This window comes from Cricetulus griseus, assembly GCF_003668045.3.
Source record: "Cricetulus griseus strain 17A/GY chromosome 1 unlocalized genomic scaffold, alternate assembly CriGri-PICRH-1.0 chr1_1, whole genome shotgun sequence".
NCBI classification, from domain to species: Eukaryota; Metazoa; Chordata; class Mammalia; order Rodentia; family Cricetidae; genus Cricetulus; species Cricetulus griseus.
Window position 1 is genome coordinate 222480521 of NW_023276807.1, and position 576716 is coordinate 223057236.

Consider the following 576716-nt stretch of genomic DNA (forward strand, 5'->3'; position numbering starts at 1 on the left):
CACTCCCAGCATTCTGTGACCCGCATGTTTTCATTTCAATGCCATGAATATTCTGATAATATAGTTATAATGCCATCAAAATAAAATTGTAAAGGTAGAACTCCATAAAGAACTCATAGACCCCAATCTGGTGTTTGGGGGTCCCAGGAGATGGCTAGATGTACTTTGAAGAGGATGGCATATGGCAAGGATCCTCTCCACCTCGGAAGCTCTCTTGAATGCAAATCAATGATGGGAGTGGGGAAGTGGTTACTCAGCACAGCATTTGCCTCACAAGTATGAGGATCAGAGTTCCATTCTCAGAACTCGTGTGCTTGTAATCCCAGCTATGCTGAAATGGGAAGGAGGTGGAGATAGCCAGACCCCTAGAAGTGTGCTGGCTGGCTCACCTAGCCAACAAGGCAAAGCTCGAGGATAATGAGAGACCATGTGTTAAACCAAAGGGGGAAGGTGCCTGAGGAATAACATCCCAAATTGTGCACTGGTACATATATAGTGCATGTGGACACACACACACACAAACACACACACACACAAACACACACACACACACACACACACACACACACACACACACACACACAATGAAAATCAGCTGGAAACATGGTGGTGGCACATGCCTTTAATCCCAGCACTTGGGAGGCAGAGGCCAGCCTGGTCTACAGGGAAGTTCCAGGACAGGCTCCAAAGCTACACAGAGAAACCCTGTCTCAAAAAACCAAAACCAAAACCAAAAACAAGAAGAAAGAAAATGAAAACAAAAATCAAAGACAACTAGAGTGAACACCTCACAAGGTTGAGACAACTTACTGTACACCTCTCCTGTCTCTCATCCTTACACCTTCCTTATTCCCTGGAAGCCCAGAACCTGGTCTTCACAAAATCTGCTCTTGGAACAGAGCAGGGTCTTGGCCCTTCATTCAGACCATGGGTTTAATCCACACTGCTTCTTCCCGGGGCAGTTTTCAGTATGGCTATGCTACGTGCTTCCTTGTCTTCCATTTCCAATCCCTCACACAGGTATTCCAGATATTAATAAATAAGTCCAGGGGAAAAATGTTTAGTGGGAAAAGAAAGAGAAGCTCAGGGGCACAGCAGGGAGGTGGTGAGCCCTCGGGACATTTCAACCCGAACATCTGGAGCCCGAATCACATGAGTGATGACAGCGAGAGTCGCACAATTATAAACTGCGCAGATTTGAAAATTGATCCTGAATCAAACAACCGCTAATTTTCCTGGTCCCCTCTGGCAATCATCCTTTCAAACTATTCAGGGCTTTAAAATATGAAAATAATGAACCCCTGGCAAACCCCCTCCTTGTCCTGTTCTTCCCCTTACACCAGCTTCCCTCCCTCCTCCTAGAGTCCCTTCTGGTTGGCTATCTATATTCAAATTACACACTCTAAGCTGCTCCCCCAAGAAGTTCAAGAAGAGTTTCCTCCCACAGTCGCTGCTAGCTGTAATTGCCTGCTGTATCTTTTGCTCTGTTTGGAATAAGTGTTGTTAGCTTTGCCACTTGGACTAACCCTCAGGAATGTGACCTGTCATTATAGAAACTTCTAAAAATATCTTGCACCTCACAGTTTCCGATTTGGTTTTGTGTAATTCCTCTTCAATATGTTTTATTTGAACCTGCTAACCTGCTCTGAAGGGGGTGGGCTGGGGAGATTGCTGGCATTGCCTGTCATTTGTTGTGTTTGCCTCCTATGAGAATGCAGGTCCCTGGGTAGTTGAATAAAAATGAGGAGGAAGAAATAAAGGGATGGCTTATTGACACCCACATCTCCCTCCTGGTCTCCTGTGATTGTAGCTGAGAATTTGTTTCTCTGTCTTTTTTTTTCCAACTAGGGCACTTGTGGAAAGGCCACAGTTACTGAATAATATCCAGCATGCAATACTGTCTTTATCTGCTTCAAGATACTATAACAGAATTAACCAAGAGTGGGTATTGTGTGAACAGCAGAGGTTCATGTCTCAGTTCTGGAGACAGGGAGGGACTTGGACTGAGGGGTCCACATGTGGCAGGGCCTTCCTGCTGTGTCACCACATGGTAGAAAGCAGGAGACAGAAAAAAAGCAGGGGGGTACTCAGTCCTTTATGAGAAAACTGTTCTCACCAGAAGTTCCCTTAATAATAGCGTTAACTCATTCACAAAGGATGGTTTCTCATGACCTAGTGACCTCCTAGAGGTCCCACTCTCCAATAGTGTTGCACTGGGGACTAAGTGCTGTGGGGAGTGAGTTTAAGTCATAGCAAGCGACTACCTATCAAACACCCCACAGGACCAGACCCCGCACGCACTGTCTGGTTAATACTATTGGTTTAGAAAAGCCTTTGTATCCCTAGTAGGTGCACCAGCTGTGCCTCCCTGACTTGCACCAAGCTGAGGACTCAGCCATGTCTCACAAAGATCACCAGCAAGCTTCTGGAATCTGCCATGGAGCCCTGCCCTGGAGTTCTGGGCACTGATCTGCAGGCCTTTTTTTTTTTTTTTTACTGCTGTCTTCTCATTCAGATCCCTTCAAGGGGCGTTCACAGGGCAGAAGGGTACCAGTGCTTTCCTCTTTTATAGACATGCCCTAAGTATCTCAACATAGGCATGGGCTGAATGGACCAGTGTTGCTGGAATTTCTTGTTCCGACAGGTCCTGCCACTTCAGCCCCAAATAAACACACAGAGACGCTATATTAATTATTAAACAGTTAGCCCATGACTAGGGCTTCAAATTGGCTAGCTCTGTCTTAATTATTAACCCATTTCTATTAATCTAAGCATTTCCACGTGATCTTATCTTACCAGACAAGGGTCCAGACCTGTTACTCCTTCCTCCGCTACATGGCATCTCTCTCTGCCTACCTTTTCCAGAATTCTCCTCATCTCCTAGTCCCGCCTATCTCCCTGCCTCTATTGGCCAGTGTTTTATCCATCAACCAATAAGAAAAACATATATACGGAAGGACATCCCCCATCAGACTACATCATGGAGGAAGAGCGAGTGGAGAATTGTTGACTGATGGTCACAAGGCTCCAGTGAAGGAAGATGAATTCTGAAGATGGGTAGTGGTACTGGCCATAAAGCAGTGAAAGATTTATTTAGTTACACTGAGTGGTACACTTAAAAATGGTTACAATAGCAAATTTTACATCATGTGCACTTCACCACAGGTTTTAAAAATGTATGCACCCACAGTATGATGGGTAAGATGCTGTCTGTGTCCTACAGGAGTTTACGATAGAGGCTGTAAATGGATGATCAGCTGGTTCCAATATGGTGTAAAAACAGAGTAGATGTTCCTAATGTCCTAAGATTGGGGATTTATATAGCAGTCAAATATCACAAGCAGGACTCACAGACTCGAGAGAATCCCACAAGGAGATTACATCAGGTGACATCGGTCACTACTCCATGCAACAACATTACAGGTGACATTTTCAAGAGATGTCAGACAGTTATCTGTGGTGCAGAGAGAAAGCATGCTGCCAACTCTGCAGCAAGTGTGGGCTGTGGGGAGAAAGCTTCTCTCTTCCCACAGGGCAAGGAGGGTGCTGCTCTCCTGAGTGCTATCAAAATGCCTTAAAGAGCACCAGGTGTGTGCACTGGGAAAGCTGGCCAGCAGGACTGACCTAATCTCTAAAGTCCCATTGGATGTTTGCTGCCATCTTGTGAGTGAGGCAAGGAGGAAAGGCACCCTTGAGAGCTGTGACCAGACCCCTGAAACTTAGGGAATATGACAATACAGTGTTCATTGTTTCTTGTCCTAAGAGATTGCTGGCAGGAAGTCTTCTCTAACCATCGGAACCATCAGAGCTTGAAGGTAATGTGGTATCATGTGCCCAAGGAGAATGTGGAACAAATCCCACCTCCTCCCAGTCCTCAGAGAGTCAGTGGTGCCCGTGTCTGCAAGGGAAGAGACACAATGCTATATCCAGCCCAGGTGACTGACCATATGGAGGGACGTGTGTGAGTCCCACTGGGAGACTTCTTGCCTTTGCACACAACGTCACTACACCTTGCACAGAGGGCATAAGACTTCCATCCCCACCACACTACTCAAGGCTGCTTAGTCATAACCATTCTACAAGCAGTTATTTGCTCTCTCAGTTTCTCTGTTATTCTTTGTCATATCCTCCAAACCTGGGTCACGTAGCTGTTAGAACTCTTTTCTATTCTAATTCAGCCAAAGCAAGCTTTCATGGTTATATTCTGAGGCGGCTTGCACATCCTTTTTTTTTTAAGATTTATTTATTTATTATTTATACACTGTTCCATCTGCATGTATGCCTGCATGCCAGAAGAGGATACCAGATCTCATTACAGATGGTTGTGAGCTACCATGTGGTTGCTGGGAATTGAACTCAGGACCCCTGGAAGAGCTGTCAGTGCTCTTAACCTCTGAGCCATCTCTCCAGTCCTTGCACATCCCTTTAAGCTCTGGGGTTATAAGAGTCACCATTAAGTATAGCATGTGGGGTTAAGGTTCAAGACATCTATTTCGGCTCGGAGGAGCAGTGAGCGCTTGTCTGGATGAAATCATTAAGAACTGTGGTCCTCACCATCACAGTTGTCAACATGAATAGCTCATCTTTACTGAAAGTTTAAACCTGATGGCACTGATGCTGAATATTCTTAAGATAACATCTCTTATTTCTCAGAATGGTTGGCTCAGCATCAGAGACCCCAATGGAAGGGACTCTGGAGTCTTTCCTTGTGACACTCACATATCCTCTTTCCCAGTTTAATGGTGACTATTTTATTAACTTCTTTTCATGAATGGGGACATTTAGAGCCAGAGTGGTTGAATAACTTGGCAGAGGATTGTCCACATAAATTGGGTAACTTTGCCCTTGAGCAGAAGGCATTGGCGTAATGTGATACTTAATGTCCATTTTCACCTTTGTGGAATTTGGAGCCACCTAGGAGACACAGCCCTAAATGTGTCTTTGAGGACATTTCCAGAGAGGTTTAACCTTGCAGGGATACCCAAACTCAGTTCAGGTAGCACCAACACATAGGCTGGGTACCCATACTGAATAAAAAAAAAAAGGAAAAAGGAAGGAATCAGTTGAGTGCCTGGCATGGAGAGGTGAGGGGTCCCAGCCGCAGGCTGCTGCCTCTGTGAGCTCTGCCATACCCTTCCCACCAACATGCGCCAAGCCCTCTTAAACCGTGCACCCAAACAAGTCCGTCTTCCCATAGTTGCTCTTGTTAAGTTTTGGGTGACAGTAATGAGTATCCAGTATCCACAGCATCCTTGAAACTGAAAAGAGGGGGCAGTTTAGGAACAAATACAAAATGCTACATCTAAATCCAGAGTTAACAGCATTAATTGAGGAAGGCCGTTCTACTTACTTCCCCAACTGAATTTCAGACACTTCTAGAAGATTCTCTGGGAAAGGAATTTGCTCCTCCGGTTGGAAACACACAAACATTAGAATAGACATGCAACATTAGGCATTAGGGAAGCCAAAGGTTTAAGAGACTGTATTCAAAATATATGTGTGATGCCAACCTGCTTTACTTACAGGATAACATTTGAAGAACTGACGGTGCCCAGTATGAGGCAGAAGGGCCAAAAGTTACACATGGGCAACTTATCCAGATCCTGTCAAAAAGGGCTGGAGATATGGTTCGTGGTAGACCACTTGCTCAGCATCACTATGGCCCCATTCACACACTCAGAACTGAAACAAAAGACCAAGCATAATGATGGGAAGCAAAATGCTCTTATTTCTCAGTGGGGTCTGATAAGGGATAACATGACAGAAGGATTTGCAAATTTCAGTTTAGTCGTTGTGTCCTAAAATAGTATTTTGTTCACTAGAATAGCCAACAAGAAAAAGAGGCAGTGTCATAATCTAACTGGGTACAGGAAGTTTTAGAAAAGCTTAAATGTTGACACTTAGATTTTTCATAGTTCACATTGAGGTCATCATGCCAATTAAATAATAGTGAGATTCTGAATACTTGACCTGCCTACTTTAGAGAAACCATGGGAATAATTGTACTAATAACTGGATAACCATTGAGTGGTTTCTATGATTGACATATATTTATATATATAGACATGTGTGATATAATATATGTCTTAAATTGATCTAGTGCCCCAAAAGAAAGCCCCAAAAGGGAGCTAGCATTATTCTTTTTACTCCCATCTCACAAATAGGATAACTGAATGTAATAGTCAGATTTCTGTTATTGTAACACATATCTAAAATTAACCACATTCAAGGAGAAAAGGGTTACCTGGCTCAGAGCTTCAGGTTACGCTGCTTGGCCTTGGAACTGGAAACAGAGCAGCACTCAGGATGAGAAGCACATAGTGGAGGAAGATGCTCACATCATGGCAGTCAAGATTCAAAAAGAAAGAAGTGAAGGCACTGACCTCTCTCTATTCCCTTTGAGGGCATGCCCACATTGACTTAACTTCCTCTCCTTAGGCTCCATATCCTAGAATCCACCAATCTTCCAATAGCATTGTGGCTGTTCTGGAGACCATCTAAGATTCCAAACGTATCACTGAGGTTCCTAACCTGAGATAAGCCAACTAGGAGACAAGACTCACATTCAGCAAGTTGGATCCCAAGCCCCAGTTCTTAACTACTTCTCCATAAGGTAAACTCGTGTGTGTGTGTGTATGTGTGTGTGTGTGTGTGTGTGTGTGACAAATTTTTCACATAGGACATCAAGAAAGCATTCCCACCACGAGTTTAACTCCCTCTCTTTAATTGTACCTGAAGTGTTAAATTGTACCTCTGTGATCAAACATGGCCTCTATGAAACTTGGCAACCTCTAAATACAGGCGCCTAAGGCTCTCCAAAAAGTTAAAATCACTGCACAAATGTTGGTATTACTAATTTTACTGGCTTGAAATACCATTCTTTTAAAATAGTCCCTGAATAGATGATATTGATACCCCCAATTCAGGGCTGAGTTTTGCTCGTCCAAATAACATTCGGCATGAAGTGATGTTGGAACGCCTTACGTAATTTCTCCTAACCCTTCCAAAACCCAAAAATCTTACTCTATGATGTCAGCCAGAAAGATGATATTAGAGAGAAAAAAGGTTTTATAACTATTTTTACTAAAAACAATAACTCTATCAAATCACCTATCATGTGAGGGTGAAGTGGCTTTCTCAAATTAAATACATCATTCAAGAACAGAGTCTCACAATGATGGTGTGCAGAGGAAAACATGATGTCTCCCAAGAATGCTCTCCAGCAGGGTTTCCAACATGGTGCTTCATGCAAGAATCAAGATGGTAACGGGATGCAGCTTCTATCAGAGAACTACAGTCCCACCCAACAGTGTTATTTCTCAACATTTTTCTCTTTTAAAAGTTCACAATGCTTTAATATACTGATCCCAGACATTTACCACAAGTGGATCCATTTTATGTTAAACTCTAGAGTGGTACCATCCTTCCTTTTAGGTACCTCTTGGCAAACAGTTGGCAGAATGCTATACTCAGAGTCAGAGCTGTAAGCTGACCTGGTGAACTTTCACCCCACCCCCATGCCCCAACATTAATATCCTGAGCTACAGGACAACGAATGATGCTTGTGTTAGAAACTGCCAGGACAAAGGTCAGCTGGTGAGGAATGTCCCCAGGACCCTGCTCAGCCAGCTCAGTGGGGCTGATGCAGAAGGGCGTGATGAGAACCAAGACTGAAGGCTGCAACTGTTGGAGCCCTGTTATCCGAGCCAATGTAAACACTGAACCACAAATACTTCCCCTTCCTCCTCCAGGATCCAAATGTCAATTGCTTCCAGCTTCAAAGTTCGGAATCTCCACCACACCTCCCTTTGATTCAAGCTTGCTTGGAAAGAGAACAACAGGCCTGACTCCATCTGTGTGGTAGAAGTCTGCTAGCTGAGTAATTAGAAGATGCAAGGCCTGCCCCAAACCTGGATCTCTAATTCACCCTGGAGAAAAAACCTGGCCATCTACCAAGCGACCACACAAACAATAGGTCAACCTCTCAAAAGGCCATCCTCTAGGTGGGTGGGACCCAAGGCAAGCTTTCCGGGATGGCTTATGGGGTGCAAAGGATGCCAGAGTGCCGAGCCTCATGGCCACTGGTAGAAGGCCTCCACCTGGGAACTGGGCTAAAGAGTAGAGGAGTGTGTCAGCTTTTCCTTGATCTTCCTATAGGCACATTCTTTGGGCCGACAACCCTGAACCATATTTTACCACCCCTTTTATTAGCAAACATATCCCAGCCCTTCAGTGTAAAAGCAGCTGACCTAACGATCTGCTGCGAGCAGTCTGCCAAGTGTTCAGGCCGCTCTAAGTGCTTTTTGGCATTGGTATAAATGCTCCGAACAAATATTTTTGGTCATCTATATGAGCCTGCATCATGTGACTCTTCCTGGGAAGACGTAAAGAGACATCTACTCATGCCAGATACAGCACTGATGGACTAAAGAAAGGATCCCATCCAGGCCCAGCTTAGAGAACCAGTGAGTTTATTGGGGTGTCTTATAGAAACATGGGTGACTGTTGGGTAGCTCCATCACCAAAACACCCTACTCCCAGTATAGATGACTCATGAGAGCTGCACGGAGGAGTCCCAACCCCCAGCCACCTTACACCCTATATATACTTCAGCAACCCCCCTCTCACCCCGAGAGACCCTGGGGAACTGAGGTAGGATTGTGTTCAGGGGAGATTATGGAGAGGGAGAAAGGTGAGGTGACTGGACTCTAAGGCGAGGGTCTAATAAGGCTCCCCTCTCATCCTCAGCGAGGGAATGCTGACAGCCTCAGAACCATTACTACAGACCTAGCCATGATTGCCAGGCCCCGTTTATTACATTGCCATGCCTTCACAGTCCTTGGTGGGTCACTGTAATTACTCTTTCATGATGACTCTGGTCCTCTTCTGTCCTGAGGACACGGCCCCAGCCTGTTTTCTGTTACTATAACAATATATACAAAGCAGGGTAATTTTCAAAGAGGAATAGTTTAATTTTCAGTTTAGGAGGTCAAATATCCAAAAAGCGTGGTCCTGGCCTTGAGAAGGGCTCCCTTGGTTGTTGTTTGCAATGGTGAATGTTCTTGCAGCCGAGTACAGGAAGAGAGAGATGTCAGAGGACAAGACATGAAGTCAGGGTCAGTCAGGGTTCAGGCTTGCTCTTCTATAATCACATTCCTGTGAGAACCAACCAGGGTCCCATGAGAACTACACCGATTTCTCCTGAGGACAGTGCCTTCTCCCCACCTCAGCAACTCTAACCAGCCTACCTATTAAAGGTCCCCAACATTACTCTATTTATGTGTATGGATGTTTTATCTGCATGTGTGTCTGTATACCACATTTGCACAATGCCCATGGAGGCCAGGAGGAGATGTCAGGTCCCCTGGGCCTCCTGGAGTCACAGATAGTTGTGAGTCACCACGAGGGTGCTGAGAATGGAAGTCGACTAATTACTTGGAAGTCAGCTGCTCTAACCACTGAGCAATCTCATCTTTTATGCATTTGAAGAGTTGTAATACTTAAGTCCAGCAATTGCCTTTGGCTGGCTAAGATACCCTTCTCCAACCTTACTCCAGCAACCGTGACTCCAGCTCTACACCCTAAAAGACAGCCAGGATGACTTTTTAGGTGCATTCTAGCTAGGTCTGAACAACTCCCCCATGCTTTCTGTGGCACTGGTTTTGTGCTGGTGGAGGAGGGGAACATGGAAGCAGAATCCTTTAAATACCAAGTTGGGTATCCCCAGCCTCATTCCGGTGGCGATGTCCATCTCCCCAACATGCCCAGTCCACCCTTGTCCCCAAGCCTGCCTTGCTTCGCCTTGCTCTGATTCCGGCCTCATATCCATAACGGGATTTTTGTTGTTTTTCCCTCTCCCAGGCCATATTTTCGTGATACATAATTTCCCTCGGGTTCATAGGTTGGAATCTGACCTCTGTTTTCACAGGGCTCTGTTCCTGGCAAGGAAGAGTGGGTTTTTTGTGAGAGCAACTTGGGACTCATCGACACTGCGCTGATCCTTCCGGGCACCGGTGCTGACCCACACACTAGCGCCCCACAATTCCCTTCATTTTCACAAGTGAGAAAGTGCCTGGTCACAGCCTCTTTAGGATTCACAGGCGAATGAGACATGTCTGGAGGGGAGGGGACGGAGGCTGTGGGGTCTGAGGTGGTGTTGGTTCCAAGTCTGTTTAATCACGAACTTGCAGAGTGTGGAGGGAAGGAATGCTGCGCCCTCGATTTCCTCATCTGTGGAGGGGGAAGATAGGGTCTTCAGGAGCTGTTGGGATAGCTGTTCTTGTCACGCATATTTGTCTGTGCCTGGGTCCTCTCTCAGGACCAAAACCTTTTCAGACTTGTTCCCAATTCAGAGCCTACTCTAACTCTCACTGTTGAGGCTTCGATTTACATACCATTTCCATATCCCCCAAGAAGCCCTCTCCACCCACCCCTCACCGCAACGCATCCAACTCCCATTTTTGCATGTCCAGGGGAGTCTACGTGTTTCCACATTTTATTCCCATTTCTTTGCCTTTTCCTTTTTGTCCTGCCCTGCCTGGAATGTCCTATCACAGTGTTCTTCCTGGTTCCTTAGGCTTTTCGTGTGGTGATGGTTTCTCAGACTTTCCTTGTTTTTTTCATGACCTTGACAGCTTTGAAGGTGTTGGTTCAAATAGTTTATAGACCATTCTTTAATTTACATTATGTCTGATGCATTTATCCAGAGGAAGTTATGGGTGTGGGAAAAGGATCTCATCACACCTCCTCACGGGTTCACCTGTCAATCTGACCTGTCCATATTGAAGTTGACCTTGGCCATCTGTCCAGGGCAGCTTTCCCCAGGTTTCTCAGCTTTTCCCTTCCTTATGCTGTTCTCTTCAGCAAATTAGTCACCATGCACAGCCGATGCTTAGAGGATCAGGAGGTAAGCTCCTTGAGTAGGATGCTTCTGCAGAAAGAGCTGGAAAATGTCTACATGGGATAATTTTCTTCTGTTTATTAATTTATATAATTTGGGGCTATGAAGTATTTATATTTTAGAGATTTGGCTCTTGTATTCCTTTAGGATACAATCAGCTGTGGTGTGTGTGTGTGTGTGTGTGTGTGTGTGTGTGTGTGTGTGTGTGTGTTCTCATATATTCCTGCCTAAACCCTAAAACCAGCCATTTCTCCTCAGAGCTCCAATGCCTTGTATTAGAGGAAGTATTAAAAATACTGCATGCCAGTGTGCTCACTGCCACTGGGATATCTCTTAGCATCAATGAACCCAGAGACATATACATATTGATACAAACTCTAGATGTATTCTTTCGTATTTAAAGATTTTTAAATTATTTTATTTATGCATAGATGTCTATGTGTGGGTATGTGCACATGAACACAGGTGCTCACCACGGAGGCCAGAGGAAATGGAGTCACAGGCAGTTATGAACTATCTGACATGCATGCTAGCAACTAAACTTGGGTTCAGTGAGGAGCAGCATGTAGACAAACCAATAAAGCTAATAAATTGTATGGGATAATCTTTTTGTACACTGTGAATACATGTCATTCGGATTGGTTTAATAAAAAGCTGAATGGCCAATAGCTCCACAGGATTTTCAGGTACAGAGGATGCTGGGAAGAAGAAGGGGAGAGATGCCAGGGACACAGAGCAAGCAGGATGGACATTACAAAGAAAAGGTAACCGAGCCATGTAAAAGGACGTAGATTAAGGATAAATTTAAGTTATAAGAGCTAGTTAGAAACAAGCCTAAGCTATCAGCCAAATGTTCATAATTAATGATAAATCTCCATCCATTTTTTTTTGTGAGCTGCCTGCCCAAAGAAAAATCTGTTTCAAATAAAGATTTGGCGAGAGTATTGAGTAAAAGAGAAATTTACAAAATTCATGATAGACAAGATAGTGACACAAGAAAATGTTGCTTATGAATGGTTGAGCCATAGAAATGGGGGTGGGGCAGGCAAATCAGGGCAGTAAACAAATATATCTGCTGACTCTGAGGCAATAGTTTGTGACTGGGGTTTGGTGAGTATGTGCAATAGGAAAAGAGGGCTGATGAGATGGCTCACTGGTTAGGAGTATATAGTGCAAACTGGGCAATGGTACAAGCCAGACAATGGTGGCGCATAGCTTTAATCCCATCACTTGGGAGGCAGAGGCAGGTGTATCTTTATGAGTTCAAGGCCAGCCTGGTCTGTAGAGCAAGTTGCAGGACAGGCTCCAAAACTACACGGAGAAACCCTGTCTTGAAAAACAACAGCAAAAACACAAGAAGGAGGAGGAGGAGGAGGAAGAGAAGAAGAAGAGGAAGAAGAAGAAGAAGAAGAAGAAGAAGAAGAAGAAGAAGAAGAAGAAGAAGAGAGAAAGGTAAGAAGGAAGGAAGGAAGGAAGGAAGGAAGGAAGGAAGGAAGGAAGGGAGAAAGAAAGACTATATAGTGTTGTTGCAAAGGATCCAAGTTCAGTTCCAAGTACCCACATCGGGCTGTTCATAATTCCTTGTACCTCTAGCTTCAGGGCATCAGATCTCCTCTTCTGGTTCTTGCATATATTGCACACATGTGCAGCATTCAGTAACACAGACTCAATCACATAAATAAAAAAAAATAGATCTTTAAAAATAAATGAATTAAATAGAATTGAAAAAAGGAGAGTTCAGTTAATAACTTGAGTAGACACATACAATTATTTTTTAAATGATCATAATGGAGAATTCTCCCAGAAGACATTTTTAATGTGTCAATAAAACTGAAAATTTATAGCTATGCGGTGGTGGAACACACCTTTAATCCCAGCACTCAGGAGGCAGAGGCAGCTATCTCTGAGTTCAAGGCCAGCCTGGTCTATAGAGTGAGTTCCAGGACACACAATGCTACACAGTAAGAAATGCTAAAAGAAGGAAAGGAAGAACAAAGCATATTAAAAAATTGTGATAGAAACCCACATCTTAAATTGTAGTATTGTAAAGCATAAGGACCGAAAGTGGCATTTACAAGTTTTTCCAGAACTACAATGAAGCTGGGAGCCAGTGAGGTGGCTCCGAGGCCAACGGCTCCTGCTGGCAGCTGAGCCTGGTGAACTGTGTGCAATCCCAAGAACACACATGTTAAAAGGAGAGAACCAGCTTCTGCACTCTGTCCTCTGACCTCCACACATGCTCTAAGATGCTGCTTTGCCTCTAAAGAAATGAGAATTCAGTTGACATCAGACTTAATCACAGCACCAAAGGCAGATGGTAATGGAGAAATATTTTCAAAATGTTGAAAGAAATCATCTTGAAGCCTAGAATTTTATATCAACAGCAACATCCTTTTTTATATAAGCATGTAATAAAGCTATTTTATGCACACACAGCCTTTCTGCAAATATCTCTTTGGAAACACTTCTGAGAAAGCATTCCAGCCAGGAACACAGTCAATTCAGCAGTGCTATGTAACATAAATGAAGAACCATAGTTGTATCCAATTCCAAATGCCACCTGGAATTAAAATTCTAGATTATGAATGTATTTGACATGCACAAATTCTAATAGTAAAGTTATCTGATTAGAGTTAATGTATACATTCTGATTGATAGAGCTTATACTAAGAGTTAAGAGTGATATTAACAATATGTGTTGTTTACTATATTACAGATAAATGTAGAGATAAGCTCATTAAGTTAAATAAAAAAATTAGTTATGGTTTATAGCCTCTCAAATAATTAAAATAAAAGGTAATTCTTATTTTTAAAATTTATTTATTCTTATTTTATGTATATGTTTGTCTACATGTGTATATGTGTACCGCTTGCACACAGTATCTGAAAAGGCCAGAAGAAGGTGCTAGATTCCATTGGGACAAGAGTTGTTGGTCCTGGGAACCAAGTCAGGTCCTCTGCACAAGCAACTTAATCACTGATCCATCTCTCCAGCTCTCCTATACATCTCTATCTTTATAAAACCCTAAAACAAGCATTACATGAAATGTTTTGATGTAATTTTTAGAATTTTATGAACACATCTCTTTTAAGGTCTAGAGTAAAGTATTACTTTCTCCACTATTATTGCTTGAAACAGAATTTACTGGAAAATGTTGATGATTAGAAAGGAAATTAAATTATCATTATTTGTTGGCCATCTCTATTGAAAAACTGACAGAAGCTGTTAGAATAGGCATGAGACCCTAGTCAGACTGCTTCAGTACTAAGTCAATAGCACCAATTGAAAATAAATTAGAGCAGGGTATGGTGGTACATACCTTTAATCTCAGAATTTAGAAAGCAAAAACAGGCAGATCTCCGTGAGTTCAAGTTCAGTTTGATATCAGTCTACATAGTGAGTTCCAGGACAGCCAGCTCTATGTAAAGAGACACTATCAAAGGAAAGAAAGAAGGAGGGAAGGAGAGAGAGAGAGAGAGAGAGAGAGAGAGAGAGAGAGAGAGAAAAGAAAAAAGAAAGAAAAGAAGGAAGAAAGAAGAAAATAAATTAGAAAACTAGGCATCATTCTCAACAAATTTGGTAAAGTATCTAGTAGGACTAAGATAACTCAGGAAAAAAAGCAAGAATTGATAATGGAACTATATAAAATTTAAAAGCTCTACACAACAAAGTAAACAGTCAACAGTAAAGTGGCAACCTAAGAATAGGAGAAAATCTTGGATAGATTCATGTAATAGAGGACTGATATCTAGAATTTATAAAGAATGAAAAAAGTTAACTCCAAACAATGAATTACCCAGTCAATTACTGAGATAAACTAGGCACGATGGCACGCACCTGCAATACCATCTGTGAGGAAGCTGAGGCAGGAGGACCCTAAGTTTGAGGTTAGTCTGGATTATATAATGAACTTGAGGCCAGCCCGGGCAATGTAACAAGACCATGTCACAATCAAGCAAGTGTTTAAAAGTTTCAAAAGACATTTATCAAAAGAAATACAAGTGGCCAATAAATATATTTTAAAATGCTTAGCTACTTTAGTCATCAGGAAAATACAAATCACATGCACACTGAGATTCCAGTTCAACCCAGTCAGCTATTAGCAGAAAAACAAAGAGCCTGGGAAGATGTGGAGAAGGAAGAAGCTTTATATATGGTGGGTGTCTTAGTCACTGTTCTATTGCTGTGAAGAGACACCATGACCAAGGCAACTCTTGCAAAAGAAAGCATTTAACTGGAGCCTTGCTTGCAATTTTAGAGAGTTAGTCCATTATCATCATGATGGGAAGCAGGCAGGTGTGGTGCTGAAGCCGTAGCTGCGGGCTTTACATCCTGATCCCCAGGCAGGAGGCACAGAGAGAGAGAGAGAGCTCACACTCTGCCTGGTGTGGGCTTTTGAAACCTCAAAGCCCACTCCCAGGGACACACCTCCTCCAACAAGCTCACACCTCCAAATCCTCTCAAACAGTTATACTCCCTGGTAATTAAGCATTAAAATATATGAGCCTAGAGGGGCTATTCTTATTCAAATCACTGTAGTGGATAAGATGGTAAATTATTATAGCCGTTATGGAAATCAGTATGAAAGGGTCTTAAAAAGTACAGACCTGATATATGACCTAGCTATACCTTCCTGAACATATACTTGAAAGAAATGGGTTTTCTTTTTCTTTTCTTTTCTTTCTTTCTTTCTTTCTTTCTTTCTTTCTTTCTTTCTTTCTTTCTTTCTTTCTTTTTCTTTCTTTTTTTTTGTGGTTCTTTTTGAGACAGGGTTTCTCTGTATTGCTTTGGAGCCTGGCCTGGAACTCACTCTGTATACCAGGCTGGCCTCGAACTCACAGAGATCCGCCTGCCTCTGCCTCCTGAGTGCTGGGATTAAAGGCGTGCCCCACCACCACCCAGGTCAAGAAATGGGTTTTCATACGGTTGAGAAACCTGCATGCACATGCTTATTGTGTTGCTATTCACAATTGCTAAGATCAAGAATCTGCTTAGGGACTTAGTAACAAATAAATGGGTAAAGACATGAGAGACATAAATATAATGGAGTAGTTGGGGGCCATAATGAAGAATGGAATCGTGTTGTTGGTAGGACAGTGAGTGCAACTGAAAGTCGTTGTGTTAAGTAAACTAAGCTGAATGTAGAAGAGAGACAAACAGGGAAGGCATAGGGGAACAAGGATGTGAGAAAAGGAGGGGAGAACTAGGAAAAAACAGTAGGGAAGGGGAAATTTGAACAACACCTGATATATGCATTGTGGAAATGCCACAGAGAAATGCATTAACATGTACAGGAAATATGAGTTAATAATCTAATGAGAATGCAAACATACAACTATCAATACTACAGGAGAAAATAATACAAGTTGCCACGTAGTAAAAGAAGAAACATAAATGACTTGTAAAATAAGACAGCCTTTAGCAACAAGCATTCACATAACACTAAGTTAAACAATCATGAAGTTTATTTCACCTATTAAACTATTAAACTAGAAAAGAGGCTATGGGGAAGCCCATCCTGGCAATTTTAGCACTATGGAGGTTAAGGAAGGAAGATGACCATGGCTCAAAGCCAGTGTAGGCTAAGTGATGAGTTCCAGAACATCCTGGGCTATATCACAAGACCTTGTTTCAAAATAACAACAATAAAAGATGCAGAGAAGTTGAATATTGCAGATGATGATGATGAAATTATGAATTGTTTAAAAACCAAACAATGACCTAGCAAAATAAAAGCCTCTCTGTGAAACCATGGCAGTGTCTCAAGGAAACCCATGAGACTATGGTATTCTAGGTTGCAGCAATTCCATAACAAGAATTTATTCCAACACCATGAGACAGAAGCTCTGGGCACAGGGACACTGGTTGCAAAGTTCTGAATAATTATGAAATGTTTAAAATAAGCCAGTAACCATCTAACAGCAATTGACAACATGGGCTATGGAAATGATGGAGGGTACCACAGACACTTCTTTTCATTACTTTTATCATGCCAGCTTGAGGAAGGAGGGTTTCCTTAAGCTCATGCTTGAGGTTACAGTCCATCATGGCAGGGAAGTCATGGAGCAGGAGCATGAGATGGATGGTCACATTGCATCCGCAGTCAGGAAGCAGAGAGAGATACTAACAGTGAACTGATACACCCTTTGCTTTCACCTTTTTCGGTTCAACCTGGGACCCCAACCCAAATGATGGTTCTACCCATATTCAGGATGCATCAACCTTCATTAAACCACTTTAAGAGATACTCTTATACGCATACCCAGAGGTGTGTCTCCTGGGTGATTCCACATTGACACTTGGGGTGAACCATCATACCACTGAAAGATAAATTCTATTATAAGTGCTTAAAACATAAAAATATTCTACAGATATTCAGAGAAAGAAAGCACATTAGAAGATTCTATATTATGTAACTGCAAAAAAAAAAAAAAAAACCCTAAAAGGCTATCTGCCAAAACATTAAAATATTTCTGTTACAGACGGGACCTTATAAATGATTTTCATTTCAACTTCATACTTTCCATCACACTGAAAATTTGCTACATGAACATATATATCCTTGTTTTATGATAAAAATATGTAATATGTTAATTTTATAAATTATATTGGAGAAAGAGAAATATAAATTTATTGTCTCCTTCCTCCAATATATTCATATTTAAATATATTCAAGAAAATGTAGTATGAGGAAGCATTAATAATTCATATATATAGTGAGCTTGGTGAAGTATAAGGGTTTCACTGGGTTTCTATTTTCGTTCTTGTCTACTAATTGGCACAGGTGTTCTAGCTGGAACCAACTGTCCTGAATTCCAGCAATGAATCCAGTGGCCCAAACTCTGAGAGTTGTTCAAGAAAACTGAGTTGCTCATGGCTGTAATTATACTGGGAAGACGGTGCTGGGAACACTGGATTTCCATGTGTCAAGGACATAAATACATACCAAATTCAGTCTGGAAAGTTTAGTGCAGTTATCAAGAACTTATTGGTAGGGAGGGGTAAGTCTGTAAAAACAAGCAGAGAATCTGGTTCATCTACTCGTTCCTTCGTCTCCAGTGTTCTTTGTTTTTTAAATTATTTATTAAACATGTATAAGATGTCACTTGGAGAGGCTAGTTACTTCGAGGGGGTAAAAACATAAAGAAAACACAATCTCCATCCAACAGAAGCTTTACATATTGAATGTGTGATGATTATATAAATATATATCTGTATATATACATATACAAATATATACATACATGTGTGCACATATAAAATATATATATATATATATATAAATATATATAATATATATATTATATATATATATATATATATATATATATATATATATATATAAAATTTGGTCCTCTGCCCTCTATCAAGAGTGTCCCAACAGTAGATTCAACCAATGTTGAAGTGACTAAAAACTAAGAAATAATTTTTAAAAATACTGGCTGTGGTTGTCTCTCAGTTGGCAGAGTGCTTGACAAACAGGCATGAAGTCCTGGGATAATTCCTAATGCTGAATAAACTGGGCATGGTGGTACATACCTATAATCCCAGCACATGGGAGGCAGAGGCAGGGGTATCAGAAATTCCAGGTCATCTTTACATACCTAGTGGTCTGAGGCCAGAGCGGGCAGCATGAGATTATCTAAATCTAAACATATCAAGAATGCAGGGGAGCAACTATTTACATGGTATTAAATGCTATGAACAATCTAGAGGAGATATCAGTACATGGGAGCCTACAGGGGAGGCCAGATGCAAGTGTTAAGCACCTTCTCATATAAGGGTCTTGAATATCTGTGCGTTTTAGGATCCACGTGAAGAGCTTTGCAAGCAACCCCCTGAGGACACAGGACAACTGCAGTAAGGGATGAGCTGTACACACATGAGAAAGAATGCTGTGTGACCTGTGCATACAAACATGACGGAGCTGTGGTGAGAGGCAGAGGGTCTTTGCGGGACACCTGAAGAAAATGACACTCATTTCTTATCTGCCTTTCTTCATGCTAGCCATTCCATCTGACCCTTCTTTTCCTGCCCTGTTTCTGAATTTCTCCACCAACGATCCCCATCTCTTCACCCATTTAGTCCATTTTTTCTGTAAATTGTTTAACATATGTCTTCAATAAGAAGGAAAATTTCTTTTATAATTCTTTAAAAGATAATTTACTACTTACAGAAAAAGCCATGGACTATATATTCTGGGATTTGTAAAGTCATTTGTAATGACATATCAAAACAGAGTATTGGTGTATTTAATACACTTGACAACATCTATTTTAAGAATTTTGGGAATTTCAACATCTTGCCACCATTGACTCATTTTCTATATCTTTGAGTTGAGTGCTCCAGCATATTGCCAGTCTCCATAATGTTTTGCTGTTTGTTGAACACATCAGGTCTAAAAGTGCAACAGAGAACAAAGAGAATGAGCAGGTATAAGTTGGGGAGAGATTGGGTCAGCTTGACTCAAATAGGAATAAAATTTTAGGGGGCAGAGGCTGTGGCATTGGGATTTGAATGTGGGGGACCCAGAGAGATGGAACTCGGACAGATCTGAGGCCTCCACTTTCTGGTCCCAGCCTCCCTTTGTACATTCTAGTCTCAGTGAGCTTCCCTATACTCTTCTCACTATAATGGACTGAACCCTTTCAAACATGAGCCAAAAGAAATCCTTACGTGTTTAGTTGTTTCTGCTGGGCATTTTGTCACTGAGGAGAGAAGTAGCTCAGAGGGATGCTTATGGCAATACAGTCAATTTTTTTCCAACTTTTTTTTATTTGAATTAGAAACAAGATTGTTTTACATGACAATCCCAATTCCCTTCTCCACTCGTCCTCCCCTACCCCCTCCCCAACCAAAACCTTATCTGTCACATATCTTTTCTGCTCCCCCTGGATGGTGAGGCCTTCCATAGGGTATCATCAGAGTCTTTCGTATCCTTTGGGAAGATACAGTCAAATTTTAAGGAAAGACAGACAACTGTGGAAGTCATAAGACTTGATGATCAGGGCTGGGGCAATGGTTCAGTTGATAACACACTTCCCATGCAAGCATAATTTACTTAAATCTGGGTCCTCTGCATACACACAAAAGCTGGGTGTGGCAGCAGAGTGTTGTTGGGGCGGCAGAGGAGGGGGAATGGACTGGAGAGATGGGGGTGGATTGGAGAAGGTGGATACCTGGATCTCCTCGGCTAACCAGCCTACCTAGCCCAATAGATAAAAGACCCTGTCTCCAAAAGTAAGTTGGAGAGTAGTGGTCAGGAAAGACATTGGAACATCGATCTCTGGCCCTCCAAAAGCATGACATATGGATCACACACACTTGTACAAACATGTGCACATACCCACATGAAGATATACATCACACACACACACACACACACACACACACACACACACACACACTGGAGGGAATGAATTGAGAGGTGCTATGGTTTGACTGTCATGTCCCACACATACTCACTTGTGGATACCTTGGTTCCAGATAATGACGTTATTTTGCCAGGCACTGGCAATGCAGGAGAAAGGGTTAGCTGCAGCAGCCAGTGACTGGAAGCATGTCCTTCAGACCATATCGTGCCCTATCCCTTCTCAACTTTGTTTGCTCATTGCTCTGAGATGAATGGGCTCTTCCATGCCTCAGTCCACAGCAATGGAACCAACCTACCATGAATAAAAACTTTTGGAACAACAAACTCAAATAAATCCCTCCTCCTGTAAGCTGTTTTGGTTTCTGTCTGTTTTAGTTTATTTATAGTTTATATATGTGGGCTTTTTCTGCATGTATGTCTATGTACCACATGCATTCAGTGCCTGAGAAGACAAGAAAAGGGCTTTGGATACCCTGGGACTGGAATTACTGGAGACAGTTGTTAATAGCCAGGTGGGTGCCAGGAATTGAACCCAGCTCCTCTGGAAGAGCAGCCAATGCTCTTAACCACTGAGCCATCTTTCCAGCTACTTTTAAGCTGTTTAGGGAGGTATATGTCACAGAGAAAGAAAAAAAAAATGACTGGCAAGAGAGTTGGAAATATTTCCCTTATTCTAATGTGGAAGTATATTGTGTCCTGTCTCAAGCACAAATATGAGCCGTTCTTTGTGATGCCACACTTCAGTGACCATTGAAGGACAGAAGCAAGGCAGTTAAGGGGTTAAAGGTAGGTGGAGCGCAGAGACAGGTAGATAGAGACCTTGCAAGCTAAGGCAAGAGATGACTCATTGTATGAGATGTTATGTTCAAACTAGAGCAGTAAGCAGAGCCCAGGTCTAAGACCTGGCCCAAGAGCTGAACAACTAGCAAGGCAGACAAGCACACCTTCCACGCTTTCCCACTGTCAGGCTCTCCCTGTTTCCATGCAACACTGAAGACCCATGAGCTCAACTGCTAACTAATGCATCCTCGGTTTTAATGCACAATGTACTCCTGGGTTAGAACTGGAATAGGCAGTCAGAGACGTGCAATAATACTTATCCTGCAATGGCCAAATCCCTCACATGCTGAAATGGCCTCCCAAGAACTGCTGGGTTTATTTTTCCCCTTGCATTCCTATGGCTCAGTGACAATCAAGCTATGCAGGTATGTTTTTTAATATTGAAACAAAACAAGACCAAAGCAGTTGGGATGGGGAGGGAAAGGGGAAAGAAGGAGGTTTTAGGACACTGATAATTTATAAAGATTTGGAAATCTAATTTTTTTTTCAGGTTCAACAGTCAATCCATCAGGAAGTAAAATAATCTGAGCTTCCACATTCCCAATGAGGGTCCTTCTGGAAGCCCTGGGTGGGCATTCTCCCGGTATCACTTATTGCTTGTCTCGTGCTATCTGAACTGGGAACATAAAACCTAGGGAAGGAGGCCAGTTTTTAATATCCAAACCACCAAGTCTAAATCTGGGTTTGTGAGCCTCCAAGGCTTCATTAGAGGGAAGGATAATATCGGCTTAGACCTCACCTCAACCCACGAGACATCTGAATTCTGATTTATGATCTAGGCTGCACCGACATAAGCGATCAAGAAGTCTCGTGTTGCATTGCTTTTCAAAAGTGTAAAGTAATAGGAAAGGACCAAACTTCGCTCTGTCGCTGATGGGATCACCCATGGGGTCATGGAGGTAGCTGGAGGTCAAAGGAATAGCTCAGGACAAGCTGTATTTTCTTCTCAGATTCATCATTGAATGACTAAGTGGTCACATTTAGATTCCTCCAACTTTCTGAGAGTCTCAGGCTCTCAGAAAGAACAATGTTCCCTGCATTTTGAGGACATGCTTTGTGCTCCTCAACAGAGGGGTGCCCAAAGCCAAGGGGATATGCCTGTCTCAAAGCAGGGAACGGGACACAGGGATGATGGAAAGTGGGCATGAAATATGTCATGCAAACTTTTTGGAGGTGACTGCCCCTTTCAACTATGAGCACCTGATTTAAAAAAAAAAAAAAAACTACATTTTTAAAGGCTCATTTAAAATGTTCTGTATTGGGGAAACTTAATAAGACTCCTAGATAAAAGGTAACATGTTTGAGTGAGTGTAAGCAAGATCTTACAGTAAAATAGTAAAACTATTTTCACATACACAATCTAATTTTAACAGCCTTCCTGCAAGGAGGCTTTCTCTCTACAGAAGCACATTCAGGGTTAGGGATGACAAGAACATGGATAAAGGGTGCCTTGAGACCACATTTCCTGCCTCAACACCCTCTCTCTGTGGCCTGGTTGACACTGAATACAGCAAACTGAGCCTGAGGATGCCATGTAGATCCAAGGCCACCTTTCTAGGATATCAACACAGTATAGTTATATGGGATTAGGGTTGGGCAAGTCATTAAGGAAACACAACTCAACCCTATCATTGCACCTGTAAGAAATGCAAAGAGAGATGTTGCAGAGTTGGAAAAATCGCTCAGTTGGTAAGTACCTGGATTGGACACCCAGCACCCACATGAAGGCTTTGCCCTCCACAGCACTGGGGTGAGGATGGGGGCTGGAGACAGGTTGGTCCCTGGCCAACCAGACTAACCTGGTGGACAAGTAAGCCCCTGGTCTCCAGGATAGACTCCATCTCAAAGAGTAAGCTAGGAGCTGGAAAAAGAGCTCGGCCATTAATAACACTTTTGAGGACATAAGTTCAGACCCCAGCCCACACAGGACAATCCAGACATCCCATAAATGTTCATAACTACAGCTCCCAGTGACTTGATGGCCCATTTTGGCCTCCACATGAACAATGTACAGGTACAGGAACACACATTGGCACATACACGTGAACACACACACACACACACACACACACACACACACACACACACATATTAATTAAGTTAATTAATTCTTTAAAAATCCCAAGGTGAGCCACTCCTGAGGAATGACACCTCAGGTTTTCCTTTGACTTCCTCACACACATATGCATGTTACACTGATATACACACGCATTCACATATAAAAACACACATAGACACGAGATTTTACTGGCACCAAGACACTACACAGTACATGAGAGAAGAGTTGCCAACTATATTTCCTTGAGACACTTAAGTTCAGAATGTTTTGTTTGTTTTGTTTTGTTTTGTTGTTTTGTTTCTAAGGCAGGGATTTCTCTGTGTAGCCCTGGCTACCCTGGACCAGGATGACCTTGAACTCAGAGATTCACCTGCCTTTGCTTCTCAAGTGTTGGGATTAAAGGCATGCACCACCACTGAGCCACTAGTCCAGAATTTTCATACCATCCTACTTTTATCGTTTATTTCACAAACTTGGAACTGAGACCCAAGGAGACAATGTATCCAGCTTGGATCCCTTGGAGTAAAGGTCCCATGGATTTTTGTAATGTCAAAGAAAGTGAGTTGTCCTACATAAGCCTGGTCCCTTAGGCATCAGTTGCCCTTCTTGAGGACAAATTCTGTGGATCCCTCTTTAGTATTCAATCCAATTCAATTTCTGAATGAGCATGTGCAGCAAACGGAAATCTTTACCACATTTGGTACCTCTCATTACTGGGATGGCCTTCCAGCCTGTGGCTCCCAAAGTATTTAAGATGCAATGGCCCCACAGTTTTCTACTGTTAAGAACCATCTTGGGACCTGGTCTGGCTGAAACCCCATCTGTGGAAAGAAACAAGAAAAGTTGATTTTGACAGCAGTGCACACGACTTTGCAAACAAGTGGGCTTCTTTTTCAGGTCAATTAAATTTGTGTTCAATAAAATCGCACCAGACATGAGAGGCCTGGGAAAGGGAGTTATTGATGACATGTTGGTGACACCTGGGGCGAGGCTTTCCTGGTTGAACTTGATTAAAAATCATTTCCAAATCTGAAGGTCCAAAGAGCCGCATGATTTGCCACCGTCCCCATCTGCCTGCTACCCTCCCTATCCACCACTTCTCCAATCTTACTGGAGATGCTTTGCAAGTGACAGTGTATTTAATTGAAAGAAATCCTGTGCCTGGCATGGGCTGGGGCACCACCACTAAAAATAATAAGTGTGTTTTTTTTTCTCGTGATGTTAAGGGAGAAAATCAAGACAAAGAATTTGATTTAACTAACATTGTAGTGGGATGAAGTCTTCAAGCTAAATGTTATTTTTCAGCATGTTAAACTGCATTGGGTTTCTTGTCTAATAGATATTACTTAACCTCCTAGAGCCTCCATTTCTCAGTTCTAAAATGGAGATAATGGTGTTTGTCTCATCCAGCACTGTTCATAAGACAATAATCTCACAACTACAGATAGAATGTTCCAGCTACCCAGATCAGCTTCAGATAACCTAACTATTGGACAAACATGAGCTTAATATACTCCCAGATTATTCACACTTTCCAAAAAACATGCAGAAATAAGAATTTCAAAAATGTTGTAGATTTGGTTGTATTTGGGGGGGGGACTAATATGCATGCCTGTGACAGTGGCCTCACTCTGCCAGTCTCTGATTTAAACCCTCATAGTGAATGTGGTGGCACACGCACAGCAGCCCAGAACTTAGGCTGAGACAGAAAGGTGGGGAGTTTTAGGATAGCCTGGGCAACATAAGGGTCTCAAAGCTAGCCTGGCCTCTATCTACAGTGAGACCCTGTCTCAAAACAACAAAGGAAACTGAAACACCACTGAAACCAAAACCAAAAGCAAGCAAAATATTCAAAGGCAAAGTAGAAGAGCTGTGTTGAAATCCTGACTCTGCCCATCTGTGTAATCCCAAGGAAGTGTCTACTCAAGCCTGCACCCAGTTTCCTTACCTGGAAAACATATGTGACGGTGATGATGCCTTCCTTAAAGGGCAAGCCGAAGTTTCACACCAGATCAACAAAGGGATGCAGTCATTTTCATTCACGATTGTCAACACTGGGGGAAGGCTCGGTTTACTCATCAAAAATCACAGTGAAAAGACAGCAGACATTAAAGTGATCCAGGCTCCTTTAAAAAACAAACAAACAAACAAACAAGAAATAAAACAGGCATTTCCTCAGACTGATGAAGATTCATAAAAACTGGATTGTTCATGGGTACATTCTCCTAAAAAGTCCCATCACGCACTTGCATTGATCATCTATGGTCCTATAGGAAAGAGAGAGGCACTGGCATTTATCTTCTGTTCTGTGTGAGGCACTGTGTTAATTACTTTAGCATATGTCAGTTATGTCCTTTGCTTCTTCTGAACACTCTGTGAGGGAGGGATGAACTAGGCCGCCGTGTTTAATACCCAAGGAAACTGAGGCATGCAGGTAGTAAATGAACTGCAGATAGAGCAAAGCTTGGATTTGGAGGAGGGCAGGCAGCCTTCCAAGTCCAGGCTCCCCACTGAACTGGTTATGGAGGCTTCCTCTAGAATCACAGAGGACAGAAGCCCATCTGTAGGACAGTGTGTTAGAGAAGCAAAGACGTGAAAGTTCTAGTAAGAATAATGCTGTTTCCTGACTTACTAGTCCCTTTTTAGCAGTAGCTTCCAACTCCTTGAGGAAACAAATAAAGATCAGGATATCTTTCAGTTGACTGTGGGAAATATCCTTGGCTGCATGGGGCAGCTGCTAATTTTTCTTGAACATGCTATCTAGAAAATGCCGCCTACTTTTTTCCTTCCTTCCTTCCTTCCTTCCTTCCTTCCTTCCTTCTTCTCTCCCACCCTCCCCCTCTCTTCCTTCTCTCCCCTCCCTCCATTCCTTCCTTCCCCTCTCTCCCTGGCTTCTCCTCCTTTCCTTCCTCCATCCCCCCTCTCTCCTTCTCTCCCTCACTTTTCTTTCCTTTTCCCCCCTCACTCTCTCTTTTATATCTTTCCCTATTTAAGCGGCACCCTAGACCTAATTCAGATACATACCTTATATAAAGAGAAAACCAGAAACACATTTGTGAGAACACATTCCTATTGACCAGGGGGAAGACACCATGCTTTCCTAAACTATCAAAGCTCCTACTGAGGGACTGTGTAACCTTCAGCCCAGCATGGCACCAGTTTCGTCCTGTAAACATATGCACACATGCACACATATCAGATAAGGTCAGATGCACCCGCCAGGGTATGAGTCTTCCAGAAGGTGTAAGAGAAAGAGCATTTATGAGAAGCGTGTATAAGTTCTCTCATTTAAATGCTTGTGCCTTCCAAGGAATCTTACAAGATAGGGACTTTTATTGTCATTTTACAGTTTATTCAAAATTTAATAAACCTCCTTTTGAAAAAGTCTCAATAAGTAGGACTAACTTGAATTTTGTCTTAGGATGGTTTAAAATGAACACACCTAGAATGTTAGTTGCCTTTCCTATCACCCTGACAAAGCTCCTGACTGAAGCAATTCCAGGGAGGAACACACTCACTTGAGACACACAGCTTCAGAAGGTTCAGATGGAGAAGGTAAAGTGAAGAGGCTCAGGCCCTGGAGAGAGAAGGTGAGGCAGCTTCTCCTCACACAGGAGGAGACAGCACCAACCAGAGCCAGAGGCTAGGGTAGCCATCAAAGGCCCAACAATTCCTCCTCCAGGTTTGACTGCCTCCCAGGAAGGACAGCCTCACTAATAGAGGACCATATGTTGAAACACATGGTCTGTGAGGACATCTCACATTAAGCCACGGCGCCTGTCACATGCCTGCAATGAACACATGGCCTCTGCTTTCACAACTGAACCACATGTAGGGCTATTCCCTCTATCTTTAACCCTCCAAAGATTAGGTTTGGGCAGGCTGAGCAATATTTTTAAAGCTACTCACCTAGTAAGAACTGGAGACACAGTTTTAACCTAGGCCTATAGGACTCTAAAGCCATGACTTCAAGGACCCAATGAGGTCTCCTGCCAGAGAGCAGCCACACCAGGGTTAGCACATAGGGACCAGCAGTGGGTGTGAAACCAGGTCAACCCTTAGGGTTTGTCTTTTTGGAATTCATGCCAACCAAGAAGAGAATGGAGACTGTGGTTAGTATGAGGGCCATGTGTTTGGAAAAATAAGTTTTTAGAAATGAAGAGAGGGAGGAAGGGGAAGGAGGAGGAAGAGGAGGAGAAGGAGGAGGAAGAGGAGGAGGAGGAAGAGGAGGAGGAGGAGGAGAGAAGAAGAAGAAGAAGAAGAAGAAGAAGAAGAAGAAGAAGAAGAAGAAGAAGAAGAAGAAGAAGAAGAAGAAAGAAGAAGAAGAAGAAGAAGAAACCACCCACACTAATGGACAAAGGAGAGGAATTGAAAGTTTCCATGGTACAGTTGTGATGGTTTAAAAACAGTCAAGCTGAACAGGAAAACAGTCAGTGACAGCTACAGGAATCCCTGGAAGCTCTCTGAAGGGCTTAGGTTCTACTCTTTGACAGTCACTGAAGTGTCTCAGATGAGAAATGTATTTCTGGAGGTAACTTTAGAATGATATCTTTAAAGCAAATGAAGAAAAAGAATTAAAAATATTGAATTACAGTATAATAAAGCCAGTAGACCATGGCCACATCTGCCTCAGTTGTGCCCATACCTGTGTGTTGTTATTCCAGAGACAAGCTTTCTGGGTTTTGGATTGACTTGGATGACAGGGCCCTGGCAACCCCACACAGCACTATGGGAGCCTAGGTAGAATTCCCAAAGCTGCTGCCAACCTTGAGGTATCTGGCTGATGCTAAACTATTTTTGTGAGAGAGAAAACAGATGAATAGAAGCAAAAGCGTATAGGAGCATGGGGCAGGTGGCAGGAAAGATGTCCGAATGACGGGAAAGAGAGGAACTGTGTAAAGTGCATCTGTACGTACATATGGCTGAAACTGGAGTTGGATTAGAAATTACTCCGAAGCTAATTAGTGCTCAGAGAGAATCCCTTTGTCACAGGCTTGATCTAAGCACTTTATCTCCGTGAACAATGGGGGCCTGGCTGTGCTGCCTTAGGCTAGTGAGTAATGGCCTGAACCATCTGGGGCTGTTCTCCAGCACCTGAACCCAGGGGGAGCCTCTCTGCATGGGACCCGCACCCCCATGGAAACTCCTCTGCTGCCCCCAGGCCCCTGCCTGTCAGGAGCCTTGATCTTAGCACCAGGAACCACGTGTCCCTGGAAACAACCTGAAGTCACTATCTTAGATGCTTTCCCCTCTTTGCCTTTTCCTTTCTTCATATTTTTCTTCTTTTATTTTTTAAAGCTGTGAAACAATAACCATTATTCCAGTGTTGGTCTTTGAAGGAGGAAAAGAAGAAAGCATTGCAGGGTGGGACGGCTTACAACTGAGATGAACAAAGACAGGGCAAGCAGCCACAGATGAGAAATACAGAGAAGAAAGAGCAGGGAGGAAAATATTGTTTCGGCTCACGGTGCTGGAGGTTTCAGTTCACATTGGGTTTGGCCCCATTGTTTGGGGGAAAATAGTGAGGGAGAGCATGGCGGCCAAAGTTTGTGGTGGGGAAACTTCATTTCATGGCCACCAGGAAATAAAGAGAGAAAGAAAGGAACATAGTTCCACAGTCCCCTTCCAGGGTATGTCCACAACTTCCTCCCACTGGGCCCACCCCTTAGTGGTTCAACCCTCTACTTAGCTCAATAGTACTGTGGACTGGTGACTAAACCTCAACACCTGGGCCTTTAGGGGACACACAGTCAAAGCCTGGCGAGCAGTCAGCGTTTGCTTGCGACTCGTTCCATTCTGTGAACTAGGTACTTTGCACATGCCAACTATCTTTCTCTCCTCAGTGCCGGGAGTCAGGTCCTTTTTTACTTTTACCTCGAAGGCCAATTATGTAGCATAACCACCTGCAGCCATCTAACTTGTAAGACTGAAGTTGAAATCACATCAAGAATTCTGGGACTGATTTTACTAATCAATATAGTTTCTAACTGTCCTCTAAACGTCTATTCTTATACCCACAGAAAAGTGTAGCTCTCACCCCTTTTCAAAGACACTTCCTTTTGCCATAGACAAAGTCCCACAGAAATCTGTAACTGGTCAAGGCAGAGCATAAGCTACCATGGGGTTCCCACTCCCAGTTGGTATATCTACAATGCAACCCCTAAGTAAGGCTCAGAGAACATCAGCAAAGAAGGCGTGGGAAGATAAGACCCAAAGGACCAGAATACTTTGAGACTGTATCTTTTTCTTCACTCATGAAAAGTCAACATTATGGGTGCCTAAACAAGACCTGCATAATTGACCATACCAATAAGCACTCCAGTGGGGATGGGAAAAATTTATAAGGACCCACCCCTAGGTGAAGAGCTGCAGATATTGACATCTGAAAGTTGGAGAATAAATTTTTCCAGGGACAGGACCACTACTGGTTGGTTATCTAGTCCCAAGTGGTCAGCCCTAAACATAGGTACATAGAAGCAACACTAAATGGTCTCAGTTGGATATGTATATCCGTATCTATACATATATATATATATATATATATATATATATATATATATATATAGTTATGCAATACTAATAATTATAGAAGAAGAGGTAATAGGTCTGAGAGGGAGTAGGGGAATGAGGAGAGGGAAGGGAGGAAACGATAACTACAGTTTACTTACCTATGAAATCTAAAAAAAAAATACATATTTAAAAATTATGTGGCTAGAAAGGTGGCTTAGCGGGTAACACAGCAAGCTTCCTAGGCAAGCATGAGGACCTGAGTTCAAATCCCCAGCACCCACACAAGAAAAGAAACAGGCATGGCCACACATGCCTGCAACCCCAGCACTATGTGGTGCAGAGACATCCATCACTGGGACTTACTAGCCACTAGCTCAGCCCCAGGCTCTGTGAGAGATCCTGGGATGAGGATGTCTCCCTCTGGCTGCTGCATCCGAGGCACAGGTACACACACACCTGCACACTTGTGTGTGCATGCACCACACATACACACACTCACACATACACACACAAAGGATTCTTCCTTGCATCTTTTAAGAGATATTTTAGAAGAAATTAGTATGTGAAAAGGACTTTATACTTTGCTTTAATTTTAATTATGCATACAACATAGAATCTCAAATAGTACCTCCAGGCTTCAGATGAAACCCAATGCCTCTCCCCTAAGACACCTCCAATTCCCACACCCCACAAGCAGCTAATTATTTAGTTGTTGTTATTACTCACTCACCTTGTATTTCAAGACGAAAAGTCTGCATAGCTTTTCTCAACTCTTCAGTTTCATGGGTTTCCAATTCTGGAATGTAAAAAGTTATCTCTTTATTTCTCTCTTTATGCACAATAGTTTCCTAACCTCAACATATAATGATTAAGCGATGTCCAGTCAAGGTAGTATCCCCTGCTTTTCAATGCGATCCAGAAAATATTATTCATAAAGTCATGTAGACTGGTCACATTCTACTTCCTGTAACACTGCTCCTCCCCACCTTCATGGAGTTTGTTTCTCCCCCATTTTATTTGTCTAGTTTTCCATGGATCATCCACAAATTAAGTCTCTATTCTCTACTAGACTTATGAACGTCCAGTTAATATAATCAAATATATTCATTATGCTCATATTTAATTTTTCAAGAAAATATCCTATTTAATGTAATATATTTTATTAACTCTTTGAGGATTTCGTGTGTGCATATATTTTGCTCTTTTCCTAGCCCCTCCCAGATCCACTTTCCACCCACTTCTCCCAACTTCATGCTCTCCATTTTCTTATAACCTTTTGGAAATATCTTGATACTCGTCTGTAGGGAGCCGTCCCTGCATTCTCCATTACAAGATGGCGCCTGTATCCGGCAGGCACCGAATGTAAACAAGTTATTGCGCAGGCGCTGGGTAATTTTCCATTCCTTGGTCTCTGCCTCTTCCGTGGCGTCATATGGTCCAATGAGCTACAGCCAATCATGGGGTAACACGTCCGAGGCAGCGGTTGCCAGCCTTTATTAGGGGACGGGATTCTTGGCTCGGGGTCTCCGCTCTGGTAAGCTTATGCTCTCCTCTCAAGACGCATTAAAGCTTTACTGCAGAAGGATCCGAATGTCCTGTGTGGTTCTTGCCGGCAAGACTATTGCGCGGGACACTCGTCTAACTTCATGCTTCTCTCTAGGAAGATCTTTCTAGATATTCTTCCCAGACACAGTTTGAATAAATCTCTTCACCTGATGCCAAGACCTCTTCAATTCTACACTTTCTGGACCTTGAATTCTTTGTATTTATCCTGGTAGTGGGACCCAAGTGGCTTCCTAAGAGGGCAGTTGACAAATATGACTCCTCTGAAAATATACATTCTATCCTCACAAATAAATGAGCATGAAATTCCAGATTGCAAATAACTTTACCTTAAAAAAGTCTTAGAACTATTTTCTGCCTTTCTAATTTTTTTCAGAGAGAGTGTCCTAATGTATTTCTAGTGTTTCACCAACATTAATTATTTCTATTACCTTATTTTAATTTCTAATAGTTGTATTTTAATCTGTAAACACACACATATTTAATATATCCCACACTTTATGGTGAACTATTTCTTTTGAAGAACAATGCTTTTAGTATGTTTTGATATTTTCTTCTGTTTTCTACCTTGCCTCAGCTTTCTCTGGACAGCATTTTTCTGTTTACTGATTCTTTTCTACATTGTTTTTAATGTCTTTATCATTACTTGAATTAGACTTAAGATATGGCTGGGTGAGACAAACTCAGTAAGTTCATTTCTTCTTATTCAATCAAGAGTTCAGTAGGATATTTCAAATCAGTGAGGAAACCTATATAATTCAGTAAAGTGGCATGGAGGTAGTTATGAAACAAATTTGGATTACTATGTACCATTTACCAAAAATAAATATTTTAGTATGAAAAACTAAAACGTTCAAACATGTATTAATTCAGTCTCATGATTGGGAAGATGGTTTAAGGATGCTATATAGTATAAAACACATAAAGGGGAGTTAGTAGATTGGAACTTTAAAACTATAAAATTTCTAAATGACAAATTAAAACAACATACAAGCAATTAGACATTCGTTTCTAATATGTACGATCAACATAGGATTAGTAAACTCAAAACACAAGAAATTCCAATGAATGACACAGATAAAGGACCCTATTTTAAAATAGGCAAAAGACATGACAGAGTGGCTCACGAAAAGGAACTACCAATGATAAATAAAATGATTACGAATGTTATAACCAATACTTTCTAATTGACACATAGAGGTTTGTCCTAAGGGCTGGTAATTTTTGCCTGAAGGGCAATGTCAATAGCTGACACAACTCAGGGTAATGAGTATTTTCAGGCAAATGCATTTGCCTCAGCTTCCTGCAGAGCAAAATGCCAATCTATCTAGTAATGGAAACTTAGCATAACAATCTATTGAACTTTAAAGGTTTAATGTACCCAATAACCAAAAATTTCAATTTCCAGAAATTTTTGTAAGGAAATTATGTGTGTATTAAGATTTTCATTACAAAATTATTAATGGAAATATTGTTTATAATAGTAAAATGTGAGTAATCACGAGGTGATAAGACATAGTCTTTTTCTTTCCTTATTTACTTTTTGGTGGCCTTGGTGACTAAACTCAGGGCATTATGCAATCTCGGCAAGCATCTCTAGCCCGAAGGTAGACTCCAAGCCCACTAGTCTTTATTCCTCTTTATTATTATTTTTTATGTGCATTGGTGTTTTACCTTCATGAATGTCTGTATGAGCGTGTCCAATCTTGGAGTTACAGACAGTTGTGAGTTGCCATGTGGGTGCTTGGAATTGAACCCGGGTCCTCTGCAAGAACAGTCAGTGCTCTTAACTGCTGAGCCATCTCTCCAGCATAGTCCTTAGTCTTTTAAGAATAATATTGTAATTGAACATTTTTTGCCATAGGAAAATATTGGCTATACAGAGCAAATGAAATTAATAGAACTACTTTTTTTTTCTATAAAGCATAAAATCACTCTGTTGGGAATAAAAGTGTCCACGTGCACCAGGAAAATGTGTTGTCTGTTGTTACCACTGTGACAAAACACCTCACAGAAACATCTTACGGAGGGAGGGTTTGTTTCTGCTCACAGTTCTGGAAGCCAGCAGTCCATCGCAACAGGGAAAACACAGTGGAAAGAGCAGATAGAGCTGCTCTTCTCACACCAAAGGATCAAAACCAGCAAAGTCAGACCTGAAGAGGGACTGGGCTACAGTCCTCAAAGACCCTGCCCTGGAAGCCTACATCCATCAGGAAGGACATATGTCTCAACCATTACCCTCACCCAAAAGAGAGCCAGGGCTGTGGATCAAGCACTTAAACACACGAGCTCCACCACTGCCAACAGATGACTTTCTAGAATGTTCTAGAAAGAAGTTCATGGAACTCCACAGATGGGCTGTCACTGGATTAAGGGATGTTTATCTTTCTTTAATTTATCATTGCTTTTGGAATTTCTCTAAAATGTGCATATTTTTCTCTTAGCAGAGAAACAACATATTTTTATTAAAATATAATTTAAAATAGCACAACAGTATAACATACTTAGGAATAAGCTGAAGAAGAAATATGAAGAGTGTATGTGAAGGAACTTTAAAGGAGGGATACATGAAAGATTTAGGTCAGGATTCCATTGAGAAATACGTGACTGTATGGGAAGTCACAGTTTTTAAAATGATCCTTTATAGCACATTCTTTTGTCTATTCATACTGAAACAGTTTTTATTTCTTGTTTTTCAATGAAGTCCCTGGGAACATTGAGATGTGGAAAGAATTCACAAACTCAGAGTGGGAAGTGTGTATGTATATTGTCTTTTTAGAGAACTACTTCAAAAACTGAACAAAAGCTCCAACCTTAGCCTGGCATGGTGCACAGGCTTCTAATCCTAACTGTTGGCAGCCCGAGGGAGAAGAGATAGGAGTTCAAGGTCATTCTTGGCTACATAGCAAGTTTCTAGGCCAGCCTGGGATACTCGAGAACCTGTATATTAGTTGTTTTCTGCTGCTGAGATAAACCACTATGATCAAGACAACTTATAGAAGGATTTATTTTTTTATTTGAATTAGAAACAAGCTTGTTTTACATGGCAATCCCAGTTCCCTCTCCCTCCCCTCCTCCCCTGTCCCTTACTAATCCCCTTATCCCAACGTCTTCCCTCCCTAGGGAGGGTGAGACCTTCCATGGGGGATCTTCAATGTCTGTCATATCATTTGGAGCAGGGCCTAGGCCCTCCCCTGTGTGTCTAGGCTGAGAGAGTATCCCTCTATGTGGAATGGGCTCCCAAAGTCCATTTGTATGCTAGGGATAAGTACTGATCTACTACCAGAGGCCCCATAGATTGCCGAGGCCTTCTCGCTGACACCTACATTCAGGGAGTCTGGGTAGTCCTATACTGGTTTCCCAGCTATCAGTTTGGGGTCCATGAGCTCAGGAAGGGTTTATTTGAGCTTAAATTTCCAGAGGATAAGAGTCCATCACCACCATGGTGGCTGAGCATGGCAGCAGGCAGATCTGGTGGCAGAAAAGGCACACTGAGTGTTCCCATCTTGAACCACAAGCAGGAAACCAAGAAAGTGAACTGGGAATGGTTTGTGGCATTTAAAGCCTCAAAGCTTGTCCCCAAAAAGCCACACTTCCTCCATAAGCCTTCCTAAGCAGCATCACCAACTGGGGACCAATATTCAGATACCAAAAAATACCAGGGATGTCTTATTCAAGCCGCCACATCCCACTTGCCCATAGTTAGTCTAACTTCAAAAGTCCCCATAGCCTTTCTGTCTCAACACTGTCCGAAGTAATCTCTCAATTGTAATCCTCTGAAAAACCAAAATGCAAATTACAAATTTCCAACATTCAATGGCACAAAATATACATTATTATTCCAAAAAGGATTAATGGGACATACTAACGAAATACTAGATAAAAGAACATCCAACTCTCTGAGCCAGGACACACAGGGGTGGGCCTAGGCCCTATCCCAAAGGATATGACAGACTCTGATGACCTCCTATGGAAGGCCTCACCCTCCCTGGGGAGCAGAAAGGATATGTGATAGGTAGGGTTTTAGTGGGAAGGGGTAGGGGAGGAGGGGAAGGAGAGGGAACTGGGATTAACATGTAAGACAGTCTCGTTTCTAATTCAAATTAAAAAAATAATCTGCAAGAAAAAAAAGTACGTCCAAAACCCAGTAGGGCATACTCCTTACCTTGTAGTTCCATGACTGATGTCAATCAGTTTAGGTGGCTCCACCCTTGAAGTTTTGATTCCTGCCTCTTTCTTGGGCTGTTTCCACTACCTGTGTTCAGCTCTCCCTGGAAGATATCTCATGGCCCTGATATCACCAACATCCTGGGTTCTCCAACAAAGCCCAGGCTGCACTTCCACAGCTTCGCACATTGGTTTCTCAGGGCCTCTTGCCCTCTCTCTCAGGGCTTTTCTCCTCTTAGGGACTCCTCTACACATTGCATGGTCCCCAGTGACCCTCTGAAACCATGGAAGAAGATTCCTTGACCCCTTTACTCTTCCATTTTCATGACTCAAAGGCCAGCACCAGAGGATGACACTGCCAAGTCTGATCGCCACCTGGGGAGGGAGCCTGGCTCTCTTGAACCACATTACTGGTAGATTTGCTTGTTGTTTTTGAGGACCAGAAAGGTCTTTTTCTTTCACAATTTGGAAGCCTAGTGGAGTGGGATATAGCCCTGAGTGTCCTTTCCCTTCATTCCAATTTCGAAAAGGCCTCACTCAGCCTTCTTATCTCTTTCAGCACACACTTTGGCTGCCACAGTAAGTTTCCTGGAGCTCCTCTTCTCTTCAAACTATACATTTTGTATTTCTTTTTCCCTCATTTGCTCTTCTCCTTTATAGTCATACATAACAGTCTTTAACAGCAACCACACCACAGATTCAATATTATGCTTCCTTGAAATCTCCTTCAACAAAGTAGAGTTCACTACTTTTCAATTTGGCCGCAGGCAAGTTCTCAGGTCAAGGACAGAAGGTGGCTGGATACTTTGCCAAAATATCACAAGAATGGCCTCTAGCCTAGCTGCTGCTGAAACAGCAGCTTTGCTTCCCTCTGAAACCTCTTGAGCTGATTTTTATTCCAAAGTTCCAAAGCCTTCAACATTCTTCCAAAAACAAACAAACAAAAAATGAGTAATAGGTTCTTCACAGCCATAACTCACTTTCTTTACCAACTTCTGTATCAGTCACTTTTCTGTTGCTGTGGTAAAGACCATGGGCAAGACAACTCATAAAGGGGGGGGTGTTATTGAGGCTTTCAGATCCAAGGTGGGGAGGGGACAAAGTCCACTATGATAATGGTGGGGGAGTGTGGCAGCAAGCAGGCATTGTGTTCCATAGGAATAGCAAGCTACAGGAAGCAGGAAGATGAGAACAGGGTTTGGAATGGTCTGGGCTTTTAAAATCTCAGAGCCTACTCCCAGTGACACATTTCCCCAGACAAGGAAGGATACATCCTGTAATCCTCCCAAACATCATTCTCAAGTAGAGACAAAGTATTCAAATGCCTGCCACTATAGGTGGCATCTTCTTCTAAACACCCCACCCAAATGTCTGCCACTATGGGTGGCATCTTCTTCTAACTACCCACCCTGTTTCAAAACAAACAACTAAACAATGACTAAGGCTCTAATCTTTGAATCAGTTCATCCCATACCAAGGACTTGTTTTAAGGAAAATAACTGAAAATTTGTGTATTTCATTTTTAACAAACAATTTTATGATAACTAAAACAAATAATCCTTTCTAGCTGCATTAAATCTATAGAATACCTAAATTGTGTCACGTCCACAGATAGTAATATAATCAGGAACGTGAAGATCTTTTAAGATTTTTATTATGTTGGGAGAGTCAATTCTTTTAAGGGTTTGGCCCCTGGCAGGTCATCTATATCATACACAAGAACATACAGGCAAGCACCAATTATACTAAATGTTTTTTGTTTTGTTTTGTTTTTAATGAAGGCACAAAGTTGAATGGGTATAGAAGTGTGTGTGAGGGATCAGGGGACAACTTGAAGGACTAAAGTCTCTGTTTCAACCATGTGGATCCTTCATTTTGTCATGCCTGGCACTGAGGCTCTTTTCCCACTGCGTCTTCTCACTGTCCTCTCTGAGAGTCAAAATTCAATCAGGCAAGTATCTTCTTCTTCTTCTTCTTCTTCTTCTTCTTCTTCTTCTTCTTCTTCTTCTTCTTCTTCTTCTTCTTCTTCTTCTTCTTCTCCTCCTCCTCCTCCTCCTCCTCCTCCTCCTCCTCCTCCTCCTCCTTTTTCTTCTTCTGTTTTTCAAGACCTGGTTTCTTTGTGTCCTTGTTTTTCCTGGCTGTCCTAGAACTCACTCTGTACACCAGGCTGGCCTCAAACACACAGAGATCCACCTGCCTCTGCCTCCTGAGTGCTGGGATTAAAGATGTGCACCACCGCTGTTCCACCAGACAAGATGTTCTTATATTTTGGTTGTGAGCCCAGACGTTAACAGCTGAACCACCTCCCTAGCCCAAAGAATTTTCTTTAGTTTTTCTTTGGCAGCCTTGGCTGTCCTGGAATTCCCTCTCTAGACCAGGCTGTCCTCGAACTCAAAGAGATCCCCCTGCCTCTACTTCCTTAGTGCTGGAACTAAAGGTGTGGTCCACCACCGCCCAGAAGGGCAAGGTATTCTTAAGAGACATTAATAATTCTTACTGAATCTGTTACACGGACTTTAGGGGAATGGAAAACTGAAAGGTAATCCTGAGATTATCAAGACCTCAGTCTCTCCCTACCAGGAAGCAGCCAGCTGCCCCAGAACAAGAGGGACAAGCAGGGCTGGATGGCAACAGTAACCCTGTGGAGACTTAATTGCCTGGCACTCACTTCATGACAAAGATTCTTGTTATAAGGGGCATCTGAGCAAACCCTACAATTTAGGGACTCAGACTGACTTTATCTGCAACTCATGAACAGAAAAGAAAACGGTTTTTAGATGTCCTAGAATTAGGCTTGCGGGGGGGGGGGCGGGGGGAGCAATTCAGCTACTACTGGAAGGGCACTCTATGCTCATCTACTTGGAATGCATCCTGGGGTTGTGGATCCCATCCACTGGTGCAGACAAGAGGCTCCGAACTCTACAGTACTATGCCTGTCCGGATGATGCCCTCGCACCCCCACTCCCCGATTACCTGCTAGAGCCAGGCAAATACCACTGTGTTTGTGGGGCTGTGAAACCAAGTCCTGCTGCAGGACACACTGATCCCTTTCATAGTGCTAGAAAGCCAACCATCATCACCTACCTTTGGTCACTGGCGATGCAATCCCATATCCAAAAAGGTTAGGGCCTGGTGGGAAGCTGGTGGATCCTGGGGAGTCAGGTTATACCTGAATGGTCCAGACCCAGACAGCACATTTACTACCCAAAAGAAATTTGCACCTGGAGTTATCCAGCTCATCCACCCAAATCAACTCATCTTGGTATTCTCAGAATACAAGCTCCCTGAGGTAACAAACCCCCAAACTCTAATTACCCTTTCCCCAAGAATTCCATTCCCCCCAAACATCAGGAATTGGTGACCTCAAAGATAAAGGCCCAAGAGAGAGCAGAAGCAACCCTCTCAGTGTTTGGGATGTGACAAAGAGTGTATCAGTTCCTTAGCCATTTGCAACCAGACATAGGTCAAGACCACTGACTGTGCCTAGTTCCCAAGCGCCTATATTATGTCGGGATTAGAACTAATCAAATAACAAACTCCACTTCCAACCTTAACATCTGTAAATGGGACCAACCTAAGCTCACCCTGGGGAACCTCCAAGGGAAGGGTATCTTGTCACCAAGATACCTCTTAAATAGTTCCCCTTATGCAGATTCCTGCAGCCATACATAACAGATTAACCCCAGAAATGGCTGCCAAATGTATTTCCAGCACCTCGAGACTACCTGGCTTGCTTGTACTAATGGTTTAACCAAGTGTGCTTCTTCTGAATTGTTTGCACTGGAGGAAACCCCACTTTTCATCCTCTTTGGTACCATACCCCAGGGGTTCATCTTTAACAGAGAAGGGGGCAGGGCACACTTAAATCTAGATATTGGGCTTCTCTCTGAGTAGTGAGTGACACATCCCTATTTTTATGGAGGTAGGTGTCTCAGGCTCCATTTTAGTCAGGACCGAAACACTAGTTGTGAGTCTTAAATGCCATCCTATAGCCTTCATCCAGCAGCTGGTGGAAGTTGAAGCAGACACCCACAACTAATCACTAAACTGAACTGGAATCCAGTTTAAGAAAAGGATGAGTGATGAGCAAAGGGGTCCAGACCAGGCTGGTGAAACCCACAGAAACAGCTGACCCGAACAAGGGGGAACTCTTGGTCCCCAGACTGATAGCTGGGAAACCAGCATGGAACTGATCCAGACCCCATGGATGTGGGTGTCAGTGAGGAGACCTTGGAAATCTATGGGGCCTCTTGTAGTAGATCCATACTTATCCCTAGCATAGGAATAGATTTTGGGAGCCCATTCCACATAGAGGGATACTCCCTGAGCCTAGACACACGGGGGAGAGCCTAGGCCCTATCCCAAAGGATATGACAGACTCTGAAGACCCCCAAGGAAGGCTTCATCCTCCCTGGGGAGCAAAAAGGGTATGTGACAGGTAGGGTGTTAGTTGTGGGGGGGTAGGGAAGGAGGAGAGGGAGAGGAAACTGTGATTGACATGTAAAACAATCTTGTTTCTAATTCAAATTTTTAAAAATGGAGAAAAATAGGAAAAAAAAAAAAAGAAGCTCAGTGCTAAAGGAGACACAGACCTGGGGCATCTAGAAGAGTCTGCTTCTGGTCTGGAAGCCCAATTAGATTCCTTAGCCAACGTTGTTCTTCAGAATCACGGAGGACTAGACCTCCTCTTTATGAGACAAAGAGGTCTTTCTATGGCACTGGGGGAAACTTGTTGCTTTTATGCCTACCAGTCAGGGGTAGTTTGAGAAAGTTTAGCCATGGTCAAAAATAACCTTCAGGAAAGAAAAAAAAGATGTCAAGAATATGACAACTGGGTCTAATCCTGGTTTTTCTGGTTAACTATTCTACTCATGGCAATGGCTGGGCCATTAATGCTTTTGCTCCTAACTTTCACCATAGGACTCTGCTTGTTCACCTGCCTATTTAGCTATGTAAAACAGAGGCTAAATTCTGCTAAACTACTGGTGCCAAGGAGACAATCTAATCCCCTGCTCTGAGATGAGCCCTTGATTTGATTCATGTCCATAGAACCAGTGAGGAATTTGACAGGCCCCCAGATCCTCGTAGACCCCAAGATCTTACCATCACTGACACCATACTGGAGGCACCATTCTGACCTTAGAATCCAAAATGGGAACAAAGACCTAATCCATCAGAGACCAACTCCACAGCTCCAGGATCTGGGAAAGTGCCTAAATGTACTAACCTTGCTTTGTGGCTTCTGTAGCTTTGCTTCTCACTGACTGTTCTTGCTAACTTAAGTGTGTCAACCAGGATGTGGTTTCTGTGCATAAAAAAACAAAGAACGGTTAGGCTCAGAGCTACATGGTTTAGGCTAGTTCCCTGCACAGCCAGCTGGACAGCAAATACAAACATCCTATTGGCTTTAAGAGTCTGAATGTTGCTTTAATCCTAGCACTTGGGAGGCAGAGACAAGTGGATCTCTGTGAATTCAAGGCCAGCTTGGTCTACAAAGCAGTTCTAGGACAGCCACAGAGAAACTCTGCCTCGAAAAACCAGAGAGAGAGAGGAGAGAGAAAGATGGGGGGGGGGAGTGTGTGTGTTCTCTGAGAGAGTTACCTCACAACATAACATCAGGTTCACTTTCAAAAATGCACATCGAGCAAAAACAAATTGTTCTCCTTCAGAGGTAGAGCATTAAAATTTTAAGGATTAAGTGGAAGACTCAACTATTAATATTCTTCATGAAAAACCATCTACGTGGGGCCAGAGAGATGGCTCAGCAGTTAAGAGCATGTGTTGCTCTTGCAGAGGAACCAGGTTTTGATCCCAGCTCTAAGATGGGGGTTTACAACCATCTATAACTCCAGTTTCAGGGGCTCTGACATCCTCTTCTGACCTCCATGGGTACCAGGCATGCATATAGTACACAGGCATATATGCAGGCAAATGCATGCACAAGATAAAACAAAGTAAATAAAACTTTTTTAAAAAGTATGCTCCGACCTAAAGGAAAATCCCAGCGGCATCTATGGATATCAGCAACAGAGTATCAATCACTAAGGCCTTAGAAGAACAGATGTCTTCTTAATGTTCAATGTGTTAAAGACTCTTGACTGACTATCCAAGTTGCTATAAACTCCTTCCAGTGGAAAAATGGAACGCAGGAGTGAGTGTGGGTGTTAACAGGCATATCTTGCCAACTCTTTGCCAAATTAATAATGTGGTTATTATCTACTAGTGAATGATCCATATTTAGTACAACTAGTCCAGGCTTACACATTTTGTACCAAGACTAGAGTCAGGTATTGGAAACTATGGAGTGGTATATGGTACAAAACAGACCAAATAGAATAACTTTCTCTATTTGGAACTAGGAAGCAGTCATATTTGCGGACACCCTGCAAGTCATGAGACAATTGTTTGCACTGCTGAGAGAAATTCAGAACGGCCCCTACCAGTGGCAGCTCCTTGGAAAGACCTGGGGATGTAGAAGTTAATGCCGAAAGGCCAAGATATCTCTATTGACTTGAAAAAGACAGTGTAGAGTTAATTCAAGAACAAGAAAATCAACAGCTTTAAGCTTAAAATAAAAGTAAATAAGTGAATGAAATCCTTCAAAAGGACACAATTTCTTAGGCACATGAACTAACCTGATAGAAACTGAGGTCTGTCAAGTTGCAGACTTGAAACAGATTAACACACGTGAATAATGTCCCCTTGGTCAGGATGAAGACATGATACTTACAATGGAGGGTGGGGGTATAGTCACTATGCTCTCACTTTCTCCATCAGGAAGAAAATGCAATGGAGAAAATGCCCAAGAGGAAAAGTAAGAGCAAGGGAAAAGAAAACCAATCAAGTCTTCTAACTGTAGATTATTCAGTTTTTATGCAAAAATGATGCTCCACAGGTATGAAAAGAAAATTCTAACCCTGGAATCTTACCAGTTTTACAAAGAAGAAAGAAAGGAAGCAAGCAGGAAGGAGAGGAGTAAAGAAGAAAACAGGCCGGGAGGAAGGGAACTGGGGAGGGAGGAAAGAAAGGAAAGAGGCATACAAATGTAATGCGAGAATGCACCTCTGCTTGGGCTATAATGCGTATGGCAGTCTTGTCTTTTGCACAGATAGCAATTGGGGCCCCGCTGAGACATGGTCTGTGAGTTCCTAGCAAACAGTCATCCTGGGGCCAGGATGGCTCACCTGGGTAAGTGGGTTTATAGCAAAAGGGGTATTGGTGGCCACACAGACTACTCCCCACTCACTCCCCTGCCTCATTCCTGGGAATCAGAAAGCCAAACTGCAGACTTGTGCTGTGAATCCATCCCTATTCCTCAGAAAGGGCCATGTTGGGGCCCTGGCTTCCTTTCTTCAGAATCCCTGCCACACTCAAGCTGTCTCTGGTACTAGGACATGAAAACACTCCTTAGAGCCCCTAACACACTGTGGTCTATCCATCTGTCTGTCCATGGCATCAATACCTTTTCTAATCAACTCCCCACTCCTCAAAAATCTGTCTGTGTCCCTCTTGAACCTTCCCCACCAGACAAAACCCTTTAGGAAACAAGCGATTTACCACATGCTAGGAGTGATACCAGACTGTTTCAGATAGATTAACTCATACTGAAATTTTACCAAAACAAACAAACAAAAACACTGAAACTTCTGTCATTTTGTCTTTTCTATTGCTTAGGTGAGAAAGGACATCCATTGCTATGCCTAAGTTCACACTGCGTCTCAAGTGTAAGACATGGGATTTAAGCTGGCCCTATGTGACTTTGGAAGCAGTGTTTATTCTATTTCATGATGGTGCAGAGTTATGAAGCCAGAGATGAGGCTGTGGACTGGGGTTGCGTAGGAATATAGGACTTCACACAGGAGGCCAGATCAGACCTGAGCCTTGGAAAGGGGTCTGATATGATCAGGTAACAACCAATGAGGAATTCATTAGACAGGGTAGCTCAAGAGAACTTTATAGCTTTGGCCAATTTGATTGGATATGAAAAGGGATGCAAAATGAGTGTCCATCTTCAGAAGTTATATTGATGAACAGCAGAACAAGCTCAAAGCAGAAAGCCATGATTAGTGGAAGATCAGAAATTAATGGAGATGCTCATTCCCTCAAGCAAACAAACAAACAATAAAGATAATCAATAAAGCCAAAAGTCTATCCTTTGAAATAAAAACTTGAGATGGGGGGGGGGGTGAAACTTTTTCAAGTCTTAAATAAATGATGTTATAAGCTGCAAAAGAGACCACCACCATAATGTGTTAATATTTAAACTTACATAAATAAGTAAATCCAAAGAAAAGTTTACCCAACAATTACCTTAAGAGGAAATAAAATGTTTGAAAAATTACACATATTAAAGACATTTAGACAATTATTTAAAAAGAAATTACCCACACTAAAAGTACTAGGCCTGCCAGGGTTATTTTATAGGAAATTTCTACAAAACATTCAGAGAACACATATGGAGAGACCATTTTATCACTAAAAGGATAATGCAGAGAAATAGTTCTCATTTTCATTCTTTAAGAACAACATAATTCTCATTCCATACTCTTTTTGTTTGTTTATTTGTTTGTGGCGGGTGTTCTTGTTTTTTTCTGAGACAAGGTTTCTATGGGCAGCCCTGACTGTCCTGGAGCTTTCTGGCCTCGAACTCACAGAGATCTGCCTGCCTCTCTGTCTCCCGAGTACTGGGATTAAAGGCGTACACCACTACTGCCAGGTTCTATACTTGGTTTAACTTGTTTGGAGAAAGAACTGTTACATTTATGAATAAAAACACAGACCTCTCAAGTGGAGGATTTGAGAAATAAATTCAACAATACAGGTAGACAATTAGTGTGAAACCAATTAGGGCTTAACATAAAAAAGCAAGCAGTTGCAGTAATTTAAGAAATTGGAGTTAGCAAGAAGGTTGAGCAGGTAAAGGCACTTGCTGCCAAGTCTGACAACTGAGTTCTGTCCTGGATCCCATATGATGGAAGAATAGAAATGACTCACAGCCATCCTCTGTTCCCTACACATGTGCACACACACATACACACACAAATGCACGTATACAGGCAAAAATAGATAAATAACCTTAAATAAATCACTACATAAGGAAGTTTTAAAATTATATCGTCTAATGATAGATACTAAAAATGTACCCAATGAGATCCAATACCAACATATCACAGATTCTCAGGGAACTAAAATAGAACTTCTTGTAAGCAGATAAATGGTTTAACATTTTTTAAAGCTCCAGAACAAACATCACCCTAAATTAGAAAGTACTAGAATTATTTTCTTTAAGATCAATATCTTACTTATGTGTAATATTGAATAAGATAGCTTAGCCGATGTACTGAGACATAGAAAACGAATTACAGAGATTGAAGAGGGAACAAAAACCTACCGTTACAGATTGTATTAAATAGTACTAAATAATCTTAGCACTTTTTAAATGACAGAACTGTGGGGGACCAAATAGTTCCATTATGAAATATTTTGAGGCCCAGCCTCCAGCTTCAGTAAACAGGAGCACCGGAAAGCTCCGGCCCACTATTGCATTGTTAATACTAGCAAATCTACTATTGTTTACCATAGCCTCAGTATAGGATGCCTCCTAGTTTTGCATCTCTATGGGCCTAAGCATCTGGATAGGCCTGCACCTGGGCAGAGGGGCTAGGTGTGTGAGTATCAAGAGAGGAGAGGAGCGACCAGAGCAGAGAGGAGAACAAGGACAGAAATGGTTCCCTCGTGGTCATGGCAGCACGGTTAAGCAACAGCCCAAAAGATGACTAAAGACCCTAGTTTTACAACATGGAACTGAGAGCTCTCTGAAGATAACAACATGCCTGTGTTTGGTATTTATCGACACTGGGTTGCTAGGAGTTTCCAGGTCCACACACCCCAACTCAGGCGGAACCTCATGGCTGTCGTGGCTTGGAGCTGAGACATGGTGGGTCAGAACTGGTTAAAACTAGCTAGTATTTAGACCAGTGGTTCTCAACCTTCCTAATGCTGTGACCCTGTAATACAGTTCCTCATGTCATGATGACCCCCATCTATAAAATTATTTTCATTAATACTTATAACTGCAATTTTGCTACTGTTATGAATCATAACAAATATCTGTGCTTTCTAATGGTCTTAGGTGATCCCTATGAAAGGATCATTTGACACCCCCCCACACAAGGGGTTGTGATTCACAGGTTGACAACCACTGATATCGATGGTTAAGCACATTTTTGTATGTGTTTGCATATATTAATCTACATTCAAAGGTTACTTGCATTCCTTGACAGTAAGAGAAAGTAGCTTTTACAATAGCTTCAGAGAGTGTAAATAATCAAGGACTAAAGCTAAATAACTGTGCAAAATGAGAGATGCTACAAAATAAACAGATGTAGAATGTTTTCCTACACCAAGAGGTTCACCACATAAATTACAGTTCCAAGCTTAAGTGTAGATTCTAAGCAACCCCAAATAGCATGACAAGATTGGATTGTAACAGGGTGGGGGATTTGATAAGATGATGAAATGTATGTTAAAAAAAAGAAAGCAGAGGGAGACAAACAATATGGATACTTCTGAGTGAGGATTTTCAGGAGTGAGCACATGCCGTATTTAGACACCAGGACTCATTCCAAACCTCTGATCATGAATGCAGTGTCATGTTATCACAGGAGTCGATAAATTGATTGCAGAATAGACTAGAAGAACTAGAAATGGATTAGGAAAGAAAACTGTGGGATTTTTTTTTCAAAAAAGAGAACTAAGGCTTGTTAAAGAACACGGAGGTCATATGAAGAATCCTGTAAGTCGGTGAGAAAAGCACTGTGACACAAAAGTGAGTGAAAGAGATGAACGGGAATTCCAGAACAGAATGTCACTGATGCTCACTAAAGTTCATCATTAGTGATATAGGGGATGCCAACCAAGGCCACCAGGAAAGACCACTTAATTAGCTAAAAATGCCAAAACCAGTGCCAGAGGGAATGTAAAGTCACACAGTCTCCATACGCTGCTGTAAGAGTAGCTGACAAGTGCATTGTGGGAAACTTGTTTCTATGTGTCTTATGACCAATAACTTTAGTCCCTAGCACACCCATGAGAAAGTCTTGCATATTTACAACATAAACCATATATACTGTTCACAATAACAAAAATTTGAGCTAATTACAAATTCTTTCAACAGGAGGGTAGGTGAATAAACAGTGGTTTGTTCCCACAATGAAGAACATACTATTTGCCTAGAAGTATAAATTACTATAAACAATAGCACAAGTTTCAAAAAAGGCTTCTAAAATTACATTTAGTGTGGTACCATTTTATAAATCACAACCAACAAAAGCTTTACATCTGTGAAGAAATGAACACTGCACATGGATAACACATAATCAACAAGGGAGATATGATGTCAAGTGGTACACAACCACTTGGGAAGAGACACAGGACTCACTGAGTGTATGCGGGTCATATTTAACATCCTGACTTTAATTCATAGCTGTAGTTTCAGAGATGTTTATTGCAGGATGGAAACAAATAAATACTGGGCCCCACAGGAATCAATGTTGTATCATAAACTAAAGATGATTATTAGTCCATATAATCACAAATAGGGAAGAACTAGGAAGCTTTATAGGTCTGTGAAACAGTTATAGCCATGAACTCTGACGGAATGGTTCTGTATCTGAACAAGTAATCACTTGCCCATACTCACCACTCACAATGTGACTAGTATGACAGAGAATGTACATTTTCAACTGTGTTTAATGTGAATTCCTTAACTTAAATGTCTAAACAGATGCATAGGATGGACTTCCAATAGGGTAAGAGCATAGCAACATTCAAGGACCAGTAAGAAAATTGGCCTGACTTAAGTAATGGGAAGTCTCCCAAAAATAAAGTTGACCAAAATCATAAGGTACTAATCTTGTGGAAAATCCAGATCACCATTCCAAACAGTATAGCATCTTCTTTTCTTTCTTCCTTCTGTCTTTCTATCAAGAGGATGTGAAAGCTTTACAGTACATACACCCAAACTGCCTGCTTACAGTATCTATCCTTCCTTCCATCCATCTTCCCACCATTCATTCCCATTCATCCATCCATCCATCCATCCATCCATCTATCCATCTATCCATTTATCCATCCACAAACTCATCCATCCACCCATCTATCCATCTACTCACCTATCCATCTACCCGTCCATTTATCTACCCACCCACACACTCATCCATCCATCCACCCACCCATCTACCCACCCACACACTCATCCATACACCCATCCATACACCCACCCACCCACCCATCTACCCACCCATCTATTCACCCATCCATTTATCTACCCACACACTCATCCATCCATTTATTCACCCATCCATTCATCCACCCATTTATTCATCATGTATCCATTCATTCATCCATCACCCATCCACCTTCCCATCGCTTAGTTTATCCCATTTCAGTAAACAGGCCAGGGTCTTGACAAACAAGCAGGTTATTACTATTACTATTATTATTATTATTATTATTATTATTATTACTTGAGCAGCGACTGCACATTTGAATGTATTTACCTCCTTTTGTTAATGGCATCATTCAATCACCGTTTAGTAGCTTCCAAGTGAGCTTAGAAGTGCCAAGGGAATTGCTCACTCCAACCAGGAAATGTGAGGTTTTTAGTTCAAACAGGATTTGAGGGAAGCTGGTAAGCAACAGCTGAGAAGATGAAAGATCAGATCAACGCCTCCCTTTGAAGTAAAGACTCCTCAGACTGTGAGAATAACAGTCTTCATTACTGCCAGAACTCCAAGTGGCTGCTCCTGCCACATGCTTTAGGACGTATCATAAAATCCATAAACATATCAACAAGATGCTTTCAAGTGACACAAAACAGCTAGAGTGCCCTATTTGCAGGGACACTGCTGTTTAAAGGCAATTTGCTGGATTGCTTCCCATCTGGGACCAAGGCAAGCGCCTTCCTATCTCTTTCTCTCTTTCCCTCCCTTTCTTGCTTGCTCCCTCCCACCCAGCCTCAAGTAGAAACTCAGATTTTTAATGTTTCGTTTCTGCCTTCCTTTGAGGGCCAGAAAGAGAAAATGAAGCTTTTCTTGGCTTCTCAACTCTCCTCAGAGATTCAGAGACAAAAAGATTGCTTTGGGAAAATAATAATGCCAAATGAGCATTAAAATAATAAATGGGTTTTCTGGAAATTAGGTTCTCAGAGGTCATGCAATTAAAAGTTAGGAGGAAAACACACCTCAGGCCTGATTGGAGGAGACAACGGAAAGCCAGGGCAAATATTTCCACCACACTTAAAGTTCCATTCAGGCTTTTAAGTGTGGGAACAAGTTGGTTAATCTAGTTGCATACTTCTAGGATTTGATAACAAGCCAGAATGCAGCTCTGATTATTAACAATTACATGGATTGTGATTAGAATGCTGAATATCCAGAGGTCACAGCAGGCCAGCAGGCAGACATGAGTCAGCAAGACAATGTTATTTCAATATTGACCAACACTGGCTCTTCCCACCTGAGATGTGTAGATGCCTGTCATTCCCCTGACTGTGGATCTGTCGGACTCTGTCATCCCAGTCAAAATCAGGGCACTTTTTTCTGACAGATCATCTTCACGTGGGCTGCAAGCTAAGTTCAGGACCCCTGGCATCAGAGTGAGTTTACTCATGGCTCTGTCAGTGAGATTCTTTACAATATTAGTGACTTTTCCTATTGCTGCAGCAAAATGCCTGAGAAAAGCAACTTGTGGAAGGAAGGGTTTGTCTTGGTTCACAGTCTGAGGGGGCCCATTCCATAACAGCAGGGGAGGCACAGCTTCAGGAGCATGGAGCAGATGGTCACAGTATTTGCAGTGGAAACAGAGATGATTTTTTTTTCCCACCTTGATGAGCTCAATCTAGACACTCTTACAGAGGCTCCCCTGCCTAGAGAATGATGCTGCCCATAGTGAACTGAGTCTTCCTACACCAATCTACAATCAAGACAACCACCCATAAGACCACAGGCCAAGCTGATCTAGAAAATTCTTTGTTAATATTCTCTTCCCAGGTCATTCCAGGTTGTTTCAGGTTGACCAGCACAAGTGTCTGTCCTTCTGGGGCCAAGTTGTGCCACTTCCTCAATATGCACCTCACCTCTGACTTGTCATTATGTTCCCTAGTCCTAGCTCCTCTTACATTATATATAGACATTTGCCTCTGTCATTTGTGTATAACTGGCTGTCTGATTCCTTCTTCCCATCCATTAGATATTTCTTCACAAATGCAAGATGAACCTCTCACTGCCATCTGAATAAATGTTTCCTTCCAAATTCATATATTGTTATCATAATGCCCTAAAGACATAGTATTAGAAGGTGGAAACTTTTAGAGGTAATTGGGGCATGAGGGTGGAGCCTACCCTATGGGATAAGACTAGTGTCCTTATAAAAGGGACCCATCCCTTCTATCATGTGGGAACCAAGTAGAAGTCACCATCTGTACAGCAAGAAACAAACCCCTATAAGACACAGAATACCTTGGTCCTTGGTCTTAGACACCCCAGATCCATAATTGTAAGGAATAAACTTCTGTTTATGAACAGCTGGAAGGAAACACAAGGTCATATGGGACACTTTGTGTTTAGACAGCATGGTATGAACAAGTGGTATGAGCCAGTTAAAACATGGCTAACATTGGCTATCTGAGGAAAGAAACACTACAAATCAGCACAAGATGGCTGACACTGGGTGTTCAAATGACCCAAAAGCAAATGGTGATATAATCTGCTATGTATGCAGAATGCCATTTTTGAGGTCAGAGGCATGATCCTTTGCCAGCCTACCTATGTATTTGCCTGTAGGCCCATGTCCTAGTCTCCATGTGGCCTGTGCACCAAGCTGTATGTGTGCTTATGCCCACCTGTGTAAAGCCTGGTTGTGTAGGTGCATACCTAGGTCCCTGTCAGTATCTGCCTGTTTAGTGTCCTGTGTGATGGTGAATAAAGTGTGTCTTATGTGTACACAGTTCTCTAATTGTTAGCCTTCCAGCCTCCTGGGACCCTCCGACATTCCTGGCTTTGGAGTTTCACAACTATTCATAAACACCTAGCTTGTAGTATTTTGTCATAGTAGCCCTGGTAGATGAAAATATCCTATGGATACATTAACTTTATCCTATCTATATCTTCCCAAAACTGTCAGTGGCTCACAAGAGGATAATGTTTTGATAATTTTGTGAATCAAGTGGGATGTTTTCAACTATGAGAAATAAAAATTCAGCTGTTCCTGAGCAAGGAAATCCCCGGTTCACATAAAAGGAAATGCAGACCCAGGATGAGGTGGGTATCTCAGAGATACTAGGGTTCTAGTTTTTTTTTTTTTAATCCTATTTTATCTTATACACATTGGTGTTTTGCCTGCATGTGTGTCTGTGTACAGATGTTAGATTTTAGATGGAACTGGAGTTGTGAACTGACAGTTGTGAGCTAACATGCGGGTGCTTGGAATTGAACCAGGTTCCTCTGGAAGAGCAGTCAGTGCTCTTAACCTCTGAGCCATTGCTCCAGCCTCCTGGCTGTAATTCTTTCTATCTCTCCATTCCTGGTTAAAACTCATGGTTATTAATGATGTTCATTAGCAAACTAAAGTTTCTGAGAGACTTTTTTAAGAATATGTGGTTAAAATATTAATCATTTTTATGACAAATGTGTGTATTATAACATAAATATATGAAATAAATCAATGTATGACCAATAAAATTATAAGTAGGAAATAATTTATTAATAATTAATCAACTATTAAACTATCAGACTTCATATTTCTGAGACAAGTTTATCTCTCGTTAATGTTCTTTCTACACAACTGTTATTCCCCTCTCTTAAGGAAATGTTGATGCAATCTAAACCCTTCATATTGTATATCATACTACTGAATTCCAGATGAGTCTAGACACTAGGCACTAGCGGTTTGTCCGAGATCACACAGTAACTGTCACGGAGCGGAAAGAGATCCAGAATTCAGTTTGAGAACTATTTCTTCATTGTAACCAGGTATTTGAATGTAGATAGCCAAAAATCATTTGGACTATCAACGTCCTCATTGTGAGGTGAGGACTATGCTCCCTCCATCTCAGTGTTCTTATGACTGAGGTCATAATTAATCTATAATGTATACAGATGCATTGTTATTGCATGGGGGGGGGGCATCAGGGCTATCCTCTGGACTTCTACCCTAATGAACAGTGTCTTCCCTCATGCTGGCTTCCAAGCTCTCCCTTCTATTGTTCCAGTCAGTCTTGTGCCACCTTTCCAGCTGTATGCCATTTCACATCTGTGTGGCTGTGTTGTTTTCAAGATAAATGATGTACCTTACACTTTCTCCACAGCTCCAAGCACAATGAGATGTATGTAGAAAGTGCCTGGAAAGCAATAAATTGATATTTTTTTAAAGCCACTTGGAAAATGGTGTCCAGAATATACAAAGTAAAAACTTTAGAAAAGCACTAATTCCTAAGACAGAACTCAAGATAATCCAGCACACCAAAACAAGTTTATTCAAGCAAAGGAGTTTCTAAGAAAATGAGATAATTTATAAATTTAACCTTTGGAGGGAAGGCATAAGAATGGAGGGGAATTTTTTTTGTTCTCTATGAAAATTTCTAATTGTATTTTATGAGAAGTTTTTGCAACATGAACTCTCTATATATAGCTCCAAAATACTTTAAGCAAATATGCATGAGCATGTATATGTTCTATAAAAGACTCGTGTTGAAAGCTAGAAATCCCAGGAGGACTGGAAAATACTGAGCTTTCTTGTTTCCTTGGGAAAACAGGAGAAAATGTCTATTTACCTCAATTAGGGAACTGAGAACAGACCAAAGAAACAATTCCACCCAAGTCTCTCATTAAGAATTGGTGAGGTATGTGGGGGATTACTTACAGGAACATGGGTGACTCAAAGGCAGCTCCATCACCAAAATCTGATCCTACTATGGATGACAACTCATGAAAACTGCATCCCCAGAAGTCCCTGCACAATTTACAGGCAGCTCAGCAATTCTCCCTCCTTATGGAATCTTCGGAGGGGTCTTGTAAACCTTGCAAGCTTAGCAGCTTTCTGAGACCTCTAAGTTTTGTTTACTTCCTGAGCCTTCTAAGTTTCTTTCCAGTTTGGGGAAAATAGCTCAAAACAATGACAAAGGGGGCAGAGGAATAAAATGATTTGGGGAGAATATAAAATCGAAGTTTAGGGACCTGGGGACATGGTTCTGTGGTACAGTATTCCCCAGTATGTGCCAGGCTGGGTTTAAAAAAACTATTTAGTCCATTTAAGTGTTGCTCTTACACATGTATGAGTCACATTGTTATGGGGAGAGGTGTTTGGTTAGTATCCATGGTCCCAAACACCCAAAGCCTGTCTTGTCCATCTTGGCACCTGGAAATAATCTAAAGATATATGAATAAAGAACATAGCCAGACAGATAAACACGTTGATGGGAGGCTTGGCTCTAAATCCCACATAGAACCCAGGCCCAAAGAAGCAGAGTTGGGCCACCTGCTGCCTTTTGACTCCAGGAAACAATACTCAATAGTATTCTCTTACACACAGATGGGTATCTCTGTGGCCCATGTGTCTCAGGCAGAGAAAAGTTGAGTTTACTGAGATGGCCACATTTCTGCTGTCTACTCGGCAAGAATTCTATTAATAGAAAGTTAATTCTAAGATAAAGAGGTGGGGGTGAGTGACAGTAGCATTCACTATTTCTCCTACTAGAATGCCTCTAACCAATAATCTTGCCCAACAGTCCTACTCTAGTTACTCCTTTAACTGAACAGCAATATACTGCCTTTGTGTGGGTAGAGTGGAGATCACCTACCTCCTTCAAGGTCAAGGGGCCTACCAGTTGTTTGTTTACTTCTAGATAACATGCAATTCAGCTTGGTCTCCAGGACCACCAGATTCCTGGAATTCCCACCAGTGGATAGAACTTGGAATCAGGCAGCAAACCTATTTGTAACATGTCCTAGAAGAACACAAGAGCCTATAGCAATGATTCTCAACTGGTGGGTCACAACCCCCTGGGGGTTTCAATGATGGTGTCACAGAGGTTCCCTAGGACCACTGAAAAACATGGATATTTGCATTGCGATTCATAAACGTAGTAAAATTACAGTAAGAAGCAGCAGTGAAAATAATTCTATGGTTGGGGTTCACAATAACACAAGGAACTGTATTAAAGGGTTGTAGCACTAGGGAGGTTGAGAACCACTGTCCTATATGTTCATGCTTCAAACTGACCAGCCAATGTATCCAAGTAGGCTTCAACCCATTCCCTGCCTCTTGGCAGTGAATTGTTCTAGTGCCAGAAGAGAGTCTGAAAGATCCTACCTCCTACATAAGGTGAAATGAGATGAACCCAGCATCCAGGATTCTACTGCCATCTGGACACTGGCATTGAGGATCCTGGGATATTCTTAAAGAAGTCACCAAAAAAAAAATGTGTCAAGCTAAGACAGTATTAACAAAAGGCAATGAGATGGATCAATTTCAGGTTTATCGGCTACATTCAATGTACATTTGGTATGAAAGCTTTAGCAGGAGACAGGTCTCAGGAGGGGAGATTGTACAGGTGAAGACACTTAGTCCTGCCGGGTGTTGGTGGCTCACGCCTTTAATCCCAGCACTCGGGAGGCACAGGAAGCACAGGCAGGCACGGACAGGCCTCGGCCAGCCTGGTCTCAAGAGCGAGTGCCAGGATAGGCTCCAAAGCTACACAGAGAAACCCTGTCTCGAAAAACCAAAAAAAAAAAAAAAAAAAGACACTTAGTCTTAGACTACCCTAGCACAGAAACTGATGAAGGTCACATAGCCATTCAGTGAGCATGCTCAGCCTCCAACCAGGTGTCCTGCTCCTCGGAGTGAGGTTAATAAAGCCAAAAACAGGCTCTCCTGTTGGATCTGGGGATATTTATGTTGCTAGGCTTTTGAGAAATCTCAGCTTATAGTGTTCTGTCAGCCTCCAGACATAGGACATGAAAATGGATTTGTTCAAGTGGTAACCCTGAGATTCCAAGCCTTAGCACCTTTTAAAATGAGCCAGTGACACAGTGCCAGGTAAGATGCAACCTCTGCGAATGAATTAATTAGACTTTTCAAAAAGAGCAAGTAGACACGCTGTGGTGTTTTATTACAGTTTTCTAAGTGGTAATGGAAAAAAAAATCACTTGATTTCAAATTCTTTTCCCCAAGGTGTAGAAAAAATGAGAAAGACAGACAGACAGACAGACACACACACACACACACACACACACACACACACACACTGTGCAAAATGAATTGTTACCCTTGTTTGAGAATTTGTGTACTCGGAGTTCCCCAAACTTGCTTTGGGAAGTTGAAAGGGATAATAGCATTGTGTGGGGAGAGCTCTAGCCATGCCGTAGTTGGGAAATGCGAAATATCATTGGACTGTGCTGTGCTTCCAAAGGCCTGTGGATCAGAGGATTAAATCACACTTGCAGAGGGCAATGAACTTGACCCTAGGTCTGCCTTCCGGGTACCCTACCACCTCTCTTTCCATAAGAAGTTCAACCTTGGAAATGTGTGATGGCTGATCTTGATTGTCAATTTGATTGGACTGGGAGTCACTTAGATTTGTTAGGCACACTTCTGGGTGTGTCTGCCAGAACACTTTCAGAGATGACTGGCATATGGGACAGCACCCAAAGGAGAGAGCCTGAAGGTAGGCAACAGCATCTGGAAGTCTGGGGGAACCAATAGAACAAAAATAAGAGTAGGAGAAAACCCATTAGCTCAGGCTTGCTCTTTGTCCTTCTGCTTCCTGGCTGCCATGAGGTGAGTTGCTTTGCTCCACTACAGGTTCCCAAGAATGGATCCTAATGATCAAGAACTGAAACCCCTGAAACCATGAACCAAGAGGAACCTTCTTTTATTTCCTTGTCACAGTAGCCAAAATGGAGCTAAGAAAGTCAGACCCAAATGTAAGCACAGAATTCACAGCGTTTATCACATGTACCTTATGTGTATGACCTGAAGGCACTTTCATTTTGTATTGTTAGCACATAGAGCCCTGTTGCATGAGGTCAGGTGAGGAAGTCTCCATTTGTGGTATCAGATTTTGGAGTATTTCAGGTTTTTAGATCTCAGATGAAGGATTATGGGTCTTATGTCAAGCCTCACAGATCTACAAAGGGGGATCTACAGATCTACCTTTCAGGGGATTAAAGAGTCAGAAATTCGGGGATGGTAGACTGTGTCATGGTGATCAGGGCAGTAGCCTCAAGTGTGTAAGGAATGAGGAAGACAGGATCATAGATGCATGAAGGTGTATCCCCATACAGTACCAGCCCACAAGGTGCTAGGAAAACTCTGGGTATCACCTCGTCCACTCTCTCTCTTGGACCCTGGATGGAAGTTAATGTAGGTTGAGAAGTCAGAGTCACAATTTGAGTCTTGACTTCATTGTGTGACCTTGGACAAATTATTTACTACACTCTCTGTACTTCCCTGGCCTCATAGAGGTGATGATGATAGCCACCTCTTAGTTTTCTCACAAGGACTCAAAATGTCTAGCCACAAAGGACCCTTATAATGAATGGAGCTAGAGTGAGAAGTGTTCCTCTATAGGCACAGGAACACAGGGCTGCATCACCAATAGAAGATGTCATAATTAGGAAAATCATTAATACACATAGCCTACAGGGCAACAAAGCTAACATGGTGCACTTTCAACTATCTGCTATGTCTGTGAGTCAGGTGTCACCAGAAAATGTTACATACCAATACCTCAGAAAAAGATAAAAATGCAAAATTCAGTTTCTATGGAATGTGAACACTTTTTCATTATTGTGAAGTTGAGAATGTCTAGAAAGTCAAGGACTATGTGCATCTGCTTTGGACTGACTAAAGGATTTGTAGAACCTGACAGACAAGAAGGTTAATATAGATATTTATAAGAACTATCCTGGATAGAGAGATTTCAAGGGCACCTCATAGGACCAAGTCATATGAGTGCGCTGTGGTCACATAAATACACACACACACACACACACACACACACACACACACACACACACACACACACACACACACACACGCACACAAAGCACACATATCAGCCCACACCTCTTTTGCACCAGGGGTGGGAGAGAAGGAAGAAGAACCTCAGATCAGTTCAGCACACCAAAGACACTGTGAAGAAAAAAACAAACAAAACCTTCTGGAAGTGATTGCATTTATCTGAAAGTAATTAGGTAAATTTTTACTGTGGGCACAAGAGAGAGCTTAAGAGCTAAATCCAGCTCAATTGCTGAGGAAAAAAAATGTTCTGTTCTGCACAACTGAGTTTGTGACTGCACATTTCATACCTATGAGCAGAAGCTAGGAAAACGTTCTGTCTTTCTGATTTTAAATCCTGCAGTCCTCTTCCCCTGACACTGACCTTATGCTCTCACTGTACCTCACCTCAGCTGCACCCCTAACTGTGTCATGGTAGTGAGCAATGCCCCTCATTTTGAATCATAAAACAGACCCAACATCTCTCCCTGCAGTCTAGATCAGCAATGGGCCCTATCTGGCATTCAAGAATAGTGGCCTTGAGGTCATCATTAAACCTCATGAATAAAGAGCACATGATGGTACCAAACTTTATGAAAATGAGAAATGGAAATCAGCTTGCCTTTCCTAGATATTAGAGCTGCATCCACCTTGTAGGGGTTTGTAATGCATAAATGAAGCAACATTTGTAAAGTACCAGAGACTGCTGGCCAGAAGTCCATGGCAAGAATCTTTCCTGATCACTTTCTTCTGCTTTATTTTTTGAGACAGGGTCTCTCAATCAAACCCAGAGCTCACAGACCCAGCTAGTCTAGCTAGCCACTTGGTTCCAAGGATAGGCTTACACCTCTCAAGGCTAGATTACAGGTTGGTTGCCATGTCTGCCTAGCATTTATGTGGTTCTAGAAATCCGAACTCTAGCTCCCTCACTTGGGTGGCAAATGCTTTAACCACCAAGTCATCTCCCATCCCCATATTTCCATTTTAAGTAATAAAATAAAAGGCTGGCATGGTGGTGAATAATTATAAGCCCAGCATTCAGGAGACTGAGACAGGAAGATCCAAGTTCAAGGCTATCCTGGGTTATATATTGAGAGCTTGTTTCAAAATAATGGCAATGATAATAATTAATAATAATAAAGTGGGTGCTCAGGGAAACATCATTCCTTTGTAATAGTTATTCCATTGATTCTAAGATTTCTGATTCTGTAAGATATCTACATATGGAGGTGTATGCAGACACCTCTTAGCAAATGAATGTATACTCACCCAACTTGGCAAGGCTCAGGTGCGGTATACTAGAAGGTTTTTCCCCAGTAAAACTGATGAGCTTTGGAAGAAGGTCCTGGAAAGATATCAGAAATCCCATTGTCAAGGGCATTCACAATTACCTCAAATTTTTGAGACTGTCCCTAACCATCAATTCTTTTTTTTTTTAATCTCAAGTGATTCCATTGTTCTGGCAAAGTCAGGGCCCTGCACAGCATTGAACTCCCTGCTTCTCAAAGTGTGATCTTGGACTCTCAGAGTCACCATCTCCCTGGAAGTGCCTATTGGAAACGCGGGGTCTCTGGCCTGGCTGACATCTGCGAAATCAGAATCAGTAGTGGAACTTGGCCTCTGACACAGTGTCTGCCTCTCAGGTTGATACTGTGAGGCTCCACAGAGCCCATACACGTCAAGAAGAAGACGTGTCCTGGCTGGCAATCAAGAGCTCCCCTATCTCCGGCTGCAAAACCTATGGCAATCTCTAGACCTCAGTTTCCCCTCTGGCAAAACAGGATGCTGGGTTAGACAATCCCAGCTTCATTCTGAGTGGACACATGTGGCTTCCATCCAACCCAGCTTCAGCTTCATATGTGCCTCAGTCCCTCCCCCCATCCCCAGCTGGGATCCCCAGGGTGTCCTGCTGAGGAGTCCAACCCAGGAGCGACTGAATCTGGCAAGGGCTAAAAATTAATTCCCCTCAAATCAATAATTTGCAATTAAGCATGGAAGACACTAAAGCCAAGGGGGGCAGGCTTCTGGAAAGAGGACAGCTGAGCACTCCCAGCCTTTGGAAAGGGGGTGGGGCAACCCCTAGCTCCAAGCAAACAAATGAACATTCAGTTCCATTGTTCAGGAGAAAGCAAGCACACGGGGACTAAGTGGTACTTGAGGAGTGAGAAAAAAAAGATCAAGAGCTCATATCAGCAGGAGTCAATGCCAGGAGCTGATTTGGTTTCCACTGGGCTCTTCGCTTATGCACTTCCTGTGGCTCAGCGTCCCATCCTACTACTCCAGGGTGCTCTGATCAGGGCTTCGCAGTGTGCTGGCTGCAGACAGCAACCAGCGCGTGAAAGAATTGGAAACCTGCCTGGGTTCCCTCCCCAGCCTCAGCAGCAAGTGTCAGACCAGCCTGGGTGAACGCCAGGCGGGCAGTGCCAAAGTGGAGTGCAGAAGATAGACGGCAGGCAGCCCCACAGAGCCCCGATTGCGCGATGGTTGATGCTATACAGTGATAGCGTCAATCCAGGGCTCAGAGCCATCCTGTCGGTCTCTAGAGATGAGCAGAGAAATGCTGAAATTCTTGAAACAAAATTGAAGTGTGCTTAATTTTAGAAGTAAATGAATGCTGTGCAGGGCTGTGGGTGGGGGGTGAGGGTGAAAATGGGGTGGGGTGGGGTATAGATAGATACAAAAACATTGAAGAAAGCAAGAGGTGCAGCAGGAAATCCAATGCATGGGGACTGGGGAAACAAAACACAGATCTTTTGCATTTCCCCCAAACCACAGTAAAATGAAGATGGGATGCTATTATTTTTTCTCTCCCATAAAAGTTAACAAATGGTTCATCTGTGAGTTGTAAGTTAGTAAGACTCCAGGACAGGAATGATAAGACACAGGAATAATATTTATTAAGATCTAATGTAGGGGGCTGGGAGATGGCTTGCCTTGCAAGCATCGGAGCCTAAGTTTGATCCCCAGAATCCAAGTAAAAAGCTGGGTATCGTGGAATACACTGGTAATCCCACTGGAAAGACAGATACAGGCAAGTCCCTGGGACATGCAGGCAAGCCAGTCTAGACTACGGCACAAGCTGCAGGCCAATTGAAGACCCTCTGTCAAAAAACAAGAGTGAACAGTGCCTGAGGAACAACACCTGAGGCTGGCCAGAGGCTGAACCCTGGCTTCTACACTCACAAATGCACACATGCACCTACACACACACACACACACACACACACACACACACACACACACACAGTTACCAGGGTCTAGGGTTCTACAGGAGCATTTCTTCTCGTCTTCCTTGTACTTGAAGACTAATTTGAGCATTGCCTTTCTTCTCAAGACAAGATTTTTTTTAGGTGATTGTGCAACTCCAAAATACAAATCAGGGCCTGCTCTTTAAAAAGCATTCATTTAAACATGGACATAAACAAACAAACAAAAAAAGCAAACAAACAAACAACCCTGTGAGACAGAGCCTCTATTTAAAATCTAGTTAGAAAAGCAAAAGTCACAAAGAAAAAGAAAAAGGCTTAATACAGCAAGTGTTAAGCATCTTATGTGTGGAACAGCCAGGACACTAAAGGAAGCTAGAGTTAGACGAAGTCATAGGAGCCATGGACATGGAAGGAACACTGGGAGAAAGTGTCGGTTGAAAGGTGTCAAGAGTGGGCAGGTTACTCCAACAGCAGAGGGCAGCGAAGCAAAAGTACAAAAAGAAATGTGATGCAAACAAGGGGGTAGAGTGGACCTATCGGCTGTGTAAAGACCACATATACCCATTTTTAATGACGTTATGATAATCATAAATGGAAAAAGAATGATTGGCTCTGCAGACCTGTGATTCAAGTCTTTGCAATTGTGAAAGGAATTCTAACCCTAGAAAATTCTTTAACAGGAAATAGAAATACCCAGTCACTCAAGAATTACCTACTCACTCGTTTGCCCTGGACGGAACATGGGAAGGTATCTACACTAGCTGGGTACGTTGCTAAGATATCTGCTTTCTCCAGAAGACGTGAACCAGGCTCCAGCCTCTTAGTGTGTGACACAGAGCCCTAGGCTGAGTTTTTGCCCAATGATATTCTCCTAGATCATGGCTATTGCTCTACTGTTTCCCCCAAAGGATTTGCTGAGAAAGCTCCTAGGCATTTTCTTCTAATTAACTGAGTTGTTTCTTTTCCTGCTCATGGAACCCTGAGGTACCATGACTCACCTTCACATTTGCCCAAATCCATAGCCAGTGTTGTAAGAGGGAAGAAGAAAGAGACAGGGGCAAAAGCCACAAAACTCTATGCTAAAGTCTCACATTTCTTTTCTGAGTTGGGTGGAAAAGAAGGTAGTTAAGACCTCTCTAGTCTACTGCCTCTTCCCTCTAGAAAAGGAGAGACATTCCATCTTCAAGGAGAATGCCTGCTAAGAATTGCTTATAATCCAGAACATTCTATTCTAGATGAAGGGTTGTCACAGGACATGTGAGTGTTGTCTTAGCATCCCTACAGCCATGCTATGAGATGTTCCAGGTTCAAAGAACGTCTTCTTTCCTTCTCCTCTCACCTTTCTCCTCTGGGAAACTCTGGTTTTCTACTTCCTCTCCCCACTGGACACACACACTCTTTCTCTGGGGTCAGTGGTGCCAAATGGACAGCATTGGTTAGCCCTATGCTCACTCCAAAGCACTTTCTTTCCTGACTTGTTCCTGACTTCTTTCCTGACTTGACTCCTGTTGTCCCATCGCAGGTGTGAAATCTAAGACTCATAGTTGAATGTTGTCATGAAAACAGAGGCATTCACACAATCAGTTTATTATTGAGACTGTGTGGCCCTGACTAAACCAGGCAAAAGAATTGAGAAAAGAGACTTAAACTGGTTAATGGAGTCCTACATCGGGCTTTCTGGAATACTGACTAGGCTACACTAACCAAACATAATGGTGACTGCTTTCTAACACAGTTCCTTAATGAAATCCAGCCTCCATGGTGTCCAATACTCACTTCAAATAGTCAACTCCTAGGACATCAAGGAAAATGAGGATTCTATACAAATCCTGTTCCCACTACTACAGGGCCCCCTTCTGTGATGGAAATGGAAATCACAGAAACACAGACACACAGACACACACACAGGCACACACACACAGGCACACACACACAGGCACACACACAGGCACACACACACACACACACACACACACACACACACACACACACACACACACCAGCTTCACACAAATTAGATTGAGATGTTTCTGGAAAAACAATCCCTGGTTCTGTTTCCATGGAAGCAATCTCATGTCCCCAGTGGCAACAAATGGCAGTCAGCCTGCGTTAAGGGAGCTCCTGGGGCCTCTGTGGGCCTTCTCCTCTTTGCCAAGCCAGCAGAGTGGGCTATGGGAGAGTGGGAGGCAGGGCTGAGCCTCACCAACAACCCAAACCTCCAGGGAGACAGTGAACCCCAGCTGTGCCCCTTCTTTTGGGGCAAATGTACATCTGGGCATTCTGGGCACAGCTCCAGCCAATCAACCAGGCTGATCCCCCTTCAGCTTACCACAAAAGGCAGCTCACTCAGAGCAGATGGCTGTGCTGAGCCCGAGCCTAAACCAAGATGGAGGCCACCCATGGGGCTTGAGCTGCAAAAACATTCACTGCTCCGAGCAGATACCTCCTGGCTTGCAGGATGCCCCTATCACCCCTCTGCTTCCAGAGTGCCCTAAATGTGGTCCATGCTCTGCTGATGGTACACAGGATGAGTAGCTCACAGAGGAGCATCCCTTAAGAAGTTTTGGTTACATAGTAACTATGCCTATATTAGAAAAACCATGAAGTATGAGTATAGCTCAATTTAAAACTTAAGGAGGTGTTAACGAAATATTTTCATTTCTTAAAATTAAATAAATGATAGAGTAGATGTTTATAGATATGGACAAAAAAATGGAAATATGCCCAAATAAGGCCAATGAAATGGCTTAGCCTGTAAAGGTACTTGCCACTAAGTCTGACTACCTGAGTTCAGTCCCCAAGACCCACATAGTTAAAGGAAAGAACCTATTCCTGGAAGTTGTCCTATGACCACCCCATGTGCTCTATTGTAAATACACACACACACACACACACACACACACACACACACACACAGAGAGAGAGAGAGAGAGAGAGAGAGAGAGAGAGAGAGAGAGAGGGAGGGGAGAGAGAGAGAAGGAGAAGGAGAGTAATAAAGAGAAATCATTTTTAAAAGAATGAAAACTGTGAAGAAATAAAATTTGAGAAATCTGTTAAAGTGCTCAGTGTCCTCCTTTAGGTCCGGACAACTGTCTAAGCAAGAGGAAAAGTTCTGTAGATGGCATGGTGCAAGATAGAAGCTCATGACAGGGAGGAAACCCCACCAAACAAATTCTTCCTTGGGAATAATCAGGGCTGTAAGTTCCCCTTGTCTGTCTTATATAGTCCCCAGTATGATTCTCAGGACTTTACAGAGGCCCTTGGAAGCTACACCAGCTTAGATGCCCACCCAACTGACTTCCAGTTTTAACCAGGATCACCTACCTAAGCCAGTGTCTTAGTTACTTTTCTGTTGCTGTGATAAAAACAACACGACAAAGGCAACTTATAGAAGATGAGACTTATTTGATTCACGACTCTAAAGGGCTGAGAGTCCATACATCAGAGAGCTCACATCTTAAACCACAAGCAGGAAGCAGAGATTACACACTGGAAACAGCAAATGGCTTTTGATATCTCAAAATCTGCTCCCAGTGACATATTTTCTCCATCAAGGCCACACTTCTTAAACCAACACAAAAAGTATCACCAACTGGAGACCAAGTATTCAGATGCCCACAAATGTGGGACACATCTCATTCAAACCACTATATTCCACTCCCTAGCCCCCATAGTCTCATAGCTATATCATAATGCAAAATGCATTTAGTCCAACCTCAAAAGTCCCCATAGTCTATCACAGTATCAACATTATTTTAAAGTCAGAAATTTCCTCTGAGACTCAAGGCAATCTCTTAACTGTAACCCCTTGTAAAATCAAAATGCAAATTACACACTTCCAATGTACAGTGGCGCAGGACATACATTAATATTCCAAAAGGGAGAAATGGGACATAGTGAGGAAATACTGAACTAAGGAAAGACCAAAACTCAGCAGGGAAAACTCCAAGTCCTGTAAGCTGCAAGTCAAGGGGCTTATATGCCTCCACCCCTCTAACTTGCTTCCTGCCTCTCTTGGGCTGGTTCCACACTCTGTGTGCAGCTTTCCTTGGAAGATATTTCATGGCTCTGTTACCTCCAACATCTTGGGGTTGGAGTCTGGGACAATTCAGGTTTCACTGCTACAGCGTCATACAATGGCCTCTCGGAGCCTCTTGCCTTCTCAGGGCCTTCATGTGGGGACTGCCCTGCCACACACTTGATCTCAGTGGCCCTCTGAAACCACGGAAGAAGATTCTACAACCCCTTCACTCCTGTATCGTTCATAGCTCTAAAGCCAGCACTTGTGGATGACACCACCAAGGTCAGCTCCCAGGTTGACAGAGAGCTTTCCCCACTTGGATCACATTTACCACAGCTTTTGTGTGTCCTTTCTAGGAGCAGAAAATGCTGTAGGCCTTTTCCTTTCACAGGTTGGATGCTTAGGGGCTTGGGGTCTTAACTTTATTCCAGTGCAGACCCGGCCTCTCCTTAATGGTGCTATTCTCCTTAACAATCGCAGCCTTCCATCAAGCACATGCCTTGACAGTGCCGTTAACCTTGCCAGGTTCCTTTTTCCTCTCCAAACTGTAAGTTTTGTATTTCTTTCTACACTAGTTGTTCTTTTTCATTGTTCCCTTTCACTGTGGATCATGAAAGTGATAACTGACGACCACAGGGCAGAGTCAACATTAGGCTGTCTTGAAATTTCCTCTACCAAAGAAATTAGTCCATTACTCTTAAATTTAGTCTCAGGCAAGTTCTTAGGAAAAGGGCAGAAAGCAACCACATCCTTTGCCAAAGTATCACAAGGACAGTGTCTGGCCCAGTTCCCGATAGTGTTCCCTCTGACACCTCTTAAACTGGGCCTCCATGGCCCACACTGCTCTCAGTAATGCTGTCTTCCAAGCTCCCACTAGCATGGTGCATTAAGCCCTTCTAACAGCAATAAAACTGCTTTTCTGGTCTGAAGTCCTGAAGTCTCCCATATTTCTCCAAAAATATCGTCTGGCCAGGTTCTTTACAGCAATATCCCACTTCTGATACCAAGTTCTATCTCAGTTTCTTGTCTATTGCTGTGACAAAGCAACATAGCCAAAGCAACTTAGAGAAGAAACAATTTGTTTGACTTAAGGTTCCAGAGAGATAATAGTTCACAACAGTGGAGTAGAAGTAGCAAGAAGCAGAAGAATGGAGCAGCAGCTGAGAGTTCTTGTCTCAAATCACAATCAGGAAGCAGAGATAGTGGGCTGAAAAATAGTAGCTCAGCTTTTGAGATCTCAACACCCACCAGCACCAGTGACCTACATCCTTCAGCAAGGCCACACCTCTAAATCTACCCAATCACTGTCACCAACTGGTAACCAAATATTCAGATACTCCAGAACATGAGGAACACCCTATTCAAACCACCACAGCCAGTGAGCCTGACAAGCCAGAGTGCACAAAACACAAGTCCCTGTTGGGTGCTCCCTCGGAGTCAGCTCTAGGCAGCCAGTGACCAGCTCCTCTCACCAGACACATCACTTCCAAACAGAAGTCTTCTCCTAGCCATGACCACACTCCCCAAGGCCTCAACACACTCCAGACACTTTGACAACAAAAGTAGAAAGGAAACAGATGTGTGCATCTCTCTTTCTACCTCTACCCTGTGTCGTGTAGTAGTTCCGGACAGTAGAACAGGGGGCTTAATCACCCACTTTATTTTTTCTCAAAGCTGAATTTCTGAACCCAGAGTGACAGCATGCCAGGGTTCCAATGATGCCTTCCTTATGATTCTTATACTATCAACCTCTCTGTGTGTTCTTACACAACACAAGAGACAGCGAGCTCTCTGGTGCTTTTTCTCCTCCTCTTTCTTGTTTTGCTTTTTTGTTTTGTTTTCTGAGACAGGGTTCCTCTGTGTAGCCACAGCTTTCCTGGAACTCACTCTGTAGACCAGGCTGGCCTTGAACTCACAAAGATCTTCCTGCCTCTGCCTCCAAATGCTGGGATTAAAAACGTACACAACAAACCACCCAGCCAGTGCCTAGTCTTATAAGGACACAGGTATCTTCGTGAGGGCCCCACCTCATAGCCTCAGATAGCCAAACCATTTCCCAAAGGCTTCAGATCCAGACACCATCACAATTTGGTGGGGGGCTGGGTGTGGGAGAGGCTATAGTATAGCTTCAGTATATGGGCTTTGGGAAAACACAAATCAATCATAGCCAGTGCCTTCTCTGAACATATACAGCCATAGGAGAGAAAAACAAAGAACGGGACCACCAAGGCCTCCTATATATATTAACAATAAAATCAAAACCACTGGTAATGTGAGACTCCCTGACTATGGAGATTTACTACAGATCCACAGAATCGCTGTCACTCTTCCCACCATATGCAGCACCCAGGATGAAACTCCAAGGCTAAATGACCAGGAACTTGAGTGACGGAAACAGCTCTCAAAAGGCAAGTCTCTGAGACTCCAACTCTTGTTCGATTAAATAGCCTCAGCTGCCTGCCTTCTGTGTTCTCCCTCAAGCTCCACTGTGTCCTCTGCTGCCTGCTCAGACCCCTCCCTACTTCCTCTGTGAGTGTATTCGGAGGGATCCCCAGAGACCCCATCAACCTGAATCCCTGGAAAAGGCCACTTCCTCCTAACACACCCTGAACATCTGTGAAAACAGTTTCTCCTCAAGCCCACAAATGAACCTCGTAATAAAAACTCACCATCCAATATAGCCTTAACAAATGTCTTGATGGCATTTTAACTACTGGAGGGACCTGGTGATGTTTCTTTCCTAATTGTTCTGGGAAGGTGCCTGCCTCTGTTGGAGAGAACTTTATTTTTCCAGGTCGGACAATTTCTTTGGTCTTCAGCTCTCTAGATTAGACTATGTTGCTGCAATAGACTCTCTGATATCAAGTAGTGAAGTTTATTTCTCACCTATCCGCAATCTATCCCAGGTTCAGGGGATTTGAAAGGCAGCTAGCCTTGTGGTATTGACAAAACATTCCAACAGCTTCCATTTGATGGCTTCTATGATTGCCCAAGTTTAGAATAGATCATGGAGAATGTATAGCAGCTCACACCACACTGTCCAAAGCAAGTCATGGGTCCCCTGTGTTCTGGTGATGGGGGAAATGGAGTCCTAAAAGAAGCACAGACCCTCCAGGTTTTCTTTCTGCTCACTTAGTTAGGGGGACAGAGCACTGCCAGCTAAGGGGCTTAGAAAAAAAGAGCCCTGGCTTAGGAGATGGCGTGAGAGAGTATGAGGGTTTCGGACATTATAGAAGCCACCTCACCTTTCTAAGTGACAGAGTAAAAAGAGCACCACCCATGCAGACCTCACAGTGCTTTCCAGTGGACAGTTTACATGTTGGTGAGTGCACTGCTCCGTTTTCAAAAGCTACTCTTTCAACATCTTATCGCTCCTGTGCAAGGCAAGGAATAAAACAGAAAGAGAACTTAAAAACCAAGCTAGATTAGGCACCCTGTTCTCCCAAGCTCCATAAAATTGTTTGATAAATCTGAGACCCAAGCAAACCAACTTCAGGGTCATAGTATTGTTCTGTTTAGGGCACTGGACATATAAGAGTACAATTAACTGTAGTGTTGGGGTGTTTTTTTTTTTAACAAGTGCAAGTGATTTTTATTTCACAGTATGTGATAGCATCTTGCTATGCAGACCAAGCTGGCCTCTAACTTGCAGTGGTCCTCCTGCCTCTGCCTCCCAAGTGTTGGGGTTGCAGGTATAAGCTACCATGCATGGCTGGGAAGGACTTCTACTCTCCTCTCTTTAGTGCTTGGAGTCTCTCCTTCTCTTTGCTCCTACTTTCGAGTTCTTAGCACACTCAAGTCTCATAGCCTTCAAAGGGCCTTTCTCCAACCTTAAGGTCCTCCATTCCCTCTTCCACCACCCACTGTTCACTGTAAAACTTCCTACAAACAAGACCACACTCAGGCCCAGCCCCCATTCTTATCTTCCTTTCACTATCTATGATGCTGTTAATTTAGCTCCTACCATTAATGAAAAAGTATATTGGAAAAGTCACATGTCTTATTCATTACAGTTTTACCAGTCTCACTTTTCTGAGACACTTGGGAAGTATCTCCCTCCTGACAGTACTGATTCCACGAGCATTATTTCTGCTCAGGTCCCATTGGCTGTTTGTAGACAACATCTCTGCTTAATTGGCTCTACTATGGATGCTTTCCTCACACACACCCTGGACTCACTCCCCCCCCCCCATCGATTGCACCTGTTACTGCCTCCAGTCTCAACCTTACCCATCTCCCTCATCATTTCACCTCTATCTTCTGCTCCTGCTCTGGCCTGAGGCCCCAGTTCTCTCCAGTGTGTGTTATTCCCATAGCAGCTTGACAGGTCTTTCTTCAGTCAGCTATAATATCTACTTCTAAGGCTTGTAAAAAGAAAATTAAAATTTATCAATTTAAGGAAAGTTAGGCACCTGGTTATATACTAAATATCATTCATTTCCCTGCTTAATGCACTGTCTAGCTCTCTTCCCTAGACTCTACTGGCCATCATTCATCTCTGCAGTACCTCAGTTTCTGCATGGTTTCAAACTCTAGGCCTTACACCCTGTCAGACTCTCAGACCACTTCTTCATCCCCTGTTGGGATGGGTGCTTAGCTGTCCCCCAAATGTGCCATCCACCTGGATTCAGGTGCATTATCTCCTCTGCCAGGAATCTGTTTCTTCTTTTCATTGCCTGGAAAATGGACCAACAAAAAAATTATCTTTTCTATACTTCCACATATCAAGTAAGCATTAAATCCCTTTGAGAAGGATTTTCCCAACCCGACACTTCTAGCTCAGATTCTCTAGTCAAATTCTCCACACTGGATCCACCTTTGTCTCTTCTGATCAGTTAGTGGCATGACATAGGTAGTTAATTGGGTCACCATCAGAAAGACAGATCACCTAGAACCATATCCCAGGACTAACAAGGGGTGGCTACCAGAAGGTGAGCATGCTGTAGCCTAATTCTTTCAGATTCTCCTTCCCACTGACTCATTTCTGGTTTGCATGCTACTCTATGCCAGCATTCCAGAAGAAATGATGTCATTTATGGAAGAATGGCAGGTGCCAATGCTGATGAATGAAATGCTGTTCAGCCATAATGTATAGCATGCTGATTAAACACTGTCACAAAAGGTGCTCTTGTTTGTTTGTTTTTTCAAGATAGGGTCTCACTATTTAGTCTGGAACTCACTATGCAGACTAGGCTAGTCTTGAACTCACAGAGCTCTGCTTGCCTCTACCTCTACTTCTAAAAAAGTTGAAGTCATATTGCCTGATTAAAAACATCCAAAGTAAAGTGATTTAAGATTAAAAACAAAACAACACCAAGGCAGAATTATCTTATTGCTCATAGGGCAATAAGACTGCATTTGATGCAGAAACCATGGGCATGAGCCCTGCATGTTTAAAAATGCCACAATGAAATGCATTAATTTGAATGCAAACAAAAACAGTTAACTCGAGGCACTGGAGAGGTGGCTCAGTAGTTACTAGTATTGGCTGTTCTTCTAAAGGACCTGGATATGAGTCCCAGCACCTATATGGCTGCTCACAAAGATCTCCAGTTCCAGAGCACCCTCTTCTGGAACTTTCAGGCACTGGACACACTTGTGGTACACAAATATGCATAAAGGCAAAACACCCATAATCTTAAAATAATAAAAAACTCACTAAAAATAACTTTCAAAAGATATTAATTGAAAAAAACATTTTAAAAAGAAGAAAATGGCATGCTGAAATCAACTGACCCCTTTACCTAAATGTAGCATCATCTCTATAGTCTATGCTTCCAGGATTTGTCTTGTAGACACTTACAGATCACTTTCTGACAAAAATAGGGCCATGATAAGCAAACCACTTGCAAAGCAGTGTTCACTCTGGCATTAGGGGTGCTCTCACTGCTGGTAGAGAAAATCAGCTTGAAACAGGCAATGTGGAGAGAGAGACTGGGCATCTTATCAAACAAGCCAGAGCTGGGCTTCTCCCCTCCTTCCCGCTCATAGTTGCTCCCTCATGCACCATCTTGTCTTAATAATTCAGAGATTTCTTTGCACCGCTGTCTCTGAGCTCAGGTCTAAAACCATTTTTTTTTCTCACTACAGTCTTTCCAAGGTACACCTTTATCCCCATTTTCAAAGGAGTGTTACTTGGGTAATTTTTATTTGATCGTTGATTCCACTACTATGTGGCTTAGAGTTTATCAGCCTACTAAAATATATTGCCCTATGTGGGGTGGCGCGCATTTTGTGGGTTTTCTATTCTCTGTTAGTTTGACTCTTTTCAAAACTGATAAAGGACATACGGGTGTCCTTTTATGAAGCCCCTGCTCTGTATGCCACACCAGTCTTGCTTTCTCACTGGTAGAACCACCCTGCTGTGAGGGCTTCTCATTGGATGAAAGTCCTAATGTGTCATGTAAAAGATTCTCATTGGCTAGTGCTCAATGTCTGCTTTCTCCAAACACAGTCCAGAGCCTAAAGATTCTGCCCACTATTTTTGGTACAAGAAGATTCTGAATTTGAAAAAGAAATGGTTGAAGCCCTCTAAAGTGTCCAGCACTGCACTGATATTTCTCCAGAAGGGGGCGTGGCCTGGGCAGAGAGCTGGCGTGGGGAGTGATGATGTTAGGTCGTAGATCTATCTCTAACTCTTTGCCACGCCCTTTCTTCTACCACCCACGCTTCCCAAACAATTCTAAAAACGAACCAATAAAACCTCCCTAAAGTGGCACTGGCTGGGGCCAATAAACTTTTTTTTTTTTTTCTTAAAACTCCCTGTATTCCAAAGGTTAATATCTTATCTCTGTCTATAAAATATCTATCTCCACCTACAAAGGTATAGGTATTATGTCTATCTACCGTCTCAGTGTACAATCACCACGTGTTTTTTTCTCCCATTATGGAATCTCTACGGATTTTTTTTTTTCTTGATATTCTAGAGAGATGAGCTACGAGGATGCAGTCGTAGCAGCTGTTGGGGAAATATTGCCTCCTCTTTGTTCTGAATGCTGTTTAAACATTGGCAGGGGGCCTCATTAAAGATGAATCGTTGAATTAGCAAGTAGCGTTGTAGCTTGAGGAGGCAGCATGTGCTCCTGTGGTGAAAACAGATTTGCACAAAGGAGGGAGGGCTAGGGGATGTGGGGGTGGAAGGTGGACAGAGGATGAAAACACAGACGCAGAGCAATGTCAAGTACTTTTCAGGGCTCCCCAGCCTGCCCACCGCAGTAGGCAAGCATAAGCCATACAAAAAGATGTCCCCAGCAGAGCCCCTGATTTCTGGGGGTGTGAATGTACAAGGAGAGCCCCTTCATTAGAGGGCAAGTTGGGTTATTAATAACCCTTTTTCTTTCTTCAGACTGTGCTCAATGAGAGTCCCGTGGCCTTGGGTGATGGAAGCCTTGGGTACCAATAGCCCTTGGGCTTTGGAATGCCATCAGCATTATTTAGCCACTAACTCTGCTCCCACTTCATGCCTTCTAGCAAAGAGGCATGAGCAGTTTGCTTGCTTTAAATGTCTTTTTCTGTAAGCAAGTCCTTTCTCACATTTATTCATGTGATTTGGGGTTTAGGCAGGGGATAAAGCAGGCACAGGACCGGGGACCCCGTGGTATTGAATGGCCCCATTCAGGAGGTATCAGCATGTCTCCTGGGGCTGTGTTGAGGGTGTGTGCTTGCTCATGACCCTATTCTTTCTCCTGAGTTCTGATGCTTTCAGAGTGCGGAAAGAAAGAGAAGAGCAAGAGAGAGGAAAGAATCTGCTGTTATGGAGTCTACTACATGCCAGACACTGTGGAAGGTGCAATGACCCAAATCATATTCATTATCCCCAGCAGCGACCCCGGTGGAGTTTTATTCCCATTTTACATGTAAAGAAACCAAGTCTCAGAGACAACAGCATGGCCCAAATGGTATTACTGATAAACATCCCAGAACAAATTCAACCCGCAACTATCTGACTGCAGACCTGAGTCCTGGATCTGCTAACGTCATGCACATCGGCATACATGGTAGGAAAAAGGACTTGTGTGTGAGAGTCAACAGTCTAAAGTCAGATCCTAAAAGGTTTTTTTCTCCAATTAACTCTTCCCCCAGGGATCTGAAGACATTCCTGGCATGATTCCCCGTCAGGAAGTCATCTCCTTTCTTTAATTCTTGCTGTCCCAGCTCCTGAGGTCACCACCTTTTGGGACACAAAGGACAAAAAGTCAACATCCTAACAACCAGGGCTTCGGAGTCACTGCCTCCTGAGCTGTTGGGCCTTCGAAGGTCATGCTTGCTGCCTGAGGGCTCAAAGCAGATCTGCCAGCCTGCTCCCTTCCAAGCAGCCTCTCCGGTCTGTCTTCCCTGGAGAAACCTGTGCACTTTGTTTATATACAATTGGTATACAACTGGTAAATCGCTCCATGGGCAATTTACACCAATCACTGGAGTTGAGAATTGTGGACATAGTCCTGCCCTCAGATGCTGGCCACATTATCACACACCCTTCTCACAGCGTGGTTCTTGGGAACAGACTCAGTGGGTACAACAAGGATCTCATTATGACAATACGAACACAGCTATGAGATAGCTCACATGATTGGTTTGCATCCAGCCTCTTGAGTCATCAGACTAGAGCTAGGGTTGCCGGACTGACAGCAAAGACACATGGACCAAAAGACATTCTGATTCATTCCCAAGCACACACAGGTTGGCTTGTGCTTCTGTACATGTGTATTTATGTATGTGTGAGAGATACAAGTCATATTAATTATCCCCAGTAGCAACCCTGGAGGAGTTTACAAGTAAAGAAACCAAGTCTCAGAGAGAATAGCTGCTCCAAATGGCATTGCTGATAAAAAGCCCAGATGGAATTCAAACCACATCTGTCTGACTGCAGACCTGAGTCCTGGATCTGCTAACCTTCACGCACATTGGCATACATGGTAGGAAAAAGGATTTGTGTGTGAGAGTCAACAGTCTAAAGTAGGATCCTCAAAAGCTTTTTCTCTGATTAACTCTCCCCTAGGGATTTGAAGAATTTCTGGATCCTCTCAACACTGTTTCTTATTTGTTGTGATGTCAGATGTCTCATCAGATGTCATTACACAATATAACAATGTACTTCAGCTGTCTTTGTCATTCTCAGCTGTGTGACCTTGACCAGACTCACAGGCCTCAGTCTCATTTTTGACATCTTCAGAATGGGAATGTCAATGGTTAATTCTTGATCAGATCAAGAAATCACTAGGATGTTAGTAAAGCATGGCTATGGGGGTGTTTCAAGAGAAGGATTAACTGATGGGGATGAGGGAAGGACCTGCTATGGATGCAGGCAACACCAGGCTGAGGTACTGGGTGATATAAGGGGGAAAGCCAGCCTTCCCTTCTCTTTATCTTCTCAGATGTGAACAAACACCCTCCTGCCATCATGCCTTCCCTTCCATGACAGGCTGTCTCCCCTGAAATGCAAGCACAAACAGCCTTCCTACTTTATGTTGCTTCAAGCCAGGAAACAGGCTACAGCAACAAAGAAAGCAACTGATCCACAAGGAGACACTACAACTCAAGAGTGGGAATGGGTCTGAGATGACTGGTGTGCAAACATGGACTCTTTTACTGTCCTCACTGCCATGATAAAATACCTGACAGAAACCACTAAAGGGAGGACTGGTTCTGGCTCACAGGATGAGAGCTACAGTCCACAGTGGTGAGAAGAAGCTGGCTCCATAGTGATGGAAGTATGGAATGTCTGTCCGCTTATTACATGATGCCAGTTGGGGAGCAGAGATGTTGGGCTAGCACCGGAGCAGGCTCTATTACCACCCCACATATCTTGTTTTAATACTTGGTTCCTCTGGTAGTGCTGTTTTGGGAGGCTGTAGAAACTTTAGTAGGTGGGGCATGGCTGGAAGATTGACAAGTCAGAATGTCAACACAGAGTGCAACAACCAGGAAGCACTCTGTATGTGCCCATGCACACATGTTCATGTATGTGCAGGTTCACACGTGAAGCATGCATGTGGAGGCCCAAGGACAACCCTGGGTGCCATTTTTGTTTTTCTTTTTTTCTCTCCCTTTCTCTTTTCATTGGCCTGTAACTCTCTGAGTAGGCTAGGCTGACCAGCCATCAAGGCCCAGGGAACTGCCCATCCCCAACCCTGAAATGAAGAGCATGCTCAGAAAACTCTTGACTCACCAAGCCATCTCCCCAAATCCCAAGACACATTTTTTAAGAGTAAAATACATAGAAATTTGGCTGTGGTTACAGAGTAGAAACAGGTGATCATTTGCTGCAGTCTAGCTGGTTAGGAGAAGTCGGCAAACATGAAAATGGTCCTCAGTTGAGAACTACTAAATGTCGATGTTGTCTTCTGGTCTCTTCACCTGAAAGCCCTTCATCTCAACACTGCGTCCAGTTTACTGACCATTACTTTGAACTGGCTGTGTTTCAACTCTTGCTTGCTCATCTCTTAATTTGTATCAAATACAAGCAATTCACACCTTGTCCACAGGGAGAAAGGAGAAGAAAAGAGCCAATTGCCTAGAAATGAGGACCTATAGAGCCATCTCTTTTCTTTAAAGATTGAATACCGCATAACTTCATAACCCAAATGCATGGGGCTACTTCCCCTAATCAGAGGACACAGAAGGGCCAGCTGGAGCATCCTGGGACCAGGACCTATTTCAGCTGCATGTTTGTTGTTTTGATGAAGGCTGTGTTTCTCATAAACTGACACTGCGTGACATCTCTAAACAGACAGACCCTCGGTTAAGGAGGTTTTGTTTCCGACTGTACCACATCCCTGCCATCCCTGTACTTTCTCAGGTTAGGTTATAAAAAAAAAATGTACCAAAAAAAAAGTACTAGAAACTATTGATTTCTGTTGTGCTAAAGCCCCTGACATCGCAGTGCGATGAAGATATTGCTGTGGACCCTGCGAGCCTCTTCGTGCTTCTCTTCTACTTATGAGGGTCTCTGCGGAAGGTATTAAGGATATTGTAGCTCCCACTCTCTGACTGTGGGATATCAGCAGGGTCTCTCCTGTGTAAAGAGTAATTATCAGCACTGCTGTTACCTCTAGTAAGTGTGTAATTACATGCTCAGTTCTGTGGGCTCTAGGCTGTGCAATTTTAAATTATACAATAATGTCAAATTCTTCCCTGCTCTCTCGCGCTTTCTCTCTCTCTCTCTCTCTCTCTCTCTCTCTCTCTCTCTCTCTCTCTCTCTCTCCTTTTTCTTTCCTTCTCTCTCTCTCAAATTGAAACTGGAGGTGGGTTTTTTGTTTTTGTTTTTAAACAGAAGGAAGGAAGAGTGTGGAGCCTCTCTAGACCAGCAGACTTGATGGGGTGGTGAGAAGGGAAGGTCGCACTGCCTCTTCATGCCTGGATTCCAACCTAAAGGAGGCTTTCAAACCAAGATGTATTTGGTAGATACGAAAGGGGGAGAAACCAAGGGAGAAGGGGAGAGCAAGATAAAAATCTGTGGGTGGAGGAGGGGGCTCTGAGAGTTAAGAGGAAGGTAGGAGTCTGAGAGTTGGGATGGGGGTGTGGCCTGAGAGTGATAACAATTCTCAGTAAGGATGAAAGAGCATGGGCTGGCTTCAGAAGTTAGAGGCTGGAGCCTGCCTCAGTGAGAGCTATGGGAGTGGCAGGGGGAGCATTTGGTAACAGCTCTTAACTGAGGAAATTAGCCTGAATGTTGTGAACAACTAGTATGCAAAGAGCACATCACAAGGGTGGGGCCAGGCAGCCGTCAACCCACCTGCCAACCCTGCTACCTGCAGTACCAGGGATGCCCCTCCCAGGGCTGGGTGTGTTCCCTTGTTCTGCCTAGTGTCTCCCCCACCCCATCCCCACCCACCCACACCCACCGCTTAGGGTGTGTATTCCTAGGGTTCAAAGACTTCTTCAAGCTCTAGAAGCAGCCATAGAGTGCCCTTGACTCAGCCCTTAACTTACAGATGTTTGTTTCGCATTCTACTGAGCCCTCCAGGTACTGATTCTTCAAGAAGCCTTTAAACTACTGCCCTGAATCTCCCTTTCCCTACCCTACCCTGGATCCTCCATCCCCTTCTGTGCCCTAAATCCCTCATCCCCTATAGTATCATGGATCCTCCATTCCCTGCTGTACCCCAAGTACCTCATTTCCTACCATATCCTGGATCTTCTGTTCTCCTGCACCCTAGAGGAAGCTGTCCACACTCGACTCTCATTTCACAGCGGCACCGCCCCATCGCTGAAGCTTTATACGAGGGGGACCCGGATATTCCCATCTTTCCCTGTCCACGTGGGTGCAGCTTCTGTCACCTCAAGTCCTAACCAAGTTTCAAGGATAGCAACGGCTCTTGAGTGCATCCGTGTGCCACTCATTTCTCAAACCAGAGAAACAAGGCCAAAGGTCACAAAGCTATTTAGTGATATACTCACCAGATCACAAGTCTTTATGTCTGCAGTCCATCCACCATGCTGTTTGGAGACATCGGAATTTGAAAATGACAATAATTCAAGCAACTAAAAGAGGTTGACCTGCTAGCAAAGTTCCAAAGTTTATCATAAAAATCACAGCTTCTAACATCTGCTGGATTCCATCTATGATTCATTTGATCTTCCCAGTAACCTCTGGAGGTAGGGACTAGATTATCTCACCCCCCCCCACTACACACACACACACACACACACACACACACACACACACAGAGTTGAGGAAACTGGAGTACTGAGAAAAAAAGTAACTAACCCTGGCTCCTCGGTAGAGGCAAGATTTGAACTCAGAGCTGCCTGACTACTGTGCCTCCATGTTGAACTTCTCTGCTCATCATTTCCCACAGGATACATCCATAGGAGTGTTGCTGATGCCTCAGGACAAGTTCATGGCCTTGGGTGATCATCCTTCTCCTGTCTGTCCTGCTCTCTTCCACCACCAAATGGAGTTGAACATTTCTCTCCTGGACAGTGTCAGATTGCATTTCAGTTTAAGCCAGTGGCCGCTAAATCCTCCTAAATGACAAGGACTCATTCATCAGCACAGCTAAGGTAAGGCACAGCCTGTCACAAGCCCTCACAGACGTCCCCCTCACAGCTCATCTATAAACCTTCATCCGAGACAAGAAGACTGCCTCAGGAGACCACCAGCAAAAACAGCTCTGGTTATACGCTGAGTTTCTGAATTCACTCATCACGTTTTGTGGTTCTTTGGGTCCCCATGGTTTCTGTGGAATGTGCTCGAGGTGGGCAACCAGAGCAGGGCAAGTATCAGTTGAAGGCTGTAAATAACCTCCTGTGTTTGAATAGAGGGTTTCATTTCATGGTATTTTTACTTGTATTATTCCAGCCCATTCCCCTTCAACCCCGAGGAGAGAAGTCTGCTGTTTCTATTCCTCTCTCTACTCATGCCCCCACCACAATCTTTTACAGAGAAGAGAAACCAAAATATTTAGTGACTTGATCCAAATCCAAAATGGAATGAAAGCCCGGGCCCCAAAACCTCGGCAAGTATGGAATATGAGAAATAGTTGCCATGGACCTGTGGGGGAGTTCTGTGGCTTCTTGGGTCCTGCCATTTCCATTGTGTACACTGAAGGAAAATGATTGATGTGTGGGACACTGATTGTGCCCCCCATGGCGAAGATGGTGTAATAGACCCCAAGCCCCAAGACAAAAACCTTTTCTACCATCTCCATTGCTCCAACACAGCCTTTAGTCAAGGTCTGGCTTTGAGGACCTCCTGTCATTTTCAGTCCAGGTGAACTTGCCTCCTCTTTCTGTCCCCTGCCACTTCTCTTAATTCCAACTCTGTGATATCGTGCTTGCTATGCCTTCACAGCCAGAGTCACTCAATGATCACATCTGAAATAGGCATAGTGAGCCATCTATGCTTATTTAGAATTGTACTGATGTAACAATGACTCTTTCCGCCTGCCGCCTGCGATCCACCATCATGTTAGGGCCCCCAAATTAACACACAGAGATTAATATTAGTTACAATGCTGCTGGCCAAAGACTAAGATTTCTTATTTGCTAGCTCTGTCTTATGTATCAACCATAACCATTAATATATATGGTTTTTCAAGACAGGTTTTCTCTGTGGCTTTGGAGACGTTGGTGGCACATGCCTTTAATCCCAGCACCCAGGAGGTAGAGGCAAGTGAGTTCGAGACCAGCTTGGTCTACAAGAGCTAGTTCCTGGATAATATATATATATTTTATAAAGACTTATCTTATCAAGGACGCCCGTGGCATGTGTCCTGTCTTCCCCAGGATCACATGGCGATCCTCTTTTTCCTACATTTCCCAGAATCCTCCTTCTCTCCTAGTCCCACCTAACTTGCTTCCCTATTGGTCAACAGTGCTTTATTTATTAACCAATAAGACAAACCTATACACAGAAGGACCTCCCCCATCATCCTGGAGATTCTGTAGTAACACCAGAGGGACGGGACAACATGTCTATCCTCGAGAAAGTAGGAGATCCCATGTCCACCAGAGAAGAGCATGCATAGTCTTTGGAGATCCAGATATATGATAATCTCATCTCCAGCCACGCCCTTCAGGAAGGTTATTGTAGGGGAAGCTGTGTTTTGTCTTTCAGTTTCGCTTTGGTACTTGCTGGACAGACTGCTGCCACACCGGCTGGCTAGGTCGCTCTGTAAGTAAGGTTTTTCTCTATTAAATACCCTTATATTTCTACCTGACTCCGTATTGGTAATTTCCCATTATAGGTTATGGTCCCTTGCTGCAGACCTGAGCCTCTAGTCAGGAATCCAGATCCCAAGAGAATAACAGGAACCAATAAAGAGACTAGGGAGGCCTGAAGGCAGCAACTCTTCCTTCTGGAGGCATATGTGCTAACAAGAACAGTGACACGCAAATAGACCCTCCATAGGTGCTTGTGATAAACATAAATGCCTGGACCCTACAGGGGCTCTCTCAAAGAGCTCCCTGGTTCTCAGCCCCACACTGAGATTGCCTTTAGAGATTTCTGGCTGCTCTACTTTTTTTTTTTTTTCTTCAATGAAGACACCGGAAGTCCAGAGATGTTCAGTCATTTGGCAAGGTCACACAGCTAATTAGCCACTTAGAGCTGGGATGAAAACCCAAGTCTCTTGACTCTTAATCCACTTCTCTTCCCACAGTATACTTCTAATTTTTCTTTTGAAATGTTTAAATTAGAAAAGAAGTGATCTACTACCAGTCCCAGGATGACCAGTGGATTTTCTCCTCAACACTGACGGGAGTTTCTGTTCTGAGACTTGTTCACTCTTTAATCTATGATCCTTGTGTTTCATTTTATAAAATTGTGGGGAAGACTTGTCCCAATTAGTAATAGGATTGCTTTTCAATGCCATTTCAGGCTGCTTTTAGATCCATGGCATTGATGAAAGTTTTGTTTTCTCATACTCTAGAAAGATGGAGCAGAGATACTGTGTAGCCATGCACATTCACCTAGCACATTAACCATGTAGCTGTTGTGTGACTTTTCTGGAGGGACTCAAACAAACAATTCACCCACACAAAGGTTACTGACAGCAGAACAAAGAAACAGTTTAATCTTAGACCAGCTTAGTGCATCACAATAAGTGATGTGAATCTCTGCCCTGCTAGTTCATGTTTTCAGACCTGAAGATTATTTTTCTCAGAAATAAGTATTTGGCTGCAGCATCTTCCCCTTTGGAGCCTCTCATCTCAGTCTCTGTAGAAGAGCTCAGAGAAGCTGCCTTAGCAGGAGTGGCGTTCTTGGTGCCTGTAAACCAATAGAGAGGGCCATCTATGCCAAAGCACACAAAGACATTCAAAGATGGGTCTCAGTCTTGACTCTATATCCTATCCTGTAGGGATAGTAGAACATGGGTGATATGAAGGGAAAACAGGGAATAATGGGATAGAGGTTTAAGTTGGGAAAGGCATAAGAGGTCAGGGCAGAGGGTCGTTAGGGAAAGGGATAATTAATACTAAGATTGTTTGAAAGAAAGGCCACATGCAAACCCATTTTGTAAAGCCAGAGGTCCACCCTCCAAAAAAGAAACCAACAGTGCTGGGGGAGATACCTACTCTCAAATTATTGTCAGGGGTGTTCTGAAGGGCTCCCAAACAACATAGCTATTGGCATTGCTCTTGGTTGTCCACCAGACCTTAACAGTAAGACTATGTGGCTCAAGACACCACATACTTGGGCCACAGAGCACAGAGAAATAAAGTTGGTATTGACCAGGAAGATTCCTCAGCTCTATCTAGCTTTCATAATGCCAGAAGACGGTGTCTTCAACAGTTTTGTCCAGCTGTGAACTCTATGATCTGCAATAGTGACCAGTGTGGCAAAATATGTCCAGGAGTGTAATCGTAACATGAATGGGATGTAACCAACCACTTTCTGATTGGGTTTACAGCCTGCTACAAAGGAGGAAACACATGCCTAACACTATTAATCAGTCTAAGAACTCATGAAAGGGAGCTCACAGGCCCCAGAGGTAAACCTATACTATTATTATGCTAAATGGTCATAGTATCAAACTGCCGTCTAAGTTCTTAGCTCTTAGCTCTCATCAAAGAAGTTTCTTTGTGCTGTGGATGGCAGTTAACACAAAAACTCACAACTTGTCCAAGTCAGAGAGTGTCAGTGGAGTGTTCACACACAAATGGGACATCTACTTCAAACCTCTTCTTCCCAAGACTCGGGGATCATCAAAGAAGAAGGGAGCAGAAGGGCTGTAAGGGCGATAGGTTGGGGAGAAGTGGACTTAGTGTTTTCTGGACATGACAGGATACCTACAATCACATATTTCCCAGGAGCCATGGTTGCCTAAGCAAAAGCTGCAGAAGATCAAGCCAGTAAATATTCCAGTATGGAATGGAGAAGAACTCTCAAGTCCCCACCTCTAACAGAGAAGATAATTGACCCCTTGATGGCTTCTAAAGGCGAGTCAGTTTCTTTAAGGGTGTGGCCCCTGGTAGATCAATCACACTCCAATGGATAGCTAGACAACCATTAGTATTTAGACTTCATAAATTGAAATGTGACTTATATAAAAAAATTGGATCATCAAGTGGGTTGAATATAATCAAAATAATATCATATGCATGTGTAAACTATTCAAAGTTAATAAAATATTATACTAGAAAAGGAATAGCATTTTTTAGATGTGAACTTCAGCAGACACATATCAATAAGTTAGGTCACTGATGTGCTCATTTCTATGAGGTTGTCTTACCAAAACCCACAAGAAACAGAAGAGCAGCATGCTAAAACACAATTCATGTTCTTCTTTTTTAAGATTTAATGTGTGTGTGTGTGTGTGTGTGTGTGTGTGTGTGTGTCTGTCTGTCTGTCTGTCTGTCTTCTGTGAGAGGATATGCACAAAGTATATACACACAAGTGCAGATGCCCATGGAGACCAGAAGAAACTATATCCCCTAACTACATACAGTAAAAGGTAGTTATGAGCCACACAACACATGTGCTGGAAACTGAGCTCAGGTCTTCCAGAAGAGCACTGTGTGCTCTTAACCTCTGAGCTATCTCTCCAGTCCCAAGTCAGATTCTTGGCTACATGCTCCATGGGAACAATATGTCCCCATCTGTTGTGCAACATGGTCTAAGCAGACAAGAACAAATGTCTATTTACTCCAGATAAGAAACTAACAACAGACCAAAACGTGGATACCACCAAAGTCCACCTTGGTAAGCCAATGAGTTTTACTTGGGTTACCTACAGGAACATGGGTGAGGAATTACTTACAGGAGCACACATGACTCAAAGCAGCTGCATAACAAAAGCCCACCCCACAGTGAGTGACAGTTGATGAAAGCTGGAGACCTGGAGCCCACTTCACAATGTTCAGGCAGCTCCAAAGATGGGAGTGTCCTTTCCCAGGAACTCAGATGGTCTCAGACTTTCAGCTTGCCTGAGGGTGACTCTCAAAGATCTTTATTACTTATATACTCCTGAGGAAGGAGGAGCCTAATGAATCTGTTCTATTTCAGGATCTTCCTGGAGTTATCTTGATTTGTTTACTTCCTGTATTAAAGGAGCTTCCCTGCAAAGTGGAGTGTTTCACCTCCCCCTAGAACATCTTGTTTCACCTCCTTGTAAACATCTCACCCTAAAATAGCCTGTTGTTTCATTTCCCTTTAAATCAGTGGTTCTCAAACTTCCTGATGCTGCGATCTTTTAACACAGTTCTTCATATTGTGCTGACCCCAACCATAAAATTATTTCCATTGCTGCTTCATAACTGTAAATTTGCTAGTGTTATGAATCATAATGCCTATATCTGGTATGCAAGATACGTGACCCCTATGAAAGGTTTGTTTGACCACAAGGGGTTAAACAGTTGAGAACTGCTGTTTTACATCCTATTTCTTAAGAAGTTTCCTTGGAGATGGAAGATTTTAACCTTGGAGGAAACGCTACAAAGCACCAGCAGATCTTTGTCTTCCAACAGGTGCCCATTGTGGCACTACTTAAAACTACTACATGTAGTTTTAAGTAAACTACAAAGTTTACTTAAAGATATGAAGTCACTGGTATACCTAGTAGCTTGGCCCCATAGTCCTCATATCTTGGGACAGGTTTCTGGATTAAGTTTGAGCTTAAAGGCTCTTGAGATATGATTAGAGTTAGACATTAAGGATGTGCTCCATGTCTCCATTCCATCAGGCCAGCACGTCCTACTGGAGTGTGTTCAGGGGAAGGAACACAGTTCAGTGGGATTTTACTGGGAAACTTCCTTGAGGTCCAAACTGATTTTACATACTTTTAAGCTTATTTGGTAAATACTTACTCACCTACTACTATGTTCCAGGGATTGTTCTAAGTGATGGACAGACTTTGCTGCAGCATCTGCAAAAGTCTGAGCAAGCCATGCAAGTGCATACAACTTGAGGTATACTTTACATACCTGGCCTTCTCAGGACATTGGTGGAGAAGAGCTAGCCTAGATGCCATTTTTGTAGTCAGTTGCCTTTCCAGGGCTAAATACATTTTTGCCAGAAGTGGTCTCCAGAACTATAGCATAGGGGAAGAAAAGAGCCACGGGGACACAGGGGAAGAAAATCATTTAAGAGAAGTATCCTGACCAAATTTCCTTCTCCATGGAGCACCACTAGGGAGATGTGGGTGCTTAGGAGTGGACCTTGAGGCTCAGAGCTGTCACACTGTTTATGCTGGACCTCTGAGTGTGAATGAAATGTGACCAGCTAGCCTTCTCTTTCTGCCAGCATCCCTCCTCTGCCTACTGTCATGTCCTTCCTACCATGATAGACTTAGGTGTGCCACCATGCCCATTCCAAGCTACTGGGGACCTCTGCCCTGCTTCTTGAGACTGGGTCTCTTACTGAGACTGTAGCTAACCAATTGATTTGACTGACCAACAGACTCAAGAGACTGCCTGTCTCTACCTCTCCAGCACCAATGTTATAGATGTCTGCCAGCATGCTCAGTTTTTACATGGGTGCTGAGGATCTGAACTCAGGTTTTTGTGCTTGCACAGCAGGCACTCTCCCCACTGAGCCCTTGTAAAGTAAACCTTGATGTAAGTATTTATATAGAGACAAAATCATGTCAGTGGTTTTGACAGTCACTGCATCTTGGAGCATATCCCCAGCTGACTGTTGGTAATCTCACTGTATGCATAGGGAACCTGAACACAGGAGGCTGGGGGCAGAACTGCACTCCCATCCAGATGCCAGTTCTAAATGTCACCCCTACGCCCATGACACTACACCATAGGCAGTGAGTCACCTGCCTGGGTGGTGCTTTGCTGCAAGGTTCCATCATGCTGAGCCCATTGGGAATGCAGACTCCATCCCCATGTTCCCTATTTCTAAGCTAATTCTCAACAGAGTGAACTACTGTTTGTTGCTCATGAGACACTGTCAAGCTGGCACAATGACTTCCCAGGAGAAATCCAAGGGAGTCCCATTGACTTGTGCATCGAAAGCCGGAGGAGAGAACGTTTCCAGAAACATTCCCAGGGAACAAATCTGTAATTGGGAAAGAAAGAAACAACCAAACTGTTCTCTCTAAATCCACACGCCTGTCATTAAATATCTCCTGGGGGACGAGGGCAGAGAAACCAGGACAGATTTGGGGAAAGGTTGGTCTCATTCTTTTTTATTTCCTCATTATAGAAGTCGGTTCTTTCTAAGTCAGTGGAGAGATACCACTGTTAATTGCCAGTACAGAAACTTGCTCATCCTGGTGCCCCTTCCACATGGCAGTTTCCAAGAACAAAGTCAAGGTGAAGAAGGCATTGCACACCAAGAGAAGGAAATGGTTCCCTAGCCTGGACTGTACTCTTAGGAGGGTTCACTGTGGGACAAGGAAGTGATCATTTGAGGATACCCAGTAAGACTTGCAAATAATTGTTCCTATGTGTTAAAGAGGACGTTAATGCCTCCATCTCTCTCACTTTACTATATTTTAAAAGGCAGAACAGAGGGAGCAAAGATCAATGTAAGGAGCATGGCCACAGCTTTGCCCATGGCCAGAGTTGGGGATGGAACTGCATCAGATCGATAAGGCAAAGGACACATTGAGAACTCTATTGTCTTAGAACCATTTCTTGGGATCGGAGGGGTTCCTCAGTAGATGACGTTCTTGCTACAAAAGCATGAGGATTCGGGCTTGATCCCCAGCACCCACAAAAAAATGTTGAGCATTTTAGTAAATGTTTGTGGTCCCAAGAACTGGGGAAGTAGAGACAGGGTCTCACTGGCCAGTCAGCCTAGCCAAATTGGTGAGCTCCAAGGCAGGAAGCTCCTGGGAATGACATCTGAAATTGACCTCTGGTTACCACACACACACACACACACACACACACACACACACACACACACACACACACTCACAGATGCTTATTCATACACAGTCTCCCTCCCCTCCTTCAATGTCCTTATCTAAGCATAAGGACTCATATTTGTAATCTCTGCTCAAGAGGTAGAGGGAGGAAGAATGTCACAGGTTCAAAGCCAGGGCACGTGAGACTCTGTCTCAAACTCTTCTCTCCTGACAAATAGACAAACAAAACAATCCCACTTCTTTTCTTTATACCAACAATTGTTCTCAAACTGGAACAGACTTTATATTTGGAATATTAACTTCTTTATTTCTTTTTTTCTTTTTCCTTTCTTTTTTGGTTTTTGGGACGGGGTTTCTCTGTGTAGCTTTGGAGTCTGTCCTGGAACTCACTCTGTAGACCAGGCTGGCCTCAAACTCACAGAGATCCACCTGCTTCTGCCTCCTGAGTGCTAGGATTAAAGGCGTGTGTCGCCACCACCAGGAAACTTCTTTATTTCTTAATAAATAAAAGTCACAAGTAGGAATTTCCATCAATTGAATAAGAAATATGAAGTCGTGTAGACAAGAGTTTCAATGCATCACCTCCATGGATTCAGTGCATCACTTTGAACAAGTCATTCATGTCATTGGCCATCGTTATTCCCCATACAAGATGTGGATTGTTTATTGACCTGCCCTGTAGCTCTGGGAGGACTGTTCTTTGCAGAATGCAAAACAACAACTGCTGTTGTTAGACTCCTACTATGCGCTAGCTGCAAAGCAGATTTCATTTCAGTTAACCCACACAAAGGGAATTATTACCAGATGGGCTTGTCATTTAGTTTTATAAAGGGAAATGAGGCTTGAACATGTAATCCAGGCAAAAGTGTTTTGGACAGGCATAGGGAGTTATAATAAAATCCAAAACATTTAAAAATCACCAGCATCGGACTGGAGAGATGGGTTAGTGGTTAAGAACACTAGCTGGTCTTCAAGAGGCCCTGAGTTCAATTCCCAGCAACCACATAGTGGCTCACAATCATCTACAATGAGATCTGGTGCCCTCTTCTGGCGTGCAGGCACACATGCATGCAGAACATTGTATACATAATAAATAAATAATTTTTTAAAAGATGTTTGCTAAAAAAAATCATCAGCATCATTATTAACACTGCCGATGATAAGGTGTCCAAACAAACTAGAAGTAAATACTGAACAAAACAGCTTGTAAAATATAAATTAACAAATCTGTGGACTGAAGAAATGCTTGCTGGGAAAAGGGAGCTTCCTGTGTTCATTCTTGGCACTATCACAAGGGATGTACTTGTGAACAAAGTTCCCACACCCTCTGCTCCTATGGAACCCACAGTTTAGTTAGTGTTGGACACAAACAATACATGGATACATTAGTTAAAGACAAAATGGAGGCTACCAGTTGGTTGCGGGAGCTCCAAAGAAAAATAAGATGGAAGGATGAGAGGGCATCTGCGAGTGGATTGGGTAGTCAGGGAAGGCTCCAGGAGGAAGATATCCTTTGAGCAGAGATCTAGAAGGATGAGATTAAAATGAGGAAGAAGCTCCTGAGAATTCAGCATACACAAGGAGGAGCACCCCTTGCCCCACTTCACTTCAGCTCATCTCAACTCACCCCAACTCATCCCAACTCACCCCAACTCATCTCAACTCACCCCAACTCACCCAACTCACCCCAACTCACCCAACTCACCCCAAATCACCCCAACTCACCCCTACTCACCCCAACTCATCCCAACTCATCCCTACTCATCTCAACTCACCCCAACTCATCCCAACTCACCCCAACTCATCCCAACTCACCCCAACTCACCCAACTCACCCCAAATCACCCCAACTCATCCCAAATCATCTCAACTCACCCCTACTCACCCCAACTCATCCCAACTCATCCCAACTCATCCCAACTCACCCCAACTCATCTCAACTCACCCCAACTCACCCAACTCACCCCAACTCATCCCAACTCACCCCAACTCACCCCAAATCATCTCAACTCACCCCTACTCACCCCAACTCATCCCAACTCACCCCAACTCATCCCAACTCATCCCAACTCATCTCAACTCACCCCAACTCACCCAACTCACACCAAATCACCCCAACTCACCCCTACTCACCCAACTCACCCCAAATCACCCCAACTCACCCCTACTCACCCCAACTCATCCCAACTCATCCCTACTCACCCCAACTCACCCAACTCATTTCAACTCATCCCAACTCATCTTAACTCACCCAAACTCACCCAAATTCTTGTCAACTCACCCCAACTCATCCAAACTCTCATCCCAGCTCACCCCAATTTATTCCACCTCACCTCAACTTATCCCAACTCATTCATTCTACCCCAATGCATCCCACCTTAGTTCAGTTCATGTGCTGTTCCTGCAGATGTCCTAACATTAAGAACACATCACAAGTATTCTAAGGATCCCGAGAGTGAGAGTAGGAGGAGACATGCCTTATCCACTGATATCCTGAACATCCCTGCAGAGCCTATCTCTGGCTCTTGCCCTGGTTCTCTTCTTCCTTGTCTTCCTTTTTATTAGCATATATTAGGAGACTGGCTATGTGAACTCAAGGAAATCCTCCTGCTTCAACTTTTCTCGTGCTGGAATTTATAAGCATGAGCTACCATGTCTAGCTTTTAAAATCTTTCCAAGCCAGGCAGTGAGAGTGTAGACCTTTAATCTCAGGACTCCAGAGGCAGAGTCAGGCAGATCTCTATGAGTTCGAGGCCATCCTGGTCTACAAAACAAATTTCAGGATAGCCAGAGCCACACAGAGAAACCCCATCTCAAAAATCAATTTTTTCTAATAAAGCATTCAAGTGCATAAGGTAATTTTGTATGTTGAGGTATTTTAAATACAAATATCAACCCACTGTGGTGCACAGAGATGCTAAGAATCCACGATTGGTTCCTCCAGGTACCAGGGGCTCACACTGGAATCCCATATGAGAGGCCCGTGCAAGCACTATGTCTTGCTTCAACACCCAAGGGCAGCTAAGCTTTCCAGTAGCCCTCTGACTTGTCCAAGCTTGACTGCAGATTGTACCCTTTGGGACTAACAGTGACTCTCTTAAGAATCTTTGGCAAAGCAGGGAACCTCCTTTCTAACCCAAAGCATATTAGGGTTCAGTAGAAAACCCCATTGTTTGCTTATCCAGCCAGTCCACAGCTTGAGGGTCCCATTGGTGGCAGGGCCACTGTCCCAGGCTGCCTTCCTCCACACTCGGTTGCTCCTACCCCCACTTTGTTGGTTAGGTATGCATTTCAGATTTTGAATGGATCTCCTTGTCTGGTGTTAATTGACAGTGAAAACCCGGTTTTCAAAGCCAAGGTCCAAGCGCTGAAGGTAAGTGATCAGAGGAGTGCCCTTGTAATAAATCACAGCGGCACAGGTCACAGTTTGGAGTGTGAATGCAGTGTTCAATAAAGAAACACACTCCACCTTTCAGCTTCGAGCCGACCTGGCTAATTGACCCCATTGTCGTCCCTCCATTAATCATCCTGGCACATGGGGCAAGAGGCAGTTTCACTGCTTAGGCTTGCAGGGAGGAGGGGGACCTCCTCCAGGAGGGGGTGGGGAAGGGCAGAGGGGGCAGTTATAATGGAAAAGGAAATCATAGACAATTCTGCCTTAATTAACTCATTGGATTTCCAGGTTGGCCAGCCACACTCTACTCTGCTAAAGGAATGTGGGGAATAATGCAGGGGCCTTCATTAACTTCACACCAGGATGCAGGAGTTTGGGTCTCTAACAAAAGCAGATGTGAGCATCTGTACCCCATCCAGTGAGCCACTCTGCCAGAGGACCAGGGGGTTAGCCTAATGCTCCATCATCATTCAGTGTCATCGATCTCCCCAGACCCTGATTAATAAATTGCAGCACAAGTCTTTTACAGCGGTGACTACAATTTTATTTCGCCTATTAGAGGCACGTCACAAAGTGTCCTAGCCATGTGGGACTGGCCCACCTTCCCCTTCAGCCACCGCACCCCCTTTAGGGCCTGGCCACGACTCTGAGTTTACTTCTCTGGGGTCTTCTCCACGGATCGTCAAGGCTGTATGATGGAGGTGGGATGGGGTGTGTGTGTGGGGGGGTAGGGTAATACTTGTGTCAGGCCTCCCCTTTCTGCTAAGTTTATCTTATCTTACACTGAGCACGGGGGACAGTAAGGGTGCTTTGGCAGAGACCCGTCACAGAGGCATGTCAGGATTTGTTTCTTGACTGCAATCGTCCTACAAACGTAACTTAGGCAACTGTGGTATGGCAACATTGCACTACACTAGAAATATACACATGAACACACACACACACACACACACACACACACACACACACACACACATACACACACGTACATACACATGCACACATAAATGAACACAAATACATAAACATATACAAGCACACACACTCACACAGTGTCATTTGCTACTGGCAATCTGCATTGATCCATTTATATTTTCAAAATATAAGACCTGCCCTTTTAGACCAAGCTGCTTCAAATTAGAGTGTTTTAAAAGGTCTGTTTTTCCCAATGATGAGTCACTATTATTTAGGAACACAGTAGTTTCATGGTTCATGGGGGTACACAAAGCCCAGAGGGTCAGCAACTTTCATTTTGAGAGGGGGTGGGGAAGAGAGAGGAAGAGAGAGAGAGAGAGAGAGAGAGAGAGAGAGAGAGAGAGAGGAGCCATTGTTCATTTTAGACTTGTGCTTCTCCCCGCTGCTTATCTTCTCTGTGTTTCATTACTGTTAATGAACTTAATTGTTTGGTTTCAAAACGCCAGCCCGAGGCGTCCCTCTCCAGCCCCCTCAGTGGTGAGATCCGGGTCTTGCTGCTTTCCAAATTAACTTGTAAGCAAATATTTCAAGTGCATGCCCCTCTCTGACAGGCACCTGGAGGGGGATATTTCGGGCCAAAGATGCAGGACAAATTCAGATGGAGTGTTGAGAAAGGCACCTTTAGATCCTCACCTAGTGTGAGTGTAATTCAACCCCAGTTAACTGTATTTACGGCATGTCTACTCTGTGGCCGTCCTTGTGCCAGTTCCTGGGTTCAGGGAGTTGATAAAACACAGTCACTGACCTCAGGCTTCTGGTTTCTGACCAGCACATGAAACAGATCAAATTTCCTTGGTTTCTCTGTCAACTATACAACCACAGAGACAGCATCTAAATGCTAAGGCAGCTGGTCTCAGAGAAAATCTCAGTTTTTGGAATCACAGATGGCAACAGACTCTGGATTGACTGTCTGTTTACAGTATGGGCAGTATTTTTTGCACTAAATAATCTCAAAATAGTGCAAGGATAGTGGTGCCAGACCCCTGCATCTCTATGTATGTGAATCTCTACTTCCACCCCACATGAAGACTATATATGAGACACGAATTTATTGTTATTATCATTATCGTCATCATTAGTAATAGGTGTGCATGTGTGTGTGTGTGTGTGTTTGGGGGTGTGTTTGTGGTGTATGTACTTGTTACTGTGTGCACTGTGCACGTGTGTATGTGTGCATGTGTACCTGTAGAAGCCAGATGTCAACATTGTCTTCTATCATTCTCTACCTTATTTTTTGAGACACCGTCTCTTACTAAACCTGGACTTCCCAGATCCAGCTAGATGACTGACTAATGAGTCTCAGGGACCTGCCTGTCCCCTGTTCCCAGCACTGGGTTACAAGTGTGCCCCGCCATATCTGAATTTCTATGTCAGGTAGGGGGAACTGAACTTCATCATTGTGCAGCAAGCACTTCACCAACAAAGCCAACTCTCCAGCCCGTCATATGAGAAGTTTTGAGCCAGGTGGCAGTGGTGGTGCACTCCTTTAATACTAGCACACAGGAGACAGAAGCAGGTGGATCTCTGTGTTCAAGGCCAGTCTGGTATACGGTCAGGGCTACACAGAGAAAAACCCTGTCTCAAAAAACCAAAACAACAACCACCAAAAAAAAAAAAAAGAAAGAAAGAAAGAAAGAAAGAAAGAAAGAAAGAAAGAAAGAAATTTTGAATAAATCATTGTAAATACTGTTCACCTAAATAAGACGAAATGTTTTGTAAAGACTCAGATATGTCTTCTCTGCAACTTCTGGATAAGCAATAAACCAGTGTCAGCCTTAGCCTCTGACGAAAATGTAGCATCCTTTGGCACCCAGAAACCCTCTGGAGACAGCGCTGCCTTCTCCACTCACACCTGACCTCCCCGCCTGTCATATGCTATGCTCGTCTTGCCCAGGCTCTGCCTTTACTCGGTGCCTCTATCATTCACTTTTGCACACAAGATTACCTAAAGTGAAAAAGGCGCACAGCAACAAGAATTAGAGAGGGCTCGCCTTTCTTATATAAGGCAGAGCAAAGTTCTCCCCAGAAACAGGAACAATAGGACATATAGATACCACCCCAAGTTACACTAAGGTAGCTTCCCACTAAACTTTTTGAAAATTGAAGATAGCCTAAGTTAAAAATGCACTTGGTAGTACTAAATTTTTTGCTTTCTCCTTTAATTTTTTATTAATTTATTTTTACATTCCAATCCCAGTTCCCCCCTCCTCTGCTCTGTTCCCCTCAACTCCCATCTGCCCCTTGGAGAGGGTAAGACTCCCCTAGGAAGTCTACTAACTCTGTCCCATCATCTTGTTGAGGCAGGACCAGTAGTACTGATTTATGGAACAGTGTATCTATCTAATTGACAGGACGCATGGTGGAAAGAGTCTGTTGTCTGCTCTTGGAATGGGCTGCAAATAGAGCTGGCATAAGGCAGTTTTGCCCAGCATTGCAAGAATGTTGCAGAGCACATGAGCAGTCTAGGGAAAGATCAACATCCAAACTGGAAGTTCCATTTCTACAGAACATGTATTGTAGAATCCTAAACCATGAGTCAGGCCAGCAGTAAGTGGGGACCTCCACACATAGATATATACAGGGAGATTTACTGTGGGAACTGGCTTGTATTGGGAAGCAAAGTCCCACCATCTGCTATACCCAAGTGGAAGGTCTGAGAAAGCTATGGTGGGATCCAGTCCATGCCCCAAGGCTTCAGAACCAGAGGAGTCTGGCTTAACATTCAGTTTAAGGCCAGAGGGCCAAGAGAAGGAGCCACAGTGTCCAAGGCTGAAGAGGACAGCAGCCCAGCTTGAGGAGGATGAACACACTCATTGGCTTATGCCTCTTGTTCTATCTGTCCCTTGGGGGATTGGGTGATGCCACCTTCCTTGGGCAAGGGCAAAGGGTAGGCAGATTTTTTTTCATGTTTATAGGTGTTTTGCCTACATATATATCTGTGCACCACATTCATGAAGTATCCACAGAGGCCAGAAGAGGGTGTCAGATCCCTAGACCTGAAATAATAGAAGGTTGTGAGCCATCATGTGGGCACTGGGAATTGAACCTGGGTCCTCTGGAAAGAGCGGCCAATGCACTTAATCACTGAGCCATCTCCCCAGCTCCAGATGGGCAGATTGTTACTGAGTTACTTACTAACTCAAATGCTGATATCTGAAACACCATAACAGACACACACACACACACACACACACACACACACACACACACACACACTCCAAAATAATAACTTACTAGCTACGTGGGCATTTTTAGCCCAGTCAGGTTGGCATGCACAATGAGCTGTCGCAAGTGAACCAAGACTTTGAGAAGTTAAAAGAGTTGCTCGAGTTTGCACAGCTGGTTAGGATTAGTCAGCACCAAGGTTAAAGCTCAGATCTCCTGATACCAAATCTCTCTGCTCCACAAGGTTGCTTATATCCAATTACATTCAGCTTAGTACCTTATTCTATGTTGCATTAAAGCGCCCTCCAATACTTAAATGTGTTATCATAGCTTTCTCACTAATCTCCAAGCTTCCGCTGTAATCTCCCCTAATCCAAATCTGCACATCACCATCCACCCCCGCCACCCCGATTAAGATTCACAAAGATGCTAAAATAAGACCAGCCTTCTGAACCAGACTCCGAGTTCAACATGGCATCTGAACCTCCAACCCTAATGTGTTTCTGCTGACTTCTCTCTAAAGCGCCTGTATAGACACTAGAGGGGGAAAACGAAAGTTGATAGCCAAATAAACAGAAAATCTTCCAGACAAAATTGTGCCAAAATCCAGGAGGAGGCCTAGGATCTACAGACAAATGAAATTGTGTTAGGTGCCTTGGGGTAATAAAAAGATTGTTTGGCCAAGGATTGTGGGTCAGGCCTATAGTCACAGCTTTTAGGGAGGTTGAGGCAACAGGATTGCAATTTAAGTTCAAGGCTAGCTTGGACAACTTAGTGAGATCCTGTTTCAAAAAACTTTTTTGAAGGGCTGCAAATGTAGCTCTGTAGTAGAAGGCTAGTCTAGCATATACCAGGTCCTGGGTTCAATCCCCAGTATAGTGTGTGTGTGTGTGTGTGTGTGTGTGTGTGTGTGTGTGTGTGTAGCAGTAGTAGTAGTAGTAGTAGTAGGAGGAGGAGGAGGAGGAGGAGGAGAAGGAGGAGGAGGAGGAAAAGGACAGAAAAAAGGAAGACTCCATGGACAGCAGGAGACATACAGAGGAGGGGGAAGGGAGAGAGAGAGGGAGAGAAGAGAGAGAGAGAGAATCCCCCATCCCCCCACTAGTGTCATCTGACTCACACTTGGGGTGCTGGCTGTCAATCAGTTGGCGTTACCTTTTAGTCTTGGCAGCATTTCATTCCCCTCTGTCAATGCTCTGAACCTACATCAGCATTCCATTCCCTTCTGTCAATGCTCTGAACCTACATCTATCCTACAACCAGGTAGACACAGCCACTTTCAGAAAATGTCTAGGAAGAAAATGTGGAGAACAATAACACTGAATACCAACCAAATTGAGTCTCCACCAAAGACTGTGGGTGAGAGCAGAGGAAGAATATATAGGGCAGTTGTGTCTTTACGAGCAGGGCAGCTGTGGACTCCATGAGTTCAGAGAAACGTGGGTCATAGTTAAGGGACACAAATACAACCATCACAAAGTGGCCCTGACCCTTGCTTTCAGTTCTAGCAAACCCAGTGATAATGCCTCAAAGTACCAACTGACATCAAAGATTATAAGCAATTTGATTAATGTTACAGAGAAGAAAGGAAGAAAAAGTCAAAATGTATTAATCCAGCATATATTCTGATTAAAATGTATGTGGTGGAAATAAGCACAAAATAACCAGAATTGTAACCAGAAATCTTAAAAAATAATAATAACAAATAAATAAATAAACTGTCCTTGCTTCCTTTAGGAAAAAAGATTTACCCACCCTCTCAGATATAAATATGTATAATATGTGAGCTCTTGCTTTTGAATCTTGTGTGAGAAATGTACATTAAGAAGGGGAAATCTTTCTGAAAACAATGTATACATGATCAGGGTGGTAAATGTGTTCTTTTAAATCAGGAACAGACATGCCCCCACCCTCACGGGTTTCAAGAGTGTTTGGAAAAAGGAAGGAGACCAACAAGAAAGGGAAAAAGGAAATGGGAGAAGAAGTGAAGGGGCTAATTAGAAGAGAGCATAGCTGTGGGCAGGTGTGAAAACGTCACAGTGAAACCCCTTTCTTTGTAAGCGAACCAAAACATTAATAAAAATAAAAGAAGTCTTTGCCTTGTCCAAAAATAATAATAAACTAAAACCGGGATCAGAGAAAACATACATGCAGGAAGCTTTGGTCAGTTGGGTCAAATACACACTAAGGACCACACCCATGCACATATGGTCAGTGCTAATTGAACTCAAGGGGTTATTAATTGGACTTGGAGGGTCCCAAGAGAGACTTGAAGGGAGGTAGTGGGTATGAGTAAATTAAGATACATTGTGTACATGCATGAAATTTTCAAAGAATAAGTAAAAGCACTAAAAATCACATTAAAGGGAGGTATAAATCTATAGAGAAAAAAAAAGAAAATTGTTCTCTACAGGGAATGTCACCACCCCAGATATCTCCTTGATCCGGCTTTACCATGACTGTGTATAGAAGACTCAGGAAGTGGTTTAGAACTGTCTTAGACTTTGGCTTCACTTAAGAATCACTGGGAAAACTTTTTTGAATCACGGATATCTTGGGCAGACTCAAGAAACTCTGAGTAATTGTTTTTGAATAAAGGCTGGCCCTGAGTGTTTTATAAAATCTCCATGGTGTCTCTAATATGGGCCCAAGCCTGAGAACTCCTGGAGTGCAAAAGAAAGAAAATCTAGTAAATTGTCTTTTGTGCCATCAGGAAACAGTCACAAAATCTGATGCAAAGGAAACCCAACTAAGAACTACAAGACACAGTGTTCATCCTAACAAAATCAGCACATGCCATTCTGCTTCTAGATGCATCTCCAGGAGAATTCAAAGCAGAGTTCCAGAAATATTTGCAGGCATTCTCACAGGAGTGGCAGTCACAACACCAAGAGGCCTCTTCTCACAGTGGCTCATTTTCCTAAAGATATCTGTTACTTTTAAGTTAATTTGTTGATATAATTCACTCTAATCAAATCTCAAATGTATTTCTGTGACTGAATAAAATATTTCCCTAGTTCATTGGAAGAATAAACAACTATCATGAAACAAGAAAACAATAGAATTATAAGGGGATTAAATTGTCAATATTGGGACAGATTGGAAAGATACTATGTTATAGAATATGCTAATAGTACAGTGTGGAAAGACATATCATTAGCACAAAATAGAAAACTGAGAAACTCACCCTGAAGAGATAAGGCTCCCACCTTAAATCCCAGCACTCAGAAGCAGAGGCAATACATGTGAGTTCAAGACTAGCCTGGTCTGCATAGTGAGTTCCAGGACAGCCAGAGCTACATAGTGAGACCCTGTCTCAAAAAAACATATATATATATATATATATATATATATATATATATATATATATATGGATTGATGCTCCTGGAAGAACTGAAATATGAATGAATTACTGAATAATCTCTGATAATCTCTGTTTAGACCATTAAATTCAATAAAAGTGAGGTACTTGCCTCATATTGTCTATAAAAATAATTATAGTTGTTAGAAAAAAATTGTGAAAAACTGAAGGTGGGGTTGGGGAGATTCTTGGTAGTTAAAGTCCTTGCCCTACAAATAAGAGCCTGAGTCTGAATCCCAGAACCCACATAAAAGTTGGATTCACATCCAACATGTGTCTGTAACCCCAGTGTTCCTGTGGTGAAATGGGGTGTGGAGGCAAGATAATACCCAGAAGGCTTTGGGCCAGCCAACCTGGTGTACTCAGTGCTTGCTGAGCATGGTACGGACACCTTTAATCCTAGGCTAGGGAGGCAAAGACATGGATCTCTGTGAGTTCTAGGCCAGTATGATCTAGATAGGGAAATCCTGTCTCAAATCACACACACACACACACACACACACACACACACACACACAGAGGCTTGCCTTAAACAAGGTAAAAGGATGCATTTATACATGGGCACACACACACACACACACACACACACACACACACACACACACACACACACACATCACATGCATCATACATATGCACACAAATATTTTCAGATGCATAACAGGAGGCTAGAGAGGTGTCGAAGCAGTTAAAAGCTCTTGCAGAAGAACATGGTTTGGTTCCTAGCACCTACCTACCTTAGGTGACTTCAAACTATTTGTAACTCTAGCTCCAGGAAATCCAAATGCCTCTCTTCTGGCCTCCACAGGCACCCATACACATATCACATACTCTCTGTCTCTGTCTCTGTCTCTGTCTCTCTCTCTCTCTCTCTCTCTCTCTCTCTCTCTCTCTCTCTCTCTCTCTCACACACACACACACACACACACACACACACCACCACCACCACCACCACCACCACCACCACCACAAACAACAACAACAAAATTAATTCATTCATTAATGTTAAAATAAAATACAAATTACCCATTTGAGTCCCCAGCTCACTGGTAAACCACTTTTAAAGTGAAGAAACAATAAACAGAGGAAGTACACATGGATTCCTTAAGGGATCTCACTCAGATCAAGACAGACAGAACAATAGTCAGGGCATCTGTCCTTAGGAAAAGGATGGCACAGCCTTGAGCAGAAGGGCTCCCAGAAAGGACAACATCTTAAGGGCTGAGGCTGTGCCCACACACATCCTCCATGTACCCTGTACAGCTGAGCAACTCTTCAGTGGTTGCACCTTCAGTTTGCAGAGGACTCAGAAACTGCATTGACCATGTGGAGGATAATCAGCTTTAGCCCAGTGGGTTTCTGGGAACAGCACAAAACAAAGACTCTTGAAAGCAAGTGCAAAGTCAATCTAGTGCGTTGTGTGGGTGGGATGATGTATGAGCACTGTCTTCTTGGTTAAAAAAAAGTTATAAGCTAATCTCAAACATTCTTTAAAACAGTGCTCACTCGAAATGGGATTCCAATATCATTACAACACCACAAGAGAAAATAATCTGTGGTAAGCGATGGTCACAAGCTTATGAAAAGTGGACATTTGCCATTCTCCAAAGTCTCAGAAAAAAAGTTTTTGCAACTGAAGAATAACGATCAAATACATTTTAAATTGTCAAAACAATTAAAGATGATTTTAATGAAAACCACACTGAAAAGGGGGATATTTTTAAAGTGGGTATATGTGAATAAAGAATAAAACAGAACCAAAAATAATGGCTAAGGGTTTCCCAACATTCATTAATTCATACTACAACCATTCACAGAGCCACACCATGCCCCCTGACACTTTAGGGACGAGGAGGAAAGGAGCAAAGGAAGGATAAACAATCTTATTTTCATGGTCTATATTTTTGAAGAAAAAGACTTTCTGAATGTGTATATAACCATGTGCATGCAGAAACCTGTGGAAGCCAGAGGAGGCATTGGAATCCATGGAACTGGAGTTACAGACAGTTGTAAGCTACCATGTGGCTACTGAGACTTGAACCCGGGTCTTCTGCTGAGACATCTCTCCAGACCCAGGAAAAGTTTGAAGCACAATGTCTGTTGTGTAACAAGCAGTCCCCATATCTCAGTGATTTACAATGCTGTGTTTGTTTTTTATGTCATATGAGAGTTTCAGGTTCTCTGCAGCTCTGCTCCAGACTGTGGGTTAACTGCTGATACCTCATTTCTCCAGAGACAGACTGAAGGAAGAGTCCCACCCAGGACATACTCTTGTAATGACAAAGGGGAAACTGGAAAGAAAAGCTGGGAGTGGTGGCATGCACTTCTAATTGCAATGTTGGGGAGCCAGAGACAGGAGGATCCCTGGGGCTAGCTGGTTAACTAGTTTAACCTAGCCAGCAAGTTCCAGGTCAGTGAGAGACCCTGTCTCCAAAAAACAAGGTGGACAGCCCCAGAAGAACCACAACAAGGTTGTCTTCCGTGTACATGCACACATGCACACATACAGAAGAAAAACCCAGAAACATCCAAATGTTCATCAGCTGATGAATGGGCAAATAAATAAAGCCTGCCTGTGTAAAAGATTAGTATGCAGCCATAAAATAGTAACAAAGAATGAACCCATAGCAACCCATAGTACAGCATGATGGATCTTGAAAACCTCTGATTAAGTGAAAGAAGCCAGCCACCAAAGGACACTTACAATATGATGCCACTTATGTGAAATGTTCAGAATAAACGAGTCTACAGAGCCACTAACGGGCATTTGCAGTATGATGTCACTTATGTAAAATATTCAGAACAAACAAGTCCTCAGAGACAGGAAATAGATTAGTGGTTTGCAAGAGCCAAGGAGAACAAAGGAAGATTGATAAAGACTATGGAGTTTTTCCTGGATGATTTAAAACAAAAACAAAAACAACCTGTTATTAACATGGATGGTGGTAATAGCTGTATCACCCTGGATACACTAAAAACCACTGAGTGATCCATACTAAATGGGATAACAGCATTGAGAGTGAATTATATCTCAATAAAGTCATTAAAACATTCTGAGGGCAGCCATTAAAAGAGTAGAAATGAATTATCTGTTTAACTTCTGAGCCAACAGAGGTGAAGAGGCCACTAACTCACTGTTCCTTCCAGGGATGTAGGAGAAGAATAGAAACAGCCAAGAAAGAGCGAAGAAGCAAAGACAACATGAAGTAAGAAGGCACTGGGAAATGCTGAAGTGACAGTATGTCTGCTCAGTGTGACACTGGCAGTCATCACTGTTCAGAAAACCATCTTCCCTCATCCACTTGCAGAATGCTGGGGAGAGAGAAGATAGCTGTGGTGGGGCACTGGGGCGTGGACTTATTTTAGTCCATCACCTCATCAAAAATCAGAAACAGGCAGGTATGATGGTATATGTTTATAGACCCAACACTCAGGAAGCCAAAGCAGAGGTATCATGCATTCAAGACCAGCAGAGGCAATAATAATAATAATAATAATAATAATAATAATAACAACAACAACAACAACAACAACAACAAAACCCTGAAACAGTAAGGTCATTGTTACTAGCTTTGAATCTAGGCAAGTTCACCTGTCTCTATCTTTTCTGTTCCACTTGGTACTTAAGGTATCTCTTGATCAATAGTAACAATGGCATCAGATAGATGGAGATAAACCCCCACATGGAGGAGATTCTGATAATGCACAGCTGAAGGTCTTTAAATGCTCACCCTTTAGGACTTTAGGAAAGTGACTCAATTATGTACATATCTGCTGTCACTCCAGGCATACATGTATGAGATTGCAGTGTTTGAGTATATAGCCATGCACCGTGTCATGCCATGAGATTTGTTTAAGGGGCCAAGCACAAGATGGTTCCAAAATATTTTATTGGCTAGCAACATCGCAGCCGTTTTAGTTTTCTAAGTGCAGGACTTGATGTTTGCAAAGCAACAGAGCCAATCCTCGGGCGGCTCAATTCTCAGAATGTCACTGTCCTGAAGTGTCGTGTGACTCTATGTACAGACAGGATAAAAGGCCCGTTAGTTAGACATGAGTTGGGTAGTAAAAATCTGATGCAGATAATGTATATAATTAACTAGAAATAGAGAAGACAGTCTTTGGCTTCTTAGCAATGTGTGAAAGTTATATGCCCTCTTCCCAGAAAGGCACATTTATCTAATACACAGATTGTAGATGTCTGAAGGGGCCCCAGAGTACTTAGAATTCATAGCTTTGGGTTGGGGAGATGGGTGAGTGTAGGGGACAGTAAGCCACGCCTGTTAGAGGCTGGCTACAGGTGTGCCTGATCACACCTGTCAAGGCGTGGTCAAGGTGAGGTCAGGATGATGCAGCATGGGTTCTTAAGGGACCACAGAGCGCATGGAAGCTTTCTCCTTTCCCTTATCCCTGGCCTCGCTGCCTGGCTAACTCAGTCGGTAGAGCATGAGACTCTTAATCTCAGGGTGGTGGGTTCATGCCCCACGTTGGGCGCCAGGTGATGGGAGAGCTTGTAGGTTCACGATACCTTTATTCAGATAAATACCAGCCAAACGCAAGCCAGAGCGTGCTAGGGGCAGCAGAGCAGCGAGGCCAGGGAGAAGGGAAAGGAGAAGGCTTCCATGTGCTCTGCGGTCCCTTAAGAGCCCATGCTGCGTCATCCTGACCTCACCTTGACCACACCTTGACAGGCGTGGTCAGGCACACCTGTAGCCAGCCTCTAGCAGTCGTGGCTTACTGTCCCCTACAGGTGAGTTTGTAAAAATGCTTGCTACTGCAAAGTTCAGATCCCCAGATTCCCAATAAAAGAAGGAACACATGTGTCTGCAGTCCCAGCTCACCCTGGGGAGAGATAGGAGACAGAGACAGGACAATCCCCTGAAGGTAGGAGGCCAGCTAGTGACGAACAGGCCCGGCCCCAAACAAGATGGAAAGGGAGGACCGACAGTGGAAGGTTGACCTCTGATGCGAACACATGTACCTTGGCACACATGTGCACACACCCATACATGTTAGTGCACATGCACACAATTTTTTAAACTAAAATTTCACACCTTTTATGTACACATATGCACATGTGTGCCAGCCTGTACAAACATGGATGCATACTCATGCACTCAAAATATGGGCACATACTTAAATGCATGCATGCCCCACCCCGTACATGCACGCACACACACACACACACACACACACACACACACACACACAAAAAAAAAAAAAAAAAAAAAAAGAAAAAAAAAAAAAAAAAAAGACTGGTGGCTGCAACGCCTTCTGGGACTCAGGCTAGTTGGATCCAAAGCCCATAGTACCTTAGATATTCAAATTAGCAGTTCTCATTCCAGAGGACAGGCTTCCCAATCTTTTCTGAGGTTTCTTTCCTTCTCCTTTCCTACTAGTCCCTGTTTTCATCCAGCAGAAGGCCTTGAATGCCTTTCCCTGCCAGCTATTCAAGAGGCCATTCCCCCTGGAGCTGGCAACATACAACCTATTAATAAGCAAACAGAATGAACTGGCTCTCTCTCCTCATAGTTAAATTCCTCTGCCACCGATTTTTCAAACACTTCCCTTTAGGGTTTTCCTGCGGAGTCCCATTCATTTAGAGGGAATGTGGAAAATTGTTTAATGTTTCTTGTTGTAAGCAAATGCTGATTCCACGTGGAGAAACAAACACCTCCCTTCTCAGTGGCTTTCCAAACCCATCTGGTGGCCCTGGCAAAGCTGGAACATTGCTATGCACACATGTGCCTCCCTTGCTGGAGTGAGGTGACAGGGCTGCTGCATGCAAATCTCTAATTTCATTAATGTGCTTCATTTTTGCTTTGCATTTCAGATTTCATCTAACTGTGCTTTACCTCAGTTTCCCCAACTGTGAAATAGTGACAAGGGTCTGTCATGTGATAAAACTTTTCCTGGGGAGACACAACACACACATCTACTCACTGTGGACAGGGAACCCACAACAGACCGAAGGATGGATATTGCAAAAGTCCAACTTGGTGAACTAATGAGTTTTATTGGGGTTACTTAAAGGAATGTGAGTGAGGGGTCCTTCACAACTCAAACACGGCTGTATCACCAAAGCCAGCCCCAGCATGAATGACAACTCACTAAGCTGGGAACCTGAAGCACACTGTACAGTCTGCAGGCAGTTCAGCAGGTTGGAGAGTGTCCTTTCTAGGTGCCTCAGTTGGTCTAAACCTCTTCCGGGAAGCTCAGCTGCTTCTAGGCAACTCATCTGGTCTCAGTCTTCTTTGTAGCTTGACTTGTCTAAGAGTGACCCTCAGCCATCTTTGCTGCTTACTCTGGCAGGGAGGGACCTAGTAAATCTGGTCAGTTTCAGGGACTTCCATAAGCTATTTTAAATTGTATGACCCTGTTTTAGTTAGGGTTCCTACTGTTGCAACAAAACAACATATCCAAAAAGCAAGTTGGGAGGAAAGGATTTAGTTGGCTTACACTTCCTCATTGTTGTTCATCACTGAAGGAAGTCATACAAGAACTCAAACAGTGCAGGAACAGTGCAGGACCCTGGAGACAGAAGCTGATACAGAGGCCATGGAGGGGAGCTGATTACTGGCTTGTTTTTCATGGCTTGTTTAGCCTGCTTTTTTATAGAACCCAAGACCACCAGTCCAGGGTGGCACCACCCACAATGGGCTGGGCCCACTCCCATTGATGACTAACTGAGAAAATGCCCTACAGCTGGATCTCATGGAGACATTTCCTTAACTGAGGTTCCTTCCTCTCTGATAACTCTAGCTTGTGTCAAGTTGACATACAAAACCAGCCAGTACATCCACCCAGTACTCACAGAATCAACCATAATTAAATGCAGTGGCTAAAAAGGAAAGAGGAAAGTAGGAGGGAGGACTTGCTGGGGAGAAGAAAGGGTTCAGTGGGAATATGAGAGGGCAATTGAGGAGATGTGATCAAAGCCTATTTGTGTGTGTGTGTGTGTGTGTGTGTGTGTGTGTGTGTGTGTGTGTGTGTGTGTGTGATGAGAGGAAACAGAGAAAGATTGTGAAAGAATAAACACATCTTTTAAATGAACTTTTAAAATAAAAAATTAAAGCCTGGCAGTGGTGGTGCACACCTTTAATCCCAGCACTCAGGAGGCAGAGGCAGGTGGATCTCTGAGTACAAGGCCAGCCTGGTTTACAAAGTGAGTTCCAAGACAGTGACGGCTGTTACACAGAGAAACCCTGTCTCGAAAACACACCACCACCACCACCCCCAAAGAAAGAAAATCCAAAAACAAAACGAAGGAAGTTCAGAGAGAGATGGGGGGAGAGAGAGAGAGAGAGAAAGATAGAGAATGCCTTCCTTCAATTTCTCAATTTTGAACTGTGCCCATTGTCCTGTCTTTTCTCAGTTTGGTTAAAGAGAGACCAGAAGACAGTGCTGAAAATTTCTTCCACCAGAGTGAAGGGAAGTGAATTTGTTTTTTAATGTGTTTATTTTTATTTTATGTTCATTAGTGTTTTGCCTTCATGTATGTCTGTGTGGGGGTGTCAGAAGCCCTGGAACTGGAGTTACAGGCAGGTGTGAACTACCATGTGGGGTGCTGATAATTGATCCTGGGTTCTCTGGAAGAGCAGCCACTGCTCTTAACTACTAAACCATCTCTCCAGCTCCCTGGGGAAATGATTCTAATCAGAAATAAGAATTGCATGCCAATAGTGTTGGGTGCATTCTGTCTTCTTATCTTGATTTTTACTTTAATGATTTGTTTCAAGAATAAAGTCAATAATCATACAAATGCACAATTTGGCTTGTTTAAAGGTGGCAACTCCCACAGAGAGTATTCAACAGGTCTGCCCTACTTCATGTCATGGCAGCCTGTTTACAGAAAGCCACTGCGGACCGTACAAGCCCTGAAAAGGGCAAGACCTTTGTGAATGCTGTGTGCAATGGTGTCTGTAGGGTAAGGTACAAATGCAACGCTGGTATCGCTTCCAGGTTGGGAAGGAAAAGGCTCCATTCCTTGTGTTTGGAGTGGCCTCCTATCAGCAAATGCAAAATCCTTCGGCATCTACTCTCTCATTTTCCACGTCTTTGTTTTCGTTTCAGCTGGGCCAGAAGGTGCCTTTCTTTCTGGTATCCTCATCAATAACAACACATCTGAGCTTGTCTACCTTGGGGTAATTTAGTCAGCAGCACAGTAGGTGACTGGAAGAATGATGACCAGATATGCATGGGTCATTTCCAACATGTCCGGGGCTTGAGGATCCAGCGACTTCCGGTAGACAGCATCTTACGCCAAAGCTCCCAGAGTCCTCCTCGACAAGCTTCATTTTGGGAAAACATAGCTATCATATTTACTACTTGAAAAAAGCGCCAGTTTAGTTGATTCCTTGATATGAGAGGTGACTCTAACTTTATGATCTAATATAAACTATAAAGTGGATTAAGCTCCGTCACGTTTCATCACAAGGTGGTTTTTCCTGAAGCGATCACGCTGTTCCCTTAAACTCTGTGGACCTTCTGCTTTCTCCTCCTCCCCAACTCCACTAGGAAGAGAGGAAGCTGGTACTTTTCACGCTCCACTCGTCTGAACAAGGAAGCGTACACAGTCAGACCTTCCTTTGCACAGAAGCCTCTGATCAGGAAAAAAATGGCTTGCTTTCTGAAGTCATACCATGTGTTTGTTGATTTATTTCATGTGTATGGGTGCTTGGTCTGCACTTATGTCTGTATACAGTGTGCATGTCTGCTGCCCACAGAGGCCACGTGGGTCCTGGGAAATCAAACCCTGATCATCATTCTTAATGGCAAGTCTCTTTACCCAGTGAGCCATCTCACCAGCCTGGTGTTTCTAAATTATTGGTTTCATCTCCTTATTAGTTGTCAGTCTGTTCAAATTTCCTGTTTGTGGTGCTGGAGAGATGGCTCAGAGGTGAAGAGCACTGGCTGGCTCCAGAGGTCCTGAGTTCAATTCCCAGCAACCACATAGTGGCTCACAATGGTCTGTAGTGGGATCTGATGCCCTCTTCTGGCACTAAGGTATACAAACAGATGGAGCACTTGTATGCATTAAATAAATAAATAAATAAATAAATAAATAAATAAATCTTTTTATAAATTAATTTCTTGTTTGTGATTCAATCCTTGTAGGGTATGTGTTGCTATGAATGTATCCCATTTTTTCTAGGTCATCCCATTTAACTAGTCTTTTAATCATTTCTTTTGCTGTGGCATTGGTTGTAATGTCTCTTTTGTTTCAGGTTTTAGTTATTCAGCTCATCTCTCTTTTTTTCTAGTTAATTTTTGGCAAGAGTATACCAACTTTGTTGATCTTTTCAAAACACACTGTTTTGGTGATTTTTCTGTTTTCTATTTTATTAATTTCCATTCTGATTTTTATCCCTTCTTCCTTCCAAGAGCTGTAAGTTTAGCTTGTTCTTTTAATGGTTCCCTGAGATGTGATGTTTTCAGCTAGTTTTCTAGTTCCCTATGAATTATTCTCTGATGCATTGGTTGTTCATTAGTGCATTGTCCAGTTTCCATAAACTTATGAATTTTCCAGTTTCTCTTCTAAGTTCTCATTTTTGTTCCATTGTGACTAGAAGGTATAGTTTGTTTCACTGCAGCTTTGGGTTTTTTGTTGTTGTTGTTGTTGTTCTGTTTTTGTTTTTATTTACAGAGACTTTGTATATTGGAGACGGGAAGCATCACACATTCTGCTAATGTTGGGTGGGGTAGTCTGTGCATGTTAGTTAGATGGGATAGATCTGTGATGTTGTTTTCCTTTGTTTTGATTTTGAGACAGTAGGTATACCAGGCTGGCCTCAAACTCACTAGGTGGCCAAAGATGATCTTTAACTTCTGATCTTCCTGCCTCCCCTTTCCAAGTCCTGTTATGGCAGGCATGTGCCATATTCAATTTTATGCCTTGCTGGAGACTGAACTCAGGGCTTCATGCATGCTAAGGAAGCTCTCTAAAAAGTGAGACAGGTCCACAGCTCCAGAGTCCTCTTTTTAGATTTATCTTCTCTATGGTTTATTTTTATTTTATTCATATTTTTATTTTGGTCTTCCAAGACAGAGTTTCTCTGTGTAGTCCTGGCTGTCCTGAAACTTGCTCTGTAGACCAGGCTGGCCTTGAACTCAGAGAGATCTTGCCTGCCTCTGCATCCTGAATGCTGGGATTAAAGGCATGCGCCACCACGTCTGGCTCCCACTGGTTCTTTTCTCTACCATTGAAAGCAGGTTATTGAAGTATCTTATTCTTCCTGTCTGGCTCTGTCAAAGTGCTTCATGTACTGAGACTCTACAGTGTTCTTACACAGATATTTGACATTGATGTTGTATCCTGTATTCTAATCATTTGACCCATTGTCTTAGATAATATCTCCCTTTGTCTATAATAACAACATTGTTACTGAAAATCTACAGAATAGTCCTTCCAGCTCTATTTTGGTAATGATTTGCTTCTGCCACCTCTAAAGCCTCCTAGGTGGTTAGTAACGCCCACTTCTGGTGTGGCTACACAGTACTTTCTAAGGCAAGTGGCCTATGTGTGCTTTGCTTCAATCAGTGGCGCAATCCACTGCTGGGTTAAAAATTAGAGTTGACTGTTGGAAGGTCGTAGAACTATGCGAGATGGAGGTCACTGGAGGGTATGCCATTGGAGGGCTATCATGTCCCTGGCCCCTTCCTCCCTCACTCTCCCCCTGAGACCTCCACAGGCAAGGCCTCTGCTGCACACTCCTGACATCATGCTCTTCAGCTTTGTCTCATCCACTGGGATGAAGCTGGTAGATCACAGACCCAAACCTCAGAAACTGTGAGCCCAAATAAATAGTTCTTCCTTCTAAATGATTTTTCTCTGTCATTTGTCATAGCAATGAGACACTCAACAAACTATCCTTCCACTGTGTACACAGTGAACATTGAGGGGGGTGGAATAGATATCATATTTTATTCATTTATTTATTTTTGTTGAAAATGGATTTTTTTTTCATACAATGTATTCTGATTACAGTTTTCCCTCTCCTTATGCTTCCCAGTTTCTCCCCACCTCCCCTCCAGGCCAGATGTACACTCTTTCTGTCTCTCTTTAGAAAACAAACAGGTTTCTAAGGAATAATAAATTCTTACATATATACATATATAATAAGTTTATTTATTTATTCATTCATTTATTATTTATTCATTTATTTATTTTACAACCCAGCTGCAGTCTCCTTTCCCTTCTCTCCTCCCAGTCCCTTCCACCACCACCCCTCTATTCCCACTCCTGAAGTAGAATAATAAACTCTTATAGAAAGTGCAGAGTGGTATGATAGGTAGTTTGAGGCTTTGTTTACCTGTTTACCCAGTCTGTGAATGGGGAGGTCAAACAGCTACTGATCTGCAAAGGTTTGCTTTCATCATTTTGTTGTTTTCTCTACTTCTGGAGCGTCTCCTCCGCCCTCTTCCTTCTCAGCTACTTTCCTTTGTGTTCCACTAACATTCGTCATCAGGAGCTTTTATTTCACTCTCAATTTCCTTTTATGAATAGGCATACCTCAGAGATATTGATGGTTGAGTTCCAGACCACTGCAATAAAGTGCACATTGCCATAAAGCAAGTCACATGGATTTTTATTTCCTGATGCAAATAAAAACTATGTTTATACTATGCTGGTAGTTTATTAAGTGTAAAATGGAATTGTGTCTTTAAAATCCATACATGTGCCTTAATTAAAAAACACTTCACTGTGTTTTTTAATGTCACTGATCATCTAAGTCTTTAGCGAATTGTACTCCATTTTGCTGTTGGAAGATGCTGCCATGGAATTACTGGCCGAAGGTTCGAGTAGCTGTAGCAATTCCTTAAAATAAGGCAATACACAAGACACACCTTGGTTTCCAGATGGAGAGAAGTCAGTCTTGAACTTGCCAGAAGAACCCTCCCTGCCAGCCAGTTTTCATGGTGCTAGAAGGTGCTATTCAGGCTGCTGGGGGAGAAAAAGGCATCAACAGTCTTCCCCAGTTCTGGTCCCTTAGTGCTGCAACACCCACCTGCTGGGCAAGATGTGCCTGCTGCTGCAATAATGGCAAGACTGTTTATGGGGTAACCAACCACTCTCTCCATTGCATCTGAGGCTTGCTCCACATGAAAGAACCATGCCTAATGATATAAACATGGTCAAAATCCATGGCTAGGAAAGCCATAGGCCTCAGGGGAGAGCCTATTGATATGGTTCATATCCATAGATTTGTGCTACTCTCAACCTTGGTCAGAGACTTGTCTTATTGCAGTGGCTGTGATTAGTACAGAGACCAATAGCTGTTCAAAGTACTAAGAATAAGCCACTATAAATGTTCATCCCTAGATGGGACATCTATACCACCACCACCACCACCCCTCCAAAAGGCTCAGGGGACATTGCAGAAGAGGGGGAAGAAAGTGTGTAAGAACAGGAGCATGCCAGGGAGCCTCTGGTGGTGGATTAGTATTCTTCCCTGGTGCAAGAAGGGACTTTGAGAGCCCATCCCACGTGAAGGGTTACACTCTGGCCCTGGACACATGGGGAAGGGCCCAGGACCAGCATAGGAAGATTTGGTGGACTTTGCAGAGCCCCCGTTGAGGGCCCTACCCTGCCTGGGGAGTGGTGGGTGGATGGGGTGGGGGTAGGCTGGGGGTGGGGGAGGAGGGTTGGGGGTGAGGGGAGGGAGAGGGAGAAGGGACTTGAAATAAGCTTGTTCCCTAACTAGAACTAATAAAATAAAATAAATTAAAAAAAAAAAAGAGCAGGCCTGGCCCAGGATGATGTGGTAGACTTTGGGGAGCCCCTTTTGAGGGCCTTACCCTGCCTGGGGAGTGGAGGGGGGATGGCTAGGGGCAGGTGGGATGTTGGGGGGAGGGGAGGGAGAGGGAGAAGGGATTGACATGTGAAACAAACTTGTTCCTAATTTGAACTAATAAAAGAATAAATAATAATAATAATAATAATAATAATAATAATAATAATAATAAAGAACAGGAGCATGGGGAGGAATGTTGTGAAATACTGTCCTTTGGGGAGGGTGTGGCTACTGCAGACATGAACTCACAGTACCTGGGATTACATTGACAAGACCTGCATAAAATCAAGCCAATTAAAGTTCCAACATGGAGACCAAAGGGGTCCTTCATGCCCTACCCCTAGTTGAGAAGCTACTGTCCACTGTGGGCTGCTGGGGGAGAGTCTTATTTCATCAAGAATGTGTCCACCAGTAGGATCAGCACGCCCCAGTGGATGAGCTCATGTGCATACAAACAGTGTATGAACTGGACCCAGTAGGATGGAATGAATGAAGGAAAGAGAGAAAGAAGGAGGGAGAGAGGGAAGGAAAGTAGGAAGGAAGGAAGATGTGATAGAAGGACCTAGAGGAAGGATTGATTGAAGGTGGGATGTGAGGGGTGGATACAATTAAGATTCATTGTATATATGTATGAAAATGTCAAAGGATAAGCATTGTTTAAAATAATAACGAAGCTTGCCATATCAATGGACTTCTCCAATCATGAAGGATTTTTCTATGATGTGCTACACACTAATTTGCTCACAGAATTCTTTCAGAATTAGGGCCAATTCTCTCAAATCCTGTCTCTGCCTTACCATCTAAGTATGTAATATTTTAAATCTTTTGTTGTCATTTCACCAAAGTCCATAGCACTTTCTCTAGGAACAGACTCCTTCTCTACCTTTCCATAAGTTGCAACCCATCAGCCATTAACGCTCTAAAATGAGATTATAGCAACAATCTAATCATATCTCCAAGATTCATTTCCAACCCTGGGTATTTTCAGTTACCTTCTTGAATGAAGCCTTGAACCCCTCAAAGTCATGTAAGAGGGTTGAAATGAACTCTGCCAAACTCTTGTTCAAATTGGTCTTAATAATAAAAACTCAGAGTCAGACATAGGGGTAAATGCTGAAAGGTCAGAGAGACAAAGGAGCAAGCCACAGCCACACCTTACATTGACAACTTCCCAGCCAAAATGAGAGCAGGTTCCTGTCTCCTCCTGCCTTATATCCCTGTCTCCCAAAAGCCATATCACTTCCTGTCTGTCTCTACAGACCTACAGACCTCTATGGTTAACTAGTGGCTAGTTCTGCCCTCTGATCTTCAGGCAAGCTTTATTTGTTAGAGTACAAACAAGATATTGCCACACTTGTTAATGTTGATGATTTTACCTCCTCCCCTGCTGGTTGATTTCCTTTATGCAGAGTGGATTGTGTATTGTATATGTAAATGTATTTAAACTTGTGAGTGAAATTAAAAGGCATAATTTGATGGTTAGCATTAATTGTCAACTTGACACCTGGTAATTGCCTGGCAAGAGAGTCCCAATGAAGGATTGTCTACATTGCATTGTCCTATGGGCATGTCTGTGGGGAATTGTGTTAAATAAATTAATTGATGTGGGAAGATTCAGTCCACTGTGGGTGACACCATTCCCTAAGGAGGGGCTCCTGAGCTGTGTAAGAGTAGGGAAAACAAGCTGAGCACAAGCAAGCAAGGAAGCATGCATTCATGTATCTCTCTGCCCTTGACTATGGGTGTGATGTGACCAGCTGTCCTAAGATCCTGCTTTGACTTACTCATAATAACATACTGTAACCTGGATTTGTAAGCCAAATTTAACCCTTTGTCCCCTATGCTTCTTTTTGTCAGAAATGAAACTGGAACAGCTTGTATATTCTATTGATATTTCTTTGTCAGTATGGTTGCAAGCCATAACACATGCTAAAATTATAACTGACAACTTAACTTCAATGGCATACAAAAATTTTATACTTACATGCTAGGCCTATTGCTGTATCTTATTACATCTTTATATATTATATACTCACTATCATAGATTTATAATTTCCGTTTTTGTCATTTGATTTCATACAAGAATTAAAAGTGAGTTTATGCACCAAAATTACCATACCACAGTTTGCTGTATGTATGTATAAATTTACTCTCCCTGGAGAATTATTTTACTTTTAATTACATTTGTGGGACTGCCTATCACCCATTTCTTTATGCCAAAGGACTTCCTTATATGTTTATTACTGGGACAGTCTTGCAGCAATTTATTTTTTTTCTTTTTCTTTCTTTCTTTCTTTCTTTCTTTCTTTCTTTCTTTCTTTCTTTCTTTTTGTTTTGTTTTTTGAGACAGGGTTTCTCTGTATAGCTTTGGAGCCTATCCTGGCACTTGCTTTGGAGACCAGGCTGACCTCACACTCACAGAGATCCGCCTGCCTCTGCCTCCCGAGTGCTGGGATTAAAGGTGTGCGCCACCAATGCCCAACAAGTTCTTTATTTTTGAAGAACACCTCTGGGTTGGTTTCCAACACTTGCATATAACACCCTACCTTCTCTGGCCCCCTAGGTTTGTGCTGAGAAATCTAAAGCTTTATCAAAGTTCTCTTGTACACAATGAGCTGTTGTTTTCCTGCCTTTTTTAAAACCCATCTTTGCACTTAAACTTTAACTCTCTGGTTGTAATTCATCTAGATGTGGGTTTCCTACTTTGTTTGCAGTGAAGTCCGTAGACTTCTTGAATTTGTATGTCCATTTACCCCTTATCACTTTGAGGAATTTCTGTCCATTATTTTATCAAATACATCTCTGTACCATTCTCATCCTTCTGGAATTTTGCTAACGAATTCACTGAACTTCTCAGTAGTGTTCTACAAGCCCCTTGGCTCTGTTCATTCTTTCTTCCTCTTTCCTTTTTTGTTCCTGAAACACAACGAATTCAGTCCATCTGTGTGAAGTGACTTATCTTTTCTCCTTCTGACCCACTCAGATACTGGGACCCTTCCCAGAGACGCACTCATTTCAGTTATGTTTCTCAAGCACAAATGGAGTTTGGTTCTTTCTTTCTGTCTCCCCTATCCCTTTGTTGCTTATCTCACTTCACTCATATTTTTCCTTCACTCAATTAGATTCGGTCATCTGTGCTCTCTTTTAATACTGAACATTTTTTTGATTGTTATTTCAAAACATCTGTTAGGTGGCTGGTACATCAGCGTCTCCTCTGGGGCAGGCACTGCAGTTTTATTTCTATCTTTTCATTATGCCATGATCCCCTGTTTCTTTGTGTGCCTGATGATGCTGGGGATGGTGTTGATGAGTTTAGACTTAGGTGTTTAGAAAACAAAAACAAACAACCACCTCTCCTGGACTTTACCTTGGCTTTATACAAAGGGGGGGGGGAGTCATTCATCTCTCAACCAAGATACAGATTCTAATGCTGCTCAAACTTTTTCTAAGCAAAGTGTCTGTTCTGTGGATGACACACGCCTTGGGTCCTCTCAAATTCCCTTAGTAGCATACATCTTGAAAGCCTTTAATCCCTTGCTACTGATGGCATCTGCCAATGGAAATGACATTTCAGCATGCCACGGGGACCAAATTGTTTACAGTGGTTACCAGTCCTGTTGGTCCTAAGTCACGTAATAAAGATACAGTACCCAGAATAGATGGAATATAGAAGACACAGTTCTGTTTTTGTTTCTGCTCAAAGAAAGGATCCCTGGTAGGGGATGTTTCCACTCAGTGGCATGGTCCTGGGTTAGACAATGTGAAAGTAGAGGGCACAGATGAGTGTGCAAAAAGCTGCCATCTTTCCTGCCCCTGTATCTGGAATCCTTCCTGATTTTATGTTAGAGTGCTGAGACCTCAAGTGATTTCCAAAATTCTCAAAGAGTTCTTCTCTCAGCTTGGTGTCTCTGTGGAAGAAAGTGCTTTATTGTTTAATAGTGAGAACAAAAATGGTATTTTCTACTCGAAGTGATTCTCCATTTCATGGGTATCTCCTTACCTTTCACACCCCAAAACCCTTAACTTTGATTTCAATCACATTTATTATATCTACCATCATAGTTCATGCTTCATCTTTCTCTTCTATTGTTTTTTAATTTCTATTTTATGAGCATTGGTGTTTTGCCTGCATCTATGTCCCTGTGGGGGTGTTGGGTCCCCAGAAACTGAGGTTACACAACAGCTGTGAGCTGTCATGTGGGTGCTGGGAATTGAACCCAGGTCCTCTAGAAGAGCCAACAATGCTCTTAACTGCTGAGCCATCTCTCCAGCCCCATCTCTCTCTTCTAGGTTAAGGGCACCAGAGAGAGGGAAAGAAAGCGAGAGAGTCGTGAGTATGCTTTAATGAATGAATTAACGAAGGGTGAATGAATGGCTAAATGAATGAAATGAAAGATCTTCAAATAATGAGACAAGAAATGCATGAATTGAAGAAAAGGAGTCAAGAATAGGCAAGTCAGGAAACTAAGGGAAGACCCAGAGAAATCTGACAGAGACTCACAAAGGAGAGGGGGTTCCACAATTCTATTTGCATCTGACAAGGCCTGTGAGTGTTGTAATTCACACATTTTTATTTTAATTGACATGGAAATATGAGCGCTGCCGCTCTAGAGTGCTTTAAAAATCAAATCTATAGCAAGCAAGTGGTTTGCTGGAAGATTACTCGCCTGGGAAATGCTAAAACCCATTGACATAAAACAATAAACTTATTGAACTTTCACAGATTTACATGAACAACTGCATGCTGACCACCCATCCTCGGAACTGGAGTCCTGTTTTATTTCCCACTTCCTGGTGCTGAGAACTAAGACTCATTTAAGAAATACTGCAAGTGGAAATGGGAGGAAGGAGAAAATAGCCACGGTGTCCTTTGCACGGTTGCCAAGCATTAGTAACTGCCCAGGGTTTAGGGCCACCAAAAAGCACATGGGAGCCACCTGACAATGAACAGTTACCCAGCTCTGACCATTTGCTGTGACTACCCTAATGTAGCTCGCTAAGCCTTAGGTGGCAGATTTCCTCATAGCTGGAAAGGAATCGATTTGGAGGTGTGGAGGGGGTGGTGATTAAGCTTAACAATGGCATGTTTTACCATCAGTGGCCGCACTATCGTACTGCTCTCAAGAAGACCTGTGTTATTAGCCTGATGTATGGAAAAGGTGACATAAAACACAGGGAGCAAAAGCAATCACTCCACATCTGACAAACACCAGGGACAAAAGAGCAGAGCTGTAAATAAGCACCTTAAGGCTCAGGAACTAATAAAACCTCTAAGGGTCTTCGTTACTGTTATTGTTTCAAATCTGGCTAACATTTGGCCTCTCTTATTAGAACGGAAATGTTATCTGCAGTTGCTATCCCCTTCTATATTTCAAAATATTGTTTTAAAAGCAAGATATGAATGCATTAGAGACTCTTTTGGTTCTTGCAGAGGGAAAGTTCAAATGCAAGAGTCTCTATAATAAAGCCTACCCAGATATAACAAATGGGGCTGTCAGATTGATTCTCACTTGAGACACCAACTGTAGCTAATATTACTGGATATGCAGATGTTTTCTGTCTTTTTCTCTCAGACCAAAAAAAAAGGAGCATTTAACTGGAATAATGATGAATTGATACTAATATGAAAAGACTCTGCTGCACTGTGACAAAGAACTCAACAGGTCAAGGTTGGAAGCACATGTGAGCAGCAGAGTCCCCACCTCTGTGCAGACCGGTCTTGAGAATTTATGAGCTGAACTATTCACTCCATCTGAAGACCACACAGCATTCTTTTCGCAAAGAGAAAATAAGACCCTGGACTGGACTAAAACTTCTGTTGGGAGAGACAAGATTCCCTGTGGTGTCTGAAACACACTCCATGGTGCTGACACAATAGAAATTAAGGACTTTGTGAAGAATCAAAGCGCTCACACGATTCTGTCAAGTACTAGAAAATATGAAAGCAGATCCCATCCATTCTTTATCCCCATGCCCGAGCCCACGCTTGCGCTCAGCAGGTTTCACCGTCCCTGGACACACCTCTGGTCCCTCCTGGGACTCCATTTCCAGTCACCTCCGCATTTGTTTTCACTTAGGCTTTCCCAGCTTCTCACCTCCTTGTGCACTTGTGTGTATGCACTCCGTCTGTGGAGGAATATAAAGACAACGTTCATGTAGTTTCTTCTCCATAAAGAAGAAAAGGGAAAATGGTGATAGAAGGTAAAGGCAAATTGTCTGATGAGGCTTCTGCCTTATGAGACGCTACTTCGTGGAGAATGCTGGGGAAACCCTTACTAGAGTCACTTGGTAGCCATTAAGTGCTCTCTGCAGTTCTTAGGACCTGGAGTCTGTAAACGTGGAGACAGCCTTTTATTGCTTCCGAGACTGTACTTTGGACAAACAAGTTAGTTCTGTGGCGGGGTGGGGACAGGGAAAGTTAATTCATCTGAAATTGCATGCTATGATGTCTACACGGAGCCAAGGTTAGGCCTCATTGACTCTGTACCTAGTAAAAATGGAAGTCAGAAACTCCCAGAAAGTGATCAGAATGCTTACCCATCAGGCTCTGAGTAGCTACACACTTTTCCATAGCAGTCTGTTGTGGCAGCCAGCCTTCAAATTATGCTGATTGTATCACAGAGCTCAACAAGAAACAACCTCTCCTCTTTGAGTGGAATTTTCTTTTTTAATTCAGGATGATATAGCATAGCTGTTTGCTATGCTCAAAGATTACCACATCTCTTCAATAGCAAGTAGGATTTCCTGTAACATCAAAACCAGCCAAAATGGTGGTTTATTAGAGAGGGTTTGTTAGATAAGGAGCTCTGACTCAGGTACAAAGGTGACGAGATGAGGAAAACATAACTTGTAGCTAGTCATATGGACTTTAACCCTCAAAAACCACCCCTCTTCACTATCTCTGGATGAACAGTAGCTAGGGTGTGCTTCCAGGTTACAAGATTGCAGAATCAAGTTTGTTACTAAGAGTTCTTCATGGAGGTCTTTGCCTCACACTCAAGGCTCCCATTCCCGGCATATCTCTGCTGTCCAGTCCTGGGAAGCCGTGTTTTGTCCTCACTGACTTAGGTCTGCGATAGCCCAAGTGCTAATGCAGAACTAGTTCTCTCCAGAACTTCCCTGCCTTTCTTTCTCATCCAGTGAACCTTGAGTTGATTCCCTTTACAAGGGGCAGCTTTACACCATCCTATAAACTGGCCGATAGGTAGCTAAGGCTCCTCCGAGTTTCCTAAAGTCCACACCATTAGCTTTCACCTGGTGCTTCCTGCTAAGACCCAGGCATGCCAAGTCCCTCTACTAGCAAGTGGAGACAGTCATATCATCCTTCTCCTCAGCTATAGCTGGCTCCAGCAATGCTGTGACTGCCATCCACATCTGGCTGCAGCATTTAATAGCCATGACCTTGAGCATGCTACTGTGAGGACTAAATGGCACGATTCAAGTAAAACTCTGAGAATGGTGCTTTCTGTGTAATAAGTTCTAAGTAAATGTTGGCCGCCTTTACATTTCCTTGAATTTTTGTAGAGGATAAGAAGAAAATCTGTGAAACTGCTGTATGAGTCTTGTAAGAAAGTAGGTCTTAATATTCAGCTCCTTGAAGGTTTATATGCCAGTTAAGCTCATGGGTTCTTGACAGTGCAGGAGACTTGTGGTAGTTTGGAAGTGACTGCCCCCTATAAGCTCATAGGGAGTGGCACTATTGGGAGGTAAGGCCTTGTTGAAGTAGGTGTGGCCTTATTGAAGGAAGTATATCGCTGTGGCGGCAGACTTTGAAGTCTCTTTCGCTTAAGCTTTGCTAGGTGTCACAGTCCACTTCCTGTTGCCTTGCGATCAAGATGTAGCCAGCACCATGTCTGCCTGCATGTTGCCATGCTCCCCACCATGAAGATAATGGACAAAACCTCTGAAACTGTAAGAGAGACACCACATCAATTAAATGTTTTCCTTTAGGAACTGGGATTGTCATGTAATTCAATCTTGTTTCTAATTCAAATAAAAAAATGATAAAAAAATAAAATATAATAAATGCTTGCCTTTATAAGAGTTGCCATAGAGGGCTTCAGAGATGGCCCAGTGGTAAAGAGTACTGACTGCTCTTCCGGAGGACCTGGGTTCAAATCCCAGAACCCACATGGCATTTTAAATCTGTCTATAATTGGTTCTAGGGAATCTGCAGCACATTCATACCAATGTGCATAAAATAAAAATAGTAAGTTATTTAAAAAACAAAAAACAAAAAAGAGTTGCCATGGTCATGGTGTCACCTCACAGCAATAGAAATCCTAATTAAGACAAGACTATTTGTCACTGACTCACCTCTGACATCCATCTCACAAATGGTTCCCAAGATGACTTTGAAGAGAGGATTTCCCAGGACTGAAGAACAGAAAATGCACTTCTGAAGAACAGAAAATGCACTTCTTGCTTCCATAAGGTTTTGACCAAAAGTACCGTGATCCTCACCTTTGTTGGCCTGATCAAGTGTCATTCCTATTTACTTCTGTCTATACCTATTCATACTGGGGACAGGAGTCAAGACCTCATGAATACAGACCTAAAGCAACCTAATGGCAGGTAGAACAATGGTGCCAGATGAGCATGTCTTAACCACTTCCTTGTCTGTGTTCTCTGGTGCTAAAAACATCTTTCCATGCTCCCATTCTCCTCCATATCTCAGTACAACTCACTGGCTAGATACTAACTGACTAAAAAAAAATTAGATTCCACATAAAAAGTGGGTGACTAATGACACTGCCTTCTTCCCAGAGCATTTACACCATAATTGAGAAAGGGCTTGATTTTGTGTGTGACTCTTATCTCCAAATGCAGGCTTCCAACAGCAATCCTCTCAATTATTTACACCATGCAGTAATAACCATGTATGGAAGCCCTCAATATCCGTGCCTAGAAAAACAACGAGCACAAAATGTTCACAGATGGCTGTGGTGGTTGACCTGTACAAATGTTTCTCTCTTTCTGGTCTTTCTAGGCTTTCTATAATGTGCATGGTATAGTCTATCAAAGAAAAAAGAATGATGACAGAACTATAGAATCCATGTTGTTGATTGGTGTGACACAAAGGCTGAAGGTGAGGCCTGGAGAGCAGGTACAGGGGATACTGGTTAAAGTCTCACAACCACATCACAAGCTTCTTGACACACCTGCATGGTTTATCAATGGGACAATGACCCACAGCAAAGTAAAATACATCCTGAAAAAAAAAAAACAACAATAACAACACAAACCTGCTACTTCACAGTTATGTAGGGATGGGTCTTATCTGTATCTAAGTTTTCACCAAGAAAAACGTGTGTGTGTGTGTGTGTGTGTGTGTGTGTGTGTGTGTGTGTGTGAGAGAGAGAGAGAGAGAGAGAGAGAGAGAGAGAGAGAGAGAGAGAGAGAGAGAGAGAGAACAGTTATGGGACAGAAGCATTCTTCAAGGCAAGGTCAACACTCCTGCAACTCATTTGTCAAAAGACATATGTTCACTGACTTCAGGAAACACCAGTTCTGGGTGAAAAAAGAAAAGACTATTCATTTCCCCATCTCACCAGGAAAGGTCACTTTAAAACCCATGAGCCAGAAGGAACAGACATGTGTAAACAAAAGACCCAATTGTCCTCCTCTTCCATTAATTTCTGCTGTTTATGCTATGAGTAACCCTCAGATTCCACAAAGCCCTCAGTATTTATTTCTGAATATCTCAGGGAGTGAAATGAACTCTTTGTTAATTGTCAGATTAAGAAACTGAAGGTTGGGGACTGGAGAGATGGTTCAGAGGTTAAGAGCACTGACTGCTTTTCCAGAGGACCTGAGTTTAATTCCCAGCATCCACATGATGGCTCACAACCATCTATAATGAGATTTGATGCCCTCTTCTGGCCTATAGGCATACATGCATGCAGAATACTGTATACATAATAAACAAATCTAAAAAACAACTGAAGTTTGGAATTGGAGTGATTCAGTGGTCAAAGGTGCTAACACCTCTTCCAAAGGACCCTCACTTGATTCCCAGAACCCACACGGAGAGATACATAATTACTCCAGCCCCAGGGATTTGGTTCTGTCTTCTGGCTTCTGAGAGGATGCCCTCCTCTGACTTCTGTGTGCCAAGCTGTGTGCCCCTGCACATAGATGGTATGTACACATGTACACACCACACTGACATACATGCATACACATGAATAAAAAATTAAACCAAATCTTAAAAAGAAATAGATTGTTTCCTTTTTCTTTTTTAAAATAAAGAAAAAGGCATGGGGTCCCCAAAGCTTTAAAATTTAGAAGCTGTTTGGACATCAGGATTTAGCACATCTATTTAGCTAGCATGTATTGGACACCTGTCGTGTGAAGAGTACTGTAAAAGCAGAGTAAGATAGCTAAGACACAATCCTCACACTCCTTTCCTTCCAACATTTCCTCCCAACATGGTGACAGTCTGGTGGGACAACTGGAGAGACCCTGGAGAGGACATGCCCAGGTGAGCTTGGAGACATGGGGCTGGTTCCCACTCAGTACCTGCCTTGTGTCTGCTATGAACAGAGTTAAGACTCTGCTCTTCTTCGTGGGACTACCATGAGGAGTCAATGAGATGCTAAGTGAAGAAAAATTAGGAAAGCAGTTTCTCAAGGGCTGGGGAGAAGACGGCTTTGCTATAAAGTGATTGACTTGCAAGCATGAAAACCTGAGTTTGATCCCCATCAAAAAGAAAAAAAAAAAAACATAAAAAGGTGAGGTATTCACACACCTCTAATCCCAGAACTTGGAGGGAAAAGGCAGGCAGATCTTTACATAACAAGCTCCAGGCTATCCAAGGCTACGTTATGAGCATCTGTCTCAAAAAATCAAATGGAACAGCAGCAAGAGGAAGGCTGGATGTGGTGATCTCAGAGCTGAGGAAGAGAAAGGCAAATTCCTGGGGCTCACTGGCCAGACAGCCTATTCAAATCAGTGCAGTCCAGACCAGTGAGAGCAACTGTCTCAAAAACACAAAGTAGGCAGGACCTGAAGAACAACAGTTGCCCTCCAGCCTCCACATGCACACAGATACACCCACCGGACACACACACACACACACACACACACACACACACACACACACACACACACACACGAAACAGACAGGCAAAGACACAGACATTACCAAACAATACAAATAAATGCTACCACTGTCCAGTCAAAGTCTTTATTTTAAGACTCTTTAAGCCAGCTGGTGGTGTTGCACTCCTGCCTTTAATCCCTTGGGAGGCAGAGGCAGGTGGATCTCTGTGAGTTTGAGGCCAGCCTGGTCTATAAAACTAGTTCCAGGACAGCCAAGGCTACATAGAGAAACCCTGTTTCAAAATAAAAAAAAATCAAAAACATTGCCAAAGGGTTTTAATTTTTCCTATGGCTGCTGTCTTCTTCTGGGGGCACATCTGAATGGAAGACAGCTGAGTGTCATGAAGAAGGGGATAAATGACATTTTACCTGAGAACATTTTTCCCTTCTGATAGTGTGAGTGTGTGAAGCAGTTTGTCTTTGGCCCTCAGCTTCTCTTTTGTGAACATGCCTTTCATTTCAGGAGTTAAGGAATTTACAAATCACCTGCTTGGGTCCCTGGAGAAACTTCAACAAGGTGGTTTGAGGAAGAAAATTTTTGTGTCATTTTCTTCTCAATGTCTCTTTCTGAAAACTAAAAGGATTTGGTTCAAGGACATCACACTGAAGTATTGACTCTTTACACAACTCAATTTAGGAAGGTGGGTAGACTTATTAACCCAGTGGTTTATTGAAATTCCACAAATATTCTACGTCATTTTACTCAAATCTACAAATTTGATTGTTTTCTGTGGAAACATTGGGTTTGCTTTTTCTTAAATAAAACTAAGGATTAGGCTACATTAATGCAATTCCATTTCATCTTTCAATTTGTTTTCTTTCTTTTTTTGAGACAGAGTCTCTCTACATAGCTCTGGCTCTCCTGGAACTCACTCTGTAGACTAGGTTGACCTCAAACTCAGAGATCCATCTGCCTCTGCCTCCAAAGTGCTAGGATTACAGGCATGTGCCTTTATGCCCAACTTCAACTTTTGTTTTCAACTATTATAAGTCTTCATTCCTTAAATGGTTCATTCTTTATTTGAGCCAATAGCGTGATATGGTATCATGAAAGCAATAGATGTATCTCCCTAGTTTTCAATTGCATAGAGGTCCCCTCTTTTCCATGGTTTCAGCTACCATGGTCAACTACAATCTGGAAATACTAAATAGAAGATCCCAGAAATAAGTAATACATATGTTTTAAATTGCAGACATTATGAGAGCTTAAGAAACCTCACACCATTCTTTTTTCCTCCTGCCTGGGATGTGAGTGATCTCTATTAAACATTCTCATGCTGTACATACTACTTGACTGTCAATCATCTTTCATTTGTCTGGGCTACCATATTGACTGCTCATGATGTGGTGTCTGTATTCAAGTAACCCTTATTTTATTGGCCCCAAAACACAAGACCGGTGGTACAAAGGGGACACCAGAGAATGAAATGTATAAGGACGATGAACCAGAGTGGACATACAGAAAAGGCCAAAGACAGATACAGAGATTGGTACTATATGCTATCTCAGGCATTCACTAGAGAGCTCAGAACAGACACCCCCCCCCCCGCCGCCCGCCGCCCGCCGCCGCCGCCGCCGCCACCGCAAGGATATAGAAGACGACCACATTCTTCAGCAGGAGATTCCAGAACCATATTTTGACCCTCCTCCTCTCTCCTCTTCATGATCCTTACATTATAGGACAGTACCCTACCCGCTACCCACTATCACTGCTATATTCCCCATTATGGCAGACACTTTGCTTCATCTAGGAACCAACTTTATGTTCTCTGCCTGTAGTACCCTACTCCACCACATTCAACCATCAAAATCCTTTAGTGGGCCAAGGATATGGCACAAATGCCTTCCCCACTGAGTCCCTCTCCTTCATCAGTGCCCTCGTCACTCTCCCTTTGTAATCCTCCTTGCCTTCTGCCTTATTTAATTTATTTTTTGTGGTCACAGTGGCATGTCCTCCTGAAGATGTAGCCCATGTCTTCACCTCACTAAGCAGGGAGAATCCTAAGGGTTATTCCTGTCCCACTTTTCTTTGACTCAGAGGTGACTCCATCCTTAAAAAGAGGAACTTTTCTATCAATGGTGAAGGAAACCCATTACTTTGAATGAGTGAGGTCAAAGGCATCATGCATTCAAGAAATGTGTTAAAGAGGAGCAGAGAGTGAATGGAGAGAATGTTAAGAAATCCTGTTGTTTCTGGGTTCAAGGAAAGTCTCTATGACCCCATCACAGCATATAAGACCCTGAATCTGCCTGGTGCAAGTCAGAGTGGAGAGTCATGGGTACACAACCAACTGACTAGTCCATTGAGGTTGCCAGACAAGCCAGTGAGAAAGAACTAGAAGAGCTAACTTTGGGGAAGTGAGCAAGCTGGATCTACCCTCCCAAAGGATATACTCCAACCCGTGCCCATATTCAACAGTGGCACCGTGTGGCAGCAAGGAGTAACCGCAGGGCAAGGACAGTGGCAGCCAATGGACAACCTGTAGACCATAGACAACAGGGGGATCTTTATTGGAGCAATTTTGGATGGCTCTGCAGAGAGAAAAAGGATTCTTAAGAGGGTGATGCTGGCCTTCTGATGAAGTCGGCGGGAGGTGGGGAGGAAAAAAGAGGGACAGAATAAAATTAGAGAAACTAACTGGTTGTGGTAGAGTATTGAATCTATGATGCTGGTGGCTCCCAAAGGACAGAGCCCATTTTTATCTTGGTGCTTGGAGTGCATCAAGACACTGAGTCAAGTGCATTAAGTGAAAAAAACATTTGTTTTGCACTTATTTGAAGACAATAGACCCTGGAGAGGAAAGATTGAACCACTATCAGCAAGGACTGACCTTAAATGTCATTCATTTGACCTGGAACATGGGAAGATTTTTTTTTCATTCTTTGGATGCACATGAGAACATCACAATGTTAGCTAGTTGCCTTACAGGGTTATTCTTCATAAAGGGTTAGGATCTAACCTTGCCGCATTCTTTGGTGTTTACTCAGGATGTAATTGCCATGTCTGAAGACCTCCTTCTAGGTCATTCCTGACCTGCTAAAGTTCCGAAGCACTTGCCTGGTCAGACCACCTTTAGTCTGATCCTCAACACCTTATGACCTTGAATCCAACACCCAACTCAGCAGTAGAAGTCCACTCTTCATAAACTACAGTGATACAGTGTGCAAATCCACATCCTTCTCAAGAGTTAACCTCCACTCAGGATAGCATAGTTTTAGATCATAATCCCTCCTTTTCCCTGCATTTTGTACACTTGAGCATCAACTGATAGTCTCGGTCTCAGGCAAAACCATTTTCTAGAAGATTTGAGGAGTGGGGCTTGAATGGAGAATGTATCACCATCCCCTCTTGCATGATAAATAGCTGTTATGGTCATTTATCGTTCCCACATTCCAAAGTCTAAAACTGCTTCACAGATGTTCTGTAGCCCAGCTTCCCAACATCTGCTCAAGGAAGCCTGGGTGCACCGTTACCAGCTCCATTTTGCAGATGAGAATAGTTACAGGAGGCCCAAGGGGCACTGACTTGACATTTTTAGGGTGTTGTGATTATACTTTATTAGCCTTTACTCATGGCACGAAGGAGCAGAGGTAAGCAGCGTGTCAGTGTCCAGCACAAGTCATTCCATAAAGTCAGAAAGCACTGGAAACAGTACCCAAGAGTTAAGGACTTCCTAGATCAAGTTGCATTCATTATTTTCCTACATGAAGGGTGAAGGGGTGTGCACATAATCACAGATACGTAGATATGCCCAGAAAATCCAGACTGTAAAAGCACCCATGATTGTACAAGCCTAGACAATACAGCTGCATGATTTTTTTTTCTTTTTCTTTTTGGTACAGGAGCAAAGCAGCCCACTCTACCTCTCTGGGTTCTTGGGATGCTGATCTCAATCCAGGGTGCTGCCTGAAAGACATAGTCCCTTCGGAGGGCCCATTTGTCATCTGGGCCTCTAGCATCTCTGAGGACTATGAAGTAGGACTGTACTCTTGCTACATATTATTGGAGTCTATCCAACTAGAAATGGGGGGGTGATATAACATTATGCTGGGATTCCATATCAACACTTCAAAGATAGTTAGACTTTCTTTTTTTTTTTCTCTCTCTCTAAATGAAGTCTATTACCTTGAGGTATCTCCTGAGATGTGGTTGCCTGCTGTCTGCATGAGCACTGAGGACTTCAAATGCCGGGTTTGGGTTGCACTGTGCAGATGGTTGGAAAACCACATTAACCTGTGTCCCAGGGTGAAACCGCAAAGTGTCCTGAAAGCATTGGGGGAACGCCCTGTTTCTAATTATTTCCCTCTGCCTTCCTCTTGAGGTGCTTAGTACTCACACTGCACACCAGCGGAAGAAGCATTTCCAAGGAGGCTGCGGCCTCTCCTCTCCTGCATCACGAACCTGGCCAGTCCAGGCCACCTCTGCAAGGCAGACCCTCTCATATCCACAGGGGAAGGCAGAAGGTCCCACCTCTATAGACTGAAGAAAATCCTCCGGCACTTGGTCACTCTTCTATTAATCTGATTCTAGATGTCACATCAGACTTCAGCAGGGCAATAAGCCTGGGCACTGAGTCTTGTGCTACTACTTTCCACGTGTCAGTAACGGTCTGGGATTGAAGAAGCCATTTACTTTCTGACAGATCTACCATCTGCTGTTAGAGAATGCCACCCGCACCACACCACACCCCAGGCCTATGGATTAAAAGCTGGTGCCACTGACAAGTGGTAGACCCATTAAGAGAAAGACTGTAGGAAGAGGTTCTTTGCTCACTGGGAGTGTGCTCTTGAAGGAGATTATGAAGCCATAGCCGCTCCTCTTCGTGTTTCTTAGAAATGAGATGTATGGTTTGCATCACCACACAGTCACCACTACTGCTGTCTCAAGAGGCCCACTCAGCCATGGACCCGAACCTCTAACACCTTTTCTCAATAAGCTTGTTATCTGGCATTTTCTAATAGTGACAGAACGCTGTCTAAGACACCCGCCTTCAGGCTGTGTATCACTATGTGAGCGAGAGCTCTTATTGCTAACCCTCAATCTGAACAAGAGTCTTACCTAAATTTAAACACCTTTTACATGATATGAAACCACTGTCTTCCTTCACTCAGGGGTCCAGCTGGGCATCATTACAGAGCTGTTCTTTGCCACAATGTACTGTTTTTATAAAGTTGTAAATGCAATTTCTTAAAGACTAGCCTCAGTTCCATTGTTTTCTTAACCATCTATGGTGCTTTAATTGACCCTCTGTCTCCTTTAGTTTTCATTCAGATGTTTCTCCCTAACTCATCTTAAAATCTTCTCTTCCATTTAAGATCACTGGCTGCTCTTCCAGAGGACCTGGGGTTCAATTCCCAACAACCATGTGGCAGTTTACAACTCCAGTTCCAGGAGACCTGATACCTTCACACCAATGTGCATAAAATAAAGTTAAATAAACCATTAAAAATATATAAAAAGATAAAAGGATTTTTAAAAAATCTTCTCATTTTTTGTGATTTTCTTGAGATTGCCATCCATGAATGCTATATGTACATTTTCACCTCCCTCTCCACTACTCCCTCTCCCCTCCAGCAACCATCGTGACCCTGCCCCCTACAGAGTGCTATCTGCTGATCAGTTGGGGAGGGGCGCTTGGAAGGCTTCAGGCTTCTTTGAAGTAACAGTGAGGGGCTATTTATTTTCAGCCTTAGGTTCTACCTCCCCTCCATCTTCCGAATGCCAGTTCTGCACCCCACTCTTTGCTGGTGTAAGTCTGGTTTAACCCTAGCAACAGGCTGAGTATTCCTCCATGGGGAGTGCTGGATCTTGCTAGCAAGGACACAGAAACTTGCTACCTGGCCCATGTTTGGCATTACCAAAGTCTCCCATCATTTCTTAGTAATCAAGAGGAAATAGTTTTCTGTTCTCAAATGGAACAGGATTTTTAAGGGAAGCCAACAATGGTTTCATCACTGCACCCTGAAGCACACATTTCAGAAAAATTGCCTCTTGTTCTTTGTGAGTTGCAAAACAAACACCAGAGGTCAAGTGCTTCATTTTCTGGCAATCTTAGCACCCAGATCCTGTTGTCTGGCACTTACTCACAAGGCTTTGGGTGAGGGGGAGACTATCTAACTTGGAACCTATGAGTAGCCAGCTTTGGCTTCTTATGACAGGCTGTTAAGGAAGTTTCTATGCTACTTTAAAAAAAAAAAAAACAAAAGCAGTTTAATGAATATGCTTATATGCCTGATGAGAAAAACTTTTCTATTCCACAGTTCCCAACAGGAATCCCCTTACATTATATTCATACTGAACCCATTCATGTCATATGGGATCACTAAATGATGCCTACTGTTCCTGACAGCCCTTCTCATCATACCATGGTCTCTTAATATTACCTCTAATTGTACAGTGGGGCACAAAAGAAAGTTTTAGGTCTTCAGTCATGTGAAGACTGTAGTTTTCCTAAGATGCATATAATGAGTGCTTGGAAATATTTTTCTGAAACTTCCTTATGGCAATAATTGGCATTTTGGTAACATTAATCAAGCAAAGGTCTCCTCCATGTAGCCTAGATATGTTGTCTGGCATTTTATTGTAAAGCAAAGAGGTATATTGTGGTGATATACTGTTTATGATTTAATAAAGCTCGCCTGGAGATCAGCTAGCCATAGAGGCCAGACAGTGACAGTACAAACCTTTAATCCTAGGACTCAGGAAACAAAGGCAGATGGATCTCTGTGAGTTCAAGGCTACCCAGGACTGTGTGAGAGTGAATCAGTCTAAAAGAGAAACAGAGTTGATGTCTTTTCTCTCTCTCTCTCTCTCTCTCTCTCTCTCTCTCTCTCTCTCTCTCTCTTGGTTTTTTTGAGACAGGGTTTCTCTGTGTAGCTTTGGAGCCTATCCTGGCACTCACTCTGGAGACCAGGCTGGCCTCGAACTCACAGAGATCCTCCTGCCTCTGCTCCTGAGTGCTGGGATTAAAGGCGTGTGCCACTAACGCCAAGCCAAAGTTGATGTCTTTAATCCCGGCACTAGAGAGGTATACAAGGAAGAAGCAAAGGGTCTCATGAAGATTTGGTTTCCAGCTACAGGGAAGACATTTAAGCCTTGGCAGAAGTAAAAACTACTGGCTGGCTTCTTTGCTTCTCTGATCTTCAGCTTGAACCCCATTATCTGTCTCTGGGATTTTATTAATCATATTATAGTATATGGAATCCTTCTGTGTGAGAGAGTATCCTGGGGAAACATTGTTTTCCTAGGGGCTTGTGATAGAGATGTAGTTGATTCTTTCTACAAAGCTGAGAATATTTCCCGTTGTTTAGCAGGTTAGTGTGTTGGTTGTCTTTTCTACCCCAGCCTCCAGGAGCAAGGCTGGGCAGGAAGCTGGAGACAAAAGTAGCTGCTATGGAGGGCTGAGCCTTGGCTCCAGGAGTCCCTGATAAGAGATGGGAGAAGTTGTCCCATGGGAAAAGTTCCAATCCTCCCAAAAGAACCTCAGCATTTGCCCAGTGGGCCCAGGAGATCCCACTGTTCAAATGTGATCCTATTTCTGGTTGTAGACAAAAATGTCATAAGAGATGAGAAAAAGCAGTGAGAAGGGGAGGGAAAGAAACAGAAAGGGCACACCTAAAGGGACCCAAGACTCAAAGATGTCCCAAAGTCAGCACCCTGTGTACCCATCACCTCCCACAAGAGCAGAAGCATATAAAACAAGACTGTCTGCTTTAGATACCTCCTATCATCTGACAGGCTGCAAGGCACTGGAGGCAGCATCCTCTGGCCTCCTCTCCACCCAACCCTTTGTCTTTTAGCTCTTAGTTTTCTTCACTACCCTTGCCTCTAATATTTAATTTTCCAAAAGCAAGAGAGAACCCTGCAATGACAAGGTAGGTCTGTACCACAGAGCCTGAAGAGGCAATAAGTCATTAACCCTCACTACCACCAAGTGTTAAGGGATACATGCTACTGGCATCTCCCATTTTATAGCCAGCATGACAGAGGCGAACCTGAGTTTAGAGACCCTTCCAACAGAAGTCAATAAACAAGTGAGAAACACATACCCCCCTCTGGCTCTCCCTGTTCACTTCCAATAGACACATTTACTGTCAAATGCTTGCTTTGTTTCCCTCTAATCCCCTCACCATTAACATGGGAGCCTGGAGTATGTTGGCTTCTTAACAGCTCACAGGACCACAACCATTAGGAACCATAGAAAGCAGCACGGTCTCTCACAAGGGACAAGGGAGGTCAGGGAGCATGAGAGGCCAATGACAACAGCCCAGCAGGCTGCTGAATGCACTGGCTCTCCTCTATCCTACTAGCACACTGGATCTCCGGTCTGAGGTAGTCTGGGTGATCTTTATTTAGGGTCTATTGTTTAGGATCAGTTTCTAGTCCAAGTGAGGGAGGAATTAGCTCTCAAGGTTGCAAGTATCCCTCTGTTTTGCACTGGGAAAAGTCTCCCGCACTTCTTTTATCCCTGTCTCCTACAATCCAAGTTCCTAGGCAAAACTAAGGCCTAATCCAGAACAAAAAACCAAAAAGACAGGATTTGATATAGACAAGCCTGTCTTCAGATTCTGACTCATTCATTCCCTGTGGCTTTAGAACTTGAAGGTGTGCCATGGTGCTTTTATAAAAGTCCCCTTTCCAACCTTATGTGGGAAGGACAATGCCTAGTACAAAAGATTGCTCCAGGGGAAGAACCTGAAACATTCTGAACAGCCCTGACACAGACTAGGCACACAAGGCTCCTTCCTGTTTTCCACAATTAGTTCAAGTGTCAGTAGTGCAAATTTGATCCAAAGTCCACCTTGTTTTTTCTCCAGCTGTAACCAATTGCCAACTAATGGTATTCTGCAAGATAAAATAATGTTTCCTTGAAAAGGGAAGGAAGGGCAGAGGGAGAGTAGGAAAGGATGAGGGAAAAAAGGGAGGGAGTTGGCGAGGGACAATGTATGGAGAGATTAAAGGAAAGAGGGTGTTCACAACAGCCAAGTTATAGAATAACCTAGATGCCCATTAAGAAATAAATTCAGAAAGAAAATGTATATATGGGCCTGGAGAGATGGCACAAGTTAAGACCATTGGATGCTCTTCCAAAGGACCCGGGTTCAACTCCCAGCACCCACACAGTAGCTCATACCCATCTATCTGTAACTCCGAGGTATCAAATGCCCTCCTCTGGCCTCTGAGGGTACCGGGTGCATACAGATATATATGTAGGCAAGTCATCCATACACACAAAATAATAAAAATAAACTTTAAAAAAAGAAAACATGTATATATAAAATGGAGTTTCATTCTGCCACAAACTAGTTGGATAGAACTGGAGATCATTGTGTTAAGCAGAACAAGCCAGAAAAATACTGCGTATTTGATGCTACATGAAGCATCTATATTTAAACAACAAGAGGAAACAGAGATAGAGGGGGAGCTGCTTCGGGAGAGGAAGAAGCCGATAGGAAGGGAGAATGGGCGATGATAATGGAGGGGTGGATATGACGAGTTCATGATATGCATATATGAAATTTTACAATGAGACTCATTGTTTCATACGGCCGATACAGCATAATAACAAGAATGGAGAGGGAAGAGTGGAGGTGGGAAGGGAGGAGGGAAGATGGCTGCTAACAGCTCACTCTGTCACAGCACGGCATGCCAAGAGAGGGTACGGAGTTAAAAAGCTATCCATTTTGAAATCTCCTTCTCTACTATATGCTACCTCCTAGCCGCTCTTCAGCTCCTGTATCTTTTAAGTAAGTTTATAATCAGAACACCTGACTCTTGGGATTATTCTGAAGATGCAATGTAATAATGGTCACGAAGGTACCTAACACACAGGGTCTGGCCTTTGACAAATGCAAATAAATAAATAAATAAATAAAAATCACCACAAAACCCGGGGTGGGGGGAAGCTGATTGAATTTAAACGTCAATTCTAAGATTATTCACCCAAGCCCTCCTAGGGAGGCTAACTCAGTTTCCTCCTCTGAACTAATCAGGAAGGCTGTACCAGCCCAAGGTGTGACACGGAGCATGTCCTGGAGGGATGAGAAAGTTTCGCTGTACAGTTGCAATATTAAGTTGTTCTTATTAGAATAAGCTCCTGAACTGCATGGGGACAGAATCAAATCCAATCCGTCTTCAGCAGGGCAAGAAGCAATTGGACTGTTCCCCAGCAAGAGCAATACATAATTCAGCAATGTGGAAATGCCAGTGTCCTTCTGATCTTTCTCTCCCAGCAACAACTCCTGATCATAGTTTCCAAAGCCATTCGTGGAATACACTCTCTGAAAGTGGGGCAGAAACACTGTATACCGGAAAGGCAGAGAGGGGCATTGTAACAATGTTTTGCTGTACCACAAGTCCCTTAGCAATCTCTTCCTTGACTTGAGTCCCTTCTGTAAACCTCGTTACTAGAAGGACTCTTAAAGCTTTCAGAATCCTCTTCACCTTGGAAACAGTTCTCTCACTCTGTGTCAGGCATCGTCTTGTTTTGTTTTTTTCATTAAATTGTCACAACTGCCTTCTAAGTTGGTGCTATTATCCTCACTTCATGGGTAATGACTGGGAATGGCCAAATAGCTTATCCCACATCGTGCTGCTAATAGGTGGCATTCCTAACATTGAACCCTGGCAGGCCACTCCTCATTCTGCAGTGCATGCTGCTAGAATACAGACCTCTAGTCAACCAGGAGCCCTTTTCACTCCAAATATTTCCCCATACTTTCTACAATAAAACTAGAATTAGATATGTTGAATAGATGATTGATAAAACAAAGTGTGTGTGTGTGTGTGTGTGTGTGTGTGTGTGTGTGTGTGTGTGTGTGTGTTTGAGAGTAGGTCAGAGGTCAACCTTAGGACACTGTCCGATCTTGTTTTTTGACCTCTCATTGGCCTAGAGCTCACCAGGTTGGTTCCACTAATAGGCCAGTGAAGCCAGGGACCCTCCTGTCTCTACCTCCCAGTGCTGGGATTACAGGCTCCTGCTGCCATTACTGACTCTGTATGTGCTGGAGGTACAAGCTCAGGTCCTCACCTTATGAAGCAAGCACTTTACCCACTGGTCCATCTCCCCAGGCCACCGCTCCCCTGCATCTGTTAACAAAAGAGATGCATGGAGGCCAGGATTTAGAGACCATAGTGTGGCAGTGGTTCCAGTCAGAGCCTAAACATCCGTTGTCATCATTATCTAACTAGTTACCTTCTCTGTAGAACAGAATGATACGGGTTTCCCACTTATGGCAATGCTGTAAAAACTTCAAATACATATAGTTAAGTTTTAAAAAGACAGGAAGTTGATCTATGTATGAGATGTATGAAGTATAGTTGTACTTTACTATGCCGAAGACTGTGACAGCTGGGCCAGCGAAATGGCTCAGCTGGCCTCGCATGCCTACTATTTGAATCTGAGCTCTAGAGCACACAGTGGAAGAAAAAAAAAAACACTCTCAGAAGTTGTCCTCTGACCTCCACACTTGTGCCTTGTCATACATGCATGCAAGTTCACACACCTGTGCGTCTGCACGCGTGCGCGCACGCACACACACACACACACACACACACACACACACACACACTTTTTTTTAATTGCATACAAGTAATCTAAACAAGTAAATAGTCAGGCTGTGGTTCTCAAGGTTGGCTGAAAGTTCTCTCTTAAAAAAACAAACAACTGATAAAGTTGTAAATGAAGCTTGAGAATCACGGCTAATGGTCTGTGAGGACAGACAGAAGCTCACAGAAGTGGCCCAAGGAACTAGAAAGAGAAGCCCCAGAGGAAGCTGTGAGGATATACAACTGCTAGCCAGGCTCCTAAGAACTGAGCTTCTGGTCATGTGACTACAGGAGAGGAAAAACCAAAGAGAGCTCCAGTTACCTGCAAACCTCCTGGGACAGGAGCAGCCTCAGGTGCCTGAGGAGAGTGAAGGGAAGCAGGGTAGATGAAAGGCCTGGATAAATATAAAGGCCCGGAGGCTGGGTTTCAGACAAGCCCTACGTGAAAGCAATAAACACGCAGAGAGAATGCCTGAGGCACCATGGGGAGAGCACTGAATCAGGAGTCAAGAGACTTTCCTTTGGTTCTGATTCTGCTGTCTGTGTGGCCCAGGACAAGACTCTTCCTGGGATTCAACCTTCTCACCTTAAAATGTCCCTTGCAGGTACCCATACTATGTTCTTTAATACAGACATTAGCAAAATTTCCTGTTTGGTTAAACAGAAATACAGTTTCCAAGGGACAATATGTTTTCCTTCAACATACTCTCTCCTTTCATAAACCTCCCCCTGGTGAGATCTCTCTCTCTCTCTCTCTCTCTCTCTCTCTCTCTCTCACACACACACACACACACACACACACACACACACACACGCACAAACTCACGCACACTCGTGTGCACACATACAATAACATCTAGAATAGTAATCATTTGACTGTTAATATAATCACAGGCAAATGTTGGCTATAAATACCAAGCGCTAACGGGGTCAGGGTCTCTGGTGGACATTGAGGAATGTGCCTTGTGGGTGGTACAGGGAGCCACTTTTCCCAGGAAGTGCAGGGAAATTAACCACCGGTCTACCTCTGAGGCTCACAAACACCACAAACTCCTTCCACCCAGGTCTACAAGCTCTCCTTCCCTGCTGTGGAATTCACCCAGCATTTTGGCTGAGCTCTCTGGCTTTCAATGTTAGGGACCGTGCATATCACATAAAATCTCAGTGCTTCTCTCTGGAGAAGGTCCAAAAGCAGAAAGGCCAGGCCTGAATTATTATTGTCTTGGTAAATCGAAGCAAGATTTTATGAGATTCACCCAGAAAAGTCTGGCTGTGTGTAAGGTGAGGCTGGGTGTTGAAGCAACTTTCTGGAAAGGAGGAGCATAAACAGACTGTTACCTGTGCATAGAAGAGTGTCAAGGTCTATGGTCTCAGGTACTTGTGGCCCAGCTAACAAGGACTGGCTACGGTGATGGGAACACAGAAACAGAAAACACAAGACAGAAAGAAGGACTCTGTGTGCGCCGACTCCAAACTGAACTGAACGTGTATGCACTTGCCTTTCTTCACCTTACTTCCTAACTGAGTCACTGCAATCTTCTAACATGGCAATTACACTGGATTATAAGTCATCTCGCAATGAATTACAGTGTGCGGCAGGGGCTGTGGACATGTCTCATGGTAAGAGTGCACACTCTGAAAGCCTGAGGACCTGAGTTCAAATCCCCAGCATCTACATAAAAAAGTTGAGATGGCTCATGTGCTTGAGGGAGGCAGAAACTAGTGGATCCCAAAAGCTCAAGGGTTAGCCAGCCTAGCCTAGTGAGAGACAATGCCCCGCTCTGACCTCCACAAGCATGCTAACAGGCTCAGGCACCCATACATTCACACACATACAACACGCGTCCATACAATAAAAAAATCAATGAGAACTAAAGGATACTGGAGGTTCTGAGCAAGGTACATGTGACTACTATAGACTTTTAAAGAAGGCAGCCCAGATTTTAATATTTAAAGTGTCCTAGAATTGATCTACCTTGTACACTGAGGGACAGATGGGTAACTGGGCTCAACAAAAAGAAAAATACCATTGTCGTTTATGACAGCCTATCCCAATCCATCCTCCAGGCCTCAGGCAATGTTCTCTTTCCAGAGCACAAATTTACGAATGCTTCTTCCATCACACCAGCTCTACCCACAGAAGAGGTCTGCGTTCTTTCTTCACTGTGGTATCACAGGTTGTTCAGAATCTGGCCTCTGCCTTTCTGTGTTTTGTGTCATTCCTCTTCCTCTCTGGTCTTTTGTGTGTGCCCTGAAGTGTGCACTGTCATCAAAGTGTTGGGGGCTATAGGATCATTCCTTTCCCAGCATGCCTCTCTCTCTTGGGCATCTATCTGTCTCTGGGAGTCTCTCAGCCTGGACCATTTACTCAGGCAGTCGAGAAGTTGAGGACTGCTCATCCTTCACGTTTTAGCTTTAGACCTCTCTGCTGGACCCTCTCTCCTGTTCCCATAACCTCCTGACTATCACATCACAGCCTTCGGTAGCTATGTGGTGTCTATTCAGCTGGCTGTGGCCATCATTGTCATCCAGTACCCATGAGGTCAGGAGCCACAATTGTCTTAATTAACACCACAATCCCTTTTCCAGCACAATGCATATTGTAAGTGCCCCTTTAGTCTGGCTGAATGAATGAAGCTGTACTGTGGGTAGTTGGAGAAAATGAAGATTAATAAGGACCACAATGAAAAAAAAAAAAAACGAAAGGAGGTTGTGAGGAGGAGGTCCTACTTGATCTCGGGTGAGTGGGACTTTGAAAAGGGGTAGAACAGATTAAATTATGGTCAGTGGTAAAGGTATAAAGGAACAGTAATAAACCCATGGATGTTTAACAAATGGTGTGTATACTAATGAGTAAATTAATTAAGAAGCTAGAAATGAGTAAATGAATGGCTTTCTTGATGAAATGTATAACGAATGACAGGAACTAAAAGCATTTTTCTAAAACTATAAATAGTTTATATCAACACCCCCAAGCATATGGTAATTGAGTATGTTCGTGAGTGTGGGATGATGATTGACAAGTCACAAATAACCCTTCTTTTTCTATGTCCCATGTCATTTCATACTTCCTCCTACCCTACCTTCACCTGGATGCTTTGCTATTATTTTTCAGAAGTCCAGGGAAGGCCTGAGAGATGATCAACAGAAAAGACAATTGCTACACAATCCTAAGGACCTCAATTTGGGTCCCTGGAATCCACCTGAACACCAAGCAGGCATAGTGGCTGTCTGTAAACCCAGATCTCAGGAGGATCCTTGAGGCAAGCTAGCTGTCTAAACTAGCTGATGAGGGAGTTCTGGGTTCAGAGTCTCTATCTAAATAATGAGAGTGATCAAGGAAGACACACCAACTTTGAGCCTCCATACACACAGACTCACATACCTGCACAAACGCATGCATCCACATACATATGGACGTGCATACACACATCCTGTCATACCACACACATGTGTCAATAAAAACATCCAGGGATCTAAATCAGGTGAGGTGACACATGCCCATAATCCCAGCATGTGAGAGGTAAAGGAAAGAGTATCAGGGATTCAGGGCCAGCTTGACCAAAATAAAAAGGTGCAGGGATCTAGAACACTATCCCCTAATGGTTTCCAGATTTTATATTTGTTCTTTTCTCCCTATGCTTTTCACCTCAACACAGGAAGGGTCTTGCAACAATGAACATATCCAGTACCAAATAGACTGACAGTTACAAAGCCAGGCTCAGGACCAGCCTTCAGATGGGATAGCTGCTAAGGGTTGCCCTCTTCTCAAATGTTGTGGATTAGCCTGGATTTTTTTTTTTTCATTTGTAATTCTCCTGACTTGAAATCCTGATTAATAGGGGACATGGAGCCCTGTTAAGAAAAATTCAATACATTATGCTCCAGTCTAATCTATCCTAGGCAGCTCTGTTGCAAAGCCACATTGCAGCATTCACACAGCCTCTCTCCTCTGGGGGTTGAGGGGCCAGAGAAGGGAGAAGCAGGGGGAAAGAAATTCTGCTTCAGGGCAGCTCCTCAGTAGTAACTCTAGTTCCTTCCCTCTACATGCCTGTGTGAACACACATGCATGCACACGTGCACACACACACACACACACACACACATATATATATATATATGCACATATATATACATGCACACACACAAGAAAGCATACATAGCTTCCTGAAACTATTGGATAATAAGCAGATTTGAGAAAAATGAAATTTCCTTCATTTTAACTTCACCCCAAGTGCCTTGGGTTTTAGTATAACTTCCCCCCAACAAGAAACAGTAGTTCATTTTGCTTCCTTCTCTTATTTAATTTCATTTTATTTTGACAAGCTCTCACTATATATCTATGGCTGCCCTGGAACTCCCCATGTTGGTTAAGTTGGCCTTCAACTCACAGTCATCCTCCTGCCTCAGGCTCCCAAAGTGCTGGGATGAACCACCAATCATTTCAGACTGAGAGTGGGAAAGCTCTGTGCACAGCTGGGTGTAGGTAACTTTTTTAAAGCAAAGGCAGGGCAAGAGATGACATCAAGATGATCCCAAACCTGCTTGGAGATGGCCAAATGGCTAGCACTGGATTTGAGCCCCACATTGGTTAGCCATGGCACCAGCTACCCCAGCTTCCATGAGATCAGCTGCTAACGGACAATTCCAGAAACCTTCTAACATGTAAGTTGGAAAATCAGAAGGAACCTGAATTCCAGCTCACAGTTGCCAAGAAACTCTATATGATGCAGGTGCAGGGCATTTTTTTCTTCCTCTTTTAAATTCAGACTCATTAAAATATGTATTTTGCAAGGGGATTAAATTCAAACATCTGGGAAAGAGAAGAAAAAGTCTACAACTCCGAAACATTTCTTTACTTGGCTTCAGACTTTGATTGTCTCATTTCTTTTAAGTTGGGGACAAGAGGCTGCTGGCTGGCGAGATGACAGAAGGGGCATGGAGAGGGCTAGAAAATGACTTGGAAGGGTCCCTGACTTCATCAGCAGCTATAATTGTGGGAAAAGAACCTGAAGATGCCAAACAACAGGAAATTACCAGAAGAATCTGTCAGCACAATCAGCTGCTATTTTCATTGTTCTTTGGCAAATTTATACGCAGTCAGGAGCACCTGGGCTGGCCTGGAGCCCAGGTTTGACTAATTGCCAGGGGAGAGGAGTCGTCATTTGTCTTCGGAGGGGTTTCCTCCATTCGCTCCTCAAAACATGTGGTTTCGCTTTTCCCCTCTCTCTGCAGGAAATGGCAGGACAGTGAGACGCAAAATAAATGAGTTCACTTCCAAGAGGTTGCCTCCTAAGAGGCCACTCCAAAAATAACTGTCTTGTGAGAGGTTGTTAATAACCAAGGTTCTATATGCTGTCCTCAGAAAACAGCGTTCCAAAGGCACGGTGATTTCCACCCCACGAGCTTCCCTGGCAAACACAGTGCACATTGAAAATAAAAGCATGAAAGATGAGAGAAGAAATCAAGCCTGGTGTCTTCTGGAGGTGGGGGATGTCACCCCTCATAGGCTCACAAAACTCCTGTCGGTAGAGCAAAACTGTCTCCAAAGCCAGCTCTCTAGTAAGTGAAGGGTCCAGCTGCGATAGCGAATCCCAGCCTCCTCAGCTCTTGCTCGATGCCCATCACTGACTTCCCTGTCTTAATCTCAATTTACTAACTTTCCAGTGGGAAACCGGGAGGTTCCTTGAAGCCCTAGATGAGACCCACGCCCACTTGTTGCGCTGTTGCCTGTTGCACGGTATAGAGTTGGTGTTCGATCAGAAAGGGTTGAATGAACAGTGCAGAGGCAGCTGCACTAATCTTAGTCTGGCGAGTTAGCTTGGCTGCTCAGAGCTGGGTGTAGATAATTTGAAATGTCTTAAACTTCCAGAGATCACCTTTTTACAAGAACCACCTGCCAGAGGTCAGCCTTCTCTAACTTTGCTCCATTTTTTTATAGGTTAACATATCAGTGACCATACATTCACATGCAAGCATGTGCACGCGCGCGCGCGCACACACACACACACACACACACACACACACACACACACACACACACACACACACACACCTCGACCTCACACCCCCTTCCATCATTTAAGCAATAGCTCTAGCCAAGATACTCTACTTGAGCAGCAAAGTAGCAAAGTCATGTTTTATATCCTTTCCTGAAACCAATAGAACTTTCTAACTTAATTGCCTAGTATTTGCAATGTGCTGATTGGGACATGTCACAGTGACAGTATGTTTCATATTGAAATGTACATCCGCCTTTGGTATATTTTCACCTGCGCCGCGTTTCGCCTCTCTGGTGATTTAGGGGTTCTGGCAACATGTCAACAAAGCGTCGACTGCTTTTTCTTTCTTCCCTTCTCTCTTTTTAAAGCATCTAGAGCGCCAGGCACATCATAACTACCTTCCACAAAGCCAGCAACATTTGGGTTTGATTTGGTTTCTGTCGCAGACCCCTTTCTCAAAGTTGAGCTGAGCTGTAATTCTAAACTGACCCACCTTCCCCCTTGCAAAGGTGAAAAAATGTTATGGAGCGTTTTACAACCCACAGCCCATCATTTATGCCGAAACTCTGGGAGAATTCAGTCTTGGCTTATTTTCCCTAAATCAGAGATGTTTTGACATGTTTATTTGTTTAATTTGTTTATTTTGACTAGCTCTGATTATAATTGGCAGCAGTGGGTAGAATTAACATTAGGCAGTGTCTTAGACTTGTCTGTTACAATAACACGGAAGGAATGTGAAGAGAAATCTACCCAGTGCCTAACAATAGCAAGCAGGCAGGGAAGTAAGTACATGGGGTTTCTTTCATGGCAAGAATTGCAAGCCAGCTTCCAATTTTTACTTTTAAAAATGCATACTGAGAACTGCACAAATTACATTCAATTTTTTTTCTTTTATTCAACAAAAATTCCCCTCTAGTAACATTCTTGCATGAAAGTTACTAAAAATAATTTTTTTTAAAAAAAAAATCTGTTTAACCCTGGGATTTGTTTTCTGGAATTTTTGTTGTTCTGTGGCTCTTTTAGAAATAAAATCGCAGCAACTGTTCAAAAATATTGTGGTGATGTCAGAATGATCACACCATATCCAATGTCATTGTATGGTTGAAAAATACACTTTCTGAATTCTCTGTCTAAAAATACCCAAACAGTGAGAACCACAGAAAGAACACAGGAGCTTGTTTTACTCTGGCAAGTTCTCCTGCCCTGATTTGCCATGACAATGGCTGCATCTTGCTAACTTTCATCTTTCTGCTTCCAAAGGTCCACATAAAGTCTGTTTCATAGGAATGATCTATACCCCACTACAAGAAGTATATAATCCACTCTTGGGAGTGGGGGATCTGTATACATTGCCCAGACAAATCACATGGCAGTAGATGGCTGTGTTCCTTCCAGCACACTCATATACTAATTCCAAATCAGTGGAGAGACTCACTCACCCCATCCCCATCCTCAGGTCGAAGATTGTGTATGCTCTGAGGTGCGCTAGAGAGGGCTCTGACTACAGCTCCTATAAGGAATCCATTCATAAACATATTCTACTGCCAATTATGCTGAGAGCACAAATATTCCTTGCTCACATTTATTATCCCATAAATATTTGCCCTCCACTCGCAGCATGGTTAATTGCTGTGTGCAATCCTGACTTTGAATACCATATGCACTGCACTCTGATGAGGGCCAAGTTCAAGTTGCCAAGCAGCCCAGAGGTCCCCTGCTATGGAATATTTGCTTGGAGAAGCTTGGAGTCTCTTAGACAATGTGTCCTTCAGCTTCTGTTTTGCTTTAGTTTAGAAAAATGATACAGGACCAGGAGAGTTGATGACCATTTCTTTGCATTGGTCAGTTCTGTGCTTAGTGGTATTAAGGGAACTGGAAAGACCATATTTAATATGTTAAGGGCTCTCTTTATAGAACTCTGAAAATGTATTGGGTTCCCCCAACTTAAGAAGCATAAAAACTACCGGACTCTTCGACATTGGACATTAAATCAGTCATCGATGGCATCTTTAAAAAAAATACAATATGGAAAGAAAACAGGCCAAAGTTCTGCTTTTCCCAAACTGCACCTTGATTTCCTAGGAGGAAGAGGAAGATGAGACACCTGAAAGTGCAGACTGGCATAGTATGGTGGCTGTGGCACTTCTAGGCACAGTCCCCTACTTTATGTGTTTCTCCCTATATTAGAACTCTTCTGAATGAGAAATTGCCAGGCTAAGACTCTGTGAGATGAAAGAGACGTTGTGCTGAGGGACACACACACATACACAAACACACACACACACACACACACACACACACACATGAACGCACGCACACGCACGCGCATGCACACACATTGCTAGATATACAAATAGATTGAGACTTAGAAAACAGAACACAGAATCTCCCATCTCTTGTCTTTGACATCTTGGTAAGCCTGGGAATGAAAAGCCAGTCCCATCAAGGAGAGTCAGCCAAGTCTCCAGACCTGTAATAAGCTATGAGGAAGGTTTACTACGCAACATTCATTTACTGCTTAATTCAAAGCACGGCCATGTCTGTCCCCTGAGCACTGGGCTAATTGGGACTTTACCATAGACAAGGCCCTGTGTTGTTTCTGTCAACATCTTGGGAGAACTAGCAGGACATAAAGATAAAGAATACAGCCTTACATCCAACATCCGGGGCAGGGGTGGGAGAGTCTTCTTTTTTTTTTTTTTTCAATCTGAGAAGGGGGGTGGGGAGACCTGTGACAAGAATGACAAAAGGAAGTCACTTTCTCCTTTCTTCCTTTAATTTACTGCCCTCAGACTTGTAACCTGCATTCACGGAATGGAATGCTGAGGTCGGCCTCTGACTCCCACTCTGTCCCCCCTTTACTATGTCACTTTCAATTAAACACTTGCTTGATGTATTCTTCATATTCTCCAGTAATCGAAGTACCCAAATGATGCTGGGCTCCTCAGAAGACAAATGTGTCTTACTGTCAACTCGATATTATTTTTATTCCTTCTTACTAAAAGGAGACCTTAAATTGTTCATTTTATTAAATTGCTAGCTTTCTTTTTCTTTTGGTTAGACTCAGTAATGAAGCATGGGCCATAAGTGTTTCCAAGCTCCTTGAACGTAGAGGTTATATAAATACAAAACAAAACTATTGAAATGAAACTTCTTCAGGGCATTTGCCAAGGGACCTGGTGTTAGGAATATTTTACATGAGAAGATTAAATGAGGAAGTGTCTAATGAAGTCTTGCTGCTGGCAGCTCCATCAGGATCTGTTCCTGGTCCCACTGGAGGGCGTGGTGATTTAGAAGAACAACCACACAGTGGCTAACTTGAAGAAGAGTCTGAGAACCATTTTACTGCCTGCCAACACTGTTTTGTGCCTTCAGACATTTCCCAAACCTGCTGCACTAAAAATTATCCAAAAAAGGAGTCCAAGAATCCTTCAGGATGAGGGTACCTTAAATGTATTCAAGTTAGGAAAATGACTCCTTCAGATCGACCACCAGGTAAAACCCTCTGGCTTTTAGAAACCAGATCCCATTGTTTAAGAAGAAATTCTTGAGCTGCAGCTACACTTTGGTCAGTAGAGTACTTGCCTAGCATGCACATTGGCCTGGGTTTGACCTCCAGTCCTACATTAAAAACCAGGCATGGTGGTGCATGTCTGAAATCCCAGCACTCTGGAGGCAGAAGCAAAAAATCAGAAGTTCAAGGTCATCCCCAACTACATAGTGAGTAGCAACCACCCTGGATACATGAGACCCTGTCTCAAAAAAGAGGGGGAGACAAAGGGGAGTAGGAGAAGGGAGAGAGGGGGAAATGGAAAGAAGGGAAAGAGAAAGAGAAATTCTGGTAGTGTGTTGCCTGGTTTCTTATATGCACGAAATAACTCCAGGAAAAGGATAGGAGTGAGTGGTGACCAGGATCAAAGTCAAGAGTTTGCTGCAATCCTGGGAAGGTGGAATTGGGTTGCAGTTTTCCAACTCCATCTTGCTGTCCTTGAGTCTCCACACACACTGCCAAAGATGAGGACATCCTGACATGTCTCCGATATTGCATAGAGGTGTTGCTTTATAAAGGGAGGTGAAGAAAAATGATGATGCTAAAAAGGAAAAATAAGTATTTACTGAGGCAACATCTAGATATGGTAGCCCATAAAATATGTACAAAATAATAGTTGAGCTGATGTGTAAAACAAACACTAGATTCAGAGACGTGAAGGCTTTCTTTCAATAACTTACAGGTGACTCTGGTAATGTCATCTTGTGCTTTCTGAAATAGCCTTACTTGGAGAGTAAAAAATGTGGAGTAGAGCCCTCCTGACAGGGTGCTTGCTTCATGGGTCAAGCAAATATGGTGATGCTTGGGCATGTACCATGTCCTATACCATTGTACAGTATTATCTTTGCTGGTTACTGAAGCAAAAGCTCAAATTGCTCACTGGACAAGTGAGAAGCTGAGAATGGGCTCCAAAGCAGCTCATCTCCCTGATACTGCCATCCGGGAACTGTTTTCAGCTGCAATAAATGAGTTCAGAATGACTTTTAATATACAAGCAGTTTCTTATTTAATCCGAAGATAGCCCTGAATTCTGTCATCTCTCCTGAGAAGTTCCCTCCCTTGTCTTTGCAATATGCTCTTGGCCAGAAGTCTCTTCTTTTGTTTGGCTTATTATATAAGGTTATATAAATAGGAACTGATACTAGTTGATTCGTTGTGAACTCACATTCAAGTCAAAAGGCATCCCCAGAGAAGTCCTGATCAGTTCTGACTTCTTCGGACCTCCCAGCTCTGCCTTCTGCAGGGTCCCACTGCAGCATCCAGGAGCCCCGTCTTTTTTTCTTCCTGGTTCTGCATATACTCCTCCACAGGCCATGCATGCTCTGCACTGGCCTGGACCCCCTGGGGAGCCTCAGGCCTCAGACACTGAGGGTCAGTGGCTGGCACTGGGTGAGGTGTTTTGGGGATCCCCAGGGAGCTTGTGCAGTCCTACTCTGGGTCTCAGCTAAGCAGAGACAATAGGAGGGATTTGGAGACTTTCTGAGTCCCAAAAGAGAGGCTTTTCAGGCAACATATCCATCAGCCATGAGGATCCCCTCTTCCAAGCCAGCCTAAGGCCCTCTAAACTTATCAGTGTTCAGAGTCTGGCTCTGCCTGTGCCCTGCACTCAATCAGGGAGTTGAGTGAACTCAACAGGGAGCCACAAAGATGGCCCCAGACATGGGCTTCCAACCAGGGTGGGAGACCTTCATCGTGACTTCCTGCAATTCTTTCATCCCATCTCTTTCCTCTCCTTTCAGGTCTTCTCATTCCCCCTAAGCTCTCTTTCCCCTTCTCTCCCACATCAAAGGCAAAGGGAACTCAAAGTGAGGCATTGCTGGGTCTTGGGATTTGCAGTATGGCTACCAGAGAAGTCCTGTTTTCTGGTCTCTCTGCTTTGTCCCACAGTTCCTCACCAATTATTTGTTGGCCTTTGAACAGTGTCAACAGCTGGGTCCTGGGAAAGCATTAACTTCTATAGGAGGTGGTGTTCAGTATGTTTGGCAGGTTTCTCCTTCCATGTGCAGAAAGCTGTGTGGGAACCTTTGTTTCTTGCTTTCAGTGCCCAGCCCCATCAATGTTCTACTATCTCCTTGATGGTCAGTCAATGACTTGCTCAGAGCAGGAGGTAGCTCACAGTAAAATCTGACCGAAGCCAAGTCTTGCTGTTGAGTTCAATTTCATACCTAGCTAGTGTGGCTACTTGGTTCTCGAAAACAAAAGTGAAAACAAAACAAAACACATGTTATTTTCAGAGAGCAACACATCTGATATTTTAAAAACAAGAAATCTGGCATTGAAGTTTCCTTGGGAAACACATGACAGTACAGTCATTCTTTGGTATTCATGGGAACTGATCCCAAGAACCCCAGACACCCAAACCTGATGATGCTTAAATCCCTTCCACAAAATGGTGTAGTGTAGTTTAAACCTCCATGTAGTTTAAATCATCACCTAACACAATGTAAATGTTACGCAAGTAAGCAATTGTGATTCTATGTTCTTTAGGCAAAAATGACAAGGGTAAAAACTGTATTCGTTGAGTATATACACAGATTTTTAAAAAGTATTTTCTATCTTCTGCTGGTTGGACACGAGAATGTGGAACCCATGAGCACAGTGCATCAGCCATAAATACCAAGCTTTCTTTCCTAATAAATGAAAATACAAACATGGCTGAAATTGAATGTGAAAACATTCCAGGGTGGGAAAAGAGAACGGAGGCAAGAATCAAGTTCTTCTTGGGTAAAAATTCTTAGTATTGTTCCACTCGAAGGAGAGCATTTGCTTTCACCAAGCAGTGACTACAGGGACCAAGGCATTGATGGCTCTCTGTTGCCATCCAGTGGGCCAACGCTGTATGACCTGGAGATTCTTGGCGGAGATGATCCAGTGCATCAAATCCAATTTGCATAAAATCTTGCCATTTCTTCTAAAGAATCACTAAAGCCTCCAGAACGAATCCCCCTCCAGCCCTCCCACCTCCCTCATTAGCTGTCTTTGTTTGTCTTTGAGATAAAGGGATCTTGGCTGCCCTCTTCTTGTTGACTGAAAAATTCAGTGCTCAAAAAGAACAGCTTTTTTGGTACTTGGGCCAAACCTACAGTTCCCTAATTGGTTTAAAAGATGGGGAAGCAGGGTGTGGAGAGAGAATAAATGTGAACCAAAGAGAGGGAAAGAGTACACAGTGCTGGCGTCGGGTAAGTGCCAAATGGTAAATAAGCCCCCTTTATAGACTCATTTGGCCTCGGTGCTGCAGAGGCTTTCCTAATTGAGGGAGGAAGCAGACTAAAGGGCAGTTTTAAGTGACACTTGGTTCTTCCTGAGGAATTCTAGGGTTTGTGGTTGATCTGTAAGGAGATAACAGGGATTCTCCTGTGCCCTTGAAGTCTGGGGGTTAGTTAACCAGGAGGAAGCATTTAGATCTAATTATCCTGGAATTCTCCTTAAACACATACTAGGTTTTCCTTCAGTGGGCCTGTGTCTGGGATTCTTGCCCTGATCAACTGAAACAAGACCAGTGGTCAGGTCAGTCACAAGTGGTCAGATGTCAATGACACAGACCAAATGGGGAGTCCAGGGCAGACCGTAAACCTCTGGGCCAGATTGTATGGGAGTCCACAAGTATCTGGTTCAAGTATCTTTAAAGCTGGGGTTTGCCATCCAAGAAAAGTCAAATGTGTTATCAAATGTCTCATACATCAAAACTGAACATATCAGCGCACCAATGAGCTAACCAATAAGAGGGCATATTTTGCAAACTCTGCCCTCTGCACAGCTCTTCTTGTAACACCATACACGGGCGTTCTTTCTGTATGAGCTGACTGCTCACTGTGACTCGCTGAAGGGAAGCCACATAAAAGCCAGGGAAGAAAAGAAAGCAAAGAGATGCCCTCTCTCTCAGCACAAGTCCAGGTCAGTTTGCAACAATCAGGACAGCTATGACAAGACTGGAGATAACATTACTTCTCAAATCATGTTCACATATATTAAACATTGTGGATGCTTTCTCATTTCACTTATCACTTAGTGATAAGGAATGTTAACAGATATTAAATATTAGTTAGTAATTAATCTTTTTTTTTTAAACTCATCTCTTCCAATTTTGGGCTCTGCACCAACGTATTTGAGGAGTATCCAGGGATTGCAAGATGAGCTATTTATTTTAAATCACTGCCATTGACAAATGCTTATCTGTAGGAATGAGAATGTGCTCATTTCTGTTCTACTAGAGCAAAACATAAAACTGGGGGAAGTGCTGCATGTCTCTAAATCCCAGTGCTTGGGAAGGGCAGGCAGGATGAGGAGTTGGAGATCATTCTCAGCTACTAAGCAAGTTCAAGGCCAGCCTAGGTTGTATAAGTTCCTGTCTTTTAAAGGGGAAAGAAAGAAGACCCTATACTAATAAGGCCAGCATAAATACCATATGTGTGCATATATGTGTATATGTAGATCATGATAACCATATATATGTTTAACATCAGATTTTTTTTTTACATAGTAGTGGTTTCTATTTTCTTCTAGTGGCTAAAAACACATATAAATCCTTGGAGTTTATCATGGACTGAATTATCTCTCTCCAAAGTTCTAGCCCTCAGTAACTCAGACCATAACTACATGGAGAAAGAAAGAGGGGGTCTAAAGTTTAAGAGAGGTTGGTCAGGGGTCCTGGTCCCATGTGAGTGGTATCCCTTTAATAAGAAGCAATTAGGACATAGAGACATAAAGAGATGGGCACATGAAGACCGGGAAGGGAAGGTGGCCACCTTCAAGCCAAATTCTAAGTCTTTCAGAGAAAACAACCTTGCCTGGTATCAGACTCCCAGTCTCCAGAACACAGGAACACAAACTTCATCATTGGAAGCTGTCTGGTGTGTGGTGTTTTGTTGTTACATCCCAAGCAACTGAATACAAAGTCAAGACCAGTTAGAGCTGAAATTTCCCACCACACTGCATTGTGCCTGCCTAGCCTTAATTTTGTTGTTGTTGATGGTGGTTTTGTTTTTAGCAGTTTATTAAGATATTCACATAGCCTAGAACTTGCCTGCTGTGGGTGTATAATTTAATGATTTCAGTACATTTACAGAGCATTGGGTAATCAACCACAATACCGTAAAATCTTGAGAAAGACGTTTAACCTCTCCAGGACTCAGCTTCTGCGTCAATGAAAAGGAGCTAATACTTTCTACATGCATTTGTTTAGATGGCTGTAAGACGTAGCAGAAGTTATATGACGTGTGTTTGTGTTCTTCTTTCTGTGTCATTCTTAGGCCACAGAGTTCCTTGAGACTAACACCAAGTCTCAAATTTTTAATGACCAGATACCTGACTTTCCAGACAAGGCTCTAATCTTTGCAAAACCTGACACAAGCCCTACTGCCCCTCCACCTTCCTATTCTCTGCTGCATCCCTAAGGTTTCAGAGTTAGCTTTAGCCCTCGCCCCCTTTTTTTCTCCATGACAGATGGCTCCCATGATCCTGCTTCCTACCATGTTTGTCCTGTGTAATCCCCACCCCTTAAATGTGTTGGCTATACCTTGTGGCTCCCTTCTAATAAACAGAACACTGAAGAAGTGACAGGATGCCATTGCTGATATTAGGTGACAAAAGGCCAGTTTCCTGTTAGGCATTCTTCCTGGCTCACTCACTTATTCACTCTGAGGGAAGTCAGCTGCCACATTAGATACTGTCCTCAAGAGAACCATGTGGTGAGCCTTCTCACCAGCCGCCACTGTGTGAGCTTGGCCATGGATGTCTCCCCAGTCGACTACAAACATACACCTCAATTGCAGCCAGCTTAAGACTCAAGCTGGAAGCCACAGTCAAGCTATCTGAGGACTGCTGAGTTCCAGAACTGTGAGTCCCAGCTTCCTGAGCTTGGGGTGATTCATTACACAGCAGTAGGTAACCAATATACCCACCTCAAACTCCAGAAAGGGGAAAAAAAAGGATTGAAACCAGACTGTCCACTATTTGCACAACTCAGAACCCAGCACATGGTCAATGGTCAAGAAACTCACCAAACTCGGCCTGTGAGGACTTCCCACCATTTTAGTCTCCTTGGAAGGACTTACTACTTGCCTGACCCTGGAATTCAGTTCAAGCTGCATCGTGACCTCAGCTCTTTAACAGGCCAAATGAGTTATGATTCTGTGGATGACCCCAATTTTGCACATCATTAGGATAAAAGCAATCTTCTCTTGTGTGTCTCTGAATCTTAAGGGGAAATGGAAGCTTAGACTAGGTTTGCACTGTGTGTGTGTGTGTGTGTGTGTGTGTGTGTGTGTGTGTGTGTGCAAGTGTGCGCACACGCACGCATGGGTTATGCATCCCTGCACTTGGGTGTATGTGGAGGTCAAATTTTGACATTGGGTGTCTTCTTCCATCATTCTCTACCTTTAACATAGGGTCTCTGAATCTAGAGCTCACCGATTTTCCTAGACTTACTGGCCAGTGAGCCCAGAGATCCTCCTGTCTTCACATCCGAAGCACTGGGATTATAAGATTCGTATTTCTACATCAGCATTCTTTTTCCCCTAGTGCTGGGGCTGAATATGGAACTCGGGTCCTCATGCATGCCAGGCTGACACTTCCCCACCCAAGCCATTCTCCAGACCTTGAAATTGCATCTTGGTCCTTCTGATTCATTCCACTCATCGGTGACTCAGTTTCCTCATTGTCACAAGAAGTTTCCAGATGATGCTTGTTATAACAGTAATTGAATTTGTCAAGAAGACCACTTTTCTCCTCTAACTGTGTGTGTGTACTATCCTGGGCTCCTCTGGGAGACTCCATGATCATGCTAGGCTCTAAGTAGATAAGGAACTGGCCAGTTTAGTCTTAGAGAGGCTAAGGGGAACTCCAGCAACTGTTACAGTTTGTGGTTGCCATGACTCTTCCAGGTCCAACACACACAAGGAATCTACCAGCATAGACACACAGGCCTGTTGATCTTAACCTTCACTATCTAGGCCAATGACATGCATTCAAGACATAGACTTACTAGTGGGTCTCTCACCAGTAAATCTGGGGGTTCTAGAGAAGGTGCCATTCCTGATAAGCCTGCCAAGTCTGGGGAATGTGCACTTGGAGAAGCTGCAATCATGTGAAGATAGACTCTCCGAAGAAGAAAATTACACAGGGATAAGACAGGAGAGGGACACCTTGGTGAGGTTGTGTTGAAGTTCTGAGTCCTGAGACCCTGATTCCTAACTCAGGAGCCTTGGGCCCTTAGCTGTGTATGTGAGTCTATGTGCCAGACTGGTTAGCAGTGGGATCCAGATCTCACAGCTGACAAAAGCAGAGAGAATGGAACAGTGAGGAATCGAATAGTTCATACAAGTTCAGGAGGAGGTAGTCAGTCAGGATGCTTCCAGATGCAGGTTTCAGGGGACTGAGGCAAAGCACCTTGAGTGACTCCTGTCACTAGGCACTTAGCTATAGGTCACAAACTTCTTAGGAGCTGGAGAGAGAACTGTTCTGTGGATAATGCTAGTCATATTGTCAGCAAACAGGGTAACACAGGCCTGGCTTTGTTTTTGTTAATTTGTTTGTTTGTTTTTTTAGTTTTACTTTTTGTATATGACTGTGTATGTCTGTACACTATCTTCTTGCAGTGCCCATGGAAGAAAAAGGTTTCAGATCCCCTGAAACTGGAATTACAGACAGTTATGAGTGACCACGTGAGTACCGGGAATTGAACCAGGGTTCTCTGTAAGAACTAGCAGTGTTCCTAACCACTGGGCCATCTCTCCAGCCCCTAGCTTTTTCTCAAGCAATCCTCTAAAAACCTATTGATAGAATATCTTATACGCAGTGAAGCCACTTGGATTCTGTGCGGGTGGCAGCTGCCTCCTAAGGACCATACAGATCCTGAGACAAAGTCATAGATTGGATTGCCATATTGCAGAAGTCAGCTCCAAGAACACTTGGTGCAGTGGCACTGTGCGAGAGGGGAAAGCAGGGGCATTGGAAAGGCGCAAAAACTGGAGCGTGCCACCATACTCTCTCACCCAATCTCTACTAGGTGCAAGGGTAAAGTGTCACCTCACATTTGGAGCCATGAGACACTAACAGCTCCCGTGGGGATGAAGTCAGTAGCCTTGGCCATGGCCTCATTAGTGCCAAGTTGTAGCCAGCTGAATCAATCATAGAAAGTAACACTTGTCTGTATCACACACGTTTTCCCAGGACACTTGACCCCAGTTTGAAAAGAAAGTTACATTAGTAGCAATCATCTAGATTTTGGCTGAATTTGTCTTTTTCTGCTTGCTACACTCAAATTCACAACCCCTTACTCCCCAGAACAGAGAGGATTTTGCGATGAACAGAATAAAGCCAATAGTCACTGTATGGCACTAATTCCCTGCCCCCCAACCTTTCTTTTGCTACCCCTTTAATGTTATGAAAGGGGGTGTTGTTCTGTCCTTAGCTGCCAGCATTGCACAGGAGCGAGGAAAACCCTTAACTCCAAACCCACACTTACAGAAACTCCCTGATGCTGACTGAGTACACACATCAGCACGCAGACGTCTGTATTCACACTATGCATACACCCTGCAGACACATTCTGCCAACAAAGCAGTGTGTTGGGCCTGGGAAATGGATCTGTGACTAAAGGTGGGTGTTTGTAACCAAACCAGACAACCTGAGTTTGGTCCCCAGAATCCCTGTGAAGATAGAAAAAAAAAAGAACCAACTCCACAGGGTTGTCCTCTGACCTCCACATGTGCCCAACACACTGATAACAAAATTTTAAGAGAGAGGTGTTATACCCCAGCTGTTTAGAAGATATTTCATCCCAAGTGCCTTTTCCTTTCTTTTGACTGCCCAAGAAGGTGAACCCACGGTGCTGATGGAAAACGAGCCTTTATGACAACTCCAGCACTATCCTCTAGGCCCGCCCTTGTCTTCCTCCACCCCTCTACTGCCTCAGTATTCTCCTGTCACCTGCCAAACGAACATTCTTCCCCTTCCAGGCAGCAGAACCCTCCCTGGGGTTCCACAGTCAATCGTAGGAAAAGCTTACGTTTCACTTAGGTACTACAGTTTTGCACACACGGTTCCTAAATTTGCATAGCCTAATGGCTACACGGCTCATGCCACTGAATCTAGTGATGTGTGAAAAAATGGAATCTTGCTGCAGGTTACCCTATAGGGGGGTTGGGGAAGACTCACTCTAGCTCAGGGTACAATGCATTGGGAGTGAAGATGATAGGGATGTTCCTAGAGAGGCTGGAGAAATGGCTCAGTCACGTGTCTGCCATGCCAAACATGAAGACCTGAGCTTAATGTCCAATACACATTTGAAAAGCAAGCATCTGTAACTCCAGTGCTGGACTGAGCAGGGACAGGAGGATATCCGGGGTTCGCTGGCCAGCAGTCCAGTTGAATATTCAAGCTCCGGGTTCAATGAGAAACACGGTCTCAAAATCTAAGGTGAAGGGCCAGCAAGACGACTCAGGGGGTAAAGGCACTTGTGCAAGCCTGGCAACCTGGGTTTGATCCCCAGAGCCCACTTAATGGTGGAAGAAGTGACATCACAAAGTTGTCCTCTGGTGTCCACGTGTGCCCCCACAACACACACATCATGTGCACATTCACAATAATAATAATTAATAAAGTAAAAAAAAATAAGAAGGGGAATAATGGAGGAAGACACCCAACATCAACCTATGGCCACACACACACACACACACACACACACACACAAGAGTTAGAAGGAAAAACCAAATTTCCCTCTCTGTTCTATTGTAGAGATCTGCATGCACCATTAAAATATAAATAAAATGGAGTAACAGTAAAAGAGACAGTGGGTGTGGATCATATGGTCCACTGATTGGGAAGCAGTGTTTACTAGGGACTCCAGAGGATCTTGACAACTTGACAACTTTTTAGAGTCAAGTTTGAATCTCAGGTCCCGAGGCTACCTTGTCCTCTAGCCCTGCCTGTGTCTAGGGGCTTTCTTATACTTTATTCCATATGATCCCCATGATAAATCTGGGCTAGCTATGATCCAGGAGACAAAACATATTGCTTTCTTTTTCGTTCTTCCAGTGTTCAGTGTAAAAAAAAAAATACAATAGAGATTCATTTAAAATATAATTAATATCTGAGGCATAGCATATGTTTTTTCTACCATCTTTTTCTGTGCATAAATAAGTTATAACACCATAAGTTTGAAGGTGTTTTTTTCTTAGCAAGAAGAATAAGTTTTTCATAATATGAAATATATTCTTTTCCATAGTAAGCCATGTTGTACGAAGTTTAATGACAGACCATGCACTGTGTTTGACTAACTCTCTATCTATTGTAGGAGACATAAAATGTTTCCAACTTTTAGTTATCAGAAGAATACTTTGATCAGCACTGTGACAGCAAAGTCTTTGTGCGTCTTCATGAGTGGTCTTCTTGGATTGATAATTCCAAGTCAAATTTCTGGTCACAGCACATGTAAAATTTTAATGCTTTTCTTCTCATTGCCAAACAGCACTCTAGAAAAGTTATAGCAACTTGCAAAACCACAAATGATATTAAAAAATTACTCATTTTCCTGTGACACTGCCAGCATTTTTATCTTTGACAGTTTTTTGAATGAAAAATTAGCTTTTTTTATTGTGCAATTATTTTTACATTTATCAAGAAAGTAAAATATAGTTTTCATGGATTGACTGGCTGTTTTTATTTCTGCTTTTGTTAAATGTGTATTTCCTTTGTTTTCTCTTAAGCTGTCCATCTTTTCTTGATTTCTTTTTTTTAAATGTATGCATGTGTTTGTATGTGCATATACATGTGTACATGTGTGCATGTGTGGAAGCCATATGTTGACATCGGGTGTCTTGTTCCCTCTCCATCTTACTTTTTGAGATGGGGTCTCTCACTGATTCAGGAGCACACTGACTTGACTACAGGGGTTGGCCATTGAGCCCAGGAATTCTCTTGACTCCAATTCCCCCAGAGATACCATTGCAAACATATTCTGTAGCACCTGGCTTTCAGGTGAGTACAGGAGATGGAACTCAAGCACTTTGCCTACTGAGCCATCTATCTCCCCAGCCCCCATTTTCTTCATCTCCAAATGATTCCCCATTTACCTTTTGTGGTGGTTTAAATAAGAATGGCCCTCATAGGTTTATATGTGGTCACCAGAAAGTGGATCTGTTTTGAAAGGATTACGAGGATTAGGAGGTGTGGCCTTTTGGAGGAGGTGTGTCACTAGGGCTGGGCTTTGAGATATCAAAAACCCCTGCCACCAACCCAGTCTCTCTCTCTCTCTCTCTCTCTCTCTCTCTCTCTCTCTCTCTCTCTCTCTCTCCCTCTCTCTCTCTCTCTTTCTGATCAGGATGTAGCTCTCAGCTACTTCTTCAATACCACACCTGTCTGCTGCCATTCTCCCCACAATGATAATAATGGACTAAGCATCTATATGGACTCTATAATGAACTATATACAGGCCCCGATTAAATGCTTTCTTTAATAAGAGTTGCCTTGGTCATGGTAAAACATCACAGTAATAGAACAGTGACAAATACCTTTTAATATTATTTACTATTTAACATAGATATTATAGACATTTGTTTTCATGATAAGTTTTATGAAGTCAAATTATTCCATCCTTCATGATTTTTGTACCTTTTCATGCACCTATAAAGTCCTTCAAGGATTATCTGAAAATGACTTAATGATCCCCTAGAATTATAATAGTTTCTCCTCATATTTCAGACTTTACGTTGGGTGTGTCTAAAGTAGGAATCTACCTCTATTCAGTGGTGGGTGGCTCTGTAATCCATGATTCTCCCATACTTGAAATGCTAACTTCCTTACACATGGAACCTCTAATCCAGTTCCCAGGCATGAGCGGCCTCTCACCATCCAAGGTCCTCCAATGCGTCCAGGAAACTCATTGCTTGCCTACTAAAAGGAATTCATCACTGATGCTAAGATTTCCTTAAAAGGCAAGGGGTCAAAATAATAATTAAGTATGGATATCACTGCAGACTTGGATTTTTTTCAAATCAAAGACAATTATTTCAGGGGAATCTCTTGTAAAGCAATGGACTTTGACCTAGTATTTTTGTTGCTGTAAGCCATTAGCAATTAGCAGGGAGGGGGCTGTTCCTGTTAAAACCCTTGTTTCTGCTTTTATTAACTCTGTGCTGCAGGGAGAACCACGTCTGGAGCGTGGCAGCTGGATGGAACAGCAGTGCTGAGCAACCGTGTGCAGAAGCGGAGGACAGGACACTGTCCATCGAGACATTCCATCTGCTGCTGCTGCTGCTTTTACCATGGGAGAATAAGAATCCACTTACACCACTGGGTAGTGTAAATAGGCCTTTGACCCGGCACCAAAGGCTTCTCTATCACTCACTGATCTGAATCTGTTTCTGGTCAGCTCCATTGGCTTGAATGTAGCTCTAATGAGGCTGAGGTCACAGGTTCAATACCAGTGTGGTCTAATTACCAATAAGTCAACTGTTTCAGGATCTTTGCTTGTACTTCCTAACCAAGCCAACCATTCTGCATATGCTTAGCTTTGGTCACACAGGGGACAAAGGGGACACCCAGAGACAAATCAGTACAAATCTCTCACCATAGTGGGATGAGCACTCCAGGCCCAGCTGCTGACAGATCAGTGGCAGGCTTGAACCTGAGCTACAAGAGCCCACCCACTCCTACACTGGCATGAGGGCCATCGGCAGTTGGCACATGCTCTCCCATCCTGTGGTGAAGCTGCCAAGCTCCCCTCTCAAAGGCCTTATTATTCTAATTTAGAGGAGAGAGGAAGAGGAGGAGGGGCCCAAATCTTTTACAGGGATGTTTGCAGTTACCAGGGATCTTTAAAGGAACTAGATGAAAAACAAAACAAAACAAAACAAAAAACTAAAAGGAAAGGTGATACTTCTTTGAATTTTATCATGTGGTAAATGAAAAGGTGTTAAAAAAATTGGAGAACCAGTCATAAAGAAAATAGCCAGTGTCAACACAATTTGTGGGCCTGTTTTTAAGAGAAGTGACATTTTTGTGATTCTTTTAATTCATTGCACAAATAATGTTTTAAATGAGAAATAAATGCCTGTAGATGCTATGAGAAACATCCAGCATCTCTCACAAACTGATTCTTTTAAATCTTCCTGCAGAAACTTCTGGTCCTGACCCACAGAAGCGTCATACTTTGAGTGAGTCCTCCTAAGCTAAGAGGCCCCCAACCTGACAGGAGACCCATGATGAAACTCGACCAAGAAGTAAGGAAGCCCCTCACCCCCAAAACCACTCTCACTTCCCACATTCAAGAATTTCCAAATAGCATGCATTGACCACGCTATCATTTGGAAAACATCAAGAGAGCAACCCTTCTGCCTGTCTAACGAGAATGCCGAAGAATGGGGTGCTTCCCTCAGGAACGTACTGTAATTTCTCATGGAAACACTTTGTGAAAAGCCAGTCATATATCGTAGCCCCTGAGTATGAATCCACGGGTCCCTCTAACCACACAAAACAGCTGTGCCCTCCGAGAAAGGTCACCTGCTGCAGTCATGTTTCTTTTTACTTTTAAAGAAATGTCAGACCATGTTTTATGCACTCCTTCTGACAGGGTACTGTTTATTGTATCACCAACCTGCCATAACTTCAGAACGAGGAAACTGCCATTACTCGGAGAGTATATATCTTTCTGACTTGCAGGAAAGATGAAAATTAAGAACGGCCCTTTCTTGGAGTGGCCTAAGTATTCCTTGACAGTCTCCTACAATATTTCAAACATCTCAGATTCATAAAAACCAATGCTTGACTCTCTGAGCCCACTGGAGTTTGGGTTGGAGTGACACTGATCGAAGGGATAGGGCCATTTCTGCCCTCGGCAGGTGATTTGATCAAGGACTTTAAACCCTCTTGCTTGGTGCCCCCAAGGACACTAAGGCACATATAAAGAAATCACAGGATATTAGGTAATAAAGGCTAATGTTTAGCAGGTGTCCATCCTATGCTAGGCATGGGACATGCATTATCTCAATTTGTCCTCACATCTATGGAGAAGTCACTCAACAGATCCGGGATATAGATAAGGAAAATAAGAAAATCAAGGGACTTGTTTTGAGGGGAGGCCACATTGCTGGAAAGTGAGGGCATTTTAAGATTCAAAATCTAGGGAACTACTTCAGTCCTTGTAAGCACAAGGACCCAAATTCCATCCCCAGAAGCCATACAAAACAAACCAAAGGAAAACTGAAATGCTGGATGTAGTGATGGGGGTGGGGGGCAGATTGCTTTAAGTCAGCACCAGGGTTGGGATTCGGGTGGATTCCTGAGGCTCACTAGTGGCCTAGCCTACTTGACAAGTTCCAAGCCAGTGAGAGACCGTTATCTCTAAAAAGCAATTTGGAGGGCATCTGAGAAATGACAGCTATACATACGAGCACACACACACACACACACACACACACACACACACACACACACACACAGTGGGGGGAGGGGCTTCAAAGCCAAAGGTTTCGCTCAAAGCCACATATGTAGTTCACACTCATTGATCACATATTGTTCCTCAGCCACTGTGGTTATAGGCAATGACATGTCTTTACCATTCTTGCACTCAGATAGTATTGTCTACATTGTCGGGGAGACAGTTAAGTAGCCTCATTACAGGAACAAAACTACATGACAACCTGTTTGAAATCAGATCTGTGTGACCTCAAACTCCACATCCCTATGTCATAGTTCTTGACCTGGAGAATTTTCTAGAAGCCAGGAGTAAATGTGAACCATTTTCAAACCCCTGCTTTAATTCCTGATGGTCTAGGATACAATTGGGAGGGGGTGGGGATGAAATCACTTGAGAGTTCTGTTTAAAATCCTTGTCAAAGTCTGTTTCAGTGTGTTTTCATACTCTAGGCCAGGTGAAATTTTAGGAATGTCAGGATGTTTCAGCAAAAAGTCTAGATCTGGACCAGTCTGACGAGGAACATGTGGCCACTACGGGACGTGAAACTCATTTCTGTGAGTTAGTGCAGAGGCTCCTAGATGTTGGGCAGTCTGGCCCCGGCCTCCTGACAATTAGAATTTGATACACAAGTAAAAGAGGAAATGCATGGGGTCGAACTGTGTGATAGAGAAGGGGTCCAGGGAGATAGGGGAGAGGAAGCTTTAAAAAAATTAAGTATGGGGGGAAATGCCATAAAAAGTTTCAGAGTGGGCAGGCAAAGTGGCTGCCAATTTTCCTCTGCTTATAGGGCATTAGTATTCAGAACCTGGGGAAATACTTCAGTCCTAGTGAGTATAGGGGCCCAAATTCCATCCCCAGAAGCCATGCAAAACAAAACACAAAAGCTGGAGGTGGTGGTGGTCGTGGGCTTTAATCTAGCCCAGAGACAGACAGATGGACTTTTCTTTTCTCAAGCCTTCACCTCCTGTCTTTCTCTGCTCTTCTCTGTCCTCCTTGGTACACTCAGGGCACTGGGTGCAGGGCAGATCCTGGGTGGAGAACACTGAATGATAGATTGTCTTCTCATCTTCCTTCCGACACTCCTGAATTCTGTGACCTTATTCAAGTCACTTAACTGTGGTGGGGCAATCTTTTTGAACACTGTGAAGATGTGTCTTTGCCAAAGCATCTTCTGATGGGTTTAATAAAGAGCTGATGGGCCAATAGCTAGGCAGGAGAGGATAGGCAGGACTTCCAGGAAGAGACAGGAGCTCTAGGAAGAAGAGAGGTGGGAATCACCAGCAAGTCAAACAGTACAGTATGGAGAGAGGTAATGAGCCATGTGGCAGAACGCAAATTAATATAAATGGGTTAATTTCAGTTTTAAGAGCTAGTTGTGAACAAGCTTAAGCTAAGGCCAAGCTTTCATAATTAATAAGAAGTCTCTGTGTCATTATTTGGGAGCTGACAGTTCAAAACAATCCTATTATATTTAACCTATGCCTTTCCATTTCAGTTTTCACACGCGCGCACACACACACACACACACACACACACACACAGTGATATATTATTTATGATTTAATAAAGATTGCCTGAAGTATCAGAAAGCAAAGCCAGCCACACCAGTTAGCTGTAGAAGCTAGGCAGTGGTGGTACACACCTTTAATCCCAGGACTCAGGAGAAAGGCATATGGCTCTCTCTGAGTGCAAGGCCACCATGGCCTGCACAAGAGTGAAGAGTAACAGCACTAGGGAGGTGAAGACAGGACTGATGTGGCTGGGTGGAGAAAGGAATATAAGGAGGAGGAGGAGACAGGAATTCAGAGCCTTTTGCCTCTGAGGATTTGTGGAGACAGCATTGCCATTCCATCTGGGTAGAGGTAAGATCGACTGGCTTGGCTGATCTTCAGCTTGAAGCTTGCATCCCAATATCTGTCTCTGGGTTTTATTTTTCTTTCTTTTGGTATATGATGCATGCATGTGTCTGTGTGTGAATATGTGTGTGAGTGTGTATGTCTGTGTGTGTACGTTTATGTGTATCTGTGTATGGTGTGTGTATATATATGTGTGTGTGTATGGCATGTGTGTGTGAGAATGTGTCTGTATATGGTGTGTGTGAGTGTGTGTGTGTGTGTGTGTGTGTGTCTATGTATGGTATATGTATGCGTTTGTATGTGTATGGTATGTGTGTGAGTGTGTGCACTGTGTGTGTGAGTGTGTACACTATGTGCATACACGTATACATGCCTGCATATTCCAGTATGTGGATGTCAGAAGACAACTTCAGTGTCTATCTTCAATGTCCACCTTTCTTGTTCACTGATGCATACACCAGGCTAGCTGGCCCGTGGACTTCCAGGGATTCTATGTAAGTTCTTCTCTAGCCTTCAGCTCAGAAGAGGAAGAGTCCTTATTTAAAAAGAAAAAGAGGCTGGGCAGTGGTGGCACACACCTTTAATCCCAGCACTCGGGAGGCAGAGGCAGGTGGATCTCTGTGAGTTTGAGACCAGCCTGGTCTACAAGAGCTAGTTCAAGGACACCCTCCAAAGCCACAGAGAAACCCTGCCTGGAAAAAAACAGAGAGAGAGAGAGAGAGAGAGAGAGAGAGAGAGAGAGAGAGAGAGAGAGAGAGGAAGAGAAGAGAAGAGAAGAGAAGAGAAGAGAAGAGAAGAGAAGAGAAGAGAAGAGAAGAGAAGAGAAGAGAATTATGGGGCTGGAGAGATGGCTCAGGGGTTAAGAGCACTGACTGCTCTTCAGAGGTCCTGAGTTCAATTTCCAGCAACCACACAGTGGCTCACAACCATCTGTAATGAGATCTGGTGCCCTCTTCTGGTGTGCAAGCATGCATGCAGATAATTGTATATATAATAAATAAAGTCTTTTTTAAAAAAAAAGAAAAAGAAAGAAAGGAAAACATTTGTTTTCTTAGTTTAGGCATTTTGTCTGTATGTATCTAAGTGCACCATGTGCATGTCTGATGCCTGCAGAGGTCAGAAGAGGGCATCAGATTCCCTGGAACTGGGGTTACAGGCAGCTGTGAACTGCCATGTGGGAATTGAACTCGGTCCTCTGGAAGATCAGCCAATTGTTCTTAGCCACTGAGCCATCTCTCCAACCCTATCTTTTTAAAGATAGATCACAAGTTTAAAAAAAATAGGAAGCCTTGTGCTTGGTGTTGAATCCTAATCAATCATGGTTAAAAATGGCTCTCGTTTGAATTTTTCTTTTTGTCTTACCTCAAAGTGACTGATCTTCCTGTGGGAAAAGAGAATGGGAACATTCTAAGAGAAGAAGCAAAGTTAGCTGTCTGCTCTCTCAGTGAGTTCAAGTTTTCACTTGGGTCACGTAGAAATGAATTGAAATTTTATATATACTTTCTGCTCAACTATGAGAGCAAGACGAGTCTCAGCGGAGTGGAGAGGGTTATATATGTCTCAGTTTTCAAGAAAGGGTAGAAAGAAAAGATTCTAGGAAGATGAGTGGGGTTAATGATAATCTCTAGAACACTGACCAAGAGGGTTTTTGAAGAGGGCCAGGAAGATAGCTCAGCCAAGTAAAATGTTTGGTGCTCAAGCAAGAGGAACTGACTTAGATTCCCAGAACCCTAGTCTAGAGCCTGTAATCCCCTTCTGGGGGCAGAGAGAAGAATCCCTGGGGCTTCCAGGTCAACCAGCCTAACTTCAACAGAGAGCTTGGGGCCAGTGAGAAATCTTACCTCAAAATGAACCCAGGGATAACACAGTTGAGAAACAATAATAAAGCCTAGATACCTCCACACACATGAGTGCACACGAGCTTTCCACAAACCATTGTATAGATAGAGCCTCTCACTACCGCATCCTGGACAACATTTAGAAACCGAGCTAAATGCTGATGTTGTTAGATGGACTCGACTCGTAAGCCCTTGGATGGCTGGCCTCAGAGCAGTGATTAATCAATGACTGTCAGCCTGAGGGGAGGTTTTCACACCATGCCATAGAACTGTCTGTCCTTGGCCTTCTCTACTACACGTTTGCCTGATTTAGCTGGGGACAGTGATGATGCATTCACTAAATCAGAACATGACAGGCAACTAGGAGGGACAGATAACAGTTGCTAGGCCCTGAATCTGCTCATATGGTCTGAGACAATGGGCCAGCTCTCCTATATTTGCAACTCGGAGACCTTCTCTACTCCACATGGAGAAATAATTTCAGCTCCTTGAAAGAATGAAGCAATGGTGCAGGAAGCGTGTCATGGAACTCTGCTCTCAGGATGTGGCTGGGCTACCACTACCTTAATCGGAGCAGCGGTGACTGCCCACACTCACAAGACTGGGCCTCTGATGTTCCCTCATACAAGAAAGGAGTAGAGAGGTCAGGAGACCTAGGATTCCAATGCTCACTGCCTCCTGAGCTGCATATAATAACCCTGTCACACTTCGTGTAGTCTTGGGAGATACAAAAGTACACAGAAAAGATGGAAGGTTAGCACAAGGGGGGACTTAGTATCCCACTCCCCCTCCCCTGTCCCTAGGAGGCTGTCACCCCTTGTGGCATGAGAGATTTCAATGACACAGCTATTTGGTGCCATCATGCTTCTGAGGAAAGCCCTGTGAACTCACAGGCTTACCAAGCTGCATCTGAATGGCATTGTTTCTTTGCTCTCTCACTGGTGCTTTTCTGGGGGGAAGAGATGTTTATTCAAACTCCACAGGAAAAGGTAACACAGCAAAAGTGATTAAAAATCCACAGCCCAGCATGGTCACACCAGCCTGTAATACCAACACCTCAAGACAGAGGCATTTAGGCACACAGGAAGTCTAAGACCTGCCTATTTACGCTGGGAGTTCCAGGCCAGCTAGAGCTACACAATGAGATCCCATCCTCAAAACCACCACACCAAAAAGCAACTACCACCATTTCCCATGATCAGCGTGCCAGAAACAATTTGGCTTCTGGTCTTGGCCTGTCTTGCTCTGTGGTCAGTATAACATGCACATTCTTATCTTATCTCACTTTGTTTTGTCCCTCAGCTCTTGTTTGGATAGACTAGAATGACTCCCCAGTCCCTCTTCTTGGTCTTCCATTTTCCCAAAAGAAGTCTCTAAATCTTACCCGTAGTTAGACCCATGGTACTTAGCCTCCTCCTTCCTGGTAAAGGTGATTCTTCTGTTTGCCTTAGAGGAGCCTGGAGAACCTTCTGGAAGGTCTTGGATTTTTTTTTTGTGGCAATGTCCAACACATTCTGCATGTTCTCTGATGGCATCTGTCACTCTAAGATCCCTGTGAGATAAGACAGCATTTGAAGAGTTCAAAAACCTGTAATACAGACACTCAAAGAGAAGTACCTGTGTTCAGCTTAGGATGAACAGGAAATTCATGAGATCTTGGGCTTGGGCATTTGGGACAGTGAATCTCTCATTGTATTAGTTACTTTTCTGTTGTTGGGATAAAACACCATGACCAAGGCAACTTATAGAAGAGGGTTACAGCTCCCAAAGGAGAAGAGTCCATCATGGCGGAGAAACATGGCATCAAGCAGCAGCTATGTGGCTAGAGCAGGATGCTGAGAGCTCTCATCTTCAACTACAAGCACAAAGCAGAGAGAGTGAAGTGGAAGTGGATGAGGTTATTTTACTCTCAAAGCCCTCACTCCCAGTGATGCATTTCCTCCAGCAAGGCTGCAACTCCTAAACCTCCACAAACACCATCATTATCTGGGAACCAAGTGTTCAAATCTTTCAGGGATTCCCCATGAGCCTCAAGGCCAGTGGGAAGATGATCTATAAGAGGTGAAGAATTAACCTCAGACCGTACCATCTTTGCAGGTACTGGGTCATGTCTTCCAGGGACTGACCTCATGGTTTACACATTTAAACACAGTAGAACTTGTGACCTGTGACCTTTACAGCAAGAATGAATTCTATTGGGTAATAAACAGAGCTCAGGGCTAGGGCCTAGAGGAAGGATCTGTGGTAAGTATAAGGACAGATTCTGTTGGTGGAGGATACAAAGCACACGAGGCCTACTTCACAAGGATGAGTTCTATTCACTAAGAGACAATGCTCAGGATTTGGGAGGGATTCGGGTAGAGGCTGGCAAAGGATCACCAGGTCATTTGACCATGTCACACCAGAATTCCAGGTGACCAGGCATCTTTCATTTCCTTCTGTTGAAGAAAAATAGGTCAGTGTGATTGACAGCCCTGTGTTCTTCTAAGCTGTGCTTCCTACAGAAATTCTTGAGCTTATGGGGGATAGTCTCAGTCACACCCCACAATCACTGAGGGAGCGATTGTCTTGTTTCCTCTGTGTTTATTAGCTTCTGCTGGATGCCATATAGGGAAGCAGAAATAAACATAAACTCTCTTGAGAGGATGGGCTAGATGAATTGAGAGGGTTAAAAACAAGCTAATAGGGCTGGGGATGTAGAATCCTTAGTATAGGGCTTGCCAGCCAAGCACAAAGCTTCGGGCTCCATCCTGAGCATCGCACAAAAACTGGGTGTGGTACTTGGGAGGTGAAGGCAGGAGGATCAGAAGTTTGAGGCCAGACTTGGCTCCATAGCAAATTTGAGGCCAACCTGGAACACATGAGACCCTGTCTCAAAAACAAAAACCAATTAAACCAACTAAAGCCTGACAAGTTTGGATCTTTCACTTTGAAATGCCCCAGTCATGATCTACAGGTTTCCAGTCTTGCATGTGACGAAGTTGGAGTTATTGATTCTATTGGACAAGGGTAGAAGCTACAGAAATCGCAGTTCACACAATTGCTAATGATTACAACCATCTGAGACTGGCTACGACAACCTTAGGACATTCTAGAGTCTCTGTTATTAAGGAAGCTATAAAAATAACTTCCCTGTAATGTTATAGTAAGTGCATAAGCCAACACATACCAACCAGGAAATCTTTAATGTCCTTTAAGCTGCAGACTTACAATGTCATAGCTACACATCTGATTTAACTATAGCCATTTCCCCTCCTTCTCATATACCCTTAAAAAATACATTACAGAGAAGACCCAGTCTCTCTTTTGAAGCTCTCAAGGCCAGAGAGATGAAATTGAGGAAGACCAGGAGTAATTCTTCTCTGAAGATGCAGCTGGTAAGTATCTTCTGGGGTGTCCAAAATTCCCTTCTTCATTTCTAGCAACTCTAGCCCCCACCCTAGTTCCCTTGGGTTTGAGGAAGCATGATTTCAACCCTGTACTTTTATCAGACTCAGGATGACAGATCATTTTCTTTTCCAAGCCTTCCCCTTCACAGATGGGAAGCAGTCCAGGACACTGTGGCCCATCTGGTGGAAGGGACCTTGCTTACTCATCACTGAAACCCACATAATGACATTGTGGACTCTGGTTAGCCCCCGAATGAGAAAAGGAACCAAGAAAGAAGGGAGTGGTAGTGTGAAGTCTGTGAGGAGACGGGCACACGCCTTGTTCTGTGTCAACCTATGGCTGTCCTACTGCTGGTCTAACACCCATCCCTGGATCTAGAACTACCAGACTGGGATGGACATATGCCACTCTCCTTTCCTATCTTCATTCTGCAGCTACCTCCAAAGGGCCCCCAGTCCCGCCCTTGCTATCTACTCAGAATTCTCAGTTCACATCTTTTCAAAGAGGAGGATCCAGCAGAGTCACAGACAGCTGAGCAAAATGAAGCATGTTAGTGCATTCCAGAGAGATGGGAGTGTGTCACAAGGAGTGGCCCATTGAGTTCCAAGTTGAGAATTTTAAAGATGTTTCTTTAAAAAGAAAACGAGGGAGGAAGGGAAGGAGAGAGAGTGGGAGGGAGGGAGGAGGGAGGGAGGGAGGGGGGGAGAGAGGGGAGGGAGGAGGGAGGGAGGGAGGAAAAGTTTCTTATGGTCCTCTCGCTCTTGTGATGTCATTGTAAAGGTGACCTCCCCTTGGGTATTGCTTTTCTTTTTTTTCCCACTCTACTGTGCAAGCTCCAGGGTGAAGACATCTCTATGATTGTTCATTCCCTACACACCAGGACATTTGCTGGTGTCCATGATGGCCAGAGAGAAAGTGACCGGGCACCTTACTTTTTGATACAGTGAAAACCAGCTTGTGCCATCCTGGATGTCTAGCCACATTCAAGGGGGAATTTGAACCTTCAAGAGACCTGGCTACCAAAATAAATTTAACATCTAACTCCCCACTTAAGTGTTGACAGTGTGTCTATTCACAAAAGAGCTGGCTCTACATAACATCTCCTCCTTCAGCTCACATCTTCCCCAATACCTACGCTAACACCATGATGCAATGAAGTCCATGCTCTACTCAACAGCAAGTATGATTTTTTCTAAATCCAATTACATCACTTTCCTCCATATAGCTTTGGTATGGCTGCCTTATGTGATGTGGAAAACTCACTCCTATTTCTTCCTCTGCTCTGCAAGTCTGCATGGCTCTGCTGGTCTCTGGCATCATCTCACACATCTCAGCTTCATTTCAACCCTAGTCATCAGTGCACTCCTTACACCCCAAGGACCTCTACAGCTTGCCCCCTCTTTCTAGAAAGCTCTTTCCAATCACAACCACCGAACTGACTTTTGAACTTCGTGACTCAGCTCCAGCACTGTGTAGGAGTCTAAAGCAAAAGAAAAACTATGCTCTCTGTAAGCATTTTTATGTATCTTTTACATGGTTAATATTTTTCCAGAACTTTAAAGTAGTTGACAAATTGAAAACTAATTTAGAGCTCATACCATCACTTTAAAGTTTTTTTTAAAAAAACTTCTAATCAGAACTGAATCCGTTTTACTCTCTAGGCCTTAACAGAAGCAAACACAATAGTCTCTCCAGTCTCTTTATTTAACTCATTCTTATTTACATGAATTGTCACACTTGACACTTCTTGACCAAGTGTTGATCTTAAGTCATCTTTAATTAACTTAAACTCACTGATCCTTTTCATTTAAAATGTTAATTTTATGGGCATTGATTTTTCTTTATAAAATCACTGCAATAAACTAGCAACTGACACTCTTGCTGGAAGTGGTGGTGTACACCTTTAATCCCAGCACTCAGACTGGCAGATCTGTGAGTTCGAGGCCAGCCTTGGTCTACAGAGTGAGTTTCAGGACAGCCAGGCTACACAGAGAAACTCTGTTTGAAAAACCAAAACCAATCAATCAAACAAAAAAGTAGCAACTAACTCCTGGGATTTTGGTGTCCCTTAAGGACACTCAACTTGATCTAGATCTGCCTCTGCTCAACTTAAAGCCCATCTCCTCACAGAGACCTCCTGTGACCTTTCTGTCTGAAGTAGGCTTTGTATTGGGGTGTAGCTCAGCTGTAGAGCATTAGCTTAGCATGTGTGAAACCCTGGGTTCCATCTCCATCACCCAGTGACTGTCCAGCCATGTAGCCATTCAACCTCTTCATACCCCACTCTTCTGAGTTAGTTTTAATAGCACACCTATTCTTCTCAGTATTCTTACTTTGCTTTTAAATTAGTTCTTAAGTTATACATTAGATGCCAAGTGGAAGCACTGTGAGGACATGTCCATAGCACCCAGAATAAGGGCTGGCCCACAATTGAGGTTCCCACTGGAGCAGGAGTAATGGCTCATATATGGGAGTTGTCAATGTTAGCACAAATGAAATGAAAGTTAAAGCAATGGAAGTAAAGGAGGAGAGGCTATCAAGTAGAACACTCATCGTTATAGACATTCTGAGCTCTCCTTCATGTTCTACTACTTGACAAGTATTAACTTGATTCCAGGCATATAGAACTCGTGGCCCACGAAGAGGGTAGCTGTGACTCTAGTCTATGAATTGTTTTGTTGCCATGACAAAAATCCCTGACATGAGTCACGTGAGGAGAGAATGGCTTGTTTTGGCTTACAGTTTGAGAGTACATCGTGGCAGGAGTGGGAGGTAGCTGCTCATGGTCCACAGTCAGGAACAAGAGAGAGGTGAATGCTGGTACCCACTTTCTCCTTTTTATTCACTCTGAGACTCTAGGCCCTTTGAAAGGTGCTGCCCACATTTAGGGTGAGTCTTCCCACCTCAATTAACTGACTCTAGAAACTTCCTTCACCAGCATGCCCAGAGATTGATTCTAAGTCTGACCAAATTGACAAAAGTAAACTCCTCTCTCTCTCTCTCTCTCTCTCTCTCTCTCTCTCTCTCTCTCTCTCTCTCAATTACATGGTATTTGAGCATGAACTTTGTAGATGACACCATCAAATTGTAAAAGGTTGGACAGCCCCTGCATGCTCTTACAAATAGGTGTTACTATTTTTCAGGTTTTGCCAACCAATGATGGTGCTGGATTCAAGCCCTAAACTCTCTCTCTCTCTCTCTCTCTCTCTCTCTCTCTCTCTCTCTCTCTCTCTGTCGACTTATTTATTATATACACAGTATTCTTTCTGTCTGCCAGAAGGAGGCACCAGATCTCATTACAGATGGTTATGAGCCACCGTGTGGTTGCTGGGAATTGAACTCAGGACCTCTAGAAGAGTAACCAGTGCTCTCAACTGCTGAGCCATCTCTCCAGCCCTAAACCCACATTTTTCATCCCAATCTTATACTACCAGGGAAAAAAGAACACAAAGACACAACATTATGTCTAGTGGGGAGCATGAGCTGAGAGCAGCCTGCAGATGGAAGGAGGAAGAGTACATGATTGGCATATGCAAGTAATGGACCCTAGACACAGATGTCCTAATTTATTACAGGGTAACTTCCTAATTATCTTGTCTTATTGCATTTCCCCCTTTCAAAGTAGAATTTGGGGATTCAAATTTATTTGGTTTAAATTAGTGAAAGTTATGTAGTATTTCCTTAATGGGAACACAAACAAACAACAAAAGAAAAACAAAACTAGCTTTAGCACTGAGAAATTTTCCTCTGGTCATTCAGCAGTCCCACAAGAAATTTTTTCTTTAAAAGATAATAATTGCCAGAATAGTAATCATTTTTCTTATTTTTCTAAAGTGGACTCCTTGGACCGCACTGAGTAGAACAGTTGTGGGGAGAAAGATCAGGGGTTAACTTTAGTTCTCTTGGGTTCTGAACACTGATGTGGGACTTCGGAGAAACCGTCATCCAATTTTTACCCCAAATTAAATCAAGAGCATTGATAATTAGTTTCCATCAAAGTCATCTAGGGGGAAATGAAAGAAACTGAAAAAGCCATAAGCTGTCTTTACTTCTTCATTAATATTTGCTCCCAGGTGCAGGTCAAATAAACCACACTCACACTTTTAAATGAGTTGCTTTAAAGTTGATGAATTGTTTTTCTCTTTGGGTTTCCGACGCCTGTGGAGCTGCTTGTTCCCACTCCAGCTCCCTCTTCTACTTGAGGTTTTAGTCAAACAAAGAAAGCCAAGCTCTGCTCCCTAGAAGGTGAACCCGGTTTGCTTTCACATTTGCCCCCACCACATATCCAGTCCCACACGGGCTCCTCAGAGAAGTCTTTTCACAGTCAAAACTCCTGGCTCTAACAGATACCACACCAAGCTGCTGGAGACGGAGGCCTTTAGAACCCCAGAACAGAAGCAGGGAGTCACAGGCTGGAACCTGGAGGAGTTGATGGGCGCATCTGGTCTCGACCAGAACCAAATTAATTTTCCCGGTTTTGAGGCTTCCTTCAACTTGCTTATACCCCAGGAGAATTCATAAGGGAGAGAGTCAGAGAGGGATAGTAGTGCCGTGTAGGTGCTCCGAAATCTAAGATCTGGAGGTCCATAGAGAATCCCATTGCTTCTTCAATCAAATGCTATGTGGGGAAACAAAGCATCAGGGGGACGATACCCAGAACACACACAGGGTGAGAGTAGACCCGTTCCAAACAACAGTCAGAACAGAAAATGCCCAGTATGTGAGCTTGCGAAGCACTAAAAGGTACTTGCCTCGTTAAAGGAGAAGGAATCTCTTAGGAAACACTGCTACAGTCCCATCAAACAGGCTTAAGAACAAGAACCTAACTTCTTTTAAGAAACAGCAGTTTCCTAGAACCCAGAGCTCAAGGCTGTCTGCTGGAGCATAGCAACACACAGCACTGAGTACATTGGACAATGCCTTTGCTCAGTTAAAAATTACCAGACAGCAAAAGATGAAGAAATATACAGCAAAATGATAAGACCAAAAACACAAAAAAAAACAATGGAAATTAACTCATAAGTGATAAAGATAATGGCATCGGTCGAAAAATAAATGAAAAGATTAAAGACTTATACCACTTTACCTGATATATATGTGCATATAGTGAAATGTAATGGTATATGCACATATTTGTGTGTATATAAGGCATAGTGGTATATGCCTTTAATATCAGAACTTGAGAGGCAAGATTTCTCTGAATTCTAGGCCAGCCTGATCTACATAGCTAGTGTCATCCAGCCAGGGATGCATAATGAGACCCAGTTTCAAAACTAAAAATCCAAACCAAAACCAAAACAATAGTGATGTGAGGGGCAAGACTGTGTAAAGGTTCCTGCATTTTTTTTTCTTTTTTTTTTTTTTCTTGCTGAGCCATTTCAGGGTTAGCTACAATTTGATCTCAATGATGAAGAATCCCATAGAGAACCACCCAACTCTGTTCTGGAAACCTGGTCCGGTTGTCCTAGATAATTTGTTAAAACTGTTTTGTTTTTGGTTTTGGTTTTTGGTGTGGAATCCCTTCCAGCTAACCACTTACCTAAGTTTCTGTTAAAACTGCTTCTTTCAAACTGCTCACTCTGCAGCTGCTGAGAGAGATGTCTGAATAAGATCTCTACCCTTAACCCCCTGCCTTGTTCTGGAAACTGGGGCCACACCTAGGGCCCTGAACACTTGGGTGTGGTCCCAGCCTGCTGGAATAAAGACTTTCAATTGGCTACACTGTGTCTGAGAGGTCATCTCTGGTGAACTCCCAGTCACGGTAACAATGGCTCTAGAATTCAAAACCTAAAACCTCCACTCTCTCTTTTTTAAAACTTTTTTTAAAGATTTATTTAATTCAACATGTATGAATGTTTTGCTCACATGTATGCACTACGTATGAAGTACCTAAAGCAATCAGAATAGAACATCAAATTCCCTGGGTCTGGAGTTCCAGATGGCTGTGAGCCACCATGTGGGTACTGGGAAATCTGCAAAAAAAAAAAAGTGCTTTTAATTGCTGAGCCATCTCCGAAGCCCCAGCAACCACACACTTGGTCCTAATCTTATAGGGCCGGGTAATGGTCCCCTCTCATTGACCCTCTGCTCAATTCTCTGGATTCTTCCCCACCCCCGTGACAGGGTTTCTCTGTGTAGCCATGGCTGTCTTGGAACTTGCTCTGTAGACCAGGTTGACCTCCACCTACCTCTCTCTCTTGGGTGCTTCGATTAAAGATGTGTACCAATACAGCCCCAGCTAACTCTGTATTCTTAAAGCTTTATTCATTCGCCCCGTCCCTCCAGGTCACTTCAGCACTCACTGTTGGCACCCCACATTTTACAGAATCTCCACAAGCTCCCACTTGGTCATCACATTGTAAGGACAGACTGCTGCCCTCTTGAACTCTGACATATCCTCAGTGTCTCCTAATGCCTAGCAGACAGAGTTCTAGAATGATTACCTAACTTTGAACTGGAAAGTCTCTTGGTGGGTAATAGTGTGTTGGGAACAGCTTGGGTTCCAACAGTTTAGCTGTGTGCTCTTACTATGGAATGAACACTCCTTTGTGATGATGCAAAACCACTGTGCTTTTGTGTAACAAATTGGGGGCTTGTGTTAATGAAGAAAATGGCAAATAGCTGGGGAGACGAGGAGAAGCCATGAAAAGGAGAACCATGTCTGGCAGATACAGGGCAGGTGCTTTTAAGAAAACAGCCAAGCACTGGAGATGTGATGGATTCCAATGGAGTGATCTGGAAGACAGATACCAAGACTGACTCCAAAGTACCAGTGAGGTGTTCTGATGGCACTCCTTCCCAGACAACATAAGTCCTCAGCTCCCCAATATTGCCTGTGTCTTTTTTTCCATACCCCTGGCTGTGTCCCATTGCTGGGTGAATGACACTCCCAAGACTGGCCAAGGAGTATGGGGGGGCTTAACTTTATCTCTCGGTCTGCCTTTAGGAAGCAGGTAATCCATCTCCTTTGACCTTGGGGAGCTATGTTCTTCAGCATGGGATAATATCTAGAGGAGCTGCATATGCTGAGTTTGAAGAGCCCAAGATGAGGGTGATCCTGGGTCCCCTCCATTGGCATTAGCTAAGGCTGGCTCCTCACCACCTCCTAAGAAATGGTTTTAACAAGAACCCTCTATTTGTTGAGGTGACAATCTAACTACGTATAGGAAGAGAAATTTCCTAAGAGAAAAGTGTCTGTTGCTAACTTTGCCTACAGAAAAAGACATTTTATATGACCACAGAACCCATCTCTAGCGAGCCTCTAACCTATTTGAAATAGGTTGAAAGAAAATCTGTCTTTTCCAAGAGGGAAAAGGTGTTTACATTTGTAAAACTGAGAGTCTATGGAGCTGGTCTTCCCACAACCTATGAATTTTTATTCTAAAATTCCTTCAGACCCTACCTTTTAAATGAAACTTCTCCCAATGTTTCCAGCATCCCAAGATGAATTCTTTGGCAGGGTTCATGTTCACCATATCTGTGTTTCTTCTTTCCCCACTGATGTGGCAGCCATTCATGCAAGAACGAACTATTTCTCACCAGCAGGCTCAGAGGGGGCTGCCCACCCACATCAAGGCCAGGAATCTCAACCATATTACAATGTGAGTGTATACGTTATGGGTAATATGTAATAGCATGCTGTATTCCTGGACTTAAAATACACACGCGCGCGCACACACACACACACACACACACACACACACACACCACCCCTTTGCTGTGATGGGTTTTTTGTTGTTTTTTTATTTCCCAAGACAAGATTTCTCTGTGCAGCCCTGACTGTCCTGAAACTTGAACTGTAGACCAGGCTGGTCTCGAACTCTGAGATCTGTCTACCTCTGCCTCCCAAGTGCCGGGGTTAAAGGTGTGTACCACCATGCCCAATTCAAGCAACTTTAGCATTAACTGCCCTCGGAAGGTATTAATGTGGTTGTCATAGGCTGTAGTAAGGTAATGTGTCTGGTCCCTGTCTCCTACTTCCTCTAAGAAACGGTTCATACCTATGAATAGTTTCCTTGCCTGTCTCCTTCATTCCCTAAACTGTCCCCCAATCTCCTAACAAGGAGGCAAGGGTCCCTCTGGCCAATATCTATTATAACAGATAAAACAGGACTTTGGCAGATAGAGGAACGAATGAGCCCATACCAGTTGAATTAAAGCACCTATTAGCATATTAATTAGTAGTAATACCTCTAGTGAGGTATGTAATTATCTGCACACTACATTATAAAATAGTGCCCAGAAAAGATTCATTCTATTCACTGAATAAGTAACTTTGAACATAACGCTGTTTCCTTTATATAACCTCCAACAATTACTCAGAAGAATGGTCTCTGTCTGTATTTTCTTAACATAGAGAGCAAGCCAAGTACTAGCTCCATTCACAGGTGAACAATGTTGGGAAGAGGAAGCAAATGAGCAACCAAACTGTCCAGAGGCCAGAGCAACCTTTCCTTCCACTGAGCAATACAGCCTTGCCAGTGCAAACTCGACTCCCACATAAATAAGCAAAGAAGGATTGACAGACAGGAGGCACAGGAGGAGGAGGAGGAAGAGAAGAAGGGGGAAGAAGAGGAGGAAGAGGGGGAGGAAGAGAAAGAGGAGGAAGAAGAGGAAGAGAGAGGGAGGGAGGAAGAGGAGGAAGAGGAGAAGGAAAAGGGGGTGAGGAGCGGGGCGAGGGCGGGGGCGGGGCGGAACAGGAAGAGGTGGGGAGCTAGCCTTTCCAAAAGCCCACGTTCTATCTTACCATGAGACCTAGGAGCCCGCACTACACAACACCTCTACTCTGGCCTGTTGATAACATCCAAAGCTTTAGCTACAACAAAAAAGAATGAAGGGCAGCCAAAGACTACGGGACGTTCCAGCCGTGCTGGTCTTCCAACCAGTGACTTGTCATTGGAAACAAGTGTCCAAAGATCTCTCTGTCTTTCCCCCTGGCTCCTCATCCTGCTGGCGCTGGGGAGAGACTTCATGTTCTGTTTTCTGATGCACCCCTCTGTCCCCCTCAGCGCTCTATGTCAGGGGAACTCATGAAGGAAGGAAGGGATCCTCCCACCAGTTTTCACCCCCTTCTTGCTTAATAATGCATCCCAGGCGTTGTGTTTCGGGCTGGTATTTACATGGCTATGTGGGTTATTTCCAGGTCCAGCTATTACCAGTGAATATGGTGACATTAATATGAGTAAATGCAGGAAAAGGGATGAAATAAAACATATCCTATTGAAGGAAATGAGGGCTCCTTAAGAAAGGAAAACACACATAGGAAGGACACGGGCATATCAGGATACAAATAGGCCCCGGGGGAGCCGTGGATTCCACAGGCATGATGTTATTGAAGTACTTGATACTGGAGTAAGCACCTGCAGAGATGAATTACATCCATGTTCAGACCACTAACGTTGGGCACTGACATTGCAGGAAGCGCTTATGGTATATTTCAAATCCCTTGCCCACTACATAAATATCCAATAAATCAATCAGTGATAAAGGACACTAGCTAAAAGGCTTAAAATGCTGAACAAACCACCTCCCCTCCTCAGAGAAGCTGCCACCTTTAATTTATGAGGGGTTTCCTAGTCACTCACACCTCCTGCCCTGGAAAGGCAAGATGAGCGATTAACACCTTCAGTGCTGGGTTGTGGAGTCACAGGAGGGTTGGCATGGGAATGGTTGTGCTAGCAGCTGTTCTTTCTTTCTTTCTTTCTTTCTTTCTTTCTTCCTTTCTTTCTTTCTTTCTTTCTTTTTGTTTAAGGCATTATTTTTACATGTTTTTAGGGTACATTATGATAATTTAATAAGTGTGCACACTGCATAGTAATCAGAATAACAAGCACTTCTGGAATTCTCTGGAAATTACTGTTACCTACCCTGCTAGCCCCTCCCCCTTAACCTAGTTGTAGAGTTGCAAAGGAGAAAATCACTTCTCTCCCACCTCCCTCTGGGGAAACAGTTATAGTGATACTGTCTCATGGACTTTCTAATGGTTGTTCTGTGAGTGGAAAAGTGAGAGGCATCATGGGAGTCCTTGTGTCTCTGATAACAGAGCTAACACGAAATCTCTGGCCAAAGACAAGAACAATTAAAAAAATTGATTGGTGTTTATTTAGAAGGAAAACAACTGTTAGGAAATGTGCCCCCGCTGTCATAATGATCATTTTTGGGTGGCAAAACTTGACTTTTTGACTTTCTTTCTTGCATTTCCCAAGCCACTGGAATGCCTAACCTTCCAAATAAACCTGTTAACTTCACTGAGTGATGGATGCCCAGATATTCTGTTGAACAGTATCCTGGGCATGTCTGAGAGGGTGTTTGGGGGTAAGATTAACACTTGGACAGGAAGATGGGAAAACCGGATGGTCCTTTCCCAGTATGGGTGGGCTTCATCTAATCTGTGGAAGGCCTGATAGCAAAACAAACTCTGGCTGAGCAGGATGTCCACACTTGCCCATCTCCAGCTGGGATACCAGGCTTCCGCCTCTGGACACAGACTGGAGCAGGCATCATTGGCCCTTCTGTAGATGGCCTTCCCATCTACAAACATGGGAACATATTAGCCTATGCAGCTCCAAGAACCACTTTCTTCTAAGGAATTTGTTTCACAGCCCTGCTTCCTGGTATTTGTTTCTCTGGAGAGCCCTGACTAATACAAAAAGTCAGGTGTTTACACATTTTTCTCTCCCATTGTTCCTATACGTAAAAAGCAATTTTTAAAAATCATGCAAATTTTAAGAACTATGGAAAGAAAACCTGACAGAATCAATCCCGCAGAGAGTATTAATATTTCATTTCCAGTTTAATTTTGGTATTTCTACTTCCACGTAAATCTCGAGGCACTCCAAAGAGTACAGACATCAATATCATTGATATAAAACCACACAAAGCTTTGACTAACACTAAAAGCCTATATTTCATGTGTTTAATGTTATTGCTTCGAAAATGAAATTTGTTTCAATTCCACTGTTTAGTAATTTTTTTTTAAATCAAGAAAAGTCAAACTCTTAGTTTGTGCATCAGAAAAAAAAGATGTGCTAGAACAAACACTTGCTGAGCACTGCATGGTGGGAGGCTTCCAGACAGTGAAAACAGCAAACAGTTAGCAAGTGCGGGTCACTTTCATCGTAGACAGTCCTCGTAACCACCCTTCATGCTGGAGAACACCAAGGGAGGCAGGGGAGCTTCATTTGCGGAAGGTTGCAGAGGCAGGCCCCAACTATGGCTTAAGCTCATCTCTAGGAAGTGTGACGCTGTCTCCACGCTTGAGGGGTCACTGTCAAGCCAAGATGGATATCAGGAAACCAACACAAGAGTATACATGATTAAGCATTAAATCGGAGTGGTATTTTCATTGACTTTCATCAATTATAGCAAGTCTCGTCTGACTCGTTCCATTTTCAGAACTGAAGTTCAAAGTTGGGAAATAATTCACCCACACAGTTAGTGGCAGTCCCAGAAAGAAAGTCCTGGAATGATGGTTTGTGTTCCTAATGAGGCATAAACACAGACACTGCTCCAGCCCAAGAAGCCGTTATTGAAGAGGCCCAGGCGAAAGCTGTACCACCCCACTCCTGCCTGCCCAGATGTTCATGGACACAGAATAACTTGATTCTAGGGGGGAAAGCTTTGTTTGATTGCTGACTTTTATGAAGCCTTTAAGAAATAAGAGATTCTCGCATGGGACTCAGCGTCAGGATGTTGTCTCCTAGAACACTAGGAACTAAATGTTCTTTAATAACTCTGAGCCATCGTAGGATTGAGGTAGTACGGGGAGGCTAAACAGGGGCTTGGGGGAGACAGGGAAGAAGAACAGAGAGGCAGGAAAGAAAAAAAATGGAGCCAACAAGAGAAAGGGAATTAGGAAAAATTAGTTTGCCCATTCAACTTTATTCAAATTATATCACAGTGTCTTAGTTAGCTTGCTATAGGTGTGAGAAAACAGCATGATCAGAAGCAACTCCGGGAAGGAAGGGTTTAACTCAGCTTATAGCTGTGGGGTCCTAATCCATCATGAGGGAGGTCAGGGCAGGAACTCAAGGCAGAGACTTGGAGGCAGGAACCGAAGTAGAAGCCATTGAAGACCACTGCTTAATGGCTTGCTCCTCATCCCCTGCTCAACCTGCTTTCTTATACAGCTTAAGACCACCTGCCCAGGGTGATGCCGCCCATAATGGGCTGAGCCTTCCTACATCAATTATTAATCAAGAGGCAATCTGATGGAGGCGTTTTCTCAACTGAGGGTCCTCTTCCCGGATAACTCTAGTTTGTGTCAAATTGACAAGAAGAAAGAATCAGGACACGCAGTACGAGAATATTCTTTTCTTTTATATTTATTTTTAATTATGTGTATTGTGTGAGTATGTGTGTTTGAGTGTGGTACCCTGGAGGCCAGAGGTGATGGATCTCTGAAGCTGGAGCTGTAAGTGGCTGTTGAGCCCCGGATGTGGATGCTGGAAGCACAAAGTATGAGAATTTTCTAAGGATCAGAGTTTATCCTAGGCTCTTTAACTATAGTCCTTAAACAGATAACATTGCTATCATTTCAAATGGTGAAGTTGCTTAAGGCCACTGGGATCTGAATACAGTTCAGAGGCTTCTGGTGTAGTTTAGTTGGTAGAGTGCCTGCTTAGTGCAAGCAAAGACTTGGTTTTGGTCCTCAGCACAGCAAAAGCCAGGCATGGTGGTAATCCTATTATCACTTGGGAGGTGGAGGCAGGGGGATCAGGAATTCAGAGTCATCCCCAGCTACAGAGTAAGTTCAAAGCCAACCGGGAATACATGAGACTCCATCTCAAAACAAGTAAAACACATACAAATTCAATTCAGTCTGAGCCTACATCTGGAGGTTTGGACCTCCATATAGAAGCATTTCCATATTTAAGCTTCATAAACACGGACCTCCCAATATTCCCAGGTGCCTTTTCAGCATGGCCAATCAATGATTCCCAAGCTACTCGAAGATCATCAAGTTCATGAGCTGTGAGTTAAAATTCTTTTCCTATTGAATTTTCATGCAACTGATAGCTAAGGCTGCTGATCCAAGCACAGGATTGTACTGAAGTAGAATTAATGCTGGTTCCAGAAGAGTCCTGCCAGAATTCTGCAGGACTTCCCAAAGGATGTATCATCCCAATAAACTGTGTTCCTTCTGCTGTTCTCTGTCTTTAGGCACTGGAGGATCGGGCCAGACCTATCAGCCCTGTTCAGACGGAAATGGAGACAATCAATTGGAAGTTCTTATTGTCCCACTGTCTGAGCAGAGCCTAAGGCAGGCCAGCATCTCCAGGTCCTAATGGGAAGGAAGCCCCACTGTCCCCAATGTTAACAATATCATCAGCACTCCCGGGGGAAATAAACCTTTATTTCAAATATGGATTCAACTCAAGGTATCTGAAGATAAGAAATTGTTCTGCAGCCCGTAGTGGGACTCTGTGAAAGGACTGTGTGAGACTGAAACAGTTCCAGCCACATCTTCAGATTAAACAGAACCAAGAAAACCAACAGAGCAGAGCAAGGGTGTGGCAGCCTGGCGGGGGTGGGGGCTGGGGGGTGGTGTTAGTGCACACTGATTTCAATCCAATGTCCTTCTTGTTTTCCTTCCAGTTTTTCTTTTGGAACATTCTCATTTATTTTGCAGTTCTGGAGATCTGAATGCAGGCCCTTATGCACGTTGCACAAGCACTTCGCCCTGAGTTGTGCACCAGCCTATTTTTAGAGTAGAGTGTGATCACCAATTAACAGGCAGCAAAAAAGCATCATCGCTTGTACCAGTGTTGTTTTGGAATGAATACCAGGATTGGAGACCAAGGACCTAGGTTCAAATCCCATTTCTACCACTTCACCAAGGATCTTTGTGTAGCATACAAAGGTCTTTTGTAACACGAAAAATAAAAGACCGAGAGACTGATATTGGGGTTCAAGCTTCAAGCTGAATATCAGAAAAGCAAAGCAGCTGGCCACTAGCTCTCAGCTCTAGCTCAGGCTGAAAGGGCTGATCCATGAGCTCTTCACCAGTCTCAAACTGCTGCCTCTCCTCAGTGTGGCTGCAAAATGAATGCCTCTCTGAGACCTTGCTTCTGTCTTATATATTTCCCTAATGTTGGCATTAAAGGTGTGAGCTATAATCTTCTATTAGACTGATTCACTCTTGTGTAGATCTGGGTGGTCTTGGACTCACAGAGATCCCTCTACCTCTTAATCCTGAGTCCTATGATTAAAGTTGTGTACCACCACCTCCTAGCTTCTGGCTGCTGGGATTAAAGGTGTGTATCACTTTATGTGATACACTATATACATAATACTATATATTATGTGTTACAAACTATGTGATCTCCATAATTTGAGGCTGACTTTGCTTTTCTGAATCCTTAGGCAAGCTTTAATAAATCATAAACAACATCTCCCCACAGTCTTTGAGTCTTACTTGCTCTGATCTTTGAAATGGAGGGATTAATAAACCTGCCTCAGGATGCAGCAGAGAGAGAGAGATCAGTAAGATTGTTTTCCCCAAAGCACCTAGTACTGTGTGTGACATGTACTATGTGCTCAGTTAAAGTTGGCTTGGTTGTGTCTGAGTCCAAGTCACGCTATGGAAATGCTGCAAATTCTTTCGAAGATCTAATCAAATAATCACTCCTGATATTTGTGGCCTGCTGCTTTCAGGAGACGAGTGTTTTTACAGGGATGAATGAATCGTGCCTACTGTTTTACTTTCAAAGGTTCACAACACAAGAGAAAGGCTATCAACCGAAGGTCTATCTTCCTGTGTCTACCATTATATACACCTATCATTCCTCTGTCTGCAAAGCCATCAGTACAATGCTACTGTTTGAGGAATCTTAGTGAATGTTATTTGTGCTCTTTCTTTTAACTTTTCTGACACTCTGAAGTTCCATCAAACTGAAAAGGAATCAAGTATCTGCCACACACCAAGCGCTAAAATAGGGACTTCATGTGTGTTATCACATCATTTAACCTCACACTATTAGAGAAAACTCCCATGCCTGTGCCAAGTGAGGAACGCTGTAGAAATACTGCAGTGGTGGAGCCTACTTATCCAGTGCACTCGCTCCCACAACTGCCTCGGGTTGCACACCTGTAGATTCTGCACTATGCCAACAGGAGTAACTGACGCAGCTCCTAGCACAAAAGCATCCATCAGCTGCTTCCTTCCAATGTATCCAGCAGTAAAGTGGTTGCTGGGCAGGTTTTTTTCTGTCAATCAAACACTGAGCAGAGATAAATTCCAGTAGAGAAATCACCCATATGCAGCACAGAGGGGAAACCAGAGGTCTCCAACCAGGATTGGTTGCATTGGGTCCTTAGAAGCTGTGCAACCTAGGGTAAGTGACCACAGTTCACTAGCTGTCTGCTGGTCCTTAAGTGAGACAATGGAAAAATAGTACCCTGCCCTTTTTCCATCTCAACCATTCCAATTATATGCAACTGCTGGGCTGTTTTCAGTCTTCCAAATTACAAGAACAAATAATACACCCTGGAACTTTATTAACGGGCATTTTCCTGTGGTGCAGAGGAGCACATGGTACCCATTTCTTTGTGGAGGGGTATGGTGTGTGTGTTCCCCTGGAGGTCAGAAGTCAGCAGCAGGCCCCTCTATCACTCTCTCCCTTGACTACTTATGTTAGATGGAATCTCTTACCGAACCTAGAGCTCACCAATGTGGCTAGATTGGCTGGCTAAGGGGATTGGGATAGGACATGCCCATTTACCTGATCTAAGCTCAGGTTCTCATGCTTCTGTACTGGGCACTTTGCCTTGCCCACTTAGCCATCTCCCCAGCCCCTAAAGGAAACATTTTAAAAATATGGATCCTTAAGTGTTCTTTCAAGAAGCTGTCAGAGAAAGGAGGGTGGCTTTCCACCAAAATTTGGGAGGCTAATTTTTTTAGAAGTCACTTTCTTTCCCAGAACTTCCTGGTAGCATCCAAAGGCCCAGGGCAAGGAGCTGGAGAGACCCCTTTGTGTTAATATGCCTCTTAAATCAAGGCAGACATGCCAACAAATCTTGTTCCACTCACTGGATGGCAATTATTACTTAGCAAACATTTCTTTTGGCACTTGCTGTCTGTCCTAAGCCCTCAGGACAGAACCGTGCCAGTGCCAGTTACACCTGGACCTCCCAACAGAAAAAGCAACAGTGTCCCATAGCTTACAAATTTCTTCCTGGACTTGGGGATCCTCTCAGCAGGATGCAGGGGTTACTTCTCTGCTTAATTACTCTGAGTACAGGAAGGACCCCTGATTCTGTTCTTTTGCCAGTCTTTGGCAAGCACTTCCTAGCTCCTCCATCCTTAGCTAATATATATACCTGACTCTGCCCACTAAACTGCAGGTGGACAGACACACTTAGGACAGCCAAGAGCTGCAGGTACTATGATTTCCATGCCTGAGGGAGAATAGCAAGGGTAAGCAATCCCAATAGATGGAATAAACGGAACTGAACACAATGGCACATTCCTAGATCTCAGCACTCTGGAGGCTGAAGATGGATTATGAGTTCAAGACCAGCCTAGGCTACATAGTAAGACCTTCTTTCAAAGGGAAGAGAAGGAGGAGAGCATAAAAGTCTAGCCAAAGCTGGTACTCAATACTAGAATACACATACAGCCTCCCCACAATTTGATGAAGAAACTCTTAAGCACGCAGTAGCTGTGCAGTGGTTGGCAGCATGTACTGATGAGACCAGCAAACTGCCTTGGAAAATGGTAGGATGGGGCTGAGATACAGACATGACAGTCCTGCTTCCCCTAGATGAAGCAGAAGCAGTCAGACTTTCGGAGTCCAGGAGATGCCAGCTCTTCACTGTGTGGTCCTGCTGACACCAGTGAGTCGGGCACAACACAAACTCCCATCTCCCTGTGGTGGTTTTCTCTCCCACCATCCTCACACCTTAACTTCTCCCAGTGACAGTTTTTGCATCAAAGGAAAACAGGCTGGGGAGGCAGATGGAGCCCTAATCCAGCCCTGCTACAGATGAACTCTGTGATCTTGGAACAGGTCCCACGGCCCCTAAAAGTCTCAGCTGCCTGACCTGTAACATGAGCACAACAATGCAATCACGTGCGATGAAGGCACATGGGGAAACACCTGGTACAGTGACAGCGCTGTAGACCAACAGCAGCAGAACACTCTTCTGGCGACCCTCTTTCCAAAGGACATGGACACCTGCAACAGTGTTGGCTGACAAAATCAAGATGGGCATCTGTATTGCTTTTATTTTTATATACTATTCTGCAGTGCTAGGGTTCAAACCCGGGACCTCCTGGTTGCTAGGAGAGCACTCTGTCACAGAGCTGCGTCCCCAACACAGCAACCAGGAAGTATCACTAGCATTCTCAGGTTGCTGATGAAGTCACTGAGACTGACAAACTTGGGAGGGTTGTTTCAAGTACTTTACGCTTTTGAAACCATTTTTTATTTTGCAATGATTATATAGCCACAGGAAGTTGAAAAAAATATTAAGAGTTCCCCTCTGAGGGTCTTCACCCATCTTTCAGGTGCGGAGCTGGACCCTCTAGGCTGAGTCAGGGACTGGCTGGAGCTGCGGAGGGATTGTTTGGGGATAAAGGGATATAGAGCTGTGCCCTGGGGAGACTGTGCTAATCTGACTGGAGATTTATGAGACAGACAACTGAGATTTGCTGACATGTTCAGGAAAGCAACGCCCCACCCAGTCTTCACCAACCTTTCCAACAGAGCTCTGGCCAAGTCCTTCACAACCCAACAATCTGTTAACTGGGCTCTGGACACTGTTAAGCTTCCAGTCGCCAGCTGGGTACTTGGTGATGAAAGGCTTCCTGGTATTACAGTCTCTCAGGTTCCTCAGCCCTTCCATGCACTCTTCATTCCAAGCCACCATCTTTTTAGCCAAGTCTTCCCGCCCCTTCACTGCTTCAACTTGAGAACTTGGAAGAGAAGCCAGCTCCCACATTTCTGACTGCACTATTTACTGGATGGGAGTTATTTCATCAATAATTAACATCCTTCACTGAGATCCTGTTCCCAAGAATGAGGAAACACAATGCTCTTCTCAATCAAAGAGATCGCTTAGAAGCACTAGCCGGAAAGGGACTCAGTCCCTTCAAATGCCGCACGGTGTTCCTTCTTTCCTACTGCATGATATTCCAGGGCTCCCCACTAAGAGAAAAACTAAATATATGGAGCACCCACTCCAACCTTGGTTAGTGTTCCCTCTTTAGTGCTCACCCAGAGACCAAGTTTATATGTGGGAAGGACTTCCCAAGTAGTGCTGCGGGTTAACCTATTCTAGGATCTGCTGACATACTCTGGTGCCTGAGCAAGAGTAACAGCAAATACAAAACCAAAAAAACTCCTTTTCTTTAAGAAAGAAATGTCCCCCACTAAAGCAAAACCTTTATGGAAGGAAAAAATAATAAATAAAAAGCGCCAGGCTCAGCTGCACGAAGGGGAAAGGTTAAACGGACAGCACAGTAATATATGAGCAGTTTCTTAGTTTTCTCATGGGAATACTTAACCACCTCAGAATGTTTCCCCAAGAGGTAATCTATTATATTTTGTTCAACTTCTTCCTCCAAGAACTGAATCAATTCATGATGTAATGCCTAGGGGAGAATAATCTTTTGGAAACAGAGTATCTTTCTGGGGACAAGGTTGAAGAAAAACATCTTAATATTGTTACAGCTTTTGGCCCCCATGGCCCCTGATCTTTACTGGTGGATGGCAGAGTAGGAAAGGGGCAGGCAGGGGCATATGACAGGGACACCACCTCCTGTCCAAGTGCCTGTAGATGCCTAGGATATTTTCCATCTCTGGGAGGAATACAGGGGATAAATCCACTTGGACATTTTCAGCAGGGTTGTGGCACTGAGTACACATGCGAGTGACAAGCTAAGATTGCTACTTACTCCAACTTGGCTTCCATGTAAACAGGTCTCCTGCTGGATCCTTTTCTTAGCTCCCACCCCAAAACATTCTATTAAAGAACGGTAAACCATTCACCAATCACCATTCATTATTGGCAATAGGGAGGGTTTTGGATAGTTTCTGAGATTCAGGGGACTTGGCTGTGGCTGTGGACTCAAAGCCTCCTCCAGCTGAACTTCTAGGGAACAGCATGCAAGGGTCCGGACTGCCCCACTTCCCTAAGCTCCTACATGCTAGGTAGAGGCTGTAGCTGAAGAAAGTGAAATCAGAGGTTCCAGGGTTCCCAAGACTTCTGGCCTATTACTGCCTCAGCTGTCTCATCTCTCTGTGTTCTTCAGATTTCACAGTACAGTTTCTTAGAGGGTGTCTAGTATGTTTTACTATAGTGTGGACTGCAATACAACAGACAAGATTTTAAAAGGCTCCATTAAGAACACAAGGTTAGGTTGTTTATTTAAAGAGACGCCGGGTCAAGGCAACAGTGGGTTTGTTTAAATGGATCTAATTTGACTAGAGGTCAATTGTTTCAAAATCCCCAAATAAAGTTTAGATTAAAAAGGGACCCTACAGCTCTTCAAGGGTTAAAAAGCAAGAGTTTGGATAAACAAACCAATTAGTCCCAATGTCACTCAAGGATACTAAGAACTTAAGGGGACATTTTATATTATTCCAGGCTCTTTGTTGTTCTTGTACCTTCACCCCGTTTTGAATCTCACAATCACATTTGTCTGGCAGCTAAGGCACAGAAAACCTAACCACCAATGTTACAGGATTTGTCTGTCTAGAAGACACCAGTTGGGGTGGTCTGCAGAAATGTAACTGAAATGTCATTATTCAGTAAGCTGCAGCTTCGCAGAGATATACACTGTTCAAATCAAAGATGCAGGTAGAGATAGTTAGCCGTTGACGAGCAATGCTTGACTTATTTTCCACTCACACAGATGTTTGGTAGCACTATGCAAAATCCTTGCCGAAAGATTTTACAACTTCAAGGGAGCATCGGGAAGGTGGGTTGAAGTCTTTCTTGCCTGGCTTACAAATTTGTTTCCACTATGTCTTAGTTAAGACACAAACTGAAAACCTTCAGATGCTAAGTAACCATAAATCGCAAGTTATTACTGTGATTAATAATAAACGTACTTTGTCAGGGTCATGAAGCTCAATGGCATATTACAAAATGAATTATCGACTGTGCACAATACCTTTTCCCCGTGGAGGCAAAGGGGTACTTAAAGGCAAGTGGGGGTGACTGGAGTCAGGGCATGGTATTGGAAGTTGCCTCATAAAGAAACCATTGATGCTTCTTACAGGGGACTCTTTGGAGGGCACAGAAGGCTGGTATCAAGGGGCCTCCAGTGCATATTTGCTGGGTTTGATGGCCTTAGAATTCTCAGATTCTTAGTGGTCTCTAAATGTTTAAATACTTAAATTCAAGCATTTATCACTCTTTAGGGACCTCTGTGGAATTATTTACATTGGGAGTTAGCATTATCAGACAGTTCATTCTTAAAATATTAGCAAAAGTTGTCTAGTTAAAAGTATTATCACAAATGCAATTCTTTAAGACAAATCTCTAACTTTTTAAGAAAAAAAAGTCACCTGCAAGCTGTAAATATGTGCATTAAGTTTTTCCCGTGGTATTTGCTTTGGCTGTGACCTCTCCTAATATTCAGTTGAACAAGAGCTAAAAATTGTCAAACCAAATTCTTGTCCCGAGAGTTGAACTCTGCTGCCAGTTTGAGAGAAACACACATGCAGGTTTAGGGAATCTGTCGTGTTTGTTTTGGCTATGACATAGGGCAGAACGGTTTCCATCCCATTCGAATGCATTCAAGAGAGTTTGAAATATTGCACAATAAAAGCCATTCATTATATCTGTCTCCTTTCTCTTCCAAAAACAAAAATGGCTGCCCAGTTCCAAATCGACACAGGGGGCAGGAAGAAGGAGGCAGAGGGTCACTGGAAACCACCCAAGACTAACACCAGGTTTTTCAGGTTTGAGTTGGGGAATATTCTTAAAATCGTTATTCTCGATTTTTAACTTTAAAACAAGAAAAGACAATACTGGCGTGAACAACAGAAAATAGACATTCTGTATGCAAATGTCAGGTAGAAAATCATACCATCTACTTTTTCAGTTTCTGCTAGGAAATTTCAACTGCATGGTATCCATTTTATACTGAAAAATTATTCTACTATTTGAAGCAACATTTAGAAGAACAGGTTAGTAAACACCAAGGTGCCTTCAAAGAAGGAAATGATATTTAGTTGTTTACAACCAAACACCCAAGATATAGAACACTAGAGGTGCAGTGTGGTTTTCATAGAGATAGTGCCTCTATACCAAACACTGTTAAGATTATAAAATATCACAAAGCAGTAGAATTTTTTTTAAAGTTTTAAGTGGGGAGACTAAGGTCACAAAAAACAACTATTAGACTTAATAAACAAATCTAATAGCTTTCTTAAAATATCAGAGATCAAAACCTTAGGTTTACATGTAAGGTTTTGGAAATCTGAATTTTCCTTTCTCACAATGAAAACTAGGCAATTTAAACATCTGGACAGATAAGAAGCAAAACTTAAAAGTGTCAGCTGAACATTGGCACTCTTTATGGGGACTTCCCAGTCAGCCCTTATAGAACACAAATGTTTTCTTCTGTGTTTATGTCCATTTATTTTCTTTTTGTATATAGCATAATGTTTAACATACCCATACAAAAACACCTCAATTCTCAATCTTTTACTTTTTAAATAAATTTTTAGAGTCATAACCTTTAGGGTGTGACCTTGGTTGAAGATATAGAAAAATAAATGTCCATTCAATAACAGTAATTACTCATCTCCTCACTTCAGCAATTAGGTTATTGCTGAATCATTAAAACAAAGGGGAGGGGGGATGATATTAAAGAAAGTCCAAAAGTGAACACAGCAGCACACTGGGCACACTGAGAGTTGTTAGGTCACAGCATGCTATATGATCAGTCTATGTGCAGCCAACTCAAGGACATGCAAATTTTCCAGTGAATTCAAGACAAAACTCTGCTGTGTGCGGCACACAAATTATTTGATCTTAATACCAACTTCACTTGATCTAAGCTTTCAAACCCAGAGTAAAATTTGCTGGGGCAGAGACATGGTAGCAGGAGACTTTAAAAGGTGTAAGAAGTTGAGATGTTTCTTTGTATTTTTGTTATTTTCAATTCATGACTAGTCTTTCAAATTTATGCCTCACCAAGACATACTCACTGGTTAAAACATATGAGAAGAGAAATGCACAACAAAAGCCTACAGGAGATGAAGCCAGCCTGCATTCATGGCTTCTACCTGAAGGGACCAGCTCCCCATTTCGGCAGCCATGACATTAACATGTACTTGCCATGACCTTGTCCTAGTCACTAGAAGTCAGATGCCTGCCTCGTGGCAAGGAACCAATTAGAAGTTAGCTGGCAGTCCTATGCTTTACGGCTCTGGGTATGCTTTACGGACAAGCGCACAGCAATGACATGCAGAGCATAGCAACCACCCTGGGAGGGCCTATGGGCCATAACAACCAGTTGGCCAATCAACACAGGGAAAGCCCTCCAAGCCTGGAGGCACACCAATCCTGAGCCTGTGCGTACCCCTAGACACTCCCCTTACGCTGCCCTATAAGATCTCTATGCAGCCCGTTCGAGCTGTCTTTGCTAGCCATCCGCCATGGCTGATGGGTGAAAGACCCGAGCTAACATGGGATTAGCTCGTTAAACAACAATAAAGCCTCATGCAGTTTGCAGCAAGCTTTCGAATCCGCCTGGTGATTGGGGTGACTGCGGTCCTGGGCTAAGACCCGGGAGGCCTGAGTTTTCCAGGGGTCTAACATACCCTACGATAACAAAAAGGTATTTGTAAAGAATGTGCCTTTTAAAGACCTCCAGAAACACAACTGTGTCATCCTACCACAAGTGGCCCCGCCTGGAGGGCTGACAGAGCTGGGCATGCCTTGACCAGTCTCCCTGACATGATTACTCTGCTTCTTGGAGAAAACAGTGTCCAAAGACTTAGAAATAAATGTATGCATACAGTAGTTGCTGAATAAATGCTGTTGAATGCTTAATTAACAGTCTTCCTACCTGGGATGATTTGTTGCAGGGAAATTTGCCTATGTTAAGAAACAATTCTTTAATCTCTCCTTTTTTATTTTTTATTTTATTTTATTTTATTTTTGAGACAGGGTTTCTCTGTGTAGCCCTAGCTGTCCTGGAACCCCTGTAGACCAGGCCTGCCTCTACCTCCCTAAAGGTGTGCACCACCACTGCCGGGTAATTCTCAAATCTTGATGATGTTATGACAGCTTTTATATTAAACCAAACTATCATACTTCATGAAAATAAATGAATCAAATTGACCTTTTTTTTTTTTTAAGTAAACCTATAGCTTAGAAGATAATGCCCAAATAAAGTGAATTACTTCTAAACTGCCCAGGGACTCAAGGTCATGATGCAAATGAACTTCAGTAAAATGTCACTGGGCTCAGGAACAGGCTTGCCAGCTGTGAAGCTGGCCTCCCACCCTTTCTCTGGATGCTTTTTACTGCTGAGTCATTGTCTCCAAAAGGGAGTGTGCTCTGGGAAGGATGAAGCCCCATGGAGGGAGTTGGTTAACCCTTTGCTTCTTCTGGCCGCTAGTCCATCCCACTCCTCACAAGTAAACTGAGATAGAATCCACAGCAAAAGGCTTCAAAATGCTGTGACACCGGGACAGTAAACATGCATACCAACAGAATAGGGCCCAGACACAGACTCATGATTTAGAGAAAAGTGTCAACACAATTCAACAATGAGCTTTTCAACAAATGACACTGGCTGATTTTCACTCAAAACAAACAAAAAAGCCACCTGCACCTCCAATGGCACACAGAAATGAACTGCAAATAGATGGAAAACTCAATGGAGAAAATAACCATGTAACTTCTAGAAAACTTTGTGCTCTTCTTGCCCTTAAGAAATGTATTCTTTTTCTTTTGATTGCGACAGCTCAGAAAAGCTTGGTATTATTCTTTTGTTTAAATTAGAAATGAGAAGAAGGGGTGCAGGATGAGACATGAGACTAAGAGACATATTAACCAGTTTATTATAGGCCCAGCAGAGCAGAGAGACTGAGAGAGAAGAGGAACAGGATTAATGGCTGACGGCCATGGCTGGTCACCATAGAGAGGCAGAGAGAGCTAAGAGAAGAGGCAGAGAGAAGAGGAAGAGAAGAGAAACATTTAAGTGGGCAGGGGTCTGTCTTTTAAAGGGGTCCTTTGCACGTACGTGCAGACTTAGTTCCCATGGAACCCTGGGCTGACCAGGGTACTGCCTGAGTGGATTCTGCCAGGTAACAGAGGCAGGCCAGCATAATGCCTGAACCTTTCACTTGGGAACTTACTAAATGTCATAGGCTACCTTTGAATTCACAATAATCCTTCTGCCTCAGCCTCCCCAGTGCTGGGATTATAGATATGAAACACTATGCCTGGCTATTCTTAGGATGCAAAATACATGAACTGTTAAAGAAAAGAAAAAATAATAAATTCAACTCCAAAGAAATGAAAATTTGTTCTTCAAATGATTATACCAAGAAATCAAACCAACAAAAAAATAAGCCATGGGCTGGGGAAAAAAAATGTAAGAAAAATACCCAGTAAAGGACTTGTAGCAAATTACAAACTCAATTCAGTAATACCATGGTAGTACTAACAACAAAAATCCTGGGTAAGACACTCCAATAGATAAGGATGCAAGGAAGGCAATAAACAGAGAAAATGTTCATCACCACCAGCCTGGGAAATTCAAATCGAGATCCTATCTCTGAGCATGCATCCCATGAATGGAAGTATGTATCTGTGAAAAAACAGGATGCATTTTTATCCACAACAAAATGATTCTAGAACTCAAATATCCAGAGTGAAATTAGTAACCAGCAATAATCATTTACAGCATGGAGCATGGATGAATTTCAAAAGCATCATGCTATTAAAAAATAGGCATGAAGGATCTATCTACCTATTATCTATCTATCTATCTATCTATCTATCTATCTATCGTCAATCAAGATTCCTTGTCTGTGACATTCTAGACAAGGCAAGGAGTACAAGATAATTCAAATTATCAGCTGTGAAGAGCTGGAGAGGGGAGTGGGATTGGTGGACATATTATTACTCTGCTGTCGAAGTGGTACATGACCATATATATTTTCCAAAATTCAAACAGTATGCTCTTTTTAAAGTCAACTTTTGCAAGTTGTCCCCAAAACTGGACAATTTAAAGTGTGAGTCAGGCATTATCAATTATACTCTCTGCTTGCTTTGCCAGTACAGAGCTGCACCCTCAACCTGAAGCTCTAGTCAGAGCAGATGAGAAGATCAGAATACCATTGTGGGACGGGAGAAAATAAAAGAAGGCCAAGAAACTAGCTGTATGTCAGAGGAACTTTCCACAATCTGCAGAAGAGAACCCGGCCACCACTTCAACACTGGCATGATCTCACAAAATCTGTGACACAATTTTTCAGTCATAAAAGCAGGCGACAACACATACCTACGACCAAAGAGATGGTTGCCCACACTACAGATACCCAGATATGTAATTCCACACAGGGATGAAAGACTAAAGGGGCACTAGGGCTGTCTGCAGTAAGACTGACAGTCATGGGACTCTGTGGAACAGAGGCTGCAGAATGGCATGTATATGCCATTGGCAAACAACCACACTTGCATGGGCATAGGAGGTCTGGAAGATGCATGCCATTTGAGTTTCTGTATACAGAAAGCTGCTTATACTTCTTGTACATTATGTGTTCTCTGCTTTCTTCACAAGCACTCTTGATTTCCTATTAAAAAAACGAGTGAACTATCAAGAAGTTCAGGCAATAGTAGTTACAAGCAGCCATTGGCCTTTCTGTTTGCACACACAACGAAAACTGCAGGAATCACACTGCCATCTTCTGGAAGAAATGAGAATCTGCAAGGACAGAAGCAATGAAGACAGGAGACATTCTAAGGGAAGCACCCAGGGTTAGCTACCTCCAGAAAAAAAGATCAAGGCAGGCAGGGAAAAAACAACTTTCAGCTTACCATTAATGAAAAGACAAGGGGGAGAGAGTGGGGGCAGAAAGGATGCTCAAATACAGAAATTAACTTTTCACTAACCATCTGATACAGGTGAGATGTGGCAGATAAAATTTTATGGTTGGGAGTCACCACAACATGAGGAACTGTATTAAAGGGTCACAGGATTAGGAAGGTTGAGAACCACTGGTCTAAGTGATGTCTATAAACATCAACCAAACATTTATAATGAAACATTTCAGAATGAATGCAATTTGCAGAGTGGATTTACAGATTTAATCTCAGTACTGAAACATGAGAATACATTAGACAAACTGAGTCATAATCAGTCTTTACTCTGAGAGCTCAGACAGTGTGTAAACTATTACCAGTGAGCAGACACTGCCTAAAATAGGGAGGCAAATAACAGTCAATAGCTTCTGAGCCTCATCCCAAACAAGGGCAAATACTAAAATTGTTTTTAAAACTCAACAACTTCTAGCATGTTATTAACATTTGTGTGTTTGGGGATCCTCCCCCTTTTTAAAAATCACCCAAGAAGTTTCCAAATGTGTTAATTCTTTATCATTTTGGTATGTGTGTGTGTTTAGTGGTACTGACTTGGTGACTACATACACAGGAGAGAAAAGTCCATAAATGATTTACATGTAGAGATAAAAGAAAGTTTTGGGCAATTCACTCTTGAGCAAAAGAAAATTGGGGATCACTTTGCCTGTTAATGTAAAATCCATCAGTCCTTCTCAGCAGGGGCTCCAGACCTGGCGGTGCCAAGGCGGTAACAAATAGCTCCACCTCCGAGGGGGAAATGGGCTGCCCAGCAGGAGCTTTCTTCCCTGGTGTGTTATTTATAGGGAGCTCTATTTGTTAACATGTTTCTGCTATCAGGCTGAAGGAGAACTAGTGATTTAAAGGATTTCTGGGACCATTGTTTAATGATAAGATGATTTATTACATTCACAGATTCCAGATATACAGCAGGCAGTTTAGATTTTTAAATTTTTGCCACCAAGGCTAGGGAGTTGCAAAAGCTAAGCTCAGAGAGGACAAGCAAGTGACAGTATGGATATCAGAAAACAAAAAGTTTCAAAGGCTGAAAAATGTGGTTAAAAGAAATCAGTAACCTACACCATGATTTATTTGCGTTGGTAAACAAATTTTCTAGAACACATTCAAGTTTCTACTTTTCCAAAATAAATTTAATAGTAAACAATTATTAAATTCTGAATTACCTATGACTGATTTGAACCACCTAGAAGAATGATTGCATAGTCATTTCTAATTACATATTCATTTATAACAATGGATCTAGAGTTCAGTCATTGAAGAAAATTTTCAATGCAGGACCCCACTTTCACTTAATTACCAAAGGAAAACTGGTTTGAGACAGACAACCAAGTCATCCAAGCAAACTAAAGAGTAAGCCATCCTAAAGGCTGTTTTCCATAACAGTCTAAGCCTTCAGTGGTAAATGTGACTTACCAGGAATAAAAATGCAGAAACACATTGTTGGGTCTAGAAACAAACATTTTAGCAAAAGACTAATAAACACTTAGCATTTGGCGGGGAGAAGATACATAATCATGTTTTTCTTTTGGATGATGAAGAAATCCACTCATTTCTACTTAAAGTCATCACAACTCAAATGCTTTTTATTAGAAACTTGCAATGCACTGAAGCTGAATAGAGATGGAAGTAGGAGGGAGGGGCTGGGATCCCTCCTAACAGTCAATGCCAGGTGGAACAGTCAGTTCCTGCCTCGGTTTGTTCTCCTGTGCCCAGCCCCTCACTGCAGTTGAGAGCTTTCTCCCTTCTTGAGAGAGGGTATTCTCTTGAAGTGTGGTGGCTCAGTGGTACTCTCAGCATTTGGGAGTGTATACACACAGCTCTTCCTCCTTTTCCCAGGTAGCTTAGAAGAACCAATACCCTGGCACCCACTGCCTGGGATGGATGGCAGGGGATTTGGGGTCTGTCCTGAGGATACAGTGTCTTCTCTGGAGGACATACTTTGAAGTCTTCTGCTGTCAAAGGCACAAATTGTCATTCTCCTTTTGGTTTTCTGGGATGTAGGAGGAGTGGGAGGCAATATCCATATAAGCCCTGTGCTATCCAAGTTTCCCTGGAGCCTTGTACTTCGCCTTACTTTGAGTTTAGTGTTTGTTCTCTGAAAGCTTTGCTCTATGGCATCAGATAAATCTTCACACAGCTGGGGATTTCTTAAGCTAATTTCTACAGAGCTTCCCCCACTGTTGGAAGATGTGGAGTCCCCCTTTTGTTCCAGGTATGAACTTTGACCCTCACAGCAAAGCATAGAAAGTCTCCTCCGTTTCCTTTCTCTACCACTCATGAGGCTGCCGTTTTCTGAACATTTTCTTCCCACGGTCTCACTGTGGCTTGTGGTTTCTTTCAGATTTTCAACTAGGACATCTTCTGAACAATTACCCCCCCTGTCTGAGTCAGATGTGACAGGGTCGCACTGCAGATTCCCCTTTGGAGCTGGGCATGCACTCTCTTCCTCACACTTCATATTCATATTCTCTGAAACCGTAAGGACCTCACAAGGATTTTCTTTATCAGTCTCAGAAAATTCCTGGCACCAGGGGATACACAGAGGCTTTGGATTATCTGACACAACGTGCTCTCGTGTCACAGAAGCACAAGGCATAGGACTGTTTTCAGTCTTGGTCTCAGTTTTTGGTTCGTTTGCACTTTGATGCTTAATTTTTGTACTGGAATTTCCGGCTCTGCCTGTGTCCCCGGCGTTGGCATTTGGCCCTCCTACAGAAGCAGCAGTGACCGGCAACACGCAGCAGCACAATTCAGACACAAGAGACTGATCAAAAGCTGGATCGAATTCAGGCAAATCTTCCTCCTGGGTCAAGAGTCTCTTTCTTTTTGCAGGAATTTCAAGAGAGATCACTTCTTCCTGTTTGTCACTTACGTTGAAATCATCTACGGCACATAAACACACTTAAATTCAATTATAAAGGAACAGTGCTTTGCTAATTAAATAAGCAGTCTTTGACTCATATAAATGTTCTCTATGTAATGCTATCTTTTAAGCTTTCAGAACTTACACAACCCACAATCATCACACTGTTCTTGTTCTCATCTGTCATTCTCAGTCCCTCTTAGTGCCCCAGTCCATAGGTTAAGAAAACAAGTGTTCAACACATGAATTAATAAAGCACACAATTTCAGACTATGAAAATGAGACTGCTGTCTTAGTTTCCTTTTCTTTAATGTGCTTCCCATACTACTAGGTCCAATAGTGTGAAACATTTCCTGAAAAACCAGACAGCACCACACTTCTCAAATTCTTCAGTCAATGTCTTCTTGAAGCAAGGTGATAAAAATGAGAATTCTGGGGTACATGAAGACATAGCAACTGAAGTGTAAAACTGTCATGGTTTCTTAGAATGCCATATATACATATATATATATATATATATATATATATATATATATATATATATATAATAAAATGTGTAAAAAGTAGACAGAGCCATGGGACCCAATCTCAAGGTCCAGCCCTGTCCTTTCTGACTAAGCTTCATGCTCTGGGCAAGAACATGGCATGTAGCTCTGTGTATGTTTGCAGTACTTCATAGGTGAGTACTAGTCAGGTTTGAGACTGAGAAAGGACATGTCCTAGAGCAGTAGTTCTCAGCCTTCCTAATGCTGTAGCCCTTTAATACAGTTCCTCATACTGTGGTATGCCAACCATAAAATTACTTTTATTGCTACTTCATAACTGTAATTTTGCTACTGTTATGAATTGTAATATAAGTATCTGTACTTCCCGATGGCCTTAGCTGACCCCTGTGAAAGGGTTGTCCAGCCCCCAAAGGAGTTTTGCCTCAGAGGTTGAGAACCACTGTCCTATAAGAATTCAGTTCTTATGATTCTAAATCAATGCTATTAGATTCTATCTCTATTATCTAAGATGATGCTTTTAGTTGGTCATTCAAGTGAATATAAAAGATGTTTTAAATTAAATCAAAGCTTAAAGATACATATAAAATATAGCTGAGCCTAAAGTTTAAAAAACAATCAATGTTTTGACAGGTGGTGGTGGCTCATGCCTTTAATCCCAGCACTCAGGAGGCAGAGGCAGGCGGATCTCTGTGAATTCGACACCAGCCTGATCTACAGAGCTAGTTCCAGGACAGCCTCCAAAGCCACAGAGAAACCCTGTCTCGTAAAACCAAAACCAAAACAAACAAACAAACAAACAAACAAAAACCAATGTTTTAATCTGAAAAAATACACTCATGATTAGAGTAGGTAAATAGTATGTGAAGTTAGAGATTCATACAAGTCATGATTTACAATTACATAGGTTCTTTAATACTGATATATTTTTATAGCATACTGAAAGAAAGAGGTGCCGGGGAGAGAAAGTTTAGAGAGAGATGAAAAGAAACTAAATTGTCTTAAACCCTCTTTTCATATGACAACAGCAATTACAGATGAAAAGGAGGTAGAAATGGCAGATTTCCCATTCCACAGCACTCCTCATGAAAGTAATGAGCCAGGAATGAGTTATTCTGAATACTTGTTAAACTCCTGCTCTGTCCTCAAATTGAGATGCCTGTAGAAGCCAGAGTCTACAGTGACATATATAGCTAAGATAAAGGAAGCCATTTTAAAATGGCTACATACAAAATCAACATGCTAAATGGGGACACTTTTATCATAACAGTTTAAGGATGAAAGCTCAGTTTAGACTTATACATTATAGGGGCTGGAGAGGTGGCTCAGTGCTTAAGAACACTGGCTTGCAGAGGGTGTGGGTTTGGTTTCCAACACCCCACAGTAACTCACAACCACCCATAACTCCAGTTCTGGGGATCTGATGCTTTCTTCTGGCCTCAGCAGGTACCAGGCATATATAAGGTACACATACACACACATGAAGGCAAAACACTCATACACATAAAATGAATAATCTTACAATAAGTTAACTTGGTCTTTGCTTGTAAAGTAACTTTCAAGGTAATCAAGCTTAATTTATAAACATTTCTAGATTATAATTGTAAAGAAATGTTATGAGGCAAGTTGTTTCTATTTTCCTATTCTTGTTATTAACTTTTTTTTTTTTCCTTCAGTTTTTTGAGATAGGGCTTCTCTGTGTAGCCCTGACTGTCCTGGAATTCTCTGTTTACCAGGCTGGCCTTGAACTCACAGAAATCCACCTGCCTCTGTCTCCCAAGTGCTGGGATTAAAGGCGTGCACCACTGCCATCAGCACTGTTATTAACTCCTAAGATGTATACATTATCTTGCCCACTTTCTGTGATGAGCCACACAACCAAACATAACTCATCATAACAAAAGGCAGCAAAAAGTAGATAAACAGAAATAATCTCCCCCAAAGTTACATGCAAATTTTGTGTTTGAATTTTTCTGATAAAAATGATGAGAATTTCATTAGATTCTGATAGAGCAAAGGCCCCTTACAGATCATAGACTACAATTTCCTTTGCTGATAACGGATTCAGTCTTTTTTATAAAAGTGAATGGGAAAAGGGAAGAGAAAGAGTATAGTAGTAACAAAGAGGGGCCGAGAAGCAGCACCTGAACATATCTTCTGCGTGCAGTCAGCCAGAGGTGTCATTTCAGAGACTTCAGGCAGCTCAGGGATAGGGCTCAGGAGCGGCTTCTTAGATGCCATGTCTCTTTCCCCGTATAAACTTTTCTCAACACTCTTCTTCCCCCTTCTTTTCTTTTTTCTGTAACTTTTCAAAACCTGAAAAGATATGTATCAGATACTGTAACTGAGAATGATACAGGCACACGTTCAGTTCTGACCCTTTCATATCTAAGATATTTCTCATTAGCATTTATACAGTAAATCTTTCAGAGTTTTTTTTTTTTTTCAGAAAAATTTAAAATCAGTCATTCCATTTTTAAAAATTGAGTTCAAATGACAGCAAGGTAAGTTACATAAAGTCAGATAAAGTATGAATCCAAATCCAAGTGAAAATGCACAGACTTTCTCAATTTCCACTGAATATTTGCCAAAGTAAAATGGCAGATTGGAAGGTAAAGAGTTGGACAGAGCTAATTAATGAGATTATTTGTAACTAGGCATGATAAACCAAGATTAATTAATTAAGAGCCATGGGTATTCTTCTGAATCTATGAGTTCGGTTCCCAGCACCCAATAAATTAAGGTGGCTCACAACTGTCTAACTCCAGTCCCAGGGGACCTGATGGCACCAGGCACACACAGGCAAAACACATACATAATAAAATAAAAAGGCTAATCTGGCATGAATCATGTACTGAAGTGCTATGGGAGGCTGCTTTGTGTTCATAAACCTGGTTGAAGAGACAACGAGTGCTTAGATAACATTGAAAAGTAACATAAATATGGATGAACTTATGTAAACAATAAATGAGTTAATCATGACTAAAATAAAGAGGTCACACAGGCTTGGGAAGAGCTCAGAGAATGAGCACTTGCCTAGCATGCAAAATACTCTAGGTTTGAGCTCTAATACTATAAAAGAGGAGGTTACAACAAGACAGCTGACTTATAAAGTGTCAATACCCACAAACTTAAAAAAAATGCTTTAATAACTTATGGAATGTAGGATTGCATTTAATTCTGAATGCCCTACCAGTACTAAGAAATTGTTTTGTTTAAAAAAATGTTCCACATAGAAAAAAAAACTTTAAGGAAATTATAACATTATACTGAAATACAAGAAAGACTTACTAACAAAAGGAATGAAAGCTACTCTCAGACTTCCAATATAAAACATGTTTTTGACAATACTTCCAGAAAGTGAATCCAGTCAAACATTCATGGAGGTAAACCCAATTGATCACATGTGTACTGTGAGAACTAAAGTAAATAGGATGTGGTCTTTAAGGGCTCCTGGTTTAAGAGCACACGTTAGCACAGGTAGACTCCATGTCAAACTTGAGGCACACAGGAGAGGACTCTGCTGCTGACAAGCTTTCCAGATAGAATTACAGAAAGCACAATGTTCCACTCTGATCTTGGGGCAACTATTCTGGTTGTGCAGAAACGTAAACAGTATTTGCAGGATACTCAACACAGACCATAGGTGGCAGCTGGCATCTGCAACCCTGGCATCCATGCAGGAACAGCAGCTAACATGCCCTTTGTATAACACAGTCAATGCAGGAAAAGCAGTGTTTCCCGTAGGCTAAGGCAGGCAAACACACCTGTGCGCTTATACTCAAGAAACAACCTACAAGATTTAGGTGAAACTAATTGTGTAAAGGAGTGAATGAGAATCAAGAACACAGAAATGGCAGAGAACTGTGTGTTCCTTGAGATATCTGTGGATAATTTGTAAAAAAAAAAAACCAAACACAACATTCCAGGCAAAAATAATTTTAGAATGATACAAGATGAATGTTCCCCCTGGCAATATATATTTACATATAATTCAGTGAGAAGTACTCAGCATAAATAATCTCTATGCACACAGGAAAGTACTGGGTTAAATACTTTTCCATTATACATTTTTTTATGGAACATCTGTTGACATTTCATGGACTAGATGAGGAAATACTGGCTGGCTTGGTCAGTGGATGGGAAAGCCAAGAGAAAAGAAATATTTTAAGGTGGGGTTCACAGATGTGCTGCAGAAGAGATACATTTAGCCTGTGGGTTCAAATCCTATCACTTAACTGCCAAGTAACTTCAACTGAATACCCCATTGTCGTCCTGTCCTCTGCAGAATGGGAGTCACAATAGGACACCTCACATAGGCTACGGTTAAGTTATTGAGACAACATGCCCAAAATTTGCACAAACTCAAGCCAGCAAAAATCCCAGCATGAAGGAGGGAAGTGGGTAAATCTTACCCCTAGCCAGGAAGCTATTTGTAAATGGTAGGTGGTAAGGGAAGGAAAAATCCATTTTCTTCAGGGGACAGTGGGTATTGGGTATGTCAACCACATGCAGGTCTCATACTCAGTAGTAGATGGACAACACCAATCAGATGCTATGTTTTTTACTGGCTTTTTTCTTGTCTTCCTTTTTTAAGCGAGAGAAAAAACATGTAGTTGCCTGGGTAGAGAGGGGAGGTTCTGGAAGGAGTTGGGTGGGGAGGACGACAGGAAAGAATATGATAAAAAAAAACACACTGTATGAAATTCTCTAACAACAAATAATAACACCTAGCTATTAGAAATCTCCCAAATTCCTCCCTGTTACTTTGAGAGAGAAAAAAATACCACAAAGATGGGGCTGGATAGATGGTTCAGTGGATAAGAACACTGACTTCTCTTCCAGAGGACCGGGGTTCAATTCCCAGCACCCACATGGCAGCTCACAACTGTCTTTAACTCCAGTTCCAGAGGACCCGACACCCTCATACAGACATACATGCAAGCAAAAAACCAATTCACATGAAATAAAAATAATTTAAAAATACTACAAGGAATCTTTAAATTGTTAGATAAAGTATCTATGGTTTACAATGTTTTGATAATGCATATGCCCTGGAATGGCTCCATCAAACTAATTAGCACACCTATGACCTTACATACTTTAAAAAACATGAACGTCAAAGAAAATAAACTGTGTTGAGCTTACCTAAAATCTGCTAAATGTGAATGTGCTGGATAGTTTTATAACAACTTGACACAAGCTAAAAACATCTGAGAGGAGGGAAACTCAGTTAAGAAAATACTCTATTAAGAGGCAAGCCTGGGGCTGGAGAGATGGCTCAGAGGTTAAGAGCACTGACTGCTCTTTCAGAGGTCCTGAGTTCAATTCCCAGCAACCACATAGTGGCTCACAACCATCTGTTATGAGATCTGGTGCCCTCTTCTGGTGTGCAGATATACATGGAAGAAGAATGTTGTATACATAATAAATAAAATAAAAGTCTTTAAAAAAAAAAAAAAAAAGGCAAGCCTGGAGGACATTTTCTTCATTAGTGATTGATGGGGTAAGGCCAATGTTGGTCCTGGCATGATCAAGCCAGTAAGCAGCACCCCTCCATGGCCTCTGCATCAGTTCTGGCCTCCAGGTTCCTGTGTTGACTTCCTTCGATGATGAAAGGAAGTATAAGCAAAACAAACCCCTTCCTCCCCAACTTGCTCTTATGTCATGGTGTTTCATCACAGTAACAGAACCCCTAACTAAGACATGTGAATAAGGACTAACATTCTGTTTTAAGGTTATAAGCTAATATACCAGCAAAATGATAAGAGGTCTGTCCTAATAGGGCATCTAAAAACTGATTACCTATGAGGAGATCTGACCAGCAAAGACTAAAAACTGGCCAAAATCTGGAATTTACTTGAATATTTATAAACAAAACAATGATGACAAAACTTATAGCAAAGTAACCAAGGCATAAGGAATCCCAGGGGTAGCCATGTGATCTGAAAATGGTAAGGTTGGCTCAGACATAGCTCTAAGTTTCTCTTACTCTATGGGATTTTATTTTCGGGGTGCTGGTGAGGAACTTAAAAAATCCCACTTACTTGGTGAGTAATTTTTATGTAATTATCTGAAGTCTGGCTTTGGTTGGATTTCTGTGTCTATTAATCACATGGACCCTGAAGCCTGTTTAGACTAAGTTTTGACAAACATTAACAGGTACCATCTGTGTAACTGACAAACTAAAACTGCATATATTATGGTGTACAATGTGCTATTTCGACATATGCATACATCTTAGGTGATTAAATCAAGCTAATCAACAGATCTGTCACATACTTTCTTTCGTTGAGAACAGTTAAGCTGTGGTCAGGAATTTCTAAGTGCACTCTTCGCTGTGGTAACCTTGTGTGGTTTACACCACAAGGTATCTCTTCTTTTCAAACAAGGCCTCAATATAGCCCAGGTTGGCCTGCAACTACTAGTGGCAATCTTCCTGCCTCAGCCTACATGCTGGGATTAGAAGGATGTGCCACTATGCCTGGTAAACTGTACCCTTTAACAAGGCCCCAGTCTGCAATGATCTACAGCCTTCACCAACCACCATCTGACTCACTGCTTCTGAGTGTGACCTTAGATTCCATGGCAGATGCTGCAATTGTTTCTGTCTAAATGCATCTTCTTTCCTATCCACACTGGCTACCGTCTACTAGATTCTCAACAGAACCCACTACCTCTCTGCAGCACTCAGCCCAGCAGGTGTGAGGTGGCATCTCATCTGTTTTGAGTTCCTTCTCCTGACAACTAGTACTGCTGGGACCACATCATATATCATGAGAAATATTATCCAGGTCCTTTGCTTACTTTTAAAGTCAGGCTAATTTCTTGTTCTTGGGTTCCTTATTTTGGATATCTTTTGTCATATGTAGTCTGAACATATTTTTTCCTACTCCACAATGCCTTATATCCTGCTGAATGTTTCTTCTGATGTCCCTCCAATTTATTTAAAATTTTAGCAGCTCAGATGATCATTTCTCACTCGAGAGCTGAACTGACTCATCAACAATTTACCTGAAATGGAGCTCAGGCTTTCTTCTCCATTTACAACAGTGAACTTGTATGAAGGTGCACTTTTAGACAAAGCATTGTTACAAATCTGCATGGTACCTCCTACCCCATACTTGTGTTTCAGTGTTCTGCAATGACTTTGGCTATCAGATGCTCTTTAATAAGACCCTGGTTGCTTGCGCTTCCTTTTTGCACTAGAGTACAGACCGAGGTTCACTTTCTACACATGCTACTGCATATTTGAGAACCCAGTTCTCTGACAGGTAGGTATGGCAGTGGGACCAGAGACACTTGTCCTTCCTTATTTTCAATGAAAAAGGCTAGAAAATTCTTTTAAGTGGAAAATATCAATGAACTCATACGGATACCCCCCCTTCAAATTTAGTCTTAAATAATAAAAATTATTTATACTTTAAGTTTTTCTATCAATGAGTGTCTTACACTGCTTCTTTACAGTTATTTTTGGCCCTAAAGTATACTGTAATTTGCAGGTTTAAAAGCTTTTTAAGGATGTTAAGCTACGAACTCAATATAGTAAAATTGTTTCATTTTAACCAATTTTTAAAGAATTCTCTTGATTTGTAGTCATGTAAAACACGTGCATGGTTGTAAAGTCAAAACTAAAAAACAGCATGCATTTTGCTTTTCTAGTTTCCAATCTCTATAGGACATTAAGCTCAACTTTTTTCTTCTAAATCTGTGTGTGTGTGTGTGTGTGTGTGTGTGTGTGTGTGTGTGTGTGCATGCGCGCGTGCACGCACACATGTGTACACATGCCATGACATGTATGTGGAGGTCAGCAGACATCTTTGAGGGGATTAGTTTTTGCCTTTCACCAGGCAGATCAAGTGGATCAAACTCATGTCCTAGGGCTTGGTGATAAATGCCTTCCTTTATCTAATAAGCTGTGCTACCATCCCTGGATAATTTGTTTTTAACTTTTTTTCCCCCTAAGATACGGTTTCTCTGTGTGCTGGGACTAAAGGCAATCACCACCACCACCCAGCAACTGTTTTTTCTTAAAAAATAAAAATGAAAAAAGGAATTAAAATACTTTCTACATACATGTTTGCATAAATATATACATGTTCTTGTTTTCTTAGATAATGGTAGTCCAACTGTTAGCATCAATTTACCAAAGTCATCACAGGCTTGGTAGGCCAACTCTCTTGTTACAATTCTGAATGCTTGAAATTCAAGATCAATGTGCTGGCTGGTTTATCTTAACTACCTGCTTTGCAGTTGGCCTCATCCTGTGTGTGTTCTTACATGTCCATTCCTGTGTGTACAAGCACCCCTGATTCTATACCCAAGTTTCTTTCTTTCTCTCTCTTTTGGTTTTTCAAGACAGGGTTTCTCTGTGAAGAGGGTTGGGACGGGAGAAAAAGACGCAGAATGAAACGGGGCCGAGACCGCAGATGCACCGGGCAAGCGGGCGGGCGCCCAAGGGTGGTTCCCGGCCCAGACCTCGTCAAGACCCAGGAACTGCCTCATCTGCTCTATAACCAAATTTCTATGTCTCATAGGGACAATAGTTAGATTTGATTAGAGCCCACCTCAATGACTTCATTTTAACTTATTCTCTTTAAAGAGCATTTCAAATGCTACTTGCAAATGTGACTTAGTGAGAGACAAGCAATAATTGTTGCTTATACACAGTTTATAACTTAATTAATTGCTAAGTATATTCTAAATTGCTAAGTATATAGCAGCATATGGAAGTGTTCTTCACTATTTTCTACAGCTTTATAATACTTACTCTGTGGACAGTCTACTTTAACAATAGGGTCTGTTATCTGATGCTACTGGTTTATGTTTAATCTTCTGCTTTACAGTGATATGATAAACAACTTGTGACACATACCATTTTGTATTTTAAAAAGTCAGTGGATCTTTGAGGCGTTCCCAAAATCAAAAATGCTAAGTCAAAGGGTAAGTGAATATTAGATTCGGCCGAATCCTCCCAAATTCACTTCTGCAAAGATCTGCATCACTCACAGACGTCTGAGTGCATCTTTTTGTCCCACTAGCAATGTATTCTTCCAACTTCTACATCTTTGCTAACTCCTGGTCCAGGAGGACTTGTGATGATCAAATGTTCCCTGAAAGTGCAGTTTGAGCATCTTTGCACACCCAGAGATCATTTTAATTTCTGAGAAATTTGAAGCCACCTGGATTGTTTCTTCATAAGCAAAGTCCACTCTTATTATCTATGTTCTTTAGTATCACACTGTCCTGCCTTTCAATGTAGCAGGCATGATGGTGGGACTGAGATGTCTCCTATAAGTCTCAGGCACTTGAATACTTGGTTCACTGTTAATGGCTGTTTGGGAGGATTACGTTTGGCCTTACAGGAGGACATATACCATTAAAGACATAGACCATTTGGAGTTAGCTCTTGAAAGGTTCAGGCTTTGACGCTGATCGGCTCTACCTCTTTAAGAGACAGACCCTGCCCCCTGACAAGTCAGGGCATGCGCAAGAAAATGTGCTATGTCATCACCACGTCACCCGCCACCCACGATGACTCTGGACATGCGTGGAACCTCAGTGTGCATGTCTTCCCTTTAAAAGCTCCAACTTCTCTCTCTCTCTCTACTTTCTCTGTTTCTTCTTGGCTCTCTATGGCAACCGGCCATGGCGGTCAGCCATTACCTCTGTTCCTCTTCTCTCTTGGTCTCCCTACTCTGCCGGGCCCATATAATAAACTAATCAATATGTCTCATCCCTCAGCTTTCTCTTTTTCTTTTTTTAAATAAAAACATAACATTGGCGCCTAACATGGGGCTCGAACCCTTGACCCTGAGATTAAGAGTCTCATGCTCATGTCTAACATCCCACCTTTTTAAAAATAATAAGTAGAGGTGGGAATGAAAGGTTCAGGCATTATGCTGGCCTGCCCCTGTTACCTGGTGGAACAGGCAGTACCCTGGTCAGCCCAAGGTTCCATGGGAACTAAGTCTGCACGCAGGTGCACAGGACCCCTTTAAAAGACAAGTCCCTGCTCATTTACGCTTTCTTTCTCTCTACTCTCTCTACTTTCTCTGTTTCTTCTTGGCTCTCTCTGCCTCTCTATGGTGACCGGCCATGGCGGTCAGCCATTACCCCTGTTCCTCTTCTCTCTTAGACTCCCTCCTCTGCCGGGCCTGTATAATAAACTAGTCAACATGTCTCATCTTAAAGTTTTCTCTTTTCCTTTTTTAAAATAAAAACATAACATTGGCGCCTGACTTGGTTTAGGCTCTCTCCATAAACTCTTTCGATGCTTGCTGGTGGGATAGGCTTTCTCCGTAACCTCTCCTGCCAGGAGCACAGGAAATTTAGGGGATCCTAAATTCTGAATTCATAACCTACTTCCATCTCGGCTTTTCTGACACTTCCTCCTACTTGCAGCAGCCTGAGATGCTGGAACTCTGTACACTTCAACTCGCCGCTTTTCCAACTAAGGATCTCTGGAACTCACTCATCTACCTGTTTGCTGCAATCCGGTAAGATACCCATAACTTTTCCCATGGGGCAGACCCAGCACTGCATTTTGGAGTTCACTCTGGGTACATTTTTTCGGTTTCGGACTGCTGAGCCTCTTTTGGGCTTTCTGCCGGGTGCTCTCAGACACAGCAATCTGTGCCATTTTTGGCCTTGCCCACAGGAAAAACATTTTACGGGATCTTTCGGTTACTGCCAGCGAGTAGGTAAATGAGTGGAGTTCTGCCGCCCAGTGGGAACTTTCTTTCACCTGGGAATGTCCCTCATTCTTCTGTTCTATCTCTGACCGTGTTTCTTCTTGGTTGGCAATGTCTTCTTGAGACGCATTGAGAGTTTTTTGGTTTGTTTGCTGGTTTTCATTTTTCCACACGAATGAGGTTTGACTCATGAAGAAAAACTTCCGGCAATTGAGAATGTGCTTACGGGGGCCGCCATCTCAACCATGTGCGCTAACCTGGGGGCTGCCATCTTGGTCATGTGCCATCCTAACCACATGACCTAGCTTAGGCCTGACCACTCAATTCAGTGACTTGCACAGGCAAGCACTGCCACCAGATTTCTTCTTTCACTTGTTGGGTGCATTTCCTGAGGGTCAGGCATGGGATCCTGCTCCAGGAGCGGAGCTTTTTGCTTTTTCAGTTCGGACCGCTGGGTCCTTTTTTCAGTTTTGGGACAGCTGTGTCCCCTTCGGGACCAGGCCCCTGGCAACTCCCATGGGCAGATGTGCATCCGGGGAGGAGCTTTTGCCGGTTTTCCACTTGCCTCACTGATGGGAAATGCATAGAGGAACCGTTCTGGTTTCATCCAACAAGCAGGTAAACAGACAAAAGCAGCTTATGGTCACTGCCATCTTGGTCATGTGACTTACCTGTAGGCACGCCCACTCCAGTGGCCTGTGCCAGCAAACCTGTCTGCCGGATTTTTGATTTCTGCCAGATCTTTTTGCTTTATATATTATTTTTTGTCTGTGATTTCTTCTTTCACTGGCTCTGTTGTTCATGACTTGTTTATGGAATACTATGTCTTTCCAGGGCCCTCTGTTTAAGTCTACTCTGTCCCTTTAAATCTCCGGTCTATTTGCTACAATGTACGGATCAGAGATTACATTCTGGTTCCCCCTTTTACTGTTATCCAGTCCTGCTTGTCTCTGTACCTGTAATTTAACTTTATACTTATCTAGCTCTATATGCAACTTAAATTAAACTGTGCTAACTCTCATATTTCTAAATTGCTATGTATCTTCATATGATGGTAAACATTTAAAATCATAAAGGTCTAATTTAACTATACTTAAAATATAAGCTAAGTCTATACAACTTAAATTTAACTCATGTATTTTTAAATGATGAAAGTTTAAAATCACAAAGGTCTATTTCAAACTAACAAAATATTTATACCATTCAGTCCATCCTGTAAGCTGTTTACAAAGATACAGCTTTTATTACAAAAAGGGATTTTTCTCTAACTAAAGGCAAACTTTTAACTGCTGAGATACTAAACAGACAGCCCTCAAATGCTCAGAGATCTAGAGAATATGGCATTTAAAATGTTTTGTTAAAAAGCTTTTTATAACAGAGATAGGCCAGCTGCTGGCCCCACCCCATTTCCTCCAAGAAGACTGATGGACACTGAAGAAACTTCATCTCGAGTCAGTGACAACCCTAGTCACTGAGCAACCCTGCCCTTCACCTCATCTGCTACAAAGTTCTCCAGACCGTGGACAAGAGGACAGTGGAATCGACTTTTCCCCGAGTTGCTTGGGCCAACGGTAGGCGAGTCTTCCTATAGTTTGTAATCCACAGGTCACATGCTATCAGCAAGAAGGCAGGTGTCCTGCAGCCCGCTGGCAAGTCTCTGTTATTCTTTAATCATTGATTCAGGTAAAATCTTATCCTTCTCAAGAACTCTGATGCTTTTGACAACTGGTAGTCTTGCCAGCTTAAAGCAAAACAGATTCCAGGAATAGGTATTTTAGGGTTTATCTATGTGAAGATAGGAAAGTCTAAGATGTATGAGGGTCTGAGAATGTAGTTACGAAGGTCTGAGGATGAAAAGGTCTAATGCAAGTTATGAAGGTCTGAGGATGGAAGGTCTAAGATGGTAATGTAAAGTGTATGAATTAAAGTTATAAAGGTCTGAGGATAAAAAGGCTTAAGTGATGATAAAGTGAGTTGAGACATTAAAAAGAACGAAATATGTTCCTGATTTCTCTATTTCTCATGCTACTGTTCATAGTAAAGTTCAACAATACTACTATACGATCATAACTACAAGGTCAAGATTAAGATGCTTTTCATTGTCCTAAAAAAAAAAAATCTGTCACTTTTAAAATGGTAATGCTTTCAGCCAAGTTGCTACTAACATGAATATGTTGCTAATGTGTCTGAAATACTTATGTTTCCACAAACTCTAAGGATTCTTGTAAGTTCCAGGGAGCTGAATTGGATCCAGACAAACAGGTCAGATTCACTCCAGTTATTCAATCTTTCCCTGGTCCCAGGACTCCCTCCCCTCATGTTGGGACCCCCGGAGAACCCTTCCCTCATCTTGCAATCTTCCCCTCAAGTGACAGGACCTAAGAAAAAATTTTCTTTCTAAACTTAACCTTGTCCTCTGCTCTGTCAACATCTTGCCAGGTCTAAGAGGCATCAGGGAGTTCCGTACAGCCTGGACTGCAATGAAACAACCAGCTACCCCAGGACGTGGCAGCACCCCAACCTTCTCGGGTCCCCCAAAGATGGTCAACGCCCCCCACGTCAGCAGGAAGCAGTCTTGAGAATTCAACGCCCTTATTCCTTAACCTGCCATGTCTAACACCCCACCTTTTTTAAAATAATAAGTAGAGGTGGGAATGAAAGGTTCAGGCTTTGACGCTGATCGGCTCTACCTCTTTAAGAGACAGACCCTGCCCCCTGACAAGTCAGGGCATGCGCAAGACAACGTGCTATGTCATCACCACGTCACCCGCCACCCACGATGACTCTGGACATGCGTGGAACCTCAGTGTGCATGTGCATGTCTTCCCTTTAAAAGCTCCAACTTCTCTCTCTCTCTACTTTCTCTGTTTCTTCTTGGCTCTCTATGGCGACCGGCCATGGCGGTCAGCCATTACCTCTGTTCCTCTTCTCTCTTGGTCTCCCTACTCTGCCGGGCCCATATAATAAACTAATCAATATGTCTCATCCCTCAGCTTTCTCTTTTCCTTTTTTAAAATAAAAACATAACAGCTCGCTCTGCTTCCTGCTTGCAGATGGAGATGTGAGCTCTTGGCCTCTGCTTCAACGGCATGCCACCGTGCCTTCATTACACGATGTTTCTTAATCGCCAACCCTTTGAAGCCTTAAGACCAACTACACTTTTTCATAAGTTACCCTGGTCTTGGTGTTTTATCATAGCAACTGAAAAGTAACAAAAACACCAAGCATTCCTAGGCTCCGTTAACTTGAAAGCCCTTTCTTCAATTTTAAGAAACATTGTATTTTCAATTTCTTCTATTAAAATTTCCCCCTTTCTTTCTGAGCTCCAGTGAAGTCTCTTGGATTGGTTAACTCTCCTATGATACTTTTTTTAGAAGTTCCTTTATTCTCATTATAAATATGGGGGAGTATTGTGGTGAAAATGGATTTGATATTTTTCTTTAAATATAAGCAAACAATGAGTAAATACAACATTAAACAACTCCAGATTGGCTTATCTTCAATCAATAATGAAGAGTGAAGGGGCTGCATAGGAACTCAGTATGCATGCGAGAGGAGCTCCCCCTTTTAAACCCGCAGCATTATTCTCCTCTCTCTCTCTTTCGGGCAGTCAACCCCTCTCTCTTTCTCTGTCTTCTCTCTACCCTGCTCTGTTCTTCCATTTCTCTCTCCCCCTCTCACTCTTCCGTCCTATAATAAACTGGTTAATGTGCTCTCTATAAGTCCATGTCCATCTCTTGAATTTCTAATTTAAGCAAAAGAGTAAGAGTTGCCACTGAGTTTACCACAGTGGTCTGCAGGTCAGTCACATAGAACAAGCTTCTCCTGTTTCAGTGGCCTACAATGCTCCAAACCAGCCAGATGCAGTAGCATCATCCCAAGTCCTTAGGAGGCCTAAGAGCCTATAAATTCAGAAATTGCCTCTGCTGATGTCACTGGCTGTGGTGGTTTGTATGAAAATGGCCCCCACAGGCTTATAGGAAGTGGCACTAATTGAAAGGATTAGGCCATGTGGGCTTGTTGAAGAAAGAATGTCACTGGGGGTGGGCTTTGAGCTTTCAACAGCTCAAGCCAGATCCAGTGTCTTGCTCTTCCTGCTGCCTGCTGAGCCAGATATAGAACTCTCAGCTACCCTGCAGCTCTATGTCAGGCTTGTATGCTGCCAAGCTCCCTGCTGTGATGATAATGGACTAGACCTCTGAAACTGTAAAAAGTCCCCATCAAATGCTTTCCTTTGTAAGACTTGCCTTGGTTATGTCTCTTTACAGCAATACAACATTGACTGCCCTTCTTCTTGACCATGAGGAAACATTGCCCTTTCCCTGTATTTGGGAAACTGCCTGCTGGGAGCATCCAGGACCAGATCACAGCATTTCCCTGAGTTGAAATCATCCCATACAACAGTGAAGAGGCTGTTCTGAATCTAGGGAATGTCATTCTCTGGTTGGCTGATCCACCTCTGCTCTGGCATGGCTGACCCACAGTGAGCATTGTGGCCATTTCTACTTCTTATAGGTTCAAGGACAGATCACTTATGGAGATCAATGGCTCAGCAGGCAGAGCCCTGAGAAGTCAGATGAAGACTCAGAAAAAAAACTCCTAAATTTTCAATTTTCCAATTATTTTTCTGTTCCTCTTTTATAGAATTCCCTTCTTAATTTCTTAAATCTAACAAGTCCATAGTTGACTTCTCTGAGATCAGGGCTTTGTTTTGTTTGTAACTTACTAGTATTTTAACTTGTCTCTTTAACAATATTGGTTCCACTCAATGATCTGATTCTTAATTAAGAACAGACTAGATTGATATGAGTTTCCTGTGTGCTCTAGCTCAGTTAGTTTCCTTAACTGTATGGAAAATTTCCTTGGGAACTTCCTGTAGGGTCAGGGGTGGGTCAGGGCAAGGCAGTGAAGTACAAGAGTGTCTCAGTTGTTATGCTTTGTGTTAGGGCAAGAGTTGGCTGTTAAGACTGTGGGAATTTACAGATGCCAGAATGGGGCTTTAACCTAGATGACAACATCTGGTCTGAACATCAGGGTGGGAAAGAAGGATAGCATGCCAACTGGTGCAGACTGTTCCATATATAAGACTTCAATTAATCTTTTTTTTCAGTACTACTTCTCACGATTCCCATCCATTGTACCTGCCAATTCTGGGCCAGAGTCTCTTGGGATTCCGCAAGCAGGCTGGTTCCCAGATCCCTCTAGTTTCTTCCCTAGCACATTCTGAACTGTAAATCTTTCCACCTCTTCTATCCGTCAACATGTTCCCATCTGCCTTGTCTTCTAGAAATTCATTGAAGGCTGTCATCTGTTGCTTAACACCCCTTCTCATTGCTATTCTACCTCTATTGCTTAAATTACATCAATTACATTAATACAGCAAGGTCCTGGAAGGGATAAGAACAATCTAATGTTTAGTCTTCCTGAATTGTCTGGCTAGGAAGAAATATATATGCATTATTTGTTACTGTTTTTTAAAGCTATAGATTAAAATAAAAACAAGTGATATGTACACCATTGACTGAACACAAATACACTTTTAAAACAAGGTAATTTTTCACCATTTCCCCTAAGTCTAAAAAAGAAAACAAAGCAGGAAAATTGTTTCTTCTGAATTTGATGACTCAGGTGTATCTGCATCAATCAACAAGGAAAAAATAGTCTTTTTTGTGTCATGGACTAAGAGGAAGCTCATAGGATGTTCTATGTGGGTTTCCTGAGGAGTGACACTAATTTTGGAAATGTTGACTTTTAAGGGCTTCTAACAGGTACCTCTAGAAGGTGTGTCCAATAGGCAGCTGGAAAGAGACTTATGAATCAAGAAGACTGGGTTTTAAATCCTAGTCATTAATAAAAATACTGTATATGAAGTCACCACAAAGCAAATGATTTACAATGGCAGACAGCAGATTTCTAGGGAATGCATAGTGTAGAAGAAAAATCAGTGGTTTTTTGTTTGTTTTGTTTTTTGTTTTTTTTTTGAGTCAGGGTTTCTCTGTGTAGCCCTGGATGGCCTTGAATTCAAAGATCTGCTTGCCTCTGTCCTCAAGTGCTGAGATTAAAGGCGTGTGCCACCACCGCCTGTCAAAAAATCAACTTTTAATAGATATTGCAAGTGAGTGATCTATTAGGTCAAATGCTGCTGAGATGTCTACTGAGAACAGCACTATAAGTTACAAGCACTATAAGTTACAAGGAGAGTTCAAAGACAAAGGTTGAGGGAACCTTAAGTGTCAGGGTTGCTAACATCATGCTGGCACAGGGCAGCTTCACACTCTGGAGCAGCAGAGTGTGAAGGAGACATGTAGATCCCACCACAGACAATTGGTGTCGCAGCCATTTATTTGTGACAGCCATTTTGTCACTATCACAAACAACAGGCAAAGTTTGATAAGTTCATTCTTAACAAATTGGCTTGAGAGTGGCCTCAGCTGACCTGGGACATCTGTTAAAAGCAACCAGAGTGAATACAAATAGTTTGCATTGACTATTATTCAGTTAACCAAGCCCAGAACCCAATCCTGAAAGAGGAGAGCTGAAGCTGAAGAGAAACAGGAAAGTTAACTGGTAAAGAAATGGATGCATCTTTCTTCTCAGGGTCATAAGCATTAACAAAAAAGATATGTACATCCATGAAGAATATTAAGAGCTGTGCATGATACTTAGATTCCCAGCATGGGGAGGTTGAAGGAGAAAGATGGTGGGTGAGTCCAAGACCAACCTGGGCTACATAGTAAAACATGAAGAGGGAAAAAAAAAAAGAAAAAAAATGTAGTCTTTTTAAGAAGAGAAGCAATTCCATGTGTCTATTGCTTACTGGGCTGGATGTATACACAGAGGTACAGAACTGGCCTCTTACGGTATTGAGCAGAGGTACCTCAATGTTTCAGACTATGAAGGTATCAGACTATGAAGGAATGTACATACCACTGTTTCTTTTTTTTTTTTTTAATTTAAAGATTTATTTATTTATTATACAGTGTTCTGCCCGGATGTGTCCCTGGAGGCCAGAAGAGGGCACCAGACTACATTACAGATGGTTGGGAGCCACCACATGGTTGCTGGGAATTGAACTCAGGACCTCTGGAAGAATGGGCAGTGCTCTTAACCCCTGAGCCATCTCTCCAGCCCTATACCACCGTTTCTACGCTTTCCCTACCGTACAATGAAGAAATGTACCACACTATATGAAGTAAATTGTGAAAAGCATCCTTACCTGTTTCTTTCCAGGAAGTGCATTGCTTATACATTTTTTTTCTTGAGATGTCCTCCTGTTCATGTTCTTCTCTTTACAGGGCTCAGCTTCTGTAGTGTATGAGTTGCACACAACCCCTCCTGCAGAACTCATCACCTGCTATAAAGAAAGCCATAAGAAGGATACAATAGCATGGGCAGTCACCTTGCACTGCACAGCAGGTTTCACTTTAGTCTTCCTTATTTAAGTTTCCTATGATAGGCCCATTCTGCCTGCTCCCTAACTTCAGTGCTCAGTATTAAAACACAGCCTGGGTGCTCGCTCTATCACTGAGCCATATCTCCTATCTACTTTTACCATCCCATTGCTTCTTAATGTACAAGTTCCATTAGAGATACATTAACCAAAATTAAGACAGAATTACTAATTACCATTCTCTAAATTATCAAGCATAGATTCAGAAGGATGAGTATATTAGGAAGAAAAAAATGATTTAAGAACTAGTGGCTTATTCAGCAAATACTTATGAAAAGAAATCAACTTAGTATTAAATGTTATTAGCTTATAACAATTCATGAAATGTAAATTAGGCTAGAATATAGGATTTTCATCCAATCAGATAGGTAAAGGTCCAATAATATATATATATATATATTATATATATATACATATATATATATAATATATATATCCAATTATATTTACAAAGCTATAGACAAAAATCCAATTACATGTAACTTAATGACCAAAACAAAAGACATGTAGCCAATCTCTGCCAGTTGAATGTCACCATAGAAAACAAAATAATGCATAGTTTAAGAAAGCATGCACTGATGTTACTTTCTGGCTCTTAGTTACATGTGGATCTTCTCTGCATTTACAATAAAATTCATTGTCGTATAGGTCTAAAACTCAGCTAACAAATAGACTGCCTTCCATAGTAACACAATTTTAAAGGGAAGCTCTTGTTCTAGTGGATTTTCTTCTAGTAGAATTAAAATCAGACCAGCAAGACATTTCTCTGGGTTATGCACTGAGTAAGACATAGTAATAATTGAGGTTTTGTTTGTTTGTTTTTTCAAGACAGGGTTTCTCTGTGTAGCCCTGGCTGTCCTGGAACTTGCTTTGTAAACCAGGCTGGCTTCAAACTCAGAGATTTGCTTGCCACTGTCACCTCCTGAGTGCTAGGATTAAAGGCATATGCTACTACCGCCTGGTGCAAGTATTAATTCTTAACAGTACTCATCAAATCAGATTTTTCTTCTTTCTACTTTCTTTCTTTTCCTTTCTTTCTTTCTTTCTTTCTTTCTTTCTTTCTTTTGTTTTTGTTTTTTCAGATAGGGTTTTTCTGTATTGCTTTAGAACCTGTCCTGGAACTCACTCTGTAGACCAGGCTAGCCTCAAACTCACAGAGATCTGCCTGCCTCTGCCTCCCGAGTGCTGGGATTAAAGGCACGTGCCACCAAAGCCCTTCGTTTTTTATTACTACAAAGATTTAATCCAAGTATTTACCTTTCTTCTGTGAGAAATCCGTGTTGGTCTACCGACATTATAGCTTATTTGCTCAAGATTACCTAAAGAACTGCAAGTGTCAATGCCTGGTATCAAAAAACAAGCAAAATTAGTTCTTAGCACAAAACTAGTACGAATCAGAAGGTTAAAAAAAAAAAACAAAAAACTGCAGTTTTAAAAAGCTAAACAGAAAAAACAAAAACTGAAGTTTTTTGAGTGACTGTTGCTGTTAATTCATATTTAGACACAGATAATTAATAAGAGTAACAAATCAAGACTCACAACAATCTTAAGACTTCACATTACTGAATGTAACAAAATGAGTAAAATAAGAGCATACACATTAAGGAAACACCTAACTGCACAACTTTAGACATGGCTGATGTTTTTTAATGGAACAAATGAAAGACAGTGTAATGTGTTCAGAGCTTAGAACATAACAGACTATAGCAATTTTACCTGTAACGCAGTAATTAACAGCTTTGGGTTTTATGCTCACAAACCCAGGCTAGATCAATGGGAAGGCATCAAAGGATCAGGAAAGGGAGGAAACATGAATAAAGGTTCACAACCCAAGTACTCATATCATGGCTTTGTCAGCCAAGTCTGGTATGGCAGAAAAATCAGGAAAAATCTTTGTCTTATCACAATTGTAAAAGACATAATGCTCGGAGTCAGCCTGATCTACAGAGTGAGTGCCAGGACAGGTTCTAAAGCTACACAGAGAAACCCTGTCTTGAAAATAAAAACAACAGAAACAAAAACAAAAGACATATATTTGAAAGTATATACACTGAAAATGCCATGTTAATGGTAAGCAAAACTTTTAGTCATTTAGGAATGTTCCTTACAATCCAAATTTTGTCAGTTGTGCAAATATAGATGAAAGTGTATTAGTGATCCTTAACAGGCTGAGATCTACAGCACTGTGTACATCAACTTGAAGCAGAGAAAATGCATGTAAGTTAAATGCAGGTGATTACAAAGAATGAGACTTGCAATAGAAAGAAGTGGTAATTTTTCATACACAGTATTTGGTTTTCTTAAAATCAAGAAAATACTGTTGTTCCACATGAAAAATTTAAGAAAAGATTTAAGTTTTATGTACTAAGAACAAGAATTAAGAGGCTGGGAAGACAGTTCAGTTGGTAAAGTGCTCATTGAGCATGAGGACCTGAGTTTGGTGAGCAATCAAGAGAATTTGCTGCTCTTCTAGAGGACCCAAGCTCAGTTTCCAGCACCTACATTGGGAGACTCACAATTGCCAAACTCATACCCACACAAATCCCCCAACAAAAGATAAACACACGATACCTGGAAGAGTCTCAGAGAATGAAGATTTACTAGGACTCAGAATTGCAATTGGTATCTGAGTTGGTTCTATGTTTTCCTAAGCAAAGGGAAAAAAAAGTTCAAATTAGATAATCTTAAATTCAGTGAATATGTAAATGGTGTACTCCAAAGGAAAAAATAAGGCCTTGTTTTGGTAGGAGGAATTATAAGCACAAAATGAAAAGAAAAATCAACAGAAAATGAAAAGTTCTAATCAAAACAAAGATAACATTATAACACTGACCGGTTATCTTCATAATGCAAACATATTTGTCAACTGCAACCACTCCGAATAAGGGGTCATATTAATCACTGACAAACTATTTTTTGGTTTATTTAAAATCCCATTGTTTAACTTCTACAAAGAAAAATAAAGAAAAGCAATAGAAAACACCATCTAGTATTATAATATTTTTCAATGAAATTCATGTTAAGATGGCAAGATACAGATTTCAAACCCTTTCCACACAATTGCCAGTGAAATAGCAACTATTGTTCATTTATAGATAAAAATGTTAATCTGAATTCCCCTTTCTTACCAGTTGTTCACACTGTTTTGATATTTAATCAGAAATGCTGAATTTCACAAATGCCTTTTCTGCATGAACTGAGATGATCACATAGCATTCTGTCTTATAATCAATATTGTATATAATCAATATTGTCATTTGCTTAAATACGTGGCAGACTTTCTTAGCAAAATTATGACTCTGTGGGAAAGTTTTAGTGACAATTTAAATTTCTTTAACATGGGCTACTGAAACAATGTATTCCTTCTTGACTAAAGGTTGATATCTTATGTGTTTCAAATATTGTAACTGACTTATCTGAGCTGCTAAGATGACAGCATGAAATTGTTGCTAATCCCCAACTGTCCTTGAAAACTTATTAGGATATAGTAATGTCACCTCTCCCCTTCTTGACAGTGGTAATTCCCCTTCACCCGGTCACATTAATCTGATTGAATGTTTACTAAAATGTGTTTACCCCTATATTTTAAAATACATTATTTCAGTTCTAAGGTGGTTATTTCTTTCATATTTTAATGCCTCAGACATCTGAGCATCTTTTCTTAGGGATACAAATAGGTATCTTACAACCAACAGCACTTAGGTCCCATGAAAAGTACTATCTGTAATTGGGAGAAGTCTTTTTTTTTTTTTTTTTTTAAATAATTTATTTAACTTTATTTGATGTGAAGGTATCAGATCCCCCCCAAACTGGAGTTACAGACAATTGTGAGCTGACATGTGGGTGCTGGGAATTGAACTCGGGTCCTCTGGAAGAACAGCCAGTGCTCTTAACCGCTGAGCCATCTTTCTAGCCTGGGGGAAAGTCTTTTTTAAAAAATGTACAGAAGAGATTAAGCTGGGCAATAGTGGCATATGCCTTTGATCCCAGCACTCAGGAGGCAGAGGCAGGCAGATCTCTGTGAGTGTGAGGCCAGCCTGGTCTAAAGAGTGAGTTCCAGAACAGCCAGAGATGTTACACAGAGAAACCCAGTCTCGAAACAACAACAGTAACAAAAAGTTCAAGAGAGATTAAGATGTGGCATGTCATTTAGTCTACCTCATAATTTCAAATCATAATTTTCATGTAAAAAAAAAAAGTGAGGCCTGATGGAAATAAAAACAAGCTTTTTTTCTATGCCTTTCCCCACTTACAAGATTCTCCTCACTGTCATCAAAATTTGGCTGAAGTAACTGCTCATGAACTGGTGACTGCAGGGGACTGGCAGCATTTAAGTTTCTTTGACGCACAGGTGTTCCTCCTTTACACAACGGAGTATTGGCTGGTAAAGATTCATCAAACACTTCAGGGCTTAAGTCCTCTCCAAAAGTAACTCTCTTCCTCTTCTTCAGATTCAGGAAGCCTGGTGTTTTACAGTTTTCTCTACCTAAGACAATAAATGAGAATGTTAAAAAATTAATCTGTTTTTCTTATCTAAAAAGCATGTACTAGAATGTTTGAATATGGTATATTCAGCTGCTACTTGTATAATAAAACAATTTGTAGAGAAAATGCAAATGGAAGAAAACCATACTTTCAACTAAAATGGTACTGATTTTTAAATGTTACTTATAATTATTTAAAGTGTCAATAAAATTGGAATATCTGAAGTTCTCTACAAGTTGTACCATTAAGTAAAAATTGATAGGCAAAATTATAACTTCTTTTTCTGTATGTGTGACACTGGGGATTGAGCCCAGGACTTCAATCATGTCAGGTAGATGGTCATCCACTGAGCCACACCCTCAGCCCAAGATCAATTATGAGGCTCTACAAAGACACTCTCCCTCCCCGTTGCTCTCCATTCCCAGGTAATCTCAGAAGCATAAAGCAGGAGCAGACTGTAAAAAGTCTAATATACTGCATTGAGTTCTAAAAAGAAAATGATACCCTTATGTTTAAAAGTAAATATAGACAACATACCTGCTCTTTGTTCTTTGCAGTTTGAAGGATCTGGGATTAGATGAGACCCACTATCATAGAGGATGCATTCCTAATCAAAACAAACACCAATCAAAGGTCCTATGCCTCCCATAACATACAAAGTCACTAGAAATTGTTTTGTAGAGTACCTTTATTTTCTTAGCTCTTTTGGCTTAAAACACCATGCTGAAAAGGCCCAAGAAAAAAATCTAGGTTCTCTTATCATTAATCATTTAATGTTTATTTTTATTTTAAGTTTTTGAGTGTTTTAAATGCATATACAAATGTATACCACATGTCAGGTGTCTGTGGAGGCCAGAAGAAGCCACTGGACATCCTGGAGTTACTATTAGACAGTTGTGAGCTGCCACGTGGGTGCTAAAGAAGTGGCCCGGGTCCTCTGTAAGAGGAGGAAGAGCTCTTAAACTGTTAAGCCATCTCTCCAGCCCTCGGCTTCCATATTTTATTTAATAAACAATATTGTGGGCCCAAATTAGTGAACAGAAATTCCTAAGTATGGGTTAAAATTTTCATCCCATTTTTGATCTAGCAAACTAAGTGAGTGGCAAAATTAAAGTGTATTATATCAGAAGTCAGATCAGGCATATTTTACAATGGTTTGCACATAAGAACTGCACTAAGGTAAAAAAAAAAAAAGACATGCAAGGTAAATGATACTAAGAGGGAGCTTTGTCTCATGCCTGGGAACAGCACTTTGAATAATGGAATTTCTTGCCTGAATATCCATATTTTTGAGGATGAAGTAAGAAAGAAGTTTCTGTCTGTGCTTATCCCTAAGATCATAGAGAGCACACTATAAAGGAAGGGATGTTATAAATCCACAGGCAGAAGAACCTTGCAGAAGAGAGGCAGGCCTGCAGGTGGGATCAAAGTCCTGGTTAATCACCACCTGCATTTCAACCTCACTCAGAACCCCTGCCCAGTCCATGGTTTTGAGTACTATAACCAGTGAGAACAGCACCTGCTCTAAGAATAGTTCTGCCACAAACAAGACTCCTAATCAGCACGCTCCTGAGTTAGTCCTTTCTTCTGACCAGGGAAATATATATCCCATTCTGCTAGAAGGGGCTGAGGGTACAAACAACGTACTATCAATGGATATGTGCCAAAGCTGCTGAAAGAACTGCTCAGAACACGCTACCTAGTTCCCAGCACCTTCCTCCTGTCTTAGGTTACTACTCTCACAGAAACATAGATGACTGAAGAGGAGTGTTAGACCCACATGTTTGGAATGGATAGGAATTGCCATGAACTATTTGGCAATGCAATTTGTTATAATTTGGATGAACTTTTACATGAATACAGTCTACCTACATTAAATTCTAAATACCAATGTAATATTAATTTAAAATAGACCAATCTCAGAATAGTATTGTGAGTTAAAAAGAAAAGGAAAACCAAGTGAGGACAATGCATTTCCTTCGACAATGCATTTCCTGTGACATGTGAACTTTAGTTACTGGTCTGAGGCAAAATGACTTGCTGCCCCCCCCCCCCTTGCTTTAGGAAACGTAACTCTTACCTTTCCATTCTCTGCAAACAGCTTACCAGGTTTCTTCAACACAGAACGAAGCACAAAAGTCTTAGAGGGAGTGCTGCTCCCAAACACAGGAGATGATCTGATGGCAGGGGCTGTGTCTGCGTTCACTTGTGCTTCAGGTGTGTCTAGTGGAACAGCAACAACTGACTGTGTGTCCTCTACACAGTCAGCAACTCCAAGTCCTTCAAGGGGAAAGCGAGAGGAGATCACCCAAACCTGATTCTTCTAGCACAAGATTCTCACCACACTTGCAAAGATTGTAACAGGATATTTAGAAACTCAGTCAGTAAGCCTGGAGCTCAGGAGATGGAGGCAGGAGGATGGACAATTTAAGGCAGCCAAGGCTATACAATGAGACACTGTTGCACAAACCAGGTACTAGCGGTATAGTTCAGTGATGGAGTGCTTGTCTAGCATAAGCTAAATTCAATCCCTAGAAACATAAAATAAAAAAAATTTCAATCCTAACACTCCCTGTTCAGGGAGGAAATGCCAGAGACTTCATTTGGTCATTGAAGGGACCAGCTCCCCTTTAGGCAGCCATAACAGCCGAACACATGCTTGCCATAACCTTGCCTTGGTCACTTAGAGGTCAGATGCCTGCCTCGTGACAAGGAACCAATCAGAAGTTAGCTGGTGGCGCTATGCTTTACGACCCTGGGTGTGCTTTTATGGACAAGAGCACAGCAATGAAGCACAAAGCATAGCAACCACCCTGGGAGGGCCTATGGGCCATAACAACCAGTTGGCCAATCAACACAGGGCAAGCCCTCCAAGGGTGGAGGCACACCAATAGTGAGCCTGTGCGTACCCCTAGAAACTCCCCTTACGCTGCCCTATAAGATCTCTTGGGAGGCCCCAGGAGCTGTCTTTTGCGAGCCATCCACCATGGCGGGTGGGTGAAAGACCCAAGCTAACATGGGGTTAGCTCATTAAATTAAATTACAATAAAGCCTCATGCAGTTTGCATCAAGCTCTCGAATCTGCCTGGTGATTGTGGTGACCGCGAACATGGTCTGGGACGCCGGATACCTGAGTTTTCTGGGGGTCTAACAGTCATGAACAGAAAACAGAGAAGTAGCACTGGCCATACATGTTAGTATATACCTATTACAAATAAAGATAATAGGTTTTTGGATCCCACAGAAATCTGGGTCAGAGGGTAGCAAAAGATTAGGAATAAGCCTTGGAATACTCCTATTACTTGCAACATAAAACTGATCTGAGCCAAATCCTGATAATGAGCCATTTTACTACTCAAGATGGAGACATTTAAATATGTAAACACAGTGGAAGAGGAGTAATGATGAGAGAGATTATCAGCCCAAACAGAAGTTGCCTTGATGAACGTGAAAGCTCCACATTGGCAAATGCAGGCAGTCCAGGTAAACTGGGATTCTACTCAGTGATGTAGATGCAATCTGACTAAAATGAAAAGAACCCTGCATGACACACACACACTAAGCCATCATTGGTGCTATATGTAACACATTATAACCATCTAAATCAGGGGCTCTCAACCTTCCTAATGCTGTGACCCTTTAATACAGTTCCTCATGTGCTGACCCCAATCATAAAATCATTTTTACTGTTATTTCATAACTATAATTCTGCTACTGCTATGAACCATAATGTAAATATTTTTGGAGATAGAGCTTTGCAAAAGGGTTGTGACCCACAGGTTGAGACCCACTGATTTAAATGAAGAACAGCAGCAAGGGAAGGTAGATGTTTAACTATGACTGCTAAGGAGTGATGTCATGTAAAGTGACTACACAGCAGTGCAGAGGATCAAGATGTCAGAAGTCGGGAAGGCCAGGGAGACAGCAGGTACATTATTTAGGCTCCTCTATAACAAACAAACATTCAATTTAAATTTGTGTTTGTATGTGTGCAAGAGCACGTACGTACAGGTGCCTATGGAGCCCAGAAGCCTAATCTCCTGAAGCTCAAGTTACAGGCAGTTGTGGACCACCCGATACGGGTATGAGGAAGCACTGAGAGCCTCTGGGAGACCAGCAGGTGCTCTTTATGGCTGAGTCATCTCCTCAGCCCTAACAAAGCTTTGTAGTCCATCTGACCCATGGGCAGAGTCATCAAATAATCAGCACAAAACACTAGACTACATTAACAAAAGTCCCACTGCTCACAGCACCTTCTTTCCCTATTCATGCCAGTACGTCTGGGTAGGATTTAGTGGGGGGCTAAGATGTTCCCACTTCAGATGGATTGAAGAGTGATGTATCAAGTAAAATGACACTAAGTCTCTTGAGAACAAAGCAGAAATCTGCCAAGAAGGTGGTAGAGTACCTTATTTTACCTAGGTGACAAATACACAATCTGTCCTTGTACCTTATCTGTGCAGGAAAAAATCCACCCAACCATTAGGAAGGTTGAGAAAATTAAAAGCCAGAGCAGATATTCACAATAAAAAAAAGTTAAACGTTCATTTAAAAGTTCATTAAGAGGATAAACAAACAAAACAAAAAAAAAAGAGTACAAATAGACCAGAAATAGTAGTATATTTTCCTCTTAAATTTAAGGAAACATTTGATGGTTTAAAGCAAAAAATGGTATGATGGGGGATGTCCTTCTGTATTTATGTTTCTCTTATTGGTTGATGAATAAAACACTGTTTGGCCAATGAGGCAGGAAAATAGGTGGGACTAGGAGATGAGGAAAATTCTGGGAAAGGTAGGCAGGAGCCCATCAGAGACAGGTGCCATGTAGACCAAAAAGGAGTAACAGGTCCAGGCATTCTCTGGTAAGCCAAGACCATGTGGAAATACATAGATTAATAGAAATGGGTTAATAATTAAGAGAGAGAGCTAGCCAATAAGAATCCCTAGTCATTAGTCAAAAGATTTATAATTAACAAAATATACTTGCTAATAGTCATAGGCCCTTATTTTATCCCTGTTCTCTCCCTACTAAAACAGGATCTCAATGTTTCCCAAGTTAGCCTTGAACTCTTAATTCTGCTTCAGCCTTATGAGTGCAGGTATTACAGGCATGTACCACCATGCATTGCTAGCCCTATCCTTATCCTATTATTATAGTAATATATATTATTTTGTTAACATACTACTATCCCACCAGTTTGGAAGTGCATCAGTAACTTTACTTTAAAAATTAGAAATAATTTATTGATTTATTGTACATCTGTATGATGTTAGTTATGGGGGTATACATGTGACATGGAGTGCATGTGGAGATCAGAGGAGAGTTTGTGAATTCCCTCCTTCTACCATGTGGTTCTAGGGATTGAACCCAGGTTGTTAGGTTGGAAGTAGGCACCTTCTTTAAGCCATCTAGCCCACCCTAATTGTTTGTCATATCAGAATTAAAAAAAAAAAAAGTCATAGCACAATGATCCCAAAACATTTTGCCTACCATCCCTATAATACACAGAACTGCTTTCACTCATTTCAGCTTATAGACACACTCATCACAAATGTCTATGAATGGGGCAATATACATTTGCACTAAGGAAAATATATACTTACCATGTGAGGTCTCCATGAGCTCTGGACAGGGAGCAACTAAACAGCCAGGCTGGGCTGGACCAATGTCAGATGACTTCTGGGAGAAAATATGAAAGAATAAAAAGCACAACATATTATTACTAACAGTACTGCTAATAACACCTTCATGGAGATTTCAATAAACATTGTGGATGACTGAAAATCTGTTGTTCAGTTAGTCTCTAGCCAGCAAGGGCAAAGTGCACAGGGAACTAAAAGCAGAATACTCATACCAACTGCATCCTGAACACTCCACAAAACTATTTTCAACCCTGACTAAAAGTTTATGTGATTCATTTTTATTGCCTATTGAAGCTTAGAGAGCTGTGCTATCTGCTATCCTCTGGAGAGGAAATTCTCAAAAGCATGGCCACATTAATTCAAAAATCATTTCTCCTTTGTGATTTATGTCCAATGAATCAAAGTTCTGGAAAGAAACAACCACTATTGCTTCTGCCAAGTGATCATTTTATATTACCTTGAATAAAGCAGAGGAAACTGAGACCGTAAGCCAGTCTGCAATACAAGCGGTTCTTGTGTTACAGGGATTGTAGACGTGTTTTGGGATCATTGTGCTATGACCATCTTTTTTATTTATTTTTTTCCCTGCTATCACAAAGAATTAGGGTGGGCTAGATGGCATAGAGAAGGTACCTACTATCAACCTAAAAACCTGGATTCAGTCTTTAGCATCTACATGGTAGAAGGAGAGAACCCACATATAAACTCTCCTCTGACCTCCACATGCACTCCACAAAACTCACCGGAACTAAGGAGTCTCTAGTGACTAGCCAACATGCCACTAGGTCAGATGTAAACTGGATCTAAGCAGCAGCGATGGCATAGACTAAATTTCATCCGTTGGGTTGACAAGATGGCTCAGCAGGCAAACACTTGTTCTGCAAGCTGGATGACCAAACTCAGTCCCCAGAATCCAAACTGGAGAAGAACTAACTCTTGAGAGTTGACCTCTGACCTCCATATGTGCACCTGAACCCTTTCTTCATCTCTCAAACAATAAAACTAAAACATAGTTGTAGTTGTGATAGTGTCAGGGATGAAAGTAAACCCTCTGATCACAGAGTGAAGACACAGAGAAGAAGAAAGAATATACAACTGGCTTTGCATCCATAGCCGCACAAGTTATCAAACCCATTAGCATTCTCTGTCCTACTTTAGTAAAATTCACGTAGGTTTGTTTTTCCAGAATCCTGACAGATGTTATGTTGTCACAATCCACAAAAATTCCTAATGCTACTTGAAAAAGGTAGAGGAATAAAGACGAATTTTAAGAGCCTGCTTCTCAGGCAGTCTTAGAACAAACTAGGTAGGCAAGTGTGAACAGACCTGGACAGGTGCTCCTAGTTTCAGCAACTGATTGATACTCCAGGTAATATCTAAATAACCTGCTCAGGAACTTGTGCTCCCTGGATGGACAAAAAAGCCATCTCAGGGTACAACTAAGACCTATAGTCCAACCATCACTATGTAGAACACCTCATGAAGAAGACCCTCGGGCTTTATCTTCTCATAAAAGTAGCCAAAAGCAACCCATCTTCCCAATCGGCTTCTAAAGCAATAGACAACAAAAGTCACACAATTACACATAGGAAGCACACAAGCACACACATACACACTTTTAAGAACCACAGCAACAATACGGTGGAACTAGGAACTAATATCTTGGTCTCTGACGGTCTTCAAACTGCCCGTGCAGAAGCCACAGCTCTGTTTTTGTGTGGAAAGCACAATTACCTCAGCAAGATCTGCAGAGGTGCCTATAGCACAGGATTGGTCGGCGAGCATCTGACCACACACCACTTTCCCTTTGGCACTGCTGAGGTGGTCATCAGGGCTGTTTTGGGAGGATATTCTCCGCCGCTTTGAAGATGAGTTTAGAGGGAACCCAGACTGCTGGTATTCAACAAGACCTTCTTTTTTTGCTGTATGCACAAATCAAAATTAGAAACAAAATGACACGGGGATAAATATTTTCTTTTACATTTATCATTTAAAACATCATCCATTATATTAACTTAATGCCAATATAGTGTTTGTATGTAAATCCTCAATGAAAACAAAAACCTGTTACCCCCATTCATTCAAAAAGGCAAACAGAAGGTGGGAGTGGTGGCACACACACATAGTGCCAACACAAGGGAGGCTAAGAGACCAGAAAGTTCAAGGCCAGCCTGGTCTATAAGCAAATGTGAGAGCAGTGAGGGTTGCACAGTGAGCCTAGACAGGGCTGAGAGGAAAGCAGTGTTGCTTTCACTTGTCCATCTTTATTTTGGCTGCTGGGAGCAGCTCCTGAGTGATATGTCCTCTTCAAGTGCCCTCAAAACCAGCTTTGTGACCTGAAGACTAGGGTCTCTCCTCCAAGAGTCCTCTAGGGCTTCAGTTTCACATTGGGATTGACCAGGCACCCAGCCTTATCGACTGGGCAGCTATCAGATTCTCAACTGCTTCAGGGTACAGTCAGCAGCTGCTACCTTATTCAGCCCATAGCACACAATCTAAAGTAACAAATCTCTGTGGCAACAGATAGCCATTCCATAGGTTCAGTTCCTCTGAGAACCCTCAGATAATACAAAACACATGCTGCCAAACCGGAAAGAAACAGTTATATCCTAATAGTGTTCTAATTTGATTGTACTTGATTTTTGAGGGGAACCCCCCCAAAAAAAAACCAAGAAACAAAAAGAAACACACAACTGCAATATGTTCACTTATTACTATATACAAAAGGATTTGAACGACATCATGATTATAATAATGAAGTAAAAAAATTTAAAACCTAGAAAACAATTCAAGTAATAGGTAAGTTACAAACTACAAATTAGGACATCTGAAGGGATCCTGTACCATGGAATAGATGGACTCTGTTAAGTAATTAGAGTATAAAGTGCCAGAAAAACAGGACTGTAAGAGAGCCAGTATTTTATCAAGTTCTGGTTTTAAAGTACTTTGTGACTGAAAGTCAAAATTATTAAAAATTAACAAAATGAATTATATAGACACAGAGAAGAATACAGCAGACTAACAAGGCATTGATTAGACTGGACAAATCTGTGGTTAACGTCAGGGCTAGATATGTGCCATTCACAAATGTTTTTGCAAAGTTTAACAATAAGTTTATAAAAATCAACACAAGCCTAAGTTTGCCAAAAGCCCTATTTGAAGCCTCATAGGAGCTATTTGGTATTGGCCCTTTAAGATTCAGAACAAGTGTAACTATGGAAATAAAGGTATAGTCTTCAACAGAAACCACAGGGCCTGGGTGGGACTTGGTTGTAAAGCACTTGTCTAATACATTCGAAGCCCTGGGTGTGATCCTTAGCATCACTAAATAACACAGATAAACTAAAACAAAATCCTAAAACCAGAAATCCAGATTTCTATGTAAATACTGCAAATTTTAGCTATTAGTCTCCATTTACAACTATGCTCTGGAAAAATTGCTTTTACACTGTGGAAATGAATCTTTTGTCACAAAGTTTATCTTTATACACAAAAGTCAACCTTGGCCAATCCCTTCTACTCACTCAAATTTGATGTCTTAGACTCGCCATCTGCCTTTGAGGCTGCGGGACCACCAGCCATCTTTTCAGTTTCCTGTACTGAGTGAAAAGCTGACCGGAAAGCAGCCATTCGCTCTTTTAATGCACTGGCATGTCGATAGAGTCCCGGGCTACCCTGTGAAATGCAGAAAGCACAGGAGAATTATAAACCAAATGGCCTCTTAGCTGGGCCTGCCATCACCGACTCCAAAACGAAGCACACGAAGGCTTATGAAGACAAATTAGTGTGACAGAGCCCCTCTTCCTCAGAATCACACATTTTCTGTGTGAATATTTTATGTGCTCCTCTGTTCCTGTTTTTTAAAATCTGAGCAAAAAAAGAATAGCTTAGTGGTTACCAAGACATATACCCAATATGCTGGCAGCTATTGAACCAGGCTAATAGAAACTTAAAATGGGTAGCAAGTGTTTTCATAGAGGCTGCCCACCAAATACTTATTATTATTATTATTATTATTATTATTATTATTGTGGGGGAAGGAAGTGGTAAGGGGCTTAGGACAACCTTGGCAGCCATCACCAAAATAGTGTCAACAAAACGTTATGAAGGGGAAGAGAAAGCAGCTCAGAACAATTGTGTGTGAGGAGTCAACCTCAGAGCTGGAGAACAAGGATGAAAGAGGCAGAGGGAGCCTATGAAAAAGGCTCTGAAAAGCTGACAAAGGCTGCACCGAGCATATACAGTGAAGTGATCAGCTTTATCAGCACACTGTTGCCAGCACATAGATGATCTCCACCCTGGGAGACTACGACAAGACAAGGATGACCCTTCTAGTTCCAACACACTCTTTTTACATCACTCCTGTCTCTTCCTGGCTAACTTCCTAACTTAGTAAGAGATAGAGGACACTTACTTCCTTAGGGCCAAAAGCCAACCATTCACTTCAGACACAAACACAGATGTACTAGTTCAGATCTTAGAGACCCTGCCCATGAGGTTCTACACAAAGATAAAAATGAATTTATACTACTAGATAAAGACAATGACGTAAAATTATAAAGTTCTGTTCATATAAAAAATAAACTACTGATCAAACACTTTATCCAGGCTGCTTTTTCTTTTATCTCAGGCCACTAACATTTCTCCTAATAAAGAACCTGTGGTAATTTTAGCATTCTAACCAATAGGCAACAGGAAAGTAGGGAAAAAAAAGCTACCTCTCTTTACGATATCATACGGAGAGAAAGCTGTTAAAATCCTGAAGTCATGCTTGGTGATCTGCTCTTATATATTTGATTCTATGCTCAGTTAAGCAGAGTCATAAGACACACTGCCTACTACATAATAGCAGAACATTTTAAACTAAAATGTACTTGATGATGTAAACCTTTATGACATAAACAGCACATAACATTCCCAATAAGCTTGTGGGAAACTCATCTATGTGACAAAGATTATCTTAGAGGCACACAAATTATCTTGAATGTGCATTTCCGTGAACTCATTTGAATATAACAGGGCTGATTTACTATCCCAGGAACTCTGAGCACTTGGGAATGCTTAAACTAAGTTTCCCTAGTTAAACCTATTTCCGGATATAGAGGAAGAAAACAATGTTTGTGAACAAAGTAATGAAAACTTCTGTCATGCGTTTGTCTCATGAATTGTGTTGGTAAGTCACATTCTTTCCATGTACAGAAAAACTGTTCCAGGTACTCAAGGCCTCATGGGTAGGGTGTGGGTGTGGGGTATGAATGTGAAGTGATACCAAGAGTGAGGATGAAGAACACAATAAGATGTTATGGAGAAAGCACCAATATGTTGCTTTGGTTATTTAAGAAAGAAATATCTGAAGTGGCATTTGAATTGAAACCACAACAGAAGTGGTTTGACACCAAGGGAACAGACATACAGCAAAAACAAGAGAAGAAGCCCTCAGGAACAATCAGAAGAAAGCAAGCCTGCATGCCCACTGCCTGGAGGAAGCAGGGATGAGGCCACAAGTAGACAGGGCTCCGACCAGCAGAACAAAGATACTTCAAAAAAGTAGACAGGTTTCAAACAGCAAACATGGGAAGCTTAAAGCAGCAGAGGCAATGATGTGATTCATTCTAAAATACCTCTTTGATGTGTGTAATAGTGGGTGGACTGGAGAAAAGGAAAAAAGGAGACCAGCTGAAGATCCTGGCAGGAAGGATAAATAATTTCAGATAGGCCTTTGAAACGCAGTCTAAGTTGGATGGTCACCCTAAGGATGAAAGGACCAAGGATGACTAAGAGGCTTTTGGCCTGAGTAGGCTGGATAAGGTGCTGAGAAATATAAATCTACTTTTCAGCTTTAGCTAGTATGCTGGCTAATCCTGATAGTCAACTTGCCAGGATTAGAACCACCGAGGAGACAACCTCTGAGTGTGTCTATGAGAACATTTCCAAGGCCGGATTTGAATATGGGTTGTATCATCCCATGGGTGGGGCCCAGACTAAATGAAGACAAAGGGAGTGGGACACTAACATTCATCACTGTTTCCTGACTGTGGATCCAATGTGACCTCAAGCTCCCTCCACCATGCCATTCCCACCATGATGGATTGTACACTAAAACTGTCACCCAGAATAAACTCTTCATTTTCTTAAGCAGCTTCTCTCATGTGTTTTGTGACAGCAATGGAAAAAGTAACTTCAGCTAGGGTATGCTCTGAACCCTTCTTTGGACACTCAGAGTGACTACACAGGCAGGTGGTCTCTAGGTCTGGAGCTCTAAGGATCTCAGCTGCAGACATTTCAGAGTCATCAGTACATGGGTGAAGCTCAGAGCAATTAGAGATCTAGGCACACCGACACTTCTGAGGAGGAATCAGCAAATGAAACAGAAATAGCCAGTAACATAGGAAGAAAACTGGGCCAACATGCAGTCCTATAACCCCAATGAGAAAGTGTCTCAATGTATAAACACAGCCAACGCCACTGAAAGTCCAAGAGTGTAAAAGTAGCTGGCAACAGCAAGAAGACGGCAGGGAGCAGGGCAGGATAGCTTATGCCTGTAATCACAGCAACTGGAGTTTGAGGCAGGAGGATTGAGTTCCAAGCAACCCTGACCCATGCTGAGACTGTCTCAGTATCCCACCAAAAGGATGGATGGCAATGGAGTATGTCAAAGAGGACAGGCAGAAGCAGTTTGGCAGAGATGGGGCACAGAAAAGGAATGTGGTGGTTTAAATGAGAAATCTCCCCGATAGGCGCAGACATTTGAAGGTGGTTCCCAGTGGGTGCCACTGTTTGGGAAGTTATGGAACCTTTAGGAGGTACAGCCTTGCAGGAAGTACACCAGAGGAAGCAGTTTTCGTGAGAGCTTACAGCTTTGCCTGGGTTCAAGTTTGCCTTCTCCATCTTCTACATGTAAATAAAGGTATGGTCTCTCTCTGGGCAGTGGTGGCACAGGCCTTTAATCCCAGTACTTGAGGAAGCAGAGGCAAGTGGATCTCTGTGAATTTGAGGCCAGCTTGGTCTACAGAGTGAGTTCCAGGACAGCCAGGGCAACAGATAAACCCTGTCACAAAAAAATCAAACAAAGAAACAAACAGCTGCCATGCTTCCCATTATGGACTGTCATAGCAACAAAAAGTAACTAATACATAGAATGAGAACACTATGGTCTGGAGACCCAGACCCAAAGGAAAAGAAAACACAAACTAGCACACAGAGCCATAATAAAGCAATCACTCGAATGATGGGGAATGTACTGTGTATGTTTATCTTATTGATTGTTAAACAAAATATTGTTTGACCAATGAGACAACAAGTAGATAGGACTAGGAGTCAAAGAGGATTTTGGGAAATGTAGTAGAGAAGTGATGATCCAGGCAGAAAGTGACATAGCAAGGAGACTCATACTTAAGCGAAGGAGAAACAGGAAGGGCTCTCTTTTCCCCTCTGCTCCTGTTCCAGCGGCACGATGTGATCCACCAGCCAGGAGGAACGCCAACAAGGCGTCCGATAAGTCTTATAAAATATATAGATGTATGATAATTCAGACTGAGCTAACAGATGAGGAATTTTAGTCATTGGCCAAGCAACATTGAACCTAATACAAGTTTCTGTGTATTTATTTGGGCCTAACTCGGGCAGGTGGTGGGGCTCAGACAGCTTTTGGTGGAAAGATTTATCGTAACAGAATGGTGACAGAAGTGGGATAACTCCATGCCCCAAGGTTCCCAGAGAAAGAGGTAAACCTGCCGCCACAGCTTGCCCTGTCGGGCTGCTGAGTGGCATGGGAGCAGCTTCCATATGCTCGCGCCATCCCGGCGCTTCTGGGGTTTAGACGTGACACTCCCGAGATGATAAAGACAGATCCAGATAAAGAAAAACTTCTAAAGGTTTACACTACATTTAAAAACATATGTGGGCTTGTGAGAGAAAAAGTAACAGTAGGAAATAGAGTAGCCAGTTATAGTGGCCAATGCTGGTAGCATTTGCTAAAGAAAGCAGAGGCAGGCAGATTTCCACAGAGAAACCCTGTCTCAAAAAAAAAGAAGAAACAAAAGAAAATAAAAATAAAGTAATAAAAAAGCCGCAAGAGATGAAAAATACACAAAGAATCTGGATACTAAATGCTATACTGCTGTCTTTAAATTGTTTGATTGCTGAGGAAAGAATTACTGCTGCTAAAATACATTTGATTATAAATGCTGCTAAATTAATCCAACTTATACATTTTAAAAATGCTTTGACTTCAAAATTTAAGTTTAAGGACAGGCTACTTAAAAATAAAGGTTTTGCTTGTATTTCCACAGAAAATCAAAAGCTGTTGATTCCTTCCAGACTAATATGGTTTGATCAAGCAAGACCCCCTGAAGCTGAGATGATACAGCCTTACAGACTACAAAAACAAGGACTTGGTCAGGTTTTTATGTTTTATCATGATCCCTATGGTATATGAACATCTTCTCCAATCAACAGAAAGCAGTTTAGAAAGAATGACGCCCATATTCCCAAATATTGTTTATAAATGTTTATTTTCATTTAAATGGGGTTAGTTATAATGATAATGAGCATAGTCCATCTCTTTTTAAAGAAAGAAAAGGAGAATAGGATATAGGAATGAATACTTTAAATTGGTAAAGATTTTCATTTATTGATACAACTTTAAGGTCAATTTTGTGATATGTATATGCCTCCTCTTGTGTAGGTATTGTGTTTATACAGATCTTTTACTTATAATAGTCAGAACTTTTAATTAGATTAGTTAGGTTTTCTAGATTTACAGAGATGTATTTGAGATGGTTAGTTATTCTTCAAACCTTTCAAAGACCTACAGAAATATGGCATTTAAATGGTTTAGGGTTTTTCTTGGCAATAAGACACAACTGCTCCTGGCACACCAATTACGTCAGAAAGGAGGATGGGCATCAAAGAAACTCGTTATGGAGTTTGCTTTCAACATGGCAAGATTAGCCATTTGGGCAAGAAACTGCTCTTGCCTGGACTGTCTGTTGCTGTATAAACTGGACATACAGGACCCACAAAAAAGTGACTACTGAACTTACAAAACAAGACAGTACTAAAGGGTTCCTGTTAAAATGGAGAAGTGTGCCAGACACACTGTGGCCTATAGGCTAAAGATGGATGCCCCAATGTTAAAGAGGAACTTTGGGTCACTGTCCAGGTAGCAAGAAGTCTCTGTCAATTCTAGAGTTCATATATTATCCGTCTGTGGTCTTTGACAGATAGTTATGGTTATAGTTTTCTTCAGTTATTATAAAAGATAAGTTACCCTTTTTATTTAGACAGAAAAGAGGAGATGATGGGGAATGTACTGTGTATGTTTATCTTACTGATTGTTAAATAAAATACTGTTTGGCCAATGAGACAACAAGTAGACGGGACTAGGAGTCAAAGAGGATTTTGGGAAATGTAGTAGAGAAGTGATGATCCAGGCAGAAAGTGACATAGCAAGGAGACTCATATTTAAGGGAAGGAGAAACAGGAAGGGCTCTCTTTTCCCCTCTGCTCCTGCTCCAGCGGCACGATGTGATCCACCAGCCAGGAGGAACGCCAACAAGGCGTCTGATAAGATAAGTCTTATAAAATATATAGATGTATGATAATTCAGACTGAGCTAACAGATGAGAAATTTTAGTCATTGGCCAAGCAACATTGAACCTAATACAAGTTTCTGTGTATTTATTTGGGCCTAACTCGGGCAGGTGGCTGGTGTAAAGCACACATGTGGCGGTGGGGCTCAGACAGCTTTTGGTGGAAAGATTTATTGTAACACTCGAATGCTAACATAACCAAGCTACTGGGAAGCTGGAGAGAAAGGGAAGTATATGAAGAAAGAGGGCTAATTTTTCCACTGTCCACTGTGGGGAGTGAACCCAAAACACAGAAGTAAACACCAACAGAATATTTATTAAGACATTGAGAGGTGAGGCTAAGAGAGATGGCTCAGCACTGGCTGCCCTTGTAGGGGACTGAGGCTCAGTTCCTAGTACTCACCGTGCAGAGCTCACAACCCAGGAACTCCAGTGCCAGGTGATCTGACGCCCTTTTTTGACCTTTGTTGGCACCACACACATGTGGTGCACATACATGCATTTTATTTCTCAAATAAAATCTTTAGATTCAGGAGCTGGGGAGCTGGTTCAGTGAGCAAAGAGTTTGCAACACAAGCATGCGGATCTGAGTTCATATCCCCAGAGGCAATGTAAAAGCCAGGTATGATGACACATGTCTGTAACCCCAGTGTTGGCAGGTTACACAGAGATAGGCATATCCCAGAGACTGGCTGGCAAGCCTGTGTAGCCAAGTTGGAAAACTTCAGGCTCAGTAAAGAGACTATCTCAAAAATTAAGGCAGAGTGCAATGGAGGAAGAAACCAGATGTCAACCTCTGGGCCATACATATACGCTTAGACCCAGATACACAGAAACGAGTCTATCAGCCTACTCTGCAGTGCGGGACACCTCTTACCTACAAGAGGTTTTGTAACAGCATGCACTGATTATTTGGAAAATACTAGTTTTCTGAGCTACTCACTTTCCAAAAAGTGGTTCATTAAAAAAAGGCAGTATCAAAGTATTTTATGTTATACCCACTGCTCAGTCAAGAAGTTGTCAAGTGTAGTCACAGGTACATGTTTTCTAAAATCATAATTTCCTCTTAAAATGCAAACCTTTTTATTGGTAAGACAGGGTTCAGTTTCTGTGGTAGATTTATTGCCGATTCCTGGCATTTTCAAGCCTGACAAACCATAACTTCTCTATCAGTTGACCCATCAAACAAAAATGATGTTCTATGAAAAAATAGCCAGGTCAGCCCACACAACTCAATCATACACATTTCTAGAAGCTTATCAAGTGCTTCATGTAGACTTTCCACTTCATTACATAAAATATTTGAGGAATGGGATGTAGCAAAGTTTGTCATTATTAATGCTTCAAAGATATTTAATAAAACTATTATTATTTCCTGTGACTGCCCAGCAAGTACTAATATGATGATAGTGTGATGCCATGCTAAGAGGCCAGTAATCCCACTCACCACTAGTTTTGCATCCTGAGTATAGATATCAACACATTAGGGGGGAAAGGCAAATAACATTTAGTAAAATTAGAAAAACAGTTGACTTCATGGGCCTTCCAAAAGAGATTCAGGAAAACCCAAGGTTCTGTTGTAATTAATAGGCAAGAAATTGTCTCCTGCACAGACCATGTTGGAAAGCAGAACGTGGTGGAAACAACAGAAGTGAATTATTCCAGAGTAAGAGGTCAACATCATAATGGATGCCCTTTGCAGTGCTAAGTGGGACCTATATCTTTCATAACAAGCCTTCAATTATTTGACCTTTTAGGGGCATGCAAAAACTTGATAAAAATCTGAAAAACAAAGAGCTAAATACACTAGAAGATAAGCCATTTGTTCCTTTTTTCCTTCTCTGCCCAACCAGCAGTTATGAAAACACTAGAAATACAGAGAAGCCACAGGAAGAAAAACACTGTGGGTGGGGAACTTTCCTCATTCTATGAAAATTTTACAAAATAAAAGCCCCTGCAGAAAGTCACAGATCCACTAAATCTTACCATAGCCATACTGGGTATCAGCACATGTTACCTCATAATCCCTGTATTGAAGAGACTCCTGTATTCTGCAAGACACAGAAAGCAGTCCACCCCCAACCCAAGATCCAAACAGAGCAGTGCCAGAAAGCAGAACCCTTGAATAGAAATAGAGTGAAATATTTCCTTCACAAAATTCATGAGATACGTCAGGAAATATACCTGAAAGGGGGAATTCTGAGTCAACAGAGATCTTGCAGCATTCTTTAGGCTTCGCTGTTGAGCAATGAAACGGATCAGGCAATTTGTTTCCGGAGAGCCCCGGACACCAACTGTAGAACGTCTCCTGGTCTTCTGAAGGGAAGCTGACTTTCCTGCAACAAAAAGCCCTCACAAATCAATGAAAAATTGCAATGGTCAGTAATCGTGTCCTAGGTGAGTGATGGGCCACCAAGAGGGAAAAAACAGAGTAAATATATGTTACAGGAAACTAAACAATTACCAGCAAAATAGCTCATGTATAAACAGTTGGATAGAGACTTTCACTTGACTACTGATTCAATTCACCTTTCAAGATCAGCACTTGGCACACAGAAGACTATGAATACTCTTTTAGTTTTCATTTGTGTCCTATATCCCCAATACACAGAGAGGGCAGGGGTAACAACTTGATGCTAAGAATCTCTTCTTGTTTATAACATAAACCATGCACCTATACCATAGTGCACTGTGGTTTCATCTACTGTGGTCATCCAAACGGAAAACAATGCATGGGGCCAGTGGAAAGCAATTCACAAATTAAAATAACATGCCATTCCGAGCAGAACAAAATCCACTGTCTAACAACATCTGGCCCAGAATGTCCATGATCCTTCTGAATGTAGCGCCTGTGCTGAACATATTACATACCTAAGGCCACTCACTGGCTATCTGGGCTATAAGCCAGTCAGGTTCGCAGGAGTAAGCAGTACTTTACTGTGGCTAACCCAGTCTCAGGAGCAATGATGCCAGCAACTCAGCTATGAGTGCTTCTTTTAAGTGACAGCAGGTATCTAAGCAGAGAAAGAACACTTTGTGGCGGTCAAGTTTGATTCTAAACTAACTAGCTCGATTAGGGCATGTTTCTGAGAGCCTACTCACAGATGAGTAGGCCACATCTCTCTCTTACTGTGGCTAATTTATAAATGAAGCACAATCATTGGTACATATGTTTGCATAGCAAAAGTCAGTATCTGTAAGCTTTGTGATCTCCAGTTCTAAAAATTTACTAGGACTCTTGGGAGACAGCCCCTATGTGGGCAGGGTTGGTGAGACTCCTGTATTCTGCTCTTAGTTTTTCAAAATAATCCTTTTACTCTGAGATAAGCTGCTTAACCTTCAGCATATCATCCTGAATTTTGCTCATGCACCTAAAGCACACAAAAATGAATCTAGTCACTTACGCAATAATTCTGAATGCAGAGTGCCACACTGGCTTAGCCTAATTTACGCCTCACACAGTATGGTGTGACTGGCTCCTCCAGTGCCTCATTATCCTTCTCTATGATTGCTGTTCTATTACTCTAAGACCTCCATTCCCGTACTTCTTTATCCATCTAGGTCAGATCTGACATGTGAACTTCATTTCTGAGGTTGAAGGAAATCAGCCTCTGGGTCAATTTTCTGTCTGTGAGTTTTGAATGAGGTACATAACCTGTCAGGGTTATCCTTTCTTAACTGCCTTTCAACTTCCTCATGTTTGTATCCAGTGTTTTCTAGGGTGGGCTCAGGAACACTGTCTTTTTGGGAGTTCTAGACCACTTTGGTCCCCTCTGTATATAGTGAACTGTGATGGCACAGAAGTCTCCACAAACAAACAAGTCTGCAGGGCCGGTATAGACACATACAGCAAGAAAGTCAGTCAGTATAGACATGTGCAATGGGGCCTAGTATAGCTATTTTTAAACTTGAAAAAAATGCAATACTAGAACTCCTCTTACCTGAAGGGGTCTTAACAAAGCTTTCAGGGGTGATTCCCAACTGCTCTACGGTTATCGTGGAGAAGTTCAAAGGTGACTTAACCGTAACGGGGGTGCAAAGATTAGGAGTCGCGTCTTCTACACGCTTCTGAGGCGTCACAGACTTTCCGGTTCCCAAGATAAAAGAGGCATTTCCTAAAAAATGGGCAACACATTGTAGGGCTAAGGAACACAATCAAGGCAGACACTCAAATCTTCCATCTAACGAGGGTAACAAGTCACCAACGTACCAGAATTATTAACGACACACTCCCTGGCTTCAGAGGGCTGCTTGTCGTGTGAACTTGCATCCATCTGGAGATGGGGGAGTTAAAGACAAGAATAAAAAGTGAGAAATAATCCCACTACATGTAAAAAAAAAATGCGACGGAACTCTAACGAAATCCGTACTAGGGGTACACCTTGGGAAAGAATTCGGGGCGTTCTGGTGGAAGAAGTGCTATTGACTACACAATACTGACAAGTTGGGGCTTTTCATCCTTTGATCCCGGTCGGATAACAGACGTACCTCTCCCGCCCGAGGCCCGCAGGTTCCCACAGACGACGACGACAAGCGTCACGCAGGATTCACTTCAGAAAGCACCAGAGACAGGCTCAAGAAATGACCCGGGTGGGCCTCCTGCAGGCCGCCGCACGCCTGGACACACCACGTCCTGGAGAAGCGAACTAGCCTCACTACCCGCCAGCAAATTCAAACTGAGGCCACGCCCCCGCGGAGGGATCTCTGCGATTCGCAGCCTACGTGAGAGAGAGCATCCCGCTCCCTCCAGTCCTCACCGTCACGCTCTCGGACGCCGCAGGGAGACCTTCGTGTATCCCGGGAGAACTACTGCCAGCCCTGAATGATCCCCTAGCGAGACACATCTGCGGCAAAATGGTGTCCTGGGGACTAGCTAGGCGTTCTGCGGAGCAACACATCAGTTAACTGATAACCCCGCCCCTAACCTTTGGATTGGCTGCTGCAAACTTCGAAAATGAATCATTAGACCAATCATGACATAACCGCAGGATGGCTAGTCTACCCATTAGCCAATCCCGACACCAGCCGTTACCTTGGTGGGTGGGATAGTAGGAGGGGTTAAAGCAGAGCAGGGCGCTGACTGGTATATGGGACTTTAGCGTCCGGCCTCTTCCTTAGACTCCGACTCTTTATGCAAATGAGTTGCCCCACACTCCTGCGTGCGCCTGCTCAGTAACGCTTAGAGCCACCCTTTGCCAGTAGGTTTTGCTCTGATTCGCTGATATTCCTGTCCGTCAACCAGTCTTCAGCCTCTCTTTCCTCCCTCCGCCGACTGGCGTTTGTCTGAGCCCACCCCTCTGCGGAACTCTTATTGGCTGAATGCTGGCCGGCTCCGAGCGTTGATTGGCCTTGCTCAGTGTCGGTCTTGGCGCGGTTGGGGGAAGGGCCGCTCGCAGGCTTAAGGAGCCTAGGGGCGGGGTGGGAAGGAGGATCGGCCAACCCCGGGGTGTGGGACTGAGAGTACGTGCGTGAGGAGTGTGGGGCCGACCAGGAAGGTGGCGAAGGGCGGAGAGTCCGGGTGGGAGGCGGGAGGGGTCTCGCGGGCGCGGAGCGCGGCGGGTGGCGGGCCGGGGGTGAGGGTGGCGGCTCCCTCAGGACCCGGCGCGGGCGGCGCGATGCGGCGGGTCACGCTGTTCTTGAACGGCAGTCCAAGGAACGGCAAGGTAAGCGGCAGCGGGGGCGCGACCCGGGGACCCCGACAGTTTCCCGGCAGCCCGGCCACCGGGGCTCCAAGGCTGTCACCTGAGCGGCGGGCCGAGGTCCCCTCCCACCTTCCCGCTGCACCCTCCTGTCCTTATCGGTGCTGAGTAATGCTCAGCCCCGGGGGGAGGCAGAGATCACCGAGGCGGGTGACCCTGGCCAGGTCGGGGGAAGAAAACTCCAGCGGACAGAGTTGAGTGACATCCTCAGAATAGGTACCTGGTCTGCAATGCTTCCCTTCTCTTTTAAGGTGCCCTGGCCCCCCTTCCCTGCCACTGTACAAAACTTTTGTACACGTTTTATTGTGTCGCCTTGTTTGGGTCACTTGGAGAACGGTGACAGCAGACCAGAATGACTTAATTTGACAGTAGCCTTAGCTGCGTATAGGCCTCCGTGGAGGGCGTGGTGCTAAATATTTTTCCGATGTTGCAGCAGCCTCTTGCCCCACCCTTGAAAGTTATTCTTTGGAAAATGTGGGCTGTTGCTGGCGGACTTGTAATGTGTGGTTAGATGACTGCCCCACACAGAAGTAAGCCTATTTAAAGTCTCAGAAGTAATGAAGCCTTTTAAAGTTTAAGTTCAAGGTACATTGGTCCCACTCTATTAATTGGCCAGAATACTCTTAAGTCCTACACGTATACATAGCATGGGGGGGTTTCAACTTCTCTGCAGTTTTGAATAAACAGACTCTGGAAAACTGAACCACAGTGAGGTTTGCTCTGCAACTTTGTTTTCTTAAAATTTGCTGTTCATACAAAAATAGTCTTGGCATAAGCTCTGCCAGTGCTTCAGAAGTATGTGCCGCAAGGGTTCTATGAGTTCTGATCATTAACTTTTCCTTAACCAACTCTGTAGTTGGCTGGTTTTCATAAAGTAAGTCTATGTGGTTATTGAGAGATTTGGTATATCCAGTATTGATGTAAACTTTCACCTGTGCTGGTCTATGTGTGGTACTCCATGAAGTCTCGTGGATAGAGGTCCTTATAAATCCTCAACTCTATGTCTTCTGAATCCACTGAAGCTTATTGTCTAAAAGTTAAGTGAGTTGCTCTTTGTGTATTATTTAATTTTTTTTAAACTTCTAAAAAGTTTTGAACTTTGGGTTTGACTGTGAGTTTCCAATTTAAATCTTATTTACTTAAAATCTTGAAATCTCAGATGATTGGGGAAAGCACATCTCAGATAATTGTATGTGCATAGATTTTACAAAGATGATAAAGTCTGAACTGAAGAATACTAACATTTAATAATTAAAAGAAACTATACCTAGTACTTTCTACTAAGCTAGAGAACATATGTTCTAAAGCTGTTTCCTCTCCTTTTAGCTGATAGAAAAATATTAAAATGACTCTTATTTGACAAGATCACCATACTGCCTTTATATGTACACAGATGGATATGTAGCATATACATAGCAACTATATTTAGTAAGGGTTGTCGTAAACATGACATGGATGCTCATTAAAATAGTCCTAAATGAAGTGCTGCTCTGAAATAGTTTGGTTTCCTGTCTGTAAAGTAGAATATATCATTTAGATTGTCTCCTTTCTTACCTAGTTTCTATTTTTAATCCCTTAGTCATGAGAATAATCTTCTCTTCCAATGAGTTTCCCTCTTACAGCTTGTTTTGTGGTTATGAGCTGTGAGGTGGAAAGGCACAGATTTCATCACCATGCATGAGGATAGCAACATGCATTTTCTGTTTGTGTAACTGATAAGTGCTCTCAATGTTGTTGAAAGAGCTGGTTTCTCCTAAGTAAAATGAAATATGGAGAGCAGAAGATGACCCATTGGGATTTAGGAAGGGATGTATGTTATTTATGTTTTTACTTAAAACAAAATAATTTTAAAATTTGGCCTTCCTAATCTGGAAAAGCATGAGGGCCTTTAGTCACTGAACTTGTCAAGCCAGTCTTGTTTTTTTCTAGAACACAGGCCTACACATGTAAATAGGTTGATAGCCAGTACCAGTTGGTTCTCTTTGACATATGATATATAGAAGCTTTTAAGTACATTGGAGATTTACATCATTCAGTCTTAATTGAATTAGCCATCAACTATGCCAAGTGACTAAAAGATTACTTCAAAGAAATTGCAGATTGAAGCCAGTATTAATTATGCAGGTACAGTAAACATTGAGAAAGTGGCAAAGCTGACTGCTTTTCATAGCATTGGCTATAAAGTTAAAATAATAATAATAATAGGATGTCAGAAGCCATAGAGTGCCATGTTTTAAGATATTATTTGAAATTTTACATAATAACTGCTGTTAATAGTCAATTTCTTCCTTAGGGTATATTGTTCTTTGAACGATTAGCCAGTGGTCCGAGGAGGTCATTCTAATTACCAAGATGTGAAAAAAAAGTATTTTCCTGTACATGCAGGCAAATGGTCTTGAGTTGTTTTGTTCTGTTTTTCCTTTGCCTTAGTTTTTAAAAACTTTTTGGCTCAGAGGTTAAAAGCATTGCACAAGCAGCTTGTGTGATTCCACCAGTAATTCCAGCCCCTGAAGGCAAAGATGAGGGATCCCAGGAGGAAGCTGGCTAGCTAGACTGGCCATGGTGGCAAACTCAAGGATCAGTTGAGAGTCCCTGCCTCAATGGATAGGTGACGAGAATGGGAAGAAGACTCCTCAGATCAACCTTTGGCCTCAACATGCACGTGCACCTGAACACACACATGCCTATATACCTGAACATACAGGTGCATGCACACCTGAACACACACATGCCTATACACCTGAACATACAGGTGCATGCACACCTGAACACACACATGCCTATACACCTGAACATACAGGTGCATGCACACCTGAACACACACATGCCTACACACCTGAACATACAGGTGCATGCACACCTGAACACACACATGCCTACACACCTGAACATACAGGTGCATGCACACCTGAACACACACATGCCTACACACCTGAACATACAGGTGCATGCACACCTGAACACACACATGCCTACACACCTGAACATACAGGTGCATGCACACCTGAACACACACATGCCTACACACCTGAACATACAGGTGCATGCACACCTGAACACACACATGCCTACACACCTGAACATACAGGTGCATGCACACCTGAACACACACATGCCTACACACCTGAACATACAGGTGCATGCACACCTGAACACACACATGCCTACACACCTGAACATACAGGTGCATGCACACCTGAACACACACATGCCTACACACCTGAACATACAGGTGCATGCACACCCGAACACACACATGCCTACACACCTGAACATAACAGGTGCATGCACACCCGAACACACACATGCCTACACACCTGAACATAACAGGTGCATGCACACCCGAACACACACATGCCTACACACCTGAACATAACAGGTGCATGCACACCCGAACACACACATGCCTACACACCTGAACATACAGGTGCATGCACACCCGAACACACACATGCCTACACACCTGAACATAACAGGTGCATGCACACCCGAACACACACATGCCTACACACCTGAACATACAGGTGCATGCACACCCGAACACACACATGCCTACACACCTGAACATACAGGTGCATGCACACCCGAACACACACATGCCTACACACCTGAACATACAGGTGCATGCACACCCGAACACACACATGCCTACACACCTGAACATACAGGTGCATGCACACCCGAACACACACATGCCTACACACCTGAACATACAGGTGCATGCACACCTGAACACACACATGCCTACACACCTGAACATACAGGTGCATGCACACCTGAACACACACATGCCTACACACCTGAACATACAGGTGCATGCACACCTGAACACACACATGCCTACACACCTGAACATACAGGTGCATGCACACCTGAACACACACATGCCTACACACCTGAACATACAGGTGCATGCACACCTGAACACACACATGCCTACACACCTGAACATACAGGTGCATGCACACCTGAACACACACATGCCTACACACCTGAACATACAGGTGCATGCACACCTGAACACACACATGCCTACACACCTGAACATACAGGTGCATGCACACCTGAACACACACATGCCTACACACCTGAACATACAGGTGCATGCACACCTGAACACACACATGCCTACACACCTGAACATACAGGTGCATGCACACCCGAACACACACATGCCTACACACCTGAACATACAGGTGCATGCACACCCGAACACACACATGCCTACACACCTGAACATAACAGGTGCATGCACACCCGAACACACACATGCCTACACACCTGAACATAACAGGTGCATGCACACCCGAACACACACATGCCTACACACCTGAACATAACAGGTGCATGCACACCCGAACACACACATGCCTACACACCTGAACATACAGGTGCATGCACACCCGAACACACACATGCCTACACACCTGAACATAACAGGTGCATGCACACCCGAACACACACATGCCTACACACCTGAACATAACAGGTGCATGCACACCCGAACACACACATGCCTACACACCTGAACATAACAGGTGCATGCACACCCGAACACACACATGCCTACACACCTGAACATAACAGGTGCATGCACACCCGAACACACACATGCCTACACACCTGAACATAACAGGTGCATGCACACCCGAACACACACATGCCTACACACCTGAACATAACAGGTGCATGCACACCCGAACACACACATGCCTACACACCTGAACATAACAGGTGCATGCACACCCGAACACACACATGCCTACACACCTGAACATAACAGGTGCATGCACACCCGAACACACACATGCCTACACACCTGAACATAACAGGTGCATGCACACCCGAACACACACATGCCTACACACCTGAACATAACAGGTGCATGCACACCCGAACACACACATGCCTACACACCTGAACATAACAGGTGCATGCACACCCGAACACACACATGCCTACACACCTGAACATAACAGGTGCATGCACACCCGAACACACACATGCCTACACACCTGAACATACAGGTGCATGCACACCTGAACACACACATGCCTACACACCTGAACATACAGGTGCATGCACACCTGAACACACACATGCCTATATACGACACATTCAAACACAAGAAAATGAATAAAAACTTTTATTGTTAAAGGCAATCTTATATTTAGCAGAATCTCACCAAATTTAATGATAAATGTTTAAAAGATTCCTGCTGGCCAATTTGTCATCTGAGTAATAAAAATCCTCATATCGGGGCTGGAGAGATTGCTCAGAGGTTAAGAGCACCGACTGCTCTTCCAGAGGTCCTGAGTTCAATTCCCAGCAACCACATGGTGGCTCACAACCATCCATTATGAGATCTGGTGCCCTCTTCTGGTGTGCAGATATACATGGAAGCAGAATGTTATATACATAATAAATAAAATCTTTAAAAAAATCCTCATATCATTTAGAAAAATGTTTCTGACAGTGGCACACACTTTACAATTAAATAAATACACAACTGATTGAGCACAAGCCCAAAACTGCTCTCCTGTTGGGCTTGGAAGATTATGCTCCCAGAACACTGACTTGTTTGCCTTTTGGGGAGGAGGGGGCTGCTACTGGCTCCTGAAAGGCCAGCTACACCTACACCTTTCATCTTTGCTCCATATGCTCCCCATTTCCTTTGATCTCTATACTATTCCCTGTAAAGGGTAGTATTGAGGATATGAAATGAGGATTCAGACATCTAAATAAAACAAGGTTCTGAGAAACCCTGTATTAGTGCTATCAGTAACAAGTTGGGCAAATCATAGGCTTATTGTATACAGCATTCATTCATTCAGCTACTACTTAACAACTACCGTCTGAGTGTGACTCTTCATGCCAAATGCTGCAGGCAAGGCAATAGCTGTGTTCTGTACTGATAGTTGGCATTCTTAGTCCAGGAAAGAGCTTCCCTTCCATCCTTGATATTAAGTCAGAAATGTGATGTTGGTGTCACATTTCAGACTGGAACTCACTGCATTGTTAGAGGTAAAAATCTGACTCTTGGAACCCAAACCTGAGAAAGAACTTGTTGTTCTTTCAGCTTGTTTCTTAATATATTTGATATATACAGAAAATTGCAATATAAAATATTGGTGTACATCAGAATGGGAAATACTCCGTGCCATTATTTTGTTTCTCTTTGCTGCTTTCCTAGTTTTCCTGATCTTTTTCATTTAATATTTCAATTAGTGATAACGTCTGCATTTTCAATGCTTTGGTGAAGTTCATATATAAACATACTACCATGGTTTATCCATTCTCCTGTCAACAGACGTGTGTCACATATACTACTCTATGTGTACTCTAGCTTGAAGAACACTCCCAGAGGGCTTTAGGCACAGAACCACTGGGAAGACTTCAAACAGGGCTGTCCTCCAACCCCAGTATGTCTGAGTGAGGCTGGGATATAAAATTCTATCACAGTTCTTTGTGATTCTTGAATTAAAGATTTTGGGTCTGTGATTTGAGAACTACCTCTCCCTCTCCCCTCACACTCTTCCCCCTTCATTCATCTCCCTATCCGTCCGTCCCGCCCCCTGGAGAGATGTCTCAGGAGTTAAGAGTACTTACTGCCTATAGAGGACTGAAGTTGGAATCCCAGCAGCCACATCAGGTAGCTCACAACTGCCTATAACTTCAACTCCAGGGCACCAAATGCCCCTGGTTTCCACAGACACCTGCACTTACAACCCCCGTCCAGATACATCTTTTAAAAATTAGCCCCCTGAGTCCGGTAAGGGCTGCTTATATGCATGTGGGTATGGACATCCCACCACCAACTTTGTCCTCAAGGAAAGTGACCCTACCTCCCTCAGCTGCCTCAACTGCTGATAGCTGCTCTACCAAGGCCTCACCCTGGGGGCCTTCTCCCCATTCATGTTGGGATTTTGACTGGCTTGATGTGATGGCACAGGTCTTCTGCAGATAACAATAGCTGCTGGAGATGATGTGTGCAACAGTCCTGTCCGGATGTCAGCATTTTTCAGCACTGCGCCTTGTTTGCTCTCTCTCACATTCTCTCTGCCCACTCTTCTTAGGTGCTTCCTGAGATGTGGGTGGGGCTAACTTAGATGACTCACCCACAACCGAGTACTCATGGTCACTTATACTCTGCACTTTGATCAGTTTTGAGTCTCTCTATTAACTGTTACCCACTGGCAAAAAGAATCTTCCTTGGCCAAAGTTGAGCAACATTAATCTCCGATTATAAACATAAATGTTGATAACTCAGTTTGACATCCTTAGAATTTAACATAGCAGCAGTAGACTCCCCTCTCAGGCCTATGAGCTTTTGACCAGGTTCATAGTCCCAGGCATGAAATCCCTCCTCTGGAGTAGGCCTCACATCAAGTCAGAAAGTGAGTGATTTTCCCTTGTAACTGTCACATCACTTTACACCAGAGTACATCCTACCAGACAAGTCTACATTGTGGGGTCCAGCCCTGAATTAAGACTGTTGATGTTTTGTTTTCCTCTAGCATCCTGTAGAGCACCTTTTAGCACTTTGTAAGCTGGTCAGTAGGGAGAATATTTCTCTTATCTTCTGTATCTAAAATGAGTGGTATCTTCAACAGTAGAGTCTTACCAACTAATTATGGTGTGTAACCAAGAGTGATGGCAATAGCCTATGGTTGTTTTGGTTACCTCTGGGGCCTCTCTGAGGTAGATATATCATGCCTGAGATATTTAATGACCCATGTGTTCTGGAGCAGCATTGTCCACCCATGCAGGGTATTTCATGTACACACACACACACACACACACACACACACACACACACACACACACACACACACACACGATTTTATTTTTATTTAGTTTACAAACTAGTAGCTTTGAGCTGGGCAGTGGTGAGTGGTGATGCACACCTTTAATTCCAGAACTTGGGAGGCTGAGGCAGGCAATATCTGGATTTGAGACCAGTCTGGTCTACAAGAGCTAGTTCCAGTACAGGCTCCAGAAGCTACACAGAGAAACCCTGTCTCAAAAAACAAAAAGCCAAACCAAAACAAAATAGTAGATTTTTATAAGGCCTCTACAGAACCTTAAGTTTTGGTTAACATACTCCTACTCCCTTCTCTACCCTATCTACCTTCCCCGTCCCCATTAAATCTTTGACCAGAGTACCCTACTCCCTGTTGTTTCATGTTTCCTGTTTACTATCCACTCTGAAAATACTTTTTACTTCAGTTACAAGATCATAGCCTTCCATACAGCTATTTCATAAACTCTCGATTTTGGTTAAGTCTTCCTCCACCCCTTACTTCCCCACCTCCCCCCAAATGTTCAGTTTTATAAGGTAATTGCAGATTGTTTTTAGAAACCATTAGTACCTAAATCTTCCTGTGGATTGTGTTCTTTCCACCATTTAATATTGTCATGGTTGATGGAATAATTAATTATGTTGCTGCTATGTTCAGACTGATTTATTGATATTAAAAAGGTGAACTCAATTCATACCTTGATTCCTTGGTTTTCCAGGCAACATAAAAGTACCTATCAAGTTTTGGCCATCCTGTAAATAGGTTTCACTCAGTCAGTTTGTGGGGGTTTAGCTGTCATATGTTCAAAGTTGACTTCATAAGAAGTTGAAAACAGGGAACATGTTATCTCGATTACTTTTCTATTGCTATGATTAGACACCATGACCAAGTTAACTTATAAAAGAAGGTATTTATTTGGGGCTTATAGTTTCAGAGGTTAGAGTATATGGCCATCATGGCAGAGCAGTCAAGCAGGCATGGAGCTAGAGCAGTAGCTGAGAGCTTATATCTTGAGATACAACCAAGAGACAAAGAGAAGCACACTGGGAATGGCGTGGCTTTCAAAATCTCAACAGCCATCCCCAGTGACTCACCTTCTCCAACAATGTCACACCTCCCAATACTTCCCAAACAGTTCCACAACTAGGAACTAAGAATGCAAGCATATGAACCTATAGGAGCCACTCTGATTCAAACCACCACAGATGGCGGTAACACACCCTTCAGTTAGTTACTATGGTTGCTCTTTTCCTTGGTAAAACAGATGTTTCAGCATTGTTTGTTTTACCCTGATGCTTAGAACAGCACTTTCTAGTAGAACTGTGATTGTACACACATGGGAGCATGAGCTTATGGGTCAGCTGACTGTTGGACATATGAGTAGTGCAGCTAATGAACTGCCTTTTAAAACTTTTAGTTAAGCAGGGCTGGAGAAATGGATCAGTGGTTAAGAGCACTGCCTGCTCCCTCAGAGGCCCTGAGTTCACTTCCCAGCACCCATGGTCCTTACAATCATCTATAACTTCAGTCATGGGATCAGATGACATCTCCTAATGTATAGATATACGTACATGCAGGCAAAACATAAATAAATAAAATAAAATAAATAAATAAATAAAATAAATCTTATTTAAAATTTTAAGCTCACCAAATTCAAATGTAAGTATCCTCATGTAGTCATTGTAGCGCTGGAGTGTGTTCATTAGAAAACAACCAAGGCATAGGAAAAACCAACTCACTCATATGGAAGTGGACAGCAGTTTAATTTGATTAATTTTGAAAAATAAGTCAGGCCTGGAGAGGTGGCTCAGAGGCTAAGAGCACTGGCTGCCATTCTAGAGGACCTGGGTTCAATTCCCAGCACCCACATGGCAGCTCACAACTGTCTATAACTCCAGTACCAGGGGATCAATACCCTCACACAGGCATACGTGCAGGTTAAATACCAATGTACATAAAAATAAATTATTTTAAAAAAAGAAAAGTCACATAAAATCTTAATGTCTCATTTAAGTTAAGAGCTTACTTTAAGTAAATGTGTTCATCTTGTATCCATTTTATAGTATGCCATCGGATATGAAAGAACCACGGAGAAGAAGGCCTAGGAGGGGATTGGAGGCAAAAGAAAGCCATGCAGAATACACAAGAGGCAAAGACTCCTCTCATAGTTAGGAATCTCACAAAAACATCAGGCTAACAGCTGTACATATATGCAGAGGACCTGGTGCAGACCCTTGCAGGCTCCATCCTTACTGCTTCAGTCTCTGTAAGCTCATATGAGCTCCGCTTAGTCCTCCATTCCCTCTGGCTCCTACAGTCTTTCCTCCCTCTCTTCCTTAGGGTTTTTAGTCTCTAGTTTTGAGTTTCTACATTAGGGGACACAAAGTAACTATATCAGGCAGGGTTCAGAATCTCCTACATGATCTTTTAATGTTTTAATCTGTATGGGGTATGATGTCTATAATGTTGTCAGTGATGACATTCACTGCAAATGTTGTTCAAATTAATCTGGTGTGTTCACAGGTGGTTGCTGTCTATGGAACTTTGTCTGATTTGCTTTCGGTGGCCAGCAGTAAACTCGGCATAAAAGCCACCAGTGTATATAATGGGAAAGGTGGACTGATTGATGATATTGCTCTGATCAGGTAACCTTTACCTTTTTAAGCTGTCAATAGTGTGCCCTTGACTTCTTGCTCTTAATGCTGTTTTACTTATATGGTAGTTTCATTGCTATTAAGAGAGCTGGGTTTTAGCAAGTGGTTGTCTGGAATTAGCTGTTTGAAATTTAAATCTCTTGGACTCAAAGTCTGTTGATCAGATAGAGGAACTTTAGTATATTTTAGTATATTGGTAGTCTGCATTGGTCATATACAGCACTGAGAATTTCTTCTTTATAATAATTCAAAATTTTAAAGTCTCTTATGTGCACTTATTTATTGTTAAACTCATTTAAAATTGTAAATATCACCAGGAACTGATGCTAAATACTACAAAAGTCTAACTAGAGATAATGCCAGGGGTCTTCCACGGTATTGCTTTTTTAAAGCTGCTTTTTGTTTTTCCAGTGTCTCAGGTAGATTATCGCTTGAGACAGCTTTGGGGAAGGGAAGTCATTTAGCGCAAAGATGATAAAGGAGATACTCTAGATAGAGATCACACCAGCAATGGTATTACTTTGCTTGAGTTATCTCATTTGGTTGGCAGAACAAGGGTTTTTAAATTGATGTTGTGAATATCATGATGCTTTAAATGATATTGTATGTGAAGATGAATCTACACTTGAATTCCAGGGCAGACTGACCCTCCAGTATAATAGACTTCCCCTGAAAGTAATTGGTTAATCCCTTTGTTTTAAATAAGGAGACTGAGCATCTGAGATGTGAAGGAGCTTAGTCAGGTCATAGTTTAGTGGTTGCTCTTTGTCTGTGATGACAGACACACTAATCTAGAAATGTTAACTGGCAAAGTGAGCAAGTAGAAAATACAAATTGAAATGCAAGTCTAAATAAATTAGAATTTCTTAGTTTTTTTTCTTCACAGTTTCCAATGGATAATTGGCTAGCATCATTGCATGTTATATACATTATCCAAATTTTCAATCACAAATTCTATTCCCCAGAAAGACCTAATATATTTCTATGTTGATCCACAAAATGATCCCTGTAAGACAGGTGGCTATGACTGTGACAATGTTTTCTGCCCCACAGTAGTGTCTCATTGAGGAGGAGACTACACTGGTAGTCCAAGGGGTAGGTGACCTGAAATATTTAAACAGTCGTAGTAGATGTAATGAGTAGGTGTTTGTAACAGAGTTGCTTAGGGTTTCATTTTTCCAAGATTTAATATGACAGTTTATTTTAATTTCTAAGTCACTTAGCTGCTAATTATTTGAGAAATCACTTTAGTGATTTATTTAGGGATAAATTAAAATAAAAACAAAAATTGCCTTGGCTCCAGTCATGTCTTTTGAATAAAAATAGTAATTCTTCAATTAATATAAGGCCACATTCACAAAGGTTGATAGTGAGTTTTGTTTTTTCCATTTCAAAAATACTTTGATATACAGGATTGATCATGCTTGAATTTTGATCTAGTCTGGGTTAGACGGAAGATTGCAAACAGTTTTCTTGTAGATAAATTGGTGACAAAGCCCGTTACCTTTATAACCCTAAGGAATAGTTCAGATAGTCATCAGCCAGTTAATGTGTTTTCTAGATTTTGATTGTGGCTTTTTAAATTTTGGTTTTTCCAGGGATGATGATGTGTTGTTTGTGTGTGAAGGAGAACCATTTATTGGTAAGTGGCTTTGTTAAATCCCAGTTTTATTTGTCATAGTAAAAAACATGAGATGATAAGTACTTTACAAGGAGCTATGTGATTTAACATGAAAAAATTATAATGACCAAACTCACATTCTTCTTTATTCTTCACTTAGTTTATGTCATATTACACTTATAATTTGAATTATAATTATATTCTAGTATATCTTCTAGTATATCTATTTCCTCTTTTATATTCCTTTAAGATTTGCTAGATTTGTACATTTGTGACACATGACATGACAAAGTAATTTGATTTTAGAAACAACTGTTTAAAAATTGTCTTTGATAGTGACTGGTAGAACTTTTCTTAGTATATTACCTACTTGTAACCATGTATTCCTTGCATAGTGTTTGACAGCCCTTTACTGCTGATCAAATCTTAATGAAAACATGATTTGGCTTCAGCCACTATTTTTTTCATGTGGAAGAAAGCATATATAGTTGAATATCTCAAAAGAAAAGACCCAATACATAAGTAAGCAAATATTCTTTAACAGTGCTTTATTTATTTTGTCCTTATAGTTACCCATAGGCATGTGTTTAAGTGTTCTTAAAATATTACAGTCATTGTATCTGATGAGGAGTGGGGATTCCTAGATGCTTTGTTTCAGGTAGTAGCCACATTAAAGTAAGTGTGCTGGGCATGGCTTGCCTTTGATCCTAGCACTTAGGAAGCAGAGGCAGGTGGATCTCTGTGAGTTCCAGGCCAGCCAAGGCTTCATTGTGATCAGACTCTTGATTCAAAAAAAACCAACCAGAAAATTAATGTGTAGCCTCTTCTGTCACCACCTTAAACTGTGAGCAAATCTTTTCTCCATCATCCTGTATCCATTGACGTGACAGGAAGTGGTTATTTGACTGATTCATTGCATACTAAGAATAAACAGTCATTCATCAAGTAATAATTAGACTGGGGATTAGTTCAGTGATGGAACCAGTGTCTGCTACGTATGGAGGCCTGAGTTCAATCCCCTAAAGCCAAAAAAATAAAAAAGGCAAAGAGTAAAAAAAAGTAACAAAGTAAATTCTACTAGGATTTTTGTTCATTCCCGTGTCTTCTTTTTTTTAAATTTTCTTTTTATTTACTCTTTATGTCTATCACATCATGCGTCTGAATTCCATTCATTTCCTGTCCCTTCATATTTGCCTTTGCAGCCATACCCACCAAAATAAAATAAAATTTAATAGTAAAAAAAATGGAAAAAAATCTTATCATGGAAGTTGTAGTGTGACACAGTGAGTCACACAGTAAACCCTTTTGTCTATATATCTTTACTTGCCAGTGTTAATTGCAAAGTGCCATTGGTCTGGTTCTAGGCTTCTGGTTTCCACTACCCTATCCATGTTGGGCCCTCACCAGGACTCCTCTTGGATATTCTGTTGTTGCCCTGTGTATTGGAGATCCTGCAGCTTTGGGTCTGCAGGACAGGCTCTCTCCTGTAACTTCTTAAACTTAAGAATATTTGATAGGTTTTTATTCTCTGCATATATTGCTGCCCCAAATGTCTCATCTGCCATAAGCAAACTATTTGTCTTTAAACTTAATCTCATTAGTCTTTATGGTTTCTTCACTCTGCAGTGTAATAGGTATTCATCTTACTCTTTTTTTGTCTCGACTTGAAATATTATGGTTAGGACTTGATGTCATGTTCAAGATGCAGTCTGGTATATAATCACTAAAAGGCCTTTTGATGGCTAGAGTTGGATGTATATAAGTTGGTAGAGATAAAATTTACATGTTAATGCTACATATTATATGCCGTGATGTTTATCCTATAAGATGATTGTAGGAGACACCATAACCACGCCTCCTAAGGACTGGCTACAGGTGTGCCTGAAGGTGAGGTCAGGGCTCTTAAGGGACCTTGGGCACATGGGAGCCCCCTCTTCTTCTTCTTCCCCTTCTCCCTGGCCTCACTGCTCTGGCTTGCGTTTGGCTGGTGTTTATCTGAATGAAAAGATATGTTAACCTTGCAGACTATGGATTGTCTTCCCTCTCGTTATAGATGATATGTTTATGTTGTGCAGTATGTTGTGAACCTTGTGGGTTCATACTGAATCTTTCAGGGTGTATCCAGGATTAGGTTTTACTTATCCTTTTCTGTCTTGACTTTGTTTCCTTTTTTCCATATCAGTAGCCCTGATTTCCAAGAATACAGAGTGATGGAATTACAATGTCACATTATTGTTCATCCACTCCAGCCCACTCAAAAACCCATTTCAGAGGAAGCCGGGCATTGGTGGCACATGCCTTTAATCCCAGCACTCAGGAGGCAGAGGCAGGCGAATCTCTGTGAGTTTGAGGCCAGCCTGGTCTCCAGAGCAAGTGCCAGGATAGGCTCCAAAGCTATACAGAGAAACTCTGTCTTGAAAAACCAAAAAAAAAAAAAAAAAAAAAAAAAAAATTCAGAGGAATAATCATAATTTTCAGTACCAATAAGGCCTGCCAAATGCTTAACATTTTTTGGATAGCCTCTTGCCTTCTTTTTGTTAAAAATGGTTGTATTTCTGTATTGTCAGAAGGTACATCCATTGTATAATTGTATACTGTTTTTTGTTTTTTTTTTTTTTGAAGCTCCATTGACATTTCCTTCTCTAAGGGTACTTATTGATTGCCTTCAGTGCTTATATCATTCTCTCCAGTCTTGACTGTCTGACACTTAATCTCTAGTAGATTCTCCCCAGAGTCTTTGAGACTAGTTTTCTCTAGCATCTTGCATGCTGTAACAGTTTATGGCTCTGTACTTGAAAAATCAGATATTGAATCACATAAAAGTTTATCAAATTATAAACTTTAAACATGTATATTTATGTCAGTTTCACAATAAAGCCTTTGAAAAAATTTGTTGATCCACACTTTCCTTATTTGGGGTATTTATTCTGACATAAAGTGTGGCATCAAAGAAATCTGGTTATAGTTGGTCACAGTGGTGCACGCCTTTAATCCCAGCACTCAGGAGGCAGAGGCAGGCAGATCTGAGTTCCAGACCAGCCTGGTCTACAGAGTGAGTTTCAGGACAGCCAGGGCTACACAGGAAAACCATGTCTCAAAAAACAAAACAAAAAAATCTTGTCTTAAGTGGCTATTCTTGATCACCAAAGGACTTTTCTCCCCTTAGTCAAGCAGTTTAGTAGACTCTTTGGTTGCATTGTTGTGACTGATTGGGTAGTTGGATAGATTCTTATAAGGCTTTGCTTTGAAAAATTACTTCATTGTCTTCCCAGAATCCTTAATCTTGATAGTTGTTATTTTTTACATGTCATCTCTAGATCCTCAGACAGATTCTAAACCACCAGGAGGATTACTAGGATCCCACACAGACTGGCTGACATTAAATGTAGGAGGGCGATATTTCACAACAACAAGGTAGGGGTGTGTGTGTGTGTGTGTGTGTGTGTGTGTGTGTGTGTGTGTGTGTGTGTGTACTTGCATGCGTGCATACATGTGTGTTTTAAAGAGCACAACAGAGTGAAAGTGACTATGTACTGTTTCCTTCAATTTCCTTACAAGATTTTCAAATGCTTCTTAAGAATATTATGTGATGTGAAACTATCTTTGGCAAGTATTTTAAGAAAAAATTTAAATGAAGTTAACCTTTCATTCCAGAGAAAGCTAAATAAAGCATCATTTTAGCTTTAAAATTTGCCTTTTAGATATAGTATTAAACATAGATTGTGCATAGAAGTTAGCAATATTTCTAGAAACAACAACTTAAATCCATCAGATAATATAAGATCAAGAATATTGTAATAAAATGTCTTGCTAGTGTTTAAATGAAAAGATATTAATGCAGCATTAAATCAAAGGAATCGCCAGATTAGAAGAGATTTTGGCAACTTACTGCACATTTTTGTTTCCCAGCATTACTCCTACCAGGTTGTAGCATGCATCTCTTTGAGAGAACAGCTGAACTCAAGTGTACTCTTGACTTAAATATGTTTGTTTATAAAGACACATGGAGAAATCCATTTTTTTCCCTGAATTCTTAGGAGCACTTTAGTGAATAAAGAGCCCGACAGTATGCTGGCGCACATGTTCAAGGACAAAGGTGAGTAGACACGTTCTCACTTCCTTTGTGGTCCTTTTTATTTGAGCTGACTTCATAGCTAGCGAGTAGAGTGAAATAATTTTTATAGGATAAAGATTTGATGGCATTTTTTTCTGTAATTTTTTTTCCTTCCACAAATTCTGACTATTTTTGTTTATGGGGGGGGGATTTCTCCATTAAAATGGTATCACAGGTGTCTGGGGAAATAAGCAAGATCATAGAGGAGCTTTCTTAATTGACCGAAGTCCTGAGTACTTTGAACCTATTTTGAACTACTTACGTCATGGACAACTCATTGTAAATGATGGCATTAACTTACTGGGTAAGTTTTTCACACGTTTTCGAGTACTGTGAGTATGCGAGTGTAGGTATCAGTACAGACATGTAGTCTTTCTGACTTTGCTTATATTTTCTGTCTTTGCTTATATTCGTATGTCTAGTCCATGCCTTTTTAATTTGGATTCTATGTAGATTTAGATTCTGTCACAAGGGGCTTTTATAGGTTTTTTTTTTTTTTATTTCTGTGAATTAAATGGGACTTAAGTAGTGTGGTCAAGAGGAAAGGCAAAGCTTTTGAATCTTGACTATAGTAATGTTTCAGTTTTATAATTTATTAGAAAATTAACTTGGGGCAAGCTTCTCTAAGACGCTTTTGAAAAATGAGTATTAAGATTCTCTCATCCCTACCCATACTACAGGATGTAATGCATATAGTAATTAGCAAGATTGAAATTTCTAGAGGCAGTAGTAATTATATATTTGAGAGCTTGCAGGTTTCTGTATTAGTTGGCTGTGTATTACTAAAACAAACTTCAGGAGTATCTAAGTTCTCAAGAGAAGATTTATTAGCTCACAGTTCTGGAGGTCGGGTAGACATGACTGGCCCAGCATCTGGTGAGGGCAGCAGATGGTGGCTCAGCATGTTAGAGTACTGGATGGTTTCATCTTGATTGTGAGTAGAGAAAATTGGGTCCCACAATCCCTTTTGAGGGTATGGCTCTAGTGTCTTAAAGACCCTACCTTTTATGGGAGTACACCACTGACTGATACTAGTACCATGGGGGCCAATCTTTACCTATGGGAGCATTCATCTTGTAAACCATAGCATTCCCCAAGTGAATGAATTTGGCCTGTCAGTACTTCCAGTATTGTGGGGAGCATGGCAGTTTGTGGGCCACATGATTGCTCATCTGTATAGTTATTTCTGCATACTTATGGCTAAATATCTGGGGAGAAAACTTATTATGGGTTGAATGTGCAGTGTCCCCCACAGGCTCATGTTTGAACACTCGGCTCCTATGTGGTGGTGCAGATTTAGGAGGCTGTGGAATCTTAGGGATGTTTAGTCTAGCTAGTCAGCTTAGGCCATTGGGACTTGAATTTGAAAGTACTACTCAGCTTGTTCCTGTCTGCTACTGAGATATAAACAAGTCATTACACGTTCCTCCTGCTGTGGACCCAACTGCTCCAGTCCTGTAAGCTACCTTGTGCTTTCTACATGATGGGTTGTATCCTTGAAAACGTGAGTCCCGATAAGTGTCTCCTCCCCTAGGTTGCTTCTGTCTAGTTTTTGGACACAGCAATGATAGAGATGACCAGTGTATTGTTTAAAGATGGTCATTTTAGCTCACAGTTTCATAGGGTTAAGTCTATAGTTGCTAAGTTCCATGTGGTTTGGCAGGACATAATGACAGTAGGACTGTATGCTAAAAGAGGTTCGTAAGTCTCATGGCAGACAGGAAGCAGAAGGTGTAGAGGGGCTGGGGACCAGGTCTCTTTTAAAGCTATACCTCACTGACTCCTTCCAACAAGGCCCCACCTCCTAAGTTTTCATAACCTTTCAAAATGTTAACACCAACAGCAGATCAATTCTGTCCCAGGTCCCCAAAGCTTATTGTGAATTCATTGTCCAGCTTCACAACTCCCCAGCCTTATCAGTTGCACCATTGTTTAGAAGCTCAACTCTGGAGTCCCTACTGAGACTCAAAGCAGTCTCTTAGTTGTAAGCCCCCGAACAATCAAAACTAAAATTGCATATTTTCAAGATATAATGGCACAGAATAAGCACCCCTGTTCTCAAAGAGAAGAATTGAAATACAGAAAAGAGAAGGAAGAAAAAGTTGATTTGGGCTTACAGTTCCAGAGGGAGAGTCATCAGTGGCTCATGGCAGGAGGGTATAGCAGCAGACAGCTAGAACAGGAACCCACAGAGAGTGCCCTGGAAATGAAACCAGACTATAAACTCTCCAGCAAGGCACCATCTTCTAAAGGCTCCACAGTCTCTCCACCAGCTGAGGAACAAGGGTTCAAATACTTGAGCCTATGGAACATTTCTCATAAACATTTCTCATTCAAATGTAGGAACAAACTGAGCAAGGCAGACATTAAATCCTTTAGCTCCTAGTCTGGCAGCATCTAGGGCATATAATATGAACTCCCAAATGTTTTAAGTGCCCCCTACTGTTCCTTGCCCTTTGTTTTTCCCATGGCCTCTCTTCCTGGCCTGGCTTTGCCTACCTCCCCCCCCCCCCCCCCGCAGCTTTCCTTGGCAGACAGTACTGTGTTCCTGATACGTCTAACTGCTGGTTTTTAAAATCTGGACAGAAACCTCTGACCCTAGAATCCTGGAATTTTATATTCATGCAGGAACAGTGTTATGAGGATATCTGCTGCCAGTTCAATGTTAGCTGAGTCCGCTTAGACCAGTGATTCTCAACCTGTGGGTTGCAACCCCTTTAGGGGTCAAGCCACCCTTTCATATGGGTTGCCTAAGACCATCTGCATATCAGGTATTTACATTATGATTCATAACAGTAGCAAACTTGTAGTTATGAAGTAACAATAAAAATAATTTTACAACATGAGGAACCGTATTAAATGGTCACACATTAGGAAGGTTGAAACCTTAGACTATAGCTTGGAATGTGTGCTGAAAGCCTACATGGCTGGATCTGAAAAAACACTTTGCTAACTCTACCTGTCTTCTGAAAGCAAAATTTTTCAAATGAAGTCAGACCTTCATATCTGTGATCCTGTGGTGGTGAGTCAGTTCCTGAGACGTCCACTATCAAAGTATTTGATCTCTTTGAGATGGTGCTAGACTCCTTATCAAGCTGCCCTCCTCATCTACAATGTTATATACATTTTTTTTCTGGCCAAATACTGGTTTTCAAATCTTCTTTTTCTGTTTTGTGCTTTCAGTTCTCAGTAGAAGCCAGGCTGAGCAGCCGAGGCCTAGGATGCAGTCTGGATGCTATACTGTCTTGATCTTCCCTCCAGCAGTCTAATTAGTTCATTGTTTTTAAACTCAGCTGTTACGATCAATCTTTCTGCCAAAGGCCGCCTGAGCCCCACCGCCATGTGTGTGCTTTACACCAGCCACCCGCCCGAGTTAGGGCCCAAATTAATACACAGAAACTTGTATTAAGTTCAAAGCTGCTTGGCCAATGACTAGGATTTCTCATCTGTTAGCTCAGTCTTAATTATCATATATTTTATAAGACTTATATCATATATTTTATAAGACTTATCTTATTGGCGTCCCTCCTTGCCGATGGCTCATATCCTGCCACTCGAGGAGGAAGGGGAAAAGGGGATACTTCCTGTTTCTTTTGCTTAAATATGAATCTCCTTGCTATGTCACTTCCTGTCTGGATCACCACTTCTCTACTACATTTTCCAGAATCCTCTTTGACTCCTAGTCCTGCTTAACTTGCTGCCATTGGCCAAACAGTATTTTATTCAACAATCAATAAGATAAACATACACAGTGCATTCCCCATCACTCAGCCTCAGTCAGATTCTTGGGCCATGGACAGAATATAGAAATTCTTTGCCAGAATATAATATGAATGACTTCTATGCATATCCAGTAGAATGCTAAGTCTCATGAACCAGGCCTTCACTTTCTGCATTTCTACTAGTCTGGTCTTCTGAGCTTCCAGCAATATTGTTTATTAAGCTCCACCTACAGAGTTTTTAGCAGTTTCTACCACACTTTCCCAAGTATCCAGGTTCTTCCCACAAACTAGTTCAAAAGGGTACATCCTGGTGGTCAGTAGTTGTCATGGGAATCAGCCACTTCCCTGATACAGTGTTCTGTGTAGTTATCTTCTCATGTCTGTGAGTGAAGAACACTCCTGGGTACATTTTATACATCATTTTGAATAAGTACAGTTTCTACCCAAACATGTTTATAATGCTGGCAGGTTCCCTCAAGTCATCTAATACTTACATTAATACTAAATAATACTAATACTAAATAATCTACAGTAATTTTTCTAAGACAGAAGTGGAGTAGTGGAGCTAGAGTTCAAGTCTAGGTGTTACTGGTGCTAGTGGAAAATAGACTGGGTTTTCTTTCAACTGTCTGAATGTGGGGTTTTGTGTATGTTTCTGCATGTTTTAAAGTTTAATTCTAAACCTATAATTAGAAAGGAAACCATACCACATTCCCCAAGAGGATCTGATTTACACAAAAGGTATTGGTGAACTGAGAGTGAGGCCAAGAGAGCCTCTTTATTCTGAATTTTTATAAGGACTTATACCTGCACTCCCCCTTGGGCACACAGAGAAGGAGCCCTGCTGCAGCTGGGCAGAGAACATGTGACCCTGTGAGTGTGCACCTGAGGCTGGGCAGGGAACATGTGACCTCATGAGTGTCACCTGAGGCTGGGCAGTGACATGGGCCAGGTTCTTTATGAGTCTGTGCCACTCTGAGCTTTCCTCTTCAGTTGTATGGCTGGAAGTGGAGATTGACTTTCCCAAAAGAGATTATTTTCTTCCTCCCAACTAACTGCTTGGACTTTCTTATGAGTTTAGAATCTAAAGGGAGGGGTTGTGTCTGTTGGTTTTGTAATTCCTGAGTGATTTTTAGCCAACTGACATGGACCATAAGGCTAACTTGTACTGTAATATAAGAGTCTTCTAAAGCACATGCAGATGTGTGCCTGTTTAGTCATGTTGAGCAAAGCTATGAGCCACAAAAATCCCCTGTACCATTTAGAAATAAAGTATAAATGTCTGAATTACACTTTTGAGTTATTTTGTGAATTTGACTTAAACTGTTACTCATTTTTATCATTTTCTGACTCACTGAGATATTTATAACAAACCTAATCAATTACTCACTCTGTTAATCAAGTAGATGAATTGTTAAGATTAAATGAACTAATTGTTTTTAATTTGATTCACAGTAAAGTCACCACTAAATTGATTATTTTGGTGTTATATAGTGTTAAGATTTTTTGCTAATGGCCTACTTATCTACCAACAGAATCTAGAAATATGCCAAGATTTTGTTGTAATTATTAGCTTTCTGTTTTTTTTTTTTTCCTTTGGTGGAAAAACCTGTTGTGTCTCCCCCCACTTCCCCCAGAGTCTCTCAGTGTAACCCAGACTGACTGGAAAACTCTTTGTCCCAGACTATCCCCCAACTTTGGATCCTCCTGCGCCCAATCCCAAGTGATGACATTATATCCAAATCTGTTTCAGAAGAACATGTTTTTACAATATTTCACAACATTCTATAGGAGCCTTCTAAACCACTACTTGCTGCTATTGACGAAGCTTCTTCCCTTTAATGATCGAGATGGCTCAGTCAGTAAAGTGCTTGCCTTTGTAAGTGTCAGGACCCAAGTTTGATTAACTGGAGTGGGTTAGGGACCCGCTTCAGAAGTTGGGCATGGCAGCCTGAGCTTGTAATCCCAGCAAGAGCTGAGACAGGAGGATCCTTGGACACTGGCTGCAGAGCTCTCCCAGCCTACTGGGTGAAGTTCCAGGCAAATGAGAGACACTCTCTCAAACAAAAGGTGGCCAGCACCTGAGAAGCGAGCGACACTTGAGCTTGTCCATTGGTTTTCACCCACATGTACACACAGACACACACATAAACAGATAAGCAGATAAGCCTGCTTGTGGAATCTCAACACCATTGTGAGAGCTTAACAGAAAAAAAGTTATATAAATATCAAAGTGAATTGTTCTGTGTGAAATTCACCTGCTTTGTATTTTGATAGGCGTGCTAGAAGAAGCCAGGTTTTTTGGTATTGACTCACTGATCGAACACCTAGAAGTGGCTATAAAGGTGAGAATTTTTTTTATCTTGATCAATAGTACACTTAACCTAAGAATCACCCCAAAGACCCCATTGATTTTTTTTTTAATATCTTTTTCAAGAATTCCCAACCACCAGAGGATCACTCACCAATATCTCGAAAGGAATTTGTTCGATTTCTGCTGGCTACTCCAACAAAGTCAGAGCTGCGCTGCCAGGTAACTGAAGCAGACAGCTAACTGAATGGCCTATGCGTATCCACAGATCCAAAAGCAGTTCCACAATCTTTCTGAGTATCCTTTGCTTTTGTTTTTTTTTTTTTTTTAATGCAAGATGCAGTTTAATAATAACCTGTGGCTTTGATTTGATTTTAAAGTGGCTAGCGCAGAAGAGATGGGATATCCCTTTTTATTGTTGTAATTAATGCTTCGAGTAGATGTTCTTGAGCAACATGGAAATTGCAGCAGTTTTTTAAGTTTATGTGCACAGTTACCATGTGTGTGGCTGGTCAGTGGTAGAAACTTTTGAGTTTTAAAGCATTACAGATTTTTGAGACACCACATTATGCATCTCTACTCCCCTTAAATAAGATGATTGGATTTTAGAATTAGTAAAATGATTGCTATTCAGGTTATCACAGTAATGGCTATCAGCAGGTATGTGACAGACTATGGTCCCTCTCTAGGGTGTCCACCTTTCAGTGTACTGTAGCCAGCTCTATGTTAATATGTGTTCTTTTATGAGAACCCATGAAAGCCACAAATGCCATGCACTCTCAGTTCTGCTTGCTTATGCTGATGATAAATTCCAATGATGGAAAAGGCCAATGGCTTCTGAAAATCTCGGTGCTTAGTTACAGTAATTAAACAGGCAGTTCCAGCATCATGACAGTCTGCTTTTTAATTCCAGGGCTTAAACTTCAGTGGTGCTGACCTCTCCCGTTTGGATCTTCGATACATTAACTTCAAAATGGCCAATTTAAGCCGCTGCAACCTCGCACATGCAAATCTCTGCTGTGCTAATCTTGAACGAGCTGATCTTTCTGGATCAGTGCTCGACGTAAGAATTGACGTTCTTTAGTCATAGGAAAAATTAAAATTTAGGGTGTTGAGTATTCTCAAAAGTATGAATTGTATGTTTCTTACAGAGTATTTACTTTAGCACAGATAATTGACCGTGTGGCTGACACTGGAGGATCTAAAGGGGGAATGGGTTGGTTTTATTCATATCCTTTGTGAAACATAAACCTAAAAGGCTAAATCCTGAAATGAGGTCCTGAGCTCCCCAAAGTAGTAGACTAAATTTATCAGAACTTGGATTATTTGCCAAGTTATATGTAAAGCCAGAAAGAACGTGAAATCCATTGAGCCTCATTTGTGATTGGGTAAGGTAATGACTAGAAGTATCTGGAGGAGAGGTCTAAAGTGGGTATGGTGGGCATTCTGGAAGTCAGCATCTCGATGGTGCTCTTCCTTTTTCTATACATATGTGAGAATATGTCATGTATATATGTTTATGCATATGTATGTATTTATATAATAGTTACCTGGGTTATTATGGGATTAGAGGATACATACAGAGCCAGTAACAAATTAAATTCTTTATCTCAGGGTTCTAGTATGTTTTGTTAATTAATTGTATCAGGTATAGCATTTTGCTTTTGATAGTTGAGTTATTATAATTTTGGTTTTATTCATTAGTTCAGCCTGTTTACCCCAACTTCTATATCAAGTCTAATAAAAAAAAATCACAATTTAGGCAGTACACATTTTAGATACAGCTACTCTCTCTGTTCTACCTCAGGCTGAATGGTCCAGTTTCAAAATAGGCAGAAGACATAAAACTAACAGCTTAAAGGCAAGTTTCAAGGAGTTAGCCTTTATTGAAATGTTGGAAGACTACTTGGTTTGAGTAGGGACATAAAAAGATAAAGACAGATTTAATCATTTCAAAACAACTGTTTTTCAGATCTATTTAGTTAAGGTGTTCTTGTGAACTGAGACATAATGTTCTCTGTATACTAGAACTCAAGAATCTTAATCTGCCTACCTTAAATAGTGGATGTGAAGGCCAGTATATATTTCTCATATAGTGAAATGTTATAGGAATGTAAGTTAATTACTGCTGATAAAGTTGGCTTATATTGAGGAGTGGTGCTGAGTTGTAAGCTATGAGGGTCAAAGCTAACTTCTCATTGCCTTTGGTATTTGAAGGTGGCCATTGATTAATAGCCATGAATATTGCAATGTTCATAAAACAAGGTATGTGTTGAGCATTCTGCCACAAAAGGTGCCCCTAGGGCTCCCATCTTTTGTTGAACTTCTCACCCAGTTTATCATTTTTGCTTCTTTCCATCATAGCCCCTGAACCTTTTGACTGTAAACCATAGGTGATCCCTGTTGCCATCACTGTTAAGGAGTCCATACCTTGCATCACGCCTAAGGTGTTTCTTCTGCATACTTTGCTTGTTTTTGGCTTATCTGGCTGCATAGAGGCAGATGATTCATTTCTTGTCTCCACTGCATATTCCCAGTACAGCCTTATGGATTGATAGGAACTTAGAGTACCAAGAACTGGAATGCTTGCTTAGTCTGACCTTGTTTTATAGGCTGATAATCTGTAGCTTAGAAACTTCCCAAGGGCCAGAAACCAGTTATTAGAGTAGGAACTAGAATCTAAAGTGTGTTTTCTTTGTAATTTGGTTTTATTTTAAAAGGACTGTTTCATTTGGAAAATACCAAATATTTATAAAATTTAATAATGCAGTGAATCCCCATTTTATCTTTGTCCATTAACCTCAGCAAACACTAGCATGTTGTCAACTTTCTTTTATGTGTATCTTACCACAGAATATTTTTACACAGCACATTACTTCAATATATGTGTGTGTTCAAAATGTATAGAATTTTATCTCTTAAAGATAAATGTCATTTAAGAAGCATAGTATATATTTTTAAAATAACAGAAAATGACCTAACTGGTTTCATCAAAACACATTGCCTCTCTTGATAATGCAAGACAGTTCTTATAAATATGGTACTGCTGTTACTAGCTGAATTGTACATTCTCAGAAATGACAACCTGAAGTGCTTTGCATGGCTAAAGATTGAAAAATTTACTACAGTTTCTCCTGTATTTCCTATTTCATTATATCCCAGAGCACAGCCCTGGATGTAGACTTTTACTTACAGAATTATCTGGGAAATTGGGGTAAATTTTGAATGTCTTATTAAGGATTATTAACAGAAAAAAAAAGTAGTGACATTTATTTGCAGATGGCAGCTTCCTGTCTTGTTAGATTTTAAGGTATATACATCTAGTCATCCCTTAGTTATTTCGATCTCTTAATAGCCTTACTGTATCATTTACCTTGGCAGAGCTTCTATATTATACTTCCTCATTAGGGTCCAGGCATGGAAAGATGGGAGTAAGCAAGTATCTGTCCATTGGCTGTCAGTGGAATGACCTCTCTTGTCTCCTTTTACTGGAAGTGACTGAAGCTTGAGTAAAACTGCACCTAAAAACCAAAGATCTCCCTTAATAAGTATGGCTATAACTTATCCGTCTTAGGATTTTAGACAAAGAACAATTATCATGTATATTCTACATTGTAAATTTTAACACACTCAGCTTCTGTTTTGATTGTCACAATTGTGAAGAAGTACTTAATGTTAGTTTTTACAGAGACACTTGTCATTTTGATCAATACCTCATAATCCAGGCCTTGAAAGCAGTGATTTAACACTTAAACTCACACATGAATTTTCTAACTCTCTGCTCTCCTCATTACGCTTTGTGCTCAGGGTTGGCAATGCCATAGAGCAGTGGTTGACACAGAAAGACTCAAAACAGGTGGTTAGTGTTGTATAGGTAAATGATGAGGTGAATGGTGGCATTAGTGACCTGGCCTCTGAACGAATGGGACGTCAAGACTCTCTTTCTTTCTTTCTTTCTTTCTTTCTTTCTTTCTTTCTTTCTTTCTTTCTGTCTTCCTTTCTTTCTTTCTCTCTTTCTTCCTTACTTCCTTCTTTACTTCCTTCCTTCCCTTTCTTTCTTTCATTCCTCCTTCCTTCCTTCCTTCCTTCCTTTCTTTCTTTCTTTCTTTCTTTCTTTCTTTCTTTCTTTCTTTCTTTCTTTTATTCCTTTCATGATTAGGAAGAAAAATTCTATCCCCTGAGTTTATGTCTTCCTTATTTCACTTACATTTTTAGCTTTATCTTGTGATGTCTAGGGCTATTTACAAGATAGAAATAGGCTGTCATAGTTTAGATTGCACAGCTTTATCTGATCTCATGCTCTATGCAAAATGGACATGCTGTTGTTCATTTGGTGTTTATTTCTTTTATGCAGTTCTTTCAAAAGTTCTCAGTTCTTACTGGGTTTCATTAAAGATATCTTCAAGATAAAACAGAAAATAACAAATTGCAGATGTGTTGACTTGGGCCTTTCCTATTCATTTCTTTCTTATTGCTTGCACAGATGTTGTCAAGTTTAACCCTTACAGCCGGGACTCTTGTGTTCACAGTGCGCAAATCTCCAGGGAGTCAAGATGCTCTGCTCAAACGCAGAAGGCGCATCCCTGAGGCTCTGTAATTTTGAGGATCCTTCCGGTCTTAAAGCCAACTTAGAGGGTGAGAACCTGTCTGCCTGTCCCTGCCTAGAAAGAAACCATTAATTAAAAGTTGTTGTTAGAGGTGAAACAGGAAGGCTGTGGGTGGAGCTTCCTCTGAGGCCAGAACTGGAGAGTCACTTTACTTTGGTCCCAGTCTGTTAAATATCTATCAAACTCTGAACTTTTTAATAGAATAAAATATTCTGTGTTGACAAAAATGAAGAATTTCAGTTTACCCTGCAGTGTTGTGTCAAGTTTTAATACTTCATTAGTGTTTCGTTGTTTACGAATAGGACATTTTATTTACTTAGATTTAGGTGAGATGGTGCTGGTGTCTCCCTTGATCATGATTTTACAGAGTCGTATTAGAAAAGTGCTAATTATCAACAGACAATATTGATTTCTCTCCTCAAAAGTATTGTTCAAGCATTTTATTTTATGCCACAAGAAAATAAATTGCTGGGGCTAGAGAGATGGCGCAGAGATTAAGGGCACTCACTGACTGTTCTTCCAGAAGACCTGGGTTCAATTCCCAGCAACTACATGTGGCTCAAGGCCATCTATAATGAGATCTGGTGCCCTCTTCTGGCTTTCAGGCATACATGCAGGGAGAACACTGTATACATAATAAATAAAAAAATTTTAAAAAAGAAAATAAATTGCCACCATTTAAATCTATATTTCAAGTTGGGTAAAAGACAGATTTCAAGTTTATTTCCAAAAGTTGTGGGATCTTGTCTCATTCTCCTCTCTTAAATCATCTTGTACTTTTGTTTTCAATGGTTAACTGTAAATATTTTATGATAAACTTCTCCAAAAAAACTTGCTTTTTGCAGGTGCTAATCTGAAAGGCGTAGATATGGAAGGAAGTCAGATGACAGGAATTAACCTTCGAGTTGCCACCTTAAAAAATGCAAAACTGAAGAACTGTAATCTCAGAGGGGCAACTTTGGCAGGAACTGACTTGGAGGTGAGGCTCTGAGGAGTTTAATGATGAGAGTTACTGGTGGGATCGTGCAAGCTTACTAAAATTGTGAAGTGCCACTTAGCATGGTAGGGAGGGAGGCTGGAAGGCTATTGCCCTTCCCAATGTTTTCCTAAAGGTGGGCATGGAGACTCACGCCTGTAATCCCAGCTGAAGAGCGAGGGTTGGGATTGTGAGGCTAGACTGCAATAAACAGTGAGACCCCGCACCCCTCCTCCCTTCCAAGAAAGAGGGTAGCGGGGAGTCATTTTTTTGTTGAATGACTAAGTTCCAGCATTAGATCTGATGTGTCATCTAAGTGCAGGTGCCACTTCAGATTCAGGGGAGACTAATGCTGTGCTCAGCCAGCCTGGATTAAATGAAATCCTTTCATTTAATCTGTTTTCTTGGATCTTGCTCAAGCATACACTACATTTTTCATAAATTTTAATTCCAAACAGAATTTAACAAGCCAGATTATTTCTCAAACTACTTGAAAAATGTAAATCATTTCAGGGTTTAACATTAGGTTCAGGAAAAGCCCATTGTAACCTGGCATCATGTTCAGTTTGAATCTCAGTTTGAGATTCAAATTTTGTCTATTTTTTTTTCATAAGACCTATATTCTAGCCAGGCGTTGGTGGTGCATGCCTTTAATCCCAGCACTCAGGAGGCAGAGGCAGGTGGATCTCTGTGAGTTCGAGGCCAGCCTGGTCTCCAGAGTGAGTGCCAGGATAGGCTCCAAAGCTACACAGAGAAACCCTGTCTCAGAAAGAGAAAAGAAAAGAAAAAAAAAAAGACCTAAATTCTATATGTCTTCTTGATTTATATATTTAGGTAGCTTGCTTGTTTGCATATAAGAACTCTATTATATAGCTCAGGTTATATATGATTTTCTTTTCTCAGCCCCCACAAATCCTGGAATCATAGGTGTGTGCCTCCATACCTGGCTTAGTGGCTGTTGTCTACATAGTGCTGCCAAATGCTACTTCCCGCACTGAGGGGTGTGTTTGTATCTGTGCTGTTGAGTACACAGGCCAACTAAACACTTAGTTGTTGGACATTTGAACTTGGTACAACCGAGACACAATTCTAAAGAAAACTACTTCATTTTAATTCATTTAAACTTAAATAACTACATGTTTCTGGTAGCTGTGTCTTACTGAACAATATGACATGTGGCACAGATAGAATTGTATATGAAAATTTAGATTACTGTGGACTTTCTGTTTTGTTTTGTTTGCCTTGATCTCTTGATAGTTCTTAGAATCAGAGCAACAAATTCCTTTAAAGGCAAAAGGAACTGGCTTTGCAACATTAATATAGTCCTTTCAGTTCTTTCTATTTATGTTTATAAGTGTTTTGCCTGCTGCGTATGCCATATGCATGCCTGGTGCCCATGGAGGTCAGAGGAGAGTGTTCAGTGGATGCCTCGGAACTTGAGTTCCAGATCATTGTGAGATGCCATGAATAATAGGAAAAGCATTTAACTGGGTGCTTCATACACTTTCAGAGGCTTAGTTCATTATCATGGCAGGGAGCATGGTGGCAGGCAGGCATGGTGCTAGAGAAGTCACTGAGAGCTACATCCTGATCCCATAAGCAGAGGGAGGGTGGAGCGAGCACATACCTGGCATGGGCTTTTCAAATTTCAAAATCCACCCCTAGTGATACACTTCCTCCAATGAGGTCACACCTCCCAATCCTCCTAGTCCTTTCAAAAAGCTCTACTCCATTATGTGGTGACTAAGCATTCAAATGTGGGAGCCTACGGGGGCCATTCTTATTCAAACCACCCCAGTACATTAGTAGAAGTATTTCAAAAATAAGAACACTTGGAAATATTGTCCTGCCATGCTGAGAAATCATTTTAGGTAGAACCAAGTCCCATCCTAAATCACTTAAGCTCTAAAAGTCTTATTTTGTCTTACAGAACTGTGATTTGTCGGGGTGTGACCTCCAGGAAGCCAACCTGAGAGGTTCCAACGTGAAGGGTGCCATATTTGAAGAGATGCTGACACCATTACATATGTCCCAGAGTGTCAGATGAGAGTGGCAAGAGCTGGAGGAACATGTCCCTGATGAAACGTGTCTTTATTTTATTTCTCCATTCATCCAATTGTCTAGAGGAGATAACATTGTACGGGAATTAGAGGCAAATGCTTGTTCCCAGAGGTGCATAAGGGGAAACAATTGAATTTCCCCCACATTATGACTATAACAGAAGAACACTCTGTTTATAGATGTAGGGAAAGTAGATCGTGCTGCTGCATTTTGAGTGGAGTTGGGGCATTTGTCTGGTTTCTGACCAGGAGTAGTATCTATTATATTTGCTTTTATATAGGCACTGTGTAGAAGTACCATCTTGGTTTACGATGCATTTGAGAATTTTAATTTATGAAAAGCACAATATATGCAAATATATTTATTGAACACCTAGATGCAGTAAGGATGTTTAAATTGTTAAACGTCTTGAAAACTGAAGAGTTGTTGAGGTTTATGAATAGCTTTAGTGATGCCTTCCCTCTTCAAATCCCTATCATATGTGAGTGTGGTGAGGGTAAGACTCCCTATGGCTCTTTTCAGATTCATTTCTATAATGTTTACTTTTTTAGAAAAAAAAAAAAACAGTAGCTAAATTTGAATCCCATTCTGTTCTCACATCTTGAGGCAGGATGGAAGGAAAGACCTTGTATATCATTCTGCAGGAGAAGGAAGGCTCCACCAGTTGCTGCAGCTGTCCAGTGAGCATGCCTCAGCTTTGTTATGGGCGAGTTCCATTCGGTACCGGATTAGGCTGCTCTGTCCATTCATAGTCCAGTTCTCGTGCTCTTATGCTTCTTATCACAAGCATAAGAAGATACTTCAGAACCAAAACACCAACCTGTATCCTCAGCACAGTTCATGTAATGCCAAGTAGTTTATACAGGACCAGCTTAGAATAATCTAAATCCACTGCAGTTGGAACTATAAAGTATGAATAAATCCTGCAGAATGGCCTATGAGAAGGCAACATCAGATAATTACAATTAAAACCCTACAGAGGGGGACCAAGGAATTCTAAACTGATGGTTTGATTACAGCCACCAAAAAAATGATGAATAAAAATTAAGCATTCGGCTAGTATAAGCTGCATTATCAGTCAGTCAGTAATTGTGGCTCTTAAAAAAATATTTTCTGTTGTCTTGTTTTTGAATGAAATTGTCGTAGAGTTTTCTTGAGTTTTTCATTATCTGTACAACAGCAGCAGCAGTTGGGCCTTCTTAGTGGGTGTCCTAGTGTCCTTATGTGTTTTCTAAGAGCAGGGATATAAGCTGTGTCCAAATGGGTTCTAAATCCTACAGACTCGTCAGCTTGAGGTAGTGAATCATCACAGGTGACCTTGTCTCCTTCAGGAGAGTGGCATGTCTTCATTATTCTGTAGCTTATTCTTATATCTACATATGCAAAGCTTTCCTTCACAGTAAAGGGCTCATATGCACAGTGGGAGGAGAGTGCTCCTTTACAGGGACAGGAAAGCAACTTTGAAAATAAATTATTTTCTTTGCGTTATTATTTTTACCAAGACAGAGAAGTATTGTATTGAGAGATACCTATTTTCATAATCAATATGTGCCTAAATTATATTTAACTCATTTCACTGCACTCTATTTTCAATAATTATAGACTGTGTTCGTTCACTGAATGGTCCTCTGCAGACAGCCCTGAGACTGCAGAGGGAGCTGGAAGATGTAAACACACAGTGTGCTTGGGAACTGCACACAGGGTTCTGATGTAAACTGCATTAATAAATGGTGTGGAACGCTGACAGGCTGCTTCTGCTCTTGCTTTTGAAATTCAACCCTTTCTGCATTTCCCACAGTTATTCATGATGGTGCATGCAGGAGCGAACGGTATGGTGCTCTTAATGGGTTAGTTTTGTTGGTAAAGCCATTAAAGCAAATTCACCTCTTGGATATGGTTTCATGATCCTCTTTTCAGAGACTACCATGCTACAGCACTTTCGGTTCTCCACTAAGGAAGACATCCAGTGATTTGTGTTGCTCTATAGCTCACGAGTGTCGTTCATTTGTTGTATTGGGCAAGAAATTTGGTTTTGCCTGATGTCTAAGAGAGAGATTTCTAAGAAAGGGAAGAGTTCCAAGGATAACTTGCATTATCACTGGTGGTGATCATGTGGGTATATAAGTTCAAATAGAGCCTGTGAGAGGGCCTACATTGGCTAGATAGTTTCCATTGATAACACTCAGTTCTCTACTCAAGTAACTGTCTAAGGCAATATGTGTCAGTCTCTGGTACGGCCAAGTTCCTCAGCAGCCCTTTGAAGGGATTTTGAGTAAGAAATGTTGTAAAGTCATTACTATGATGGCTTTCTTTAGTAATCAAGACCTATTTTCTCCCATTCATTTTATGAATATTATTTCTGTCACAAGCCTACTCCCAGGTCAACTTTAAATCATCTTTTATACATGAAAAACTCTAGAATTCTGTTAATTTCCCCAAGGAAGTAGTATCTTTAAAATGAAAAGCATCAAACTACAAAGAAAAATGGTTACATTATTTCAGGATAAAGCATGTTCCCCAAGGCTTCATTCTCAGGCCTTTCAGTGCCTGGCTTAGTGGTGTGAGCGACAGTTAGTCCCACAGGCCTCCTGCTGAGATTTTACATTAGGGCAAGAAAGAGGTTGTTCACCTGTCATTCAGGAAGGAACAAAATCATTGTAATCATTTTGAGCTATTTGTTCAAAATGAAGTAGTTTTCCCCTATAAAACGTTCTTTTGGATTTAGAAAAAGAAAATTGTGACAATTATAAAGTCCAATTATTTAAACCCAGCTGATCAATTTCAATCTTAGGTAAATTGGCTTAAGCATGCACTCATGAGAGATCTAAAAGTCTGTCTCTACGCCTCAAAACCTCACCAATGGCACAATGGCTTAATAGTTCATTTGATGCTATAGAAAGTAGGACACATTTGGTTTCTGTCCTTAGGCTCTGTGTGACCTGAGGCAAGTCTAAGTGTACTTAGGCCAGGGCATATCTGAAATTTTCCATCTGTGTTGCTGTCTTCATAAATATTTTTGAAATTTTTAAAAATCAGTATAGACACATTGAGGTTCTCTGACAACAGGGCCCCCACATCTTTATCATTCTGTTAGGTCTAGCCAGACACTACAGTTTTTTGTTTTTCCCTCGAGTAACACTAAGAAGCACATTTCTAACAAACAAAACACAGTGGACAGTTTGAAGTAAAATTGTTTAAACTTCAGGAATTCTTATTGAAAAATCACCTCCCTTGCATATTCTAGTGAGATGAGGTCCCACACTTTGTGTGAGTAGCATGTTAGTGGAGGTATCTAAACGAAATGATAGTCACTGAAGTCACTCTTCTCTACCCTGTCATAAGAACTGGGCAGAGATCACCTGGGAAGCCAATGTCTCTTAATCTAGGCCTGCTACTATTACTCGTTACTAGAAACCCTTATAAATGGAATTATTTCAGAGAACTCTGGGCAGCAACTGCTGGGGTTAGCATCCTACCAGCGATGTTGCCAATCTCAACTGTATAAAGATCAAATACAATGTTATTTTTAAAGCATTTTGAAGCTTAGGTAGTGTAACAATGTATTGTACATAGAGATTTCATTCTGTATCAGATAAAATAACCTTGGAAGTTGAAAATTGAGGTAGGGTCTGCCAAACCTGCTTAAAAGGCCCTTCATTCATTCAATGACTCAGCGAAATCTTTGTGTGTTGAATGTTGACCAGATACAAAGAGTCATTAACAGGCAGGAAGCAGAGGACTACTTTCAGGGATTATAGGAAAAGTGTGTGTGTGTGTGTGTGTGTGTGTGTGTGTGTGTGTGTGTGTGTGTGTGTGTGTGTGTGTGCTCGCGCGCGCCACACAGCATGTGTGTGGAGGTCAGAGGACACCTCAAGAGAATCAGTTCTCTTACTCTATTTTGTGAGACCCTAGAATGGAACTCAGATCATCAAAATTGACAGCAGCCTCTCCCCACTGAGCCATCTCACCAGCCCTAAATTAGATTTTTTTTTTTTAGCTTGGGAATAACACTATGATTATCTGATTTAAATTTTCCTTTTACTGAGACTCAAATGCTAATACTGGCTCCCACGCACTTTGTCTCAACGCTCTGTATTTATTGCTTAACTTCCCTGTGAAAGTTTTGTGTGTGTGTGTTTAACTTCATCTCATCTAAGACACTGGTTTTCCTTGAACTCTCATAGGGCTGCCACCTTCCTCAAGGGAACACAGCATAGCTGAATTTTAATCCCTTAGAAGGGTGACTTCAGCTGTGAAAGTTTTAGCTAAGATTTTAATGACCAGGTTTAAGAAAATGTAACAGAACAGCAGGTGTCCCAATTACATTCACCATTAAAAGGCTTTTTGTGAGGATTTAAACATCATTATTAAAACTATTGTCTGCGCTGTGCTATACCTCATCATTCACCAGCAGGGAGGATTTCGGTGTCCCAGAAAAAAAAATCATATAAAAAGGAAGCCAGGAAAGCAGAAACATTGCAGCACTCAACTCACCAAAGGAAGTTTGGTATCTCTTTGGCTTTCATTTCCCAACAGGTAAAATTGTACTTCTAGCACTATTTTTAATGTTGCTTGTTTTGTATGTCCGAAGGGTATTTTGCACTCAAGGGTCAAGTCTAGATGTTATGGTATCCAAGGGAAGCCTTGCCCTTCATTGACTGACCTTGTCAACCACCAGCCTTTGGTGGAGATCCAATCTTGGTGGAACCCAGCATGGCCCAGTGTTGGACACTAATTTTGGCTTCTTCCCCATCAGATGAAATTAATTTAGAGGCACATTTTATCAATTAACTCTAGGCTTACTAGGCAAGAGGGGTATCTGAGCTAGGTATCTCCACCTAGATCAGTTCTTGGTCTTGAAGCTGGTCTGGCCAGCTGTAATGCCCTAAAGACTAGATGTCAGCAATGCCACAGGGTTGCCATTTAAAGTCAAGCAACCTGTTATTAACCAGAGACATCTAGGGGGAGCTGCTTTTTCAGAGCAGATGGCCCAATTCTAATCTCATGAATGACAAAGATGAGAACGAGGAGGGTTACAGGCAAAGTGAATTTGATAAGGGATGAATTATGGGTTTCAGATAACCAACCAAACAAAACTAAAAATGGACTACATTACCAAAAAAAAAAAAAAAAAAACCCGCAGAAGATGCCAGAATCAAGTACAGGGGTTTGTCCCCAAGGTCTACGGAGCTCAAGACAGGCAGGTGTCCCTGTGTTTCATTGTCTTCATGAAATACCTACCAGCTGCATGACTTCCTCTGCAGCTTCTGGAGGGTCAGTGGTCCAGATTCTTGTCTCTTTACTAAGCACTCCTTGTTCTCCTTCAGTCTGGGTCTGTCATGATGGTGTCTTGATGTCCCTTAGAGTGGAGATGATCCCCAAACTTACAGCTGTTGTTGTTCTGCTGAGCCTCTGTTTGGAAGGCTGCTCCAGCCAGCACTGGTCCTATGGATTGCGCCCTGGAGGAAAGAGAAACGCTGAACACTTGAGTGATTCTTTCCAAGAGGTAAGGTTTCCCCGCATTGACTCACTTCTGTGTGAGCTGTGCAGTGCAAACCCCAGTGGCACGGCTGTGAGCTTACCCTAGATACTGACTCCAGTGAAATAAGACTTCATGGAGTGGAAGCCAGGTTCCTCCTCGCACCTTTGACAGAGACTAAGGAAACAAACAGCAGGGCAGATGTGAAGAGAGCGGAACACCAAGTTCATGACAAGGCACCATGCTCTCAAATATCTATGATATTAAATCAGTACTCTTGTGTAATTCACCAGTAAGTATCTGTATCAAGGACATAAGTGTTGTTATTTCTTGCCACTGATAGAGACATTTAAGTAAAGAACCTGGAGGATGTTTAACTCCATGAATTGTCAAATTTAAGATTGTGAGGTGGAAAACATACTAGATTTAATTTCCTCCAGATTAGGTTACAGTGCTGGCACCAGCATTAATGTAGGACACGTGTTTTATCTTAAAACTTCACTTATTAAGGATGGGGAGTATTACATGAGGGAAGCCATTTACATTAGTTGATTAGTCCAAACAGTAACTCAGAACTGAGAAGAAACACATCAGAGAAACTTAAAACCGAGGTATTGTCTGGTTTTGAAGATAGAACAAAGCCCCAGAATCAGAAGCCTCCATTCTGTGGATTATTTTTGAAGCAAATTTCATGGAACTAGGATGTAGTGAAAACCAGAAACCAACCTCGATGGGTGTGGTGCTCACACCTGTAGTCACAGTCCCTTGGAGGCTAAAAAGGAAGGTTTCTGTCCCAGTTTCATTACTGTTGTGATAAAACACACTGACCAAACGTAATTTAGTGGAAAAATGGTTTATGTGGCTTACAGTTCCAGAGAGACCATCCTTGTGGGGAAGTGAGGGCAGGAACTCAAAATAGCTAGTTACATCCATAGTCAAGAACAGACAGAATAAATGCCTAGCACACAGCTTGCTTTCCAGGACCCAAACCCAGGAAATGACGCTGCCCACAGTGGGCTTCATCTTCCCACATCTATGAACATTCAAGATACTAGACAGGTCCACAACCAACCTGATCTAGACAGTCTTTTCCCAGGCGATTTATATTATATCAAATTGGCTATTAGAAACAACCATCACAACTCCGCCCCTTGTCAATTTGATACACAAACACACCACTGTAAGCTAGTTCAAGGCTAGACTACACAGTGAGTCTGTGAGCAGTCTGGGATACAGAGTGAAACCCTGTTTGAAATAAAATGAAAGAACAGCAGCAACAAAAACAACATAACAAACAGAAACCCAGCCCAATCAGGGCTCTAAAGCTCATGCACTTTTTGTGTCCTGTCTGTTTGTGAGGCTCAGAACACTTCACTCTTGTCTGAGAGAACATGATCTCTTCTTACTGTCCCCATCACCTCCTGAATTCCAGCTCATTCTTTAAAAATGCATCCTTAAACTCCACAGACTCACAGTTGTCCAGCTTCTCACTCAGCATCATAACCCCCAGTCCTTACTCTTGGTGGAAATGGAAAGCTCTGTCTTGTTTCTGTATTTTCATCTTTGAGAATCTTCTTTATCTCCAGATGGGCAAAGAGGTGGATCAGCTAGCAGAACCCCAGCACTTCGAATGCACTGTCCGCTGGCCTCGTTCGCCTCTCAGGGACCTTCGAGGAGCTCTGGTGAGTTACAGTGGTCACTGCATAGAGCTAGAGTCAGAAAGGAGTTTGGGTACTGTGACCTGTCAGCCACCGGAGTCACTCCTGTAGCAGGGCCCTTTGTAGCTTACAGAGTGTCCACCCTGCATAGATAGCACTCATGTTTGGAAGCTACCTGTTTTTCTGAAATTGATTTAAATGTGTCTATATACCCTTTATCTACTAATCCCGGTTTCAGCCTTTGGAATGACTGGCAAATTTCTTCCCACTGTAATCCTCCAATTTTCAAAGAATAGTCAACCCCCTAGCTATTCATCCCTGAGATGACTCCTACCCTCTCTTGATTCAGCCATTGCTTCTAGAACCTTGGGAACTATAGAAACCAAAAGCAAGGCTTTAGGTCACTCCCCCACTTTGGATCACAATATTCAAAACTTAAAAAATTTATAACTCGGAGCCACAGATTTGACTTGTAGTTTTGTTAGGCCCAAATGCCCACCATTCTCATTCTCTCTTCCCCCTTTCCTCTTTTGGTATTGGGTATTGACCACAGGTAAGATCTTATGCTGACAAGCACTGTAAGGATTATATCCTTGGCCCTCCTCCTACTTAAAAAAAAAAATCTTTATAATGTGAGACAGAATCTCACTAACTTTCTCAGGCAGTGCAGCCCAAGTCGGACTTGAATTTGAGGTTCCTTTCAACCTCCAGAGAAGCTACAATTACAGGGATGTGTTACTACTGTGGCTGTAATATTGGTTGTTTATGAGAATAGAAGCATGAAACAAACTGAATGGGGAAAGTGAACCTAGAACGAGTGTCGGTGTTCTCTGAGCTGCTTTCCCACTGACCCGCAGCAGTCAGAAAGCATATGGCCAACTTCCAGTTACTCAGAGAAGGAGGGAAATCCTCAGTAAATCCTGCATGAAGATAAGGCTGATTTTTAAGTTTTCTCCATTGACTTCAAAGTCCACACTCAGTGGACAAAGATGAAGGTGGGCAGTCATCTCTATTTCCTTTCTTGTTCTAATCTTGCCTATAGCCCAGTCGAAATAACCAGCCAAAATTCCCTAGGCATGACGTCATGAAGGACTCCAAGGAAAGGCTGATTTGACCCAATCCTTCCTCGATATGACACCCTTTGAGCGATTAACCTAGATTTTAGGGTGTCCACAGGTCTACAAGATACTGTCTGCCATGTTTCTAGCACTTTTGAGTGAATAACAAATTCTTAGATCTGAATATCAGAAACAATGAAACTCAGCTAGCCAATTCAACATTGATATTCATGTTATGTGTTTTTCAGGAAAGTCTGATTGAAGAGGAAACCAGGCAGAAGAAGATGTAAATGCATTGGCCCCAAAGGATCCACAACACCCAAGTGTAATGTGGACATTGAAATTTGTGACCTGATATAGATCTGTAATTGTGTGGGTTTCAGCATTTCTGTGCCCAGTAGCATGTATTTCATAATAAAGTGATGTGTTGTGGATCAAGTCCTGTAAATGTGATGGTCCTCTGACTCCAAGCTCAGGATGCTTTTTTTTTTTTTTAACATTTTTTATTTTTTGTGTCTTTCACATCTTGCATCTAGATCCCATTCATTTCCTGTCCCTTCTGTGTCTCTGCCCTTGCAACCTCCCCCACAATAAAACAAAATTTAAGAGAAAAAAATGAAAAAAAAGAAAAGAAAAACCTCTTGCCATCAAAGCTGTAGTGTGACACAGTGAGTCACATAGTCTATTACCTTTTGTCCATATATCTTTACTTGGTCTGGTTCGAGGCCTCTGGTTTGTGCTACACTATTGATGCTGGACCCTCACTGGGACTCCTCTTGGATATCCCGTTGTCCTGTGTCATGGAGGTCCTGCAGCTTTGGGTTTACAGGATGGGCTCCTTCATGTGCTCCCACAGATCATACAGGGGGTGGATGTTGGGGTGGGCCAACTCATAACCCTGGTTCTGGGCCTGAGAAGTTGGTCAGCCCTCCAGCACCTCTCACCACTACCACCACCACCACCACCACCACCAGGGTGAGCTCTCCAGCATAGCCCTGGCTAGCTCACCCCTTGCAGCGATGAGCAAGGGGCGGGACCAGTTCTCCTGCTTTCATGCCTAGAGTATGCCTTCCCACAGCTGCACCATCAGAGCCAACTCTACTGTGTTGCCCAGGGGAGGTTCAGTAGGCACTCTCCCGAGTTCTGCAGCTGGTGAGGAGCAGGACCCGCTTTCCAGCTCTCATGACCTCAGGGCCAGCTCTCCCATGCTTGTATTCTCAGCAGATTCACCCATACCCACCAATAGGGTCAGCTCTACGGTACTGCCCAACAGAGAAGGGGCCCACTTCCGGGAGTGTTGCAGCTGGTAGTGGGAGATCAGCGCCCTCATCCACTACAGGTGACAGGGGCAGGGGTGGGTGGATGCAGCTCTTTAGATGAGGACATGTGGTAGATGGAAAAGAAACCACAACGATCAAGTGTCTTTTTGACCAAGAGATGTAATCCACGGCTCACATCCACCCTGCATTCACAAAGAGAAGGCAATGGTCATATACTGGCTGAGGCCAGAGGAAACTAGTTCACCTGGTTTCTATAGGATCATAACTGTATCTCCTGCTGCTGGGAAAGAACTGTCCTCCCTCTGCCTCTCAAAGTCAGCTAGAATCCCGTGGAAGCAGAGGAGAGGCAGAGGCTTCTGGACTCCTTGTCCAGTGCTCCTTCTGGTTCCATATTGTCTTTGCTAGGTGGTATGAGGTTCATTCAGAACTATTTTTCTATTGCTGTAGCCAAATCCCTGAGGCTAAGTACTTAATAAGGAAAGGTTTTTTTTGTTGTTGTTGTTTTTTGTTTTTTTTTTTTTTTGTGGCTCAAAATTTTGGAGGCTAAACTGTCTTAACTTGGGAGGCCATATCCGTTGTGTTTGGATTATGTCATGGGAATCACATCACAGTGGTATGGGACGTTCACAGAGGATGCCAAACACTGGGTCATCTCACTTTACAACATCTACTCTCATTACTCTCATAGTAATTGATTTAGTCCTATAGGGCCTGACCCACTTTCATGAGACAGGCATTAGGCCATTCTGAGGGTGCTTTCATCATGACCTGAAGACCCACCTCTCCATAAAGCTTTGACAACTTTGGGACAGGCTTCCAGAATGTGGCTCTTTAGGACACATACCACATCCATAGCAGGGACCAGGGCCGCACATCGTTTTCCTGAGAACTTAAACAAAAGTGTAAACAGTCCATTGCAGACAGAACCTGGTGTTCTCTTGTCTCCTGGGCCACCTTTCATCCCCCACAAGGACAGAGTCAGGCTTCAGGTTAGATATACATGCACAAATATCTTCGAGCAAGATGAGAAATAGCCATGACTGTCTTCACTTTCAAGCAATGAAGCCGAAGCTTAGGGCTTGGGGGGCCCACTCCCTAAACTGCACAGCAAAGAACAGCCAATGAAGCTGAGACTTGGGAGTGTTGGGTTGTTGGAACTGAAATAGGAAACTGGGGCTGCTCATAACCAATTAGGTTTTACTGTGGCCATTCCATGAGGTCCTAGATGTGATGACACAATTCTCACATATCCCCCAACTTTCAAGTAGCTATGGAACTACTGAGAAAACTCAAATTTCAGCAAATGCCCATGGAATATTGTAAATTTGATTGTTTTTTAAAAATACTGTGATTGGCAAGTGGAAGCCTAACATCTTTCATTAATGGTTTGTTTTAAACAGTCTCATATTACTCAAATGGGCCTTGAACTTGCTATTAATGAACCTATTTTTTAAAAAAAGCAACAGACCTTCTCATGCATTATACTTGGAGCATTGGGCTTCTACTATCAAACACCATCTCTGGGAGAAATTTTTTTTTTTACTGAGCCATGGGTTCTCTAGAATGGGATAAAAAGGTGTTCATTCAGCTGCTGTTGCTGTTATAGACTTGGGATGACACATGGCAGTTTGCAAGCCTATTGGGTCCACTTAATCCACAGATGGCCCAAAAGATCAAGGGGAATAGCGAATATAAAAACATTACCTTTACTAAATGTCAAAGCTTTCCCTCTATCTGAAGATTTTACCTCTCAATGTACCTTGAATATATATATTTACAAGTATATACCTTACATACATATTACAATTATGCACTGTGTATGTGTGTGTTCACGAGTGCACGAATGCACATGTCCATGCATCATGGGTGTCCAGAATGCACCTAGCCTAACATTCACTCATGCCTCAGGACAAATGCCACCTATATTTTTGATAAGCACATAGGGTTATCCTTTGACACATAGATAATAGGACATTACTAGCTGTTAAAAGTAATAGATTGATTGGGCCAGCTTAGATACTCTTACTTTATTTATCCTCTTACTCGTGCCAGTGAAGAACACACAAAACCTGCACACATGGAATAACTTTCCTTCAGAAAACTTTCAGCTCAGCTCAGACAACAAAGGCATGGGTGAGCAGGGCAAAAAAAGAGAAGATTCCAGATTTTATTAGTTCTATGTAAGACAGACACCAGGATCCCACAGTATGCATTTCTACAGGATCTGTAATGAAATGAGTCCAGAGGGGCCCTGAGGGTGAAGTGTCTTGAAGGAGCTGTCACTAGGGAAAAACCATTAAAGCCCAAGATCTTATTTTAATAATCTAAAAACAATAACAAGCTAAACACATAGTAAACTTTAAAATACATTTCCATTTTAATTTACAAAATAAATAACAGCAAATATGAACAAAACTCTTCAACACACATCTCCCTAACTGTTCATGTATGAAATCCAATTACTTATAAAATCATGGTGAAGGCATTTTGACAGGACTCTGGGTGAACAACCCCCTAGGAGGTGACTGAGAGATGAGCTTGGACATGTGTATGGGAGAACGGCTGCTGCTGCGTCTGAAGAGTCAACTAGAAGTTAATGCCCAGAAGGAAAACAATTCCTCCTACAGATAACAGCTAATGGTTTAACTCTGAACCCACCCAGAGAGAAGCTTCACTTTTTCCAATTTTTATTTCTTCTGCTGTACTGAGACTAGGACCCAGGACCTCGCAATGCTAAGCCAAGTGAGCTTCATCTTCAACACTTCCAATTGAATTCTAAATAATAGAGAGGAATGGAAGTGTCCAAGAAAGCAGTAGTTGTCAACTTTCCAAAGCACACGAGGGAAGTGTGTCTCTTAGCAAGGGACTGGAAGTCTAGACACAGCAGGCCAGCTTGGTGACTCTGAAGACTATTAACCACGGCTGCCGCAGAGAGTTAGGACAATTTGTACCAATATCTAAAAAATAGATGCTAGGCTCATTAATATTCACAAATCTTTTGCCCAGAATAGCCAGGCCTGGCAGGCTCAAAGCACCAGTAGAGGGTGAAAAATGTGGATTCCAGTTCATACAGCGAAAGCCTCTGGACAGAAGTCTCACTTTGTTTCCTTAGAATGATGAAGGCCAGAGCAGAAGGAAACTGAGTCCATGCAGTCTCCAACATACAACAGACAAGAACATGGACTTGCAATATGGTACATCATCTCTGCTGTCTTGTGTCGATGGGGCGGGCCTTATCTCCATTTCATTATACCTGAGAAGTGTGAGGGTGAAGGCACAAACTTAAAAGGACCTCCCAATTACGTCTCACAGAATTGTGTTACTGGCATGCAGGCTTCTTCTGGGATACCGGAGTCATGTCTGTCTGGGAAAAGGTCACATGGGTGTCTAGCTATCTAAGGATGTCTCTATCTGCACTTCTGGGATTTGTGTACTCACTGTATATAAGCTGCAAAATGAAAATGTGCCCCTCAATCTGAAGGCAACTGGAAGGGAAAGACTCAGCTTGGAAATCAGTGACAAGGGTGGTTATGCCATCTGAGCTCTTGTGAGACACCTTGTTTTATCCAAGGGATCTACAGTGTGGCTAAGTTTACAATGGGTGTCCCTGGCTGGAGCCAAGCAAGGGGTGGAGGTGGAGGGAGGAGGCCATCCACTGCTAAGCAGCCTTATTTAGGGCTTTTCTTTTCATATAGTGCTGACTTTCTGATCCAATAGCACACTGGATTGAATTGCATAGCAGGCCGTTTCGACTGAGTGCACCAAGGGACTAGTACTGTGTCTAGCCTTCAGCAAGGGTATACTTTCTTTAAAGAACAAACAAAAAACAAAAAACCAAACCAAAACAAAACGACCTCACAGCAAGACAAGTCACCATGACAGAGAGGGAATGAAAAAGAGTGATGTAACAATGCCTCAAACTCACTCACAAGCCATCAATCAACATTCATTCATAAAGATTGTGACAATCTCAGGGCTGATTTCAGTGCCTTCCATGCCTCAGAGATCTTGGCAAGGGCAATAAAAACTGGTCCTTTCTGCCCTCTGCTTCCTGTCCCTTCTATATTTAACATCATTGCAGGACAGATAATAATTTTTCTTCTAATCAAATTAACCCCTTCTTCATCCATAGCTCTTGTGCTGGATAGTTTTATGTCAACTTGATACAAGCTAATATAGCAATAGAAACCCCAAGACAGCTTCCCAAAGAAGTGAGTCTCCCAGTGCCCTGTATGTAAATCAGTACCTACAACATCACCCAGAGTCCTGTGTGTCAAGGCAGCTGAAAGCTGTTATTTTTATTAATGTGGAAAGGGAATCATGGGAAAAATGCCTTACTAAAAAAGGGGTGAGGGGGGTAGGGCATCTCTGAACAACAACAGGTCCAGCACTGCCCAGAGACCAAACTCAGGACTCATGTCTACTAATCTGCAAGAATAGGCTAGGGATTTGCTCTTTTCCCACCCAGTTTCTGTTTCCATGGCAGCCTGCAAAGTATAGTGACATCTTTAAATCCTTTCTAGTCAGTTTGCTAGGGCTCTTCCCAAGCTCCATGGATGCCTTCTATCACCCTTCTGAGGCCTTCCTGCTTCTTTGCAGGGCTTGGATGTTTTCACTTAAGACGATCTTCATCTCTTACTAACCCTTCCACGAATGTGGTGCCCAAGGCCGCCATCTTTTAAGTAAGATCTGCATAACTGAATTCACCCTCAAATACCTTGAAGAAAAATGAACAGCATCAAATCTTACCCAGGTCTAGGAGAGAAAAAGAAGGTCGATGATTGCACGACCCCATTCCACCTTAATGGCACCCCCATTAGCACCTGTGTGGGAGGTAATGCCTCCACTTCAAAAGTGAGAAAGCAAACACACAGAGAATTTCAAATGTGAAGTGACACCTGGGATTTCAGACCAAAGCAGCTTAAAATTCCAGAGCCTGTGTGTTTTCCCCGATCACATGAGGGTGCTCCTTGATGGAAATAAAGAATAGAGACTGGTGTGGCATTTCTAAGATAGACACACTAACTTCTCTAGTGCTGTGCCTGGCATATCTCTGGCTTTTGCTGCCTTGATTGCTGTGATGAACCAGGTGTATCTCTCTTAACAAAGGTGGTAGTGAAAGAGCTATGCAAACAAAGCAAAGCAGGTAGGCAGGTGCAGATTCACACAGCTAAAATCTCTCTGTGCACTTGAACTTGGAAGACTAGATTGAGGGCAATACCGCTCAAAGATTCTAGAAAGCCCAAGGTAGCCCCAAGTCACACAAAAACCTTCAGTTTTGCCATTAATACCTAAGTCTTATAGAACTATCTGAGCTTTTCAGATACCTTTCTAGCTGGGGCTAGACCATCAGGACCTTGTTAGAGATGTCTTTTAGATCCATGTGTTATCTTGGGTACATCCTATGTGAGCAAGCTGGGCTGTTAGAAAAAGCCTGTAGTCCACTTTCTGTGTGTAGCCCCTGATTTCCTTACCTACAAATGATGTGTGTGTGTGTGTGTGTGTGTGTGTGTGTGTGTGTGTGTGTGTGTGTGTGTGTGTGTGAATCTTAAAACCAGTCTAGCTCAAAATATCTGTACATCTTGTGGTCATTTATGTATTTATGTGAACATAATATTTAGCCATCAAAGTCACCTTAATTTTTCCTTCTGAAAGGATTATGGACATTAGTACCATCAGCAAGCAATCAGATTAATTATATGAACAAGAGGAATAAATAATCAAAGGGAATATTGCACTGTATTCTCCAGGGTAAAGTCAAGTAGCAGGCAGGGACCATCTCATCAGGCCAATAGGGTCTGGAAATGTAGCTAGGAGGACCATGGCTTCTAGGTCCCTCAGTACCCAGGATGTGAACTCAGAGAGAAGCAGAGGATGGGAAACAGAGTGCAAAAGTTTCAAAGGAATCCAAGGGTCAGCACATGACTGATGCATGGTGGGGGCTATTCATCGGGAGAGTGCCAGAATGTGAGTCCACAGAATCTTGGAGAAGCCATCTACACCAGAGAGTGGACCCACCTCCAATACACACACATGTGCTCTTTCCCTCAAAGGCAACAGTAGACATTAGGGAAAGAAACCATGGCAACTCCTGGAGTGTACTTGGTATCTGGCTCTCGGGAGATTAGGCAGGGTAGGGATGCCGACAGGAGAGAAGGAAGGAAGTCTTAAACACAGCAGTTCCGAAGCCATCTGAGAAATCCACACAGGAGTCAGTTGCTGGGGCTGTTCTCCACTGCACTGTCACTTCATCACTGCAGGAGAGCTGGCAGAGGCATCCGAATATCCGAAGACCCAGCAAGTCAGTGGTTGAGGCCAACATGCCACCATGGGAAAAGGACAGCACTTGCTTGTTCATGCATAAAGATGGCCAGTTCTGGAAGTTCCATGGGCTAAAGAGGATGTGGCATGGCCTTCAGATGGACAAACAGTTCTGAGCTGGGGAATCGTCTCAGTGTGGGAAGCAGTGCTGGCAGGGAGCCCTGCATGGCAGGCCACCCTTTCTAGGGGCCGTTCTCAGGCAACAGTGGTCCAAGGCACTCAGAGGTGCAGAGCCAGACTGACATCTTCACTGAGAGCCTGGCTCAGAAGACAGGATGCCTGACTTTCGAGCCTTTGGAGGTGGTGGGGGCGGGGCTTTGGCTTCTCTCCGGACAGGCAAGGGGGGTGCAATCTGGAGAGAAGACACATGGAATTACACACAGTCCCTTTTTCTTATTTCCAGTCCATACATTAGTTTTATTTTTAAGTTGACGAGCATCTTTGTGGTCTATACAAGACAAAAAGGGAACAATACTCATTGGTCCTTTGATGGGGGACGTTCTTCTGTATATGTGTTTCTCTTATTGATTGGTCAATAGCCAGACAGAAAGTATAGATGGGGCTACCAGGTAAGGAGAATGCTGGAGAGAGGTCTTGAGACAGAAGCCATATAGATGCCAGAGGAGTAACATGCCGGATTACAGGTAAACCACAGCTTCATGGCAATGCATAGTTTAATAGAAATGGGCTAATAATAGCCAGTAAGGAGCTTGAGCCATCAGCCAACAGTTTAATAATTAATATGTCTCTGTGTGCTTATTTGGGGCTAATTGGCTGATGGGTCAGGTGGAACAGAAACCCAGCTACTGTCCTTGTTCTCTTGAACTGAACACACATACACACACACACACACACACACACACACACACACACACACACTCATGATTGCACCACCAACACTTGGGTACCTGACAAATACTTAGTAATATTTACTGAAAGAAGGAATGAAACCCTTCTGAGTCCACTGCAGAACAACCATTCAGAAGTGACACTTTGGTGTGAACTTGAACTCACTCATCTTACCACCATGTGGGAAGTGGAGGGTATGCCTCCTTCAGTCACACGACCAAATGAAGCAGGCTTCTGGCACATTTCCCTTCTCATCTCCTGAGGCTGCAGGAATGAACCAAGCACTGACTACGGCGTGTGGGCACGCAGTGTAGGGAAAGCCTCTCCACTATACAGCATGGACAATCCAGTGCTGTCTTTCCAGCGGTAGTGCTTGGTATCCACACTGACAGCAACACAGGTTCTTACCTCAGCTGAGTTCCTCTGGCTGCTCTCATAGGGCTTGCTTTTTGGGGGAGGTGGAGGAGGGACAGAAGCCGTCAGCCCATCTGTCTGCAAAGATGGGGAACCTGAAAATGATACAAATGATACGGACTGAAGGATTTATTCAGATTCTTCACAAAAATAATGTTTGCCACCACAGCACCTATACCAGCCTCATATACAGTGCTGTTGCCATTTCTGAGGTTTCTGTGGAAAGAAAAGAGAAGACCTCGACTCTGCCCAACCACAGTTGGTCTTTAATTCACCAGAAAGCTTCACGCAGAATTCTGAAGCATAAATTCCCATGTTTACTCTGTTTTGTTTGGTTGGTTTTTTTGAGACAGGAATTTTCTGTGTAACAGCTCTGACTGTCCTGGAATTCACTCTGTAGACCAGGCCGGCCTTGAATTCACTGAGATCTGCCTGTCTCTGCCTCTGCCTTCGGAGTGCTGGGATTGAAGGTGTGTGCTACCACCACCCATCCCATGTTTATTCTTTTTTTTTTTTTTGATATATTTATTATGCATACAGTGTTCTGCCTGCATGTCAGCCTGCAGGCCAGAAGAGGGCACCAGATTTCAGTACAGATGGTTGTGAGCCACCATGTGGATGCTGGGAATTGAACTCAGGACCTCTGGAAGAGCCATCCAGTGCTTTTAACCTCTGAGCCATATCTCCAGCCCCATGTTTACTCTTAAGCTTAGGATGAGAACAGTTTCTAGTTTTAAGAAACTATTTTCCAATGTACTCTAAGTATTTAGGGAAACATGTATGCTCTGCAGAAAGCTTCACCTGGCTGTACAGAACACTTGACTGGATGGGCAACGGCAGACATGTCCTCCATCTGCACTATGGGAACCTCCAAGTTTGTCTGGAGTGCTGCATATGCCTGGCTTCAGGTTAACAGCAGCATACAGGATGGGTCTGTTTTTTTTTAAATCTCTGAATGGGTTTAGCTACTCAGTAGTAATGCTGTAAGTGACTTGCAGTTGGAAAAGGACAGGCAGATCCCCAGGATCGCTACTGAAATAAGCCCAGCCCCAAACTCCAGCTCTTTGATGATTCTAATGGCCATGGAACAGAATTGACTTTGCCACAGCCTCTTATGATCTGTGGCTGGTGTGATTAAGAGTTACCGGATTTACAGCCACATTCCATTTCCTAGTAGAATGAATCTAGGAGACATGGAAAAACTCACTTAGGGTCCTTGTAGCTTTGGGAGTGAGTGGAGGTGGGCTCAAGACTGTAGACTGCATAGGTGAAGAACTGTGGAATGGTGTCAGCCGGCTGTCCATGAGCTGGAGACTCTTTGGCCTTTGTGTTTTTTTGCCTGGGCTCTGGAAACAAAGAGGGAAATCCAAAACATTAAAACTTCATGGTGGACATGGCAGACCTCAGTAACACTCTGAACAACCTTAAATGCTGGACAGAAAATAACAGGGGCCGTTTTTCTTTCTGTTCTCAAGTGTGTGTGCACATGCATGTGAAGGCTAAGCTCAACTTGGGTTATCTTACTCTACTCCTCTCCATTACATAGCTGAACCTAAAGCTCGATGTCTGATATAGGCTAGCCATGCACTGAAATCACACACAGGCTGTCATACCCACCCAAGCTTCCCACTTGGAGTGAAACGCTCTTTACATACTGACCCATCTCCCTACCATCTCCAACTGTTACTTCTAAGGTCACTGTATTGTTACATGGCAGGCACTTGGCATAGATACTTATTGAGAATGACATCAAAACACAGATAACTTTTGGTCTGGCCACTGGTTTGTTTCTGACCATGACCTATACTATCTAAGTTGGAAATAAGCAACCCTGACTCTTAGGGAAAGTTGGTTTGCTGAACACTTAACTTGACCTGGTTTATGGGAGACAAAAGGTGTCTTCTTTAGTGTTAAAAAGTGAAATGAAAATGTTTGCACCAACTTATGGAACACAGTAGCAAGAGCTGTGATTCCAAGTGCAACCCACATGTTTACGCTGTGGGTATGAGATCTTGTGCCAATATTGACTCGGAGACTTGAAACTCTCCGTATATGCTTTTCTTCCTGCCATCTGTGATTTGACACCACCATAGGCTGCTATGTCCTAAGACTAGCTGCGGCCAGGCTTCTATCTGTGGCTCGCTGCTGTGCAGTAAAGGAAGATGTGCTGACTGAGGGGCAGACATTGGTATACCGCCAGTGTTTGCTTTTACTCGTTCTTTCTCCCCCCCCATTTTTTTTTTTTTTACCATCATGTCAGGTTCTGGCGGTTTCTCTGCAATGACTTGTGACTTGCTCAGACTCCAGTCTTTTCTCTTGAACTTGCTAATCCGGTTCTCACTGTCTTCTTTGGGTGGCAGATCTTCAACTCTGGCTCCCGATGAAGCTCTGCGCTCAAACAGTGGTTCCAGGATGGACCTGCCAACCAGGAAGGTCAAAAGTCAACAAATCCCAGAATGATAGACTTGACTTCAAAGCACCAGCAAGTCCCTCAACTCCATTTTCACCCAACTTCTCAGGTCCTCAGAGTCTAATTATCAGACAAACTACTCAGGGTAAAACATACAGAAATGGGATTATCAGATGAAAGGGAGAAAATATTAGTGAATTTTTATCACCGCCCCCCCCATCCCCAGTGTCATGTATTTGTTCTCTTGTGGATATGTGCATGTGTGTGCAGGTCACATGCAGCCATGTAGGCATGCATGTGAAGGTCAGAGGTCAACACTGGTAGTCTTCCTCTATCACTTTCCACCTTATTTTTCAAGACAGTGCTTCTTGATGATTTGGCTAGATTGGTTGGCCAATGAGCGGTCAGATACAACCTGTCTCCATTTGACCCTAGCACTGGAGCTATTATGTATTTGTGCTGTCACATCTCACTTTGATGTGAGTGGGTGCTATGGATTCAAACTCTTGCTTATGCAGTAGGCACTTTGCTGACAGAACCATCTCCTCAGGCCCCATCAATATTGACTCTATCCTGGAAAGAAAAAAAAGACAGAACCCATGAAGTAAAAGAGTACCACGTATCACTAGCTCTCAGTGGGCTGGAGAGCCTGCAGCAGTTATCTAGTTGCTGGGTAACCTGGGCATGGTATCTTAGGTTGCTTATCTGCGAAAATGGGACAATGTTTGGCACCAGTGAGTGATTGAGAAATGTCCACTGGGTATAATGATAGATTTCCAAGTACCATTATGAAATTTGGTGCTCTCAGGAGTCACGATCAAACGCTGCACACAGAGGGGAGAGATGGAAATACAACATGCATATTTTAGATGGAGGGCAAGTATCTTTAATATTCAAAAATAGGAAGAGTAGCCTTTTTTTTAGAAATTAAGATATAAGTGGGTATTTCATGAAAAAGAAAGTCCCAAATTTTTAAAGTTTGGTTTCATTTTTTACTAAGTAAGATATTTGAAGCTGAAAATGATGGCATATGTCCATAGTCCCAGCTACTCAGCAAGCTGAGAGAGATCACTCAAATTCAAGTGTGTGGAAATAGATTGGGCAATGTTTTTTTGTTTGTTTTTATATTATTGAGTTTCAACACACACACACACACACACACACACACACACACACACACACACACACACACACACACACGCAGAGCCTGGATAATAAGTTCATGTACACGACCTCTGTCATCAACAACAATCAACTTAGAGCCCGTCTTGTTTCATCTACATACCTAATGATAGCCCTCATCCTTCACTAAATTACTTAAGAGGGGTTCCGTGTTGTCATATTTCTGTCTCTGTCTCTGTCTCTGTCTGTCTCTGCCTGTGGATCAGGATGAAACTCTCAGCTTTTGTTCCAGTGCCATGAGTTGCACCATGCTCCTGCCATGCCCCTGGCATGATGATAATAGACTAACACCCTCTGAAACGGTAAGCAAGCCTCCAATTAAATGCTTTCTTTTATAAGATTTGCCTTGGTCATGGTGTCTCTTCACAACAACAGAACAGTGACTAAGAAAATAACATAGGGTAGCTCTGAAATTTCAGAAATCCTCCTGTCTCAACCTTTTGAGTATTGGGATTATAAGCATGAGCCACAACATCTAGCTGAAAGTTCTTTATCTCATTTCCAGTTAATTTCTCCTTTTAAAAGTTCTACCTATCATCTATCTATCTATCTATCTATCTATCTATCTATCTATCTATCATTTACCATATTTCAGCAGTATCTATCTATCATTTTATCATATATCAACAATATCTATCTGTTTGTCTGCCTACCTACCTACCTATTTACCTATCTAATAATGCATACACGTAAATTTTCATCTGAACTATTTACTTACCTTGCATTTCTTACTTATTCATTAATTCGCTTCCTGAACAAACTTCTGTACTTTGATTTTGTAATTTAATAAGACAGCTTTCCACCCTCGCAGAGCAAATCCCTAATTATTTTTTATTTTTTTTAAACTAACAAAAAAACTGTATCAATTGCTGATACATATAAAGGAGTGGCGCTCAATATTTATCATAAAACTGCACTTTCAGTTGAACAACTTCTGAACTGAATTGAGCCAGCTCTCCATTAGTTCGCCGCTGGTGGAGGATGCTCTGGCACATATATACACTAGGATGTCTGCAGCCAAAGGAGGTGCACTGTGTTCTGAGACGGTCTTTTTCAAGGCACAGTAAATGACAAGAGCCATATTACGAGAATGCCATATAAAAAAGCCTGGAGAAGAGCATGCGTTTAGCTGCCTGACTTCCTATAAAGAGCTGGAGGCTTATAGGAACCTAAAGCTCATATCAGTGGTTAGAAGCCAGGGATGGAGAGGAGATTTGGGGGGAAGGGGCTGGGAAAATATCTTAATGAGTAAAGTATCTGTACAAGTGTGATGACCTGGAGTTCAATCCCCAGCACCCATGTTTGAAGCAGCATGCACCTGCTCCAGCACTGTAGGCAAAGATGGGGATTCTGGGCTCAGTGGCCAGCCAGTCTAGGCTCAGAGAGAAACCCTGTCTCATAGGATCAGGTGGAGAGTAACTGAGAAAGGTACCCTGATGCCAATGTCTCATTTCTATGCATGGTTGCATGAGACACCTACATACATACGTGTACATACACACACTAAACTACTGATGCTTCTAATAAACTGAATCTTAAAAACACGCATGAAGACTTTTGGTGTGTGTGTGTGTGTGTGTGTGTGTGTGTGTGTGTGTGTATCATTTTCTACTTTTGGAATTTTTATTACTACATTATTCTGTGATTAATTGATAAAGCAAATTAAGTTTGAAACTGCTTTAAAAATGATACACGTGAGGAGAAATTAAAACTATGCCTAGAAGGCAACTGTGTTCAGTAGGTGGTGAAATATTAATTTCTCATTTTCTATTTTTAGTAACAGTGTTGTCAGTGATGTTCGCCATGAAGAACATGAGAGGTGAATGAGGCCCTCGACTATGACTTATTCTCCTCAAAGGCTTGGTATGTAGACACACCTAGTCTCACCTTGGTGCTCAAAGCTAATGTCACAGGTGCTGTCCTACCCTACGTTAAGTGTAAAGATCAGCCTTACCCATCAGATCCTGGCCTGGAGGGCGCATTGTCAGAAGAGTTGGAGGAGGTGGAGATCACTGAAGAGGCCACAGAGGTGACAGATAGCCTGCGCAACGTTGAGGACAGAATGTAGGGCAGTACCATCGAGCCTGCACGGCTCGGCTTCCTCTCCGTTAAGTTGGGTGGCTGAAATACATGTAGCCCCTCAAGGTTAGCAACCTGCACGCTCTGGGGAACATGCCCTGTTGGTCTTCTGAACATATGGAATGTTGACCTAAGAGCAAAGTCTAAGGTGGGGGGTGGGCCTCAAACTCTTAGCCATCCTTCTGCCTCAGCCTCCTGAGTGCTGAGACTGCAGGCGTGCATCACCACACCTGGCAGGACTGGGTCTCTGGTGAGTGAAAGAGATGAAGCGGTGGCAGGGAAAGGGCCCCTGGGGGGAACTCTAGTGGGGAGAGGTCCAGAGCTTCGATTTGAGGAAAGAATTTAAAAGTCAGGGGTTCAAAACAAGAAGACTGTTAAAGAGGGAAAGGTGAACTCAAGGACAAAAGATCACAGCAACGAACCAGAACCTTCACACCATCAACTGTGAGAACAGACAGGATAGCAGCACCCTCCCCCTCAGCTCCTGGGAGAGGTGGGGAGGAAACCCATTATGATGCAGCCTCATGGAGTACCAAGGATGGCAGAGAAGTTAGTCAGGCTCACACATTGTAAAATACAGCTTACAACCCTTCTTCAAGGTCTGACAACCAAACTTTTACCAAAACAGAAAAAAGAAACTGGAAAAGCTATAAAAATTAGGCAGGACAGGAATGGTCTATGTGTGGTACAAGGAAACTGACTGCCCCTGGGTGTTCTCAAAGTGCCTGCCCAGTCCAGCCACATTGATGAACAGCACCAGTTGGTCATTTGTTAAAACTGTAAACTTGGGCCCTATCCCATCCATGGAATCTGAAGCCAGTTATCTGTGTTTCATAAGATCTCTGTCCTGAAGGTTGGTCAAGATATCCAGCCCAAAGGTAGAACAGGCTCTCTCCTGCCTGCCCATTTACCTATCATCGGAGGTACCATCATACCTATGCTGGTATGACTCATTTGGTATCTGGAACCCTGAGCAATGTCATGTGAGGGACCAGGGGAAGCGTGAGGGCCATTTAGACAAAGCTCACCAGTGTTATGACCCCATATAGCTTCTCTACTTTCTCCTTCAGTTCACGGAAGCATGAAGACAGTCGGTCATGCAGCGGCTTAAGCTGCTCTGTCAGCTTCTCCCCGTGGATGCGGATCCCTTCCGTGAGCAGAGGTATCTGGAAGAAAGGGCATGAAAGGAATGAGAGACGTGGTTTGGGAAGAGGAGGAATTCAGATTTGGAGGTTTGGGCAAGGTGGGATGGAGTCGGTGAGGCTAACTGACAGAATTATCTACTGAAAATGCCACTTTTTAGTCTAGGCTTGCGAACTGTGTCAAAGGAACAACGAAGATCCAAAGACTCTAGAGAGGTCAATTGGCAAGGCGAATGCAACTGAGCACTGGGTAGGCACTGGTTTTAGACTGAGTCTGATGGCTGCTTTTCCAGTAGTTTTTATTAAAATAAGAAGAAAAAATGAGAACCATATGTGCCAGCAAGAAACACTAGCTAGTAAGCCAGATTACAGAATTTCTCTCTCTCTCTCTCTCTCTCTCTCTCTCTCTCTTTCTCTCTCTCTGTGTGTGTGTGTGTGCGCGTGCGTGCGTGTGCGCGTGCACGTGCACGTGCACGTGCTTGTACATGGGGAGGCCATGAGACAACTTCTGCGTCATTCCCAGATGTCATCTACCTTGTTTTGAAAGAAAGGGTCTCCTTACTGGTCTGGAATTTACCAACTAGGTTAAGATGGCTGGTCACTAAGTCCATGAAATCTGCCTGCTTCACCTCCTCAACACTACAACACTACCGACACAACCAAGTCTCTTTGCCCCCCCCACACACACACATGCACAGAGGGAAAGAGAGAGGAGAGACAGAGACAGAGCGACTCAGAGAGACAGACTGAGAGAGAAGGGGAGGCCAGAAAGGGGCCTGTAAACTCTGGAACCTGTCTTAGGGCTGAGTGCAGTGATTACCTATGCAGTACTGTGTACGGCTGGCCAGTTGCATGCCTCCCTGGCTACATACCTGTAAGGCAATCAACCGCTTGAGCAGCTCCACCTTCTCCTGGTCCTCAGGGTGTTCTTGTAAGTACTTTTCTGTAAAAAAAGCCTGAAAGCAGAGCACATGCAAACATTACTTATGACATTCCTGCTCCCAGCAGAGAGGTGGAAAGCTTCAAAAGGGAGACAGCCTCTTATGTAGTGATAACCGGAAGGGTCTAACTGAAAACTCATCCGTTTCACAAGATGGCCTTTATTGCACAATGAATAATTCAGAAATGTGTACTAAATAAATTCCTGCCTATATATAGAATGGCTCCCTTAATCCCAAACTTATCCCCTAAGTTGCGAAGTTTCTTCACTATGCAGGCATCCACAGCTCAGAAAGGTGACACCTGTGTCCAAGAGCATACAGTGACCAGTAGAAAGCCAGAATGAGGTCACAAGAATGACAGGTCACAAAGCCTTCACTCCTCTGGGATACTGTGTACAAATGCAAATCAGAGTGCCATCTAATCTTTTGCCTCCTCAAAGGGGTTTTTTGGCCACATGTATATTTATATTCAAGAAGACTCCCAAAATATTCACCCACTGAACATGTACCATAGCAACTATGATTCCTGTCTCTAACAGGACCTTCACCCTAGACTGAATTCGTGATCTCCAATATAATGGCACTCTAGCAAACCCTATCCAGTGTATTACACATGGTCAGGACGCCTACTAAGTCATTTCAAAGTAACAGTCATAACATCCAGTTAGCAAATCTACGGTGAAACTGGGCAGCAGTTTGAAAGAGCAATGCCAGCAATACGTGCATGTATCTAAACACTTAGCCCCCAGCTGGTAGTGCTTGCCAGCAATACGTGCATGTATCTAAACACTTAGCCTCCAGCTGGTAGTGCTCCCTGAGGAGTTACAGAACCTGAAGGAAATGGAGCCTTGCTGGAGGAAGTCCATCCCTAGGATGAGACTGGAGAGTTTAGTCTCATTCCATTTCCTGTTCCCTTTCTCTATTTTTCTGCGCATGGATGAAAATGTGATCAGCTAGCTGCCAGCTCTTGCCACCATGACAGGCCATCCCTTCTGGCCATGATGGACTTGATGCTTCTGGAGCCATCAGCCAAGTAAACTCTTTCTTCCTTAAGTTGCTTTTGGTCACAGTATTTTATCCCAGCACTAGAGAGGTATGAAATACAAGTGGAAACTGTCCTCAATCTGTACAACTTGGCTCAAGTCAGGCTGGAGATTCCTGGAAAGCCATTCTACATAAGCTCTGCTCTCCCTAGAAGTGGAAGTGCAACCTGGGCTCTGGGACCACCCTGAGCCTTCCTCCCAGAGGTCAGAATGAAGCACTAGGGCCTGGCACTCTTTCATCAAGGCTTCACAGAACAAAGTGAGGCCACCGGACAACCCTTGTGGCTTTCCACGTGCCCGTTCAAAGAGGAGAGTGGCACATGACCCAGAGGGAAGCCCATGTCTTATGAGAGCCAGGAGAGGGACTTACCTTCTCATAGTTGGAGAATCCCCCCATGACAGCTGGGTCCACAATGCCGCTCAGCAGCATGGAGAGTGGGTGCACAGACAGGGACTGGTCCCAGGCATGCTGCTGTACACAGTTGCTGACCCTCTCGTTGGTCAGCTCCATGGTTTCTATGGCGTTCTCCAGCGGGCTGATTTCTTCCTGAGGAATGCAGCACAAGGGAGAAGGACCTGTCGTGAGTTCCACTGCAAAGACTGAGACAAACTTGATCACTCTTCTCAAGAGAGAAATTATCCACAATCCGCAGGAGCGCAACAGTGTTCAGATTCTGTTTATCAGGCCCCAGGCTTTTCTGTTGGTCAATTGCAAACTCAGCTATTGAAAATCTTCTCAGGAAGTAGAATGCTGTAGGTGTGGGCTGTGGAAATGACTGTTTCTTGGAGCAAAATATCTACACAAAATGTGAGAAGAAAAAAAAATCTAGAGCTGTCAGAGGATTGTCTCTCAGGCAAATCCACCTCAGGGGCTCTGAGACAGTTGCCGCCTAGTGGATCTGAGACTCTCCTGTGCCGCTGAAAATGGAAAATGTCCCTTGGAAAATTCAGGTGCTTCCTTGGCAAGAAAAAGCAAGTGATCTTGGAATCCCTCTATTCAGACCCATGCCTCCTCACCTTAGGTGGGGTCTGCTCCATGCCTCATGTCCTTAGTAGGGTCTGCTCCATGCTTCATGTCCTTGGTAGGGTCTGCCCCATGCCTCAAGACCTTACTAGAGTCTGCCCCATGCCTGTCACCTTAGGGTAGGGTCTGCCCCATGCCTCATGACCTTACTAGAGTCTGCCCCATGCCTGTCACCTTAGGGTCGGGTCTGCCCCATGCCTCATGACCTTAGGGTAGGGTCTGCTCCATGCCTGTCACCTTAGGGTGGGGTCTGCCCCATGCCTCATGACCTTAGTAGGGTCCACCCCATGCCTTGTCATCTTAGGATAGGGTCTGTGGTAATGGAAGTCAGAAAGAACAGGGTGACTGAGAAACGAGGCTGAGGTATGGATGAAAATCTATCACAGGGATAGATTCCTCTTCCAGAAATCTCCTCAAAACTGTATTTCCCAAAAAGTCGGCTCCTTCATCTTCCCCACTATTGGTCACATGACCTCCTACCCCAGACTTTGTTCCTAACATCACTACCCAGAAAGCACAGTACACTTAAATAATGATGATTTCTCACTAGCACTGAGGAATACATCCAATTTCAGGTTATTCTGGCCAAGAAATACGTTTCTCTTCCTTCCCCCTTTCTTCTACCCTTTCCTTTCTTTGTTGTATGGAGCCAGGGTCTTGCTACACTGTCCTGGATGGTCTTTAACATATTACAAGGACCAGACTAGCCTCCAACTAGCACTGGTCTTCTTGATTCACCCCCCTGAAAGCTGGCATAGGCATGTGCCACCCTGCCCAGCTCCAAGAAATGTCTGGCCCCAAGAATATCTCTTTTCTTCCTCTCCCCTCTATGGGGTATGAAAATCAGTGTTTACACATGCCAAATTAGTGTTCAAAATTGACTGTGCATGATCAGACCAGGAATTATTTCTCAAATACTTCCTTTTTGCTAAGTGCCACACTGTGCACCAGTTACAAAAGTGATGAAAACACACAGCCAACTCAGAAATATATAGGTGGACTGGGTCTTTAATCTGGAAGGCACCAAAATTTTGGGGGTGCATGAATCCCTGGTTCCAACGTGATGTAATATTTACATATAACCTTTACATATTTTCCATATACTTAACTTATTAGAGAGAGTATCTCACTATGTACCCCTGGTTGTCCTGTAACTCACCATGTAGACCAGGCTGGCCTTGAACTCACAGGGATCTACTTGTCTCTGCCTCTCAGGTGCTGAGATTAAAGGTTTGCACCACTACATCTGGCTTTTCATATATTTTAAATCATCTCTGGATGACTGGTAGGACCTAGAGCTATACTGGTAGATATTATACATTGTCTAGGGAATAAGGCAAGGGAAGAGTCTATATATTTAGAATAGAAGCAGCTGTGGTAGACTTAAGTACACAGTACACAATCCACAGCTGAGACACCCTTGGTTGGCTGAGTCACTGAGAGTGGAATTACACATTCTAAGGGTCCGCTGTAATTCCAAGCTGGTAGGAGTGTATACTGTTAGTAGGAAGTCAAGATGTTCAAATATGGTGGGTCAGAAACGTGCCCAGAAAGACAAGAGCACAGACACCACAAAGGGTATCCATCTGTGGTTGGGTGTTCCAGAGTTGGCTGCATGCAGAAGGTGGGTCCCATACTTACCTTGATGGGAAATAACACTGAGCAGTGGCAGGAGGACACTGAAGCCCATCTCCCCTAAATGACCCAATGTCATTAATTACTTAAAGAGCATCAAAGCCAAAGTTCCAACAGATTTTCTCAGAGACAGAAGAAGACAGATGGAGGTGGAAAGACATGGATGAAGGTGGACAGAAGGAGAAGGAGATGGACAGAGGCGAATAGAAGGGAGAGACAGCCATGGACAGAGGTAGACAGACATGAAAGGAGAGGAGTACAAATGGAAGGGAATGGATGATAGTAAATGGAGGTAGATGGGGATAGACAGAGATAAACACAGGTCGACAGAAATGAGAATGGGCTCTTCAGTGGAGGTACCAGGAAGCCACAGGAGGGGCGAACACAAGACACATCAAACAGTCGGGTCCGCTCAGTGGAATCCATACTCTGAGGTAATGAGGAACACTGCCCGAAAAGACCAAGACTCTCTAGCAATAGGAGACCTTTTTAGTAGTACCAAGCAGAGACCAGTATGGGATGAGAAACAAGGCAGTGATACAGGGGATAGAGAGAAGGCAGATCAAGTAAGTATTATAAAGGCTAAATGGCAACTTTGGGGAGCATGGAGCCGGAACTGCAGTAAGAGTGACACAATGAGCTGAGAAGGAAAGGGGTTTGGGGAAATGATGTGGCAGACAGGCAACTCCCCAGAGGCATGCCAGCAATGTTTCTGAGCACTGGCAGCATTATGGAGGGGAAGAAGGGACAATGCCCCTCAGGCCATGAAAGAGTCATTCTCTGAGTGTGACCTTTTGAATTGGTGTTGTAACATCAGTTTTACAAAGTGACCCCATTCTACAAGTGTGCTTCTTATTTCCCCCTTAAAAAACAAAGTTGGCTGGAGGAGGCAGGTCAAGCCTGTACAGACTGCAGTGGAGCTGAACAAAAGCTGCTATTATTTTTGCAGACAGAAAGGCTCCCACCACACGCCCTGCCAGAGTTACAAATTCGAATGACTCACTGTTGAAATCTGTTTGACTTCGAACCACTTAAGGATCCCAGGGAAGGTATAGGCTGTTGTGTATGTGGTCCTTTCAATCCACATGGTCTGGTACAAGAAAGAAAACAAAATGCAACAGTGATCAGCTTCTGGGTCACAACCAACCCCAAACCTCTGGCTGACTTGTGAGAATCCATTCTCACGTCTTCTAGGGAATGGAACCCAATTCTTCATAAGACTCAAGGACCGTGGGCTTCCTGTCTGCATGGGGTCAGTTAGTCTCCTTGGGCCTTTCACTCTCAAGATGGAAACTCGAGGTCTGGGCAGCTTGGGTGTGTCTTGCCTAAGGTCATACCAGCAACAGGACTAGAAGCAGAGCCTAGATCTGAGACCTTCAGTTTCGAGGTCTCCACTGAGATGGCAGCCTGCTTTGTCGGTAATTAACAGTTAGCGTTCTCCTACAGGGGAAGCTCCAACCTGCTGTGTGTGCTGATGAGGGGGAAGACACTGCACCTCGCTAGAAGGCTAATGGGCTGGAGAGATGGCTCAGGTGGGCTAGTGCTCGCTGAGCAAGCCAAAAGACCCGAGACTGGTCACCAGCAATTATGTACAAAGCCAGGGGTGGTGGCACACGCTTATAGTCCCAGTGTCGGGGGGGGGGGGGAGGAGAGATGGAGGGAGAGTCCCAGGGGCTCACTGGCTGCACCCCCAAGGAAATTCCCTCTGTCCAAATAACAAGTAGAGAAGCTCATGAGGAATGATGCCCAAAGCTGACTTCTGGCCTCCAAACGCCCATGTCTAATCCCCTCTCCCACCCCCACACACGGAGAAGACAAACCAAATGAACTCACAGCAAACTCATTTTCTGGGTCTTTTTCTCCTTTCCGGAATGGCCGGGAATATCTGAACTGCTGCACCTCATTGGCTCTGTAGTAGCTGGAAAACGACACAACTGCACTGGACCTCACAGAACCAGCCGGCAACCACACACGTGACACTCCTGCACTGGACCTCACAGAACCAGCCGGCAACCACACACGTGACACTCCTGCACTGGACCTCACAGAACCAGCCGGCAACCACACACGTGACACTCCTGCACTGGACCTCACAGAACCAGCCGGCAACCACACACGTGACACTCCTGACATGGAGTTTTACATCTATGGCTGACAGGGCCACGTTGAGCTCCTGGGACAGTATATACCTGGGTTTCATACCACCTCTTATTTTTCATGCTTGAGAGTTTATTTTACAGTTCACCATTTTAAAAGGTGCTTACACCCATGTTTGCATAGCTTTGCTGTAGTATTGTCAGTTAATCTCACTGGCACGTTAGCTTCTCTAGAGGCAGCAAGCAACTTTGAACCCTGGGACCAGCTAGTTGGTCCTCGGTGATAACTGAGTGGATATTTGGGCTAAAGGATCCTGTGTGCATCCAGTGAAGTTTAGCTTTCCCTCTGTCTCAAAGATAGAACCCATGTGGCTTTAATGTGATAAACTCACATCTTTTTTTTGTTTTTGTTTTTGTTTTTGTTTTTGTTTTTGGTTTTTCGAGACAGGGTTTCTCTGTGTAGCTTTGGAGTCTACCCTGGCACTCGCTCTGGAGACCAGGCTGGCCTCGAACTCACAGAGATCCGCCTGCCTCTGCCTCCCGAGTGCTGGGATTAAAGGCGTGCGCCACCAACGCCTGGCTCTAAACTCACATCTTGTATGCAAATCAGTAAGGAATAAGGCTTCTGAACCTTGGTGAATGAAAAAGGCTTTGCTTTGATGCATTCCAAAGAAAGTCTTCCTAGGTAGTTCAGACTGCCCTTGAACTTGCCAATCTCTTTCCCTCCACTGCTATGATGACAGGCATGTGTTATGTCCCACTGACCTTTTTCTTGTTAAGAAAGAACCACTTACTTCAAGATCTGCTCTGGAACTGGTTTGTCCTTGTAGCTGGGCGGCAAGCTCATCACAGGCTTTACAGTGAAGCATTGCAGGTCTGAGGACTTGTTAGGGAAAAGGCTGGTCCAGCAGGTGCCACAGGCAGTGAGGTCCCTGTGTCCATCTCTCATCTCCTCTCAGCAGGGGCCAGCACTGCACTGAAATGGGCTCCCATATACACTGTCACAATGTGGGACTGTCCTAGGACACTCTGGCAAACATCCTTGTCACATGAAACAAGTGTCAGGAAAGTATCAGGAGACAGATAGCCAGAGATGCTTTCAAATGATTTCTTTTGGATACGTATTCTCCCCAAACTGCCAGACTCCAGGGCCCAGGGAACCAGAACTGCTACCTTTAGACGCCACTGTTGATGGAGTGAGTCCCTTCATGGGGACTGAGTGTTCAGAATTTATCTTTCACACAGCAAACCTACAAGACGGATCATTCTTTTTTAGCAGAGGAGAACTTACAACTGGTAAGTGAAGTCAGATTCCCAAACCAGCGTGGGGTGTAGGGGTGGGATGAATAGCATTAGAAAGGGTTTCTCCTGGCACCCTTACCAGTGCAGACACAGCCTGCCCTCTGGACCTACAGGCTCTGCACCCAAAAGCAGATGATTTCTTTCCGTTAACACCCTGTACAGAGTCCCCCGATCCCTGCCACCCCACCGTGTCTTTATCTCCTAAATGATACAGTATGACAATATTTATAGAGCATTTACTGTATCAGGGCCTCTAACTAGGAGAGGCTGGGGAGATGGTACGGTTACTAAACTGCTGTATAAGTATGAGGGCCTGTGTTCCAATCCCTAGCACATAGCTACACACACACACACACACACACACACACACACACACACAGAGAGAGAGAGAGAGAGAGAGAGAGAGAGAGAGAGAGAGAGAGAGAGAGAATTGGGAGAATGTATATAGGCTATATGCAAAATCAATACCCTATACATGACTTGAACAGCTGTAGATTTGGGTATCCATGGGGTGGTAGAATGAATAGCCTGGGACGGTGTAGTGGTTTGAAAGAAAATGACCACCAAAGGGAGTGGCACTATTAGGATGTGTGGCTTTGTTGAAATAGGTGTGGCCTTGTTAGAGGAAGTGTATCTCTGTCGGGGTAGGCTTTGAAGTCTCCTTTGCTCAAGCTACACTCAGTATGGTAGTCAGCTCACTTCCTGCTGCCTGCAAATCAAGATGTAAAACTCTCAGCTCCTTCTCCAGCACCATGTCTGCCTGTGTGCTGCCATGTCCCGCCATGATAATAATGAACTAAACCTATGAACTGCAAGCTAGCCCTAATTTAATGCTTTCCTTTGTGAGAATTGCCATGACCATGGTGTCTCTTCACAGCAATAGAAACCCTAACTAAGACAGAGGGTGTCTTGGAGCCATTGGCTGGGAAGGTATCAAGAATGCAGCTGGATGACTGTGCATGGGTTTCAAGGTCTGCAACAGAATCCTGAACTTCCTTTAAGCACCCCACTGACTATGAAGTATATTCATTCATATTCAACATTTACTGCCCATGTCATCCCTAAAGGCCCTAAAAACTTCTACACCAAATGGCTGAAGACGATGTGTTTGAGGGCTCAGGGCACATCTGCCTTCAGAGAAGAAGTTGTAATTCATAGTTTATCTGGCTTGGCCTGGCCCATTCCAGGGTAAAGAGCCACTGGCCCCTTTCCCCATGGCAAGGATACACTGCTTTGGGGATGACTTGATGTCTTCTCCTGGTGGTGTGGTACTGGTCATTTTCTCAGCGTTGGGGAACTGGGTGAGCAACCTCAAGCTGAAGTCTTCTCGCCTCTCGTACTCTTTACCCCGGTAGATGAAGATTTTGTTCTACAGGCCAGGGAAGCCAAAGGAAGGCGTTAGATATGAAGGATAAAGGGGTACCTGGAACTGAAGACAGAGAAGGCCACTGTGCTCCTCCATCAAAGCCAAGTAAGTGCTCAGTGGCCATCCTCTGCATCCCCAACAGGCAACGAGCAGCATCTATTGGGTGGATATTAGTTTATCCCTTCTTTCTCCAGGTGACAGACATGGGAGACTTTGGTGGCTATGATTAAGGCTGCTATGAACATCCCTATAGTATTTTGGAATGATTAAATTTCTATTCAATTAAGTAAATACTCCCTGGTTACAAGCTCTTTCAGCATGGGCCATCTTCCTTGGTTATGTAATTTTAAATTTTACATTCATATGTTAACATTTAACTCCCCACCTGGCCCCCATTAGCTTGTAGAATCCCGGAGGTCAGAGAGAAGTCTGAGTAACTTTAGGACATTTCTGCTTCTTCCCAGGTGCCTGGCACAGAGTGGACAGTCAGTAGACACTAAATGAAGATCTATTGCTTCCTCATTAAGCCCTGCTAGGAATATGAATGGCTTTCTTTTACCACTTTTTGTTGTTATTGCTAGTTGTTTGTTTTTGCAGCATGGTCTCATGCAGTCCAGGCTGACCTCTAACTCACTATGTAGCTGAGGATAATCTTGGAACTTCTGATCTTTGGCTTCCACCCAACATACCCAGTTTATGTGGTTCTGGGAATCAAACCTACTGCTTCAAGTATACTAGGCAAGTACTCAACCAATTGAACTATATCTCTATCCCATTCTCCGTTTTTTAATTAAGAGTATGAGATATCATATATTTAAATGAAGCTCAGGTCTGAAAGCATTCTCAAACTCTAAAGTCACTGTGACAGTATATATACTTTTGAAAAGTAGAGAGTCTCTCATGCTTGCCACTACTACAAAATTGCTTTTACTTTGGAAATGTTTGTTGTATTGTTCTTGGGATATCTGATTTCAAAGTAGCCTTGAGTGGAAATAAAAAAAGCAACAAAGCATATCCATCTACACTCTTCCAAGTCTGGCCTGTGGATTCGGCTGATGGTGTTTTCTCTTCTCTCCTTGCACCTGGGAAAGCCATCGGACAGAGATTCTGCCAGAATACAAGTGGTGTCAGGGGTGTGGGGTGAAGAGGCCAGCACTCAGGAAGAGGTCTCCCTCCCTGACCAGACCTCCCACAGCGGGAACGTAGGCTAGCAGCTGCTGCTGCCCATCTGGAAGAGAGGTAAGTCTCCTCTCTCCCCTGAATTCCCACTCCTAATGGCTCTGGGGACCACCCCCAGGCTCCTTACCCGCAGGAAGGAAGGGAAACCCTGTCCATAGTATCCCACAGCAAAGTATTCAGGCTGGGGCCTCATGGCCTTAATGATGTTCTCATAAAATGAGGCTCTTTTTTTCTGAAAAACAAAACAACACATTCTGCCGGGAGGTTACCAGGAAACTGTCAGGGGAAGAAATAAAAAAGAAAACAGTCAGCCCACTTGCTGTGTTTTCTCATGTAACAGATAAATGGACGGTCTTTGGAGACCACCTTGTAGGCCACAGGGTGACTCAGTTCTGGGATTTGACATTTGAGACTTGGGCCTAGGATAGGATTGGGAGCCCTAGGAGTACTTCCTGAGATCCACAAGCAAGATCTGAACTTTACCAGGTGTGTGACAGTAGAAGCTGAGGGATTTTCTGCTTTGAGCAGGTGAGAGCCACCTTGGGCTGTCTTCTCACTGTAAAATTTTATTTTATTTAGTATGAATGTATGTGTATACCATGGTCCATGGACAACTGTTTTCTCCTTCCAAGATGTAGAACATGGGGATTGAACTCAGGTTGTCAGGCTCGGCTGCAAGTACCTTTATCCACTTAACCATCTCATTGGCCCAAGACAAATGAATTTTGATGAACTTACGATGCCCCATAGGATGAGGCATCATCACCCAGGGTTAGGGTTAGGTGTCTTCCCTCTCCTCCCTTCCCCTCCCCTCTTTCCCAGTCCCAGGGGACTTCTGGAGGGACAACCTGGAGAACAATAGTCAAAGCTTCTAGGATCACACATCCTTCATTTTGAAGTCAAGTAAGTTTATTTCCCATTAAAAAGTGTACCCTTGACCCAGACGGTTTTCAACCCATATACCAAACTGGTCTTTAAGTGTTCACTTTAGCAGCCCTGCTGGCCCAGACTTACCAGGAGACTGCCCAGACCCTCGTAGTCAAATACTTTGCTCTCATAGGTCTCAGCCAACTCTTTGCTCAGTTTGATGGCTTTCTCCCACATCTTCAGAAGAAGGAAAGCAGGGTGAAATGAGGAAGACACACAGTCACAGTCCTCAGCGCTCCTACCTCCCTAGAAATCACTGGAACGAAGGAGTCAGACAGACTAAACATCTACAAGGGACCCTTGACTTGCTACAACCAATTAGCTAACCCTTTCTTTCCTAATGTAAGGATACTGAAGGTTGAATAGCTCTTATCTGAAATGCCTGAGACTCCAATGTGGAATTTTTTGTTTTTCTTTTTAAATTTGGGGTAGTTTCCATACACATTTCTGGTTACTCTTCAAGCTGTTTGCAGGGACAGGAAGGGGCCAAATGGCATGTAGTGTGGAATTTGACAAACATTTTCCATGTAGGGCTCAATACCAGTTACAGCCTCTCACCTCTCTTCCTCTAAGGCTAGCACAACCTAGATCCAAATGGAGCCTTCTCAACATTCTGGTATTATGGAGTATCTCTTAGGTGGGCACTAAGTGAAGATACTCACTGATTATTTCATCTGCTTATTTTATCTCCAACAATCAGAATTCAAAGACAAACATGGGGCTAATAAGAAGGAGCAGGTCAGGAGGCAATGTAGTAAAGAACTGGTTTGCTCTTTTTCCCAAACCCTTGCCCAGGGAAATGAAAACTTTTACTATTCCTGGTGCATCCCTGTAGGCTCCAAAATCGATGCTAAAAGGGTGGCTAGAGAAAGCTCCAACCTCCGAGTTTGTGTTAATGAAGCAACTCAAGGCACTCTGTAGATCAGTGGTTCTCAACCTTCCTGTTGCTGCCACCCTTTAATACAGTTCCTCATGGTGTGGTGACCCAAACCATAAAATTATTTTCTTTGCTATTTTATGACAATAATTTGCTACTGTTATGAATCATAATCAAAATATCTGATATGAAGGATATCTGACATATGAACCTTATAAAGGGGTCTCGAACCACAGATCTAGATAGAGTCAGGAAGATTTACAAATTCAAGGTCAGCCTGGGCAATGTAATAAGATTCTGTTGCAAAAACACAAAATAGAATTGTAGCGCTGAGCCACATATTATCAGCCCTGATTCAAGGAAGGCAAAGGGAACTAAAGATTGAGTCAAATCATGTAGTTAATAATTCAATCATGCCTATGTTATGACAAATTCTGTATAATTCAAATATACATATATTTGAGGCTGCTTTTGCTATATTGCTCTAGACTGGTCTCTCTCTCTCTCCCTCTCTCTCTCTCCCTCTCTCTTTCTCTTTCTCTTTCTTTTTTTTAAAACTAAGCTTTAGGGTTTTTTTTTCTCCTTTTTTTCTTTTTAAGATTTATTTATTATGTAAACAGTGTTCTGTCTACATGTACCCCTACATACCAGAAGAGGGCACCAGATCTCATTACAGACGGTTGTGAGCCACCATGTGGGTGCTGGGAATTGAACTCAGAACCTCTGGAAGAGCAGCTAGTGCTCTTAACCTCTGAGCCATCTCTCTAGCCCTAGACTGGTCTTAATTTCTAAGCTCTAGCAATCCTCCTGCCCTGTCCTCCTGAGTGAATAGAATTGTAGGTGCATAGCACTGCATCATACTGCATCTAGTGGACACTTCAATATTCTAGAGAGGGAGAAGATGCTAGATTCCTATGACCCTTCTGGACCCCACCTTGTGTATGTCACCATTTGGCTGGTCCTGATGTTGTGCCCTTTACAGCAACACTGTAATAATTAGAAATAGCAATCTCCTGGTTCTGTTACTAACCCTATGGGGGGCCACCCTGGGCTACTCAAAATTTCTAACCAGTTTCATCAGAAGTGTGAATGATCTGGAGCCCCTGACTCTAGGGCTGCCATCATAAGTGGGTGCAGTTTCTAAAAATAAAAAATAAGTCATTATTTTTTATTTGTGTGAGTACATGAATGTGTATATACACATAGGTGTGTGTGTGTGTGTGTGTGTGTGTGTGTGTGTGTGTACGTATGCATATATGTATTAGGATTGTGTGGCTGTGCTAGCCTGTATAGGTGTGTGTGGAGGCAAAAGGGAAATGCTAGAATATATCTTCAAAATCACCTTTTGTTTGTTCATTTTGTTTTTGAGACAGGGTTTTGTTCTGTAGCCCTGGATGTCTAGGAACTCACTCTGTAGACCAAGCAGGCCTGCCTCTGCCTCTTGGTGCTGGAATTAAAGGTGTGTACCACCACACCCAGCTCCAAAATCACTTTTGTACCTTATCTTTTTCGGGTCTCTCACTAAACCTGAAGCTCACCAATTTGTCTAGTCTGGCTGACCAGCAAACCCAGGGGAAACTTAGTGTTTCATCCTCTCAATCCTGGGGTTACAGGTACCTGTCCCCACCCCCTGCATGCATATATATATATGTGTGTGTGTGTGTGTGTGTGTGTGTGTGTGTGTGTGTGTGTGTATGTGTGTGTGTGTGTGCGTGCGCGCACGCACATGCCCCAGGGATCAGAAATGCATGTCCTTATTCTTGCATAGCATGCAATGTATACACTGAACCATCTCCCCAGCCTGTGTCATTTTGTTGGGGACACGGCCTTTATCCTGTGTGCTCTGTGCTGACTCAGCACTTAGCATTAGAAATATACCCCCTTTTCCAGTAGTACAAAAAACAAAACAAAACAAAACCCCTAGAACCCAGGACTCACTTTGCCTTTGTCAAAATAGGATATGATCTCTTGATACAGTTTCTCTTTAAGTTCTTGCTGGGTATAAACATAGTAACTGTCCCTCTGGAGCAAATGGGGCACACAGGGCTTGTCTGACCACTACAAAGAAAAAAATAACATGGAGATTAATGAAGCAAAACTTCAGACCAAAAAAGTCAAGAAACGCCTTGTTTGCATGCAGTCAATTCACCCATATTGTGTTTTAAGTTATTTACTAAACACAAAATTACATACATGAGGTTGCCCATATGTCAGCTTTACTCGGAAACAAGTGTCACACCAAATGGTCAGGCACCTGCAGCATCCCCCGGAAGAGGGGAATGGAACGAGCTGGCTAAGCCAGCACATTACTGTGTGGAAGGCATCTTGAACACAGTCAGATGAGAGAAACATGCTAGGTCTCTAACCATGGGGGAGCAGATAAAACTATCACTTCTTGCAGACATCTCCTTCTCCTTAGTACACGGCAGCCCACTGCAAAACCACAGACATAACGCTGAGAACTAAGAAGCAAAGGGATAAAAACGTTGGAGGATAGACCTTGGCTACAAAGATAATAGCCACACAGAAGACAGCAAACCCATCAAACCCATCAAAATGAAGCCCATCAGACAACTCAGACATCACCGGGATTACACAAGACTTACACACAAGGAACTTTTGTCTGTGCCATTCAGAGATACACAGCAGCCCTGAAGAGAGGGAAACTATACTTTGAGAAGGGAAACGCTATTTCATAAACATGTCAATTCTTACTAAAGTCCTCCCCTAGCCCCACTGCCCTTCTTAGGTGGCAGTGTGAACTGAATCCAGGGCTTTATGCATGCTAGGCATGGGCTACACCCCCAGTCTTATTTGTACATTTCTAAAATTTTGAGATAAGGGGCTCTCACTCTGTCACTCAGGCTGGTCTTCAAAAGGCACGTTCCTGCCAGTCTCAGCCTCCTTCCTATCAGCTGGAAGTACAGGTCTATCCTATCAGGCTCCGCAAAGTTAGTTTCTTCCCTCCTTCCCCCTTCTCTTCCTCTCCATTTTCCTGTTTATTCCCCCCTCCTCCATGCTTTTCCTTTTTTCCTCCAGGACCTGAAAGTAGGGGCAGGACCAGGCCTAGTGAGTGCTGTACCACTGTCCTATTTACCTTAAGGGTCAAGTCATTTGAAATTTCAGGATTCTAAAGGCCAGATGGAAAAACACAGAGGAGCAGGAGGCAACACTGGGAGCAGGGGACAATGGGGAGTAACCACACCAGACGATAACACACTGTAAGAAATTAATCATGACAACAATGTAGGGCTAGTGCAGGAACAGAGGGAGGCCCATACGCAAGGAGATAGTAGAATGAGACCGTCTCCACCACAGAGATAAAGCTTGGGTCTTATGCCAGTGAATCAAATTCAGATGATAGTTAACAATTACCATATCTACTGAGCAGCTATCTGGGAAGAAAGGCTGAATCCACACTTCATACCTTACACTAGGATAGGACAATTTAATTTTCTTTTCTTTTGCTTTGTCATTTTTTTTTTTTTTTGAGATAGACTCACCCTATGAAATGCAGACTGGCCCTGAACTGCATCCCTGCCTGCCTCTGCTTCCTATGTGCTGCAATTATAAGCATGTACCCACCACACCCAGCTTGAGGGTTTAACTTTCTGGACAGCATAAATAAAAATGACCTATAGGGCTTGTCACTGGGGATCATTCTCTGGTGATATCCATGAGCAGCAAACCTCACACATGGGCTGTGCATTTCCTTGGGAAACAGGGAGGCAGGAAACTCCTGTGTTTAGCTGCTGAGAATGATACATGGGCATCATTTTAGAATAAAATCAAATCAGATGAAACTCTAGGAGAAAATGAACTATTGAGTGTCAGAATGGAAGCAGACAGTCTAGTGAGGGACACGACAGAGCTTCGGGTAGAGATGCTAGGGGCCTGAACAAGGATGGCAATGAGGATATTTTTGTCTTCTTTTTTTAAAAAAAGAAGATAGACCAAGGGTATGTTCTAGACATCAGGGCTACACATTTTGTTCATGGAGAATGTAGGAGGCAGTGACCAAAAGAGAAGACTGGAATGCGACTCTGAGGTTATCGCCTAAGATACTAGGTCAGAAAGAGAAGGGGAGGAACAAGGGTGGGAGCAAAGGTTTGTGTTTTTGACGTGTTTACGTTTGAGTTATTATCCATTCAAAGACTGATACTTAGGTAGAACTCCAAAGTTAAAGGAGGACAAGCCTTGGGATTCAGGACAAATAGATGCATTTATATCATGCCTCACTATGATTTTATTTGGAGAGAGAGGACAAGGAGGAAAGTACTTCCTCTAAGGGTTGTATTCATCTATAAGTCAACTCTCTACAGTTTTCTAATCTCTTTACACACCATCAATGTGTATTGAGTTAGACTGTTCATCTCCAGAGGCCACTAGGTTGTGCCCCACACCCTGAGGCACTTTAAACGACAAATGATTATTGTTCCAGTCCTGATCGGAAAATGTGCCTATTTATCCAAGACACGGACGCATTCTTAGATAAACTATACCCCTCAAATAAGGTCCTTTCCTACCCAAATCACGAAGTTCATCGAATTTAGTCCCAGGGGACTGAACGAATGGCTTACAACATGGGTCTTCCACGTAGGACCCATTTACCTGCAGAAGCTCAGCATGTAAGAGGAGTGTGTAGGCAGCTTCCGTGTAGTTCTCACAGTCTCTGTGCAGATCTCGAAGTTTGTACAAATACCTGGTAAGAGGGGAGAGAAGAGACCCTTTGTCACTAGGGAGGTGAGCTGGCACTCAGAGCATTCCCAGCCTGGGTCCAGCTTTCACACAGACCTCTGCTTCTAACAGGAACACCTCCCTGCTCTTCGGCAACAGGCTTGCCACCTCCTATTTCTCTAGCCCACTCTACCACTTCCTGCCCTGTGGTTTTCCTAGTCCCTCTATTTTTGTCTTCTTGATTTTATTATTATTATTATTATTATTATTATTATTATTATTATCATTATCATTATGATTAATTTATTTGCATTTATTTATTTGTATTAATTAATTAATTTATTTATTTTGGGGCCTTGGTTCTCTTTGGGAGGTGAGGGAGAGCTTCGGAAATTCTGCTGATTGACAAGTTGGTTTCATGGTCAGAGACTCATGATGGCCCTTAAACTAAATGCCACTGCCGGTTACTTCTCCTTCTTGTTCCCTTGAGTCCCTTCTATCCCTCCTCGAATGCTGATGTGACTCTATTACACACTCCCTCCAACTGTACTTGACTGTGGCCCTGTCTTGAGAGCGAGGCAGACTGCGCCCATCCTGTATTTGTAGGAGTCTATCAAGGCAGCAAGTGTGCTGTTAGGGCAGTATTTTCTGGTTTAAAAATATACCACAAACCCATGATACAAATAGCAAAACCAAGGCATTGCCTTTACTTACCTTATGTATATGTCTTCTCTCTTCTTTTCTTTATAAAAATTCTGCCAAAAAGAAAGTCACAAAATATCAACATAAATTAAAGGCTCTTGATGAACTTGACACAAAAACAGTCAAAGCATAATCGATGCTTTTATTTTTTAACTTTAAAGAGTGTACATGTGCATGCAAGTGTAGTTGCCCTCAGAGGCCAGAAGAGGGCATCAGATCGTCTGGAGCTGGAGATACAGGCAGTTGTGAGCCAACTGATGTGGGTAATGGGAACCACACTTGTGTCTCTGGAAAAGTAGCACACGCTCTAAGCCATGGAACAATCTCTATCCCAACTGCTGCTTTTCAACACACTGCACTAGGTTTCCTCATTGCCCCCAAGTACTCTCCAATTCCAGTCATCTCTCCATGCCTGTAATCTCTCCCTTCATCCCTCCTCCCTCACCTTGTCCCTCCTGTTCCTATCCCCACCTGTCCCCAGTCCACCACAAAATCTATTCTATTTCCCTTCCTAGGGAGATTCATGAAGCATGGTCTTAATTTCTCCACTTCTTTGTATCCCGTCACTTCCTGTGCTTGTAGGGGAGATTCTTAAAGGAGATGATGAGCTAGTAATGTCTCTTTGAAAAAGAGACAGTGTTGAAAAGCAGATCAGTGCCCAGTTCAGTTGTCAACAGAGAGGCTGCCTCTGGCAGCTGATGGGAGCAGATGCAGAGACCCACAGCCAAACTTTAGGCAGAGAGAGACCCCAGGGTGGAGGTCTCCATCGGGTCCCTCCCTCAAAAACTTAGAGAGAAGAGAGAGGAGGAATTGTGGAAACTAGAGGGGGCCAGGAGGCAGTCCACAGAATCAACTAAGTGGAGCTCACAGGCCCACAGAGACTGAAGCAGCTATGTTGGACTCTAACATGTATCCATGCTAGGTCCTCTGCGTATATGTTATGGTTGTTGGCTTTGTGTTTCTGAAGGATTCCTGACAGTGGGAATGGGGGTGTCTCTGACTCTTTTGTCTGCTCTTGGTACCCTTTTCCTCCTCATGGGTTGCCTCACCTAGCCTTGAGGTGAGGGTTTGCGCCTGGTCTTATTGTCTCTTGTGCAGTGTTCAGTTGATGTCCCTGGGAGACCCGCTCTTTTCTGGGAGAGATGGAGGGGCTCAGTGGATATGGGGATGAGGGGAGGTGGGGGGGAAATGGAAGGAGTGGAGGGAGGGGAAGCTGCTCTCGGGATGTATTGTTTGAGATAAGAATAAATAATTTTTTATAGAAGACCACACTTCTGAGAATTGCAGAGATTTTCTGTGGGAATAGCAGAGCTTGGCTTATCCTGAAGCTACCTGCTATGCTTATTTCTCATGGAGTCAGGGAGGTGGGACAGGACTGAATAGCAACCTAACCCTTGGAGGTCTATAGTCCCAGGAAAGGGAAGACTAGAGCCTTTCTGTCAGGAGAACGACAGACTAACTTACTTCCTGGTTTCTGCATGCTACGTCATAATAGGAAAGCAAGCACGTGTGAATTAAGACCAAGAGCCAGGCTGAGATGGTGTGTGGGAAAGGCTGGAGTATCAAGGTTGCACTTTCCATGCCCGCTTTAAAAATCCCTGAAGGTCTGTGCCTACTGTCTGACTCAGGAGGGTATGGGCTCCATAAAGATGCTCCAGGATAGCTGTGTATCCATGCTATCAACTTAGAGCTGAGTTGGTGGAGCAGGGGTGGCTTAGCTATGCCCACTACAAGCCCCAGGACTAGGCTCTTCCTTACCAGAACGTTTACTGTACAGCTCATGCGGTTCTCCTTGCTCTCATCATGCATGATGATGGTTCTGTAGTCCAGCAAGTTCTCTAAGAGGCTGCTGACCAGGAGGGCAAAGACTTCCCCGGAGCTCGAGAGGTATTTATGCTTCCGGCAATGTTCCAAGAGTCTGGAGTGGGGAGAGATGATTTCCATAGTTCGCCCAGTTACTCTTGGTACCATTTGTGAGTCCCAATCAAGTCCTAGCAGCAGGTTCTAGACCAGTGGTTCTCAACCTTTCCAGTGCTATGACCATTTAATACAGTTCCTCATGTTGTAGAGACTCTCTAACCATAAAATTATGCTCATTTCTACTTCATAGGTGTTATTTTGCTACTGCTATGGACCACAATGTAAATATTTGTGTTTTCTGATAGTCTTAGGTGACTCCTGTGAAAGGGTCCTTCAACCCCAAAAGGAGTTGTAACCCTCCAGGTTGAGAAACATGCTATAAACTTATAATACAAATCCTCTGTGGAACCCAGAGTGCTCTAGGACTTTCAATAGGGCCCAGATTGGACTTACTATTTTCTCAAGTTTTGCTCTTTCAAAGGGGACCCAGTCAAGTCCCTCTATTATTTAGAACCCCAGCCCACAATGTCCTTGGAGCATTAGTCCATCACCAGTTTCTTTAGTGGATGCTTCAGAAATGAGAACCATGGCCCACAATGCTCACACCCCCTCCCATTCTACCCTAGCTGTATAAAAACATATGTGTCCTATGTCTTTGTTCTCTCTAGGGCCTGGCATTGAACAGGCAGCCTGAAAATCTAAGGTTGAAACCTAGCCTAGAAGAACCTGGTAGCTATTTGGATGGGTGACACCAGGTAAAACCATCTTCAGACAGAAATGTATGGCTGTGGGCAGGCAGACCAGGGGTACACTTTAGATCCAGCCCTTCCCTTTTGGGGGCATACACAACAAAGTTTTGGGGTTTCTTGGGTAACTAAAAGAAAGTTCAGAAAAGGAAATGGGTCTAAAGAATCAATCCAGACTTGGGGCTGGAGAGATGGCTCAGTGGTCAAGAGCTTACCATGTTCTTGCAGAGAACCTGAGTTTGGGTCCCTAGCACCCATGCTGGGCAGCTCACAGACACCTGTAACTCTAGCTCTGGGGGAACTGACGCCCTCTTTGGAGGGCACCTGCACTCACAAGCATATACCTACATGTGCATGCCTCCCCCACCCCCCCCCACACCTTAAAATAAATCTTAAAGAAAAATATTTAGCTCAGACTCTAGGAGTATTTCTGGGGGCTGGAACTGGTACAGTCAAACTTTTCTGAGCCAACAATCCAGAAAGAACAAAAAGAAACAAAGTAAGATCTCTCTGTGAAGATTAGCTGTAGGGATTTTTTAAATGAATATTTTATCTTGTGTACATAATGTGTGTGTATGTGTGTGTGTATGAGTGTATGAGGCAAGTGCTCTACTGCTAAGAAATGGCTCAGATTTATTTATTTTTATAAAGCTAGATTCATACTATGCAGCCTTGGCTGTCCTGGAACTCACCATGTAGATCAGGCTAGCTTTGAACTCACACAAACTCTCCCATCTCTGCCTCCAGGGTGCTGGGATTAAAGGCAGGTGCCACCACAGCCAATTATCCCCAAATCTTGTGTCTGTTTCTATCTATGCATAACTTCTAGACAAAACCCAAACTTCAAAAGCTATAAGCTAGAAGGTGAAGAGATCTCATGGAAAAAGGATAGAAAGATCACTTTATTCTGTCTATGAACAGAACAAAGATATCTAGTTCTTTAAAATGGAGGTGACTTCCCTATATTGTTCCACTACCATGTGTTGCGTGCTGGCTCCTCCTCAGGGGATCTTTAAAAGAAAATGATAAAAGTTGGTATTCATGCTCAGACTGGTCCAAAAATTTTCCCTAAAACAGGAGAATACTCCAATGACACAGAGGGGACACGGGGGCAACAGAGGTGGCTGGTTATTAATGTCCAAAGAACATGAGACACCAATGCGCACAGCCACCTGCAGAATGGGATGGTTAGACATTAATAATTGCAGTCGACCTTTAAAAAACAAACATCTGTGTGTATGTGTGTGGTAGGTGCATGTCACAGCACATGTGTGGAGGTCAGAGGACCACCTCAGGGGTTGATTCTCTCCTATCAGGTGGGTCTCTGGGTTCGAGCTTAGGCTGTCATGTTGTCCACCTGCATCCAAACTTTTAAAAGTGTGAACTCTGCGAGGGATCCTATGTTGACACATGGCCTCATTTAACGCTAACAACAAGACTAAAAAGTAGACACTATTCTTATAGACAGGGGTAGGGTGGGGAGGTTGTATCTGTTAAGATGACTCACTGGCTCCAAAGACAAGATCTGATAAGGTAGTAAATAGGGGATTTGTACTTAATCCCATGAGTCCTCGTGGCCAAAGATTTTAGCCACTCTACATGTAAGCCCTGTGTACAGTATGAAAAAGGTTGAGTATGTAGAGGCTGGGTAGGGGAGGCAATGGCTGAAGGGACAATGTGGGCTCAGATGAAGGAATGATGTCTTCATGGAGTGCAGACCAAGCTGGCTGAGAAATAACTGCTCTGTTCTCAGAGTTCTTTGATGGGATGTGAGTTATTTTTAAGTATAAAATCAACTGTGACTTCCTTTAAGCAGCTGCTCTGAAGCCACAATTAGAGGTGCCCCACTTTTGCTCAAGTTCATAATTAAGACACTGGGCAGGGTGCCACTGCTGTGTGTGTCTCCTCCTCTCGCCCGTCTGCTGTGTTCTCCGGGGCTAGGTTGGTTGGAAAACACAAGCACAGACTCTCACTTAGTAAACACTATCAGCCGTGTGTATTCCATCCACACCACCAAGGACCACTTGGTGACTGGGTGATGCTGAGCCTGCTGACTGGATGCTAGACGGGCAGCGGAAACTCTGTCCTAAGGTGCTGCTCTGAGATACTCACAGCTTTTCCAGAAGAATCTTGTATTGTTCATCTCCTCGGCCACCTTCCACTTCCTGGTCCAGCTTTGTGATCAACTCATTCTCAAACTGAAAGATGGAATTTCACAAGAGAATGTCAGACCTAGATCTGGCTTGACCCCTTTCCAATTTCGAGTTGTTTCCAAAGTAGATTGGGAGGGGGGGTATCCTACATCTCACCCATTCAGACAGTGTACCATGCCCTATCAAAACATTCCAAAGCAGGTTAATGCATTAGTCCTTGCTGTTACACGAAAAGTGATTTTATGTTACCACTATGCATATAAAACAAATGCTAACCACTGTCCATTTGTACTTGACACAGGGTTTTGTTATGTAGCCCTATCTGGCCAGAAGCCCATGGCAATTCTCCTGCCTCAGACTCCTAAGTGCTGGGACTAGAGGTATACACCATTACCCTGGGCATCTATCTTATTTTTGTTCCTTAACTGCATCTTGGTGTTGGGATTGTTTTTGCTCAGAGTCACAGCCATGAAAACCTTCCTTTCAATATTAATAGGTTTGTAGATGTTGTAGATGTGAAGCTTGAGTCAACTTGGTTGTTAACTTGGCTCCATCTGGGATCAGCTAGGGGAAAGGCTCTGGATAGGTCTGTAAAGTTGGAAGAGAGGAAGACTCTCCCCAAGAGTGGGCAATCAGATATAAAGGATGCACCCTTTGCCTCCTGGTGAGTGCCTGTCACCGCTGCCACCAGCTATCTTTGCTGTAAACAGGACCCAGCTTCTTTGGCTTTCTGACTTGTACTGAAGACCAGAGGCTCATTAGGAATTCTCCAGGCCTTCAGCTCTTGATCAGGACTGTTAAGGCATCTAGCCTTATGAGCTGAGCAGCTGTGGGCTTGAAGCTTCTCCAGTGCAGACAGGCATTGTTGGACTACCCAGACTGGACTGCATAAATCAATATAATAAATGTGCTTTGTAATCTGTGTTCAGCGTATCCATACGGTTCCTCTTTAGAATCCTGACTAATGTAGTATATGATAAATAAAGGGAGGTCCAGAGAAAGCTCCAGCAAACTAAAGCTCTCAAAGGCAAGCAGGGATGGATGGGAGCTGGACCACAGCACCCTTCCCTCAGCCCCCACAGGTTACACTAGGTTACAGTCCTGGGCTGTAGCATGGCAGACAGGAGTAAGATGTTCCAGGCCAACTTTTCATCTTCTTGAGACAGTGCTGACTTAAGAAAGAGATGGAGTGCAGAGACTTCTTCCAGCCTCTGAGCCAGAAGACCCAACCATACATCTAATGCTTTTACACAATGAAATATTAAAAAACAAGTTTTAAGATGCACTTTTCATTTCAGCTGCTGCCTCTCCATTTAGAGACGATAAATCAAAAGTTAACTGTTCCACGGAACTGAGACCAGGGGCTGCTGCTCCTTACCTTATGGAAGTTGCCATTGCCGCTCAAATTGAATTCACACTGCATCATATCGAAGAAAATGGGGATTGTGGCTTTACGGAGCTCCACTTCAGGGGTCAGAGTAACTTCCAGAATGGGACCCACCATGGATGGGATGAATTTGATTTTGTGAGGCCCTGAGATGGAAGTAAATGAGGACATTAGAAGACTGTATCACTGTAAGTCCCACCTTAACAATCTTCCTCCATGGGGCCCAGAAGAGAAGAAAAAGTTCATGTGGACACACCATGCCAATCAAGAGATGATGACAGAATGCTGTTCTCTGATAGTGTGTGGACATGATGGTGACAGAAGGTTCACTGTCAATATCCCAGGTGAGATAGTATGGAACCCACAGGTCGGGGTTATGTAAATTAAAATAAGAATTCATTATGGGTGTTTGTGTTTAATGCAACCTGTACTGAGAAAACCTGTACTGGGAAATCTTTAGAACAAAAAACAAAAAATAAAGAATTCATGCGGGGGCCTGTTCAAGGCCAGACACTCACCCAGATTATACCACATGTCCCGGATCCGAAAGCCAATTTCCTTTCTCATGTCCCCGTATCTAGGAAGATCATAAAAGAAAAAAAAATTTGCATGGGAACTGAGTAGCATGCAATACAGTCATTCCTTGGCATTTCAGGGGCTGGCTCTAAGCTCTCCAAACCCCCAAATATGTTCAAGTCCTTTATATAGAATGACTTAGGGCAGTGGTTCTCAACCTTCCTAATGCTGCAACCCTTTAATACAGTTTCATCATATGGTTGGTGACCCCACCAATCATAAAAATATTTTCATTGCTACTTTATTACTGTAATTTTGCTACTGTTATGAATCATAATGTAAATATCTGATATGTGACTGTGAAAGAGTCATCTGACCCCCAACGGGATCATGACCCACAAGTTGAGAGCCACAGGCTAGGGATTTTGCATGTAAGCAACACACAGCTTCAAATGATCACTTAGATGACTCAGAATATCTAATACAAAAGACTGGGCAAGCTGCTTAATGGTGGAATATTTGCTTGCCATGTTCAAGGCCTTGAGTTTGATTTCCAGCATCACAAAGAAGAGCCAGTGGATAACTACTGTGAAAGAATGTTTTGCAGATACAACAAGCCCATTGACACACGGTCTATAAACTGTGTCCACAACACATGCACAAGATTAAGCCAGCCCAAACGCCAGGACAGATAGCGGGAGGGGAACGTCCCCAAGTCCCAAGCCTAGCTGAAGGGCTAGGGGAAGCTGATGGCTGGTGAGGGAGGAAGGGTGTCAAGTTTTCTTCAGGGATTTAACCCTTAGTGGGATGATGACCGTTTTCCAGTAGATGGCCCTACACCCATCCACATACAAAGAGTACTAAGTGGGCTCTGGAGGTTTAAAAAAAAGCCCATAAAGTTATGTGGGAAAAAGTGTTCTTTAGGGGTACATGGGAGGAACTGAAAGGGAGAGAGTGGGGGTGGATTTGGTTAAAACACGTGTGTGTATGTGTGTGTGAGTGTGTGTGTGAAACTCTTCAACTGTGAGTTAAAAAAAAGGAAAACACCTAATGCAACATAAATGTTATATAAATATGTGTTACATCAATTCACTGGAAATAACAAGAAAAATGTCTGTATACATTACATAATGTATACAGACAATATACATTATATAATGTATATAGACATTATTAAAAATGTCTGTATACATTATATAAGATACCACCTTCCCCCCACCTCCCTGCCTCAATCCTCAGGTATTTTGGTCTATTTGAGTGGATGCACAGCTTGCTGGTGTGGAAGGGCATCCCTCTGGGTCATAGGTAAGGCTGGGGCTCCATAAGAGATGAGGTCAGCACCCAGAGAAGCTTCAACAGAGCCACATGGAGGACAGGGGGCTTTTGCAACAGGAGGGGCCAAATACAAATGCTGAAAGCAAACTGAGAAGATGTCAGCTGGCTGCCCAATGAAGAAGAGCAGAAGAGGCTCTGGTCTCCGCTAAGCAGAGACAGACAGCTAAGTGGATATAAATGAGGTCTGATATAGATAAGGCGTCGTGGCCAACCAACAGGCTGCCCTGTGCACTTATGTCTTGGCTAAAGTAAGTCCTCACAGAATGCTCTTTCACAGGTCTCATGCAGGCAGGTCTGACCTTGCATTGTTAGCAGGGACAATGTAACACAGAGAAAGTTTAAAAACTAGTTTTGTGTTTGTGGTAGTGTGTGCCTATAGTCTTACCCCTGGAGACTGAAGCAGGAGGATGGGGAATTTTAGGCCAGTCTGGGCTATATAGCAAAATCTTGTGTAGTGAGCAGCTCTTAAAAGGTAGATATTGCAAGGGCTTCTGGGAAACTAACACAGGCCACACCTGGTCCTACAATCCCTGCCCTATATAATTCCCCTCATGCGAGAGATCTTCTAAACATTATTTTCTTCAAGTTCTTCACTGGAAATATCTTCAGAAGCCAGAATTTTTATTTTTCAATCCTACTTCAAATCCTCCTACCATTCCATTTGCATAAAAATGTTTTACTTAACTTCATTATTAGTATCAGGTAAACCGACGTGACCAAAATCTGCTACCTAAAGTTAACAAGGAATATCTATGTCTATGTATTAGCACCTGGTAGGTTGATTTCTACTAAAAGTGTTCATGAGGAAGACCCCAAATCACACCTCTATAACTATAATATGATTGGCTTTACTTCTCAAATTTTATTTCTGCATATATTTTTAGATGGGCTACATATCGACAGTCTATTTTTCTTTGACAAAAACCAGAATCAATCCTAACTAGAATTATTTTTTAAAGACAGCCTCATGTTACCCAAGGCAGCTTAGGATTTGCTGTTACCAAGGCTATCCTTGAACCCCTGATCCTCTCGTCTACCCTTTCTGAGTGTTGGGATTACTAACTTGTACTGCCATGCCCAGCTCCCCACCAACCCCGCCTTTACTTGCCTCCCTCTATGAGTGTTTCTGATTTGTAACCAATTATCTTCATTTGTAGCTGCTTAACCCAATTCAAATCGTCTTCAAAGAGGTCCTATTGCTACCAAAGATGTTTTAAAACATGAGACAGATCAAAGGACCCTCCTTAAAAAAAATAAGCATCTCACATTACTTACTCATTAGGGAAATCTACAAAACAGGCCATACATTGTATCTTTTAAAGGAGTCTCCAAGTCTTAGTCCTTAGTTAATCAGTCTTTGTAGAGAGAAACCACAGGGTGGGGAATGTTAAATAATTTGCCTAGTTTCCAACATATCACAGCAAGTGGAATCAGAGCTACAATTTCAAAGTCTTTAAGTAATAAATTCAGACTCCATATCACTGACAGCCTTTGAGCTTCCAGGCCCTCAGCGAACCCTGAAACAGACCTGAGAGAATGCTATGAAATGTGTGACTGAACTTCTTGTCACTCCTGAATACAATTCCATTTTGATTTCCAAGCCATGAATCTAGAGGATAGGTTTAGTTTATATTCGAGTTTTCCTATTTCTTCTTCGAAAAGAACAAGGAGGCACTGTGTCTGCAATTTTGGTAAACTGACAGCAGGTGGCAGGAGATCCCAGGCGAGGGCACCTCATCAGGCACAGACTCAATAGCATGGGTGGAGAGGAGGGGATGGACAGGCATTAATAAAACAACATGAATGTGGAGGAATTTCGGTCTAGTGAGTGGTAACACATAAAACCTACACCATCAACAGCATGAGCAAGTCCCTGTTTCTATGACAACCTAATACTGTTGAACACAGACAGAAGGATCCATGTTCCCCACGGTCACCAAAATCGTTAAAGGACACTTACTTTTTCACAATCTTGTTGCGCTTGGCTTCTGAGAAAGTTTCAAGCTGGAGGGACTCATGGGTGAGAAAAGCTACAGCCAAATGGAAGTAATTGTTCCAGAGCTTTGCAGGATGCATCAAGTGGGCAGGGCAAAACACAAATAACACCAGTGAGGATCCAGATAAAACACCCGCGTGTGGGAGAGTCACGCTGTGAAAAGTCCAAATAAAACCCACAGGACTTCTTGTTCCTTCTGGGGTTTCAATTATTCACCGCTAAGAGTTTTAAGGCTTAATATTAACCTTTAAAAAACAGTCCAAACTTTACATTTTTCTTTACCCTGGGGGCATAGGAGAAGTACTGCCAAGAAACATACCTATTTATAGCAGGTGGCTTGGCAGTATGTATCAAAAGCCCTCCAGTTCTGCCAGACTTTTGAACTAGTAAATACTTTCCTGATATATATATATATTATATAATATATATATATATATATATATATTGGTTCCTGACAAAGTAACTGTGGCTATTTAAAAACATTTCAACCAAAGAAGGCCCTCACAGCTATTCAAGGTAACAAAAAATAGGAAAAATCTGAATGTTCTTAAGAATTTAGTTAACTGTATCACAGGCCAGCAGTACAATGAGCTTAAAAATACTATGAAAGATGTTTAACATCATTGGGAAAAAGTCTTAGGTTGTGGAAAAAGTAAAGAAAGTAGACAAATGGATCATTAAAGAGTTACATGACTTGGGCCAGGCATTGGTGGCACACACCTTAAATCCCAGCACTCAGGAGGCAGAGGCAGGCGGATCTCTGTGAGTTCGAGACCAGAGTGAGTGCCAGGATAGGCTCTAAAACTACACAGAGAAACCCTGTCTCGAAAAACCAAAAGAGTTACACGGCTCATTTCTATTTTGGTTTGTATATGTACTATACATACACACATTCCTCCTCTGGTTATGACTCTCTAGCTTAAAGGTCGAAATAAAAACAAAATACACATAAGAAAAGCACGCCTCCAACAAAATGTTCCCTGAACTTCAATCAGTCCTCTTACAAGCTGGGATCTGATGTACCTTCACCAGGCACTGGGATACTGCTAGGTGCACACACCCAAATATCCTTCTATTTGCTACATGAAGAAATAAATGAAGATGAAACTACTAGATACCTGGGTTTGTTTTTATTTCTGCAGATAGGGTCTCGTTATAGACCTGGCTGTCCTGGAACTCACTATGTAGATCATGTTGGCCTGGGACTCACAGAGATCCACGGGCCTCTGCCTTCTGAGAGCTGGAGTTAAAGGTGTGTACCACAACACTCAGCCACTTCCTGTTTTGCAGCTATTTGCACAATGGTGACAATGTGCTTATGATATTGCACATTCATGCATGTGTGGACAGAATCAACACAAAATCTTAACCATGAATGCGAGGATGAGAGCAGCCCATTTATCCAGTTTTGCTTCCTGATGCTTCAGGACCTTTGGTCTACTGTGGTCTGAAACCATCAGCATTTCACTTGACTCCCTCGCTCACATAAACTTTCAGTATCCTGCTGTGATTGCTCTACTGACTCTCATTCACATTAAGTTTCGGTATCCTGCTGTAATTGTCCTATTTTACTGTTCATTGTTGGTGTTAATCTCATACAATGTGCCAAATACACAAATTAAACATCTCATACAGGAACACAGTAACAAGAAGCTTAGCACTAAAGATTCAGGCTCCCACTAGTGCTCCTTGGCCGAATCTCTGAGGATCAGAGAGAACACTATATTTGCATTTCCATCTAACTATACTTTCTATGACAGTACTGCTCACATTTCCTTTTATGTGTGTTACTTTTGTGTAGCAAAAACCAAATCATTTTATTGTTTGGAGGATTATCTTTTTGGAATGTGTGCTTTAGGAATCTGGCAGACCCCTGAAAACCCCTTTTTGACAGCAATGAAATCTGAAATGCCACTTTTTCTGCTGGCACAGCCCTTTGCTATGAAAAGGCCTTCCAGATGGGTGAATGCTTACCTGAAGCTCAAAGCTTGCCTGGTCCATGAAGCTCTTTGTGAGAACTTCAGCAAACTGATTGATGGCACGGAGGAAAACTCTGGGAAGGAAAGAGCAGATGAATAAGACAACTCTGTACCCCTGGGGATGTTCCCCTACTGCTCTGGACACAGACTAATACTCCTGGGCTTGGCTGGGAAAGTCAATATAACCCAACTGTGTCCTTGCAGGCCAGCCACAGAGCACACTCTACAGAAGGAGGCACACAAACTCAGTCTTTCTCAAGGATTGTAAGAGCTTGGGGGATACAGCACAAGCTAACTGAGGATGGAGCAGAAACTGCAAGGCCAGGCTCTGTGCACACCAGAGCAGGTGGTTTACACTCTGCTATCTTTACAGGTCAGCATTCTCATGAAAATTTCCTTGAATCTGTCATTTAATTGGGAAGAGACTTTCTATCACAGTCATAGTCTATACAATACTTATACTGATTTGGCTTGTGTAGCTCATTAGCAACATTATAAAGCTTTAATATACTGTAATGCAGTAGTATATCTACTCAGTTCATCTCATGTCTATTTGACAAGAATCTGTTGCTAGGTAGCAATTCTAAGGTACTGGCATAGGTGTCATGCTCAAAACCCAAGTCTTGGTCTAAGAAGATTGCAGCACAGCAGTGGGTACCCTTCTTAGACATCTGGTTGTGCTCTAACAGAGAACATGAAAAAGAATATGATAGAGTTTTAAAGAGATATAGGAAACCAGAAGGAAGAAAGGATCAACAGACATTTCTGAAAGGCTGGGTATTGGAATGCGGTCCGGGAATGGAGCAGTGTGAGGAGAATTCTGAGAACACTCCAAGAAAACAAGACAAGGGTCTTGTGACCTCAGTTTCTTCAAAACATGGAAGTGTTCCTGGAACGTGTTTCTGTGCTTCTCCCAGGTGTAGCAGATAGGAATAAGTTTATTTCAGATTACTCATTATTTCTTGCTGTTGTTATTCAATTACAGGTCTAAACCATCCTTTATATGGAAAAACACGTTTTGCCTCATGTGGCTTGTCCTTGTGATTGTATACATGTGACCTCTTCTTTTTCTTTTTTTTTTTTTTTTTTTTTGGTTTTTGGAGACAGGGTTTCTCTGTGGCTTTGGAGGCTGTCCTGGAACTAGCTCTTGTAGACCAGGCTAGTCTCGAACTCACAGAGATCCACCTGCCTCTGCCTCTCGAGTGCTGGGATTAAAGGCGTGCACCACCAACGCCCGGCCATATGTGACCTTCTTAACCCTCAGAGATAAACTATCTGAGGCTCTGAATAAAGTATGACATGAGATTTCAGTCTGCCTCATTTACCGGCTCCATTCTCCCGGGTCCCACCGCCTCTAGAGCAGTGGCAGCTGGGGACAGAGGTTTCCAGTGGAGGTGATGCTTCTGAAGGGCTGTGAGTGGAAGGGTGATTGACTTCCAAAGACAGTGGAGAAGGCATGGCAGGTAGAAGCAGAGGTGTGAGACCGAGAACACATTCAGGAACCAGAAGTCTGGTTGGTGCACAAAGTCACATGCTTACAGAGGGTGTGGCTGGAAAGGCAGGTAGGACCTTGAACATCAGGCTGAGGGGTTCCCATGGAGCCACTGAGAGGGCAGGCAGAGCTAATGGCCAGTGGGGATTACCATGAAAATGGTGAGGGCACTAACCCAGGCAAGCAGAGACAGCAATCGGGGAGAACTTGGTAGCCTAGTGAAAGGGAGCTTCCAAGCACCCACATCAGGGTCAGGAAACAGGGAAGACCCTCTTCTCAGGTGCCAGGTTTGAAGCACTTGGCGTATGTACAGCAGGTCAAATGCCTCCAGAATGGCCATGGGCTCTCACCTGCTCTGCGTCATATTCATGACCATCCAATCTTTGGCATACACATTCTTTCCAATCAGATCCTTAAACATAATGAAGGTTTCCATGAGGAAGTCCTGTGGAAAACAGTGGAGGAACGGTTTGGAAAACGGGCTAACTTAGAGTCTTTCTTTCTGTAAGTGGACAGAAGGACTCCTACTGGGGACATCAATGGATGGTCTCATAGTTGTGGCCTTCCCCATAAAGTTATTATGGTCAATGCATTCGTACACATAGCCTGCATGTATATCTGTATACCACATGTATGCCTGGTGTCCAAGAAGGTCAAAAGCTCGTGTCAGATCCCCTAGATTTGAGTTACAGAGAGCTGTGTGCTGCCATGTGGATGCTGGGAATCAAACCCGGGCCCTCTGTGAGACCAGTCAATGGCATCTCTCCAAGTCATCCACTCTTTTACAGATCTAACTTCAATTCTTCTTGACTAGTTAGGACAGAATAAACGTGCCACACAAACAGGACAGCCATAATCTTGCAGAAAAGGCTGCGTCAAAGTGGCCTGTGAGGACTGCAGTAAGGAATAACACAAGGGTACAGAGCACAGGGCAGTAGAAATGGCCAGCCTTGTCCAGAGGAGGATGTGAGCAAAAAGCAACTCAGAAATAGAATAGGCAGGCTAAAAAAAACAAAACCTAAAATGTTTTGAAACATTTTTACTACTTAGTTAAATTTAGACTTTTTCCACTGGGATCACTGAAAAGAAAATCTAGTTGCAAACAACTATGCATACAGTCCCATGGGGGCGGGCACTGTATAGTGCTAGGAACATGGCACAGGAAGAACAGGATGCCCCTCCCATCTATCTATCCATTATTTACCTACCTACATATCATCTACCTTTCCTTCATCTGCCTACCTGTATATGAGATGATATGTAAGTGTATCATCAATTTTGAGACAGACACTCTTATCACCCAGGCTGATATTGACCCAGGCTATGCTTGCATTGTGGATCCAAACTGTCCATCTGTTTACTCAGAATGTCCCCACTTTACCTGCTTTCCATTAAAAACAAAAGAAAAAAAAAACTCACTAGGGTATGCTCATGAAGTCCTTAAGAAAGGAAATATTGTTACAGACAGTTGTTCTTCATAGGTTTTGACTACAAGCATAGCACAAGGCTAGGCATTTCCACACATGGATTTAATTCAGTGTTCACATTAATCCTCTGTGTAGACTGGATCTTACAGATGAGGTAACAGGTTTAGCAAGATCAAGTAACTCGTTTCAAATTTCATATAAGAACTGAGAATGGTCACAGTTGAGACAGGTGTTATCTGCTACACCATCTGTCCTGAAGGAGAGCACATGCTGCTTTAGCCTATACCTCCCCTCTTCTGACTGCATTCCTTTGCTCCAGGTCACTGTAGACATATCCACATGGCTGGGTCCTGAACCATGCTGCCTCTGCTTGAGCTCCCCGCTTAAGCCACGTGAACCAACAATATGAAGGCTGCTGTAGTACTAACAATGATAAATTCTCCCCATTTTCTTCTTTTGTCTATACCATGCGGGCAATGTAGGAAGGAGGATGGGGGAAGCTGTGGGGGAACGGTATCTGCCTTGGTGCATCAGCCACACATGCTCAGGAAGATGAGGGTAGAAAGCAGAAAAATCCAGACCACTGGTTCTCAACCTTCTTAATGCTGCAGCCCTTTAATACAGTTCCTTGTCTTATGATGACCGCCACCCAACCATAATTCTGCTACTGTTATGAATCTTAATATAAATATCTGATATGCAGGATATCTGATATGCGGCCCACAAAGGAGTTCAGGATCCACAGGATGAGAACTAGTGATCTAGAGCATAAAGAAGAGTGAGCTAGCCATGGATGACTGGAACCATGCAAGCATTAGCTTGCTAATGCACCCATGTCTAGCCCACTGCTCAGCACATGTGAGAACGTCTTCATCGACAGCGTAATTCCACTAACAGTCCGAGGAGACCTTAGATGCATGTTTATAGAATCCATAAAAACAACTTAAAAAAAAAAAAGCAACAGGAGATCATTTCCAAATGCTGTGAGGACAGAGGGATAACCCTGCTCACTTCCTCCGAAAGAGAAGGTACACTCAGCCACAGAGGAACCAGCACACTCAGCCACAGAGATTCCGTGCATGGTACAAGGAATCAACACCTCCTCTTAAATGGGATTAAAAACTTTTTCATAGCAAAAAGATGTCCTAAGTGTTTCAGAAGAAGGGCCCACACTAAGTCCATATGTAATGATTGTTCAGTATGGTTGTTGAACTCTTATTTAAATGTCATCAGGTTGAAATAAGCATCCATTCCTTTTTGTGGCCCCTGTGGATAGCCATTCACACTGCAGTGGACGGGAAGGGAGCCTTGAACTCGTGATGCTCAGCTTCAGTTACCGGTCATTAAGAAATCTTCAGAGGGGTCTAGCAGAACTCAGGAGATGAGGCAGGAGGATGATGAATTTGACGTTGGTCTGGGCTACTAGACGAGAATTGTCTCAAAACAAACAAACTTTAGGGTGGCCAAGACCCAGAGCAGACAACTTACAATGATGTCCTGTCTGGTTTTGAAGGTGCTGATGTAGTGGCTGTAGTGACTGTCCTCCATCTGTCGTAAGATGGCAATCATGCAAGCCACAAAGCTGCCCTGCAAGGAAAGAAGCAGAGTCAAGGTTCCATAGGGTAACTGATGAAGACGACTTTGGGCATCATGAACTTTTGGCTTTTTTCCCTATTGAGCTCTACAAAGACACCTAGAACTGGAAGCACTACTTCCAAAGGTCTAAAGGCATGTGCTTTGCAAGTCTACTTCAAGCACATCCTAGTGTGATTTAGGAAACCCCGAGACCCCAGGCATGCCATCAACAGGTGTAGGGGCATTATGATCTCAACTAGGAGGCTGGCTAGTGGTGTTGCAGGCCTTTAATCCCAGCACTTGGGAGGCAGAGGCAGATGGATCTCCGTGAGTTCGAGGCCATGCTGGTCTACAAAGTGAATTCCAGACAGCCAAGACTGTCCCACAGAGAAAACCTGCCTCAAAAAAACCAAAAATAAATAAAATTAATAATAATAATAATAATAATAATAATAATAATAATAATAATAGAAAGGGTTGCTGGTAGTCCAGGCTCACCTCCAAGTAATTCCCTATGTAACGGAGGATGATCTTAAATGTCAGACCCTCCCGGCCCACCTCCCCACTGCTGGGTTACAGGTGCATATAGCCATGCTTGGTTCATTCCACACTGGGGATCAACACGAGGACCTTGTACAGACCAGGCAGGTATTCTCTCAACTGAGCTATGCCCCATCCCATCTGTTGACATTCTTTACTTATTTAACTAAAACAATATCTTCTTATTATTGGCTTACAGTAGTCTTTGTATATAAGTCATCCACATGTGGTATATGACCTTGACTTCATATACCTATTTTCAAATATAGGGGTTACATTGTTATCAGGAAAATTCTAGTTTTCCTTCTTTTTTACTATTTGGAAACTCAAGAATCCCTTTCTTATAGGATCAGGTACATATCCATTTATATTTTATTGAGGCTGTACTAGTATTTAACTTTTCACATAGAATTTTTCATTTCATTTGACATTTATCTTGAAGGTATTGCAGCAAATGAAAGACATTTTTTTCCCAAACTATTCGTTTGCTTTCCAAATTATATTAATTCAAAAATCTTCAGTTTCTTTACAGAAAGGTAAGGGTCTTACCATATAGTCAAAATTCTACCTGCAAACTCCCTTGGTTCTGTCTTACTTAGGAATGGATACACATACAGACACACACATATTAACAAATACACATATATGTACACATGCATAGTCATAGACAGATAGACACATCTTTGTCTAATATGATTTTAATTATTCTTTTATGTTACATATACTTTGACTGTTCATACACACACACATATATATATATCTTACTTATTTTCACACTCATGCTTGTGTGACTTAGGGGATGAGAACTGTCCCTTAAATATCTAAAGCGCTGGTACCAATTGGCAGAAAGGCCACTGAACACACTTATTTCTAAACCACCCAGTCAGCCAAGGGCTCATTAGTTCATTGGTTTTTCAGCCAACTTTTGCAGGTTTCAAAGAAATGCTGGTCATTTCAGCTAAAAGGGACAATTATACAAGACTAGCCAAACACCATGATGGACACTGAGGTGTACCCATGAACTCACAATACTGTCTAGATTCTGGCCTGTTTGTTTAAAGTATTCTCCAAAAACCCTTTTACCTGGGGCAGGTTGCCCATGCACCCAATTCTGTGCCAGGGAAAAGACAAATAACAATTAAGGTTGCTGAAAACCTTATATACTTGGGCTAGTGAAATGGCTCAGCAGGTAAAGGTGCTTGCTGCCAACCTGATGGCCTCAGCTTGATCCCTAGGACACACATAGTGCCCTTGAGAACAGCTGGAAGAAGTACCCCAGAGGGAATGGGAAGCTGGAAGCTCAGGCATGGAGAGAAAGCAATTTCTCCGAGAGCTCTGGGCTGACTGCCTCAACTTCACAAGCTAATTGCTGCTGATGCTTGGGAGCCTCCTATTGGATGTTACCTTTGCTCTCTCAACAGGACCACTCCAGGCACCTCTGCTGGACGCTGTAAACTCTTGATTTGATGATACCTTGCTATCTGTCTGCTGCTTCTCACAATCTGCTACTTGCTATTTATTCATAATTAAGTCAACCATTCAAAATCAAAACCTGGCTCTCATAGATCATTCTTTGGACCATACAGAACAGTCCTCTAATTAAAATCTAACCTCAGCTTTCAGTGCAATCAATAGAAGCTTTTTTACTTTAATCTCAACACCATTTAGCTTTTCATCATTATTCTGGCATCAATTTATCCCTTTATTGACAACTATTTAGGCATGACAGATAGGGCACCCACCTTTCTAAAAACACACCAGTCACAAATTCTTGATGACATCTCTTTTTCCTTGGAACTAAAAGGGCCTGGTGGTTTGTTTTCCTGAAGGAAATTCAACCAAACCTGGGGCAGAAAGCTCCTATAGAAGCCGAGAAATGCTTAGAACTATGATATGGGGAGCCACTGGCGGAATGGAGTGAGACCTTGTGCCTGCAGTGCGGGCTAACCAGGAGACTCACAATGTGAGGAGACTGGCGGCTCATCCCAATCACGGTCCGGTTGATCCTTCTCAACAGTCTCTCCATGATCAGCTGCACGTGGGTTGAAGTGGGGCCCTGCAGGAGAAAAACCGCTGTGACATCACTCCCAGCTAATGATGCAGAGCAGGTGACAGGTACCCCGGACAGTCAGGCACACACATGGGAAGTGAAAGAAAAAGCACCAAGCTCTTGCTGCTTCTGTGCAGGGTCAAAAAAACCCAGAAACCAAACAAAAAGAACCCCCCCCAAAAAACAAAACTCAAGGTTAGGGGTTAGCTGTGCAATAAATGTTCTGTACTCTTTCTCGACACAAATATTAAAGCCCTAACACCCTACAGTATCAGAGGACCTCTGGAAGGTAAAGTCACGAGGGTTAGGTACTGATCTGACAGGATTAGTGCTCTCATTAGAAGAGATGCCAAGCAGGGTGGGGGTGGGGTGTACATTTGCTGTTCTACTCTCTGCCTACTGCTGCATGTATTCATGGAGTAGAGACCACAAGAGCACACAGAGGGAGGGTGGCCATCCATGAGCCTTGAAGAGTGTCCTCACTGGAGTTCAGTCATGCTGACACCCTGACCTCAGGCTTTCGGCTTCGAGAACTTCCAGGAACTAGATGTCTGTTAAGGCTCCCTACTCATCGGTGTGTTCTACAAGACGAGGCATCCTTACTTTAGGACTTGATGGTCTAGCAGTCACATGTGACTCTGAGACATTATTCTATTTCGCTGACCTTTAGTTTTCATCACCATGAATAGAGAAAGGTAACAGTGCTCTTACTGGACTCAGTTGTTCAAACTCAAAACAGTGCCAAACACATGCTCTAATTCCTTCCCTTCCCATAGTTGACACTACTCTCACTCAGCTTCAGGGCATCCATTTTGCCAATGGTATCAATTGCACCTTTTTGGTTAGGGGTGGGAGCCCATAGTCCGTGTGCCCCCTCAGTGCTGGGACCCTATTTGGCTTGAACCTGTGCAGGCCTTGTATGAGCTGCCATGTAAGAGTTACTTTAATAAAAAAAATGCTATGTATACCACATGACTGGTTGCATTTATTTTTTAATCCACTGTCAATTCCCAAACACAGCATTGCAGGAAAATGTTTTCCACTTTATAATGTGGTTTCTATAAGTGTGTGTAAGGATAAAAGGGGGAAGGATTACCTATCACAAATAAATATCAAATGAACTGTACAACCAGGATTATGAACTACTGGGACTCAAAGATAATGGAAAAGACAAGTTTGGGGTTTAATGAGAGAAAACAAGGGTACCTTCACATGCTTCTGGGGCCAACACTGGCATATAAAAAATACAAAAGCACCCACAGGAATGACAAGCTGGGATAAGGTGGGCCTTGGTGGGTTGACCTAGTCAAGGGGCTGTGGGACAAAGTGTGAGCATCTTTTGTGTCTTTGATAGAGTAGAATCTAAAGATACTGCTGAGAAGCACAGGCCAAAAATCCCAAGTGGGTCTTTGCCCTGTGGGAACCCTTTCCCCCAGCAACCATCATGGGGAACACAGCCTGATGACTGGAGTGAGTCTTTTTCTTGTGTACCACTGAGGCTCAAGAGAACACGCAGTTTCCCAGCATCTACATTGGGGCCTGAACGTGGGATCCAGGAAATCCAGGCAGGGTCTGCTCCTGTTTATAAGAGGTGGGGCTGGGGGCTACTTCAGAGAGAACACCAAAAATACAAACATTTCCAAAGGGCTCCAGAGACAGTAACAATGTCACAGAGAAGACAAAACAACTCAGAGCCTCAAGAGGTTTCTGCAGGAAATTCATCTCAGTGTGTCTTAGCAGAAATTAGTTCTTGTCTTTCTTTAAGGTGTGTGTGTGTGTGTGTGTGCGCGCATGCACATACACATACATACACTTACCCATGCATATGTGGGTATGTGTGCATGTACATGTGGAGGCCAGTACTTTTCTCTTTCTCACTGCCTTATTTGCTGAGTCAGGGTCTCCCATTGGATCTACAGATCATTATTTTGCCTAGAGTGGCTGGGCTAGTGAGCCCCCGGGGTGGGGGGGGGAGGGTTGCTGTCTTTACATGACAGTGCTGGGGAACCTAAATTCAGGTCCTCATGCTCGCACAGGAAGCTCTTTATTTGCTGAGTCATCTCCCCACCCTTGCACATACATATTCGTTTGCTTGGTTGGTTGGTTGCTTTTTGAGACAGAGTCTTACCAAGAAGCTCTGTCTGGCCTGGAACTCACTAAATAGATCAATCTGGCCTCAACCTCACAGATCTGCCTACTTTTGCCTCTTGAGTGCTGTACTATCACACCTGACCAACTTAAGAGTCCATAAGAGCACTGCCAATGACCTCAGTGGTAAGGCAACTAGGGAAATCAGCCCAGCGAGTCCTCTCACGGTAAGTTATTTGCTTATATCTCTACCTAATGTGAGATGGGGCATCTTTAGTTCATTCTAAAAAGGAAACAGTTTGTTCTACTCCTTCATTGCTCCTACATTGCCTGAGATGAGGAAGGCCACAGAGTTTCCTTTTGTGTACAAAGGGACCAGCAGAGGCTCAGGCCATCGAGAAGGCCTGGACTCACCACATCCTTCCTGTCCAGCACCTCTAGGATGTTACTTAGAAGCTGTGAGCTTGCCTCGTGGTCAGGTTTGCTCGAGTGGTCGTCCAGCTGGCCACTGAGCTGGTCTGTCAGTAGCGGCAGCAGCACCTCCCTGCACTCTGGAGAAGAACAGAAAATGGCTCACACAGTGGCTCTCACAGCAGTTCACACGCAACTACCGGCAGACCCACTAGCTCTCTCTGCAATTATACTTTTCTCTGAACACCCTGCAGCCAGCCCAGCTAGCAGAACACACAGACTTAGGTGTGAAGCTTCAACCTTGACCTTGGAGTTCAAACTTTAAGAAACTCCCACCACAGGCAGATGCAAGCATTGACCGTATTTTTTTCTTTGTTCAATGCTGGGGATTAATGGAGGGCCCCTCCCTCTATGGCTGAGACACACACTGAAGCCCTAACAATGTATAAATTATGTAACAATTTATCCCGCTTTTAATATTCAAATATAGATATAGATATAGATATAGATATAGATAGATAGTGTGTGTGTGTGTGTGTGTGTGTAGGGGTGTGCTTGCTTGAGTTCATGTATACCAATGCATGCAGAAACCCATGGAGGCTAGAAGAATGCATCATATCTCCTAGAGATGGGGTTGCAGATGGCTGAGATGTCATGTGAGTACCAGGAATCGAACCTGAGTTCTCTATGAAAGCAGCAAGTGCTCCTAACTTCTTAGTCATCTCCTCAGCCTACTCGCTCCCCCATTCTAATTTTGTCTTAAAATTTTTTATTTCTTGATTTGTGGCGCTAGGAATTGAAGCCATGGCTTTACACATGCTAGGCACACACTAGGCACATTCTCTACACCATCAACTCCTCTAGTTTGTTTTATTGCTGTTGTTTTGTCTTAGTGCCTACTAGAGCACTACGTTACAGGAAATAGATAAAAACAAAGAAAGTAATGTTCTCAGAAATGTTTGCACTTAACAGAGACAATTATCAAATCTCTGTGCACACTAAGCTTCCCCTGTACGTCACTAGCACATTTTGCACACGTCTTTCTTCTGGAATCTCCACCATGATGGTTCTTCATTAGGACGACCCCAAGTTCTCCAGACACTACATACGTGACTGTCACCGGTTCTTCTACTTCCTCGCTAGAAGTATCTAACTAGAGACTCAGATGGCTCCTGAATTACATCCCCAGAACACACATAGTGGAAGAAGAGCATGGAGTCGGGCAAGTTCCTCTGATCTCTATGTATGTGTGACAGTGTGTATGTGCATGCATGTATACACACACAGACATATACACACGCTACCACCACCACCACCAGAAACAACCACAGATAAAATGTAAATAAATAAAATAAAAAGAAAAGAACTATTTAGCTGGGTATGATGATACGTGCTTACAATTCTAGCACACAAGGAGTAGGCAGGAAGAGCGAGGGTTTGAGGTCAGCCTGCACCACAGAGAGGAAACTGTTTCAGAAAAAAACAAAAAAAGATAGTAACATCAGAGATACTAAACTAGGCTGGAGAGATGAGGGAATCAGACACCAATTCTGGCCTCCTTGGGCACTTATACAAACACACACACACACACACACACACACACACACACACACACACACACACGAGGGAAGGGGACTAAAAAAGAAAGATTAAACCAATTTCATCCTCTTAAACTGCTTTCCCAAGAGGTCCAGCAAAATGGGCTGGCTATGGTGGCGTACACCTGACAGCACTTGGGAGGCAGAGGCAGGTGGATCTCTGTGAGTTTCAGGCCAGTCTGACCTACAGGGCTATATGGAGAAACCCTGCCCTAAAAAAAAGCAAAAACAATTAAATAAATATAGAAAAATTAGAACCAGCAATCTGCCAAGGGTATTGCTAGTACCAAACGCAAATTAAACAAAACACAGGCGGGTAAGCACGGCCTGTCACAGATGTCAGCCTGGCCTGGCGGAAGCTGTGGCACCTGTTTCCTGCTCTTCTTAACAGTTCATTTTTAAAATATCATTGATAAACTTATTTGTTAATGCCTTTTTCTTCAGTTTTTTGGTCTTTCGTGAATACAAGAAATATCACAGAGATGTATATCCCACTTCCGACAACCAGATAAAACCGATGATTCACCAATACGTAAGCAGATAGGGTTTGGGTATATTTATTAGGGAAATATGCCTTACTTACAGTGCACCTAGCCAACTGGCAGGAAAGCAGAGCAAGTTGAAGCAATAGGGAGAAGAGACCTACCATGTGCGTTCCCTATCTCTTTAAACCTTTACCATGCCACCCTGACATCACCTTGACCACACCCTGATGGGCGTGGTGGGGCACACCTGTAGCCAGCCCTTAGGAGGCGTGGCTATGGTGTCTCCCTACAGAGATGTGTTGCAAACACAGTGTCATATTCAATTCAACAGATGCGTCCCGTGTTAAAATAAGTGAATTTAATCTGAGTTAGACTCACCAGACACAGAAATGCTTGCTGTAACACCACAGGAAACCACTCTGGCGCACATATGGTCAAGTGGAAGGGGTCTGACATCTTCCCCAAATAACCTCTGTCATTTGGGAAAGAAGGAGACTTACCTGCCTGCTGGAAAAGGCTGCTCTCCACTATCTTGGTCATGCAGTTAAGCTTCTGCCGGACCAGCTGGTTGTCAGGAATGCTTTGAATGAACTTGCAGAAAAGCACGCTGGAAGAGAAGCCCTGGGGTTAGTGTGCTCACTTGGCCAAGCTGAAGACATCCTTATGCACATCTCCAGTCTGACAGCTGAGCAGAAATAGGCCCATAAAGCTCACGATAACCTAAGACTTGATACGAGAGCATCTCTCGGGCCAACATTCTTGTTCCCCAGAGGTTCTGACTTAGAACTGACTTTGCCCCTGAGAGTCACACAAACCACACTCACCAGCCCACCTCAACCCTCAGTGTCTTAACCTCTGAGCCATCTCTCCAGGCCCTCAACCCTCAGCTTCTGCGAAATGCCTTTTCTGGAAATCTCCTCTCTAAGGACCACTGTACTTTGCATCCCTAGGCTCCTTTCTTTTGCATAGCTTTTTTTTTTTCCTCCGAGAGTGCAAGTTTCTCCCAGGGGCCGGCTTTGTGTGTTCTTTTATCTCTTCCATAGAACTGAGCACAAATAGGTGTTCCTTTAACACGCTGTATGTAGCGGCCAGGCTCTGTCCAGCATCGGGCTGCTCCTGTTAGTTTCGAGACACAGTGTTCTGCTACTCACCTGAGCTCCATGGGATCGAACACCAGTTTGACATCATTAATTATGCTAGGAAGGTACTTCAAAGCTGCTCCCTGGAAGAAGCACAAAGGCAGTCAGTGCTAAGGAAGACAAAGGTGGAATATACTGCTGCAGCCCAGGAGGAAAGGGCAGGACCTGGGGTTTAGAAAGGGAACTGGAAGCAGGTGCCCTTGCCAATGAGAAGCTGGTGAATGAACTCCTCCCAGCTTCCATTGAAAATGCAGGAGGCTCAGGCCCTGGTCTTCACTACCAAAAAGCTATGCACATTTACAGTACATTTTTTTTTTGAAGGTAATTCAAGTTTCTCCTACCAAGTCAACATGGAAAGCAAAGAAGGAATAATAACATTCAAACTGGAGCCCTCAAGGGTTTAATGCTTCACAGTGGCGACTGTACTTCTGGAAGGAGGCGGGTGTGTGTGTTGGGGGTAACAGAGAAGAGAAACTGCCACCTGTGACAGAAGAGGGATCAGTCTGTTAAAATCAAAGGGCCAGGCAAGATTTATAACAGCCGTTCATGTGGAGTCTAAAGAGGGGGCCTGACTTTGGCCAGTTGACATTTGAAGATACAAATGCAAATAAAACTTCAAATGTGGACATATTCACTTTTGTTGTGTGTTTCTTTTTGACAGTGCTGTGACTAGAACCCAGAACCTCCTGCACACCAGGCAAGCAATCTAACGGCCACAGCCTCACCCACTTTTCCTTTACTTCTGACTATTCTACTACACTTCTCCAGCTCTCCATGAGCATATTTGACCTTCCGCTCCTACCATGTCACATCTCCATAAGGGGCCACCCACAAGGTCACCAGGCTGACCTTGATCTTGACAGCTTCTTCTAGAGGCCTGTCCATCAACGTGTTGAAAGCAAGAAACAACTGGCGGATTGAGTTGTTAAATTCATCTCCATCTTCACTCTGACCATAAAATCTAATAAGAAAGAAAATTTACAGTAGACTTGTGGTCTCAAAAAACAACACTAGGGGTCAGTGCCTTGCTGGTCACCATCTCCAGTCATGCAGAGACAGCTCATGGGGGCACCCCAGAACTGTTTATAATAAGGGACCAAAAGTTAGCCTAAAAGACTGAAAAGTCATGAAGACTATGAAAAGAGCAAAGTAGTGGTTTGTAGGTAAAGTCCTAAGACACAGTCTTAACCAGAACTGCCAGCTGGAGCTGTCTGAGCCTGGAGATGCATTTGGCTCTAGCAGTTTGTGGGCACTGCTGGCAGGAGGTAAAATAGCAGAAAGTCATTGTGCAGAACATGTGCCCGGTCATTGATGGCAACTCCACCAAGTGTTCAAGGGAGGGTTTAAGAGAATGTGAATATATGAACACACTCAAGCACAGTTATACTCATTTATACATATTTTTATTGGTCTCCATCATTCACCAGAACACACTGAGCTCTTTCTAAAAATCCAAAATCTAAAAACCCTCCAAAATACCAAAACTTTTATGAATGCTGACATGAAGCCATGAGTAAAGTTTCCTATCTGACCTCAAAATGAGGGGTCTGTCAAAATGTACATGGACTAGAAATTACATAAAACCACCTTAAGGCTATGCACAAGAGGCATATGGGAAACAGGAGAACTTTGTGTATAGATTCCAGTCCCACCCCTAAGATATCTTATTATATGCCTTCAAATATTCCAAAATCCTCCCAAAATTGGAAACCTGTAAATGCTTTTAGTCCTCAACATCTTGGTTAAGTAATACAGTAAGAAGTATGAACTCCATATTTTTAAGCCAGGTGATAACTGGTAGTTTTCAACTCAAAGAATTTGTAAAGAACTTGGGGTGGGGAGATGGCTTAGTGGGCAAGGGCACTTGTTATATAAATATGAGGACCTGAGTCCAGATCCCCAACACTCATGTAATAAGCCAGGCTTGGCCACATGAGTTTCTAACTCCACCACTGGGGTCTTCGAGTAGGGCAGAGTGAGGAGGACTACCAGGGCTTGCCAAAAACTGGCGAGCTCCAGGCTCAGTAAGATCCTGTCTTAAGGGAATAGGGCAGAAAGTGATAGAGAGGATCACTCAGTGTCCTCTGGCTTCCGTATGTATGTCCTGGGTGCACATGCATGTACAAACACAGTTATCACATACACACATGAACAAAAAGAAAAGCTCTCTGAGTCTTTCCAAGGCGGCTCAAAATCAACCAATGGAACACACTTAATTTTTCTGCTCTGTTCTTAACAGCTCTTGTTGCAGCACACACTCACTGCCCACCTCCACCTCAAGACTGTCTAGGGTCCTTCTCTGTCTATTGCTGCCCCCATTAAGTCCTACAAGCATCCAATCAGCTCTTCCTCCTGAATCAGCCCAGCACTGAGGCAGAACCCCAGTGTCTCAGCCTTGAGCAGCCTCTTAGTGGTTACTCCCTTTCATTCCCAGCCTTGCACAACCCATCTTCTATACAGGAAGTGAGATGACCCATCATTAAAAAGCCAGAGTTTACTATCTCATGAATCAAATTCTCCTAGTGCTGCCACCACTCTTGGATTAGACCCAAGCCTCTTTAAAAGCCATAGTGGTGGTCGAAAGAGCATAGCCCCCAAAGGGAGTGACACTATTAGGCGGTGTGGCTTTGTTGGAGGAAGTGTGTCACTGTGGGGGCAGGCTTTATGGTTTCATATGCTCAGGATACCACCCACTATGTCAGCCAACGTCCTATTGCCTCTGAGTCAAGATGTAGGGCTCTCAGCTCCAGCACCACAACTGCCTGTGTACTGCCATGGCCCTCATCCTGATGATAATGGAATGAACCTCTGAACTATAAGTGAGTCATCTCAATTAAATGTTTTTATTTATAAAAGTTGCTGTGGTCATGCTGTCTCTTCACAGCAATAAAAAACAAAAGCAAAAACAACAACAACAACAACCCAAAAAACCTAACTAAGTCAGCCATCATCACCAATCAAGATGTCTAGAACAAGTAGCATTTCAAGCCATTTACACCCATGAGTCCTGGATACAGAAGGACCTCACGTGGACCTTCTCTAGTGGTCTCCTAATCCACCTCTAAAGACCTGAAGTTTGGTTATCCGATGACCAATCAACTGCTCACAAAGCTGAATACAAATGAGACAAGGAACAAGGGGATCTAGGTAAGTGCATCCTGTTCCTGAGACCATTACCTCAAGTAGAGCACTCTCGACTGGATGATGAAACGAAACAAGTACTTCAGGGCTTTCAAAGCAGCAAAGAGCAATTCCGTCTTGCTAGGGTCATCAGCATTAGCCACATAAAAGTTCAGTACCTTGGAGAGTTTCCTAAAAAAAATGGTAGGAAAACATTGTCATGGGCAACAACACTGTGCTCAGGCCTTAGGGTATGCAGCACAGAAACAGACAGTGGTAAACTGGGAAGCCCAAGGCCCAGCTTTCAAGTACACACACTCAAATATGCCCCAAACAGGCAAACTACTGTTTTTTTTTTTTTTTCACATCTGCCTAGCTTTGACACTTCCCTTCTTGGAAATACTGGGAAAACTTAGGAGTAATTAATTCCTCAGGGCATAAGTTTCCATTGGTGGAACTGAAAAGAAGGCTCAGGAGAGGACAGAGTTGGATCTAGGGGATGGCTCAGTGGTGGAAGCACTTGTTATTCAAGCAGCAAGCATCAGAACTAGAGTTTGGATCCCCAAAACTCAAGTGAATGCCAGGTGGGTCTAGTGGCTCACTTGTATGTAATCCAGTGCTCAGAGGCAGAGGCAGAGGACCCCAGAAGCAAGTCATCTAACTAAACTAGTACATTCACAAGTTTGGGGGCAGTGATCCAGCAAGGTGGCTGACATCAGCCTTGGGCCTTCAAATGAAAATGACACACACACACACACACACACACACACACACACACACACACACACACACACGTACCCATATACATGCACACGCAGGCACACCACATATATACATACATGAAAAGGGGGAAAAAGGGAATCAAAGAGTTGAAGGGATTTGCCTTCCGGGGATTATTTTAATGTTCTGGCATTTAAAGCAGATATCTTCTGATGCCCTGTGAAGGTCAGATGATGCTTGCTATGGCAGTTGCCTAAGCTAATTCCTTCCAGCCTGCCTCAACCCTTTAAAATCAACATGGTACCAGACGAAGTCTTCACTGATGAGAAAAGTAGATTCAATCTGACTCTATATCATCCATTGTTCTGAACATGCCAATAGACAAACGTCTTCTAGAATTTTATATAGTTTTACATTTTATTATCATTTGTATATGTACATGCACGTGCTGGCAAAAGGCCAACCACAGATGTTCACAACAATGTATTTTCAGACATAATTCCTCATTGAATATAAGTCACAGTTTTGATTAGGCTGGCCCATGAACCCCAGAGATCTGCCCATTTCCAACTCCCTAGCGTGGGATTACAAAGTGTTCAACAGTGCTCCTCTTTACCTAGGCTCTGCTGATTGAACCCTGGTCCTCAGCCTTGAACAAGTACTTTACAAACTGAGTCATTTCCCCAGAACCATGGTACCAGGGTAACACGGAGTTTTGAGGGCACCTATATTTCAATTATTTTTGTTCTAAAATCAATCCCTCTCTCCACCACCCCCTCTCAAATTCACCCCAAATCCAAGGGAAATATGGAAAATTAATCAAATGCTGCAAATAAACACTGCAGGCAAGAGAGTGCTAACTGGCCCCTCTCTGGCAGGAATGTGTCTGACCCTGAGCTCTTTACTGGCCTTGTCTATGTGCTGAGTTGTGGTCTTGCATCCCTGGCTACTGAAAATTCCCTTAGGAGATAAGTAATCCCAGCCCTGGGAGGTAAAGGCAGGAGAATCAGGAATTCAACTTTGTTTCAGGGTCTCATTTGGCTCAGTGTACTTAGGATCTATAATCTACAACTATCTTAGCTATACTGCTGACCCCTTGCAAAGTCAGGTGCTGGGTGGAAATACATCAAAGGCTGGTGTGTCAGCTGCCTTCTTGACCCACGAGGCACTCACTGATCTTAAGGCTAACTGGTGAGTATGCTGCATAACACCCCTCTGTATGACTTGTGATTCTGTATCTTCATTAATGGTTAGTTTAGAAAACACCCAGGGGCACAATGATCTGGCCTGACAAATCAGGGAGCAGTGATCCATATGACATGGTGATGGGGGATATCCTTTTGTATATGTTTCTCTTATTGGCTAATGAATAAAACACTGATTGGCCACTAACTAGGCAGGGAGTATAGGCAGGAGTTCCAGCAGAGGAGAATGCGAGGGAGAGGAACACAGAGAGAAACTGCCAAGAAGAGACACCATGCTGCCGAAGGAATAACATGGGGATTACAGGTAAGCCAGAGCCATGTGGCAATACATAGGTTAATAGAAATATGTTAATAATTAATAGAAAGGTAGCCAGTTATTAAACTGTTTAGAGCTTCCATCTGTGTGTTTATTTGGGACTAAACACCTGAGGGACCAGGTGAGACAGCAACCTCCATTTTTCACCTGGCATGAGCCACTGTCCAGAAGACAGCTAACCAATCCAGCTACATTCCTGTCATGGTATGTCCCATCACTCAGCACAATAACTGGAATTCCTGAATTGGGGTTGGGGGGCCACATTGGAGCTGAGCACCGCAGGGGAAGCAAAGTGAACACAGTAGGTTCGTTCCTCTGGTCAGCCAACCACAAACTGCATACTGAAAGGAGGCTGCTCTACACAAAAGGTTAAAACTACTGCCTCTTGGGTAAAAGGAAACAAAGCAAATCTCCTAATGTCCTACAAGCAGTCGGTTCCCCCAAAGCACTGTGGGGTAGGGCTGATTGTGTAGCCTGCCTTTCTACCAGGCTTGGTTTTTCTTACTTCATTGTTGGACCCCCTTGGAGCCTCATGTCCATCTCACTGACATCTGATTCATAAGCTCCTGAGTTTGGCCAAGTGTTTCTATGCCTGTCTTCATCTCCCCCATCGTATGCACTTGGGTTTTGTCTTCTTGGTTTTGTGTCTATACATGCATTTGTACATGTGTATGTGTATGAGCACATTAAAGCCAGAGGTCATTCTCCATTTTAATTTTTGAGACAGTTTCTCTCTAATTAGGAGCTCACTAATTCAATGTAACTAGCTAGCCAACGAGCCCCAGGAATCCCCCTGTATCCACATCTCCAGTACCGGGATTAGAGGCACACATCATCATGCTAAGCTTTTTAGTTGGGTCCTAGGGATCAAACCCAGGTCCCCGTATTTGCACAGCAAGCACTTTGCTGACTGTACCATCTCCCTAGTGCCCACACTGGGGTTTGAAGAAATTTATTCTTATCCCGAAGGAAAGGCCTGAGTCCAACAGCTCATTCCACTGACACATTATTCAAATGGCCTCTTTCCAGGAAGATGCTTAGAACGCAGTCCCACCCTCCAGCCACACTGAGGGTGCATGAAGGCTCCTCGTTTCTCAACTGTCCAACCCCAGGAATAACTCCAACAGTCCCCAAGTTATACTTACACGTGTGCCAGCGTGGCACTGAAGTGCTTGTATATGTAGGTTTCAAGTACAGGGTTAAAATGCTGAAACTTGATGTCTCCTATCAGTGAGATGATGAAGACCTGCCAAAGGTGGCCAGCATTAACAGCAGCACTGCACAACCAGATGCTCTGCCCACCAGCAAGACTTTAACCTCTAGGTGCCTTTTCTTTCTTAATTATTTTTGCAGCGTTTCGGTTCAAGCTGAAGTCTTCGGGTTTACACTTAACACAGACAGATTATACATGTCCAGAATATTGCTATGGGTAAACCAATCCAGGCCATCACCATTGGCCATAGGCAGCTAATGTCACAAAGGGGTGCACAGGTGACTTGAGGCACAGAAGAGCAGCAAAAAAAGGGGAAGGAAGACAGAGAAGGTAGTGTGTGGTAATTCTAAACTAACACAATATCTCATGAGGTTTTCCGCAAGCTGAGTATGAATACCTCGTGAATGTCAGAGTTTGGTCTCCCTGTGTTTATTCCCTGTGTGCCACCTTATGGCTATGGTGTATACAAAGGGTCAATGTTTATTAAAGAGGCACTTGGAATTCAGAGCCAGCTGCCCTGTTCAGCTAGGGTTCATCTCCAAGGTTTCTACTTGGCCTCTTTTCCTCGAAAACCAGACCATGACTGACTGAGTTCAGTTCAAGATAACAGCATAACCTGGCTCCAACTCCTAACATTAGCTCTGATGCCCTAACCTGCTGCTAAAAAAGACTAGTTTCCCCATGCTGGCAAACATCGCACATTGCAATCTACATACCTGTTCAGCCCCAATCTTCAGGTAAAATCCTGTCCTAGACTCCCATTAACAGTGAGGAAAGGAGGCGTGGTTTATATCACTGTTCTAGTTTCAGTTGTTAGAATAGGCTTAAGCGCTGTGTGACAAACTTGATCCATAAGGATACTAAGATTCATTGCAGACTTGTGAATGCAGCCCCCCTGACATAGCTGGACAAGGACACACATTGTTTTTTATCAAGGGCTTCTCCTGGGCTTTGGCTAGAGAGTGATAAAAGAAGTTCAAGTGCCTGCCAATCTCTAATGTAATTAAACCCATTGTTTTCCCTAATGAGAAAGTGAAAGTGTGTCAAAAAAAAAAAAAGGTGAGATCAAATAGAAAATAAGAGCTTGGAAGAGTGGGTGTTAGTTCCTAATTGGACTTCTCAGAGTTTAGGCTAAAGAAATTCTCAGAGAGATGTGCACAAATAATTATGCTTGATGATATTCATGGTACATTAAAAATGAGCTTTCAAAGAATAAACACTGTTTACTATGCTAAACCGCTTACCAGCGCATCAAACACAAGGAAGTCGTATGTTTCGTTGTCTGACATTTCCATCATTATGTTAAAAAGTGCGTCTAGTGTATCCTGTAAAAACTGCAGGTAAAAGAAACAGATGTTATTTGGCTTTCATCCTGCGACATGCAATGGGTTGTCACTGTTTTCTAACAGAATAGATGTGAATAAATATTTTGGTAAGATTGGCACACCGGCTTAGTCATGCAGATACTAAGTTTTAGATTCGCAGTTGGCTGAACAGAAATGGTTGAACTAGTGACACGGTAAGGTACACTTGCGTCTATGGACAGAGTGGCATACCTTAACAATCTCTCCCCCGTCCACTTCCATCAACTTCTTCAGGTTGTGTTTAATGTTCTGAGAGTTGGAACGCCAGTTTAATAAGCCGAGCAGGTCCACTGGGAAGAACACAAACCACACACATTAGAAGACATAGCTATAGAGTTTTCCAGAAAAGATCACTGCTACCAGGCTGGGGAAATGGCTCAGGGCATAAAAGAAGTTATCATGCAAGTATAAAGGTCTGAATTCGGACCTCTAGAACCACATAAGGCTGGCTGCAGTAGTGCATATCTGAAGCCCCCAGTGCTCCTATAACGAGATAGACAGCTGGTTTACACAGTAGCAGACACAAGACCCTGTTGCAAACAAGACAGAAGGTGAGGACTGACATCCCAGGGTGTTCCCCGACCTATCTATACATGTGCAATGAGGCACATGCCTGCCTGCACATACATGAATGCATACATCATACACACACAAAGATTTTTAAAAGTTAACTATTCTTCATAGGTAGCTAATTTAAGGCATACCTCGGGAGTTATTTCGATTTATTATTTCTCATATAAATCAGAGAAAACCTTGTGATCCTCTTTAGTCCCTCAGAGAAGGGAAAAAAAAATCAGCTACTGATGTGTACAAACATAAAATGATGACTGACTGGAACTCATGTTTCTCAAATGATGACATCATCATTATAACAGTAAACTTAGACTCCCATCTCCAATTTCCTGTCTGATTGATATCCCTGTCTGGGTGGATTCACAGGGAAGGAGCAACATACAGACATATCAGTTCACTTTGACGTCACAACCGTGCTGTAGGCATTTTGTTTTCCAAAGGAAAAAACAGGTTTGTGATACTAAATTACTTGCTTTAGGTCACCTGACTACCAAGGGGCAGCAGAAGTGGGGTTTAACTACAGTTTGATCTGACTGTAAACATGATAGCTAACAAATGCAGAAACAAACTAATTTCATAATTAGACTTCTCCCAGAATAACATACTCCATGTATACTAATATTTTCTTTAAATCTTAAATCCAAAGTATTTCTAGTCCCAAGTATTCCAGACAAGGGAGATTCAACATGTACTATTTGTTACTCTTGTTTAAAGACGGGGAAACCGAATCACAGGAAGTCAATGCAGAGCTGGGACTGACAGAAGCAATCTAACTCTAACTAGCTTCCATACATTGAAACAAAATCAGAATCACACTCAGAGAATAAGAAGTTTACCCGTGCCATTTACTATTTTTCCCCTTTTTTCTTTTACATTTATTTTCTTTTATATTATTACTTTTTACATTCCAATCCCAGTTCCTCCTCCCTCCTCTCCTCCTGCTTCCCCTACTTCTCCCCTCACCCCATCTTGCATGTGCTTCTCAGAGAGGGTAAGGCCTCCTCTAGGAAGTCTACTAAGTCTGTCCCATCATCTAATTGAGGCAGGACCAAGGTACCTCTCCACTCCCCACAGCCCTGTGTCTAGGCTGGGTAAAATATCTCTCCATATAGAATGGGCTCCACTAAGTCAGTTTGTGCATTAGAGTTAGATCTTGAACCCACTGGCAGCGGCCTCATGTATTGTCCCAGTCATCAGGTGACCATTGTCACCTATATTAAGGGACTCTAGTTCGGTCTTATGCAGGTTCCCCATTTATCAGACCTGAGTCAGTGATCTCTCAGTAACTCGGGTCAACTGATTCTGTGGGTTTCCCCATCATGGTCTTGACTTCCTTGTTCATATTATCACTCCTCCCTTAATTCGATTGTACCCCAGGAGCTTAGCCCATTGGTTAGTTGTGGATTTCTGCATCTGCTTCCATGTTTCTGGAAGAGGGTTCTAGCTTCACTGGGGTTGTGGATTGTAGGCTGGGTATACTTTGCTTTATGTCTGATATTCACTTATAAGTGAGTACATACTATATTTGTCTTTCTGGTTTTGGGTTACCTCACTCAGGATGTTTTTTCTAGTTCTGTCCATTTGCCTGCAAATTTTAGGATGTCATTGTTTTTTACTGCTGAGTAGTACTCAATTGTGTAAATATACCACATTTTCTTTATCCATTCTTCAGTTGAGGGGCATCTAAGTTGTTTCCAAGTTCAAGCTATTACAAATAATGTTGCTATGAACATAGTTGAGCAAATGTTCTTGTGGTGAGGGTGTGCCTCCTTTGGGTATATGCCCAACACTGGTATTGCAAGGTCTTGAGGTAGGTTAATCCCTAATTTTCTGAGAAATTGCCATACTGATTTCCACAGCGGCTGTACAACTCATTGCACTCCCACCAGCAATGGAGGAGTGTTCCTCTTACTCCACAATGGTGTTTTTAATGTTAGCCATTCTGATCCATGTAAGATGAAATCTCAGAGTTGTTTTAATTTGCATTTCCCTGATAACTAAGGATGCTGAACATTTCCTTAAGTGTCTTTCAGCCATTTGAGATTGTCTGTTGAGAATTCTCTGTTTAGATCTGCACCCCACTTTTAAATTGGATTATTTGGTAGTTGTATGTCTAGTTTCTTGAGTTCTTTGCATAATTTGGAGATCAGCCCTCTGTGAGATGTGGGGTTGGTGAAGATCTTTTCCCAGTCTGTAGGGAGTCATTTTGTCTTGCTGACCATGTTCTTTGCCTTACAGAAGCTTCTCAGTTTCAGGAGGTCCCATTTATTAATTGTTGCTCTCAGTGTCTGTGCTACTGGTATTATATTTAGGAAGTGGTCTCCCATGCCTATGAATTCAATAGCCACATACATTTTATTATTCGATTAAACTCTCAAATTGAAATGGATTCTAGCCACCAGCTATTTGGGCTGCTTCCAGTGTGTCCACATTGTAAATATCAGAAAACATCCTTATGATAAGAGCTGATGCACATCTCACTAGCACCAGGTTCAATGTCTAGGGGTTGCACTAAGATTCTATAACTACTACACATTTACTGTCAGCCGTTTATTACATTGACACCCCCCGGCCACATGACCCCAACATCTGTAACCACTAAATCTTTACCATCTACAAGCTGTTATTACATCCTCCCATAGTTAGGCCTATGAGACTGGCATAAGTTTGTTGTGTTTTCTGTGAAGCTAAGGACGGACACTTCCTGTCTTAAGCGGGTTTACCTTCCAAATGGACTAGTTCTGAACTTTACTCTGTTGAGTCCAGCCAGAGGCCCAAGTTGAAACACCACTCTTATTCTCTAGCCAGCCATGCTTTGTCCAAATCAACCCGATACTGACTCCTTCTAAAGAGTCCAGGATCTGAGTCCCCAAGTGTGCCTTCCCTCTGCAGTGCATTCTACTAAGACAGCGCTCTGATTCTCCTGCTCCAACCCAAAGCAGCCTCATGCTCACAGGCCTGATCCTGTGCATACCACCTGGGACAGATATGGACCTGCTAAGGTAAGACCCCTTGGCATTACATTCTAGACTCACTGGTCAGCAGGGCTCCTTCTATGTGACACAGGTTAAATGAGTAACTGTTGATACTATCAAATGCCACGTTAAATACAAGAGGTTAAAACGGATGCCAGAGGTTTGACAAGAAACAAAATAGAGCCATGTTTAAACTATGCTGCTGATTTCATGGAAAATTCCAGCTTTCCTGGAGCAATGGAAGGGGTAAGACTAAGAGAGAGAGGAACTCGGCCGGGCATGGGGGCTCTTACCTATCAGCACAGCACTTGGGAAGCTGAGACAGAATTATTACTAGTTCTAGGCCAGTCTAGGCTACATAGCGAGACCCTGGTCAAAATAACAATGTAACAAAAACAAGCAGCTCTCTGCCATTCCTGTTTGGGCAAGAGACTGATTACTACCAGTTCCTGTACCATCTACTGCAACAAACAAACAAACAAACCCCCAGCATGATCTTTGATACCTGGAAGGAAGTTAACATGAGATTTCTGAATTCTACCAATTCATATGCATGCTTAGGGTTTCTGATATGAGAAAGCATTTGTGATGACAAATTATTTTGTCAGCTTGACAGGATTTAGAGTCACCGACAAACTTCTGAGCACATGTGAGGGAGTTCTAGATTGTGCTAATGAAGGTGGGAGCCCCAGTCAAAATGTGGGCAGTAACTGCACTGGCTAGGTTCCCCAGCTCAACAGAAGGCAAAAAGGAAGTTGAGCAACAGCATCCACCATGTTCTGCTTCCTGACTATGTGACCTGCTGCCTCATGCTCCTGTGTCGTCCCCTGTTGTGATGGGTTGTAACCTTGAACTACAAGCCAAAGTACACTTTCCTTACTCAAATTGCTCCTGTCAAGCATTTGGCCACTGCACCTCAAGAAGTAACTAACAACACTATAGAACATCACTGGAGGAGCAGAGGGCAGAATCCAACGGCCGAGCATCCTGCTTCAGAAGACCTGGTGCCACATGGTCCAGCACCATGAGTCTAACCAAGGAGCCTAGGAGGACCAGATCCTCACCACCTGTGTCCATGGGGTCCCCACACCTACCATTCTGGGTGAGCTTTGTGGAACAAATGAGGGTGGCAATCTGAAAACTGTCCTTCGTGCTGTCTTTGCTGGGTGTGAAGACGGACGGGTTTTTGGAAGCTTGGAGTTCTTTTTCTTCCATCTCTGCTTTGGTCCCAGGCAGGGTCAGATAGTATTTTGCATCTTCCATTTTCTTATTATCACCCTGCAAGGGAAGTGAGTTAGAAAGACTGAGAATCTAGGTAACATCTCTAATGTGCTAGTGAGACATACCTGTCCTGAGAAGGACACAGTCATTCCGAGTAGGGGATGTATGACTTTGTCAAATTATATTTATAATCCCCTATACTTCAGACATTATCGCCTACAGAATTTACAGAAGAAATAACTTTATCATGGAATAATAAAGCAGTAAGTTATGACCTAGAAATCAGAACCTATTCTCTGCCAGAAGTAAACACATGCATTACAGAATAAGGTAGAGTTTGAGTCTCTTGAACTTATAAATGGTCAAGTGTGTACTTCATCGGGCCAATAGAGAAAGAAGAAGCTCCCTATGGATTTTCAAACTATTAAGACATGCTAAGGAAAGAAAATGTCCATTGGTGAGGCACAATTCAGATGAGCTGCCTACTGTGTGTCAGCTGGCGTCTGCTAAATATTGCTGGGGAACTGAGATCTCCCGGCATGTCCTTTAACTCTAAAATCTCAGTAGGTGTAGGGCTCAGAACAGTGAGCAGGGAATGAGCACAAAACATGAAAAGCAGCAGGGCCCAGAGAGCAAAGAAATGGTGCCTGGGCTACAATGTACAAAACCACATCCTATCATACCCTTCAGGTTCTATCCAGGCACAGCTCTCCACTGTCTGTGTCATTCGGATGATGGACAGCAGATTCAAGGGCCTTGCCCTTTACTAATCAGGACCAAGGCACACCCGCTGCCCTACAGTGAGATGCTCCTGAAATACTCAATTGTCATGCAACTCACTCTCCCACAACAAGTGCAAGACTTGTAAGGTGTGACCTGGAACCCTTTAGACTTTAGAGGATAGACACAACTTTGAATAGATTTCTGAAGCTTATACATGTCAATCCCAAACAAGCCTGAGAAACCACATTCACGGGGAACAGGTATGTACTGAGCCCTTCTCAAGCCTGGTTCTATGAGTGTCACCTTGTATACCACCAGATCGTGCCTCCCATCCTGCAGGGTGGTGCCGTCCGTGTTCATCAGTTTCACAAAGGCCACCCCAAAAGCTCGCTCTGATTTATCTCTGGCTGAAAAGACAGAAATATATGCCTCAGTCATGTGGGTGGACACCAGGAGGAGACGGCATTTGCTCTGGGTGCGATGTTCAACCACAGGAAAATAAACACAGGTCAGCAGTAAGCTTGTCTGTGTCACTGTCTTGGCTGCTCCCAAACTTCGAATGACTGACATTTCACACATGGGCTATTTTCTATATAGCCTATGAAGGAGCCCACCATCTACTGAGTCATCCAAACCAGAATTGTGGTGCTGACCAATCTCAGCCCTGTCAATCAACGCCGTGTCCAACATCTTTGTAGTTTGATCACTTTCTCTCTCTGTGCCCTGTTCCTACCCAAGGCCAAGGAATATTCACCCTATCTGTTTACCTCTAAAAGTCGTTCCTTCTATCTTCATGCCTTTTTCCATCCAACACTGTCCACACAGTAGGAGGGAGAACTCTCAAATAAGACTCATTCATGGCAACCCCCCTGCCTCAGCCTCTTTAATGAAGCTGGGTGTGGTAACTCATACTCATAACTCCAGCTACTTGGGAAACTGAGGCAAGAAGAATACAAGCTTGAGGCCACCCTGGGTTACATATTGAGACCCTGTCTCAAAAATAAGCAGGGATGATTAGGGATGTACCTTCATGGTAGAATACATACCTGTCATGTACAGGGCTGTGGATCCAATCCACAGCACTCAGAAATAAACAAAAACAAAAAACACTATTCAATTTTGCCGATACTGTATGAATTCTGAGATAAAACTGCCAATTTTTTCACCTTTTCAAATTCACAAAGCACGTCAGGAAACAGCTTGTTTTAAAATGGAAATGGGCCAGAGCCATCCTACCACTTACATTCTTGGGATGATCTGTGTCGGAAGGTAAATCTGATGTGGCAGCGAGTGACCTCCTCTATAGCAATGAAGACCTGCAGAAAGGGAGGAGTCAGAAGTCAAGGCTTACTTAGGATCAATTCTTCTCAACTGAAATGCATGCTTTTGACCCAGGACCATATGCATTATCAGGGTACAGCAGGATGTCTTGATTCTGCATAGATTCTGCACTGTTTCAACCAGAATAATAGCATATCTTACTGCTCGAAGCTCTTGCCCTTTGCTCAGGGTGACCATATTCAAAGTCCTCCCTCTTAACTATTCTGAGAAAAAGGGACTTAGATTTGGCCTTTGTATTTTATCTCAGCACAAGTTCCTTCAGAGGCCCGGGACTTGCTAGCAGGCTTCATTCACATGGCTATTCTCAAGCCGAAAAGAAAATGTCAGAGGGAGACCATTCTGCTGTTTATCATAGTTTCAGAGTTTAGATACATTATGCGCCTGGCATTCAGAGGGACAAGACCTGGATTTTGAGGTCTGCATAGGACCTTTCCAAGTGGGAGTCCCATACAGATACATGGTGACTAGTATCTACAAGAGAAGAAAAGATACAATACCCGGGTGGAGGAGTTTTCTGTAGTAGATAGTAGTATAGTAAGTTACAGAGACTGTGTAACAGCATTAGTATCTAAAGCCCTGAAGCATTAGTATCTAAAGTTCACTGCCCCTGAGATAAGTGGCTTTAAACAGGCAGGAGTGGCGGTATGTGCCTTTAGTCTCAGTAGGCGGATCTCTATAAGTTCAAGTCAATCCTGGACTTTATGGCAATTTCTAGGATAGCCAGAGTTGCAGAGTGAGAACTTCTTTTTTTTTTTTCATGTGAAAAGCACCATAAAAAACATGGACTACAGAAGAATGTGAAAAATAACTGCTTCCTAGCTGAGATATGATGACAATGTGTCTGTAGATTTTCTGCTTAGAACCTCATAGAACCCTGCCAATCTGACAATGGGTGCTGCTGCAGCCCAGGCATTCAAAAGTGATCTGTTTTAGGTTGACCCCAAGGTGCTCTGGGATCTTAGGAGCCACTTCCCTCGGTCTGCTACCTCTTTGGGAAGAGGCCATTGCAATGCCCTACACACTTGTCTAGTTTTAAGGTCACTGCGAACCCACTGGATCTGAAAGCACTTTGCAATTCACGAAACCCTCCTCACATTGAAGAGGCCCAGAACATGTGAGCAGAGGCCAACAAGAACAACACATTAGGAAGCTGATGGCAGAGTGTGAAATCTTTGTTTGTCTGCAGCAACTTGGCAGCCTTATTACAGCCACAAGTTTCTCTATTCCAGTCTCTTTCATATATTTATGAATGAGAATATTCTTTCAGAATGCTGGGCTTCTTAAAAATAGATGCTCTAAAGAACTCTTAACCACCAAGTCAGCTTTTTAAAAGGCTAGTTCCTTGAGAATTTCATACAATGTATTTTGATTATACCCCACCCCCTCCCATTGTTCATCTCTTACTACAGCTCTTCTGAAATTCCAGATAAGGTAAGAAGGGTTTGGGATTTAAAAGGCAAACAAGAATCTCAACAAGGGTCCACAGCCAAAGGACCTAGAAACAGAGTCCTCACCTTGACCGTCTCGTACCAACAAGGTTGCTTGACTTGGTAATACACCACTGACTTGTACTCCGAGACGCCTTCGTACCCAGCACCAGGATGAATGGCTTTCTTTGGTTGGAAAGACACAATTAGTAGGAGATGAGACTAGGTCAAGAAAAATATGGCTATAGAAAAAGGTTTCTGAATGTCCAACAGCCAAAAATTAATTCAAAATCAGAAGTGCAGTGGATCTGAGAAGACTATAGCAACACTCATCCACATTGCATTGGGAGACTTCTCTGCAGCTTTGAATCTGAATGTGCAGCAGGTGCACTTTGCCCCCCCCACCCCACATGCATTATACTGCATAACACCAACTAATGCTGCCTTCATCCCCCAGCCCCAAGCATTGCATGCTATGAATTGCAGTATTTTTAATGAACTAAGAGTAGAGTTTCCTGCTTTAAAGAAACATAATGGTTGAATGACGCACAAGGACTGAATACTTGGGGAGCATCATCCCAGAACATCTAGAGAGCTTCAGGAGCCTCGACTTTGACTTGCAGATCCCAAAGTAATTAGGTGGAGGCGAGAGGCCTCCTGCAGTCACCCAGTACCTACCGATCCTCCTGAAATTGGAGTTAAGATGTCCTTGCTCACGTGGCCAGAAAGCTGCCAGAGTCAGAGGAACTCTGGACTAGAAGTCAGCACACCTGGCTCCCGTCCCGGCCCTGCCTCTGCATTTCCCCACAAAAGAACTCCACTCAGGTGCAGGTTCTTAATGACTAACGCTGGAAATCACCATTAGCTGACCTATACGCATTAGCTTCACGATGCTCCTGCAGGTAGGTGTCTGTTGGTTCTACTGGCCCAGGTAATGGCACTGTGCCTTTTGAGGCCTTTGGGACACTTCTGCCACTGTGATCAAGCTTGGAGTAGCTACATAGCTTGAAAATGTCAAAGAAAAGCTAAGTGGCCTGCAGTATCTCTGCACAGGGGAAATACCAAAATAAATCTAAATGGTTCTAGGAGTAAAACTGGCCACTAAAAAATCATGGGTTTACCAGGTTTTTATATATTTTTTCCCTGATGAGAAAACATTGAGTGTGCTGTGCTAGTGCATGCGTACAATCCCAGCACCTAGGAGGCAGAGGCAGAGACAGAGGCATCACATGTTTGAGGCAGCCTCAGCTACCTAGTGAGAACAAATCAAGGAACAAAACCCAAGAAAAGAAGATCTAAACCCCAATATGGGGAACACTGGCAGTAAGTCTGAACAGCCGTTGCCTCCCACTACAGAACAGGTGCAATGGCGATGGCATTTGTGGGGGATGCTACTTACCTCTAAAAGGCTGCCTTCCTCATCAAACACAGACATGGTCACCTCCACGTTCTTAGGTGTCTTCTTCTTCCCTTTGTCAAACTCCCCGTGGATCAGGGTGACATAAATATCATTTCGAACATCTCCTGCAACATGACAAGCCTCCAGTGAGTGCTGCTGGGAGAATGCATTTCCTAGTCCCATCATACAACACACAAAAGGTTAACTAAACAGGAAATGATCTGGTGGTATTGATCTATTTATTCCACGGAAGACTTTACTGCTCTCTCATTTCACCTTTCACTACCTATCAGGGCGTCTGTGACATACACGTTTCATAAAGACTAAGTTTTTTTAAATCACTGAACACACACATACGTGTACACATGCATGTCACAGTATGGGTGTGGGGGCCAGAGGACAACTTCTTTGGAGTCAGTTTTCATGCTTCATGCTCCTTTCCAGGCAGTGTCTCTCTTGTTATTCTTACTGCTGCCCTGCCCTCACAAGCTTCCAAGAAATTCTCCCATCTCTCATCTTGCTGCAGGAGTGCTGGGATAACAGACAACAGATGTGAGACACTACACCTGGCTTTCTTATGTGAATTCTACACGCCATGAGGGTTGTGCCGCAAACGTTTTTTTAATTACTAAGTCTCCTCAGGGATCCAATTCTTTCAACAGTAATTCTTTGTCACATATTATCACATATGATAAAGGGCATATATTATATTTTGCTAGACTAGCCAGCAGATTTTTAATAATGTCTTCCAGGGTTCTTGTTTCTTCAGCCCATGGATGTGGGCATGGTTCCTGAGGAAACACAGCCCAGGAACACCAGCAATCCACTCACAGGGACAGATAGTCCCACTGTGAACATTAAAAGGAAAGAAGAGAGTGAGCTAGTTGTGGGTGGGGTGGGGTATAAAGCTAGGGTCTTGATGGAGGAAGTAGATGGCTAGATAGCCTTAAGTCCAAAGAGGTCCTGGTGCTAAAGATGGGGATGAAGGGACCGGCTCCCCATTTTGGCAGCCATAACAGCCGGACACGTGCTTTCCTGACCTTGCCTTGGTCACTAGAGGTTAGGTGCCTGCCTCGTGGCAAGGAACCAATCAGAAGTTAGCTGGTGGTGGTATGCTTTACGGCTCTGGCTCTGGGTGTGCTTTACGGACAAGCGCACAGCAATGACACGCAGAGAATAGCAACCACCCTGGGAGGGCCTATTGGCCATAACAACCAGTTGACCAATCAACACAGGGAAAGCCCTCCAAGCCTGGAGGCACACCAATCCTGAGCCTGTGCGTACCCCTAGACACTCCCCTTACGCTCCCTACAAGATCTCTATGCAGCCCCTTTGAGCTGTCTTTGCTAGCCATCTGCCACGGCAGGTGGGTGAAAAACCCGAGCTAACATGGGGTTAGCTCATTAAACAAACAATAAAGCCTCATGCAGTTTGCATCAAGCTTTCGACTCAGCCTGGTATTTGGGGTGGCCTTGGTCCTGGGCTAAGATCCTGGAAGCCTGAGCTTTCCAGGGGGGTCTTACAGGGACAAAAGACACTGACAGATAAAAGTCAAATGAGTGTACACTATCACCCAAGGACAGAATGGGGCTAACAAGAAATCTAACCTATTATGGGCTGAACTATGCCTCCTTCCGTTCATACATTGAAACCCAGGGCCTTCCGAATGCCTGTATATGGCGGCAGGTCATTTATTTAAAGGTAAAGTGAAATTGGGTCCTTTTCTAATATGACTGGTGTCCTCATAAAAAGAGATGAGAACACAGACAGCAAGGGAAATGGCTGTCTACAAGTCTAGGGAAGAGCATCCATGCAAATGACTTGGTCCTGGACATGCAGCCTCCAGGAACATTAAGGAGTAAATGTTCACTGTCAGGAGCCCTTTTCTATAGTGTATGTTAAGACAGCCCTAAAGCAAAGCTTAAGGACCAGACACTGGAGAATGACTAAGGAAGACAGAAGGTGCCTGGAAAAGGCCCCAGGGGAAGGACAAAAAGTCAGTGTCAACTCAACGACTCCTGACTCACCCTCCACAGTGGTCAAATTGCAGGCAAGCATGCACCATGGATCAAGTTAGACACTGTCTTTTTCTTTTTCTATTTTTCCCCACTCTTCAGTGCTAGGAAGGGAACCCAGGGCCTCATCTATGCTAACTTCCACCACTGAGTGACATCTTGAACCCATGCACTTGTGTACTGTAGAGATCATGAGGGGATCTTACTGAGCTGATCCACAGAGTAGCATGGAAACCACTACCCTAGACAGAGTTTAAAAGCCCATTACAGTCCTGGTGCCCTGAGTCAATCCCTTTGATAAAAAGTCTTTCAATATCTCCAAGATAAGTCAGCTTGTTTAAAAAAACACATTTCCCAATTTTCAGGATCCTGTCTTGCCTAACAGTAAAGTTGCCAATACAAGAGAATATTGTCAACAGTTACTTGTTTTAACTGTGAAACAGCTGGGTGTGGTAGTACACAGCGATAGTTCTAGAGGTAAGAAGACTGCTTCAAGTTCCAGGGCATCCTGGGCTCACTGTGAGAACTTGTCTCAAAAACAAAACTAAATAATAAAAAAAGCAAAATGTTTCCCCCAAATGTTGGTGAGTTTATAGTCAGGTATAAACAGTTTTGCAATGGATGGAGCTGCTTTTATGAAAAGAGAAGACGCAATAACCTCCATTTACAGAAATTCTTATTCATTCATGAATATTTACTAAAACACCCTTCATTCTCAGGCAATGTGTGTAAAACAAACTATCACTGCGGCCTAAAGGTGAAAAGAGATACCAATTACGGTCAAAAGATCTGTTCTTAGGTAGCATACAGCAAGTTGGTTTTCTAGAATTTTCAAATGTGGTATCAGTGGCTGTCCACAAGTCTCATTACTACCAATTAGTTCATATGGTTATTAATCAAGTTCCTCAGAATATGGTTCCCTTTGACTACGATGGATACGAGAGAATTAAATGGGTGAAGTCAGTGAACTCAGGAGAATACAACTGCTGGTCACTAATGTGGTAAAAGGTAAGAGCAGAACAAGAATGGGGAAGTCCAGAATGGACAAGCAGAGCACAGTTAAGAGCACATGGGAGCAGAACAGAGTATTTCACAGAGATGGAGCTGAGCCCAACATATCGGGGACATGAGGAGAAAAAGCGCTTGTCAATGAAGCAGTTAATTTTCTAGACTGAAGACACTGGATCACCCATTTGCTTCCTGAGAAAGAAGTCAAGTTTGGGACACATGTATGCAGAACAGGAGGGGAAAGAGTGAGTTGAGAATGCTGAGTGACACTTAAAGGTGTTTTCTTGGTTCTGCCCATTGAATAATGTTTTAGGATGCTGCAACTCTCTGTCACCAGTTTCTTGATGCCATTAACCCTAAATGATGTCCTCTTAGGGACCAGATTGCCTCAACTGTCCAAACAGAGGTAATCCTTCTTTCCCACATAGAAAAGAAACATAAAACAGGACTCCAGCAAAGTGTGTACCTGGCAGGATTATTTCTGGAAAGCCCATTTTCCGAGCTATTGCTGTTGATCTGTCCACCAGGTGTGAAAAGTTCTTCTGCACCTGGGTGAGGTCACCTGGAAGTAACTTTAAGGACACCCAAAGACCTGTAAGGGGGAAAAGAAGGACAAGTTTATGGTTCTCTGATATGATATTTGCAACACATAGTAGCTTATATGAGACCAATGAGACACCTCATGATAAACATACAATTCTCCCAGGGTAACATCATTTCAATGATACTTCCTTCAAACTCACTAGAGGACTTACTTGAGAAGTCAACAGATATGGCTGACTTCAGTGGAGAACAAAGAGTAAAGATTATCCTACTTAACATTGAAGGATGGCTTTCCAAATCTTGTATTATGTGGCAGTAGTGGCAAAAAAGACACAGAAATCAGTAGAAACTATGTGTATTACATACACAACACTCGGCAGGTTAATAAGTGATGCAGAGGTAGGAAAAAAATCATGAATAAAGGAATGAATTTCAGGGCCTAGAGAGATGGTGCAACGATTAAGAACTCCTACAACTGGTGCTGGCACAACTGGATGCTGGCATGTAGAAGAATGCAAATAGATCCATATCTATCACCATGCACAAGTCCAAATGGATCAAAGACCTCAACATAAAACCAACAGTGGGAAGTAGCCTTGAACGCATTGGCACAGGAGAACGCTACCTAAATATAACACTGTTAGCACAGACACTGAGAGCAACAATGAAGAACACTTGGCGGCTCTTTCAGAGGACCCACATTTGAATCCCAGCACCAATGCTGGGCAGCTCACAACTGTTTGAGGGAACCTTGTACCTTCTTCTAGCCTCTGTGGGCACACACATGTGTTGGAACGCATACACACATACAGACATAAATGAAAATAAATATCTTTTAAAAACTAATTTCAAATTTTTTTCTTGCTACTAAAGACAGAAGCAACTTAATATCTTCTTACATTTTAATTAAGGTAAATTGCTAAGATAATAGAAATAAATAGGACAAAGAGAAGGTTGAGAGGGGGAAAGCAAACAGCTATTAAATCTCTGAAAATTATGCTCTTTTAAAAAAGACTCATTTATTTTGTTTTATGTGTATGAATGTTCTTGCCTGCCTGAATGTCTGGGTGTCAAATGCATGCCTGGTGCCTGAGGAGATCAGAGGGGACATCAGATCCCCTGGAACTTGAGTCACAGATGGTGTAAGCTACCGTATAGGTGTTGGGAACTTAACGCAGATCCTCCGCAAGAACAGTAAGTGTTCTTTAACTCCTGAGCCATTGCTCCAGTCCTGGAATTAAACATTTCGTAAACCAGAGAAACAAATTCTAAAAGCAAAATAATTATCCATATATAAACTGAAAGTTTTGATATACAAAAATGTAAAAAGCTTTATATTGATATCAGTGACAAAGATCCACACAAAGAAATTTGACATGAATATACAAATCACAGAGAAGCAAAAGTTTGGCAAACCAAAACTATCTTAAGAAGACAGAAGAAAAATTATCTTCCTTATAAAATCTTATATTATATATATATATATATATATATATATATATATATATATATAAATTCCTTATAAGATGGGACACCAGGAAACTCATGTAGCTGTTAGACAATATAGAATAAAGATGCTTATTTAAACACTTGGGGACCAGAGTCTACTTGCCATCTTTCAGACAGGGCAGGGCATGCAGGATAAACACTCTGAGTTTATCCTGGGTCTCACTTAGGCTGAAGCTGGTACCCACTACTAACCCAGAAGTCCTACTTCTGGGAGTTCCTGAGCAGTGGTCCTAAACATGGAGAAAGCTTCAATACAGAAAGAGCCACAACAGTGTGTGTGTGTGTGTGGGGGGGGGGGCTTCAATTTACAGCACTGACCAACTAGAAGACACTTAGGTGCCTATTCCCAACCCATCAGGCTAGATGTTAAAATGGAGTCACTCTCGGTCACGTTCTACAGCTCTAAAAGGAAACTGAACTGTCATCTGGCCTGAGAAATCAGGAGGAGAAAGACAATGAGCAGATGTCCTAAACAGGCCCCGTAGCCACACCCCCTTTGCTTCACTCTTCACATTGCAAATAATCTGATTGCCTCCAACCGCTCTCCTTCCTCCTTCTCTATCTATGAACCCAAGCTCTCCTGCTTAGCAGTCAGAAAACTAACCGCACTTTACGGAATGAAGTGTTGCTCAGCTGTCAAAAAGAAACAAAACCCAACCAAAATATTTAAATTAAATTTGTTATAAATTTGGCTTTGAGCATTTTAAACACTAGAATGTCATAAAACACACACACACACACACACACACACACACACACACACACACACACACACACACACACACATTTGTAGTGAGTAAAAAGACATCTGAAAAGGGCTTGTTCTATTCACTAGCAAGAAAGGAATGGCATTGTTTTCTGTTTTGTTCCAAAACAGGAATCATATGTAAACAGTAATCTTATTAGTATAAGAATGTTCTGTAAGGATCCAGGCATTATGCTGGCCTGTCCCATCACCTGACAGAATGCACTCAGGCAGTACCCTGGTCAGCCCAGGGTTCCATGGCTGCTAAGTCACTTTGTAGTCTGGAAGCCTTTGCAAAGGACCTTTTAAAAAGAAAAAGGAAAAACAAAAAACAAAAACAAAAACTGCCCACTTCCGCTCTCTTTCCTGCTGTTCCCCTGGTACAGATAGGACTTTTCCTGTCTCTCTCTTCTGTCTCCGTGTCTCTTTACCTATTTTCTCTTTACTTCCCCCTCCCTCCCCTTTCTAATAAAACTTCTCATTTAAGCTCTGTCTGCCTGGCATGTTTGTCCTGTGCCCACCATGGAATCCACCAAGGTCACCCACACGCTTCATTTCTAACATGTTCTACTCTAATTAAAATTATATTCTTAAATTAAAAGCCCTAAGAAGCAGGGGAGGTGGCTATGAATGTAAAGTTCTTGTTGCGAAAGCCTGAAGACTTGAGTTTAGACGCCCTGCCCCCATATGCATAGGTATGAGTAGGTATGATGGCCCACCTATAATTCCAGTGTTCAAAAGGCAGAGACAGGGGATTTCCAGATTAAGCTAGCTGAAATAGTAAGACTCAGGTCGACACATTCACACACATACATGCATGCACACCCATATCCATGTGCCCACATATATGTAAATAAGCATGCAAAAAGGGGGGATCTAATAATCAGATTATTTATTGTTCTTGTTTCTTTTTACCCAAAAAACTGTAACATGTGAGAAACTAAATATCCTGAAAATAGTGTATTTTCCTGATTGCCTTCATTTTAAAGAACAGTTATTGGGTAGTGAAAAGAGGCGACACTGCTTTGAAAGTCTCTCACGTCTGGTTGCCATCTTGGCATTTGCCTTCTAATGTTACAACTATTTTTCCCTACTACTGGAATTTGAAAAGTTTCCACAAGAATTTCTCTTAGCTGAAGCCATCAAAAGACAGGTACATGGAGGTTCCAGAGAAAATCTAAAAGCTTTGCAAGGCAGCCTCTAAGTTCATATTAACAGATAATCATCTGGATTGCCTCTGTCTCCTAGTTTCAGAAACATACAAAGAAATGAGTTTATTGAGGGCACAGTACACATTCCCTCCAAGTGATAACTTCAAGTTAACACTGGGAACAGAGAGCAGAAGAAAAGACTCATGGGGGAAAGGTCTGTTCCACAGAACTTCCAAATTCAAGCCTGATTCCATTAGGCAGGGTGAATGATTGAGGATCTTCAGCAGGAGATGGCTGATGAGGGCGGTGTCCAGGGGAGGCTGTTTGGTAACAGAGATGGTGAAAGGGCAGTCCAGGGACAATGCTCTAGATGTTCCCTCCCACCCTGGCCAAAGTCCCCTAGCCATGGGCAGGCCATGTACCTTGTCCTTTGTGATTCACTTCCTTTGCAGCTATCACTTTATTCAACACCGAAGTGAGTGGCTCATTCTCTCCAATCACGTGTGAGGTTATCAAGGGTGACATGATGAGCTGTCTCTGGCGGATGTAGGTTTCCATGGCAATTCTGGGAAAGGCAGGAGAGGTAAGGAGAAAGCGGGGAAAGCAGAGACAGTCTCTGAAGCATGACCTGGGAACATGGAGGTCTTATGAGTGCAATCTGGAAATACAAACACCAAACCTCACCAGAGGGCTCTGATGTCAAATACAAATTACAGGAAATCGTTGTTTTGGATTTAGTTCCTGTATGAGCCTCCAACAGATCAGGTTAAAGTCAACATGGAGTCACTCACCACAGTGCAAATGTAGCCATGGCCAAGTGGAGTATCTACCTTCCAAGACCTCAGCATGGAGACATAACAGCCTAACTCCCCCAAAGAGGTTGGTTTCAGCAAGTATGCTAACAAAGTTCCTCAAAAAAGGTAACCTACAGGGCTGGAGAGATGGCTCAGCCATTAAAGGTTAGGCTCACAACCAAAAGGTAACCTGATGCTGACCTACCAGTCACCCACCCTTCTGCCTTCTGTCCTTGCCTTAAAACCAAAGTAACTCTGCAGTGACTAATGCCATGCTTGCTTTCTGCTTCTGTCTATAAGCCAATCTCCTTTGCCTGGCTCACTGGGACACTTAACTCTTTTATGGCAAGCAATGTTGCCCAATTCTAGATTATAAGGATTTGGCAATAGAATAGAAAATGAGATCAACTAAGCAAAGTGTGATAATTTTGTCCCTGGTACTTTCTTCCCTTCATTCTTCTATTGTGTGTATGTCATATGTATTGGGATTATATTATCACTAAGTATAATTACAGTATTTCTCTCTTCCATTTTCTTCCCACAAATCCTCCAATATACTCTTCTTGGCTTGCTCTCCTTCAAATTCATGGCTTCTTTTTTCATTAACTGTTATTGCATGCACATGCATATATACATGTATATCCCTAAACATATCCTGTTCAGTTCATATAATGCTATCTGTATATGTTTTCAAGGCCAACATTTGGCACTGGATGACCAATTGGTGTGTTCTTCCCTGGGAAAGAACACCTCTCTGACCCTCAGCTTTGCTTACTTGCCCATAGTTCTTTGAGTTGGGTGGAGGTTTTGTGGGCTCTTGCTTGTCCACTTTGTCATGTCCATTGGTGTCGTCCTTGTTCGGGACATATTCGGGCAGTCATGTTGGTGAGGCTTTACGGTGCTGCTTCTTATATTACTAGGAGAAATAGTCTCACAGCAAACACCCTGCTCCTCTAGCTCTTACAATGTTTCCCCCTTCTCTTCCCAAACATGTCTCAGAAATGACTTTGTATAACATTTCTTTGTATGTTTATTTCCTTTCTAGAACTCAATTAATCTCTATTTATCCTATATTTATCAAGAACATTTTTCTAACATTTGGTGCAAATATTAGGAATGTTAGAAAAAATTAATTATTTTTCCTATACATAAGTTAAAAAATTGGAAGTTAACCTATTATCTTTTTTTATTTTTTGTTTGCTTTTTGTTTGAAAATATTGATGTGTGACTTAGAAACAGCTTTCCAGAGCTCATTATTATATACAGTTTCTATTGTCCTTTAGAATGTAAATTTTTCAGCTATTTGATCTTATGCTTATTCTTACTTTGGAGTCTGTGTTGGTATAAGTTGTGCTGTTAAAGCTCTCTGACTCGTTTCTTAACACTGAGCTAAGATACAAAACAAAAACACTTTTCTTGTACTATTATGTCTCTCCACCATTTGAAATATGATTTGTGTGTATGTACACATACATATGGCTTGTTTTTATTTATGTGTAAGAACGTGTGTCTGGGTGAGTGTCTGACACATGTATGGAACTGCCTGCCAGAGCTACAAGAACACATTAGAAGATGGTTTGGAATTACCTACCAATGGTTGTGGACTATCCAATATAAGTTCTAGCAACTAAACTTCAACTTTGGTCCAGTGGAAGAGCAGCTAGTGCTGTTAACTTCTGAGCCATCTCTCCAGCCCCCAAATCACAAGCTTTTGAAATTCCATTTGTTCTACTGATCTACAGTGGCCATTGCAAATTAGATGAGACAATGTCCTGTAACTGGTATGTAACCCCCATCGAGGGTCTGCTCACATTGGATACCGACAGAGTTACAGGGATGAGATTTGTTCATTTACATACCCCAGCAGCATGGATGGCTCCAGTTCCTGCAGCCCAGGATGGAGCCCTAGGTCAAGTTCTGAGCTGACCCTGCCCCATACCAGACTGTCTCTGCCAATTCCTTGCAGGAACCCTAGCCAGCCTCACACTCGTCCTACCTAACCCCTTGCTGCTATAAGTGTGGTCCCTGGACCAGTGCCATTCATTAACAACACTCAGAACTGGTTGGATGTGGTCAGCCTACTCAAACAAATGCTCATTTTAACAAGATTGTTCTGACAATTCATGTGCATCATCCAGTCTGAGAAGTCATGTGATTCTTATTCAAACCTGTTCAACACAACAAAATACAGACACGCTGCCACATCTCTGACAATAAAATGACATCATTCTCTGGGTTCTAGTGCAGACGTATGTGTGCCCTTTATTTTATATTCTTCCAGTTATTTCACTTGAGTCAAGAAATTCTCAGTTGACCCTCTTTGTGTCTAACATGAAGCCCCTCTATATGCATTACTCCGCAGAGGTCCCAGCAGACAGTTCTCCAGTGGGAAAGCCATTCCTTTTCCAGTAACAAAAGGTTCTTCCCACCCTCCTCTGCTTTCATGTCCCACTGGAATGGTTAACCTGAACCTCAAGTCACCAAGGATAAATGCCAAATACTTACTGCTGAAAGGGAATAAAATGCTGCTTTTCTTCATCATCCACCTTCCCATGTATGATATCAGTAATATCCATCACTAGGAGAGAGATAAATGTCATTAGAGGCACTAATGGCTTCAAGCCTCACTGGGCTGTATAGAAAAGAATGGTATTGGCAAACACAGCACACCAGAAGAAGAAAGGGACCAGGACCAAGCAACAATTACCTAAAGTGTCACACCCAGCAGGACAATGGCCATGAAAAGCTCAGATTTTCTATATCCAACTCTGCAGGACACACCCTAAAAACTCTGCAAGACTGAACTGCTATGGTCCTGAAAAACTTAAGCCAGGTTTTTTTTTTTTTTTTTTTTGTTTTGTTTTGTTTTGTTTTGGTGGGGGAATAAGCCTTCACTAAAGTCATCTTGCTAGCAGGTTTGGGGAGAAATTCAAGATCTGAAGTGACCACCTGTGTCTTTGATTTAATATACTCTTGGTTTCTACACAAGCCTAAGAGTATCACAAAACAAATCATCAGTAATTGGTCCCCACAGCCCCACCCAAGGAGGGTACTCACAAAAGCCAGGCACTAAGCCTGCTACATTCATTATCTCACTTACAGAGATATGAGGAGCCCCACCTCAAGGAATGGGAAGGGTTAACTTGCCCTTGGTCACAAGTTCTGTTTTTATTGTTGTTTATGTTCATTTGTTCTGTTTGTTTGTTTGGTTGGTTGGTTTTTGTTTTGCAGTGGTGTGGTTGAACACAGGGCCTTGCACATGCCAGGGAAGCATGGTACCACTGACAACATCTACACAATTAGTTTTAAGTCTTTAGCAAAGCCAGGGAATTAATTAACAGTGACCACAAAGCTAAATCACATAACCACTATGCCCAGTGATGGAGAGGATTAATAAGTAAGGTTAGAAGCTGCTGGCTGACATGAGGGAGGACCTGGGTAAGGGGTAAAACTTGGGCCAAAAAACACACACTAGCAACCCATTTGTCCACATCCCAGGTAGCTGTAGACAAGAGATGTAAGTACTGAGAAACACAATAATGCTCAAAAGAATTCAGACTACAAGGTCCAACGGGCCAGGGGATAATACTGGTGCTGGCTAGGAAGGTGCTCACAGCTGGGCATCACATGCAGCTTGCTGTTAACCCCTAACAGGACCTTATAAAAGCTGCACCAAAAAAAAAAAAAAAAAAAAAAAAAAAAAAAAACACTGAGAAACTCATTTGTTAGTGTCCTCATCTCGTGACACCTGACTTTGGCTCATGACTGGTAATTTAGTCCTCTCTGCATTCAATACCCAGATACACCCTCCCTGACTCCCATGTGTGTGTGTGCGCACACCCCACACCACACCCACCCACCCACCCACACACACACACACACACACTAATACAGAGGAATACACACAAGCCTCAGGTTTAATGTTTTAGTTCCTTTGGAGTGTTATAAATAGCAAATGACCTCAAATACATCATCTGTAGACAAATAAATACATTTGCACTGATATGTAGATGGCTAAATAGACCTGGGTTTCTTGTACCTTTGCGATTCCACTTTAATTCTTGATGAAGTAGCAATGCTGAGCAATGTGGGGTGGTACATACCCATAATCTCAGTACTGAGATTACTGAGACAGGAGTACCTCTATACGGTCCAGGCCAGTCTGGGTTAAAGAATGAATCTATCTCAAAAAGCCAATCAAAAAGCAACACTGCTTCCCTAGATACTCATTGAGCACAGATATGATGGGAACAGTTCAAAAGACATGGCACATAGACAGTCATACGGGTCGGGGAGGCTACCTCCTTATCCACAGAAGCCACAAAGTTGACTGAAGAACATGGAATATCTGGCCCTGGTCCAGGAGCAAACTTCTGACATTTTATTGATGACTTTCAGAAAGCACTACTGATCCAAGAGTCAACAAAAGACAAAATATCTGTTCTTGAAATTTAGGAGAAACTACAAAGATATAGGGCTTCTTGGGAGGTCCTAAGGATTGATGTAAGCTGATCTGGACCCTCTCTGAAAGCATTTAGTGACACAAAGTGGCCTTTGGAAAGTGAGTCTCCTTGCAGTGATCACAGAACAGCAGCAGAGCACATGCTTGCATGTAGTCCTACTGTGGGTGAGACACGGTGCCAGGCACAAAGGAGAAAAGTGGCTACAAGATCAGCGGCTACAACACTCAAGGGCACAAGGCTCAAGGAAAGAGAACTGGCCATCCTGGGTCATGAATATTGTGTGCCCAACACTAACCATGACAACATGATCCACTGCTTCCAATGTTTGTGGGGCCCTCCTGCCATCTGCCTGCCCTCCAGCAGCCATTTACCATCTTTTCTCTACCTCTTTTCATTGCTATAATTGTGGCAAAATATACTAACATAGAAATTACCATCCTAATCACCTTTAAGTGTACGGTTCAGTGGAAGTAAGTACACTCCCATGTGTAACAATCACCGTCATCTACCACTAGAGCTCTTTCATTTTCCCAGAGTGAACCCTATCCTCAGTAAGCAATTGCCTATTCTCTTCAAGCCCTGACAATCCCATTCAACCATCTCTCTGAATCTGACTCCTCATATAAATGAATATAAATGAATCATATAGCAGCTGGCTTTTTGTGCATATGGCTTATTTTGTTTCTCAAGGTTCAGCCATATTGAGGCATGAGTTGGAATTTCCATCCCTTGATATGCTACATTTATTTATCCAGTTATCTACTGCTGCGCACTTGAGTGACCTAGTCTCCTTCATCTCTCGTGAAGAATTCCACTGTGAAGTTTGAGGGCACAGATGTTTCTTTGAGACCTTGTTTTTCAATTCTTTGGGGAATATGCCCCAAACGGGATTGTGCCCAATTCGGGATCAGATGATGGTTCCACATTTAGGTCTTTTAGGAACTGCAAAGAAGGCAGTCCCCCGAAGCTGTACCATTGTCCTGGGCTTTCATCATACCTGCTACTCCAAAAGGCCTCCGGAGGCCACAGGTGTGCTTTTTGCCCTCCTTCAACTCCATGCGGCCCACCCGGACAATTTGGCACACAAGGCTGATACGTGGCCGGATGAGGTCTGTGCTGCTGAGGTCCTGTAGGTAAAGAATGAATGAGACAGGCTGGCTGTCATGTCCTGCTCAGAGAACACTACCCCATAACTGAAACACCGGAGCAGTGCCTCTCTTCCAACCCACCCAAGAACTTCCATGGCAACAGAGGAAATTATCATCTAGTTATCTATAAAATATCTATAAAACGGTGTTCTTTTCTTCCCTGGTTCCTACTTCACATTTCTGGACTAGATCAGAAGAAGCCTATACCTCTACATTAGAGGTTAAAAACCAGGATACTCTCTGAAACTTTGGGACCTTACACATGTCTTAGTACAAGACACATCTCAGTGTCAAATGATATAAAAACTTGCATGAAACTGACACTAACTGGGCACCAAAGCCTGTGAGAGCCCAGGCTGACCTCCTTCAAGGTGCTATGTAACTGAGGTTGACCTTGAACCCCTGATCTTCCTGCCTTCACTTCTCAAGTGCTGGGATTACAGGTATGTGCCACCCCCTCATTCCTTACTCCCAACTCCTCTTCTAAGAATCCCAGAGGCAAGTGTAACCCAGGCATGGTTTTGTGAGGTTCCTCATCTGCTTCCTGAGAGGCTCTCCATAAACACAGAATAGCAAGAGGTGTGGGGGTGGAATTGTTAACGTTTGTAGCTGAGTTTCCTCTGTGTGTGTGTGTGTGTGTGTGTGTGTGTGTGTGTGTGTGTGTGTGTGTGTCTGTCTGTCTGTCTGTCTGTCTGACTGTCTGTCTGTCTGTGTGCTCTTAAGGAGGGGTGAGTGACCCGGAAATATCTCATCTCTTAACGTGTCAGAAATAATTTTATTATATCTCAGAATCCTTTCATGAAACAGCAGCCCCAGCCCTCTTACTGAATCAAGAATTACTTTTCAAATAATCACTCCAAATCTACACCCTGTAATTTGGTAAAGACATGTCACCGAGACAGCAATACACACCAGTAATCACCCACCCTGAATCTCTGCTTGAGGCTCTGCAAAGCTTCTGCTAATGGAAAATACTGGGTGGCAGGTTCTATAAAACGTAGCACATTGATACCATTAAATAATATAGTCATTATGTTTAATGACCAAGGGAATGGTCACCACATTTTATTTAATTTAGATGGCTAGACATGAAATTTACATATTAGATGAGCCTCTGGCTGGCTGGCTGGCTGGGAGAACATGGGAGCAGGACAGGAAAGAGCAGTCACAGCTGTACTAAGTTAAGACTGAGTAAACGAAGAACCAAAGATTTAAAAAAAAAAAAAAAAAAAAAGGTCCAATAAACACCGGTTGATTGCAGGGAAAACCTCACTTGGTTTCAAAATTGAACAAATACTAAAGAAATCTAGTGCAAACTCTGGGAAAGTTCTGTGCCTGCATTTGCAGAGGTAGGAGGACTCTGTGCAGGAACAGAGAAGCCTGTGCATGGCCTAGAATTAGGAGGCTGACAGAGGGAATGGGCAAGCCGTTAGCTACTGGCTACTGCTTCATTTGTCACTGGAACCTGGGCTCAGTTTTCCTTGTCTTGGACTCAGAAAGAGTAGGAAATGAAGCACTTGTATGGGCTAATGGGGGAAGGAAAGAGAGATACAGCTGGAGACCCACCCATCAAAGTTTTTCTAGGCCCTTGCAGCCCCAAAGTGCGTCCTAAAAAAATGCATGTGAAAGACGCTCAGAACATTCTAAGCTAATAGGAAGACAGTTGACAGGTCCAGCCTACCGCTCATGCACTGCCAGGCTCCTGAGCTGCATGCAGCAGTACCTTGCAGAGACTGGGAATCATCCACTCAGAGGAAGGTTCCCGGAAAAGGTCTGGATCACATTGCCCTCACTGTGACCTTGGTCTGGGAGCTCTCCTTCCAGTTAATAATTTGCATGCTGACTCCCTTCAACTTTACTGTCTTCCTCAAATGTCTTCTATTTATGTGTTTTGGAGTTCTGGGCACTGGACCCACAGCTCAGTGCATGCTAAGGGTGTGCCTTACCACAGAGCTCTACTTCCAGCACTTAATCAATCTATTTAAAACATAAGTTTCATGGCTGGGGAGATGGCTCAGTGTGTCAAGTGCTTGCCATGCAAGCATGAGAACCTGAATCCAAATCCTCAGATCTCATGTAAAGCCAGGTACTGTGGCACACATCTGTGATCCTCAAATTCCTAGCTAAGATAGGAGGTAGAGACAGGAGAATCTTTAGAACAGTCTCATACATGCAGTGGCAAACAACAAAGAGACCTTGTGTGTCTTGAAACAATGTGGAAGGGGAGGAGGAACATCTTAGGCTGTCCTCTGACCTTTGCACATGAACTATAAGACCTGTGTAACCTTGGGAACACATACACATCATACACATGCATACATACCAAAAGTTAAATATGCATACACACATGCAGCAACACTTAATGAAAAAAGAGGCCATGAGTTTGAAAGACAGCAAGGAGAGGTATATGGGAGGGCCTGCAGGGAGGAAAGAGATGGGGGGTGGGGTAATGTGATTATACCATAATCTCAAAAATAAAAGAAAACAAAAAGTGGGAAACCATTTTCATTATAGTAAAATCAACAAACAACTATACGTTGAAGACAAAAGTTATATTAATAAAGACACAATTAAAACATAAGCCTCCACTAGCAATACTTTGGCAAAGCCCCTGGAAGCACCTCATGATGTTGATGTTGTTATAATTCACTCACTCACGTCATTACTATTTGTATCTGTCTTTTCCACCCGCACAAAAGCTGCTCAAGAAAACAGTTTCTTTCCCTGTTTTGTTCACAGTTGGTCCCAAGTGTGCAGATTGGTATGGGGTACCTAGTATGTGTTCACAAACTGAATAAATGACCAGGTTATGCATATCGCTTGTATCCACTAAGGAGAGGATGTGGAGAAAGGGGAACACTCCTCCACTGCTGGTGGGAGTGCCAACTTGCACAGCCACTTTGGAAATCAGTATGGTGATTCCTCAGGAAATGGGAATCAGTGTACCACAAGATCCAGCAATTCCACTCTTAGGCATATACCCAAAAGAAGCACATTCGTACAACAAGGACATCTGTTCAACCATGTTCATAGCAGCAATATTTGTAATAGCCAGAAACTGGAAGCAGCCTAGATGCCCCTCAACTGAAGAATGGATAGAGAAAATGTGGTATATTTACACAATGTAGTACTACTCAGCAGGAAAAAAAATGGAGTCTTGAAATTTATAGTCAAATGGGTGGAACTAGAAGAAAATGAAGAAGCAGAAAGTGATACTGGGTTAGTTAGACGGCTTCACGGATAAAGTTATTTGCTGCCAAGACTAAGGAGCTAAGTTCTTTATCCCACCCAATGGAAGGAGAACCTACTTCTGAAAATTGGCCTCCGACCTCTACACACTTATACCACGGCAACACACTCACATGCATGCCTATACAGAAAATGAATGAATGCAAAGACTTTTTTGTTTTTATGAAGAAGGCAGGACTCACAGTGAACACTGCTTGGAGGTTATTCAGCTTCTCTATCTCCTTGGGCATCCCATTACTGCCCCAGCGAATTAGGTAGTTCTCACTAGCAGGAGAAAAAAGAAATTACTCTTAGTGAGAGGGCATCTGGGACAGAGGTTGCTCACAGCACAGACTTGCAAGAGTCAAAAGAAGGGACAGAAGCACCCCATGTTGAGGCAGGTCCTGGGGAAGCAAATATACCATACATGCCGCGGTCTCTGCGTTTGAAAGAGGCCCTGATACAGACAACATCCTATACAGTGGCAGACACTGCTCAGGGTGGCTCAGACATAGAACTTCATGACTTTCTTTTTTGGGGGGAGGTGGTTTCGAGACAGGTTTTCTCTATGTAATAGCTCTAGTTGTCCTGGAACTAGTTCTGTAGGACCAGACTAGCCTCGAACTCAGAGATCCCCCTGCCTTTGCCTCCCAAGCACTGGGATTAAAGGCATATGCCACCACCATGCAGCCATGAGTTTCTTTTGTTTGGGGTCTTCATTAGAGTCGGGCATGGTGACTGGGGTCTGTGATCTCACACTCTGGAGGCTGGTCATCATTATTTGAAGCTAGCCTGGGCTACACAAGTAAATTGACAGGTCTGAGCTAATCAGTGAAACTGTTTCAAGAGGACACATTTATAAAAGCTTACTCTCCTAAGTTATTCCCAATCCATCCTTCATGGTTCACATCACACAAGTGACTTAACAACTAAATTTTACTTTTTGAGAAAAAGTCTTTTGTTGCCCAGGCTGGCTTCAAACTCATTATGTAACTGACCCTTCTGCCAGCATGTTTCTGGTGCTTGGGTTACAGTCCTGGAACACCCATCTGGTTCATGTGATGCTGGGGATTGAACCTAGGGCTTTGAAGATGCTAATTAAGCAGCCTACCAGCCTAGCAGCTGAGCATCCCTAGACCCCAGGAATGACTTTTTATCACATTCGTGTAGATAAATCTCCATTTCCTGAGTTGCTCTGGGATTCAGCCATTTTCTGTAAACTTTCTTTATGTAGACTTTTTTCCCTCAGCAGTTTCGGGTTCATGGGAGAGTTGAGCTGAAAGCAGAGTTCTCAAGCACACAGCCCCCATCTAACCAGCTATAACTACTAAACCTGCACAGACACATTGCCATCCGCACAGCCCACAGAAGATGTAAGAGCTCACAGCTGGTACAGTGAATTGCATGGGATGGACAAACACACACAGGTATTCACCACCACCGTATCCTACAGCTCAGTCTCAGGGTCATGAATCCCCAGTGTGTCCCACGTCATCCTCTCATTTCTCCCCTATGGTCTTCTGAAATATTTATCCTTGTGGCTATGTCCTGAGCAGTTTCACTCACTCTTTAAACCCTACACATTTTGAAGCTCCACGTACAAAGGCTTCAGAGCCCAAAGGACTTTATTTTCTATTGTCAGAAGTTACTACAGCCACCCTCTATATCTCCCTGTCTCAAAGTCAGTGAAGGGCTCCTGCATAGGGGCAGGTAAAGACTGTACTTTGCAAGACTTGGGTCTCCATTACCTGATAAAAGTAGACTGGTCTGGGTCATACAGGGCCATGAACAGCTCCGCATCCTCGCCGATGTTACAGACAAAGTTCTTGAAGTTCACGTAGAGGCCATAGGTATGGACAGTATTGAAGATTGCCTGGCCTCTCAAGTCCAGGTTCTGTAAAATGGTCTGGGCCAGAGGACAGGAGAGAAGACTTAAGCAAATGGGAAAAAATATTGGCAAAGAAGTAAACCTATAAAATGAGGGACCACTACTATACTCAATGAGAAGCACTTGCTAAGAACTGAGCAGATATGGACCAATAATCCCTCATCAAAGAAACACATCAGCAACATCAGATAACCAAAGTGATCCTGTTCAAGGATTTGAGACCAAATAATTCAATAAATGCCATTTGAGAGGCTGGAAAGACGGCTTGTCATATAGAGGGCTTGCTGTGGAAGAATGAGGACCAGAGTTTGGATCCCCAACATTCATGTAAATCCCTGGTGGGCATAGCAGCCCATCTGTAATCCCAGCATGCAGGACAGAGACAGACAGAATCCTGGAACAAGCTGGGTAGCTAGGCTAGATGACTTGGGAAGCTCTGGGTTCAAGTGAAAGACCCTGAATCAATAATTAAGATGGAGAGCAACAAAGGATAACACCCAATGCCAATCTCTGGCTTCCAGTCCCACTTGTATATACACGTATATATTCATGTGGGTTCAGACACATGCAAACATACCTCCATGCAGGCACACCACATACATACACATGAAAAATAACCATGCTGTCTACAGGTAATAACTCAGTTTTTAGCAGACCCATGAAGCTTCCATGTCCTATGACAGGATATTGGAGGATCAAGCTTAGATCAAGTGACATACTACCCAACTTGACAGGAAACAAAAAGTTCCATGAGAAAGCTTTATTCTTGGCTGTGGTTGTCACTGGATGCAGAATCACAGGCACATATTATCATGACTGCATTCCAGAAAGCAAAAGCAATACAGAACACACAGACAAATCTTTCCTCATCCAAACAGAAAATATTACATCAAGATGTCAACATGGTAGGTCAGGGGGGTCAGAATGTGGTGATGTTTTTTTTCTTTTTCTTTTTCTGATTTTTCTTTACCTTTCTAAGTTTACCTTCAAAAATTTCCAAACGTGTCATTTAAAATAGTTTTATCTTGGAAATCACAGTATTTATAACAAACACAGATGATTATACCATAAAAAGTCTCCCTTTCACCCAGTTCTCCTTCCCAGAGGCATCTTTATTTTTATTTTTTATATGTATTTTATGTGTATGCATGCTTTAGCTGCATGTACATCTGTGTACCATGTGCATGCCTGGTGCCTGCAAATATCAGAGGATACAGATCCCTTGGAACTAGAGTTATGGGTGGTTGTGAAGCACTAAGTGACTGCCAGGAACTGACCTCAGGTCCAGAGGCAGCTTTTAATGGCTAGTTTCTAATCTACCATTCTAGTTACTCTGTGTATATGCAAGCACTGAAGTGTGTATACCCTCCCTTTTGTATTTTTTTAATACAAATACTATTTAATAAAATAGTTCTGCATCTTCACACACACACACACACACACATATACACACCCCTACCTTTGTTTCCTTTCCAAATCAGAACACAAATACTGGCCTCATTCTTTCTGCCCACTTTAAAAATGAGGACATGTGTGATTTTCTAGGCATTGCTATTTCTATTGTCTACTACTACTCTTTTTTTTTTTTTTTTTTTTTTTTTTGGCATTAACAACCAAAGCAAAGACTGAAATCCTAACAGATTGACTTGCATCCAGGAGAAAATGTACCTTTTCTTCTTGGATCTTTTCTTCTATCCTTTTAGAAGCAACTTCGTGGGCTTTGAAGAGGGCAATAGTGCTGGTGTCATCTGGATCCAAGATGTTTCCATTGTCATCACGCACAACCAGATCTAGTCCAAGCATTCTGAAGAAAAAGGAGGTGGTAAGTATCTCCCCACTCCACTGCCAGACTCTGTAGAAGAACCTGTATCAGGAAGCCCAGGAGACACGGGTAGGGACTGGACACAACCCGGGAGTCCCCTCCTTCCAAACTCCACCACCTTTTCACATAGCAATAAATAACATGACAGAGCTCAGAAGGCATCTTAGCCAAACCTGTGTGCATGTGCCAAGGAACTGGTCCAGAGCAAGAACAGTAAAATTGACATGGATTCCAACCAAAGTCCGCTCTGCAGTGATTCCCTGGCCTAGCTCCTGAGGTCTGGCATGGCAACAGCAACCCATACATCATCCTTCAAAGGCCTTCCTTGACTTCCTTACTCAATATTGTCTTAAAGGAGGAAGTAAGTCCTGGTGGCTACCTTCTAGTAATCCGTCTCTATGCTGGCTCTGCCATCATTCACACTATAGTCTGAACCTTTGCTTTAACATCTGCTCTCTCTAGGACCCCTTCACTCTGCAAATCCAAGACTTCTTTATGTGTAACTGTTTCCTACCCTTTAAGTTTGCCGAGAGAACTTGATTGAGATAACAACAGTAAAGCACCTAATAGACCCTCACATATAATAAGCACCAGTAAATGTCAGCTCCCACTGCAGAGAATGGCACAAGAAAACTGGCAATAAAAGCTCTGAGGGCTGCATGGCAAGAGCAGAGACAACCACACCCCTCTCCTAAGGCTTTTGTGCCCAAAGTGCACAGAAGTACCAAGGACTCAGAGACTGGTGGAAGAGAATTCTGATGTCAGCCCTCAGCCTGCTTTCCAGGCACCTGCACGGGTAAGCTGAGATGTCCAAACAGCAACACTCAAGGCACAACAACGAGAGGTGCCAAGTCCTTGGGAAGAAAGTAACCACGCCTCAGTTCCTTCCTCCCTGCTCTACAGCAACTCTGGATGAGTGATCTGTACTGGCAGCTTCTTTCCCGAGGTAGCCAGACCCACAAACACCAGACCTAAGAGGGACGGCATGCTGGCAGAGCTGGGCTCTGTATTGGCAGAGAGGCTCTGTTTCCTGAGCTGCTTTCAAGGACAGGTGTGGGAAAGCCAGCATTGTCTGCCATGTGGGAGGTATTAACATGCTATACCAGGCCTTCGGTGAAACTCCAGGCCAATGTTACTGTGGCAAGAATACAAAAGACAGAGTCTTATCCTACCTTGGCTGGCTTTAAGAAAGGTTGGGAGACTGCATGAAAGCCTATGCAGCTGCAACTGCTTCAATTACCGGGGGACACTTCTCTTGTCATGACCAAAAAACCTGACAAAAAGCAACTTAAAGGAAGAAGTGCTTACTTTGGCTCACAATTCAAGGGGTGGCACGGCAGAGGACCCGAGGCAGCCGACCACATTACATCGTCATTTAGGAAGCTGATATATGCCAAGGATTAGCTAGCTTCTCTTATAAGTCCAGGACTCCACAGAAGGGTGCTGCCCCGCATTTAAGCTGTGGTCCCTGCCTCAGTTAACCTAATGTAGAAAGCCCCTCACAGACATGCCCACAGTTTTTCTCCTACGTGATTCCAGACCGTGTCTAGGAGACATCAACACTGATCATGACAGAGGACAAGTATCAGGGAGGGGATTGACACTCAGCTGCTGGGAGTGTCAACTCCCTGCGACTAAGTTATTCCTTCCCATTGCCTTTGTGACCTGGAGGGAAATCAGTCGCGTCTACATCCCCCTAAATAAAACTGGAGAAAAGTAATGATTTCACAATAGCTCCCTCCTAGTGTTAGAAGTATGTGAAGTGTACAACGGAGGCAGTTTGTGAAACTAAATTCTTTATCGAATGCTGACTCCAGTTGTTTCTAAATACAATTTGTTAAGAGTGGTGAATTTAAAAAGTAGGATAATGAACTATATGTTAGTAGGGCTATGCAAAAGTCCAGAGGCTGGAGCCACAGGACAAGGGGAGAAACAGAACCGACATCAGCACAAACTAGACAACATAAATACCAAATAAAAAAACAGCAAAGCTAATGGAGGGCTTCTGAGGTCTTGTGGAAGAGGCTAGCTGAAAGCAAGAATCCCAGGCCACACTCACCGTCAATGTGGAGAAATGGACTGCAGTTCTCAAGTTGTGAAAAGCAGTGAGTAGTACCTGGAAGCAACATGTATACCTGCGCTACTTAGCAGCTTACCACAGAAATGGACACACAACAAGTGTGTAGACAGAATTAATGGTCTGGAAGGATGGCTTGCCATACCAGGGAATCTGAATTGTATCACTGCCAATCACTGTCCCAGTCCCAGTCCGGAATGGGTGGAGGGAAAAAGAAAATGGCAGCAATAAATTTAATATCCATCAATGGAATAAAAACATAGTCTCAAGCATCTGAAAGGGCCATCTCTCTATGTGCATAGTCACTCTTGGCTTCTCTGCCAATGGAGAAGCTAGGACAGAAAACCTATTTTCTCTGTTCTTTTGTCAGTCACTGGGATCCGAGGGCCAACATGGCACTTGACCCAAGGAAGGGAACTGTGAAATATTTTTTAAGACACAAAGACAGTAAATAGTTCCCATTATTTGACAACTCTAAGATCAAAAGTTTGTTGTGAGACTAGGCGGCTGCAGGGATACTAGGGTTTGAACAGGAAACATCCCCCACATGCTCATATGTTTAAACACTTGTCAAATGGTGGCACTGGTCTGAAAGCTTGCAAAACCTCCTGGGATGTAGAGCTTAGCTGATAAACTTGGACTATTAGGGGTGGGCCTCTGATTCTAATCTGGAGCACACTGCTTTCTGGTGTGCTACATGGAGGAAGCTCCACCATAGATTCCTGCCCATCCACCAGCATGGACAGGTGCTGCTCTGTCTTGCCTTCCCCATTATTCCAACTCTATTCTTTGGAACCACCAGCCAAAGTCAATCTTTACTCCCTTTAGTTTCTTCTTCTACCCAGGATTTTGCCACACACAAGACACTCCTCCCTCCCCCAAAAGTCACTAACACAGGGAAGGAGGTGGTTATGCAGTTGGGTAGGAAGAATAATTTTTAATTTCCTGCTGCATAGTAACATAACTATGGTTGTCAAAAATTAACTTGGTATGTCAAAATACCCAGAAAAGAAGATTTTAAATGATGACTGCCAAAGTGATGGGATTCCCATTTAACCTCATTAATCATCATTATAGATAAGTACTGTATTCATGTGCCTTGTAAATATGGATAACTGTATAATGTGTAAGAGTACTTCACTTATTTATTTTCTGTTTTGTTTTTCTGACAGGGTCTCATACAGCCAAGCAAGCTGGCCTTGAACTTGCTATGCAGTCATGAGTCCTTGACCAGAACTTCTGATCCTTCTGCCTCCATCTCCAGAGAGCTGGGATTATAGCACTACCACACCCAGTTTATGCAGTGCTGGGCTTTGTACAAGCTAGGCAAACACTCTGCCACTGGTCAACCTCCTCAACACTCAATTTGAAATTGTTTAAAGGTTTCTTGTTTTATTTTTCATGACAGGGTTTTTCTGTGTAGCCCCAGCTGCCCTGGAACTCACTTTGTAGACCTGAACGAACTTGAACTCACAGAGATCCCCCTGCCTCTGCCTCCCGAGTAATGTGATTAAAGGCTTGAACAGTAACTAGTGTAAAGGTGCTGGTCATTGCCCATATCTTCCGTGTAAGACTGTCCTGGGTTACCTGTTTCCATGATCAATTTTGGCCGTGACCTTCTTCTTCAGCTCTGCTAGTTCGTCCTTGGGCAATGTCCCAGACAAGATCTGGGAGCGCCACTCAATCAGACTGTATGTCATTTGCTGCAGCTGGCGGAATAATGTGACCTTGTTGTTCTAAAATGGGAAAGGAGGGAAAGACAGAAAGGAAAACAAAGATATGATGGAGAAATTGCATCTTCACATAGAATATCTACAGGGTGTTACTTACTCATTAGGTCACATAGTAAGCTGCGCACTTTGAGGCATAGTTTTATGCTGATAAAGATAAATTTAACCAAGCTACTCTGAATTTGTCCCAAAATGCAACTCTAAAAGTGGGGAAACAGTTGCAGATTAGTCCTAAATCATAAACCCATCAAATCATGAGCATACCCTAAAATTCTGACCTTGTCCCTTCCCCCACTTATAAGAGGACCCTTCTGTGGCTAGCCTGAACCACATTCCCACATATATATGTATATACATACATACATACATACATACATACATACATACATACATACATACATACTCAATCTACACCTCAGTATCTGTGCTTCCTTCATGCACAGCAGTGGTCATTTCTTCCAAATGTTCTGAAGCCTGTCATAATTTCCTTTACCTGCAACCACATTGCCCTTCTCTTTCTAAACCTCTTTTGTGTGAACATGTTTACATATGGGGGTGGTCATGCACATGTATGTGTGTACAGGTGAGATCAACATCAGGACTCTTCTTCATTTACCCTTCACCTTAGCTCTTTGAAACAGACTCTCTTGTTGAACCTGGAACTCTGTGATTTATGTTGAATGGATGCTCAATAAGCCCCAGGGATCTGCTGGTCTCTACCTCCCCAGTTCTGGATTACTCATGTTTAACATTATGCTCCACTTTTATGAGAGCATTGGCAATCCAAAATCTGATCCCCTGCTTGCACGGCAGGCACTGAGCCATCTCCCCAGCCCCACCAGCTGCCTAATTCTGACTGCAGTCTCAACAGAGAAGACTTATGCTGTGAGTTAGCCATGCCTTACTTTGACTGGAATTTATAACCTACATCAATACAGAGCCCTGGAAGACGGTAGCCTGGCTGGCTCTCTCCCTGGACAGGAATCACCCCCCCTTGTGTCTATGTCTACAGCCTGAAGAAAGAATTACAAGTGGAGAAATATTCAATTTCAGAGATAAGAATATTGAAAAATATAACTTTAAAGTTTTAATTTTAAAAATCTCCATTCCCCCAGAAAACGGACATCTGACTTTTTCTGGACTCTACTAGTAATTGAGCTAAAGTAAAGTTACAACCAAATAATCTTTAGCACCGCCATTAATTTTGAGAGTCAAATACTTGATGCCTGAGCCATCACCATCTCAGTTCTATCTAGATGGTTGACTGGATGATTATGGACTCTAAAACACCATCAGCCAGTGAGAATGAACTGGGAACAAAGTTCCTGCCCTAGAAAATCCAACATTGTAGAGGAAAAGGAAAGCAATAAATGGGTATACATAAGCATGTATTTATCATGTATTGTGGGTTTTTTTGGGGGCAGGCAGGACTAGGATTGAATTTTGGGCCTCACAGATGCTAAACAACTGTTCTTACTTCTGAGATACAACCCTAGTTTTTACATTATTATATGTATATACAAAAGATAATATTAGATTATGAAAATACAAGGAAGAAAATGAAAAAATAATTAAAAGAAAAAATTGAAAAAAAAAGCTAGGTGTAGTGGTACACCCTTTAATTCCAGCACTTGGAAGGTGGAGGTAAAGGGACCAGCTCCCCATTTCAGTAGCCATAACAGCCTAACACGTGCTTGCCTGGCCTTGCTTTGGTTACTAGGAGGTCAGATGCCTGCCTCGTGGCAAGGAACCAATCAGAAGTTACCTGGTAGTGCTATGCTTTACGGCTCTGGGTGTGCTTTACAGACAAGTGCACAGCAATGACGTGCAGAGTATAGCAACCACCCTGAGAGGGCCTATGGGCCATAACAACCAGTTGACCAATCAACACAGGTTAAGTCCTCCAAGCCTGGAGGCACACCAATCCTAGCCTGTGTGTACCCCTAGACACTCCCCTTACGCTGCCCTATAAGATCTTGGTCCCGTGGCTTCTCAAAGTCTTTCCCCAGCCATCTGCTATGGTGGGTGGATGAAAGGCCCGAGCTAACATGGGGTTAGCTCGTTAAACAACTGCAATAAAGCCTCGTGCTGTTTGCATCAAGTTTTTGCCTCCACCTGGTGATTGGGGTGGCCATGGTCCTGAGTAGAGATCCTGGGGGCCTGAGCCCCCGGGGGTCTTTCAGAGGGAAGAGTATCTCAGTGAGTTCAAGGCAAACCTTGACTACATAGTGAGTTCCACGCCACCCAGGGTACACAGTGAGACCCTGTCTCAAAAAAAAAAAAAAAGTACAATATGATTTTGTACACATGATAGAAGGGGCCACCTTAGACAGTCAGGAAAAGTATACCATATTCGAAATGTATCAAATACGAAGTCATACAGTACCACTCATTACTTATGGACTATGATGCTAGTGTTTTCTTGTTTGTAGGTAAAAGTCATGGTGCTGGTATATGACTGTGTTGCCCTGAAGTTAATTTATAACTCACCTGTTGTGTGTCAACCATTGTAAGAGTTTAGTACTCGATGTCTAAGTAATTACAATCTTGGTTCTACCTGAATGGTTGGCTGGTCCACTACATAGGGAAGATATGTGACATAAACAATGCAGAGAGAGAGGTGAGAAGAGGTGGAGAAGAGAATGGGTGGGTGGAGACAGTGAGAATGCATTCTAATGGCTGCCACCCTTTCTCTCTTGTTGGTGTTCTCCAACAACTCCAGGAACAGATTCCCAGGCACAGGCATTAACCAGAATAGAGCTGGAAACATCCAAGGTATTTCTGATCAAAGCATAAATCTGTAGGGGAGTGGCCTGGCCTACAGGTGTGGCAGTGAGAGGCAAGGATGAGATTACTAACTTTTGATAAAAACTCTAACACAAGTTCAAAGTTCATGGGGACACAAAGGAGAAGGAGGAGGCGCCTAACTATCTGTGATCTCAAGGGGCTTTATATATTTATACTGTGGATCTTCACAATCTGAAAGACAATTCCTGTTTAAGAATTGTCTCCTGAGCCAGGCCATGGAAAGCACAGGGAGATATGTGAAGAGCTTGTGTTCGATTAGCACAGGTACAACCTCTGCCTTTTCAGTTCAATTCTGCATAAAATGTTCCCATTCCATTGTCTCACAAACTTGCATGGGGATGGGGGGGAGGGGGGTAAGCCTACAGACTATGCCTTTCAGAACTGCTAGAAGGAAAGGAGATTTTTTTTCTCCTTTCCCGTGACTTCTCTACTCCTATAGCCTTCATTGTCTCTAGCTGTAATTAAGGCATTAATTTCTATACTCTGAGAAAGAAAGAGTTCCAGGGGTCCAGGAATCCTCTGCATGATATGGTGCTTTGTCTGGGGTACATGCTCACAAGTTCTCAGCCTCAATTATATCAGACATTATCCGTGGCAACTTAATTATTGCCTGTCCATATCAGCCTTGTTTGCCAAGTCCTTCCCCCAAAAAGGATGAAGACAGCCATTCTTCTCCCACTCAGTGTGCCAAATTCATTCTCAATAGACAAGCTGGAACTGGCCAGAGGAAGTGATTTCCCCCACTTACTTCAAGGAGAAGGGCCTTGCCCCAACTGCTCTGGGCTAAGCAGTTGGCATCCTAGATGCCCCTCCCTGCTCCTCAGGTACCTCATGCATTTTTTGGGGTGGGGGTGGGAAGCATGTGAGGGCAGAAGAGGAAGATCCCGCACTCCCAAGTAGAATGACTATGTCACATTCTCCTATGTCTCTCCTGTTGTCCTCTGCTGGGATTTGGTTATGACTTGTTCTCCTCACAGGGTCCCATGCACAGAGCCATGATGGGGTGGTTGACTTTCTGAGTGGCCCAGTAGGAAGTAATTTAATCTCAGGGGGTACTGCTGACAGGGAGTTGTTAAAGTTGGCCTCCTGGACTAAGCTAGCTCTTTTTAAAAATATCAATTTATTCTTTGGTAATTTCTTTTTTTCTTTTTCTTTTTTTTTTTCGAGACAGGGTTTCTCTGTGTAACAGTCCTGGAACTTGTTTGGTAGACCAGGATGGCCTCAAACTCACTGAGATCCACCTGCCTCTGCCTCCTGAGTACTGGGATTAAAGGTATGTGCCACCACCACTGGCTTCTTTGGTAATTTCATGCATAGATACAGGACATCTTAAGCCTATCCTCTCCCCAACCCCTCCCCATCTTCATGAGTTTTGCTGTTTTGTAATCCACTGAGTCCAGTTAACACAGCTTCCTGGAATCCTGACCGATGTTGGCTTGATCGTGCGCAGGTCTTGGTAGATAACCACAGTTGCCCTGAGTTCGTGAGTGCAATGACCATGCCATACCCAGAAAAGAGCACTTCACAGCCCTCCTCCCCATCATTACTAAATTCTTTCTGCCCCCTTTCACAAGGCACTGTTCCCTGAGCCTTGGTGCAATGGCAGGGTTGGGGGTGGGGGGGTGGTGATGTAGTTTAGATGTCTTATTTAGGCTGAACTCTTGACAGCCTGCTTCTACAGGTACTAGAATCATAACTGTCACAGAGTCACTTCCTCTCAGCTCTTTGACCAGCTATGATTCTAGTAACTGCTGACCACACAGAAGGCGGCACTTTCTCTAAGGTGAGGAAAGTATGTTCCGTTCTTGATAAAGAGTACAAACCTGGGCTTGGAATCACTTCTGCCTCACCCTGTGAGGTCTTCTCCCTGTACACAATCATGTCATGAAGCAACTTTCTGTGGTCTGACAGGGCAGCAGGGATGACAGATACAGGTGCCTGAACGTTTGGTTTTCAATAGTGGGAGCAAAACAAACCTGTTCTCTTCACATGGTACCTGGGCTCTGGTGTTTTGTGCTAGCAGTAGAAAATGGACTACCAGGCTCTCCTTCCTCGCCTCTGGTTCCTACATCCTACACAGCCCAAGCCTGCCCTCTACAGAGCTTCTCCGCCACCATCTCTGGTCCTCTCCAGGTTTACCTTTTCCTTACCGTCAGCCATTGTCACACCATTAATAATCTCTTTGACTCTCTCTGCAAAAGTCAGCATGATCCTGGGATCTAGTAAGGACTTGGGAACAAATCTGATGGCTTAAACTCTTAAAAGAACAGTCTGGTTTCAATTTGAGGGAGGCACCGTTACCCCACGGAACACACCACAGATACTGTTTTCTACCAGGCAGTACAGACGTGCCTCTATCTCATTTGCTGTATTTTTCTAATCCAGATGTTTATCCTTTTTCCTTCTTTGTTAGAATTTCTGGAGAGAAAGACCAAGGCATAAGAACAGATAGCTTTGCCTCCCATGATGACAGGAATGCAGAAGTCACCCTGGTAGTATTACAGAGACCTAGAGGCTGTTCAGCCCATGACATTGACAGATTAGGTGTCAGGACTCTGATTCTGCTCACCTCCTCTTCTTCCTCTTCCATGGGGTTTCATGACTCAGAAGGAAAAGTGCCCAAGGGAACATTGGCTTCTATGTCTCATTCTATCATCAACTTGCTATGTGACTTTGGGCAAAGATTCTTGCCCAAAGACATCTTCCAGCCTATGACAAAGCTGTTCAGCTCCATTAATCCTACTTAGCAACTTCCTGATTGTCTGCTTCTGACTGCCTTGATTCTGTGCCTTGCTATGCACACAGTAGGAATTATACAAGGATGGAGCTTTGCGATAATCTCAAGAAGTCTTTTCCATGTAGCTGTTAACTCCAGGATCCAAACTGAGTGCCAACTGAACAATCCAGCCATGCTTCCGACCCATCCTTACTTCCTCTTCCTACCCTGGAAAAGCCTGGACTGCCTGGCAAAGATTTGCTTTTTAAAAGAAAATGTTCCAGCATTTCCTTGTCACATTTTGTTTTCTTGCCAAAGCCACATGGAAGCAGACCTTGTAATTCACAGATCACAAGTTCTGCCTGAGGATGAAACCGGTTTCAACAGGAGACCAGTTAAACTGTCAGTGGGTGCTGCGGCAGTCATAGATGACTGTCAAGTGGCAGATCTTCATCTGCCTGGATGTACAACCATGGGTGTGACAGGAAGACAGTGAGTCAGTACACCCTGCACATTTCCTATCCCACACATACCACTGTTCCATGGTCCCCCAGAACCGGAGCAGGCACAAGGCTTTTAAGTGAAGGGAGATGGGTCCTTCTTAGGAATACATGTTGACAATTAAACTCCCTGATTCCACTCTTATTATCACCAGGTGCTCCAAAATTCACAGAGCAGATTGCCTCAAACAATCAAAAAAACAAAACAAAACAAAACAAAACAAAACCTCACTGTGAAAAGGAGAGAGCCGCTGGGTTGCATCCCAGTGAGATAGGTGGTGAATGGCTTGCTTGTGATAATCAAGTGTCTCAGGCTTCCCAAACAGTTCTGTATTCGAAAACACTTGTCCCACTGTTACAACAATACAGTCTGGCTTGGTGATTTTCAATTGAGAAAATATCATCCCGTGATTTGGGATGGAAGGCTGTTTATAGTCAAAAGGCAGGGGCTGGACATATGCTTCAGCATACCTAGCTCTTGCAGAAGATCCTAATTTGGTTCCCAGCACTCACATCAAGAGCTCCCCAACCACCTGTGACTCCAGCTCTGGGTGGATCCAAAGCTTCTGGCTTCCACAGACACCCACAATTACATCCACTCAAAAAACAAACAAACAAAAACCTTTAAGAGCAAAGGTATAACTAGTTCCGTGGGGTGCCACATACCTATAATCCCAGCACTCATGAGGCTGAGGCAGGAGAATTGGGAATTTGAAACTTCTCTGGGGCACAAAACTAACAGGGTCTGCTTCATCTGTCTAGCCCCAGTGCCTTGGCCCATCACCACGTGACCTCACTGATCAAGATATTCCCTCCTTTCCTGATCAAGCCCCAGAAATACCCAATGACTGGTCCTACCAACGGGCAGTTCTGCAGACAAAGCATGTACTCTGCATTCTGAAAATATCTGTGCCCCCTGGACTTGAACCTCAACCAACAAGACTTGCTATCTACAGTAGACGAAATCTAGTCTGTTCCCAACTGCTCAAGGCCACTCTGCCCAAGATGATTCCAGGAGATTCCAGGAGAGAAAGGCAGTGGCCTTGGATAAGTGTGGCACACAGAAAGCAGCTCCTGTACTCCTGGCAGCCACAGCTGGGTGAGAGGGAAGCTCCCAGTCAAGGCTGTCTGGTGGGAGGGCAATCGACTGTGGTAACTGCTTCCAGCTGGGATGGTATTAACCCTCACAGGTTTCCACTGGTGGAGTCCTTGACCTGATGCGGGATGATATCACCACAGTCCCCTTTCATGCTTCCACAGCTTTGTGAAACTAGGATATGAAGATACATACTGGGAAAGGGAATGAGTTCTGCATCACTTTTACAAGGTGTCAAAAATCCTGCAGAAGTTTGAGGACTCCAAATGGCTTACTTAGGTTCACAGGGCTAGCTAGGACATGGCACACATTTTCCAGTTAATAGGGGTGTTTGGCTCCTGTAGTTTATTTCCTTCCCATAGCATAAGTAAACACCCACCAGGAAAGACTGCTGAAATCCAATCAGTAACATACTCTCAGGAGAAAAAAGGGACAGTGGAGAGGTTCTAGGGATAAGCAGACTCTCCTCTTTCCAACTCTGGGTCCCGTCTCCTCAATAAGGACATCTCCCTCCCCAGTGTGAGGTATTTCTGGTGATTTCACATTTTATAATTGCAAAAACCAAGAAACAAACATCTTTCCTTTCTGGAATAATCCAGCAACCTCATGGCTGAGCTTCACCTGGTTAGTGGGTTGTATTTCTCCCTCCTAGAAAAATGATAGATCAACACCGTAAATTTCCAATGAAATTCGACAGAAAGGAGCAGAACCAGGAAGCATATTTAGAGAGACACAGAGTTTCTGGGGCATCCTAGAGGCGGTTAACAAAGTCACTCAGAATACCTGATCCAAAGTTGAAGGAAGGAGTCCCTGCAGATGTAGCTTGGGGTAGTGTCCTTTCCTAACGTACACAGAGCCCTGAGGTCAATCCCCAGAACCACAAATAAAAAAAAAACAAAAAACAAAAAACTAATCTATGGTGGAGGAAATGGATGGGAGTATTAATGTCACTGTATATTAATGTATTCTGGCAGAGCCTACATTTATGTTTACATAGAATAAAGGAACCCATATGCAGAATACAAAAACAATGCTAAAACACACATGGGGAAGAGAGACTAGGAAACCTCCCTCCCTCCCTCCCTCCCTCCTCCCTCTCTCTCTCTCTCTCTCTCTCTCTCTCTCTCTCTCTCTGTGTGTGTGTTGTGTATGTGCTTGTACCCATCCACCATCTGTCTGTCTGGGTATGGAAACCAGCGCCTCGTGTACACCAGGCAAGCACTCTACCACTGAGCTACACTTCCAGCCCTATTTCTTAGTTCTTTTCCCAAGAAAACCTGTCTTGATAACTGGTGAAGAAAATAAATAATAAAGTCATCTATTAAGAGACAGAAAAGGTCTTTTTATTCATACTCTCTGTACTTAACATATGACTTGAACAGCAAAACCAAAAAATCCTTCCAAAGTACAGGGTGAGTACCCCTTATTTGAAATCTTGGGATTAGAAGGCTGCTTTTTCTTTTTTTCAATTTTTAAAGAAACATTTACATAGACCTAATGATATCTCTTAGGGATGGCATGAGGTCTAAACATCAAATTTGTCTATGCTTCATCTCTGCCTTCTACAACAGCCTCAACATGATTTAACACAGCCTCAAGATCATTTTGTATATTGCATTCAAGAAAGCTTCACACAGGAGGCTGGGGGTGGGACAGACTTTTCCACATGTGTTTATCATGCATGTGCTCAAAATGCTTTGGATTTTTGAGCATTTTGGGTGCTTGAATTTTAGATTCGGAATGCCTGTGGTCTGTGCCTATGATGCAGTGTGAGCCTTGTGCTGGATGGTTTGCCTCCAGTGTGACGAGGTTAAGAGGTGGTGGAATCCTGAGGAGCAGAGATTAGCATCAGTCTCATTAGCTATCGCAGAGGATTCTCATACAGTGAGGTGCCCCTCCATGCTCTGCTTTCCTGCCATGCCATGTGAGTGTTCCTTCACACAACCTACTGCTACTGTGACATCATCCACCACAAGGTACCCACCGGAGTTGAACCCACTCCTAGTATCGGGCTCTGGAGACTGCAGAACTATGGCGTAAAGCTGTCTCTTTTTTTTTATAAGTTCCCCTCCCCTCAGGTATTTCATTACAACATCAGAACAAAGACAATGCAGAATACTCAGCCTGTACTTTACCGAATACACTTCGCCACTCAACAACTACCAGAGAGAACATTAAGGAATAAACCCATGCCCATGCAATTTCTCACCCATCAACCCTCTATATCCATCACTAAACAATCAATTAACCAGAACCAGAGTGCTTTCAATGTAAGTACAAGTTGATCAATGGAGGCCACAGGGATGACAGCTGTATCCTTCCCCTCCCAGAGTATATGATTTAGGGGCTCAGAGTTAGTGCTCTCATCAACTAAGTCTGAAGAGATCAAAAGATCACCTTCAATATGGGCCTACCATCCCAAGGGCCAGACCATGCGTTCAGCAGTAAGTGTCCGGGCAGTCCAGAAGGGAACATTAAGGATTAGTTTCTTTAGAAGACCCATTATGAAAAGAGAAAGGACACAAATGAGGCTTTGAAGGTTGGGCAGGCAGAGAATTACGAGTGCTCCTTACAAAGTGTTAATGATTTCTAAGGTTATGATCTATCCTGGAATATACAGTTCTGAACGGAATGAAATACTATGTGAACTCTTAGGACTGGTGCTGGAATGAGGTTTGGCTGCCACTTGAGTATGCAAGGACAAGAATGGGGTATTGCTGTACTTTAGTCAGACCGGCTACATAAAGAAAAGAGAATGACCCCCAGGTCCAGCTACCAAGTCTACAGACTCATGAACTTCTTCTCATGTCTAGTCAGAGAATATATTAATCACCAGACAACTTCCTTGTCACCCACACCAGTCTGGAAGTCCCCTACATAGGCGAGACTCACCAGTGCTCACCAACAACGTCTGAAGAGAAGCAACATTAGAAAACAGTCTATGGGTTCCAGTACTAAGAAAAGAGGTTTTAGACCAGAGAAGAGTTCGCCATGCTGGCAATGAACTTTGAGTGTCTTGTGCATTTGTAAAATAGCCATTTCTAATCTGATGACGTTAAATGCTGGGAGTTCCAAGCCTTAGTCCTAGCATTGCAGGGCAGAGTGTTTAAAGAAAAGATGCCTCTCAGTTTAGAACAAAGCTGAGGGGCTAATATGACAATGGTTTTCTAGGTAGAGAACAGCACATGGTGAGACACACAGCTTGCACATATGTCTTCTGGTCTCTCTCTCCCTCTTCATATGAAGCCACTGAAATTTCATCATGAGCCTCCACATTAATGTTCCTATAGCCCCCTAGCCACCTCCCAAGTCTTCTGCTCTAAGCAGTATAACTGGATTAAATTTCCACCCTTGCAAGATTTTCTTTCCTAATTCTCTTTATTTATTCACATGGGGCAGGAACTTACGCATAACGCATGCCACGTTATGCGTGGGACAGATCAGAGGACAACTTAGAGAAGTTAGCTCTCTCTTTCCATCATGTGGATCCAGAGGATCCAGCTAAGGTAGTCAGGCTGGGATGTAAGTGCCTGTCCTTGATGAGCATCTTTTGGTCCCAGCCTTCATCCTCTTAATGTTGCACAATGAATTAAACTCTAACATGAACTTCAAAAGGGACACGTAAACCACAAAGTCCCAGTGGAAACGCATGCAATACATATGCAATACATATATGTATGAATACACACATGCAACTCATGATTATGGTTGTCACACAGAGTATGTTCCTGTGCCTATGTGGTTTCCCACTGAACTAGCATTTTGCATTCTAAGGTCAAAACAGTGTGGGAAGACAGAATACTGAAATGAGCCTGACCTAAACTGTTCATTATATATGGTTCGGAGTCTGCAAGGTCCACTTGTCATGGGGCTGAGCACTGTGACGTTTATAAATGTCTACTCATTGGCATACATGGAGATGCTAACAGCAAGTGCCTTGGGTTTCTGCTAGAGTATTAACAGATATAATTGCATCTTGTTATTATAGCAATGCAGTGAGGGTTCGTGGCTGGGGGCTCCCAAGAAGGCCTTCACAAGAGTTTGCAGTTATAACTATTACTTTCACAATCAGAAAGAGTGAATTGATGATCACACCTACTTCCCTCTATAATCCCATTATCAGTGATCCAACTCTGGGAAGATGAGAATCAGCTGGCTTCCAGTATTGTGGGTTCCACAGAAGGCTCATCCACTCAATGCAGAAAATGGCTCTACAGTCCAACAGTTAGACTGAGGGCCCAGAAATGGCACTCAAGGTCACCACCCAAGGGGAGCCCCGCCGGAAGCTTACCACATAGAGCTTTCGCCAGATGACAGCCCATTCTCGTAGAGTATTCGTAAGTTCCTGAACCAGTGGCAACTCCCCAGGAATCACGGTCTCATGCTGTCTACAGGGAACCAAAGAGATGTTACACTTGACTGCACATGATAGGAGCTGCCCTTCCCTGACCAACACACTCTTGACAATCAAAGGCAGGAATGTGGCTGATGTGGTTTGAAATAAACCCATCTGCCTCTGAAGGGTTGTGTAGTTTGGAGAACCTGAACACAGGTAAACATGAACTGAAAAAAAAAAAAAAAAACAAAACAAAAAACAAGGAACTGAGAACAACCTATAAACTAAACTAAGTTTTTGCATGGCACACGCTAAGCCTAGACTCTACTTTGTAACGATAAATCTTTCCTCCAAGCCACCTGAGCCCTGCTGCCATGTGGGCACCTGAAATAACACACAGAATATTATATTAGGTACAATGCTGCTGGCCAATGACTAAGATTTCTTATTTGTTAGCTCTGTCTTAAGTATCACCCATAACTATTAGTCTATATATTTTATAAACGTATCTTATTGAGGACGCTGGCAGAATGCATCCTGTCTTCCTGGCGATCACATGGCGACTCCACAGAGAGGAGGAGGAAGTGGAAGTGGAAGAAAGTGATTTCCTGCTTGTCCCTGCTTATATTTTGAGTCTGCCTGTTATGTCACTTCTTGCCTGGATCACAAGACTTTACTACATTTCCCAGAATCCTCCTTGACTCCTAGTCCTGCCTAACTTGCTGCCTCATTAGCTGAACAGTGCTTTATTCAACAATCAATAAGATAAACATACACAGGAAGACATCCCCCATTACTACTCCCCCATGTTTATTCTCTCTGAAAGTGCCAGTGACCAAGCCATGCAATTAGCTGGTTCTACAGGGCAGCTGCTCCATTTTGTAGAGAGGTACACACCATGTGATCTCACCCAAAGACGGGCTTGCAAAGATTGACCCATGCCCTCTTCTAGAAAGGACTGGGTTTTCTTTTCATCTGCTGCTTCCCAGAATGGAAAATAGAAGCAAACCAACATCCTCACTCACATTAGGCTTAATTGCATTTACTCACCTAAATTTTCCCTGGTGTTGCTACAATTATCAACAGGAAAAAGACAACAAGGACATGCAAACACATAGGGAAGAGCAATAGAACCACCATGTGAACATGCAAACATAGGATGTAGCTAAGTGTGAATTTCAGGTAGGGTAAGGCAATATATTAGGGCAACTATGACTCAGGACACATACGTTACATGCTAATTTTGGAAAGTTGCAGGTGGTCCCCATCTTAGGAAAGTCTGATTTTGCAACTCTAAGATGGCTGGGAAGCGTACACTCACAGTTTCTGGCTTTCCACTTTTGGCACAGTGGTGAACATATTACATGAGGCCCGTGCTACTCTATCCTACACTAGGCTTTGGGTTAGGTGACTCTGTCCAACTGTTAGCTAATGTAAGTGTTCTGAGTACACTGGAGGTAGCTGGGATGGGCTATGTTTCATAGGTTAGGTGAAATAAATGTGTTTCTTGTTGTCCTTTTTTATTAACATATATTGTATAAAATGATGCACATTTCTGTGATGCCTGCTTGTGGTATTTTTAACTCCAGTGGGTTTGTAAGGATGTAACCACATCTCAAATCCAGGAGCATTTGTATCTTCTGAGTGAGTAACAGTTAACTGGGCATTCTGCCTTTCACCTGGCAGATCCTATTCTGCCTTCAAGGGGGGTCAGGAATGGCCCACTGGGAAGAGGATTCCTCTAAGAGACAGGGAAGAATAATTCCTTGTGCTGGTTCTGCTGTGGATGACCTGTGAGAACTTATTTACTCTACCTCTTGTCTTAAAATGTGGGTGCTGAGCACAGGACTTCTCAAAAATGTTCATCTAGCTCAGAGGTATTCTGTGACGGCCTCCCTGGTACCAGCCATGGATTCAAATTTTACTTTGTTAATTCTCCCTCCCTTCCTGTTTTCCTTGTCTGCCACAGAGTCAGTTCTTTGAAGGACAAATGACACCACCAAGAGAAATGAGTATTCAAAATTGAAATGGATTTTAAGTACACAACATGTTCCCATACACTGCTTCCCTGGGATCTCACCCCAAGCCTGTCATCAGTGCCTTCCTCCAGGAAGGTATACTTGCAACTAAGTGACGTATTCAAGGTTCAGAGCTGAGGAGGGCAGACTGATGTCTATCCTTTCCAGATGTTCACATGAACTCACATCCACACACCCACGGAGCAGTTAGTAACTCCAAGGGGAAGTGGAAGGCCCTCAGAGTTCATCACTGCTCTCTCTACTATTCTGGGGAACGGTGCCCAGGAGGAACAAGTACAGAAAAAGAAGGCAGAAGGAGGAACTATATGAGGCAAGTGAAACCAATGAGAGGAGAAGGACATCAATGGGTGTAGGGAATTCTTTCTTTCATGACCATCTTACATCTTCATCACTTTTTAGTGGTCTTTCTGGACTGGAACTTACCCTCCATCTTCCACAGTTGCCTCTTTCAAATGGATGTATGTCTCAGGGAAAATACCCTACAAAAAGAGAACTCTAGTTATACAGCCAGTGAAAGCAATCTCAAAGTCAAGAGCATAAATACTTCAAGGAGGACTATGACCACCTTGACAATGGAAAATTCCCAATTAATGACCATCTGCATTTCAACAAAGGAAGGATGGGAATGCTGAAATAATAGAAATTAAGATTTGGGCTCAGGTTGCATAAGATGCTTTGAAAATAAAAAGCCAAAATGCCCCATCAGCTCAGAGACCCAACAATGGCAAGGGACGTAATACTGAGAACCTAGAATTGGTACAGAGCCAACATGCCACGATGCATCCACTAAAGGGCCCCTCATCGCCAGGGAGGTGAAGCTGCTAACATTTTAGTAGCTTCCTACAATAATCCCTGTCAACACTTTCACTGAAGACCAACTGTAATCATTAGTTACCTGATCATTTTCATCACTTCACAGTCTTCAATTGTTCTTCTTTTATAACCCCAAGAGGCATTTCTATATCAGTATTACGACATTGTTCGTGAGCAAAAATGTAAAAAAGTCCCAAAGGAAAGGCACAAAACCACTGGGTGGGAACCAGAGAACTGCAGAAAATATTTCTCAGTAGTAAAGAACCATCCACGGAGTTCTCTTGAAAACCAAAGCTTGTGTCTTATTGTGCAATACTCTCCAAATGCCCCAGGGAGAAGGAGCCACTGAGCTTTGTTTGAGAATAGTTTACATGGCAGAGTAGAAGAACTAGCTAGCATCTTGGCTCAGTTATTCCTAGCCTTGCTCATGGGAGGACTGGCATGACCTCAGTGGATATTAAGTGTCAGGACTGCTGACACAGAGGTGGTAGTGGAGATAGCCCCCAGGCCATAGGACCATAGTTCAAAATGTGCATGCACGCCACAATCCTTAACAGAACAAGAAACCAGGGAACGCTGACAGCAGTTGCTTTTGTGGCCCGTTTCATGTACTGTATTTGTCTCTACCATGCTCTCTCTTTTTTCATCCTTCGCCAATAAAACAGGAAACGGCCATAACAGTAGGGACTATACTGATCTCAGCATGGGTGATGACAGAGGGGTCCTGCAACTGCTTTAGGCAGAAGCCAAGGGCTCTGTATCTTCAACAAGACAGAGTGATGTACCAGTGAGAAGGCACTGTTCTAGTCCCTCTACTAATGAGACCACCAAACACCACAAACACACTAAAAGAATAAAAAACTCTTGAAAAGAGAAAAGGGGTTGGAGAGGAGTAATCAGTTAAAGCAGTAGTTATGGGCCAACAAGATGGCTCAGTGGGAAAAGGCGCTTGCTGCCAGACTTGACAACCCTAGTTTGAATCCTAGGACCCACATAGTGGAAGGAGAGAACTGATTCCTCTGACATCCACATTCATGCTACTGCAAATGAGCAAGAATGTGCACCCATGCACAAACACAAAAATAGATGAAAGCACTAGAAGCTTTTTAAGTATACATTAAAGTAGTAGTTACAAATTTAAAATAAGCTAGGCCATTGCGGAGACTAGGCACACAGCTCTACAGTAGGACATGTGATTAAGGTGTGGGTGGTTTAATACTGAGAACTAAAGAAACAAAGACAAAAACCCCAAATGTAACACTGTTAATCCAAAGAAAAATTCTGGAAAAATATTTTTCAAATCAAGAAGGTAAAAAAAAAAAAATCTGAATTTATAGACTGTTGACTGGTCTGTGCTAATCCCTGGGAGCCAGCCATGATACAGGTCCCCAGAAATAGAAACAAATGATGACTTTAAGACACTGATGCTGACCATGGCAGATAATTTACACAGGTGTGCAGGCATAAAGGTGTGGATATCCAGAGCCCCTTTGCTTTGTGATCTCACTGCTCTGTTGTCTGCAGCATCATCGTGTTATGGTGGCTCTTGGCCATTTATAGTTGTTTAGTTTCTCTGGGAAGGCCAGAGCCAACCTGAGTCTTGCATTTCTTTTTTTTTCAATGTAACCTACTCAGTTGAATAAAATCCAACTAATGATTTTTCTCTATGTCATCCTGTCCATACACACACAATCCTGGCAAGATTAATGATCAATTTCTTCGAGGCTCTAGTCTTTCTCAATTTGTAAAGCCACTAACCTCCTTTTATCACCACTTCAAATGGCTAGGTTGGCTTATAAATGACATCAACAATTTTCATGAAAACAATTGTCCTTTCAAATAGCTCTTCCCCTAAGACAGGAAAAGGAGGGGCCAGCACAGGGGAGGATGTCTATCAGGCTGCATTTCTTAATGAAGGGGTGTCACACTCAACAAAATTCAAGACTGATGCCTTTAATTCCATCTTTGTTTCTTGGATCTCCACAAAGAAAGATAATTTAGTTAAAAAAAAAAAATCAATGCACAGTCACTGTGCCAAATTCTGTTCATGTTTTCCTTTATCAAGGGACAGGGGGGCTCTTACTGAAATAGTTTTCTCCAAAAGGTGAAGATTTTACAGATTTTTAAACACCACTTTAATGAAGAAGAAGAAGAAGAAGAAGAAGAAGAAGAAGAAGAAGAAGAACAACAACAACAACAACAACAACAACAACAACAACAACAACAACAACAACATCAATATTACAAACACATACATAGCCCAGATGTTAACTGGAGCATCTAGTATTGCAACCAGACCAGGGGGTACCACTAGCTAGATAGACGGATGCAGGCCTAACAGGAAAGCACAGAATGTCCTAAAACCAAGGTCTTCTATGCTGGAATAAATCCTAACATAGGGTAAGGGTCTGGAACCTTGTTTTAACAGTACCTACTGGGTTTGGTTATTTTTATTGTTATCATTGTTATTGCAGTGGTAGTAGTGGTGAGATCAAATCTAAGGCCTCTTGTATGCTAGGCAAGTGTCTGTCATTCAGATAATTTGAAAAACAGGACACCAATAAGTTACTCAGGCTTGCCTTTGTCTCCTATGTATCTGGAACAACAGGAATACACCACCAGGCCCAGCTGTTCTTGTGTTTCATATGATTTGTCTGAGAAGTTTTCTGTTCACTGTTTTACAGAATAAATTAAAAAAGGAAAAGACTGAGAATTAAATGACCTGGGTATTCTTTGTCTCTCACAAATTCAGAGCAAAAAGCTGTTAACTTGTAGGAGGTCTGGGGTGGGCCACAGAACTCTGGTGGAGATCAGAGGACAACTTTCAGGAGTTGGTTCTCTCCTACTGTGAGATCCCAGGATTGAACTCAGGTCACTGGGTCTGTGTGGCAAGCACTTTCACCTGCTGAGTCATCTTGCCACCCAGAAGTGTTAACTCTTACTGTTTTCTGAAAACTTAACTTCTACAACTGTGAGTAAAAGTAACTATTAACAGGGCTAAACCCACACACAGCAGGAGTGGGCATGCCAGGTATCAGCTTCCCTGAGGTCTTCAATCTAGTCCAATCATACTCTCATCACACCAGCACATCTGATTGCCACACTGGTCTCTATTGGAACAGTGGGGATGCTGAAGTCAGTGAGAGAAGTGAAAACAACTCAGTTGGAAATGGCATGTGGCACAGGGCTCTGACTGTGGGCAGAAAGGCTCAGTCACTAGTGCACGGCAGGGACAAGTGGACTCACACCAGGGAGACTTGGCACCTGTGGAGACAGCACGTGTTCCTTTGTTTTGTTGGGTTATGAAATCATCAAAGTGAATAAAGTGTGTGTATACACAAGTGTGCAAACACTAAGCCCGAAGAGTCATCAACTTCAGCCACACTCAACTTTGGGTTTCTGTGATTGCTACCTAGCAGGCAGGCATTTGAAGACTCTGTGTTCTTCTGAGATTTGGGGTTTTCACAGGCCAACCTGTGTGAGACTACATCTGGCCCATGATGTGGTCAAAGAGTAAGAACTGTGAATTTTTCTACTCTTTCTGCCCTGATAAATTCGTTTGTCTCACCCTCTGCTATTGGCACATGAACTAACTGTGAAATAATAAAGCCCTATCAACTTTGTTCTTGTGAAAGAAAGTGCTGGCACATTACACTGCCCCGGCAAGCAACATCAAAGGAAAAGTGCTGATGGCGTCTAAAGCAAATCCAGGAGCCACTAGCCTTTCGTTAGTTGATGATGAGCTGCCCTGACAACTGAGAAAGGAAACCAAGCAGGCCAGTGTTTCTCAAACTCTGCCTGGACACATTTATAGTCCAGAACTAAACAAAAAATACAACAAAAGCACGAACCACACAAACATTAATACCTGAGGTAAATGTGTCATACATAAGTGTCTCTGTTGTTCAGCTTTGTTTTCTGTTACCCAAGTTGGTTATACGCTACTAAAATGACTCCATGTTACCCATGGGCCTCACAGATGGAAACCATACTCTAGTTTGATGGATGAATCAGGTGACAGGTAGTGTCAGTTCTGGCAATGTAGAATTGGACATAAAGGACACAGGGAGAAGAGGGTCCTGCCACTTCCTCCTTGACAGAGGTCCCTATGGTATTGTCACTGCCCTACTGCCTTATTCGGCTTCAAGGGTAGACAGCAGGAACTCTGGGGCCTTCTCTTGAGTCAACCCCCAGGAAACACATCCATGGAACTTACTCTATTCTTCTTGAGCACTGTGGCCAAAATCTTTGTTTTCAGATCAAAGGAAGAGTCATCGAGAAGAAAGCAAACCAGCTCTAGAGATAACTTATAAAGGGACCTCACAACACAACAGAGAGCTAGTGGACAGTCAAAGGAACTAAGAAATGGAACAATGTGCCATACCTTTTTAGATTTGTTCTGGAGAGCATATCCTCTGTACCAGCCTGGGGAGGGGAAGGGGAGAACACAAAGACATGTTATGTTTTCTGGGAGAACAAAAAGACATCAGCAACACATATTCACACGTTCTATTAGCAATCCTGAGATGGAAACCAAAAGATCAGTACCTACGAAACCATAGACTGGCAGTTCTCAATCTGGGGGTTGTGATCCCTTTGGGGGTCAAATGACCCTTTCACAGGGGTCGCCTAAGATCACTGAAAAACATGGTTGGGGTCACCACAATATGAACGTCAGGAAGGTTGAGAACCACTGCCTTAGGCTATGAACCATTGTACTTCTTACTCAGTAAAGACCTATTTTATAGCCACATTCTCTAACTAACCACACAACTTAAAATTTGCACAAAGGGCTCTCAAGAGATGACTCAGCAGTTAAGAGCACTTGTTGCTTTCATGGAGGACCTGGCCTGAGCCTCCCAAGTTCTGAGATGACAAGAATATACCATGCACCATTCCAGGCTTTAGTTCTTTTGCAAAATTACATTAAGGTATTTATATGTAGACATTCTCTCATTTATCACAGAATACACAACTTAAGGTGCCCATAAACAAGTATTTTATATTAAAAGTGACTCAGCACTTGGTTTTTCTTATAGCCACTCCCACCACCAAGGCATCAATGTGCTCACCCGACATCTCGCCCCAGGAAACACTACTGTGAGTAGTATTATGTAAGTAGACAGTAAGTAGATGCAATCTGTAGTTAGAACTGCAGGCGTCTCTGCCAGTAGACCTCTAGAGCTGACTCATAAGAACCCTGCAGAAAGCCGGGTGGTGGTGGCGGTGGCGGCGCACACCTTTAATCCCAGCACTTGGGAGGCAGAGGAAGGTGGATCTCTGTGAGTTCAAGGCCAGCCTGATCTACAGAGTGAGCTCCAGGACAGCCAGGACTGTTTCATAGAGAAAACCTGTCTAGAAAAAAGAAAAGAAAAAGAACCTTGAGGAAGACAGGTAAGACAGATTGTAGGAGCCAGAGGCTGAGAACACTAGGAGAACTCACAGAATCAATTAAGCAGGGCCCATAGGGACTCACAGAGACTGAAGTGGCAATCATGGAGTCTGCATAGGTCTGCACTAGGTCCTCTCATTCATGCTTCGGTTCTTTACCTTGGGGTTCTTATGGGACTCCTAACAGTGGGAGTGGGGGTATCTCTGACTCTTTTGCCTGCTCCCATGAGAGTTTGTGCCTAGTCTTACTGCATCTTGTTTATGCTATGCTTGGTTGTTATCCTTGGAAGTCCTGTTCTTTTCTGAAGGGAAATGAAGGAGCAGTGGGCAGTGGTGGGGGGTGGGGGGGGATGAAGGAAAGAGAGGTTGAGGTCAGGATGTTCTGTATGAAAGAATAGAAAAAAAGATATCAACCAGAAAATTTGTGTTTTTATGTGTTAAAAGCAGAAAATTCAGTTTACCTCTTTGGTTACAGACTGAACAACACTTTCACAAATTTTAAATTGTCAATGAAACTAAAAACTATAAAGAATTTTCTATGTGTTGCAGAGGGTGTGGGAGTAGGGCTTTGGTATGGAATTATAGTCTGCATCAAGGCTACATGGTTGAGAAAAATGATCTCTCAACAGAACACCAGCCTCCATTTAGGAAGCCAACGTGCAGGCAATCAGGTTATGTTAGGATACACTGAACATTCCTCCCGAGACTCTTAATTCTGCTAAGGTATGAAAAAAGTTTCATGAATGGCTGGCTTCGGCATCACCCTGGATCAAGGGCAGAGCTGGAGGTCCATGCTGAGAAAGAGCATTTGAGGCAGTTTTCACTTTTCAATTCATATAAAACTAAGAAATCACAGTATAGACTTGGACCCGCTTACCAGGAAGAATGTATCTGCACACCTGTAAACGGGGCTTTTCGAAGCATTCATCACAAACCTGTTTTCTAACCCTGTAATCTTTGGGGGAAAAGATTAACCCTTCTACATTATCTCCAGAGTCATGGTATGTATATAACTGCCAGGAAAAAAAAGTACAACATTATCATTCTGGACTTGTCAAAGTGAACACTCATTTCCCTTGGCAGCAAGTACTGTAAGCACCTAATCGACAGCTGGACGCTTGATCGAATTCCTACTGTCAGAACTCTAAGAATGCAACTACTAATGATTGCTAATAATTCCCAAGGCTATTGTCACAGGTGTTTGCTCGTCCTATAACATAAAATTGGGTTGCAATACAAACAAGAACCCAGTTTCCCCATTAATCCTTAATATTTAATGTTAAATGATCATAATTAGAGTTTACTGTTAGGGAGTATGAAACTGCAGGTATGTTCCGAAACTATCATGTAATTACAATGGGGGGGGAGGGAAGGTGGGGGACAGGCAGGCCTGAAGGCGAGTCTTAGCTACATTTTAATGAAATGAGTCCCCCAAAATAAATTCCAGCTACTGTGGCAATATTGGTGCACTTCTGGGGCAAGAAGTCATTTTAAGTTGCTTGGGGACTGTCCCCAGTTAAGGATAAAAATATCTCCTCTCATTTAAAACTACCAAAGTTCCTAAGGCCATAAGCAAATTTAATCTCTACATAATCACCATCAGTCAAGTCTCTACCATCTGAGCCAGGCTGTGGTGGTACACACCTTTAATCCCAGCACTCTGAAGGCAGAGGCAGGTGAATTTCTGAGTTCCAGGCCAGCTACAAAGAAAAATCGTGAGAAGGCGGGGGAGGGAAGGGGAAGACGAGGAAGAAGAGGCAGAGAGAGAGAGAGAGAGACAGAGAGAGACAGAGACAGAGAGGGAAGGAGGGAGGAGGGAGGGAGGGAGGGAGGGAGGGAGGGAGGGAGGGAGGGAGGGAGGCTAGGGTCTTGAGCTATTGCATTTTCTGGCTTCCACCTAACAGGTGTCTGTCCCTACCTGGTTCTTCTCCCTCTGTTGTAGTTCAACAAATACTAAGTAGTGGAGAGCAAATGTTGGTTATCAGCGTAGATTACGTAAATAAGCTGAGTGCACAGAACTAAGATGACGAGCTCAGAGGCTAACGTGCAGTGTCTGGGGATATGGGAAGTGAGATTAGATAAGATGATCAAAGACATGTCACTCTGAGAAACTAAAAGGAACCAGGCAGGAAAATGATGAGGAAAGAAACTTCCACACAGGAGCACGTCCAGTGAGAGAGCCATGAGGCAAGAATTCTGTACAAAGCCAGAAAGAGTTCAAGGTGAGAGGGAGGGGCAGACTGGGAAGAGGCACCTTGGTGGTGGGGGGGAATGTGGGTCTCCATTCTGGGCACCCACTATACCTGCCAGGGAAGCTTATAAAATACTGAAGACTGGGCCACCTCCCCAGATACTGTTATTTAATCAAGCCCAGACTTAGAGCTTCTCAAAGGATCCTGGGGACACTAATACACTGGCAGAAGTGTCACCCCAGGCAAAAGTGCCATGTACCGTGTGGATTCTGGGCTTTAGCCTAATGGTAAGCATTGGAGGGGAAGACGGTGTTTAAATGCATCATTTCTTGTGCTTAGAAAAACAAAACAAAAACAAAAAACATCTGGCTGCTAGAGAAGAATGGGCAGGGGAGGTGAGAAGTAGTAGAAGCAGGGAGGAGAATGGCGCATGCATTGAAAATGGGAAGTGATGAGAAGACGAGAATGTGTTAGAAGCATGTTGATTTGTTCATGGCTTCATTAGCGAGGGGCAAGAATGGAAGAAGAAAGAGTGCTTGGTTCTTGGGCTTACACAAACGGTACACAATGTTACTCTATGGTACAGAAAGATTTTAAAAAGGGAAGCCTTGGAGGATGGTAGAAGGGATGGGCAGCATACCCTGACCCTTGGGCTTCCCTCCCTGAACAACCGAGTCCTACAGGAATGACGTGGAACATAGCTCATGTACACTGGGGGAGAAAGGGTCAGAGTGGTCAGGCTGGCATGCAGCTCAGGGCCCAAGAAGAATCAGATTGATAATGATCATTTAATAGCTGACCATGTTAATGGGAGGGAAACACTCTGTCAAACACCAGGAGCACCAAACAAAGGTCAGCCAGGAGAGAGTCAAGATAAAAGGGATTTCCCTCTGGGAAAGAAAGGTGACCAGGACACAGCCGCTTCCCCCGCCCCCAACCATACAGGCATAATAATCCAAAGAACATGATAGAGATGAACAGATAGTGAAAATCAGGTGTGCGTAGAGCTGGTGAGGCATATGGGAGGGCCAAGTTGTAATCTTCCATGGTAAATAAAATGGAAAATGGAAAAGTCAATTCTTATTTGGCTAAAAGATTGGAAAGAGTTCAGGAGGAACTAAAATGCCTCAGAAATGAGGAGTTAGAAGGAACTCCTGTTTTCCATTATGGACTAGTAAAAATAACCAGGGACAGCAAGACAGGTAAAGGTGCCTGCCAACAAGTCTCATGACCTCACTTCAATTCTAGAACCCACAAGATGGAAGGAGAGAACAGACTCCTGCATCGGGGCCTCTTACCTCCACATGCTTACCCACACTCATTCTCAGGCATGCGCACTCGAGCTCGCGTGCGCGCACACACACACACGCACACACACACACACACACACAGAGTAAATAAATAAATGTAATTTAAAACATTTTAAACTTTTACAGTTAATGTATATTTATGACTGGTACAATTTTGAATTGAAAAAAATACTGATGAATCCTGGCAAGCTAGACAAAGGCAAAATCAAAACAATAAATAACAAGTCTATTGTTACAGTGTAGAGCTGATTAAAAAAGAGAAATGGATTTGGAGGGGGTCATAAAATGGTGTGGTGGTGTGAATGAGAACAGCCCCCATAGCTCATGTGTTTGAGCGTTGGGTTCCCAGTTGATGGGTGGTTTGTGGAGGACTATTACTCCTTCTAATTACTAATCCTAATCCAGCGGTGCTCAACCTGTGGGCCGAGCACCTCTGGCAAACCTGTCTCAAAAACTATATTTACATTATGGCTCATAATAGTAGCAAAATTACAGTTATGAAGTAACTATGAAAATAATGTTATGGTGGGGGGTCACCACAACATGAGGAACTAAATTAAAGGGTCACATCATTAGGAAGGTTGAGAATCATGGGATTATGGGATGTGGTCTTGTTGGAGGAAGTGTGGCTTTCAGGTTTCAAAAGCCCACACCAGGCCCAGTCTGTCCCTCCCTCCCTCCCTCCCTCCCTCTCTCCCTTCTTCCCTCCCTCCCTCCTTCCTCCCTCCCCTCCCTCCCTCCTCCCTCCCTCCCTTCCTCTCTGTCTCTGTCTCTCTGTCTCTGTCTCTCTGTCTCTGTCTCTCTCTCTCTCTCTCTCTCTCTCTCTCTCTCTCTCTCTCTCACACACACACACACACACACACACAAAACCTCTCCCCAACTCATGGATAAGATGTAAGCTCTCAGCTACTGCTCAAGCGACATGCCTGCTTGCACCATGCTCCCTGACATGAAGATCATGGACTCACTCTCTGAAACTGTTATCAAGCCCCCAATTCAATACGTTTTGTTTTTTTAAATAAGTTGCCTTGGCCATGGTATCTCATCTCAGCAATAGAACAGTAACTAAGACAAATATACTAGTTCTGGTTGTATTTCATGATGATGTACACTTGTCAAAACTCACTGAATTACATATTAAATACAGTGGCTTTTATTAATTACATTGTTCATTTAAAAAGACAGAACTGGATGCCATCATGTACCCACTAGAATGACTATGGTCAAAGAGACTGACTGTGCACATAGTTAGCAAGGGTTAGGAGTAACTGGACCCTTGTGCTGGTTGGTTTTTGTCAATCTGACACAAACTTAGACATATCTGGGAAAAGAGAAAAATGTCCCCCATAAGATTGGCCTGTGGGCAAAGCTATGTGTTATTTTAATGAGGGGGGGTCCAGTGCACTGTGGGTGGTGCCATTCCTGGGCAGCTAGTCCTGAGTTGTGTAAGAAAACAAATTGAGCAAGCCATGAGGAGCAAACCAGTACACAGAGTTCCTTGACTTCTTTATCATTTCCTGCTTTCCAGGTTCCTGCCTTGAGTTCTTGCTTTGACTTTCTTCTATAATGGACTATGATGTGGAAACAGAAGATGAAATAAACCCTTTCCTCCCCAGGCTGCTTTAGGTCACAGAGTTTTATCATACAATATAAACCCCCAACTATGACAATTCTCTCTTACCAGGCTGGCAATTTCTTCTAAAGTTACACATACCATATGACTTAGCAATATTATCATGCCTAGGTAGTTATTCAAGATAAATGGAAACATACACATACAAAAATGCTTTACAGGAATGCTTACTGATATTTTAATTCTATCAAGCTTAAGGTGGAATTCAATGAAAGACACAGTGACATTTGAGTCATGGCATGGTCGTATAATGAATACTGTTCAACAATACAGAAAAATTACTTATGTACAACTTTATGAATGACTCTAAAAACCACTGTAGTGGGTGGAAGAACCCAAATGACAGACATGTATAATAGCACTGACAAAGGGTTCTTTAGAAGGTAAAACTAATAGTTAGTCATGGAAGTAAGAACAATGCCCAATGATTGAGTGCTTGCAGCCTGTGTCATCTGATAAAACTTATTCTGTTTATCTAAGTGCATGTTACAGTATACATATAAATTTTCCTTGATGTCTTTTTTTTGTTTGTTTGTTTGTTTTGTTTTTTCGAGACAGGGTTTCTCTGTGTAGCTTTGGAGCCTATCCTGGCACTCACTCTGGAGACCAGGCTGACCTCGAACTCACAGAGATCCTCCTGCCTCTGCCTCCCGAGTGCCGGGATTAAAGGCGTGTGCCACCAACGCCTAGCTCCTTGATGTCTTTAAACGTGGAAAGGAAGAACTTATCAAGTGAAAATTACTATATAAATTAATCACCTCATCACTTCTCGGCCTTTTGACTAAGATCAAGTGTAGTATAAATTAATCACTTCTAACAGAAAGCTATCACTCACATATGACTGAGAATTTTTGTTTGTTGTTGCCTCTGAAATGGGTTTGAGTCAGGTGTGAAAAATAACAGGCATCTTTCTCCATGACTCTACTTTTTGTCTTGTGTCTCCTCAGTGACATTATCTATCCTAGTCAGTCCCAGCATGCTCCCAAATTGATTTTGAATGAGTTTTTAATATTTCTAAAAAGTTCCAGCATGGACCTGCAATTCATTTACTCAATTAGCAGTTACACAAGCTAGGAAACCAAGACATGGAGTGTTTCTCTGCTCTGACTGTTACTTTATAATGCATGGTCATGTAATGAGTATATAATGAGTATAAAATGAGTATAATGAAAAGGAGGGGGGGGAAGAATTCTTCGATACAACAGAGGCATAGAAACAAAATTTCACAGGGATTAAGTCAAGAAGGAAGGAAAGGGATTGTGGGGAAGGCTGACTTCAGCAGATGAGCTACTTGGGAAAGTGTGGTTCGAAATCTCTGAAGGGATCCATCAGGGCTGAGGTTTACATGACTCATGTGGCCGTTCATTCATTATACATAAAAACACTTCTTGAAGTGGAGTGTAGCAGACATCATCTTTAAGAAGGAAGGAAACAGATCCATAAACAAGCAACCAAATACAAAGGGGCCTTTAATGGAGCTGCCTGGAGACTCTGGCTCACAAAAGAATGCGCTATGAATATGCTCCAGACTCGGGCAATTACTGGGGAATGCTGAAGACTTCCCAATGAAAGTGCCCCTTCGATGGGTGACTTATAGAATGTTCCACACAAACACCTTTTATTTTGCCATCACAAGATGAATGTGCTCTCCTGCTCACACACATATAAAAGATCAATAAATTATGTTTATCCTCTCAGAAATTAAAAGCCAACACCAGAGAGGGAGTTGCTGTTTATAGCACCCCACATGACACGTGGGGCAGAGAGGAGGCAGCATCCTCAGAGGAGGAGCAGGTGCTAAATCCTGTTGTTTTTCCTTTAACTATCTCAGGCCTGCTAGCTTAATTAGGCTGGAGTCAAAGGTTGCACCCCTGTGGACCAGGTAAACCTGTCAGGTTTCCAGGGCCAGAATCCAGTGAGCTGTCCCTCAAACAGAAGCCTGCAGAACCTCAGGGAATCCTGAGCCAGCTGGGTGCCAGCCCTCACAGGACTGAGAATATCTCAATATGAAATCCCTCATTACAGAGGACAGTTGTCCACCTTCATTCATGTGGGGCATCTCTGCTGCCTCCCAGAGCCTCAGCTGCTCACATCTAAAGGCACTAAGCTTCTGCAAATAGGCTGCAAGGTCCAAAGTCGAAGGCAGGAAAGATGTTCCATTCTGTCGTTTCTTCACTCAGGATAAATCTACCAGCCTTTTGGCAAGCAAGGCTGATGATGGAAACTTGAGTGTGAGGGACTCAGAGTACCTGAAACCTAATTGCTTCACGGTTTAAAAATAAATAAGCAATCTGCATCAATAAACACAGGGGTTTCTTTCCCTTGCATCAAGCTGTCTCTGTGGCCTTGCTGTGAGGACACCAAAGTGGACACTCAGAATCAGTCTTTTAGATGAGAAGACCTTAGTCCTGGGCATGAGAAGTATGCATACCGTGTGAGCAAGAGAGCGTGTGGCTTTCTAGTTTGATTTAATTTTACTTTAGAGACAAGTAAATATAGCTTAGGCGTCATATAGCTTAGGCTGGCTTCAAAACTGCCATGTAGCCTAGGATATCCTTGAACTCCTGAGCTTCCTGCTCCAGCTTTCTGGAGTTACATACAGGTATGCACCATCTCACCCAGCTTCGACTTTCATGTTGTAGTTACTTAAGTTTGTTTTGACAATGTCATATTTGTATATAATGAATTCTGATTACTCTCACTCAACTTTTATTTTTTATCATTTTAAAGTGTGTGTGTGTGTGTGTGTGTGTGTGTGTGTGTGTGTGTGTGTGTGTGTGTGTGTACAGGTGCCTCCATAGACCAGATGCATTAGATTCCCTGTAGCTTGAGTTATGTTTGTGAGCTCTGATGTGGATGCTGAGGAACCGAACTTGGATCCTCTGGAAGAGCAATAACTGTTTTAAGCCACTGAGTCATCTCTTCAGCCCCTTCAACATTTATTTCAAAGCAGAAAAGGCTCCTTGTTTGCAGAGCCTGGCAGACATCAGGTAGGCAAGAAACATTTGATGACCATGTAAAGGAGAGAACAAAGTCTCTTTGGCCTAGGGCGTACTACTGGAAGGAGTGTGGAATAAAATCTGTACCTCAAGTCATACAAGTGTTAAGATGAAGGGACGGAGCTGGCAGGATTGCCAGATGTCCCTCTCATGAGGAGAATACATCTGAGCTCTGGAGGTCACTACCGATCTAATGTAATGAAGCCTTCAATCTCTTAAAAGCCATTCTTCAATAAGGCCACTCTCTTGTTTTTAAAGCCACTCCACTAACTCTGGCTAAAGACATTAAGATGATTTTTTTTTTTCTGCTTTCTCAGGGTAGATGGTAACAGAGGTCACGGATCTCTATTTTCAACTAGAAAATAACTCCACAGACAAGAGATCTGCTCCACATGTTAGGAAGGCCAAGTCACAGTGAACAGACAAGAGGACACATCCAAATGTGTGGATACGCCTTGCCTTGGGGGGCCATCGTAGAACTTCTCCTCTAGATGGGTCAACATGGTCACACTGGTTTCCAATTTCTAATCTTTCACTGAATCTTAGCCCCAGGGTAGTTTGGGGACGTGCTATCCATGAAGCATTTTTTTTTTTTTTATACAAAAGGTAAATGGCCCAGCAATCAAAGGCACAGGTACAAGGAGCTTGCTCTATGTCATGTCCTTTTCCCACCCCTTGATCTAACAAACATCCCTGGAGACCAAAATCAGCTTGATAGAGCTGCTGGGAACATTCCACTGGGGCATTCCAGAAACTTCTTTGTTTTCAGGTTCACTTGCCTCTGTAGATTCACAGGCAGCTGCCCAAATGGGTCAATGCCAAGTACTAGAGCATGATGGATAATGGAACGAAGGTACCACTCAGGAAAGAGTTGTAATTTCCACATCAGGAGATTGGACAGATGCCTATGTCTAAAGAACATATGTTAGGATGTATTTCAAAAGCACATCCAAAAGTTACCTTGAAAGAAAAGACAGGAGAAGGCATTCTGTTTTATAAGGCTTAATCTGAAGGCTGGGGTATAGCTTAGTTAGTAAAAGTCCTTGCCATACAAGCCTGAGGACCTAAGTTTGCTCCTGAGCACCCATGTGAAAAGCTGGGCGTGTCAGTATATGCTTATATTCTCAACACTGGGAGGAGGAGATAGAAGATACCCAGCCAGCCAAGCCAAACTGGCCAGTCTCAGATCCCAGAAGGAGACCCTTGTCTCAACTAAGTGGGTAGCTCCAGAGGAATGACAGAGGTTGGCCTCTTGTTTTTTTATATACATGCATGCATGTGCACCCCCATACACAAACACATGTGTGTGTATACACCCACAGCCACACCCACGCACACACACACACACACACACACACACACACACACACACACACACACAGATTCAATCTGAGAAGAGACATTTCAATGGCTGCTGCATTTAATTACGTCTCTCCCAGACACACTCCTACTACCACATGTAAAAACAGTTCAGGAAAGAATGTTCCCAGAGGTGTGACTGATGACAAGCTGCACTTAAGGTAAAGGTCAAGCAGATGTGGGAAGTGACCATGCACCCTCAACAAAATACTATGAAGCCCAACCTGCTTTCCCAAACTAAAGCCAAATGTCTGCAGGCAGAACTTGTCATCGGCACCGAGCTTCTGGGCTGACTGCCATTTATGTTTGGAAAGGCTGTTGTTTCTATAGCTAGGTCACAGTGAAAGTATGGGTTCAGAACTATAATGTACCTCCTAGGACCTTGACTAAGAGAGGGCAACAGAAGTGTTACAAATATATGGAGGATCCCAATGCGCCTTTCATCTTGTAAATTTGACATCTGTGTACAGTGTGTGTCTGTGTTTAATGTGTGTCTGTGTGTGTATCTATGTGTTTCTGTGTGTGTTTCTGTGTGTATCTATGTGTACATGTGTGTGTGTGTGTGTGTTGTGTATGTTTCTGTGTGTGTGTCTTGTGTGTGTGTGTCTATGTGTTTCTGTGTGTTTCTCTCTCTCTCTCTCTCTCTCTCTCTCTCTCTCTCTCTCTCTCTCTCTCTCTCTCTCTGTGTGTGTGTGTGTATGTCTCACAGACATATGGAAGTCAGAGGACAACATTCTGCAGTTGTTCCACTATGGGTGCTGGGGGGTAAACTTAGGTCATCAGGCTTTCATAGCAAATGCTTTCATTCAGCCATCTTGCCAGCCTGAAACTCTGTCTTGGTGGCTTTTGGGATGGAGCTTTGGAACTTACACACACTAGGTGAGGCATATGCTCAGCTCCTGATTCTGTTTAATTCATTTGCTTTTTGTTGTTGTTGTCCTTTTGGTCTCTCTCTTGTCGTATGGACACTGAACAAGGCTCATCAAGTAAAGAAATGAGTATAAAGGAGGAAATAATGGCTTCAAGGATACCTGTTTAATAGTCTTGGTCATACAGGACTATAGCATGTGATAACCTACTTTAAATCAGACACTCTGAGAAAGTTAGCCAGTCTCCTATGTTCCTAGGGGTCCCAGTTACAGCCTCTCAAAAAGATGATTACCAAGCCTCTGCTAGAAAGCACAATCTTCAAATGCACCCCTTTCCTTGTCAAGTCTGTCAGGAGGGTTCATTGACTGCCATTTCAAAATTTACCACCAGGCAACTGACCTGCTATGACACCATTCTCTGTCCCTACTTGCAAAGGCCTAAAAAGATGAGATTCAAAGCATGTGCCACCCAAGTCAGAGCCCATTGTATTTCTTCCATTTGTACAAGTTGAACATCCTTTTAAAAGTCCAAAATGCCAGGCTCTAAAATGCAAAACCTTTGGACTCTGGAATGAAGTCATAAGGGGAAATTCCACTCCTTACCACATGACAGGTTGCAATCAAAAGGCAAGTATACTAAAAAAAAAAAAAAAAAAAAAAAAAAAAAAAAAAAAAAGCTCTATGAAATTACCTTCAGGTTATATGTAATAGATGACTATGAAACGTAAATGAATTTTGTGTTTTTACTTGGGTTCTCCCAATGTTTTATGATATGTATTTAATATGTAAATATTCCACACAAATTAAACCCAAATCCTCTGCTTCTAAGCATTTTAGATAAGGGAGGACGCTCAGCCTGCATATGGGCTTTCTGATTCGGTGAGTTTTACTGGCCTTGTTCCATACAAAAGTAACATGTGTAGAAAGGGAAGCTCCAGATGTCAATGCCTCTTATTCCTTATAATGTTCCAAGGCTGCCCATTTCCTCAGTTTCTGTCAAAATCTTTGTGCTATCCCCTGAGCCTTTCAAAATTGTTCTGAATACAAAGCTATATTCTGTGCCTGCCTCTGCAGAGCTCAGAACACCTTTGAGACAACATCTCACTTGGTTACTTCCACCAGGGGCTGATTGTGGGTGATGACCTCAGAACCCCCACCAACACCAGCCACTCGTGCTCCTGAACTCATGGGTGGTTTATAGAACTGACAAAGAGTCAGTCGGCGGATATGAATTCAGCTCAGAAAACCTGCACTCTAAGTACAGCAGGCCCTGGGCTTAACGCCATCTGTAGTAGAGTTAGATTAATCACAGGAGAGGAAAGCTCTGTGGTAACTGGATGCTGACATGCTGACAACCTTACACTTATAAAGCACTACATATTTTTCAGTGTGCCAATGTGCCACCCTGTGATTCATCACTTCCAAGTCAACGAGTGACCCAAATTTAAATGGAACGTTCACATCATAAAGATAGCTGAAGCACCTTGCTTGGGGACAGTAAACTGAGACAGGAGTGAGTCACCTAATATAATGTCGTCCTCCCTGTCTCTTCCCTCTGTTGTATCAGCAACATCTTCTCCCCATAGTGTGGTGGTATATTATTTATGATTTATTAAAGCTTGCCTGAGGGTACAGAAAGCAAAGCTAACCACAAGCCACAGAGCCAGACAATGGTGATTTAACACAGCTTTAATCCCAGCAGCCCTACTACCTAGCCCTAGAGTCAGGTGGTAGTGGCATACACCTTTAATCCCAAGACAGGGATATGGATCTCTGTTAGTTCAAGGCCACGCTGCACTACATGACAATGATCCAGTCCTAAAGAGAAACAGCTCACACAAAGGTGATCTCAGCACTTGGGATCCCACGCCTTTAAATCCAGGATTTGAGAGGTATAAAAAGGAAGAAGCAAAGCCACTCTTGGAGAATTAGTCTCCAGCCACGCTGAGGAGAGGACAGCCCTTTCCCATCTGAGGTAGAGGGAAGAGCTGGTGGCCAGATGCTTTGCTTTTCTGATCTTCAGCTTGAAGCTTGAACCCCAATACAATCTCTGGGTTTTTATTATTCGTGTTACAGCATAGTGTCTAGATATCTGTTTGTTTATTCACTTCCTCATCTCGCCTGTTTTTCTTGGTAAACCCTATGAGAGGCAGCACCTGGCTGTTTTCTCACTCCTTTGACCTGAGTTAGAACATATGCTGTGCTTTAACGCACAGGGCATGTGGTAGGTGTGAAGCAGGTGTTGCTGAAAACCAAGGCCACTGTAGCTGAAGGGTCCAGTGTCTCTGTCCACATACGCCTGGATATGGAGCAGGAAAGATCATTCATTCACGGGGCCAGAATGGGTGTCTCGTTGCCTGTTTCAAACTAAAGGATTTCTCTTCTCTTACAGTCTCTAAAGGCAAACAGCTCTCGGGGAAACTACAAAGAAGTGGTATACAGCCTCTCTATCAACTCACTTCCTTCCTTCACCTTTAACAAATTAAGCTGGGGTGGGGGCTACAAGATACAAGGGACAAATGAGAGCAGCTCTCTCTTTAAAGACTGGGGTCTTCTGGCTTTAAGTCAAAGATTAAGCAGTCTAGAAGTTTCTGGACCATTTAAACACCGAGTTACCATATGACAACAGAGCAGTCATGGTTCCTGGTATCTACCCAAGAGAAATAAAAACACATCCACATAAAACTGGTGTGTGAATGTTTAGAGCAGTATTATGGTCGAAAGATCTGATAACGGCTCCGATATCTATCTGATGATGCATGGAAGAACTGTGGTATGGCCATGCAATGAATGCTAACTGGAGGAAACGGAAATGAAGTATTAATGCATGCTAGAGGATGCATGAGCCCTGAAAACACTATACTACTAAGAAGACAGCAGCCACAAAGCACCACACACTGTTTGGCTGCACTATTATAAAAGTCTAGAACAAACTCACAGAAGCAGAAGACAGGTATGTGTTTGCCTACCTTCAGGGGAATGGCTGATAAGTGGTAGAGTTGGGGTAATGAAAGTAGACAGTGATTGACAATTGCCCAACTCCCTGTAAAGTATGCTTAGTAAATAACCGCAAAATCGTAGACTGTGAGTAAACTGTGTGGCATTTGAGTTGTATCTCGATAAAGCTGCTGTTTCAGATGAAAAGCAAAACCAGGCAATAAATAACCAGATCACTGTGTGGGCAGGAGAGTGGCAGTGCTTCCCAGCCCATCACAGCCTTATTTCACCTGCAGCACTCATTCCAGAATTCTGCTGAGGGCCTATTGCACATCAAAAGCTATTGGTGGGCACCTGGAGATTAAGCAGGCAGGAGCCAGCTGTGCCTCTTAGCAGTCATTGCTCTTGGGGAATCACTCATTGAACCACAGGGCAGGAAGCAGTCAAAAGGAGTCCTCAGTGGTATTCTGTTGTGGGTTGTGGGCTGAAATCATTAAAAAACAAAGTGTCTGGGAGAACTCAGGTCCATGCCAAAACAGCACACATAGATCAGGCATGCTTGACTCGAAGGTGGGGTGGGGCAGAATGTGCAGAGGGAGAGTCCCAGAGTCACCGGCAGGAAACTGCACTAAAGAAAACCCTGGGGGCCAAGAAATGGTGCCAGCCCTACCCTGGCATTCTCTCTGGCAGTACTGTGGGTGTTTCCATTTTGTTTGTTTTAAAGGAAGACAGGAGCAGGGAGTGGGGCAGTGAACACAAGTCATTACTCAGCATTTCCTGCAGGTCTCATGTTTGCAAAGCACTCCTGCCCCCAGTCCTCAACTGCCTGAAATAATAAAGGAATTCAAGACTCACGCCAAGAACTCCAAGTACTAAGTAGATACAAGAGCCTCCCCATGAGTGTTGGGCAAGGCAGGCGCTATTTAAAAACGAATCCCGTAAAAGAAACACTATTGGAAAAATATAATTGGATGTAATAATCTGTGTGGAATGAACATGCCACTCAGAGGTTATGAACTCTGTCCATATATGTTTCCCTTCTCACACCAGGACACGGGCCTGCTCTGAAAGCACTACCAGTGGCATCCTTCTCTTCGAGCCTCGAATTCTAAGAATGACACACAAACACTCTATGGAAACAATTACAGGAAACTCTCTTCCTGCTGGTTGGGTGGACAGCTCCTGATCATCCCAAAGGCCAATACTGGTGAAGTTTTCTGTATAATGGCCAATGGGCCAGCACTCCCTGCAATCACACTATGTATGAGCATCGTTATCCTAAAAGCACCATGGATTGGGATTTAGAGACTGAACTACATGGGGATTGAAGCATATGGTATTTGTGTATTTGTGTTAACATTAAGTACAATATGAACATTCCTAATCCAAAACTTGAAAATCCAAAATGCTCCAAGACTCAAAATTTTATGAGTACTGACATAGTATCATGGTAGATTATATATTGTTATAAAATTATTTAAAATACTGTAAAATTATCTTCAGGCAACATGCATAAGACATATACGAAAAAAGAAAGATGAATTTACAGCTAGGTGCTATTCCTTAAATATTTCATTACATATATTCCAAAATCCCAAATAGTCTTAACACTTGCAGTCCCAAGTACTCTGGGTAAGAGACACTCAGGCTGCATATTGAACCATGCTCAGTCCTCAGTGAGACCACCAGACAAATGTAAGAGTGGAAATACTCAAAATCATTACTAGTACAAATGTATTCTATGAGGACAGCATGCTTCAAAATTATAATAGAGCCACATAAAAAATTTTAAAAACCAACCTTTTTTGAGGGAACAATCTAAAGAATGCATTTAAGGGGTGTCGTTAACTATGTCAGATCAACATCAATATTCTGATGCACTCCATAAGGCAATCAGGAAGCACCCCCTCCCCCACCAACACACACACACACACACACACACACAGAGAGAGAGAGAGAGAGAGAGAGAGAGAGAGAGAGAGAGAGAGAGAACATACTAGCAACAAGGGAAGACTTTCCATGCCAAAATCTGTAGAAAGCCAAACCCCAAAGAAACCAGCCTATTACTTGTGGTAGCCAGCGTCTTGCCTGGGGCATTTACTGATGTCAGAAAGGATGGCTGAGTGGCTTGTAGTATTTCAAAGGACCTTATTGGGGCCAGCAGGACAAAAATTAGAGAGCTGGGCCTCACAATGAGTTGGCTCTAATTTCAGTAAAACAAAGCACTTCTATAGATGAAGACAGTTAAAAGACTTAATAAGCAGGAGTTAAGAGAGTTGTTCAGCACAGTTCTAAAATATATTCTAAAAACAGGTTTGAGACCATAAAAAGCAAGAAATTCCCATTTCTGTAGAGACAGAAACTACATTTGTGGTGAAAAACTCAACACAGAAACCAAAAAAGCTGAAAAAAGTTAGCATATAGCAGATTGGAAAATGGTATAAAAAAAATCTGTATCCAAATGTCATGTATGGAACTCAATACTCAATGATCCTTACACAAACATTTCTTCAAGCTCATGTGGAAGTTACAAAAGTTGAACACATGCTTTTTTACCTGCACAGTGGGAAAGTATGTCCACAGGGACCACAGTATATATATTTATCTGCCCCTGACAAAGGACTGACCTAGTAGAGTCTAAGGGGACTGTGGTTTCCAGAAGCAAGAGTCCAAAAACATGTATGGCGGGTATTGTGAGTGTAGTGGTGAGTTAGAACCCATGTCCCGTGGGGCCTGAGGTAGGTAAGGATGATAGTAAAAGTCGGAGCATGGATGGAGAGTCCACACAGTCCTCTCTGACTACACACCGCCCTGGGGAGCCAAACAGCTAAATGGAGTGGTAGAGAAGGCAAGTGAGGCAAACACTCAGCTCAAAGGGAGGAAGCCATCACAGCAGTCCCCCATGCAAGCAGGCAGATGACCCAGCTTAATTATGGTCAAATCCTGCTTCCCTTCCCCCAGGCTTCCCATCTCTTCCCCTTCTTGTATCATCCTGCCTCAACCCAGAGATCTGCACTGCTCCTAGGTGACACTTTTGCCATTCCACTGTCCCAGCATTTACCAATGCAGAGTGTCTGTCCCAACAGGCTTTGCTCTAAGAAAAATCTGTCTAGCTTCCCGCCAACTCCTCATCCCTACTTTCACAGGGTTATAATAAACTGTGCCCAAGAATTTGTTCTCTGCTTTTTGCCTCAACCTAGGTGGCTTGGGTACACTTTGTTGTCCTGGGGTTTGCGACTACAGATGTAAATTCCTGGAGGTCTCCCGGGGTGGAATGGGTGGATGTAGGAGTAATCTGGGCTTTGCACACACAGTATTGCCCAGGTTAACCAGAACCACTGCCCAGTCCTGAGCTAGCCGGAGAAAATACACAAATACAAACACGACCTGCTGTTAGTCCTAACCCAATTCTCGAAGTCTCAATACCATCACAAGGCCTCATTCCCATTCTCCCCAGCCTGGCCATGCTGGGCACCAAGTAAAAAGAGATCCACACTTAAATGGCAATGTTTCCTTCCAGCTACCATAAGCCTGATGTCCCAAGTATGTCTCCCCTAGCCAGCTCCTCAGCTGAACTCTTTTGCATTCAGTGGCAAAAACCTTGACTTCAGTGTCTGGGCATATTTACGTTCCCATGAATAGGCTGTGTTGAAAATATATCACCTGGGGTACTCCCTAGGTTTCTACTACTACAGCAGGAGGAACAGAGTACACGGACCTTAGTGCTAAGTCCTTTATTAATAAGTAATTCCTATGGTCTCTTCCTGTGCCCCGCCCAGCAGGAGGCCATTGCACTCACCCTCATACATCTCCAGGATGTGGACGGTGTCACCGATCTGCAAGGAGAGTTCCACATCTTGAGACGCATTGTAGTTATAGATTGCTGTGGATGAGAAGACAGGGGATTAGAAAACATGCTATGAAATGGCACATTCAAATATAGTGGCCGGTATATTTGTTCTAGCTCACTTCTCTGTTGCTGTGATAAAATACAGACCAGGTTTACAACTGCTTATCTAATGACCCCAAGGCAGGATCTCAAGGCAGGAACCTGGAAGCAGGAACTGAAGCAGAAACCAGGAAGGACCACTGCTTACTGGCTTCCTTTCTCTGGCTAGCTCAGTTATTTTCCTTATCAGTCGTGCTTGCCTAGGTACGCTGGACTACCTTCCATCAACCAACAGTTAAGAAAATGCCCCCAAAGACAAGCTTACAGACCAATCGAATGAAGGTAATTCATTAGCAGGGTTCCCTCTTTCCAAGTCTGTCAACTTGACAATCAACACTAGCCATCACAGTACTCAACAAGTCATCTTCTGCTGAATGATCTCATGTGACCTACTCTGTGTAAATCAGAACACACGAGCTGTATTTCCTCCAACATGCTGACTGGTTGCCAAGCACATACCACACGGGTCAGACAGAACACTTAGATGTAGCCTCCAATCCCAAGGAATGTAACAGTCAAGTGGGAGGGAGAAAGATATCAAATATACAATCCCAGAAATTGTTGGGAGAGCACTACAGAAGAATCCAGGCTAGCGAATACGATGAGAAGTTCTGTGGGTTGGTCCCTTTGTCCATAAGACAACAGCCAACCTGAAAGTCATTTAAGTTTACCGTCTTTAGGGCACAATGGAGTGGTCGCTTAGCTTCTTTGACATGGTGCTCTCTGATCGAAAAGACTGTTATACGAGGGCCATCCACCTCAAACAACAGATTGATATAGGTCACAATGCAAGGATGGCACCATGGCCCTGCCCTCCACACTCTGGGGACAGAGTAACCCCACCACTCCATAATCCTTAGGACAGGTAACGTTAGGGCCCCATAGAAAACAGTCAATTAACTCACAACTGAAATGGCAAAGAACAAGCCAGAGCTTTGCATAGGTATTTCATCGGAACTCCACACAAGTGACTAAGAAGCACATGAACCGCATTCAGCACTTAGTCACGGGGAATGCGAATCAAAACCGCCATCAGATGCCTCTTCACACCTACTAGAACGGCTGTATTTAAAAAGACGTCTACCAAGAATACAGAGTGCTAGAGCTCAAATCCCTGGCTGGTAAGACTGCACAACAAGAGACCTTTCAGAAACTAGACTGGAAGTTTCTTAAAAGTTAAATAAATTGGCTGGGCGGTGGTGGCACACACCTTTAGTCCCAGCACTTGGGAGGCAGAGGCAGGCGGATTTCTGTGAGTTCGAGGCCAGTGTGGTCTACAGAGTGAGTGTCAGGACAGGCTCCAAAGCTACACAGAGAAACCCTGTCTCGAACCCCCCCCCAAAAAAAAAGGTTAAATAAATTTATTAAATGACTCAGCAAATCCACTCCCAGGAGAGCAACAAAAAAAAAAAAGAAGAAAAACTACATCAGACCTACACAATATCCTTTTCTCAAAGTTCATAGTTGCTGGGGTGGGCAGAAGAGTAGCCCCTAAGATATCCACACCAATCTTCTACAACCTTTGGATGCTGCCTTATCAGGGGAAAGAGGTAAAGGAGAGGACACGTAGTTATCTTAGGGTGTTTCCTGCAAGTTGAGGGAAGGGAAGAATGAATGGAAGCCAAGATTTTCTGTAACCTAGCAACTGGAACATCCAGCCACCACCAGAGCTGGCAGTAGCATGTGAGAGACCCTCCTGAGAGTCTCCAGGAGCATGCAGACCAGTCCATATCCTCATTTCAGAACTCTGGGCTCCAGAACTTGAGGTAACACATTCCTGTTGTTTCAAGCCATTGAATTTGCCATCATTTGTTACAGCAGCCACAAGACACCAACGTGGCTGTGTTATTCACAACAGACAACAAGGAGAAACAACTCGGCTGTGGCTGGGCACACAAACTATGGTACAGCTGTGCCTTGATATCCATTCCAGATGGACTGTACAACCCCCACCCTGGGAGGATAAGAAAATATACAATATCTTATAAAACAAGGTGTGGTATTGACACATAGCTTAAGCATACCCTCTCCTATTCTATTACTACAGATGACTGACAGTACCTAAAACAATGTAGTTGCCAGTAGGCAGCTACTACACTGTATCGCTTAGGAATTACAGCTGGTAGAGTGTCTGCACCATAAACATGAGGATCTGATCGTGGAACCATAGCACCCATTTTAAAAGGCTGGGTGTGGGCACAGATGCACCTGCAAACTTGCACAGGGAATATGAAAGCAGGAGGACCCCTGGGACTCACTAGTCAGCCAGTCTAGAGAATCAGTGAGCTCCAGATTCAGTGAGAAATCCTGTCTCAAAAAACAAAACAAAACAAAACAACAACAACAACAAAAACAAGACAATGAAGAGCAATGGAGATGATAGAGCGCAATGGAGAGGGTGGAGAGCAATGGAGAGGGTAGAGAGCAATGGAGAGGAATGGAGACCATGAAGAGCATTGGCAGACGACACTTAATGTTGATCTCCACCCTAAACACACACACACACATGCATGTACACATGCATACATATACTATACATACATGTATGCACATATACAAAAAGAAACAAATTGAGAAGAAAAAAATATCTACACATATTCAATAGACACAGTATCTTTTCCAAATAGTTTTGATCTGAAGTGAATCACACCTCGTCAAGCAACATGGAGTCCCTTCCCCACCATCCAACATATTGACTGGCTGCCTATTTTGTATCACAAACTGTGTTAGAGAGTGACATCAGAGAAACAAACCCATAGATATGGTTCCTGTGCCCTACTTGAAATAGTTAAGAATGCTGAACATAAATCCATGCAATAGAATAGCATTGGACAATGAAAAATGATATACACACATGCCACAACCCGGATAACCACAAAGCATGCTAAGCAAAAGAAGACATAAGCAAATATGTTTTTACTCTACTTATTTTTAAATGTTCATAATACGCTAATCTGTCAGACAACAGAGCCAATGATTTGCTGTTTGAGCTGGACATGAGGACAGTGACTGAGCAAACTATCCAATTGGGAACTTTTGAGGTAGGTGAAAAGACTCCAAGCTGAACTGTGATGACAATTAAACAGCTCCATCATTATTTACTAAAGTGACTAAATTGGGGGCTGGAAAGAAGGCTCAGTGGTAAAGACCTCTTACTGCTGTCGTAAAGGATCTGGGTTCAGCTCCCAGCTCGCACGTCAGGCATCGCACAGCCTCCTGTAACTCCAGTTCCAGGGGACCTAACACCCCCTTCTAACCTCCACAGGCATCCGCTCACATATGGTACCTACACACACACACACACACACACACACACACACACACACAAACACAGAAATAAAAAAATATTTCAAAAAAATCCACCACTGAGTTGGACACTGAAAACACATGGATGTTACAATCTGTAATCCATGGCTCAGAGAAAGTTCCTTTTAAATAGATATATTTCTTGTCTTTATTAAGGGCTAATCTGCATCCACCTAAGAAAAAAGAACCAACTTGAAGATTCAGCTATAAACACTACAAGGAATTCACCATCAGAGCCATCTCTACCAATGTGACCATCACATGAGGATGGTCACTCAATCCATCTTCATATCCTACAGGGGTCATGAAGAACATCCTACCCAATTAGGAAAGAAAGGTGTCCCTGTCATTGCCTGTGGTGGACACATCTTATTCTCCTCTCCCTGCGTGGCAGTCTGGCTTGTGTCACAGTAACTCGTCAGTGAGGGAAGAGAATAAGAACATCCCGCCACCTCTCGGAAATGGCCTCTCCTGTATGAAGGAGGTCACAGTTTCAAACAGTGTCCCTCTGCAGTCTTGGTCTAGAAGCCTGAAGAAGTCCCCTGGCAGTAATTTTCTATTGTACTTTCAGAGTAGGCTGTGGTTTCTGAATAAGGACCGTCTGGGGAAGTGGGTTAGGAGAAATGGCATATAATGCAGGAGGAGGGAGTTCCAGCCTCCCTGCCTGTTCCTGTGTCCCCAGGCTGCAGCCACTGCTGCCTCACTACAGTACAGTTCAACTCCATCACACTGCTGTAGCTTGCTTCAATGGTTTACCCATGAAGCATACGGTTGGTTTTCTACAGAAACCACGGCGAATCATAACACGATCTAGACCCTATTCACTGCCATCCCCTAAAATGCTTCTTCCTACCACCCCTCCCCCATGGAAACAGGAAGCAGTGAGGCCACTTTGTCACAAGCTGTGTAATGACTATCTTCACTCTTCCTGGTTCTTAGTCATGGGAAAGTAAGCAGAGGCACTCAAAGGCAGCCTGACACTGTCAGCTCCAGGTACAAGCATCTGCCTAGGACTACTGGAATTACAGATGTACATGTATGCATGCATGCATGCACACATGCAGGAATGAAGCTAACCACACATGTAGGCACAAAAACAGACAGATACACACACACGCACGCACGCACGCACACACACGAATCCCCCAAAGACGAGTAATCCCAAAATGCTTCAGTCTTAACTATTCACTTTTTTCCTCTACCATCTGTCAAATTCACTCTCTTCTCTAGTCAAAACCCTCTATTCTCAGGGGCTGGAGAGATGGCTCAGCAGTTAAGAGCACTAGCTGATCCTCCAGAAGACCTGGTTTCAATTCCCAGCATCCACAAAGGGGCTCACAACCACCTGTAACTCCAGTCCAAGGGATCCAATGACCTATTACGGCATCCTTAGGCACTGCACACAATGGTACACAGACATGCATGCAGACAAAAACAGCTGTGCACATAATTTTTCCAAAAATTCCTATATTCTCCTTGAAATCCAATGGTCAATTCCTGTTTTAATTAGTCTCTCTCTTCGTTAGAACAAATCAAATCTCACATCCACAATTCAACTCCACAAATAGCTCCTGACAACCCCTCTCCACCCTGCATGAAGTCTTTCTTCTCTGAAGTCCCACAATAATTTCCCTTCCGGAAGTCTGCGTTAGCAACCATAGACGATCCTATGCCATGGCCTGCCACCAATTGGAAGGTAAAGCCCTCCCAAATTGTGGATCTGGTTTCATACTGTCTTTGGCTACTCGTGAGACACAGACTTGACCAAAAGAAGAATTCAACTCTTTATGTAGTTTGTTTATTTTGAATATCACTGATGCCAAGTTAGCCTCCAAACTCTCTCTATAGCAATGACCTTGATCTTCTGATTTCCCAGCCTCCATCCTCCCAGGGCTGGGATTACAGGCTTGGAGCCAACACACTCAGTATATGCAATACTAGGGCTTGAACCTAGGACCTTTGTGTCCGCTAGGCAAGCATTCTACCAACTGAGCCACATTTTTCCACTCCTTAGTTTACTTTTTAAACACATGATTTGTCCTTTTCTATATTCCATTACCCTGCCTTTCCCCCATCCTCTGTTCCTAACCCCCTTCCCACTCAAATACTGTCCTTTCTATTTTCATATCACACACACACACACACACACACACACACACACACACACACACACACACATATGAATGTACATACACACATACAAGTCTAGACATGAGACTCCAGACTTTTATCCATCTCCCTGTAAATGCATCATTTCATTCTTTTTTTATGGCTGAATAAAACTCCACTGAGTATGCACACATTTCTAAAGGAAATATTTTAAATATAAAATGCACAGAGCAGTTCAGTTATTCACCACTTCTTCCCCCAATGCAACCATGCTTCTGCTTCCCTCCAAAGTGGCATCTGTGGTTTGCCATCACATAGGAACAGGATGTCAAAAACCACCTCTCCGGGCACATCATCATACAGGGAAAAAACATGTATATTTCTTTCTAACTGAGGCTGTCAAAGAGACAGACCCCCTTCAGCAATGTTCTTCAGAAAGGGGCTAAGATGTCTGTGTGTTCTAAGTCACATCTCTGGGTAAAAGTATGAACAGGGCTGTAGTCACTTACAGCAATCTGTTCCACCTAACTTACCTCTTTAGAGGCATGACCTCCACTTCCATCCCCCAAGGACACATGTCAGATTTTCCTTGTAGCCCTCCTCACAATGCTCCACTATGCCACTCAGTAGCCAATGGGAGATCCAAAACTGAGAAGGGCTAGATACAGCTTGCCAGCAGCAAGGCTCTTGGTGAGACTACACCATACACCTCTGACCAGGATGGCCAGTAATGGTAAAGGTATGCCCTGAAATAGTCTAGATGAAGAGAACAACCAAGATTTCTCTCACTAAATGAGAACACTAGCTCCAAAGCCAAGCTTCATTACACAAATCCACGGCTGACGATCGCCTTGTGCTGGCCTGATGCTGTTTTGAACAGGGGATAAAAATCAAGTGCACTTAGGGGAGAAACTAGTGTTTTCATCTAAAACATGAATAACTGTTATAAAGACAATTAGGGGGCTAGAGAGATGGCTCAGTGGTTAAGAGCACTGACTGCTCTTTCAGAGAACCCAGGTTCAATTCCCCGGACCCACACGGCTGCTTACTACTGTCTGTAACTCCAGTTCTGAAGGATCCGACACCCTTACACAGACATCGGTGCAGACAAAATATCGATCAATGCACATAAAATAAAAATAAAGAAGTCATTTTAAAAAATAAGGAAGATCAGGCAAAATGCTGGGGATGTAGCTTTGGTGGCAGAGAGCACTTGCATCTGAGGCCCCTCATTCAGCCCCCAGCCCCACAAACACCAGGCATGGTGGTACAAACCTGTAATTCCAGCCCTGGGAAGGTGGAGGCAGAAGAATCAGGCACTCACCCTTGTCTATACATAAAATTCAAAGCCAGCCTTAGTTAGAATAGACCCCTTCTCAAAGCAACAACAACAAAAACCCAAAAGGCAAAAGGAGAAAGCTAGGCAGGGTGTGGTGGCACACCCCTTTAGTCCCAAAACTCAGGAGACAGAGGCAGTCCCCAGGCTGCAGTCACTGCAGTCTTACTACAGTACAGTAAAACTCCATCACACTGCTGTAGTTTGCTTCAATGGTTTACCCATGAAGTATACGGTAGGTTTTCTACAGAAACCACGGCCAGCCTGGTGTACAGGGAAAGTTCCAGGACAACTAGGACTACACAGAGAGACCCTGTCTCAAAAACCAAAAACAAAGTGGGGGAGGAGGTAGAAGGTGGCTAGGAAATCCTAAGGTTAAACAAAGTCGAATTCAAGACTCCCCCCCACTCCCCCCCCACCATTTGCAGCCTTAATCTAGACCTCAGTTTCTTGTCTATATAACAAGAACCAGACTGGATGATGACTCAAGGGCCATTAGCTCAAGCTTCCTGATTCATGAAGTGACAATCCAGAGAGGCACGCTGCTTTGAACTGGCAGGCACCACCGCAATCTCTTGTTTTGTCTGAGGAAATTAAACAAGAATAGGGAGTCGCTGTGTAGAAGCTGCTTCCCTGACTGCTTCGCACAAGGTTGGGAAAGACAAATTGCTGAAATTCTTCCCTAAGCAGCTTACTGTTTGTATCAGCAAAGTGTAATTTTGCAGAGCAAAACAGACAAGACAGTATGTCGACAAATGTGAAACAGTTTGCATTTCACCAAATCCTTGATTTAGCTTTTCCTTTGAAACTAGGCTTATACAAGAGAAGGGGGCTTGAAGATGAAAGAAAATTGAAAATTGCATAATAAGCAACCAAAAGAACACTTTTAGGAGCTGCAAACAGGATCGGTTTTGATGAAGGGAAAGCCTGTTGGCCATCAGTTATAAATCTTTCTAATGAATTGAGATCTTTGAGTCCCCAAATTGTAGTCCCCTGTGGGGATAAAATCTACACAAGGAGTGTCCAGCAAGCAAAGGATAAGGCCTTAATTTGAGTACTTTGCTATTCAGAATATTTAGATAATCAGATTTATTCATTTCCATTTTTGTACAAGATGTGGGTTTCTCTCTCTTCCCTCCTTCCCTCCCCCTCTTCTTTTTTCTTGTGGACAAGGTCTAGGTTGTCTGTAACTGGTATCCTGTCTCATCCCCAAGGTACAGGAATTACAGGCCAGCACCACCACACACATTTGTTTTGTTTTGTTTTTGTTTTTGTTTTTAGTTTCATTATTATCATTATCTGTCTTGGCTATTAGTTCTACTAAGACTGAAGATCCGCAACTCATCTTTGATCTTCATTCTGGCTTTAATGCATTAATGCTCTAGAAGAGCATATGGATCTTTTTTATTGCTGTTGTTTTTGGTTTTGGAGCCGGATTTCTGTGTGTAGCTCTGACTGTCCTGGCACTTGCTCTGTAGACCAAGCTGGCCTCAAACTCAGAGATCCACCTGCCTTTGCCTCCTGAGTTCTGGGATTAAAGGCTTGCAGCACCATTGCCCAGTGATTTTTTTTATCTTAAATATAACATTGTAATAAGGGTTAGAAAATGATATTTGACAGTAGGTATAGTACCAAGAAGTACCAAACGTATATCATGTCAAGACAACAGTTAGGTTTCAAAGTGGCCTCTCTGCATTGAGATGGCCATGTCCCCTCCTGCTCTGATCTGCCTAGGCCATGCCTGGGCCAGGATCAGGACACCTGTTGCGTTTCTTAATAACACTGCCCTCCCCCTCAGGAGCAGGAGCTTCCGGGCTTTTCATTTATGCAACCACTCAGGAGAATACTGGATGTCATAATCAACTGACTGGTTATTATTCCAGAAGTTTCTTTTTTAAATTTTATTTTATGTGCATTGGTTTTTTTTTTGCTTTGTTTTTTTTTTTTGTTTTTTTTTTTTTTTTTTTCCTGCATGTATGTCTGTGTGAGGATGTCAGGTCCCCTGGAACTGGAGTTACAGATAGTCGTGAGCTGCCGTGTGGGAGCTGGGGATTGAACCTAGGACCTCTGGAAGAGCTGCCAGTGTTCATAACCACTGAATCATCTGTCCAGCCTGTATTCCAGAAGTTTCTAATCTGAAGATCCTATATAAGTTCATAGGTTAACTGCCTCGATCTAGATAGACATTAACCCAGCTACAGTTTACTGACTAGCTCAATGGCACCAGAGGTTACCTACAAGCTATCTCACATAAATTAACACGATATTAAATTTAATCTTTTAGTAGCGGAGAGCTGAAACAAAGCAACTCAAAATTGCAGAACAAAAGGTCTGTGGTCTACAAACACAGGGACTTTTCCCCCCACAGCTTCCTCATCTGCAGAACAGAGGTCACAGCCCATTGTTCATTGGGTTTGAGAAACCCAGAAAGGGGAATCTGTGCAGCGCCCCTTGGATGATGACTAATACCTGGCGGGCACTGACTACAGGGCAGTCACCTGCCTCTCTCTCTTCCATTTCCTTCCCTGCTCAGCTTCCTATTTTGAGCACAACAATATCTGCCTGCACAATGATGGACACTGCCATCCTCATCCCTCTTGAAGCCACTGCATGAAAACTGTCAACCAAGAAGGAGTGGAGAGATCAGAGGATGAATTAATCTTTGGTGTCCTTCTGGGGTTGCTGGAGGAGAGTGATCTGCACGTGATGGTGGGGCATTTTATTAGAGGCAGCTAAGCATTCCCCTGGAGAAGCAACGCTTAGTATCTAAGCTCTCTCCTTTCCATCCCTTCCAAGCATTTCTGAAATGATTCAACTGAGGAGCCAGGGTGTGATTCAGAGAACCAGCAATGTTCTTAATCATATACACTCCCCAAACCTCTCCTCTCTGTTTCACTGACCTCTGTTCCTTTCCACCAAGTTCTTTCTTGGTAATCAAAATAAGAGAAGTAAAAGAGGGGGGGAAATCTGATTCTAACTAAGGTAGTTTTAGCCACAATCAAGAAAAATAATCAGCCCAAAACATCTACATACAATCACAAAGGTTCTCATAAGCTTGCAGCTGAGGACCCAGGCTTATTAGCACATGCCTGGAGTCTCAGCACTAGGGAGACCAGGGCAGGATGACTGTCACAAGTTCAAAGCCAGCCTAGTATACACAGCAAGTTTCAGACCAGCCACACTACATAGGGAAGATTCATCTCAAAAACAAACACAAACAAAATGATTGCTCCTGAGATATGCTCTCATTAAAAAGAAGATTAAAGATAGCTAATATTAAAGCAGTCATATCTCAGATGCTTTCGAGTTTACTGCATCTGACTTATGAACAGAAATCATAAGTGAGGAAGGGAAGGAGAAGCTAGAAGCCAGGACTACAGAACTTAGAAAAGGTTCTGTCCTAGAATATAGGCAAGGATATGTTTATGCTGCGGGATATTGCTTTAACTATGTGAAGGTCTGCTACATTTGTTTATGCTACCTTTGTTAATGATGTAAAAGATGTTACATTTGTTTCACCTTGCCTGCCTAAGGCAGCTGAATAGTTTAGTAAAGAGCTGAAGGGCCAATAGCCAGGCAGAAGGCAGATAGGTGGGGCTGGCGGGTAGAAGAGAATAAATAGGAGGAAGAATATAGGCTCCGGAGAGGAGAGAGAGAGACAGAGAAGAGAACAAAAAAGAGAGAGAATATGCATGGGCTAAGAAGCCAGGCGCCCGGCAGCCAGGCATGGAGACAGCAAGAAAGTAAGATGAGAGAGAGAGAGAGAGAGAGAGAGAGAGAGAGAGAGAGAGAGAGAGAGGAAGACAGAGATGGGGGAGAAGGGGGAAGAGGGAGGGAAGAAGGGAGGGAGGTAAAAAACTGAGGCAAAACATAGATAAAGAGAAACATTAAAATAAGAGCTAAGATAAGGCTGAGTATTCATAACAAATACAAGTCTCAGTGTCATAATTTGGGATTTGGTTGGTAGCCCAAAAGAAAGAATGCTACAAGACTCTTTTGAATGACAGTTAATGAGGTCAGTGTCTACTTTTCTCCATATGTAAAATGACTCTAAGACAACCCTCCTGAGGAAAAGAATGATCTTCAATCAAGCTACCCAAATCTGCTCATTTCAACTATCCACCTGGAAGGGAGAAGGTTCCAGCAGCAGCTTCTGACCTGGGCATACTTCTCAGCAGGGCCTGCAGCCCCACAGCCCATCCAGAGACAAGCAATGCTCAGCAGTCCGAGGATCATAGAACCCAATGTCAGCTTCTGTGGCATTACAGGCACTGGAGCCCCAGCTGACCAACCCTCAGAGAGAAATAAATACAGGGATGTGTGTGTGTGTGTGTGTGTGTGTGTGTGTGTGTGTGTGTGTGTGTGTCCAAGAGGAGAGGGACAAGAAGAGTCAGGGCAAGACCGTCAGAAAGGAGGGAGATCTGGGAAGTCAATTGGCTAAACCTTGCTTCAAAAGTGAAGAAAGAGGGGCACAGTGTGTGTATGTACCTGTATGTGTGTCTGTGCAGCTGAAAAGTGACAATGGTGACGGGAAATACTGTGGTGTCACTTTAGATGTTTAGCATAGCTTGTCTAAAATCCTCCATTCTAAATTCAGAGGAAAGTGATTTAAACTTTTCAAGACTTAGGTTCTTCATTAATAAAGTGGTATTTTTTTTGAACTATGATTTGACAAACAACTCCTATTGGTTATAAGAATAAACAGAACATATATAAGAAGCGATATAGCCCCCATACATATGTCCCATAATGACATATGTTTACCTTGTGTTTACCTTGTGTACATACATATCTGACTACTGGTTAGCAAACACCTTAATATCTATGGCACTAGTGGTTTGCAGATTTTGGCATGCATAAGAAGCCTCTGGAAGGCTTTAGAGAACACAGGCTTCTGGGGCTAACCTCTGACTCAGTAGGTTATTGAGGCCTGAGGGTATGCACATGTAGCAAGCATGTCTGCAAGCTCTGCTAGTTTAGTGAAGGCACTCTAAAAAACAAAACAAAACAAAATGGTGTCCTTCCTATATTGAGCACCCATTGACACCAGCAAAGGAGCTAACATACTCCTCAGTTTACAAATACTGACACAGCATCTCAGAGAAAGTCCATGGTCTACAATATATGAAATCGGTATCGCACCAGTAGGCACTAAGACTGGCTATGCCTACACCTTGGCTCTGCTCTTCTCAGTTCTCAATGCAGGCAATGTAACTGCTTGATGCCTCTGTTTCCTACTTGTAAAATAGATGTAATTACAGGACCCCTTACATGTAGAGATTTTGTGAGGAGTAAGGGCTGAGAAACATAAGGCACTCAAGTCTATGTCTAGTGTAAGGCAATCCCAGTATATATTAACTACCTTTATAAATCAATAACAGAGCTGAGAGTCAAAGACAGGTGGGTCTTCAGGCTCACTCTCCATCACTGTCAACACACATCTTGAGATGAGTACCAAAAACCTTTCTCTTCCCTTAATTTCAGAGATGTTTGGAAATGGAAGGCTAGTGGAAATTCCAGATCCCATAAAAACCCAACCGCAAATGGAAAGGCTTAAGATCACACAGCTAGTTAGAGGATCAGATGAGCAAGGTAGGACAATTTTTCCAAGGGCCAAATAAGTGATTTTTACATTTTACTTTGTGTGTGTGTGTGTGTGTGTGTGTGTGTGTGTGTGTGTGTGTGTGTGTGTGTGTGTGCACTATATGGTCTGTGGAAGCTAGAGGCATGAGATGCCCCTGGAGCTGGAGTTACACATGGTTGTGAGCTGACTGACATGGGTGCTAGAAACTGAGCTTAGGTTCGCTCCCAGACAGGTTTGTGCTCTTGACCCCTGAGACACCTCTCCAACTCTGTGAGAGATCATTATAATAAACTAGAATACATGTTACCCTGTATTTAACTATATTTCTGAACAGAGAAAACAGCAGAGGCCCATGAACAAATGAGGAGATAGCAAAGATGTGTAAATGTACTGCCACAAAGCCTGACAGCCAGAATTCAATCGCTGGGACCCACATAGTAGAAGGAGAGAACCAACTTCTGCAACATGGCACACGTGGCTACATATTCACTCACACATATAACACAAATAAATAAGTGATTGTAAAATTTGAGAAAAACAAAAACAAATGAGCAACTGCCATTTATGTAAGACATAAAAAAATCAGAAAGTAAGCAAATATCAGATCCATGATTCATATATTTATCCTGTGTGTGTATACACACACACAACAACAACACAATAAAATTCTTTTTAAGTCAAAACAATTGTAGTCAAGTCAGCTCACAGATGTATACAATCTTTTTCAATTTCCTCTTAGAATCCAAAGGCATATACATTATTACTCTTATGAATTAATCTACATTCCACAGACAGTATTTCATGATAATCTCTTACACGTCAAACAAATTCACCTGAATTCCATTTTCATCTCAAATACATTTAATACTAACCAAATGTAATATAAAAAATTTTGTGATTTCAACATGCCTTTTGGCTTATCCCCAAAGCAATAAAGTATTTTTAGACATGAATACTCATAAAAGGAATATATAGCTCATAAAAATCTGACCACCAAACTTACAACACAATCTTAAAGTTAATAGGAAAATCACATGTTTCCAAAGGAGACATGTAGGCTTGATGGCTTGCTCATCTTCTAACATTTAAAAAGAAAAGTCATTCTAAGATCAGTGGGAAATCTTTCTGCCATTCTTATACATTCATTCTGTACTTCATTTGGATAGCAGTGAGCTACAGTCATCGCCTTGGCAGCAATGAAAAGCCCAGCACTTCCAAATTCTGCCTGCACCCTGTATACCACCACGGAGAGGCCTCCTGTGGACAAAGAGATCCTGTTGTATGAGTTGTGTAAATCTCATGTGCATCCATCACTCACCATTCATACCTCCAACCTATCTTTCGTCTCAGAGGGAACTTTTCAGAATACCACTGCATAATACTATACGAGGAAAATTTAAACAAACAAATAAACAAAAAAAGGATGGAAGCAGAGGTGCACCAACCTAATAAGAAACTAAAGACAAATTTGTTTCAAGAGAATGCTGGGGACAGATGGAGGTCTGGTCACTCCGATTGAACACTGAAAGAGCCAGCTTAGAGCCGCTAACTCTTCCCCTCCCCCAAGCCTTCTCTTCCTCATCTGAATACAAGATAACACCCCTGTGGTCTTGATCATTCTCCCTCCACCATCATCCTCCTTTTGCCTCATCACATGCACTTAATCACATAATGGCTGTGTGGAGTTTAAGTAGTATCTCCAAAGCACTCACCAGGAAAGAATTAGCCATTGCAATACTAATCTCCCAGTCCATACCAGTGTAGTAACTCTCCCCTCCCTTCATAAGAAGTCTTATCCCCCAGCTCCAAAACACACCATTCTGTAGACGCCTGCCATCATCCCAGTAGCTCTCTGCTCACGTCCCAATACCTCCCTGCCTATGACTAAAGAACTTCTGAGGCTCCTTCCTGTCTGAGTCCCTTTTTGAAATTCCCTCATTACCCAATGGCTTTTGCTGCTTTTCTCCAACTGACCTAATCCTAACCATAAATTAAATCTACAAAAGCCTAAGTCAGCCACAGCACGCTCTAGATGACAGAGATAAGCCATCTAACTTACAGCTCGGCCAACTGTCTTAGTTACTATTGCTGTGATGAGACATAATGACCAAGACCGTGTTTAATTGGGGGGTTGCTTACAATTTCAGAGGGTAAGTTCATGACCATCATGGCAGGGAGCATGGTAACAGGCAGGCAGGCATGGTACTGGAGCACTAGCTAAGAACTTAAATCAGATCCACAAACAGAAGGTGGAGAGGGAGAGGGAGGGAGGGAGGGAGAGAGAGAGAAAGAGAGAGAGAGAGAGAGAGAGAGAGAGAGAGAGGAGAGAACAGAGACAGAGACAGAGAGAATATGCAAGAGAGAGCTGGCCTAGCTTGGGCTTTTGAAACCTCAAAGCCCACCCCCAGTGACACACACACCTCTTCCAACAAGGCTACACTTCCTAATCCTTCACCAACTAGGAACCAAACATTCAAACACATGAGCCTATGGGAGGTATTCCTTTTTAAGTCACCATATCAATGCAACCTGCTCTATAATGTGGCCTGGCCAGGTCCCTCATGGGCTCCATGAAAAGGATGTCTTCAACCAGTGGCTCATATTCATAAACTCTATTTGCTCAAGGGCTTTTTGGACATGGGGCTTCCTGGGAGTCACCAGAGAAGGATTTGTGTGTATCGATTCCTATTTACCAAAACTGTTAAAGACTGTAGTGTTAAGAATTTCTCAATAGGAAGTGGAGAATCTTGCCTGTACCCCATAGTGGTGGGGGATATAAACCATACAACTCCTTGAAAATAGGGTGAATATCATTTTGGTAGCTCCTTGCTCTTTGAAGGAACTGAGTAAAGTTAGTTGTCTGGGTTTAGAACCACTTTCTGTCTCTTAATTCTCGGCCACATAATAGGGGAGAAATGTAGTGATATTGACAATGTTTTAATATTTAAATCTTTTTCTCTTTTGGCCATCTCAATTTATACTTTTCTTAAAGATGTTTTCTTTGTATTGGCTCAGAACAGGAAACAATAAAAAAGTCCTTCAACTCCAGAACAGACAGACTGTGGCATTTCCATTCCCTAGAATTGTTCTCAATAATGAGAAAGACAATTGTGGTCTCATACAATGTAAAGAAATGGCAGGGGTCAAGTGATGAAGCCAGGCTCCAGCAGATGTACACAAACTGTATCTTCCTGTGGTTATAACATCCTGGAAGGGAGAAAACTGTAAGAGGGGCAGACACAGACAGATTCATGGTTACCAAGGGCCAACGCTGGTTGCCAAGAGCCAAAGGTGGAAGGTGGTTGGTGATGAAGGGATGTAGGGACAGCAGTGGGGTGAGGAGAGGGCTCAGTATTCTCCACCTGGGTACTACATGACTGAATGGCTCTGTCAAAACTCTCACAACTAAGCAGGATAGCAAATGACAAGGCCAGGAATTCAAACACAAAGTAGAAGTATTCATTCAGCAAGTATCTAAATAATGACTTACTGGGTAGAGAACCAAATAAGTGAGATGTGTTCACACATCATAGGTGAAAACACATAACTAGGGATGTAATGTGAAAAGAAAAATCCATTAACATAAAAAACACATGGTAATATTTTTGTAACTTTGAAAAAACTAAAATTTCCTCACCGACAGCCCAGTTAAAAAAGCAAAAGACTACAGGTTTGGTCAGACAAAAATTAAAACTCTCATAGGATAAAAAGCCCATAAGTAACAGGAAAATTCACCCCAGAGGGAAATAATTATAATAGAAAGGAGAATGGCATCACAATATGTGACAGAAGTTATAATCGCCAAAGGTGAAGAAGAGAGAATGCTACCAGTTAAGATGAAATAACCAAAGAACACACAACAGACACACAAAGGCCCAGGAGGCCCATGAATGTACTTCAAAGTGTGCATTTTCACCATTATGAATCAAAGTAACAATTTTTTGAAAAATGTGGCAACCAAAGTTGGACACATGTGTATGAAAACATAGCCCAGATGTACCCAAAGCACTCTTCATCCTACCACAGAGACACCTGCTCAACCATGTTCATTGCCGCTCTACTCCTAATAGGCAGGAAAGAATGAAAAAGAAAATGTGGTACATTTACACCATGGAATATTAGTCAGCTCTTTTAAAATATGGTATCATGAAACTCAAAGGTAAATGGATGGAAGCAAAAAAAAAAAAAAATCATCCTGAGTGAGGTAACACAGACCCAGAAAGATAAATATGATGTGAATTCACTTATATATGGATATGAGCTGTTAAGTCAACTATAACCAAGCTACAATCAATAGAACCACAAGGTTAAATATAGAATAAGGGACCAGGGGGACAGATAGATCTCCCTAGAAAAGGGAAATAAAATAGATAGTTATAGGTGGATGGAGGGTGGGGACTGGAACAGGAAGATCAAGAGGGAGGTGGATAAGGGAGGGAATACAGGAAGAGACAGCTAAAATTAAGGCACATTTGAGGGGTATAGTATGAAAACTTAATACAGTAGAATCTTCCTAAAATATATACATATATGAGGGCAATCTAAATGAAATGGCAAATAATGGGGAAGACAGAGCCCCAACTAGACATCTCTTGTCATCAAATGAAGCTTCTATCTAGTACCAGGAATGGGTTATATTTAATTGAGTCACTGGCCAAAAGGTTCCCATGAGAATCCCCAAATAACCTAGACTGTTGTCAAGACTATAGGTTGCTCTCCACAAACCTATGGCAAGGCCCCATTGCTGAAGACAATGCAGTGAACATGCAAAAGTCCAGCTGGTGCCTACATGGAACATTTACTCCTGTATTCTAGTGCCTTTGATACAGGAAAGTACTCTGTATGCTACCAAAGGAGAAACATAAATACTAACCCAGCCACAAACCCTTTAATTTACCATGGTGTCCTGCCTGCTAGATATGCCAGTGCAATAGTGGCACAAAGCTTGTGGGAGTAACCAACTAATGTCTGATTTGACTGAAGGCCCACTGCATGAGATGAAACCTATGCCCAACACTACTTAGATGAGCAAGATCCGGAGACTAGATACTCCAGAGACCTAGGGAAAACACAAATAGTACTGAAAAAAAATAAAACAAAAAACAAACAACTGCCACCCCCCCAAAAAAAAAACAGCAATACAGTGACTCTTAATGACATTCTACTGTTCTCATAGAACAGTGCCTTGCTTAACCATCATCAGAGAAAAATCCTCCTGCATGCATCTGGGAACAAATACAGAAACCCACAACCAGACACTATACAGAGAATTGGAGACCTTGGAACATTCAGCCCTAATGGGATGTTTCCATCAAATTCCTTTCCTCCGGGCTCGGGAAACCCCAAGGAAGAGGAGCAGCAGAAAGTGTAACAGCCAGGGGGTATGGAGGACACCAAGGAAACAAGGCTCTCTAAATACAGCAGGACTGACACTCACATGACCTCACAGGGACTAGGACAGCGGGCACTGGGCCTGCGCAGGTCTGCACCAGATGGAGTCCTAGAGGTGAAGAGAGACACAAACACATGCTCCCAACCCTAACCCAGAAGTAATCTCCAACGGAGAACCACTTGCAAAAGAAAATTTAGTTTTCTCCAATGGAGTGTCACTGAATAAGCTACTCTTAAGGGTAGGCTGCATGCCCAACAGTAAGTAGCCAACAGAAAATGAACTTAATGGTATCTTTGGAGGTTTCTTGTCTCATAAGGTCAGATCATGGATTTTTTTTCCCTCCCCTTAATTTTATCTTGTGTGTGTGTGTGTGTGTGTGTGTGTGTGTGTGTGTGTGTGTGTGTGTACCCTACAGGTCCTTTGCATTTATAGTATGGCTTCCATTTATAGTTTTTTTTCAGAATTCCTGTAAAATAAACAGGTTTCTGTATCTATAATTGTGTCTTGTGCCTTTTCTTGGGCTCTTTTCCTTCTGTTTGTTTTTGCCCTATTCCGATATGTTACTTTTTATTTTATTTCATTATTATCCCTTAGAAGCTTGTTTGTTCTTAACAAGAGACAGAAAGGGGAGTGGTGGATCTGGATGGGAGGGGAGGGACATGGGGAGAAATGGGAGGAGCAGGGGGGAGGGGAAACTATAATCAGGACATATTAAGTGAAGGGGAAAAAAACTGCTTTCAATAAAGGAGAAAGAATTAAAATTCGGTCTGAAGGATACTATCTAGGATCTTGTCCCCACCCCCACCCCAGGTGTGTGTGGATAGAACGGATGAATACGGTGTGTGTGTGTGTGTGTGTGTTGGGATGGAACAAAAGACCACCCCTGAGCTGAGGTCTTGTTTTCAGAAGCCCTTTTTGAAGATAAGACATAGTATTTGAATTTGGTGGGTTATGGAGAAATGGGTCTAAGCACTGTAAATGCAAACACTAACCACATAAAATTAGCATGGTCATAGAATGGAACAAAGAAACTTCCAGAAGTCCATTTCATGGCTCTTTTCAAAAGTAACCACTCTGCTGACTATACAGATGGTGACTATTTTGAACCCTTCCTTATCTGTGTTAAACCTGTTTAACTGAATTAGACTTATTAATAATGTACATATTTTTCCAAACAAGAAAAAAAGCATGTTGAAATATCTGTGCATACCACATTCCCTTAAAATATTTCTTTCTTTCTTTGTGCATGGGGAGGATGACATGTTGAGGAGTGTGGTTAGGACTGAGGACAACTTATTGGAGTCAATTCTCCTCAACTTGTGGGTTCTAGGGATGGAACCCAGGTTGTCAAGCTTAGTGGCAGGCATCTTTACCAGCTGAACTATCTTGTCAGCCTACCATTTTTGGTTAAATAAATAAATGAATCTAAAAGTACAGAAATACGTTTCCAAGTTTATAAAATAGATTATTGGCATGAGATCAAAATACTAGAGAAAAGCTTAGTTTACTTGTTTTCATTTGAGTATTTCTTCAGTTATAAAAAGCTGTCTGTGGTCTACAAACACACCTCAGATTACACAGACTTGAAATGAAATAATCAGATTCTAGCTGGATAAGCAAAACAGTTGAAAAAATTCAGAGGAAAGAAAAGCATCTGAGGACTGACAAGAAACTTTGAAAAGGAAACTGTCAGAGATTTCCCAAGATTTCTTTGGGTTCCCACAGATGCAAATTAATCTAATAGGTGAAAAATTAGAAAAACAAGTCTAAGGAATCAACCTTGAAAAACACATAATTACAGCTTTTTTTTTTTTTTTTTCTTTTTTGTGAGGGAAGGTGTTTTAATAGGCAGTGCTGGTGTTCTGAGCTACATGCAAGAAAATAAAAATGGGGGGGGTTCTCCATCCTATATAAAATGATGATGATGATGAGGAGGAGGAGGGAGTGAGTTCTAGGCCTGGGCACTTGGCATCACAAAGTCTGAGAGCCACAGTAAGCAGCTTCCAAGAGTAGCTGGCAGTTCCAGCCCCAGTGGAGAGGTCAGCACACAGGCCTCTCACACAATGCCACATGAATGCCGATGGCTCTCAGTTTTGTGGGGAATAATCTGACCAGCAATTATCCTTTGCCCTCAGCAGGAATCGAAGCATCTCTGTGAGGAAACATGCATAGAGCTGTTCACTGCCAGGCTTCATGAAGTGGTAGCAGAGGCGGAAACAAACCCCAAAGGCAAGAAAAAGGAAATGAATGTATCCTGTATCGGTGGAGAACAGTCATCTTTTATGGGGTGGTGAGTCAGGGCTGTATTCACTGACCTGGAAAAGGTGTCCATGAGCCTTTGTTAAATGGATTAGGAAGGGGAGGGGAGAGAAGTTGCTGAATACTGTATTCAATATGAATCGTTTCCAAATACCTAAAAAAAAGCAAACTGCAACCTACACACACATCTGTTTTCACAAACAGAAAGAGGTGATTGGTATCAGCTAGCCTTTTAAATTTTATTTAACATCTTTTCAAATTTGTAACTGGTTGGACGTGGGGGTGCTTGCTTTAATCCCAGCACTAAAGGCAGAGACAGAAGGTTCTCTATGAGTTCGAGGCCAGCCTGGTCTACAAAGTAAGCTCCAGGACAGCCAAGAAGGACAACATAGAGAGATACTCTCAAAAAATAAATTGACTAATGAATTCATAAGTGGAGACTAGAAAAATGACTTAGTGATTAAAAGCACTTCTTGCCCTTGCAGAAGAACCAGGTTTGATTCCCAGCACCCACACAGTGCCCCATAACCATCTGTAACTCCAATTCCAGAGGATCCCATGCCTTTTTCTGACTGTCACAGGCACCAGGCACACACATGGTATGTATGTATACATACATATGTGCAGAGAAATTATCTGTACACATATAATCTAACAAAGATTTTAAAAAATAAAACTTGCCAGGCGGTGGTGGAGCATGCCTTTGATGTCAGCACTCGGGAGGCAGAGGCAGGAGGATCTCTGTGAGTTCGAGGCCAGCCTGGTCTACAGAGTGAGTTCCAGGACAGTCTCCAAAACAACACAGAGAAACCCTGTCTTGAAAAACCAAAAAAAAAAAAAAAAAAGATAAAACTTGTGCTAAAATACACACAACATACACATCACCACCTGAACAAGTGTACATTCTAGTAGGTTACAGTTATTCACACTATTGTGCAAAATCAGGACCTATAATAATGTATAACTCTGCATTTACTAAACACTAGCTCTCTATGACCTGCTCCCTCTCTACTGCCTTCTACTTTCTGTCTCTGTGAATCAGACTATGAAAGGCATCTCAACCAAGTGGGATCACAGTGAAGTTCTCATTTTGTTTCTTGCAGATATCACTAACCATGTCATCTAAAGTCTCCCATACTGCAGCATGTATCAGAAATTCCTTTTTCTCAAGACTAATAGCTTTCCACCATACACACAGTCACACCCAGAGACATATGGGGCACACACACACACACTTTGTTTACCCACTCGTTTATTGATGGATACTGAGGTTGTATAAATAATACCTTAATTGATTGACATGGGTATGCAACCACCTCTATGAGACTTGGTTTTCATTATACCCACAAGTAGATGAGGTAATATATATGTTAATTTATTTTTCAGGAATTATCATAACTGCTTTCCACCATTTGTAACGCCATAGACACTAATTTCTACATATCCCTGACAACAATTTTCTTTCTTTCTTTCTTTCTTTCTTTCTTTCTTTCTTTCTTTCTTTCTTTCTTTCTTTCTTCCATCCTTCCTTCCTTCCTTCCTTTCTTTTTTCTTCCTTCCTTCCTTCCTTCCTTCCTTCCTTCCTTCCTTCCTTCCTTCCTTCCTTCCTTTCTACTTATTTAATTTTTTGAGACAGAGTCTCACTACCTAGCCTTGGCTATCCTGGAACTCACTGTGTAGACTAGGCTGGCCTCAAACTCATAGAGATCCACTTGCCTCTGCTTCCCAAGTGCTGGAACTAAAGGCACATGTCACCATGCCTGGCTTCTTTTCGTTTTTTTCAAGAATAGCCATGCTAATGGGTAGGAGGTACTCTATCAGTGCAGTTTTGGTTTTTTCTGATGTTTGCTTGTTTTGTTTCATTTTATGTACATTGGTGTTTTGGGTACATGTCTTTCTGCGCACCTTGTGCATGTCTGGTACCCACTGAGGTCAGAAGAGGGTGTCAGATTCTCTAGAACAGGGCTTGTAGGGAGCCCCTACTGGAAGCCAGGAAAAAAAGAGAATGTTAGAGAGAAATGACTTCTACTATGGTGTTACTGTGGCAGTAACAGGATTGCTTATCTTCATCCTACCTGGCAAGAGGATAAAGGATGATAAAAGATCATTTTATTTATTCTCATGGAACTTCTGTGAAAGAGTGAAAGCCAGGCATATCATGCTTTTATTTATATCTGAGAAAATACAAATCTGGGTGAAGCAGCTCTGTCCACCTGTCTCTGAAGAGAGGTATCATGTATCCCATCCCTGCAATAAATACGACGACACACTGAAATATATTTCTTTTTACTCATAAGATGGGTTTTGGAACTATTCATGAGTAACAAGGTATACATACTCTTGGGGTTGTGCTCTCAGGACTGGAATGATTCAAAGATGGAAAAATCTGTATCCACCTTAGAATCTGAACCAAAGAACCTACAGCTTTGTGGAGGGATTATCCCCATTCATTGATGGTGCAGGGCAAAGCAGCAAGGGAAAAGCCAGATATCCAATACACCATTTCCTTCTCAGGGAAGAGCATCCTCCACATGTCAAGACCTCTAGAAGGAAGCCAGTGCTACCTGCTAGCAGGGAGAAGTGAGGAGAGGAGGGGACAGGAAATTTCATATGACCAGACATAAAGAGTAACCATGCCAGACTGGAAAAAACACAGCACCCCCCCCCCCTTGATTAAGGTCTCTCCATAAAAAGCATGCAACTGACAGATTAACTAACAGGCTGCTTACATGTTGTAGAAATGAAGCAATTAGAAGTGTAAGTACCAAAGTTGGGGAAATGGCCATGAAAATTGCAAGCATAGAGTATGAGATTTCAGTGCATTTCAAACTTCAAATCAGCAATGTTCACTTGATCTACCTAAACTTCCAAAACCTGAAAAATCTTTGAAATCTGAAATACTTTTAGTCTCCAGCATTTCAAATAATGGGCACTCCCCCTGCCTGTAGTACCCCACAGAGGCTTTCTAACTGGCAAAGCTAGAAATGTAGAATAGGAATTTCTTCCTCATTGTACGATTCAAAGTAGTCTTAATACCACACCTAGCACCTCCTAATATTACCTTTGGCTCTCTGAGATGATAGACATGGTTCCCTTCCTGAGAAGGCTACCCTGAGCAGGAACGTTCCTTCCCAGCTTTCAGCCATGGTTCTCCAAAACTGTACCCTACCCATGAAGCCCCAGATCCATAGCTGTGTTCCAGGTCGTAGAAGAGGAAGATAACTAGGACAATAAATATGTCTGGCTCATGTTGCTTGTTCAATTCCATTACCATTGCCATACAAAGAAGAACCTCAAATTCTTCAGCAAACTAAATCACTATGCAAGACCAGCCCCACAAGTAGCAAACTCATGAAACAGAGGTAAGAAAGACACCCAAAAATCAATGACTACAGCAGTCATTGCTGAGGCCTTCAGATGCCATCCAGTTATTTTTTAAACACAAAATACTTTTTGTTTTTTTGAGGCAGGGTTCTTACATAGTCCTGGTTGGCCTAGAGTTTGCTATGTTAATCAGTCTAGACTCAAAACTCTGAGATCCACCTATTTCTGCCTCTCTAATTTTGGTATTAAAGGTGTATATCATCGTGCCCAACCACAAAATGTTTTTAAGCATCATCTCTCAGTTACATTAAGTTACATACCAATTTCCAGAGTATAAAATGGTTAAGAAAACTAATTTTACATGTTTTATGGGGATGTTTCATACATATGAATTTAGGGGGTCTTTCTATACACACACACTATTTACATAATTTCCCCTACCCCCCAATTCTTCCCATGTCCCTTACACTCCTCAAATTCATGGCCTCTTAATATTTTGTTTTTAATTTACTCCCTAGTTGAGGAATTCTGTTTTTCTCTTGCTTTTTCTTTCATAATTTCACTCCGGAGCCCAGAATGGTCTCAGCCTCCACCAGAGTGCTGGGATTACAGGTGTGAGCCAACACACGTGGCACTGAGTGATTTCAATGACTTTTTCTTTATCCAAATTGAGAAAACCGTATCAATGTTAACAGGTGTCACTTCTATGTTCTACTTTTTAAACATAGAATGATACTGCTATAATCAATGATCTTTTATGTTTAAAGCCCAAAATCTAAAGTTTATTTCAGTGATATGCCCAAAATAAATACAACAAAGTCCAAGAGTTTGAGTAGGCTGTAAGTTGCTCTGTGCACCCAGCAGGGGAAGGATCTTTTCTCCCTGCTGTCCCTTCCTAACAAGAAGTGACACTATCACTTAGAATACAAATTGCCATGGAGATCATCCTCTGCCCATGATGATGACCAGGCTAAATAAGGCATCCGATAGTCAAACTTGGGAGTGCAGGATGCAGGAGAAGATACCTTCCAGATGTGACCACACGGTGATAGACACTGTCTTGTTCAAGGGTACTCTGTTCCCACAAAGCATGTGAACCACACAGTCATTCTGGCTTATCTGTGTTTTGAAAGCCAAAATCAAAGTGGTCACCAAATTCCCCATGCTTTTCAAATAGACACAGAGAGTGGGGTCCAGGCCGTTGTGAGGCCGGCCATTCCCTGGACTGGAGAACTATATCTCAGCCATGGACAAGACGACTAGAGTTCAGTGTTCCCCACTATTTGACTGGCATGCTTTCTCACATCCCTAGACCCAGGTCACACTATGTCCATTAAAGGGCTCCTATGCTGATACATGGGAAAAAACAGCTGTTTCTCAGGACCAGGAGGGTACTGACATGTGGGTGCTCTACCCTCATTAAAGGGGCAGGGAGTTGCACATAAGCCATACACATTATCCCATATGTTTTAAATTATCTACAGATCACACATACAACACAACACAACATGGGTGTTGGTATGTGAGTCACTGCTACACTGCATTGTTTAGGGACAAAGGACAATGCCCAAATCAAAAGTCTATATATATATGCAGTGCAGATGCAAGCATGCTGGCCTTCATACAAATGGGCAAACACAGATGCAGGCAGCCCACAGCATTTCCAGCAAGGTTTATGTGACATTTTTCACTCTAGTCCCTAGCTGGCTGCTGACAGGAGAAAACTGGGAAGACAGAAACACAGCTGGCCAGGGACCAGTTCTAGGCATCCCTGGTTCTCTGTGTTGTGCCTCCGGCAGAGAGGACTGTGCCAAGCGAGGACTCTCACATACGTCACAATCCAACACAGTCTACTGCTCCATACCTGCCCACATTTATAAAGTAGGGGGCAGAGAACAGAGTATGGGGTTGGTTAGTTAGTGACGGAATACCACAGTTGGGGCACTTTCTATAAGCACTCCTAACCACTGAGCCTAACTGGAGACATTGACAATGTATATTATACATATGGAACTTTAGCAGTCCCCTTTCTCCTCCAGGACATACCTAGGGCCCCAGGGGACATCTCAAATAGACAGTACTAAAGTACAGTGAAATGTCAAAAGCAAATTCAACTTCAGTGAAGGGAAGGAAACACTTAATGGGTTTTGCTTGCTGTATCTGAATTGCTGACATCAATAATGTTGCACACCAAAACCACTATTAATAAGGACTACTTAAGCACAGCCCCTCTGATGCTGAGACACGGAATCTAATGACGAGGTGGCTGCTAAGTCACCAACAGGTGGGTACTGGACAAAGCATGGATCTGCTGGACTGAGGGGTGAATCACACCCTGGATAAGAAGGAGTAGGATGTGCAAAAATCGACTGACTGTGCAGCTTAAAACTTAATTAGTTTACTTCTGAAATTTTCCACTTAGTAAAGTCTACGGTTGACTGTGGGTAACTGGAACCTCAGAAAGTAAAACTGAGGGGGAAAGGGAAATGCTTCCTCAATTGGATAAAATGTATGTTCAGGTATGAAAACACCATTTCTTCAGCATAAGAAACCATCACTCACTCATGTGTTCTAGGCTACACTGACGCCATGCTATTTCCTACTCCCACAGCAGACATAGTATCTGAGCCCATCTCTCTCCCTGATGAGTTTACGGAACACACAGAGGGAATACAGGTTAACAGCAAAAGAACAACACAAATGTGAATAATTAGTTCTCTTTGAGAGGTTGGTAGGGAGAATCAAGGCCCTGGCAACAGGCTTGCTAATCAAAAGCTCAACCTCCCCTACCCCCAAGCTCTCCTACTGTGTTGGGGGCTGGGAGTGAAGCTTAGTGAAGCATGTATAAGGACCTGGGTTTCCTCTCCATCACCAAAAGCAAATGAAAGGGCACAGGTTGCTTTGCCAAGACCATGAGAAGCAGCATGAACAACCCAGGTTCCACTACGTTCAAGAGTATTGACAGGCGCAGAGGCTGCAATTCTGAATAGTGAATGCACGCACCTCATTCACTTCTCCTTGGAGTGTGGAGAAGTTCTCACAGAGAAAGCTTATTGCCCCCCAGAAGTACTCTTGAAGGGTGCTAGCAACCAAGCCCCTAAAACACCCATGGAAAATGCAGACCCCAAACGAGGGCAAACCCCTGGTCTCCGATTTCTCACATCTTGGAAGCCTTCAGGAGAAAGCCACAACCAGACACAGCACAAAGGAATAGTTACAAATGACCAGCCAGCCAGGGTCTGGACCTAGAGATTTCCAGCTTTGTCTCTGCTTCATTCAGACCTCTTTTCAGAGGGCTCCTGGCTTTTGTGTGAAACAAAGCAGTCTAGATGAGGAGAGCTTCGGACACCAGAGAGACCCCAGGGAAGTCACCCTACCCCAGCCTGCCCTTCCATCTTGTCAGTTCATTTCAGGCCAGAAACACAAATCCTTCCCCCGCCTCTGGGCCTGGGCCTGATCCACAGGAAACTTCTTGCTTAGGCTCCCACTGAGCCCCGAGTTTAACTTTCCATCTTTCATTCCCACCCACACACTCACCGCTCCAAGGGCTCAGGAAAGGGGAACCTTTCACACAAACTTGCCCACCCACAACCACTGGGGGCTAGTTCCAAAACTCACTTAAACAACCCTACTGAGCCTTTTCCTGGACCTCAAGAATTAGCCTTCAGTCCCCTGGGGACTAGTCTCTAAACAGCAGACTCCTCTTTGTTTAGGGTTTTACCAGTTAAAATACAGGGGTCAATTAAACAAAGCCAAGTTTCAATGCCTGAATCTGAGTCTATCTCCCAGGCATTTGAATGGAGACATGGAAGACGGTGTTGGCCTCAGTTGACTAGGCTGGTCCCACATGGCTGTCTTTTTCCCAGGTCTCCCTGTAGGACAGCACAAAGAGATTTTTCAGATGAACCTCACTTGCCAGCATCAACATAAACCAAATTATTCAGACACTCTTAACTACCCCACCCCCGAATGAGTGAGTCAGTCACGTGACACATCTGGGTATTTCCTTTCAGAATACTTTCCAACTCAAATGGAATCCAGATGTTGTTGGCGAGTATCGATCCAGTTTCCTTTCAGGGTGCCACCCACATAATGAAGCTTCAACTCTATTTGACTCTCACCTGTGGTATTAAATTCCTCTCTGAGAAGCAGCACAAAACCTGCCTATTGCTATGGTGGGCCCTTTAAGACTGGTCCAGTCAACAAAAAAGAAAATTCATACATTGAAGAGGGCTTGAATAGACCAGGTTAAAAATACCAACCTGTTTCCACACAGATGGGTTTAGGGCTACAGAATCTTGACCTTTCTGTTAATTAATTAAGAATACTCGTAAAACTAGCAGCCAGATGTTTTTAATACATCAGAGTTTATGGTTGAATAGTTCTTTATAGGAAAATTCTTAAAAATCTTTCCTGGATGATGGATCATAGCTGTCATTTTTAAATGTGTGTATGTATGCTTGCGGAAGGCCAAACAACCTCCTGTGTCATCCCTCAGGTGTGACCACCTTCCTTGTGCCACAGTCTCACTTTTACATGGCGCACAGCAACTCAGTTAGGCTGGCTCCCAGCCAAGCCCAGAAATCTCCCTGTCTCTGCCTCCCCAAGGCTAGGATTACACCCAGCTTTCTTACAGGGCTTTAGGGCATCATATACCAAGTCCTTTTGCTTTCAGGACAAGCTAACTAACTGAACCATTTCCCCCAGCCCTTACAAGTCATTTTATATCTCATAAAGTCTCACTATCCTTTACAGTGTAACTCAAATGACCGCACACATTTTACTACATGAGTGCAGTCTAGTTCAGAAAGCAATTTGGCTCCATCACCTCTGGTCAGTTCTAATAGCACCCAGATTCCCAGATGATGAAACTGGCCTGGGGCCTTCCCTGATCTCACCAATTGTAAACCATTCACATTTCCTCCTCTTTGTGCTTCTCTCATGAAACATAGCCTCTTCTCCATGTGCACAGAATAACTCAGCCATCGTTATGCACCCAGAAGATAAGAATACCTTATTCTAATGGTTCCATACGCTCCCCAAGACAGGTTGTCCTACTTTTCTTTCTGTTGCCATAAAAAATAATAATAATAAAAAAACTGATAAAAAGCAACTTGGGTGAGAAAGGGTTTATTTTAGCTTATGGTTATAGTCCATCAATACAGGGACATCACAGTAGGAGAAAGGAGCTTGAGACCGCTGGTCATATTACATCCACAGCCAACAGCAGAGAGAAATGAGTCTATCTATGCTCAGTGTTCAGCTGGCTTCCTCCACTCTTAGACAGTTCAGGATCCAGATCCTGGGAGAGAAAGATGCTCCCCATTTTCTGCTTGGGTCTTCCGATGTCAATGATGTCAATCAACACAGTCCCTCACCAGACACGCCATGGACCAACCTGATTTAGACAATCCCTCACTGAAACCTTTCCCAAGTGATGCTAGGTTGAGTTGACAATGAAAACTAACCGTTACACAGATCCTGCCTCACAGCAGCATCCCCTGGAGCATTTCTGAAACAAACTACAACAGAAGTGTGGGTTTTACATCCAAGAGACTCTGGTCTTGGTGGGAGTTCAGAGCCTTCCTCTTTAGAAGGCTTCCCAACTACTGCCTGCATACAATCAAGCTTGCCTACCACGTTGTTATCCAGCTAGCTCAGAACCTTGCTATTGTGGGTAAAAACCAAGCTTATACAGTGAATGAATGCCCGGCTTAATGAATAACTATTATTAGATGTTATGCAAGCAGAGACAATTGTGTTTCAGTGAACACAGCACCCCAACCCCCATCTCTGCCAGCCTTTCCATCCCTTCCTTCATTCAGCCCCAGATCCGCCAGCCTTTCTGCTGTTTCAGAAATAGCCAAACCTTCCTTGTTCCCTGTCACCCTCCTTAGTATCATTATGGTCCTATCACCATCACTGCACAAAGACCAAGGTTTACTATGTAACCCAAACTGGCTTTGAACTCACAAGAGATCTGCCTGAATCTGAATCCTGGGATTACCAGTGTGTGCTATCTTGCTAGGCAGTTTGCTTCTCTCTACTCAGAATTGACCTTCAACTGTAAATTCTGTGGGGAGATAAGCAAGCCCTGCTCTTTTCACTATCCATCTGTGGTGCTGGAAGAGCCGCTTATCTCTTGTGGAGAAAGAAATGTGGCCCTCCCTGACTTTCCAGGTGACTTCCAGGATCCTGTCTTAGAAAACTACAACAGTAGAGGAACAAAAAGAGCTTAGACATCAACAAATTCACTAGTAAATTCTTCAGGTTGTATGTGAAATGCCAGCTCTACGTAGACGCGCCATTCTCCATACCTTTCATTCGAGGATCAAGGGGTGCTCTATTTCTCAAAAAGTTACAACCCAGTGGCAAAAGTCTTCATGGGAGATTCAGAAATCACGTTCTCAAAAGAAGTAAGGGTATAGGCCATGTATCAAACAGAAACAAACTTGAAAGTAAATCCACACTTCCTCTTCCCTCTGACCCTCACTGTGTGTGTGTGTGTGTGTGTGTGTGTGTGTGTGTGTGTGTGTGTGTGTTGATATCAGACATCTTCTTCAGTTACTTCCCACCTTATTTTTTAAGACAGGATCTCTCACTGAACCTGGAGCAGCAAGCCCAGGGATCTTCTTGTCCCCACTCCCTCCAGTACTAGGGTGACAGGCATGTGCCAATGCACCAAGGTTTGGTTTTGTTTCTGTGTCTTTAACATATGTGGTAGACATCTGAACTCAGGCCCTTATGCTATGCAGTATACCCTTTTACCAACTGTGCCATTTCCCCAGTCCACAATGAACCCTTATTAAAATTGAAGTGCCTTCACTCCCTGGGCCACTCTGACATCCTAGCCAATTGCACTAGGTTATGCTACTATGTATATGACTTAGCTCTGGGTCCCAAACAGCCAAGGGCAACTTTCCCCTTCCCAACAATTTGATAATTCACAAATATGCATGTGATGAGGACAGCTGGCAGAGAAAAAGACTCCCATTTGCCCGAAGCCTCTTTCAAATGCCTCTTCATTCCAATGCAGTCTGGGCAGGCCATCTTTAGACCCGCCTCTCCAGATGCCCTCAGCAGAAAAAGAACTCACTCTCCTTCCTGCAGCAATGGCTCCAATTGTCTCAGTTTCCTCCAGCAGTCAGCATCCACAACTTAAGCACCCCACCACACTCTACAGGCTATTCTCTCAACATCTCGAATTCCAAATCAGCTGGGATGAAAAGGCAGGAAATATTCATAGCTATTTGGGAGGAATACAAAGACAAGAGGATGGGCATTAAGAAGGTTTTTCTGAATAGCAGCTAGAATTACATGATTCCTCCTGTCCTTAGAATCTTGTGACACAGTGTTGCAGTAAGTCTTCCTTTCTTTTTTCTTCTTCTTCTTCTTCTTCTTCTTCTTCTTCTTCTTCTTCTTCTTCTTCTTCTTCTTCTTCTTCTTCTCCTCCTCCTCCTCCTCCTCCTCCTCCTCCTCCTCCTTCTTCTTTTTTGAAAGACAGGGTCTCACTATGTAGTTCTAGATGGCTTGGAATTTAATAAGTAGACCAGGCTAGCCTCAGGCTTATAGGGGTCAACCTGCCTCTGCAGCATAAGTGTACTACCACATCTGGCTCAGTGTCCTTAACCAGATGAATCTTTCTAGGTTTCCTCCCTACTGTCAGCTGTGGTCTACAACTATTCAAAGGAAAATGTCAGAAATAAACCATTCATAACTTTCCCTTTTCCAGGTAATAGTAATCAAACTGAGTCTCAAGCATGCTAAGCAAGTATTCTACCATTGAGCTACATGCCCCGTAAGTTGTAAGTTTGATCACAGTATACTGTGGTAATTGTTCCGTGTTTCCAGTTGTTGCTCAACTCCCGGTGTGTCTAATTTATAGATTGCACTTTATTATCATTGCAGCATAGTCCAGCTGGGGTTGGGTATGATCTAAGATCCTACTCCCTAGGGAGTTTGGAACAAATCCCTTAAGGCTATAGGCAAGACTATGTCCATGAAAAGTTCTCCAAGGTACTCCAAGGAACCAGGTAAACTTGTCTAGTCGGGCCATTAGAGTACAAGTTACCTCAGGGGCAGCACTAGGCCCAGAGCCCATTTCGTGGGCTATAAGATCTCTTCCAGGTCAGCTCCTTTCTGTCCATCATTCATCTTCTGCTTCTTCACAGCTTTTCTTTCTCAACTCTGAGTAAAAAGTGATTTCAACTTGTTGCCAGGACTCAATGCTCTCCATTAACCTTTGGCCTCTGTAACAAAGATGTCCTCATCGAACTCCCAGGAGAGGGAATCTCAGGAGTTACCCATTTCTTTGTGTCAAATCATATGTACTTGTTATGGCCTCCCTAGGGGACACGCTCACAGAGACTAGTCAACAATGGCAGGAGGTGTCTCACAGAGGGTACCTAGGTCTCCTTGAAGCTTTGGGCTGGCAGATACAGTCACTGTTCACCACACAAGAACTAATCAGCCTCTAGAATTTCATGCTGGAGTAGGCCTGCACCTTTCTCACAGCCAACTGTTAACTGTTGAGGAATGTTGTGAGCGCTCAGCTAATCCACTGCTTCTCTGAAGTTGGCTACAGTGGGGATCTTTGCACTACAGATGTTGGCACATGCTACAGATTTAGGCTGCTTTGTGTAAGCCCTCCTGGAGAGCAAGCTTTCTAGCACACTGAGCTGCTGGGGCTTAGGGGGGTACAGAACAAAACCTCAAAGTGCAGAACAACAGATTAGGAGTCTCCCCTATCTGACACAATCTATACCACCTCCCTCCACCCTTTGCGCCCACCTAAGGGGACAACTTCCTCCCTACCCACTTGGTACAGAGAACAGTTGTACTAAAACAGAGCTCCCGTCCTCACACCAGCATGCTCATCTCAAATTCAAACTCTCTGAAGTCTCCTCCACTAAAATGAGCTGTTTCCCTAAGTGCCACACTTCTCAGCTGCATGGTTCATGTTCAGTCTCCCTTCCATCATGGTTAGCATAAAGCTTCCACAGTTTGCTTCTCCAAACCTTCCAGACGCTAAGCAGAAACCTGGATGTTCTTGGGTCAAAGTGAGAAGTTGCAGATGACCAAATTCAGAAATTACATTTCTACAGGTCCCCCATCAGAACATCTCCCTCCCCGGTCTTCACCGGTGGTTTGGGACAGCTTCCTCAGGAGCTCCTCAACCTATCTGAGCCTTGACAACAAAATCACCTACCAGATCCCAGGCAAGGAGGCCACAAGAGGCCTGAGTCTGACACGTGTGTGCATTATGCTGGTAAGTGGGTGGAAATCAGGAATTAAGCAGTGGAGATTAAACTATGATCCAGGAACAGTGGATTCATAATTCAGTGAGAATCCTCCAATGTCTCAGGCAGTTCAGCCTGCCAGAACAAACGCCTAGGTAGCAGATATTTCTTTTCCGAAGCAGTGGGTCTAGAAGTATGAGATCAGAGGCCAGCATGGATGGTTTCTGGAGTTGCACTCATCTGGGCTAGAGGTGACCCCGATCTGTCTGTGTCCTCTTGTGACACAAAGCAAGCTCTCTGGTCTTTTCTGATAAAAACACCAATCTACCATGAGAGTCCCATCCCTTGAAATGGACCCATCTCCCAACGGCTCAACCTCAAATACCATCATATGCGAGTGTTAGAATTTCAACATATACATGGGACTAGGAGGACATAATCCAGACCTCAGCACCTAGTAAAACTAATCTCCCCTTAAATATTTTAGGGACGATCTCATGGAGCTTTGCGAATCAGCCTTGGAAACTGTCTTAGAGTTTCTATTGCCACAACAAATTTGACACCATGGCCAACAGCAAGTTGGGAAAGAAAGGGTTTAATCAGCTTACACTTCCACATTGCTGTCCATCATTGAAGGAAGTCAGGACAGGAACTCAAACAGGGCAGGAACCTGGAGGCAGGAGCTCATGCAGAAACCATGGAGGAGTGCTGCTTACTGGCTTATTCCTCAAGACTTGCTCAACCTGCTTTCTTACAGAACCCAGGACCAGCAGCCCAGGGATGGCACTGCCCACAGTGTGCTAGGCCCTCCCCCATTGATCACTAATTGAGAAAATGTTTTACAGTTGGGTCTCCTGGAGGTATTTCCTCAACGAAGGCTCCTTCCTCTCTGATGACTCTAGCTTGTGTCAAGTTGACACACAAAACCAGCCAAGAAATTCTAAGGATCTTATGGATATGACTATTTCAGCAAGAAAAAAGAAGGCCCTATCATCTTCCAAAACAATTAAAACTTGTCACTCAAGGCTGCTTATGCATTCAAGAATATAAAAACACACATGAAGAGAAGAGCAGAACACATGTTATCTTACAATCCCGCCATCTCTATCTTCCCTTTTGCTTTTTAACAGCTGTCTGTGTGTGCACATGTGTGAAAATACATGTGTAGGCCACAGGACAGACTTGGCATTGTTTCTCAATAGCTACCCTTCTCCTTTGAGTCAGAGTCTCTCACAGGGACCCTAGAGATCACCGATTTATCTAGGCTGTGTGACTAGTGATTCCTGGGGACCCCTCTATCTCCACCTTCCCACTTCTGGGCTAGATGCCACCACATCTAGCCTTTTTACCCGGGTGATGGGATCTAGCTCGGATCCTCATGCTTGCCAAGCTAGCACTGAGTCGTCTCCCCAGCCCTGCCACTTCTTGACAGCAGTAGTTTTAAGAAGGAACCATGGGGATTCGGTTCCTTATGTCCTGTGCCCTCCCAGATCTTTACATTCCTAATGTTTGAAACAGCAAAGATTGGCTTTTTATTTCCCTGGTCTGAAAACTGTCTTCCAAAGTCACACTCCAAATGCCACCAAAGAGGAAAGCGATGGGGCTACCGTTTGCTTCCAGAAGTAAGCCACTTGCTTTTAAAATAAGTCATATTGTCAAAATCTGAACTGAGCAAGCCAACCAGATCTAACTCAAGAAAGAAAATATAACAGAAAGATTCAGTATTTCCAAGGTACTTGGCTTAGGCCAGGACTCAAACATGAAAAGAATGCTTCTGCAGGTTCTGGTCCTTTCTGCACCTGTGAGCTTACATGAAAGACCTTCCCAGAGCCATCAAGCAATTGGAAAATGATCACGGAGCAGCAATCTCTGCCACTGCCAAAGACAAACTCCACCTCAACCTCTCCCAGGCATGCCCAATCTTTTGAGAAATGATTCCAGGCAGTTCTATATTCAAACAACTCTTTGGCTTGAGTAGACTTGACAGGCTTATAGGCACATAGTTTCTGCCCTTGGGTGTTAGATAATTCAGGTAGTTTGTACCTAAACAACAGGTCCAAGCCTCCTAGTCGAGATGTACACAAACTCATGAGTTTGGAAATCTATTTTTTTCCCTTCATTAGATGAAAGAGAAAGAAGCCATGTGCCCTGTCTGCTACTCTCGATGTGTTTACACATTGTGTGTGTGTGTGTGTGTGTGTGTGTGTGTGTGTGTGTGTGTGTGTGTGTGTCTAGTTTATGTATAGCATGTGTGTTCACATGTATATGCAGGTCCGTATACACATGTGGAGGCCAGAAGTCAGTCAGGTGCCTTCCCCAATTGCTCTCCACATTGTTTGTTTTGAGACAAGTCCCTAGAAGATGGGTAGCATCTGCTGGCCAGGAAGATTTCCAAACTCATGAATTTGTGTACATCTCAACCAGGGAGCTTGGACCTGTTGTTTATGTACAAATTACCTGAATTATCTAACACCCAAGGGCAGAACTATGTGCCTATAAGCGTGTCGAGTCTTCTCACCTGTGAACTATAAGCACTATTTGTTTGTTTGTTTGTTTGTTTGTTTTGTTTTTCGACATAGGGTTTTGGAGCCTGTCCTGGAACTAGCTCTTGTAGACCAGGCTTGTCTCGAACTCACAGAGATCTGCCTGCCTCTGCCTCCCAAGTGTTGGGATTAAAGGCGTGTGCCACCACTGCCCAGCCAAGCACTATTAACTATACCTAGTCATTAACCCAATCACCACAGCACTTGATTGACAGGCCAGCATATGGCCTAGCACCTGAACCTTTTGTATCTCAGATAATGACACACGGTGTACTATTACTGTGTATAGAATCTTATATTCACCTTTTCACTTAGCTTAAAGCCTTTTATGACATCAGAAAGGCAAAGAGCAATAAAAGTTAGCAGACTTGGACTTCAAAAACCCCAGCTGAAGCAGCTACTCTCAGCATTAATCTGCAGCAAAAGCTCTCAAGTGTTGACCTTGACAACTCTAATTTCAAGCCTGGCTTGGCTGCAGGGCACACAGTGGGCAGAACTAACAGTGGTAGCCATGGTTCTCAAGCTGGCTTAGTGTGTGTCACTAAGCAAACTAACGAATGTCTCAATCTTCCTCAGTAACTCACACATATCTTTTCTAAAAGGCATGCATTGACAATGCTTGGATTACAGTAACAACTGTATATAGATGTCACTTCATTGTTGAAATGCTTTATTTTATGTAATGCAAAATAAAGCAATTATGTCAAATTTAATGGCCTTTAAATTAAGAATGCTCCATACAACATAAATAGCTACTCAGAGCCCTGACACAGCTGACAAATTAAAACTCAAATTAATGAGATATGACTAAGTTTTACATTTTAGGTTTATCAACAGATGAGAGGAGCACTGCAAATTCCATTTTTCTGTATCTGAATCAAAATCTTGGATCTTTCTTTTCTGATTATAATGAAGAGAGGAACTACACATAAGCAATCAGCTGAGTAGAAGAGAGGGAAGCATACTAAGAGTTCCTGGAATTCTTGAGGGTTATATATAATTTATCAAGTTACATTTTTGCTACAATGTACGAGTCCGCATTGGGAGACAGCATAGAAAACCTTCACACCAAAGCCACCTAAAACATCCTGTGTGGTTTGGGGCAAACCTCCAAACACTTTGTTTTGGTTGTTGGATCTCCAAGGCAGAGGTGACTTTGATAGCTAACCTGGGTCACAAAATGGCATTAATAATAGCAGACCTGTTCAATTTATTTGCTTTAATCTATAATCCATTTAAAACATACAGACTTTAAGAGACACAAAGAGATTCCACGAATGTTCTGGGGCTGGTGAGTAGGCTCAGTAGGCAAATGTGCTTGCCACCAAGCCTGACTTCCTGAATCTTGTCCAGCGGACTCAGTGGTGGAAACAGAGGACCCATTCCTGTAAGTTGTCTTCCAACCTCCACATGCACCATGGCAAGTGTGTGCACACTAACAATATATACACACACAACACACCAAATAAAAATGTAAAACAACAATTCAACCTTCCTTTCTGTTGCTGACACCTTATCTCCTCTCCCCTTCAGAAACCAACTGTGGACAATTACTTTCCTAGTCTTCCAGCAATGGAGGACATGCTTAAGTAAAAGGATATATGACTTCTTTTCCTTTTATATATAGTGCCTAAAAATGTGTTTGACACATAGCAGGTACCGAGAAAGCCCTTGTTTAATGGATGCAATCAACACTCTGTATTTTATCTTGCTGTTACTCATCTACATCCCAGGAATGCCCACAGCAATGCATTCATTAGATCGAAGTGCCTTATTCTTTTTTTATTTTTTAAGTTTATTTAGGTTTGGTATGTGTGCAGAAAAGGACATCTACCATTTATGTATATTTCACTTAATTTTCACAAAGTGAGAACTCACCTAGCCAGTATCCAGTTTAAGAAACAGAGCATAAACAATACACCCTTGGCTTGATGGCACCTGCATGCTAGGTCATCTTTATCAGACACTACCCAATGGTACACGCATAGACTTGCCTTTAAATGTCTACATAATTTTACATCATGTGCACATACCATAAATTATGGAGCCCAGCCAAGAGATATATTTTTCCATGTTTTCACTATAAGTAATATTTATAAGAAGCTAAAGCTACCCAATGGAATAAAGAAAGCATCTTCAACAAATGGTTCTGGCATAACTGGATAGTGGCATGTAGAAGACTGCAGATAGATCCATGTCTATCACCATGCACAAAACTTAAGTCCAAATGGATCAAAGACCTCAACATAAACCCAGCCACACTGAACCTATTAGAAGAGAAAGTGGGGACTACCCTTGAACAAATTGGTACAGGAGATCATTATACCAGTAGCACAGACACTGAGTTTGACAATTAATAAATGGGACCTCCTGAAACTGAGAAGCGTCTGTAAGGCAAAGGACACAGTCAGCAAAACAAAACGGCAGCCCACAGATTGGGAAAAGATATTCACCAACCCCACATCTGACAGAGGGCTGATCTCCAAAATTTACAAAGAACTCAAGAAGTTAGTCTCCAAAACAACAAATAATCCAATTAAAAAGTGGAGTACAGAACTAGACAATTCTCAATAGAGGAATATAAAATGTCTGAAAGACACATAAGAAAGTGTTCAACATCCTTAGCCATCAGGGAAATGCAAATCAAAACAACTGAGATACCATCTTACTCCAGAATGGCTAAAATCAAAAACACCAATGACAGTTTATGCTGGAGAGGATGTGGAGAAAGGGGAACACTCCTCCACTGCTGGTGGGAGTGCAAACTCATACAGTCACTTTGGAAATCAGTTTGGCGATTTCTCACTAAAATGGGAATGAGTCTATCACAAGATCCAGCAATTCTACTCTTAGGCGTATACCCAAAAGAAGCACATTCATACAACAAGGAGATCTGTTCAACTATGTTCATCACAGCATTATTTGTAATAGCCAGAACCTGGAAGCCATCTAGATGCCCCTCAACTGAAGAATGAATAGAGAAAATGTGGTACATCTACACAATGGAGTACTACTCAGCAGAAAAAAAAATAATGGAATCTTGAAATTCATAAGCAAATGGATGGAACTAGAAGAAACCATTCTGAGCAAGGTAACCCAGTCACAAAAAGAAAAACATGCCTTCATCCAGCAGCTGGTGGAAGTAGAAGCAGACACCCACAGGAAACACTGAACTGAACTGGAATCCAGTTGCAGAGAAGGAGGAGTAATGAGCCAAGGGGTCCAGACCAGGCTGGTAAAACCCACAGAAACACCTGACCCGAACAAGGGAGAGCTCTTGGTTCCCAGACTGATAGCTGAGAAACCAGCATGGGCTGATCCAGACCCCATGAATGTGGGTGTCAGTGAGGAGACCTCGGAAATCTATAGGGCCCCTTGTAATAGATCAGTACTTATCCCTAGCATAGGAATGGACTTTGGGAGCCCATCCTACATAGAGGGATACTCCCTCAGCCTAGACACATGGGATGGGCCTAGGCCCTATCCCAAAGGATATGACAGATTCTGAAGAGCCCCCATGGAAGGCCTCACTCTCCCTGGGGAGCAGAAAGGGTATGGGATAGATAGGGTGTTAGTTGGGGGAGCAAGGGAAGAGGGAAGGGAGAGGGAACTGAGATTGACATGTAAAGCAATCTTGTTTATAATTCAAATAAAAAATATTTATAACCTTATTATTCCCCACCTATCAGTAAGATAAACTCTTTTAAATGAAGTTGAAACATCAAAAGCCATATGCATTTTCAATTTTAATCATTCCTTGTTGGAATGATTCAATTTTGATCATTCCATGTCAATAACTTTATTGTTAAAACCACTATGACTCCAAAGTATATTTAGCAAATTCACTACACTGTCATCTCAAGCATACCAATCTCCCCAGTATGTTGAATCCTTGAAGCCATGAAGTTCACAGAACCTACCTCTGAACCCAGCAAGCTGGGAAAGAAAAACTCATCATGACCCATGTAGTCAGGGTCTGGCAAGCAGTCCTTCACTCACCATGGCACAGAGGAAGGGCAATGCACTCTTCACTCCCACTCTGAAGGAAGCAAAGACATCGCAGCAGAGCCTCTGAAACCAGGACAAATGCAGCCTGCTTCAAGAGAAACTTGATAGAGAACACCAACAATACCTGCATGAACTATGGCTGCATCTCTTCACCCAGTGTTAAACAGTCCATTTACCACCAGAGAGAACGGGGAGAAGCCGATTCATGAAAGAATGAGATGCCAGGCTTACACTTGAAGGCTTCAGAATGTGGCATCCTCATTTTGCACAAATCCGTTCCTAACAGAACTACCCTTTTCCAACATTCACACCATTCTCCTGATCCTCCATTAATAATGTGCCCTCCATTCATCCCTCAATGCTTTGTCAAACACAGTGACAGCAGTTCTCAAACCTGCCAGTGACTTGATGACAAGTGACCCAACTTACTAATTTTGTGATGATACCATGTCAGCTTCATTGTGCTGTGAACCATAGACCCAGGACCCCATGCCAGAGGCCTGACACCATGTGAGAAGTCAGTGGCCAAACCATAAAGACACCACACCCATCCACTTAGTAGGCTCAAAAATACTTCCATCTAGAGACTCTGAAACAGGAAGCTATTTAGTAGTACCTTCCTGTTTTAATAGGAAGGAAGCAGGAAGGTAATAGGGCCTTTATTGTTGACAAATGTCTTTAACTTTTGCAGTGTTGAGGCAGAACACACAATAAGACAAATAAATGTTCTATCACTGAGCAACAACCCCAACTCCTGTGTCTTTTTACCGTTTTGTTTGTTTCTTTCTTAAAGCAGGGTCTCAAGAAGCCCAAGCTAGCCTCAAACTCAGCACGTAGCTGTGGCCAGCTCTGAACTTCTGACCCTCCTGCCTCTACCTCTTGAGTGCTAGGATGACAGGTGTGTGTCATCACACACCTTATTTATAACAAAAACTCTACCTGGAAAATAAGCAAGGAAGGATGGGCATTTTCTTCTTGCGATGCAAATCTGATAAAGAAGTTTGCTCTCTCCTTGGAGGAGAAAAGTAGTTTGAAAACAAGGTGAAGCCACCCCTCACCACAATGTTCAATCATCTTTGAGGCAGGGGGGAAGAAAGAAAGGAAGAGCCAATGGAGAGGAAAGATTGTAAGATTAATAGGTAACTTCATGAAATAGTGTTTTCCAGACACAACAGGGAATGTGCACATATGAACTCAGAGATGGTGACAGAATGGACTAGACCTGCGCATTAGAGGGGGGTGGGAGATGTGTGATCTCACTACTAGTTGAGGAACTATTAGCATTTGGTAGCTACTGGGAGAGGAAGAGTCAGTTCGTTTAATGTGACCCCTGGTAGGCTGGCCACAAGTCAGGGCAGGCCCCAACTGCAAGGCTAGCAAGGCAACACAAACAGGTCTCCATGGAGAAAGAAGAAAAAAGGTAGCCTCAGGGGACATGGGAAGGGATGGGAAGGTTGAGAGGGAGTAAAGAAAAGAGTTGAGGGGAGTGAGTATGTTAAAAAAACACTGCATGAAATTCTCAAAGAATTGATTTTTAGCTTTAATTTTTAATATATATGAAAGTCAGCAGCTGTCAACTGTCAGCAGTGTGACTCTGTAAGAGTCTCGTATGCCTCTGGACTTTTTTTCTCCTCTAACATGACAGCATTGCCGAAGAAGTGGTACTGTCAAGATTTCGTTCTCAGGGTTTTATGTCCCATACACACAGGGGCAGAGCCGTGCGATTTTACAGCATCCTTAGGACTTAGTTTCACAGCTGGTCTCTGGCAGTAACACCTGGTATCTTTAGTTACTTTGCTACTTCTGTGAAAAGACACCATGACCAAGGCAACTTACAGAGATGGAGTTTACTTGGGCTTAAAGTTCCATGATGGCAGAGGGAAGGCATGGTGGCAAGAACAGAGCGGGGGCAGAAGCTGAGTGCTCAGATCTTGAACCCCAGAAAGCAGGAAGTAGAGAGAGCAAACTGGGAATGTGACAATGCTTTGAAACCTCAAAACCCACCCCCAGTGACATACTTCCTCCAGCAAGGTCACACAGTACCACCAACTGGGGACCAAGTATTCAAATGTCCAAGACTATGGAAGACATTCTCCCCCTGTCTCTCACACACATTTGTTTTTTGAGACATGGTTTCTTTGTGGGGTGATGGCTGTCCTGGAATTCACTCTGTAGACCAGGGTGTTCTAGAACTCACTCTGTAGACCAGGAGAGCCTCGAACTTAAAGATGATATTTCTCATTCAACCTACTACACAGGGGATTTGAGGACCACATGGTTCCATGTTCATAGGACAGAGTACCCCAGGTGATGAAGTCACCACAGGTTATGTTCGTGCTCATCTGGACTGAGTCAGCAACAGCCTGACTCAGGTGGTGGATTTCCAGAGAGTGCATCTCTGATGCAATCTCCTTCTCTCATGTTGCCTGCATGGGCAGAGAGTCTAAGATCCTTAGAGGAGGTGAGCCGGGGGTCCAACTGCCCCCCCCCCAATGTGGACAATCAGAGTTATATCAGGCTTGAAAATGGGAGAGAAGATGAGCCAACCAGGAAAAGGTAGAAAACAATTCTGACACCATTTGAACAACAGGGAGGGGCTGCATTGAGCCCAAGTGCAAAGATACAAAGCCCACTTGTCTCTTGCTGGGATCCTGGCTGCCAGCAATTCAGTCACTGGATGGGGCCTGTCAGCCTGGGCTCAGGGGAGGACACTGGACATCACTTGGAAAAACACAATGAATTCATGCACTTACCAGCTGCTTCCCTGGTCCCATTTCTGCCTCCAAACCACCTCACCAAAGCACTTCTTCAGACTTCCTAGCAAAACCCACTAATCCCAAAGTAAAATGGGATAATTATAAACCAAGGATGAAGCATCACTAAAGAACTTGCCACATTCTTTAATGCCCACAGGGAGGATGCCCACTGTAGATACTTTTACCTCTGTTGTAAGGGGAAATGTACATTTCCCTCCATGGTGGGGGGGGGCAAAATGGTGGGGTTTTGCTTTTTCTTTTTTGTTTTGTTTTGTTTTGTTTTGTTTCCTGAGACAAGGTCTCTTGCTGAGTAGACGAGGCTGGCTTCCAACTAATGGCAATTCCTCTGCCTCAGTCTCTTGAGGGATGAGACTGCAGGTGTGTATGTATTAGCACATCCAACCCTCCACTGAAATACTAAGTACTTCTTGTCCTCAGAAATACAGGCCAAGGGTCAAGTTCAGTAAAAGAAATTTCAAAGTCCTGGATCACACTTTTATCTACTTATCTACCTATTATTTTTTTAAAGACAGGATCTCTCTATGTAGTCCTGGAAGGTCTTGAACTCATAATCTTCCTGCCTCTGCTTCTCCAGTGCTAGGAATATAGCATGTGCTACCCACATGGAGCTTTTTTCATTTCTTGAATGTACTAAAAATCCTTTATAAATAAAGGGCTATGGTCGTTATGTTATTACATTGAGTATTTCTGGAAATAAGCTAATAGTTGGAAAATGTTTTCTTTATAAGAAAATTTGATATTGAGAGAAATGAAATTCTTACTGTCAACTCCTTTGGTTTGTCTCTCCAAATCCATCATGAGAAATGACAAGTTCATTAAAAATTTCAGCTACTATGGTAGCAGTATCACACTGAGGACCATAACAGAAATCCTGTTAAGTTTTTAAGGGAAAGGTCCTCACCCTATCCCCCAGGCTGGCCTTGACCTCAACATCCTCCTGCCTCAGCCCTCCCACTGCCAACAAGCTAAGAGATGCCACTTGTCAGTCGGTGCCCATTTTCTTTACCTTGTTACCTAAAATTGCTTCCCTTTTCTCTAAAGATAGCCATTGTCCAGTATCTTTATTCTGACAGGAAAGCAACATAACTCCTTTTGCAGTACTGGAGGCAAAAGATTTTCCCTATCTTCCTTCTCCCCATAGAACACACCTTCTTTCTTTGCCAACTCTCGCTCAACATAGCAGCCATCCAATGACTCAGACCGACATCCCAAGTCTATTTAATGTCACCAGCTTCTTCTTTCCATTTAGCCAATCCGGCCATGTACCTCCATAAACAATGAGAAAAGTCTCCGTTTTCTCCCTATTTAATAAAGGTAATATTGATGATTTCAGTTCCTTCCTCTCTTATGACAGTGTCCACACAGTCCTGTGATTATAAAGTTCACTAGCCCTACTTTCTCTATTGACCAGATGTCCTTTTTTCCACTGCCATGTGTCTTGTGGGAAGCATGTGTGTGTAAGCATAGTCTCTGATGGGTGAGTAGACCAGTTAGGTAACTGATGGCCACAGAGTCACCTGAGCCTCTGCCTATTCACTGGGTGCTAACTACAAGCCAGGTACCACCATTCCTGGGGGTGCTGCTAAAAATCTGAGAGTTGCTGACACCTCCTAGCTTCATGTTTTAGTGTATGAGCAGACAGTAAATCTCAACAAATAAGGGGCTTGACACACAGAGGTGTGAGCCAGGATGGTGGTTGCTTATGCTTGAGGGCCCTCAGAAGGGACTGTCCGGGGAAGAGTTATCTGAAGACCTGGATAACCAAAGAGAATTGGATTTAACATCCAGGAAGCACATTCCATAAGAGGGAGGCTCAAGTGCCAAGGCCCTGAGTCAAACTGAGCTTGCAGAGTTCAAAAAACAGAAATGATGCCAACATAGCTGGAGGGAAAAGGGATGCCAAGAGGTAGAAAGAACATGGATCTCGATGCACAGGGCATGTTAAGCTATGACCAAGAGGTCCTATGTCACTAACCACACCTGGAAAGCATGGAGGACTTACGTTACGGGGGAGGAGCGGTGGCTGCCTAAGGATAGAGAGGGGAAAGAGCAAGGAATTGGAAGGCCACCCAGCAGGCTTGTAGGAAAAAGGAAACATCAAATATAACAGGAAGTGGCGGTCTCAGGACAAACTGGAAGAAGGACAACACTTGGTGATAGAACAAACTTGGGATGACTCTTGGCACCGGGTCTGAGCCTAGCCCAGAGATGACAGGGAGTGGGGAAGGTGCTATCCCAGTGCCTAAGATTAGCTGCCTGTTCTAAGCAGGATGGGATGAAGAGATGCAAGGAAGAGGCCTGCAGGGGTCCAAATCTGGAGACAAAGAGATGCATATCAAAAGAGATAGCATGAACTCATTGGTATCAGGCAGGCAAAGAAACCGCAGAGATCTGACAAAGCAAGAGGGCAGAGTGGACAGAGGTGGGGCCATGGGAGAAAAATCATGAAGAGATGGGATGAGAGGGCTGGACAAGCAAACCCTCCAGGAGTCACTGGGGGCACAAGGTTGAAGTGCTAACATGACATGATGGTGGGTGCCTGTCGTCTGAGCACTCGGGCAGAAGAAGCAGGAGGACCCCGATTTTAAGGTCATCATCCTTTGTATTTGATTCAAGCCAAGCTGCTATTACATGAGACCCTGTCTCAAAATGGGTGTGGGCGGGCACAAGTATTAAATCTGTCAAAACAGAACAGAAGCCGTATGGGTCGAAAGGGATTCCTATTTCCAACTCTCCTTACCCATCTACAGCTTATCTTCAGCATCCAGCCTCTATTCATTACCATTCATTGGTAATTCCCTTATCAATCCTGCTGATGCTGCCACAAACCCATGTAGAGCAGTGACAATGGTGCCCAAGTCTCAAGCAAGCCAAACAGTGTGACACTCTGCCTTCTGCATTCCAAAACCTCTGTGGATCACACTGAAGCTTCAGACAGTAAGTAACAAAGCCTACATATACTATGCTTTTCCTAAACAAACAGAGTTAAGACAAAGTTTCACTCATAAGTTAGGCACCGTAAGTGAATAACAATTGTAATAAAATAATCCAGCCACAACCATATACTTGAGTAAAACTGCCAGGATTATTACTTTTGGGCTTTGGGGCATTAATAAGCAAAACACAAACACAGCACTGCCAAAACCCACAGTCAATCTGATGACCATGATGGCTCCTTAGTGACTGCTGTATACACCAGTATACAGCATGGAATACTGGAAACAAAGAGATGCTCAATGTCCTGGGGGAGAGACTAGGATGGGGAGGTCACCATGCTACTCAGAACAGCATACGAATAATAATAATAATTGGTGAATTACTTGTTCTGGTAGTTTCACTTACTATGTTCATTATCATAGATAACCCAGACTGTGGAGAACAATCTAGGGGAAGGACCACTGTATTTACTGATTGAGTGTTTACTGCAATGCTACAGAATACAACCACCATGAACAAGAAGACTGGAAAGATGGCAAAGAAAGACTCAGTCAGGCACCAGCTCGCCCTTTTTAGTAAGAAGCAGGTAATAGGGTTCAGTCAGAATCCATCTCTGCTACTTCCATTCCACATTTCTGTAACTGCTTCTTTACATGGCAAACAATGAGAAGGAGGAAGAGATCTGTCAATGGCTGTGTTAAGAGAGAGAGAGAGAAGCTGGGTGGTGGCGGCGGCATACGCCTTTAGTCCCAGCACTCAGGAGGCAGTGCTGATCCACTGCCATGTCACACTTAACTCTGGGCAAGGTCCCATGCACACCCACAAGAACATGAGTGTGGAAAGGGGGCAAGGAGTTTTCAGGATCACTGTGAAAAGCTTCTGCGTCTCACAAGCCTCTCAGAAACTCTCTCCAGACTCCTGCATGTCCCTGGACCACAATGACATGGTGTTCAGAACAGCACCTCTTTGAAAAAAATTAAACAGCACCCCACAAGTTCTGAGGATTTTAATTCTCTGACCCCCTTCTTTAGCCTCACTGTTAAAGCATGAACCCATTAAGGATGGGTTCTTCCTCAAGTGAATGCAACTGTGTAATATCTAACTCCATCACAGGTAATGGCACGTTGACAGTGTTAATTACTATTGTGTCTCTCAGATGGTTCCACAACTCAATTTGAATTCAAATCCAGAAGACTGGTAGACTTGAATGGAAGAGAAAGTTCCCTCTGGATTTTGTAAGTGACACTCTGCATTGACTTCAACTGGAGGTAGGCCCTAAGCCATGGCTGGATTAGCAGAACCTGTGGCATCCCCACCAACAGGCACTTTCTGATCCTATCTGGAAATTACCCATATATGCATTCATCAATAAGTCAAAATTTATTGTAACTATTGATGTTACGTTGTTATTTGATACACTGATAAAGGGCATGGGATCAAATATGAGAAGTAAATTGAAAAATATTTCAGTACAATGAGTCTCATTTTCAATCCTCTGTATTTTATTTGATGATGTACTCAGAAATTTCATCCTGTGCAAGGGATCCCAGAGCATCACCAGATTGCCAAAGAGCTTTATGTAATCCTGATGCCAAGAACCCGAGAGTGAAGCAATTCACTTTCCCTCTCTAAGTACCAACTTCCTCTTTTTAAAGTAAACTGGAGCCACTGGGGTTAGCTCAGTTGACAGAGTGGTTTCCTAACATGCACAAATCCTTGGGTTCAATCCCCAGCATACATGTTGTACCAGGTGATGTTACATGCTTGGAATCCTGGCACTTGGGGTGGAGAGAATCAGGAGTTCAAGGTTGGACTGGGCTACAACATACTTGTCTCAAAAAAGGAAATTAGAGCTGGATTTGTTGGCATACACCTGTAGTCCTATCATTCAGGAGGCATAGTGAAGAGGATCCTAAGGCCAGTCAGGGCAACTTATCTCAAATTTAAAGGAAAGGGGGGTAGGAGGCTGAGGAGAGGGGCTCAGGGACTGAAGGGATACACAGTTCTTGCAGATGACCAGAGCTCAGGTCCTAGTATCCACATCAGGCAGCTCACAACCACCTGGAACTCCAGCTCCAGGGGGGATCCAACACCTTGTGACTTGCAGGAACACCTGCAAGTGTGTACACACACACACACATATAAACATCATTACAAATAATAAAAATAAATACTTTAAAAAAACGAAACAAACAAACTGGACCACTCACCATGAAATCCCCTCCCTGATGTCACATCCCAGCCTCAAGAGTACTGTGCCCACGGTGAAGCAGGCTGGCATGAGCAGGTATGGGCTGAGTACACCAAGAAAGACCCCAAATCTGGCTTAGATCCTCAAATGTAAGGATCTGCCTGATGCGTGAGTCTAACTGGGGCAGGCATAACTAAAGTGTTGGAGGGCTAACTATGATGGCCAGTGTTTCCCTCCAAAGACTTACTATCACACTATAGCTATAGATACTGGAAATCGAAACGTGCATCAGTGAACTGTTTTGCAAACAGGCTGCAAAGAATATAATCTTTGCTCTTGACATAAATGGCTGTGCAGAAGCTGAGTTAAAATATACTTAAACTAAGTGTCATGATGCATGGTAGATAATGCTAGCACTCCCAGGGCTAAGGCAGGAGGATGAAGAGTTCCAGGCCTGCCTGAGTTACAAGTTCAAGACCAGCCTGGACAACCTACCAAAACTAAGGAAAATGAAAATGTTCTGGGAATATAGCTCAGCAGTAGAACCCTTTCCTAGTACTCAAAAGGCCCTATGTTCGTTCAGTCACCAGTACTGCAAATAAATAACATCGAACAAGAAAAGTGAAGGAAAACATAAAGGTGCCTGGCTTCAGAGAATAGCATACTAATTCCTATGTACTTAGCACTTCTGGTAAGTCGGCACTCAGTTCTAAGCACCTCTTTCTGGAATACTAATGTTGAGTATTAAACTACTTACTGTAAAGAATTAAGTCTATCAAGCCTCCTTTCTGGATAACACAGATGTACACAGTGACCATTTAGGTTCACCTAACACTAAAGGCAGAACTAGTATTGTATTTAAGAACTAAGGACTCTAAGACATGTCAGTCCCTATTGAAAAACAACCAAGAGGGAACCAATCAGAGGTGACAGTGTAAACCTGTTACCTTTCCCAAGCACAATTCAAATGCAGATCACAGTTGGTCCTCACAGCAAACCTTCCCTGAGTGACAGCCTCCTCTGCAGCACACAACCACAGCTGGGGTCACCAAAAGCCTCAAGATGGCTACTGGGTAGCTTCCTTCATCTGCGCTCAGAAGTGACATCATCCTAGGGCAGTGCAGCCACAGCAGTACACCCAAGGATATTCAAACAACCTAAGGAATGTTTCCTTCCTTCCACAGAAAATAGTGGGGACTCTGGCTTCTTCCTGTAAAACCCGTAGTGGGACAAGTCAGACATCAAAGTTTAACCAGAGAAAACTGTGCTAAATGTCTAGGAAAGTTATGTTACCCTGTTTTACAAGAGGACTTCAACATCAAGGAGCATACCACTGAATACACTTAGAGAGGCAACCCCTTGCCCAGAGCAGACATGTTCCAACTCCCAGTGCATCTGAAAACCCTGTACATACTCAGCATATATGCCTATGATAGTTCAATCTATAAATTAGGCACCTTAAGACATGAACAGTAACTAATAATAAAAGATTATAATAATGTGTCAAAATGTAAGTTATATGAATGGGTTCTCATTCTCTCTCATATCCCATTTCATATTTGGGCCTCAGCTGACTATTGACAACTGTAACTGCAGAGAATGACACTGTAAGGGGGACTACTGTTTATCTGACAAAACTTTCTGACTGGCAGAAATAAAAAACCATAACCTTCTTTTGCAAGAATTCTTCCCCTCGGGAGACATAAACAAACACATACCCCCTTTTTATAGGGCACTAATGACAAACCAATGTATGATTCCCTCAAAGTCCAACTTGGGGAAACCAATGAGTTCACTGGGCTTACTTACTGAGCATGAGAAGAGTAGGTGACATCAAAGTCTTCTTGGTACCAGAAAATCTCACCCCAGCATGGAAGGCGGACTTCCCCTTTCAGTTACCCTTGCACCCTCCATGTATGTACAATTGGGGCAGAATTAATACAACTAACCATGCTGGGCATGGTGGTATGCCTTTAATCCCAGCTCTTAGAAGGCAGGTTCAAAAACATCAGTTTGAGGCCAGCCTGGTCTACAAAGTGAAGTTCCATGGCAGCCAGGGCTAGACAAAGAAACTCTGCTTCAAACAAACAAACACCTAGTCAGAAGGTATGGGAGAACAGGGCTGGTGGGATCCTACAAGAGAAACCAATGACCCCCACCCTCTCCTCCTACATCAGCAGTCAATAATCTGCAACAAAGTAGGTATGAGCCTTGGTGAAGAGCAGCAGGAGTAGATCTGAAGGAAGCAGTGGGCAGATTTGAACCCCAAGGGAAAGGCTAGAGAGGCATGCAGTGTTGGCAGTGTCCTGTAGTTGGGGGTCAGGGCACGCAGAAGGGAGCAAAGCCCCACAGGATGACTCTCCATGGAACACTGCACCACAGAGATGAGTGGATTGTCTACTGCAGAGTTCACAGAAGGGGAGTGAAGGGAAAGGACTCCATTATGGGAACTCTGAGAACTGGCTCCTTCGGGCCCTTCTGTAGCCAGGATGGCTTCCAAACACAAGAGCACAAGGACTCAACATCCACATCTGCCTGAATCCGCTGTGTCTAGTGAAGTATGTGTCTCAGATTGCACCCTGGAACAACTTTGTTGAGATCTGCCCCAAAGACTTTCAACGACCTCTGATAAATAAGCAAAACCCTGAGCACAGAAATATTGGAGCACAGGGAAATATTGGAAACATTCTTACTCCCATGCCATACAGCAAGCACACTGTCGGAAACATACTTGTTGGAAACAACTTTCATCCTAGGCAAAATTAGAAAAGGCCTTTTAAAATTAGCGGTTACCGCTAAACATGCTTTTACTAATTAATTAGTACTCTATATTGCTCAAATAAATGAATTCCCTCTTTTTTATGCAAGAGAGAACCCAAGGCTTTGGACATGATATATGATTGACGCACCCATCCCTTCATCAATTTTACAGTATTTCACTTACACAACGACCAGCTACTTACAAGCCGGCATCTGGCCAACAGTCCTACCATTAGTTTGAGGGTTAAGTCAAGACCCGATGATCTGGGGCTAAAGAAATCTCACCCAGCCATGTGACCTGCAGCCATGTGGAGGCGCAAAAAATTCTAAAAGAAAAGCCAAATTTAAAATAAAAAGTTTTGGATATTATATATATATATATATATATATATATATACACACACACACACACACACACACACACACACACACACACAAAGGTATATGTGCAGGCTTTCAGACTGCATCAAATTTAAATAATATACTAAAGACGAAAGGGGAAACCTGAGTCACGGTTACGGAGGCACATAGGACTTATGTCTGAAAGAAGTCTAGATGTCACAACAGACTAATTACTTAAGGCAGTGTTTCTGCGGGCCCGGGAGGTGGTGAAAAAGAGGCGTGCTGAAGGGAGTGAAGTAAAGGATTGCATTTCAAACCTGCCAAGTGAATGAATCCCAGAGAAAGTGATACAATTCTCAAACAACACACTTGTTTATTCCTTTAAAGTCTAATTGTCATGTCAATTGTCCGGCCAAAGGTGAGTGCTTCCCACCTGACTTCCTTCAATCAAAAGTGAAAGTGGAAAGTTTTTCCACCTGGGTCCACATAGCCACGGTTTCGGATCCAAACCAAGAGGACAAACAGATCAACAACCACGGGGCTCTGGGGTACCGCGAATGCCACGCGCCAGCGCGGGACCTAGCTCTTTCTTTCCCCTCAGGGAAGCTGTGTCACACCTCTCTATCCACTCTAGTAGGTCGGATGGGTGTCCTCACACATAGCCCCAGGACCCCCTGCCCTCCTTCCCACGTCACACACTCTGTGTCTCTTCCATCATCTCCACTCGCAACTTCGGCTTCTCATTCTGTTTGGGACTGCGGAGGGGACTGCAATCCCAGGGAGGGAAGGAGGGGCACTCTGGGGCTTCAGAGTCGGATCTGGGAAAGGGCAGGCGCAGAGCGCACCATCCCACGTGCGACCCTTGCTGGCCACCTACGGCAAAGGGGACCCGACGCGCTCCCACAGTGAGCGACGCTGGAGTTGGTGTTCGGATAGGGGACCAGAGTCCCCAAGCCTAGAAGCACTTTTAGCAACCCGGGAGGGCTGGACTCCCGGGGCTGCAGCACCAGGGAACCCGGGCGGCGGAGTGTGCGCCAGCTCGGCGGGGCCAAAGCCCGCGGACTCGGTGGCGCTCGGGTCGGGGTGGGGCGGGGCAGACACTCACCAACCCCGTACTTCTGCCTCTTGGTCGGGATCCAGCGGGCCATGGCGACGACCTCGCCCCGCGGCGCTAGCGGCTGTAGCTACTCGTGCTCCGAGCGCTGCTGCGCCGGTCGGACTCTTCCGCCATGTTCCGGCAAAACTTGGGCGACTTTGGCGCGCCGGCCGCGTCTACGCCGAGCCGTCCCGCCTCGCTCGCGCCCGGGGCCCCGCACGCCCGCGCCACCCTCCCGCCCGCGGTCACCTGCTGGGGCCGGCGGCCGCGAAGCCCCGCGCGCCCTCCCCGGCGCCGCCCCGGCTCCTCCCGCTGGCCGCGCCCTCTGCGCCCCGGCCGCCCGCCTCCCCCGCCGACTCCGCCTCGTCCACCCCGAGCCACAGCCTAGAGCTGGCCGCCTGGTCCTCCCAGGGTCGGCTCCGCGGTCCCCAGTGCTCCCGGGCTGCGTTGCGGCGGCGCGCGGAGGAGGAGGAGCTGGTGAGGGTCACGGATCGCCTCCGGACGCTCAGTAAATATTTGCTGAATGAATGAGCGGCGAGCTATCGCCTTCGCCTCCGGGAGCGTCTGCAGAAGCCCCGAGAGCCGGAAGCCCGGCTTCAAGGCCCACAGAGAACTAGTGCAAGGGACACAGGCGCTTCAAAAGTATCCGATCTAGGGGACCTTCCGTTAGGAAACTGTTGACAAAGTTCTAATCTGGAAATCCCAAACTCAGGGACTTAATTCTCGCCAGTTACAGTTTCACACTGAGGGAAGGTGTCCGCTCCAAGGGGTCCCCTTTCCAAATGGCCCCCTGCCCAGAAGGCACCCCTGTGGGGATGATCCGGGAACATCCCTCTCGGTCTTTCTCCAGACTTGGACTAAGGACTCCAGAAGGTGGCAGCTGAACTGCACAGAGAGGAGCGTGGCGCCCTCTGCGGGGAGATGCGCTTACCCCAGAAGAGACCAGAATGAGATAGACTCTACTTACTTAGTAATAAAACTTCAGACTAAACAGCCAGTTAGCTTCGCCATCTGAGAAAATACTTATTGCGAGAAATTGTGTTTTTGTTGGAGTCTATGGAGGCTTTCTTTCCAGTTTGGAACCTGACAAGAATAGAACATGAAATTAAAACACGCAGTAAAAGACAGACATGCTTGATTAGAGATGAGTGAGCTCTGGTGACTTTTTGCAAACTATGCCTGAATAGTTTTTTGTTCTGTTTTGTTGTTGTTCCTGATTTTCCTCTTTAGAAAGGATGTCCCGAATTTGAAGTCTTGGATGAGAGAACAGCATCTTTCTTAAAGTGTTTCGGTTACCTCTCGTTTTAAATGTTAATTTTGTAACTCAAAGTTAAACACGATTACATAATTTGTCATTTATTACCTTTGTATTTTTGTGGTTGTTGTTGTTCTCTGTGTAATAGACCTGGCTATCCTGGAACTCACTTTGGATACCAAGCTGGCCTCGAACTCACAAAGGTCTACCTGCCTCTGCCTCTGAAGTGCTGGGATTAAGGGCGTGCACCACCGCCCAACTTTACCTTTGTAATTTAAAAGTAAATTTTCATTGTGTACTTAATACTAAGTGTTTAAAAAATATAAAATCAGCCGGGCAGTGGTGTTGCACACCTTTAGTCCCAGCACTCAGGAGGCAGAGGCAGGCAGATCTCTGTGAGTTTGAGACCAGCCTGGTATACAAGAGCTAGTTCCAGGACAGTTTCCAAAGCCACAGAGAAATCCTGTCTTGAAAAAAACTAAATAAATAAATAAATAAAATCACCAAAAAATATAAACAGGAAAGCAACCAAATTACAACCTGAGCTACTATGCTAAACAGAGTTCTGAAAAGAAAAAATAAAAATGGGTAAGAAGCACTCAAAAAAAAAAAAAAAAAGAAAGAAAAGAAAGTAGGTTTACACAGCAAAACATATTTCCATCAGTGTAGTCCTGACATCCACAAAGACTCCCACCATCTCCCCAAAATAACTTCTTCTTGGTCAGTGACCTCATGATCAACTTAACCAACCAAGCTAGTTAATTTCTTCTTCCTCTATAAGTGGCCTACTGTGTGTTTGGCACTGATCCTGGAATGGAGGTTCAGTAGTGAGATAAGTGAGGCCCCCACCTTCTTCACACAGCTGCTGGAGGAAGTAAGACTAGAAGAAATGAATGCATGTTACAGGAGGCTAGGCCTGCAGAGAAACCCTAGCAAGGTGCATGGGGAGTGTGGGTACCATGGATTCACAAAGAGGCATCTGGAAAGACCTCCGAGATAAGAGCCCATTGACGGACAGAACTTCAGGAAGTGAGGGTGGCCCATAATGGGGGGGGGGAGTGTTCTGGACGGCCTGCACAGCAAATGCAAAGGCCACCGAGCAGGTCTAACAGGCTCCAAACTGGCAAAGGATCTGAGTGAAACAGAGGAAGCCTGGCTCAAGAGACAAAACTGGAGCAGGGAAGGAGTACCATGACCAGGATGAGGACTTACTATGTTATTTTGCAAGAAGCTCTGGAGGTTTTGAGCTTGGGCTGGTGGGGATACCAGACACTGTTCAACTGTTTGCAAGGGCTAAGGATGCCAGGTTCCCAGCCAGGGATGGTAGATGGCTGGGAAAAGGGCTTGAGTTCTGAACACAAGCTGAAGGGAGTGGTAACAGGAGGACAGTGGGAGCAGAGAGGGACTCTACATGAGGCTTATTTGCCTCCCTGATTTACTGTCATGTATTTCTGGAAAAGATTTGACAAAAAGATGTGCTTATGTCTCGTTGTTTTGTTTTTTTCTCATTTTGGAGTCTTTCCTCAAACTGTCTACACTCAGGCTCTGCAAATCTTGGCTTTGGTGTGTGAGAGGCAGACAAAGTCTGTGATGAATGAATGGATGACTCCAAAACCGGAGGCTTGAACAACTGGTGAGCACAGCTGCTATTTTTGTTTGTTGATCTGTGGTATCTGCCTTGTTTGTGCCTTCTATTTTGGATCAAAGTTTACTTCCTAACTTTGAATACTTCCTAGGATTTACTTCCTCACCCATACACCGCTCAGCCACTGCTTGCCCTGGACTTTAGCAGCTGTCAACCTTGGTCTAGAACACAGGTCTGGGCTGCTGTGGAGCTGGGGTGGGGGTGGGGGTGGGGGTGGGGCTTCCCAGCATCTGCTTCAGTCACCTGCATGCAGAGGAATGGATGGATGGTCTTTGTTCTTTAACCAAGTGTGTATTTTTACATTTAGTGCACACTAGAGTGTTAATTCTTTTGAACAAAGCCATTCCAGTCAGCTCACTCTTCGTAGTTACAGGCTGTTTCCAAAACTCGGATTTGAATCTGGGCTCTGGAGGTTTCAAGCCTGGCAATGATTGATTTTAAGAGAGCTGGAGGAAAATGGAAAACTTTCATTACAACTTGCAGTGTGTTTGTTCCTTTCCCTCTGCAGACTGAAGTCCACTCACTTTGTTATATCAGATGGTTGTATCCCAGTTTGAAAATCCATTTAAATCATAAAAGCACAGCTATTCAAAGCCTTGTTATTAAAATGAGGTTTAAAATTAGAGAGTTGACCAGATGGGTAGGTAGAATAACAGCATGTTTTCCAGAATTATCCTTTCTTTTTTCCTCTGGTGCCTTTTCAGAAGGGAAAAAAAAAATACTCCACAATTACAGATACTTAGATTCCAAAGCCCATAAGAATACCAGCACTTCACAGAAGAATGCTCGAATCTGTGCTTGCAGGAGCTCCAGAGAAAGAAACGAGGAGAAATGAATTTCTAGGGTAGCGTGATTGGCCTGAATTCTGGAGCTATCCTCGACAGTACCTAATATAGAACAGCAAGACAGCTCTACTTTCCCCATTGATCGGCTTTATTTTACCAAGTCTGCCTGACACAAGTTTCTTTTAAGAGTGTATAGAATCTGTTAAGGACAGTTTTGTGGGAATTGTTTTGTTTTGTTTTCTAAATAATGAAGTGAGTTGCTGTTAGAACTACACAAAATAATAAGGAATTCAAATGATTTCTGAAGGGGTGATGGAGGTGGGGATGGCACACACCTTTAATCCCGGCACTAGGGAGGCAGAGGCAGGCAGGTCTCCATCAGTTCTGGGCCAGCCTGGTCTACAGAGTTAGTTCCAGGACAGCCAGGGCTACACAGAGAAACCCTGTTTCAAAAGAACAAAAATAAATAATTGTCCATTCTACACTGAGATTTGTGGGTGTTTACAGGCCAATGCTATGAGGTGGGTCATACCCTGGAATTTGGAACCCCTGAGCTGAACAATGGATCTCATCTTTTGAGCCTCAGAAACACTTTCTCGTATCATTCTCTACTCTGTACCTGCAAGTGGTGCAGACACTGAACATCACTGGATCCATCCTCAGCTTGGCTACCTGGCTTTGGGGGAAGACATGGACCCTGACGGTTAGGGAGAGAATAATCTTGTTTTTATACCATTCCTCTCTTGATCCCCCCTCGTGGGAAGATTCATGCTTGGTCAGCACTGTAACCTCTTACACAGCAAAACAAGACACTTTGGTTTTATTTCTAGGGTGCTCTTTGTTGCAAGCATCTACAGTACTTGAGGCCAGTTTGGGAAGGAGATTGATGATAAGAACATTGAGAAATAGTTTGTTGGTGGTCTGGGGAAATTGCTCAATGGGTAAAGTGTTTAAAGTGTTTGCTGAGTAAGAATGAAGGCCTGAGTTTGAATTCTAAAACCTACATAAGGCTGATAGTGTGCTGTAATCCTAAAGCCTCTACGGGGGACATGGCATGGAGGTGTGCTGTAATCCCAGGGTCTCTATGGGGGAACATGGCATGGGACGGGGGTATGTTGTAATCCCAGGTAATAGCATGGATATATGGATTCACCAGACCAGTAAATTGGAGTTCATTACTAAATAACTTACATGGAAAGCAATGAGTGGTGTTCCTGCTTGGAGGAGACAGACCTCGCTCCCCGATGCTCTCTGCCACCTAAGGGGCTTCCGGCAGAACCCTTTCCTTTTCTCGGGTCATGTCTATACCTGTGACCATGCCTTTGGGGCGTGGTCAGTGCTACAGATGTGGAGGCAGATCTATCATTACAGGTCTCTATAGGGAACATGGCATGGGGGTGTGCTGTAATCCCAGAGTCTCTATAGGGGACATGGCATGGGGGTGTGCTGTAATCCCAGAGTCTCTATAGGGGACATGGCATGGGGGTGTGCTGTAATCCCAGAGTCTCTATAGGGGACATGACATGGGGGTGTGCTGTAACCCCAGGGTCTCTATAGGGGACATGGCATGGGGGTGTGCTGTAATCCCAGAGTCTCTGTAGGGGACATGGCATGAGGGTGTGCTATAATCCCAGAGTCTCTGTAGGGGACATGGCATGGGGGTGTGCTGTAATCCCAGGGTCTCTGTAATGAGATGGAGGTTGAGACAGGAGGCTCCCCTGAAGCTAGCAGGCCAGTTAGCAGAAAACGACAAGAGATCCAATTAGTATAAGGAGAAGACAGACAAGGTTCTCTTTTGACATCAACGTGTGCATGTGATACACACCAGCACTCACTCACACACACACACACACACACACACACACACACACACACACACACACAAATGAGTACACACACAAAAGCACATACACAGATTTTTAAGTTAATCATTAGTTTGTTGAAAACTATAATAGCTTAACAGTCGTGTGTGATGGACGAAAGCTCTTTGATTGAAAAACAGCACCACTTATAAAGTTTTTAAATATTATGTGTAGTTTTTGAAAGGTCCATGTATGTACATAAAAGAATTACCTTCATAAAGCTTAGCATGGTCATACATAGCTGTAATCCTAACATTCAGGAGATAGAGGTAGGAGCATCAGGAGTTCAAAGCCAGCCTGGGATACATGAGACCCAGTCTCAACAAACAAAAGTAGGAGCTGGAGAGATGATGGTTCTGTGGCCAAGAGCACTGACCCCTCTGGCAGAGGGCCCAGGTTCTCTCCCCGGCTGCCCATGGCAGCTCACAACTATGTTATGACACCTTGACTCACCTCTGTGGGTTCCTGCATGCACGTGGTGCACACACATGCTGGCACACGCATAACATAAAAATAATAAATAAATGTTTTAAAACAAACAGTAAACCTGTTCAAATGAGATAATGAAAATTCAGACATGTTACGGAAGATTCAAGGCCTATGAGCACAAGCTGGAAATGGCTGCTTACACTTGACCTTTGTCGGTGGTAGGAGTGTGAAGGCTCACCAGCAGTTCTCGGTCCCAGTGACACTTGGACTACATTGTCTCCATGACTGTCACATTCAGCAGATTTTTCTTCCTGTCACTCTGTCAAGAAAACAAACGCTTGGTCTAGAATTTTTATTTAGTGTCAGAACAATTTCAATTTCTCTGCTTGACAGTTATGGAGTAATAAGGAAAGCTTGGTGTGGCCAAGCATATACCTGGCTTCCTTACTCCCGATGCCTTCCTGTGAGGTGAATATAACTCTTGTCATCCTCACCTTACAAATGTGGAAATGGTGGTTTAGAAGATGTAAGAAATTGCCTGTAGAGCCAGGCGTTGGTGGCACACGCCTTTAATCCCAGCACTCGGGAGGTGGAGGCAGGGGGATCTCTGTGAGTTCAAGGCCAGCCTGGTCTCCAGAGGGAGTGCCAGGATAGGCTCCAAGGCTACACAGAGAAACCCTGCCTCGAAAAACCAAAAGAAAGAAAGAAATTGCCTGTATAGCTGTATAGTTAATTAGTGTCAGACAGAAGTAAATCCAGACCAAGCAGTGTGCTTTTGGGGGAAACCAGAAGTCATTGGTCTTTTCCTGGAAAGCTCGCTCTCTCTCTCTCAAAGCGCTCTCTCTCTCTCTCTCTCTCTCTCTCTCTCTCTCTCTCTCTCTCTCTCTCTCTCTGTGTGTGTGTGTGTGTGTGTGTGTATACACCTTTGTTGATCAGAGGGATTTTGTTGTTTTTGTTTTGTTGTTGTTTTTTTCTCTATGTATCCCTGGCTATCCTGGAACTGGCTCTGTAGACCAGGCTGGTCTCAAACTCACATCAATTCACTTACCCTGACTCCCAAATGCTGGGATTAAAGACATTTGCCGCTACCACCTGGCAAACTTTGCTGCAATGCCTTGGTTGTGCAGTTAGAACAGGAAAGCAGCCACAATCAATATGTAAATGAATGTGTACAGCTGTGTTTCAATAAAACCTTATTTGTATTTTCATTTGCATGAATATCCTTCTTTGGATTTTTATTCCCGGTCATTTAGGAAAGTGAAAGACATTCATAACTTGAGGCTGTATAAAAGCAGCAGGTAAACTGACTTGGCCTGCAGGTTTTAGTTTGTCAACTCCCACAACCACGCCCTAAAACAAACCAGGATTGGTACCCTTTAGGTGGGCGGGAGGGCTGGGACATGCAGGAGGAATAAGATGACACAGGAGGCCTGTGCTGGAACTTTCTCACTAGAAATGTTTGTATGAGGGTCTGGGAGAAAAGGATCCTAAGTAGTAAGAGTTGGGTTGGTTAGAAATGACCTGATAGCGTCTCTGGAGAAGGTGATGCATATGTAATCCCAGCCCTTGGGAGGTGGAGGCAGGAGAATGGAAAGTTCCAGGGTAGCTTGACCTCTGTCACAAAACTCAGTGAGACAGACAGAAAAGGTAGGGAGGTGTGGTTGGGGCTGGGCAGAGAATGTGACATTTCTAAGAACAGTGAGAATCCATTTGTGTTTGTTTTTATTGTCTTCTGTCCAAGCCACTTTGAAGTCTATAGTGAATGATAGGAACTATAGATCAAATCCTGCACCTCTGTGAGACAGTGGCACGCACACAGTAGACACCTCCAGAGAAGACAAGAGCATCTCAGTGGATCCCCCCCACACACACACTGCAACCCAAAATAAGAGGGTGGTGCTAGAAGGAAATGTCACAATACCCCTGAGGAGATTGGAAAGGAAATATGGATGGTGGTGGTATCACCTGTTTAAGATTTGGGCAGAAGAAAATCAAATACCCAGAATGCTTTATGAGCCTTGAGAATAATGGCTTGGGGTCTTCCAGAAATAGCTGAAGGGGCTTGGAAGGCAGAATGGGAGCTCTCATCAACTGGACTGCAAAGGCTACTTGGTACCCCACCTGCTTGTTATTCCCGAAATTCATGTTTTTGAATGTCGTTCTTTGATAGGGTAGAATTGTTACAGATACAATAAAAGTGACTCAGAGCTTTAGGGGCTGTTACTTTGCACAGCAAGAGTTTGAATTCCCTTATCTTGGAAGGTGTTTTTTTGAAACCATGTGCTTGCAAAAACCCTTAAGTAATGTAAACTAGACCAAGGTAAGGATACTGGCAATGCTAGGATAGTAATGCGTCTCCGCCTACTCCATTCTCAAGATGAAGCTTCGAAGATCCAAGTGCCTTGCTCATATTTGGGCAGGACTCTTGACCCATTTCTTTCAAGATAACCAACCAACTGGCTTTAAGAACTTTGCAGCAATTACCTTACTCAGCAGAGCAATTGCTGGCAGGCATAGTCCTGAAGTTCATTACTTCCGTAGTTTCTTAGTCATCTTACTGTGGCATAATATTCTTATTTAAACAGGCCCTTCCCTCCCAGTATATTACACCTCAGGGTTTGTTCCCTTAAACATTGCATGCCACATTTACAAAGAGCCCCTGAGGAGAAGAATTAACTCACTTCAGTTCTTCCTGGATGCAAGCTCCACTTAGAAATGATCTATTTGTTAATGCCTGCCCCTGTTAAATGTGGTCTTGGCACATCCAAGGGCCAGGCAGACCCTGGCACTGGGAGGTGATTTTTATTTTTCCTGTGGTTTGCCAAACAGGTCTCTGTGAGTCTGTCTGCTTATTTGCAGATTGCTGTTGTAGTTCTTTGCCCCAGTGCAAATTCTGGAATTCTTCAGCATGGTACACAAACTTGAAGGAGGAGGAACTCCCACTATATTCCCAGAATGCAAACAATAGGAAAATTCAAATGGCCACTTAGTTAGCTCAACCTTCTATAACCTGTTTGAAGTAGAAGCATACTAACAAGATGAATGGTTTAGGGAATTTATTCAGGAATAAAAGGGAAAAGGTTGGGCTTGGTAGCACACACCTTTAATCCCTGCATTTGAGAGGAAGAGGCAGGAGGATCAATGTATGTTTAGGATAGGTAGAGCTGCATAAAGAGACCTTGTGGAGGAGGAAGAGGGGGAGGAGGAAGAGGAAGAGAAAAGGAGGGGAAGAAGAGAAACAAGAATAAAAGGAAAACACAAGCACACGTGGTTAGACTAAGAAGGCTCTAGAGCCACAGGTGGAGAGAAATCAGAGTCTATAAGAAGACTATTATGTACAAGTTTTATAAAATAAATGATAAAATCACAATGTAAAACAATTCACTAGGAAATGCAAACGAAGAAAACTGAGCCAGAAACAAAACAACAACAACAAAATAGAAAACCCAAGCCCAAGTTGACTAAACAGCATAGAAGAAATTAGAGTAAAAATATTACGTCTAAAGAATATGCCTAGTCAGACAGCAAATACTTCTGTATACTTGAAAAGCAAGGCAGTTAAACACAATATTTGCTGTCTGTGCCACTTATTTTTCTACTGATATAATAACACATCATGACGAAAAGCAACTTAGTTTCTGGTAGTTTGTGGTTCCAGATAGGAGTCCATCGTGGCAGGGTGGCAGCGTGGCAGCGTGGCAGGAGGAGGAAACTGAGAAATCGCAACTTAAAAGCTTGAAGCAGAGATGTGGGGGTGAGGGGTGGGGTAAGAGGGTGGGGGTGGGGTTGAGGGGTGGAAAGAGAACTAGGAGAAGGTGAGGCTATATAATCTCAAAGCCTGACCCCAGTGATGTACTTCTTCCACCAAGGCTGGAAGACCTGAATCTTCCTACTTCCCACCACCAACCAGGAAGCAAGTATTCAAATCTCATAGCCTATAGGGGTGGGGCAGTTCTCTTTCAAATCACGGCACTATCCCACAGGAAAAAATGAAAAGTCTTCTAATTTATCTTTTGAAACTAGCATAACCCTGTGCGAGGTGCTTGCTCTGATACTAGGAAAGGAAGGTCACAGGCGGTTGGAAGGTTAAGAATTCGAGGAACTGTAGACTGACAGGACATTCTTTATTCACTCAGAGAAAAGGCCACTTAGTACAGGCAGACGCTGGCAGGCATCCAGACAAACACTAGCAAACATGCATACAGCAAACAGGCTGCATGTAGGTAGGCACACAGGCCTACAGACAGACAGACAGACAGACAGACAGACAGGCTGGTGAAGGCAAAAGCTCAAGTCCTGGCCTCTGACTTTGAGGCTATATTTATACACAACCCACACAAAAGTGACATTTTGCCAAGAATGGTTACATAACAGATTACATCACTGTTTATATTTGGGGTTCCCTAGACATACAGTGTTGACTCACAGCCCCCCACCCCCATGTCCAGCATCAGCCATATTTTAGCTAACTCGTACCAGGGATGCATCTCAGCACCATGTTGTCTAAACATCAACAGTCCCTTACAGCCTTCTGTTCCCAACACCAAAACTTAATATATGACATAGAAATAGAAACATATATACACCACTATAGTAAAGATCCAGAATGAAATATTAGCAAATATCATCAAGCAGTGTGTGGGAAGAACAATATAGAATGAATTAATAAGTTTTACTCTACTAGTAGAGTGTCATGAACTTTGTCAACAGACTATCTTATCAGAAAGTCAATAGAGACAAGTCCAAGGATCAGCTACGAGATGTATAAAAGACCTTTACTATGGTTTCCAGGATGTTCCACTAAGGGCCATGTGCTAAAGGCTCTGTCCTCAGCTCAATTCTATTGGGAGGCAGTGAGACTTTAACATAGAGGGCCAGTTGGGGATTGGAAATGCAAGGTCCCAAGGGCCTATTTTCCAAGAGGGATGTGGGAAGTTGGTTTCTTCTCTCTTGTTTTTGTGAAGTCTGTTCACCTCACAGGATTGTCACTTCATAGATTCATACTCTCATGGTAAAAATGGTAAAAATAGGAGGTGGGGGCCGCTTGGAGGAAGTAGGTGATTACAATCACTCTTTGACAAAGCCATCTTGTTCCCTGTCCCTTCTCTGTCTGTCTCTATTTACTCTCAGCCATGAGCAAAGTGTATTGTTCTATGCCATGATAATCTGCCTCCCTGAAGGCCAGGAACAAGGGAGTCAGCTGGCCAGGGCAACTGTGAGCCAGACTAAATCTTTCCTCCCTTGAAATGATTTCCCTAAGGTATTGTCACTGTGACCAAAACAATAAGCAACAAGAAACAAAACTGGCTAAAATGGCCACATAGTAATAAAAGATAGAGGCACACTTCTGCAATTCCAGTAATCCCACACAGCTGTAAAACCCAGTAGTTGAGGCAGAAGGATCATAATGTAGCTTTTGGCTACATTAGAAAAGCAATAAAAGATCCTTGACTAGAGTAGGGCAGTGGTGGCACATGCCTTTAATCCCAGCACTCAGGAGGCAGAGATAGGCAGATCTCTGAGTTTGAGGCCAGCCTGGTTTGCAGATCAAGTTCCAAGACAACCAGTGCTACACAGAGAAACTCTGTCTCAAAAAAAAAAAAAAAAAGAAAAGAAAAGAAAAAGAAAAACAAACATAAACAAACAAACAAGATGCTTTGCTATATGGTGAATTTGAGGCCAGGCCTGTCTCAACCACTCCCCAAATAAAATTGAGAGAGAAAGAGATTGGGGTACAGGGTCCTCTGCAGCTAGAGCAGGATCAAAGACGACATATTCAACAAGAAAGTAAGAGACAGGAACTGCATGAATCAGAGTAGACCAAATTGACCTTACCTGCTGATGACATAGGTAACCGATCAACATTTTTTAATGAATCCAAGTCACATGGAAGTCGTAGCTTGAGAGTCGCTCCCAAATCAAGTGAAAACTTAGCAGCCCTGGTAACAGTACTGAGGTGTTAGGTCACAGAAGCTCTGAATTTCAGAATGCATGAGAATTTTCCTCTCTTTGGCCCTTTGCTGGATTTTTCTCCCATCACCTCATGACATAGCATGTATTTCCTGGCCAGGGGCTGGCCTTGTACACTTGGACTTCTCCACAGAGCCATGAGAAATAAACTCCTTTTCTTTATAAAATACCATGTCTGTTATATGAGCAAAAAAGAGACAAAAACATTTTAACACACTCCCTCCCCTGTGTTCCAACACACACACACACACACACACACACACACACACACACACACACACACACACCCTTTCATGGAATCTATGTTGAAATGCACGATCTTTCAATTTCTGCAAATTCTGTTCCTCTCCCCCAAAATGTTCACAAATAAGTGCAGAAGAGACTGTGACTGCCAAAGGCTATAACTTGATCTGTTACAGACAGGGCTAAACAGACTGAGCCTGACAGTTGTTCTTTGCTTGTCAATGGGAATTCCCCGGGTAGAAGGGAGCCTTGTGGCACTGTGAGGTATCATTCTGAATTCTTACAGCAAAGTTGATGCCATGACCTCCATATAAGGCATTCACGGGGTCTCAGCCTTCCTTCACCTTCCCTCCCAGGGTGAGCTGATGGCCCTGCCCCTGTGGTTGGGGTGCCATTGTGATCTGTGTCAGCATTGTGTTTCCTGCACAAACCACAGAAGTCTGGGCACAAGATAGTGGTTGCATAATAGATTTTGCCCAGTTTTCAGAGCATTGTCTTTCAGTGAACATCTTACTCCTGATGACCGGGTGCCCAAACCCAGTGTAGGAGGGACCCTTGGTGTGAGAGGTCACCTGTGGCTTCTCAGGCAGGGCGGAGAAGGAGCTGACTCTAGTTGCAAAGGCAGCAGCACAGGAAACTGAATACAGGACGATACTTGTGAGGGCATGAAATATCTTATGGGAAACTATTACCATCGTTGCTGCCAAGGACCCTGTCCATCAAGCAACAGGGGATGATCTAAATTAGCACTGTATGAACTTTCTAATAAACATGTCCTGTGACAGCCTAGAAGACGTGGCATGACCTTTCTTAGGATTAGAGAAGACCTCGGATATGGGATATTCTTGTCTCATTGACTCGTAAAAAAGACTGTCATTTTTGGAGAACAAATTACAGAGAGAAGAATGGACCTCCAAACAGGTTTGTAAATTTCAGGAAATCAATCCATAACAATTTGTGCCTGTGGTTTTGAATAGCAGTAACTCATTATATATTACTGAAAATAGCTTATGAAATTATGAAGGAATAGTGTGCTGTGATGGAGGAATAAAAAATTAAGAGATCAAGGAGGAAATGTTGTTATTCTTGGAAAAGAAATTCTGTCTGTGGGATTCATTATTATTATTTTTTAAAAAAGGGCCAGTCTCAATGTAGTACTAGATAGATATGGTGCTAGTGCCACCTGCTGTTCCAAATATGAATTGCAGTTATCTAACAGTTGATCCATTATTCAGTAGTTTTTTAGTTGAAGAAAAAACAAAGAACAAAAACAAAAAACAAAACGGTGCCCTGTATGTAGAACAGTGGCAAGGAGAGGTTGTTGGAAAGAGAATGGGTAGGTGGACTCAGGAAAGATGTATGGGTCAGATCTTCCTCTTTCTGTCCAGATGCGACAAGAAGGACTTACTTACTGGACTTGCCTCTGTGTACATGGCTTGCTGTCATACTTTTGTTACTTATGGGATGTGGATGCTAACAGTTCTTAGTGCTGTGTTCTAAGAGATCCCAAACTGTCGCTAAATATAATGCTATTTCCTATCAAGCTTTAGGGAAGACAAACAGAGAAGGCGTGAAGCAGTTACGGCAATGGTTTGGAGTCAGCAGGGCAAAGAGAACACCAAGAAGAGGCCAGTAGGCCAGCAGGTCCATACAGCCGGGAGCAGTGTGGTCTGGGAAGTGTAGCCAGTAGCCAGTTACTGCAGCCTCCGGATGTCCCTATGAGCAGTCCAGGCAGCTGGTCACCTGGAGTCCACGTAATTAGAGGCAAGGGGTCAGGGCTCCACGGCAGTATGTGTTGATCTTAGGACATCTCCGAGTGCAAACAAGTCGCTCTAAATGACAGCTCCAATCTACCCAGCGTCTTTGGTACAAAAGATGCTGTCTGTGACAGGTCATTCTCCACGATTCCTTCAGCCCATCTGTCCCCTCTTCCTGCCAGCAGATATGGCCCTGGTAGCACAGTAATTTAACCTCGGTGTGAACAGTTGACGCACATAGCCGCTGAGTTCCATCCTGTGCAAGCAGATTGAATGTGAGAACACAGCTTGCTTAGTCGGAGTTCTGTCCTTTTACCATTGGGTCCTGGGAATGCAACTCAGGTTGTTAGGCTTTGGTAACAAACACTTTTACCCTTGAGCCACCTCAGCCACTCTGGTCATGATCATTCTTTTTTTTTTTTTTTTTTTTTTTCCCAAAATGACTGCACCACTTAACATCCTTTTAAAAAAAGATTTATTTATTTATTTATTTATTTATTTATTTATTTATTTATTTATTATGTATACAGTGTTCTGCCTGCATGTGTGCCTGCAGGCCAGAAGAGGGCACCAGATCTCATTCCAGATGGTTGTGAGCCACCACATGGTTGCTGGGAATTGAACTCAGGACCTCTGGAAACGCAGCCAAATGCTCTTAACCGCTGACCCATCTCTCCAATCCACATTCTTTTTTAAAAAATTATCATTTCTTTTAGAGCTTCATGTGATGTGTTTTGATTGTATTCACTCTCCGGTTATTCCTCCCAGATCTACCTCCTTTTGGTAGGCACTTAATTTTGTGTTCTCTTTCTATCCCCTGCAGCCATCAATCCAGTTGGTGCTGCCCGTATGTTCTTCGCTGTGTGGCCTTCCACGGGAGCTTGGTCAGCCTACCTTGGAGAACACCCTTCAAGAAAACTGACTGTTCCTTTTCAGTAGCTATCAGTTGCTAGCAGCTTTTCAGCTAGGGGTAGGACTTAGCACCTACTTCTTTTTCTTCATGCTGTGCTTTGGTCTGACTTGGGCTTGCATGAGGTTTGTTCGTACTGTCACAATTGTTGTGTGTTAATATGTGCAGTTGCCCTGCTCTGTTTACTCTGGTTCTCCTTTGTGTGTGTGTGTGTGTGTGTGTGTGTGTGTGTGTGTGTGTGTGTGTCCTTGACACTTATTGCTGAGCTGTCTGTCTCATTAACAATGCAAGTAATATTATTTAGGATGTTTGCTAAAAGGAGCATTCTGATTTGGATATGAAGTCTTTCCCCAGAGTGTTCATATGCAGAAGGTGTGGTCCCTAGAGCTATTTGAGTGGTGACTGGATTGTGAAACTGCTAGCTTCAGTGAGGGAATAATCCATTCATTAATTCATACTGAATGAGCTATTAAAGGGGAGGGGCCAGACAGGAGGAAATAGATCTCCGTGGGTGTGACTTTGAGGGGTGTGTCTTATTGCTGCCCCTCCCTGTGTCTCTGCTTAGCTGCCACTAGAAGAGCTTCCTTTGCTTCATACTTTTGCTGTCAGCATGTCCTGCCTCTACATGGGATAAAACAATGGAACCTGCTGACAGTGGGTTGATAGCTCAGAGACAGGGAGCCAAAATAAACCTTGATTTCCTTTAAATTGTTTGCTCAGATATATTGTCATAGCAACAGAAAGGTGACTGGCACAGCAGTCTAGTCTTCCTCTAAAATGAGGACTGGGTCAGACATTCAATTAAAAAAGAGTGTAAGATTTAAATATATTTATATTTAATAAATATAAATAAAAATATATGTATATAACACATAGAATTTTACAGTGAGTTTATGGAAGTTATTTTCTTATATACATTTATTATTATTGAGATATATTTCTGCCATAGTCTGAGAAGTACAACATACAAATTAAGGACCAATGATTTTTTTCCCTAAAAATTCGGCAACATTTTGCAAAGTAAATTAAACTAAGCTTCCCACCCTAACATAAGTGCTAGCAGGCTAAGTGCTTACATGTGTAAAACAATTCACTGTGTGTTACACATGAGCTACTCATTCAGCACAACAAGAGGCACCCTTTGTTGCTTTTGTTTTATAGACAATAAAATGAAAGCAGGCAGTACTTACATTACTTGTACAAGCTTACACAGCCAGCACCAATAATCAGAACAGAGTTAGAACAGGGCTTCTGAACATTTTCCACTTGCAACCTCCCTTTTTTCTTTTCTTTACTTTTCTTTTGTAAATTAAATTAGAAACAAGATTGTTTTACATGTCAATCCCAGTTCTCTCTCCCTCCCATCCTCCACTACCCCCACAACTAAAACCCTACCTATCCCATACTCTTTCTGCTCCCCAGGGAGAGTGAGGCCTTCCATGGGGGGGGTCATCAGAGTCTGTCATATCCTTTGGAATAGGGCCTAGGCCCTCCCCCGTGTGTCTAGGCTCAGGGAGTTTCCCTCTATGTGGGATGGGCTCCCAAAGTCCATTCCCATGCTAGGGATAAGTACTGATCTACTACAAGAGGCCCCATAGATTGCTGAGGCCTCCTCACTGACACCCACATTCATGGGGCCTGGATCAAGTCCTATGTTGCTTTCCCAGCTATCAGTCTGGGGACCATGAGCTCCCTCCTTGTTCAGGTCAGTTGTTTTTGTAGGTTTCACCAGCGAGGTCTTGACCCCTTTGCTCATCATCCTTCCCTCTCTGAAACTGGATTCCAGTTCAGTTTAGTGTTAAATTGTGGGTGTCTGCTTCTACTTCCACCAGCTGCTGGATGAAGGCTCTAGGATGGCATGTAAGGTAGTCAACAATCTCATTATCAGGGGAGGGCATTTAAGGTAGCCTCTCTGCTGTTGTTTAGATTGTTAGTTGGTGTCATCCTTGTAGATCTCTGGACATTTCCCTGGGGCCTTATTTCTCTTTAAACCTATAGTGGCTCCCTCTATTATGGTATCTCTTACATTGCTCTTTATTCTTCCCCTCAATCTTCCTGCTCCCTCATGTCCTCCTTACCCTTCCTCTTCTCCCTTCTCTTAGTCCTAACTACCCCCCGCCATGCTCCCAATTTGTTCAGGAGATCTTGTCACTTTCCCCTTCGTGGGGGTGGCATGTGTGTCTCTCTTAGGATCCTCCTTGTTTCCTAGCTTCTCGGGCGGTGTGGATTGTGGGCTGGTAATGCTTTGCTCTATGCCTAAAATCCGTATATGAGTGAGTACATACCATACTTGTCTTTTTGTAACTGGGTTACCTCACTCAGAATGGTTTCTTCTAGTTCCATCCATTTGCCTTTGAATTTCTTTTTATTATTATTATTATTATTAGTTTTAGTTAGGGAACAAGCTTATTTCAAGTCCCTTCTCCCTCTCCCTCCCCTCACCCCCAAACTTCCTCCCCCACCCCCAGCCCACCCCCACCCCATCCACCCACCACTCCCCAGGCAGGGTAGGGCCCTCAACGGGGGCTCTGCAAAGTCCACCAAGTCTTCCTATGCTGGTCCTGGGCCCTTCCCCATGTGTCCAGGGCCAGAGTGTATTGCCTTTGAATTTCAAGATTCCATTGTTTTGTTTTTTTTTTTCCCTCTGAGTAGTACTCCATTTTGTAAATGTACCACACTTTCTCCATCCATTCTACAGTTGAGAGGCATCTAGGATGCTTCCAGGTTCTGGCTATTACAAATAATGCTGCAATGAACATCATTAAACAGATGTCCTTGTTGTATGAATGTGCTTCTTTTGGGTAGATGCCTAAGAGTGGAATTGCTGGATCTTGATGTAGACTGATTCCCATTTTTCTGAGGAACCACCATACTGATTTCCAAAGTGGCTGTACAATTTGGCACTCCCACCAGCACTGGAGGAGTGTTCCCCTTTCTCCACAACCTCTCCATTTGTGTTTTTTATTTTTGCCATTCTTACAGGAGTAAGATGGTATCTCAGAGTTGTTTTGATTTGCATTTCCCTGATGGCTAAGGATGTTGAGCACTTTCTTATAGGTCTTTCAGCCATTTTAGATTCCTCTATTGAGAATTCTCTATTTAGTTTTTAATTGGATTATTTGGTGTTTTGGTAAAAAGCTTCTTGAGTTCTATGTAAATTTTGGAGATCAGTCCTCTGTCAGTTGTGAGGTTGGTGAATATCTTTTCCCATTGTGTGGGCTGCCAATTTGTCTTGTTGACTGTGTCCTTTGCTTTACAGAAGCTTCTCAATTTCAGGAGGTCCCATTTACTAATTGTCCATCTCAGTATCTGTGCTACTGGAGTTATGTTCAGGAAGAGGTCTCCTGTACCAATTCGTTCAAGGGTACCTCCCACTTTCTCTTGTAAGAGGTTCAGTGTGGCTGGATTTATGTTGACATCTTTGATCCATTTGGACTTAAGTTTTGTGCATGGTGATAGATCAGATCTATCTGCAGTCTTCTACATGTCCACATCCAGGTATGCCTGCACCGTTTGTTGAAGATACTTTCTTTTTTCCACTGTATACTTTTAGCTTCTTTGTCAAAAATCAGGTGTTCATAGGTGTGTGGGTTAATATCAGGGTTTTCATCTCTATTCCATTGGTCTACCTGTTTCCTTTTGTGCCAATACCAAGCTGTTTTCAGGACTATAGCTCTGTAATAGACCTTGAAGTCAGGGATGGTGATGCCTCTAGAAGTTCCTTTATTGTACAGGGTTGTTTTGGCTATCCTGGGTCTTTTGTTTTTCCATACAAAGTTGAATGTTGTTTTTTCAAGGTCTGTGAAAAATTGTGCTAGGATTTTGATGGGGATTGCATTGAATCTGTAGATTGCTTTTGGCAAGATTGCCATTTTTACTATGTTGATCCTACCTTTCAAAGAGCTTGGGAGATCTTTCCATTTTCTGGTATCTAATTTCCTTTTTTAAAGACTCAAAGTTCTTGTTAAAGTCTTTCAATTGTTTGGTTAGCATTACCTCAAGATATTTTATGTTGTTTGTGGCTGTTGTAAAGGGTGATGTTTCTCTGATTTCTTTATTAGCCCATTTATCATCTGTATACAGTAGGGCTACTGATTTTTTGAGTTAATCTAGTTTCCTGCCACTTTGCTGAAGGTGTTTATCAGCTGTAGGAGTTCCCTGGTAGAGTTTTTCGGGTCACTTATATAGACTACCATATCATGTGCAAATAGGGTAAGTTTGACTTCTTCCTTTCCAATTTGTATCCCTTAATCTCCTTTTGTTGTCTTATTGCTCTAGCTGGAACTTCAAGTACAATATTGAAGAGGTTTGGAGAGAGTGGACAGCCTTGTTTCTGATTTTAGAGGAATCGCACTGAGTTTCTCTCCATTTAGTTTGATGTTGGCTGTTGGCTTGCTGTATATTGCTTTTATCACATTAAGGTATGTTCCTGTTATCCCTGATTTCTCGAAGACCTTTATCATGTTGAGGTGTTGGATTTTGTCAAAGGCTTTTTCGGCATCTAGTAAGATGATCATGTGGTTTTTCTTTTTCAGTTTGTTTATATGGTTGATTACATTGATGGATTTTTGTATGTTGAACCATCCCTATATCCCTGGGATGAAGCCTACTTGATCATGGTGGATGATTTCTCCAGTGTGTTCTTGGATTAATTTGCCAGTATTTTATTGAATATTTTTCCATTTATGTTCATGAGGGATATTGGTCTGTTGTTCTTTTCCTTAGTTGTGTCTTTGTGTGGCTTGGGTACCAAGGTAATTGTAGCCTCGTAAAAGAATTTGGCAATGACCCTTCTGCTTCTATTGTGTGGAACATTTTGAGGAGAATTGGTATTAGTTGTTGTTTGAATTTCTGGTAGAAGTCTGCACTGAAACCATCTGGCCCTGGGTTTTTTGGGTTGGGAGACTTTTGATGACTGTTTCTATTCCACTAAGGGCTTAGTTCTGTTTAAGTTGCTTATCTGTTCTTGATTTAATTTTGGTAAGTGATATCTATACAGAAAATTGTCCATTTCCTATAAATTTTCGAATTTTGTGGAGTACAGGTTTTCAAAGTATGACCTGATGATTCTCTGGATGTCCTAATTGTCGGTTGTTATGTCCCCCTTTTCATTTCTGATTTTGTTAATTTGCATGCCTGCCTTTCGGTTAGTTTGGATAAGGGTTTGTCTAGCTTGTTGATTTTCTCGAAGAACCAACTCTTTGTTACATTGATTCTTTGTATTGTTTTCCTACTTTATTGATTTCTACTTTATTCTACTTTTCTACTTTATTGATTTCAGCCCTCAATTTGATGATTTCCTGGTTGTAGGGTTTTCTCTGACCACGCCTCCTGGGCTGGCTACAGGTGTACCTGTGGACAGGGTGATGTGAGGATAGTTTAAGAGTCAGGGACACACGTGGAAAAGCCATTCTTTTTCTTGCTGCCTCAGCTTGCTCTGCTTCCCTGCCGGTTGACTAGGTGCATAGTAAGTAAGGCATTTCCCCCCCCAATAAAATATCCTAACCATTACCGGTCTATGTATCGGTATTTAACTTCAATACCTGGTGTCTACTTCTCCGGGTTGAGTTGCTTCCTTTTGTTCTAGAGCTTTCAGTTGTGCTGTTAATTCTCCAGTGTGACTATTCTCCAGTTTCTTCATGTGGGAACTTAGTGCTATAAACTTTCCTCTTAGCACTGCTTTCAAAGTGTCCCATAAGTTTGGGTATGTTGTGTCTTCATTCTCATTAAATTCTAGGAAGTCTTTAATTTCATTTTTTATTTCTTCCTTGACCCAGGAATGGTACAATTGCACATTGTTCAATTTCCATGAGTTTGCAGGGTTTCTGCTATTTGTGTTGTTGTTGAATTCTACTTTAAAGCGTAGCAATCTGATAAAATACAGGAGGTCATTCCAATTTTTTGTGCCTATTGAGGTTTGCTATATTGCTGAGTATGTGGTTGATTTTAGAGAAGGTTTCGTGTAGCGCTGAGAAGAAGGTATATTCTTTTGTGTTTGGATGGAAAGTTCTATAGATGTTTTTTATACCCAATTGGGTCATGATATCTGTTAGTTCCTTTGTTTCTTAGTTAAGTTTCTGTCTAGTGGTGAGAGTAGGGTGTTGAAAGTCTCCCACTCTAAGTGTGTGGGGTTTTATGTGTGATTTGAGCTTTAGTAATGTTTCTTTTATGAATGTTGGTGCCTTCATATTTGGCGCATAGATGTTCAGAACTGAGACGTCATAGTGATGGATTTATCCTGTGATGAATATGAAATGACTGTCTTCATCTCTTTTGATAGATTTTAGTTTAAGGTCTGATTTGTTAGATATTAGGATTGCTACACCAGCTTGTTTCTTGGGTCCATTTGATTGGAAAATCTTTTGCCAACCCTTAACTCTGAGGTACCATCTGTCTTTGAAGTTGAGGTGTGTTTCTTGTATGCATCAGAAGGATGGATTCTGTCTTCATATCCATTCTGTTAGCCTTTTTTTTTTTAAATAGGCAAGTTAAGATCATTAATATTGAGGGATATTAATAACCATTGATTGTTGATTCTTGTTTGTTTTGGATTTGGTGGTGGTGGTGGTATTGTGTGTGGATCCCCCCTTTTTCTTTTGGCTGTTGGTAAAGTGGGATTATCTATTGCCTATGTTTTTGTGGGTGTAGTTAACTTCCTTGGGTTGGAGTTTTCCTTCCAGAACTTTCTGTAGGGCTGGAGTAGTGGATATATATTGTTTAAATCTAGTTTTGTTGTGGAATATTTTGTTTTCTCCATCTATAGTGATTGAAAGCTTTGCTGTGTATAGTAGTCTGGGCTGGCATCCATGGTCTCTTAGTGTTGGTAGAATATCTATTGAGGACCTTCTGGCTTTCAGAGTTTTCATGGAGAAGTAAGGTGTAATTCTGACAGGTTTGCCTTTATATGTTACTTGGCCTTTTTCCTATGCTGCTCTTAATATTCTTTTTTATTCTGTATGTTTGGTGTTTTGATTATTATGTGGTGAGGGGACTTTTTTTGGTTCATTCTATTTGTTGTTCTGTAAGCTTTTTGTACTTTCATTGGGATGTCTTTCTTTAGGTTGAGAAAGTTTTCTTATATGATTTTGTTGAATATGTTTTCTGCACATTTGAGGCAGGTTTCTTCACCTTCTTCTACACCTATTATTCTTAGGTTTGGTCTTCTCATGGTGTCCCATATTTCCTGGATATTTTGCGTTAGGGATTTGTTGGACTTAAGATTTTCTTTGGTCGATGGATCGATCTCTCCTAGTGTATCTTCAACTCCTTCAACTCTCTTCCATTTCTTATATTTTGTTGGCTATGCTTGCATCTGTAGTTCCTGATTGTTTACCCAACATTTCTATTTCCAGCATTTCCTCAGACTGTGTTTTTTTTTTTATTGTCTCTATTTCAGCTTTCAAACCTTGCACAGCAAAAGAAAAGCCTAGCTGTCCATCAACAGATGAATGGGTATGAAAAAGGTATACTCAGTGATATTTTATTCAGCCACAAAGAAAAATGAAATGATGGTGTATGCCAAAAACAGATAGTACTGGAAAGTATTACGTTAAGCAAAATAAGAGAAACTCAGACAAACACTACATATCTTCTATCATATGCAGATTGTGAGAGAGGAGAGAGAGGAGAGCAAGAACTAAAGCAATCATGCAAGAGAGACAGAGAGAAAATATGCACATGTGTGTGTATATAAGTCATAAAACTAGAATGGGGGCCATGAGTGATGAGAAAGAAATATTAAGGAAAAGGGAAAGAAAAAAAGAAGGCAATAGAATAACAAAAATACATGTGACATGATAGCAGAAGATATCTGCTGAGGAAGGGGGGGACCAGTGAGAGGGAGCAGAAATAAGAACAAAGTACGTGTGTATAAAAATGCTAAGACGAAACCAGGCAGTCATGGCACATGCCTTTAATTCCAGCACATGGGATGCAGAGGCAGGTGGATCTCTGAGTTTCAGGCAAGCCTGGGCTATCCAGTGAGACCCTGTTTCAAACAAAGCAAAGCAAAACAAAAAATCAAACAAAAAGCAAAACATAAAATAACTTAAGGAAGAATGGACTTTGGTTTACAACGCTGGGGAAAACAGGGAATGCAGCAAGGGTCAGGTGTGGCTTACACACACAAGCATGTGCTACAGGAGCAGGCAACTGAAAGAAAGGTCACAGCCTTAACCACAAGCATTAAGCAGCTATAGCAAATGGCTAATCAGGTGAGGCTCTGGTACCTCAAAGCTGGCGTTCTATGATGTCCTTCTGCCAGCAAAGCTGATCCTCCTGTACTTCCCCCTATAGGATCACCAACTGGTGTTACGATAAATCTTTCTGCCAGCCGCCTGCTGCCAGCCGCCTGCCGGAGTTAGGCCCAAATAAATACACAGAAACTTGTATTAGGTATAATGCTGCTTGGCCAATGACTAGGATTCCTCATCTGTTAGTTCAGTCTTAACTATCCTAAATCTATATATGTTATAAGACTTATCTTATCCGACGCCTCATTGGCGTCCCGCCTTGTCAGTGGATCACATCATGCCACTGGAGGAGGAAGGGGGAAAAGGGACCCTTCCTGTTTCTCCTTCGCTTAAATATGAGTCTCCTTTCTATGTCACTTCCTGCCTAGATCGGCATGTCTCTACTACATTTCCCAGAATCCTTTTTGACTCCTAGTCCTGTCTACTTGCTGTCTCATTGGCCAAACAGTATTTTATTTAACAATCAAAAAGATAAACATACATAGTACATTCCCCATCAAACTGGTGTGGCCCCGTGTTCAAATACCTGAGCCTATGGGGATGGTTCTCATATAAGACATGACAGCTAGTTTCATTTGTGTTTCTTTTAAGAAGTATAGCCCATTTATTGATTGAAAATTTTAATTTCATGTAATCCCATTTGTAAAATCTTTACCTAAGAAATTTTACGTGAGCCTGTTTACGTATGTATAGAAAATAGGTATGCAAATCAAACATTTATTTATAATAAATCATGAAAAATGTACTTTTTAAAATGCATATTGAAGTCTCTAGCACACACAATTTTACCACTTGTTAAATTCAAAAGTAAATTGTCATATTAATGAGAAGATGTATCTGTTTATTTTCTTATAAACAAATCTTGGCTGAATTTTTGATACTGTAGGATATTGAACATCCTCACCTTTTTTCAGAATTGACAGAAATTTTATAATTATTAGCCGTGAAAATCTGTGTCAAACAAATACATATTGTACTATGTATGGCAGAGGTTACTCAATAAACAACAACACAACAAAGTTGCTAAGTGTTTTTGTTACTTCCATTGATAGAAAACAAAACTAATTGTATAGTTGCATGCTGAGGAATGAATGATAGTAGCTCACTTTATTTCCTAAAATTATCATACGAGTGGAGAGATTTGTGTGTATGTACAGTGATACCCTGCAGGTTGTAATGTAATGTCAAGGGTGGCACGAGACATTTCAAACAGTTCGTTGGCAGCATGTTGCAGGAAGAATGCCTAGGGCAAAGTAGATCAAAGCTACAGTGAAACTGCAAGATGCTATACAGACAGAGGGTGTGGTAAACACCCCAGATTTATTACATATAGATTTCAAATTAATTTCTTGTCCTAGTTCATTCAAATCCTTTGTTGTCATTTTTTCATGACCTTTCTCATATTCAATGACGCCACTCGGTGTGGAGCGGTGGGGTGGGTTGAAGAGTTGTGATTTAGATTATACTTGCTTTATATTTAATGATTTTGTTGCTGCTGTGACAAAACCCCAGAACAACTAAGGGCTGGAAGGGTTTCGTTTAGTTCTCAGTTAGTGGGTACAGTCCATCTTATAGAGAAGGCGTGGTGCTGGGTGTGTGAGATGGCCGCTCACATGCCATCCAATGTCAGGAAAGGACAGGAAAGGCTGGTACTCAGCCTCAGCTTGGTTGATCTCTCCCTCCTTCCTTCCCTCTTTCCCTCCCTGCCTCCCTCCCTTCTCTTCCTTCCTTTTGGTAATTTAGTTCAGGGCCCCAGCCCATGGGATGATACCAGCCACATTTAGGGTAGATCTTCTCTTCTCAGTTAAACCTCTCTGGGAACACTGTCAAAGACAGACAATGAAGTGTGTCTCTTAGGTGATTCCAAGTTGAGAAGTTAAGAGTGAAGATGAACCCATCACACACTTACTTGGCTACTATCCTGTGCAAAATGCTTTCTCTATTATAATGCCATGTAACTGTTATATAAGTCAAGTCCATGTGATGGCTACTTACATCTAACCCATGTATGGATAAGTGGACTCAGGTCTGGGAAGGTTTAGTAACTTGTCCAAGTTTTGTACAGCTGGTACTGTGGTAAGGCTGAGATTTGAACCTGGGTAGTTTGGGTCTAGGTAGATGCTCCTAGAGATTCTTAAATATTAATTTAACATGGGTCTAAAAATTCAGCTCAGTCATAGAGCACTTGCCTAGTATGTTTGAAATCCTGAGTTCAACCCCAGCACCTATACAAAGTTAACAAGATTGTCCTAGCAGACAGGGCATGCACAGGGTGTGTGTGTGTGTGTGTGTGTGTGTGTGTGTGTGTGTGTGTGTGTGTGTGTGTGTGTGTGTTTGCAGACATTAGAGACACTGGGGCAGTAAAAACAGTAAGTATACTGCTTCTGCTTGGTCATTATGTGTGTTATGTTGGTAGACGAGTTCCTGTTTCTAGATTCTGTGGAATCTAGCTGGGTGAGTCCATTCACACAGGGCTGGAGGACTGTGGGGAGCCTAGGGCTTGAATTACAGCAACCTGAAGAAGTGAGACCCTTCCTTGGAAAGTAAACAGCAGGATGCTTATTCAAAAAGCAAAGCTTGGATTTGTTGGACTCTCCTGAGAGACACCATCATTACGAAAGCCCTGATCCCAGCTGGCTTCCTGCACAGCAGAGTTAACGATGCTGACAGGTCACGTGAGTGTGCACTAATGGTCTCATGTTTTATTTATTCAGGTGCTGATCTGACATCGACCAGCTCCAGTGGATGTATGGACTTGGAAATAACTAGATTCTCTCTATATATACTGTGATGTTATCTCCAAGAATGAAGGAAATGAGAAACAGGAAAGGCCTGGATTCCCTGAAGATAGCTTTCATGGCTTACAATAAGAATTCAAATCCTACATAAAGCATTAGGCAACATTTAAAACACAAATCACCACTGTCTAACATGATATATTGCAAGGGAGTTTCTGGCACCGAGAGCCATTCTTTAAGCAACACTTCCACACAGTGCCAACTAAATAATGTAACAGCATCTGGACTCTTTCTAAACTGAAGATGGAATTCTGTATTTCTCCCATGACACAGAGGATACCAAAATGCAGTGTTTCCTAAAATAAAAAAAAAACTTTTTAAAAAGGGGGCTAAGTTAGAGCACTGGCTAAGAGGACCCTCCTGTGCTTGCTTTTTGCTTTAAAATGACTTCTATTATTGGAGTAAGACATACACAGAAGAGCAAAAGTGATAGACGTGTGCTGTAGCTCCATTTCACCCATGGCCATGTAACTATTGCTTAGATTAAAAAAAAAATCAGGGTGCAGCCATATCCTCAAAACTTCCATGCACTTTTAAAATCTCTCTTCTCAAAACTGATCTTGACTCTGACTTTGAAAAGTTTAGCAGTATAGCACAGATTCACAAATGGCATGCAGAGGAATACACACACACACACACACACACACACACACACACACACACACACACACAACACACACACTTTTGTGTGCTCTATGCATGCATATATATTCTCTATATAATGTCTTATATGCATGCACACTCACCCACCCACAGACAGAGTCTATTTTTGAACTCATAAGAAACTTGACCACTTAGTCACTGTTAAAGACTAAGGTATGCAGCCCCCAGATTCTTGTGTTCAAACCCTAACTCCCAATGCATTTGGAGACAGGATATTTAAGGAGGTGACTGAGGCTAAATGAGCTTGAAAAGATAGTGTTCCAGTGTCCCTGCAAGAAATGGAGCCAGTGGGACAGCTCATACATGGAGGAATGACCATGTAAAGGGGCAGCAAGAGTGACTGTGGCTAGTCAGCGTGGCTCATGCCTGTAATCCAAGCATCCAGAAAACCACTGTGCATTTGATTACAGCCTGCTCTACTTAGAGACTTCCAGACCAGCCAGGGCTATGCAGTAAGACCTTGTCTTATCTTATCCCCTCAACCAGAAAAGAGGTGATTGTAGCCAAACCAAAAACCTTCAAGAGAAATCAACCTCGCCGATGCCTGCACCCTGAACTTCCAACTTCCAGAACCTCAACAAGATCAGTGTCTGTGGGAAACACCTGCTTGGGGTATTTGGCCATGTCAGCTCTTGTGGGGAGGGTGGGCAAATCCAGCCTCTCAGATCATTGTCTCTTGCCACAGCTCAACAAGAGCCACAACCTTCCTGCCAAAGGCAGCCTGGATCCAGCTCGTTTCCCAACTTTACTTTATAGCTCCTCTGCTCACTTGTATATGAACAATAAAGTTTAACTTTTTAAAAAATAAATGCCATATTAGTGTCTTTTAATTTTGAACTCCCCCTTCTGTGATTACCTTTCACTTGGTCATTGGATTGGTTGAAGAAAATGACCTTGTCCATTTTTTTGTTTTGTTTTGGTTTGGTTTTTTTTGTCACTGCAGAAATCCGTCTGGTTAGAGATTTCAGATCCAAATGCCAACGCATAACTAACCAGGAGGACCGGCCTACTTGTTCAAATACTCATTTTTGCAGTTGACAAGCTAGTCTTTAAGTCCGAACTGGAATGTTAGACACTCAGAATATCCAAAACAATCTCGAAAAACAGCAAAGTTGGAAGACTCACACTTACTGATTTGTGTGTTTTGAACCCTGCACAACCGGGTGTGGTGCTGTTTGTTTGATATCCTAGTACGGAAAGGCTAAGGCAAGGATGAGGCACTCACTGCCTGAACAGGTGAAAAGGAGAACTTACCAGGCCATCATGTAATACTGATATAAGCACCCCCATAAATATTGATGGGGGAGATTCAAGGGTCTGGAAACAAAGCAACATAGTGCTGCAACAACAGAATAGCCTCACACTTGGAAAAAAATCAATTTGAATCTTTACCCCATTTTATATGCAAGTTAACTTGAAACAGATAGGTACTTGGAGGTGAGAGCTAAAATCTAAAGCTTCTGAAAGAAAACATAGAAGTAAACATAAATATTTGTGACTTTGAACTAGGTAAACGGTGTTTTGACCTAACACCAAACATGCAAGAAACCATTAAAAATAAGTAGCACTTCTTCCAAAGTAAGCTGGTGTGGGTGTGTGCATCATCAACCGTGTGACGCATCAACATTGTAAGAAGGGAGAATTGGAGAAATGATTGAAAGGCATCTTGTAATATATTAGTACACAAAATGTAAAACAAAACCCAAAGAAACAAACAAAACTTTTGGCAACTCAAGCTTGCAGAGACGACTCAGCAGTTATGAGCACTGGCTGCTCTTCCATAAAACCTGAGTTTGATTCCAAGCACCCACATGGCAGCTCAAAATCATCAGTAACTTAGCAGGGTAGTGGGGGCACACACCTCAGCACTCAGGAGGTAGAGGCAGGCAGATCTGAGTTTGAGGCCAGTCTGGCCGACAGAGCAAGTTCCATGACAACCAGGGAAACACTGAGAAACCTTGTTTTGAAAAACCAAACCAAACCAACCAACTAACCAAACAAACAAAAAATTATGAGTAACTCCAGTTTCAGTGGGGTCCAACGCCTTCTGCTGGCCTCTGAAGGCACCTGTACACACACACACACACACACACACACACACACACACACACACACACACATGTTGACATAAATAAAAATAAATAAACCCTTAAAAATACTTCTACAAGTCAACAGTAAAACTGAACAACCTAATTAAAAACTGGATAAATGACTAGGATAGACATTTTCCCAAAGATGAACTTGCCAATGAACACATAAATAGGTGCTCACTGTCATTAGCTGCCAGAGAAATGTAAATCTAATCCTGGTGGCACATGACCTTACTCTCAGAAGAGCTGTAATAAAGACAGTGATAAGCACTCATCCGTGTGGAGAAATGAGCCCACCTGCTGCATTGGTGGATTTATAAAATGATTTGGCCATTCGAGAAAACAGTGACCATCCTGCAAGATTTTCATTGTATGTTTGTATGTATAAGAGACTCTAAAGAAGGAAGGCCATAGAAACAGAAGGCAGCTGGTCACTCAGGCCAGTAGGGGTGCAAGTGCATATTGAGTGTATATATGTGTGCAGTTCACGGCCAATCAGTTAGCTTTTTCAATGTATGTCTTTTAATACATTCATCAACTTGGTCTAAATTTTCAAATTTCTTGTTCAGCATATGATTATTCATAAGCTTGGCCTATTGCATTTTTAGGATATATGGACTCTACAATGACATCACCTTCCTATCTGATCTTGGTAATTCCTGCCTTGTCTCGTGCCTCTTTTTTATTGTTCTTAGCCAGAGTCTCTCAACCTGTGTCTTGTAGGCGTATCTGAACTGGCTAAATCTTTTGGTGGGCTTTCCTGTATGTGGCCAGTACTGCTGGCATTCCTGGGCTTGACCGACTAGCCCACTAGGGGCCAGCACCATTCTGGGTTTTGATAGTAACTCGTCAGACTCTGCTAATACAAGTCGCAGCTGTCTCTGGAGGGAAAACAGTAGCTTAGAAGTTTACCACTTTTATTGACTTTATTTTCTAAAAATAATAGGCTTTTGACACTACTGTTTGGATCTTTGTTGTTGTTTTGTTTATGTCTTTCACTTGGTGCGTTTCTTTGATCTCATTTCTCATATAGACAGAACACACTGACAATGACTCCTCTCACATGTCGTCTGCTAGTTCCAACCTCTCCCCAGTTCTGGTTCGAGTCCCTTCTCATCATGGCTCATTTTCTTGGTTCATGTGCTTCCCTAGTAAGATTCAACTAATGCTGTGAATTTTGCTTTTTTACTTCTGAGATATATTTCCCTGTTATTATAGCCTCCCAAAGTTTGTTATAGTATACAACTAAATTCCATGGAAATGGCCTGGTACTTTTGGGTTTTGCTTTTAAGATTTATTAGGTAGGACCAGAGCAATGTAGAGGAAGCCATTCTGCTTGTGCTCTGCCAAAAGCACTGTGAATTATGAGGTTTTCCTGTGTGCCTTCCCCAGCCCGATGTGAGCTCTGCATACAGCTTGCTTTATTCATCTCAGGCCGTATTTCCCCCTTGGTTTGGGGTAGTTTCCCCACATTTTTATGCTGATCTATATTCTGCTATCTGATCCTCTACAGATCTCTGGAAACTTTCTCTGTATACTTGTTACCTTCTCTCTGGTAGCCTGCTCATAAACTCTGGCTACCCTTGTCTCCCTGGATTCAGCCCTCCTTCCTTCCTTCCTTCCTTCCTTCCTTCCTTCCTTCCTTCCTTCCTTCCTTCTTCCTCCCTTCCTTTCTTCTTTTTTCTTCAGAGACAGGGTTGCTCTATGTATCCTTGGTTGTCTGGAACTCACTCTGTAGACCAGGTTGGCCTCACAGAGATCCGCCTGCCTCTGCCTTCTGAGTGCTGGGATTAAAGGCGTGCTCCCCCTACCCACCTGTCTTTTTCTTTCTAAACTCTTCTAGCTCTACAACTCCATGTAGAATTTTCCACCTTGTGCTTCAGTCCGGAAGTTTTCTCAAGGCCCCTCACTACTCAGAGTTCCCATCTTGCTTGTTTTCTATCTTTTGGTGGCCATGTTTCATCGTTATCTGATATCTGGCATGTTAAAAACTTTGACCTTGACTTCTGCCATTACTTAACAATTATTTCAGGGGTTCTTTTATTCTAGTAAGACAAGAACTATAAAGCTTTATAATTATGTTTTTGAAATCCGAAAAGATGAGTATATATTTAGAAAAAGTATAACTTGCCAAATTCAGGCAAACAGTCAGAAAACATCAGCAGACATAGAACTACTAAATAAATGAAACCACAAATCTGTGTAGAAATTAGCATTAAGATCAGGTAGGCTGGGTGGGCTGTGGTGGCTCAGACCTTTAATCCCAGCACTCAGGAGGCAGAGGCAGGTGGATCTCTGTGAGTTCGAGACCAGCCTGGACTGCAAAGCAGGTTACAGGACAGCCAGGACTGTTATACAGAGAAACCCTGTCTCAAGAAAACAAAAACAATTCCCGCCCCCCCCCCAAAAAAAAAGAAGAAAAAGAAAAGAGAGAGGATCAGCCAGACTTATCAACAATATTTATATGCAAGAAGATGATTCCTTTCTTCTATCAAGCATCCTATAATATGAATAACATGCTGGCCACAAATGATTCAAGGACAGTAAGAAAACAGAAAGCTTCAGCCAATCTTCCTTTGCACTAGATCTAGACTTACTCCTGTGCATCTTAATTTTAAGAGTTCCATTTATTATGATGGCATGTATGGGTATAATTGTGCATGTGTGTGTGTGAGTGCCTCCCATACATGTATGGAGGTAAATACATGCAAGCAAGTGTGGAGGCCAGGGATCAATTCTGGATATCTTCCTCAATAGTACTCAGCTTTGATTTTTTTCAGTTTGCTTTTGTTGTTGTTTCAAAACTGAAACAAGGGCTTACTGTGTATCTCTGGTTGGCTTGGAACTCACTATGTAGACTAGAACTCACAGAGATCCACCTGCCTCTGTGTCCAGAGTCCTGCACATGTTTTTGTGAGATAGAGTTTCTCTTTGTAGCCCTGGCTATCCCCAAACTTTCTCTGTAGACCAGGCTGGTCTTGAACTCACAGAGATTCACCTGCCTCTACCTTCCTGTGCTAGGATTAAAGGTGTGCAACCACCTTGCCCACCCCACCTTTTTTTAAAAGACACCCTCTCTTTGCACCATAGCTTACCACTTTGGGTAGACTGGCTGAACAGCAGGCCAGTGATCCCTGTCTGCACCTCCTTATCATGGATTATAGACTTAAGCTTCCACACTTGGATTTTTGTGGGGATGGGGGTGGGGGGGATGGTTCTAAGTATCTGAACTCAGGTCCTCAGACTTGTATCGCAAGCACTTTACTGAGCCACCTTGGTAGCTCCACTCTGTCCCCGTACCCATTTTAATCAATTATTCTTTCTGCTTAAGTCAGCTAGATTTAATTTCTGTTAAATCTTGCAGCCTAGACTCCTACCCGATGAAGTGTTGTGTTCCAGGAAGCAAAAATCTAAAATAGACAAATAAACAGTTAAGCAAATAAATCCAAAAACCTTGTACAGACGCTTTCTGCTAATGCTGGTTTGATCTGAGATTTTTTTTTTTAAACTTTGGTACCGTGTGAAAAACGATAGTCACCCAGGAGAAGCCACCCTTGGAAATTTCAATTTTGATCTTTCCCAGGCCTAGTCATATGTAATATGATCCTCATTCTGTCTGGTGTTGCTGGGTAAAGACAGCAGCATCCAATTAGTCATGCAATCAGCAGGGTGAGCAGCCAGGGTGGTGCTCTGGGCTGCTGAGTGGGAATGGAGTGAACATGACATACTGTATTCTTAGCCGACAGCTCCATATCTGTACTGTTAGTGTACCACCATGACTTCTGCTTGTTGTTGAGAATACTGTTAGTGTATAGCCATGACTTCTGCTTGTTGTTGAGAATACTTTCTTCTTCCTTCTGTGCTGAGATCCGAGTCTCTATGGAGCTGCCATGGTTCAGAACCTTTTATTTTTCTGGCACAACCTCTGTTGAGGCCCAGTCATTGAAGGTCCTGTAGGATTGAGTGAACAGTGTTGGGTCTTCCTGATGGTGTTAGAGGTGGTTGGCATGAGAGAATGGAGGCCAATTTAGTGTTGTTCCCACAAGTGGAGAAATGGGGTTCTTCATGGTCTCTTATAGAGTCACTCTTAGGCCATAATTTTATTTCATTCCCACTGTCTGGTTGACCCTTCTTTCTTTTGTAGTTTTTTGAGATAGAGTCTGTATGTAGCCTTGGCTGTCCCGAAACTCACTTATATACATAGATACATAGGTTTGGTCTTGAACTCACAGAGTTTCCCTGCCTCTGCCTCCTGAGTGTTGGGATTAAAGGCACACATGACCATGCATAGCTCTTTCAATGTCCTGGACTCAAGCTGACATCCTTTTTTTTTTTTTTTTCCCCAATCACACGACAAAACTTTATTCATCCTCAGCGGCTAAAGACAGGCAAACCCATGGGCTCTGCATCACTTGAGTATAGTGTCACCTTCTGCCAGTTCTCTCTCAATCCGTTTCAGCTCATCTAGTCTCTTCTCCTCCTCCGCTGCCACCCTCCTCTCCTCCTCTGCCCCGGGTTTTAGGTAACTATAGCATTTAGCGCTGTAGGCCATGCCGAGGACCAGGGCTGAGTATCGAGCTTGATGAGTGGAGAGACCTGAACTGGGGGTACCATCTTGTCCATGACCTTCACGCCGGAAGCTCTGACATCCTTTTTTAAATTTTTTGATTTATTTATTATATAGACAATATTCTGTTCCCATATGTGCCCACCTACCAGAAGAGGGCACCAGATCTCATCATGTGGTTGCTGGGAATTGAACTCAGGAAGAGCAATCAGTGTTCTTAACCTCTGAGCCATCTCTTCAGTGCTGTCAGGCTGACATTCTTATAATTTCTGTTTTTCATTTCCAAAGCTTCACAACTGCCCCTCCCCTCACTCCATCTCACTTCCAGCCTCTGGCTGGTCAGTTCTGATTTTGGCTCTGACCTGGAACTTGCCCGTAGCCCTGCTTGGGCAAGTTCACTGGTTTGAATTACTTCTGCTGCTGCCCTTACCTGGCTAGTGTCCCATGAAAACTGCTCACACTGCGTGCCATGTTCCTTGTCCACTACTGTGAGTGAATTCTGCCAAGGGCCAAGAACATGGTGATCCTAAGGCACAGACTTGTCCAGACTCTTAGATGCTTCTTGTTGTGACAAACGCCCACCCAGAAGGCAGAGCCCAGAGCAAAGTCAAAATGAAAAGCAGTGCCTAAGAACTGCTATTTCCCTTAGATTTCTTTAGGCATTAGAAAAAAAGGAACAAAGAAAGTAGAAGAGAAATATCAAAGCAAAGTTGGCTAATGTTGCCTTCCAAATATCAAATATCCAATTTCCTATTGGTTTCCAGATAGCCCCATGGGAAGGTTACTCATTTTTAATTGCTGTTACATAAAATAAATGAAAAGCAAAACCACATTAAAAGGAAAACCATGAAAGCCTGAGTATTTGGAAGGAGTCAGAATTAATCACTTCTGTTTAGACTCAAAGTAGTTAGTATCAATTTATCTACTGTGATTAGCTCTCTGTCTGCAATGCAAGTGTTTTAAAATTCATTTTATTGTTATTTTTTAATTTAATTTTTTAAAAAATTATGTACATGGGTGTTTTGCTTGCATCTCTATCTAGTGCCCAAGGTGAGAAGAGGGCATGGGACATCCCCAAACTGGAGTTGCAGACAGTTGAGTGGCCATGTTGTTACTGGGAATCAAACCTGGGTCCTCTGCAAGAGTAGCCAGTACTTGTAATCACTCTTAACCCTGAGCCATCTCTTCAGCCCCCATAATTCTTTTTAAATGGACCTTTGGTTCTGACCCTTTTATTGGGAAATACATGGATATATTCAAACAGGACACATCAATATATTGTAGAAAAAAAGAGAGGCCTCTTTCCTAAGCTGGCAATTGCAGTTGCCTTACATCCTGTATTATTTTAATTGTGTCAACTGTAGGAGTCTTTGCATATGTTTAGCTTGGATGAAATCAGTCTAATGAGGTAAGACCCAAGAAATTTTAATTCGTTGGTGTGAAGATGTAGATGTCTCATGCTGCTTTGTGTGGGTTTACTTCTGAGAAAAAGAGCAGTGCATCTTTTTTTCCTCCTAAGTTTTCCAATTACCCAATTCTCAGCACTGTAGGTCTCCTATCTGCTTATTCATTCAGCCAGAGGGAGCTGGATGGCATCACCAGCAGGTGCTGCAAAACTTGTACAATTCAGATTGCTGAAATTCAGTGTACTTGCAAACGAGGCCCTGTGATGCTAGAAAATTCCAAATGTTCCCCTTAAAGTTGTTCCCAAAATATCTTTCCTTTGCAGAATCCACCAAAGCCCATTTGTACCAGACGTGCTGGTTAAGAAAGAGACCCTTGGGTTTCTATTGCTGGAACACACCAGGCTGAGAATAAATTACTCCTCAGAACTTGGCGAAGTTTTGCATTCTAGACGTAGTCTGTAGAGGTTTTTAAAGTTGTTCGGCCTTTGTGCAGAGAGTTGACTCCAAGAGCTAGCTCAGCAAATCAAAGAGACACTCTGTTCTTAGTTTTGGAAACTCAGATTCAGGGAGCCTTTTAAAGTCTGCTTTGAGAAATGATTGAAAAGACCCGAGAGTTTCTGTGACAAAAAAAAAAAGAAAGTAGCCTGTAGATCATTGTGCATTGAATTGGCCCAAGTCAATGACTTTGCTCCTCTTAGTCTTCAAGTTTGCCCTTGTTTAGATGCCGACGTCCACTCCAATTCTCACAGAGGTTTCTTCTAGTTTCATTTCTGTTGCTCTGATAAAATGACCCCAACAAAAAGCAATTTAGGAGGATAAAGGGTGTATTTTAGCTTATAGTTCCAGGTTACAGTCCATCACTGCAGAGAAGTTAAGGCTGCAGGAATTTGAAACAGCTAGTCAATGCCAACCACAGCCAAAAGCAGAGAGTAGAAACACATGCAAGCTCACTGAACTGCTTGCTTTTTTGTGCTCAGTTTGATTTCTCAATTCTTAATAGCTCAGGACTTTCTGCCTAAGGAATGGTGCCACCCACACTGCGATGGGCCCTCTCCCACATCAATTAACAATCCCTTACAGACCGATCCATAGACCAATCCAGTTTGTGTCAAGTTGTCAATTAAAGGCAGATTCCTCTGCCTTTGTTAAGCAGATGTAGCAATTGTAAGAAAGGGATCTGGTGACTCACAGAAAGGATAAGGAGCTGAGAGAGACATAATTCAAACCATGGCCAAAGGGAACCAGAGTGGTAGAACCTAGAGCTCACCTCAGCTAGAGACTCCTTATCTCTGCAGCTTCTGTAAGGCCAAGCTGAGTGCTGTCATGGTCACTGGAAACGAAATGTCATTTCAAGCCATTGCTGACATAGCCACCAAAGAGTTGCCTTCTGCAGACCCCTCCATTCCTTGCATCATCCAATTCCATGCCAGATCCAGGAAGACAACTGTGTCCATGTAGAGTTTGCTGTGTGGGTCCTACCAACTTCTGAGAGCCATGCAAGAAAAGTTAAAAGAAAACAAAGACCAATTGTCTCTGTGGTTGTCAGGAGTGGAGAGTGGCAGGAAGGTTTAAATTATATTTCCAATGGGTCTAGGGGAAGCCCGGTGGCTCAGGATGTCCCTTGTTATTTCCAAAATGGATCTGAACTTTAGAATATAGTAAGAGTATCACAGATACTAAATTGAGAGCCACCCACTGGGACAAGGGGTGTGAATAGCAATGTTGGATATGTAGGCTTTATGGTTCTCATTCTAGGTAGATGTCCCTTTGGTCTGTACTTTGTTCAGATAGGCATTGAGTTTGAACTTAGTTGCTCCAAAGTACCAGCCCCCCTTTTCCTTTTCCATTGTGTGTGTACAATTCGTATGCATGGATGTGTATTTGTAATTGCTTGTGGGTGAGCACACTGTGTGCTTGTGCATGTGGAGCCTCAAGGTTGATGTAGAAATTTTTCCTCTATTGCTCTTCCACCACTGAGTCAGAGTCTCTCATTCAAACCTAGAGTTCACTGATATAGTTAGTCTCACTAGCCAGCTTGCTTTGGGGATCCCTTGTCTCTGTCTTCCCATTCGGGAATTAAGGGTGGCCTGTGGAGCTCACAAAGTATTTATGTGACTTCTGGGGATCTGAACTCTGGTTCTCATGCTTTGGTGGTGGGCATTTCAACATGGAGCCCTCTTTCCAGCCCCAATTCCTGTTCTTCATGTTTACATGTGTTTTATATTTCCTTCTTAGACTCTGATTTTTGTGCTGGTTTTTCTCTACTAAGTTGGCTACAATGTCCTGTGAACCCCTTCGACTTTGCTATGGTCCTTACCGTCACCAATGTCTTGACCACAGTGAAAAGGACTTTAATATTCAAAAGGATGGGGATTATGGTTAAAATATCTGTACCCCTCCAATCCATATGTTGAAACTCTAACTTCCATTGTGACTGTACAGTCATATGTCACCTTCTGAGGAGGGTCTCATAGGAGATTCCATCATGTGTGCATGCCACACAGCTATTTACACAGACTAAGATGGCTCTGATGCCATAAGTGTTGTCAGCTGAATGGAGAGTCACCCAGGAGACATGCCTCTGGGCATCTCTTGACTGAGGTTTAACTGGGAGGGAAGACCTATCTTGAATATGGGAGCACCCACCCCATGGTCTTGGAGTCCTTGACTGAATAATGAGGTAAAAACAGAGATAGGCAGCCGATTGCTATCGTTTTTTGGCTTCCTGGTCTGCTGAGGTGTGGAGAAGCAGGCTCCTCCTCCTATCACCAGTTTCAAGCCCGGCTTTCACAGCTGTGCCGTCCCCACCATAAGGGACTGGATCACATCTTAAGATAAACAGATCCTTCTTCCCTTCAGCTGCTTCTTATCTTGTATTGGGACACATAAAGGTGAAATGTAGCAAACACACTTGGTGATATACTCTTATGAGACCACTGCACACACAGTGTGTCTGACAAAAGTCCTTATGCAGCAGCAGACTGTGGATGGGCCTATGAGGAGGAGGTGTAGATTGAATGGAACCACAAGGGATGGATTCTGACCTGTAGGGCTCGAGCACCCACAAGAAGGGGAAGAGGCATCAGAACCAGTGTTCTCTCCCGTTCTCAAGGCCAAGAGAGAAAGGCCCAGTAGAAGCCAAGCTCTGCCTGGATCTTGATCTTACATTTTGCAGCCCCCAGAATTGTTAGAAAATCAATTTCTTTGATTCCAGGCCTGTCTTCTATGGTGTTTTGATATGTCTAACTCATTCAAAGGGCTAGAATATTGTGCTCTTACTGTCCAATATATGCATTTTAGGAGACATTTCCTTGGACTGGCTCTCTGGTTTCTCTGCTGTGTGCAATTAATGGTAACATTTTTTAAAAGCCTATAGGACTTTATTGATTAAGAATCTTGTATAGTACAACTGGATATGATAAAATCATTGATGATACATCCTGACGGGAAGGTTAAATTGAAAATTGTGCTTAATTAAGTATTGAAGGCAAAACAATAAAGAAGATGCTGGAATGTTTACTTCCTAAAGCCATACCCAAAACATGTAACATGTAAAATTTAGGGTATTTTATATAATAACCATACATACATGTAATGTTTGGATTTAATCTAGTTTCCACCCTCTCACCTCCAGTTTATCCCCTACCCTCATGACACATAAAGTTCTGTGACATTTCTCTGTTGTGTGATACTGGGAATTGAAGCCAGGGCCTCACAATTGCTAGACAAGCACTCTACAGCTGAGTTATATCCCCATTGATTTCATGCTTTTTGTTTTGCAATAGGGTTTTGAAATAGCCCAGGCAAGGCTTGAACTTGCAATCCTCTTTCCAAAGTCTTATGAATAGCTAGTATTTCAGAGAGTTCCCAACAGGTCTGGTTTATGTGACTAGTTTTTTGTTTTTAAGAAATTGCCAGCCGGGCGGTGGTAGTGCACTCCTTTAGTCCCAGCACTTGGGAGGCAGAAGCAGGCAGATCTCTGTGAGTTCGAGACCAGTCTGGTCTACAAGAGCTAGTTCCAGGACAGCCTCCAAAGCCACAGAGAGACCCTGTCTCAAAAAAAACAAAAACAAAAACAAAAAAAAATTGCCAGACCGTGAACACATTCAATGGCTTTTTTTTCTTTTAATACACAAACATTAGGATTCAACACATGAGTTGGAATTTTGTTTTGAAAATATTATAGGCAGATAAAGTTACTTTAAGGGACATTCTTTTTTAAAAAATAAGTGTGAGTGTGTGTGTGTGTGTGTGTGTGTGTGTGTGTGTGTGTGTGTGAAAATCAAAGGACAACTTGCAGAATTTGGTTCTCTCCTTTTACCATATGAATTCTAGGGATTAAACTCACATTGTCAGGCTTGGTGCAATTGCCTTTACTCACTGAGCCACCTTTCTGCCTCTAAGGGAATTATTTTTCTTTTTTTTTTTTCTGGTTTTTCGAGACAGGGTTTCTCTGTGGCTTTGGAGGCTGTCCTGGAACTAGCTCTTGTAGACCAGGCTGGTCTCGAACTCACAGAAATCCACCTGCCTCTGCCTCCTGAGTGCTGGGATTAAAGGCATGTGCCACCAACGCCCTGCTCTAAGGGAATTCTTGATAGATAATTTATCTTTCAAGACAGTTGTTAAAAATTGGAAACACTTAAAAGCCACTTGATACCAAATAACATAAGATAGTACACCGTGCACATGGTATTTGGTCACAGAAACATGATTGAGATGGAATTGGTTTAGCTGGGGTGTGTGTGTGTGTGTGTGTGTGTGTGTGTGTGTGTGTGTGTGTGTGTGTGTGTGTTTGTATGTGTGTGTGTGTATCTAACATATGGCTGCATATGTGTGTGCATATGTGTACACATGCATGTGGAGTCCAGAGGACAACCTTGGGTGTGTCCTGGACTGTCACCATCATTTTATTTGAGGCAGTGTCTCTTCCTGGTTTGGAATTCATCAAGTAGTCTGGGTTGGCCAACTAGGGAGTCCCAGAGATCCACTAGTCTCTGCTTTCCCAGAGTACTGGGATTTCAAGGTTTTTAAAATATGGATTCTGGGGATCAAACTCAGATTCTCATGACTGAGCCATGCTCCAGCCCATGACCTGTCATTTTAAGACTGAGTAATTTTCCATGAGATCAAGGCATTGCATTTGGAATGGTTTTGAGAAGTCTATCCAGTGCAAAAGCAAGCAGACTCAGGACTCTGAGGCCTGCTTCTCTCTCTTTTTCCAGTTTGGGTAAACACTTGCCATCTGTTTTTCATTGTTTTTAGTCAGAAAAAGAAGCTCTCTTGAAAGAATAAATGTGGGTTTATTGTGGATTTTCACATACTTCCAAGGCTTTAATCAGAGTGGTCTCAGAAACTAAGTTCTGTTGTTGAAAAATTCACCCACTTAGGAGACTAAGAGTGGGATTAGAAATAGCATTGTTCTTGACATTTTAATATAGTAATTAACATATTCCCCTCAAATACATTGTGTTGCAAAAATGACATGTTAAATTTCAGAGCCTGAAATATTAACATCATTAACAAGGACATTTAAATGTGAGTCCAAGGACTTGAGATGCAGTTGTTAGTAAAGTTTGTGCATAAAGCCCTGGGGTCCATTCCTAGCTTGGTGGTGCACACCTGTCATCACAGCACTTGGGAGGTGGGGTTTGGAAGATCAGAAGTTCAATTCCATATTATGCTACATAATAAGTTTGAGGTCAGCCTGGGATAGAGTTGACCCTGCTTAAAAACAAACTGAAGAAAGTCAAGAATAAAACAAAACGAGTCCAAACACAGACTTAAACTCAAACTGGCTTCTACTTTTGGTTAAAAAATATAATACTAAAACTGAAAACAAGAGTGGTGAGATTATATTCTGAATGTAAAGAGGTGTGCTGAGGGCTGCCCCCACTCATGCTCTGTTTATAATCTGGCCAGTCAATCTCATCACCTTGAGCTGAGCTCCCATGTGTGAGACGGATAGTTCGCTGCTTGAGGTTACGTTGTCTGAACTGGTGTCATGGACTCTCTTCTGCTCTGATGTCCTATTACAAAGTAACATGCCACCAAGTGGGGCTCCAAGGGACCCTTTTTGTTTCTTGCTCCCAGCTGACACCCTTGCAGCTACACATGCTAGCTCCTTGCATTTGCAAGTCCTTCCGGAATCTGTTTCTTGCAGTCCATCCTTTAAGTGTTCATCACGACAGCGGTGCCTAGGGTCCTCCTTAGAAATATGGACCCTGACCAGCCTAAAAGAAAAATCTAACTAAGCACCCTCCACACTTCTGCACTTTGCTCTTCTTCAGTTTTGTCTCCTCAGTCCTAAGGAATGTAGCTGCTTCTCTCCCAGTTTATCATCTGTGTTGTCTCAGCCTTCTCACATCTGCTAACCATGTCCCCAGTGAAAGTCCCTCAGTGTAGTCTGTGATTTCCTTCTCGCCACCCTGAAGACTGTTGTATCTAGACTCAGGATTTATATATATATATATATATATATATATATATATATATATATATGTATATATATATATATATATGTAAAAGACAGACAAATAATAAAGGAGGAAAATTATCCCGCACCAATTCATGCTGGAAAGAGAAAGCTGGACAAATATATATTTAGTCTTTGTCTCCAATTCCTGACACACAACTCCCAAATTCCTTTGACTATCCTTCATGATAGGAATGTTTTAATGCTAATGAAACCCTGTCCAAGGCATGATTAGAGGGTTTAGCCCAGGCCTCCTGGGAGAGGAGAGGGCTGGAGACTGAGCTAAATGCCCTCAGTTAATGATCCAAGCAGTTGTGGCTGTGTACTGGAACTTCCACAAAACATTAAATCTTGGAGTCTAGAGAGCTTCCATGCTAGTGCATGTATCTATATGCTTAGGGATGAGGTGTGCCCCATGTTAGTGGATGTATCCATGTGCTCAGGAATGTGGTGTGCCTCCCAACTTCGTGAAAACTGAAGCCCTGGCACATGGGATACTTGGAACTGGATGGATTGGAGATGGGATCCAAATAGGGGACCCATTGAAAACCTGTGAATCTCAAGAGCTTGAGTGGGAGGGCCACCTGGGGAGATCCAGACTGAGTCTAGAGAGAAGAATTTAGCATTAATAGGAACTACTGTGCACTGACATAGTAACTATGATCTCGTCTTTATTGTTGAGCTCAAAATGAACAGAAATAAGACAATGCCTGGGATACAGGGCTGGCAGTGACAAAATAACGAGGAGGTCTTCATGACACTGTAGTAGTGTCACCTAGAGACAGTGATAATTAGGATTGAGCAGTAAGGTCAGGTCTCATCTAGTTAGACAGAAACACTTCTTGTATCTTAACAACTGTAATAAGCAATTATGAGCGGCCTCCCTGCTGTTTTAATAACCTGTTATTCATTTACAAATATCACTTAATCCTTGCTCCTGCTCTCTCTCTCTCTCCATATTAAATTAGCCAAATTAGCTGCTGTCAGAATTGTCTTTCTACACAGAGCTCTAATCAATTACTTGTCTATTAAAAGAAAAGGTCTGTAGTGAACATTCTCTTTCCTCTTAATGAATGAATCCAAAGTTCATGTCATGACATTTGAGATTAACTATGAACCAACTCCAGACCAGCTCTCCCAGTCCTGGTGTGAGTCTCTCTGATCAGAGAGGATGTCCCAAACATGCAACAATCAGACAAATGTTGTCCCATGTCAGGGATGGCCTCCTGGTTATTGGACATTGGGGAAACACAGGTAGCTTGGGTGGCAGCTGGGATAGTGATGTGGACACCTCAGAGGTGAGGGTTGGGGACTTCCTACAACTGGCTTATATGTAGTGTGCTCCATGTTAGTGTATGTATCTGTATGCTTGGGGATGTGGTATGCTCAATGCCAGTGTATCTGTATGCTTAGGGATGTGGTGTGCCTCCCAGCTCCATGAATACTTGGAACTGGATGAGACTGGAGATGGAGTCCAAATAGGGACATGCTCTATGAGAATTTCAGAGCGCCTTCCTTTAGACACAGCATAATAGTGGCCCAGCTTGTCCTTGATCTCTTCATCCTGGATTCATTGAGCATACCTGACTAATAGTTTGACTTCATGAACTGCAAGGAACCCGAGTATTTCAAGTTGGTGAAAACCAAATATGCTGCTTCTATTGGTTAACAGAACCATATGTGGACCTGTCCATCCCAGTCTGACTCTACAGGGGAGGGCAGCAGGTTTTTTAAATATGCAAATACTGAATTTTCCCCAGAGACAAAATGTATTTTTTATCATCTACTAATGCAATTCTGATTAAGTTTATTTGAATGCAATCTTTGTAAACTTTTGGATTCTAATTTCTTCATAATTTCTTTCATACTTCTATTGTTACATTAATATACTATCCCAAAAGATGCTGTGTAAAAATAAAATATAAAACTTTTCTGTTAACAGATAGCACGCTTTATTATTTTTCTATTAACATTCTATTTCTAGGCTGTCTATATTTTCTTCTCTATTTTGACTTTTTACTTCTTCTAGACACACTAATACAATTACCTCTAACAAAGCCTCACATAAATGTTGCATTACAAGCCTGGGACTAAAAGCTTTACTGTTGGGGCTTAAGAGGTGGCTCAGTGGCTTAGAGAGCTTGCTCCTTTAGCAGAGGATCCAAGTTTGGTTCCCAGCAACAATATTGGAATAACAGTGCCTGTTATTCTTGCTCCAGGGAGTCTGATGCCCTCTCCTGGTCTCCTTGGGCACATGCACACATACGTACATGCATGCTTGCACGCACGCACACACGCACGCACACACTATTTTTTTTAAAGCTTCACTGTTGCTTCCATCTTTGGGCAGAAGCATGTAACAGCATCTCCAGCAAGCTTCTCCTATTTGAGGTTCATTAGCATCACCTTGGGGAGCCCCAGGAACTCCAATTCTCAGAGCGCATCTCATACAGAACAATCCAGGGTCTCTGGAAAAGGGACTCAGGCTTCGGTATTGTTCCCAGGTGGCATTAGTATGCACTCTTGGTAAAGAATGACTTAGAACATCTGGTTTTCATTTATCCTGGACAATTTTCCCAGAAAAATCTATGGACTATAAAATGAAGTTGCCGCCTTTCTTTCAGATAATCGCTGCTTTGATACATTTCTAATGAGCCAGAACGCTCTTGCTGTGACCAGTCCTTCTCCATGGCAACAATGTTATCTTTCGTGTGTAAATGGAATTTCATAATCCTTAGCCCACACTCTGGTAAATTGCTTGTTACTTTTCTCCCTGAGTAAGATTGCAAATAAAATTTCCATTATTATTATTATCATCAGAAACTACACATTGTAACATTTTATTTGTAGTTGCTGTTAAGAAATTAAAGTCATTAAAAACCTAATAAGAGAACTGCTTGTTCATTTACTAGAGAAAGTTCTCATTAACATTTACTTTTTAGAGGCTTTTTTGTGTATTTCATTAAATGACAATCTAGTGAATGTAAAAAACAAAATCCTAAACTCAGAGATTGAAATGGCTAAAACCGAGCAAAGTTCAGGCTTCTCTGTGTTACTTATAAGTTCTTTTAAACAAAAGTGCAGTAGGAGTAAAGATTTGCTAACCGGGCCTGACTTGGAGGTGTTCTAAGATTGAACAAGATTGTCAGAAGCCAGAATGGTACCCTCCTCTAAAGATGATGTTACATGGGAGTAACTACTGCTCTTTCTGGTTTTTCTTCAGGTAGCCAGGGTGAGTTTTTGAGAGCACAGACATAGTTCCATTGTTCTGTGTGGAGATGATTCCAAAATGTCTCATTCACCTTGAGATCACATAATGTCTGCTGAGTGTGGCATCCAGCAAGTGACCTTGCACTGTGGCCTCTGGACTGTCCTTCTGGAGCAAGCCCCAGTCCTGCAAAGCAGGGCCAGTTTGCTCCACACATCTGGCTCACCCAGCCTCTTTTCTAAATCTCTCAACCATTTTCACTATGTGAGAATAATTGAATTCTGATGCTTGGAGAGATATGATCTGATTTTAGGATTAATGAGAGTTAGGTGATGGGTGAATTAGAAACACAAATTTTAACTTTCTCCTTTGCAGAAGTCTATTTGCCCTAAACATTTAATATAGTCCCATGAATCTCAGTCTAGATGATTGAAATAGTGAACTATGCTGAACTCTCCCTGGTCCATGTTCACCGCTCCACTCTCTCTCCTTTGACTCCCTGCCCTGGCTATCAGAAGACACTGGTTGCTACCATACCTGTGGCTCCAAATACTTGGACTAACCTGATTCTCTCTCCATTTCTACATGTGGAAAACTGTGTGTGAAAAGAGAGATCAAACCATGCTTAGTCCTCTGTACCTCCTAATTTACAAGAGCATTTCAATGACAAATTAGCAAACTGATACAATTTTCTACATTATATCTGGCACATGCATGGTACCCCAGAGAAGAGGAAGGGGACAGGATCTCCTAAGCATATTGGGAGCATGAGGCAGGGGAGCTGTGAGAAAGACAGTGGGAGAAGAGGAGGGGAGAGAAGAAAATGGGGGAGCAGGTAGCTTGAGTCAGGGAAAGAATAGAGGTGAGCAGGATGAGAGATACCATACAGAGGGAGCCATTATGGGTTTGTGTAGGGAAAGCTGTAGCCACGCCTTCTTAGGGGCTGCCTACAGGTGTGCCTGACCAGGCTTGTGAGGGCGTGGTCAGAGTGACATAGTGGGACTGCGTTTTCGGTTTCGGTCTCTCTTTGCTTCTTGCGGTACAGACCTCTACCACGCCAGCTGGCTAGGTTGCTCTGTAAGTAAGGCTTTTCCCTATTAAATACCCTTATATTTCTACCTGACTCCGTATTGGTAATTTCCCACAATAGATTTGAGGAGAGATGTGGCACTAGAGAGATTTCCAGAGATCTACAAGGATGACACAAACTGGCAATCTAAGCAATAGTGGAGAGGCTACCTTAAATGCCCTTTCCGGATAATGGGATTGATCACTATCTTATATGCCATCCTAGAGCCTTCATCCAGTGGCTGATAGAAGCAGAGGCAGACACCCACAGCCAAACACTGAACTGAACTTCTGAAACACAGTTGCAGAGAGGGAAGAGTGATGAGCAAAGGGGTCAAGACCAGGCTGGTGAAACACACAGAAACAGCTGACCTGAACAAGGGAGAGCCCATGAACCCCAGACTAATGGCTGGGAGGCCAGCATGGGACTGATCCAGACCCCCTGAACGTGGGTGTCAGTGAGGAGGCCTCGACAATTTATGGGGTCTCTGGTAGTAGATCAGGGTTTCCCTACACAAACCCATATTTATCCCTGGTGTACAAATGGACTTTGGGAGCCCATTCCATGTGGAAGGATGCTCTCTAGGCTGGACACATGGGGGAGGGCCTAGGCCCTACCCAGGATGATATGACAGACTTTGGGGATCCTCCATGGAGGGCCTCATTCTCCCTGGGAAGCAGAGGAGGGATGGGGTGGGGAGTTGGTGTGGGGCAGGGGAGGAGGGGAGGGAGAGGGAGCTGGGATTGACATGTGAAGCAGGCTTGTTTCTAGTTTAAATAAAAATTAAAAAACTCTTAAAACAATAAAAAAGAAAGAAAAAAGAAAAAGAAAAAGAAAGCCATGCATTACTGGGTGTCTTAGTAATAGAAAGAAGATATTAGAATCATTTGCTGGGTCTTTTTTTGGTAAATATTTATTATTGTTAATTTATATTTTACATTCTAATCCCAGTTCCCCCTCCCTTCTCTCCTCCCACTGCCCCACTCCCCTCCTCCTCCCATCTGCTCCTCAGAGAGGGTAAGGCCTCCCCTAGGAAGTCTACTAAGTCTGTCCCATCATCTCCTTGAGGCAGGACCAATGCACCTCTCCACCCCACGCCCCTGTGTGTAGGCTGGGCAAGGTATCTCTCCCTATAGAATGGGCTCCACTAAGTTAGTTTGTGCATTCAAGAGTTAGATCTTGGACCCACTGCCCGTGGCCTCATATGTTGTCCCAGTCACATTTATTGTTACCTGTATTAAGGGAGTCTAGTTCAGTCTTATGCAGGTTCCCCATTTGTCAGACCTGAGTCAGTGATCACTCACTTTGCTGAGTCTTTTAATTAATGGTTATTGCCACATGTTGGTTTCCTTTCTGGAGTGGAAGTTATAGAAGGGTGACCTTGAGTGTGTGAGTGGTACCTAGGTTCTAGAGCATTCAGTTGACATTGAGAGATGGATGGTAAGTATTTTTGATCTCTCTTTTCTCTATTTACATAAAATGTTAGCTAAGAAACAAAGCATATATGAAGGCTTAGTGAGAAGGGAGTGTGGGAGGGCGCAGCAGGAAGCAGGCAATTGCAACAGGGTTTGGAAGTAGGAAAGCAGATAAACGAATGAAAACCAACTTAGCTGGTTAAAAGGAGCTGCCCCCAGAGCGAGCACAGAACCAGGGGCTTTGTTCTGGCAGCTGCTGAGAGAGTCACAGCAGGCAAGACCAGGAGAGAGAGGAGGCATGGCTCCTGTAGCTGTTTCCTCCAGGTTGGACATGGCCATCACCATGTTGAACCAGAGCAACTGGGATGAACCACAGGGCACCCTTATGAGATTAGAGCTTTTAACATTTCCTCCTAGAGAGAGCAGAGAATTGTGAGACCCAGGAGACTCTCAAGGTCCCTTGTCACAGTTATATAAATGGTAAACATTTGCTGCGAGGAAGAGAAAACCCTTCGGTGGTGTATTTGGATTCTATAAGGAAAGTTTTATTTCACTGCTACTAAAATGATGTTTGTGTTCTCCTTTGAGCTTGTAGTTAGTTGTTGACTTCATATATGAAGGTCACCAGAAACCAGAGATTGTGTTTTGAGAGACTGCTACCTTTTCAAGCTCTCCTAGGGACTGTTTTGTCACTAGGCTCAGTGCTACATATTCAGGGGGACCTTCTAATGCTTGGTAGGATCTAACCAGTAGATAGTGCATATTTTTCCCCTCAAGATTTTTTTCTCCTGTCATTATAAATTTTTGTATCTACTTCCTTTGTGGATAAAACAAATGGAAAAGTAAAACACACATGCGCACGCGCGCGCGCGCGCGCGCGCGCGCACACACACACACACACACACACACACACACACACACACACACTCACACACTCACATGTGTGCGTCCATACATCCATACATCCATATGTGGTGATATATCTTTTATGATTTATCAAAGCTTGCCTGAGGATTCAGAAAGCAAAGTCAGCCACAAGCTATAGAAACCAGGCACACACATTCAATCTCAGCAGCCAGAAGCTAGGAGGTGGTGGTATACACCTTTAATCCTAGGACTCGGGATTAAGAGATTGATGGATCCCTGTAAACCCAAGGTCACCCAGATCTGCACAAGAATGTATCAGTTTAAAAGAGAATTATAGCTCACACCTCTAATCCCAACATTAGGGAAGTATACAAGACAGAAATAAGGTCTCAGAGAAGCATTCATTCTCCAGCCACGCTGGGGAGAGTTTATAGTTTGAGACTTGGTGAAGAGCTCGTGTGCGGATCAGCCCTTTCAGCCTGAACTAGCAGTGAGAGCTAATGGCCGGCTGCTTTGCTTTTCTGATATTCACCTTAAAGTTTGAACCCCAATACCAGTCTCTGAGTCTTTATTTTTTTGTGTTACACACATACACACAAGTACATATACACCTACACACACACACACACACACACACACACACACACACACACACACACGTACATGCACAACCATACATCCATACACCCATATACACACATACATGCATGTACACCCATATACACACAAAAACAGGTACATCCATACAGACACACACACACACACACACACACACACACACACACCTAACACTCAGAAGCATCTTATTTTTCTTAGTCTAAGGATTTATTTTCTTTTGCAAGCTAAGAGCAGAGAGCTGTGATTTTCTTAAAAAAGAACTAACACTCGTAATTCCTGCTAATGAAGTTTTCCTGGTTTGACAGACGAAATTTAATCTGTTTTTAATATGTATTTTGTAGTACAATAAGTTATTGAGATTTAATGTTTCAGAATTACTAATTTTTAGGGGTTCTTTTTAAAAAATATATCTTGCTGAACCAGATATTTCATTAAGACATATTATGCCTGTACAGTGTGTAGTTTGATTATGTTCACTTCCCGTTACTTTCTTCCCACTTTTGCTGGTCTCCTTCCTTCTCCAAAATTAGCCTTTTTTCACTTTCATTCTGTGTGCGTGCGTGTGTGTGTGTGTGTGTGTGTGTGTGTGTGTGTGTGTGTGTGTGTGTCCACCTTTTGCTTGAGATGGTGTAGGGGAAGCTGTAGCCACGCCTGCTTAGGGGCTGGCTACAGGTATGCCTGACTACGCCCTCGAAAGCTTTCGAGGGTGTGGTCAGGGGACGTAGGGTGACTGCGTCTTCACTTTCGGTTTCTCTTTTGGTACTTGCTGTACAGACTGCTGCCATGCCAGCTGGCTAGGTCGCTCTGTAAGTAAGGCTTTTCCCTATTAAATACCCTTATATTTCTACCTGACTCTGTATTGGTAATTTCCCACTATATCTGGTGTCAGAAGTGGGATCTCCCAGTGGCCTGGAATTTCACCATGCAGACCAGGCTGTCCCGCACGATAGTCTTGCCGCAAGAACCACACAGGACATTCGGATCCTTCTGCAGTAAAGCTTTAATGCATCTTGAGAGGAGAGCATAAGCTTACCAGAGCGGAGACCCCGAGCCAAGAATCCCGTCCCCTAATAAAGGCTGGCAACTGCCGCCTCGGACGTGTCACCCCATGATTGGCTGCAGCTCATCGGGCCATATGACGCCACGGAATAGGCAGAGATCAAGGAATGGAAAATTACCCAGCGCCTGCGCAATAATCTTGTTTACATTCGGTGCCTGCCGGATGCAGGCGCCATCTTGTAATGGAGAATGCAGGAACGGCTCCCTACACCAGGCCTGCTGACCACAGGGTTCTGGGGCTCTTCCTGTCTCCAGCCCCATCTTACAGTTCTGTCTTTACAGGCATGTGCAGCCATATGCTTATTCTGTGGTTGTTGAGGATCTGAACTCAGGTTCTCATGCTTGTTAGGCAAGAGTTTTATCTCCAGCTCTTCCTAAATAAAAACCTAGAGTCTTCACGGGAAAGACAACATCCCATATTTGTCTTTCTGAATTTGGTGTATTTTGCCCAATGCCATGATCCATCCTTTTTCCTACCAATGATGTAATTTCATGCTTCTTAATGGCTGAGAAAAAACTTCATAGTTTATATACAATGCATTTTCTTTATCCATCTGTTGATAGGGTCCTAAGGTAACTCTATAATATGGATAGTGAACATTGCAACAATAAACATGGATTGTAGCATGCAAATTCTGTGCAATTTGGGGCTTAACCAAAAGCACTCCAGTCAGGCAAATTGGAACACACATAATTTAACAGTGCTAAGCTGTTTTCTCATAGTCTATAGAGTAATAGTTTCCTATCTCCATAAATGAATGGAGTCACACCATTTTCCAAACAGACTGGTGCCAACACCTTAGTTCTCTTCCATTCTGCTTGTGGCACAAATGGTTTTAGCAGATAATTAAGTGCTGAGACTGGATATCTCCTGAGTCCACAGTCATTAGGTTGTTCATCCCCTAAACAATTTTGGGAATCTTCAATGGCACACAGGACTAACTGGCTGACAGATTATGGTAAGGACTGTTGATTGTCTCTTAGAACATGTCTTCCCTTGATGACAGAACTCAGAAATTTTAGTTGCCTACATAACTCCCTGGAACAAACCCATTCAGGCATCTTTTGTCAAAGATGAAAACATTGGTTGTATTCTGAAGGGACAGTTAAGAGAAATCCTTCCATTACATCTTCAAAGAAAGGGGTATATTTTAAACTTCTCCCTCCTTTTTCTGCTGGCTGGGATGCAGTTATGATAGCAGGAGTCAAAGCAGCTGTTTTAGGAGAGGAGACGAAAACCTGGAGTTGAGGAAGGGGGATGTGATAAGAATGGCCCAGTGTACTCTTGATCATGGAGCACAGTGTCTGCCTACCTAGTGTTTTACATGAGAGAGAAACAACCTTAGTTACCTAAGATCCATCCATTTTCCTGAAAATGACGCCACTTCATTCTTTATGGCTGAGTATTGTCTTGTGGAGTCTGGGTTGTAGCTACTGTCCCGATATCCTGACCAATCACTGAGTCTGGATAGGGAGGAAGGGAAAAGCTTGTGACATTCCTGGGTGCTGTGTTCACCTGGGCAGTTGTGGTTAGCTAGCTCAGTAGATGAATGAGGTGTTTTCACTTCTGATTATTTCACTTTTTTCTTTCATACTATGGTTAATAATGTGCATACTAGCTGTGACTTTACCTTCTCTGGAGGCCGATGTTGACCCCATTGAAAGAATTTGCTTATAGTTTTCTTGGACAGCCCATCTCACCAGAGCTCAAGGTAGAAATTTGACACAGTATCTTTTTTTTTTTAAAATGACTTTTCTGTTTGCTTGGCAGATTTTTAGCAGACATGAAAGAAGCTTGGAAAGTGTGCTGAACCTGAATTGTCATTTCTGTCTCCATATCACAGAAGGAAGATCTGTTTGCCACGCTTATTGAAACTCTGATAGAGACTGGGGTCTGTGGCAGATGCTGTGGTCATAAGAGAAAATAGTATCTGTTGTTCCAGGGACTGAAGAGCAGAGCTCCAGTCCTGGAACTCGGCTATGCACAGAACTGCCACCTGACTCCCTGTCTGTGTGCAATGACTTCACCATAGCATCTAACCACTCAACCTGGCCTGAATACCACTTGGTTCCCAGGCTTGCTATATGTTCTATGGATTTTTACAGATTTAAAAGACGTAATCCTTTAAAAGAAATCAAAACCTAGGGGCTGGAGAGATGGCTCACTGTTTAAGAGCACTCGTTGCTCTTGCAGAAGACTAGGGTTCAATTTACGGGATCCACATGGTAGCTCACAACCATCCATAACTCCAGTTATAGGAGAGCTGATGCTTTCTTCTGACCGCTTCAGGCACCAGGCATGCACATGGTACACATACATGTATACAGGCAAAATAGGCATACAATAAAATAAAGTCATTAAAAAATCCAAGGTGTCCAGTGCCTGAGGAATGACAGTGGAGATCTACTTCTGGCTTCTACACACGTATGCATACAAATGCGCGCGCGCGCGCGCGCGCACACACACACACACACACACACACACACACACACACACACACACACCCCACTACATGAAAGCAAAGCCACACAGAAGAGCTGGAAGAGTATAATTCACTAGCCTAGTGACACTGAGTTAGTCACTATAGGCACTTGGTCGTGGCTGCTCAACACATAGCAGATTTCTAATTGTCTCATTTATGTCACTGTTGAAATAATGTCTTTTTAGAGGAAAGTTTCAGGTGTTTGGAAGATGAGGTCCATGTGACTGCAGAGCTAAATGGAAAAGGCCCCCACACTCCCCTCTCCTCTGTTTCCTTACACTCCATCTTCATTGTTTCCCAGGTCTGCACAACAAGCTGTGGTGTCAGAAAACAGGGTGTGTTTGTGATGTCAGAGGAGAAAGGACAGACACCAGCTTTGATAACTAGGTCCTTTCCTGAACAAGGTGCTTGTGCCTGCTGGTGGCATCCTAGTGACTTACTGAAACATCTGGCTCAGTAGAAGACCCACGTCCTTTATCTCATGGGGACACACTACAATACTGACTGCACTGTCTGAGGCAATAAGCACAGCTTTGTTTCCTTGGTTATTTACACCACCTCTAGTCCTCAGCTGTCCCTGCTTCTCGGCGTTCATGTATGCATGAGCATTTGTGTGCACCATGTACGTGGAGGTCAGAAGTCAATGCGGGTGCTGGAGAAGGAGCTGAGAGTTTTGCATCTTGATCCACAGGCAGCAGAAGGAGACTGTGTTTAATGTGGCCCGGTGGGCCACAGACTTCCGCTAGTTGGTCTCTCCCGGTTGACTCTAGATGTCACTGTGAGATCATGCATCAGCTGCATCTGCAGGACTACCCTCCCCGCTGCACTCCTTGCAGCCGACTCACCATTTGCAACTCTCTATCTCCATCTGATGCCTAAAGTAAAGCCTTTTAGCAACTACATGAAACATTGAGTTTTGAGGGATATGTGCATGGTGGAGCCGTAGCCTTGACCCGTGCCTGAACAGTGAGAACCTCACACAGCAAGGACTTCAGGAGGATGTCTTTGTCCAAGGAAAAAGAATTCCTGTAAGCACAGTGTGGGTGGCATATTTATTCACTGTCAGGGAAGGCACATTTGGTATCTCTCTGAGAGAGAATGCGGATGCCTAATAATGATGCTATGAAAATTCCCCAAATGCCTAGCTTCAGAGAAAGAGATGCTGGCTTCTCCTATTCTGTCTTCAGGAATTGTCTGGGAGCAGGTTACTTCCCGAGATAGAAACCAATCATGGTCAGTGGGGATAGAACTAAAGAAGCAGGGTTGGAGGACAGAGGCTCAGCCAGCTCTCCCCCACTCTATTTTTCAGGGCCATCTACATTCTTATTTCTAGTATGAAAAGCCAAAAGGTTTTCTTGCTTCTGGTCATGCAAACCTTATGTTTCTCCTTTGTGCAATGACTGCTGCTCCTGAGAAGACCTGCGATAGACTGCAAACAATTCTTCCCCCTTTGATTCTCTGATGGGATGTCTTAAAAGTCAGCATTGCAAATATTTTCAGATTGGATGAAATAGGGGCCTCGGTCTGCAAGCCCTATTCAGTTTGCACCATAGCCTGGATGGTGGTCATGTAAAACAGAGCTCTTGCTTCCCAGGGATTAGTCTATTCTGAGTGACCATGGTCCCAGAACATGGATTCCGATTGAAATGATGTGAATCACTATGAAAGTGGATATATGAACTTAAAAATTTTTAAGACTTATTTATTTTATGTATATGAGTGTTTTGTCTGTATATAAATGTGTGTATACACATATATGAATATGAATATGTATATGTATATGTATATGTATATGTATATGTATATGTATATGTATATGTATATGTGTATATATGTGCCTGGTGCCTACAAAGGTCAGAAGAAGACATCACATCCCCTGAAATTAGGGTTGTGGGTGTTTGTGAGCTGCTGTGTGGGTGCTGGGAACTAAACCTGGGTCTTCTGCCAGAGCAGCAAGTGCTCTTAATCATTAAGCTATCTCCCCAGTTCCTATATGAGTCTTTATAGCTATAGAACAAATGAAAGCTAGAAATCAATCTCTGCTGTAGGTTTCAGATATTATCTAATGGCATTCTTAACTCCGTGGCTGGTGGCCTCTTAATACAATCCAAAAGTTTTACATGATAGTCACAAAGATGGCAAAGTCAGGCAAAGCAGTTGATAACAAATGACTATTAAGGGGATTAATGATAACCTGATTTTGGCCATCAGTCTGTGTACCGTGAGGTGGTACAGGTTAAGATATCTTTATTCAAGTAATACCGGCCAAGCACAAGTCAGAGTGTGCCCAGAGGCAGCAAGCTAGGGAGGCCAGAGAGAGCTCCCACGTCTTTGCTGCACCTTAAGAACTCCCCACTCGTCATCCTGAATCTCCCCTGACCACGTCCTGACAGGTGTGGCTAAACACACCTGTAGCCAGCTCTTAGGAAGTGTGGTTACAGTGTCTCCCTACAAGTCTGGAACATTTCATCTCTCCATATCATGAAATTCTACTAGTCAATCCTTGGCCACAAGGATTTCAACACAGATTTAGCTTTCTCAGAGACCTTCAGTTTACATTGGTGGAGCATACTGGTGGCTGCCAGACTAGACTGGTTTTCATCCAGGCAGGTGTGAAAGTATCATCTGGGAAGGGAGGAGATAATGATGGGGTATGTCCTTTTATGTGCTATGAATATATGTTTCTACTATTGGTTGATGAATAAAGATGTTTTGGCCAATATCCAGGCAGGAAGTGTAGGTGGGGCTACCAGACTAGGAGAAGCCTGGGAAGAATGCAGAGGGGAGTCACAAGTGAGATGCCACGTAGCTGCCATGGAAGAAAGAAGCCAGGCTACCTCAGTCGGTAGAGCATGAGACTCTTTTTTTCATACATTTTATATTGTTTTTTTCTGATTTTTTTATTTGAATTAGAAACAAGATTGTTTTACATGTCAATCCCAGTTCCCTCTCCCTCTCCTTCTCCCCTACCACCCCCCCAACTAAAACCCTACCTATCACATATCCTTTCTGCTCCCTAGGGAGGGTGAGGCTTTCACATAGGGGGTCATCAGAGTCTATCATATCCTTTGGGATAGGGACTAGCCCTCCCCCCCCACACACACACACGTGTGTCTTGGCTCAGGGAGTATCCCTCTATGTGTATTGGGCTCCCAAAGTCCACTCCTATGCTAGGGATAAGTACTGAAATACTACACGAGGTCCTGTAGATTTCCGAGGTCTCCTCACTGAAACCCACATTCCTGGGGTCTGCATCAGTCCCATGCTGGTATCCCAGCTATCAGTTTGGGGACCAAGAGGTCAGCTGTTTCTGTGGGTTTCACCAGCCTGGTCTGGACCCCTTGAGCATGAGACTCTTAATCTCAGGTTTGATGTGGAAATTTTTGCCATCCATTGGGTACCACATGCAGGCAGAAGTTTCTGTCCTGCCTAGTTCTGAAGCTGTTTAGTCCCAAATAAACACACAGAGGCTTATATTAATTATAAACTGTTTGGCAGATGACTCAGGCTTCTTATTGGCTAGCTCTGTCTTAATTATTAACCCATTTCTATTAATCTGTGTATCTCCACATGGTCTTGGCTTACCAGTGATGCCTGGACCTCTTGCTCCCTCGGCAGCTACATGGCATCTCCCTCACCACCCACTCTGTGCTCTCTTCCCAGTCATCTCCTTCTCCCTCCTCCCTTTTTAGAGGAAAATGTTGAGAGCAGGCCACAGTCATACCTTGCCTCTCTAGCATCTCAGCAGAGAAGAGAGCAAGTTCCTGTTTCCCTGCCTATATCCTGTTTCTGCCCAGCTATTTCACTTCCTGTCTGTCTGTACAGCCCTCCAGACCTCTATTGTTAGCTAGTGGCAAGTTCCGTTCTCTGACCCTCAGACAGGCTTTATTTGTACAATCAAGATATCACCACAAGATAAGGCTTAAGGGTTGAGTTTTGATTGATTTAAACTTTCACTGTTTGCAAGAGCAACAGCTTCTTGCTATTAACATTAGCCAAGAAATAACAAGGATAGAATAAAAGCAACTGAGGTGCTGAGTAAACACTGTATAGGACCACAGACTCAGGTGCAGGATGAGCACTCCCTATGTGGGAAGCTGTGCTGGGTTTTTACAGCCAGGGTGGAGCAGCTTAGAAAGCAATCTTTTGTTCTTTGAAGGGGACATGCAAGACTCGAACAACTCCAGTGGCTGGAAACTGCACAAATTAGGAGGATTTTAAGCTTTCTTAAGTCTTTTGGCATGTCTAGGTCAGGAGGTAAAATTGGTCACTCCATTATTTCCCAAACTTTGAAAGTGACAGACAGATGTTGATAATTTGTTCCTTATGGTATAGACAGTTCCTAACAGGATGACTGTGTAGTAATTTACCTCCTGTTACTGAATCTATAAGGCTCAGAAAAAGATTTTGGGAGGTCCTTTGACTATTCTGAAGTCATTTTTTCTATTATTATTAATTAGCTTTGTTTGCAGTTCATGTTTTTTGAGACCCAAAACTATGAACCTCACACATCTTATTGTTTCCATGAATATGACCATGATATTCAAGTGTCTTCACTTACATGCCTTTGTTCGTCTGCTGAGCTCACAGACAGCTTTACTATTCCAGTGAAGGGGATCAGAACATGGCATCCCAGAGTAGATCACTTTGACATAAAGATTATTTTGAGATGAAGTTAACCAAAAGTTAACAAATAGGAAAAGAATTTCTGTTTTCCTCATGGCTGCTTAAAATCAGGGCACAGATTTCATTATTTGTTTTTTAATGAAAAGTAGCATAATGAGATTTATTCCATTTAGCCACATTAGAAAGAGGACAAAGAGACCCGGTGATTTCCACCCCCTCCCAAGTCTATGGGTCTCATTCTTTCCTCTCTTGTAACAGGAATATTAAAAAAAAACCAAAACAATTACTATTACCAGAGACAGAAATTTGACACCAAGATGAGATTGTAAAAACCAACATTACTAAAATAATTTTCATTTCTCATAAGCTTTTACCCCAAGTATCTGAAATTATCAGAAGCCCCAATCCTTTCTCCCTCCATCACTTTTTAATTCATTATCCTTCCTTAACATGATGTATATGGATCTAACTTCCTGGTATCTTCTCATATTTTCTGTGAAGTAAAACTGAAAACAGTAACATTAAATACATTTTGTTTACAGTTTGTTCCCCATTAACTAATCTTTTGCTGATGCATGAACTGAGTCTAAAGAACCAGAGGAAACAGATTTTTTTCTTTCCCTAAATTAGAAACTCAACTAATAAGAAAAGGTGGTAAATAACTTTACTTTTTTTTTTCACTTCACTTCAGAAAATTCTTACAAAACTCTTTTAGCTGAACATCAGATCTCCATGTATTTTTTTTTCTGGAGGATTTGGCCTCTTTTTTTTATTCAATGTAGTTTGAAAATATTCACCCATCCCCAATTTCTCCCCTTGCCAAACTCTCCACCCACCCATCCCTTCTCACCCAACTTTGAGAGTTCTTCTTTTTCTCCTTTCCCCACTATACCCACTTTGTGTTGTTCAGTTAGTCGTGGGAGGTGGACCTGCTTTGGTGTGTACTCACCCTGTCAGGAGGTCATGCTATTGAAGAATCAGGTCTTGTGCGTGCTGTCACAGTGGCTGTGAGTCCATATGTGCAACTAGAAAACACCGTTTCCTTGATGTTATCGGCCACGTCTAGCCTTTACAGTCTTTCTGGCATCTCTTCCTTGATGATCCCTGAGTCTTGGGGGCAGGGGTATGGTATGAATATCCTGTTTAGAAATGAGTATGACACAGTTTTGTTATTCTCTACACTTTGACAAATTGGGGATCTCTGTACTAATTACCATCTACTCATTCTCTGAGATGCCACTTAAATTTTATCTAACTAGTCTTTTTTGACATGTGAGCTCAGGTGACAACTGGAAGATTGATGGCATTCTTATGAAGCCATCAATGCTTCACATCTTTCAGAAGCTACTAGGTTCTTATAGATCATTACTTCATTTCTTTCATCTCAAATCTCTCTTAGCTTTTGGGGTATCTTCCTTTCTAAAAGACATCTTACTTCCAAGATTCCTAGTGAACATGACTGCATGGCGGACTGTGAGATGATTTCTTTCTTTCTTTCTTTTTTTTTTTTTTTTTTTGTTTTTTGAGACAGGGTTTCTCTATGTAGCTTTGGAGCCTATCCTGGCACTTGCTCTGTAGACCAGGCTGGCCTGGAACTCACAGAGATCCGCCTGCTTCTGCCTCCTGAGTGCTGGGATTAAAGGCTTGCGCCACCACCACTGCCCGGCATTAGGTGATGTCATCAGCAGGGTTTGTTTTTATTTCTCTGGCTACATATTGGGTGTGGTTCATTTCCTCTGAAACTCATGTTGAAATGTGGTGCCATAAAACACGTGGCAAGAAGGCGGATGCTTCAGCAGTGATTAGGTGCTTGGGAGGGCTCCATATCTGTCTCAAGGGAGGGTGATAACCTTTACAATGGTGAGGAAATGAGCTCTCTCTCTCTGATGAGACTGGATTAGTTACTGAAAGAGCAGGTTTAATAAGCAAAGCCTCTTCCTGTTTTATTTCTTTTACATGCCCTTTATTGGTTCTCTTGCATTTTGTCATAAGTTGAAGCCCAAAGATGAGCAGTTGCTGGTATTGTGCTCTTGGTCTTTGTCATCCCCCAGAACCATGAACCAAATAAACTTCTTTTTTTTTAAAGATTTTATTTATTTATTATGTATACAACATTCTGTTCCCATGTATATCTGCACATTAGAAGAGGGCACCAGATCTCATAACGGATGGTTGTGAGTCACCATGTGGTTGCTGGGAATTGAACTCAGGACCTCTGGAAGAGCAGTCGGTGCTCTTAACCTCTGAGCCTTCTCACCAGCCCCAAATAAACTTCTTTATAGATCACTCTGTCTTGAATGTTTTTCAACAGCAATGGAAAGTATACTAAATCATCCCTATAACAACAACAACAACAACAAAAAGGTTGCCACTTGCATATTTCCTTGTCATTAAAACCTAAATTGTTACCCAAGTTTCTTTCTTTCTTCCTTTACCATTTATGATGGTAGACTGTGAGGCAGTTAATTCTGAGATATTTCTATCAACACTGAATCATTTCTTTCCTTTTTTGTATAAAATAATCCTTCTTCAAGTTCTGTTAATCTTTCCCCGAAAACCCCTATGGCTGTCCTTCCTTGTATTTCTTCACTGCCAGTCCTCATTTGTTATACCCAGCCTTCTCTAAAGTTTTATTAAAATTATGAATCCCTTTACCCAGAAAAATGTCACTACACATGTGCACTTGAAATTTTGAGTATAATGTTATGAATTCACAGAATCACTGAATCCCAGAATGTTGTTCTAACATTTCTCTTTGTTTGTATTACCATCATTTTTAGTCTATCCATGTGGCTTCATGTCTATTTATTTATTCAATTTTTTTGAGCCAGAGTTTCTCTGTGTAGCTCTGGCTGTCCTGAAACTCCCTCTGTAGACCAGGCTGACTTTGAATTCAGAGATCTGCCAGCCTCTGCCTTCCCTAGTGCTAGAATAAAAGGTTTGTGCCACCACCTCTTGGCCATGTTAATCATATTAATGTCACACAATATAAAAGATTGATGATGACTTCTTAAATAAAATTTGAATCTCTGTTGGGTGTTCTAAAAGACTTTTCCTAATTCTGTGAAAGCCACTGAAATTACCCTTTCTTTTTGTCTCCTCAAACACACCCAATAAAATAACCCAATCATAATCATAATCATGATCATAATCATAATCATAGTCATAATCAGTGCAGAGTGTTTGAGGACGTTTATATATAAGGATGCTCTGTGCTGGGTGCATTTATATTAACCTTCTCCATTCCCTTGACTCCTGATGGTACATACCACTGTCTTCTCCTTGAATAGTTAATGCAGTCAATCAGTTGGCCAAGGGACCACCACCACCCAAGAAGGTAGGTTCACATTAAACTATGCTAAAGGATGAGAGGAATAATTATTTTTTTAATGAGATAATGTACCTTTCCTTCCTAGGATCTCTGCCTTCAATGCAGTCATCTCCATGAACTACCATGAAGAAGTTCTGTTGGGTCAGCCTTCCTTTCTGAGTCCTCACTTTCCCTTTTTTCCTCTCTGCTATCTCCTTCATTCAGATGCTGGCCAGACCCCAAGTATAAGTTGTTGTTGTTGTTGTTATTTTTTGGTACTCTGGGCATGGCTATTCTTTCTCTGAAGCCTCCCCCTCACTTTCTTCTTGCCATGCCGCTGCTTGTCAGATACATGGCTGACCTCCACGCCTAACTTAAATGTCACAGCTCTCTCTTCCCCTCCTAAACTCCCATTCATGAATAGGTAGTAAGTGTCTCTCTAAAACTCACCCTCTGTGATCTGTGAACTTAGTTTTTTAAATTTGCAGTACAGGAATCCTAAATCCACTGGCTTGGGGTAGCTTCGATGACCATCAGTTTCCAGGATCATAGCTCCCTAAGAAACACTCCATCATTCTCAGAGATACACCAGCATTCCTGACACCCCTTTGCTTTGCTCAAGTTCATGCCCTTGTCTGTCTGATGTTGCAAGGACTATGTGTGTTTTTAGAGTTAGGTGAACTTGAGTGTGGTCCTCCTGCCTATTCCAGTCTTCTGAACTCTGAGCTTCATTCCTCCTAGAAACTGGGTGCCTTCAAAAGAGTCAGCTAGGCCGGGAATTGGTGGCACATGCCTTTAATCCCAGCACTCAGGAGGCAGAGGCAGGTGGATCTCTGTAAGTTCCAGGCCAGCCTGGTCCACAGAGCGAGTGCCAGGATAGGCTCCAAAGCTACACAGAGAAGCCATGTCTCGGGAAAAAAAAAAAAAGAGAGTCAGCTAGATCTGTGTGTTTTTGGCATATCCTACAGTGTACCATCTGTCAGAGTGAGAAAGGAGCAGAGAATCTACAAGCATCTACAAGTGAGCTGCCCTCCATTGTGGCATAGAATAAACTCAGATCATCTTACAGCTGGGCTCAGGTTAAAGCCTTTGATCTCAGAAAGCCCCAAGTGAAAAATCCTAACATGTAACCAGGGCAACCTGTCATACCCCCTCAACACTGAAGCTTGTTGAATGTTCCCATCCATGGATTCAGTAGGGGGCAGACTCTCATTTTCCCATTGGTGAAGGATGAGTGATGGATAATGAGAAAGAGACACATCATTAATGGACCCCAGACTGTGCTAAGCCCTCTACCTGGGGAAGAGGTCTGGAGGGAGTCTTGCAAAAGAGCATTTTAGGGGAAATTTTTAAATCAAATTTGAAACATGATTTTACAATTTATAAAATAATTGGATCACAATTATGTTCTAAACCAACAACTATTAAAAGTGATTCTCAATGTAATTGGCTTGCTGTTATTTTATGGAACCGAAACCATTGTCTTGAGATGGAGTCATGGGTTTCGCTAGATTGCCAGAGAGGAGAGAGACGGACACAGAGAGACACAGAGAGATATTGGGAATTAGGCGGTAACTATATACATCCCTTCCCCTGAGCATGGAAAATGCCTTCCAGCTGCCTTGAGGCATGGCTCTCCCTGTTTTGTCTCAGAGGTGTCTGAGACATTCCCTTTGGTGTCCTGTGCTCACACTCCAATTGGTCAAAGTCTCTCAGCAGTAGCGCGGAGTGGAGAATGCCATGCCCCTTTTACTCGGTGTAGATCTGGGCATGAGTCAGTCTTGCCCATTTCCACTCTAGCTGCAAAGCTTCAGTAAAGGGTGGAGTCTGTTCCAAGAAGGGCTCTCCAGGCAGAGGAGGGGAAAGGGGCTTCCTTCCACAGTCAGTCAGAGGAGCTGCTGGCGACCCAGGCCGAGGGTATTCTCCACTGTGCTGGAAGACCCAGGGAGACAGAAAGAAGTGGGGAATTGTGACAGTACCTGGAAGGGACTTCTGAGTTAGAAAGTTGGTCTTAAGCCTCTGCCTCTTTCCCATCTCCAAGCTTGAGGGGGGCGGGGGAGGGGGGGCAATGCCCTGCAGTCTCCACTGCGGAGTTGGCAAGCATTTGCTCTCCTGTGAGCAGAAGAGTGCCCGTCCTTTTCTGTAGCATCCTTCAGAAAACCTGACTCATGCTCTACACAGTATCATCCTGCCCCGAGGCAAATCGATTTCAATTGCCATTGACTTGAGCTGCATTTGAAGACGACATTCAAGTGGCCGTGGAAGCCGCTTTCCCTCCCACCTGCTCCCTGCTCCAAGACAGCAACCACAAGTTTAATCTTCTCTAGCTCCGGTTTCCTGTCCTGCTCCAGGGCTGGGGTTCATTTTGTTTTCAGGGTAGAGTACACTGTGAATATGATGTCCAAGAGTGGGGAAAGCCGGGTGGCTCAGGCTGCCCACCTGACCACACACACCTCCTGTCAGGTCTCAGGATATTCCAAACATTGTGCTCCTACTTGCCGTGGTCATCCTGATTGTCCGAGTGTCTCAAAGGAGTAGTGAAACCAGAGTCCCCTCCTAACTCACAGTTAGTGGGTTCAATATCCCCGGTCACCTCTAACCAGGGGCTGAGCGAGCCGTTAACTAGCATGTGGGAAACTTACCCCCTCTCCCAGCGGAGTCAAGTCTAAACGGTTGGTGAAGGGTCTCAGGTTTGGGGGTCAAATGGACACTGAGGTGGATTGTCTTTATAGGTAAAAGATTTATCAAATGAGTTATTAGCACCACAGATGGACAGACAGCAGTGTCTGGGATCTCCTTCTTCCAGGTTCCAGAGGAAGTGGGGGGGGGGGGTTCTATGCCCTGTGTGATTGACAGGTAGTCCATAGTATGTGGATGCAGTGGTGCTGTTTTTGATTCCTGGATGGCCGGGGGTAGGGTAGTGTGTGGGATGAGGGTGGGGGAATCTGTTAGTCTGGTGCCAGTCTGCAAAATCAGCTAGGAGGGGAGAGAGAGCAAGAATCTGGAAAGAAAGCTAATGAAGGAACTTCCCAAAATGGAGTGGCCCTGGCTAACAATTAGCATGTGAAACTGTTGTTAAGCGCAACTAGGGGAGATGAGTTGCATAGTTTTTGTTAATTTTAAATTTTTTGTGTTTTTTTATGTATATGGGTATTTTTCTTGAGTGTATGTCTGTTTACCATTTGTGTACCTTGTGCCCACAGAGTCCAGAAGAAGATGTTGAACCACATGAAAGTGTAGTTCCAGGCAGTTGTGAGCTGCCACATGGATGCTGGGAGTGGAACCCTGGTCGTCTAGAAGAGTAGCCAGTGCTTGTAATGGCCGAGCCATCTTTCCATCCCATGCTGTATCTTTCGAGCACATATAGGTAGGCTAGGGGACTTCTCATATTGTACACGGTACTATGGGTGGAGGCTCTCAACCTCTGTGTAGCTGTTTCTACCACACAGTTTACCCCGCCCGCACTAACCCACTCCGTGGTTCTGTTAGCTACTTACATCTCCTTAGCTCTTTGAGAACCCACTTTTCCTTTGTAAATCAAAGACAACACACTCTCTTACCAGAGTCCTGCGATACAGAAGGGGGATGTGTGGTTGAAATGATCTTAAGAGTCCACGACACAGAGGACGAAGATGTCAGCCCCTCTCTGCCTCTCTCCCTTGATCACAGCAGAAATCTACCATAACTTGGGTGGGTCAGCTTGCTGATTTGTGAGATTCAAGACAGAATAAAAAAATCTCATCTTCTAAGGCAGTGACTCCCAACCTTCCCAATACTGCAGCCCTTTAATACAGTTCCTTATGTTTTGATGACTCCCAACTACAATTATTTCGTTGTTACTTCATCACTGTAATTTTGCTACTGTTATGAATTGTAATGTAAATATCTGCTATGCAACCCCCATAAAAGGGGTCTCAGCCCATAGGTTGAGAACTGCTGTTCTAAGGTACCAGTTAGCCAGCTGGAAGAAATCTCATTTTAGCTGTTTGTTGCCTGTTAGTTAACTTACTATGAGTGTGGAGCTTGTCGCATATGTCCTGAAATAACCATTGTTGACTCTGGAAAATTATATATCATCAGATATACCATGGACTAAGTGGCTTTCCTGTTAAATTAGCTATTTTGATCAGTGTATGTCCTTTGCCTGGTAAGTGTCTTTGCTTCTTCATTTTGAATATTCATCTCAAGGTGTAATGTTAGGGAAAGTCTTCGTGAATCTACCAACATTTTCTTGTCAGTCTGGTTTAGAAGGACCTAAGATGTCATCTGTCTCTATATTATGTGCTCAAACCCGTAGGAGTTAGACTTCTCAACAAAAGCCCAGTAAAAATCTCCTGATGACAGAAAGAGTAAAAAATGTTTCCACATCAAACTTGGAAAAGCACCTAAACATACCTTATTCCACCCTTCAGGCACCTCTGTGGAGGAAGATACTAAAAATGTCTTTGAACAGGGAGATTGAATATATAGACTTAGGGAGGCCTCTGTACCCTGTAGTGGTGCCATTTGACCACAAGGTGGCAGAAGCCGCCAAACAGTAATCCCATGCATTCTAAGCAGACATGTCAAGCTGTCTCTTGTTTTGGCTCCCATTCTGTGGGCACTGTCATTGGCTATGGTAAGAATTCATCTCCTACAGTCAAATGCTCAAATAAAGCCAAACTCTTGCCTTTCTGCCTGATGCTTCACTTCCTTCTTAACAGGGTTAAGTAGGAGGGAGGCCCAAGCCTGAGCATCCCAGAAGGGGCTAGAACATTGAGCTCTACCATGATGAGTTGGCTTGACAAGCTAAGTGATGATTCAACAGGGATGGGGGCATATTAATATCTTTGTTTCCATTTTGAGCTTTCTCTTGCAGGTTGTAAAATACAGTAATCTGTAACAGCCTACACTGGGCTATCACACAGCCCTGCTATTTTAAACGTCCTAATTGGGTTTCTCATCTCTGTTAGGAGAACTGGAAGGTGTGGGAAGATGAAAGAGGCGTGGAAAGACACTTAATTGGCTCTGTGTTCTGTGGATTTTTATGTAATCATGAGGAGGTCTTATATAAAAAAACTGGAGGAAGATGGGCAGACCCTCTGGGCACTCAGCTTGTATGAGGGTTGCAGCCTGCAGTGACAGAGCAGAAAAGCCTGCCTCTCAAGGCGCATGTCTCCTGATGTCAGGCCAATCACGTTGCCTCTACTTGTAAAGCTTTTGCCACACAAGGTCAAGTAAATCTTGGCAAAACAGCTTAACCAGAGCAGAAAATATTCCCAACCTGTGAAAATAAAAAGCAAGGCCATATGAATTCAGGGTGTGTGTGTGTGTGTGTGTGTGTGTGTGTGTGTGTGCGTAGGCCAGAGGTTGACATTGGGTGTCTTCCTTTGTCCTCTCCTACCTCATTTTTAAAGATAGGGTCTCTCACAGAACCTGGAACTCCCAGATTGTGTTAGACTGGCTGGCCAGCATGCCCAGGGGCTCCTCATGTCTCTGTCTCTTTAGTTCTGGATCACAGGTGTATGGCACCATTTCCAGCCTTTTTATGTGTGTTTTAGGGATCCAAATTAATGCCCTTAAGATCCCAGGACAAGCACTTCCCCAGCAGAGATATCTCCCTAGACTCAAGGGCTTTCTTGAATTTCCCGTAGATTTGCAATGCTGGGTCTGTCTAAAAGCATTTTTGACCCAAGCTTTAGGAATTGCTTGTTCCCCATTAAACACTTTGCCTCTGATGAATTATTGAGTCAGAGCCTTGTTTAAAGAAAGCAGAATTTGTGTCTTTTCTCCCCCATGTATTACTCTGTGGTTGCAGGCCAGGAGGGTGGTGCTGCTGAGCACGAGGTTCAGGGGAGGTGCTCGGCATGGCCTTCTCAGCCAGAACCCCAGAGCTCTGCAATGCAGAGCTTACTGGCATAGACTGCTTGCAGGCAGGCCAGCTCAGCGCTGTTAAAGTCACAGCCCTGAATTATCTCCCTCCCTGGCCACACCCAGGACAAATCTGACAGTTGAAGAGTTGGCTTCCTCAGGGTCTCCACATCTTCAGTCCAAGCTCTGGGGCTGTAGTCTGAGAAGATGGGCAAGAAGACAATTTTAGGTTACAGTTCTTAGCAGCTTTCTTACACACCAGCTTTGCTGCTGAAAACTCAGCCTTATTTCCAGGGTAAATTCTCCCATATTTCCATTTATGTAATCAAATATTTCCATCTATGTATCAAGCCCATCTCACTTGTGTGGGGACCCCGGGAAAGAGCTGTACTTCCGGCATTAGTGACCCCAGGGCCCAGGCAAGTCGTCTGTAACAAGGGAACAAGATCCTGCCATTCTTTGCTAAGTTGCCTAGCAGGAAGTACCCTCCACCCAGGACCCTTCCCAACTTGAAAAGAAACAACTTGACCCAGTCCTCTACCCATAAGCTCAGTCTCCTAGGCAACCCTTCCTGGATCTCTTCTTACTCATGAACTCTTTACCCTGCCAAACATCCTCTTTGTGGCTTCCTAATATCCTGCCTACACTAACACCTGGTGCACAAACAACCCATTCTACCCCTCCCCATATCCTGCTCTACTGACTATATAAGCTAGCCTGAGAAAAATAAAGTTTGCCACTGGATCAGAATCCTGTCTTGTGGTTGTTCTTCCTGGGTCTCTTGTCCCCATTCCCTGTCCCTGACTCTCTTGCCCCATGTTGATGTCCTGTGGGTCGGGACGTGGAATATTGTGAACAGAGGAAAGAGCACACCAGAGTGGACCTTGTAAAGGTATTCTGGGGAGTCATGAAACATCTATTGCCAAAGGGGGAGTAGAAGGAGAAGCTTCCAGGATCAGGGTTTGTGAATGGTTTTCAGAGTGTGGAAAGGAGATTGATAGACTAGAGGATGACCTGATGGAGCCCTCTGAGAGGAGCCCTCTGCTTAGCTCCTGGTAGCAGGCTTATGAGGGTGCAACTCACAGTAACCCAGATTTTAGGTCCTATGGTTAAGGCTATGTGTTGATGGAAAATCCAAATACAATTAGGAATGTTAACAATTCTCTGGGGCTTTACATAAGTCCATATCCTTATGCCTGGCAATGGGGTGCCAGCTCTACAGATCTACAATAGCAGCCAGCAATTACATCTGCTGTATGAGCATGAGGGCCGATGTAGAGGGTTGCTTTGAATCATTATGGTAACTCATTAACTCCTCACTAGGTACTAGTAATGACTCCATTTTGCAGGTGATACAAATAGAGATCATAAAGTCAAACCACTTGTTCAAGGTCACAGAGCTAATAAGTACCAGGCTTGCTTGTGGACTCAGCAGCTTGGGGACAAGCCAGGGTCTCCTGAAAGGATAGCAACTCTGTCTTCATACAAATCAGCAGACTCTGAGGTAGAAGAGAGTGAAGGCCAGGGGAAATAAAGGCACCGTGAGAGACCAGGAAGGAGCAACAATACATCCAAGAGAAGAAGATTTTAAAAATATAGGAAACAAAATTATCACTCTGTGCTTTTCCAGAAGTGTGAGCCTTTCTTCAGGTGAGTTCAAAGCAAAGAGTCCCAAGGTTCATACCTCACATAATCTTCAGATGTCACCATGCAACACTGGCTTGTTTGCCATGACAACATCCACTTTTTTTATATTCAATTTTGTCTCCGTTCATTCATTCATTCATTTGTGTATGCATTAATTCACATAAACTCTGAGCTCTTACTTGATATCAAGTCCTCTGCTGTCTTAGACATTAGCAGTGCAAGCATAGCTTTTAATAGCACCTTGGTTTTCCTCTGTAAATGAACACTTCAATTTCTTCTCCCCACTTGATGGACATTAATAGTGTCATCCTGCCCTGGAAAAATAATAACAAATAATAAGGGGACGACGTTTTGATGAAGAGCCCATTTCCTACCTTGTCTACACTGCGAACAGCATATCTCTTGCCTTCAGAGAACTTACAACTTTGATTCGCTTCTGACATGAGACGTAAATAAAGAGCTATCCGTGTCACAGTATCTTTTTGTTGATAAGTTGAATATATATGGGAGCACAGAGAAAAACACTATCAGATATGCTGCACAAGTATGCTAATGTATCTGGTTAGAATACCAGCTTAAAAAAATTTGGAAAGAGAGATGGACCATCTAAGATGGAAGAGGAAGAACACTTGGAAAGCGCTGTCTGAATTGATTTAAGATCTGTCTGTCGAGGCCCATAGAAGTGGCTCCACTTCATCTCAAGGTCAGAGAGTTCGAGCCTATTATTGCTCTTTCAAGGTTAAACCACAGTATGTTTGGCCAAAGGTGTAGCTAATGGATGTCAACAGGATATTTGGTTTAGGGTGTGACTACTTGATGTTTTTGATATTACGGAGGAAACTGTATCTGTTTGTTCCTTGTATCATGGTAAAGAAGACTTTTGCCTCCCCCCCTTTTTGTTTGTTTGTTTTGTTTCTCCATTTTTAAAATTTAAATTAGAAACAAGATTGATTTACATGTCAATCCCAGTTCCCTCTTCCTCCCCTCCTCCCCTGCCCCCCACTAACACCCTACCTATCCCATACCATTTCTGCTCCCCAGGGAAGGTGAGGCCTTCCATGGGGGGGGGTCTTCAGAGTCTGTTATATCCTTTGGGATAGGGCCCAGGCCCTCCTCTGTGTGTCTAGGCTCTATGTGGAATGGGCTCCCAAAGTCCATTCCTACGCTAGGGATAAGTACTGATCTACCACAAGAGGCCCCATAGATCTCCAAGGTCTCCTCACTGACACCCACGTTCATGGGGTCTGGATCAGTTCCATGCTGGTTTCCCAGCTATCAGTCTGGGGGCCAAGAGCTCCCTCTTGTTCAGGTCAGCTGTTTCTGTGGGTTTCACCAGCCTGGTCTGGACCCCTTTGCTCATCACTCCTTCCTCTCTGCAACTGGATTCTGGTTCAGTTCAGTGTTTAGCTGTGGTGTCTGCTTCTACTTCCATCAGCTGCTGGATGAAGGCTCTAGGATGGCATGTAAGTTAGCCATCAATCTCATTATCAGGGGCAATAAACTTGGGGCGGATCACAGTATTCACTGGATGCCCTCCTAACTCTATCTTCTGTTTCTTGTCTATTTCTTTCCTCAATCCTCACTCCTCCTTTGAAGCATGGACTGGATAATTCTTCTGGAATGGGCAAAGGTCAAGGACCAGGCTGTGGGAGTGGGCAGGGTGGGAGAGCGTGGCAAAAAGATGGCCAGGTCAGAGGGAAGATTAGGCGCTGTTAAGGTCACAGTGGACCCTGAAGAGTGGATGAGAGTGTGAAAATGTCTTCTTCTGCATGTCCTTCAGCTAAGAGGGGACACAATATAAATGGTGCTCTTAAGTTGATTAATCTGGCACTGCAGTATAGCATCGATTAAGGAGGAAAAGACATCCAACCAGCTGGAAAATGACTGTGGTAGTCTAGATAGGGGATGCACATGCCCTAAAATACAAATGTGCTTGTGTTCAGCACCAGCCAACTTTCCGGCCTCCAATGCACTGTCAGATCCACCTCACAGGCTTTTCCCACTCATCTCTGTAAGTGATGGCACTTGCAAGGAGGAAACTTGATCCTTCTCTTGGAAATGAAAAAGATCAAGGCTGAGTGTGCTGCTCAGTGGTAGAGCTCTTGCTTAGTGTGCAGGAGACCCCGGGTAGATGCCCAGGGCCTACCAATCAAGCAAGCAACCAGTTAGTCACTCAATCAAGCTTAGAAAGGTTATATAATTTGTGTAGGTTCTTAAAACTGAGATGCTAGGTTCTGGATTAGTTAGTTTTTGGCCCAGAGTGTTCTGTATTACATGATACTTGTCCTTTTTAGTGCACTATGCTGCTGCAGGTGTGTATGTGTTTGTGTTTGTGTGTGTGAGTCTATGTGCATGTGTGTGTGTGTGTGTGTGTGTGTCTGTGTGTGTGTGTGTGTGTGTGTGTGTGTGTGTGTGTGTGTGTGTGTGTGTGTTCACATAAAACAAGGATTGGGGAGCAGTGTCAGGAACTCAGTATTCAGACTGAGCTGGAAGAGGTGAACATCTCCACTGCTGACAGAAAGAAATTAGATTCAACCAAACATAAATGACTTGGGGGATTGGATGGAAAAATAGACATTTACAAGAGGGAGGCAATTGTTCAATGGTAGAATATTTGTCTAGTATGCACAATCCTCAGTAATGGGAAAAAATGAGACAACTGTGCATACGTAAAGATCTTTGCCTTGGAGTATGCATGAGAAAATGATCTGAAGATAAATAATTTAGGAAGAACTAGAAACTTTTGGCATAACCCATTAGAATCTGTGTTTTAAAGAAGTGTGTGGAGGGGGGAAATGAGTGACTTTAAATTATATTTAATCATAATAGCATAAGAATTGACATTTAAATATTTCAGGGAGATTTGAAAGGCTCTGGGATGCCTTCATAGGAAACGTTTCTAATATAAAGATTTCTCAGAAGGACAAGGAGATGCTTTGTAAGGTGTGATGGGGAAGAATATAAAACAAGACCAAACTTCACGGAAGTGCCACAGCCTAAGCCTAACGACAAGCATTCTACCCCCAACTAAAGAATACTTATTTACTACTTAAAACTCCACTGTGGACCCATAATACACTCTGAAGTTTTTACCCCATATCATAAAACACGTATAACCTCAACTCCTGTTTCCCCAGAGTTTAAATATGTCAAGACACAAATTCTTTGGGATTTAAATAAGTTTTTATTTTAGGCTTAGAACTCTCAACACAGAAAGATGGATGCTGGCAGAGGATTTGGAACGTTGCCTCGTCTCGTCAGAGTATTGAGTTTTTGTCGAAAGAGAATGATGAATGTGCTTAGTGGTATCTGAAAGCTGAAGGACTAATTTGCAGTGTGCCCTTAAGTCAATCAAAACCAGAGCTGCCTGAGATCTTTGGATTCATAAAAAAAAACCTTCTTTATTCCCCAAATTTAACTGTTTTGAGAGAGAGAGAGAGAGAGAGAGAGAGAGAGAGAGAGAGAGAGAGAGAGGGGTGTGAGCCAGAGGATAACTTTTGAGTGTTATCTTCAGGAACATAGTCTACCTCCTTGAAACAAGGTCTTTCACTGGCCTGGAGCTTACTAATCAGGCTAAGTGGTCTGGCCTGTAAACCTCAGAGATCCTCCTGTCTCTGCCTGTCCAGCAGCAGGATTACAAGCATGTACTAGCATGCCTCCACCTTTTAAGTGTGAGCTCTGGGGATTGAACTCAGGCCCTTATGCTTGTACAGCAAGCACTTTATTGACACCCTTGACATGTATAATTGAGTTTTCATAAGTATGTTGTATTTAGGTAAATTGCATATTGTTTGACTCATTTTTCCAAGTCTAATTATTGATGATAAGACACTAAGCATCAGGTGACAGGGGTTCTTGGAAAACTTGGCTCCATCTCTATCCATTCCACATGAAGCCCTTAAAATCTTGAAAATTTAGTGTTGTGGAATATTAGTTACATCTGTTTATGCTGTGGAATATTTGTTTAATGATGTAAAGGTGTGTTGCATCCATTTATGTTGCATTTGTTTAACTCTGTGAAGCTGTGATACTTTGCCTGTCTAAAACACCCGATTGGTCTAATAAAGAGCTGAGTGTCCAATAGCTAGGCAGGAGATAGATGGGCGGGACTGCCAGGCAGAGAGAATAAACAGGAGGAGAAGAGTGAGAAGAGCTGGAAGAAGAAGGAGAATTGAGAAAAGGAAGAGAGAGGCCGCCAGGGGCCAGCCACCCAGACAGCAATGGAGTAAGAAGTAAAGAAAGACATGCAGAATAGAGAAAGGTAAGAGCCCAGAGGCAAAAGGTAGATAGGATAATTCAAGTTAAGAAAAGCTGTCTAGAAACAAGCCAAGCTAAGGCTGGGCATTCATAAGTAATAATAAGTCTCCAGGTATTTATTTGGAAACTGGGTGGCAGGCCCCTAAAGAACAAAGAGTTAAAAAAAAAACTACAAGTCAGGATTTAATTATTGAGAATAAAGTTGGAGGTTATTCACGATTCCATTCAATATAACCATTATTGTTGAAGAAGTGGATGCACTCAGTTACCTCCCTTCCTGTCACTTACCAAACAGGTCAGTTGTTCATCCATCCTGGGACCCATATCATGGGCTCTTCTCTGCCTGGCCAGTCACTGGTACAGCATGGAGAGAAGTCTAGAATCCCAACTATGCAGCTTTTGTTTTCCCACAACCCAAGTGGCTGAGTCTGAATCTGCCAGAACTAAGCTGTTTAAGTGCCCCAGGTTCCCAGAATGGTGTCCCTAACGTGTGTCTTGTGACATCCCTTTTTTACCCACATTTTTTTTTGCTGTTTAAAAATATGATTTAACTTTTAAGTTTTCATACAAATATGTACTAAATGTTGAGCATATCCACCCGATACCTGATAACCTCCTTCCCCCCCCTTTCCCATGTTAGTTCTGTGCTTCCTTGGAGAGTTTAGCTTCTTCTTTCATGTCATACATATGTACATGATTTTATGTATGTATATAAAGTATAGGAATCACAGGTGGGACAAAATATATTAGCTGCATGGTGGTGGTGCCTGCCTTTAACCCAATCTCAGTACTCGGGAGACAGAGACAGGCAGATCTCTGTGAATTTGAGGCTAGCTTGGTCTACAAAGTGCGTTCCAGGACAGCCAGAGCTGTTGCACAGAGAAATCCTGTCTCAAAAACAAACAAACAAACAAACAAAATAAAACAAAACAAAAAACCCAAGAAGATATTTGTCTTTTTGAAGCAGCCTTAATTTGCTTAATATGATAATTTCCAGTAACATCCATTCCTGAGAACAACATACCTTCATTCCTTGTCTGTGGCTACAACACTCCATTTTGTATGTGTACACTTTTTATACACCCAGTTGTTAACAGACAGCTAGGTGTTTTGCATTTAGCCACTGTGAATAGTGGAACACCCGTGTGCTGTTGTCTCTGTGGTGTCCTTTGGGTCAATACCTAGTATTGGTAGAGCTGGGTTGGTCACGCAGAAGATCTGTTTTCTCATTGTGTCAGTTATGGTACAGTTGATGTGGGTTAAGAGCTGATAACCAGAATAGACAGACAACAAGGGATCCCTTTCTCTGTGCTCTCTAGCTCTTTGTTGACGCTACAGTCCAGTTTTTGGAATCAAGGGATGGGGAAGGGACTGGATTTACCGGGAGAGCCCCTCCATTTAGTAATTGGCACTTAAAAGTTATTTTTTCTCAGACACAACACACACCAGGTATTGACTGTGCCATGTCTCATTTGATTTTGTATTAGTTACTTTTCCATTGTTGTGATAAAACCCCATGACCAAGGCAACTCATAGAATAAGGAATTTGTTTGGGCTTACAGTTCCAGTCCATGATGGCAGAGTGGAGGCAGGGGGCATCAGGCAAAGTGGCTGGAACAGAAGCCGAGGCTTACATCTTGAACAGCAAACAGGGTAAAGAGAGCAAATTGGAAATGGTATACAGCTTTGTGACTTCAAAGCCCTTCCCTAGTGACACACTTCATCTAGCAAGCCCATGCCCCCTAAACCTGCCCAAACAGTACCACCAACTGACAACAAAGCGTTGAAACATCTGAGCCCACAGTGGGCATTATCAGGTAAACTATTACATATTTGGTCCTAGGTGGTGAGCAGCCCATCAAATGCCTGTCCTCAAATGACTCAACAGGTGTTGTTTGAAAAGTGAAGATGAATACTTGGTAAGTACAAAAAACAACTCAAACCACTAAGTTTCACAGAGGTTTAAATTCACTTGCCAATACCAGCTTGCTGTTAGTGGCTAATCTGAAATTCAATCCAGTGGGTTGGGGCCTGTCCACTGAGCTGTGATGAATTTTCATGCTACCAGGGAGGCATTGGGGCGTAATTTCCCACAGAGTAAGCATCTAAGAATTGCAACCACTCTTCAGAGCACCAAAGCAGTGTTAGTTTAGGAGAGATACAAGATACATGTGGTTATGAATTGGACACATAACAAAGTGGTTACAAAGCAGAACTCCACACACCTAGATAAATTTAGAGGGAAATGGTCACCACCATCTACTTGGAACCTGCTATGTTTGGATTCTTTGAGAACAGTTTCCATGGACATCTTAACTGAACAGACATGCATGTCAGAGGACAAGTCAGAGGACAACCTTTGGTGTTATTTTTCAGGCACTGTCTGTCTTATTTTTTCAATAGTTTAGAACTCACCCAATAAGCTAAGCTGGCTAGCCAGTGATCCCCAAGCATCTGTCTGTCTCTGTAGTTCTGGGATTACAAGTGTGAGCCACCATGTCCAGCTTTTTTTTTTTTTTTGTGGGTTCTGAGGGATTGAACTCATATCTTTATACATGTAAGGAGAGCAGTTTACTGGTCGAGCTGTCACCGTAGCCTTCCAGGCAATTTCTAAAGAAACAATGTGATTGCCCTAGAACACCATGTCTAACCTGTAGCTTGGACTGAAGGATCCTATTCAAGTCAACCCAACAGACATTTATAGAGCATCCAGGGACAGTGAGTTAGAGAGTAGAAAAACAAAAGTGAACCTGCTCGCAGAGAGGGTACAACATGGAGACATTACAGGGTCTGGCATACGATAGACACTTAATAAATATTTATTTCATGGAGGAACAACGGACGAATGAATGCTATGACTGTTATAAAGAGGAAATTCTGTAAGAAAACCAAACATCAAAATTTATGAGAAGAAATCAATGGAAGCTCTAAGATCACATATCAAGAAAAGATAATAAAGATTATGTATTCTTACTTGTGAGATGAGGAAACAGAGGCCACAATAATTTGCTCAAGGCAGCAAACCCTGCTTGTGGCCATGCATATGGGAAAGTGTCCTCTAACCCAGCACTCTAGGATTTGTGTTTTTCCCTTTCTTGTTGGCACCACATGAAAAATCTTACTGCAGTTTCTCTTCACAAGCAATCATGAAAACGATGTTGTTATGCTCTTCCTTGGACAGCATCTTTTTATGTTCCCTGAGTATGGCAGATGTAGGCATTAGCTGACAGAAATCGACTAGGTATCAGCTATAGCAAGGAGGAGCTTTTGGAAGAAATGAGTCATCCTGCATATTGAACTTTTAGTACAGAAAAGCTTGTTGATGACTTTTATGATTCTCCAGATACCTCCGAACACATGGTGCGCTCACGTGCACACACACACACACACACACACACACACACACACACACACACACACACACACACGATACCTAACGTTGCATCTTCCCTGATTCCAGAGGGTTACAGAATTCTACTGCAGCAGCATTCATGAGGATGCTCACAACTGCTGGCTTATCTAAGGACCATGTAGCTCTCTATCACCCTTTACTTTCTTCCTTTCTTACCTCTCCCATTCTCATCTATCATGTCCCAGTCTCCCTGATTAAGATTGGATGTGCCAGGAGTTACATTTGATACTGCCACAATCCTCCCTAGTTTTTATTTCTGCAATGCGACAGCATAAACACTCAGCAAAACAGTATGATTAGTTTTCACTAAGTATCCATACTAAATAGTTTTTCTGCGGAAGCTATGAAGGCCTCAATTGATTCTCTCCCTCATTACCATAAGATCCATGTATCTGAGTCCTAGGACAGTAACCCTCAGGAATAAATGTAGTCAAGATATTTATTGAAACTGTTTAGTTATTCCAAATGAGATAGTTATAATAGTCCCCTGCTAAAAAGTCAAAGCTGACAGACCCAGGGCTGGGATCACATTTTCGTTCCAGTTTCCTAATAGCATACACACACTAACAGCTGCTCCTCATTTAGCAAATATTTACTGATATTGCCTGTTGCTACATCTTAAATTTAAGTTGTCAATGTGATGGTGCAGCTTTAGAAGGTAATGAGGTCATATGGGATCTACCTCATGAAGAGATTAATGTCATTCCTGGAGGCTCATATTAGCTGACTCAAATACGGTTGTCTGAAATCTGTCTAGTTCATTTGTCCCCTCCTTGTCCACACACACCTGTCTCCTCGTTTTCCCTTCATGGAGTACATGGGTCATTGTTAGAAACTAGAAGATACTGACACCTTCCCAGCTTCCAGAACTGAGTCAAAACAAAACTTTTTTTCTTTATAAACTACTCTGTTTTGAGTATTTTCTATAGCAACAGAAAATGAAATATTAGGCACATCCTTTGGTTTTGAATCATATTTTAATTAAAAGAAGACATAAACACATAAACAAGTTTGACATCATGTAGTAGGTTCTTATATATCATCTATGCAACATGACTCTCCAGGTAGCCAGGCAGACTGGGGAAGGCAGGGGTCTTGGAATAGCTGTGGATCTACCTTGGGGACTCCTATCTCTAGGGAACATGTACAGGGCATATTTTATCCTGGAGAAGCACTAGGAGAAGTGATCTCGTTCCCATTCAGGCAGGAATAGGTATTTTATAGCTTGGCCTGTTCGTGGCCTGAGCCACTTTCATATTTCACAGCTATGGAATGGGGACAGAATCTCCATCCTATCTACTTTCAAATGAACAACACAAGACACAACCATAGCCTTGGAAAAACATAACCACACACAGTTTCACAATTCAATGAAGTTCTCTACACCTGACCCATACTCCTAGCTTCCTCATTTCACTTGACCATTCTACACAAGTAACTGTAGTCCATTTTAGACCTTCCAAGAAAGAAGCCTCTGAAACCCTATTCCAAAAGGCTAAGATTCAGTGAGGCCTGAGGGAGATGAGTGACAGCATTGGCCTCTGAGGCCTGGTCACAGGCTCTACCCTTCTGGCAAACTAACCTCTCTGGACTGGCTTTCACTAGCGCTAAATAAACCCTTCAACATGGAAGGTTGGGATTTTTCTTTAACCTTTGGATCTATTGATTCTAAGATGTCATTGACTCAGGAGAGTGATAAACTGTGAATCACAGGGGTTCCATGAGGGAGTAGATAGAAGGGGAGATCCAAGTCACTGTGAAAAGAACTAAGTTGGAGGATTAACAATGTCAGTTCTCAAAGGATTGTAGACAAGGGCTCACATATGGATGCTTATGGTAGACCTACTCAGCCCAAACTTGGAACTATACAGGATAGATCTGGAAAGTGAATGCACACACTGTAGACCACACATATCCAGACCAGTGTATTGCTTGGGCTGAGGAGATGGCCTAATGAGTAAACCACTTGCCAGGCAAGTATGAACTCCTGAGTTTCAGACCCACAGAACCCACATAGAGCAGGGCACAGAAGCATGGATCTATAATCCTAATGCTTCTATGGTAAGAGACAAGATGGAAGGAAGCTTACAGGGCAGCTAGCTGGCACAAAGCTATAGTAAACAATAAGAGACCAAAGACCCTGTCTCAAACAAGATAGAAAGCAAGGAACAACACCTGAGGCTGTCCTCTGGCTTTGATACACACTCTGTTGCAGGGACATGCCTACACACACACACACACACACACACACACACACACACACACACACACGAGATGGGGCCATAAACAAGACATAGAGTGATCTTAGATGAAAGAAGCCAACTGGGCAAGTCTACAAACTGTGATTTCACCTAAGTCAAATTCTGGAAAAGCTAAAACTATTGAGATAGAAGGAAGATCAGTGGTTTCTAGGAATTTGGGGAAAACTAAAGACAAAGTGCAGCTCGGAGGGGGTTTTTAGGGCAGTATGATAGTTACCATTAATTGTCAACTGGACACTTAGGAGGTAAGCTTCTGGGTACTTCCATGAGGGATTGTCTAGATTTCATTGGCCTATTGGTATGTCTATACAGCATTATCTTGATATGATAATTGGAATGGGAGGCCCTGCCCACTGTGGGTGACACCATTCCCTAGGCACCAGATTCTGAACTGTGTAAGAGTGGAGAAAGTGAGCTGAGCACCAACATGTATATGTTAATCCACTGTTCTCTGCTCTTGACTGTGGATGTTATGAGACCATTTCTGTCAAACTTTTGCTGTCATGAGATCCCTGCAACGCTGTGTTATACTCAGGAGCTCTGAACCCAATCAACCTTTTCTCCCTCAAATTGCTCTCAGAGCATTTTAACAACTGGGGGGCGGGAGTAGGGCAGGCAGTGAAACTGTTCTATGTGATGCGATTCAGGACATTTTGTGTGTTGATACCCATAGGAGGTGCAACACAAGACTAGACTGCTGTGTAGCCATTTTCTTCAGGTTAAATGTTACCTCCTAAGATGCAGGAAACTAACTGGATTAAGTTCAGAAACTTATGATTCACAAGGCCCCATTTCAAGATTATAAAAGCAGTGAGCTTTTGCTGGGGAGAGGAGACTCTCCAGTGGAGCTGTCTGCTAGCTGGACCTGGAGCTCGCTTGGGGGCACAATTTTGTGAGTCATCATTTATTCTGGGATGGGCTTTTTGGTGATGCATCTGCCTTCCAGTCATCCATGTTCCTGCAAGTAACCCCAGTAAGCCCATTGACTCACCAGCCTAGACTTCGGTGGGATAATTTCTCTAGTCTGTTGCCAGTGCTGCATTTAGAGTGAATAGACGTTTGTTCAATTCTCTTTGTCACACAACAGAACCCTAATCCACACTATGGATGTGGGCTGACAACACGGTCAAGTTTAGGTCTGTGAATTGAAACAAACATAGCACACTCTGCATGTGTTGGGTCAGGGGATGGAAAGGAAATCTCTGTGCCTTTTACTCATTTTTTCTGTGATCTCAAAACCCCTCTAAAACATAAAGTCTGCTAGAAAGACTAATGTAGATTCTAGCCCTTGCTTCTGCCACAAGTCCTTAATTTACTGGTTGACCTAAAAGCCCAATCAACTGAGAATCTATTCTGGTGTCTCACTTATGACCCAACCCCATGTCCCACTTTCCTGCTGAGTCTCTCCTTACATGGGGACTACTTCTCTTGTAGGTGCACCAAAGACAGTAAGCAATGCCGTTACCATCCTAAATGCTAGGGATTTTTGCCTCACTCTCTTGTGCATGACCTGCCACTTCTCTCAAGGTTAACTTTCACCTGTCTTCTATTTGGAAGCTAGAAAGGAGTTTGCTGCTGGAACCCACCTGGCATCAGGGAGATTGTCAGACATCTTTCCTTTAGTGATGTCTCTAGAGCCATCCATGAAGATGCCTGCTTTACCCCACGAGGATGCTCAGTTTGGGGAATACAGTGCTTCTGAGCAATGGAGGGAATGGATTTCAAATCCATTAGCATAATTCTGCCTGGAGATATCGATCGCCTGAGAAGGACACCCCATCACTAGATATGTTGCATTACTTTTGCTTAGGATGGTCAGAGAGTTGAAGAAATGGGGCTCCATAGTGAAGAGACATCTCTGCATCAGAGGCTTGGATGCATAAGGATTCCTGGGTTTATGCTTATGGTAAGACACACATCACCACCAGAGGCTACAGTTTACTATGTTCAGAACAAAGACACCTTGATGGGCTTCATAGAAGGCTCCCCCAGGCTTTCTCTGGAGAGCCCCTGTAATCTATCAGGTGCTGTCTTCTCTCCTTTTTCTTTGATAAAGAACTTATCTAATAACCCATCTCCTGTCAAGCTCCCTTATTGTTAATTAAATGGGAGTAGGTGATCAATTGGTCTGGATTAACATAATTAATCTTTAAATCATACATATTCAAAAGGCTCTTAGAAGCATCTGGGTATTTCCTTAAAAATTGCTAGAGACATCAACTTAGTACCAGCATACTGAATGAGCCGATGACTTTGAGAGCAGTATCTCCTTCACAGTGATGTTTTTGAAGAGAGAAAATCCCATTGCAACTGAGAGGGGGTGATAGATATTCTTTGGGAGAATTGTTAAAAATGGCGTGTTTTCAGAGAGAATAAAATCCCTCGCTGGGTTTTCTGCAATCAGCAAAGCACAGAAACACCACCCACATTTGTCTTCGGAACAGTTGTGAGCTGGCCTTTCACAGCTGAACCATTGCTCCAGCCCGCCCGTGCCTGCAACTGCTAACCTTCCAGGGAGTTTTACTACAGCACAGCTTTGCAGATGAATGATCATGAGCAGCTGTATTTGAACCTTCCACTGCCCAAGGAAGCCAAGGACTAAGAGCATTGCCTACACTACTTGACTTCATGCTGTTTGGACCCAGGGTTATCATATCAAATTCTGCTTCATAGACACTGAAAATGAAGGGCTCTTAATTGATCATTGATTGAGCTTGGGTTGTAGGAACCAAAGCTAAAGGCCAGACACAGGCATACAACTATATCCAATGTGCTATGATCTTGAAGCCTTTTATTCAGCCTCATAATTATCAGGCTGGGAGTAAAAGACCAAGAAGAGTATATCCATGTGCTTCCATCCTTGCAGTTTCTACTTCTTTTCTGCTGAGAAAAAAAACAGACATTGGATGGTACACACTTTGATTAATAGCTAAGACCTCCTGTAATCCTTCACCTTCTTCAGGCCAAAGTCAATTCCTCTGACCCAGTGGGATTTTCAAAGTGGCCATTGCTGCAGTCATCTCCAGGCTGCAGATTTGATACTCGAATGCTAATGACATGTAGTGCGGCAGGGTGTGTGTGTGTGTGTGTGTGTGTGTGTGTGTGTGTATGAGAGAAAGAGAGAGAGAGAGAGAGAGAGAGAGAGAGAGAGAGAGAGAGAGAAACTAGCTTATAACAATAGCTTTTGTTCAGCGAGCAATCTGGAGGAGCTCAGGCCCTAACCTCCCACACATCAAAGCCGCTCACTTCTATGTCAATCTGCTTGCTCTTTCGGTTCCCCAAGCTGCTATTTATGGAGGATTTTTAGTCTGGGAGAAACTGTTAAATAAAGCATGCAGTTTCAGTAATCTCTTATACATAATGCCAGTACTCTTTAAAAAATACTGAGAATGGATACACCCCATTTTACCTGGATGATGTGGTTTTTAAATGCACCAACCTTAATCTTTTAGATCAGAAGATCCCATTAGGTAAGGATCCTAGGCTCAGAAAGCTAGCAAGGGGCTTAGAGATGTTAAATAGTAGTGGTAGCTAGTAATAAAGTAATATAATGATGATGATGATGATGATGATGATGATGATGAACAACAGTAATAGTAATAACAGAGATGAAATTAACCTGAAGGTCTGAAGCTACAGAACAGAGTGTCCCCTATCTCGTACTCTTGTCTCAGGTCCATCAGCAGCACTGAGGATGCAAGGTTTTTTTCTCCTGGTTTCTCTAAAGCCAAGTCCCTGTGTATAATGTGTCTGGTTATGTACCAGGCACATAGGAAGGAAACCATTTTCCCTACATGAGGTATTGTCCCCAAACAGAAGTGACTGTTGACCATTTTAGTGCTATGCTATGTTTTCCAGGTTTTGATAATGACCACATCATACTAGGAGGAAGGGAACACATCATGGTAAAATCAAGTCACTTCTCAGGCATCCTCCATTCACGGTGATCATACACCACCCTGAACATTATATAACCAGTGTTTCATAATCCCCTTTCCAAGTATCCATCCTTCTCATTAGGCCCTGGACACACACAGGCTGGCCATTCCTCCTTGAATTTCTTTTACAGAAAGTGTCTGTCACACGGGAGGCCTGGGCAGGGCGTGTGCTGAATGAGTCAGGAAAAAAAAAATCATGAATAATGTTAGCAGATGAACAATGGATGGCCTCCCAGCAGTTTGCCTGTATCTTCTGCCTCCTCAGTGGATAAAGATGTCTCTAAATGGCACTAGAAGGAGTTCTCTTTGGAATCCATTGTCATCTGTCTCCTCTCTTCTGGAAAAGCTCCCTGTCTCCTCTAGACACCTACAGACAGAGGTAGACTTCGTACTTTGCCCGGCTCTCTGATAGGCAACACTGTGAAGGGCACCCTGTCCCACCCCGAGAGCACTCTAAATGAACTCAGGATCTCAGCAGACTTAGGTTTTAAAAAGTTATAGTCCCAGAGCAATGTTCTCATAGGCAACAACCAGACCTGAGCATGCGTAATAGAGGCTTCATTCTCCCAAAGGCTCCTTGACATCTGTGGTATCAGTGAGCATTTTTGTTCTCTTGATTCCAGCTCACTAGAGCCTAGGGGTAAAGAAATGCATAGGAGGCCAAGCCACAATGGACTTCAGGTGGCACTATGAGAGGGATGGGAGAAGCTGTCCTTGGAGGATCATGTTCTGTTGCCGCTTAGGGACATTGTTTGGTTTCTTATGGCAACAGAAGAGCTGAGCTGCCTCCCACGTACCACTGGCTAATTAGGGCAACTATTCCTGGCCCGATGTCTAGTCATTTTAAGAGGAAACACCAGGAATCTATGGTTTGGAAGTAGTTGCCATAGTAAAGCAACTATATTTTTTTTCTAATCCCTGCTATGCGGATGCTTTTTGTTCTCAGCTCTGCAAAGAAACTGCTGACTCATTCACTTCCCCCAGCCGCCTGTCGCCAGGATGAAAGAGTATAAATAATTTACATTAAGATATCAAGACAAGCAGTGGCTTTAAATTTGTTGCATTCTTGGCCAGAATCGCTTTCGTGACAATGAATTAAACTAAAAAGGCCACCAATGGCTGCTCTAAGCATTTTAATATGGTCAGAACCAAACTCCTTTCTGCAAAGTCGTAGCTTGAAGGTCAGGAAGTTTTATACTGCTGTTAGCAGAGTGTGGGGAACAGGCATACACTGTGTGTGTGTGTGTGTGTGTGTGTGTGTGTGTGTGTGTGTGTGTGTGAGAGAGAGAGAGAGAGAGAGAGAGAGAGACAGAGAGAGAGAGACAGAGAGAGAGAGACAGAGACAGAGACAGAGACACACAGAGAGAGAGAGGCAGAGACAGAGAGACAGAGAGACAGAGACAGAGAGAGACACAGAGAGAGAGATGAGAAAGAGATAGAGAGAGAGATGAGAGAGAACCAGAGACAGAGAGTTAGAGAGAGAGACAGAGACAGATGGAAAGAGAGATGAGAGAGGTACAGAGAGACACACACACAGAGGGACAGAGAGATGAGAGAAGACAGAGTCAGAGAGACAGAGAGATGAAAGAAGACAGAGAGACACATAGAGAGAGACAGACAGAGAGAGACACACACACACAGAGTAGCCTCAAATGGCATTTTTTAGCTGCCACCCACCACCATGCTTTTTGAGATAGTGTTTCTCATTCTACTGCAACTCACCATGTGAAGGCCAGTAAGCCCTAGAGATCTTTCTGTTTCCACCTCTATATAGCTAGGAATCTATACCCATCTTTTTCACTTGAGTTCTGGGGGTCCAAACTCCTGTCCTTAAGTACTTTTATGATCTGAGCCAACTCTCCCACCGAGTGTCAGGGTCTTAAGGCATCTTTTTTTTTTTTTGGTTTTTCGAGACAGGGTTTCTCTGTGGTTTTGGAGGCTGACCTGGAACTAGCTCTTGTAGACCTGGCTGGTCTCGAACTCAGAGATCCACCTGCCTCTGCCTCCCAAGTGCTGGGATTAAAGGCATGCACCACCAACGCCCAGCTAAGGCATCTTTTATTAGAGAATGAACTATTTCATGGGACGAGAGAAGATGTGCAATCCCTCTTCATGCCTGGGGCAAAGGAGTTCATCAAAGGACACCATTTCCTGAAGAACTCTCACCTCTAGTTATTCTTAAACTCAGAAGCTCAGCAGCCTCAACACTTCATTAACCTTAATTAGGTAATTTTTGTATGGTTTTCAAATGATGCAGGGTATCCCATCAGACAGCAGCAGTGTAGAAGCAAGGGACTGACTGCTCCAGGTTAAATGTTGGCTCCTGTTGGGATAATTGTCCTGAGTGCCTTCCTTTCTACAGAACTTGCTTGAGTCAGATAATCAGACTCACTGGGTGGAGCCTCATAGTAATTTGCAAGCAACTAGGCAACCCTTGTTCAGGGTTGATAATTCTGATTCTTGGTTCCTGCTGTCTTCAGGAGTCTACACCCTGCTATGTTTAGACCCTGTGATCTTAGACTTGGTTATAGCTCATATATATTTCTATATATCTATATCTATCTATATATCTATATCTATATGTACATATATGTATATATAGATATATCTATATATCTCGGCAGCCACGACAGTAACACGTGCTCTATGACCTTGTCTTAGTCACTAGAGGTCAGACGCCTGCCTCTGACAAGGAACCAATCAGAAGTTAGCTGGTGGCGCTATGCTTTACGACCCTGGGTGTACTTTACGGACAAGTACACAGCAATGACTCACAGAGCATAGCAACCACCCTGGGAGGGCCTATGGGCCATAACAACCAGTTGGCCAATCAACACAGGGCAAACCCTCCAAGCCTGGAGGCACACCAATCCTGAGCCTGTGTGTGCCCCTAGACACTCCCCTTCGCTGCCCTATAAAGATCTGTACACATCGGGTTCGAGCTGTCTTTGCTAGCCATCTGCCATGGTGGGTGGGTGAAAGACCCAAGCTAACATGGGGTTAGCTCGTAAAAAAAACAAAACAAAACAAAACAAAACAATAAAGCCTCATGCAGTTTGCATTAAGCTCTCGAACCCACCTGGTGATTGGGGTGACCGCGGTCGTGGCCTGGGACCCCAGATACCTGAGTTTTCTGGGGGTCTAACAAGGGAAAAGGTAGAGGGATTAATTAAGAGTTAAGAAAAGCTGGCTAGCAACAAACCAAGCCAAGGCCAGGCATTCATAACGAAGAATAAGCCTCCATGTGTGATTTATTTGGGAGCTGAGTGGTGGCCCCCTCAAAATGACTAAAAAGATAAAGGAGTAAAAGGCATTTCACACAACAGATTCCCATGTGTTCTGCCTATATACTCACGGGTATGGTGTCATGTCCTGGAGCATGACTGCCCCTCCCCCATAAGCCATCCACTGGGAATAGGCCCTCAGCTAGGGTCTATTGGGGCTGAGCAGTCCACTTATTCTCTTTGAGCTGTTTTTACTGTGTTAACCTTGGTCTTCTGTGAACCACCTCCTTTGAGGATACCACTGAGGCTTGTAAATCACACAGTCTATTCTTAGCTCATAGTTATCTTGGACTTTTTGCTGAATTTGACACTACAGATATGTGTTCCATTCACACCTCCCTCCCACACCTTTTACCATTGTGGTGTGTGAAACCCTATGCTGGTTTCATTACCCTTCAGTGTTTGGCTCTGTGATGACAATATACTGTCCCCTCACTCTGCAGACCTGATGTCCTGTATTTGCTTGTTGTATGCCATGACTGCAGTTGTCATGGATGTTGAAATACAGAGCTTGATTCCACTGTGCACACACGCTGACTCTGAGAAGCAGCACACTGAGAACCCTCTCAGAGGTCGTGTGTGAACTGCCCATATTCTCACCAAGAAGCCAGTTACTTATCTTTAAGAACTGTAGGGAGACACTGTAGCCACGCCTCCTAAGAGGTGGCTACAGATGTGCCCGACCACGCCCATCAGGGTGTGGTCAAGGTGTTGTCAGGGTGACGGGGGAAAGGCTTTAAAGGGACAGACAGAGAAGGCACATGGCTCACTCTCTCTGGCCTCCCTTGCCTTGCTGCCTCTGGCACGCTCTGGCTTGCATTTGGCTGGCGTTTATCTATTAAAAGATATCCTAATCCCCCCAGCTTTTGATTTTGTATCTTCCTTAATAAGAACCCAGGGTTTCTTCCTCTGAGAGTACAGAGCTGCACCCCAGTGTCATAACTGCATCACTGCCTCCTTCCCTGTGCCTCCCAAATCCCTTTAGTAACCCCACCATTTTTCAAACTGCTCATATTTAATAATCTGAAGCTCATGCACACCAGGCAGGTACTATAACCTGAGGGACACCCTTACCCTGTGTCTTAGGTTTCTATTACTGTGGTGAACACCATGACCATAAACAGCTCAGGGAAGGGAGGCTTTATTTCAGCTTACCTGTCCTGATCACATGACTTTTACAAAGGAACACAGAGTGGGAGCCTGGAGGCAGGAGCTGATGCAGAGGCCACGGAGGAGTGCTTCTCACTGGCTTGCTTCTCATGGCTTGCCCAGTCTGCTTTCTTATAGCACCCAGGACCACCAGCCCAGGGGTGTCCCTGCCCACGGTGAACTGGGCTCACATCAATCATCAAACAAGAAAATGCACTACAGGCTTGCCCATAGGCCAGTCTAGTGGAGGCATTTTCTCAATTGAGGTTCCCTCTTTCAAAATGACTCTAGCTTGTGTCAAGTTGACATAAAACCTAGCTAGCATCCCTTCATTTTCTCTTATATTACTTTAACTCTTATTTCATTATGCTACTTCAATAGTAAGGAATACTCAAGAGATTTGTGTATATTATTGCTCCATTATGTCACAACAAAGCTTCTCGTTTATGGCATTATTTCCAGTTCCTAAAATTACATCTTCTGACTTGATCAAGTGTCTCATCATCTCCACCAGTTCCCCATGCTCAGTTTTACTTTCCGTGCTGAATGATAACATTGTTCTCAAATAGAGAACATCACGTCCACTTGGCATCCACCTTGTCAAACTGCAACAATCGTGTAAGAGTGTAAGATTCTGTTTGCATGCATTATCTTCTATAAAACCATTGATAATGATTCCCAGACCATTAGCCACTGCTACCATGGAATTTATATATTGTCTACTAGCTAATGTATAGTAATTCTATCTCTCACTTTAGTTGTGAACTTCCTATGCAAAGATCCTTTTACCCAATCCTTGCAAATAATATGTGATAAATAAATCCTTCATTGATTTACAATTCCTCAATTTAGCCAACATTTACTGACTGAATAAATTATTGGGTGAATAAATAAAATTTGGTTGATTGACTCATTGATTGATTCTATTGATCCAATGCAATATTGGGCACAGTTCCCTGCATTTTAATTTGAAGGGTGAGTATCACCAATATTTTATTTCTCTCCCCCAACAATTCCCGGAATAGAGTCCCATAAATAAATTCTTGGGATCGATATGTCTGCAACAACGTCCTGGTGCAGTAATAGCAGAATGTTAGGATCTGAATATTAATGACAGAGTGAACCACTGCCCAATGACTTTTGCTTTGAAACATCAAAGACACGATATAAATCTCAATGAAAAGGCAAATTAAGCCCTGGCTTTCTTCCTAGAAGTGACACTTTAAAAACCAGATCATTTTTCTCTTTAAATTGAGATGAGAATAATATTCCAGAAACCAGGACAGAGCAGGTGATGTTCCCAGTCTATAGCCTACTTAGTGGAAATCACTTATGATGGACTAAATGAAAGATAAGAACATTTTTATTCATATTGGTCTTGGAGAGCCTAATGTGGTTCAAACCATATTGTATTAACTGGGTGTGCTAGGCACCATGGTGTGTACCTGTTATCCAAGCATTCAGGTGGTGGAAGCAGGAGAACCAGGAGTTCAAGGCAAGTCTCTGCTACTTAGAAAGTTTGAGGCCAGCCTCGTCTAGGCTACAGTGGGATGTTGCATATAAATACTGGTTATCAGGATAATGTAGCCACCAGGCTGAAATCAAGAAGCAGAAAAGTATAGGCTAATTATGGAAGTTGGTATAAGACACTCAGAAAAGCTCAGTGGAAAAGAGCAGGTAGTAAGAAATAGGTCCCAGGTGGAAACCATAATCAGGATATATTATGTGAGAAAAAAATCATTTTCAATGAAAGAAAAAAATTAAAATACTATACTATAAAATTGCAAAAAAAAAAAAGGTCACAGCCACTCTTACTGTGGTGTGACCATCTCCCTGTATGTGTCCATCCACAGCTCTTCCCACATCTGCCACAGTGACCCTCTCCAGTCCTGTCTTCTCCCTTTGTTGTCACCACACAAGGCTGTATCTGTGACTTCCCGTCACCTAGTGTGTCTCACAGGACTCAACTGCATTTTAGTATGTTCCACTAAATCTAATATTTCCTCCTAAACACTTCGTCCTGTTTTTTTTTTTTTTTTTCTCGTAGGACAAGCTGACTGAGAATGGCTTCCCCTTACTATTTTATTTCAAAATGGCTTCCTCCTGGAAGGGCAGAAGAGTGGAGGAAGGCCACCTGAGTTTTTTCTGACTCTGAAGTACTTGATATGAGGAAGGACAACATTTTTCTTTCCCAAGGAGAAGAAATACAGTTAGGCCCAAGTGTATGAAACACACTGGATACAAGCTGAAGTTTTCTCAAGACAAGATTAGGCCTTGGATATAAAGGACAATCCACAGAAATGAGAAAAACATAGTTATCAGGAGTACATTACAAAAAGAAAAAATAATATGCATATAAATTCCCTAAGTTCTTCAATTGTCTTGACCCTACCTCTATCTCCTTGCCCTTCTTCATAGGAGAATTCTAATAATGGTAATAAAGCATTCAAATACGTACTTAAAACAACAACAACAAAAAGAAATAGGTCCCAGAATGTAGTGAGATGTTTTGCTAGAGGTCCAGTGAGATGGATGCCAAGAATCCTGAAGGTGAACAGAGCCAGAATAGCTGGGCTCATCGTGAGCTTCCCTGAGGAGCAATCTCTTGACGTCCATGCCCATGGTCCACAGTTGACTGCCACTCTGATGAGGTGACAATGATTAGCTCCTGTTTCATCTCGACAGTAAAACACAGACAAACCCGTTCTCCCATCGTGACAGGCAATGACACCCTTTCTGAGAGGAAATTCTCTATCGGTGTCCACTGATCAGCATTTCTCTAGCAATGGCTCCCTGGCTCCTGCTTACCTCTGCTCCCGAGCACTGTGCACTGCAATGTATTGGATAGTTCCTCTCTGACCATGGCACACTGCCCTGTACACATTTCTCCCTGACCACCACATACAGCCTTGTACATATTACTGACCTATTTTCATTCTCTACAAACTATAATGTTTCAAGGTCCTACTGTTTTCTCGCCTCCCCTTTCTTCCTCAAACCTGCAAGGAAATTCCTCCATGATTCTGTTATTCTTCTTTCATAATGTATTAGCAGAGTCAGATGTGTCAAGGTCACCCTACAAGGAAAGCAGACCTTATAGAATCCAAATAAGTGAAAGCAAACATTGCTGTCAGCCCATCCAGCCCAGGACTAGCAGCTATGAGGCAATGTTTGATTGTTTTGGGTTGTCCTGAGTGCATTCTAGATGCTCTCCAAATATTTAAAACTCAGGTTTGGAGTCCTTCATGAATAATGCATTTCATATAGGTTGCATCTGAGTGAGGTAGGATAATGCTTCCAAGATCCCAAAGTACCAGAAAGTGCCCATGATTGGGACACAAAAGATGGAGAAGTAAATACCATGGATGCATCCAAAGAAAGCAAGAAGAAAAAAAATAAAATAAAGGAAATATCAAATTGACAATTAAAAAATTAACAGTGAAAAATATTAAGTAATTTTAATAAATTTCATAAACTTCATAGGATTAGCCAAAAAGAGAGAAAACACGTACTCATTATGCTAACAACAACAGGTATGGATAAAAAGGAGGTATCTCAAATTCTATAGATATTAAATAATGAAAAGAAGATTATGAACTGATAGGAATACATTTAACAAGTAGAATAAGGTACAAAGTTTTGAAGGAATAATTTTTCAGGAATTTACTCAAGAAGAAAAATTCTATGCCTATTAAATAGGATCTATAATTAAAAATTTCAGGGGGAAGTTTTAAGCCTAAAGTTCTTCACTATAAACACTATTTTTTTTTAAAAAAAAACAAACAAACAAACCAGCAAACCAAGGCAAACACTGAATGATGAAACACAACCGATTTTACACCAATTACTTCAAAGGCAGGAGATCACTTCTCAAAGGAGTTAGTGAAGACAGCACAATCCTGATGCTTAAACTTGACAAAAACATCACCAGAAAATTATAGACCAGTATTTCTCATGAGTGTCATTGAAAAGTCCTAAGCTATCATTAACAAATCAGACTCAGAAGTAATAAGGAAAACATAATATGTAATTGCCATGTGGGGCTTATCTCAGGAATAATGGGTGCCTTAAGAGTGACCAGTCAATATACTTCATTGCATTGATGGAATAAAGAGGAAAAACACACAATTTCAGTGTATAAAGGAAAATCATTGATAAAACCCAACAGCTGTCCATGGTTGAGGGTCTTACTGAAGAAGGGAAGGAAGTTCTGTCAGTGTTATAAAGAAGATCCACTAAAGGCCTTTAGGTGAGTTACAGTCTGGAGAAAAAGCAAAGGAACTCCCTGCCACTCCTCCTAAGAGACGATGTACAAGCAGATCTATCTTTAGTGGAAAGTACCCCCCCTCAAGGAACAATAAAGTCAAAGTTGGAAAGGAGAAAGGAGAAGTCTTGATTCAGAGTTGCTGGGAGGATGTGGCAACAAATTGAACCAGTGAGTATATTTAGCAAGACATAAAAATATGTGTTATTAGTATTTTAAAATATCGTATTTCTATATACTAGCAACAAACTATTGAAAAATGGAACTTTAAAAACAATGCCGTTTAAAACAGCACTACCTCACTCCACCCCCAGTATCTGGGACTAGAGCCATCAAATGTGAATGCCCTCTACACAGAAAAGCACAAAATACTGCGGAAAGATACTAAGTATTAAGGAAAAGTTCAATAAGTGGAGAGATTTAACCCACTGACTGCAAAAGTTAAATGATGTCACTAATTTTTTACATTGTATCTTAACATATATGGATGTTTTGCCTTTATGTATGTCTGTGTACCATGTGCATGCTTGGTGCCCTCACAGGTCCAAAGAGGGTATTGGTTACCCTGGAACAGGAGTTATAGACAGCTGTGAGTAACATGCAGGTGCTGAGAATTGAAACTGGTGCTCTGGAAGAGCAGCCAGTGTTTTTACCCACTGAGCCATCTCTCCAGCCCCTAAGACATCAATTCTCACCAACTTGATTTATATATGCCATGCTGTACTATCCCAGTTAAAATTCCAGTAGAATTTTCATCTGTGTAGAGGTTGATAAGTGAATGGAAACCACACAGAGGAGCCTTGAAGGAGCCCACACAGTTGGAAAATTTACTCAGGATTCTTTTGTAAAAAAAAATAATTTATTTAATTTTTTTATGTGTGAGGGTGTTAGATTCCTTGGAACTGAGTTAGAGACAGTTATGAGCTGCCATGTTGGTGCTGGGAATTGAACCCAGGTCCTTCCAGAGGGCACCCAGTGCTCTTAAGCACTGAGCCATCTCTCCAGCCCCCTTACTCAGGAATCTAAAACTGGCTACTGTCAACTGAATTTTGTTGAAGACATAGGAACTAAATGGACAAGTATATGTTTTTTAGCAAATGGTACTAGAACTGAATAATTGTATTAGTAACTCAGACCTATACCTCACCTCACACATACAAATTAATTTAAAATGGATCTTATATGTATAATTATGATCAAAATGATAATGTTTTTAAAGAAAAATTTAGAATATTTTTGGGCAGCAACGATTATTCGGGACATAAAAATCACTAACTGTAAATGAAAAAAAATATGAGTTTCATTTAATTAAGAAAACTTGTGCTTGCCAAAAGACACCATCAAGGTATCAAAGGGCAGGTCACAAACTGGGAGAGAATTTGGAACGTAGATAGTTAAGAAAGTACTTGTGTTAAAAAGTCCTACAAATCAAAGACAACCAATAGAAATGGCTAAAAAACTTGAAAAAGTGCTCAACAAACAAAAATAGCTTAACTCACCTAATTATCCTAGTGCTTTGGGGTCAGAGGCAGGAGGATGGCTGGCTCTGGTTGGCTGCCAGCCTGGCTGGAGGTTCAGTGAGAGACCCCTTCTTAAGGAAAAATGATGGTAAGTTGATAGAGTACATCACAGTTAGCTCCAGCTGCTCACTTGACACAAACTTAGAGTTACCTGGGAAGAGGGAGCTTCACCTGCAGAATTGCCTTGATCAGATTGATCTGTGGCCATGTTTGTCTTGTGAAGCATTTTCTTAATTGCTAGTTATTGGAGGAGGGCCCAGTCCACTATGGGTGGTACGATCCCTAGGAAGATGGACCTGGACCACCTAGTGGAGTAGGTCAGTGGAAGCAAGCCGGTAAGCACATTCCTCACTGCTCAAGCCCCTTCTCCTGCTGTAGCTTCTCTCCATCCTGAACTCTAACCTGTGACTCAAATAAACCCTTCTTCCCCAGGCTGGTTTTGGTGTGTGTTTTTGTTACAGTAACAGAAAACAAACCAGAGCAGAATAAGATAGCCAATATCTGAGCCCTTGTATGTGTGAGCATGTGCACATGCATCCGCACACACGGGTGCATACATACCATGCTCATACGTCACACACAAGTCTTTTTAAAATGAAAATGTAAAGTATTAAGTTATGTACCTAAGCTTTATGAGTTTTACTTGATGGCCGTTGCTCTTACATAAAACAAACAAACAAAAAAATGTTTGATAGGTGCAGCAAAGACTTCTGCAGTCCATACTGCGGAGAATCAGAGAGAATGACTCAACAGGAAGGAAGGGTGAGTAAGCTGTAGGAGAGTAGCAGAACTCTGTGGGATGACTGGCATCCACAGGGAAGGGGTGGATGCTTGTGGGTGGTTTCCCCTAGACAAATCAAACACCTAGTGATCCCTGCAGCTCACAGTAGCATCATGACTCATCTGGAGTCTATGAACTACCGGAACATACTTCAATACAATATTTCTTTGTTGCAGCTAATCTAAATGGCCAAAAATGCTTAATTTTTTTTGATCAACTAAAAAAAATATATTTGTAATAGCCATATTTATCATTTCTTAAGTTCTGAGCTTATACTCATTCTTTTTTCCCCTTCCTTCCTTTCTTCTCTCCTTCCTTCCTCCCTCCCTTTCTTCGTCCCTCCCTCTCTCCCTCCCACCTTCCCTCCTTCTCTCCTTCCCTTCCTTCCTTTCTTTTTAAAGTAGTGTAAGCTTTTAGTTATAGCTATTCAGGAGGTTGAGGCAGGAGATTGCAAGTTCAAGGCCTGTTTTTGGTAACAGAATAAGTTCAAGGCCAGTTTGGGCAACCTAAGGAACCCCATCTCAAAGCTAAGAGTAGAAAAGGACTGAGCTGTAGCTCAGTGGTAGAGTATGAAGTGCCAGCATACAGGAGGTCCTAGGTTCAGTCTCTGGAACTGAACAAAGTGAATTATCTTGGTGCTTGATTGTACAACTCCAATACCAAAACAATAGAAAACAGGTTGGAAAAGCTGGGAATTACCTCAACAACTTTGCTGAGGTTGTTATGGTTTGAATTGTCCATGTCCACCACAGGTAGACATTTTGAATACTTGACTTCCAGTTTATAGAACTGTGGAATCTTTATGGGGGGGCCTGCCTGGCAAAAATGGGTCACTAAGGTTGGGCCTTTTGAGCTTCTACCTACCCCGTGTTTGGGCCTGCTTCCCCACAAGGCAGTGGAGAACTCTTGCCGCAGGCTACTGCACCATGTGCAGAGATGCTCCACCACCACCCCTACCTCACAAAGGTGTGAAATTTCTCTAAAACTATAAGTAAGCCGCAGCAAACCCTGTGACTTTTATGTTGTTTCTATAATGTATTTTGGTCACAGCAACTGAATACACAGGCAGATTCAGATTAAAAATGTATTGAACACACAGCTTGAGTTCTAGTTTTCTCATTTTAGGGATATGACTTCAATTTTTATGTCATCTTCTGCTGCTAACAGCACTGTATGTAAAGGTCTGGCTTTACATACTTGAATCATGTCTTGATATAGAAGGCTCTCTATTATCTGGTCCCAGGCTCCCTTACCATCTAAATCCTTCTTGTTCATGAAGATACCACATCTCCATCCTTCTTTACATACCATCCCTCTCATTGGAAAGCAGTCTCCATATAAAGTGCTTTAGCTACTTTCTCTGTCTATTAAATCTGCCCTGCTCTAGGGGCCCAAGAACAGACGTGTGTTTATTGTAATGACTACCTCCTCCTCTGTTCCCACTGTATTTTGGGTTACTATCATTTACTTAGAAACCTTACCTACTGCCTTGTGTCAGTCACCCTTTAATATGTTCGTGTTGTTTTTTGTTTTGTTTTGCCTGCAGCAAGAATCACTTAATATATTCAGGATCAGTTAATATATACTCCCATACACCCACTTTAACACAGATTCTAGTTGCATTCTTAAAATAATAATTTACTTTGTTTTTAAAATTTATTTTATTATTTGTGAGTATGGGGGCTTTGTCTGCATGTATGTCTGTGTACTACATCCATGCCTGGTGCCCAAAGAGGTGGGAAGGCTACATGAGGATGCTGGGAGTTGAACCTGGGTCCTTCCCAAGAACAGTAAGTGCTCTTAACCATTGAGCCAACTCTTCATCCCCATTTATTTGATTTTTAATTGTGTGTGTGTGTACACAAGCAGGCATGTGCGCCTAAGTGCAGGCATTTCTGGAAGTCAGAAGAGGGTGTTGGATCCAGGGAAGCTGGATTTTGCAGAAAGCTGTGAGATGCCTGACTTGGGTGCTGGAAACCAAACTCAGGTCTCAGAGAAGGGAAGCAAGCATACTTAGTTGCTGAATCATCTATCAAGCCCCAGTTTGTGTAATTTTTAATAGCTGTTCCATAGATTCCATGTGATTTACTGAGTGTTTTTACCCATGTTCAGAAGAACTGTAAAATTCTCGCACTTTTGATGTAGACTCTTAGCATATATCTCAAACTGGAGTTGAATGCATATGCCTCTCCTGTGTCTACCTCCCAGGTGCTGGGATTACAGGCATTAGGCGAATTTTATAATCATATCCATCTAGGGGGAAAAGGGAGAAAATGAGGTTTAAATATTTATAAATGCAGTTGCCCAGAGGAAGTCACATTTACTGGAAAAATATGGTCTCGGACGCTGCCACATTGAATGGGCCATGATGTTGATGGATGCGAGCATGCTATTAGCAAAGACAGCCAACTAAATCACAGACCAAGAAGCATAATCTGCGTTGGCATCTTGTATTCGTTACTCATTTAAAGTTTAAAAGGGAATGGCATGAATAAATGAAGCAGCTATGTGACGGCCAGTCTGTTCAACAGAAAGGACTCCATGAAAGTTCCAGGATACACTTGAAGCCCTTTGGATACCAGTCAATCGTGAAACTAAAAATAGCTTCTGAGTACTTGGCTTGTTTGCGAATTTGCTAAGAACAGATGAGACATATACAAGAAGAATTAATTCTGGTTGCACAGAGTTTGACGGTCTTTGAAAATCCTAGTGCTAATGAGATGGCCCTGTGCATAAAGTGATTGCCATGCAAACCCAATGAGACGGAACCTGTGTAAAGGTAGAAGGAGAGCATTGACTCCATATGAGAGCTGTAGCAGCTGTAGCACGTGCATAGCACTCTCTCTCACATATGCACTGGCACACACAGTTACACATTGATCAACAAAGTGAAATTTAAAAATTCTAGCCTGGTATGAGCATCCATCAGGGCTATGCAATGGAAGCTAATTGGTGGGACTCTAATAATGCCAATTTTCTGCTCATAACATTTTAATGACTTCCCTAGACCTTACTATATATATATATATATATATATCCTTTGCATTTCACAAGGTCCTGTATGCCAAACCTGTCTATATCCATTGTAACAATTTTCCTATTTCCTTGTGCTATCATCCAATTGTTCTTCAGCTGAACACTACACTCTGCCTCAGAGCCTTAACCAAAAGAAATTTCTTCCTTTTATCTGTGATACTCTACTGCTATTGGCTATATCTGTGTATGTGTTCATGTTGCCTCCAGGGGAAGCCACAGGACATCCTTTCATCACAGAGTCTTGAAGCCTTCTGTGTACCTCTGTTTCATCCAGCCATGAGAAAACAGAATAAATTAGGTGCATTCCCAACTTTTCCTTGAATGTCTGCCCTCCTCACTAGATTTTGCTGACGTTGAATACCCTCTCCCCTGAGCTCCTGTTTCCAGTGTGCCTCTCTCCATCCTTTCTACCTACTGAATGTGAGCTCAGAGCTTGAGAAAAAGAACAAGAGTGTCGTGGCTTACCCTCTGCCAGTGCTGGTTTGGTGGTAGGAACAATCCCTGGACTGTTATATACCCTGGGAAAGAGGAAGGAAGAAAGGAATGGTGTCACTTGTCCAGCAGGGCTAGTCACCTATCAGGGAAAACCATAGGATTTATCAATATCGTTGCTGACACTGCAGTTCTTAGTCCAGTGTTTGCTGTTTTAGTCTTATTTGTCACAAAACTCAAAGGGGAAAGAACAAGATGCAGGCAGTCCGGTTAAATGATTAGCTTGCTTTATTATACTGCCAAGAATTATCACCCAGCTCAGTGCTTTAAATATTTATTAACTGTGTGAATTATTTAACCTCTCTAGATGCTTGCCTTAAATGTAAAGTGGTGCTTATGCCTACAAATCCAGGCGTGTTTTGTGGGTTTCCAAGGCACCGTGTAAAAGTGCTCAGCACAGTTCATGGCAGGGGACTAAGTGCTAAATTGGTGGCAGTTATTATCTGCCTGAACCAACTGAGAAGAATTCTCATTTATAGATGTTTGATTCAACTCAGTGTTAGAGCAATAACTCCCATCTAATCACATCCTTTTGGTTAATTCCAGAATCTTTCTTAAGAATAATGCAAATATTTTCAGCCTGATGCTATATACGTTGATAGAGATGATCTACACTATAAATAAAATGTAAATAATATAGCCAATGGACACAAGTAGACATATGAAATTACCCAAAATATATAAAAAATCTGATTTTGATTATTTTTAATTTAGCTTTAAGGTTTATTTTTGTTATTTTTAATTATGTGTTTTAGTATGTGTCTGCATGTGTGTAGGGAGCCGTCCCTGCATTCTCCATTACAAGATGGCGCCTGCATCCGGCAGGCACCGAATGTAAACAAGATTATTGCGCAGGCGCTGGGTAATTTTCCATTCCTTGATCTCTGCCTATTCCGTGGCGTCATATGGCCGGATGAGCTGCAGCCAATCATGGGGTGACACGTCCGAGGCGGCGGTTGCCAGCCTTTATTAGGGGACGGGATTCTTGGCTCGGGGTCTCCGCTCTGGGAAGCTTATGCTCTTTCACTCTCAAGATGCATTAAAGCTTGTCTGCAGAAGGATCCGAGTGTCCCGTGTATGATTTCTTGCTGGCGAGAAATACAGAGCGCACGGGACATATGGTGCCGAAACCCGGGAACATATGAACATCTCTGGCATCGCGGAGACCCCTTGGCTACAAGGCGGATTCAGAACTGCAGGGTGGTAAATTCGGAGAGGTATGATTTTTCTGGACTTTGGCTTGGGAATGTTGCTATTGTGGGAGGTTAATATAGAGGCTTCTATGCTTTTACTAGGAGCTATTTTGACTTTTCTCACTGTTGTAGCAATCTTAAAGAAGTCCAGAATTACATATCAGAAACCGAATGTGGTGAGAGATGGGGCGCGCCTAACAATAAAATATAAGAAAAAAGGACCTCCCGGGATGTCTAGTGACAAGGGAGTGAATAATTTGTTAACAGAAAAAACAACAAATAAGAAAAAAGGACCTCCTGGAATGTCTACTGACAAGGGAGTGAATAATTTGTTAGATGATTCTGTAAATAAGTTTAAAGCTTTAAATCTTGATAGCTCTAATGACTCTAAAAGCTCAAGAGATGGGGTTTTGGAAGGAACAGCTCAGCTGGATGAGGGAGAGACAGAGAAGGAGGGAGAGAAAATAGGGAATAACCGGTCACACCCCGGTAAATTTAAGAGACCTGTTAATCCAGCGGGTGTACTTCCATCAGCACCCCCATTATATGAGTTACAACAAAAATTTGGTACCGACTCCTTTTTACCATTAGAGGAGCGGAGAAAATTGCAGATGGCTTTCCCAGTCTTTGACAGGGGAAAAGGCCGCGCATGTTATTCGCTCAAGTAATTTATGTATGCTTGTTTTAAAATGTTCTATTTCCTGGTACGGCCATTTTGTAGCTGGTCACATGACTGACGGTAGCCATTTTGCTAAAGTTAAAAAAAGGATACTTAAACCGCCATCTTAACTAAAGGTGACCGCATGGAAATTAGAAGTACCATCTTAGAAACAAGTTTTTCAATAAGATTTAAAATGTTAATGCTTCTATATATTACAGAAAGACCTTAAGGAAATTTAAATTTCTTTTTAAAACCAGTTTTCAAATGTTTGATTTTATTAATGTTTATACTTAAAGAGCTTCAATTTAGAATTTTTAAGCAAAGCCTGACAATGTAAAGTTCTTGTTTTGTAAAAGATGCTAATCTATTATGTTGGTAGCACACACCTTTAAGCTCAGGGTGTTGGTGACACACGCCTTTAAGTTTTGGGCGTTGGCGGCATACGCCTTTAATCCCAGCACTCGGGAGTAAGAGACAGATGGATCTTTATGAGTTCAAGGCCTGCCTGGTCCGACAGATCGAATTCCAGGACAGGCTCCAAAGTCACAAAAAAAACCCTGCCTCAGAAAGAAGTTAAGCTACTGTTTAAGGAAGTTCAGCTGTATTACAGAAATAAGACTTTACCTAGCCACCTGTGTGCTTCTTAAAAACAGATAATGGGCCGGCTTATACCTCTCAAAAGTTCCAGCACTTCTGTAGACAGATCTGACTGGCTTACCTTATAACCCTCAAGGACAAGGCATTGTGGAACGTGCCCATCGCACACTTAAGTCTTATTTAATCAAACAAAAGGAGGGAATGGGAGCATCCTTACCCTCGGTGCCAAGAGTTGCAATATCCATGGCACTCTTTACCCTTAATTTTCTAAACATTGATGCTCAGGGCCATACTGCGGCCAAGTGCCACATCTCAGAACCTGAAAGGCCAAAGGAAATGGTAAAATGGAAAGATATCTTAACTGGTCTTTGGAGAGGCCCGGATCCTATTCTCATAAGATCCAGGGGAGCGATATGTGTTTTTCCACAGGATGAAGAGAATCCCCTGTGGATCCCGGAAAGACTCACCCGAAGAGCCCCTTTGGACCCTCAAAAGTCGGAACTCCACCCTCTCCCCGGGAGTTGAGAGCCGCTATTATCCAGATTAACTCCTGTCCTTGACGGAGGGACTGTCATCATGGATTGCTTCAGCTGTCTCCTATTTTAAGGAATGGGTGGAGGTGGGATTGTTTGGTGCAGCCGTTTGCTGCGGATTGATGTTGCTTCTCTGGCTGGTCTGTAGGCTCAGGGCTCAAACTAAGAGAGACAAGGTGGTTATCGCCCAAGCGCTTGTAGCTTTGGAACAAGGGGCTTCCACTGATATTTGGCTAACTATGCTTAAGCAATAGGCCGCTGGCCAGACAGCTCTTGCACACCCGGAGCCTAGGCTCATTGCACAGGGTAGAGTGCCTGGCTTGAGCAGCCCATGAGGGATGTCGAGCAAGGCATCGCACAGAGAGTTGCCCAATATGCAGGCTTCTCTGGGAGGCATGTTGTCCTGCATAAGGGTTGCCTGCCCTAGTCTCCCTTTCCCAGAAAAACGGCAGAGGACAGGTCGAGAGCGCTTCGGGTCAAGCTAACAGCCTGATGGCGACTCTTGTACACAGTCTTAATATTTGATTGGGAAGGTACAACCTCTGCCTCTATCCCTCAACATTTGGGTGACCTATTTGCTTGTAAAAATATAAAGCCTTATCATTAATTAATAAAAAAGGGGGAGATGTAGGGAGCCGTCCCTGCATTCTCCATTACAAGATGGCGCCTGCATCCGGCAGGCACCGAATGTAAACAAGATTATTGCGCAGGCGCTGGGTAATTTTCCATTCCTTGATCTCTGCCTATTCCGTGGCGTCATATGGCCGGATGAGCTGCAGCCAATCATGGGGTGACACGTCCGAGGCGGCGGTTGCCAGCCTTTATTAGGGGACGGGATTCTTGGCTCCGGGTCTCCGCTCTGGGAAGCTTATGCTCTTTCACTCTCAAGATGCATTAAAGCTTGTCTGCAGAAGGATCCGAGTGTCCCGTGTATGATTTCTTGCTGGCGAGAAATACAGAGCACGCGGGACACGTGTGGGCATGTACAGGTGTCCTTGGAGTATCAGATCACCGAGGAGCTGGAGTTGCAGGCAGTTGTGAGCTGCCTGATGTGGGTGTTGGGAACTGAACTTGGGTTCTCTTTAAGAGCTGTGTGTGCTCTTAACCACAGATCCATCTCTCCAGCTCCTGTTTCTTTTGCTTCTTATTAATCCTTCCAAACTGAATTATTGAGAAGGCATTTTCAAAACCTTAGAGTACATATTCTGGATTTGGTAGAAATTTACTTCCTGTGAACTGCACAGTCCATGGTACCCAGCACCAGCTCCTCTCATGCTAGGCATTCTGAAGGCCAAGTTTGATGTATGGTTGTATTCTGCTATCAACCTCTCAGCTTTCATGGATACAGAATCTGCCTTAAGGCTTTCAGCTTTAGTTATGCATGTCAGTGATAAATGGCATCAGACAAAGCTAGTGTCCTAGGGCATGGAGCATAAAAGAAAAGATGTCTTGGTATGGAAGGTCAGTGGTGAGAGATGAAAAGTCTTTTTTTTTTTTTTTTTTTTTTTCAAGACAGGGTTTCTCTGTGTAGCTTTGGAGCCTATCTTGGCACTCACAACTCACAGAGATCCAACTCACAGAGATCTGCCTGCCTCTGCCTCTGCTGGGATTAAAGGTGTATGCCACCAACGCCTGGCTGAAAAGTCTTTTTATAACTAAATATCTGTGGGAAATTTCATTGGACCAAATGTAAAGCATTTTCCATTTATTTAGTGTGTGTGTGTGTGTGTGTGTGTGTGTGTGTGTGTGTGTGTGTGTGTGTGTAGGCCAAATTTCCTCACTAGGTATTCCTTTTATCACTCTATCACTGTTTACCTTATTTTATGGAGACAGTGTTTCTCAGTGAACTTGGGAGCTTGACATTTCAAGCAGGCCGATGGGTCAGCCATGTCTTTGGATCCATTTGTCTCCACTTCCATCCCCAGTGCTGGTATTACAGATACATGCTGCTGTGCCCAGCTTTTACATGGGTGCTGGGGATTTGAACTCATATCCTTGTGCTTGCATAGTGATCACTTTACCCAATGAACTATCTCCCCTGCCTCATGTGTCCCATTTCTTTTTTATTTTTTAAATGTTATTTATTTTATGTGTACACATGCCTGAATCTCTTGGAGCCAAAAGAGAGTCTTGATAAATCCCTCATGATATTGATAAGCTATTATCATCATGCAAAACCCTATTAATTTAATACATAGCAACACTACATTTTGGCACAGAAAATGTCCTAGTCAGTTTGGGTTACTATAATAGAGTACCACAGGCTGAATGGTTTATACAACAGAAATTTATTTCTCATGGTTCTGGAGGCTGGAAGTCTGGAAGCAGGGTGAGAGAGTATTGTGTCCTGACAAAGGTCTTCTGGGTTTTGAATAACTGCCTTCTCCTTGTGCAGAAAGAGGGTGTGACAGTATAGGCTCCCTTTCACAAGGGCAAGTCATAATGTTACAGCAACTTTGCTCAGGTCTCCTTGGAGGCCCATTAGGGAAATCTACTTATCTTGCCTGGGTTGAGGTCTAGCATTGAGGTCTAGCATCCCAATACATAAAAGAGTCAATCAAATTGATGAAGGGGCCACCTCTGAGAAGGGACCCTGCCTAGGAAGGCAAATCCACCTTGAGCCATGCAAAAGAGATAGGAGGAATAATTACCACTTTCATGAGATAATGTACTTTTTCTTCCCAAAGTTTCTGCTTCCTGTGGGCTACAATTCTGTTGAGTCACCTGCTTTCCTGGGTCCTGGCTTGGAGGAAGTGACATTTCTTTCTCTTTTCTCAGCAGCTTCCCCTTAGCTTTTGGTTTTCACTCTTTTTCCAAAACTTCCCTTCCTGCCATGTGACTACTTGTCTTGATAAACTAGCCTTCCTTCATCTTGGGTTTGAAAGCCATCTTATAGTAAAGACATACTAGATTCATCCCTGTTTTTGATTACATAAGTTTCTCAATGATTGGCCTATGGCCTACCTGTGAAGATAACTACAAATGGCTCTGTACTGACTGTTCCAGGCAACAGCAACTATGCCTTTGTTTCAAAAGTTGTTAGTTCCATCTAGCAACCCTACCTTTGTTTCAAAAGGTTGCTATGACTACCTGTTGTTATGACTACCTGATGACCATCTTACAACCATGCCTTTGTTTCAGGAGGTCGTTATGACTAACTTGTTATGCTTATGTTCTGCTCCTGTAACCCTGCCTGTCCTCCCACCCCAAACTCCCATATGGAAACCCCCTATTCATGAGCTATAAAAAACATTGTCTTCCTCATGTCCAATGCCGACCTCTTGAACCAGGCCTTAGGAAGAGGCAGTCCATGTACCAAAAAATCTTGCATTAATTCATTGCTTGTTTTAATTAGTTTGCCATGATGATTTGTGTTGGTGGTTTTCTCCTCCCATCTTTGGGATTAACAGTCTACCACATGGCTGACCTCCATGCCATGGCATGGTCTTTCTCTCTCTTACACTCCCAACTATCCACCTATAATAAATTTATGTCAAAGAGTTTGGGGTCCACTTTGTGGTTCTGAGTTTCATTAATAAAATAATTTAAGCATGAGCTCAAATGGAAGTTTTAGGAGAAATTTATTAGAGTTCCAAAGAGGTCCCCATATCCTGGAGCAGAGAATCTGGGAAAGAAAAAAATAGTTATGCCATTTAAGCTGGTATTGCAGGTCAGCCATTTGGCAGGCAAGCAGTCACATGGAGGGAGGGGCTTAAGAGAAAAAGAGAAATGAACCCTTGTATAAAATCATCCTCTGTCCTCCATACACATTCTGTGGCAAACATATGCAAAATAATCATCATATATAACAGGAAAAGTTCTGTTAATTACATTTGTGATGTTATGATAAAATCCCTGCCAGAAACAACACAGATGGGATTTCAGTGGATCGGGACTTGGGGAAGGCAGCCGAGCAGCTCCTCTGCAGCAGCAGCAGGGGGAGTGGCTCGTTCACATGGTAGGGATGGAAGCAGGGAGAACAGACTGAAAGGAGGGGTGAGCATCTCAGCAAGCAAACAAACAACCCGACCTAAACCCAACCTGATCAAAACAAAGCAAAACAAAAAGGCCCAAACACAAAACAGGAGCCTGTTGGTAGACCTTTCAAATTAAAGCCCTAGCAAAAAGGAACCAATAGTTATCATATCTGTCTGTCAAAATTTTCTACAGAAATTATTTTGAAATATTTTTTAATAATTCTGTGTTTGAGGAAACTATAAAACATGTGGACACTGCGATTTGGGAGTTGATTGGCCAGTCACAAAGCAGGTAAATGACAGAACTCAGGTTGTCTTTGGCTGCAGTCTACAAACACTTCTACAGAAGTTTGCATTGCATCCTGACAGCTCTAGCAAGCTGTGCTCCTGAACCTCGGGGTAAATTTCCTCTGAGGGCTTCAAGACACAAAGGGAAATGGCATTGTGCAGCTCAGGGTCCAAAGAGGGTTGTGAATGTTGTCATCACAGAGAACTGATAAATGCATGAGATGATAGACACTGAGTAGTACACAATGGATGTCAAATTGTTCCCCATAGTTAAAGGTGTGGGGGAGAGAGGGAGACAGACAGATAGACAGACAGACAGACAGAGGCAAAAGGGGAAGAAAAGAAAGGGGAGACAAAAGAGGAAAGAAAGGAAGTGGGGGAGGAGGGGGAAGGAAGAAGAAAAGGAATCAGGCTCTGTCTATGCAGGCTCTGCTGGGAGCCTGGCCAGGAGCAGGGACTGGAGTAACTTGGCCCTTTCTCCAAGCCTCTTGTTTTCTCACCAGCAAATTGAGTTGAGGCTTGGGTTCCAAATTTTCTGCCCTTTAAATATGCCTGTGCCCAGAGAAGGCATGAAAGCAGCGTGCGTTGCCCATTGGCAGCCTGGTCCCTTCATCTGTAGCTATTGTAAGAACCTCAGATAAAGTAGTGAAAGTAAAGAGGGGGGCAGGTGGCTGGCTGGTTAATTTAGTTCCCTATAAATTACCCTAACAACAGCGGTCATTTACATAATCAGGGCGGTGGTCTGCACAGACTAGCTCCCGGCTTGCTTGATGACCCACACCTGACAACCGGTTACAGGCCGCTTATTGCTTCTGAGGCCAGCAGCAGCTGCTCCTGGGACAGCTGCAGAGCTGGGAGGAGAAATCAGTGCACACTAAAGCCTGAGTCATTCTAGTGAGGAATCGTGAATCCTGAATCAATGGCTGCTGGGAGAGACTCAGCAGCTGAGGACCCCCACAGACCACAGATTCCAACTCTCCTTTTCCTCTTCGGAGAAAATCAAGCAGGCAAGAGCTTTGGGGATGTGGAGGGCCTGGGAGAAGAAGCTACTAGCAGCATGCACAGGAGAGAATGTGACAGTCATACGTAGAAAATTTCAACCCAACTTCTTCACACAAAAATGGCATGGGGGTGAATGAAGACCAGATTTGGGAGGGACATCAAGCCAGGTGGCAGAGACTGGAGCTCAATGTGTCTTCTCTAAGGCACACACAATGCTGTTTTGCTTTGGCTATCCCTCCATCCACCATCATTCATATCTGCCAAGGCTTTCTACCTGAGCCCTCCCAACCAAAGAAGGGGAAGAGAGAAACTGGGAAAAACCAGGGCTCTGAGTTGTTTCTTTATCAACCTAGCTTGTTTAGAAGAGCAAGTTTTGATAGTTCTTTACTATTCAATCTCTAAGTTTAATGAAAAGAAAAATCAGATAAGAGAACAGAAGAGAGGGCTCAGTAGCAAGAGGTACTCATCATGCAAGCCCGGTGAACTGCGTTTCATCCTTGGATCCCACAGTGGAGGGGGAGAACTGCCATCTGAATGGTGTCTTCTGACCTTCATACATGTGCTTTAGCTTACATGCACACACACACACACACACACACACACACACACACACACACACACACACACACACACACAGTAAATAGTTAAAAAAACAAACACGTGAATAGCTATCTTGTACCTCTCATAGAATTCAAGAACTAAAAATCAAACAAAAATAATAACAATACCCCCTTTAGCCTGTTCTTCAAATTCTTCAATCAACATTCAAAGCTGATGGCATTCGGGCATTCTGTCTCCTTCCTCCTCTACGAACAAGGAACAAATCATTGCCACAGGAGTCTCTGCCTTTTAACTCATCTCTTGCTCAGGGTAGGGGTTGCCTAACGGTTAATGCACAGTCATGTCATTCCCAGAAAAACAAGTGGACTTTTCCTTGTAAATTTTTACTGAAATTCTGGGAAGTGCAGACTACATTTTAAGGTTCTTTTTAAAAGGGTGCGGGAATGACTGGAGGGCCTCCTTTGCCATTATAAAACACAGATAAAAATGCACAGTCATTGCCCAGAGGCACAGCGGAAGAATTTTATGGTCTGCTTTTCTGCCTGATTAGTGGCTTTGAATAAAAATAATAAAAAAAAAACAAACAACAAAACAGAGTTTAGGAATAACCCATTGGTATCCGTTGCAAAGCAAAGCACTCAGGTAAGGAACAGCACAGGAGGCTCAAGTGTGGGTTAGTAATGTCACTTGGAAGGGTCCAACCTGCTTATAACTTGTTTCTAAGTGATACTGGTGAAATCGGGGTCTCTCCTTGAGATTCTTAGTCTCATTAATAAATTTAAGAGTGGACTCAAGCGGAATCTGGGAATGATTTTATTAGGATTTAAAAGAAAAACTCAGGATAGACAAGCTGAAAATCAAAGGGGCTGCCTGTAGGAGAAGAATGAAGAGGAGAAGGAAAGAAAAGCCATGGTGTTTGAGTTCAGCTGGCAGCAGGGCAGCCACACTGCAGGGCAGTGCAGGGGAGGGCAGCCACATTGCAGGGCAGTTCAGGGCAGGGGCATTTAGTTTAAGAGTAAGGAAGCCCAAAGTGTTGGCGACAGTGTGCTCAGAGTGGACATAAAAGAAAATGAGAAGTTAAGCTGGGTAATTCAGAAAAGTGGGCAGATTTAAGATATCAAATGACTGTGGCCCTGTTAGCTACTGTGCCAGTTGGTGCAGGAATTCTGGGTAGGAATAATACAACATTGCACTAAGGGGTAATTTCCCACCCATTTCTTTAGCATAGTTGGAGGTAACTCCACTGTCAGTTGCACCTACCATGGCTGCCCAACCCTCCCATCTGAAGGAAGGGAATGGGGAGAGAGAAAGCATGAACAACCAAGGCTGTAACCTTTCTATTTATTTATTTGTATTTCTCAGAAGCTAAAGTTTTTCTTTTCTTTTTTAAAACAATTTTACAATATTCAGTCTCTAGTGTGATTAAAAAAAGAAGAAGAAGAAGATATGAGGGCTGGCCAAATGGCTCAGTGGGTAAAAGCACTTGCCACCCTAGCCTGACAAGATGAGTTTGATCCTTAGATCCCACAGTGGACAGAAAACTAAGTTCTGAACGATGTCCTCTGACCTCCATACATAGCCTTGGCATACATAGGATCCCCACCCTGAATACAGACACAGACAAACAAAAGATGTGTTCCAAGGCTCTTAGAATTCAAGGGAAAAGCATAACACAATACAACAAAACACCCATTGGTCAACTGTAGTTAAACTCTCCTTCAATTTGCAAAGCCAGTGAGTAATGCGACTCAGACATTCACTGTGGAGGCGCTATTGCATCCCTTCCTACTTTATAAACAAGGGACTACACACTGCAGGAAAAGGGTACCAAAGCACTCTCAGCTAATCATCAGGACCCACTGTCCATCTATACGCATGTAGGATCTTACAGAAACACCTGATGCGTGGCTTCTCCTAATGAGGCACTTTACACTTTCATTGTGGGGATAAGACTTCTGCTGAACCTTGCCCTCAGGAACTGCCATAGATGAATGTAGGTCTTAGTTACTGAGAAGATTATAAACATTGGAGAAGCACAGAAATGCTCTCCTTTATTTCAAGATCCCTTCTGAAGGGAGGAAACTGTTGGGAATTGCTTTGTCATTGTCAATACTGGAATGCAGGCTTTATCCACAGACTTGGATAACCAGTTGGCTCATTTGACTTTAGGGGACTCTAAAAGGTTCTTTTCCCTAGTAGGTTAAGTCAGTCCCTTCATGGGCTCAGCTGCAAGATCATCAACAATCATGTCACTTAGCCCCCTCCTGATTTTTCTTTTGAGGACTGACTGAAAGGCTTGAAAAGGAAGCCAACCTGACATTTGAAGATATGAAGAATGTTCTTTCTACCTTTTAAAGACCTTAGGTGTCATTCGGAAGGAAAGGGGGTTTGATGATGGAATGTGACACAGACACTAAGGTGTAGGGTTAGGAGTAAGCTAAGAGTAGAATCCACGAGCTTTCACAGCGGGCAGAAGGTTGGAAGGAAGAGGACATCCGAAGATTTGTTGCTTCATATTTGGGATCAAGTTTAACAAACATACAGTCCCATTCAGGCAGGTTGTCCATCTTTTGCTTCATTGATGCCATTTCCCCTAAGTGACAAACTTTAATAAAACAGACCCATACATCAGCAATTGAGAATAATGAATGTCTCCTTCCTAAGTGAGAATTAATCAAACATGCCACACTGGTTCCTTTATCATCCTGCAAACCACATCAGCAGCAGGGCTGCTCTTGCAGCCCTGGCCTTCCATTTTGCACCAATACTTTCTGCATTCTCATTGTCTTATTTAAAGACAAAAGAATAACAGGAAGAAACTTAAAAAGTGGTAGGAACAGGCTGTGCTGCCTTTGCTTATAGTCAGGTTATTCTTGCTGTCCTGGCAATAAATAGCAGTTGGTGACAAAGCCAGCCACAGGAGAGCAGTATTCGTGGGTTTGCATCCGGTGAAGATTAAACTCCTAAAGCATCTGGGATATCTCTGCAGCTGCTCATCTTCCAGCTCCAGGTACCCTTTCCATTTTGTCACAGTTCTGCAGAGTTGGGGAGGGTTTATGGGCAGCTCTGAGTTTCCTGTCTGAAAATCCTATCTCCAAGAGAGAGGCAAACCAGGGAAATTAAAAAGAGGGGGTAGAAAACCAAAGCAACCAAAAACTAAACAACGACAACATCAACAACAAAAAATACAAAATACAAAAGCCCCCAGCTCTTCTCTCACAAATAAAAGCAGACCAGTTGTGTTTAGTTTTATTCAATCAAATTTTGTACCTGTACAAAGCCCACACACATTGGCCATGTTGGGCTGTAAACCAGAAAGAACAGAGCCCTTCCATCACATTCTCAGTGAGGCAGAGTGTTCCTAGAATCACACACACAGTTCAGGCGTTCTCTCTAAAATGATGAGTCATTCTGGAGTCATGATTCACTCCCGAGTATAACTGGAAGATTGGAGCCATGTTAATTATGCCCGCCTCATTTTCTCCATCACAGTCTCTTTCCATCTTTGAGTTCTAAGCTCAAAAGAACACATTAGTTTGATCTAAATATAAAGAGGAAGGCTTTAAGGTTTTAGGTGACAGATAATCTTAGAAGCTGAATGTAGGTGCAGTATCGCAGGCTGTGCCCAGTGACAGAAGAGGGATTTTTGACATTCTTTACACTCAACACACACTCAACACACACACTCAACACACATACACATACACACACACACACACACACACACACACACACACACACACACACACTCCCTCACTGACATTTCTGATGAATGTAACATTTTCTACTAAATTTAGGAAGCTGCACTTCAATAGGGTATGGTAGTTTATAGGCCTTGGGAGACCAGAGGATCACAAGTTCGAAGCCATGCTGAGGTGTACATAGTGAGACCCCGTCTCAAAGAGCAAAGGGAATCAACATCTGGGTAGTGCATTTCCCTCTTTGAACAGAGAGACCTCCAGAGTAGATACATGTGGTGTGCTCTGGAGGTTGACCAGTAGAATCAAGCCCAACTCTTTCCAAGGAAGCCTTCAGTAGAGGGCATTTCAGAGAGCCGTGTGGAATACCCTGGTATTCCACATTTTCTCTTTTCTTTCCCAGGAACATCTGCAGTTCACAGCCCATTAACAGAAGGGACCAATAAGAAGCAATGCAGGCAGTGATTAACAGCCCTTTCAGACTCAGCTCCAGCAGCCTCTGCCTCTTTTTCCCTAGAGTGACTCAGGACAAAGTCCACTGGCCCTTCAGCTCACGGCAACAGAAGCCACACCAGTATTAAGACAAGTTCACATTTGCTGTGAAGGAAGAATGGTGGCTTACAGACTGATGTACAAACTAATTAACTAATAGTCTAGCCAATTCTCATTACAACCCGGGAAAGACAGGAAGATGACCTCATCAAAGAGGGTGGCTCCTCTGGTGCTAGATTCATGTATGCACATTTTTTATGACCTCTCTGAGTCTGTCCTTGCTTCAAGCTAATCGGATAAAGATGTTGAGGATGAGGAACTAGTGTGCAGTGTAAGTTTTAGCCTGCAACCAGCCTGTCTGTGCAGCGACGCAGAAGCCAAGGATGCAAATGTCAATGCTGTCAGTTTAAGAAGGCAAATTTCCAGTCCTTAGGACTAAGAGAAACTAACATCAATTCAACGCATTTCCTACCTCTGTCCTGTGTGTGCGTATATACAAGTGTGAGGGACACCTTATTACGTGAAAGCTGAAGGATGTCCTACTCCATTACTTCCCTCCTTCCTTATCTAAATCACAAGGTCTCTCCCAGAACCTGGAGCTATTCTGACCACCAGCAAGGCCCCAGATCCTCCTGTGGGACAACCCACTGTGCTGGGGTTCCAGACTCACAGAACCTCACCCAGCATTCTGTATGAGTGCTGAGATGCAAACTGGTGTTCTTACCCACTGAGCCATCGCTCCAGCCCCTGTCTCTGTCTTAAACACTGTAAGAAATACATTTCTGATATGCCCCATTTCCTTATATGAAAACAATAAAGTTTGGGGAAATTAACTCCCAGCCAACGGTAAGTTGCAGAGTCAAGTTTTGATCCAGATGGTTAGATTCAGTTTGAGCTTTAAGCCGTTATGCTACCCCAGTTCCCAACTGCATTCACTCTAACAAGATGACTCCACAATGTGGGGTTCTAACCAGTTCGAGGCCATTTGGACCTTTTTAGCCTCCAGGCCAGGGTATCTTTTCTCAGAAGATGGAAAGGGCTTTCAAATCTCTGTAAAGGTTAGGACACTCATTTTTATTTTGCTGGGACTGGGAGGGTTAAAAAACTTGGGATCCCAGGGGAGGTGGTCAGGTGTTCATCACTTGTGTGGTTACAGAAATAAACAGACACCCTGAAGACACTGTGGGGCGTACGATTTAATTTTACCTGACAGTGGCTGTCAGGGGCAGGCCATGCTACATTCACATAGTGTTCATGCATTATGGAGCAAGGTTGCCTAATCTCTCTCTCATGAACAAAGATAAAGCAACCCCAGCACAGCTACTAGATTAGCTCTTCCCTCTACCATGCCTACGTAAACAAAAGACCTGTTATGGGAGTATGTGTGCAAAATCCTGGGGCGGGGCAGGGGGTGGGGTGGAAGCTAAAGTCAGTTGTCAAAGTCTCATAGGAAAAGCAGAAGAAATAAACTGCAAAATGGGGTGAAGGGGCATTTAAACCCCCAGGGAGTGGCTGTAATCCAGTCGGTTCAAAGGAGAAGTCATTAAAATCGCCAGCCTTGTTCAATGGGCCCGAGAAAACTGATCGAAGTCTCAGCAGCCATGGAGACCTGACTAATTAGTTCTTGTGTATGTGTGTGTATGTTGGCGGAGGGGGCAGGGTTGGGTGGGTGGGTGGATGGTGGCCTGGCCAGTTGACTGGAAACACCTCAGGCTGTCCTCTTCTGTTCCCCAAACGCCCACCAGTGCTCCAGAACAGCTTGTATGGCTGCTCTTTGCTTTAAAAGAATGTTCTAGAGCCTTCATCCAGCAGCTGACGGAAGTAGAAACAGACACCCACAGCTAAAAACTGAACTGAACTGGAATCCAGTTGTAGAGAAGGAGGATCAATGAGCAAAGGGGTCAAGATCTCGCTGGTGAAACCCACTGAAACAGTTGACCTGAAAAAGAGGGATCTCTTGGCCCCCAGATTGATAGCTGGGAAACCAGCATGGAACTGATCCAGACCCCACGAACGTGGGTGTCAGTGAGGAGGCCTCAGCAATCTATGGGGCCTCTTGTAGTAGATCAGTACTTATCCCTAGAGTAGGAATGGACTTTGGGAGCCCATTCTACATAGAGGGATACTCCCAGAGCCTAGACACACGGGGGAGGGCCTAGGCCCTATCCCAAAGGATATGACAGACTCTGATGACCCCCCCCCCCATGGAAGGCCTCACTCTCCCTGGGGAGCAGAAATGGTATGGGATAGGTAGGGTGTTAGTGGGGGGCAGGGGAGGAGGGGAGGAAGAGGGAACTGGGATTGACATGTAAAACAATCTTGCTTCTAATTTAAATAAAAAAATTAAAAAAGGTGTTCTTACACTGATAGGGGTGGCTGAGTGGGACACAGTGAGAACGACAAGCGTGTCCTGTGGATCCTACAGTCTTTTTTTTTTTTTTTTTTTTCTCACTTATACCATACTCAGAACGGACAGTTTTTATGGTCTTTAGGCTTGGCTCTGGGGCGTCCTTTGTCTCTACAAACTGCCACACAAGATCCCGTGGACCACCCCATCACCCACCCTCAGCTCTCTGGCATGGGTAATTACCGAATAATTCACCTAGGAGAAAAATCACAAAGGTCCTGAAAAGCCAAACGACTGCTGGGAAGGAGGTTCAAGTGTTGGGAAGGAGGTTCAGAAGGGTCAGGTTAGGTGTGTGTGTGTGTGTGTGTGTGTGTGTGTGTGTGTGTGTGTGTGTGTGTTGAGCTGGATACAGACCAGCAAAATTCCAGGCTGAGGACTGCGGCATTTTTTTTCTTTTTTTTCAGTACAGAGCATTGCAGGCTTCTGCGGCAGTAACTAGGATGCCAGAGAAATTGCAGAAATTATTTTTTAATAAACGGACAAGGTAAATGCTTCCAGCAGCACTAGAATACGTTAATCTGGAAAGCAAGTGCAAAACCCCTTCCCCTTGGCGGCATCCCTTCCTCTCGGCAACATCCTTTCCCAGGGGTAATGAGTTGATCCGCCCGAGGGGTTGAGTTCCCCTTTAGTCAAGTCCACCTTAAAGAAAGTTATGTGTTCATTCTCCAGAAACACGCGCCTGTCCACACTGGGGTCCTCTTGCAGCCCCCAGCCCACCATGCCCCAGGCTCGACCTCCACCCCCCGGGGTGTGGGACGCCCAGAGGACTCTGCTCCCGGGTGAGGGCGACAATCACCGCACAGTATGCAGGCGGAAGGAATGACTCAGCGTGGACCTGTGACAGGGAGAGCAGGAGGGGCACAGACGCCATGAGGAGCCCCAGCTCGTGATAGTGTGAGGACCTCTACTCCTAATATCTCTTTTGATTGTCCCTTGCTCACTGCGACAGGTTACACCACCGCCCTGGTGCAGCTAGCTTCTTGAGTCGCCCACGCTGCGTCCCGAAGTCTATGCGGGCTGCAAGACATCCTAGCACGAGCGCCCCACCCTTTTCTAGCCTGTGCCTCCGGGTCTCTAGGGGAGGACCATTGCCTATAAGTACCATTGTCCGCATTGTCCAAAGAACTCCTCCCATGCTTCTGCAATGCTCTGACTCCCTGACTCTCTCATCAGCCCGCTTTCAACATTAAAAAAAAAAAAATCTAGAAAAGTTAGGATATTGAACTTGAGCCTTAGAAATGCTGCAGCGCCAGCTCCCCCGCCCCCACATCACGCAAGAGAAGGCTTTGGTTTCTGAGTAAGTGAAACAAAGATGTTCTGTACACTCTGTCAATCAAACTGCACGACTGCGAAGACCCTCAACTCAGGAAGCAGGCTACGCCCTAGGAGGCTCTCGCCATCCCTCCGCTGCCCCAGACCACCAACAGAGGCGCTGTCGGAGCAGCAAACTCCTGAACAAAGGAGGGACTTCAGTGGGAAGATGGATTCCTTGCACACCTTCATGGGTCCAGGGAAGAGGGACCCCAAAAAGTTCGTCCAAAAGAAAGGCCTTTGAGGAGTATTTCCCTGTCACCCAGTTAGTCGTCTGTCAACCAATAATAGTAATAATAATAATAATAATAATAATAATAATAGTATCACAGATTAAAAACAAAACACTGAACAATCCGAATTATGCTATTTTCTTTACCACCTCCTTACATTGATCTCCAGAGTCCTCCAAAAAAGTTTATAGAAACATTATATGAATTTCTACAATATCCACACTAACATTCTTTGGACTTGTTCTTTATATCTCTTAGAGAAGGACACCCCTCTAAAGTTTGCTTTCAACACTTTAGTCTAAGCCCAGTGGAGAAAGGGTCATTCACTTATCTATAGTTATATACACTAAACTTCCCTCCTGCAACTCATACCTCTGGGTTCTCTTCTAGAATAAAAGTTTGGCTCTTTTCCTTTTTTTTTTTTTTTCTTTTTTCACTACTTGGAACTTTGTGGTTACATCATTTTTGTTTGCCTTCTTCCTCTCCTTTTCTGTGTCCCCACAGAAAGGTTGCATAATGACATAGCAAAACTATAAACTAAACGGGTGTCAGTGACAAAGCAGAATCTTGGTGCTTCGGAGACTCTTAATGAGACATCATTCCTGCCTCTGGCTAGACCTGCCGATGAGATAATGTCTCTGGCTGAGGAGAACTTGGGCTGTAACCTGTTAATGACCAGAGGAGCTGTAAGATATCTGTGTACATCTTGGGAACAATGCTGGCACATTTGGGTGTTGGGTGTTTGTTTCCTCTCCTGCTATAGCTTGGGGCAGGGTCTTTTTGAGGACAGCTTGCAGTCAAGCACAAACCTGACCCATAGTGCTATGTAGCTCTGGTGGGAGCAAGCCCTGGTGTCACAGCGTGCAGTCAATATTATATGATAAGAACAGAGGCCGTACCTGGAAGGTTCCTTGTTCCTCTTATTCCTCCATTAGCCTGAAATAGCCCAGGGACTTCATCCTTGGAGAGCAGTTTCCTTTCTTCAATGGGAAACTGAGACATAGAGAAGTTGGGGTATATGTAACTTGAAGACCCAAGTCTGCTTATACTCTGTCTAGTGCCTTGACCATGGTCCAGATGTATTAACCAAAATAACTGGCAAGTTATGTCTAAAATAACTACTGTACTCTGCCAGGAATGAAAATTTCAAGGTTATTCTGACTTCCATCTAAGTCTGATGTATCTTTTTGGTCTTTACCTTTAGAAACTCTGTGTCCCTGAGCTTGGATACTTTTTGGAGGCTCAAGTTCACTCTTGGGTCTGGCCACCAATGAAAAGGACTTAAAACTTTTAATTGGTTTAATCAGTGTGGTTTCCTTCCTTCCTTCCTTCCTTCCTTCCTTCCTTCCTTCCTTCCTTCCTTCCTTCCTTCCTTCCTTTCTTCCTCCCTCTCTTCCTTCCTTTTTTGTTTTGTTTTGTTTGTTTATTTCATTTTTTGAGACAGCGTTTCTTTGTGTAGCCCCAGCTATCCTGGAACTTGATTTGTAGCCCAGCTGGCCTCAAACTCAGGGATCCCCCTCTGCCACCAGAGTGCCATCGGTGTGGTTTTCAATAACTATCTGGCATGGATCATTACACCCTGGAGTGGAAGAGAAATGGAACATCCCTCGCTGTGGGTCAGCATGCAGCTCAGTCACTGCCTTTACACACCCTGAGATGTATTGTTTAATGACCCTTCAGCCACTTTGTCTCCCTTCTCACTAACACTCCCTTTTGTGTGAGGGATTATGCAGCAGGGAGTTTCACACTCAGGAAAACACCTCTAGCTTTCAATTTAAACTGTCCAGGTGCCTGACATTTTAATCCATCTAAAAGCTCTTTTCATAAATGAGCCAGCTACAGTCACTGTCAGCTTCAGGCAGTGAGCTACAGAGAGAGACACAGCCAGAGAGGATTCAGTGGTGTCTTGGAGATTTGGAACTGGGACCCAGCAGGGCTGCTAGCTGCAGGGAGCTGACAACAAGATGGTTTTGGTATTTAGGGTTTTGAATTGTGAGGCTGGCTTTCACCCCCCCCCCCCTCGGCAATTTGCCTAGTCCCTGATGTGCACTTAAGCTGTTTCCGTGAGTCTGGGTTTTCAGAGCAATAACGAGGAGCCTCTCGGCCCCACAGCTTTATGGAATTAGGAGGAACTAGGGGACACTGGTCCACAGTATAAGGAATGTGGGGGCCCTGATTGCTGCAGTGTTTCCTTCTTTAAAAGCAATAAACATAAAGACATCATTGTCAATAATTCACCGGGGCTTATCCCACAGTCATGATTTGCCGTGTCCTCAAGGGTCTTGTAAGGCCACCCCTCTGGCTAGAATAAGGCATTTGGGTCCTAAAGAGGTCTTAAACTGAACCATAATTCTTTCCTTTAAAACGCACAGGTTATGTGTAGGGTAAAAGCACACAGAGCAAACTTAATGCATAACGCAGCAACCATGGTTGTTCAGATTTGGTTTGGGCTGGAAATATGGTTAAATTTAAATGGCATTTGGTGAGAGTGTGTTTTCAAACATAGAATAATAAGGATCTCAGTGCAACTTAACATGGAAGTTTCCAGAAAGTATATTAAGGAATGCAAATGCAGGGTCGTTAGCACCATTCAGAGAATAAAAACCCTTCTGTGTACTCCCATTTTTAGTAAAATGCTGCTCTTAAGAAATAAACTTAAAAAAAGACTTACTTCTGATTCTAGATGTGTACGTCTAGATGTGGGTGCACACGAGTGCCCAGGACAGAAGAGGAAGCTGACTACTTAGCAGCTGGACCTAGAGGCAGTAATGAGACAGCCTTCCAGGTGCTGGGAACTGAACTCAGGTCCTCTGGAAGAATAGGAAGTGCTCTTAACTCTAGTGCCATCTCTCCAGCCCTGTCAACGCAGTCTTTAAAAAATGATAAATTTGGGATGGATTGGAGCAAGCTTGTACGGCGCTGTTTTGCTTTCCTTCTTTTGCTAGTTCCATGGCTCCGCCAGCTTGCTCTTGCCCCGCCCCTCTGTCCTCCACACTTCACTCCCCTTACTCAGCCAAAGCTTTTTCAAGGAAAGAATCCGATACCTGCTGCTGATGCCTTAAGGGACTGTGCATCAAGACAGTAAAACTCTACCAGGGAC

The 576716-nt window shown here is 43.0% G+C and overlaps 4 protein-coding genes, 3 long non-coding RNA genes and 1 pseudogene across 12 annotated transcripts; 2 read left to right on the forward strand and 6 right to left on the reverse strand.

Moving 5' to 3' along the window:
• Positions 1 to 71555: 71555 nt before the first annotated feature.
• LOC118239668 lies at positions 71556 to 77671 on the reverse strand. The gene is made up of 3 exons (XR_004772424.1): positions 76410 to 77671; positions 76100 to 76138; positions 71556 to 71870 (listed from the first exon to the last, which is right to left on the reverse strand). It is a non-coding gene; the product is annotated as an uncharacterized LOC118239668 (long non-coding RNA).
• A 111290-nt stretch (positions 77672 to 188961) lies between these two features.
• Cdca2 (cell division cycle associated 2) lies at positions 188962 to 234011 on the reverse strand. Of its 4 annotated transcripts, none has more exons than XM_027390262.2 (15): positions 233918 to 234011; positions 233371 to 233434; positions 233102 to 233275; positions 231345 to 231496; positions 223092 to 223242; positions 221302 to 221489; positions 219529 to 219601; positions 216005 to 216204; positions 214462 to 214531; positions 213693 to 213925; positions 212011 to 212086; positions 210697 to 210782; positions 209206 to 209343; positions 193440 to 193611; positions 188962 to 190812 (listed from the first exon to the last, which is right to left on the reverse strand). In XM_027390262.2, the coding sequence occupies exons 1-15, from the start codon at positions 234002 to 234004 to the stop codon at positions 189647 to 189649; spliced, it is 3030 nt and encodes a 1009-aa protein (XP_027246063.1). In that variant the 5' UTR covers positions 234005 to 234011; the 3' UTR covers positions 188962 to 189646. The 4 variants fall into 4 exon arrangements, with proteins under 4 accessions (XP_027246063.1, XP_027246065.1, XP_027246062.1 ...); XM_027390264.2 differs by having other exon boundaries at positions 209206 to 209340; positions 219529 to 219604; XM_027390261.2 differs by having other exon boundaries at positions 219529 to 219604; positions 233918 to 234010.
• A 657-nt stretch (positions 234012 to 234668) lies between these two features.
• On the forward strand, positions 234669 to 266471 carry Kctd9 (potassium channel tetramerization domain containing 9). The gene is made up of 12 exons (XM_027390266.2): positions 234669 to 234823; positions 245185 to 245306; positions 246914 to 246957; positions 250254 to 250350; positions 250974 to 251032; positions 251226 to 251354; positions 257050 to 257117; positions 257210 to 257305; positions 257997 to 258146; positions 261613 to 261718; positions 262536 to 262669; positions 264597 to 266471. Exons 1-12 carry the CDS (start codon positions 234776 to 234778, stop codon positions 264711 to 264713), a joined length of 1170 nt encoding a protein of 389 aa, XP_027246067.1. The 5' UTR covers positions 234669 to 234775; the 3' UTR covers positions 264714 to 266471.
• Positions 266472 to 266621: 150 nt separating this feature from the next.
• Positions 266622 to 273375, forward strand: Gnrh1 (gonadotropin releasing hormone 1). The gene is made up of 3 exons (XM_027390267.2): positions 266622 to 270233; positions 271793 to 271888; positions 273171 to 273375. Exons 1-3 carry the CDS (start codon positions 269736 to 269738, stop codon positions 273210 to 273212), a joined length of 636 nt encoding a protein of 211 aa, XP_027246068.1. The 5' UTR covers positions 266622 to 269735; the 3' UTR covers positions 273213 to 273375.
• A 2972-nt stretch (positions 273376 to 276347) lies between these two features.
• On the reverse strand, positions 276348 to 461212 carry Dock5 (dedicator of cytokinesis 5). Of its 3 annotated transcripts, none has more exons than XM_035452751.1 (52): positions 410080 to 410116; positions 409661 to 409744; positions 391556 to 391596; positions 386782 to 386837; positions 384275 to 384371; positions 372721 to 372869; positions 368903 to 369038; positions 367095 to 367252; positions 365550 to 365631; positions 361968 to 362097; positions 359013 to 359085; positions 356136 to 356278; positions 352232 to 352357; positions 348743 to 348867; positions 347431 to 347529; positions 345819 to 345891; positions 344879 to 344982; positions 343726 to 343909; positions 339276 to 339373; positions 338964 to 339053; positions 337652 to 337752; positions 334323 to 334457; positions 331995 to 332106; positions 331158 to 331228; positions 330507 to 330613; positions 327927 to 328063; positions 325335 to 325430; positions 322748 to 322846; positions 320183 to 320277; positions 318336 to 318414; positions 316326 to 316426; positions 313033 to 313091; positions 312506 to 312660; positions 311087 to 311172; positions 308127 to 308286; positions 306381 to 306421; positions 305601 to 305691; positions 302928 to 303047; positions 300200 to 300289; positions 299313 to 299417; positions 297868 to 298009; positions 296133 to 296214; positions 295076 to 295160; positions 294246 to 294332; positions 290954 to 291130; positions 289472 to 289555; positions 288486 to 288623; positions 287333 to 287499; positions 284036 to 284204; positions 282994 to 283132; positions 281781 to 281881; positions 276348 to 280875 (listed from the first exon to the last, which is right to left on the reverse strand). In XM_035452751.1, exons 1-52 carry the CDS (start codon positions 410099 to 410101, stop codon positions 280771 to 280773), a joined length of 5586 nt encoding a protein of 1861 aa, XP_035308642.1. In that variant the 5' UTR covers positions 410102 to 410116; the 3' UTR covers positions 276348 to 280770. The 3 variants fall into 3 exon arrangements, with proteins under 3 accessions (XP_035308642.1, XP_027246061.1, XP_035308643.1); XM_027390260.2 differs by lacking the exon at positions 410080 to 410116 and adding an exon at positions 461023 to 461212 and having other exon boundaries at positions 276356 to 280875; XM_035452752.1 differs by lacking the exons at positions 276348 to 280875; positions 281781 to 281881; positions 282994 to 283132; ... (8 more) ...; positions 297868 to 298009; positions 410080 to 410116 and adding an exon at positions 461023 to 461212 and having other exon boundaries at positions 299313 to 299439.
• LOC118239652 lies at positions 456106 to 461015 on the reverse strand. Its single transcript, XR_004772379.1, has 2 exons — positions 457763 to 461015; positions 456106 to 456737 (listed from the first exon to the last, which is right to left on the reverse strand). It is a non-coding gene; the product is annotated as an uncharacterized LOC118239652 (long non-coding RNA).
• A 32868-nt stretch (positions 461213 to 494080) lies between the features above and the next one.
• LOC100774437 lies at positions 494081 to 494286 on the reverse strand (annotated as a pseudogene).
• Positions 494287 to 526289: 32003 nt separating this feature from the next.
• LOC118239730 lies at positions 526290 to 553147 on the reverse strand. The gene is made up of 3 exons (XR_004772584.1): positions 552506 to 553147; positions 528449 to 528583; positions 526290 to 526821 (listed from the first exon to the last, which is right to left on the reverse strand). It is a non-coding gene; the product is annotated as an uncharacterized LOC118239730 (long non-coding RNA).
• Positions 553148 to 576716: the final 23569 nt, after the last annotated feature.

Bases quoted from the DNA above. Each gene is read 5' to 3' on its own strand.
- Cdca2 (XM_027390261.2), bottom strand. From the start codon at position 234,004: ATGTGTCTCGCTAGGGGATCATTCAGGGCTGGCAGTAGTTCTCCCGGG. The intron at 233,435-233,917 runs GTGAGGACTGGA...CCCCATCTCCAG, and splicing joins CGGCGTCCGAGAGCGTGACG to ATGGATGCAAGTTCACACGA. The intron at 231,497-233,101 runs GTAAGAGGAGTT...TTTTTGTTGCAG, and splicing joins CTTTGTTAAGACCCCTTCAG to GAAAGTCAGCTTCCCTTCAG.
- Kctd9 (XM_027390266.2), top strand. From the start codon at position 234,776: ATGCGGCGGGTCACGCTGTTCTTGAACGGCAGTCCAAGGAACGGCAAG. The intron at 251,033-251,225 runs GTGAGTAGACAC...ATGGTATCACAG, and splicing joins GCACATGTTCAAGGACAAAG to GTGTCTGGGGAAATAAGCAA. The intron at 251,355-257,049 runs GTAAGTTTTTCA...GTATTTTGATAG, and splicing joins TGATGGCATTAACTTACTGG to GCGTGCTAGAAGAAGCCAGG.
- Gnrh1 (XM_027390267.2), top strand. From the start codon at position 269,736: ATGACAAAGATGAGAACGAGGAGGGTTACAGGCAAAGTGAATTTGATA. The intron at 270,234-271,792 runs GTAAGGTTTCCC...CTTTATCTCCAG, and splicing joins TGAGTGATTCTTTCCAAGAG to ATGGGCAAAGAGGTGGATCA. The intron at 271,889-273,170 runs GTGAGTTACAGT...TGTGTTTTTCAG, and splicing joins GGGACCTTCGAGGAGCTCTG to GAAAGTCTGATTGAAGAGGA.
- Dock5 (XM_027390260.2), bottom strand. From the start codon at position 461,065: ATGGCCCGCTGGATCCCGACCAAGAGGCAGAAGTACGGGGTTG. The intron at 300,290-302,927 runs GTGAGTCCTGGG...CTTCTTCTGAAG, and splicing joins CCTATTTTGACAAAGGCAAA to ATGTGGGAGAAAGCCATCAA. The intron at 299,418-300,199 runs GTAAGTCTGGGC...TTTGTTTTTCAG, and splicing joins AGGGTCTGGGCAGTCTCCTG to AAAAAAAGAGCCTCATTTTA.